This window comes from Falco biarmicus, chromosome 15 (genome assembly GCF_023638135.1).
Source record: "Falco biarmicus isolate bFalBia1 chromosome 15, bFalBia1.pri, whole genome shotgun sequence".
Lineage (NCBI taxonomy): Eukaryota > Metazoa > Chordata > Aves > Falconiformes > Falconidae > Falco > Falco biarmicus.
This window is the reverse complement of record NC_079302.1, coordinates 5,934,339-6,491,245: the sequence shown is the minus strand read 5'-3', so window position 1 is coordinate 6,491,245 and position 556,907 is coordinate 5,934,339. Positions and strand designations below refer to the sequence as shown.

The window sequence follows — 556,907 nt, the reverse complement described above, 5'->3', positions numbered from 1 at the left end:
GCACCGCTTCAGAGGGCACCGGGATCCGTCCAAGCCTGGGGAACAGCCGTTTCAGCCGGAGGAGGCACGCACTTGCTGTTGGACGTGTTTACAGACTGTCAAAATGGCCTAGGCCGAGGTATCAAAGGTCAGAACAGGTTTTAATCAAAGGTTTTGTAAAAATACAGTATTGCTACCAGCCCTCCGCATCCACGCCAACAAAACACTGCCAACCTGCTCATTCAGCCCCTGCCCGGGGAGGCTGTGCCCGGGTTACTGGTTACACAGCTCCGCATCCTTCCAGGCGTTCGAGGTTTTCCACCAGGCTGTGGACGTCCTGTGTCTGTTTCGGGGGTGAAGCCGTCAGCAAGCTCTTCCCCAGGTAATGAATGCCCCCGCAGATCTTTCCGCACCGTTACCTTCTTGACATGTAGCTTGTTTTATCTAAGGGTCTACATAAAACACAATAAAAGTCTCACTGGTTAAAGCGGTAGCTCTGTATCAAAGCTCCCAGCCTTTAAAATGTCACCCAAGAGTTCAAGAGAGTTATTTTAAAGCATGACAGTTCACAAGAACCATTTTTAGGCAAAATATCGATTTTGTTCTCATCGATATTTTTAGTACTCAGCAATTTAAATAGGTTTGGGGAACCTGATGCGCATTTAGCATTCACTTGGAAGTTTTTATTAGCAGACCCCCAGTTACCGTGAAGCAGGCTGTTGATCAGCAGCATGGCTACCACTGAGCCTCCCTTACATCAAACGACTGTCTTCCTTGAGTGATGCAAACGCCTCTACAAAACAGGACAAGACTATCAACTTCATCAGGTTCCTCCTGTTATGCCAAGCAGAATTAGAATTAGCAAATTACAAGCTCAAGGCTCTGCAAAATAAACGCAGAATCTAATAGGCCTGGTAAGATTTACTATGATACCCCATTTTAGTCAATGTCAATAAAATTGAATGTGTAACTTAAGCCTACAGCCCTAAAATCCATTCTGTTGTCCAGGTAGAAAACCCCTTTTGATAAGCACAAGTGTTAATAATGAAATTGTTAAACTCCCCAATTTTGATATCATAGTTTTCCTGTTGTTCGTGTAATTTTAGGTATTCCACAGAAATATGCTTTCATTTTTATCAGAAACATTTTATATTAGATCCCATGCATTCTTTTAAAGCATGGGCAGTGCCAAAATTAAGAAATACCTGACAGTGGAAGACACTTTATTCATGTGGTGTAGGGTTTTAGCAAAGTGTGTAACACATCGGAAATCTTCATTATAATGATACACAATTACAGTAGGCATAACGTACCTTTTCAGCTACATATTTCAGTAATAGTTATTTATATCAATCACTCCTGTGGAGTGTGTACCAGGAGTACATTTTCTCACAGGGTTTTTCTGCGTACGCCCCGGTATTCAAGAAGTTACACATGCCTATAAAATTCCCCATCAGCTCATCCCTGTGTCTGAGAGCAATTACCCCAACTGTTTGAATAACAGCGTGTTGTTTGCTGGAAATCAGACGGGAAAAAGCAAGTGGCTAGAACACTCACAGGACAACAGTCCTTGCCCAAATTGTACAAACGGTCAGCTCAACTGCATCGAGGTTTGACTGCAAGGTCTAGAAACTACACGTAGTCTTTATCTGCAACAAATGCTTCTGCGGCAGTTCCTGGAGGGTGTTACCAACTAGAGTGAAACAGGGAAAGACAAACAGTATATTCATAATATACATGAACACTTGGCACTGCAGCTTAACAGTAATACTGGAAAGAACCATGCAGATGTGGCATGTTTTTGCCCCTTCGTGGCAAAAAGTCCAAAAATGAGATGAAAGATGCAGGCTCATCACATGAGATGAGACAAAACAGTATTAAAAAAAACCCAGTACATGAAAGCTAGTATTATAGCTCTTCATCAACTTAATTATTAAATTAACTGCAAGAAAACACAAATGAAGGTTAAATTGCATAAAGACTAGATGGTAATGTACTGAATTCTTATCTCCTTGTTAGCGGGGAGCCCACAAACGCATACGCAATAGATGCTGCTTATGCTCTGGGATTGTGCTTGTGAGGCAAAGCTATGCTGTGCCAGGGCACTCGCTGCAGATTAAGGGTGTCCTAAGTTAATTTATGGCAAGCTAGCCACTGAGCACTCACTGGAATGTATCTCACATCAATTTCCCCTGACAGACAACTGATGTTTCAAACTATTCCTAGTAGAACTGAGCACCAGTACAGTGATCTTTACAGGCAGCGCTTATCACCAGAGCAAGAACTAGCCCTCCTGTACATTATGCTGCTGCTATTCACAATATCCTACCTTTTAGTAAAAAAAAAAAAAACAAACAACAACAACAAAAAAAACCAAAACACCACACACAAACAAAAAAAACCCACACAAAAAAGCAGGAAAACAAGATGTCAGCCTTTCATTTTCCAGCAAGATAAAGTACACTATAATAGTGTTCCTCAGTGTTTCTGGCAGAGCTGGAGAGATTTTGCTGGGCAGTTACCACTCCCTTGCTCTGTACTCCTCTTGTCCACATAGTCTGACTTCTGTTGTCCTTGACTATGGAAAAACCTCACTGCCATGGCTGTATTACAGCTGCCATTTGCCCTTTCTATTTCCCACTTCTTCACTTTCCCACGAGATGTGCCCAAGAGCTTCTCACTCAACAACACAAAATTCCATCAAATTTTTTTTTCTTCTCTCTCAAGTTTGCTCTTTCAGAAGGAACAATGGGGAAAATGCTTCTATACACAAACGACATTACAATAACATGTCTTTGAAATCCTTATAGGTAAGGTTTATTTCACCCAACATGTCCCCTAATCAACTCACTTTAGGAAACAAAGAAACCCCACATTTACCATTTCATTCTTACCCTCTTTCTCCATCAGATAAATCATATTATTACACTAGTGCGTCTCAGCTTCAAGATTAAGTTAGCAACATAACTCCTAAAAAAAAAGGGGGGGGGGGGGGGGGGGAGGGGCTGAGGAGTAAAACCACAGGACTCGATGGGTCATCTCGTATGACACTACTAGTGGGCAATCAACAGAGAAACAGAAGGATGAACGTGATCAAACTTCCACCAAGTAAACAAAGTTTATCTGTAAAATAGATTTATTGCTAAATGTAGTTCAAAGTATCAACAGAAATTGCACATGCCATTTGATACCTCATTCATTAAGCACATTGATCTTTGAAAACATGATTCTGACTAATAAGCTGTGGTAAGTGGCTCTTGGATTCTTTGTTGCTATTCTAGTGAAAGACCTGGACTCAAAAGCTGAAGAAAGAAAAAGCTTCAGTGCTTCTGCACTCATATCAGCTTCTCAACCTAATCACTAGGACAATTCTCTATTTATTTATTTATTCAAAGATTACAAGTATCACCACATCCTATTTATGAGCTTGACTGAAGTAGATTTTGTCATCACAAATGGAAGAAGGATCAAGGATGCAAAGTTCCCGTTTAAGGAACTTCACTATAAAGTGCTCTTCAAAAGTATTCTGAAGGGTACCAATAAAAAGACTGCACCGCTCCCAACCGCTCAATTATTTATCTCGAGTAACGCATCGTATACTTGTTCTAAGAGAGCAGACAGCATGCCAAAAATGCAGAAACAATTGCTTCAGTTTTTCTTGGAATTTTGACTGAAAAAGTTTGCAGTTAAGTTCTAGCAATTTCACTGGATCCATCCAGGTATTGAAAAATAAGTAAAATTACTCTAATTAGTCTTTCAAAATAGATCACAAAATACAGCTTTCTTCCAAAAATAGGTGCATGTACTAATTTCAAGATTGAGTGTCAACTATGGTTCGTGCAATGTACTGTAGAATAAATTGTAGAATAGGCATCTTTTTTTCAAAAGGTTTCAAGACAGTATATCTGGCTGAAATTATTTCTTTTAAGTCTTTTGTTGCTAGGTAGAACAGAAAAGTAATTTAAAAATAAGGTGAATCCAGCAGACACCCACAGAAGCAGCTCCACCACTGCACAAACCAACACACATATGTTTTAATATCAAATCTTGTGAATTTAGACACTTGTTGAGGACTTTCTGCAGTTTGATAGCAAATAAACAGCTCTTGTAGGCTAACGAGACGACTTGGTTAACACAATACTACTTGACTTACCTAACTGAAAGGCAAGTTACTTTCTTTCACTTCAATGTGAGTTTTCTTTCAACAGCAATAGGCATAGCTTGACTTCATGGTTGTATCAGAGTATGTGGAAGAACTACTTAGCTTATATTTTTGGCAGCACTCCTCTTCAAAAATTACTCAGCACACATTAATTGTACTCCACAAAAATCAAGCCAAAGCTTTGTAAATCCCTGGAAATGTTCCATTCAGAGTTTCTAAAGCTGCTTGCTCTGGGTATGACGAACAAATTGTCTTACAACAGTCTACTCTGTACATACGGCTGGCAGGAAGGATTTTTAATCTTCTCAGTGGAAGACTGTAGTTTCATAATTCTAGCTCCAATAAAAATACTAGAGTTCCAATTATTAATTGATAGGCAATTTGCAATTTCAAGCCACATCTGTTTAAAATTTCTTTTTACTAATTCGTTTAAACGGCGTTATCACAACACTACAAAGAGTGATGGGAAAAAGTCATTCAGTTTTGCAAGGAAAAAGAAAAAAAAAAAAAAAACAAAAACCAAGATACAGAAGAGAAACTGCTAAGCACAAAGAAATAAATGCAACTATACACAAGGTAGGGAATATAGCAGCTGTGAATACATAATACTCCACACACATTGATTCCTCATTACTTAACAATCATAACAAAACTATGCCTGAACAAAGACTTGCCACAAGAGGGGTATTTTAGAGGTCAAAAATTAAGTTAACTTCTGAGTGGCCTTTTCTTACATATTTTTTTTCCCACATTTTTTGCCTTGTTAAGAATGAGTATGTATTAGGTGCGTTTATTTTTTCACCATTTCACAAACCACAGGCTGAGCATAGGTGATGGGAAAGAAGTATTCTGTCAGCTTCCAACAGAGTCCCTATCGAGATGCAGCTGTCCAACTACAGTACAGCTCAATTCTCTGAGTTTTTGTGAGCATTAATTAGTCTTCGTCGCATCTCCTGGTTCCTGACCCTGTTTTCTTCATACTGGAAGACAGATAAGGAAATTAATAGATCAGCTGTTATCATTAAACAGGTAAGTTAAATTTAAAAGTGTAGAGAGCATTTATTACTGAGGAACAGGAACTATCTTTGACTGTTGCATTACAAATTCAGTTCTTGTTAGTACCTATATATTGGTTCCTTTTTCCTTTGAAATTAACGTTGATTTGATTAAAATACATGTTTCTAAGTTTGAGGTTATTAAGCTAAAGAGTATTAGAACATTCTAGTAAAGAAAATTCCATTAATATTATGGAGTAACTTAATTATACAGCCATCTTATGTATGACAGCTACACTTCACACATGAACTAGGAAAAACGTTGCACTGGTGCTATTCTAGAGCACAGGTCAGGCTCTTTTCCTTTTAAAAGATACTGATTTATGTAAGGGTCTCTGCCTTCTGAGGCATTAATTTGTCATCACAGACTTGGTCTATTTTTGATCCTGGTCATTAATTACACACAGATAAAGTAGTATACCAAGATGAAAGGAACAAAGGGAAATCCGGATTGAATGAGGGTAAGGCTTTTTTGCATTTTTTATGGTTTAGAGAAGAAACACAACAGACAGGAGTCCAGTGTAAAACGGAACCAAGAAAGCCTTCACAGTTTAGACACATGCAGAAGACTACCATGCTTTCAAGTATGCTCCTGCACTAGCAAAAGCCTGAAAAGCCTAACTTTCCTTCACTGCAGCCGAAAAGGAAACCTTTTCATAGCTAAAAAGTGAAAAATTAAAAATCAATGCATGATTTTATATATATTTCATGAGAAGCAAATTATTCTTGGCCTTCAGTTAGAGCATATATTTGTTCAATTTTTTAATAACTGGCATCAAGAATAAAACCCAAGTAACCCACAAATACTCAATTCTCTATATAATGTAATAAACTGCTAAGGAGATTGATTTTTTAAAGGATTTGCAATTTTTCACTTATTATACTGACTGGCTTGTAACTGAAATAATTGCCCAAAACATTACTTAACATTTATAGAATGCTTAACTTTTTCCCATGCTAATATTTAATTTTTCAATAACCCATCCATGTTTTTACATAAAGAACAACGGACCTTTAAAAGCTACATCTTTACTTATTCTATACTTCTGAACAGCCTTTCAGGGGCTTCCTAGTAATGGCATATCAATGCAGCCATATATTAAGAAGGCAGACAAACACAGACATCAAGAACTCCTTTTAACATAGGGGCTTCAATGGAACAAAGGAAAACAAGATTACATGGAAAGAAACTTCATTATTTTACACATCTGTGCTACAGTTTTCACGGGGCGGAGGGTGGTATTTGACACAAGCAGATTAAATAATTTCCACAGACTGACAGAGGAAGAAGAGCGGTCCCAAACTGTTTGGCTATCATCCCCTAGAAGTTTCCCTTTTTAGACATGATTGTGAAATTTATGTCAAAATTGCTAAGTACAATTTCAAGTTAAAAGGAGTGTGAGCAGTTCATTTACGTGTTCTGTCACGTAGGCATGACAACCACAAACATAAAGATCAGTTGTTAGTGTTCTGAAAATGTGCCCATTAGCTACCTAATCTATTTAAACTCCTACAGTCTTCCATTCTTTCTATGCAGATGTAGTATGGCAATGAGTTAGGTTCTAAGCATCAATATTTTCATTTTGGACCTAACTCAGCAACTCCTCAAGCAGTTTCAGTCAGTATAACTGACTTCAGAAACAAGTGTTACTCACACAGAAGTGAACTGTTACTGCTTTATATTCTATTCTGTGTGAATAGTACTACAAAAGAAAAAAAAAATAAGAAAAAATCAGAAGCAATCTGTGAAGTGTCAGTTCCTATTTGCCATATTTGTTTGTTAGAATGAGTATTCGCCTATTTTTGTACATCCAAAAATAGATCATGGTATTTGTTAAAGCCAGACTTTACCTAACAAATTTATAAAAAAAAGTTTAAATTGGGTCTCAAATGCCCACTCCAGAATGTGCTTACATTTATTCCTTTGTACTACTTAGTAAAAAGCAACTATTTCTATCCCATGGACTACTTTTTTTATTAAGCATTTAACTCATAGTAAATTTGTTTCTTACCTCTTTCTTTAAGCACTTCCGCATCTCACGGTCAATATCATTGCAATGGCCAAAAAATTTCAAAATGTTGTGCTGATAAGTTAGGGAGAGAAAAAAAACTTTTACAATTCACATGCTTTTTCCTCTGACGCTCTAAATTTCTTAGAAGTCACTTGCATTGTGCAACATATCCCAGTCATCTTCTCCTTTTCTTTTTGAGAAAAACAATGCTTTATAACTTTTTTACTTAGCAGCTAGAGAGAAGTTAAAGCTACTCCCAAGCCTCCTTTGAGCCACCCCCACCTTGCTGAAAATTGAAGGTACTCACCATGTTGTACAACCAGACTAAAATAGGATACCTAAGCTGAAGCTATAAAGTCTAAATGTAGAACATATTTTACTGATCTAGGAATCAGTCTTGCAACTTTCACTCACGCTAGCTTCAATAATGTAAAAAAAAAATAAAATTAAATATTCTGAACTCCAGTTTGTGATACAGAAAGATATAGGGAGATCTACAGGCATCCTGTAGGTAATGTCCTCCGTGCTTCATTTTCATTATTTCTTCATGACCTAGAGAGGCAAAGGACTTGATGCTCCATCATCCCAACCACATGATGAATGTGTTGTTGGTCCAGAGATGCAGGCACTAGGCTTAGATGACGGAAATGTTAGAACCAGTATAAAAAACAGGGGATTAAATTTCTCCAGATCTTGAGGTTAGTAATTAAGATGCATTTACCATCTTTATGACACAGCTTAACTGTGGGCCTTGTATGCATACATAAGTGTTACTTAGTTTCTGAAAACCTGCAGGCATTGTCCTCACAAAGGCATTCCCCAGTTAACCTGATGATATTCGCCACAAAAATCTGTCCTCTTAGCCAGGATTTCCTGAAGCGATTTCATATTATCAGCCATCAAATCGCTCTCAGAATGCATTCTTCTAAAAGTACTACTTTCTCAGAGATGCTTGCTGCCATGCCAGAGTCTCATAGTAGAATCTAGTAGCAGAGCATCCAAGCAATTCAGAAGATTTGAGGGAGTCAAGGTTTTAGTAGATATTTACAACTATACAATCAACAGAGACAATTCCACCAATCTTTTAGAGAACTAATTAATTAAAAAATAAAGAGACCATGAAGAACAAAGCAGAGGAGAATGAAGGCACTTCCATATTTCAGAGGGAAACCTATGCACACTTCTGTAGCTGATGAACTAGCTAGATGGGTTTATACATGTAATACAGGAACACTATCAAGAATTCAAACAGTGGACAAAATTTCAGCCAATAGAACATGGCTGAAAGTTGGAGCGGGTTAATAAAGATTATGACAAACACTTAACTATAGCAGTGCTATAATTAGCTTGTTTATTCGTCTTTGCTTTATAAAGGGCATCAGATGACACTCTGAAGCAGTTGCATGTGATAAATGGTCACTTTACTGCAAGCTGATCTTGCTTTTACAGCATTTTCATTTTAGCTAATACAGACTTAATTTTGTATTCTATTCTCATACCTCATGTTAAGTTTCAAGGTGAGTGCTCACATTTCAAGCTAACCTCACTCTTACTAGTGCATACAGTAAGTTGAATCTACGTTTATTTAGCCAGATTCCTAAGCTGTCAACTTTTTGGCTCAGATGATGAGGAAAAAAGAATCCGTTTCCCAAAAATAATTATTACACCCGTTACAGTAATAGGATTGCAAGACAATATGCACTTCTTTTAGCTGCCACCTATACAAATAAGTCTCTTTAAAGCACGTACTTGGCACCAGAATGGAGTTGTTAAAAAAAATTTTAAAAATCAAAATGATGTCAAATAGGAATCCTGTTAACGTCTCCTCACTAGATGGAAATCTTGATGTAATGGGCAGGTTCTGCATTAGAAATAAATTAAATCAAACATTTGTGAAAATGCACACACAGGATACCCAATTAAAAAATAATGCTTTTCATCCCTCAGGAATATTAATTTAAATTGTAGATGAAGGTTCTTAGGACACTTTGGCATAATAACAAAACAGCAGGTAGTCACTGATAACTGATTAAGATCACCGACTTCAGATTTCAGTTACTTCCATTTTAAAAGGGTATTTCAGCACATTGCCCTTGCATTTTAAATTAAAAGGTATTGCTTCCTTTCAACCGAGTGTGAAAGAAGCCATCTTCACCCATTTTGTTTTGAGACTGCTAGCACAGATACCCTCTTACACATAGTTCAGCACAAGGCTGACAAAAGTAACTCCTTTTCATGTAAAGATCAACTTCAAACAAAACCAAGAGAATATAATTGCTGCTCCTAGTCCCTTCGTAAGTCAAACTGGCAACAGATTCCTTTGAATCACTTGCTGCCAAGGAATTCAAGTACACCTTTTAGTTCCAGTTCCCTCCTAAACTCAAGGCAGTCTAAAAAGCTACATTAAACAAAAAGCCTTGTATAGTAACATTGTTATTAAAAAACCAAAACACACAAAACACACAAAACCCCAGTCAACCATTACTTTCAAGTAGTAAATGAGTCTGTCTGGATTCTCTAGTCAAATCGTTGAAAGCCCAACTACATATGTACCAAAAAGCAGGACAAATCCAAGTGTATTTTCTTTCCTGATTGGATTTTTTTTTTCACAATTATGTGAAATTAATGCCAAGATTTTAATTTTATATTGCCTATAGAAGTTTTATTCTCCTCTTAACTGACAGTCATTTTAGTTCACAACCCTTTTGATACTACCATAGTTAATGTACAAGGAGAGTCTTCTCACCTCAATTCTAGCTACTGAACACAACATTAAAGTTGTTTCAAAAAAAAAATCAACTAAGGAAAATATAAAAATCCCTACAATTTCTCAAACTACGTAAAGCATTTTTAGGCAAATTAAAATCTTAGAACTCAGAAGAAAAGCATAACTCTTACACTGAATACATCTTTTAGTTTTAAAGCTTGTGGATGTTCTCTGTAAGAACCTCTGTAAGAACTCTGTATCTTAGGTTTAAAAAAATCTAGACAGTACATAGGAACAGACAGGCAACGGTATTGGGAGCCCCACCTATGAGGTGGCATCAACAGGTTCCAGCGTGCTTACATTTCAATGTACTGCTCTACAAGTGCCAACGAAAAACAATTAAATGTTGCTGACATACCCAGTACAGCATACTCATTGTAAGTGAATTCTAGTATTAAAACTCTGCTCCCCTCTTTGTTGTAATTTAGAAATCATAAGAAAGTGTGGTACCACAAGATTTTTTATGTTAATTTAGCTACTTTAAAATCTGCAAAAATATTGTTATCCTCCTTTCACGCAAAACATCTTCTCTCACATTTTGTGTCCTATAAGCATTGTTTTTCTTTCTGTAGTACTTTTGCAAAGAAAAATCTAGATTTTTCCTCAACATGGTAAAGCTAACATATGTTTTGTCTTTGAATTTATGGATAACTGCATTACAAAAAAAGTATAAGCATCACATCTGAACATGGATGTGAAAATATTGTAGACTGCATGAAATTATGTAAACCATTGCTTTCCCATTCATACTCAACATCTAAATAATTTTTTGTCTCAGCGAAAACTATCCAATTGAACTTTTTATGCACTTACACAGACATGTATCTGTACAGAACATCTGTTTAGAGTATACAAGAGAACTGAGAAAATAACTGAAAATATTGCAACAATGCTGCAGATACCTTTCCTTGCAGGGGCTGATTCTTCTACATCTACAAGTTTACTACACAAATTAAAAAAAAAAGGTCTTCCAAATGAGTGGTGAAATTTCTGTCTTCTTGAAGCAAGAGCCTCAAGAAGCCCAAAGACAATTTGGCATTTTATATCCTTGGGTAGGTGCCTATTAAGAAGATGGAAGTCAAATAGGAATTTAGCTCTCCAAGCATTCAATGTAAGGCATGCTGCATACCCAGACCCCCATCAACACACCTGCTTGTAACACCAGTGGACAGCTGGAATATGACAATGCTGTCAGCATACAAAAAGAAGACTTTTGAAGTTGCATTTTGTTGTTTTTTGCGGGGCACACAGTACTAAAAGGTACAGAAGTTACTTCAGTTCTTAAAATAGGTCTATACTTGCCAAGCTGCAACACAGGAAATTTTAAGACATGTTTTATTTCCTAAAGAAATCACTGGCTAAATTTTACACAAAGTCATCAGATACCTCTTCAGTGAAAACGTACTAGCTACGTTTCATGGCTGTTCAGCCTAGAGGAGGTTTTCCTCTAAGATCATATAATATTCTCACTAATTCATCTGACACTCATTTCCCCAACCCACCCACTCTTTTCTCTGCTTAAAACTGCTTACCTCTTTGTGACACTTCTTGAGCAGACTGATAACTCGGTTACATTCTTCAGTGTGCAGATGAGGAGACAGGTCTGGATGCATCTTTAGTTAGGGATAATTTTAGTAGTATAAGAACAAGAATCTGACAAAACTTCCACCTGCCAACATTAAAATATGAAAACATAATTAGAAATTTCAAGTTAACCATTTCAGATATTATCACACAGTATTATTTTAACAAAAAATATTTTAGATCAAAACACAGCTTAATATGTATAATTTATATTTGTACAGTTAAAGTAAATAAAACCAGCGTATGTCTGTTCTCCTACACAGCCCAAATGTTAAAAGTTAACTATAAATTTATATTCTTCACTATCATGAACATAAGCATGTATTTGGGATTTTAATTTTCAGGGACTTTCTAGTAACATTAATCTTTTTTGAACTGCAGATTATCTTTTCACCTCCCTACTTCAGTTTTCTTCTTTCTAGCTTTAAATAAAGCTAAGCATATGTAATTTTTTTTTTTTATGCCTTCCACAAAGATGTATCAGAACAAGAAGCACAATATTTCATTACAGCACTCCAGAAACTGGCATCTACATGCTTTTTAAAAACCTCCTCATCCAAAGCATTGATGATGCTTTAAAAACCAGTACTTAATCACTTAAAGCAGCAATGATATTTTTCAATTATGCCAAATTGGAATGTCCCTTCTTGCAACTTCACATTGTTGTCTCTTGCCCTTCCACTGTGCTCCTCTAAAAAGCATGTGGACCTGTCTTCTACATGAATTCCCCCCTCCTTCAGGTAGTGGAAGACAGCATTTAGGTTTGCCTTGAGTCTTCTCTTTTGAACGCTAAAGCAGCCTAGCTCCCTTAACCTTGCTGCATATGCCAGATGTTCCACCCTCCTGACCCTCTTAGTTTCCCTTTTGCTGGACTCTTTTTATCATCTCTGTTAGGCTGTAGGACCCAAAGATGAACACAGTATTTCAGATGTGGCCTCAAAACTGCCAAGAAGAGGATAATAACTTCCCCGTATCTGCTACCTACACTCCCAAGGCAGCCCAGTGTGCTGTTAGCCTTTGGTACCGCAAGGGTGCACTGCTAAATCACGTTTTAACTTCATGTCCACCAGTACACCCAGGTCCTTTTCTGCAGGGTTCTCTGGGGCAGGAGCAAACGTCACTCTAGAAATACTTTTTTTATATTATCCCCCATTTAAAAAAAAAAAAAATATATTCCCAGAAGTAATTTTCAAGATCTTTTGTTGAAAAGGATGAAAGTGTCATATGATAGTGGCTGAAACAAGATGACATCTTTGTTGTGGAAGATCACCAGGGAGGGAAGAAGAAAAGTCAAGTTCATACCAGGACAAACGGACTTATCTTGACAAAATTCTACTTGCATGACTCATACTGCCACTGAATTAAAGAGATGCTTTTTTGTGTTTGTTTACTTAGTACTTTGTCATTCCCCCTCCTCCCAAAGAGATCCTAGCTGCAGTACATCAGGCAAATACCTCTACAACTTGTACTAAGTAACCATCACTGACTCAATGCTTCAGCTAAATACTAATAGCCAGTGGTGAGATTTTACAATTGCAAAATCCCAATATTCAGGCTGCAGTGCCGACAGCTATAATCTATACTGCTATTCCTAGAATACTCAAATAATATATTTGGCTCGAAGAAGTATGTACACTAATTTACCCAGTATTTTCCACCATGTGTTCAGCTTAACAAGAGTTACATTCCCACAAGCAAACTAAATTTTAAAAATCCAAACAGATTTAAAAGCCTCTTGAGACGCATAAGAATATGTTCCACACAGTGTTACAAACACACGTAGGAATTTCTTTCAAAAATCTTGAAGTCTAATATTACACTACATATACCCTTAGCACAGCAGAAGTTGGAAACTGTACAAGTTGCTTAAGCATTCCATTCAACAAATTAACAAATGAACCTTTAGAAATATGACAGCAGGAGCACGACTGTAACAGCAAAGTGATTAAGAACCCTGCTGTGTTATTGCCATCAGCTTTTGATTGCATGCCACACAAAGTCAATATGTTTTAAATTTATCAGATTTTTTTTGATAGCACTAGAGTTAGCATTCCCTTGAGAAGGTGACACGCTCAATGACTGCACATTACTTTAACATGTGTGAACCCAGCTGATTATTAAACCTCTTCATCATTCAGCCTCTGACCGCTCTTCCTAAAACTGTCATCTGAACTGGCTGTCACAGAAAAAGGCAAGACCAGTGCCCTAGTGGAACAGGTAGCACGCACACCAGCACAGGCCAAAAAGTCAAATGGAGCATTTCAAGCAAAGAATCACTATTTCTAAACTAAGTTTAGTAATCACTGCCATTGTTTACAAAATTATTATCAGATAAAGTGGATGAAAGTTATCAATGCCCCAAATAAATCGGTGACAGTGCATTTCATCAATTAAAAGCCTTCTAACAACTCAAATGAATTTTCCAACCAGCAGTCCTAACAGTCACACCAGTTCATAGATCAGTACTCCTGAAATTCATTTTCAAATAACATTCGATACTAAAATCTTTCAAGTTCAGTAATAGATACAATACTCAGTTCATGTAGGTTATGATGGATTAAAGTAACAAAACATCTTCCAGTGGTCATGGAAGGCTTAACTAGAGCCTTTAAGAATTTCATGAAGTTCACGACTGAACAGTGTTATCAGTGCTCAATATTATATTAATGTTTAGGAGGGTCAGATTAGACAGTGATCTATGATCACAGAAGGCTAAAATATTTTTGTGGGAGGGAAATGACTGATAGACAAAAGAGTTCCAAAATTAACAAAAACACATATGAAAAAAGGACAGCATGAGCTATTGGTTTCCTTAGTTTCTTTTTAATAATATTCTAACCTAAAATAAAGATAGCAGGTTGCCATCTTACCAGAAGTTAAATCAACATGGACATAATTTTATATAGGTGGTAGCTCATAAGGAATTGAAGGATGAAAAAACACGGGGGGGGGGGGGGGGGGGGGGCGGGAATGCACAAAAAAATTGGGAATAAGCAATATAAATTGCTCTGAGAAAACTACTAACAGAAACGCTGTATCAAGAATGTCAAGGTAAGCATACAATTTCTGTAGAAGAAATACTAGCAAGTAAAGCAGAAGAACAATATTAATAAAGTACAGAAATTGCTTTAGGAAGAAAATGGACCACAAAATGCTAAGCAAACTTTAGTTTCTGAAGCAAATATTTGGAAAGAAGCATTTAGATGAACTCTTGACATAAAGGCACTGACTGATTTCACTGGGTTGCACAAAAATGGTCTGCCCTTTAATGTGTTTTATATGAGATTTTGAATTCTGTGCTGTTTTTCCTTCCTGGTTAAAAATTATACTACATGTGTATCTAAATGAATTGGTTGAAATGCCTTAAGAAGTAACTGCAAAATTCTATAAACCATTAGCCTCTGAAGGTCGAAGACATGAATAAAGATGATTGATCTTTTGACTTCCTTAACCAGTTTCTAAATCTACGATATCCTTCAGGGGAAAAAAAAGAATTATGAAATTGTCTCGTTCCAGTATCATGTTCTGTGTAGTTTATCTTAAAGTGGGAAAAATAGGGGGTGTTCTACCTTTACAGTTTACAACACAAACCATTAAAAAAAAAAAAAAAAAGAAATCAAAACCTAAACTTAGAAATTACCTGACAATGATAGTAATTTTCCAATACTAATATTTTTGTTTAGAAAAATAACACTTAGAGGATAATTCCTTGCATAAGCAATCCTAGACACTATGCATATCAAATTACTAGATTTCACAACAGGTATCAGCATACAAGTTATCAAGAAGCAATACTCATTCCTAATCTAAAAGGTGATTTATACACATGTTCAATACATTAAATATTTAATTTTAATGTACAAAAGGAACCTGCATGTATTATGGAATTCACAATAAAACTGCAGCTACCTAGCAAGTAGGCAGAAACCAAAAGGCTGCCCAAAACAGCAGGCAAGAACACTGGATGCATTTCATTCACATTCCTGTTAGACACCAAAATTTGGGATAAAGTGCTTGTTTCTCTCCTGACCTCCTTATGGCAAACAGCAACAAAAAGACCTAGCCGCGTGGAAAAGTCAAGGGTTTGGTACATTCCCACTTCTTTCCCAAATGAAGCACGAGATCAGCATGTCAGGAATCTAGGAAAGTTCCTTCTTCTCTCAGAATCTCCCATAAACATGAAATAACCAGTTTGGTGATGCAGAAGGAAAACTAAATTAGGTTGCTTTAGTCTCGCTGATTACCTTAATGCTTAGTATTTCCATGTTTGGGGGACAACAACGAAAGAAAGGTTTAAATCTAGATAATTGTTTTCCTAATATGCTTTTTTCCATATTTCGTTAAAACATGTTAGAAGACTATTCTTTAAACCAAGTTTTGCTAATTTTTCCATTTAAAACATTGCACACAGACGTCTTTTCCCCCCCCCCCCAAGTTTCCAAAGTCAATGGTAAAAAAGAAAACCACATGAATTCACACATTGCTCAGAAAAATTACTTCTTAAAGCAAAATGCAAATCCTTTTCTACCAACCCTGAAGATGAAAAATTGCATCTGAGCATCTACATTGCTAATCATTAAGCTCCTTAACCAGCAGAGTATTACAGAACACACACATTTGCTGCAAACTCTCAAATAGTACCCACGAGATGGCAGCACGACCGTGCAAATGAGGACAGGTACCACTAACAAGAGGGAAGGGCAAACAAATCCGCACATTCCAATAAAGCCACTGTACTCACCATGTGTAACATTTACTATCGCACTTCATTTCTCTAACTTGAGTAAGGCCACACATTTTGAGTTTTAAGTTTTCAGTCACATAGCATTGTTCGGTTTGGCTTTGAAGAAAAATACAATCCAAACAGCTCTTTGTTTACTCGCGTCATTAATGTTTTCCATCAGATTATAAAAAGTTTTAGCATAAGAAAGGATTCAGCTCCACACCTAACTGGATGGTGTTACCTGAAGATATTATTCATGTCACTTCAGCAGAACTTCTGAATTCCTATTATCTTTCATACACAATTTATAAATATTTTTGATGACAGTTTAGAATACTCAGAAGAAGATACTCATTTCAGAGCCATTCAGTGAAATGAGAGAACAGAATTGATGAACACCATGTCAAAAACCTAGGGAACTCTAAACTAAGGGCTCTGTTTCTAGCTTTCAATGACATGATTAATGTCTTCCAGATCTAGGTATTAAAGCATCATTCCATGCATTCCATGCTGCTATCCTTAAGGTTGTGATTAGGCACATTGAGAGTGTGCCCTAACTTTCCATTGTTCCCAAGAAATTTAGAAATTCACTTTAATAAACCAAGTTTAGCTGACTCTTATAAAATCTAGTCATAACCTCTTGAATTTCAGTCTTCAAAACTATGCACTAGTTTTCTAGTATCACACAGGGGGCAGCATAATTTAGATACAGATCTATGAAGACTTGCAAATAGTAAAGAAATGCAAAAAGGGGTAAATTATGCCTACTTTTAATTTTTTTATATAAAGTATGTAGATTACATTTCCTTTCCCTGAATCTAAAGAATAATAATAAAACCCCCTCCTTGGTAAATAAGATTCACCCTGATTTTAACTGGTTTTTTTACATGACCACTTTCTGCCAACAATTCAACATCCCTCACAGCAGCAGAATGAGCACTCACCTGCTACTTTTAGTAAGAAGTATCCGATAAAACTACATCATACCTGATGTTATACTTAGTAAAGCAAGTTAAGATGATGTTAGTCCTACCTAATGAATAAAGCAAGTCGAACACCAACTTGATATTCAAATAATTTCAAGTTTTATTTGTGGCTAAAGTCAATGATCAAGTAAAGCACAGTAAGGTATTTTCACCTTCGGGCAATTATTTAAGGGCAGATTCACACAACAAACATCAGCAGTTACAGGACAATTAGTGGAGTATTTTTATTATAACATGCAGCAAGTCAAACTGCACAATATTGCGTTATATCAGAAAAGATTACAGAAGCCACCACTTTCTAATCCTGCTACATCTATGAAGATGGCCATACACAGCTAAGAATGACAAGACCCAGCCAGTATAAAAGTTAACACACGCTGAAGATGAGGTGCTGTCACCAAACCCACAGAAGCTGCACAAGCTATTTTTGTACTTCAGCATCCACCAAAACAGGCTTCATTTCACCAGTTTCATTCATTTCCCGATGAAGCAAAGAACACTATAAACCTCATAATGCTAGTGGAATTGCCTGGCTTACTGTACAAGTGTTTTTTCCTTTCTGAAAGGGGATCACACTTCGCAGTTGGAAAAGACAGGGCCTCATCCCTTGAGCGAGCCTCCCTGAAGAAAGGCACATCGCACTTAGCAGAAAGTGAATACTATTGGTGTAATACAGCTTCGCTATCGGGTGCTACACCGTTATCAACAGTTAAGGCAGACGAGGAAGCCCACTTAACTAGCGTGCACTGCTTTCTGTCTGTAGTTTCTCCATGTTCTTAAAATAGCGACGGGATACACACAGACACAAGGTAAAGCAAGCATAGGCCAGTCACAAGGGAGGGCCCCCTGTTCCCACTCACAACAGCCGCTTTAAAACCCCTCTTTGAAGCTTGAAGAAGGCAGCAAGGTGAGCAGAGGGCCCCAGAAGCCAGCGCCGAGCTCAGGCACGGTCCAGCACGGCTGCCCCACAGCCGGGCGGCAGGGAGGGCTCCGATACGTGCCCCCTTTTCTTTTTGAGCGAGAAAACAAGAACACTGCGCGCTGGGGTCCGGCCAAGGCCCCCCTCTTAGCCACCCACACACTTACTCCAGTCCCCAGAGGACGAGCCCAGCCAAGGGAGGCAGGCACCACGGCAGGCACGCCGCCCACGCAGGGCCAGAAAGTGCCGCAGGGGACGGAAACAGCCGGAAGTGACCTCAGCACACTCCGCAGCCGCGGGAAGAGCCCTCACGGCGGGGCGGGAGGCGGAGCGCATTGCGATTGGGTGGCTCAGGCACCGCGCGGAGCCTAATTGGGCGCTTCGAAAGGCGGGCGGCGATTGGTGGTTGGCGGTTGAGCGGGAAGATAGGCGGGCCTGGCCCGGCAGTGGGCGGCTGCAGCGGGTAGGTTACGGGTCTCTCTCTGCTCGGCTGCGTTGGTCGCTTGGCGTCTGTCCCTGTGGCCTCCTCACAGGTACCCGGACAGGTAGTAACAGTCCTGGGTGAGGGCTAGTGCCCTATCCCTGTCCAGGAACTCATACCAGGTCTCCGTCAGTGAGGGAAATGAGGTCTTGGGGGTAAAACGATCGTAGAAAGCCTTTTAAGTTGTTGGTGCCCAAAGCGCTGTTGTTGGTGCCCGCCGAGATCTGCGGTAATGCTATGCTTAGGACTAATGCCAGTCTTCTGCTGGTCGTGCTTAGATACAGATTTGTGCGCCTTTCTAAGGGAACGTATCTCCTGGGCCTGCCTGTGCCTTGATCTTTTCTCTAACGTTTCAACTTTTTAGGTGGCTTCGTCATGGATGAAACTGTTGTTGAGTACATCCGAAGAACTGTACTGAAAATCCCACGAGATAAAATCAAGGCAGTGCTGCAGGAATGGGACTTTTTGTCAGAGAAACAGCTGCAGACCATAAAGTTCAATCAGATAAAGGAGAACATTTCTTATGATGTTGCTCAGCTCTGTGAGGTAATCCTTGTGTTCGGGAACTGCTTGTCTGTGCTATACAGGATGCATGTTGAAGCACTATCAAAAAACCATTCTTATGAAGAAATGAATTTTCTTTGCCCGTAACACAGAATCAAATTGCAGTTTGTAGTCTGGAAAATATAAAGCTGAGCTGGTAATACCATCGATTTTGCCTGGCTGATAGGAGTGCAGGATTGACCCTTACCAAGTATGAAAGTGTGTTTTGAGCTCTAAGTTGCACGAGGTGTGTTAAATATTTTTAAAAATGGGTGTATTTCTACATTGTAAAATAAAGGCATGGATGGAGATTTCCACGCATTACAGTGGGCTAATTTAAATCTATTTAGTACGGGTAACGATAGCACAGTCATTTTCTATCTTTTCGACTTCCTAGATATTTTTGAAAAATTTCCTTGGCCAGAGCAGCTTCTGTTTTGAATACTGTAAGCAAAAAAAGTTTTCTGATCTTCCACTTGAGCACTCTGATTTCGGTGTGCCAGGAATCTTTTACATGTACCATGAGTCTTTCTCTGTGGTATCATAACCCAGATAGATATGGTTTTTACTGATATCTCTTAAATTCTATAGCTTTTTATATTGTTTCGTTTGAATTTAATACTCGAAGATTAATTGCATGGAGTGTAGATCCAACTGTAGGCAAAAAACTGTGAAGTTATTCTTGTAAGAGAGCAAATGTCATATTTTAAAATAGCATTTGTTTCTGAAACGTTCTTATCTGTAACAAGTAGTGTCATAAAGTTTCTTAAATTTTTTTTTCATGCTGTGAATGTTAAATAAGGAGGAACTAAGCACGTTAAAATTTCTGACAGTGAAATACTAACCAGTGTTGCATAATGTCATCAATACACATTAATGTTACTTTCAAACTGCTTGTACTGTAAGGACAGTGTTCTTGCTGCCTCTGCAGAGGCACACTTAAACCTTGCTGAAATAGCTTTTGTTATCGGTTTTGCAAAACTGTATTGTGTCCACGTTGGGACCAGGTGTGGTGTCTTTGAGGAGTGCCTACATGCTGTGGACTTAGGTGCAATGTAATTTAAACCGCCAATACTGAGATTTTTCACTTACTAAACAGTGTGATAAAGCATTCTGTACCTGCAGTTCACCGTGCACATTCTTCTTTCTAGGAAAATTTTGCAGACATAAAGCAAGCAGCTATCCTAGACATAATTTGTAAGTAAACAATTACTTAAAATAACATTTATTTTTTTTAGGAGTAATTTGATAACACAATAATTAATTACACAGCAGTTGCCCTAGTGAGCTATGGATTATTTGGTGTAAACAGATTACATTTCAGATGACAGAACTTACTAGATCTGACCTCTTTTAAAAAATTTTCAAAAGCTCGCAATCAGCAAAAGCATGTTTGCTTCTTCTGAGGTCTGAATATATGTAAACTGGTAAGCCACATACAGCACAGAGTTACAAATATAGAGAGAGATGTTTGTCTCCAGTATTCACTGAACCCTAAAATCAGTAATATTGTGCTCCAGTAGGGAGTGACATAGGCAAAACTCAGCAAATACTCCAGTTGGAACTCTTAACTCCAATATTAATTCACAACTTGATTATTTAATAGCTTAAATCTCAAGGTTTCTTTTAGCAGTCTACCCTTAGTTTGAGTTTAGACTGAGTTTTGGTAATTTTAGGTAAAATCCTTCTTTAAACATTAAGCAACTAATAAAGGGTATCTCTGAGGTTTAACTGCATTACAAATAATCTTCCCATCTCTTAATAAAACACTATTTTGCTTCTAGGTATGCTATAATTGGTAGTTTAAGAATGCTGAATAAATTATATTGTGTTATCAGAAGTAATTTTTTTAAATAAACGTCATAAAAGTATCGTAAAATTATTTCTTCCTTCAATTACCATTTGATAATACACTATGTTATTGAGCAATTCCTGTTTTTCTTAGACAACTACACCTACCCAAACAAAAGACTGTGGAGTGTTTACCAGATGAGAAAAACAGGTAAAAATGGCTTTCCTTGCTGTAATCTCACAGTTCTCAGCAACTTAACTGCAGTGCTGCTTCATATTGTACAATTTAAACACACATACAGCCTAATATGTTTTTTTCAGTGGAGAGATCTTTAACATTTAACTATAGTCTAGCATGGATTTCCCAATGGAGTTGTTTTGTTTAATGTTTTTAGAATACTTTCTATTAACTTCTCAAGCAATTATTAGAAATTAGTAACTACTAATTAAATATTTTCCTCTGGCAATAATGACGATCAAATTTAATATACAGCTTTTTGTATAAGGCTATGCAACTTCAGCCTTTTCTTCTTAATTTTGTTTTAGTAAAACTAAAAACATCTCCAATCTAGGTCTTGTAAACACAGTTCTCATTTTTTTTTTTTTCTTCTGTGACAGGGGGAGGAACAGAAACTTTTGACTTACAAGTTCTCAAAAAAAAATTTAAGAGACAACTTCGATCAGTCTTGAAAAATGTAAGAATAAATGCATTGTAAATTTGTTACAGAACTCTGGCATCAATAGGTTCTTTTTGTAACTTTAGCGAGGTTTCTTTTTCTTACAGTCTACATCAGAAATTAAATGGAATTATTCATTTGGGAATGGTAGGAACTGCATGTGAAATAGGAAAAATGTATTACATATCTTTTCTAGAAACTTTACAATTATGCTGGAGTGAAATAAAATTTGTTTGCCTTAAGATATGACTGGCTTCAAGAAAGGCAGTATATTTGTTTTCTATCAAATTTTTGTCCTATTTGAGTGCACACACATTGCTTAGGTAAGTTGATGTTGCTTTGTCCTGCTACCCAATGACAATACGCAAACAAATCAAATCAGAGTATAGAGAGAAACTGATGTAGCCAGTAAGCAGGATAAGAAATTCAGTTATTATGATTCAGATTAGTAGCCAAATTGTATCCATTTCCTTTTAGTTCTGTTCTTGAAATGTGATGGATTTGAGAATTTGGTCCTGGTATTTCATTATATTACAATGACTGAAATACCATTGTCAATAGCAAGAAGCCGTTTCTAGACTACAGAAATGAACATGGTAAGAAAAACACGGAAAGGAAATATCATCTCACTTTCTGACTAAGCAATCTGCAAAAACCTTTTCTTGCTTCAGCTTAGCAGCTTCATTTAAGCAAGGTAATAGAAAATGCCTCTGGCTAGTTAGCTGTGCCACTTCTTGACACACAAAGGATTCCCACTGACAAGAGTGGATAGCAACAAATACAAATCAGACTATCAAATAATCAGCTGCAGTTTATATAACTATTATAATAAAGTTGCAATATTTTCATTTTATCCACAAAAACTTTGGGAATTGATGTTGGTCCAGCAATTTAAATGGTTTGACCTAGCTGGACTAAAAGCTTGGCTACATATGCTTCAGTCAAAGGGAGGAAGTTTTGGTGGTGTAGGTTTTTTTAAAGGAAGTTTTCCAACTTTTAAATCACTCAGATTGAGTCAAGTTAAAAAGAAATAACTGGGAGCAAATCGACATGAACGGGAAAGGGAATCTTCAAATTTCTGATTGTGTATTCGTGAGCAGTGATAAATACTACATTCAGGTCTGAAATCACAATTTGATCAAATGTTTAGTATCTCAAAAATTGGGCATACTGGAAGTATTGGCACTAGCCCTCCATGTAAATAGGCACCTTTTTGTTGTGGTGTTATTTTCCCAAAATATTTTTCCCCAAAAAAAGGGGCTTTTGTAATAAGCTATTTTTATTTTCACCCTTCAGAAGAAAATGAGTATCCAACAGGAAGAAAAGTCATATTGGAGTTAGAAAGGTGATTTCCCTTTCTTCCCCCCCGCCCCCAGTTTGTGAGGTTATAATTTTTTCTGTGGAAATCTGATTTAATTACAATCCTGACCACACTAGTGGGATTTGTTTCTTATTCAAGCAGTAGTGTACTATAATATGTTTGGGTCCTGTGAACACAGGGTGAAGAGATAACATAATCTTTATAGATGCCTGAATATGCTGGTAAATCAAAGCTTTTCTTTTTCTGGTAGGTCACCATCAACTTCAGAGAATATGAGGATAGTGCAATCTGGATCAGAATTGCCTGGGGAACACCATATACAAAACCAAACCAGTACAAAACCAGCTATGTTGTATACCATTCACAGACTCCCTATGTCTTCATTTCACCCTCAGTGCTGAAGAGCAACTTGCCTCTGCTATGCCAGGTACAGAATAAAACTGTGTCCCTGACTTCATCACAGTCACGTAGAGCTGCAACTGTGTTATCTTTTAAGAGGATGGGTGAAGATTTGTCACTTAATGTAATTTACTAATTTAGATATTATTTTCTTTTCCCCTTAGTCCATGATAACAATGGGGCAAAAAACAATCTTTGTGACCTTTGGAATGCTACATAGTGAACAAATTCAGTTTATTGAGATTTTTGCTGACCTTGAATGGTTCTAATTTCTTACCAAGGCAATATTCAGTTAAATTGTCTCAGAAGTTAAGGAATATTCCATCAACACAGTTAACTTCAAGAACTAAATGAATGAGCTCATGAGGGAATCCCATTTATTAGTTTTAAAAGAAGCTTTCTGTCAACTCATGATCACCATTGGTAGTCTTTGCATTTTTTTTCCCTATTTAGCAGACTTCTGTACTAGTAATTTAATTATTTTATTAATCTGATTTTATAATTGTTTTTTATTTTTCAGCTGATAAGGTTGTAGGGCTTATCTGATTAACTGACACTTAATAACAGTCTAATCGGTATTTTTTTCAACATGAGTCCTGCTAGTTAAAAGGGAAGTTGCTTACCTTGAAACAAAAACTTCTCAATGTCTAGAAATACCATATTTTTTCCATATTGTAAACACAGTGATGATTAAGACTGATGTTAAATCAATTTCAATTTTTATTTAAAGGCCCTCGTTGTTGCTTCCAATTACCATGACATCTGTGCAATGGAGCTTCGAAGTCATTCTTTAAATTCCCTTAAAGATATTGTGTTTAAGACATATAGCCAGGTGAGCCACTTCACAAGTATATCCGAAGATAAGTCTTGCTTTTTGTTTCAGGCCTAGTTCTTGGCCCTAGCAGAGGGGGAAATTCACTTCTTCCAAGAAACCATCAAGTTAAAGTAATATTGAATTACTGAGGTGGACAGCCTCTCATTAAGGTAACGTTACAATAGGAATGTAATTACTTGGTATCCCACCTACTCTTTATCATTGTTCCTGATGGTTAAACTCAGTCTAAAATTGTATGAACGATTCAGTCCTGGGATTTTTTAGCATCATTTCACTAGGCTTCCCAGAGCAATGAGTGGAAGTCTATTAGAATGGGTATTTACTTTGTTCATCCATGTAAAACTTGTAAATAGGGAAATGTACACATGTAACATAGGATGGGCATTCTTTTCTCAAAGTACTGCTGGGAATTCCGAGTTCTAGCAATTGTCAAAAACTGGAAGAATACTTGCTTTCAGAATAAGAAGTAAAAAGAAATGTGGAAAGTTGTTTTCAGCTACAGCCTCTAAAAGTGGGAATGAACTAAAACTTTTTTTTCTTTTCTCTCTCTCATTCTCTCAATCTAGAATTTCCAAACTTACTGTCCAAAACCTATACAAGAAAGGAATGTAGCTCCAGAAAGTGGTATGTATATTTTAAATTAAATAGCAGTTTCAGTGTCATTACTGCTGGCTTATGAAATGAGATTTGTAGTAGGAAATGTACATCTGTTACATCCATGTTACATGAACCATCCTGGTGGGGTGCCATAATACTGGTTTGTCACTAGGAGAGGTAGGTATTTCCCCATTACTGTCACTGAAGACAGTTACGAAACCAGAAATACTTAATGCCCAATATCTCCTTTGGTATTGGCTTGGGGTTTTTGGTTTTTTTTGGTAAGAACTGGAAATATAAATGATGGAGACAACTAGCTTATGAAAAAAGATCATGAGGTATTCTTTAAAGTTAATATTTTCAGATTTTCACTGGAGTAATCTGATCAGAAAACCAGTATTGTATTAGCTGACAAATTGGTCTTTCTGGCTTTCTCTCTTCTCTTCCCTACTTTTTTCCCCCCTGTAGAAGATTTAAGGATAATTCAAGAAAACAGAAGTGAGAAAGAAAGAATAAAGAGACTGAATCGGGAAGTTTTTGGTGATGGTCCTCAACCGCAACTTGAATTTGCACAATATAAGGTAGTAAAAGCAACAAACTTGGGGATTTTTTTTTTTTGTTTTACGCTTTAAATGTAGTAGTAGCAACACTAAATTGGAAATTGAAGAAATAGTTTTTTAAAAAACTTTAGGGAGGACATTTAAAATAAATTAGTTAGAAGTATCTTTAAGAAATAATTTGCATTGAGGTTTGGTCAGACTAGTAAACCATGTTTCAGTCTTTCAGCCTGTGAACCAAGCATTTGAACTTGTAAGTCTATCTCTATTACAAAAACACCAGCAGTGTGTTGAAATGTGAGAAACTAGGGTTATTTGAAGTACATACAAAGCTCATGTGCATATAATACCATAATTTAACTTGGATTATGCATAGATTTTATCTGATGAACACATACTGGAAATTCTAAGAGATACTTAACATATTTTCCAGTATTACTAAATGAGCTGCCCCTTTCAGCAGAAAACTGCTTACCACATGGTGGCACCCTCTGATTTTATTAAAATATTCCTCCAGCTGGAATAATATTAACATTACAAATAAGATACAGTCTTATTACATACTACGTTTTTAATGTTATGTTTAAATCATAACATATAAATTATAGTCATTGCTTATACTCCCTGTTCAATTTTGTGTTAACAGCTTGAGACGATGTTTAAAAGTAATCCTAAAATGGATGTTTTAGATAAAGAACCATTCAGATGCCTGGTCAAGTTTTCTAGTCCACATCTTTTAGAATCACTGAAATCCTTGGCACCAGCAGGTAAGTGTTCCAGCTCTATAAAGTGGAGGAAGAATTCACAATTTAATGTTTTTGTCATCTTACATTTTGCTTGTATCTTGCATAAGGGAGAACCTTTACAGTTTTGTTTACTAGAGTAAAAATGTTACCGCTACAAAAATTTGTCTAAATATACTTACCAGTTTGTTCCTAGAATTACTGGTTTGTACACAGATGCTCAAGCTGTGGTTTTAAGTTTTGTAACAGTTATGAAAGGCAATACTGGTTGAGTTAAGCTATAATTATCTGCCTCTTTCTAGGTATGGCTGATGCAGCACTTTCGCCGCTACTTACATGTATACCACACAAAGCTAGGAATTATTTCAAGATTAAAGAGAAGAAAGCTTTCTCTCCAGAAAGCTTTGTGACCCGTTAATTTAAAACAGATTCGTAGAGAAATATACAACATGGTGCAGCACAAGAAGAGTTAACAGAAGTCTTTAACAGGAGAAATGGAGAACATGGTTATTTTACCTGTAAATGTGATGACTGCTCTTAACTGTATTTTTAATAGTATCTGGGAAGTTAGAGCTTAATAAAGACATAACAAGACAGCTCTGGCTATTCAGTTTAGTATCATAGCTATGGCTTGCTAAGATATTCTAGGTGGCCTCCTTGTTTCAGCTCCAGTTCAGCAGTGTAACAAAACACGTGCCCTGTTTTGAACACGTGAATATTCCCTTTCAAATAAGTGGGACTACCCGTCTGCAGGTCAGGCATGTTTTTACCTTGCCTGTCTTTGAATATAATCTTCATCTGCCACGGGGGAAAAGGGGCTCTTGGAATATTGAGAGTGAAAGGTTTCCATCCAACTTTATTAGATATTAATTCAGATCCAGAGTTTTTACTTGCCAAGGGCTACAGTCGATAACAAATACTTAAAAAAAAAAAAAAAATCTGTCTATTGGTATTAATGTCTTAAGAAATTTTATTTTAGAGGAATGCAGTGAAACAGGTGATCATTTTCTTTTGAGGAAGTCCATGTTTTGGAATATTTCAATTAAGATTTGATCCTTCTGCAATTTGATCCTTGCACATTACTGCTTTTTTGTGCTTGGGGACGTAAGTATTTTAGAATCAAGATGGCAACGTTCACTAATGCAAACAACACCTTTGCAATGGAGTTCTTCAGACTTGGTAAACTAATTGGTAATGTATATATTCTTATGTAACTTGCAGTTTAGGACTATCTGCTAGTGATGCATGTTTAGGACACCCACCTGCATGATTTAAGTGTTAGTTTGACAAAGTACTTAATGTTAGGATTCTGAAACAATTGCAAACTTTCTGTGATAAGATATTTAAGATTTGGCTCTTAACATCTCTCACTCATACACCCTCACGGAGCCTTGCAGGCTTCAGCGCCATTAGGATTCCAACATGCGTTTCACTCTGCGACTTTTTCTTCCTAATGCTCACTCCTAAATAACTTGCATGCCTGAGATGACAATGATTTACCATAAAGGTAAAGTTCCAAAATACTCTAAAACATTGTGAGTACCTGGCCTACTGCCTGCTCTGCCTCATTTCTGGGAAAAGCCAGCTCCATCTCCTTTTTAACAACCAAAAAGTTGTGTCTCTGATTTTTTCAGATAAATATTTCATCTCTTAACTTCCTGTAGCCAAGGCGATCGTAGGAACGATGTGGCACCCCCAGGCCAGCAGGCAGGCACGCCCTTTTTCATCACCAGCAGCAGAACAGTGCGGGCGAGAAGGCAGGGGCTGTGCCATGAACGCGGGGCCCCAGCCATGTCCCGGGAGCTGTGGCTATCGTGCAACTTCTCCGGTTAATGGGATGGTACGTTTTTATTTTCACTGGCCAGGCAACTCTGAATTGTGTCATTCTAAAGAAAATGTCAGCCTGCATCAATGAATAAATGTAATATAACAAATGCTGCAGCCCCCTCGCTACCCGCGGGAGGGTACGAGAAGGTAAACACCAGCGCTGTGTTGCATGCCCCCGCTCCGTCTGCTCTCTAACGGCTACACCGGCAGTCTTTTTTCCTTCCCCTTTTTTCTCTTTCTCCTTTGTTCTCTTTCCTTCCTCTCCTCTCTCTCTTTCTCCCCCTTCCTCTCTCTCCCTTCGCTGCCGCAGCTTTCCCCTCTCCCCACCGCTGCCGCGGCCGGCCCGCCCCGGGCTCCCTCCCGCTGCGCCGCAGCTGCCGCCGGGACGTTGACGTGGGGGGCGGGGCCGCGCCGCGCGCGCGCTGCATATTCAACAGCGGCGGTGACTATTGGCGGCCGCCCCGGAAGCGGGGGGCTGAGCAGCTGACAGCAACATGGCGGCGGCGGCAGCCGGGCGGCGTGGCGGGGGGCTGGGGCGGCCCCCGGCGCCGGCGCCTGTGCCCGTGGGGGACCTGCCGCCCGCCGGCGAGCTGGTGCGGCCCTCGGTGACAGAGCTGTCCCAAGTGAGGACCAACATCTTGTGCACGGTGCCCGGCTGCGGCAAGGTCCTGCCCAACAGCCCGGCCCTCAACATGCACCTCAGCAAGGCCCACCCGGTCCAGGTACCGCCGCCGCCCCAACTCGGGCCCGCCGCACGGTGAGGCGAGCCCGGCCCGGCCCCGCCGCACTGGCCGGGCGCCTCCCTCCCGCTCAGCCCCGCGGTGGGGAGGGGGCGCGCCGCCCCTCACCTTGCTCTGCGGGGCTCTGTAATGGCGCAGCTCCCTCTTCCGCTCGGGGCCTGGGCCTGCTCCCGCCGCGGGGGCTGCCGGAGGGGCGGCCTGGGCCTGCTCCCGCCGCGGGGCTGCCCCCAGCCGCGGGTGAGGGGATCCGCTGCTGCTCGGCGGGGCGGGGGGGCCGGGGGCGGCCGGCGGAGGCGGTGGCTGCCTTCGGCGTCGCTGGCGCGGAGCCTGGGGAGGGCGTCGCTCCCGGGGGGTCCCCAGGCGTTTCGCCTTGTCTCCTGCTTTCACCTTCCCCGCGTGAAAAGCGTGTGCAGGTGCAGGCGTGAACACGCGTGTGCGCTCTGCCCGGCCAGCCCAGTGGAGAATTCCACTAAAATTCCTTGCGGGAAATAACCCGGTTTGTAGCAGCGTTAAATGTAACTATGGCAGTTAAAAGTTTTCTGGGGCCCAGGTTCTCTTATTTCACTTGCTTGTCACTCCTCTTTCTGCAGGAAGACATTATAGCCCTGCTTGCGAGGTGCTATGCAAACATACTGCATTTCCTACCCGGAGCAGTTGGCAAGCCATCGTAATCCAAACGCCGAGTGCTGTTATGTTGGGGTTTCTGTTTGTTTTTTAAAAACGTCTGTGAGCCAAAAAAACCCTAGATGGATGCCATTTTGGAAACAAGCCCTCATTAGCATAGTACTCCTGAGAAAAGGCAGCATATACTGGGGGGGGAGGAGAGCCACGGTTCAGCAAGCATATACTTGAGTGTGGGCCTTTCTGAAAGATGTCCTTTCTTTTTCCAAAATCGTAATGCTAAGGGTGTGAATATCCTATTCCTGGCAAACCTCAAGTGCAGCATTCGTAGCTGCAATCTGAAAATGCAGCCCCAGCAGGCAAATAATAAACGCACTTGTTTTGTGAAATGGCAAATTACAGAACCGAGCGTGTTACGGATGGTGGGTGGTGGTGAACAAAATGAAATAATCTCAAGAATACTTGCTATTTCCTATCTTTTGTTTTATTTCATTTTCTGATATGTGCTAACAGCTTTGGCATGTATTGTATCTCACGCATAGGTATGAGTGGAGGTGCAGAGGTTGGAAACATTCGTTCAGGTTCAGCAGGCGGTCATTTCGGTTGTGAGCCTGTGCTGCGAGCTGACAGGGACTGCGGCGAGTGGGTTATATAACCTGTGTGCAGGGTGCTATGGGTGAGGAGGTGCTGCTTTCTCACCGGTTGCCAAGATAGCTATTAACTGTTGGTACCTTGCGGGTTTATAACGTATTTCATACAGCTAATTACTAAATCTTGTGATAGCTTTTAGTATTTATCCAAATACTGAAACATGGATGGACGCAGGTTTTCAGGAGTATCTGACTTCTTCCAAGGACATTGTAATGGAGAGTAAAATGAGGGAACCTCATTTTTCTGTACTGTCTTAGATAAAATGCCTCCAGTATTATGCATGGCTGAGAATGCATCCTGAATTAAAGGATAAAGATAGGAAGGTAAAAAGATGTAAATCTAGGTGTGTGTTACTCTGTTTCTCCAAAAAGAGATGGACTTGGACTAATAATTCAGTATTGATATTTCCTTTTACAAGATAACAGATTTCCCCAGACAAAAATAATTTAAATTGTGTTAGCAAAACATGAGGAATTAGTGAAGAGGTGACCTTGCACATGGGACAGTAAGAAGCTATTGGGGAGGGAGAGAACGTAATAGTGCTGAAGAGAAGGGAGGTTGACTTGGTTAGTTTTCATTAACAAAAGTAGCACGAATAGGTTCTTTTAAGACCAAAAACTGCGAGTCATTGTTGCTGCAGTGGGAGTATGTCCACATAGGAAAACAAGATTGCCCTGTAAAAACAGAGCCAAGTGCAGTAGTGGAAGGTTGTAGTGTTGTGGAGCGATAACAAAAGATTTGATCAGTCCTGGTTTGTAACAGAAGGAACTGAGATGAGAAACACTTTCAAAAGCTGTTTGGTCATAGCATATGAGCTTTTATGGTAATGCTGCTGTGAGAAGGGCAATCCTAAAATACATCAGAAGGATATTCTCTGTCACTGCTGCAGGGGAGGAATCTAAATAAATAAGCTAAAGTGAACCCAGAAGAGGTGTAGAAAAGGGCTGTTAAGGGTGATAAATGGCAAGTGTGTCTGACAAAGGGAAATGAGAAGAATTTGGCTTGTTTGGCCTAACAAAACAAGATATGATGAAGTGTTGATACTTAAGTGTTTGTTTTCTGGCTCCTTAGCTTAAGTAAGCCCATAAAAAATGAGAACAGTGGGTATAAACTGGCACTTGATATATCAGGATTTGATTTTTTTTTTAATCCTTTGGTCTTTGCATTATTTTATGGCGAGAAGGGGGAAGACCTCTGTAGTTTAAAAATGAAGCTATAGGAGTTCATGTGAAAGAGAGGGTTCTGTGGATTCCTATGATAGCAGGGAGGCTGTCATCAGTGGTGAACTGGAAAGGGTAGCTTACCCAAACGCAAGTATTACACTACAGCAATATTTTTTACAGTAAGAGTAAATGCACTTCTCTCCATGCTATTTAGTAAAGAAATACATGGTCTTCTGTTGAAAAAAAATGTTTTAACATAGCTGGCTACAGTGTACTGTAATTTAATGTTTTAAATTAATCCTTTGGAGTAAGCCTTTCTATTGTAGGAAAGCAAGACATCATTAAGCTCACCTTGAGTAAATCACTAGCAGGTATTGTTACTTCCCATTTCCCATGGTGTTGCTGCAAGCCCTGTCGGAATGTCAGCATTCCTTACAATACAAGCATCTGCATTGTGAGAAGTTAATTGCACAAATATCTGCCAATAATTTTGGTGGGTGGGTATTGCAGAAATACGGGAAGTAAAATCAGATATACAAGGAAAGGACTTGTGAGAGCATCTGAAATATGACTGGCCAGACCGGTTTTTGAGAAGATATAAGATTAACCATTTGGAGCCAGGAGGACTTTGAAGATGGTCAGAACAAGATTACTGTCTGGATAGGGTTACACTTACATGTTTAGAGTATCTCTCAACTTGTCACAACAAATTTATTGTGATCTGTGCCTCCAAAGTCTATGTTCCACCTGTTAAAAAAGCATCTTACTCATGTTTATATAGCTTTTAAACACTTGGTGTTATTCTACACGTTCATACTTCAGTAGTTTTAAATAACCTGTCTGTGGTTTACCTGTTAGGTGCCTGAACCTATTTCCCGTATTACCCTGTCGTTTCTTGGGTGGTGCCATTTAAATATAACACACTTTGGCGAACTCCTTCGTTGGGAGACATTAACGCCAATTGCCTCTTACTACACGTACTGATTTAGTCTCCAGTGGGAGAAACCAAACATAGTTTTGACTCAAAGGCAGATCTTTTTTTCTTCTGAAGACTTTGAGACTGGTATCTGGTCAGAGTGTTTCTGGGTGAACTCAGGGTTAAAAAGTGTAATTGGGGGTAGTGGGGCTGGAACAACTGGATTTCTTTTGAGTCATGTTCCTGTTTTGGGCAGTGGCTCTAGGACCGTGGTTATTCAGCAGAGATAAAACAGGCCTGTTTATGAAATGGTTTGTCCATGGGAAAAACTGCTGCACATAAAAATGCTTAGAAGGTTAAAACATTACATGAAAACTCACTTTTTAGAGAATTATTCTAGGTTTTCTTGATGAAATAGCGGCTGGTGATTTTGGTTCAGAGGCTCTGAACTTGGTTTCTTTGAGCATGATGGGTCATGAACAACAAATTTGTGGCATTGTCAACAAGTAGCAGTGTTGAGCGTGTGGAAATATAACTTGAAATACTGCTTGAAGGGGTTACATTTTACACATAGTATCTTAGATTGAGAGACTATTTGAGGAAAAACAAAAGCATTGAAATGTCCTATTCATCTGCTTCATGGTATTCCTGAAGCGTGGCGAACTGTAGCTAGGTAAGAAGTAGGGGTGTGAGCAGTGAACCCCTTTGTGTTCTGGCAGCTGCCGTACCTACTTTCTGTTTGCTTCACACAGGACAACTGTTGCACTTTGTGAATTCTTTATGTTTGGTCTAACCTGCGTAAACACGCAGTAGCTGGAAATATGCCTGAAGAAGGTAGTTAGGGAGTGACTGGTGTAAAATCAAAATTCTGCCACTTACTGTGCTTACTGTCACTGTTGTCATGGTAAGGAAAATCGGGTGCAGAGCTCAAACAGGGCATGCTCTGTTAATTCTTCCCTGAATAATCATCTTGGGGATGTCATTGGGGCTACGGTAGCTGGCTCTGGGGACTGGGTTGGCCTCTTACTCAGTCTCAGGATGTAAGGAGACTCACAGCTACTCTCAGCATCACGTTTTTAATAGTTTACTTTTAAGTTTTTACTTGGACACAGGTGCCTGATGTTTCCACTGAGACTCTTTCAGATAGGATGTGTCTGGAGGGATACATCCTGTGGTTTCTATGTCTGTGTCCTCAATAGGAATAGGTTCTGTGTGGTGGAACAATCCAGACAATCCCACTTGTGCGTCCTGTTCATAGGTTTTTTTGAGGTCCTCTGAGTAACTTATGTTGCTTTGTTCTGTTGTGTGCATGTGATGGTCAGTGAGGCAGATCACGCGGAAAGCACAGCTATACCAGTTGTTTGATGTCTGGAGGTTCAGGATTGGCATACCAGTTGTTAGTTTCATAGGCTTAACTGAGGTTTGGTTTGTGATCTGAATTAAGTGACAGAGTGAGCTTGGTGTCTTTCCTTTAATTACAGGTAGATTCCCAAGTAAAATCTAAATAGTGCCAACTGAATTCCAACATCAGAAAAGTGTTGTGTTACACAGCGTATGACTAATTTTAATGGACCTCCAAGTAGATTCTGCTACTAACGAGTAAAACCACATTGAATTGGCAGTGTAGTGAAGTATCTGTAGGGAAAGCTTTTGGGCTCAAGTAACACAAAAGGCAGTTGTATTTGGCTTGGGGCAGCAAGTATCTTGGTAAAAGTAAATAGTACAGTACCACTACTCTGCAGAGCTTGCTGTAATTTCACTTGGTAATTTTCATGGTATGTTTGCAAAGTAGCATCCACATAGGTGAAAAACTCCATTTGAACTTTAAAATCACTTAAGAAAGTGCCTTCAACTCATTGAGGTGCGTAAACTCAGTGAGCCAGAGTTGGCGTCTGTTCTGGTTGTTGTCTTTAATAGGCAAACCTGTGGAATTAGCTTCTCAACTGGTTCTTTTTCAGGATGGAAAACGTAATGCGCCAATAAGGAAGGGTTTGAAAACATCACAGAAATTCTACTGCTGTCCTATTGAAGGCTGCCCTAGAGGACCAAACAGACCATTTTCCCAATTTTCTCTTGTAAAACAGGTATTCCTATTTCCTAAAGTATCATTTTCATACTGATTTAGTCCTGACTGTCTCTACTCCAGAAAGTGTACACTTTTGCATTCAGATATGAGCAAAGCCTCTCAGCATATATCCAGAAGTTGAAGAATTGTATGCGGAAACTCCACGTAGGCATACGGTTAATGAATTTGCATGTTGATGTTAGAGGACTTGAACCTTTTGATCAAGCAGATACCAGTGTGTTCTGCTAAACTAGAAGACAGCCCCTCTCCAGAAATTAAAAAGATGGACAAAGATCAAAGGGGTGGGGAGAATCACAGTAGCAACCAGTAAAGGCTTCATATGTGACTGATGCTTTTAAACTACTTTTTCAGCTGGTGAAGAATTAAGAGGTTTTCTCTGCTCTAGTCTCAAAAGGCATTTGCTTACTGGTTACCTATTTAAGAAAGCATGTGAGAATTGTTTCTGCATGAGTGAGTAAACAAAGCACTCGGCTGCTGTGGGTTACCTGTGATAAGGTGGGAAGGCCATAGAGGTTGAGTGGCTAGCACTTGGTGCTGTAAATGAAAAGGAAAAATTCTGATGTTTGCTCTGAAGTTGACCTGTTTGACTTGAGACTGTTTGCTTAGTTGTAGATCTTCAGGAGTGTGACATGTTGCAACATGTACTTACTACACTCTGGCAAGATTTGTCTATAGATTTATTAATGTCCATAGGAAACCTCCAATAGCATTAGGGCACATGAATGTTTATTATAATCTTTGTTTTAAGATGCACATAGCACAAGCAGATTTGCAAACTTTGAATTCTGTTGATTTCTTTAAGCTTGTAACTTATTCCTAATGAGACTTAAAATTTTTAATTCTGCTCTTCAATCCTATTTAACAGATAGAAAAATGCAAGTGTTAATGTCTCCCAAAACATGATATTCTGTTTTTTTTAATCTTAGCTGAAGGCTAATGTTTACTTTTCATTGTGTATTCTAGCACTTTATGAAAATGCATGCTGAAAAGAAGCACAAATGTGATAAATGTAGTAACTCCTATGGTACAGAATGGTACTTGAAACGGCATATAGAGGTCTGTGGCAAGACTTTCCAGTGTACTTGTGGGTGCCCTTACGCCAGCAGAACAGCATTACTGTCTCATATTTACAGAACTGGCCATGAAATTCCTGCAGAACACAGGTAAAAGTGAAGCCGTTAAGTATTGGTACTTAAATTCTCACCAAGTCCTCTGTCTCCCATGTACTGGCATTTTGTCTCCTTTCTGTAGATTAAATGGGAAATAAGTTCACATTGTTTTAGCTGTAAAGCAGTTTGCAGTTTCTTTGCTTTGTTGCTTTTAGTAGTTTCTGTTTTGGTGATGATTGTCTAATCAATAAGATCAGGTTTCTCCATGTGTAAAATAAAACGTACTGATGACACTGCACTGCATGGCATAAATGCTTGTGGTTCTTTTGCATCTGCTTTTACAGTTCTGTGAAAGCAGAGATGATTTGAAAATGTTTATAGCTGGTAGCTGTGGTGTGGAATGCAGTTCAGTTTATTTTCTTTTATAGTCTGGCTGTCTTTGCAAGTATTAGTGCATTATTTTTTTTTTTAACGCCTATGTATGCATGTTTAGATTTATAGTTGTCTTAACGTGTACATGTATTTCATAAAGGGCAATCTGTTTCCTGAGGCCTAGCCCATCTGTCTTGGAGATTAAACTGCTGCAAAATTAAGTTTTGTGTGAAGGAGTGCAAATTGTATCTTCAGTTTCCATGAGAGACCTTTACCTGCATGGTAATTTTAAGAGCACTGTCCCTTCAATGCTCAGTCTCAGTTAGCATCAAAGTAACAAATTAAACATCTTCAAATCAGGGTGCCTAATGTACGAGAGGGAAGAAACCATCTAAACTTCCACCTCTGTTTAGAAATAGGTCTCCATAAAAGAGGTAACATTGTGTTCTTCTTTAAATGGGAGCGTGAGGAGTGAAATTTTACAAAACTGATGTTCCTGGAGTCAGTTTATGTTTTTAATCAGGATTAGTTGTCTTCTCATATCCAACTTCATCTGTGACTTCAGTTTATATTTTCAATGCAATGACTCGAAAGAATGGAAGGGAGATGCTTTGTGCTTGAAAGGAGTATAAATTATTGATCTCATGTTCACAGGGATCCTCCTAGTAAGAAAAGGAAAATGGAAACCTCCGTACATAATCAACAGTTGGCAGAGAAAGCAAATGAAGCATTCATCAATACACACAATAACAATCCTGGCACTCAGGAACTGGAGTCCTCTGAAGTGAAACTAGTGGCCTCTCTTGAAGGCTCCTGCAGCTCTAACTTGACAAACCAAATGCAGCCAAAAGGTACACCGAAGATGCTTTTACCAAAGCCCAGGGTGGCTTTGGTTAAACTCCCAGTGATGCAGCTTGCTCACTTGCCTGTATACGTATCTGCAACAGACTCTTCGGTCAAACCTGCTGTAGTGGCTGTTGATAACCAAGGTCCAGTTGTAAGTACTGTTCATTTACTGCCTCAGTCTATAGGAATTCTGATTCCAGCACTGGAGGCAGAAACACTTGTATTTAAAGATAGTATGCCTGTTTCAAAAGTGACAAATTCTGGTGATCACGAACCGGTAAGTACTGGTGTACAAGTTGAGTTGGATAAGGTTACGCTGAATGACACAGGGCAAGAGCTGGGGAATGCTTGTCACAAGAATAAAATTTCTTCGATAAATATACAGACGGACTTATCTTATATTTCACAGAACTTTGTACCAGCTGCAGCCTGGACTCCCAGTTCTTCTGTATCCTCTTGCTCTCAGACTGATCTTTCATTCAGCTCACAGGTTTCATTACCCATCAGTGTACAAACACAGACGCTGCTGCCTGCTTCCAAACTGACTTCATCCATAGCTGCTCAGACTGATGCTTTTAGTCAGGTTTGTTTTCCAGCGAGTGGCATTTCTAGGGAGACTCAGACTGGGAGGACAGAGGACACTGTTGATGGAAGAGTGCAAATGGACCAGGCTGTAATGTGCAGTGACATCTTTGACAACGTTCATTCATCATATAATGTTTCTACTCACATTGAACTTCCAGAGAACAATTTAATGCCTGCAAATATTGATCAAACCTTGCTGCAAAGGAGTAATTGCAAGAGCCTGAATCAAGATACGGTGAAGTCTGAATCCCTTATTGGCTTCAATACACAGACTAATATACTTCCACCTCAAAATACGATGGATAATCAAACCCAGACGATGGACCTACTAAGTGATCTGGAGAACATCTTTTCAGGAAACATGTCTGGCCAGGCACTGGATAATCGTGGCCTTTTGTCTGAGACCAGTTCTAATGCTGACACGCATCTGCCACCCGGTCCATCACAGAGCACAGGAATAGACTTTGACATTGAAGAGTTCTTTTCAGCATCCAATATCCAAACTCAGACTGAGGAGAGTGAGCTTGGTACCCTAAACTCTGAGCCAGTTTTGGAGTCGCTGGACATTGAAACTCAGACTGATTTCTTATTTTCAGATAGCGCCACTCAATCGTATAGCTGCCGAGGAAATTCTAACTTCTTAGGTTTGGAGATGTTTGATACACAGACACAGACAGACTTGAATTTTTTTTTGGACAGTAATACCCATCTGCCTTTAGGGAGTATTCTGAAGCAGTCTAGTTTCTCCATGAGTACGGACTCATCTGATACAGAAACCCAGACAGAAGTATATCTGGCTACTAAAAATAGCCCTACTCAGAATATTGAAAGCAAAGTCCAGCTCAGTAGCGCTGAAACACAGACTATGGATAGCTGCTTTGAGAACCTAGGGAGTTTATTCCTCACCAGCAATGAGACACAGACAGCAATGGACGACTTCCTTCTGGCTGACTTAGCCTGGAATACAATGGAGTCCCAGTTCAGTTCAGTAGAAACACAGACCTGTGAAGAGCTGTGCTCCTTGTTTCAGAGCTCTGGCAAGCCCAACCATTGAGTACTTCATAATATAACTTTCCTGTGGTTTGAAATTAAATTATTGGGGTGGGAGAGATGGCTTGACCAAGTTATTCACTTTGCGTTACTGAATGTAGTTATTGTGAGCAGTTGGCCTAAGAGACTTCTCCTGCTGCAGGTACTCTATTGAATATGTAACTTTACATAAACTGTGTGTGTATAAATGGGGGAAGGGGGGGCTGTAACATGTTAATGTACATTTGAACCTTAAAAAAAATTGTGGTGCCTATGTTTTTTCCTCAAACTTCTTTACAAAGCTGATACTGCTTTCATTTAAACAGAACTTTTTAAGTTGTCCTGTGTATATGCCTCTCTGTTCCTGGCTTACGTATAGAGTTCCAGGGTGCTGAACCAAAGCCCTGACCTGTCCGGTTCAGATGCTTCCCTGAACTTATGGGGGAGGATTCTGTTAGTGTAAGCTACTTCGGTTTACTTTTTTTAGTAGCTTGAATTTTAAATCTGGCATGAACATAGTAAGCCGTATGGTCTTCCTTTATGCCTTCACAGCTTTCTCCTGCATAAGGTGGCATTTTCCAAATACCTGTCCAACACACTGGACACAGACTCTTGAATTGTTGAGTATATTATCAAAAAATATGTAGACAGCAGTACCTTTTTATTTTTTTTCCCTGGGTGTCACTGATGCCCTTTGAAGGGTCGGAAAACCATTTGGAATACGTAATTATAGGAAAATGAGCATGTCGCCCTTTTAGCTAGTGTAATAAACGGGACTAACATCTTTAGAGTCTTCGGGAGGGATTTGCTTAAATTATTTTTAAGATGCAAATACTACAATGTGTGTGCCTGAAAGACTGGACTAGTTTTCACTAAAATTCTCCTAGCTTTATTAAGATATAAGTTGAGAAATGTTACAGTGGTTTATACATCTGCTACCTTGACAGAAAATCTTGAGAAACGGGATATTAAATTCTCTCAGATACTTACTTACCCGGACTCCTGGTTTTGGACTTCCCGCTTCCAAAACCAATTGGAACCCATACAACAGAGCGGGGAGATCAGCTCACAAGCCCTTTCAGAACAACTGTATTTTGCTTTTGCATATTGATCTGCAGCCCTCAGTTCCTGCAGCTTTCAGAGAGTTTTTTCTGAATATAGTCAAATTCAAACCGATTTTTCTGAGAGGAAATGTGTGACCTCTTGGAATTTTGTTTAATGTTCATCTTGCCCCTCATACCATTGTTTGCATTATTTTTCATTTGCATGGGAAAAAAAAAAAAAATAAGCCAGTTGTGAATGTGTGTTGGAATTTGGCCTTAGCTAATTTTTATCTCTTACTATAATAGCCTGCATAATATAGGCCTCTGGTTTTGTCCTGGACAGGTTTTAGTTTCTGTTACCTTAAATGAAAAGGAAAACCTCTTCATGTCAAGTTCCTGGGCCTGTAATAGACTTTCCTTCTCCACTGTGAGAGGGAGGCATTGGCTGCGTGTTTGCTAGGCAGCCCACCAATAAATGTATGTCCAAGCCTTAGCTTTTGAAGACTCACTATGCTTCGTGCTTCATATCCTCAGCTCAAGGATGTGGGAGTGAAGTTACTCATCCATTGCAGCAAGCTTGTTTTTTTGAAAATGAGCAATACCTTTTTTTTTCTTTTGTCTTCTACCACTCTTAAATTGCCATAGTTAATGCAATAATACAGTAAGTGTCTCTACTTTTACTGGAAATAATCTCTTTAGATTAACCCTGAAACTTTTATTTTCCTCCTGAAAAACTCCTGAAACCACAGCTGCGTTGCCTGTTTTAATTCTTCAGCATTTGTAAGTGCGAGTTCTTCTGGTCTTTGGCTGAAGAAAGGAATCTTGCAGTTCCCCCCAGGAGTACAGTAATTCTGCTTTGGGGAAAGCCCCCCCAGTTTTCACAATGCCTAGAGTTCTGATCTTAAGGTTGGGATATATTAAGAAAAGGAAGGCATCGCTTGTCATTCTGTTTATTCTGAAGATAGGACTCATTTGTATTTACCTGCCTACTTTGAGATTGGGAAATAAGATAAATGACAAAATTAGGTTAACTTACTCTATTGCAATACTTTTCTAGTAATATTGCATCTTCAGGTTGTAAAGTGTTTTTCCTTCTCCTTTCTTCCCCCTGGCTGGAATACCAGAGAACATTTCTTCATACATAGGCTTCTGTGTTTCCCATGTGCAAGTTTACTGGTGCATGAAAGAGAAGCAGTTACTATAGATCTGGTTGGGGAAGACTGCGTTTTCCACAGTTACAGAATGCAAAAGTGAGAAACTGTTCATGACCTCTGAATTTAGAAAGTCAGTCATTTTTTCGTAGGTAATAAGGAGAAGAATTACAGAAGGCTTTGAATTGTAATCCTCTGAGAGACCAGCTAGCATTTAAAGAACTTTGAAACTGGTTTACAAATCCAAATGACAATTGCCACATTCTCATGGTGTAAGCCAAAGCTCTTTGCATCAGTGACTATCAGAAAAAAACTAGTTTGTGTGGATGCAATCTTACAATGTAATCGTAACTCATTTACTGTACTTTGTAACTAAGAATATTTATGAGCTTTGTGTGTTTTATTATAACATGCAAATACCATTCCTTTCCCTCATCCTATGGGTTTAAAATAGTTTGAACTTTGATTAGGTCAACACAGTACTACCACATGAAATTATTTAGTGAAAGTACAGTATTAAAAAAGTACTAAATATGTCTGCATTGTCTTCGTGAAGTGGCTCATTCTGACCAGAATTAACTTGTTTCTTCACAAATTTGGTTCCCATAAATTATTCATAGAAGTCAGAGACAGGTTTGGATCCTATGTTGCTGGCATATGTCACTCACTTTGGATTTATTAAGTATTTTTGTGAAAATGTGAAGACTGCACCCAGACTTCACGGTTTGCTGAATCCAACGGTAAACCTAATGAAACCTGAGCTGAAATACTGTTGCTGAATAGTACAAATTCTTTGTATATGAACAAGTTCTTCAAAATGGCTACTTTTCTGTTTTGGCTGTTGTTCTAAAAATAAACTTCAGTCAGAACTATGTCTTGGTAGTACTAAAATGACACTTACCTCCCTTTTTCTGCAGTTTGTCTCTGATTTGATTTTCAAGGCACTGTCTCTCGTAAGTATTGGTCAGCAGTGACTTACTACTTTGCTTATTCTCTTTGTATCCCCTAATGCCATTTGAACTGTTGTACAGAAAGTAACACCAGATTCTCTGTAGCCTCTTAGCACAAATTCTTATCTGGAAGTTATACTAATGTTACTTGTGTTACTCTTTGTGTTTCCTGCTTAATTCTGTTACACTGTGATTGCTGGATCTTGATCTGGATACCTGTGTAATGCTACTCTAAAATTTAATTTGCACTTGTGTAGTTTCACTTGAGCTTTTCTTTAGTATATAAAAAAATCAAAGAAACATAGCAAATTTGGGACACAGGTTGTATGAGGACAAAACAGCTGAAAAATGAGAGGTCTGTCTTGTTGCCTTCCATGTTTGTTTGTCACAATGCATCACTGTATGACAGTAGATATATGTTTCTTCTTTTGGCTTTATTTGCATCCATCTCCACTAATATGCTTGTAAATACTTCTTTCTGCTTTGGGCAGGGAGGGAATCCTCCCCCAGTTCTTCATGTCTGCCTAGAGAAATTCGTAGTTTATAGTCAGTTTACTTACACTACGCATTCTTAGCTATGCAAAGCTGCTTGTGTCTAGAAAATTTTAACTTCCAAAGGATATGAAGTCGGGGGGGGACAAAATTGCATACATATAGATATATATACACACTTGCAGCTGTAAATTAAACAGCTGTAAAACAAGCCTGGTGAAACCTCATTTAGTTTTGAACAATTCAATCACTGTCTGTAAAAAATAATGTATGTAACTAACACGCCGTACAAATTACTATCCCAAGATGCACGTGCAGTCATTTTTTCTGTTGAAAACAAAAGGCTGAATTTCCTTGTTTGTCATATGTACCTTGGTTGTGTGGATGCAACAAAAGAAAGAAAGCCTTCCACAGTTTTAAATCCTTGTCCTGCTAACACATGCTTAGTTGGTTCTGAATTGTTTTTTCTGTGAGGCTGGGTAGAGGTGTGTTGGCAGGATTGGGATCTTAGGGCGTTAGGGGGTTTTTTAGTAGCCTCTCAAATATAGGGTAAGACAATAGGACTCATACATACTGAATCAATGTAGTGTGCTCAACTTGCAAAAGTTACTGAAATGACAGCTCAGAGGTGAACCAAATGTATTGGCCTTTATCATTAAGGTTGTACAGTTTCCTTTGCTTTAATGTATTTCTGATGTGTTGGTTTTTTAAACATGATCTTAATGTACAATTTAGTGTTCCAAATACATTCACACCAAAGCGTTGTTAACATTCTGGGCCTCGCAAGCTTTCTTCATTCATGTTTGGGTTAAGGTGCTGCTATGCTTGAGTTCCTGGTAGAACAGGCCTACTGTAAACAGGCTTCCATCAACAACTGTATGAACACTATGAAGATAGGGTTGTTTAATGGTAGCAAGTTTCAATGCATGGTGCAAACATGCATCTTCTGTTTCTTTTGTTGTTTTTTAACAGTTGATGTGAATTTAAATGTGTGCTAGAAGGATTTGCTGCTTAGAGCATGACTGAATTTTCTTGTTTAAAACACCATTGCTGTGCAATGAACAGAATCGAGGAACTACAGCATTCAACTCTGCATTGCCTTGCAGTCAGGGTGAGGGTATGTTTGTGTTCATGTACGTGACTCTTCCACTTCACTGAAAATGTAATTGGACAGCCTGAAACAGTGGAAACTCCTGAAGGCACTCCTGAGTTAAAAACCAGAAGTCCTTTACTTCTGATTCTTTTTCACGTACTGGCTTTACAGCAGTATCTTCACCATAGCTAGCAATGGGATATAATAGATGACTTGTGATGATGTAAACTGTGCGTTTCACAACAACTAGCGCTTTACATGCATGCTTCAAGCACTTGCATGCAGAGCTAGATTGACAATACTTCCATCTACAGATATTTGCAAGTGCATCTATGATAAAGCTAGATATGAAAGATAGCCATATTTTTTTCAGCTTACAGAATTCAACACCTGATTAGCATCCAATTTAAGTCTCATTCCCAAAGCATGTGTGAGTTAATCTCAATAAGGCTGAGAAATTGTCTTTAAAATATTTTTCTTCTCATCACTGGTGGGATTTTGATCTAGTGGGAAAATTTAGTTTTCGAAGAATGTCCATGTTTAGTTCTTACTATTTAAGCCAGTACACTTGCAATGAGCTGAGAAAAGCAAGCATTCATTTCTTAGACCTGTTTTACAAAAGACAATCCCAAAGAAGGAATGTTGTCCTAGTAATTGTGAAACTTCTAAGTAATGCATGCAGAGAAAACCTTGTGCCAAAATACTGTTTAGTATTTCCCTCTGTTGGAAACTGGAGTGTTACACAAAGCTACTAGTAAGTTATTCACAAGTATTGAAATGTTTTGTTCACAAATGAAGCACTTAGTCCTGTAAATTATACGTATTTTGGAATAAAGTTAACTTCAATCCATTTTCGCCTTCTGTTTTAATGGCTGTGATCTCCTGCCTGCAGAGACACGGGTGGGGTGTTCAGTGCCCACTGGCACCCGTTGCTCCTTAACATCTTGCCTTTTGAAAGCTAGGTGTCTCTGGAATTGGTAGAGGTTTTTTAAATTAAAACTATCTTAACAACGTCAGGCCTTCATCTCCAGAGGTGGAAAAAGTTTTCCTGTGTAGTCCTACTTCTCTAAATCCTAGGAAGTTTAAACTTGCAACACAAATGTAATCAGAATGTCAAGATGCTACATTTCATAAACCTGAAACAAATCCACTTGAGAGGCTCCCTGCTGTAAGTGAACCTGTGTGTAGGCTTTTGTGTGGAATTTGATGCGTGCAGGGAGGGCTGGATTCTTCTGACCAGCAGCATCCAGGCTGCCTGCGCTAGTGGTGCTCCATCTCAAACCTCTCCGCAGCGTGTGCAAAAGTTCATATTGAATTAGCTCGTGTGCACAGCAGAATACCTCTGCAGTTTCAGTTCACTGACAGATGTCTTCCACAAGAGACTCGGGATGGAAGGATTACTCTGCGTTCTTCTTCTACCTTGCCATCCACCCCTCCTGTAATTTTCAAGATCTCTGGAGTCATAACATCAGGTAGAAATTCAACTGCATTATGATAATTAGTTTTCAAAGTATCCTACTAGAAAATTACGGTCCTCTCTAACAGCTTGTATTATTTTGCAGGTTTTTTGTATAACTGAGAAAATAATGTTTGTCGCTATGAATATTTAAAAGAAAAAACTAGAGTAGGTTCATTTGGAATATGGACCATACTTTGTCCCTTGTCTTCCTGTACAGTTCCCAAGCTTAGTAACGATCCCAACGTTTTCTGTTAGTTGGAGGACAGAAAATGCTGATTTCCACTGTTACCTGTATACCTTAGATAATTCAGAGTCGGTGAATGAGCAGATGCTCCTTGACTGAAAATTCATCTGTTCTATTGCCTCAGCTATAGCCGTGCATGAAGCAGTCTCTGCCGTGTAGCAGGCTGCTGTTTTCAGTCCCATCGTACTGAGGTGAGTGTTCACACAAGGCAGCGTTCAGCCCTAGAGGTAGTAAAATATGGAAGGTATTTCCAGAGGGGAGTATGTCGTAAGTACCTAGAAGCTAAATTCCCCTGTTCAGAGCATTTAAAATTGAGTCAGATGTATAAGATGCTGACTATCCTTTTAGGAATAGTAGCCCTGTTCCCATTGTAGGGATGATTCTGCTTGGTTCAGCCGTTATTTCAGGTTTTCCTTAGAACAGATTTGGCCCATGAACAACAGTCTGATGCTTTGACAGACTGATCCTCGTGAAATTTTCACAAACGGTAGACAGTGTAAAAGGCAAGACAAACTTTAAATCGTGATTGAGAACACGAGAAGAAAATGGCTGGTTAGAGACCAGAGAAGACTCACGTATTTTTGAGCTACTTTCTTGCTTGCTGTTGCTGAGAGTTCACTTACTACTGGCAGTGAAAGCATCCCTGACTGGTTTGTGTTTAGTTCCTGAATTTCCTTCACTTAGAGAAATTGCATGCTGGCAAGCTGATTGTTTTCTGACAAAACAATGGAATTAGAGGCAAATTTTCTTTCTGGCTCCAGGATTTGACAGCAAGTTCTCTGGAATCAGTCCTTTGGAAGTTTGGACCTAAAACAAAAGGGGGAAAACCTCTGATTTAACTTTCAGGTGTTCCATCACTGTATTTTTACATTGTTGTCAACAGTTCCCTTTTCACTTGTTTTGTTTTGGCACCTTGAATACAGGAAGCACTTCTAGCTGATCTAGCCCCTGAGCTTATTTCCTTTCCTTGAACGGGAATTACTTTACTCTTGAGAAAATTGACGCGTAAACAAGAAGCTGCTGTTTCCTGTGCCTGGAGAACCTGGTGTATTCAAGGGCACTTAACTTGGTTAAACTTATGATGGCTTAAGTGTCTTTATGTTCTAGGCCTTCAGCTAGCAGCTTTTCTGGTCTTCTGCTGCAGGTCTTGTAGCAATAATCTGCAAGTGTGGTTCTTAGAAATATCAGCTTGTAGTAAAACCTCTGTCTAATCTGTCTGATTTGACAGTGTCAAAACCTCAGCAAAAATCTTATCTGGTTTGAAACACTGGAAAATGTGGAAATAAAGTTTATAGTTTTCGCTGCAACTTTAAACATTTTTTTTTCCTGTAGTCCTAAAGAATTTACTTACTGTCTGCAATGGCTGCAATTTATAGTTACTATAACAAGCATGTTTGGCTTTACTTACTGTTACTTGGTAATGCAGTTCACTTTTCAGTTTTCTCACTGAAGCAGCAGTATTTTCAGTTGTCTGGGTGGGAGGGAATAGTTCTCTCCTTCTGGACTGTGGAAAATGTTACTAGTTACACAGATACGTACATGTTTGAATTTTCTGTGTAATGAAAAATGGGACTGAAACAAGTATATATGGATTTGTTTGAGACTGAAACAAGTACGTGTGGATTTTTTTATGTAGGGGCTATTTGTGAAGAATGCTTCTTTTGTGGAGCTTGCATTTTATATCTAAATATGAAAAAACAGAAAATAGCTACCATAAGGGGAAGGCTACAAAGGAGGGAAGAAAATGATGTGTTAGTGTCTCTGTTCTGTGAAAATGATATTGCATGTGTGTAACTGTAGCACCATTGTTGACAAGTTACTACAAAAAACCAAACCAAAACAAAACAAACAAACAAAAAAAAACACCAAACCAAACCCACCCCTACATTTCTTGGAAACTAACCACGAAGATAGAGCTTGGCTCCAGATAGTTGCTGGCTGTGATTTTTCAGATATCCAGAGTACTGAAAGATATAAAAGATGCATATAGGTCATAGTATCAACTATAATGACCTATTTATTTAATAGATCATTGTAACTTTTTAATAGATTCCTTATAACTTTCCCTCTTGACTTGCAACAAAATACCAAATGGGTACAAAAAACTACTGCCAGTTGAGATTGAAAAGTTTAGCTTTTGTTCTTAGGAAGAGTGAAGGGATACAGAAGACATTAATCCTGTCAGCAGCCTTGTGCTGTTTCTGGTGTAGGTGCTTATTTTATTTGCGGTTCAGTAGGCAGCACTCTGCTCGCCAACAGAGGTACCGTCGCTTGAAAAGTCAAATTTGCTGCCAGACAAATGGTGGCCCTGTTCTAACCTGCAGTGCGATGGTTCTCATATCCTGCACCTCAAGCTGCTATGGCACGCTACTTAAAGATACCCTTCTTAAAGAATTGTAAGATCCTGGGCGTACAAATTAGTGTTCTAAAAGATTTCCATGTTTCCCTATGGAATTCCCAGGGAAATTTGTATTAGGAGACAATGCAAACTGCACTGGCACTCAGCTCCTGCATTCTTCAGAGGTTATTTCACGTGAATATTGGGTGAAGACATGAAGCCATGGCATCCTTCCATTTTTTTAAAGGAATGAACACGTAAGTGTTTAGATACATAGAATATGTATCACCTACTTACTGAAACTATGCCTCTAGAAAGTGGTAATTCTTTAGCTCTGATGTTGAGATACCTGAAGATGAACACAATTAACAAACTGATACCAGAAAACTACAAAAAAACCCTACATTTATGCATGTTTATTAGTAAAGTAATAATTTTTAAAAACTGAATTCCTCCATCTTTTCAAGTGGTAACTACATGTTATTGGGAGCCTTGCACCGTTCCCTATTCCAAATTTTTTATCAAAGCATCAAAAGAAGGGAAGGGTAAGTTGCCATGGAACTCTTGTCCTGAGTGCTGAATTGAAATGCAGTTACTTATGTATCTATGGAAAGCCTGCTGGTTTACTTTGGGGTTTGTTTAACACAAAAGCGAAAGAGAACTTGATGTGAACATCCCTCCATTTAGTACAAGATAAAACAAGAATAAGTGAGTATCGGAATGCACAGAACACATTAACAGAGTTAAACAAATGGATCTACTTACACAAATATGGAAAAAATGACTGTAAATACCTGTCAGTCCCACCACTGTCTGCTTTCCAGGTCATTTCCATTTCTTTTAGGTGCCAAATTAGCAAGGAATGTACACAAATGTCTGACACTCAGTAGGGTTTTAGCACTAAGTTAAGAATATTATTAACTGCCTTGCGGAGTAGGCATGGATTTAAGAATGTACCTAATGTTAGGCTTTGCTTCAGTGCTCAGCAGTATCAAATACCCAATTACTGTGCTAGGCTACCACAGCCATTGAGAGTGAATCTAAATGAAGAGGTTGCACTTCATCCGCAGAATAAGCTATTTAAGGCTCTAATGAATCTATCTTATGGTCAGGAAGAAACTAAACCTACATGAAAGTAATTGGCATTCATCAGCTTATAATTCTTTTAATAGCATCTACAAAACCTACAAATACCCACATTGCTTACAAGGAATTTTTATTTTTTTTTCCTCACAGTCGAACAAGCTTTTAAAAAAGCATAAAATTACGGTTCCACAATACAGAAATGTTAGGTCAGTCTAGACAGCACTGCAGGTCCCGCAGCCTGGCTGACTAAGGAAGGTAGTCCAGAAAGCAGTGGAACCTCCTGCAGTTTTTCTTCACTTCCTGCCTTGACCTCAGCATTCCTGTTCCTGACATTATCTGTTAGAGAGTCCTGGGTGCCATCGTGTTTTGTGTGTTGTTTTTGGTTTGTATGTGGAATCTGCATTCAGGCAGGATGGCTGTTCTTTTTAAAAGCAATAGAATTAGAAACAGTTGCAATACTTGTCTGATGTAAGAGCACAGTGCCAGCATAACTGCTCAGGATCTTCTTATAGGAATGAGACCTCCATATGACTTGAGATAAATGATGATTCATGAATTTCTGGGTTTTGTCCCCTCACTTCATCATTCACAATGTCAGCTCCTTTTTCACCCTTCTGCTCTGTTGCTCTAGTATTGTGACTACAGGAAGCAACCTCAGCTGAAGTACCACTGAGCATCTTCTGAGAGATTATGGCTTTTGTATTTTTCTAAGAAGGGTGTGAAGTATCCTTGGGAGTGGCATCTTCCACAGGTGGAAGTACACGTGAAGACTGAAAGATTCAGAGCCATGGGGAGTAAGCACATTGAGCACATTCATCCCTTTATGCCATACAGCTTCTGGATTTTTCACTTCTTCCAGGTCCCAGGTGCAGTGTTCTTTTTATTGGCAGGTTCTTCACTGCACCTTGGAACATTTGAAGTTTTAACTGGTTACATATCTCCATTTTAATGCTGTATGTTCTAAGACAGCAGTTAGACTTAATAGGATGGGTTGAAATCTCTTCCTTTTTCTAAAGCTGTATCAGCTGTGCCATCTACACTTCACTCACCTTCTCCTTCTGCTTGATTTTGTGTGGTCTTGGCTTCTTGACCTGTGGTGTTGACAAGAGATTGCAACTAAGCAAAACTGGCAATTGTTGCAAGTCCCATTTGCCATGCGTTTCCTGGCTTGTTTCCGCAGCTGGAAGCAGGCAGGGAGGGAGGCAGTTTTACCTCAGCCTTGCACCTGGTGATAGGGAAAAGTGTGAAATCTAAACCAAGCCAGAGCATTGTAGGAAGAAATACGTAGAAGGAACAGTGTGTGCGGATGTAACTGGACACTCAGGTATTTGCATTTTCTTATGAGTACAAGGTAAGAAGTCACTGTAATTGCTCACAGGCTAAGGGTGCACTGCTGTTAGGGTGTGCAGCGGAGGCCCCCCTGAACTGCAGGAAGGCCCTGGGGCGCCCCTAGACCCCCCGGGGCGGGCTGGGGGTGCCGGTTTCCCCCCCGCCCCCGCCCCGGCCGAGAGGGACCAGGCTCATCTCCCCGCTGGCGCGGCCCTGGCCACGGGCGGACGCTGCGCCCCACCCCCACCCCCCTCAGTGGCTCGGTGGGCGCTTTTCTCCGCCCCGGGTGTAAACCGTGCTGACGAGAACAAACGCCCCGATCCCAGCAAAAGGATTTCAAAGCGGCCGGACGTGGCGGTTGCCGTCGGCTGACTGCGACCCCTCACACGCGGACCCCCGCCGGCTCCCGCCCCCCCCCCGGCCGCGGCGCCCCCGCTGAGGCGCCCCCGCTGCGGCGCGGCTCGGCCTGAGGCGGCGGGGGGCGCCTTCCCGCGCCCAGCGGTTACCGCGGCAACGCGGGGGGCGCGCGGCGGCCTGTGGGGAAATGGCGGGCGAGGCCCGCTGCGGCGGGGGGGCGCCCCCTCAGGGGGTCCCTGCCGAGCCCAGGTTATCCCGTGGGGCCTGGGGTTCGCCTGGCTACGGCGGAGCCTCGTAGGGGGAAGGGGGCCGCCGGGCTGAGGCGGCTGGGGTGGGGGGTGGCCGGTGGGGAAGGGCTGGGGGGTGCAGCGAGGGTCTGTGAATCGTCAGTCTAGGAGCGGGAACGGGGGGAACAACCGGGGGTGCTGGGAGGGGCCGAAGGGCGGGAGCGTCCACACAGGGGCTGAAAAACGTGAATAGGGAGAGGAGCGCGGGTGAGAAAAATGGGTATGAAATGACCAAATCAGAGGGAAAGGGAAGAAAAATGCTGAGAAAGGTGAAGAACCAAACAACAACAACAACAAAAAGAGGAGACAAACTGATCTTACGATATAAGGAATCCAAATAATCACAGCGAATCGCTGCCTGAACAACAGATCTTTAAATTAAAAAAAAAAAAAACGTAAAAATTACAATCGTGCATACAGTGAGCATATTTTTGTGTCTCAGATCATTAGCACTACTGAGACCGCCGCCTGCATTTGCTAGGAAGTCCTACGGTTATTTTCTAACATACATGAAGAGTGGGACAGAAGCACTCTTAGCAGGATGGGATCTGGGGACGTCCTGAAGTGCATTTATTCAGCTATTTGCATGAAAATCTATGTCAGAAGTTCTAGAACTGGAAGAGTGCCAGCCCTGCTAGTTGTTACTTAATCCTTGGTAAAAACATTCAATCCTTTTAAAAATAGCTGAACTATTTATATAAGAAAAATATTTTAAATGCTCTTTATCATCTTCTCCACAAATGAGATGTATCTGTTCAGTTGGGGTTTTTTTTCCCCTTTTCCACTGCAGTCTTAATTGGGTCTTTTTTTAGCTTACACTCTCTCCAGAAGTCTAAGCCAATGACTTAGGAGTCAACAGAGACGGTTAATGCTTTCCTAATAAAATTGTGTGTGAGCTTCGTCATACAGAAGGCAGAATCACAAGGTCATGAACTGAGGTAAACTCTCACAATTCTATTTTGTTGTTAATACCGTATCTTCATTTAGATCCTGATACTTAAAAAAACAAAACCAAACCAAAAACCAACCACAAAGCACCCTTTCCAAGTGTCACATCTCTGTTTAGCAGAACTTGCAGCTTTCTGGAAATTATTCACTGATCTTTGACATCAAATGTCCTTGATACAACTGTGTGAATCACACAACTTTCATCTTAATAGATAAAGACTGCATATCCTGGTTAGGTAAAGATAAGTTTTGGTACTTTGTTCTTTAACAGACTACTTAATTTTTTTATATATATACACCTCAGGTATATTACCTAATTCTATTACCTGGCATTTCTCTGAGATGTGACTAAAATACAGTGCGAGAAGGTATTTTTAAAGTATAAGCATGCAGAACCAGTGTATCATGCAAGGCTTTACACACTGTCAGTGTAAATACCATTGTCAAATTCATGTAGTCATGTCAGATTATTGAACTTGGGTGATATTCTAGTGTAACGCACACATAACTCATCTGCTTCAGAAGAGCTGCACAAATGAGAGTAGAAGCTGACCTTTCCAATTCACGTACTGAGTCACAACTTCATCTCAAAAGCTGATGTAATCATAATGCACTTTGCCTTTACATCCATTTTATCTTCCTACAGTTCTCATTACTAAAAATAAATCTGTTGTGGAAAGTTAAAGTGGGCATGTGACAGTGGCCACTTTGGATAAGCCCCAGCGCTCAGACACTCCTCCCTATTAATGGTTCCATCGTAGTTCTGCCTAACGCTCCCCAGCACTGGCACCCACTCTCTCCTAGATTACCTGGAGTCAAGGCAATGGGTAAATGCAGCAGAAGAAAGCTCCCAGTTAAATTTCCTCCATTGGTTTTGCATTTTTCTGTGCAAAGCATTTAAATCTCAACAAAAGAGGGGACAAAACATCTCTGTTCAGTTAGTTGGAGATTCTCAGGCATCAAACGGATTTGAAATGCATTTTGGCACAGCAGAAATGTCAGGGTCACTCAGCACTACATAGGCAGAATGAGGCTGTCTAATATTTTTTACAATGTCAGCTGGAAGATGCAGAGACTGGTCTACAAAAATGTTATTAGGATGAACTGTTATCTTATGATCACGCTATTTAAATCTGCAAAGGTAGAGGAATCTGTAGGAATGGAAACAATGCCTGAGTGCCATTTTCTAAGCCTGTTGACACTAACTGTAATGTAAGACCTGCTTTTCTCACCTTATAATTGAGCAACACTGTATAGCTCTAGAATTTACATTAATGTCTGCTCTATTCCTACTGGCACCTTCAAAATTATCTTGTCATAATAGTAATACTATTTTCCAGGGAAAAGATAATGGGTATTTCTTTAAAGGGGCTAGCTAGGTCAGTACTAATGACTTCGTTATCAGCTTTGGTTTTGACAGTATTATTTAGAAAAGAGCCTTGGATAATGTCCTTAATATAGCACTATAAATGAACAGTCAGATTAGACTTCTAAACTTACGTGTTCAAAATTTTGTGAACTAAATTAAGATGGAGAGGGGGGTGGTGTATGGATGCCTACCACTGCATATATTTCTGTATATATATATACATAGTTTCTGTATGTGTGGTAGCGCTTGCTCGTTTCTAAGGATTGAAGCATTTGCTGTGTACAAATATTTATAGCAGGCAAAACCAAAAGAACTTCCTCTTACAAATGGTGTCTGATGCTTCCCATTTTGAACTCGTACCACAGTTTCCACATCACAGAAGGATGCACAAGGCTGCAGGCTATTTGAGGAAATGTCTGCGTGTGTTTGTTAAATTTCGGTGCTTGGAACTTTCATTTACTATCTCCATCTTAAATTCATCAGAGGCGCAAGACCAGCCTAGTAACAAGGACACCCTCAGAAGTGAAAGGGTAACAGTTCCCACAGCTTCACCCCTGGCAAGTGAGCAAGAGAGTAAAAAGCAAGCATCAGCCTACTTCCTACGGTAGATTCAGCGAGACATGTGGGAATGTTCAGATCAAGAGAAAGAAAGTGAGAAATACCTTTGCTAAAGGTTCTGGCGGAGTTTACATGGTGACAGGGCTCAACGAAGGCAAGGCTGAGGTGTCCCCCACGTGTGCCAGAACTTGAGGTGTCTGAGGGAAAATGCAGGTGAACGTGTGAGCACCTCCAGGATTAGCTGGTGAGTTGGTGTTTTGCTGATTTAAGTACCGTTTAATTCTGATTTTTTAAAAGCCTTTAAGTGGCTTTCTTCTACTATATTCCAGAAGGATTGCCTGTAAAGTTATTTACAGTGAGCATGCTCTTATAAAGTCTCTTTCTACCCTGTTCTCCACTCCTGACCTGCCCATACAGTATTCTTGCTCTCTTGCAAGGCTGAAGAGCCATCAGGTTTTACCTGATGATGACAAGAGCTGAACTCAGCTGAAATTACTGAACTTTGTTCAATCAGTTTACATGGGTGTTCATCTGCATCTAATGTTGCCTTGACCTGGCTAGTCCAAAGCTTATTGTGTTGGTTTGGGGTTTTTTTTCTTTCTTATCACAGGATTATCTCACGTTTTGTGCCAGTCTTGGGTTTACTGACTTTGGGGAACCTGTATTTAGACCTCAGTTACATGAACTACATCACCTACAATCACCAGTGAAGAAAGGAGTTGGGGTTTTTTTTGTTCCGTGAAATATTACCAAGGTTGTGGGAGAAAAGAGGTGGCCTGAAAAAGCCCCAAAGCAAGAGTATTACACAAGTTTATGATAAGAAGTTAGGCAAGTAAAATTACCAGAAGAGGGGAAGTTCAACTCTACTAAAGCACCCTGACTGTGTAAGGTCGTGTTCCCTGTATACACCATAAAGACACATCCAGAACTGACTGAATATATAATCAGGTTTAAACCAGTTTAGTTTATTAGTTCTGACAGTCACACAATAGTTTAAAAATGCAAGGATCTTCCATATTAAAGTAAAAAAATAAAATTCTTACTGTTCACTGGTTTTAAAGTGAAATTAACATCAGCAAAAACAAGTGTTAATTCCTTAGAAAACTGTCATCGTGACAGATAGAAATTACTAAAAAATAATTCAAAAGCATGTAGCCTTAAAGCCTGTTTGAACAATTTTTTGGCTCTGTTCTTTTTCTCCCCCAAATTAGCATGAGTTGAAAAGACCCAAACATAAGTTCATGTTATTTTCCTGACGTACTTATTTTTGGGAGGGAAGCACGCGAAAGAGGCCTAACGAATCTTTCCCATAGTGTGCGTTAAAGGACAAGTGAGACAATTTTAAGATCCTGGGCTAATGAATTCAGATGTAATTCCCTACATTATTACTCTTTGATTTTTCAAAGCCTATGATCATTCTGCGAATGTAAGACAATGACACGACACATCATCTGGAAGTATAATGGTATCAAATTTAACACTCATGGGCATAATTTTTCATGCCCTGTTTATGAGCCATCTGTCATTAAAAAGATTTGGAACCCTGCAGCAATAACCTAGGAGTTATTTTCATACTTATTAATAAAGGAGTTAAAGCTGATGGTTCTAATATGAGACAGTGGGGAACTTTACCCCGTGTTCTGGTGGCTTGCTTTTTTTTTTTAACTCTTGGTCCTTATCGGGTTTTCTTGTCCCATTCTTAATCTCATCAGCGGCATTTCCACTGCCAAGACTTTCAAAGGAACGCCAAGTGCTGCAGGTGAAACAATGAAGGTGTAAAATCTCCTGCTCAGAAGCTAAATCAGAATCACATGTCAACACAGTTCAGGCTCAGTCTCCGGCAGGACGGCGGGATCACTCTTTTTAATGCAATTTACTAATTAAAAACGAGTACCAGATTACGGAAAGTCTCCAATGAAGCGGCTTACTAAAATAGTGTTTTAGCTCCTTGAACTGGCTGCAACCAGTCTGCTTTTCATTAAACTATAATTAATTCAAATATCGCTCGGCAATTAGTAAACGCTCTCCTGCGAAGAACAAACGCGGTCTGTGTTTCATAACCAGCCCTCCGTGTTTAGACCGGAGCCGCTTTTACTACCGATGGCAATCTGTAGGAGGGCTGCGGCAGGTGTATTTTATTCAGCAGATGCACTGTAAACGCATTACAGCAGATTAGCTGGATTTCTTCCTTTAAATGTACACTGCGAGATCCAACTTGCAAGCCAGCTGTTTCTTACCGGCCCGTTTAATCTCCCCGAGCCCGGCTTTGCTCCTTCCTTTAGCAGCTATTTCTGTAACGGATCGGACGAGCGAGCGCGCCGCTATGAATTTTAATGCTTCCACCGGGGAATCCCTCCCGCCTCCTCTTTTCGGCTGAGATCCTCGAGGAAAGACCCAGAACATCAGCGAGGAGGAGGAGGAGGAGGCGGAGGAGGATGAGAGGGCCGGCGTAGGCGCGGTATTGGGGGAGCCGGCGGGAGAGGGGGGCCGGCAGCCGGGGGTGTAACGGGAAGGTGGCGGGGCCGCCAGCGAGGCGGGCGGGGAGCGCGGAGCTATGGGGGAGGAAGGATGACTCGGGGCGTATTTCGCTGCCTGACCCCGGCACGTCAGCAGCGGCGGCAGCCGGAGCGCCGCGGTCCCGCCGCCCGCGGACACATGCACCCGCCGGCATCCGCCGGGGCCGGCCGCGACGGGGACGCGCCGAGGTGACCGCTCTGCCCCTGGGTGCGGGCGAAGGCGAGAGGCAGAGCCCGCGGCCCGGGCGCTAGACCGCCCCGCCAGCCGCACGCCGCGGCCCGAGAGGAGGAGCGCCGGCCGGCCGGGACGCAGCGGGGCGGCGGGCCCCGGGTCGTGCGCCAGCCGCCGTCACGGCCGCCCGTCCCCCCATGGATAAGGCGGGCTCGCTGCACACCTCGGTGCCCGCGCCGCCGCCCCGGCTCTACCTGCCGCGCAACTTCAGCTGCAGCGCCTGCCTGTATGGCAGCCTGGCCGAGCAGTGCAAGGGGGGCTGCAGCCCCGACGGCGACGCCGCGCCCCCGCCCGTGGTGCGGGAAGCGGCGGGCGAGAAGCCGCCGCCGCCGCCCCGCGGCCGGGAGCCCTCGCTGCCCGCCGTGCCGCCTAGCCCCACGCAGCGCCGCCGCGCCAAGTCGCTGCCCACGCCCGGCGACCGCAGCCTGCGGCCGGCGCTGCAGCAGAGCCCGTCTCGCCGCAAGACGGTGCGGTTCGCCGACTCGCTCGGCCTGGAGCTCACCTCCGTGCGCCACTTCTGCGAGGCCGACCTGCCGCAGGTGCCGCCGCCCGCCCCGCCGCCGCCGCGCACCGCCGACCTCTTCAAGACCAGGAAGCCGCCGGCGCTGGGCGAGCTGGAGCCGGTGCTGTTCGGGCCGCCGCCGCCGCTGCTGGAGCCGCTCTTCCCGCCGCAGCCCGGCGCCAGCCCCGGCTTCGCGGAGCGGGTGCGGCAGCACAAGGTGAGGCTGGAGTGGGTGCGGGCCGAGCCGGCGGGGCTGCGCGGCGCCGTGCGCGTCCTCAACCTGGCGTACGAGAAGGCCGTGTCGGTGCGCTACACGCTCAACGGCTGGGCCAGCTGCGCCGAGGTCCCCGCCGCCTACCAGCCGGCCGGGCCGGCGGACGGCCTCACCGACCGCTTCGCCTTCCTCCTGCCCTTGGGTGCCGCCGCCGCCGAGGCCACGCTGGAGTTCGCCGTCCGCTACCGCGTCGCCGGCGCCGAGTACTGGGACAACAACGAGGGTACGAACTACCGGCTGCGCGGCCGGCAGCGCGGCCCGCCCGCCGGCGGCCTCCCGCAGGACCCCGACAGCACCGCCTGGGTCCACTTCATCTGAGGCGGGGGGCGGCGGGGGGCGCGGAGCCCGGCGGGCCGGGGGCGCCCCCTCAGGGCAGGGCTCGGCGCCCCCCGCCGCCCTGCCCGCCCGGGGGTCTGCGGCCCCCCAGCCGCCTCTCTGTAAGTCGCCGGCGGGTGTGCTCCCCAGCCCTGTTTACAGACGATAATTTATATGCTCTCCTTCAGTCGCGGGGTGGGGGGGCCCTGCCGGCCGGGACGGGGGGCGCCGTGGCTGCTCTCGCCGCCCGGGGCCGCAGGGCTGCCTGGTCACCCCACAGGTGCGAGCCGGCGGCTCCCGGGGGCCGGAGGTCGGGATCGGCTGCTGTCACCCCCGCGGGGCCGGCCGCGGTGACACGGAGGGCAGTGTCACAGGGCACCCGCCCTGCCGTCCTGCTCCGCTAATCCCGCTTAAGCAAAGCCAGGCCCGGCGGGGCCGCTCCCGGCCCGCAGCCGCGCTGCCTCCCGCTAATTGCCCCGCGGGGCGACGGGCCTGGCAGGGCCGGGGCCAGCGGCACGCAGCGGGTTTGGACCCAAAGAGCCACGAGTACAGGTGCCACCAGGCGTACCTGTGTTCCATCGTGCTGTCGCAAATGGTGGATCGGTTCAAACAGAAATTTTTTAAAAAATTTGAACCCTCTTTCAGGTGTCTATAAACATCTTTAGAAAAGCAAAACAATGTCGCATACTCATAGGAATGCGAGCCACTGAGAGGTTTTAAAAAGCAAGTGTTCCGTTTTAAAATTCACCTGGTATGTTGTCGTAAAGGTTTGTCAGGATCTGATGTTTGTGTCGGCAGGGAGGGGCCCATAAAGCTGCTTGTGTCAGGTCAGCAGGAAAGTCGTGGAACATGCACCAGAGGAACTAGAGATGGCAAGAGCTGAATCCATAATTCTAGTCTGCATCCCAAGCAACACTTCCTGTTCTATTCCTGTTAACAGTTTAATTGCATCTCTCATGCTAAGGTATCAGTGCAGGAGCCTGCTTTCTGAAAAACAAAATGCTTCAAAGTTTTCATCGTCATTTCAGTGACAGATTTCACAAAACTGGCTAAATTTAGTCAGACATACTGCAAAAAGTTGTAGCTTGCCGTAGAAAAATACATCAACAAGAATTACAGAGCATCCTGACTTCTGCCTTCAAAAGTATATTTTAAATTACATTAACAGTAAACGTAGTCTTTTCCTTTTGAAACTTGCTTTTTAGGAGTTCAGCTAAATACAGGTGCTGGTGCCAAATCTGGGTATTGATTTTCCAGGATCTAGGTGTGTATGTGTTTGCAAGTGAGGGACCTCTACGAATATGACTTCTAAGAATGGTACAACCGATGTCAGTGTCATCATCTGCTTATGAAGGACTGTAAGATCAGGCCTTTGACGTTTTGGATCTTTGGTAGATTGTTTAGGAATGGAGTGTGTTTAACTGCATTTTTCCAGGTAACCCTCAAAAGGGTTAAGTGTCCCAAGCAGCTTGAGTAATGTCGAGTTCATGGAACCTTTTCACTTTGGTGGGAATTGAGAGCACTTTTGTCTCCTGAGGGTCTGGTTCAGTCAGAATAATTAAACTTATAAATTCGAGGGGGGAGGGAAGTCTGGAAACTTGATGGAAAAAGAGTATTTCATTTAATTTCTCTAGATTACTGTTTCTGATTTAATAGAAACAATAGAAAGACTTCTCCTGTAGTATTGGTAACTTGGTTTTTATTTCTCAGACAGTTTTCTAATCCCCATGTTTTTAATAGAAACAGAATATAAATGAAATTTACTGTCATCTACTGAGGATTTCACATTTTAGAGTATCAAGGCCCAAATCTTCTAATACAGTAATCCTCTGTATTGCTAGGACACATTTATAAAGCTACAATTGCAGAATTAGGGTCTTAAAATGTGATAATTAAAGCATGTTAAGTGGTGTATTTGGTAAAGAAAGCCCAAGTGTCTTTTAGTTAAACTTATTCTTTTTATAAGAGCCTTAATACTGGAGAGAAGGAAAAGGACTTGTCTCCATTTGAAAGCACTTTGAAATCTGGTGGAAATATAGCCAAACACCTTTTTATGTATGTGTTAAGCTTTCAGAAACATTTTTTTGCTTGGCCTTTTTTACCCGAATAGCGAACCAACAACTGTTACAGAGAGTGATGAAAAGGCTTGGAGAAAAAAATATAGTTTCTATGCATTTTAAACTAACTGATACTGCAACTTTGCTTATAAAGACTTCACAGGATTTCCTGTTTGCTGTTTTAATGGCTTTAGAAGCACAAATGGTGCTAAAACCATTTTTAACAGTGAATAACTGTAGAACTTCTTTTCCAGTGAATGGCAATGCTTATTGCTGTTTGATTTATGCAGCATCTGCGGGTCTCTAGTCATTTAAAAAACTCCTTATAGCATCTGTGGCTTAAACTCTTTAAATCTGGAATACCTAAATGGATGTACGTGCATCAAGTACGCTAGCAAGTTGTTGTAATTACCTTTCTGGTTGTTTTTTTGATCATGACTAAGGTGAAATTACTGTTGCTCTCAGTTGAAATTTTGTAGGTAGAATTGGGCTATGGCTTTATAATACTGTTCATATATTATTGCTCTTTTATTTGTGGCCCCTTTCATCAAACACGAATCTGAATATTAAACCTTTTGAGGATGTAGCATACCAGAAGAATGTTTTGAAAAACAGAGTCTCCTGAGCTTTCAAGCAGTTAAGCCTGTCCTCAGCACTAAATTTGGTAGGCTTGAACTTGATCACAGGTTATTGATGAGATATGTGCAAGTCCAGTAAAAGACACGGTCTTCTAGAAGCATTTATAAACACCTACTTTTTAAAGCCTGGAAAGGTAAGGTTGTGGCCAGTCAACTTTGACTAGAGAATGCTAGTGATGAAATCTAGTGGGAGAGGTTTGAGGTGTTTTAATAGAAATCTATCAGTGGTATATGCCAAAGCTCTGCTATGTTGATTACACTTTTTCACTAATATCACGTTAAATTATCTCCAAGCAAGATCTAGCTAGATCTCCAAAAACATCTCTAGTTGCAATGGCTATAAGTATTCTTTCCACTGGCAGCCTTTGTATACGTTTTTCCAATCCTTTAGAGTTCAATCTGATGCCATCTATGTGTGGCATGCTAGAAGCATTGTGATTAAAAAAAAAAAAAAAAAAAGAGTGATGGAATAAAAATCCCAAATAGTTATTATGTAATATTTACATAAATTATGACTTTGAGGAGAAAGACCTGTGTTGAAGAGGATAATTTTCAAGTTGGCGGGACATCAATCATTTCAATGGGAGCAGGAACAAAACAACTTCTTAAAATCACATGTCTAAAGAACACAGTTCCACAAAATGAACTTTCAGAGGCAAAGTAAAATATTTTTAAATTTTCAAGCCAACTTTTTTTCTGGGGGAAAAAAAATGTCAGCTGTTTGTATTTTTATTCGCATGAATAGAGCCCATGCCACCTTCCTTTCCAAGTGATACTAGAATGGTTTAGGCAAGGCAATAATACTTAGGTCGTGTACTTCACTTTTAAATCAATTACTCATTGCTTATGTCTCTGCAGATGTAAAAGCGTACCTGTCATTTATTGTGTAAGGTTGTAGCTTTATGAAATGTGCCATGTTATTTTATGTGCACTATAATGATACTTTATACAGTGAGTCAAATTGTAGTGTATGTCTGATATACGTTGGTGTTTGCTGCTTCACCCTTAAACTGGTAGATCTTTTGCATGGGGTTATATGCCTTTCATGGCAATATTCTTGAAATCTACCCTAATTATTAGAAATCCTAAACGGAATTGGAACTATCAAGTGACTGTAAATGGAATTTCAGCTAGCTAAACGTATTACTATTTATTAGCATTAAATCAGTAACTGAAACTGTCATACGTATTTTCAATATATGTACATAATTTCAGGTAAATTTTTTTTCTCCTCTTGCCATTCACAAGTAACTTTTTAATGTAAATATGTGTGCCTGGGTATCTCGGTGAAGAACAGAATAAGTGCGCACTCTTTGTTGTTTCAGCATATGTGAGGGGAAAATGTATCACTTGAATGAACAAATGTCTGTTCATGCATAAGCATGATCTCTTTATGGATACATGAAACCTTTTTCCATAGCGCCAACAGGCAAGCATCTGCTAATTCTATATTTTAATGTAAAGTAACTTACAGAAATATCAGAATCAGCTTTTTAGCATGTCATTAAATATATATTGAAATTTTTATGTGCCTTTCAACATTTCTTAGGAAGAAATCCCATGTGTTCCTTAGCTCTCTCACCAAAAGTCCAATAATGGCTTTGTCGTTAATATGAAATTTATACTAAAAATAATCAATTCTAGTTCCTGATACACTTACAGCTGTGCCAGGAATTCTGTGTCTGTAGCAGCCAGAAGAATTTGGTAATATTTTCTCATGTTATAGTGAAAGAATTTGCAGTCAGAAATATGTCTTCCTGCTAGACCTCAACATTTATGTAGTTAAGTAAAAAAAAAAAAACCAACCAACCAAACAACTGTGACCATAGTTAATATAACAAAATATATTTATTGTACATATTCACCTCTTACACAGATATTCTAAATATATATTCTATCTGAAACCAGAAGTTCTAGTTTTTTATGAAATGTATTTGTGGAGACATAGTCTCTTCAGCTTCTATTGTTATTTATCTGAATCTGCATAATATATATCGTTAAAACTTTTGGATGGATTTAATGTGTCTGCATGGTTTGTATCATGAGAGAAAAGTGCTTACTGTAAGGAATATCTGAAGAAAATGACTTTTACCTTCCAATTATACTGCATGGCTTTTTGGCAAACCATCAGTAATTCAGTTTCCTGTATGCACTTTATGTGTACGTGTTCTGGATATATGAAAGGATTACTTGCTGAAATGAAAATATTTTTGAGCACTGAAATTAAGCTTTTTCAAACATAGTTTAAGTCAATTTTGCTGTAAAATAAAGCCCCCTAGCCTTATGTAGGGCTGATCCGTATTTTTTTAAAATGAAAAATGGTGACATTTCAAAATGAAACATGTTCAGGGAAACATAGCTGTTTAAGTGGGAAGGTTTTCTCACGTTCAGCTTATATGAGAGGATTGCCCTATAATAGCTAAGTGGTAAGAGAACTTCCTTAAATCAGTGTATGGACTCGAATGTAGATCTTCCATATCAAAGAGAATACTGAGCTGTTAAACTATTGGCTGTTGGTTGGACTCTTTCTTTATCCACCTTATAAACATGACACTTAAATTATTTTACAGAGAGGATTTTTGACCCTGAATTTCCCCATCTTGTACGAATATCCTCTTCATTCAGCTATCTTGGCTTTTGTTTAAGCTTTTGGTTATTGAGAAAGGTCTGATGTTATTTTTATGCAACATAGAATGCTTATTTTATATTATGTGCTTTGGGAAGAAGGCAGAAAAACTCTTCAATTTTAGTTTTTTAATATTAAACAATAGCATGCAGAATAAAAATGTGCTTGAAATAACACATGCACTAGCGATTCCAAAGAATATAGCTAAGAAAAATGTCAAATATGAGATGAGATGTGCTTTTTTTAAAAAACATATGTACTTTGATCTAGTAAAGCAGGGAGAAGGTCCTAATCTCCAGTGCAAGTGTATTAATACCAGGGATTTCCTTCTATGCAATATAATGGTGCACTTGGTTTATTTTTAGGATTTAATTTGATTGGTATAGTTGGTGTATTGGTGTGTTGTGTATAGAATATTCTGTTAGAAGTGTTGTTAAGGAAGCTGTATGTCTTAAATAGTGTTGTATCTTTAGGCTGTTTTTTGTCCAATCTGACTTCACTAAATCATAGTCATACTCCTTTGAATAACAGTAACAAGACAATTATTTCATGAAGTGGCATAATGAAGTCTCGCACATTATACTTTATTTTTTATCACCTTCTAGGACAAAAAGTTGTGTTACTGTTGTGAGTTTTAAAATTTTTGTATTCCTGTATCTTAAAAATAAGCCAAATTGTATTATACTTTTAAAGTCCAAGAGATAATATATATGTTTTTAAAGCTGATAAAAAGTAGTAAAACTCAAATTGGTTGGGATTACTCATAAGTCCAGTTCCTGAACTCTGGTGTATCAAACATTTGTGTACATCCTGTAACACCTTCGTGGAGGTGCACCCTGACGTGGAGCTCACGCATTTTAAGGCTGGTACAAAATGAGCTCTACTAGGGTGCAAAACCTGTCTACATCTGGACGTGAATCCATGTTGTAATGGAGGAAAACTGACTGCCGTGACAGAAAATCACTGGTTTTGGAATGGCTTAAACCAATTAACTCCTCCCTTACAGCGTTACACAATTTATTTCTCTCTGTAATGGAGATGCTGTCTGTTGAAGGCAGCGTTCTTTAACATGCAAGTTTTTATTACTGTTTCTTTGATTTACCTTGACTTTGTTTAAAAAGAAGGAAAAAAAAAATGTTTCTTAACTATGTACTTAACTAGTAAATTACTTTTGGTTTTTGTTGTAGTTTCTTCTGCAGTGTTTATATTTCACCAGGTAATATTTGTTAGTAATGTTTGTTTCTAATGTTTGTACAAGTAATCTAATATCACCAAAAGTTCAAAATCAATGTTTTCTAATAATGCCTTGTAATTTACCTAGCCTTACAGTATTTCAGACAATTTTCCACCAAAACCGCATCTAGTCACTGGTTGTCACAATTATGAAAAATATATATTTATAAACCTGTAGCTTCTCGTTGTCATTAAAGATTAATGATAGAAATTATGAGCACATGGTGAATATAAACGTCTTTTATTTTTTTAACTGACAAACCTTGAGTTGTTTTCTGTGAAGAATGAAACAGCTATGTTCCAGTTCATCCCTAGTGCGTGTATGAAGACATGTTGGGATGGACCTGCACCTCTGAAGACAAATACCTAATATTTGGGCCAGATTTTCCAGCCAGCTTGTCTTCAGGCAGTCTGCATTAAGGGTGCCCTCAGTGGAAGCTGCAGTATACCGAGAGATGCTGGCAATCTCATCTTCTGAAGGGTGACCATCTTTCAAGAAGATAGGATGAGATTAGCGGCGTACGTAAATGTACGTAGCTGTTTTTATAGTCTTGTGTTGGTAACGCAGTTTCAGATGTAGTTTAGCAGTCTGTAGTTTAGAAGGGGATGCCTGTCCTTCAGCTGTTCGTGGCTTTACTCTTTCCTGGCTTTGCATCGTTACGCTCGCTAGTAACAGTTGAAACAGTCTCCAAATGCGATTCAACATTTAGCTGCCAAAAAAGCCTGCGTGATGTGCTAGAAAGCACAGTCACCAGTCTTTCAGGAGAGGAGGGGGTGGCTTTCATAGAGGGGAGAGATGAGGTATGTGAAAAGAAGGGTGATTTTTATTTTGAAAAAAATAAGTTTAAATTTTTCAATGCTGAAGGACTAGGAGGAACGTTCCTAAGCCTGTGTGTGTTCAGCAGTAAGTGCAGTCAAGCTGTTTCTTTAACCAGCACTTGGCTTTTCCTCCAGTGGTGACGCAGAATTGAGGCTATCTAGGTATTAGCTAAATTATTCATATGGACTCTTCCATATATTCTTTCTCTGTTAATTGCTAAGTTCAAAATACTTGTTTCTTGCATAGTTATAATGTGCTAGTTTTCTTAGCCTTTCACTGTAGGCAGCAACTTACAACGTCAGGAACAGCTTTCAGTTTTTCTTTAACACTTTTTAATCCTCTTTTATAATACAGATAAAAGCCATATAGCCATAAGGAGAAAAAACGTTATGTGTTTGTTCACATGTAATTAGAACAATTTATTTTTCTATACTCTTTCAGAAACATCTGCTTAGCTGTCTCATTATTGTTAATAGTAATAATATTTCCATGTGGTTTTTTTTAAAGGGCAAAGTAATTAAAATGTAGCCCCAGATTTCAGGGTTTTTTTTCCCAGAAGCAATGTGTTCTGATTTAATGTTTATCTAATCTTTTTGTTCAAGTAAAAATGAACTCTTAGCTCACATAAATTACAGAACCCAGAAGTCTTTTCTTAGGGTACCATAAATATTAGACTGTAATAATTAAAATAATAGTGTAATTTCCATTTTCTTTTTGGTAAGGCCTATGGTTTGAACTGAAAACTGCTGTTATGCTTGAGTGGTCCTGAAGTGGTGAGATTTTTGAAAAAAGGAACAGTTTTACATTGTTCTTTTAGTTTTGGATTAATTTTTTTCTTCAGTCTTACGTGGGACAAAATATGACTACAGTTATTAATCTGATTATTAATCAGAATTACATACAGTAGATAGAGTCTTTATTAATAACAAGTGTTAAAATGTGTGTAGTATTCATGTAGTAGTACTGCTGCTAATAGTGATAATAACAATCCCTACTTCTTAATGTCCCTCTCTGGGCACTTCTTGAAGTCTACCAACAATTTTTGGTCTGAGCGATGATTGCGTTGGCTCGGGACGTACTGAGTGCCATGGCTGTCTCAAACAGGAGAGCCCCTGTGACCCGCAGACGTGGCACGAGCGAGGAGGATGTGGTACAGGGAGAAGGGAGGTACGGCGAGGAGGGAGGGCGAGCAAGAGCCTGGCCTTTCAGCAGCAGGGAGCTGCGGAATCAGCTCAGGTTCTCAGGCACCCTCATCCCAGGAGCTTGTGCTTGTGATCTAGCCTACGGTTCCCAATCTTTTCCCTGACCTCAGCGTGACTGCCTCTTCTTCCTTGCAACTCATCGTGTATACAGGAGCAGGCAGAAAGGAAAAATGGGGGCTGTCTGTGCTACCGCTGAAGAGCAGCCCTTTGCAAGACTGTGTTAAGGTTCCCCATTGGAAATACTGCTTTAGATCACATAGAAGCAGGGGCGTGTTTTGAAGGACCATGTTGTCCTTCAGTTGCTCTTTAAACCTATGGAAGATATGGGAAGCAGACAACAAAATTCCTATCAAGGTTTTGAATGGCTGAATTTTCTTTTTCATTGTCTAACACGCTTACCAGGCCAACCTGATGTAAGACCAGCCCCTTGGTTTAAAAGAAAGCTGAAAAAGTTCCCGTTGTAGATGAGGATGACACATTGCAGGGGAAAAAAAAAAAAAAAAAAAAGAATGAAAAAAAGCACCATGCAGTGGTGGTGTTACACCAGTTTTATCACCGGCGTTGCCTTACCAGTTGTGGCACAAATGAGGGATTGTCAGCACAGACACAAGTTGCCAAGAATACTTAATTCTCTGTCATTTTCTCTTGATACAGACCTGTGCAGTGAAGGAGGGAGAGGGGTGATGGCTGAAACCCAGGAGTACTCTTGGGTCTTAAGAAGTGCAAACTCATCCTCCTATCCTGTGGCTTGATTTTCATGGTTAGCGAAAGGTACAAGTGCTGTACCTCCATTAAAATACATCTCTAAGCAAAATAGGTTCAATAGCATAAATAATTAAATGCTATAAACAAATGACAAGTAAAACAGCCTAATAGCAGAGGATGTAGTGCATTAAAATAGATCAGGTCTGAAGTGATTGAATTATGCTTTGTCAGGAACAAAGGGATATCGTCAATATTGAGGCAAACACTAACCAATCCAGATAGCACAGACTAAATTATCCTGCCAAGGACTCTTCCTCTAAGATTGTGCCTCAAGTAGCATGGGGAAAGTGGAGAAAATAACATTGAGGATACTCCCAAGCTGCTCTCAACGTTTGTCTGTGCCATCTGCAGCATGTCTTGCTGGTAATTGATGCTGATGGACGTTGCTCAAGAGTCTTGTAGTACTGTCTTACATCCGTGAGCTCACATTCCCTGGAAAGGGCTTGCCAAAGGTGCACAACTTTCCACCAGCCCGGGCACGATTCCCCCCGCAGAGGCTCGTTTGCAGAGGTGGCCCTGTGCCACGTAGGTGGCTGCTGCGGTCTCCCCAGGAGTGGAGCAGCTTTGTTGAGGTGAAAGCAGTTTCCCCCATGATTTTGGTGGAAGAACGTTTTTCCCAAAGCTCCCGGTCGGTCTCCGCTGTGCTGTTGGAGGCTCCCATTGACCTAAGGGCTGGCATCACGTTTGGAGCTTGGTAAAACTGCAGGCTGGCCGTGCGCACCCCGCTTCTCCACCAGGCCAAGCTGCAGGTGTGCTGCGAGAAGGGGGAAGAGGAGACTGGGGGAAAAGAAAGATGGTAAGGTGATGGGTACAATTTATTTTAATTTTTGGCTTAGATTTTATGGAGGTTTAATACGGGGCTTAAGTGAATTCCTTTGTTATGCTGTGAGGAGTGGGTTTTGAATTTTATGGAGGTTTAATATGAGGTTGAAGTTAATTCCTTTGTTACGTATAGTGCTGTGAGGAGTGTTTTTTAACCATTTGCAACGAAGCAAGCTGTGCTTAGGGGTTTTTCTGATCCTGAAGCTGACCGAGGCGATGCGCTGGAGCTGGGAGGTCACGTCGGGGCTGCGCAGCGGAGCAGGGAACGGCACCAGCCGTGGCCTGTGGGGCGCCACCGTGTGGTCACACCGTGCAACAGCGGCTTTGTAACGTGCAGTGACCGAGACGGGCTCTGCGCCGCTGGGCAGCTGGAGCATCCCACCCGCTGGGGCTGGCGCTGCTCATCAGGCACCGTGCTTAGGGTTTGCCTTCTCTTCCTCAAAATATGCAGCGCAGGAGGCGCGACTTGCTTTGCCTCTTGCTGTGTGATGTCTCCCAACATCACAGCAAATGCCACACGTGCCCAGCTGAGGAGCTGAGGATCGTTTTTGATTGATTTATTGGTGCGGTTCTGTATTGATGTGACTAGGCTGATGTGGCAATAGATGTTAACGCGCTTTATGTGTCAGTTTGGCACAATAAAACTCTGCGATGGGAGCCATTACTACAACAAAATTCCCGATAGATCAGTATGGAGAAAAAGGATCCTGATCCCCAGGACATCAACTGTCCGGAGACACCAGTTAAGGGGAGCGTTAGAAACTGAGATCTTCTGTTCATCAGGGCTGCTTTGGTAATTGTCTTGCTGCTAATCTAGTGACAGTGAAGTTGACATTGCCCTTATTTTATGCTCATCAAAACACCACCAAGTGTTATTTGTGTATTTTTGTTCTTTCAGTTCTATACAGTTTATTTTCCCCCCCTCTGGTGAGAAGCAACAATTGCATGATGTGTATTTGTACACATGACGGGTCAGGATTTGCAGAGAGGGGCAGTGCTTCATCGGTTGAAAACCAGAAGAAATTGTAGGTATGCATCTTTTCAGGACTGATGTCGATAAAAATCTTAGAAAACTAAATACAGACTGAAAAAATTAGCCTGAGTTTAGCTTATATGATTCAGTTAGATAATTTGAGAGATAAAGGGGTTGGTACTTGTGGAACAGAAAGGAAGTGTTGGCAAGAGGAAAGGTGATGATATAATTACCTCTAGGAGATACAGAGACATGTTTGTTGGTTGCGGGAGAAGTATGAAAAGCATAATTTCCCGTAAAACCAACCTCTCCGCTGAGTCTGTAATGTTTAGTATCCAATAATTAAGAGTGTTAAGTTCATAAGCTCAGGATCAAGACTTTAAGAGTTCACAGATAAAGTGGTTCTTTTGTAAACAATCATCTCCTTTATTAATTTTCTGTAGGAGCACACAGTGGTGAACAAGTTTGATGTTTTCCCCTATGATTTATACAAAAGCATTTAAAACTGTGTCATAGACCAAAGCCAATACACATTCACTCCATCTTTTTATTTTGATGAAAGGCATTCATTACGGATTCATGATGGCAGGTTTTGCATTCATGCTCTTACAGAATCGGGCTCCACGCAGTGCATGGTGGTCTACCTGAGGCTTCCAGCTGCTGCTGAATGTAGTGAATTTATGGATTATTGGAAAGCTAGGAGCTCTGCTTGGGTGGCACACAACAAGGAAGAACACATCCTTTTGGCAGCACAATTCAGGTAGTGGAGTGGATTGCAGAAAGATACAAATATTTACTCCAATAGACGTCCTTTGGCCTAAATAACTACAGAACGCCAGAGCTCTCTGCGTAAACCACACAAGAAAAGCACTCAAGTATTATTGTTCCTATTTTAATTTGAATTGGGAAATTCAATAAAGCACTTGAAGTTCATACAAAATCCTAAAAGAACTAGAGATAGCGAGGTCCTGGTCCTCCTCTTTAAGCAAAAGAAATCCATTCTCCAGTTGTACACCATGAAAGAAGGGTTGAATCCAGTCTCAGATGGTTTCTTCAGAAAGTTGTCATTTATCCATACTCACGTGTAACCTTACAAGCTCGACTGATAGACGAGGGCAAAGCTTGAGGAAGAGATCAGATTTGCCAGTTTTTACTATTCCCCAGGTTTCTTAGGGGATTACAGAAATGACTGTTTCATCTTTCATTGATCAAAAGGAAAGAATACAAGCATTTTAAGGGAAAAATTATATCAAAATGCATTACAATGCTCTGGACTAACCTTTCAAGGGAGATCCACAAGGGTCATATATTACATGGCAATGAATGAAGGGCCTATGCCTCTAGTAAAACTGGAAAAATAGGGTGGAAAAACCAGTACCAAATTGAAATCTTTTCATGCATTCCCATCTCCACTTGCCTGCAGTCATTCTGATTTGAAACAAACTTTCTCATTCCCTTTGAAAAGTACGCAGGGAGTCTGTGAGAGGTCAGGATCAAGCTCCCAGCTCTCTGGGCTCTGAATGTGGTCACAATAAATACTGCATGATACTGTGAATAATGGATAAGTACTGACAGTTTTTAAAGCATTTACACTAGGTTTACTGGAGCCTTTTGTTTATAAACCACTGCCAAGTTAGGACTCTTGTGGAACAGTCAAATTCACTCTTCCCTCTTAGTCATTTTGCTGTTTAACTCCTATGGAAAAGATAGTTTTATCTTAAATATACAGTGGAGTCTCTCTTGGCAGGCTTTTTACCTATGACCTTACGTAGCAAAAATTAGCTCCTAGGATTTTTTTTTTTTTTTAAAACCCAATTACTTTGGCATCCCTTCAGCTAGTAAAAGGCAGCCCTACATTTTAATACATAAGAAAGGTTTCTGTATAACCTGCAGCGTATTTTTGCCCTGTAGGAGGGCTGTGCTTTTGAAAGGAACTTCCAAAGGAGTATGAATTTTGCCTTTGTCATCTTATACAGATTAAACATTCCCCTTAGATCTTAGATCTAAGATCTTCCTCTTAGATCAACTTACAGATACTTTGCTTGCATGCCTGTTTTGTGCTTAGCTTCTAATCACCATTTTAAAATTGTGGAAAAAAGTTTTAGACCAAAACTTTGCTGTACTATTATATTTTCCTAAAGCACATGTCCGTACAGCTCAACCTTACCCTTAGATGTCACATCAACTTTGAGTGCACATTTGTGGATTCATTAAATATTAAGTCTAATGGAATCAGCTATTTTAGTTTACTTGTTTGCAAAGTGAAAGTTTTCATTCCATTCCTGTGATGTCATTACAGCAGCGTGCCTACTTCATTTTAAAGACAGACATAAGTGGACACATTCTATGTCAAGCTATTACCGATCACACAATTTTCACAAGTATCTACTCTTCTGAAATCACCACAGTCGCTAGGCACAAGATGCCAAATTCCTTATTTACTTGTGACATAGGTAATGTTTACTAGACAAAAAAAATACAGCCTAAACAATCCCCTCTAGAACTTTGACAAACTACCATTGCATGAGCTTTGCATACTAGGAAAGTATATAAATCAGAAGACAAGTACCATACCTTCTGCCTTAAAGGCACAACTGTTTGATTACACAGTAAAATGAAGAAATAAAACAAAGGATTAATAAATTCTGTAAAGAAGTAAAAATCATGCAAAGAGGTAGTTGATACGGCTTCTCCTTTTTTGGTGTCATCTTTGCAACTACAATTAGGAAAAGTATTAGGAGGTGAAGGAGACACTGCTTTTCAGTATCTTGGAAGCAACAGAAAAGTATTTCAGAGAAAGCTGTAGTCCAGGTTATGAGAACAGTCATGTGCCTACTACAGCATTACCATATTAAGGCTGTTGTTACTGAATTTGATTGTCAAATGAATCTTGGGAAGTATATGTTTTAGCAAATAAATTTTGTTTCCCAAAATATTACAGGTAACGTCCTGAAGTTACATAAATCAGACAACAGAATAAAAAAACTTGGCAGGTATACAGATGTTAAACGTTTTTATCACTGCAATTATTTATGACCTTGTATATGTGATCAGAAGTGGTATTTTTCAGGTTGCCAAAGCTGGATATTCTGCACTTCACTGATTGATGACAAACTACACTGAAGTATTTTATATGGATTTATTTCATTATTCCAGCTCAGTCCTCAATGGATTTTATGTATTTCTCATAGGCATCTTCATTCATCAGTTCATCAAGTTCAGCAGGGTTTTCCACAGTCATCTTGATAAGCCAGCCTGTAGTTAGGAAATTAAAATCAGTTGCTAATATCCTACAAGAAAGATTAATTCCTGTTACTGTCTTAGAAAAGCACCCCCAGTAGGCATGCAAGCTCTGCAACACTGGCAGAATCAACAGGCTTTCTTGTGCAGGGAAAATAATGTTTCAGTACTTTAAAAAATAAACAGCCTGCCATAACAAATGGCCTTTGGAGTCAGACCAGTTGTCTAATTTAGTACTGTCTCTGACAGTGGCATTATGGAGACACTGTCTAGGAAGAGTAGAAGAGCCTGACCTCTCAGTGTCATGAGCTGTTACAAGATCAAAAAAAAGAGAAATGCAATCAAGGAAAATATCAGGCACAGTCAATGTCTGAAAAGAACACACTGTAAAACAGCTGTCAGCAAAGACAAGACTACAGTAGTACTTCCATGTTAAATTTTATTGGGCTTGAACTGTAGTCAATATATTCTCTTTAAGCCTCCACACCATTAAACTGGAAGACCTGGGAACCGCACAGCTATTTGTGATAGCAAGGATCCAGGTGGTATTCATTACTGAAAGATAAAAATGACATCTTACCATCTTGATAACAAGATTTATTGACAAGCCCTGGATTATCTGCAAGGGCAGCGTTAATCTCGGTCACTTCTCCTGAGAGAGGAGAGTAGAGTTCACTAGCAGCTTTCACACTTTCCAAAGCTCCAAACTCATCTGAAACACAGAATATGATTGAATGCTTTTAAGAGGAAAATATAAAGCGTTTTAGTTTGTTTTTTTTTTAGTCAGGCATTCTGGTGATGACCTAGCTGTTCAAGAAGTTTCTTGATGTTGAGCAAGGAAAACTGTCAAAGAAATCGAAGTCGCCAACTTTATGACAAAGATCAGCAGTGTTAAGTTTAATGTTTACTCTCCTCAACTTTTCTGGGGAACTTGTATAATGTTACCTAGATGGCTCCTACAGAAGAGACAGAGATTTCTTACACTTGGCTAATCCTTTGGCTAAAGCCCAATATATATATGATGTGAAACTGTGTTAGAAGGAAACACATCCAGCTCTTGCTGCAAGATACCTAAATATGCTTTTTATCTACAATTCAAACCTTTTTATACATAAATTGGTTACGAAATAGACACAGGCATAATTTCAGGACCCCCAGTTTTTCTTCAGAAACACTATCAAGTGTTATGTTTGTGCTCCTTGGAAAACACATAATTATTCAGAAGCACCACGCTGGAATCACCCTGCTGCTCTTCCCTTGTTTCTGATTTGTAGGCACTTATGGAAGTGGTGCCTCGTTAGTCCAGAGCAACTCTAAGCCACAAGCAAACACGACAGAGGCTGAAGGAACACGGAGCTGTCAGAAGAGTAGATAGGCATCAGCACAAGGAATCAGAGAACAACATGTTCTGGGAAAGCTTGGAATTAGACTAAGGGCAGAACGGGTAGAAGAGAGGAAGAACTAAATGGAAATGAAATTCCTTCAGCTAAAACAAAACCACAAGTTTGTTAATTAAAACCCAAAGCAGAAAGGCCTCTTGTCTAACATTCACCATTCAACGGGATGCAATAGATTTGTCCAAAACAGTTAGATACGGACCTATTCCACAAGGGGGATGGGGAAAGAAAAGCCTGCTACTTTATCTCAGTAAATCTACCTTTTTTTTTTTTTTTGCAATGTCTGAAGCTAATGACAATCTTTTCTTCATATACTACTAGCAAGACAGCTCTCCATGTAAATACAGGAATAGGCTTTTCCTTTTACCTATTAATGCTCACTCTTCTTAACATGGACCATTCTTAATCATTTGTTATGTAATTTAACAATTTCTACGTTGCTCAGGAGCAAAATCCTATGATTACAGTTGATACCCCAAATTACTGAGTCTGTATATTTACAGAAAAATTAGAGCTTGATATCAATTATGTGTTTCACTCATTTCACGAGTTGCACAATGTAACTGCAGAATTACAAACAAGCTAGCCTAAACACTAGCAAGTCCAAATCAAAGCGCAAATATTTTAAGAACAGAGTGTAGATAAAATTACTACCAAAGTATTTCAAATATTTGATTTTTAAATAAATGTCTCCAGTTTAATAAGCAGGTATTTTCTGCTATCCTGCATGATCTGACAGTGAGTGAAAACTTGAAATTAAAGCAGTCTCTTGTAGAAACTCCTGAATTTATTTTGCATCTAGAAGATTTATCATGGTATTAATGAACATAAAGATTACTTCATAAAAATCAATCTTTGCAAAGGGATGAGGAGAATAATTACTTCATTGGCAATGAAGAGCAGAAACTTACCATGTTTACTCAATTTTGTCCCAACTTCTGGAAGACTACAGTAAACAACATCTCCTAATGCTTCCTTAAAAGAAAAACAAAAACATCAAAGCATACATTAAAGAAACTACACAGGAGAGGTCTGATACAGTAACTCTAGAATCTGTTAGATAGGTAATGTCGTCTCAGATTTAGTTCTCATTCTTTAAGGACTATGTATTTTTCACTTTTTCTTTTTAAACCTTCAACTTCAAAAGAACTTTTTATTATCATGCCCCAAATGCTAGATTATTGTTTATCTATTACAGTGTTAATAGCCCTCAGGGTGAATTACAAGGTTTATATACAGATTTCTTCAGGCAGAATGAGAAATAACATCTGCTGATCTTATTAGCGTCAACTAGAGTAACAACTGTTTTAAAGGACAAAGTTCCCAGGGAATTGAGGGAATTACCTTTTTGTTACAAAGCAGAGGGGATTGACTTCTAGTGCAATCCTCCCCAGAGACATGGACAACTGGCGAGCTATTAGCATACAGTTTGCCCTTACTGACTTAATAAGGGGGTCTGATCACCATAAGAATCAGCTCAACCAGAACCGGCTTCTGCCTCTTCACTAACTCGTGTACCCTGTCTCACAAAAGACTAGGGCTCTTACAGAGTATTAGTGTTATCTACAGAAAACCGAGATTATGGGAAATACCGCTTGTCCTAAAAACATCAGTTTCACTTCACCGATAGCTTCTCACATTAGATTTTCTTAAGTTTCAGGTACAGCAAGTCTCTAACCTCAATTTGCCTGTGACTATTGCAAATCAAGTACTTGCACAAGAACAAAAGACAACAAAAAAGCCAAAGGAATTCCTATCCTAGAGCAAGAAATATATGCCGCGTTCTACTTCTATTCACAATTGCTCTTTAGCCAGAGGGGTTGCACCATATTCACGTTCGTGGGAAATTTGGCCTGAAAATTGCACGATATTCTCTTCACATAGCCATGGATTCCTCAGGCCTGTAAGAACTGAAGTAATAAAGAAGGTTTTAACTTCTGCTGAACCACTGAGTTTCTTCTCAAGTTCAGCTCTCCCTAGGCTCAATCTCAAGTGATTAAGAATTTATCAGAACGCTGAAGGAGCATTCACCTCACAAATTAATATGCTAGATCCAAGTCCAAAAATCACGTTCAGCATATAGCATATGCAGTTAGAACAATAAAAACCAGGAACTGTCCAAAGAGCAAGGACAAGAGCAGATATGCATAAATAAATATTGCAGACTTGGGTAAGGGGGGAAGAGATCAATACCTGTGCAAAATTGCTGATTCCTACTGTTCCAATGCCATTTTCAACAGATATCCATTCATGCTTGTCTGTGAATTTACGGGCTACAACAAAACAAACTTGATATTTCAGAAATAAGTGACACGCTGCTCACTTGAATACAACAACACATTTGCAGGCTTAAACTGTGTTTTGTTTTGGTTTACTGAGTTTAGTTTTGTTCGTTTTTCTTGGAAAATGTTAAAGAGCACACACAATTGACAGAAGCGCTTTGTTCAGCTGGTGGGTTCGTGATGTGGTAGATGCTCACTAGGTGTTCTGCTGAGAGCATGACTAGTTCCTGTGCAACCATCCAGAGACTGGTACAGTACAGGAGCAAAAGGAGTAGTTCCATTTCAAACAAAAGTATAAATCTAAAGCAAGTATGTGTACTTTACTCATAGATACGCATTTCTATGATAGCATAGTGGCTTTTCAAGCATCTTTAGTGTTTGCTCCTGACAACCACTTTATTATTTCTGGGAAGGCCAGTGTTAATGACTCTAGAAACAGTATCAGTGTCACAGCACCTCATTCAAAGTACTTAAAGCCATCAGCTGAAGTACAAAAAGTTGCAGCAAAACAGCCGATTCCCTTACCTCCCCCAACATTGCCTGAAGAGTCTATTTCTCCCTTTTTAATGTTGCCACAGATCTATGTAAAATTAAGGCAAATTCCTAAGGCAACTCATACAGGCAACTGTTTCTTAAGAGAACTTGCTCTCTGTTATACTGTAAGAACACCACAGTAGTTATTCTGCATAGTTTTAAAACAAACATATTGAAGACTCTGTTAAAGTCTTTTCACAGCAATCTTACAATTCTCTATATATTTTGGATCTGTAAGAGTCAGGACAACTTGTACTGGCTTTTATTAGAAGCAATTCTTTTTACAAAGTCATACAGAGAAACTTCAAAAGTAATAATTAATAGGCAACGTTTTTCTTGCTAACATTTTACCTGGAGCTTTTCTTACTCTGAGCATTTTCAGCCTGCTTTCTCCGTTTTCTCACTTCCATCGTTTTCCCATAGATACACATCATGCCCCCCCCCCCCCTTTTTTTTTTTTAATTATTTATTTATAATTTTCACTTTTAGCATCTATCCAATCAGGCAAGGGATGCTCTGGAAGCCAGAGGAGGTAGCTTCTTAAACAGAGCTCCCTGTGTGAGTAGTGCCAGAGTAGCACAGCTGGACCTTCCTACAGCTGGAGCTTCCTTTGGAGTTTAAAATTCTCCTCTCGGGCACTTTTTCTAGGCTGGCCTCCTCATACCTGCTACAGAAACTACACTTCTGCAAATCCTGGTATATTTTCTAAACTTGTGCATGAAGGAAAAACAGAAGTTCTCCCTGTAGACTGCTATAATCTTTCCATTGCAAGCCAGTCGTTTCAGCCGTAGTTGATCCTCTTTATTTATGTCTGAATACATTTAAAAGAGAAGCAAATCTCAGATAAAATGGTTTGTCTCTGAGGATGGCCTAAGTTTTACAGGCCTCAGTAGAGCAATATATGTTTGTGCAAGTACAGTACAAAAAACTTCTGACTGAAATGCAAATATTAAGTATTTTTCCATGAATTATCACTCAGAAAACCCAGAGAATTTCAGCTAGCATTATTTATACCTACAAAAATCTCTCAGGACACATTCTAATGAACAGAACAAATGAAATGTCTTAAATCATTTGAGGTCAAGCCATTAAACCCATAGAAATTTCACTGGGAATGAGTAATGAACCGTTAAGAACAAAGAATGACACAGAATCTCCAATAGAAGCTGAACACTTGTGACATACACAGAAGCCAACCAGTATGTTTTTTATGTAGGATAGTTACATTGTATCAGATTTTTTTATAATGCAAGGTGGAAAAAAAACCAAAAAGACCCCAAACCAGATGGCTTGCATGATCAGTTTGGAACACGGCTGTAAAATGTTCCCAGGGGTTAGAAGAGCACATCGCTTCTTACAGGGCAAAAAAACCAAGTGAAAAATGAAAAATTCTAGCTGTGCAACAAAACCCACTGCAAATAAAGTAAAGGTCAAATTAAAAACAGTTAATGAGTAATCTCTAAATTTGAACTTTGGGCTTATGTGATCAGCCCATTAAATAAATCTTATTAAATGAATACAGAATGTCAAAGCATACCAAATCTCTTCTGTGAGCATACTTTTTCAGAAGAGCAACTGAATTTACTCTAGCTGCATTCATTTCAACGTGACTTGGGTTTCAGCTTGACTAGCACATCGCAAATTCCGACCTTGGTGTAGTTTGGCCTGCCTCTATTAAATATTCCGTATCTGTGTACCTGAAGAGTGAAGGAAAATTCACACCTCCACAGAGGCGTACAACCCTTTTTCCTCTCTGCCTAAAACAAAAGTGTCATTTATGTTATTCCTTCAAGTTCTGTCTATAGAAGAGCAGTGGGTTCAGTTAAGAGCGAGAAGAGCGAAAAAAGCTTAGCTCTTGACTGACTTAATTTGCAGATAATGCCTAATGAGCGTCATTGCTGTCACCTGCAGCAGAGGCAGTCGAACAGATAGGTCAGGACTGTCTGGAAGGAAATTTACGACCTGTTCTCGGCGGCGGTCATTACTTTTATAGCACGTTCTCCTCCTCTCCTGCCTTTTCAGCGTTTCTGTTGGCTGCGGTACGGCAGATCCCGCTTTGCTGCCTGCTGCGGCTCACCGCCACCGACCGGGAGCTCCCCGGCAGCGGGCACGGCCACAGTTAACGGCGCTCGGTGCAAACCACACCGAGCCCGCGCTGCGAGGAGCCGGCGGGGCAGAGCGCAGCCGCGGCGCCCCCAGCCCCCGGTAGCCCGGTAGCCCAGCCCGGCGGAGCTGCCGCTACTCGCGGTTGCCGCTTTTTTTCGCCAGGTTCACGCTGTCCCCGCTCGGCCGCGGCGCGGAGCCCCCGCCTGGGGCTTTGCCGCACGGCCGGGGCTTCCCGCCGGCTCCCGGGGCGGCCTGCGCCTCACGGCGGGCGGGACGGCGCCGGCAGCGGGGCAAGGGGGACCGGCACGGCAGCGCTCACCGCCCCGGCGGGGCTCCAGCCATCTTGCGAGGCTCCTCCGCGCCCCCCGCCGGGACACCCCCGCCCCGGCGCGGCGGAGGGGCTGCAGCACCCCGCGACGCCCGGCCGCGACCCGCCTCAGCGCCTCCGGGCGCCGGTGCCTGGCTGCCCGCGCAGGGCGCTGCCGGACGCGGGAGCGGGGTCCGGGCCGGCGGCAGCCGCCCGCCCGGGATCCCTCAGGCGGCAGCGGCGGCCCCCCTCAGCGCCCGGCCGCTCTCCCGCTGGCCGCCGCCCGCCACAGCCCCGCCGCCCCCCCCAGGCGCCACTCACCGGACAGCACCAGCGAGCTGGTGGCCAGCCGGCGGGCCGCGGGCAGCCGCAGCGGCGGTAGCGGCGAGAGGCGCGGCGCCAGGCACGGCCCGACCCGCCGCAGCGCTCGCCACGCCATCTTTGCCGGGGGCGGGCGGCACCGGGGGCGGCCGCTACAGCGCGGGAGGGGCGGCCCCGGGCTCCGGGGAGCCGCTCAGCAGCGGGGGCCGGGCCCGCGCTCGGGGCGGGAGCGGGAAGGCAGGCGGGGCCGGGGCGGCGCCATCTTGGCGGGGCGAGGGATTAGCCAGAGGGTGCAAGGGGCGCTCGGTGTTTATTAAATACGGATGCTGCGTCTACAGGAACGGCACGTGGGGCTCGGCATCGGGGGTTTAGCGCTATTTCTTAGCTAATACTCCCGCACGACACGTCAGCGATCGCTTTTTGAGCGAAGGCCACAGCGCAGTGGTCTAAGTGGAAGCGGGTGGCGCGGCCGTGAACCTTCCACACGACGTGACTTTTGGCCGTGGTTGTCATCCACGCGTTGAGCGGTTATTCCTGTTGGTCACTAGTGACCGGCTTCTCTTCCTTCTTGCATTTAACCCCAAAGAAACTGCAAAGTTTCATCAGCATTAGGTCAACAATCTCCTCTTCTTCTGAGGCCTGGAATAACAGGAGAGGGAAGTTACTGGGGCACCTGGAGCTGGCAGTATGGGCTCTGCTGGAGCCAGAGAAAATCTCTGCTGGAGGTGAAATAAGCCATCTTTTGCCCTAAGCACAGCACAAGTGACTGCCAAAGCAAACCACTGTGCCCGTGGGTTTAGCAAGACCAAAGTCCCAGGTGAACATGGGTGAGCGTGGGCATTACAGAAGTTTTGGCTCTGTCAGTACCCGTGGAAGTCTTGCTACAGGAGTCTGGAGTTCGCCTTCCAGCTACCGTACAGCTAGTGATGTATGCAATGAGCCCCACACCATTTCTAGATGAAGTAAACAAGAAAAACTAAACACATCTTGTTTTCTGTTGGCCATATCCTTTGTTTTGATCTCCCTCGACTTTGAACTATAGAGAAATTTTGGACAGTACTGGAGTACTAAGCTGGCTTTCATATTGTGCTATCAATACCTTGAATGGGTCAGGCACTCAAAGTGACATTTTTAAAAGGAACCGTATAGTCCTCACGGACTGTAGTAGCAGGTTTGGTTCTGATTCCAGTGGAGTTGGGCATGAGTCTAAGGCTTTTTTGCTGGATTTTGTATGTGAACAGAAGGCCACAGATCAGATCTTGTACTGACTTGGAACAGGGACTTGTCTGAGCAGGAATGGACAGTGCAAATCTGGAAAATCTGAAGTATGCTTTATGAGTTAATGTTGACTTCTCAAGAACTGAACTGAGTTTACATGAGTTTCATCCAATGGTGGAATACGTGAATCATGAGTAAGAACTGCACAATGAATGCTAAAAACGGCAGGAGAACTTAGAGGAACACACCTGGTAGTGCTTCTGCTCCTCGCTAAAAGCAACCAGAATCACCGAAATGAACAGATTCAGTACCACAAATGTCATGAAAATTATGCAGGATCCAATTAAGAAGGAGCCTAAAATCGGATGGTAGTCCAAGACCTGTAGCATTCATAAGGTAAGACATCATATTTTGATTGTAAAAACAAATGAACAAAAAAAGCATACATACAAGCAGTTAAAACATGATAAGGAGTTTGTCTCGACATGCTTGTGGCTAAAAAATTATGCTATTTGTATTATACAAACATATATAAAAATTTTCTCTTTTACTCACTTTCCTGGGTTGATATGATATAGTACAAAGAAGACAGAATGTTTTTTATATATGCTATATGAATATGGGCAATCTTTGGGTTTTTTTAAGCATTTGCATTTGATGGTAATGGTATGAAAGTTTAATGTGAAAAATGACAAGCCTCGGGATCTGTTTATCCACAGAACAGCTGAAGCTCCATCATGTCTCAGATTTCAAAGTATAGGCAAAATCTCTGTATGCTTTTATTTTATTTTATTGTACACTTTACAAAGAAGCCCAGTCAGACACTTCACAGACACCTATAAACTAAGGGTTGTGTAAAAATCCCAAAACCTAATTTTCATGTATGGTATCATGTAGGAATATATGTTCATGATTAACAACACGAGTGGGATATAGACGTGGAAACCTTTGTGCCCAATTACTGATCTTCAAAGCTACCCGTACCCTGTTGGATCCATGGTCTAAATACATTCACCAAGGAGGACTTCACAGTCAGAGATGTCAGAGAACTAGCTCAATCCACAAAGAGCTGTTCAACAGATACTGTAACATCTGAAAGAACTTAATGAAAAAGTAAAGAACAATAAACCCAAATGTAACATAAAGTTCCCTGGTGGAAGGCCTTGCCTTTCTTGGGAGGCTGATGGGTGTGCATGTGTGTTCAGGTGGGTGCAGGGCATTGCTCACATTTTGTAGCTTTCTAAGGAAATTGCTCAAAACTTTCTGCAATCAATAAGTAACATATCTAATTAAAATGTGAGCACCTTTCTCAGTGAAAGGTTTGCTATGGATCTACTTGTGGTCAAAATGGAACATGAGATACATTTCACTTGGTGTCTTTTTCTTGATGAGGGAAAGTGTCTGCTATAGGAACCTGTGCAGCTTGCAAAGTTAGATTAATGTCTAGCAGTAACTGAAAGTTTTTCTATTTGCTGGGTCATAGCATATTTGATAGCTGAGCTGCTAATTATACAGTGATAAACTTATTAAATTAGAGGTGGTACCTCCTCATAGTTGAAGATTCCCAGCTGAAGACTGACCATGGTCTCTGCTGAATCAAAGAGGGTTTTGTAGGAATAGAGCTTCCAGCCAAATATCAAGTTTGTCTGCAGAGGAAAGAAAGTGTATCTTGTGTCATGATCAGATCCTTGCTGAAATACCAGCTAATGACTGCTGTATTCAGAGAAAGCCCTCCTAGCTTGTCATCTAGAGCCATGAAGCTTTTTTCGGTGGTTTGGTGTTTTATTTGTTTACGAGCAGGGGAAACACCGGACAAGGTCACAGAAGAAGACTAGCCTAGAGCTAAGAACTGGATTCACATGTTCTGAATGTGTTTAGCTATAAGACCTTTTGTAGTGGACGTGAGAATGTCTTATATCTGCTCAGCTTCCCATCCCACTACATATGTAAAAAATCTTCAAATACATGACAAAATCATGAAAGTAATTCAGCCCACCTCCAAGGAGCAGATTTATCCTTGCATGATTGACCAAATTAGTCATAGTCACAAACACTTGCTTTTCAGTGCACAGATCCTTCCAAATAGGGAACCTACTGAGGCAACTGCTCTCAGGAACCAAGATGCTGTTTTCTTCATTTGTATTTTGTGGGCCTACTGCGTCTAATTTAAATGGGGGCTGCTGCAGTCTCACGTTTTTCCCTATCCCTCTGCCTCCTTCTTTCACAGCTTAGTCGCTTGCATGATGTGACAACAGGCTGGGTCATGGAACTGATCTGATCACTTATTTTACCTGTTAAGTTTGTGGCCACACCACTGCCTATAGACTATCAGTGCTGGAGGGAATGATGAGGAATGTGAAATCAGGCAATGTGAGACTGCAGCAGGTCCCGCTTGTCACAAGACTGCCCTTTGCAGGACAGTTTGGACACAAACATTTCAGCAAGAACACTAATTATACATAAATGGTTGCAGTCCAATAATTCTTTAGTCTCATTAGAATTAAAATGTAATTTTATTTGCTTAATATGCATTCCTATAATAGGCAGAAAAAGAATTATTTCCCACTAAAAAACTAGCCAAACAGAAAATGGCACTTGCTGCCCTCTCCCCAATTTAAGCTTTATTCAGAAAATTATTTTTCCTGTATTTTGTTCTGTCACACCTTTTATACACAAAGAATCCATTTTTTCATCCAATGTTTGATTTTTGAACTAAATTTCCATTTGCGAAGAACAGACAAGGGGATATTTTAACTTCTCTTTCACTTATATGGAAGAATTGGGCTCCAAGCTGCTAACCTTAAGATTTAGACAGGCAGCTTTATGCAGTTTTACATTTCAAAGCTATGTTGCTTTCCGCATTCAGAAATAATTCATTGAACCTGACAGTACCTGGATGAAGACTGCGGACAATAGAAAGCACAGTGGTACTCACAGCAACAGAGTAGGCAAGGAACATGATTGCAATAACAGTGATGAATCCAGAGATATCACCCCATGCCCTCCTTAGAGTTGAAGTGATCATGTTTAGTTTAGGGTTGAGCCTCAGGAGGTGCCACAGTTTCACTGTGGAGAGAAGCACTAGGAACGCAATCAGGTAGCCAAGAACTGCATCTGCTCTTGCTGTTTCGTTAAAGCTTACACAGCTGTCAGAAAAAAAGAAAAGAGGTAATAGACTGTGCACACAGAAGCCTTTGAAGCGGATAAATGAGTGTGCTAGGAAAGCCAGTCACTCTGTCCTTGTTTTCAGTGGAGAGCTAACAAGTTCCGGCTTGAATGTTCCTGCTTGTACTTCCCGCTGCGTACACGCAGAAAGCTCAGTTGTATATAGCGGAGTTTTTATGTCAGCATTAGCTAAAGCTGAGAGAGGGCCTAGGCTGTAGCCCAAACACTGCTTTTTTTTAGCAAGTCGCAGTTTAAAGGCAGCTAATGCAAACATACTATCGAATTCTGACTCTTAGAAAGGAAGACAGGTTCTTCTATGCATGTGTAGTTGAGAGGATGGGGTTGCTGGTGCTCTGCAGCTAGCAGGATGCACTAGCTGTGACAGGACTAGCTAATTTCCAACGAGTTGTGTAAGAAGGTACCATAAGGAATGCAGCAAAAGATTGGAGGTCAGGACTGTTATCTGTGACTGAGGCAAGTCAGTCTTAATGTTAGCTGAAAAAAGCTTGGTAATACTTACATTTACCCTTTATAAGGGTAGCACATTTTTTTTACTTAGTATTTTGTTTACAACAGAGGTGACCACAAAAAGCTTTTATAAATAGTGAATGCTAATACAGCACATGACGTATACCTACCTGTATGATAATCTGGATGCTGCGTTAGCAAGCATGTAGCTGTTGGGTTAAAGGAAGTGTTGCTCTTCCTTCTCATTCAGCATTTGTGAGGCTGTACCTGGAACATTGAGTCCAGTTTTGGGCTCCCTGCTGCAAGGAGGACACTGAGTCCAGTGAAGGGCCACTGAGATGGTTGGGAGTCCAGGTCCAGGACATACGAGAGAAGGATGTGGGAGCTCAGTTTGTTCAGTCTGGAGAAAAGAAAGCTAAGGAGGCCTCCAATTGCTGTCTCCAGCTGTCAGTGGTTATAGAGTGGATGTAGTAAGACACTTCGTGGAGGTGCACAATGAAGGGACAAGAGACAACAGCCACAAGCTGCAGCAAAAGGAATTCTAGCTGGACAGAAAAAAACCATTTTTTATCCCCATAGTGGGAGTGGTCCAGTGTTGGAACAGAGGTCCAGGGAGGCTGTGGAACCTCTGTCCTTGGAGATACTCAAAATTCAACCAAACAAGGCCCTGAGCAATCTGATCTAACACCAAAGGAGAGGTCCTTTCCTTCCTAAATCATCCAGTGATTCTATCACCTCTTTCCTGTGTGACTGTTTCTTAACAGATGTTACCATTTTCTATTCTGTATTAAATAAGCCATTGTTGTCCCCTAACCAGTGGCTTTTTACAACAAAGAATGAGGCAGATTATGTACAATCTGGATGGATGTCCTGTAGCAGAAAGGCTTGTTCGTTCAGAAGAAGGTGATGCAGATAGAGAACTATCAGCTAGGCTTGGGAACTTGGTGCTTGAGTCTGCTGGATTTTATTAGAGCAGTATCAGAAGAAAATCCTATTGCTGATGCACACGTAAGTCCTGAAATACTTACATGCTTCATGAATATAGCCATGAAGGGTAGCATTATCTAGCACAGACAAGCTGATGTCTGGGAAGAGGAAAAATAGATTTTTTTCTGCATAAGTAGCACCAACAAACGATGCACTAAATATCATTAGCACTTACTCCTCTTTGTGTTCCTGGTAGTAGCTGATGTCTCTGGTCCCAAGGATCGTCCGCTTCACAAACACTGACAGGGCACTCCAGCTAATCAGTATAATGGCCATCTCCAGGAGGTTCCATTTGCTGTGGAAGTATCTCCATCTCAGAGTCTTCATCAGTTTTCCCTGTGAAAAGAGGAGTTTTACTGTTTCAGTCTCGTGACTCTGTATTGTACAATACACCTCTAAAGATTAGAGCTATCCCCTCCACAGTAGACTATTGCACCTTGATAAAACTACATCTTGCACTAATTTCTCATTACCTTTCTCAAAAGAAGCATTCCAGCCAAATAAAATGTTACCTTCCTATTGTTTAATACAGTTCAGGTCTCTGTTTCAGTCTTCCATTAGTGCAAGTCAGCAGCAGCACTACTGAAATCAAGCACAGTCCTAAAGTTTTTGTAAGTGAAATCAAAACCAGACACAAGATGATGCTGTCAGCCAGACTTTCCATTGGGCCTCACCTGTACTATCATGTAGTACACAATAAAGAGGAAATATATTACTTCTGCTGCGACCACAAAGATGTGGAGACTGTTGGTGTATGGGTAAAGCCGGATGCTTTGCAGCTCTGCACTTGTGAAGAAGGCCCCTGAAAAACAAACAATGTTCACTTCGGTGCTGTATTAATTACGTTATTCCTGTTTTCATTCAAATAACTCAGTTCACCAGTAAGACTTGAGTATTCACATTCACATCAATGTGAGACTGTATCTAACGATCAAACTAAGATTTAGACTCAATTATGTGACTAGCGTTGTAAGTGTTCTTTGAAATTTTCCTCAAATAGGAATTTCAGACAGCCAATAGCTTTTAGAGTGCTAGTGGTCTCTTGTATGATAGTGTGACACTAGTCCCAGGAGGGCTGAGTTTGGATTGGGCTACAAATGCAGAAATGAAGCAGGACGACCTGGAGATGTAAATCTGAATCTCATTCTAAACAGAAAATGAGCTCAGTTTTGTGGTCTGGTTTGGGTGTTTTCCAGTACTGGGGCAGACCCGAGGGAGGCTGCTACTCAGATTAAATGTTTTTCTGTGGCCTTCAAACCAGAGTTTAGTTTCACTCTTTTCTTTGTTGTATCCAGATTATGTATTATGTGATTACACAGCTATATATTAGAAGGCTTCTGGAACAAAAAAGACAGACTATTATTTGTACATTTTGTCTTAAAATTGTATGGATTCGCTGAAATGATTAGGAAACATCATTTTTCTTGTTCCTGTAGTGTCAGTTCTGTAGATGAAGTTTCAGTATCCTGTTTTCTTCATCAGCAGATGACCACAGCATCAACAAACATAAGATATTCCGTTATGGTCTTTTATTGCTGTGATGCTACATTTTATAAATTTTGCATTGATTCTCTCATGATTTGATTTAATAAAACACTTCTGTTTACTGAATAAAGAACTAGGTTAACATTGGCAGCATATAAATCTACCCTGTGTAGGTGCATTGCTTGCTGTCTTCAGAAATTAGTAACTTAAAAAAGGTTCGTACCTAAAGCATTGGTTTCAAACATCAGGCTTATAATGCAGAACAGGTTCACGTTGGCATTGTAGACTGTAAACTCAACAAACACTGCTCTTGTGAAGGTGTCTAGCCAGATGTTGTTGAAAAGGTATTGGAGAATTCTGCCAAAAAATGTATAGCCAATGATCTAACTCATACTGGAAAGAGACAGTATCACACAAAGGATGGGAGTGTTTGGATATTATCACAGAGAAAGAGTAAATCAGAGGTGAGATGTTCAAGAGGACATCTGGTCTGTCAAGTCTGAGTACAGGGGATATCTGTACTGTTAGTTGAGGTGGTAATTTTCTTTTTGGCTCCTCTGGAGAAGCAGGTGCCAGATATTGGCCAGATGCCTCAGGTGTCTGATCTTAAACCTTATGTGGGTTAGGAGAAAAAGGTTCTAATGTTGGATGCTGGTTGTTACCTAGCATGGAGCAAGATGAAAGGAACATAAACTACAGTGATGGCACTACAGTAGTATCTACAATATTCGGCACAATGCACAGCAGGAAAACTTGGGGTGCAATCTGAAATGAATCTTAAATAGGGTAGAGGGAAGAGCATCACTGATACCACAGCAAATACACTGATAATTCACAAGATATAAGTGGTACCTGGAGGCGTTCATAGGATCAGTTCCCAGGTGAATCACGTATCCCCCTCCCCTGTAGATGGCAAGTTTGCCCCAGCTGGGCTGCCCTCTCAGTTTGGACTGACTCTGGTACTGCCATGCTGAGCTCAAGTCAGAGGAGTTGTCAAAGACTGAAGTATTCCAGTGTTCCCCATAAACTGACGTATCTTCTGTTTGTAGGGAATATGGAGCATGGCATTCCTGAATTACATGCTGGAGTCTGGGAGAAATAGGGCAGGTGTCTCCTTTCACTCTTACTTGGCGAATTCGAGGACTACCCACCAGCTTGGAATTGCCATCTGTAATGAATCCTAAACAGGAGATGCAAAAGAGCAGCACTGGCCATATGACAGAACTACTAATAGTATTTATTAATTTCATTTATGATTCACTGATGCATTAATATTTTGCTATAGATTCTTTTCTCAAAAACACTGTAACAAAATAGTCATGAAAGTTAAGCCCCTGTGTTGATTTGAGCTGAGTTCTTAGATAACATCTATAGATAACAAAGTTCACTATCACTACCTACCTGTATTTTATACAGAAGGAAACTGAGGCCTGGAGGAGAAAAGTGACTTGCTTCAAGTCACACGGCAATGTAGCTGTATGCATTGTTCATTTGGCCACAGTTGGTCAGAGTCTGTCACGTGCAATAAACAACTCTGCTAATGTATTTCAGTATTTACTCTTAAATGTGAGTTGGAAAATATTTATTAGTGGATATGGCTAGATAGAAACACGGTGACGTTGCATAATTAGCCTTCGCATTGACCTAAGTCATAATGCAAACAGAGCAGTCCCATGGAAAAGCTTTATAGTGCCACCTATCTGCCGTTCTTTTGAACGTGTAAAATTGAGGTATAGATCTGAATATCTGGAATGAGTAATGTAAAATGTGAAAAATGTAACATTATAGTGCAGAACTTTTGATTATATTAAATATAAGGAAAATATCAGAGCACATTAAACTTGAGGTCAGGCTGTGGGGTTTTTGTTATCCACTAGCATTCATATTATAACAATCCATACTAGCCTTATATACTCACAGTCACTTTCTCCACTCAAATATGCATGTGCAAGTTAGAGATACATATAAAAGATAATGTTTCAGAATCTGACAAGCTGAAATGAAACAGTGTGACTCTGTACCTTTATATGATCCATAAAGATTTTTGACTAAGGTAGTGTTTGCCCATGTGAAAAAATCCCGATAACTGTAGACATCATGAAATCCATCTGTAAAGCTGTTCTCAATGTGTTTGTTTAAGTAGTAGGAATTGGGATCTCTCTGCCCATAGGCCACTAGTAACAGCATCCATAAAAACCCCAGATAGGCTAGAAAGAAACCAAGAAGAAACAGCACATGTGAGCTCAGAATTCACACTGCGGTTCAAAATAGATTGCACGAATGATTACTGTTGTCATCACTTATTAGGTTAAGGACATGTTTTGCTAGGCTCCGACTGACCACTGCTAATGAATTTACACAGGCTACTTCACTGCGCTGCAGTTTAAGCATATCACATTTGGAGTAAGTGGTTGAGAAAATAAGCGGGAAAGCTGGCTGAACACGAATAGTAATGACAGCTCTAAATAAAATGAGTGGTTTAACTTTGCTCCAAGGGGAGTTGAGGTAATTCTTTCCATTGTTTTTAGAGGAAATAAAACTGGGGTATAAAGCATCATCCATCTGCTCTTTTGATTTCAATTTATTTAACTGTTGACCTCCTTCTTGTACTCTAACTTTTCTTTAACCTCTCATGCATGTTATGTGTTTCTTTACCATAAAATCAAGCCTCAGCCACACTTTTACCTCCAGTTAACATTGCCACCCCCTTTTGGCTCCAACTGCCACTGAACAGCCTGTCTCTACACACACATGGCTGGCAGAAAGCTAAAGATATGACAATATTTGCACTGATGTAAAAATACTTGGGAATACTACTGAATAAAACAAGATAATGTACATATGGATAATACCTAGGATTTCTCTGATGAGGGCAAATGCTTTCTGCTCCTTGATGCAACTGACTTTCATTTTCTCCACATCAGCTGCAGGAGGTGGCCGGTAAATATTGCTTCTACTGTCCCGTCGGGCTCCAAAGAGAGGATTTGGATCACCTGTGAGTGAGAGCAGTGAGCCCTGGAATTAGTTAACAGATTGTCTATGACCTGCTTTTTGTTTCTTTGGACATTATAAGGAAACATTTCTATTTAATGCTTTCCCTTTAGAAAGACAGGGGATGAGATCTAAACAGTATTAGTAAAGCAAACAGTGGGGAGGAAGGGAGCTCACAAACACAGTATATTAGGTTTAGGACCAGGTGTAATCCAAGTGTGTCTCTTTAGGCTGAGCATCTCAGGAGGTGATGTATTCAGGGCCTGAGGCTAATCAGGGAGGAAGTTACAGATCAGGATTCTCTGCTGTGCCTTAGGACTCCTGTCTGCTAGTGTCAGCTTTTTTTAGGCATAATTGTGATTGCAGAAGCCAATCTGATCTAATCCAGGCTTATGGGAGCAATACAGGTAATTGTGGTTGTGGAAAAGTATATAAACTGAGAACTTTCATGTAAGATTTTAAAGGAGGTGGGAAATTTCCTTGAGAGTATTACGAATGTTTGTCAGATAAAGATCTACCCATCTCAGGAGTGCATTTTGTATTGGGTCCTGTGTTTGTTTTTACTAGGTTACAGGTTTTGTTGCAAGCCATGCCATGAATACCGAGATGGCTACACAGAGCTAAAACAGGCCTCCTTTTCTATCTCATTTTTCTTATGTCTGACATGAGATATAAAAATATTTAAGCATGGTTACTGCATACTAATAGCACTGATTCATTAATTGCTATTATAATGGCTTCAATCAGTTTGCCACATACTCTTTTCCAGATGTTTCTTGAATGATGATGGACTGAGAAGTAATTGACTATGCACTTGTATTCTTGATCTAGTATGAATCAATATAGGAGAATACATCATTTTTCCTGATGTAGGCAAGCCAGGGATGGAGAGAAGGAAGGGGTCAAATACCAGTATCCTGGCAGCAAATAGGTCCTCCAGTAACTGCCCCTCCAGGGGCAATCTTGCAACAGGGCTAGGGGAGATTGTGCATGTATATCTATTTGCAGCAGTAAAAAGATAAACAAGGAAGTATTAGTGTTTGGATGCAGAACTACTTCTTCTACATCTTTTTGACCTTGTGGTCTTTTCCATTAAGTGTTCTGCCAGATTTATCCAACCTAAACATATAGTCATCTTCACGTGTTCTCTAACTGGCATAAAATTAGTTATTTAGGTTTGTTTCCACTTCCATCTTGATCATGGGAATGCTAATAGATAGACACATAGTCACAACACCTGTGGATGTAGTGATTTCTGCTAACCTTGTCAGCTAGGATTCAGGTATATAAAGATAACCAGTGAAGTTCTCAGTTGAGCTGAGTCACACATTTGTGCATAAAGCACTCCAAAAGCTTGGAGAACACTTCACTTACTTTAATAATCTCTCACTTCACAGGTAGTTACCTGGTGCAGATAAAGGCCCATCGATAGCTGTGTCTTCTTCATCCTCATGTTCTACCTTCTTCAAAACCAGGGCAAAAAAAGCAGCAAATCCCAGCACCTGCAAAGAATTAGCTATAGACTCACCATATGCCCATTTCATATAAAGAAGTCTGGTTTTGACCGGGATCCCTTTGGATCCAGGCACTGCAGGAGAACAGCTGTGCTTTGGCTTTGTTGAACTCATGCAGCTGAAGCTCATAAACAAGAGAACAGTGCACAGTCCAGCCAGCTAAACTGATTTTGCCACATGACAACCTCATCATCTATTAAACCCTAGCAAAACAAGGGAGATGAAACTAATGAAGTTAAGGTCAGCAAAAGACAACAGAACTCTGTAAACCACCTACTAGCTCTTGTTTTTATGGCCGAGACTTCTCATTTTACATATTAAATCCTGTGGTTCTTTAGAACACATTACATTGTCTTCCTGAAATGATAGTAAAATGAGTTCATGTTGGCTGAGGATCTCACCTTTAAGGGCTGTGTGATGAAAAGACTTTCCAAGAAGGAGATGGCCATGGAGATCAGCCACTTGATGGAGTTATCCTTGCCGTAATGCAGCCCATAGAGCATGGTAAAGAACCCAGATACGCTGCTGGTGGCTGCAACCAGGAACCAGGCAATGAACACAAACCACCAGGGCAGCCCTTTGGAAGAAGAGCTTTTCTTGCCATCACCGGAGAAGCTTGGAGTAAGGGACCACCTTGGGAGTCAATCAGAAGAGAAAAAAATCACTCTGCAGTGGAACAGAAAAGTCAAAATCACAGTCTTTGGGTTAAGCAGGGACAGCAACATCTTATGATTTAAAATGTCAATCAAAATATTCCAAGTTCTTTGAACTAATGCAGTTACGTAGAATATATGGATAGCAAAAAGTACAGTAAGCAAAAATATGAGTAAGAGTGCAGAGATCAGCTGAAATAAAAGCAAATATGATGGGCTTATTTACTCCTTAGTCATACATAATTGAACCTCTGGTAGAAATATTGACAAATAAAACTGTGAGTGCATTTTAATTGCTGGATACATCTCCTGTGATCACCATAAAGGCCAGAGATATAATTAGTGCTATTTTTTTCAATACTTCCAACTTAATTATCATATTTCACTGAAATATTTTTGTCTGCTTATTAATTTCTCTTTATCCATACATTTTAAGAGACTTCTGATACTTTGGAGCTCAGTGATTATCTCAGCCCTTTGGTGTGGCATTGTATTGTAATATTCAATCTTGGAGGCAAAAATGCCAACGGGCGATGATTGGTCATAATTGCTTTTGTGTGTGGTTCACAGTGCATTGAGATTTCTTTATTGCTCCTACAATAGTATAATAGTAAAACGTGTTTCTACAACTATAATAATGGTTATCTAGCACATATTAAGCAGTAATTTGGCTTCGTCATCCTGACCAGTTTTGAATTCACAACCTGAATTTACTTAGATCGAGATGAGAACTAGGTTACCTCTTACTGATGGACGCTGATGAGCAGATCTGGTTCTCCAGGAGGTTCTTCATGTGCTGAACCTGATGAATAGCTTGTGTGTAACTCTGCGGCATCTGAAATTTATGGGGCCCCAGTAGTTCCAGCTCTTTCTCTACATGCTGGAGTTGAATGTACAAGCAGCTATTGTAATCACTGTATTTCAGTCGCTCACTCATTCCCTTCTCTGGAGTTGGGCTCCTTGTTTTTTCTGCAGGCAAATAATTATTAATTTTCAAAGAAAATCAGCATAGCTATTCCTAGATTAAAATATTGTTCAGTACAAAGGGTAGCAGAACTGGAGCTCAAGATTATGAAAGTGTAGAGTAACTTTTGAAGGGACATGTAAAAACAGCTTTAGTACTAGAGCTTAATGCTCTTCTGTTGGAATGGGCTGGAATTGTTGCCAGAAGGCAACTTACTTAAACAGAGGTCCTAAAACCTTAAAAGAGAAGTCAGATAAGATCAAGTGTTAATTTGTTCATAGTTTACCTGTGCAATTAGTCACTTGGTAGACTCATTTGAAAAGCCAAATGTGAGTCTTAATGAAATCAATGGGATTGTTTACTCAAACGGTCTTGTTTAATTGAAAATAAATGATTGCCTAAGTTAAGAGTCAGACTGAAAGGAACAAGGCACAAGGCCAAGAAGAAAAAAAGGACAGGGCAAAAAGACTGTGAAACAACTGATATTTGTGGGTCTTTATGCTATGAGATACTGATCCTGCTCCCAAGCCAGGCTGGTAGCGAACATTTCGTTCTACAGCATACGAAGTAGAGACTTCATAGTGTCTTTATTCAGTTGGGTGCTCAGTGGCGCACAGTGAAAGGACAACAGACAAGGGGCACAAATTAAAACACGGGAATTCTGTCTAAACATTAGGAAAAAATTCTGTATTGTGAAAGCTGTTGGACACTGGAATGGCTTGCTCAGAGGATTTGTGGAGACTCCATCATCTCTATTGAATATTGGAGATATTCAATATCTCCAGGTGACCCTGCTCTAAGCAGGGTGGTAGACTAGACAATCTTCAGAGATCCATTCTGACCTCAACTATTCTGTGATTCTGTAATTGCCTTTGAGTCAGAATGGAAGAAGAGCTTGGGTTATCACATCCAGCATTACCATCATTTTCACTACAAAGGTTTCAGTAGGCATGTCACATTGTGCTGTTTACCTTGTATATCCATAGCACCTAATGTGACAATTATAGGGTCATCCTTCTTGCTGTCATCATAAAACTCTTGCCCAGCTGTGTTTTGCTGGCAGACGATTTCCTCGATCAATGCCAAAAATGTGTTGATGTTAGCTGATTTTCCAAGATCTGATACTGAAGTGAGAGGTGGAGTCTGCAGGGCTTTAAAGAGTGAGTTGGCAATTCTTCTTATGTCCTAGAAAAGACAGCAGCAATACAGCAGTGTCTCTGGCTGCAGTGACTTAAGCTGATGTGATGTGAAGGCACCACTGGCTGGGAGCTGCACCAATTGTTAAAATCTCCAGAATGAATAAGAATAGCACATCCTACAGTGCTGGATGTGACAGGCAGATTTCAACGAGACAGGATTCGAAAATACAGTTTACCTGCCTGAGGACCTAAGCTGAGAAAGACAGGATCTACGAGACCTTTTATCTTCACTGTCTTCCTTAATGTTTGCTTTAACCTTGCTTTAGTCACTGGCCACAGTGATTTTGGTTGTACGTAATTGTGCAAAGGCTGGGATGTACATTGGCAGATCTTAATGAAGTCGAGGATTCCATGTGGGTGGGTGAGTGCTTGCCACCAGTGCAAATTAGCTTTTGGCTTCAGACAAGCTGAAGGGTATCTGACAGGGATTTCTGCTGTGAAATCAGGGGTGCCGGGCAGTGCATGGCAGCAGAGGGCAGTGCATGCCAGTACTACTGGGAAGTAGCCACGGGGACTTGCCTTTATCACAGCCTCTGGAGTGAGTGAGACAGCCTGGGTGACCTGTGGGGTGGGAGGTAGGCTGGGGGACACTCGACCATTCTTTCCCAGCTTCTTCTCTCTCCCCTGCGTGGCTGGCCGGGATCGTATGTTCCTGAAGATCTGCACAATGAGCAGGTTGATGGGGAACATGAGGAGTGAGCTCTCAAAGCCAATCATCACTTCCTGCCACGTAAACTCGATCTTACCTGTCAAGATCAAACAGAGGGGAGGAGTAAAAATAACCCCAGGAATCATCAGATCTCTTTTTTGTCTAAAGGCCCATTTGTTCAACTGTCCTGCTTCTAGATTCTGCTGTCTCTCTATTTCCCTGCCCAAGCAATGGTGAGGATGGTTACCCAAGTCCATTTTCTGCTCGGCTGGATCCTTTGGCACTCCCCAGAACATGATGCTGGTCAGCATGGTGCAGAGAAGCAGTGAGAAGCAACATGACACACGCTGGACTCGTGTGAAGGAGCTGCGTGGGGAGCGGCTGAAAACCGAGTACCAGATGTGCCCATCCTGGAAACCTTTGGAGGTCTTCATGAAAAACAGATTGCTGGGAAGGAGGAGAGGGAAATCAAATGGATACTTAAAAAGGAGAGGGATAAATAAAGCTGAGTTCAGGGTCCTGGCCTGTTCACACTTCTAGGGCCTATCAGAAGAAGTAGTAACTATGAGAACATACCAAGTATCATGGCTTGATTTGCATGGAATGGTCATAGTTACTTATGTCCTTTCCTTCTGGCCACACCGTGGAGGGAAACCTAACCATGAGCAGTGTCTATATAAATTGTCAGGGGAGTTACACATGAGAGAAAATACTTGGGTTTCTGTAGGTCTTGTCAGGCTATTCTTCTTTAACACCAGTATTTCCAGTGTGGTATTACTGTTAGGGTAATGATCAGACTTCATAACCATCCTTCCTCTTTTCCTTATTCAGAACCCTGTGAGGGCAATGGAAAGACCTCCCTTGTTTTCATTTTTGTTTAGGGATTTGATCTGTTTTGCGTACTTGCTTTTCCAGACTGATTGCTATCAAGAGTAAAAAACTCCATAAAATAGAAGGTACCTGAACTGCTTCATGTCCTGTTCTGTAGCTACTGGGAACACTTTATCTAGGACACACTCTCCAATATCAATGGCTAGCCATGAGTTACAGAGGAAGGACCATTTATGATCCCATGCCAGATCATGGACCAGTACTCGATTCACATACCTGTTGGAGAAACATACAGGGCACAATTACATGTGAGTGGTGTGAAGTTCAGAACCTGATTTGACTATGGAGGTCAAACTCTGGCCTTTGGCTTCTTCTAAACTTTAAGGCAGAGAGTACTTCCCATCCTGCACTGGGCACAGGATATGGGAAGCACTCCTGGTCCTGCAGGGTAGGTTATGATTTGATCTATTGATCTGCAAAAATGAGACATTAACGCTCCTTTCCTTTCTAGCACTTTAGAAAGGATATTTTTCAAATATTAGAAAAGCTGCTATCATTATAATATAATATTTGTGGTTCTTTGCTTCCCGTGATCTCCAGATCTCCACTTACCAGGATGGACTGTCCCCTGAATTATCGTGCCACAATCTAATACTCTGCAGTTCCCCAAGAGGGAAGAAGGTGCAGAGCAGAAAAACATCCACTCCTCCACGTTCGAAGACTGATGTATCAGGATCAGTCAGATGGTGTGGCTCACTCTCTCCTTCCAGTCCATAGAGGGTGAGAGTCACCTGGAGAATAAGATGGCAAAAAGAAGACTTGTACACCTCGATCCTATGTATGATTGTTCCTCTAGCATACTCTTCCTGCTTTCATCAAATCTAAGGACTTTCTGGCTTAGACGTTGCATTTGAGCTGTCCTGTTTAATAGCTTCAGGTGCTCCGTTATTCATCCAGTTCCCTAAATGAGTGCATAAATTGTCTTACCACTCAGTGCCATCGATACCTTGGAGGTTGTGCCTGCCCCACGGCGGTGTCCTGTAAAAACTGTCACAAGGTAACGATACTGAGCAAAGGGGTCATTGTCTTCCAGTACTGTGATTTTCACCTGCAAAGTGACACAACACAAGCAGCGCGTGAGCTGTTCTGTAAGTATGGATTCCTTAAAGCCATGGATAGGACTTTTTCATCTTGTGAACAGTGCATATACTTATCAGTAAACAGAGAGTTACAGGGAAAGGAGTAGGATTGCTTGAAGAACTCCTATTAAAACAGGCTAGGCAAAGTGGGAATTAGCCTAAAATACATTCAGTCTTTATTAGCTGAAGACTTACTTTGGCATCATCCTGGATATCTTTCCTTCGAGCCCAAATAACTACAAGCACGTATATCAGAAAGATGCATCCTACAGTTGTCACCACCACAGGGTTGTCCACAAATGTAAGAAATAGCTCTGTAGTTTTGCTAACATCTATGGCATTGGGTATGACAAAGAAGGAGCTCCCAAAGAAGGTCAGATGGTTACAGAGGCAGTGTGTGCTTCTAGGATTTGTTTTTGGTCCTACCTGAAAACCAGAAAAAATTTCCTGAAAAAACATTTGGCTTCGAAGTATTAGGTAACTTACCAAGCAAATGAAAAGACTGTGCTGAGATTGCTAAATTCTTGTGGAGAACTGCTATACAGAAAAGAACTGTTCAAGGTCCAATAAGGAATATTCATTCTAATATCTAGCCAGAATCAGGCATTATTATATAATACAGCCTTGTCAGAATGTTTCCATTTCTTCTTACATAAAAGCCCATCCCAAGCAACTGAAATGGAAATGTCATTTGAAGCTTAGTCTGTTATGACTAATCTTCAATTTATTAAAACATCTCAGAATGATCTTGTTTTATGGTGTGAGTTCAGTGCTATCATTTTACTACAAGATGGCAGTTATAAGGGCTGGCTTTGAAGTATATAATACAAAGTTTTGTTTCACTCTACTTACATGGCATCCATAGCTGTTCCAGCTCCCCTGGTGCTCATCCCAAAATACACAGCGGGATGCAAAGCAAGTGACAGCTATAGTTAGCCTGTCATAGACTGTGGAATCCATTCCCATGTCTTGTAAAACCATGAAATAGTAGCTTCCCTCTCCAAAAGAGAGTTCTTCTGAGCTAAGAACCCAGGTGTTTGTCTCACCTTGAACATAAATATTTTAGTTTCAGGAGATATATATATATATATATAAAAATGCTAATTCAGAAGTATGCAGCTGTATTGCGTATCATTAAATAAACTGAAGAAACAGGTATGAAATAATTCTTGGCAACCCATTGTTCAAAGCATCCCGCTCCTTGCTCCTGTTAGTGAACACTGTATACTAGAGTTTGGAACCTCGAAGCATGACAGATTGAAACTTGTTTGAGAGGTTTCTTTCCAGTTAGATGTCTGAACTCACGGTCACAGCTCATTCTGCGAATATATGCGTGTGCTGTGAAGTTGTGCATGAGAACTCCCCGTACTGAGTGCACTTCACTTGCTACGGGTGGTGAAAGTGTTTTGGTAACACAAGCCCAGAATGCACAAGTTTGTGAGTCACTAACAAGTTATCTTACCTCCAGTAGTTTTCTTATAGAACAGATGCGTTTTCATATCATAGTTAGTTTCATTTGGGCGATAACCGTATCCTAAGTAGAGTATTAGTGGAATGTCATGTTCAGATTCCAGGTGGATCACTATAGATGTGTTTTCTGAGGTAACATTAACTTGGAAAGTACTAAAATTGCCCAGATTCAACAGAATCTTATCTTCCTGAGTTGCTGAAAGCCTTGGTAACATTATCTGTTTTTAAACAGAAAGACATAGTTTTAAATACAGCAAAGCATCTTGCTTCTATTATCTATCAGCACAATATAGCCACATGGTAGATAATATTTTTTCATAACACAGGGAAAGCATGTCCAGCAAAAATACCGGCTTCAAAGTATTTTTCTTGATACTTTTAGCTAACCTCTGAAAAGAAAAGACAAATATTTATTATGTCATTCACCACATCACACATATCCCTCCATCACAAATGCAGGCACCACGATCCCATTATATGATGCAATGAACACTACCACCATTTGCAGTCACCTCACAGAAGATGATAACATAAATGACAGTTCATTATCGGAAGAAGGAAAAAATGGGAAAAGAGGGAGAGGGATAGAAAATAGTGGGTTTACCTCAATGTTCTCTTTGAGATTGCTGACTGGTATGGTCAAGCCATCTAGACCAGTAAGACTTAGACCTCCCACTGTTCCACTGATGTCAAAATTGGTGTCACTGGAGGAAAAGGGATTCACGGCAAAGCTCACCATCTATTAGCAAGACGTTGACAATCAGACAATCGAGCTATTGGCAATATTTCATTATATTCACACTCTAAATTGCTGAATAGTGAAAGCTTGAGCTCAGACCCAAACAATACTCGACTTAAAAGAAGCCTCCTTGCAGATTTAAATAAGAAGCTGCCTTATCTCTAAGGTAGGTTAAACACAGACCTTGGAAGTCATTTTGATTCTGAAATATGGTATGTGTACAACAATATTTATTGTTTCCATTCTGTGTAACCCTTTTGCCTTTTAGACACCAGATATCAAAATGTAATTGCATAAGTCTCTTTCAAAGTAACTCCACCAAAGTTAGGCTGTGGCACCCCTCTTGGAATTAGGAACAGAAGTCTGTTTCTATTATGATAGCAATGCACAGAAGAGTATGTTAGAGCCGTCAGTCCAATGAGAGGATTCAGGAACCTCTCCTAATACTCAGGTAAAATGATGGATGCGTTTCCACTGGTTTTGGCGGGCTCTGGACATTTTATAGGGGAGCTGGAAAAGACACAATGAAAAAAAATACATTTTTTGCAGGTATTGTAGGGGTTTCCTGAGAGTGACAAATCAACCAGAGAGGCCTTTAGAAAATGTATTATAAAAAGCACAACAGTAATATGCAATCTAGTGTTTTGAGGAAAGCAAAACCACATCCTAATTCAGATGAGGGATGTGTTATCATCAGGACATTCGCAAGCCTTTTGTCTCCTGCAGCATCTGAGTGCCTCAAACTCATTTATTTCTAGCTGGGATGAGATAGGACTGCTGCAGGTAAATTTTAATAGTGATGTGGACTCTGGGCTGTTGCATCCTCCTCAGAGCATGTAAACAAACAGCAAATAGATTTATAGGTATTGATTCATTCCATTGCATTCTCTAACCAACATGCAAGTATGAATCAAGAGCGTACATGAGGGGTTGATGGGATGGGGAATTTAAGCATTCAGTCCTCCTTAGCTGGCTGAACCAACCCTATGCAATTGAAATAAATGGAAGCTTCTTTGACCAAAAATATTTCAAATTATTTTCTTGGCATGATGCTGGCATACACATTTTCTTGTGTATTCATTGTAAAAGGAGAAAAGATTCTAAAAGCACTAGATCAAGAATGTAAGTTATATATCAGATTGAGTCAGATAAAATCTGTTTACTTGCCCTTATATCCACTGTTTCATCATCAACTCCTGAAACACTGAGAGAGGAAGCAGGTGGCAGAGTAAAGCTGGCAGAACTGGAATTGGAGATGTTAATGGATGTGCCATCCATGGTTTCTGTTTGTAATCTGTCCAGTTAGGGTTGAACACAAGCAAAGCAGAATAAAAGGAAATAGGCAGGGAAAAAAAAATCAGACCAGAAAAAAACCCCATCAATAGCATGGACTTCTTATCTAGAGAAAAATCTTTCTCACTTCACGAGTATAACTTTGTTGCAAAACTGTTCCTAACTCTGTCAGTAAATACTTAGTACATTAATCTGTCCCTGACATAGTACTCCACATAACGCTACCATAGAATCATCAAAAAAGGGGGGGAATTGGTGTATCTGGATAGGCAGTGGTACCCAACTAAGTGTACTTTGACGAAAGATCTACCTGCTTTCTGCATGAACATGCTCTTGATTTGAATGCACAGTTAAATGTGGATGAAAACCAGGCTCTTGGGGAACAATTTAGGATTGATTATAGGGAATGGAGAATGCTTATCAGGCTCCTTGTGATTATATTTGCTTCTGCCAAGCTGGTTACAGTTCTATATAACATGTCATTATTGGCAACTTGGAAAAGAAAAAAAAAAACTTAACTGGCATGACATGAGTTTTCCCACAAAATTTCAAGGGTAAGAGACTAGTGCCTCATCCAGGAAACAGTAGTAAACACTGTGTTGGCCAAAGAAGACACGGCATGAGAATTTCTAAGGTGGCATTATTGAAGCTAATTGGAGTCCAAGCTATTCTTACTATCAGTTTGTAATGACAGCCTCATTGCACTCTTGAAGTTGTCGTTATGCTACGATATTTAGTTGGGTGGTTCCTTTTAAGGACGATGTAATGAGTATTTCTGGCAAATTTGGTTAACTACCCTGAGCCTAAGTGGGAGGACAGGGTTAGTGTTACCTGTGTATGTACATTGTAGCAGAAGGAGTGGTAAGGACTGTTGGTTCATCATCGGGTTCTTTCCCAAACAGAAGGGCACTCTGTAGGTTCTCAACTGTATCTAGGAGCTGCTGTGACACTGAACTCTGGAAAAGGATTAGAGGAAACTTGCAACAAAGCTCCTCAGAATCACCTAGTTGTACATTATTTGCCTTTACTTCCTTTTAGGAAGATGTTCTAATTTTCAGTGTCTGACAAAGCTGGCAAACTTGTTGATGTGCTGCTTAATCTCAGAGAAAGTTCTTCTAATTATCAATTCAATTTCTGTAATTCTCATTAAAACATTGCAGACAGCAAATATCTTGCAGCTTTTATAGCCTATTATTTGTAATTTCTACACATTGAATTTTGAAGCACTACAAACATGCCATCAATTTGATGCAATATATTAATGCACTTCTGTACATTAATGCCCTTTATCTGCCCACTTTTGTTACTTGGAAAAGCAAGACTAATTATGGATTAATTGCGTGTCATTAGTGTGTTGTCCTGGGGGAGTTTGAGCAGTTCATAACCTTTTCTCTCAGGTTACATTTATTTCATCCCCTGCTCCCTTGCAGTGAAGAAAGTTAAAGCATGTTCAGCCCAGGAAGCGCACAAATGCAACAGTGACAATGCACATATAAATAGGAAAGGACGGGACAAAATAAACATGTTGCATAATTCTGAATAGAAAATCAGAGTGGGCTTTCTGAAAAAGTGTAAGCAGCAACCAGAGCTGATTCCAGCTTTGAAGTAGCAGAGCCAATAATGAATATTGAATACTTCTGGCTTCCTTGAATTATGAGGAAAAAGGAGCTGATAGGATCAAATCTGAAAAAAAATCTGTGTGCTTGTCATCCATTAGAGGGCATACACTGTGTTCTCTAGGGCTCTGTCCTGCTCAGCTTTAAATGTAACAAATCTTAAGAGGCCTCAATCATCTTCATTAGCAGAATGTTCAGTCTAACAGGTCTAACTGGGGAGAAGTCTCCTTCGATAGTCAAGTCCATCATGGTGTCACAATGAACCCTACCCAATGCCAATTTAAAAACAGGAGCGGCAGCAGAACATTTAAAAAAACTTTTAAAGCTTCTTAAAAACCTTCCAAAGCAAGCAAGTGTTCACACACAGTCCACTACAAACTGGACCAAACCAAAATTACCTGTTCTGCCTCTGGCACTGAAGTGTTCGCAGCTCTGATTTCTACAGAAGCTTTAAGAACATTGCTCACTGCATTAAATAGATAGTTGGCTGTGTCCTTTAGCTTCTGATCATCTCTGCTGTCCTCTGTGTTTACAGTGAGCAAGGAAGCACTGACATCTTTTAGAGTGTTGCTAGCTTCCACCTGCATGGAAAACAAGGTGAAAAGTTTATATGTGTTGGGACTACAAATGACAGAAGTGACGCTTGTGTCATTTAGTGAGTGTTGCAATGTGAGAAATCTCATGGGACTGTTTGTGGCTAATGCTGTTTTTACTATAATTATTTGTGCTGGGATAATACATCACATGCCAATAAAGATGATATACAGACCTGAAAAATGCAGCCTGCTTTACAGATTTAATCCATGAAAGAGATGAATAACATCTAAAGGAAGCTTCTCTGTCAAACACTGGGCAAGAATACAGTTTAGATGTACAGTAATATAGTAAATTAAGTTATAATTTTGGGTCGTGTGTCCAATAAATACCAGCATATTGTCAAGTGCATGTGCATTTCAGTCTTTGTTTCCACAGACCCTGCTGGATTACCAGCAAGTAATAATACCTTTGGCCTTGTGCTGTGCTAAGTGCCAAAGGAGAATGTTTTACAATTTTTATTTAGTTTCCGAATGCAGCCAGTGATTGCTTTGTGATTGTGAAAGCACTGGCCAACTTTTAGCCCAGGACAGTGAGGGAACCAAGCAAATTCATCGCAAGCGTGGACATATCTATTCCCACAGTCTGAAAATGCTTAGCAGCCTTACTGTAGGGTGAGTGCTGAATCTGAGCTATGCTCTTGTCTTGCCAAAGTTAACCACATACTGCTGAAATGGTCCCAAGCCATTGTCTGGCTGCAACTGTATAATACATCAGAAATCAGGACAGCTCTTTTTATTGCCAGCATATTTGGGAAACTTCTCCAGTGACAGTTTGTTCTGTCCGCCCATGTGCTCACTCCTTATGCATAAATAGCATCATCTACTAATAATGTCATGCTGCCAGATAAGATTCAAGAAATATGTTTGTGAGGCCAATCTGAACATTTGTGCCCAGTTCCTGTGGGTGCTGACATGTTCCTGCCTCACTGACAGCTTGCCTGTGTGCATTTTGCAACAGTGCATGGATCATGGACAAATGGATCTGGGCAATTCTAGAAAAACCCTCCTGGACAGTTTTTCTTCAGGATTCTAAGAGCATTTTACAAGATAAAACATGCATCCAAACATGCCTCTGACTAAAAGTTAAAGTTTCTCTCTTTAAAATGTTTCATAAAAAGTAACGGGCCATATGGTCATAGCCCGGATTGTAGAGGTTGCTGAAACATTATCTGTGACTCCAGCTTCTCTTACTCTAAACAGCAAAACGTGTTCCCTTCTGGTCAAAATACAGATGCTGGTACAGTGAAAAAACGGGTAAGAACAGATAACTGTAAAGCACTGAAGCTCTTACAAGGTCAGTGGGGTGCAATAGAGTCTATACTGTTAAATTGCTTCTTACCTGTGCCGAGACAGACAGCTCTTCACTCCTGTAAGTGATTTCTTGCAATACTTCTGACATTTTAAGAGCAGTCTGCATTGATGTTACGTTAACAACAGAGAGAGTTGTCAGCATCAGCCCTCGGAGCTTGGGATGAAAAGGGATAATTAGGCAAAGGAATAACATGCTAATTAGAACTGTGCAAGTAGTGCTGTATATTGGCAGCCAGGTTTGCTGTAAATTATGTGGTAGAGTAAGACTCCACAAGAGGGATCATTTGAACTGATACTAGGTCTACTGACAAGATGCCACTTGCCTTAGTAACTGTATAATCATGACTTTTATGTTACCTCCCAGCAGAGACAATTTATACACTTAACAGCCATTAATTGCAAGGAGAGTTACTTGTAAGAATTTGTACTAATGTACGTGAATTACTGTATAAATGCCATTTCCAGAGAAAGTAGAGCCATGTATGACTGATGTTACTCAAATAATGAATCATAATTGAAGGATACATTGCATTTCTCTAGATCTTTTCATCGGAGGCACTCAAGACACTCAAAGCAGTGTACAAATAAAAGCTTGTAACTGAAACCTAAGGTGGTAGCTGAAATGAACAAACTAAAATTATCTGCCATCTAGTACTTTTTGGGAAATTTAGGTATTTACCCACAGGAGAGGCCATTTTATTAATACTTAAATTGTGGAAAATCAGATTAATTTAAAGTTTCAAACCACTGTCCAAATTAGTTTAAAGTAATGTAATAACAATTGAGAATGAATTATTTTACTGATGGATGACAAAACAAATTATTTATGTGGGCAAATAGTGAAAAATAGCTGAAACCTGTGCCAAACACTGAGACAGATGCTAGAAACTTGAAACCTCCATTGATCCCAGGTGGTGATATATGAGCTTTTTATTACTTGGGAGCTGTCAAAGAATATGAAGACTCCATTATATTGCATTGTACTGAAAGACAACATGTGTCTGGCTGACCTCTTTTCGCATGTTCATCTGTAAAGATACGTTTAAGCTTTCCTCTTGGGTCTCCTGATTAAGGACAGATGTCACTGACTTATACAGCTGGAAGAGACTCATGCTGCTGTTCCCGTCTTTTAGGACAGTGTTTGCTTTCTCGGATACAATAGCTGGCAGGGTCAGGTTCCCATCGATCATATCTGCACGTCCAACCTGATGAAGAAATCAGATATGCTTAACATTGCCAACGCTGTTATAATTATCTTTGAACGGCTTCCACGATCATCTTATTGACAGCCTAGCCAGAGTGGGACAGAAAACTTTGTGTTCCTAGTTTTTATTGGTTTATTTTTAGTAGATAAGGATCTCCTTACTGAAGCAGTAGGGCAGAAGCAGGAGTTTTCTGGGGCTTACACAGAGGAACTCCAGACTAACTAAATACAGCTTATGCTTCCCAATGTCCAAATAGATCATCTTTTAAACTTCTGCCTTATAAAAAGGATAGTGAAAAATTCTTTTGACTACCTTGAGTCCACAGAAAATAGTTTCTCTTAGATAGGAAAATTGTGATTATGGCACATTCAGAAGGAAGTAATACATATAAAACAGGAAGAAGCTCCAAAAGTGAATTGTGGGTTAGGTATCATCTTGAGAGTTTTTGAAAGAAAGTAATTCTACTGTGTACCTTCACAGAAGCATTAGTTTGAACTGTATCACCAAAGTTGTTGCTAACAGTAATTGTCATATGTAAAATGAAATTATTTTCCTCTTCCCCGAGTGGAAGATAAACTGGGAAGAGTTCAGGATCCGGGCCACAGTCCAGCAGAGAATCTGAAACAAGAAAGAGGGGGTCACCTACCTGCATCACACAGACACCTCCTATTCTCTAAGAACAGGGGACTCTGGGCTTGCCCGGTGCAGGCCTGATTGACTTTTTAGTCTCCCTGGGGAGCAGAACGGGTTGTGCCTTAGCAGTAACAGTGCTTGCTAGAAGCACTGAGAAGCAGTTAGCCAAACAGTTCACCTCAGGACTTACTGGAGTTCACATAGAAGCAGTACATGAGCTGCCTGTTGTGACTGGATTGGCATGAATCTGCCAAGCAAGGAGTGCTGCAGGAGACCGCGAACGTGGCGAGCACGGATCCCTGCTCGGGAGACACAGCACAACGGGGGATCTCGGGTGGAGGCACGGTGCTGACAAGGTATGTCTCCTCCCCGTAGCTACACTGAGTCATTGCTGGGAGTGGAGAGAGCAGAACGTCAGCAGTAATCCTGCCCTGGCAGCACTGATCTTCAGACATTAATTTTATCTACGTAACAATGATGCTGTTTGCTCAGGCACCAGAAACATCAGTCTGGGCCTAAATCAGAAGTGAAATCCTGCTATTGAACAAGCCATAAGAGGAGAACTATTAAAAACATGGTAGTGTTCACGCTATAAAACAAAGCTGTATTATTTGATCAAGCATTTAGCATAACTTCATTTCAGATGAGCCTTAACAAAGTTATTAACAGCCTGGAGTAAGGTAACTGAATTATTCCTGCTGTGCAACAGCCCAGAACAAACTTAGCTCTTAATTATTTTAAAGAACACACATGTAAAGTAACAGATCTCAACTTGTGGACTAATGTAACTTCATATTTGTCAGTGAGGCTATGTGTGTGTAACATCAGTGTGATGTCACGATGGCAGAGACTATCTTCAAGGAGTCTGAAAAACCCTGCTTGCCCCTACCTGTTACTTTAATCTGAAAAGCTTCTCCCTGTGATTGCAAGAAGGAGCTGTTCATTTTCAACATGGATGTGTTGCTTTGAAGCAATTCCAAAGAGTTCTGCCGGAAACCAGTCAGGCCACAGGCTAGAGGGAGGGCTGTAGACTGGAAAAAATCAGACAGAAAAGACAACATGACTGTAGAGGCTCTTTGCTTTGATTTCTGTTGTGATTTATCAGGAGCAGGTTGGCAGTTTGGTGCCCTTCATTATAACCCCTCCCAAACCAGGCACCCCTTTGTCTTGGTCTTCACTATTATTTTCAAAGTGTTTATTTGACAAAGTGTCACTCTGAGGCCACGTGGCTTGCCCTCGAGATGGATGTTTATTTTTGTGTGTGCTGTTTTTCTGATGAATCCGATGCTCTCACCTTGGTTTGGAATGTGTTATCTAAATACCAGCTGTAATATATGGTCTGGGAGTCCTTCTGTCCAGAGACACTCAAAACAACTTCACCACTAGCATTCACTGGCTTGCAGTTTGCCTCACACCTGTAAGGAATTAAGAGGGTAGCTACAGGTAGTAACTGTACGAGATGTCATAGTCCTTGATGTTGATTGTTTTACTGTCTTTTGACGAAAATCTGCAAAGCCCTGCAAAATGAGACAGGTGACACATGACCCACAAGCAGTGAAATACTTAATTTTAAAGCAAGAGATTTAGGAACCTTCATCTCCATTTTCAACATGACTGAGGCCCAGAACCTGCAAACTTTTTATGTTGCAAAACTGATTCAGGCTGTCAAATGAAGCCTGCTTCTATTTAAGCTCCTGAAATTATTATATTAATAGATCATTGAAATGCCACTGCTCTTTAATGAGGCACTGGAGTTTTGAAGAGCGGGTGTTTTAAGGTGATAATGTGTATCTTGGTGTCTAGTAGAAGTTTCGGACATATCTTACAGTTTTGTAAGGTACAGGTTTGTGTATGGAAATCTCCAACATTGAAAAGATGTAATGGGGTCAAAAACCCTAAATGGCCTTGGGAAGAATATTATTGAGTTTATAAAAGGATTATGTTCAGAAATGTGGACTGGAAAATGCAGCAAGGCCCATTTTGTCTGTAATTCCTATGATGGTAAGGTATAAATAGATTTACAGTTATAAGTATGTTATCACTTTATTATAATTATTATTAGTAACTGTGGCCTTCGACTATGTGTGTGCAGTAATAACATCAACCAGTGAATACTAGGGTTTAAAAACAGACCTGATTTCCAGTTGCAGTTCTTGTTTTGCAGTCACATAGAGACATTGCTCATCCTGCCTCTCTTCATTGCCATGGTTTCGGACTGTAACCCTGACAGTCACTGCTGACTTTGGAGGAGGAAGGCAGGAAGGTGGGATTTGCACTTCACTTTGGTTGGTTAGGATTGTCTGTTGCTGCACACATTCTTTCCATGCTGGCCAGCAAGCTCCTGCACAAACATTTCCTTTATAATTAGGATATTCGTAACATCCCATGTCTCTTATAAAGGAATTTCCTGCCGTAGATTTCAAAGAACTTTACAGAGCTGACAAGTTTCCTGAACCCAGTTTAAAGAGTGGGTAATCAGAGTTCAGAGTGGAGATTGGCTTTTTCAAAGTAATATATGAGGTCAGGGATAAATATGGGGATAGAACACAGATGTCCTGAATCTCAATCTAGTTTTCAGCCACAAATGTTTTGCATCACATTTAATCCTAATTATTGCTGTTTTATTGAGACACATACTAGGTAAGTCACTTGGGATTAGTTCTTGGCTGCGAGGGTGAGAGGGCTTAGGACAAGTAGATCTTGAAAAATTGAAACATTTGGGAAAAGACAAAACTGAGTACTATGCCATATTGTATACCATAATTAGTTTGGTGTTAAAACCAGGGTAAGGTAGAAGGACATTCTTCATGTACAGTGAATGGCAAACGTTAAAGCCAGAGAGTAAACCATCTTTAGTCAGATTTTCACCACTTGATCTGACATGACAGTGAGCTTGTTGCTCACCAAATAGAATTTGGTGGGAAAAGTTGAGGAAATGCACATACCACAGGACCAGAGAAAACTGGAATTATTGTTGTTGTCTGACCAGCCAAGCGTAACAGTTGTGAAAGGATCCACGTGGCGACTTGGTTTAATATATATTTTGTATTTTCTTTTGTGATCCTAAATAATAAGTAAATGTATCAGTCAGGACAGGAGCATGTACAAACACCTATGTATCTTGCTTCTTTATAATGAAAAAGGTCTGAAATTTTAGACCCCAAGTCACTGTGTGCAGCTCAGTTTAAACTATCTCCCTGATCAGTGGTTGCATGGAACTAGAAGCTATGGGAATAGAAGCGGATGGCACAGAGAAATTTGTGGCAAAATACTTCCAAACGTGGGAGTGGCTTAGGAGCACAACTCCCCTTTTCAAAACTAATGCAGGTATTTAGGAAACTAGTTCATACTAATTTTCCACTTCTGGACCAAGACTTTTAACCCTTGAACAATCATTTGTCCTCCAGTACACCTTTTAATACATGCCTTTTTTATTTGAAGTGGATACATTATGGCTATAGGTAAAGAGAAGGAGGCAGTAGCTGAATGTAGTGGGTTTGCATGGCAAGGGTTTGGTGGCGGGGGGGGGCTACAGAGGTGGTTTGTGTGAGAAGCTGCCAGAAGCTTCCCCCATGTCCGATGGAGCCAATGCCAGCTCGCTCCGACATGGGCCTGCTGCTGGCCAGGGCAGAGCCCATCAGCAACGGTGGTAGTGCCTCTGTGATACATATTTAAGAAGGGGGGAAAAAAATAATCTGTGCCAGCAGAAGCACAGAGTGAGGAGTGAGGATATGTAAGAGCAACATCTCTGCAGCCCCCCAGGCCAGGGCAGGAGGGGCTCCAGGTGCCCAGAGATTCTATGGCAGCCCCTGGTGAAGCCCACGGTGAGGCAGGCTTTGGTGGGTACCCGGCATTCAGCCAGGGTCAAACCACCACACTGAATTTGTCTCACTGTGCAACAAACTGTGATAAACTTAGTTTTGAATTAAATTTCTATTCCTTTGATGCAATATATTCTCACAGGCAATCTGTAAAGCATGATGCCTTCTTGTGAAGCAGCACGTCTCCTATAGCAGACATCTATCTGCTAGTGTTACAGTTAAAAACTAGACCTCTAAGTTGATAATAAAATATTCTACCTGGCAATTTTATTATTTAAATTTATGCAGTTGCTAGCAATTGGTGTATCATTAGTTTCCCAGTTTATGGTAAACTGGAAATGTCTTCTTTGCAAAGTAACTTAAATATTCCAATACAGGAGCAGAAAACATGTAGAAACAATACAAAAATATAATAAACTCTGCTTGGAGGATAGCCCCTCAGAGAGTTTTGCATGAGTCAAGTAGATAAAATAAAAATTCATCAAAGCACATTTCAACTTCCAAAACTGAATCACTGTGAAAACTTAATTTTCTCTAATCGTGAAATTGTTACTTGCAGGCCTTTTATGAATCGTAGATTGAATGCTTGTAAACACATTTGTCTCAGAGACTTTTGGTGTATGTTTTATGTTAAACCATATGGGTCACAGAAAATCTAGTCCATAATCTAGTATGCTACAAATACTTCTTTTCAATATCTCATGCAGCACTTTTACTGGTAAGAAACATTTCTAAGCATTTAAATTTTAAAGGAAGTTCCTTAAATAATACTTACATTTGTCTTTTGGGTATTTGTTTTGGAGCTGCCTTCTTCCTTAGCAGAATCTGTTTAATACAAAACAAAGCAGAATATTTTAGTGCTACCTGTAGAGCTTTCGGAGATGCTCAGTGAATATGACTCAAATACACAGGGTTTAGCTACCAACAGTCTGACAGATAGGGCTGTAACAGACTGAAATTGTAACAAGCTAGTCACATCCTACAAAGGAGGTGATCCTGATTCTTCAAACATGATGAAGATGGGCTGAGAGAGCTGGGGTTGTTTAGCCTGGAGAAGGCTCCAAGGAGACCTTATAGCAGCCTTCTAGTATATAAAGGTGGCCTGCAGAAAAGCTGGAGAGGGACTTTTTACAAGGGCATGTAGTGATAGGACAAGGCAGGGTGGCTTTAAGCTGTAAAGAGGACAGATTTAGATTACACAGTAGGAAGAAATTCTTTACTGTGAAGGTGACAAAACAGTGGAACAAAGTTGCCCGGAGCAGCTGTGGGTGTCCCATCCCTGGCAGTGTCCCAGGCCAGGCTGGACAGGGCTGGGAGCAACCTGGGCTGGTGGTGGGTGTCCCTGCCCATGGCAGGGGGTGGGGCTAGATGGTCTTTAACATCCCTTCCAACCCAAACCATTCTATGATTACAGGAAATTAAAATTAGTTCATGGAAGGTGATGGAGTTTCATCGATGTCCAAAGAAAAATTAAGGGAAAGCACTGGAAAAGGCTTCATAGGATTAGTACTAAAGTCACTTTATTCCTGGTATAATCTGATTTTGTAAATGTAATGATGAGCCATCTAGAAGCATTTACTGACAACAATTTATGATACTGCTGTGATGCAATTATTTCCTGGTTTCAGAGCTATGTCCTGAGCCATAAACTTCACTAATTATTTCTAGGACAAATAGCAAATGTGCAATGTGTAACATATACAGAATGATACTATTTTATGACTACTTGAAAGCCAGGGACTCTGCCTTCATCAGGAATAAGCCTTCACAAAAGTTTACAGCACAGTTGCTGGAATGAAAGCAATTACTAGATACAAATCATAAACACTGTGTGAAATGCTGTGATTGCAAAAAGACACTTATGTGGTCAAAACCAGCACTGGCAGATTAATGCAGTTACCTTTTTTGTGAGAACTGTTTGCCAACACAGTGATGAACCCAAGATCCAGACTCATGTTTGAGAAGGCATTCATGGCCACCACTTTCACTAGGAAAGTACCTAGAGAAGACAAATGGCCAGTTAAGAATACCAGTGGGACCAGTCCATCTTATTTGAGGTCTAAAATCTAATTCATACAGAAAATCCTATTAATTTCTTTAAGAGCTTTGTTTTTTTCTGATGACTTTCCACTGCTGAAAGGCTTTTCAAGGAATGGTCTTCCCCTTTATCTTAGCTTTTTAATAACTCAGCTGTCTTTATTCTAGCGCTTGCAATGCTGTTCTTTGTCAGCTGGCTATGGTATTATCACACAGGGAACTAGAGGTGTGCAAATACTGGAGGCCAAATGAGTTTATGCATCTTGAGAGAGCAGATGTCTTGTTTGAAAATTTCTGCCTGAAAGGAAGGGATGTTCAAATGGGTATAGGGAGACCCAATAAAACTTGTAATATTTAATAATTTTAAAACATAAAATGAAATCATAATTAGCTTGTAGTGTTCTTGCTTTGGCATGGGATTTGTATAGTTCATTAAAGGAGGAAACTTTTTTATCTTCTGCCACTGAATTAACTCTTAAGGGCAATCTCCCTAACCTACATTTTAAAGGCTTTGATTTCTTAATAATGGAAAGAAAAAATTACTAAAAAAACTTTTTCATAAGTAAGTCCAACAAAAACTACATGTTGGACACCAATGCACAGAGAAGCTTTCCTTTTCTTTGTCATCTCTACTGAGAACTCAGATTATTAATTACTGCAGTGTAAAATGCAGAGGATTGTAAACTTGAAAAGTTATACATATGAACAAACAGTAGGAAAACACTTTGTGATTCAGGAAAATGTGATCATTTGTACTTGAATCAGTTTGTGTCATGAAAATTAAACCCTGGTTCACTATGTCTTTTCTATTGCAAAGATCAGGTGGAGCCTTGCTTTCCGTCTCCATATGGACACTCATTTGCCAGTTAATTTTTTTTAGCTCCCTTACAAGTCAATGAGACTGTGCTGCTCATAGTGTTCTGCAGACCCAGTTTGAGCAGTTAGAAAAGCTACCCAATTCACCTGTAATTGTCCCCTACCCCAGGATGCTGTGACTGTATGTGAACTCCTCTACTCAGCTGTGTCTTGGAAATACAGATGTCAGCACGCTGTACCTTCAGAGTGCACGGGGATGATGTATGTTCGAGGTTCCCCATGAGGACCATCTTCTTTATGAGAGTGAGTTTCATTACATCCAGTCACCTCAAACTTCAGCTGATCTGGGGCACCATGAGACACAGAGACATTCACCTCCAAATTCTCCCCCAGGTGCAGGGTGTGAGAAGCTAGTGCAGCCTGAAGACCAGATACTGGCTCAATGAAGTGAACAGCAATACGCTCAGAGATCTCCAATGCAGTTGTGTTGCTGGATGCTCGGATTTCCAGCTGATGTATCCCTGGGCCCAGCAGCTCCTGAGAGGCACTGTTGAGTGTCAGATTGTGAGGAGCGATTCCTTCCTTTGCACTGGATTCAGTGAGTGTCACATTATCTGCTAATATAATGTAGGTCACTCCGTTGCCTGCAAAAAGACAGTTCAAAATTTCTCACAGCTTGTGTAATAGCCCATCCAAATCTAGTGGCTCTGTGCAGCATTTGGGTATGTATAAAGGAGTCATAAGAACACTGTAGCAATGCAGTCATTTTTAGTAAAGTCACTCAAGGTGGTTTTGTGCCCCTTTAGATTCCCTATGGTAGTCTATCTATCGTGTGTTTTCTGCTGGGACTGTTAGGATAGTCAAGAGAATTCAAACATACACTACTGAAGTTTATTTTTTAAGGATATATGTAGATTCCAGGAACTTGAAGAAAAAATGAAATGTACGCCAGCAAACGTGACCAGCTCAGCACAGGATCCTTTTACCCTCAATCCGAGAAGCATTTCTGTGGATTCCTAACTTTAAATATGGAGATATTCTTACTGGCTTCATGTGGATTTGTGTGACTAAAGTTATGCTCATGCTTTGTCAGCTTTGTGTAGAGGGAAAAAGGGTTTATACTTGGTTTTGGTGTAATAGCTCTGAGAAAGACCCCCTCCAATAGAGCTGAGAGCGTTCAATTGCAGCAATGCAACAGTTAGAGGGAAAGCATTCACTAAAAAGGTGACTCGTTTTGCATAATGAAAATCCTGCTTCTATCGCATGGGTGGCATAATATTTAGCCTACCATTTAAATCACGAAAAGTAATTACCGTCACCTCCATTGAGCTCAACTTGAATCCACAACAACTCCCCATACAGTGTACGGCAGTGAGAGCTGTTCCCAGATTCATACTGGCTATAGCACCCGGTAATGCTTAGTTGATCCTCCTTATCCTGTACAGTCACCCTCTTCTGTGCCATCACGTGCCATTCACTGGTGGTGCATTCCACAAAAACAGTAAACACTCCAGGAGTTGAATACCTGTATGTGACGTTGCTGACCAGTCTAGAATAGAAAGAGAACAGCTACTTGTTGTGGAAGACTGTCCTGGGAAATCCTTAGCCTTACGTGGGAACAGTGGTCACAGTTCCCAGATTTCTGACCTGACTCAGCTCTCCTGCAATCGCTGTAATCCCTCATTTATTTACAGAGACTTTTTAGGGTTGGAGATTGTTCCTTTGTTCCAGCTACAGCGTCATTAAGGTTGTATATCAGGGGTGGTCATTCTCAAAGCGTACCTATACGGGTGGATACATTTTGCTGTAAAGTAGGTAGATTACAGTTCAATAGCATGTGGCATTAGATCTGGTTTGTGACTCGTTGGCTCTGAGCACAGACATGTGACTGTGCATATTAGAACATGTAACAGTGACCTTAATTCTCTATTCTTTATTTTATTCCTGATTTACCTTCTCCTAGATATATCAGTGGAAGCTGAGGCTCCTCAGCATTTTGTCAGAGCACTCCCTTGCTCTATTTTTTTTTAATGTGCAGCTGCTTCTGTACTTGCCCACGCTAGCAAAAATGTCTCTTCTTGACTCCTGGGTCTGGTGCAGCTCTGGTCATGATAGCAATAAGAGATGAATGGATATGAAGATATCTGTGGTAGTTGCTGTTATTACTAACAAGCACAGCAAAATGATGAAAAGAACCTAAAGATACCCTTCTTGAATGACATGCACCATGGAAAGCAAATAAGTGATATTCCTGACACTGTTGTCTCTGAACTCTTTCTGTTCTTATCATGGTACCACCTAGCAAATGCAGACAAAGATCAGGATATATCATCCTTGATAACACTTATTTTTCATTAGCAGTTTTAATGAAGACAAAGGTTTCATTCTAACCAGATTTCAAAAACATGCCAATGACAAGATCAGACCAGTAGAGGCAATTCCTGTAAGAGTATGTACCAAACTGGACACAGAAAACAGATGAGCATGACCGTGAGCCATTTAGTAGGTGAAGTAAAAGGGCTTCCCACAAAAAGAGCAAGCCTCTGCTTACAGCCAGCAAATGTATCTTACTTAAAAGCGCACTATCAAAGAATTTTTTTCAAGTTCTTTACAGCTACAGGCCTGTGTCTGTAGCTCTGAAAGAATGTTTACTGTTTCTAGTACGTTACTGCTTTTTGGGTTTCATTCTTCTACTCCTACTTTTCTGGTTGACTCAAGAAGGATTCCATCAGTAAATGAATAAATTTCTAGAGCCATTCTCTGTCTGTCATTCCTAGAAGTAGGACAAAACCTGATTTTTAAATCCAGCAGAAAAATGTTTCATCTTGAGAAGACACAATTTTTATGCAACTAAAGCAAAAGAAAAACTCCAGCTGTTGTATTATTTTAAATGTTATTAAAAAATACTCTTTAAACTTAAGAAGGTAATGCTTGCCTGGTTTTTTTGCAGTTACTGATATGTTTTCAGTAATTTTCTGTCTTGGGTTCAGGAATAAATTATCTTAGTAAGAAGTAGGAATCACTTGTCATCATAAGCAGAAGAAAGATTGTGGTTGGCAGCTTGACAAAAAATTGTGTATTAATTTCAAAACAAGTTTCTGCAGAATCCAAGTATGATCTATTATTAATCAACTTAATGTTTAACATCTCATTTAAGAGACTTGGAGCATTCAATAAAATGCAAGCAGTGAAACTGACTGGTTATCTGATGATACATGAAGGATGTATCTTACGTTAGAGGGTAGTAAGGATCAACAGTGTGGCCATCTCCAGTGCTAATGATACAGGAAAGGTTGCCAGAGTATGGAGAGAGCAGCCAGTTCAAACTGACCATGACATTTTCAAAGACAAAGCACGTATCTGTTACAACCAGCTGCAGACCTGTAAAACATAATGACAGAATTCAATGCCATCGTCTGTCTACATTTCTTGCATCATTCAAATAATTGTCGTCTATTGAAAGCAGGCCTTCTCCAAAACAGAGTTGATACTGATGCTAGTTTGAGTGCATTAGTGGTGCAACAGGGAGCTGATTCTTTCCCATACCTACTGGTTCAAGATTCTTTTGGAACATAATTTCATCTAAGTGTGTTTTATGTGATTGAATTTCCTAGCTTTGTATCCTACCAAAACCCCTCAGGACAGGGAAGCTACATTTTTGTCCCTATTTTTAGTGGTCACTGCTCTTCCAGGTTTTTCACTGAGGATGGAGCAGTGATTTTTAAGATAAATATCAATGCTCACAGTGTTGCAGCAAAGAGCAGAACAGGCTTTTGGTGTTGACAGCCCCCTCCCACTTACCTTCCTTGCAGTGGTATTGAATAGACAAATAGCTTCCAGAAGCTGGACAAGGATCTCCAAAGAAAGTGCCATCTGCTGCCACCTGGCAGGCCTGGAGACCGTGACACTGGCCTGGAAAGAAGGACCATTTTATATGAACCAGTGGGTTTTGTCTTTGACTGTCGTAACAGCTCGGATGAGAGATGATTAGAGGGAAAACAAGGAGAGAGGGAGCAACACCAGGTGCCTGATGTCTAGACAAACTCCCACGTCACTTTGACTTGTGTTGCTTATTGCCTGGTATTTCTTAGCACCATTCCACTTTACTGGAAAAAAGCTGAGTTAAAGTGGCTAAAACCCCCAAGTTACGTGTTTTGTTTCATTTTGGCTAGAAGCCCAAAGAATCACCATAGAGACAGGCCATAGCCACTGTTCAGTCTGTCAGGCAGCAGAGCCACATAGGTGCAGCAAGCTGGGTACTCAACACACAGCAGGCAGCAGCAGATCCCTCCTGTCCCCGTGGGTGCCAGCCTTTTCGCCCTTCCTGGTTTGGAGTTAGGTTTGTATGGATGTGTTCTCTTCCATCTCTGTCAAACCTAGGGTATCCCATTGAGTTCATCAGGGAATCAGCGTGGCCACATATTTTCTTCACACAGTGAGAGAAACGCCCTAATTCTCCACTTGCTCCCACTCTCCTCTGAATCTTTGCTCCTCGCAAAGTCCCTCCTTTCCATCCAGCCTCTTCTGGGAACCTCCTACATCAGAAGTTCTCTCTGATTCCCTTCATTTTAGCAATAATCCACTTTCCCATTCACTAACTCTACTGAAATACAAACTAAAGTATTTTAGGGACCAGGAACTTTGGCACATACTCTATGCTTCCAACAAGCAATGCCATAAGATACTACCTGCTACTTCATCTCTGACACTGATCCAGCTACAGCCTTCATCTGTATCGTACTGGAGAGGAGTCTGCGATACACAGTAGTGAGGGGTCTTCCGTCCATAGAAGCTCTCTCCGATTTGAATAACTTCTCCTGATCCGCACTGTACAGTGGCATTGTTATTTTCACAAGCAATGCTCTGACCAGATTCTAATAGGAGAGAAAAAAATATTTCTGAAAAATCCTGCTACAGTTGTGAATAACCATTTTTTTAGTTTCCATTTCTTCTCTTTTCCCTTTTAAGCTGAACAATTAATAAAATAAAATTTAAAAAAGAACAAAGAATAAAATATTTTCCCTTTTTTAAAATCCAAAGTAATAGATTTCTGGTTTTTACTGCTTTAAACAAAAATTTGAGAATATTTTTTTAAAATAAAAAATTTTGAATTAAAAAAATAAGCTTTTTTTTTTTAGGAAAATGCTTAGCATTTATTTGATCTGCAGTACTGGAAGGTTTAAAGTTACTCCTTGCTTCCAAAAGAGCCTTCTGGCAGTGTGTGATTTGCATGATGTTCAGGTAATTGCTCTGGAGAATAGTTTGCATATTAAGTATGGGACCTGTTCCCATTTCTGCTACAGAGACACCTTTGTTCCTGTGTGATATTCGACTGACTTCATTCAGCAGGACTGCTCAAATGAGTAAGGTCATATCTCTAAATGTGTACACCTCATTCTTTGATTAATCTGGGACAGTTAATTATCTTTCAGAATTCTTAGTATCCTGTAGTAATCAGGATACTTAATACCCTGAAGAGAAGGATGCAAAAGACTGCTGTCTTTTGGGAGTGTTGCAAAAGAATGTTTTTGTTTCAGCTGTCTCAGGTTTAAATACATTGTCCTCCAGTTGCTGTTTTGATCGTTCCCCTTAAGTAATTTGATTAACAGTGCCAATGTGTGCACACTGCAGTAATTGTGTGCTATTGTTATTTAAAGGCTAAATCTAAGCCTGGCTGTAACTATAGCAACATGATCAGTTTACAGATTAGAGCTCTCTAAATAAGCCTGAAAAATAATTTGTTGTTAAATTCTAATACAGACTATCATCTTGTGCAAATTTTTTTTTGTTCTAGAAATAATAAGAAATAATAATAAGGAAAGATTTTATTTGTGTCGAGAAACACAGATAACCAGGATAGATGGCCAAAGAAAGGATGAAGACAGAACACTCTGGTTAGTGGTTTGTACAGATAGACCTAGTTCATAGATCAAGTAGACAAGTTATCAGGAATGAGAGATATTAAATTCAACTAGTGGTACTATTTGGAGGTACCAACACATTTAATTTGAAGTTTCAAACTGAACCGTTACTGCAAACCAAGCCTCACAGTAGCTGTGTGTGAAGGTGTTAAGTATCACTATGCCCATTTTACAGAGACAAACTGAAGCACACTCAGGCTGTGGGAAGTTCCAGGCATTCAACACCTAGAGAAACTTTTTCTTTGGGATATTGGATCTAATTCCTTGCATGCACACGCAAAGCTGCTAAAAGTGGAGTCCACTCTGTTACCGAAATATGTATGTTTATTAATGGACATGGGCTGTAGATACTGAAAACAAGGCTATAGTTGCCTCAATCCTGGGTAATGAAGTGATGGATGTGGTGTAGGACATTGTTTTTCATTAATGCAAACGCTCTTTGAATTTAATAGTCTTTAAGTCAGATCCTATGATAACAGATGATAATTTCCCTATAAACAGACATTTGTCTACTGTGGTTGTAATGGAAAAATAATTTTAGTCTGTTTTTGCAAGGAAAATAAGCATAAGGGTTTGTGCTGTCTGCCAATTTCATCTCCCCCAATCATTTTTAATGTTAGTCATCTTCAGCCAGATTTGATGTATAGATATAAAATTCAAAACACCCTAAAATTCCATGAAAATCAATAGCTAGGTAGAAGAGAAGGAGCTACATCAGTGCCTCCATTAGGAGTAGGGATTACAACCTGATGTTTATCTGTTCCATGGTGTGGGATTCAACTGGCCAGCACATAAATCTGGAGCTCTGGAGCACCTGCAGGACTGCCGGGGAGGGAGCTGAGGGAGTGAGAAGTATTTGCAGAGGTGCGACATGCTGGGGAGATGGGAGTGAACTGGGAGTGCTGAGGAGGAAGGTAGGGAGGGGATGTGGAACAGAAAATCAGGACAGGAAACAAAATGTTATTAGTTTTGCTGATTGCTGGAATGACTTGTTAATTATGTCAGAAGTAGTACAGTACTGGACCAAGGCAGCAGCAATTCTAGGGTTTGTGGAAACCTGTACCTGCATACTGGATTCAAAGACTTTTTGTATTAGTGAGTCTACAGCCAAACTGTCCGTCCGGCGCTTATGACCTTTATTCTAGTTACAGTTTAAAATGCCTGGCTGGTGTGCAAAGTACAAGAAACACAAATTCCCCTCGTATCTATATGTTGAATGAGGTGATATTGCCAGCATTTCTTTCCAGGACTGTTTGTTCCAAGTCACAATGTAAGGGACACAATGTCTGAAGAGTTTCTGTCTGAGCACTAAAATGCCACCAGGTAGTACAGGTTCTTGTCTGCTTCTTTACCTGGGGAAGCCCTCAAACTTCACCTCATGGAAGGGTTTGAGAAGAAACAAGAAAGACTTGCTCTCACTTTTGCTTACTCCAGGCTGCTAGGAGTGGTGTCTCTTGGAAGCTTGGCTGTATTTTTGCTTCAGTTACAGATGGAAATTATTTTGGCACGTATTTCTGATTAAGAGTATTTTTATAGGGCAGTTATGCAGTTCTCATCTAGCTCAGGTACTATGGTGTTGTGAGAGTTTATTCTTGCAACCATGCTATGGGAGGCACTACTCAAATTTAAACTAGCTAGCTTATGTCCACTGTAGACATGGACTGCTACTCATTTAGGTTCACCCTCAGATCCGTTTCTATTTTGCTAGACCTCTATTGGGAACCTGGACCTTGATGGCTAGTTTGAGCACCTACATCTCCCAGTGATTTCAGGATTCTTCCGTTCTTTAGATCAGATCTTATATCAGCACACTAGAAAAGGAGTACCTGCTGGGGTTATATGGCCTTTTGCTTGTTCACTTTTAATAAGCTTGATTAAGTTATTTTGCAGCCACTTTGAAAGCAACCAGGCAATTTATGGACAGTTGTGAATATGGCATGCTCACTTCTCAGTTTCAGCTATTGTGTATCTTACCAAACTCGCAAATGAAGTCAAATTCCTGGCTGCAATTTTCAGTCACACCCCACTGATACTTGGCATTCTTCAGGATGTACCCACATGTGGATGAGAAGGTAGATGGCTGATCCTTGTACCAGTTACTGTAGCTTATATTTGAAGTGTCCAGCCAAATCATCAACCCTGTGAACAAAGCAATTGTGTCCCCAGTGTTTATTTTCAACTGTAATACAATTACAGAGCCAAAGCCTGCAGAGCAGGACTGTAGCCCTGCTCCTGCTGAAGCAGAGGTGGTTTAGTCTGAATAGGGATCTTCAATTATGTTTTATATTTAACTTGATATAATCATTAAAAGAGACACTACCCCTTCCCCTTGTGCTCCCAACCTCAAGATTCCACCATTTCCCTTGCATCAGATCTTGCAGCATTTCCTAGTGTGATGAATTGTCTCAGCTTGCTCTTCCACTGGAGACCTAACCCAGCACATTTTTTTCACTGGGTCAGCAAGCTGTTCTAATTCACCATGCATTCACACAGCTACAAGATCCAATGGAAAGGGTGACAACAGGCAACTGGGAAGTGAACCAGGCAATTTAAACTTCTTAATATAAATCTGAAGTTACAGCAACAAAAGACAGTAGCTTTTCAGCAGATGTCTACAGAGAAACTAACTGTGTTTGTTACCATGTCAAGTAAGCATCATGGGCTGATACAGTTTTCAAGAAGACATGATTTCAAAATCACCTACCGTCAGTAGTTTGATTCAGCAAGGAGTTTGAGATCAGTCCTATCCACCATTCCTGATCCTCAGCAATATGTTTTTGCAAGAACTCTTGAGTTTCCTCAGTTTCAATAAAGACAAGGTGCCCTCCTCCTCTCTCACACCAGCTCTGGGCACTTGTGAAGGTACGCTGGAGTCTAACAAACTCATAGCATGAATGGTTGAAAGCTACCTGGTACTCTGAGCAAAGGGTCCCTTCATCAACGGTTGCATCGTCCACAGCCAAACATCCTGCAAGAGAAATTAGAACTGCGATCCCAAGCCACATTCTCAGCTCAGTGCCCTGTGTGGCACTCATCTTGCTTATCAAATCACCAGTCTTTCCCCTGCCTTCTTCCAAAGCTTGAGATCTCGTGCTTGTCATGTCATCAGCATTTCTCCTTCCTCCTTGCTGCTTGCAACAACAGCAGCGATAGAACATGGAACAGATTGCTTCTAATATATAAAGGCAATTGTGTCTGAGGATACACACAACAAGTGCAATGGCCATTGTAAGGCCCATTGTGTAAATATCTCATTCCATGTGAAGTCAGTTTGAAGACAAGACATCAGAGTATTGCTTTTCTCATGAGCAGAGAAGATAAAGTTGATAGATGCTGCTGTTGAACACATGGGAAAGTGAGATAAGGCTCCTACATCAAAGGCATCATTGTGTGAACATTAAAGCTGGAGGTCTTTACAACAACAGAGATACAATAGTAAGAATGAGAGGAGAATTAGGGAAATGAGAAACACAAAGAGTTACGAGACGGGAAAACACACAGTGCTCCTCTAGATATATTTTATTGTTTTGGATTGCTTTATTTGTAATAATAGTTGTTTGTTGTGCTTCTTTTGGATGCTAATGCAATGTCTAATTATCATATCATATTCCTACTGCCCACCTGTTTACACACACACAGGTTAATCTCAGCTGTTCCAAGTAAGCTTCATTTTGGGTGAAATGCTCCCATCATCCCTTACAAGCTAAGCTGCTTAACTGTATAGAGCTACAGTATTTATACCTGCTAGGAGGTAGAGGAGGCCAGAAGTTAAAACTGTGATTTAGAAAAGATGAAAGTATTGCCTTAATCATCAAAACTACTTAGGAGCCCTATGTGCACATTCCAAAGGCTGCTGATGGACTTTGGGAAGCCAGCCCAGCAATACTTAGGAGCTGAAATCCCAAAGTGCTTCTGAACTTCCTTACAAAAAGATACCCGTCAGGTTTACAAGGCCACTGGATTAGCAGAAATAGAGTATAAATAAGGATCTTTAGCTATTGTGATCCCCCTGTCTTTGGCATTAACACCACTGAATTTGAGGCAATTATTAATTTATAGCACCATAACCTGATGCTGAAAGAACATGCACTCATATTTAGACATGGATCAGTGAGCCAGCTCCTCATCACAGAGGTGCAGGAAGCAGTGATGTTTGGTGGAATTCCCACATTCCAGAAATGCCACCTGGATTGTGCCGTTGAGCTGAAGGTAGTGCACATACCACGCAGTATGCCTGCCCAGCTCTAACTCTAAAGCTTTCTTGCAAACTGAAGTATGCATCCAGTAAACATTTAAGAGTGATCTTCAGTCCCAAGACCTTTCTGGACCTGCGGTTCATAGTCACCCTGCCCAGCTGGATAAAGCAGAACTGTGATCAGGGGGTTTGAGATAAAGGCCATGGAAAGTGTTTAATGGGTAGGACAATTGTGGAGGAGGAGAGGAAAGGGGAAGAAAATGCACTGTGATGGAGGGACAGACACTATGCTGGATATCTCTTTTCCCATTACACTTGAAAAGCAAGACTTGCCGCAGCTATGGAGCCCTTGGAGCAGATCCCACATTAATTTATGACTGATTAACAGAGAGGGCTTATGCAGCAGCTGAGATGTGAATATTCAGACTGGGTTTCCTACCTCAGGAGAAGTCCAATCCATATTCTGATTAGCTGATGGATCTGGCCCAGTCAGTGCCCAGACACCCATCCCCTTCCTGGAAAAGACCATATAACTTTGATTATCAGCTGGTTATGTCAAGGATGTCTGCAAATTAGGAGTCCTTTTTGGGCCTACATACAAAACTTCATAGGCTTTGGCCTGGGAACCCCCAACCGAACTGTTTTGTATTCAAGCTACTGCAAAAGTCAGAGCTGAGGGCAGCTGCTGTTCAGTTAGTTGGCCACTGTACATCTTCGTGACATTTCCTTCAGATTCCTTGCTTCTTCCTGACTTGCCAGGCTTTGCAGAAGCTGGCAGCCAGCCCTCCCATTTTGTTCTTTTAGATATGAGAAACACAGCCTGTTTCTAAAAACATAGGTGTAGCAAAGGAGATGGTAGTTAAATGTATCTGGCTTAGTGATACAGACTGTGCATTTCCAGTAGGTGCCGTTGAGTCACATTTGTGATGAATGGATTCTGTAGCATTGTCCAGTTCTCCCTATGCAACTGGAAATTTGACTACATGAACATACTGCTAAAAACGCCAGAGCTGGAGATGCCACAGGCTATCCTCTGTGAATCTCCTCCAAAGCCATTGAAATTAATGGAAGTCTTGTCTTTGGCTTTGACGGATTTTGAAACAGGCCCTAAAAAAGAACAAATAATGTTTGGAAATGTCTACAAATAAAGCCAAGATCTCCAAGTGAGTCTACTGTTGGCAATTTCTACAGCAGTGTGAATTTTTTTCCTAATCTACGGTTGCTATAAGTAACTCTTCAGCTGCCTGCAGCAGATGGGGAATGGAAGAAAGACAGTTTCCCTCTTCTGCAGTTTGTTGACTTCATATATTTTAGTGCCAGTAAAGCAGTCTGTCAGTTTATTCTGTTTACCACAAGGAAGAGAAAAGCATTTACAGAAAAGAAAATACTGCTTTAAAAGCATCAAAATTAGCCACTGTGGTCCTGAGGAACAGATAAAGTTTCTGAAAGCCCTTTTCACTCGTAAGTGAAAAATGGCTTGATTTCAAATAAACAGTGCTCCTTGAATTTACCATGTTGTAAGAAACATGCCTTTTGTATTCTTCCTCAACAGAAAGGCCTTTTTTAAAAATAGCTTTCTTATGCCAGAAGTCTGTATGGAAGCTTCACAATATAATGGTTTTGTGAGGTTTTTGTGGGTTTGTTTTTGGGGTTGGTTTTTTTTTTTTTTTCTATTTGCCTTTGTATAGCTTGCTGAATTTAAATAATTTAAATAGTTTAAGAAATTACTTAAATAGTCACGTGTGCTGGTGTGCAAGAGACAAAATGGTACACCTTGCTGTATACTCTCATCTTGCATGTTTCAAAAGGCAGTCATGGAAGTGCTTAATTAAACCTCTGTCTTTGCTTCAAGGGGGTGGCTGGAAATTACACTAAGTTCTCCTCTTCTGACTGAGCATGGGAGTGTAACTGACCTCTAACAGGTATTGTAAAGCTACTCCAGGAACTTCAGGGAAGCATCACGGAAAATGTCAGTTGTATAGATTTTGGATACACCAAAACCATTCACTTGCTGGTTTTTGTTTGCCTTTTGCACAGTTCTGAAGAACTGAGGCTGGCTCAGAAAAGTCTTTATATAAGCACTGTTCTGAAGGAACTGTGACCCCTTTGCATATAGCCAAAAATTGTTAATCCTTGTTCAGTTACAGCTGTCTGCCTGAAAGGCTCATGGAGCAACCACCCCTACAGCACGTGTTACGTACCAGTGACTTGAACTAAAACATATTCACCAGCTAAAATAAGGCTTGCGAGGCAATTGTGCTTTGCAAGCTTTGACCAGAAATTCGTGACAAAGCTTTCTCAATATTTTCACACCCTCACTCCAAGCTGCGATAAAGCTATGAATAACTCCTTTGTTTGCGAACTCTCTTGCATCTGTGGGAATAAGTCTTTCATTTTTCGCAGAAATGTTTTAGGGGACCCTACAGATCTCTTAGAGTCCTAACTTGCCCTTAGGAGTTACATCAGATGGTGGCCATCAAGAGAAACTTTCTTAAGAAAAGCATTGCGCTATATGAAACATCACAAAAAACAATGATGAGTGATTTATTCCTGGTTTTCAAATGGATCCTTAAAGGTTTATTATTTTTTTGTTGTTGTTGTGGGAAGTAGAAGCTATTGAGGTGAAAGAAATCTGAAACGTATTTTCTTTACAATGTTGAAAAGGTGAAGAAATGTTTAAAAAAAATGGTGGTCTACACCTTGATTCAGTAAGGGAACCTTCTAGGTGATGTTCACCACTCCTGAAATTGAACTCCTTAAAACCAGCTCAGTTTTGGTAGCCAAACCTCAAAGTACTCATAATCATTAATTCATTTTTTAAAAATCTAACCTTATATATGTAAATGATAGGACATTTGGAAAGTTTAGCTTTATATGCCTAAATTCTTATAGAATGGGAGACAAGCGCACACAATGCTTATCTAACAACACTGGTAGGCTTACCTTGACACCTTTGCAAATCAGCCTTTCATGCCCCTAATTAGGCACCAAGCACTAGGTTGCAATTTTTGAAAAATACAAGCCTGAATGCTTGTTCAACATAACCAATAGCTCTATAGTTCAGGGTTCCCTGTATCCAACTGCAAATTTCTCCATGACCAGCTGCTGCTATTAGGAAAACATGGCTCATTCATAAGACTTTTCTATTTCTGAACTTTGGTGTCCCAGAGAAAAGTCTGTTCCAGAGTTTCACTGGGCTATTGGAGAGCTGGGTGTGCAGACAAGGAGGAGAGGTATGGTGCCACTACTGACTTCAGGGTGGTCCTGATTTGTACCCTAGTACAGATCACAGCTGCGTCATGACAGCCTAATAACATCCTGTGATTCAAAAGGCATTGCAGCACAGCAGAATAGCTTGACAGTCTTTGACAGAGGCCAGAAAGTATTAGATTTGAAGAGTTAAGGAAGTGAAGAGCTGCCAATGGGAAGGAATAAATCACACACCCATTCATTTTGGCTGTTGTTCATTTGCCTTGAGGAGGAGCAAGTAAATTTACTCTCTATAGGAGGATATTACCATCTTTACATTCCTGAATATTACTGAATGTAACGTATAGATTTTATCAGGAACAGAAATATATCTCTGTTCTATGAATTGAGTAATCACATAAATGGAAAATTGATTTATATTACTTTGGATTTGAGGTAGTAAAAAGATTATTTTCAGGAGTCATTAACGTGAGACAAGATCATGAGTGATCCATTTTGGTGTGTCATGTACCCTTCCGCAGTGTGCAGAAAAAGGGTACATGTACCCTTCTGCCTCTTGAAAAGACCTGTTCCATTATTACCCGCATAGGCAGGAGGTACTGAGTACTGAGCAGACTATCCAGAAAGGGATGGAAGTACATCTACATCTCCCATCTCTCCAGCTGGCTTTAAAAAAAGTTCAGCTGCCAATTGGTTTAAGAAGGTGGGTCACATGCACGCTTCCTTCCTTGCTGCTCCCTCCTAGGCTGCTTGTCCTGATAGTGAGACTCAGTTATTTGCTGACTGAAAAGGGTTTGGTTTTGTTGTTGCTCTACTGTCTAATTTTCCATGTGGCAACACAGTGAACTTACCAGTGAGCCCTGCCAAGCTGCAATTTTGATGTTATCTTGTTTAGAAACACAGGGAAAACAATTCTTATCTTTACAGGGTACAATAATTAAACTAGACATTGATACCTGACGTGATGGGGTCAGGATAAAGATAAGTAGGAATACATTCAGGAGTTGCTGGTTTGGACATAATTTCTGTTTATGGGATGTATATGGTTACCTTCTGGCACAAACATTGCCCAGATAAGTCCTTGAGGATCTTCTCTTAGGAACTGTCCCTTCAGAAGCATCTAATATTGCCTTTGGGCTTGTAGCTTGACTTTCCTCACCTGCCGCACAGTTGATGCCTCAATACCTCCCTCTTTCTTCTCTAGTTCCTATGTTTTATTGCCTTCCACAGCAGAACTTTGACTGTTGTAAAGAAGAGGATATACACCCCATAAGAACTTTAATCAAGCTAGGGTTATTGATGGCTAGGGTTACCCTTGAATCCACATAGAAAGTAGCAGAACTGGCTGAAGCATCTGCTGACACCTTGTGTTGTTGTGATTACGACTAAGTGGCACAATTTAGATGTGCTGTTGCCTTAATATCTTAAGAGATACTGTTCTGAGGGTGAAAGGTACCTTCTTGGGGTGAAACATCAAGTGGTAGGTACAAATGAACTGAACTTTTCCTACCACGCACAGAGGGACAAAAAGAAAATTCCTTGGATCTGAATCTACAGCCATCACAATTCCACTGGTGTCTGCAGTCACTCCAGATTTCCATAGGCATAAGACTGTCCAGTTTTCTTAGGCAGTCCAGCTTCCACCTCTTGTTTATGCCATTTCATTTTCTTACACATTTTTCTTTTGCTTGTTATGAGCTGTTTCTGAGCTTACAGGACATGAAAACAGAGAGAAAAAAAGCTGTGTAACAAGTTGTTTTCATTATTAATGTCTCTTATCAGTAGAGACAACAAACTTACAAAAGAGATCAGCTTCGCAATCCCCATAATGAGAAGACTGGAGGTCCAGCAGTGTCTGTTCAGGAGCACTGCTTCTGTGTTCAGCACTCTACGCTCAGATGCCACCTGATTAAAACCAGAAAACAGTTCTTTATACTTTCCTTTTATGTTCTCCCAAAGGTGTACAGTAGGCTAAAAGGTGGGACAATGTGTAGCACCACTAACTTCTGTTACTGTAAATGTCTGTAACACCATTTCTACACCTTCAGTCATGCAAGTGAATGCCAACCTTCACGTTGTCATTCTGCCCACTTGAAAACATACTACTGAACCGTATAACATAAATATTAAAACATGTAAATAGTCTTGGGATGTTGAAAGGTGTAGATGAGGTCATAAAAGTCTTATAGTGAGGAAGTTTATGGGGGTAGTGGCTGTTTACTTGTTTGAATGTCTAGTGTTTAAATGTTTGGGCATTTAAATGCTTGGGCATTATGATCAAGTTCAGTCTGGCTGGGTACTAGTATGAGTTATATAGGCTACCATTTCTGCGCCTCAGCGCTTGAAGAGTTTTAATACAAAATTGCATTATATTTTTGTTTAAATAAACAAATTAGTCTTTCTGGTGATATGTATTAAAAACATGACTGTATGTTGTGGTTTAGCCCTGGCCAGTGACCAAGTCCCAGGCAGCCACTCACTCACTCACTCCCCCCACAGTGGGATGGGGGAGAGGGTTGGAGGAATAAGAGTGAGAAAACTCGTGGGTTGAGATGAAGACAGCTTAACAGGGAAAGCAAAAGCCACGCACGCAAGCGAAGCCAAACAAGGAATTCATTCACCGCTTCCCATGGGCAGGCAGGTGCTCAGCCACCCCCAGGAAAGCCGGGCTCCATCACGTGTCACGGTGACTTGGGAAGACAGACACCCCAATGCCGAACGTCCCCCCTGCCTCCTCCTTCCCCCAGCTTGTATATACTCAGCTTGACGTCATATGGTATGGAACAGCCCTTTGGCCAGTTCAGCTCTCCTGGCTGTGTCCCCTCCCAACGTCCCGTGCCCAAGAAACTGCAAAGTCCTTCACTTACTATAAACATCACCCAGCAACAACCAAAGCCATCAGCTGCTGTCAGCGTTGTTCTCACACCAAATCCCAAACACAGAGCCACACCAGCTGCTAAGGAGGAAATTAACTCTGTTCCAGCTGAAACCAGGAAAAGTACACTGTGCATCCCTTGAATAACTTCATCAATGAGGAAGTCCAGTTGTGACTACTGGATTCTCTGATTGTATGAGACTGATGGATTTGCAGTCCATCCCTAAAAGAGAAACAGTGAGGAATCAGGCTATTGTGGCTCCGTGCCTCATGTAAATCAAGTTAGTACAATCTGTGGGGTGTTTCTTTAGTTTTCTTGAAACAAAACTCATCATTCTCCTGTTCTCTGTTGGGTATCCTGAAGAGCTTTTTCAGTGGAGTTACTGTTGTTATCCACAGGAAAACTGAAACTATAATTTGTCCAAGGCACAAGAATTTGTAGAAAGCTTTTTCCTATTCTCTTAAGCACTGTGAGTGGAAGGGAATTCTGTGCTGTAACTCCAGCTGGCAGCACACTGCACAGAGGACAAGGCATGCCGTCTTGATGATCTCATGAAGTGAAGATAAGCCATCAAACAGACAATAGGTTAGGAAGGGAGGAATAATGTATAAAAAGTGTGTCAGAGCAGTCCACAGCACAAATAATGTTTTATGTAAAATAATTATGTATACTTATAAAAGACCAGCCAGCCTTAAGAAGTGATGTTAAAACATTTTGGGAACAATGGCGATTTAGCTGAAAAAAATGTATTTTAGGGTAACCTCATATGAAATTGCATAATATATAATTGTGCAAAGAATCTTTATCCTTCACGTTCAGTGGAGCCTATGATTTGCTCTGCAATCACATGCTTTATATTGAAATAATTCTTTTCTCAGAGGATTTTAAAATTAACAGCATTGAACTCAGTTAAGTACCTTATCTAGGAACAAAAGCACAAAGTTAAAAAAACCCCTTATTTTTAATGATTCCTGCCATACTTTCATGGAGTGAATTCAGGTCATGTATGGGAGAATATGTTAGAGTGATTATTTGTGAAAAGATGTTTAATTCAGAGATGTGCCACTGGGTTCACTCTGGAACAGCTTGTATATAAAGAAATACAGCACATGACAGTTCAGTGATGGTATTTCATTAATTAATAAAATAGCCCATTTTAAATTTCACAGAATGGAAAGAAAAGGATGACGCCCTGCTCTGAAATGTTTGTCATTCCCAAAGAGCCAAATTCAGAACAGTGGATAGGTATTTCTTGTCTTTTTCTCTCCCTACCTGCCAAATGGGGCAAGCACCCCTATGCAGTGTCTAAACTTTTATCTGAAATGCTGAAGGTGATGTTTCAGAGTCCTTCAACCCCATTCCTGCAGTATGTCTGGCTGCTTCATATAGGCTCATAAGGAGCAAAGAGGTGAGTTATGTTTTTCTTACTTCTCCTTTGAATCAGTGAAAGAGTTAATGAGAATGTGCAAGAATTATGGTGTATGTGCTAGGGATTAAAGATCAGCTATTACAAATTGTCAATCTATAAACCACCAGCCACTAGCCTGCATTGCACTTTGACCTTATCTTTATATGTAACAGGAAAGAGCTGTTCTTAGCCCAGACAGGAGGGGACCACTAGGGCTGCGGGAGCAGCGGGGTGGAGAACACAGGAACCGTTTATTACATGAAAGATGGATATGATATTTGGTAGAAATAAAGAAGAACATCCAGAGCCCATAAAAGCTGAGGTGCAAGGTAAGTGACAGAAAATCTGTTCTAATACATCCGGTTACTTTGGTGTTTTCAAATACGTAAACACTGGAAGACTTGTTTGCCCAAGACAACGCTGAAAAGCGAAACTGGGAAAGGGAGAAGCATAAATGAATTTTCTTTAAAGGGCCGATCTCCAATAACATTTGTGCCTCGACTGTGGGATTTTTCTCACTTCTTGGGCATTTCTGTGCACTTTTCAAAAAAGTCCGTTAGAACAGGATTCACTGAAGTTGGTGGTGGATTTAATCTGGTGACAACCCCTCCCCCATGGCTCTGCGCAGGCTTTCGGTTTCTCCTCTCTGTAACCCTCTCCTACCCTCCCTCTGTCTGCTTATGCTCTTCCTTGCCTCCTGGAGAGCGTCACTAACATTGGGGCTCTTCAACAATAGTATTTCTAAGTAGAAAAGCAGCAGCAGTGATGCCACTGCATACCGTCAAAAAGAGGTCTCAGAAGTTAATCCAGTAAAAACAGCGGAATATCCTTCAGTGAGGTAGCTTGAAGTGGCTCTCTAGGGATGAACGCTTGATCAATCTCTTATTTTTACTGGGTTTTTTTAACTTTACAGCAGAGTTTTTTTGCTACAGCTACAGGAGAGGTCTGTTGCTGAAAACACCTAATTAGTAAATATGTGCTGCATTGTTTGTAATATGTAGCCCAAGAAATGACAGGCATCTAATACCAATTCTAAAGTCACTTCCCGAGTACCACAGTTAAAACCCCAACAATTAAAACTTTCATTACTTTGTTGTTGTTGCTCAGTTTGGTGGCTGAATTGAAAAAGATTTTGTTTCAGGTCAGAAAAAGTGCTTTGTTATAATCTGCAGTGAGTTTATGCCTTTCAATACTTTTTTTCCTCAAGGTAAAAAGTTATTATTGAAACATTTGAAGTTGTTTCCCAACAAACCATTTATCAGACCTGATCTGTATTATGGCATGGTTTATTTAAACAAAGACTGCATATTTCAGTAAATAAAATTATGTATACAAAATATTCCTTCATTGGTAATGAAGTTTCAGTATTTACCAGTTATGAAAACTGAAGAGAAACTTGACCTCTTTAAATATTTTTCTAGCCCTGAGCTCTTCCAGTATTTTGGCTCTGTGTTACACAATATCTGCACTGTACATATCACCCCATACTTCTAATGTCAACTGTAATGTAACCCATGTTCTAAACACTGTACAGCCATGTGGTTGTATAAGACTCTGTTGCTATCTTAGTTAATAAACTTCCAAATATTCAGAGATTTTAACTGTACCAGTTTTGTGTCTTCGTGTGGTATGGAAAAGTACCATTATTTCCACTTTAGATAAAAGTCTGAAGCAAAAAAGATACAAGGTCCAGATTTTTAAACCTACTTAAGCACTTTAGGATGCTGATTGGTACTCAGTGTGATTTACAGAAATTCTTAGTTCCCACTAAGATGAATTTTCATCTGAAAACCTCACTACATGACACTTTGCTCCATGCTTTTCATACTGGAATCATGGCAGCAACGACACTGAATTACACCAGGAGTTTCAGAAGCTGTATCAAGTCCACAGTTCCTTAAGAAGATCCCCTTTCCCCTCTGTTTATCTCTTCCAGTGAAATTATTTTATTGGCCTGAAACTTTTTGAGCATTCTGATATAGAGTAATAATCTCTAAACAAAATTTTTAGCCCTAGGTGCTGCAAGATGTTCACTGAATTGCAGAAAGAGTTGCTTTTCTTGGATGATGGGCCCCAAAGTAGAAAATAGTTTTACTGGGTCAAAATCTCACAAAACCTCATATGCAGCAGAAATATTACATTTGCACTGCAGGGAAAGAAGGACTGGTTGCAGCAAGCCCACGTGCAGTCAGCCCCAACTCAGTGTCAGCAAAAGGTTTATTGCAGCCCATGCTCTTTGCACAGATTTACAATCATGAGCGGCATTGGTAGGAGGGTAGGAGCACAGAAAAGCACACTCGTTACACTGCAGTCACCCGTAGTATTGGAGAAATAGCAGAGCCTACCGTCTTCTATTGCCAAATAACAGAAAACTGTGGAAAGGGAAGTGGCAAGAACAGAAACACTTATATTTTAGGCATATAAGCAGACTAAACTTGTTGAGCAATTAATGTTCAGTAGTCAGCCAAACAAAAATTCTGTATCTATTTTGAATATATACTTTTTAAAGATCCTAATCCTATTGTCTCTGAAGGATTCTTTTCTTTTGCTAACTTGTGGTTTCCTGTCTTCTCACTAACTGTTCTTAGTTGCTTGAGTTTCATGGAATTATCTGTATTAAAGGTTAATCCTTGTTCATCTTATACAAAAAAGTACTGGAATCACTGCATTGGAACTTCTTGTATTAGAAAGGCAAGGTTTGATTTTCAAGGCTCTTCTAGAACATAATAATAGTAATAATAATACTAGCAATGACAATGAAAGTACATCCATTGTGTCAAAATTTTTAATCTTCCTCATGTATTCCAGAACTGTAACCCTATGTGGCATACAATATTATTTGGTTAGCCTGACTGAGAATACATTTTCAGTAAAGCTGACATTTCCTCCATATCCTTCCTTTGCATTTGAACGGTTTTTCCTTGTGTCCTTTATGTCATTTGTTTGAAGAAATGGCAAACATCCTTGTCTCCCTTACCTAAAAAGATGAAAATTCAGGAAATGGTCTCAGAGAGAGTGGCCAAAGTCCCTTTAGGATCTCAGAAAGTCTTCCAGCAAAACAACCGTTACCTCTCTGCAACTACATCAGCTTTGACAAAAATGAGTATTTCCATAGGAGGACACTTCTATCTGTTATAGAGGGAGTATTAATAAGAAAGTGTGTCAATATATTCAACATAGGGTTCACAAATTAAATGATAAGGAGAACTAAATGCTGTGAATAGCTTTTTATGCAGAGACAATGTTCAGCGTAGGAATTGTGTGGAAAAGTGGTATGTGGTTTTAAATGTTCCCTCAGGAAGCATACACACACAGAAGCAAGTGAAGCCTTTAATTTATTATCTGATAGGCTTTTGTTCAGCTCTTTAACCCTAACGACATTCTTTAATTGTTATTATTCTGTGTGTCAAATGGTAGGTAATGTATTTCTTGCAGGGATTTGATGAGGAACATTTCTTATTCAAACCTCAACAGTACTTACGTATATATTTTCAGTATAATATTCCTAGCCTTTATTTGTGTTCAAAACACCAACATTATGACTAGTGTCACAAAAGCACTCCCAAAATGACACTACATTATGCTGTGTAATTTAATAAATGAAATTTTTACTGGAATTCATTTAGTCCGAAGTTTAAATGGATATACTGAAGGCCAATGCAAGTCATATAATCTATAAAATATGTTTTTTTTCTGATAAGCTCTAGCTTTTCCTGGCATGAGTAAAAGGGTTTAAATATATCACTTTAAAATCTGAGTGCAAGAAAGAAAGGTCCAGCTTTCTTTACTTGCTGATATTTAGCAAATTACATTCCAGCAATCTCATCTTCTTATAGTAATCTCACATAGCAATATTCATACAGGATATTACTAGTGCCACATTTTTGAGCAGACAGTATTTCAGTTAACCCAAACTCCGACATAATTATATGCTATTACAGAGCTCAACACACCCATAGTGTGTCTGCCTCTATGAAGCCTATGCCCTTAGGAAAATTATCCTGTAACGTGCCCCTCACCTAAATGGATGGGTACTGGTATCTCCTTTTTGCTTGTAGGTGAGGTGCCCACCTGGCTGCAAGGGATATTGCTCCGAAATGGCCCAGGGATGCACACTATAGGGGACACTACGTATAACCACTGGTTTGATGGCTTGGCTCTGCTGCATAGCTTTACATTTAAAAATGGTAAGTTATCAGATTGAAAAAAGCTCAACAACCTGAATCTTGGTGCCTTATGCTGCTAATTCTGTTTAGAGTTTGGTTAGTGTTAGAAAGTTGCAGGTTTTGTCCGCAGAGTGGCATATGTGGTGAGGTGTGAGTGCTTTGGGGAAAGTCTCGGCAAACATAGACTCACACCTCACTCTCCACAGCAGCAGCAGGAGTATCTCTGCAGGGCTGTTATCAGAAAGAGATTATGTTTGTCATTTTTCTCTCAAGTGCCAAAGTTCAATATTGTCTGCACTGCGGGACAGCCTGCAGCCAGCTCTGCACAGGTCTCCGCAGGGCAGCCTTTGCCTTCCACCCAAAGCAAGAAAACCTCTGTTGTTTCAAACTGGATCAGCCAAAAGTACTGTAATATCTAATATCCAGAGGCTTTTCTGTTGTGGATGAGCAACCTAGTTTCAGGGGAGGCTAACATTCCCTTTTTGGGATTTGGTTGCAGCTATAACAGCTGCCAGGAGAGAAACTGGGCCACTGTGTCACTTCACAACTCAAACCTCACTTACGTGTATTTGACACCCCTACAAGCAGTCCTCCTACTTGTCATCCTTATGGAGGGGAAACAGGCAGCTCCTCAATCCTAAACAACTTCATTTTTTGCTTTCAGTTAAAGTATTTTTTATCCATTCAGCTGTTTTACAGTGTGAGGTAGGATGTTTTATACCTAGATCTGTAAAAGAACTGGGGTTTACTCCTGTCATCCTCCATTCCTAATACTTGCTTTTTAGTTTCCGTTTCTGTGATTGGAGGCATTTAATGCAACAGCAGGATCTCCTTCCCTGTCCAGCTCTGCATCCTTAACAAAATAACCTATAAAGAAATGACCAGTGTTTTTTAAATTGTTAGTATATTTCACTTACCCAAAGCAAACAGAGCTCAGTTAGTTCAAGTAGAGTGGTCTATTAAATTGTTTAGGGTAGACATTGATTCCTTCAAGCCATTCGTTACTTTCTCATAACTAAATTTTGCCAATACAAGTGATTTATCACCACCCATACATTGAGGATCAATTAATCATTTTTACACAGGTTGTTTTGGTTTACTGGAATAGCTTATCCAAATCCCTCCATTTCTCTCCCCAGTCCCCCAGTATTGTCCAAATGTATTGGGAGTCGCGGAAGCTAGACAAATCGTTACCAATCTCAGCAGCCACAAGAACAGTCCTGGGTTCCTTAAGCGAGCTGGAAAAGACTTCCAGAACAGGGAGTTAGGGGCACTGGCCATTTCATTGCAAACTTCCCTTAGCAAAAGGACAACTGCTTGAGAAACTTTCTCTGACTTTACCTGTGCTAATTTTCTAAAGAACTCCGTATGAATTGTGTCTGAAACCTGTTTGGCCTTTGACAGGTGAAGTTTACTACAGAAGTAAGTATCTCCAAAGTGACACGTACAACTGCAACATAGAAGCAAACCGAATTGTGGTGTCTGAGTTTGGAACGATGGCTTATCCAGATCCATGCAAAAACATATTTTCCAAGTAAGCAGCGCGTTTTCCAACAGGATTCTTCTATCTACTTCTCTCTCCAGCACAGATAGCTTTCTGTGTACTCCTGACACATATTTACAAATACAAACTTTCTTTTGTAAATTTACAATTGCTAAATGTTGAAAATACCAAGAGATATATCCAGCATTGTACTATGTACTATTGTAATATGGATTATTCTAAGGCAAATATTTTAAATTCATTTTATGAACAATATTGGCTGTTTTATACACTATTGGAAGTAAATTTTGTTGTAATTTTGAAAAAGCAGTATTTTCTTTTTCAAGTGTTTCACAGAAGTTTGTAAAAATGATACCCTATAAGGGGAGAAGCAGCAAGAAAGGAAAAGATTAAGAGATGGAGAAGGAATTTATGCAAAGTCTATTCAACAAAAAGGAAAAAAGCATGGAGAAAAAAAAAAAAAAGAAAAAAAAAGGAAAAACTTCTGAATTTAAGGTCGTTTTTACCAAAAAAAAAAGAAAGTGACAAAAAACTTCAGTTGCTTCTTGAGTTCGGTGCAGTACTTTGAAGGACTACACCCATAGGGCTGGGCTAATCTTATGTTCAAAATCAGAACCACTTGGGATGACTGCAATAGCTGCTTGTGTACCATTAGGAAGGATGATAGGCTGCATATGAGAGACAAGGCATCAGCCATTGTGTTATCACCTGTCCTGTAACATTGGCTGTGGGTATTCCCTAACAAATGCAAGTAGCTCACTGATCTCTTCTCCCTTGCTGAACTACCTCTAATGACCTTGAATTTGATACTTGGTAAGAGCATGTGCATGAATACTTATTGCAAAACAGTTTATATGCTCTGCGTTGTTACCCTGAGATAAGATGCTTTTCTTCCCTCTTTCAGCAGTGATAGGGTAATCCTGGCATTTAAGTTCAAAAGGGATATAAGGAGCTTTGTCTTGTCTTCAAGTGAATATGATAAAATCCTGTATTAAGGAAAGCTGTCAAGCCCATGTGTGAAGCTGTTGAAATCAGAGTTGTGGTACAGGATAATACCAGGATTAAAGGTATTCCATCAGGGAGTATATGAATCTATTTTATGAAGGCATAGGCCAAATTTTCACAAGGTATGCACAGGAGAGTAATTAGCCCATCCTGATAAACGAGTGCTATGTTACAGCTGACAGCAGGACTGGACCTGGGTGCCCATTTGTGTGTGGAAAAACAAGTTGCATGCATGTCCTTAACCCTTGCCCAGGACAAGGGCATTGGAGAAGTCCATCTCCTCTGCTTTTCCCCCCTTTCCACCGAGACAAGGGCACTGCAGGGGAGGGACAGAGCCAGCTCCATGCCCCTGCTGCTGTGCACAGCCTGTGCTGCTGGGGTGCCTTCTGCTTTGCGTGGGGTACAGGCTAGTACAGCTGCTGCTGCTGCTTCAATGAACCAATATGAAATTTCCCTCCGTACAGGGCGTTCTCATACTTGTCTCACACCATTCCTGAGTTCACAGACAACTGCCTGATCAACATTATGAAAACTGGGGATGACTTTTATGCTACCAGTGAGACTAACTTCATCAGGAAAATTAACCCGCAGACTCTGGAGACATTAGAGAAGGTATAAATGACTGTCTGTCATTCTGGTTCCTCTTCTGCTAACGAATAAAGTTTCGGGCTGACTCATAAGGATCCTTTAACATGTGCAGGACACAAAACTGGAAAGACACTTCCCTTCTACTATTCCCTTACTTTTGAAATCACAAAGGGAAATTGTGAAGATACCATATCTTTTAAGAACTCGTGAGTGCAAAATTAAATCCCAGGTAGTTTGGGAGAAGCTGTTCTTTGAGCAATTTCACTTGTACGTAATCAGGTTTCAGGAATAATACCACATATCATGCTTAGGAGATTATTTTGGATTATTTCCATTATTATGCATCTGTAGTTATCAAATGATTTACATAATTAACAATTCAGCAGGTCAGTTATATGACTGCTTTTCAAGTACCTTATGCAAGATATTGGGTAATTATTAAAATGAAAAGTTGTCATGTTAAAATATACAATTGAGATTTTTTTCTGACGTGCAGTACAGTTTGAGTGCAATTCCCAAGCTTTAAATAAAATAGAAATATTTTTGCTCCAGAAGATTGCTAGACTCATAGCCCTGTTAAATAAGCTGCTTTCAGGATGAAGTGGGCATTTGCAGAATAACTTCTTTAGCCAATCCTCCTGTTGTGTTACGCGGCTGCAAGGGAGAAGTGAAGGTAATTCAGATTCCGTAATTTGTTGAATTGGGAAATCATTTGAGTACTTATATAAGAAGTCATTTGACTTAATTGTTTACATTTCGAGGACTTTTGAAAATGGGGTACCAATAAAGTGCTGCCAGTGCTAAAAAGCTGGTGGATTTGTGGTGTTAACTGAGACCGATTTTAATTCTCTTATGCATCTCTAAAATCTCCTATTGTATCATTTTCCAGGTTGACTACAGCAAATATGTAGCTGTAAATGTGGCAACTTCTCACCCACACTACGACAGTGCTGGAAATGTTCTCAACATGGGTACTTCAATAGTTGATAAAGGGAGAACAAAATACATTATGTTTAAGATTCCTCCCTCTGTGCCAGGTAAGATCTGTCTTTTATCAATATTTTCTAGAAACCTGTCAGCATTTTCTTTTCTTCTGACGTTAAGGGGTTGTGACACAGCTCTTCTAGAAACCAGTGATGTTAATTTTCTTAATTTTAATTTATTGTGAACTTAATGTTAACAGCTTAGCCTGTCTGGGTATATGCTATTACAAAGGTTCATCTTGAATATGGTGTAAACAGGGTATTTTAGTGTGAAGAACATTGCTTTTATAAGAATTTGCTTTTATAAGAATTCTATTTTGAATATTACTAGAGTCAACTAACTCTTTTAGAAGAATTTCCATTCCCTGTATTGTGATGCATAGAAGGAGGATGAACAGAAACAATTTTATCTATAGGTCAATATATATAAATTGAAGTTGTAAATTTTGATTTTCTTCATAAATGAAAATGCTCTTAAAATGCTGATACTGTGATTATAGGGAAGCATAATGCAAAATAGTACCTAATATAGAGTTAATTCCTCTCTAACCTGGCCTACCCTAGACCCTGCTGAAATACTGTTCACAGAGCAAATCACTTGCTCTTTTTCCTTTAAGACAACCCTTTGGTGTGTGCGTTGTTGTTTAAAATTAGCTGCTAATGTGATTGAAAGTCTGTGCCTTGGCTGAACAATTAAGAGGCCTTCCACAGCTGAAAGACAAGTTTGAAATTTCTAGCTGGGGCTCAAAGTCAGTATAGATCAAAAAGGAACTTCTGCTTAGAATTTCAAAAACATGGGGTCATTTCAATCCCCCAGTAAAGCTGCTGATTTAATTGAACATCTTTCTCCTCTGTGCTGGAACTTGTGAAGACAGTAACCAGTGGAATCAAATGCTAAGATGAGAGGGCTCTGTCTAAATCGATCCAGCATTGTGGTATTACTACATTCCTTCACTCAGATGCAAACTCCTATGTTAATTCTGCAGGAGTAAACTAACCACCTTCTTAACTGAAATTGCAAATAAAACTGAGAGGAACCTGTTCTTCCCTACTTCATACATGGCAGAAGTTGAAGCACAAGATTGGATAGGAATTTATTATAAATATAATTTTCTTTTTTTATCATTTATACTCAGAAAAAGAAAAGAAGAAATCTTGTTTTAAGCATCTAGAAGTGGTATGCTCCATCCCTTCTCGCTCTCTGCTCCACCCAAGCTACTACCATAGCTTTGGAATCACAGAAAATTACATTATCTTCGTGGAGCAGCCATTCAAACTGGATATTGTCAAAATGGCAACTGCTTACATCCGAGGTGTGAACTGGGCTTCCTGCCTTTCCTATCATAAGGAGGATAAGGTATTTTTCCCAATGCTAAGCAATGGAATCAGACAGGCCACTGATCTCTTTCACAGTTCTGTTTTTCATCTAGTTCATTAATTTCAGTAATCCCTCTTTTTTTTAACCCTTGACTTTCATGTTGAGCATTTTTTTTAGAAGTTGTATTTTTTTGGATACTATCTCCCATCTCCAGAAATGTCACAAACAAATATCTGATTTTGAAGTGCTTGAGAAAGACAGTAGTTTGGCATTGTTAGAAATTCTGTGTGCTAGCAGAGAAATTCAAAACCAACTAGTGTCTCAGACACGTATAGTTGCTGTGTATTGTGGAAGAGATCTACTCTATCCATTGCATCAGACAGGAGAGCCAAACGGCCAACAAAAGGAGAGTCTTTCACTGTGGCAAATGAGGAAAAAACCTGTTTTCTGAGGACCTTATTTCCACATGCTTTGGCCATCAATAAGTGGGGCATGCTGGGGCAGAGGGCACCAGTACAGCACTGCACAGAGCCTCTGGACTAAGGCAGATTTGTTTAACTTAAAAATAGAGCAGGGGATTTTCCAGGTTTTACAGGAAAACTTCAGCCCTCAGCCTAGCCCAAATAGTAATTTACAGCAGTAAAATGAGTTTAAAGCACTTCCACACTCATTTTACTCTTGCATTTTGTGGTCTCCTAGCAGCAAATCCTGAGTTCTTAATATGCTTCAGTAGAAACAGACAATACATTAGAATGTTGATGGCTGCCGTTAGAAAACAGTTTCCTAAATAACTATTTGCTGATCATTAATGGTTTTAAACAATGTTTCCTGTCTTTCAGACTTGGTTTCACTTTGTAGACAAGAAGACTAAAAAAGAAGTATCCACCAAGTTTTATAGTGACGCTATGGTGTTTTTTCACCATATAAATGCCTATGAAGAGGATGGCCACATTATTTTTGATCTTATTGCCTATACAGACAACAGCTTATATGAGATGTTCTATTTAAAAAAACTGACTGAAGTCTTTGAAGAGAACAAGCTTACCTCCATGCCAACCTGCAAACGATTTGTTGTTCCTCTGCAGTACAATAAGGTAGAAAGAAAATGGCTTTTTAACCTGTTCTTTGATCAGTCATTTTAAATACATCAGTGTGTGTGAATAATGGGCGAATTATTAGTTACCAGCCCTTATGTGCAAATTTCTGATTCTTTAAAAATAGCATATACAGAAAGTGTGCAGGAGTTTTGTTCTGTGTACATGTTGTGAGAAATGGCAATGAGCAGCTGGACGTACAGTTACATGGATCTCGGTTCTGATACCATCCGTTATGGAGAACAGAGCTATTGAGTGTATGTAACTTCCTTCCCAGTGAGATGATTTGTAAAATGCTATCAAATATGAGCAGATATGTAAACTTGGCTGTTGGCTGGAAGGGCATGCACATGAGGTTTTGCACAATCTGTTTTTTCCACTTTACTGAAAGCTTGTAGATAATACACACATGCTCCCAACTATTGCAATGGTTTTATTAAAATTGGAAGATTTCATTTAAGTGTGAGATTTACCAGGAAGAGGAAATATTTTCAGTTTAATTTAAAACATTGTTTTACATCATTGTTTGCAGGGAAGATTTTGTACTGCACAGCAACTTGGGTAGGTTTCTGCCTGATACGTTTGGAATGGATACTACTTTTTCTTTCTACCTCCTAGAATGGCACTGCTTTGTTCATGTCTCGAGTTTTGCAGCAATAACAAAGGATGTGTTGGATCACACCAGCTAGCCAAACTATCCTGAAATCTGAAGAATTGGGCAGTAGCATATTAAAAACAAGAGTGCATTACACTTGTTTTTGCACTTGATTTATAGCAGGTGCAAAAATCTAACCTCGGTGACTTTTCGTGGGAATTTGATACCTAATTCCTTGAAACCCATCTTCATTAATTCAATACACAAAATATGTAATCCATTTATTGTGCTTCTGGAACATACAGCCATGTCTATCTAAACTTTTCTAAAGGTTTGGTGTGATTCAAAATGATTACTCTGTGTTATATTAAAATCCCCTGAGTATAGCAAGATTTCTAATGAAAAGGTCAGAATCTATTACAAGATAAATGCAATAAGAAGGAACTTCCTGAAGCTGGACTATTTGTTTGATCCCAATACTGTCTATATTAATATCATACCTGATGAAAGTTCTAAATTAGAAGCATTTTGTTAGAGACAAATTATTTTTTCAGCATATGTCTCTTTCAGGATGCTGAAGTAGGTTCTAATTTAGTCACACTTCCATCAACCGCAACTGCTGTAAAAGAGAAAGATGGCAGCATCTATTGCCAACCTGAAATACTATGTGAAGGTGAGACATATCCATTGTACAAATCTCAAATATATTCTCTTATGCACACATAGATGCATTCTAATATGCTGAATAGCTGTTCATATATGTAAGATCTTTATAAAGCTAAGAGAAATGGAACTATATTAATTAATGCATTTAGTGTAGATACTGACAATTTCTTTCTCTTCTTTACATCCCTCCTCTGGGTCTATCCAGTAGTATATGACCCTGAACCCCTCAGATATATATTTATCAAGAGTGAAATCCTTTAAATGTCCAAAGTTACATCAGTTTTATATTAAAATACGATCCCTAGTCTGATCTTACAACTATTAATATGGCTTGCAAATCTACCTGTTATAAGAGTAATTTTAGTTCAATAGGTCTGTTCTACATCATAACTTCAGTTGTTGCTGTGTTTTATAAAGATTGTGTTTGAAAGTGGATTTTTAAACTTTCAGGGGATAGTAACAGGAATATGTAAAGGACAGGTATTTATCTGGAATGAAAGTAATTTCTTAGAATGGTAGCCTCCAATTGTAGCTCATATGTTTTATAACTCATGTATTTACAAAGAATGAAAAAAACAAACAAAAAAATTATGTTTATGTGGCTTAATTATGTTGTGTTAATATCTATCTTCAGCTTTTAAGAAATTCAGACATACAAAATCTATGCCACACCTGTTTTAAATACTGTCAAGGTTTTTCCACAAGGAAAAACTTCCTGAAGACTGGCAAATGAAAATGTACATTGAATTATTTTTCTTTTCTCGTTAGTATGTCTTGAACTTTATTTTTACCCAGGAATAGAACTGCCTCGCATCAACTATGACTATAATGGCAAAACCTACAAGTATGTCTTTGCAACGGAAGTCCAGTGGAGTCCAGTTCCTACAAAGGTATGATTAACATTTACAAAGTCAGAAACTATGTTTTTAGAACACAAATCAAATTTAAGCAGTTACATGTAGACCATGCTTCAGCAGTCTGGCCCACAATATAGCCTAATCTGATTCATACATGCAAATTCAAAGTGTGTGGTTCTGAGGCCAGAAATGGAACTCTCTCTTTCCCTCCCCGCCCCCCCCCCCCCCCCCCCCCATCAAGTTAAAGCTTCTAAATGATGACACTGCAGTTGGGTACTATGCTCATGAACTTCAGCACCTGAAAGCAGGGAGATGAAAAGTTGGACATGTATGTTAACTTACTTGTAGGGTTAATACAGCCTCACTGGGATGAACTCTGGGAACAATGTATCTTCATTTTACTAGTTGAAAATCTGGAACATTATTATCAGCTGTTAAAAACCATGTAGTTCCATAGGCAGCCGCACAAATGCTTTCTTGCAGATGTGACTTGAGATTGGATTCTTGAGTATTCAAGAGTGTATGTGTTTCTGTCAAAACTTTTCTCATTGGTGGGTCATTCCCACGCAAAGAAACATGAAATGACTAAATTCTTATAAGGGTCAGCTCGTGTTGTACCGTTTCCCTCCTAAAGTATTAATAAACTCAGGCTTCTTTAGCCAGCTTTGTACTTCCACAAAGTCTCTTGAACACAATAGTTACCGAGACTCTCACTTTTCTGCTAAATTGGGCTGAACTTCCATAACATGCCAAAAGCTACAAGGGAGAGAGTACAAAAAAGAAGTACTAGACAGACATACATCTGTAATATTTTTTCCCTTTGGGAAACCTAACTTAAAAAAAAAAGTTACTGCAATAGTATCTAATCAATTAAAAATACTAAAACAATACATAGTTTTTCAGAAAGCTTCTATCTTTTGCTAGCTAGTTCTATATTAGAGGGTAGCAAATGCTTCATTTCTGTATGCATGATGCCAGCTTTTCAGGAGACAGCCTAGAGCACAAGTAGATGAAGATGAAAAGTATTAATAGTTAAAGGTAAGAGTATTGTACAGACAAACTCACTCTTTATAATTCTTGCTCCATGACAAATAAAGTTCACTGTTGTTTCTTGTATATAATTATCACCGCTGATTACAAAATAAAGCTGGATTTCTGCATGATGCAAGAAAATTTATTGCAGCACATCTGACAGTAGCTCAAACAAATCTGCACGTTTGTGATTTCCAGTGCAGATAATCCCTGCTTGACTTAAATATAATAAAAAATGCTGTTACAAGATTTTTCTTTCACATCACTTGCTCTTTAATGAATGCAGGCACAACAACAGTCATGTATAATCCTTAGGTAAAGTCTGTCAGTAAAACTGCAGTCAGATTGGTTAGAAAGGAGAATTATTCCAAGTCATCTGCTAATTTGGATAGTTTCATTTTTGTGTAAACATACTTTTTGATTAAAGGTCAAAAGGGAAAAGAATATGACTGCATCGGTATGGGTAGAGAAAAGGCCTTAACAGAATTGAACTGAAAATGCCATACATCCCCACTGGTAATTGGTTTGGCCAGGCACTTGACCCATTAATGAGATGAAAATCTGTACTCTGTTCCTTCAGTAAATACCAGTGTCTGCGTGGAATTCTTGCCCCATTGGTTTAATCTTTACACATCACTATTAATAGCCTTTGTTCTGGCATATATTACCTACTTAACAATAGAAGGCCTTGAGAAATATTGAGGTCACAATAAAAGGAAAATAATTCACAGGATTAGAAAACAGAAGGTTTAAATCCTGTTTCCTGCTTTATTACAGAATTGCAGTGATTTGGCACGAGTCACTTAAATGTTCTAGGCTTTGGACTCTTCCTCTCTATAGTGAGGGCATTATTTATAGTGAAGGTTCTCTCATGATCTGTTAGTGTTTGTAAAACACTTAAAGTCCATTAAATGAAAGGTGCAATTGTAATCTAATGCAATGAAATGAAAAGAACACTCTGTGATTATGCAGCCACTAAGCGTGACTCCAAAGCTGAGCAGGTGTTTCCTTCTTGTGATGACATATGCCTTGTTGCTCCTTAGCTCTTAGCATCGGTCCCCCATGCCGGCAGTCAGTTCATGTTGTACTTTTGGAAGAAAAACCACTGTCTGGGTCACTGACATTTTTCTTTTCTGGTCACAACAATTTAGATTGTAAAACTTAATACCCAGACAAAGGAAATGCTTCACTGGGGAGAGAACCACTGCTGGCCATCTGAGCCCATTTTTGTTCCCAGCCCTGATGCAAGAGAAGAAGATGATGGTAAGATAATAACAACATTCTGAAAGTTGGGATTACATGAGTTTTGCTTCAAATCTTGCAAGTTTCATTGTTCTTTGTCAAGAAAGCTGGGTTGATGCTTCGACTGTGAGATTAAAATTAGAACCAGCTGTTTTTCTCCTGCAGACAAAGCCCCAAAGCAACAATAGGCCAAAATCAGCTTGTGTGGCCATAAACAATAAAATCAATGCTTAGGACTTTCCAGAGAGCCACATGGAGCTGGGTTTTTCAATAGTTTGGAGCAGCTGAAGCTATGGGAAGTCAGTGTTGTTACAGATGAGAACGTGAAGTGGCACCACAAGTCTCCCTGTAGTCTCAATCCAGTTCTGTTCTCAGGTGACTCTTCCCAAAGGCAAATGGCAAATAGTTGAAATCATGAGTCCCAAAACTGCCAGGCCCACAATCTGGTGTGGGTTTGCTTTTTTCCTTCCCAATGAACTGCAGGCCGACCACAAAAAAGCGCAGAAGAGAAGCATTCATTAGTTCTTTAGCACTCTCAGTAAACTTCCTGATCTAGTAAGCACTTTTAGTTTGTGTCCTAAAATTCTTAGGCGACAAGAATTGTTTCCTGACAGTGTGATCTCTTCTGCTTGGTGTAACTAGTATGTGCTTCTAATTCTTCATTTGTATGTCACAGGTGTTGTTCTGACCTGTGTTGTGGTGTCTGATCCAAAGAAAGCACCCTTCCTGCTTGTCTTGGATGCTAAGACATTCAGAGAATTGGGCCGAGCCATAATTGATGTAGAAATGCATCTGGACCTGCATGGAATGTTTATACCACAGAAAGATTTGAAGACTGAGACTGAGTAAAATGCTATTCATCCTGTTACACAGACTGAGACAACCTTCTGTGGTTGTGGGTTAGTGTGGGATATCATTCAGGAACAGCCTTGCCTTATGAAAAGAAATGACTAAATGTAATGCCTTCAATAACCATATATAATCTCTTCAAAGAGATAAAAGTAACTTTTATTACAAATAACAAAAGATTGGTATTGAATGCTAATGTTGTATACAACCCGTGGGGCAGGGAATAGGAGACAAAGGTAACAAGAAATGTTTTATTTGAGTAGAATATAGCTTTCTGAGCAAATGAAGTACTGTATTTATAGGGTGATGTATGGTATGAGTCACATGTGTCTGCAGCTCATGTAACTTTCACAGACTGTTTCAAGGCTGCAATTCATGATGAAAGTTGTCTCCTGCCAGGAACCCTCACGTTAAACTGCCTGCTATGATGCTGATAATTCATGGCAATGCATTTTCTTGGTGCTTGATTTCTTAAACTCTGCTGTAACCAAAGTATTACACTGAGGTGCTACGACTTTCTAATTTAGAACCTAAAAAGCCCTGCTTTGCTAGTAACTTCAGGGTGTATTTTTCCCTTTTATGTTGACAAAAACAAGTAACTTGAAATAGAATATGTGGGTTTATGTAGCATTCAATTATACTTCAGTGCTATTCAATCTTAAGCACTTGGTATTTAAATCAGTTTTCCTTGAGAAGAGTATCTGACATGACATTTCAGGTAATTAGATTATTAAATTGTGTAAAAGATAAACAGAAATGTATTTATTAATATTGCTAATAGTGTCTGTTAATAACAGCATGTATATGAATAAGAACAGTGTATTTCTAGCAGAACGCAGATACATATTCAACAAGCTGTTTAAGTAAAGGAATGAAAGGCTTAAGTTAGACCTCATCTGAACTACAAGCTCGTGTTGCTATAGCTAAGCATTTGCTTTATTGCCTGCTTAGGAGCATCCATATTCTGACACAGGTTTATCGTTGCCTGTAACAGATGCTTCCCAATAAAAACACCAAACTCTCATTCACAGTCACAATTAAAAAGCGTGTTTCAACATAGCGTTCAAATGCCAAGTATACCGTGGCTGGTTTTTGTTATAGGAAAGGCATCTCCTAATCCCCTGACTGTATTCCTGTTTTCTGATTTGGGCCATTGAATTTTCTTTAAATGAGAGCTTTTTTTCCTTTTAATTGTATGTTCCTATTGCGGCTAGCTTTACAGGTGGAGGCAATTTTACTCATGGAGAAAACTAGGTGTATTTCCATCCATTTTAGGTGCTTACCTGCTCTGTATGCAATCACCACACTACTCAGGTATTTCTCACTCTTCTGTATACCCACTCTTACAGTGTCTCTGCTGCTCACTGTGTTTTACAGGTAGGAAACAGAATGGAATCATTGTCATTTACTATCTCCTCATCACATCAGGGCTTTGGTGACTTGTTCGTGATTACACAAGATGTTTATGGCAGAGCAGGAATTGAACCAACATCATCCCCCATTCTTGTTTGCTCTGTAACAACTATACCTCCCTTCCTCTGCTTAAGCCTTTACAGTTTATAATATACAGGCTTATTTCTGTACAGGCTACTTCTAATGTAAAAAAAGTTACTGTGGTCAGATCTATAGTTAAAATATGCGGTTTGGAGCATTAAAACTTTTAGGTATTCCATAAAATAGAAATAACCATTCCAGTAAGTGTGTCTGCAGAAACTGTAATCTTTTGTGTTTTCAAGACATATTGCCACTACTATTTTAAATAAAATTATCTTCTAAAGAAGAAATTTAATTCCATTTTCGTAAGTAATATGGAATCAGTACTGGAATAGATAACTGACTTCTGATGCTGGCAAAGGACACCAACTGTGGAGTTGTTTCTTTTAATCTGAAAAAGTTTGGATTTAACAAGTCTCCACAAGTATTTCTGGAATTGCAAGGTGGTAATGAATCAAAAGTATAACGATTATTATAGATCTCTTTTTACGAGTTTGTCTCCAGAATTTCTTCTGTAGAATTCATGGTGTTATGTTTTCAGGTGATCACGAGTTTGGATACAGGTGTTACTGGACTTCTGAGGAGCTAATTCTTACTGGCAGAGATGATATGATAGGGGAATATTCATCACAAAAAACAATCGGATTTGTTATCTGCAGTCCAAGAAAGCACACGTGTTATTTGTGTTCATGTATACTGCAGAAAGTAAATTCTAAGAAGTTGTCTTGGGTATGATTTTTTAAACAAAGTGTGCCATAATCCCTTGGTCAGTATTACACACGATTTGATTAGCATCAAGTTTGTAGTCAGGCTGAAGAGAAAAACAGTGATGTAAATCTGGATTTGCCAATCCCAGTATCCTCCGGTGGCAGAGACAATGCAGATAAAACCATATGGCTAATCATGAATTTGTTCAAGAATGTTTTTAGCAGCTGCAATAGTAATCTGATGAAACATTTACCCTGGGTATGGTAATGCACTGTATCATTTCCAGGGTGACAATAACAAAGGGGAATGCATATACACTTTGCCAAGTGGCTGCAAGGCGTGCGGTTTTTTGTTGTTGTGGTAACATGGCACATGGTAATCAGTCTGTCATTTGGTTTGCTTCTCTGACATCCTTCACTACGAATGAAATCTTGAGGGACAGAAAGGTTTGATTCTTCTTTTGCACCAATTTATGCACCAATTTAAATCATAAATTAGCTCAGTAAAAGTAGTGGAATTGTTGTAATGGCATGAAAAAGAATCTAGATTTAGTGACTGCAAATACAAATAGTAAGGATGGACAGCTGCGTTAAAGGAAAAAAAACACCATGGTTGGGCAAGAGAATCAGGCCATGGGTATGCATACATGTAATTACTTCAGAGATGTTACAAATGGCCCTCTAGTTGGTAGAATGGTTTGTTTTGTGGTTGTGGGTTGTTTGTGTTGTTTTCTTTTTTTTTTTTTTTTTTTTTATCAACAGGTTTCATTAAATGGAACAAATAACAAAGCATAATAATTAATTTGTTCTCTGGAAGTGGATATTATCTGTTACACCTAATCCCATTGCCCCACATACGCAGCAGGAGGAAGCAGAAACACTGTTTACTAGGACAAGTTAAAAACCAGAAATATGGCTGTGTTTTCCTACATAACAATCTATGCAGGAGGCACAGAAACAAACCAGTGGTTTTAAATAACCAGGCCACTCAATGACATCTTTCCCAATAATTTAAACTGCTGTTCCCTCGGCTATGCAATTACCAAGTATTAATAACAAGCAAAACACATCTTTCACCCACAGTCAGGATGCCCAGCGCTCTCTGCTTTCATTACCCTCAAAGAGAGCCGAGGATGTGTCCTCTGGATCTATTGTGCGCTTCCTCATTCTGCGCTTGACAGCCTGGATAATTATATACCCAAGCCAGAAGAAGTGGCCTTCTAATATTTTTAAATGGGTATGTTATAACAGTAAGTGATGCAAAGTTGCTGGTGTTTCATGCAGATTAGCATGTTTGCAGGCCTTCCATCCCACCAGGATGTGAAACACATCCTCTGCTGCTCCTAAAGCTCTGGTTCAAAGCTGCGCAGCAAGCTGAGAGCACAGGACTCCTCTCTGTGACCCCTCTCCCATCAGAAAGCACTTCAGCGAGGGTTGGACTGGAAACACTGGTTTAAATGGGGCTATTCACGTTCTTCACAAGCAAGCACTGCATGCAGCGTTGTGACTCCTGGGGTGCACAGGGGTGGCAGGTGCCCCAGCTGAACTCTCCATCTGGAGAACAAAGTTGTGTCTAGCTTGTAGAGGACAACGTTGCCTTTGTAAAGTCATTCGTTTCTCTTTCCTATGCGGACATCGCCAGATACCTTTGTCCTGGTTTTTTATAGTGGTAAACGATGTGGAGACACCATCAAGCAGGACGAGGATGAATTCTAAACCAAATGTTTAAGTTGTCCTCATTTCAAAGGCAGGTATTTTTAAATACCACGCTTGACACCACTGATTTAAAGAACTGCAAAACAGTATGAGCACCACGGCTCCACGGAGCAGCCCCTCAGAAAACGTTATCCTTCCAGCGGCGGAGCGGGGAGCGCCATGTCCTTCGGGGTGCCACAGCCTGGGGAATCCCAGATTTCGGGCGCCAGAGCGGGGGCGGCGGGGGCTGCTGCCTTGGCCCACGGATGCTTCTCGAGGGGCCTTCGTGCCGTGCAGCCGCGTTTCGCTCCTGAGGTACCGATGTTGCCAGAGAAAGCATCGAATCGCCTCTTAATCAGCAATTAAGCACGTGAGGTATACTGCCTAAACCCTTGTGAACAGTCCCGAGGACAACCTCTGCCCGCCAGGGGCCAGCTTGCAGCGGGCACCCACCGCAGGGCGCCGCTTGCCTCCGGGCCTCGGGCCTCGCACCTCGCTCGCTGCCGCTTCCCCTGAGGGCAGGGGGCACGCGGCGGCGGCGCGGGCACGGCGTACAGCGGCGGGGGGGAGCTGCGGGGCAGGCACAGCGCGCCCGGGGGCGGCGGGCGGCAGCCCCGGCCCGGCCCGGCTGAGTCAGGCCGCGGGGCCGCCCCGCTCCGCTCCGCTCCCGCCCCGCAGGGGGAGGCCGGCGGGCGGGCGGGGCGGGGGCGGGGCGGCGCGGGGCGATGACGTCAGCGGCGGGCTGGCAGCCATGGTGTGCGGGCAGTGACTGAGGCGGCCGGCCCGGCGCGGCGCGGCGCGGCAGCATGTCGGGGCCGAGCGCCGTGTCGGACCCCCAGCACCCGGCGCGGCTGCTGCGGGCCCTCAGCTCCTTCCGCGAGGAGAGCCGCTTCTGCGACGCGCACCTGGTGCTGGAGGGGGAGGAGATCCCGGTGCAGAAGAACATCCTGGCGGCCGCCAGCCCCTACATCAGGTACGGCCGCGGCGGCGCGGCCCGCGGCCTGAGGGGGGGCGCCGGGGCCGAGACCGGGCCTGCAGCCCCCCGGGCGGTGGGGGGCGGGCGGCCGCTGCGGGCCGCTGCGGTTACATAAGGAGCGGGCTGGGCCGCTCGGAAGGACGGAGGAGCCGGGGGGGCCGGCGGGGAGGGCGGCTGGCGGCGCCGGGCCGGGGCGGAGCGGGCCTGCCGGGCCCCGGGGCTCGCCGGAGCGCCGGGCTGGGGGCAGCGGCCCGGCCGGCCCCCTGCCTGCCCCCGGCCCCCTGCCCGCCCCCTGCCCCCGGCCGTGCCACCGAGCCCCCACCCCCGAGTCCGTCCCGCTCTCGACGTTCAACTGCTGCTTTTTTCAGGTTTGAGACGGTTTAACCCATTGGGGGGTGGGGGTGGTGAAAAACCCTGCCCCGAAGGACTGAAGTGCTACCGAGTGCCTGGTGTGACCCAGCGATCCAGAAAACACGAACTTTGGAGGGGGGGCAGCGGGCAAGGGGCAGCAGCGGGTGGCAGCCGGGCACTGGTGCGGTGTGACCTGCCAGCCGCCTCTGGGTGCTGGGGCTTGTGGTCCTCAGCTGCACCGAGTCAGCGCTTTGGGATCCGTCTCTTTTCTCCTTAATGTCTTTTAGCAACACAGGGCTCCAGGTTGTGGTTATAGGTTCTGAAGTACGTCAGCTTTTAGTACATCAGCTTTTATGTTTTAAAAAATGGGTTTCTCTCCCCATGTCGTGTCCCCTTGTGCAATACCTGAGAAGGTAACGGGGGAATTGGCGGAGGTGCGGGGGGGCTGCCTGCTCTTGACAGTGGCTGTCAGCAGCATGTGCAGTCAAAATGATGCAGTTTGATGGTGAGCACTGGGGAGGACAAGCTCTGTTAGCACAGTCAGGGTTTCTGAGGTGGCCTGGCAAACAGTTGATCCTGGACTGTGTTTTCAGCGAAACCCGTTTTATGACAGGTCCTGCTGCAGCAGTTGACAGGAGTCTCAACTTCTCCATCGCACTCAAGAGTCCAGTGACAAAAAAAAAAAAAACCAAAAAACCCGCTTACCATAAAACTTCTATAGTACATATCTGCATGTCAGAAGGGGTAAATGAAACATACAAGCGGTTAATTTCAAAGCGGTTTTATTTTTAAGTCCTACCGTTTGCAGGTAATAAAGACATTAATTTTATCATAGTCTATGAAGTGGGAGCAGGCCTTTCAGTATCACCTAAATGCAGGAGTATCATAAGTCTGTAGCGGGCTGTTTGTGATGGTTGGGCATTCCTTCCAGTTGTAGCTTCTGTGAAGTTGTCGTAAAACCTGCGTATTTGTGCTGGCTGGGGATGGGGAGGCTGTACGCTGCTCTCCAGAAAAATGCATCTCACTTAAGTCTTGTATTATCATCTGCTTTTAATTAATATGGTATTTTAGGTGACCATTTGAATACAACTTCATCATGCTCAAGTATAAAAATAAACTAAAAATAAATAGAATATTAAATTGGTGATGAACTTTTCAATGGGTGTTGATCGTGGACAGACTTAAAGAAACAGGCATCGGCACCGGTTTTGCTAGCAGAGCTGAGATACGAGATGAAATAAAATTCACAGAGAAGGAAGATCAGCAAGAATTTGCAAAAAAAGATACCATGGAGTCTACATGCTAATAATAAATCTTTTTCACTGCTTGCCTGGAGAAGCAGTTTTGGAAGACTGTGGTGAAAGACAAATCAAAGACATGAAATTGAAATGAGCCATTGATCCAATACTCTTCAAAATGCCTGAATGCTTTTTAGGTTGCTTGTCATCATATTTTATATGACAGTATGCCATATCTGATGTAAGGTTCAGAAGGGTTGCTCTAGGTGGAAAGAGGTCATATTCTTGGAAAAACTGCTGTTCTGCTGTAACAGCAAGATGAGTTTACAGGAAACGTGCAGTATCTTACTGTGAAAAAGACTACTTAATCAAAATATTTTTGTAAATTATCCTGTGAAGAAGTGCCTTTTCATAGAATTTCATCTTTAGAGTATTGCATTTTGTTCGTCTCTGGAAAAACATACTGGGGAAACATGAGTTAAGCATGTGTGAGGAGTAAGAGTGCCAGACATAACTACATTAGCAACAAAACTTGTAGTCATTGGAGTTGTGGTTTTTTTAAATTCAAAATTGTTCAGGTTCAGATCCCATGAAGGAACTCATTATCTATGTGTGAAAGTAGGTTACACGCATTAATAAATAAATATGATTAACTTTTTTCTTTTTGAAAGCTTACTCATCTTTTCTCCTTGGGCTTGCAAAGGTTCTTTTAAAGAACCAAAAATACATGTACCTAGTTCTTGTACGGCACATTAAGAAACACATTTTTCTTGCCTACCTTTGCAGAGCCTAATTTTTACCTGCTGCCTGTCTCTCTTCTTTTTATCACTCCAGGATCTCTCTCTTAGTCCATCTGGTCTTCACATTGGGTAGAATTGGTCAGGTAGGTTGCCATTGTCAGAGCATTACGTTTCCAGCCAAAAGTTATGTTTCAGTGGCGCTTTTTGGAGAGAAAATTGATCTCCAGCCTGTACCTAGTCTATGTATTTTGAGCATTGGTTTTTCAAATAAACGATTGGTTTAGGTTTCTATGTAAAACGTTACTGTTGGAAATTAAATAATTTTATGTCCTTGTATTTTAAGGGTAGATGATTCCAAACCATGCTCTGGTACCAGAGGCTGTTAAAGTCTCCAAATGCCAATTGATTTGGGTTGCTCTCATGTGAAAAATTCCAATACGAAGCTCAGAAAAATCCATTAACTAATTTCAGAAGTAAAACTTGGAAGAAAAATGAGTGGGTATGTGAAACTTAGCAGCGAAGCAGTGGAAGTATGGGTTGGCATGGTGTATCTGGCAATGTCAATATGTATTGTGGCTGTGGGCAAGTTGGTGGGCGAGTTCAGAAGCTGTGTAGGGTTTGCATGAATGCTTAGTTTAGGGTGTGAGTAGGAAAATAAGTAGGCACGGACTTTCTGAGGGGGTGGTTGGGTGTGAACAGAGTCTGTGTGCGCTGAAGGATTTGTGCAGCCACAGAGAGAGGAGCGTTACCTGTTTTTTAGTTTTGCATGGAAGCTGTTTGGCTGACTGGTTATGAGTAGGACACTTGTAAATTATAGTGATGTGGCTTCCCTCTGGTTATTTGGCAACTGAATTATCCATGCAGCTCAAAAAAGGCAGCTTCAGTGGGGAGAGGACAGAAGACATGAAAGGGACACAGGAGCAAGTGGAGATGTTACTGGTGCCATGGGTCCCATCTGTCTTTCTTGTCCATAGGCTAGCTTCTGCAAGTACAGGAGAAAAAAAAGGGGGGGGGGGGGGGGGGGAGAGCCTCTTTTATGAATAAATTTTCAGTCTGTGTGACCAGTAAGACTTAATTTTTGTGGTAGTTTGCTTCTTGAGGTCATGCCTCAGCTGCTTAATGCCAAGTTGCTTGTAGCAGTCTGAGGGCAGCGAGGTCTGGGGGGGTTTGTGTGAATTGCTACAGAATTGCCTTATATGTCCAGGCTTATCTAATTCCTCTGTGTGCCCCTGGAGCAAATCCTGTCCTTTACAAAACAGAAGTCTTTCTGTCTCTCTCTAACATCTTGTGGTATGTTTCTGAGCCTGAGAAAAGGAGAATTCCTCAGGAAGAAACTGCCATAGGACAGAGTGTGGTTTGGCTCAAAGTGAAGCTGCTGTGCATCCCAGAAAAGTTAAATTCGAGCCAGGTTAGCTCTTGATTTTTCTCTTTAACAAATCGGCCAGAAGCCTGCACTGTTTTTCAGCACTTTTTTGCCTGGTGGTTGCCCTGATGTCCTGATGTAGATACAGTACTGTTGCCCTGGTGTAATTTATTTCGTTTGTGAGCTTAGCATAAATTACAGTGGCATAAGAGTGCTTTTACCAGAATAAACCACTAGTAAGTTTGGTGTAAGCTGTAGCATGTATCTGCAAAACTTATACGGGATAGATTTGGTCCTGGTATCCTCGGCAGCAGCAGCGGATGTTCTCATCTGAACAGATCTGTCACTATCTGGCATGAGTTGTTCCTGGCCAGCTGAAACTTGCAACTCTTAATATTTTGCTAACTTAACAGTCTGCTTGCCTGTATCGTAGGGAGCATGCGGGAGCTACCTTAACGAAGCGGATATTTAATTTAAGCTCAGATTCTTAGATTAACTTGATGTTGTTATGCAGGAATTGTACTGCTGTATTAGAAACTAAATTTAGACTTTTTTGTTAACTCAGCAAGTTTTGTCTTTGGTTTTCATGCATCTGCGTGAACAGATTACAGATGGGTGTATGTATTCTGTACCCTTCCCCAACGCTTTTCTAACTTGGTAACAGACTAGTAACCATATTTTCATCTTTTTCCAGGTGAGCATAATAAAGCTAAACAAAAATAAGATGTAAAATTAAGTTCACATTATTTTCAATTTACTTGTAAGTAGCTGTACTTCTTGTAAACGGATTTTGGTGAGAAATAACCTTGAACAGCATTTGCATCTTCTCACTTGTGCTGTTCAACCTGCCAATACCCCTGAAACACTGCAGGTCTTGTAAGACTCTTACACAGCCGCAAAATGCTCAGTGCTGAAATAGGCTTCCGTGGTGTGGTGGGACGTGTCCCCCATCGCCGAACTCCCGTCCTTTCCTCTGCGTCCTGGCACTTGGAAGTGTTTTGAGTTGTCTTGAACCTGTGAGAAGGCAGTCTGCTGAGGCATGGTCTTCGTCTGTCGGTGAGCATCCCTGACCGCTGGTGTGAAAAGCGGGACGGGACACCCGTTCTGCAGCGCGCTGAAAAGGTGCGGCTTGGCGGTGGTTGTAACACTTGATAGGCAACAAGTAACGTAGAGCGAGGCAAGGTGGAAGCCGAGGTGTGCCAGTAGCTTGTGCAGTTTATTTCCTGATACCTGTTTGGTTTTTATTGGCATTTATAGAGAGCCTGTAGTGTTTTAAAACTTTTTTTTCTGTTTGGGACTAGTACTGAAGTCACGAATACAAACCACTGCTGAAGCTGGGAGGTATTTGCTTGTCAGGATCCTGTGCTCTCAAGTTCTGGTTTAGCCAAATAGCGCTGTGTTTGTGCCAGGGCTTGTTCCCTCTCCGCTGGGCGTGCAGGGCACTGTTGTGGTAACTGCTGTATCCAGGAGGGCTCTAAAGTCGTATTGTCTTCGAGGTTTCTTATGAGAAGTTTGTTGCTGGCAGTCTCCTGGGAACTTTGCAGGCTGCCCTGGCAGTAGGAAGTCAGGAACAAATCAGGCCAGAACTCTCTTCCAGACTGCTGAAGCTTTTCCAATTAAAGGGTTTTTTTAAAGTAGACGTAGTTTTGTTTTGGTTTAGTTTCATTTTTTAAAAACCAAGATTGTCACCTGTGGTGTTTAGTGATGACTGAGTTGTAAACTCTCTGTAACTTTGAGAAGGAATAAATCAAGATAGTTACCTCGCCCAGAAACTCTCTACCTGGCATAACTCAGGACAAGTGCCTAAATGCGTGTTATATTTGGATAAATAGTTGAGGGGCAACAGTGATGAAGGTAGGTGGAAAGCTTATGGTTTAGAAAGGGCTTTAAAAATCACTATAGCAGGCTTGAATGGGGAGTTGTTAATTGTATTCCTGCTCCAACAAGCCCCTAAAGATGGCCTGAAGGGAGGAAGCAATAAGGCTCTTACCCAGCTCAAAATAGTGAGAAAATACAGTTGGGCTGCTCCTACATGTCAGGCAAGGGGAGAACTGGAAATCAGGGCATCTTGTTTATGCAGGAGAGCTTGAGATGAACTGCACGTCCTCAGATACAAAGAAAGGACAAGAAATTTCGTCTGCATGCCTGATGTAAGGGGCAGGTCGGGGTGGGAGGAGGTGTGGCAGGATGGAGCTGCTTGGGATGTCTGGGTAATTTATACTCTGTAGGTTGCCTTTACACCTGCGTTAATTGCCTTGTTTGGCAAAACATGTATTATTAAAAGAACTTTTAATAATTTTTTGTGCACTCTTTAAAATGTATTTTGTGGCAGGAGCAGGGCTGCTCTGAAGGCATGAAGATGCTCATCGTGTCTGGAGAAAGATCTGAGTTGATGAGTCTGGACTTCTTGATTGGTGTTTTGGTTTCTGGTGGTTTGTTGTTTTTTTTTTTTTCTTTGAACCTGTTTTGTTTCCATTGGTCTCAACTGCTGTTACAAAAGTAGCTTCCTCCTCCTGTAGACTGACAAACATGAAAAGATTTGAAGAATTTGTTCCTTCACTCTCTGTCCAGACCTCTTCTTTCTTATATTGTACAAAGCTTTCTCTGTGTCCTGGTACTGAGTATCAGTGCAGTGTTACCTATACATAGGGGAGCCTTCAGCCTCTCGTTTGTCCGCTGTATTGTATCTATGCCACTGCTTAATTATTTCCAAGAAAATGACAACAAGAACAAAATCACTGTTTGTGGACAGGTCTGAAATCACTTGTTGCCTATCAAGGAAATACATTCTTAATACCACATAGTTAAAGCAGCTGGCTTATGTCTTCAGGCACGTTGGTTTACATCTCCTGAATGACTTTAAGCTGCCTAGTACAGCTCTTGTTATTGTTTATGGACGTGGTTAGTGCTCTGAGCTGCACACTCTTGGCTCTTCCTTCTTGTGCTGGTGAAATCCACGCTCCTGGTTTCTTTTTCCTCTTGGCAGTGTCGTTGTCTTTCAGATCTCCAATTTCCAACTCCCAGTGTGTCTAGAGTTCTGGTGCCTCTCTTGTTTGGATTCCCAAAGAAACACAACATTTGTCCCATCTTCCAGCTGTCCCGCGACACTACTCATACACTTGTAATTTTGTCCATTTGACTTCATACTGATCGGTGGTTATGAAAATCTTTCCCTGACTCAGCTTATTTCTCCCATGTGCTATAATGATAGGTGAGGTATAAAAACCTGATTAAACAAAGTTTTCTTAGCATGTTCATTGGTGGTTTCCAAATAATGATTTTAGTAAATCACAGGAATGTTTGGCTCATTAGAGACAAGCTACAGAGCATTGCATTTCTTAAATATGTTTAATGGTAAGGTAAACAGCATGGGTATGGTACTGTACTTGTTCCTTCTAAAAAAGCATTTTTAACAAATTTAAAAGCAGAGTTACTTTGAAAGAAGATGTATTTTTGAGTAAAATACAATTCATTTTTTAGTTTAAAACTGTATTCCACAAATGTCTTCCTTTGCATTTCTGAGGAAGTCCTAGTTCCAAACTGCTACCTAATAGGTCTTAACACTGCTGTGTAGGAGAAGGCTAAGTTTTCAGCTGACGTGGACTGGAAATCTCATGAATCATCTATGTAGTGAGTGAACTTGAATGTCATGTAGCACACAAATGGTGTAAATATGATACAGATTTAGTTACTTAATGAGATGCTTTGATAAGTGTTCCATCTGAGTTAGCCTGCAGCCCGCAGAGGATCAGAGATTAGATACGTTTTTTCCCCAGCTTTTAAAAACAAAGAAAGAAGAAGAAAAAAGCCCCAAACCACCTTTCTAAACGCAGTGGCAGGTATTTCTGATGCAGGAAGGTGCATAATAGGTCTGTGCCTCATGTGAAAGGAGCTGAACGTGTGTGACGGCTGGGCCAGGTCTGCTCAGCTACACGCACTGGTGGGGCCAAGCTGCGCTTTACGCCGCGTACGAGGTGCATGGCACGAGCTGTCCGTGCCCAGCAGCCAGCTCATCTGCATTGCTCGTGTTTGACTTGTTGGTAAGCTCAGCTGGTGCAGTTGCTTTGTTGTTTTCCGAGCTGGCTAAAAAAACCCCCAAAGTCCAATGAAATGGCCAGTACTTACTGCTGCTGAGGAGCGCTGCGGGTCCGTTCCTGGGGACTGTGTCAAGTGCGCGTTCTGTCTGCTTGGGGCTAGCGCTCGTGTTTAGGCAAGATGTTCTGGTTGAGGGTAGATTTCCAATTTAGATTACAGTCTAGCTCTGGATGAGCTCAGTGTAGTCGGAGTAACTTCAGATTTTCAGGGTAAACAAGCTGTTCATTGAGGGAAGCCCGTGAGCCCTGTACGTGTCCCCTGTGCTGCTCGGAAGGAATTGCGTTGTTCTCTTTCTTGGCGGGGGGGGCGAGGGGAGGGGGTAAGCGCTACGTTTTTGCCTGACTTAATTTTTTCAGCTTAAACAGTTGGACAGTTTATTCCTAATTGTTGTTACTCTTCAACCAAGCAAAGCAACTTTTGCAGGTTTTTGTGCTGAGCTGTTAGGTGGACTACTTTGCCTTGGGACCTGAAGTTGCAGTTACAGATCATCTTAAGAAGAGAGACAAACGAGAGGCAAAGCCAAAATCCTCTGAGAGCTGGCACCCTTTGCAGGGTGTGGTGAAGACTGTCTTTTATGTGTGGTGCTAAGGGCCAGGGTGCGACCTCAAAGAAAGCCTTCTGATTTGGTTGTAAAATATCTTTTTGGAGGATGGTAGTGGGTGGAGTGAACTGCTGCATCATGGTTTTGTGTCTGACCTGTTTAATAATGTGATTATTAAGGATTTTTTGCATGCAGAAAGACCAGTATTCATGGGAGAAAACATTGCAGGGGCAAAGGCAGACAAATGAAAAAACTTCACCATTCAAATGGTCAGCTCTGAGTAGGACTTCAAATAGTTATTACATGGAAAGCTTGTACTTGAAAGACTCAAACCTACATAAGGAAGGCCGGGTCAGGAGGAGACTAAATTGACCTGATCTGTGCATCAAAAGCAGAGTTTTAAAGTTTTCTCCTTACTGATGCAAAATCTCAAAGCACTCACTTGTCATTTTTGGGACCGAGTCATCCTTGTGACCCTGTTTTTGGTTTGGTGCATGTCTTTGCTGGAAACAGTTGTTGGAGGTAGAACTTCATTTTAAAGCACTAGTGCAGGTAAAAGATACATCGTCAAAACCCCATTTTATTACTCTTTGGTTTGGAAGGATGGCTTTGCTCTCTAAATACTAAGGTTTGCTAGTGTGGCAATATTGGCAGAGCTTGTGTAGACTAGCCCTTATGGTTAATCTGGAGCAAAGTCAGTAATTTGGAAAGACGGGTCCTTTCAAAAAGGCAGCTGTTTCCCTCTGCCTCCTACAGTTTGGTTCCTGACACCCTGCTACAGCTGTGTAAGTAGGTCAGCAAGCTGTGTTGTTTGCAGTGTGGTGACGTGAGAGCAGGTAAGTTTAGTGTTGCAAAGCATCAAAACCAAAACGTCTGTCTTTTGTTTCCCAGAGTTTTTGATTGTTGTTCACTGTAAATATCATAAACCTGCTCGAGGTAGATGTGGTCCAGAGCATTCCCATTTACAAAGGCACAGGCTTTGCAGGCAGATGTTCTCTTTACCTGTTCAGGTACCAGTATACCAGTGCCCTAAGGATTAAAGCATTCCAAGAGTTTATACTGTTGTTCCCTTTATAACTAGTGTCAGTACTGTAGAAACACATCAGTTACCTTTTCATAACAGTTTACAATCAAGGCAGACGTTTTAAAGATAAAAACATTCCCATAGAATTATGTCTGACTCAGGGAAAGGAGTGTTATCCGTGGTGGCTGAATTCTTTGTTTTGATTTTCATTTTGTTTGTTTTTCTGTTTGGCTCGGTGTTTAAAATTATTATTACCCTTCCTGTAAACTGTCAACTGTAAAAGATAGGAAAAACAAGTTTTCAGACACACAGACCCTTTCTCAGTGTGCTTCTCCTGCATCTAAACTGTCCACAACTGCTCCCACGTGGACCTGGCTGTAAGGTTGGAAGTATGACTGTGTTTTTCTTTGTTTTGCTCTTTTAAAATGAGGTGTAACTTCCAAGATCCATCTTAATTTAAAAGAGCCATGGACAGTCCTAAATTTAGCTGTTGAATGTTTTTTGTTGTTGTTTTTCTTGGGTTTGTTTTTTTTTTTTTAATTAATTGAATCTGGATTATGCCTTTAGATGTGAATTGTGACCCTAGCAATACCAACATTTCTTCTGAAGCCTTTGTTTTCATTTCAGTGATTTATGTTGCCTATATTGTTGCTTACATATACAGAAGAGGTATTGGAATTTTTTTCCTCATTCTGCCTTATGTAGTGTCATTTGAGATGACTCACTAGGATTGTATTCCTTAAGTGATGTGGAAGAGCAGATTCCAAATTTGTCACGCAGACACACAACATCAAAACACTAGGTAAACCCAGTTGTTCTTAGGCCACTTGCTCAAGGTGTAGTGTGTGCCAAGCAGTTCACCTGACCAGGGACGAGAGGTTGGGGTAGATGTTACGCATTTATAGAACACGGTTTATGTTACTGGAAGTATCTTCAACTTACAGTGATGATCTGCTTAATTAAAAAATGGAAGACATTGTTTTAAAACATATGTGGAGTCAAGCTGCTCAAAATTAAATTACTTAAGAAAACAAGATGAAGAAGTTGCCTTGTTTTGTTTCCCCCAGCTCTGTATGCATCTCAGCTGTGCTCTGCTCCCAGCTAATGGGTTTTCTGGTTGGCACCGAGGGCTTTATTTCCTTCTAACTCTTGATGTTGTGGTCTTTCATCTGAATTAAGGAAGACTGAGGCAGCCTTTTCTGCTGTGGTTTGGCAGCTTAGAGTGCTTTTAAAGTAATTAGAAATGTTGTCCAGTGTAGGAAGCTCCGAGATGCATGTGTTAGCAGCCGACCTGCAGCTGGGCACATCTCGGCACCTTGGATTGCTGATGGCCATTCCCAGCTTTCGGATGCACAAATCATGGGCTGAGTAAATCACCATGGGGAAGAGCATGGTGGAAAGAAGGCATCCTCCGTCCTGGGGTACTGACAGATTGGAAAATCTCTGCTGAAGCGTAGCTAGAAACTGTTTTTGTAAAGCGAAATTTGGTGGAGGCCCAGGGTTAAATGTTTCACTACATGCTCTCGGCTCTGTCTTTCTAAATTGGGAATAAATGTGTTTTGAAGCTTTCTTGTTCTGTCTATTGCATGTGTTATGACAAGGATGCCCAGACCTCGGTTTCCTCGTGAGGTGTGGGTGCAGGTAACAGCTGATGCTGGGTGATGCAAGAGGAGGCATGGCTCTTTGTGTTCTGCTGACATACCTCCTACTTTTTTCTCCTCCTTCAGCTTTCTTTCCACATTAGACTTACAATTTTCTATCTTAAACTTTTTGAGCCCCATACCTGGTTATGACCTTGCATCATTTTCTTTCCTCCCTTCTTCCCAACAGCCAGTAGCTGTCCTGCAGAACCTGGCTTGAGTGCCAAGGAGTGCCTCTAGCTGCTGTTTAGGAATGGTTCTTGTGTTGCAGCTCATAAATCTTCATACCAAAATAAAAAACCTAGTAGTCTATTAACTAACAAATTGGTGTGACAGATGGGTAACTATTGCTTCTCAGGACAGATGATGGGAACAGAGCTTAGTCTGAACAGGGATGCATTTGCCTAAGGTGAATGTTGACCTACATGTGAGTATCTATAACTTTGAAATCAATCAATTTGTTCTCAGGGTTATTTTTCTACTTGCAGTTTGTGGTTTTGCCTTGCATCAGTGGCTGGCTTGTTTCTTTTCAGGTTAACAGCTGTTGATACCTGGAAAAGTACACAGTAATTAGAGGATCTAGCCTGATAAGACCCCAAAACTCTGAACAACACTTTCTTGTTACCAGGAGGCGTCAGTGTAAAGTCCACGCAATGAGGTGATTTAGCTTGGGTGTGTACAGGTGATGCTAAGATGAAAGTGAGTGATAAACAGCACTAGCTCTTTTCCTAATTTCCCCATGAGTGCTGGCATGTAGTGTTTATTGTATGCCTTGCATCTGTTTTAATCCCCACAACGTGTTGGACTACCCAGGTTCGGTGTAGATACTACGAGGTATTTGACCATACCAGCTACTCGTAGGTACCCGATACGTGTGAGATCGAGATACCATCTGACTGTCTCTCTTTTGTGGTGAAGAAAGCCAGACACTGTAAACCTTGATACATTTTATGTTAAATTAAAAGCAAACAGTTTCATCCCAGGGAACAAGATGAAGCTTCCATTACAAACCAAGAAACCCAAAACCTGAGCATGGTTGGCATCGTGAAAGTTGAGGTAGTTTGGATAGATGTGAAAATGTGTGTAAAGAAGCCTTGGCACTGTGTTAGTTGAAAATGTGTGTTACTCTGGATCTGTACGCTCTTTCATTCGGAGCTTGAAGGTGTGAAGAGTGCACATTCCACACGGGCAGGGATGGCCTGAGTTGAGATACACACTGTACGGTGTTGCCAGAGATGTATATTCGGTTTAGAAGTTTTCAGCTGACGCATTGCACATCAGTGTCGGCTCTTGCAGCATGCTCTTGATCGGAACTCACTGAGGCTGTTTATAGAACAGGCTTAATTTTTCTAATCTTCCAAGTGTTAGGAAATAAACAGTTTCCTAATCTGTATTATATCGTCGTCGTTATTTGCATTGTCCCTTGTGCCAGGTGCTGTACAAACAGAGTGAACCAGCTTAGCTTCAGCCCTCGTGCAGTCGTGTGTGCGCATCAGGGCAGCATCCCCTCCCAGGGTGTTCCGCCCGCAGGCGGCGGGTCTCTTGCAGTGCAGAAAAGTGATGTCAAAACAGGACCACCAATATGGTTAACTTCGGGGCTAAAATTGCCGTCCTCACTCACAGTTAAAATCATAGCCTGTAAAGGGCTATTTTTATTTGATGTGAGTTCTATCTTATTTTGTGAGAAACTAAATTATTCTGAGTAAGTGAAGCAGAAGCTGCCCTCGGCTAAGCCCTGTTGATGTGTTTCCTTGGTACGAGTGTGGATAGTGGAAGACTGGGACCAACGACACTCTCAGTTTAGCAAAGCTGCAGCTTTTCACATGAAGAAACTAATTCTATCTAAGAATATATTCAAATGAAAATTAAAAGAGTTTTAAGGCTTTTATTTGAATGTGCTGTGATACAGATGTAGATACCTATATATACATAGAGGTAGCGAAACAAGTTTTCTGGTCTTTATATAATGTATTCTTCATTGCCTGAAGCATGGGGAAAAACAAACCTGCTCCCTTTTGGACACTTGAAGTTGTCTTTCCTGGAAAAAGGGTTTGCAGTAACAGATGACGGAAAGCAAAGCTGCCTGCTGTATTGTTGTTGTTGTTATTGTTTCCTCATCTTTTCCCCCAGCCCCCCTCCATTCTGTTGAAAGGCACATCAAACTGTTCCTGGTATATTTAAAGAAGTTGCTCATAAGCGAAGTGTCTGCTGATGTAGATGAATATTTAAAGCTCAGCTGAGCAGCACATGGGCTGTTTCCTACAACTGTGAGTACACAGTTTGGTTCCAGCCAGGAATAGCATTGGGCTGATAACATCATAAACTGCACAAAATGGTAACGCAATCCAAATATTTGTGCTGCCAGTATATATTCCGATCACATCTGCTCCCTGTAATTATTTTTTTCTTGGTAAAGTATTCTTTGTTTGAAGGTGGTTTTTTTTTCCCACCTTTTTCAAAGCAGGGTCTTGTGTTTCATCTGTCAGCAGAGCTGCTGTTCTGTTTGAAGTTCTGTGCGAAGTTTTTGAATGTTTGTGATGAACGAGCTGTGAAAAAATTACTTTAGCCCTTTGATGCTGTGGGTAGTTTGCAAGGCTAACATGTGCAGTTTGGAAATGTGACAAGCAATATTAGAGACCATACACTCATCCCTTTCATGCTAATTTGAGAGACAATTTTCACATCATATTATAAGGTTTTAATATCTCTGTTAGAGCTCAAGTGATCCATAGCTAGCATTTGTTTCTTCAGAAAACTGAGAGCATGCAATGCCCGGATTGTGAGCGTTTTTTTTTTTTTTCTTTTCTTCTCTTCTTAGAACAAAATTGAATTATAATCCTCCAAAGGATGATGGCTCGACGTACAAGATTGAACTTGAAGGGATATCTGTTGATATCATGAAAGAGATACTAGATTACATCTTCAGTGGGCAGGTACGGTATTAAAAAAAAAAACCACACTAGAAGGAAATTGAACTATTTGGCAAAATAACTTGGGTTTTAACACTGCTGTCTTGAAAGATAAGCCTGTTGAGGTTTAGAGCGTTCGATAAAACTTCCACAAAGCAGTATATCGCAGTGGGGCTGTGCATGTGAAGTAGAGGCAATAGATGCTGCAGGGGTTGGCTCTGCTCTTCTCATGCAGTGAGGGAGGACTCTAAAAAGAGTCAAACACTTGTATTAAAATTTGTGGCTACCTTCAGTAACCTACTTTAAAACATGCGGCCTTTGACAGCTGTAAAAGAGAGCTGGTCTGATAGCAGTAGAGATTGAGACCCTGTCGCTGAACATTACAGTCCACCAGGCATCCTCCCTTCCTGGCCCTCGTGCCCACCTCTCTGCCTCTTGTTGCTGACAGCATGCCCTTCAGATCTCTCTGCCTGCCAGTAGCTTTAGCAGGAATTAAAGTTGTTGTGGTTTTATTTGGAGCCACGGTGAGATTGCTGAATGGGTTTAACTTTCAGCGGAAAAAGAAAAGGCAGATGTGGCTTGAAATTCTCTTCTGGACATGCATTTTAAAAATTTATTTATTGCAGCAGAATTCATTTTCGGTTCCAAGGTTAGATTGGAGCAATTTTATGGTTACTTTGGACGCAAAACTCTGCTTCTACACCTTCTGTCAAATACCTTTCCAGCCGTGTGTTAATTCATAAACGTGTAGTAGTTGTATCAGTTTCTTGTAATTTTTACACTGACATTAATACTCCATTTTTCAGCCACTGGGAATGAGTGTAATGAATGCGGACATGTCATGAAACAAATGAGTGATAGTAGCTATAACTTCTAAATTAATTCTTGCAGATCAGGCTAAATGAAGAAACTATCCAAGATGTGGTACAGGCAGCTGATCTCCTGCTGCTTACAGACTTAAAAACTCTCTGCTGTGAGTTTTTAGAAGGTTGCATAGCTGCTGAGAACTGTATTGGTATTCGGGACTTTGCACTGCACTATTGTTTGCATCATGTTCACTACCTTGCCTCAGAGTATCTGGAAACTCACTTTCGAGATGTCAGCAGCACAGAGGAATTCTTGGAACTGACTCCTCAAAAACTGAAAGAAGTGCTGTCGATGGAAAAGCTCAATGTTGGAAACGAAAGATATGTCTTTGAAGCGGTGATTAGATGGATTTCTCATGATTCAGACTCGAGAAAGGTCAGGACATCCAAATGTTTGTATTTTGAACGTGGCCCGAATCAGTATTTGTTCTAATTAGTGGGAAGTAGATAACATTTCTTTCAGGGCTAATCTTGCACTTAGAGTTAGTTGAATTTTAGCTGAAATGCAGCCAGTGGGATTGCAGTGAAAGGGTGACAGCTGTGTTGATGATGTATCATCTTCTGCCTTTATTATTTAATAAGCATTAAGAAAATACTTTTTTGGCATTTGATGATATAATCTTGTTGTTTTGGAGAGAAAGCAAGTATCATGTTTGTAGTGAAACTTTGAAGACTTGATGCATTTTCTTAATAACACTGTGTGGTAGATTTTGGTATTACTTCCGAATATCAAAAACTCTTTAAAGTTATTGGTAATTATAGACGCATCTGTATGTAACAAGTGGCTTAGCACTGTTCTGTAAAGTTTGGGGGATTTTCTACAATTTATCTCTTTCTGTAGGTTCACATGAAGGATGTCATGTCAGCAGTGTGGGTTTCCGGCTTAGATGCGGCGTATTTACGTGAGCAGATGATGAGCGAACCACTGGTACGGGAGATCGTCAAAGAATGCAACAATATTCCCCTCACGGCGCCCCAGCAGGGAGAGGCGATGCTGGCCTCCTTCAAGCCCCGGGGCTACTCGGAGTGTATAGTGACTGTTGGTGGAGAAGAACGAGTGTGAGTATGAAGTGGCATTGCAGGTTGTCACAGCTGGTAAAAATACAAGTGGCTGGCATTCATGGCACGTCTGCAAAACACAGCGCGGGGAGAGTATGTGTGCCTAATGGGCTTATTACTCTATCATTTGAGTTTGTTTTTAAGTTGTTCAGGCAACTAAAATAACTTTGTGAATGATTCAGCAATAGTTATTTTTGTGGTGAGTTTCTGACATTCAACGTCTACTAGACTTGGAGTAGGACATGTTTCTTCATTGTGTTGACTGTCTTATAGACGTCACTCAAAATAAGCCCAGAATGTTGGAGAAACACTTTTCTAATGCTCTGAAAAGCATCTCTATTAAGTGTTAAAAATAACAAACATCTGCTTTAACTGTTTTGTTTTTAATAGCTGTGGTTCCAAAAAAATTTCATTACTGGTGCATCTGAGATGCCAGGTGAAAATTCTTGTTCCACACCATTTTCCCTTTCTGTCTTGAGTACACCTTGGGCTAAAGGGTTTTTTCCTGTTCAAATAAATTTAGCACTTAGATATTTGCTCTTTATAGAAGAGTAACAAAATACTCAAATAACATTTTGCACATCAGTGTTTGAATCGCTTTACTTGAACATTACTGTCTATCAGTTCTTTTTAGTTTGTTCAAAGTTCCTTCATAAAAAAAACGTAGGCAGATCCACACGAATGAAGCGCATCTGCTTTTTATGTCTCCAGTCTGTACAAAACTCAGTTTACACACGTTTGGTTTGGGGGTCTTCACCTTACCAGGGAAGTGCCACGCATTATGAGTAGATGTTAAAACGTGAACAAGTAAGCTTCGGACACAAGTTGTTTACAGTGAACTTGTAAAACTCTGTCTTGTCTTTCTGTTTTTGTTTGTTCCCTTCCCACCCTGCGTTCAGATCACGGAAACCAACCTCAGTGATGCGGTGTATGTGTCCTCTTTATGATCCCAATAGACAGCTCTGGATTGAACTTGCTCCTATGAGTATTCCAAGGATCAATCATGGAGTATTGTCAGCAGGTAAAGGGGAACTTTGTATTTGTAAATTCAATATTACGAAAACTTACCAGTGCCTCGAAATCTGAGATACAGCTAAGATTGACTGCACTGGGGTTATTTCATGCTTCCCCTTTGTCTGCCCAAAACTTTACTTGATTCTGTGAAAATCCCTGTCATCTGAGTGTCTTAAATCACTATTCCCGCAACATCTTGTGGGAATCTGCTACGTCTGTCTCTCCAGGAGTATTTCATGTTTTAAGTAAACTCTAGTTGCTGCATCACTGAATATGTTGAAGAGTATCTGCAGGGGTAGACTTGAGTCCAGATTTATGTATGGGCTTTACCTTCTCCAGTCCAGAGTTTGACCTGTGACTGGTCTGAATCTCTTAGCGAATTCCAGGATACAGCTCATCAGTCACGTTATCTTGCACAGTGTACAGGTGTGAGTCCTGTTTTTAAGATCATGTTACAATTTGTTTTACAGAAGGATTTTTATTTGTGCTTGGTGGTCAGGATGAAAACAAGGGAACGCTAAGCTCTGGAGAGAAATATGATCCAGATACCAATTCATGGAGTTCCTTACCACCAATGAATGAGGCAAGATCTCTATCTAACTGTTGGGATTTAAGTTTTTACTTTGGCAAAATGTTCCTTTTCTTCTGCAAAATTTTATTCTGAATCTCCAGTCACTTGCACCTTGCATATTCAGAATCATGCTACAGACTGACTGCTGTTTATATCCCATTGTTACACTTCTGGTCCGATACTTTCCGCCGGATCTGGAAAAACTAAACAGTTAGTGAAGAGTTAGCTGTAAAGATGAACAGCAAAATTTCAGGAATTTCATAATGCATCAGTCATATAGTATGCTTAATGTTCTGCATGTACTGGCCTTCTAAAACAAGAGAGTCCTTAAGTGGACAAAGGGATCAGAATGTACAGAGCAGTCGGACAGAGGACTGGCTAACATACAGAACTCGGCTTGCACAGACATATTTAGGTTTGATTTGAGTTAATGCTTCCTTCATATTTGCGTTCCATCAAAAACTAACAGTCTATTATTTGTAAACATTTATCCTTAATACACCTGGGTTTTTATCTTCTTAAATCAGCATAGGGTGTTTATTAAGAAATTGTTGCTTTGCCACAGGATTTTCCTCATTACCGTCTCTGGTTGGCAAAGGCCTGTAGTTTTGGCCACGTTTGTAGTTACGATGCATTGAGTTTTCTGCTTACTGTGAGTAAGACTTGACGATACATGATGTTTCCTGTTTGCTGTGAGATTGAGGGTAGCTGTGCTTCTACACACGAAATAGAAGAGCTGCCTTTTTGCAGGTAATGGGTTCCAGTTTTGCTTCTGAGAGCAACAGCTTCATCGTGGAGACCACTGCTACGCAAACTGAAATATGGCCAAGCTGTTCTCATGTTTCTGTGCAGTGTCTTTGGCTTTTGCTGCTCTATCTTTTTTGAATATTCCTCCTTTTATTTAGTTGAATGAATTAATAATCTTACTCTGGAGTTTAGGACTTCATCATTTAAAAAAAAATACAAACAAAACCCAGGCATAATACCAGTATCGCTTTCCAGACAGGTGTGCTGAAAAAAAAAGATTGTATAGATTTATTCACAGTGGCAGTTATGTTTTACAACGTTGACTGTATTGATGTTCCTTAGGCACGGCATAATTTTGGTGTGGTAGAGATTGATGGAATTCTGTACATTCTGGGAGGCGAGGATGGTGACAGGGAGCTAATCTCTATGGAGAGCTACGACATTTATAGCCGGACCTGGACTAAGCAGCCAGACTTGACCATGGTTAGAAAGGTAAGAACTACATCGTATGTTATCACGTTACTTATTGTTAAATAGTTAATGCCTATATATATACTATTTTTTTCCCAACCTTTTTCTTCAAGTAGAAGCTGTAGCAGATAGTCTTGAAATGAGAGAAAGCAGCTCCTTCAGTTACGTACCAAAACAAAACTGTGGCTGAGAAGTTTCGTGCATGGCATTGTTTGACGTATGCTGTACAGGCAACCCGAGTACATACGCGTGTGTATGTGTGTATATAGTTAGTTTTGAGCTCTCAACACTGTGCGTAATTTTAGCTGTACTATTTCTTTTTCCACAAGATTGGCTGCTATGCAGCTATGAAGAAGAAAATCTATGCAATGGGTGGAGGCTCCTATGGAAAGCTCTTTGAATCTGTTGAGTGTTATGACCCTAGGACTCAGCAATGGACAGCAATCTGCCCTCTGAAAGAGAGAAGGTGAGTGAAAATGGAAGGGGAGGAACTAGGTTGTTGCCTACGACATTTTTTAACACACTGATGAGAGTAAGTTCTCCTTTCTCTGGTGAATCCCTGAAGATGGCCTAAGAATTTCACCATGTCTTTCTGAACTGTGGTGGCCTGGAATAAAGATAAGCATCCCAGCAATAAACATGAATTGTGTAGAAATACACTCCTGGTGTTAAAAGCAATACTTCCCTGATTCAAATTGAAAACTAGAAAGTGTAGTTCAATTGGAACTTCGGAATTTTTTTCCAGAGATAAATACTTTGCTGTTTTGTTCTTTTACATGGTCTGAATTAGCTGCTTACGATTCATACTCACTACTCATCTCGTTGAACATGTAAGGGGGTGTGCGTGTGTGTGTGTGTGTGTGTATAAATAACAAAAATGTAAAAAATTGAGAAAGTTCAGGAGGATATGTGAAATGGTTTTGATAAATTGCATTTACCTTTTTTTTTTTTTCCTCGTTTGGATTCCCAGGTTTGGGGCAGTGGCCTGTGGAGTTGCCTCTGAGCTTTATGTATTTGGCGGGGTCAGGAGTCGCGATGACAGTCAGGCCAGTGAGATGGTGACGTGCAAATCTGAATTTTATCATGACGAGTTTAAAAGGTAACTAGCTGCAGTTATAAACATAAAAATACATGCCTCACACACTTACCTGGCTGTTCCCCCACCTTGCTCCAGCACTTCAGAGCATATTAGATCTGTGCCACACATCTCTTGCTCGTTTTACCTTTTATGATCCAGCGTAGCTGTTGCCCAAGGTCCATCTGCTTCAGTGCTTTGTCCCTCTGGGACACCAGACCTAAAGCCCGGGACTGCCCCGTCAGTCTCGGGTGGCCCTGAGCAGGAGGGACACCTTGGCCGTACAGGTGGTTTGCCTGGTTCTTCCCCTGCACCCTGCAGTTCCCTCGGGTGCAGGGCGCAGCTGCCCCCGACGTGTGCTCATGCCCTTGCGAGTGCTCCTGGAGGAGTGTGTGTACATACAGGGATACTTCTCCGTGGTCTAGTCCTGTCTCCAGGGATTTGCAGTTTAGGGAATTCCTAAACTAGAAATAAGATTCATGCATTTTTATTCCATGCATTTATAGCTGGTTTCTTTTTGAACCCACGTAGGCTTTTGCCATAGGAAAGACGCTACAGATGCTATACATTCCACTGCCACCTTGACACTGTGCATGGCTAATCTCCTTTTGTTTGTTTTGTATCTGCTTCTGGTGACTTCATTTGTTACCTCTTGCCTCTGGTATTGGAATCCACCTTACTACGTGTGGTAACTAGTCAAATGTTAGGTTATACAGAATTTTGTGTGTAGTCACCTTATTCTCCAGTCATAGCTGACAAGCTTTGGTTCCTCCAGTGCCTTTTTTCTTGTGTATAACCGTAAATTGCATGATTCTCTTTTTTTATAAACTAAATTGAAAAAAGACTTTGTGGTCAGATGTTTCAAGGCTTGTTGACAGCGGAGGAGATGAGCATGTCTGTATTACAAGATCAAGACTGATTTATGACTGTGATCTGTATAAAAGCACACAAAAATAGAATAGTAGATGTAAGTTCTTTATATAATTTTCTTGCAAGATGTGGATGTAAAGACACTTCAATTTCTGTATGAAGAGGTCTTCTGTGTTGTTCAAAGTGATGTCTAAACTAGCTATAATCAAATGAAGCTGGAGAAAAAACATTCTTTAAAGTGGTTATAGGAAGTAGGTGGATAAGTAAAGTTATTGCTACTGCTGCTCTCTAGTGTTTTCTAGCCCTATGGGAATGAGTGTAGGGAAATGCTAAAAGCTGGTAAACTTTTTGGCAAGAGGCCCTTGAAAGGGAAAGGATTCGGGAAAGAGATGCTCCCTTGTCTCCTACTTGCTAATTTTAGTTGGTTTGCCTGAAATATTTCCAGGCTGATTCTGTTCTTCAAAGGGTGGTATGTAATGGCTCAGGATTCCTCACCTGCAACTGTAAACCTGTTGCACTGGTTGATACAGACTGAGCTTTCCTGAAGTGGAGTTCGGAAAAGCTCGGTGGTGCCAGCCTGGGTGCTGCGGGGCAGCCCTGGGTGCCACCTGCTGACTGCGGCACAGGCGCCTGCCCGGCAGTATTTCCAGTGTGTGTATTTGTGTCTCTGCTTGGTGCCATCCCAGACGTGTTACAGGATTCTAGGAAACTTATAATAAAAATGCGGTCGCTCCAAGTCATCTTCGAGCACCGCACGTTTGTGTGTGTGGCTCGAGGGCTGCGCTGGCTCCGAGGAAGGTGAGGCAGGAGCAAGTAACCAGAGTCTCGAGTTGGCGGAGGAGGCGCGCGTTGAGGGCTGCTCAGATATTCAGGCTTTGCCTTTCTGCTCTTGCCAGTGCACAGGGTTTGAGCTTGGAAGTTAACTTGGCATAAACTTGTGCTTGCACTGCAGGTGGCTCACAGGTTGCGTGTTTTCCTTGGGAAATGGAGGGCCAGCGAAGAGCAGGATGATGGCCGCTGCCGCTTCTGCAGCTGGTGCTGCTGGCTGGGGTTTGGGCTCCGGCGCTGTGGAAGGTCCCCAGTTCCAGCCTGGGAGGCAGAAGGGGTGTTACTGGCCAGAAGAGGGTGCAGTGTTACTGTGCTATGTTCTAGTGCTCCAGCTCCTGGGGTCTGACGGCTGCCCCCGAGTTCGGCGCCCTTGGAGCGCTGTGCGGGATGGGTGCCTTTCAGGGTGGCTGTGGCGGTGACTGTGAGACCTGAGCAGTTGTACCTGTGTGGAAAAGGGAGTAAATCACCACAAAGGGACTTGCCTTCGAAATGCAGTTAGCAAACATTTCCGCCTGCCAGATACGGAGACAAAACACTTTTTTGTTGTCCGGTACTCTTTGTTGAATCTGGAATATTCTCATAAGTTCATTATAATAGTGTTTCACAAATATCAAATGAATACCAGATGAAGGCAAGTTACCTTCATATTTTCCAAAGAGTCGTTGTTTTCTGGGCTGATTCAGAAATAGCAGAAACCGAACCTGAATCGCTTTATTTGGAGCAAAGGATGAAAGCTTAAATAATATGCTTCTCTTAAGTCTGTGAAAACCTTGTGCTAAATACCTATGTGTATGTTTGATTAGTTAAGGACTTCCACTTGCACTGGGTGTCATATGCTCTGCACCGTTGCTCAAGAGTAAAGCATAGGTAATGCTGTAGATTTTTACCACAGGCGGACAGTGTTTCTCTCAGACTTCTTTAGTGCATCGTTAATATGACATATGCAGAGACTGATTCTTCATCTTAAACGTTGTGCAGTTGCTGCAAGGAGGTTAATTTATAATTGAAAAGTGCATTTATTTCCTCAGCAATGGTTTCCGAAACAAATAAAGGTGATTAGTCCCCTTCAAACAGGCTTTGGGAGGGATGTAAGCACCTTGAGACTCCACAGCGCATATTCTTTTGTATTTACAGTGAAGGGATAATACTGGATATGTCAAAAGCTGAAATATCACGTTGACAGTGTATGACAGTGTATGTGTCTGTTATTGACAGAACTCTAAAAGGGTTGGGTTGAAAGAGTCATGGAAATGAGGAATAAGTTTGCAAGATCGCTTAGCAGCAGTGGTTCAACAGCATATAAATTCTAGCAGCCTTGAACAAAAATTCAGTGTGGGGTTTTTTTTTAAGTTACATATCAAGATCGCATACTTCATAATGAGCTGCAGACTTTTCCAGCTGTTTTAAGTAAGTGCACAACTCCGTCATGATCACTTTCTTTTTGAATTGAAAGAATTTTATGTACTGTGAGTTCAGCTGTTGCATGTTACTGGTCTACAGGTATGTGGCAGCAGTGCACACGTGTGTGATCTGCATAATTTTTCGTATGTGCCTCAGCTCTTATTACCTGAGAATACAGGGTCTAGCGTCATCCTGGGCACCCAGAGTCCATGAGGATCTGAATTATGGGTTTTGCTTAGTGTGTATGTCTAACTATGTACTTACATTGGTATATAAAGAATATATTAATTCATATAAACCCCCATAATTCTGGCTTGAATTGAATTCAAAGACAGAACTTGTTTAATATTGCTTACTTTGACAGTAACTTCCTAATAACTCACAGTGCGCACAGTCTTTCAAATTGTTATTCTTAATGATGACACAGACTTTTCTAAAGACTAAGGATGTGCCGAGATCTTCACACTAGCAAAAAAATAAACATTGAGGCTCCTGTTCAGCTATACTGTATAAACAAGTAATAAAACAAATGAAGTGAGACAGAATAGTAGCATACACATGCAATGTGGACAGGTTAACGTAGAAAACAATTCTCATGTTTGAAGTACTTCTGTAACTGAGAATTTTTTTTAATTAATAAATGTTTTGTCAGCCTGACTTTAGAGTCATGTGCATGAGTGGATTTAAGTGAACTGAGGATAGAAAGCGTCATACGTCAGCCTGCAGGTTTTTTCAGGATGTAGATTTTTTAGACTGTAGATTAAGCTTTGTGTACATTGTATCCTGGGTTTTTTTTGAAGTATCGATCAAGCTAAAAATAGATTGAAAAAAGTGTGAAAGTGGGAGATGTCAGGGTATCTTTCACTCAATGATCCAGTGTTGGTCCACTCCATAAAAAGCAGGAAATCTTAACTACACATTAGAGACCCTGATGGGTCAGTCTTTCCTTCTACCAGAGGTCATAATTTATGACACGCCTTTTTGCATCACACACAGGTGCATGGAGAATTGGGTGATGTCCGTACACACTGGTTTGGTTTTTTTCTTTTCACTGTGGATATATGGAAATACTTAATAGAGCACACATTGGCTTTAGGATTCTTTGCGAGAACTGCTGGTGGAGCCCTGTCCTTGAGTACAGCCACTGCTGCCTTTCACTGGTGGTCTGCAAGTGGCGGAGGCTTTGTTCCTTCTCTTCACGAGCCCCTGGTTCAAAATTACAAAAATTTGCAGGTATTGAGAGGGATAAACGTGAGAGATACTTGTTTAGAAGCAGTACTTGGTAAAAACTCCTTAAAAATATTTTTTGCTACTGGAACATCGTAAAAATAAGGAAGTGCTTTCAGCAGTAAGTAGTAAACTGAATAATCTTGTAATATAGTATGTGTAATTAGGAAGATTCTCCCATTCAGTGTGCAGGAATTCTATTAAAAGAAAATGCTTATGCAAATGTAATGAGAAAGCTAACTGGCTGACTGAGAGCCCTGTCAGATGAGGGGAACACAGAAAATTTCCTTTCACAGCTGGTGTGAGCTTGAGGTGATGTGTCTGAAATATGTTTGGTTCTGTATCACTTACTTACTTCCCACTTGGAAATAAAACAGTTACCATCCTGCTGGTTAATTACAGCCGTGTGGATGGATTCTTTTGTTTGTATCACTTTAAGACTGAAAAAGAATCGGGATTCCTTCCCCTTTTGTTGAGTGGAAGCATATTTCAGTTTCAGAGCAATCATTTCTGTCCGTGGTTACAGAGGTGCATGCCTTCCCCCCTGCTACTCTCAGATTTGGTTTGAGTAGAGCCATCCCAGGGAAGTACGCAAGAGTAATGTTCTAAGGAGTGTTTTCAAATTCCTGAAGACTGAATTTTTTGCCATGGTGTTTTTTCCATACAGCTCAAGCAGCAGGCACAGCCCGCATTAAGCTGGAACTTGGTCAAATTCTGATGAAACGTGACCCCTTGCCCTTCCTGTCTTTGTTCCTTCCTAGTTTTAACTGCTAAAGCTGCTGTAAGCGTTCCTGAAAAGTTGTGCCTGTTTTTTAAAGTGTAACTGTTGAGAAAGATTGAGAATGAATTTTCACAAACAACTACAGTACAGATACTTTAATATTAGCCTTCTGTGATGTGGAGTAGGAGAATGCTTGTGCCTCACGCCGTTGTTGGGTGTTTATTTAAACTCCAAAACCCTGAGTATCGAGCGGAGATAAACCCCTGAAGTTCCTGTATTTTCCAGGCTTGAACTTGATCAGTAGCGAGGCTAAACTCATCTAACTTCTTTGGTTTTCTTCTCCCTTAACATGGGCCTGTATTTACTACTAAAGGAAAAAAAAAATTTAAAAAATTGCAGTCTTCCCACATTTCTCTGCCACGCAGTCAGTTTTCATAATTGTAGGTAACTTGGTGCTAAAAAGCGATGAAAATACTGACTGTCCCCCTTGCCACAGTAAGGAGAGGAAGCTAATCAAATATAGTGCAAGGTGGTTTGCTCTGTAACAGTTTCTGGATCAGTGTAGAGGACTTCTCTGGTCTTAGTTCATCTGTCATCGTCTGCGACAGCTACAAACCGTTCCTTTGCTTTCTACTGAACCTTAATCCTTCAAGGTATAGCACAGACAAAATAATGGACAGCTGATACGTTCATTTGGCCTGTAAAAATTGATCTCTTTCTCCAAGATAATTGATATGTAGCAGCATCTCCTTCAGTGCCAGGAGAGAGGCTTACTTCTGAATCATGAGTTAAGATGATGCAGAATTTTCAAAGGTCAGCGGTGTCCGTGAGGATATTTCTTAACGTTTACACCCAAGTGAAACAGGCATGGCCGTGAAAACATATGGGGTGCTTTTCAAAGGTTTTTCAGACTTTCCTGTTCTCTGTAAATGATTTAATATTAAATTATTTAATAAAAGATCTAAAATAGCATTGATTTGTATGTCTTCAGGGTCTATAAATAGTAACTGTGACAGCATCTGCAAAAGTGCAGCAGTATTTTGTGGCAATTTGTTTCAGAACCGGCGAGGACGCTGACAGCTTTAGATATATGGGACACCTTGATTTGCCAGTGTCCCGTGTGGGTGATGAGTAGATAATTATCTGGTTTCCAAAGGCTTCAACATGGAAAACTGCTTTTTACTTGGTAGAAAGATCAGGCTGATGTAGTGTTGAAATGAGAATGTGCTTGATGTGAACACAGGAGCTTTGTAAGTTTATAGAAGGAGCTAGAAATTGATTGAGGAGAGCCCAGTATGTGATCAGGAAGGTCTGTTTCAGTTCCAGGTAGCAGACATTTCTTTCCCAAAATCCCTTACCAATTTGATTTCCCGTCTTCTATCCCTTGTTTAAAGTTAAGCGTTGTGGAGTGCTGCATTCTTCTTACTGAGCAGGGGATTTCTTTTCACTGATCAAGTACAGTTAAAGTCATTAAGGAATTACATGGGGGAAGGCACTCTGTAATAACAAGGCCCTGCTTTAGCAATTTGTTATTTCCCCTAGTGTGGACTATTAAGACTTACATTTATGACTCTACTGATTTTAAGACAAAGCTGCCTAAAATTTTCTCTGTAGGGAAAATTGACTGGCATAACTGTTGTAAAAAAGGCACTGTCATACACCTGCTATCGTCCAGAATGTCACGCTGCGTGGCTACAAGAATGTGTTACAGGTAGACAAGTGGAGCAATTCTGAAGTAAAGCAACTTCAGGATAAAGTATTCCAAACTTTCCAAACAGTGGTTCCAACTGCTTTTCCTGGCTAGGAAAAGCCAGGGACTGTCCCAAACTGGACAATGTTCTCAACAGTTTTTACATAGCAAATCAACTTGTACATTTTGTTCTGAGTCAAAGATGTTGTTTGCAAAACAAATCTGTATTTTTTTTTTTCTGTCAAATAGTAATCACATACCATTTTTTAAATTCTTATTTTTACAGGTGGATTTATCTAAATGACCAGAACCTGTGTATCCCAACTAGTTCTTCTTTCGTGTATGGAGCTGTGCCCATTGGAGCCAGCATATATGTGATTGGAGATCTCGATACAGGTCAGAATTAGAACTAATAATCTCCTGTTGCTTGTCTTCTTCCAGTCTTCTAAATACTTGGCACTAATGAGACTGAATTTTTTTTAAAATGAATTCTGGGCCTATGTTGTATTAAGTTACTGTGATCTTCAGAGGATTTATGTTGGACATACAAAACCAACCTGTACATTTCTGTACATTGGAGCTCAATCAGAAACAAATTCAGCCCTAGGAGCATTTGGTTGATGAGCAGTTTGAAGATCAGAAGAGGTCAAGGCTTAAGAGTATGTCACTGTATTTGTCTAAATACAAGAAAAAATGTTGGCGGCTGAGGTTGTTTCTCCCATCTTTGCAGCGGTGAGCAGGTGGTTCTGCATTCTGGGGACATCACCCAGTGGTTCATACGGATGCGATAAGGAGTCTTGGTTCTAAATCCCAACCGAATAAATGTGTACTAACACACACATTCGGTCCTCAGCTTTCAGCATCTGGCCACATACTCTGAGACATTTGGAAGACTACGTGCTTCCATGGCCATCTGTATGTGTCTGTGTGTAACGGGGCTCTCTGCAAAATAGAAAAGAGCAAAACTCTAAGTGTGGTGGGTTTAAGTAGATAAGAGATGTCATAGTAGTTCCTTTTAACAATAATTTCAACCATACATCCAGGAACTGATTCTGTGCGTGCTCCTGTCCACATATTTTTGTTTTAGGGGTTAAATGTGGTGGTAGCTACAGTATGTTTTAAACATTTTATCTTCTTTTTTTTGTTTGTTTTTTGTTTTTTGTGCGTGTGTGACTTTAGGTACAAATTATGACTATGTTAGAGAATTTAAAAGGAGCACGGGAACCTGGCAGCGCACTAAACCACTGTTTCCATCGGACCTCCGCCGTACTGGCTGCGCAGCTTTGCGGATCGCAAACTGCAAGCTCTTCCGACTGCAGCTTCAACAAGGATTATTCCGCATCCGCGTACCTTCTCCGTGATCCATATGCTGACAGTGGAGGAGACTGGAAGAATTCTGCGCAGTCCACCATAATATAGCTCTATATAAAGGAAAAGCTGAGAAATTACAGCTGAAACTTACACTGTATGCTGTGCTTTGGTATGGTAACTGTTTTTGTTTTAAATGCTTAAAAAGCTTGAGTCTCAGTTCTTGTTTTGGGAACAAATAACTTAAGTATACATTAAAAAGAAGAGAGGGGGGGAAAATAAAAGGGGGGATCGAGGAAACACCTTCATTCGTAACCATTTGGAGTTTAAGCCGTGTTATTGAAGGAGGTTTTTTGTGTCTGAAACTGGTGGGAATTGATATTACTTTGGCGAAGTTTATTGAAAAGCAAAAAAAGATTTAAGATGCGTTTCCCCTGAGGGGAACTGATAAGAATAAACGTGCTATCTTGGACTGGATAGCTATAATACACAGAAGCTATACGATAACCAACCTCCCTGGTACACTGCAAAGACTGTTGTTTGCCCGTAATGCCATAGGAGATGTTGGTTGGTGCACCTTTTATTTCTAGTCCTTCCTCAAAAGTTAAGGTCTGTGCCTAAAAATGGTGGAGGTGTGTACATACGGTTTTTCATTTATTTGCAATGTTTTCATTCCTACAAATATTTTTAATATATTTAAAATGGACTAATCTGAAATGAATACAGTATACTAGAGAAGTAAACTGTTTTTTCTATGCTGTCATTTGAATAGCCTGATGAACTGGTGTACAGGCGGGTGGCATGCGTTTCTGTGTGGGCTTTGGCGGCTGTTTCCTTGAAGTAAAAAGGGAAACAGCGTTTGGAACAGTTAATGATGATTGCTGCTTTTGGTAAAAGACAACAAAACTTGACAAACGGGAGAAAATGGGTTGTGTTCCTTTTTACTTCAGATCGCTTGCAAACTAAGAACGGTTTTTAAGACTGAGGATTATAAAGTTGCATCTTATCTCTACTAGAACAAAGGTGAAATATGACAAGGATATATTTGTTTTGCAGAAAACATGGTTTTCGGATTGTGAGTTAAGGAAAATTTGTACAGCGACTTTAAATTGGGATCAAAAGTTGGTTTACTAATGATTTCCATGCTAAGGTACAGTCTTGTTTACTGCTGTCTGACTTTGAAAGCTGGGGTTTATTGTGTGGTTATAGTGAAGAATTTGGTATCTTGCATTTTGTTTCTTACTAAGTCTTGTTCACATCAGTAGCGATATTTAATTGACTTCTGTTCGTAGTCAAGATCAGCTGGTAGAACACTTTTACCTCAATTTTTAATTTCATTATTGTTGTGATGGGTGGGATGTAACCTGTATTTATTTAAAAGGAATAATGAGAGACGGAAATAGAAATAAGACCTCCTGCCCTTCAGAAAAGGAGACTTTGTATAACCAGTATTAGAACTACATACAATACTTTCCACTCTGCAACTCTGTGGACCTCAGACAAGCCAATCTCTGCCCTCAGTTGTGTTCGTGTAAACATTTGTCGTCTTTACTGAATCATCGTAGGTATGCTGAAATACAATCCCAGACCAGTACAAAATAGTAATATTTCACTAAATATTCCTTGAAGAGACGTTCTGAAACTTCAGCTCAGTCCTTCCATAGCACTGGTGTATGGTTGGGATTACTCTGAATCTGAGCGAAGGGAGGGAAGAGGGCAGCAGCCAATCTATTGACCATTATTTATTTTTTTTTATTTTTTACAATGCTGAAGTGCTGCAAAACTTGAACTATATACATCAATTTTCTGACCTATATTAGTTGGCATATTGAAAAGTTTATATATTTATGCATTGCAGTAAACTTGGTGTGTGTATATATATAGTCTGTAGATTTTAAATTTATATATAATGCTTTACTACAGAAATGTGAACCACTATTTCCATCCTTGGCTGTCTTGTGAAATAAATCAAGTGCTGTTAGTTTATCTGTAAAACTTCCCTTTTTTGAAAATCTTAGATTGTTCAATTTTTTTCTTAGACAAAGTGCCAAGATCCCACGTTCAAAAGTGATGAATGTTTCTAAGTATCTATTTCACTTTTGAGCTCAGTTTTCTAAGTGGCTTAGGAAACTTTGAAAAATGTTATTCAGAATATTGCAGGCTGCTATCTCTTGAGTCCCTGTAGCTTCCCAGTACACTTGAGGGCATTCAGCATCCAGAAAACCTAAGTAATAAATGCACATAATAGATCCAAGTCATGTATACTCTAGCAGTGTTTTGCAGTTAAAGTTATTGAACCAAATGTTTACACTTAAAGTAGGATTAACAATAGGTATTCTTACTGTTTGTGTTTTTTTTAACATAAGTAAACCGAACAAATCTGCTGGTAATTGGAGTGTGTTGTGAATGCACTCGGTGAGCTGTGACCAAGGAGTTTTAAGCGTCTTCACCTGAAACAGTTACAAAGTTAATTTCGTAGCACGTGTGTACTATCACTTACTGTAGGTTGGTGGCCGGGGACCAAGTCCCTGGAGATGCTGTGTCCTGGAGTTCTGGGTGCATGCTTGAGCTGACGGTGTAAGCCCTGCTGAGATCTCAAAACTGGCTTCCTTGGCCTTGCTTCATGGGGGTGGGGATCATTCCCCAGCTGCGTTGTCTGTGGGGCCGGTCGGGGACACGCTTTGGCCTGTGTGTGTGTAGGGTAGGAGGGAAGGGGTTCGTCTCCCGGGGTCTGACTCGTGTCTGTCTGTCGGTTCTGATCTGCACGCCCGGTGACTCGTGCATCTCTTGGGATGTGCAGTAACCAGGTTCGATTGCCTCCCGGTTTGGAGCAAGGCTTCGAAGCCAAGGCTCTCCTTTCTCCAGGGAGAGCCTGGTGGTGCAGGTGGTGGGGTGTGAGCGGGGGAAGCAGACCTCTGGCTTTCCTTGGGAAAGGGACGGTCAGCTTCAGCAGCGGAGGAAGGCTTGGACGCCAGAGGTGCTGAGTGGAGGCAGGTCACCAGCTGCCTGGGTGTGTTGGGCGTGTGAACAGCTGGAGACTGAACTGGGCTCGCTGGTCCCTGCCGCCACCCCAGCTGTCCCTGCCTTCCCGGCAGCTGTGCACCCCTGCATGTGGCGGCTGGACCACATGGGAAGCGACTCGAGAATTTTTAGAGTTTGCAATCCAGGGGTTTTAGGTGGTTTGGCAGTTCAGAAAGTGAAGTTGTCCTTGCTTGGCACAGCGGCCTTAATTCCTTCCAGCTTGTGAATCGGTGCTCAAATTCAGCCAGTTCCCCCCGAGGTGACTTTTTGAATGATTTGCTTAGCCAGCTGGTGTGCACTCTGCTGGCTTCCAAGCGTCAGGATTCGAGGCACCTTCCTTACTGCTTTACCAAACCGGGTGCCTCGCTGGGGCCGTGAGCTCATCACGGTGTTGAAATGCCGATGTTTTGAGCCCAGTGTCTGTGTTGCTGAGGAGCGCTGCTGGGCTGGTGCCTACCACACCTGGGGTCGGGGCTGGGTCCTGGGGCGCAGGTCTCGAGCGGTTGCATCTTGAGCCAAGCTCAGCTCGAGGACCGGCTGGGTCACGCTGCAGGCGAGTGACTTGGGTTGGGGCTCTGCGTCCTTTCCTCCCCCCTGCTGTAGAGCCAGACAAACCCCAGCCATTGTAATCAGAAAGTCACCGCATACAAGGTAGGGAAGTTTGGGGGGGGGGGGGGTGGGAGGAGGGAAAAAGAGATAATACTATAAGCACACAACTGTCCTCAGTGCTTGTTTTACACGTGTAGTCTAGTGGCTGCCCTGCACAGCAGAAAGGGTGATTTCAGGAGCAAAGGTATAAAGTGCTGTTGCTCTCACAAAATAAATCTCTTGGGTTTCTTAAGGAGGCACACACCTGGCCTGGTGAGATCTTTGTATTCCTAAAGAGTCAGCGTTGGACTTCAAAGGCTTATCGTTTCTGTTTCTATAACCTGAAAAAGAGGCATCCCGAAGAGTCTTCTGGTTTGTTACACCGCGGCAAGGGCTGCCTGTCCTCAAACAGTGTATCAGCTGTTCCTGAAGTTTTAGTTATTGTGGAAGTGCTGTATCAACCAGCTGTTCCTGGTCAAGTGACTTGCCGTAGCTTTGAGGGTACCTCATCTTTAACTTGAAGGCAAATTAATACGGGATTACACAAAAGGATAGTGGTGAATCTGAAAAGAAAGGCGAATGTACGAGACCAGCTCACCGTTAGCTGTGGGCAGGCTGTATCCCTGTCCGCTTTGGACTGCACGAAGCTTGCACGTCACACAGCCTGCCCTCTGAAGCCGAGTTCTTGCTGAAAATACGAGCTTTTTCTTCAAAGCTACTGAAGCGCCTGGCTTGCTTTACAAACTCCCCTTCCAGAAAACACCAGGCAGCTTCACTTCTTTTTTGCAGTACTTCTTACGCCTGCATCGCTTGGTAAATGCACAAGTACAAACATGAGGGCTTTATGGAGGGTTTTCCCTGTTTTAACTGCAGTTTCTTTGGCTGGTTCCATAAATACTGTGCCCGTACAGCCTGCATGGGTTTTGGTAACGTGCCATGCAGAGCGCAGGATGCAATAACAAACACAAGATGCTGCAAGTGCCAAACTTTCGGTTTCCTCTGTATATAACAATAATTCAGCTGTTCTATTAAAATACAGAGATGCTTAAAATTCACTGTGTTCCAAAAAAGAGCAGTGTTTTTTGTTGTTGGGTTTTTTTTTAATGAATGCTATTTAAAACACTGTAAATCTTTGTTTTTTTAATACTGTTCTGCAGGTTTGTGTTACTCTTCACAGCTGCCTTGAGGCATCACCCCATGTGATGCGTATGGACACTTTGCTTGTTATTAGAGCAGTAGTGCCATGCAAGTACGTAACAAACGGCAGCTGACAACAGGTTTTAGTATTTAAAAAGTGTAAATATTTAGATAAAGTGCAACTCATTTGCATTTATCGTATCTGCAGAAGGAAGGCTGTGTCTCAGGAAGTGTGACTACCCCGGGACACAGGCATACTGAAGAGTGTAACTAAGGTATGTTTTGGTGCCACTCACAGCGATGCTTTGCAAAGAGTTATAATTAATTTGGGGTGCAGATTCTTTCTGCCTCTAATGTTAGCATCAAGGTTTTGGGGTTTGTGTTCTCTTAACCCTTTGGAGTACTTAAACAGCTTCTTCAGGTGGGTGGGAGGGGAGTTACATACATTATATACATGTTTATTTTGCAGTTAGAAGCTATTTCCGTCTTTGAGTATTTCCTTTAACCGTTAAGGAACGAGTACGGGCCTGCATTTCAGTCGTCAGTCGCGTAGCCTTTTGACATTTGCTGCTTTCTGTTGCTTTTCCTTGTTTGCTGATGGAGTTGATTGCTGCGTCAGTAGGGTCCGTGTTTCCTTGGCACGCTACTTGTGAAAGCAAAGGAAGGAGATCTGCCTGGTCCCTTCAGAGTGGGAAGGTGAGCCAGTCAAAGCTGATTCGGAGGTATTGCTGTAAAGCCAGTAAGATTTGGGTGAAGCATGGCTCGTTTTCTGGAGAGGTCACATCTGCGTGCTCTGAAGTTTATTGGTCGGTTGGGCACCTACTCTCCAGCTCCAGCATCCCTGTGGTTTTTGTTTGGTCTTTTTTTCTGGGCAGTTCCTTGCTGTAGGAAGGATTACAGCCAGGCTTTAAGGTGACAGCTCTGATCAGCCGTGCCCTGCATGGTTCTGTAATCCTAACTGCTGTTATACTCCACTAATGAATTCTGTCAGATTTTTGATTAACAGGTAAGCTAAAAGAATAGACTAAACCCATGCAAAATGCCTGACTAGATAAGTACCTGCTAAAAAGGGTTAAGGATAATAGGACAATTAAACTATAAAAAGCTACCAACAGGTGATTGTTGTAGATCTATTGGTGATACAAAATCTTAAAGATATTTTTTAAAATGGCTTATTCTAGGTAGCTGCTTAGGAGTTATAGAAATAATTAAAATACGTAGAGTATTTTATCTAGAAAAATATTGGAAGGTTATTTGAAATAATTATTGAAGTGTCTTGAAAAGTGAGCTGGAAGATTGGAACTTTTCATTGTAAAAGGCTGAACCTTTGCAGGGTTTCATGTGAATAATGAACACCTGCCAGAGCACATCAATAAATGAACACGCTCAATGCCGTTGCCTACCTATGCCCTTGACTTTTCCTAATGAAACGAGACTATGCTGAGCCCTTGTAAAAAGCTGGTGGATCTGATTACAATAATAGGATAGAAAAAAGCATCTCCAGTGTAAGTAACATTATTGATAAAATGTGAACATGCAGGGTTTTTTTTAAATACTAGGTGGTTTTGAATCGCCACCTAATGCCCTTGATAAGACATCCTCTGGTTTTGTCAAGGGCAAGTTTATTTTATCTGTAGTTTTAAACCCAGTGGGAGCCTGGAAGGTGCCACTGAAGCAGGCTGTGCAGTGGGCTGCTTTTACAAGTGTAATTTCTGTGCATTCTGTTAGCATGCTGCCACCTCTACCTATTTCAGAAGAGGGAAAAAAAACAACCAAAACACCCATGGAACAATATTGCACCTGATGAAAGCAAGAGCCAATTTGTAAAGTCTAAATTTCAGTATGCGATAGGCAGCGTGCTACAAAAACCTTATCCCTGGCTGTTTTTGAGTTTCTCACCTTAATGCTGTCACATGCTAACGCTTCAGCAAGGCAGCATCTGTGTTACTCATTCACACGTGATAGCAGGAAAGCATTGTTGTCTTTGTCGCTTGTTTTGGGGTTTTAAAAAGCAAAGTCTGCTTAATTATTAGAGTAACCGGTACACTGGGGTGTCTGGCCACGTGGTCAGATTGAACAGAGCTGACATTCTTTAAAGCTCTTATTAAAGTTTCTTTCTGAGGGGAAGCCAAGGAGTACCCTCTTCAGAAATACTTTCAAACTCTTCCAGAACTAGTCTTAAACCAGTCCAAAGGACTCTTCTGATTTGCTTAGAGAAACCGGGATCTGTTCTAGCTTTTGTTTGCTTGGGGAAACAGCTGCGAAGTCAATTCTAAGCAGTGTTGGGGTTTTTTTTCTCCCTGACTTCCAAAACCTAATGATTTGCTTCTTGTAATCAAAACGTTTTTGTATTAAAGGGTCTGAGTCTGTATTTTGCAATGTGCGCTGAGTATTCTGTCGTACCCTAGTGCAGTCGATGCAACCAGCAAGCTGTGTTCTGGTGGGCTCCTAGAAGGCGGCAGCGTTACAGTGTTGATGGGGGAGGAAAAGTACCAGTAAAACAAGACTCCCTTACACTGCACATGGCCTTGCCCTGTGGATCTGATGGGGCAAGAGGCTGGTGCTGGCACAGAGCTGGTGTAATTGCCACCCCTTGCTGCCCTCTGTGTTTGGGAATGTGGCTGGGACGTTGCCCAGCTGCAGACATCGGGTGCCAGAGGGGACTCGAGGCTGTGGCTGGCTGGCTAGGAATTGACCCCAAAGCCCTGTCAAACCAACAGATGCAGATTCCTGGGCGTACCCCATGCATAGTGCTGCTTTCTAGTCCTAGTTGGTTTGTCTTTCGCTCTTACTAACAGGATTTTGCTTTTACTCTTGCCCCAAATTTACTCCTGAATGCGTTGCTTTTGCCGACAGTCGCTAGGGAGAGCTGCTGCAGGCTGGAGGACGTCCACACAAAGGGCTCTGTGCGCTGGCTTTCTGCACGTCCGTGCATCCTTTAAACTCCCCTTGGTGTATGTGGGGACAGTGCCTAATACCCATTGAAATGACTTTTCATCAAGCTTGTAAAACTAGTATCGGCAGGTTAGAGATCACCTGAAGATCTGTATGCAGCCCTGTAGGTAGAGCATGGGTAGCCCACTCCCACGTGTGAGCATTACTAGTGGCTGGAAGTCTGCCCCCTTGTCCGTGGGGAAAAGCCCCTGTTCCCAGCTACCTCATTATTTTTTTTCTTTGCACTTTGTCAAATCTTTTTGTTGTTTTCTTTTAAATTGCATTTTGTCCTTCTATGAAAAACGAAAAGCAGACAAGAATCAGGGCAGAATGATGCCATTGTCCAAGGACAGTTTAATTTCATTTTAAATGCGTATTTCTGTACAAAAAGACCAAGGTTGACCTGCAGCTGCTGTAAAAAGTAAATAAGAATTTATATTACTTGAAAGTCACTATTATACTTGTAAATGTGAGAAGCGATTGAAAGACTGTCCTGAGAATTTTTAAATAGGAAAAAATATGTTTAAAACCACAGAAGAGACTGCTCTTTTTAAGGACAGATCAGATAGTTTTTTATCTGTCTCTGCGCTGCACTGTTTTGCCTGCGGACTTGATCCATTATCTCAATAGAGAGATTCACTGCTTTTTCTGTAATGTCTCATCTGGATTATTTTTTTTTTTTTCATGGAGTTCCTCATTTATTCACCTACAGAGGAAAAACTGTCCAAATAAATACCCACCTTCTGTACCTGAAATGATGTATTTGCCCATTTCTTTGGGATCTTCAAGTATGCAGAATTTTGCTTAGCTTGAAGAAATTTTTAAAAAAAAGTTTTCTTCTGCTTCTAAAGGTGCTATTTTGACATATTTTTGAATTCCTTACCACTGTGCTTGACGACTTAAAGTATTTATGTAAGCTGATAATCAGCTCGTGTTTGTTCTCTGGGTTTTGTTGGGGTTTTTTTGAGTATTTTTTTTTTTTTTTAAAAATCCCTTTTCATAAAGACAGATTCTGAACTGTCAAAGGCCTTAACAATACAAAATGTAATGGGAAAGGGAGAACGCTGCCTTTTTTCTTTCTTTGTAAAGGAAAAACCAAGAAATGCTTCATGGGGAACATTTTCCTTTAAAATTTTAAGTAGCGGCTCATATTAAGGTTGAATTAAATGTAGCAAACATTTTACTGGCCATGCACAAATAGGAGGGATAAAACAAGGAGCTATTCATGTCTCTGCAGACTGTACCAATTAGCTGCTAATTCCAGAGCCTTCTATTGGCATCGTGGTGGCTATTCCATAAATATTAATCTTCTTGGGCTGAGTCCCAGGAGCTGGCGGTGTGTCTGGGACGTGCTGACCCGTATGACTGTCAGAGCATGGGGATGCTGGGCCAGGTGTGGGTTTTGCCTCGCAGCTCGTCTGTTCAGCCCGTGTTTGAGGCACGGCGCGTGGCTGGCAGGTCCGTGCACCCTGGATGGAGGGGTGGAAGGAGGGAAGGTAGAAGGACTGCTGCCATCGCTAGGCTGACACCAGCTTGGCAGATCTGAGGAGAAGATTCTTGCAGATGCAAGCCGTGGAGCAGAGGAGCTGAATTCTAGTTGTGTCTGGGATACTTCGTTGTCCTTATTGTGCCCGTTAATTTGGATCATCAGTTCGGTGTAGGGTTTTGGTAACTTAAGATTGCTAGAAGTTTTTCATTTTGTGGAGGACGTAAAAGCTCTTACTCCTGCCCTGTCTGAAGCCGCAGGGAGGATTGGGGGGTGATATTTGAACTTGTCCCCTCTCCAGGCATCAGGCTGCAGCCTTTTCATAGGCTTCACAGTCCCGGTGGTGTAGCATTTCCCAGTCTTGTTAATCTGAGAGCCCTTTAGCCTTTTGAAAAGAGTCTAGAGACTGCCTTGTCCTTCTCCTACCTCACATCTCAGGTGCTGCCCTCTGGACCATCCAAACTTCTCCAGACTTGTTGCCCAGGAACCACAGGCTGGTGGCCTTCACAAGGAGTACCTGTGTTACCTGCAGCACTGGCTGAAAAACAGCCAATAAATGAGGGACCATACTGAGCTTGCAAACCCTTGATGCTCTTATTTTAGGGACGGCTGAGGAGTGGCACTGTTCATTGCCAGGCCTGCGCGGAGTCTGAGCCTTGCAGCTGCGCCCTGGCAGCGTGGGTAGGGATGAGTCCACCCTGACTCTCACGTAAGGGTAAGGTATGAAGGTTTATGGTAGAGTGTTACAGGAGATCTCATACATTACGTTTGTTGTATTTAAATCTGAAAATATTGGAGGCTCTGGAAATATTTCTGCAGGGTGGAACAGCGAGTGTTGGCCTAAGTAACCAGGGAGTTCCTGGCCATCTGGTTTTCCCCTCCAGTTTTTGGTATGGTGGTTGGGGTTTTTGTGTTTTCTTTTTTTTTTCTATCTTTCTTTCTTTGAGAAAACAGGAATGTGTAAGTGCTTCCCGGTTTGTATGCTTACTGTTTAATAATCTGAAGTGGGAGCCTGACAAGCTGAGATTGTTTTAAGGAAAAAGCAAAATTTCTTCACGTTAGATGTTCTTCCTTCAGAGTTTTCCCTCTGTAAACCATGTTTATTGAGTACTATGAATTTTGTAGGATTGTGCTAAAGAATTGAATATAGTATATGAATGATGACTAATATACCTAGCCTTTGTACTGTACACATACTCTATTTTAGCATAAGAGAATGAGATTGATTAATTACACTGATTAATCCAATTATGATGTGTGTATTCTACGAACCAAGTAATAGGAGGGTGTTGGAATGTAATGCTGCTGCTCTCGTAAAGGCTCAGCATTCTGTCAAATCCAAGATCTTGATAATTACCAGGATATTGTTAGAATACATTGCTGCTTTTTCCACAAAAAATATGTCAGTGTGGTATGGTAGAAACACTCACCTGGGCTTGTTTACCATCGCTGGCATGCAGCTTGACAGCAAGGTTTATTCTCATCATCCAGCTGTCATGCTTTGACTTCTGTATTACAGATGTGTTTACAGGCTTTTTATGTGTGTATGTTTTCTGTGGATCTTTTGTGCTTTGTGTGGGAATGGGGTTTTTGCTTTTATTTATGTGCCCACCCCAGCTTCCTGTGTTGCTTTAGAAATGAGTCCGTGAATTGCTTGGGGCCAGGCTTTGGAATGCTCTGACTTGGGCTTGTTGAGTTACTTCTGTTAAAAACAGGGAAAAATAAGACATGAGTGCTCTTTGGCCTCAATCAAACTATGCAATATAGCGCACCAGAGAGCTGATTCCTTGTGACACAGAAGACACACAGCTCTTGTGTCCTTCCAAATGTAGTCCTTGGTCCAAGGTTAGGAGGACTTGTACTCAGTGGCTGCCCAAGAATCCTGCATCCACATCAACTGCTGTTCACTGGTTTTCCTCCTTCCCCCCTGTCAGTTTATTAGGTGTTCTGATGCTGAATGATGTGCTATCAAAGTGTATCCCTCCTGTCCGTCTCGTATTGTTGTCAGTTGTAGCTTGTCTTGTAAACCCACCAGTGTGGCTTACCTGCTGGAGTATAGGGGCCACTTTATGACACTTGCATCTCTTTGCTCTAGAGCGTGTCAGGCATTTTGGGTTTGCCATGCCCCTCCAGAGAGATGTAGGTCTTGCTTTTTATGTTCCTGTGTTGTTCAGTTGTGGATCTGGTGCTTACGGTAAAGAATACCTTTGATGTCTCGAATCCAGTCCAAGTAAGTTTTCGTTTCCACTGCTATGTGAGTTTGGGTTTGCTGCTTCCATGGCAATTCAGGGATAAATGCCCATGTGGTTGGGGCTGCTGGTAAAGGTTCTTTGTTCTCCCGTTGCTTCATTTTTCCAGTGAAGTTTGTTCCTTGTGTTCCTCTTCTTCCCGCTGTTAAATGCTAAGAAAACTGGTCCACTGTTTTCCCCTGGTTCTGCATCCTATGAGTAGCTCGTATCTACCAGCTGATGATGTCTTCTCACCTTTACGTGTGTTCTTCTGCATAGCTGGCCTATATTTCTCATTTACTTAGCCCACCTTGTACCTCGTACCGCTTCTCCCTCCAAACTCCATTTGCTGTTCTGTCTTTCTTTAAGTCAGGTTAACCTCGATTTATTTCCCTGATTTCAAAAAGGGATTTCAGTACATAGCACGGGAGACAAACAGGAAATCTCTCTGCGGGTGTCTGTGTACGTTCATTCCCTCCCCAGCACATACAGTGTAAGGGCCTTGTTCAGCCTGGTCCGTTCCTAACCCCAGGTTTTCTTTCCCTAGTGCTAGGCAGAACAAAGTCTGAAGGCTTTCCTTATTTCTTTTGGTAATTGAAAATATTTGGAGATTTTCTTCTTCAGAAGTAGCCACTGCAGATGAGCAGCTGGCATGAGAGAGGGTTGTTATGCTTCCATATTCAGTATTTTTAATTGAGGAACAAATAATTTATTTTGGGGAAAAAATGTAAATTTTTTTGTATTTGTATGTCAAAGTGGCCTTTATAGGAAAAGCACATAAAATATTTAGATTAAAATTGCTTAGTTGTGTAATTTTAGTGGGGATTTTTGTATTGACAGGGTTTCTATGCATTTTTCAAAATATACTTGCTGTTTTGTGTTAGAATTATCGGAAATATTTTTAAAAACGTGTATTACCACATTTTCCATGGTTGATCCCTTTACTATCGTTCCTTTTGAATACTGCAAAGATTTTAATTAACCCTGTAAATTAATTTTCCCCCACAAATATTTGCATTAAGTCAATGTAATGAGTTATAGCATGGGTATGTAGCTTTAAGGGAATAAGCCTAATAGTTTAGCTTAATTATAGAGAGATCTTTTTGGAGAAGGGCAGTATGCAGTGTTTCGATTGCACTTAAAAGACTAAATTAGCAAATTGAGTTTTTGCTGTACCTCGCTGGGATTTTTTTTTAACTGTTTCCATCCTATATTGTTTACACTCGAGCATCGTTTAAATACGTACTACTTGTGCAGCATGCAATTCTCCTTCATTCTGTTGGGATAATGCTAATGTTAACAGATACGGAAAGTTTTGGAAAGTGTGTGGTATCCTAATGGATATGACATGAGTTTGGGGGAGGGAGGAGAGGAAACTTAGATCCATTAGTGTATTTTTCCATTTAATTATGCACACATTTTCGCATTAGCTGAGGCTAAAGGAACTGAACTTACATTTGAATTGTAAGTAAAACTACTGGTTTGGGGGTGGGAGGAAACAAAGGAGGGGTTTGCAGAACTGCAGGCGAAAATACCCGTTAGTTGTGCTGCAGTGCGATTGCCTTGACTGCCTACGCAAAGTATAACCCGAGTGTGATCCATCAGACCCTTCTGTTATTGCTCGGATTTTACTTTCTGTTCTCGAGGTGTTACTGTAAGCTTGCTAAGTAGAACCTTCCCAGAAATGTTTGTCAACTGACGCTTCAGTTTTACCATTTTATGGTTGTATTTTAAATTTTTGTTCTTGGTTCTGTTTCATAAGAGATCCCACGTTGTTCATAAGTTAGTATTAAGTGCAAGCTTTTAGGCGTAGTAACAAACGAACATTGCATGCTACCATGTATTCTCTCCTAACTGAAGAAAAATGTGCAATTTTAATGGCACTTTGACCTATTGCTGAAACACTGGGTTTTGCAATGGAACAAACTCTCAACAAATGAAAACACTCTGCGTCTATGTTAGATGTCTTCAAAGTGAAAAAGGCAGTTACTCCAATTGTACCCACAGATAATTTGGTATTGATTTTTTTTTTTTTTGAGGGGAAAAAAAAAAAAAAAAGGTTTATGATCTGTTACTAGAAAAATACACATCTCTTGGTTTACTTTAGTTGCCATAAATTGCCCAGTGCAGAGTCTGGTCCACCTCCATCCATTTGTTTTCATGGAGTAGTTGCACATAAAATTCTAACAGCAAAGCAGGAAAGCTGGTTGGTTGCTACCAGTAACCTCCCTTGCAGAATTGCTTTGTGGCTCACACACAGTACAAAAAGGGACATGAGAATTTTCCTGGATTAAGTAGCACTCGCTTCGTTTACGTGTTCAGTATAATGTTGGGTGACTAAAGGGAGGTTCCCTTTTTAAAGTATTTGACTTGTGCTTTGGGGACTTAGTTGCCACTGTGCAAATTGTGCTGTAATATTGTACCAAGGATCAGTGAAAGTGTTTTATCTTTTTTAATGTCGTTTGTATTTGACCGGGTTTTATAAATGTAAGAAAACAGAGTGTTGTATTTTGATCTGAAATTTGCGTATGGTAAAAGTAACTTTGCTTTATGTATTGGAGGTTTGTTCAGAACTTGAATTATTTTATAGAAGGGTACAGACCAAAATTAATTGTCTTAAAGGTGTTTAATAAACTAACCAAATAAAACATTGATGGTTTGAAAACTTGTTAACTGCTCCTTACGCTTTTTCTTTCTATTTTTAAAGGAAAGGAAGAACGTAATTCAGGATTTTCTCTCAAGGTCTTAGGAAAAATGAAAAAAAAAAAAAGAGTAGTTTTTATAAATATCATCTCCCATGAGTTATCTGTTTTATTATTAAACATTCCTACATGCCAGAAGTTTAATCAAAGGGGAAACCCCAAAGGAAATAAATGGAGGAAAGGCTAAGGAAGCAAGGGGAGGCGGAGCAGTCCCCCTCCGGCTCTGTCCGGTCAGTAAGTGCTTACGGCCCACGGGCCGTGGGTGTTGGTGGTGGCCGCTCTGGGAGGAATGGGAGTGGGAAGGAGCTGCTGCTCACCTGTCAAAGCTCTGACAGTTGTTCGAAGGTCTCCGTTCTCCCCTGCGGTCACCTTCACAAGTACTGCTGCTTTCATGTGACCTTTAAAAGCAGAGGAGAAAAAGATGTGAAGCATAACTGCTCCCAAGGGCGGGTACAAACAGCTCATTCCAGGGCTGCCAGATACTTGGCGACCCTCAGTTGCGCCACAGCGTGCATGTGTAACCTCTTCAAGTTCAGAGATTGGGACTTTTTGAAGACACCAAGCAGCTGCAACTCAAATTAAGCAATACGCTACCTTTGTGCTGCGCTTCTCCCTTTGCTGATGTACCAGCCATCGCTTCCGCGAGCGCTGCTTCCGCCAAGGCAGAAGAGCCAGAGCAAGGGCTTCTGGCCATCAGCAGGAAGGATGGATACCCTTGGCTGGGGTTGTGGGAGGGAGTGCAATGACAGCAATTCACTCTGCCACTGCAGGGGTCCTGTACCTTTTGATCTTCAGGCAAATCCATGATTTCACCCAGAGCTCTGTCTACCTTTTCTGAAATCAAAGGACACCAAGGCAAGGCCGAGCGTGAGGTAGGAGTCGAGGACAAGCTGAGGTTTTGGGGTAGCTCAGGCAAGGGGAGTCAAGGGAGAAGGCAGAGCCACAGCCTCACAGCAGAGTGCAAAGCGGGGTGCTGTAAACACGCCTTCTAAAAGAGACAGTGGGTATTAGGACAGAAAGGTGGATATTTGCACCATAAAAACCTTTTCCTCCGCATTTCAACAGCCATGGCAAGTGGAGCACCGCAGAGGTCGTGAGCTGTCGGGCAGTTGGGTGCGGAGCGCCTGAGGCCTTGCAGCGTAAAGCAGGGGCTGAGTGTCGGGAATCTCCTGTTGATTTACTCCTGTTGCTGCTGTTCCCATGGCTATGGCTGGGTAGATGGGCTCTGCCATATCTCCCCTGTCTTAGTGAGTCTTGGGAACAAAGACAGGAGGGTGAAGTTGGATTTGTCTTTATTCCACAACCTGGAATCCTGTCAGAAAGGGAAGCGGGCTGCTGCCTGGTTTCCTTTACCTTTTATGCACAGAGGAGATACAACTTCAACTTTCCATTTCTTCTCCTTTTTACCCTTCGATGTTTTTCTAAAATACCACAGAGAAAACCCAGAAAAGGTTCCTTAAACAGGATTTTCAGCTGAGGCGCTCGGTGCCTGGGAGCAAGGCCTCCCAGTGCCTCCCTAAATTGCAGGGTACTTGCCAAGAGGGCTGTGTCCGTACTGGGTTTACACAACAGGACTTAGAACTGTGCCATGGGGAGTCACAGCTGATCATGAGCTTCCACCCCAGCCTGAGAGAAGAGCGTCCCACCAGCTTTTCCTGGCAAGAATGTGCCGGGAGAGGCAGTTGGCCAAGGCTCCCCGCAGGTGGGAGCTGCTGTGGAGATGTCTGGGTGGGGGAGCAGCCCCAGCTTTGCTGAGCCGGGCTCCTCCAGGGCCTCCTTGGTAAGAGGTGGCACCTGTGTCCTTTGGCAGCACCCAGGTCTCAGAGCAGGCTTTCACCAGGCTGAGTTTTCCAGGTGAAGGAGAGAAAGGAGGTGATGTGGGAAGGATGAGCAGCTTTGCAGAGCCTCCTGGCCTCCAGAATCTCAAATAAAATCTTGAGCCCCGCTTTTTGCTAAGCTCTGTGTCGTTAAGTCAGCCCTTTGGCACAATGGTCACTGGAAATAGTAAAATTACCTGGAATTTCTGTTCAGAGTTCAATACAACCCTTTACTTTTTGTCTGGCAGCTGCTGTAAAGTCAGAGTCAAAAATGAACGCAGAGTCCACCAGGTCCTGCGAAAGGTGGAAGTCATTTGAGATGAATGTTGTTGCCACTCAACAGATTTTGCTGCTCCAGGTGAAGCCAACGGCACCAGGATCAGAAGTATTTTTGCTTTTTCTCCAGTGTACTTGGGATGCACGCAGGCCAAGCTCTGTCACGTGTGGCCTCTAAGGAATCATGAACCCCAACACTGTAGGCTGGGCTGAAGGAGTTGGCTAATGGAGAATTTACGGTAAGAGTAAAATGTATTTTTATCCACCAGGATATGCTTATCGTCAGGAAAGGGCAAGCAGCACTCCTATCTCTCCAGGGAAGGGGAAGTGTCGAGCGTGACTTCGTTTTTTTCCAACTGCTTTCCAAAGTCTGAAAGGTTTTCTTGCTGAGACATGTCATTGGATTAAATCAGGGAGTTAAATAGACATCAATCCTGGGTCACAGGTGAAAAATATTAAATGCCAGGCATGCAGTGTTTTTCCATTGCATGTGATGTACGTTCAGGAAAGACCTTTGGAAAAAGTGCTTTGAAACGAGTCTGTTTTGTTTTCTTAAATATACTAAGAGCCTGTCCAGAAGCTTTTAATTTTTCAGGGCAGCTTTGATGTTTTCTGTCTTGAAGAGGAAAGCAGATTCCCCTCACAATACCCCACCCCGCTGCCTCTGGGACAAGCAGCACATCAGGTGCCTGCGATCATTGGCTGCTTTTTGGCTTGGGTGCTTTGCTCAGAAAGGGGCTGGAGACGTCCCCTCGCTTGCCGCAGTGTCCATTTGAACTCTGCCACCCCAGGAGAGAGCCCAGGGACGCCCGTCCTCAACTCCCAAGGCGAGCGCAGGGTTCACCTTACTGGCAGCAGCGGGGCCCTGACATTTGCCACAGCCTGTGCCACACTCTCCAGTTCCTTAATCCTGCCCCAGGACTAGAAAAGCCTTTAAATGAGGCAGATGGCAATTTGCTTGCAGGACAGACAGTAACTGTGCCTTTCAGGGCACCGAGGCAGGAGGGGTTTTGCTGATCCTGTAAATACCCGCTTGCCTGTTTTAGTCAGTGGTAGGAGTCACAAAGAAAAGAAATGCTTTGAAATGCTAAAAGCTGCCTGACCAAAGAGACAGGCTGAGGGTGTTCTGGAGGTGCCTCATACCATTCCTGCGTGCAAGCAGTGCTGCTGCCCACCTCCTCAAAACCAGTCTCACCTGTCCTCCCACAGGTGTCCTTATCAGCTGCAAGAGCTCTGGAGCTCTTGGCCCCATCTCCAGGCTCCCTCCTGCCCTTCCCCAGTGCCCCCTTCTCTAAGGATGGTTCAGTCCTTAATGCTTCCTGCTCATGCGCTTTTTTGCAGTCTCCGGTTTAAAACCTGTAGCCCGTACAGTGAAATAATGGCATGGTACTGACTGCAGTCTCCGTGCCATGAGATGGCTGGGCACAGGCTTAGGCATGGCCCCGTGGCCTGCCATCGATGCCCGCCTACAGTTCACCTCGGTTTTTCTTTCATTGCTGGATGCGGTGACCTTGCAGGGATGGGGAGGGCTGTGCTGTGCTGCTCCTCCTGACAGCTGGAGTGGCTGAGTGGGTTTGTCCTAGATTTCTTCTTGATATGCTGGTGTCTGAGGGTGAGTCACCCCCGGCGCTGAGGAGAGGGAGACACTCCCCCAGGGACTGCTTGGTCTGAGATCTGAATGTCTCCTTGGGAAGGGCCTATCTGTTCCCATCAGCTGCCTGTGGAGCTGAAGGCAGTGCTCTCTACTGTGAAGGGCTTGGACATCAGGTGGAGTGGTTCTTTGCTTCTTGCTGTCTGTGCTTCAGCAAGTTTCGCTGATTTGCAATTAGATCTTCTTTCATGTTGGTTCTAATTGCCCTCTCAGTTCCCCATACTACAGAGTAGTACTGAAGAATCCATTTTCAGCCTTTTAATGCCTCTTCTCCTCATTTCAGCCACGTCTGTGCTGTTCTCTTTGCTCTCGTGGTGTGAAATATTCAGGGAGAAATGTGAAATTCCCTCATCTGAAAGTCGTGTACCACATCTTAGAGCTTGCTATGAGGCATGCGAATGATCCTGGCTTTACCTACTTTGAAGAGCAAACAAAGAAAAGCTGCAAGCACCACGTTGTCTGGTCTTGGCAGATGCTTTGGAGACCAGCCCATGTTCATGGAAATTAGATTGTTGCTATTAGTTTATTTTTTGACAGGACCTGAGCGATTCCTCAATCATTTTTCCATTTTCATAAAGCAGTTTGTGAATCACACATGTAAAACGAAGCCGTTAGCAAATGCTGCTTCCCTTTGATGTACGGTAATCTAGCCTTCTTGTTTTGTAACTGCTCCCTGGAATTTTCCATCTCACTATGAATATTTCAATGGAAGTTGGAAAAGAAACCCCCCCCCAACCTTGTACTTGTTTAAAGAGAACAGGAAGGTTATGCAAGCTAAAATGGAAACAAAAGTGGTTTGCAGCTGAATGATTGTGTAACCCACCTGTTAAGAAATGAGACAAGGAAAGGGCTAAGGAAGAACATTCTGAAACAGACCCCTCAGGTGTGGGGAAGTGGCTAAGGTTAAACAGTCCCTGCTGGACTTACTGCGTGGTATGGGAATAACATTATGCCATCATAATATTTTCCTTAGTTCGAAAAGTGGCTTTAAATGCAGGGACATTCTCATTGTCTCTATGCAGAGATGCAGTGTCAGTGTTAGAACCAAGGGCACCGCTACTCAGTTCAATGTTTACAGCGTTTCCCAACTTTTTTCTCCATGCTAGATGGCATTTTATATCCTCCAGTTATTAATCTGGTGACTGACATAACCCAAAATCTAATAATTTCCTGCTACCTGCTATTAACTGCCCACTTCAGCTTTCTGGGCTCGTTTTTGACCTTAACCTAATCTGTTCCTTGGAGCTGATGTAATTAAAAGTGGCACCACCTTCGGACCCTGCTCTGAGATGACAGATGCTCCTTGGATTTGATCTTCATTGTACATTTAGAACTTATAAAAGTTCTAAAGATGAACTTTTTCTTGCCAAAGTAGATGCTGAGAATAATTTAGGGGTAGCATAGCTGCTACCTACTTTATCCTTGAATTTGAAAAGGAAGATGTGATATTATTTGTAACTTTTTAATATCTGTAGAAAATAATTTAAACTAGACGTCTTCTCTGTTCCTACTCTTTCACTGTCATTGTGGTGAGAGAACGTCTTCCTACAGGATTTCTCTGGGACGTTCAGTTCTGTGGATGTACTTCGAATTTGTGGTTAAAGAAATAGAGAAATGTCCTGTCTGTCTTCATGATTCCATTTAACCATTCAGAAAAGGCAGTTCTCTGAATCAGAGAACACTAGAATAACAGTTTAACAGAGGAAACAGCCATCATCACAGCCATGGGCATCTATAGCCTTGTGCTGTTTTTAGAGAAATCTGGAAGGAAGGAATTTTCCATAAAATTTCTTGGGCTAAGCCAACACCCTGTTTCCGACATGCAATGTCTGTGTTGCTCTTGGGGATGACCCTGAGTTATAAGCAGCATTAGGATTGCAAAGTAAGGCCCCAATCCAACAAATATTTAGAGCTATGCTTAGGTTTTGTATTTACAAAATCTTTGATCTGATGTTGTGAGGCCCCTGTGAACGTAGCAGACTGCAGGACAGGGGAGTGTTGCTTGGACCTAGAACTGACACATGGTCAAAAGCAGAACAGATGAGGAAGTCTGAAAATTTGGAGGACCAAGGGAGTGCGTTCTCGACAGAGCTTCTCACAAATTCTTCCACCACTCCCCCACTGTACCAGTTTATTAGAGACCTGAAATTAAACCCTAGTTCTTGCCAGCCTGGGTGACTCCTATCACAGCTATGACAGGTTTATTCCATTTGCAAGTCAAAACAAGTTTCTCCTCTCTCTTGAAGGTACATAATTATCAAGATCATCCTTATTGCTACACCCGTTACCATTGCCTATAATCTTTGGGCATTTGCACTTCCCTGGCACCGTCCTGATTGGCAAAACAAAGCTTGCATGTGTGATAAGTTTAGCGTAAGAGACTCTTCTCATTAGCGCTGGATGCCATGAATCAGAGTGATTAAGTGATTTGTCCAAAGCAAAAAGTAGATTTAGTGTTTCTGCACTGCAGTGCTACTAAATCATGAATGTCACTAAATTCACAAATATTACCTAAAAATATTATATCGTAATCTCATAAATATGATCTGTTTCTATTTATACTGGAGGCCTCAAACCTTAATCACTTATTTTTTCCGATAAGCAAAAAGCTCCAAGAAACCTGAAATTATGGACGCTTAAATTTTCTCCATGCCAAAAAAATGTCACAAAGCGAGTAGTTCTGTTTGGACAATACATTGTTTGGAGCCAGAAAAGCATCTGCTTCCCTCAGTTAATTGTTGTTCTTGCTTTGGCCAACTGCAAGTAACCTACCTGCTGGTTATCAGTGAGCGAACTGCAGGTAGCAGTTAGGAGTGATAATGCCAGTGAACTATTACGAGGAACTTGGCAGAGATGAAGACAAATGGTCCAGCAACGAGGACAGAGAATTGTTTCCTGGTGGCCTCAGTTCTGGTCTTTGCCCTTCTTGGTACCATCTGTGTGACTCGCAGGCTAGAGAGAGGCATATCTTTGAACATGCCAGAAAGTTGTTCAAGATCATCCTCTGATCTCTTGACTTCAAAGTCAGCTCCTACCTTGGAGGAGATGCTTCTGTCTTGTTCCCTGGTTTTAGACAGGAGAGAACAGAACGGACTGGTCTGCGGCACTAATCTGTGATGACCAAGAGGCTCTCGCCCCTCCTTAAAAGGGTTGTTCAAGCACCTCTGGTAGCTCCAGATGTTATCTGGGGAGCAGAGCCACCACAACAGGGTGTAGACTAGGGGAAGGGAGGAAAGGCTGTTCATACAGGTGACTGATACCATCACAATTGGAAGGACTTTGCTTGGAGTTTCTGGCACACAGAAAAGCCTGCTGTCAGCTGACTACTTCTTTGAGATAAGTGTAATTTTTTGCACCACTCCTGCTCTGAAACTCTCCTTTAGCTATAAGGGCAGACAGATACCTCCTTTTGCCATAGGGCCCAGCAAGATGCAAAGAGATCTTGCCTTTAATGCTTCAGTGCACAGCGATGCTGCTGGAAGGAGGAAGTAATGAATAAGGTGAAACTGCTCCAGCACCTTTAGCTCCAGCACCCTGCTCACTCTCCTCGCCTTTTTGGTCATTTTAATCCTCTTCTACTGCTCAGCAAAAACATTGTGCGATGCTCTCCAGGGACATGAATGTCATGGGAATGCCCCTGCAGTTCTGATGGCTAGAGGAAGGCTGAGTCCCTTCTCTTAGAAATTTAAACAAGCCTCTTCAGTAAATTCAGGTTTCAATTTGCTCAGCTAGCCTTGGCTAGCTGGTGACAAGCAGCACCATAACCTCCTCTGAGGTTTCTCACCCAAAGTATTATGCAAACTGTATGTAAACTTACTCTCACCATGCAAGGTAAGTCATGCCTGATTGCCATTTTTGTTGACAGATGTCCTGGGCCTCAAAGTGCCATGTCCTGCCAGGCATCCCGAGGCATGCAGCAAACCTGGAGCATCCCCAAGGGGTAGAGAATTTAGGAGTGCTGGTGGCCCACAAAACTTTGCAGGCTCAAGCTTACACTCTGAAAGCCCTCCTGCGGCTCCTCCTCCCTTCCATTTGGGAGCGGCGTTGTTCTGCCACATCAGCCTCATCATGGCTCTGTCCAGAAAGGAGCTGCTCTCACCCAGGCCACAGGAAAACCCACCTCGGCCACTATATGTGAAAAACTCCGTATGTGGCCGCTGTCACAGAGAGAGATGGCCTTGCTCCCAAAACAGGGGATGGAGAGCTGCCTGGGTGGGCAGTGCAGGATAGCCCCACACATCCTTTCTCTCTGGCACTGGCAGGTGGTGCTGGCCAAGCCCCAACCTGCACACCAGACCTAACACAGCCAGGGCTAGAGGTTCCCAGGGACACCATGGTGTTGCAAACACACATGGCCTTGGTCATGTACTATGGACCGAGTGCATCTGGCTCCCCGCCGCTTGCACACAGTGCCAAATCCCACTTCCTCTGATGCTCTTTCAGTATTAGCATGCCAGGTCATATGTCTGATGGGTGCAGGGACAGGAAAGTCTGATCAGAGCCTTTAGCTTTGTGTGCATCTGGCTGGGGTCTGCTCCTTTTCATTTACTGCTCCTGGGCCCTATTCTAGTCTTTTCTTCCTTGCTTTTTTTTGAAAACTTAAAAGGGCTCAGCAAAACTGTACCTACAAATCACCATCAGTAAGCATGCCCTGGGACTACCGCACTCTCTCTGCTTCCCCTAAGATCATTGCTGTTTGGGTTGCCATGCTGGAGAAGGAGACGGCAGTATCACCCAGTCCCAGGACTTCTGGGAATAAAGAGTGGTTGGTTGTGATTTGTAGCCCAAACCCTAAATAATAGGACCTGAATCCACGCTCCACGTGCCAGTTCACAGCCTGGTGGCCTACACTGTGAGTTCTGTGCAGGCTACTTTGCCTTGCTTTTTCATCCTAAATTTGGTGTGGCTTTAAGTTGCTTCATGTAATCATGCCAGCAAAGACAGGCTGGAGGGCTTGAAGAGCTGAGGAAGGTCTGCTTCTCCAGTTCCCGTTACCAAGGCTGTAACTTCTGCAAGGAGTGTGGGAACAGGCAATGTTTACAGTTGCTGCTCAAGCCAAGGTGTCAGGCCATGGGCAGAAGTAGGAAGTGGCTGTGCCAGCCCTCCAGCTGCTGGGGACCTCGGCTCTCATACAGCCAGAAAAACCACAGGCAATTCTCATCCACTACTCTGGGAACAACTGGACTGTTTACACCACCTTTGTCTGGGGTGGGTTTACATACCTTAGATTACTTTGTAACAACCTCCCTACGCAGGCCATCCCTAAACGTTGCCCAAACTGACTTGCCCGCTTGAATTTGGATAAATAAGTGCTTTCGCAGCTGGTTCATTGTTCAGTTGCTAAATATTGCTCAGTTATCCTAGCCATGCCAAGCCTGATTTTCATCTGTGGATTCTGCAAGGCAAGCTGTGGAATGCAAATTATTCCAGTTTATTTGCAGGTCTGTGCTGAGGAGATCCCCAGATCTTCCTGATCCTTCTGTTTCCCAGTGACTCATTATTGTTATGTAGGTTGTATTGCCCCACCACTTTGAGATATGGAACGCTGGGGTTTTGCAGGTTACTTTTCTTTTGTGAAAGAACAGCAGGGTCATGAAACCTGTGTGTGTCTCTAGCAGGAAGCCAACATTCCAGAAATGATCACACACTACTTGTATGCAAACCTTTCTTCCAAAATCTCACCCAAAATCTATCTCTAGGCAAAGGCGGTGTCCCTCAAGCGCTTTACAGTGCCCAAATGCGTAGAGAAGGAACTATAACTGCAGACAGCAACATGCAGTTAGCATAGCAAAGTCCAATGTAACGCAGGCTGCCTTTTGCAGGCTCTTTTATCTCAGGTGAGCAGCATAATCCTTTGCTTTCACTTAATAACTCCAACAGCCAAGAAGAGGTGGGGGAATCATTTGATAATTACATGTTCATTTGTTAGAGTGCACATAAATGACTGCAAGTGCTTGCAAATTCTATAACTCCTGAAGATAATTCCAGTTGCTCTGGTTAGCTGTCCTTTCTGCTTTCCTGCTGAACAAAGGAGGCAATTCTATCAGCTGCCTCGGTGATAGAGTTTTTGTGGCTTCCTCATGCAGAACAAGGCAAGAATGGGTTAAACAATCTCCCCACACACTCAGCCAGCTATCTCTGCAGTCAAGCTGGGTGGATTAGCTGCTGTGCCAGGAAAGAATGATGATCCCCCTGCAGCACCCACTCGCCCTGTGGGGAGGGATGACCCAGAAGGGAGCTGTGAAGAGGCAAGGGAGTGCTTGGTGAGAGGAGGCACTTCTGCCTTAAAGCGTGTTTGATCACTGGATGAATCTAGGGCATCCCCACAAAGCTCAGCCCTGCGTGTGAAGTCTTGTGGATGAAACGAATGTCTGGATCCAGGGATCTGAATGCTTATGGCTGCCTCATCCTTGCTTTGAGTTTACTTCTGAGCTAATACACAGTGCCACACTGATGTCTAGGCCAATTTTGTCACAGACTTGGGTTTTCGCAAGGAAACTTGCCTCCAGGTTTCCTCTGTTTGCCCATGCTCCATCCAGCCTGCCCCATCCATAGCTGCTGCGGTGGGGAACGATGTCCACATTTGGCTGTGGCAATGTACAGACGGGCTTGTGAGGTGGTGATCTGGCAGGACAAGGGACACGGGTTTTGTGTTTGCCTCTAACAATTCTGTGGGTAGTATGAGGGGGTTTTGGACTGTTCTGGAGATCCAAACCAGGCAGTTTAGGTGATTTCAGCAGAATGCAGGCCAGTATTTGACTTTAGGTGCCTTTCCTTGCATTCACAACTAGTTTTAAAAAATGCTGGCAATAAACAGCAAAATGTTGCTCACATTAGCAAATGTAAGACCCATCTTGAATACATGTTCTTCTATTTTCTCTGGTTTTCTGCTCTATTTGACAGTGGTTTCTGACTGACTTCCAGCAAGGCAATAGTCAGCCTGACTAGTATTTGTCACCTATGAACTAAATATAATTGGGATTTTATTTACCTCATAGTATTTCTTTAACAACCTCTCTGATGTGAGTTCTTCCTGGAGAAAAGAATTCCCCACATTGCTCTCCTTACGCAAAATAAATAAAATCTTTCTGTCTTCTTGCCACATTTAGATCTATATATATCCCTGCTATACAGAGAAGATATCAGCTTGGGAATTGGCATGCTGAGGCTAAATAAATGAATTTACAGTAAAACCTGGTTATTGTTTTTAAAGACCTATTGAAAGGAGAAGACTGTTCTTAATTTTCTCTTGTAATTTCATTTCAAGATGTTTAGCTCATAAAGGTCTGTCAGAACATGGGGCCTGGACTTTTATCTTCGCTCTCCAGTTGAAAACCTGGAGGACACTCTGGTTTTTCACTCTGGGCTGTGGTCACGAGGGGAAGCTGTAGCCAATATGGGACAGGATCCTGTGGGCCACCGCCATAGGGATTCGTTGTCCAGAAGTGAAAAGAGCTGTTAATCCTGCCTTGTTTGCTTTGCACACCACACCCCTGCTTATTGCCCACAATCTAAATTACAGAGGCGGCCAAACTCGCTTCCTGTTAAAAACAATAGCCCTGGCTGACACATCGTCTCGTAATGCGTGAAGCAAAGTGTTTTACAGGCATACAGGACCCATGGCTGGCACTGGTGGTCCCTGCAGAGGGGTCACCACCTGCACCCCAGACCGGCAGCGAGCACAGAAAAGTGTAGGGGGCTGGAGAAAACCACAGGGGCTGCTGATCGTGTGCTGTGTAAAGAAATGACTATATGGATGATGTTAATTAAGGGAAACATGGGAACATGGGGAAAACTTCCTGAAAAGAACAAGCGTGAACAGGATCATCAAAGGCTTATGAATTTAGTGGGAATTACTATAGTGAAGCTAGTTTGTAAGTGTCCAACTGTCTCAAAATCTGAGTCATGCTTTTCTCTGTAAGAAAGAGGATATTATTTTGTTCCAGAAAATATTTTCATTAGGTAGTTTTCATTTGAAGGATCGTATGTGGGGATTCAAGTCCTAATCACCTCAGTTTGTTTTATCTTTTCTAGGAAATGCATGCAACAATCAGAGCTGATGTTATTCATGTCTAAAAGCACTATTGGAAAGAGTTGTGCTGTGTAGGAGTCCCTCTGCAAACAGAGGTTATATAGAAAACGTCCCAGATATTTCTCAGGAACTATACTGGATCGCAGCCAAAATGTCATGGAGGACCCAGGTAATGTACCCAGCACTTCTACGTACAAGCGTTTTTGTGTTCACAGCGTCTGGCTGACAAAGGCCAATACAAGCTGGTGTGAGCAGATTTGCTGTCCTCTGAATACCTGGCCACCGATGCCAAAAAATTTTTGATTCTGGTATATCAAGACATGTCCAGTGACTGTGTCCATGGTCTTAGGATGCATACCGGCTTCCGAAATAGGAGTTACCTTTCTCTTGTTTGAAATGGAGAATGTCACTGTCTTGTATACACTACTGCTTCCCCGTGTTTACCCTGGTAGAGGTGCCACTGGGTTCAGTTGTTTATGCTTCTGCTGGACTGGCCAAATAGTGCAGCGAAGGGGTGGTGAGTCAGGCCCACGATTGTTTAAGTGCAGGAAAACAAGCTGTGTGTGCACAGTGATCTGGGCACCGGAGCTGGAAAATCCGTCCAAACCCTTTTGCTGTTGGTTTGAGGAGACTTGTGTTATGAAAGTGTTCCTGGGCCATTATTAAGGCTTATTTTTCAAGGGATGCTGGCATGTTGGGAAACTTTGCATTTACTTCAGTTTTAATGTTCTTTTGTTCTGCATTCTGACTCAGAATAATACCTTTCCCTGTCAGTTGATATTACAGCTGGAACCAGGTTACGGGTTCAAAATTAATCTGGTATCCCAGAGATCTACCTTACTGATAGCCAGTAGAAATAATTTTCCCTATCTCTACCTATCGTTTCTTAGGGAATCCTGGGCATACCTTGGGAAGGTTCTCTCTCCCTGTTTTTATCTTTGCTTTGGGATCAGATGATATCTGGCCCCATAGCTTTTCGAGCCTTTAGATAATTTACTGTTTCCATTTCTCTTCCAGCATGATCTATATGATCCTCCTCTGAGACATTTTAATGTCTGGAATGAACTCCCCCATCTTCTCTGGTGAACACTGAGGCAGATGATTTAACTGTAGCCAAATCTAACCTTTCTTCTCTCTAAATTATCCCTTACTGTCTCCTCCTTCCTTTCCTTGGTTTTAACTAGCAACCTCATGAAACGTCTGACTCCTTGTTTTTGCTAGGGAAAAATTCTAAACAAAACCACATTCAGACACACAGACATACACACACAAAACACGAACAATGAATGCTCACAGACAACCAACAGCATGCTCACAGAGGCATGCTTATATAGAGATACAATGACGTAAATCAACACCCAGAAGTATTTATTAAATTACCCAGATATATACACAGAGGGACAGGCAGATGGGTTAAGGCTGCATTTTTAGTGGTGGATAAATGAAAACATCACTTTAAAGCCCACAGGAGAGTATTTTGGAAAAGCGGTGGCAGTAGCAGCACCAGATATTAAAGGTGATAATATGTCTTTATTCACTCTTGCAGACTAATTGGCTTATCCTAGGAAATGGCAACTACTGCTGCATAGCAAGCGCAAACCCATGCACTTTCATAATCAAAATCAGTGCGAAAACAGCATAGCAGTCTTTCCTGAAATCATCCCGTTCCCAGGCAAGGAATGATTCCTGGAACTTGCGGCCCTGAACATCCTCTTTTGATTGCTCTGGGCAGCCCTGTCTTCCTTTTTTCTTTCTAAAAGGTATGAAAGCATACTGAATTCCCTGTGTACAGCCACAGCAAGAACTATTCCCAGAACCCAGCGACACAACTCCTAATGTATTAAGCAGATTTTTTTCTTGAATGCCCATTGTCCTCAGAATATGGGGCATTAGGAAATACTGTAGTTCTTTAATGCCTGGTACTGGGTTACCCTCACACCCATTTAAGGAGGCACTTCAGCCACAGATAGAAGTTAACTGAAGCTGCTGCATGAAGTAAACTGGCTGAAAGTCTTTCTTTTCTGGCCCACACTCAGGTTTTCTCATTAAAAACTACTGCTAAGCTAACTGTAATTTCATTAGATGATGCTGAACCATGGGATTCACCTGTACCTTCAATATGCTTATACTAAGCTGTAAGTTATATAGTATAAGGCCTCTAAACTTGTTAAACCATCACCATGACCACTGCTTGCACCTTTCTACCCAGTGCCCCTGTTAAAGCAACCTGCTAACATTTAGGTGGTGTTGAGGACAGTAACAATCTTTGCTCTTGACTGCAGGACAAATAAGAACAAACCCCAGCTGTCTGTACTCACAAACAAGACCTGGTACACACTGAATGCCTTTATTCTGCTACTGTTGATAATGATAACCCAGCCCAACTCCACACTGCCCATGTTACATCTACTGCCTGGCATAGCTCCTTCCTTTCCTCCCATCACCTGTGTGGATGCAGTAAACAAATGTAAATTGATATCTACATTGGTGCAATTTGCTGATGGAGTTAACCAATTCACAAGTTGTTTTGCAGTAACAGCTGCAATCCCTCATACGCTCAAGGTCTTACTAAAGGTTTCAAGAGCTGGTGCTAGATAGGTGTGTTTTCCTACAGTGTCTTGTTCTGCATTTGTATCTTAAAGCTTTCCATAGCATTCATGAAAAGCTCAGTCAAAATGTATTCTTTTTAGCCTATCTTTTTCATATTTGGAAAAAATAGCCTTTAATACTGAAAGCCAAATTTATATATCCTAGAAGATGCTTCCATTTTGCAATATCGTAGTAACTCGGAAACTCCCAATTTCTATAGTGAGCTGCAGCCTTGGGCACTATCAAAGTTACATGTATGACTTTTTTCTTTTTTATGTTTTTCTTTTTCCTGGTTATGATGTGTGATGGATTTCTTCTAGGTTTATGGTACAGTCTGTCCATTATTTACCATCTGTTTTTTCAGAGAATTCTCTGGATTTGTCATCTTCTTCCTCTGTTGCATGTCAGCCAGGGACCATCCTTAGCAAATCACTCCATTCTCTTGTTATCCATTTCCCCTTGGATTGTAAATCCTCCAAGGATACTATACTTCAAGAAATCAGCTATACTCAACTGATGGACAGGTAAAAATTACAAGGTGTATAATTACCCAAGCATGCCCAAACAGCCAATTCCTTTAGTTGTATCTGGGAATTTATAGATCATGAAAGGTAACTGTGTTAAACTGATGCTTCTCTGTGCCCTTTGTGTTTGTTTTCTTAGATGTCTAAGGGCAAGAATGGCATTAGATATATTTACAAAGTGCTTAGTACAACAAAGCCACAAGCACCGGGTGAAGTGCACTATCGTCAGTTGGGAGTTTATACTTCGCTTTATAGCCCTACTGTATTAAGGTAAGGAAAAGACTGAGGCAAATGGGAGAATTTCAGTTGCCTTTTGTGTAATGTTGTTTTGAAATTACTATAACAGAGGAATTTAACAATAAAAACAATAATTAAGGATGTTATTGAATAGAATAATGGAATTGTTCAGATGGGAAAAGACCTTTGAGATCATGAAGTCAAACCGTCAACCTAGCACCACCAAGTCCACCACTAAACCATGCCGCTAAGTACTGCATCTACACCTCTTTTAAATACCTCCAGGGATGGCAGCTCAGCCACGTCCCTGGGCAACCTGTTCCAACACTGGACAACCCCTTCCGTGAAGAGATTTTTTGTAACATCCAGTTTAAACCTCTCCTGGAGCAACTTCAGGCTGTTTCCTCTTGTCCTATTGCTTGTTACTTGGGAGAAGAGACCGAACCCACCTCACTACAGCCTCCTTGCAAGCAGTTATAGAGAGCAATAATGTCCCCCCTCAGCCTCCTTTTCTCCAGGCCAAACACCCCCAGTTCCCCCAGCTGCTCCTCACAGGACTTGTGCTCCAGCCCCTTCCCCAACCCCTTTGCCCTTCTCTGGACATGCTTATCTTCTCTTTCTTCCTTTATGACACCTCTTCACCAGAGGATCTGTGGATGCTAATCTTGCTAATACTTCACACTCTTTCCCATGCTGCTTTTTTTTTCCTGCCCCTGGTCTTTCAAAAAACAATCCAAGCCTTTCAGCATTTTGTCCACTTCTTATTTCACTTCCCCAGTGTGTTGGTTCAGTGAGTGAAGATACACTTCCCTAATCTGTGGACTACCTTTTTCTTTCTTAGTTGTTCTTCCTCTGTTTGTGTGAAGCTCATAGCTCTGCATCATGTCCCGTTTCCCTTTGAATTTTAATGCTTATTTGTGTCACGGTGATGTTTTATACATGTTAAAGGGCTAATAGAGCATTTCAGACTGATGAGCACTCACAACTTGGAATGACTGGTAGGATGTGACTTATTGATGAAATAGGAAATATTAGCTGGGGGTGGGAACAATAATGCAGACAGTCTAAAGGAAATGGTGACTTTTCACTGCGTCCTGCCAAATGACATTTTTTTTTACATACGCCCTGATGGCTGTTAGCACTAAAGGAAAAAGAGATGGCAGCCTAATGAATTTTCTTGGGAGCTTTTCTTTTTCCAGGGCTTTTTCCATACCTGGGCATGTGGGTGGCCCTAGAAGAAGATAGATGCTCACAGGGACGTAGTTTACCACTTAAGGGCTGCTGTCACTTAGAAGGGTGAATGCAGGGGAAGGACAGCTGGTATGTTAGCTGCACTATCTGATTGGGTGCAGCAAAGCAGAAAAGAGATTTCAGGCTTTGTATCTTCTTATTTCCTTCCTGTCTACTCGTTTATTTTCGTTGACTCTTTGCTTCTGTTTCTCCAGTTCAGATGTAGACCTGAGATTATAGACTTGAGACTTCCTCTTTCCACTTAAAATTAATTCCTTCTCCACAGCAAGTCTGTTCATGCTGCTTCTGCCCAGATATATTTTACCTACTTAGTATAGTGCTCCATCCTGCTAATATCAGATCAGGTGTAAGTCAGACTGGAGTGCTGTTCAGATCAGCAGATGGCAGGCTCCTTCTAGCAATTGATACCACCAGCTTCATCCTACATCTCCCTATATCAGAACATCTGATAATGACAGGCAGAAATAAGTATGATTTCTGCATCATGTACTCAAAAGTGTGCATTATGTCAGTGAGGAATCAAAGATATATTTGTCACCAGAGACTGGGTGGCACACAGTTTGCTCTGTAGTGTAATGTGCATTAGCTGGGAAAACAAGAACACGGAGACTGAGTAAACCAGAGAACAGTAGAAATCTGAATGTCAGAGATGTCAGAGAATTACAAGTTCATATCAGAGTCTGATTTCCCACTTATTACTCCACCTGTGAGGTGTCCTCCAAAATTACCATTAGGCTCAGATGAAGCAGGTGATGAGAAATTTGGGGAAAAGAAAGAGATGCTTGCAAATGCAGTCTTTATTTTATGTGTCTGTGATCAATGGTGCCCTAATCAAGCTCTTGCTTCCCTTAAGGGCAACTACAGAATTGCTCCTTGCAGCTTGAGTTTCTTTAATCTTTATCTAGTCAGGTTTTAAATGTCCATCACCCCTTTTGGGAAACAATTCTGTTTCCCGAAGTTTTATGACTTGCTGAATCCTCTTAATGCCACCATGCTGATTAATTCAAACTTCAAATGCATTACTGATACAGCATCTCTTTTATGTTTTATGTTCGCTTGAATGTGTTGTATTCCCCAGTTTCACTAAAGAATGGTTTAAAAGTATTTTTTAACAATACAGCATTGTTATGAAAATGAGCTGACTAGTGAGTCTGATAGCAGGAATTTGCTCTGAGTCAACAGTGGCAATTTGCAAGCATTGACTAATGAATTCCATAATCCACACAGCACCTCTGTGAATAAGGGAAGAAAGCTCCATTATCTCTAATATGCATCGAAGATTCAAACGTGAGAGGGACAGCTGCTGTGTAAGAGTCTAAATGGATATTGAATACAAGTTGGGAATTCCTGGTGTTTGCTTCTCTGCTTGGAAAAACTGTACCTCACGTCTCTATACAGACAACTCTCTGGGACATGTTAGGCAAACAAGAGCAGTGGAGTGTTTTTTTTACAGAAAGCATGAATGTGGTAGGCCCTTATGGGCTCGACAGAAAATTTCAGTGAGAGACAATAAAAGTAGGTTGGTTGGGTTTTTTTTTTTTCTTCCCTCTTTGACTGACTGGCGAAATTTTTCCAAAATATGTTAATACCATAACATTCTGTAAAATAAATCAGGAATAATTAAAAGGTGTAGTAAGCGCTTATTTTATCATTTGTTTTCTCCTTCAAAGTACGCTACAAATCCAGCAAAGTCCCTTTGGGCACAGTGCTCTCTCTCCCCTGGTAAGCGCATCCCCTGTTGAGGCATCTCATTGTTTCTATCTGGCCCTTGACACAGCTGCTCCAGCTTGTCGATAATACCACTGCATGGATTTACTCTCAAGCAAGGTGCCTTTAGGCAATATTTTTTCCTGTGCAGGTTTTGGCATCTCAAGTGTTTTCTCATGGGTTTTCCAAGCCCCCCACTGTTATGCAACCTGTGTTATTGGCACTGAGTGCTACTCACAAATTGCTGTCTTCTTTTTCTTTAGAACATCACACTGTTTTTGTTTTAACACATGGTTATAAGTGGGTGTTACCAAGCTTAAGAAGGTATGTCAGGACAGTGCTTCTGTTTTGGCACCCACGAATGACCTCTGCAGAATACCTGATGGACTTGAGCATAGACAGGCAAGAGACCACATGCTGGAAATGCATTAAAAGTTTTTTTAAGACTGGAGTCCGAGCTGGTATTTGCAAATGATGGTGTTTATGGGCCTTCCTGGTTTTATGGGCATATAACTGAGCAGGTGAATATTCTGAATAATACAGATCACAACTGAATTAGTTTTTGAGGAAGGGAAAGGAAAAAAAATAATATGTGTAAATCTGTTCCTCTGTCAGTGACCCAGAAGTCATCTGCTTAAACTGCATGGTGGGTATATCCCTGTTTTCCAAGCTATGGTATCTTTCAGGAGGTAATGCTTCTGTTTACAAAGCCTATTATGAAATGCCTGTGAGTCATTAAAAAAGAGCAAGATACAAAGAAGTGCAAATGAAAGGGCAGAACTTGGGAGCAGCGCACAGGACTGGTAAGTGGATCTGAATTATCCTTCTGCCATCGACCTCTCTTCTGGAAGAAACATCTTTACCTCTGCCTGCTTCCCTGTCCACCCCACTCTCATTTTGATCCAATTGCACTGATATTCCTGCAAAGTAGAACAAGTCTCTCTCTGACTATGTCTTCCCCTTGTCAAATTTGACGTGTACCTAGAGGCCCTGACTTAAAAGAGCTTCTACTTGGTAGTAATATCAATGATAATAAATAAACTACTCAATTTTCATTTCCAAAGCCTGTGTTTCTCTTCTAGCACAGAAATGAGGTATTTCATAGAACACCTCACAAATTCTTGAATTACTCAGAACTGACAGCATGCCCATAGGCACCTTCTGAGTAGCTAGAGGTACATTTTCAATGATGTGCTATTTATTATGAATTATGTGCTCAGTGTTTATTATATGAATGAATTATTATGTCCCACTTTCATGATAAACTTCTGGTTGGATTTGCTCATAAAAATTAGATTCTGGGGAGGAAAACAAAACATACAGCAATTCCCCAAACGCTACCTTGAAATACTGCCAAGCACGTATACCTGAGATGTCTATTGGCTGCATGGAGCCAGAAGAGGAAATCTGGAAAAACACGAAGCCGGGAATGCAGTTCATCGAACTTCTGCTTGGTATAGTTTAGAAGAGATATGAGAAGGGGTGTTAGTTCTAATGTGTTCAGCCTTGAGTCACATACCAGTCATTTACTGCAGGCTGGATGGCTAATACGCGTTTCAGCAAGCTGTGCAGCAAGCAGCATGTTTCAATTTCACTTGTCTAGACAGGGTTTTTGGTTGCCCCGTTCTGGCAGGCAATGTGAGATTTCTTACCTTGATCTTATCGTGCGGTGCTGAGTTTACTTCAGTGAGAACACCTGCAGCCTGAGAGCGTGGATTCAGTGGGAGCTGCAAATGCAGAGCACCTCTGAGGGTTTGGACCTCTGTCCTTGACACAGGCTGCTAGGAGCGGCGCTGCCTGATCACTGTGCTTTTGCAATATCTCAGTGGATTTCAACACTTTGGAGTGGTGGATTTCCAGTGGAGGCTTAGATCCTTTCAGGTACCTCGTGCGTTGATAGCTCTAGACCAGCCTTGCTTTTTTTGCTACCTTCTGTGGAACACAAGTGGAAAATATCTGCTTTAATTTGCCAAGGAAATTCAGCTAAGAACATCCGACTCTTTACATACGATCCTCGCACTGGCAAGCAGCTCTCAGAGATGACAATTATGGTAGATTTAAAGCAGTGGTTTGAGCAGGTGGATCGTTTGCACGAACTTTCACCAAAATAGTCACATTGGTTGCAGTTTTCACTGAGTGGAGTGTCGGTGCAGGTGAGCATATGCAAATAGTCCTACTATTGACACAGTCATTGTACAAGAACAGTGCCTTGGGTCAGATGAGAAGAGGTCTCACTTGTGCCAGGCACCCTAGGAACTCCTAGAAACAGGTGGTTCCTGCAGTAAAAAGCTTACATCTAAACAAAGCTGTCCTATTAAAATGTTTTTTGCAAGTCTTTTTTTTAATATTTTTTTTATTGCAGATCCACACATATTTACAGGTATGAGTATACCTGGCTTTATTTCAGTGTAAATGTGTGTGTCAGTCACCCCTAGCAGTATATGGTATATAAAGCTCAGTGGGAACCGCCTGTAATGTTTAGTGCATAATGACCAGTCAGTTTGTTTAAGTTCAGGAGGTAAGTAATTACCAGGGCCATGAGATACTGACAAGTTGAACCTCTGTCAAAGAGATTTTTTTCTTTATTCATGTCATTAATCAAGTGTCTTTCTTCTAACCTTCACCAAATCGCATAGTTCTGCATTGCTCTATCAACTGATTCTTAGGAGTACTCTTGAGACTTCCTAGCTTTTCATAAGTAATTTTGATGATAACATGCAACAAAAGTATCCCTCAAATTGGCTAGTAATTGATAGATTACAAAAACCTTCCCTCCTGAAAGCGTTTAAACAGCAGTTCTCCTGTCAAATGCAAGCTTATTTCAACACAACAGCTCTAGAACACACGTAATGGACATGCTCACAGCAATTGTGGTCCAGCCAGTCATGCATTGTCTTTGACAACAGCCGCTACAAAAGGCATTATGGCAAAGGCTCCCAAAGCTTTCCAGTTGCAGCTCGCCTCTCCAATAGATAATCTGTGTGACTGGTGATGCGAACATACCAGATGAAAGCGCTTTCTCTTGGGCAGGCTCAGGACTCTGCTCTTAACTGCCAGCACCTCACTTGGCATGGTGACCTCTCATTTGAGAGCTATTGCACTAGGAGATGCCGCCAGAAACCAGGCTGCAGGTGCGCGCTGTGAAATGGTCGGCTTGCCACAGAGCAATCGGCCCTTTCCCAACCTCCCTCGAGTAGAGATGAGCTTAAACTTTTAAGCATGAAGTTTTATACTTTCTCTGGGTATTTTGGTAGCATCAAGTAAAACAGCCCTGTAAACTCCTTCTGAATTCTGGACATCGGCAATACCTGCTACGATGAGTTCTACGGGTTGATGACATGTGCGTGTATTATATAAAATATGTCTTATTTTGTTGGTCCTAACCTGGTTGTTCAAATGAGGAAATTGGAAATGAGGTCTGAGTTTTACCACTACCTTTTAAATCGCTGAGAAAAAAGCGAGTATAAACGAATGGTACCATTTCTCTTGACACGGCATCCATATTGCACACAGCATTACTGAGCTGTTAAGCGGTTTAGAGGTCTTAAAAGAGAGTTCATTTTTTCATTAGGGTTTTTTGTTTGTTTGTTTTTGTCCCCGGTAAACAATTCTTCTGCTTCGAGAGGATACTCGGCACCCTGCGCTCTTGCCGGGCTTGCACACCGACCCCCCCGTTCCCGGGCAGGCGCTTCAGGGCAGCGCGGCAGCTCCGGTGGCCCGACGAAGCCAGGGGAGCAGGAACACTAGCGGGAGCCACTGGTGAAGCGACAGCGACCGGGCAGGGGGCTTCCCTCGCCGTTTTCTGCAGCGCTTGCACAAGAGCTTAACGCCGCCGGTGAAGATGCTCAGAACGCAACCTGTAACGCGCCGTCACCTCACGGCTGCCACTGCCTCCTCTCCGTGGGAGGGACTGCCACACAGCCCCCGCACTGCCCCGAGCTCCTGTCAGCGCGGGGGACGAAAGAAAGGGGGATTTACCGCACTAACCCCCCACTTCTCCTCACGTTTTGCCCCGCGGCGCCGGGGGTTCCCCTCATGGCGGAGGGTACGCGGCGCGCAGGGCCCTGACGGCGGCCGGGTGCGCAGGTGTGCCTGCACACCTCCCGCCCTTCCCGGGCGGCGGCACCGCCCCCGGCCCCCGCCAGCCCCGGCGCTCGTCCCTTGAAGGCGGCGGAACTGGGGAACGGGGGCAGCGGGGCCGCGCGGTGGGGCACGGCCGGAGACGGGGGGGGAAGGCGGGGAGGGGAAGAAGGGGAGGGGAGGGGCGCCGCGGCCGCGCGCGCAGCGCTTCCCGCGCACCTCGCGCGGCCGCCGCCGCCGCTGCCCTCAGCGGCTCCGCGGCCATTGACGTCAGGGAGGGCGGCACATGACCCCCTCGGAGCCAATCGGCGGCGCCCGGGGCCGCTCCGGCGAGAGGCAGTCGGCAGCGCTCGCTCCTCTCGCCGCCTCCTCCCGCGGCGGCGGCGGCGCGCGTGGACACACACGCACACGCAGACACACACACACACACCCGCACACACCCCCGCCCCCCGCCCCCGCCGCGCACACACACCCGCACCCACGGCCGCACACACGCACCCACATACATGCACACGCGCGCCCGCCGCCGCAGGCTGTCGCGCACACGCCCCGGGGGGAAGGAAGGAGCCGCGGCCGGACGCCCCGCAGCCCCCGCCGCCGCCAGGAGCCCCCGCCGCCGGCTTTTGTCTGCCGCCCCCGCCGGGAGCCGACCCTCCGCTCGGCCGGCGCCCGCCCGGGAGCATGGACGCGGCGCTCTGAGAGCCGCGAGGGGGACCCGCCGGGGGCGGATTCTGAAGTTTGAATAAGGATTTTTATCGCTTCCCGTTCCCCCTTCCCCCCGCTCCCCGCCGGTGCGCTCCGGCCCCTTCCCCCATCTTCCCTGACAGATTTTTTGTCGACCCCCCTCTCCCCCCCCCAGCGTTTTCTTTTTAATCCGCCGCGTGGGGTTGGATTTTTTATTATTATTATTATTTTTTATTTTATTGGTTCTACCCGTCTCTACCGCCCGTAGAGAGCGGTTCCCCCCGGGCGGCCGCCGCCGAGCGCCACCCCCGACCCGCGGGGCTGCCATGGATCGCACCGGCGGCTCCGGCGGGGGCAGCGACCGCAGGCAGACCGAGGAGAGCAAGCCGCTGCTGGGCGAGATGTCCGCTCCCGAGGGGAATAAAATGGGTGCCGCGCCGTGCCGGAGAGCCCTGCTCCACTGCAACGGCATGAGGTACAAGCTGCTGCAGGAGGGGGACATCCAGGTGTGTGTCATCCGGCACCCCCGGACGTTTCTCAGCAAGATCCTCACCTCCAAGTTCCTGCGGCGGTGGGAGCCGCACCACTTGACCCTGGCGGACAACAGCGTCGCCTCGGCCACGGTAAGAGCCCGGCCGGGCCCACCGCCACCGCCGCGGGGGGCAGCCACGGCGCGGCCCCGGGGGGCTTCCCCGCCCCGCGGGGCATCGGGGGGCGGCGGGGGGTGCCCGCGCCTTTGTGCGGCGGCCGGCCCTGCGCCGTGCCCCCCGGGGGCGCCGTGTGCCGGGGGCTGGCCGGAGGGGTCCGGAGTGCCCCCGGGGGTCCCTGTGTCCTTTGTAATCCGGCGGTATTCCGTACTGCAGTTTCGGTGAGGTTTTTTTTCCGAGCGAGTCTAGTCTTCATTATTATTGCTGTTACTGTTACTGCCTTTTGCCTCTTGCTGGCCATTTGTGCCTTTTTAAATTTTTTTTTTTTTACTATTATTATTTTATTTTCTCATTCCTCCCTCCTCATCATGACACTGACGTGGAATCGCCACACTGAGCCATTTCTCTCCGAACCCAGAGTCAGCAGAGCTCTGGCCGCCCAAGTTGGAGGTGAGGGAGGCGGAGGATGCTTTTAATCCGAGGGCGAAGGCTGGGGCTTTGCACCGTCTTTGCTCTGCTTTGGTCTGGGCCTGTTTTTGGGGCTCTGATCAGGTCACATTCCCTGCCCAGGCACAGGCAAATGGGATCGTAAAATACGGTGATTCCTTCAGGGTTTTCTTCCTGATGGAAAATGATGCAAGAGAAAAAGGCAAGGTGGTGCTATCAACAGTACAAAAGATGTACAATAGACGGCTGCAGCCTTTAAAAATATGATTTATGTTTACATGTACGGCTTAAAATTTCATGGCCGGTATTACTTCGACATTCATATAATATGTGACGGGGCTACATCCAAATTTTGTGAAATAGCAATTAACACAGCTTGCAAAACATGCTTTACACTGATTTTTAATCATTCAGTACTTCGATCCTGTTGGTTTTTTGATTTATATGCAAGTGTCTCATTTTTCTCAATGGCTTCGTTCTGGCCTTCCTATAGGACACTCGTGATATGAGAGAGTGGATTGGCTTTTGTGTGAATTTCTGTTAATGGTGTATTTCAATGGGTTTCATCCAGTCTGTGCTGTGCTCAGAGGTTGGATTTTTTCACACTTCGGTACGCAGAGACCTAGTGTGTGTAAATGCGTCTCCTGCATCACGCTCTGCTGTGGAGTATTCAAAGCAGGTTTTCAGTGGGACCTACTTTAACCTTCAGGTAGGCCAGCTGCCTATTCTCACGGAGCCCTTTTTTGTGCCACAATGACATCTCTGCTTACCATTTTCCACCGAGCTGCCGAGGATGTTTCCAAGGGAATATTTTTCTTTCTTTGATAGAACTACTGTGTAAAGGGAGAAGGAAGACTCAGTCGAGCATTGCTGGAGGAAACCCCTGAAAGACACGACCACAAGGAGCTTTTGCAGTTCTTCATTTTATTAAGATACCATCAGTGTAGAGGGGAAGTTGAGTATCAGTGGAGATGAGGCATTTTCCTGGCAGTATCCGTAGCTGATTATTTCTGAGCAGACGAGAGGGATACCGGTAGACAGAGGCATGATCATGCTTCAGATGTTAATCACTGCAATGTGGCAATACTAGGCATGAACTTGTATTTATACAGGAGACGTCAAACTCCGCTCGCTGGCAAAGCTGTCGCCAAAGAAACCATCTCTGAAAAAATTTCTGAAGTCCTATGGGGTCGTGCTTTAATTAACGTTGAGGTGTTCTCATTCCTAATTACTTCATGTATATAAATAGCAAGAAGATACTAAAACATTGTACGTACCATTGCAGGCTCCATTTTGTTAAGCAGTGCTCTTCGTGGTTGGTCTTCCGCCTTATCATTTTTTTCCAGTGCTAACTCACCAAGTAAATACCAAGTTCACAGAAATATCAGTGCTTTATTATTTCAAGTAGTGTCTTTGGTTTCCAGGGAGTAATTAGGGCACAAGGATAAGATCCGTATTCACTTGTTGCCTGAATGTATGGGTACAATTAGCAGGTGTCTTCCAGACATTGGCTTTACAATATCTAGATTTTACTTTTTTTTTTTTTTCATTTTTTCTTTTTTTTTTTTTTTTTCCCCAGCTGAAAAGGTGTGATTTAAGCAAGATCTGCGGTAGTTTAACCCCCACTGCCTATGGAAATGGGGTACAGGCATAATGCCAAAACCTCCTGAAACTGTAGGTGGATATTTAGATGGAACTAATTTGGTTTTCCAAAACTGTAGAAAAATACCCATACCGCCCATTGAAAGTGAGCATTGGAAGCACTCAACAACTCTGATAACAAGGTCATTTTTACACATAGAACTTTCCACAGGCAGGGTCCTTTATGAGCAGCCAGTAATTAATCTTCACATCATCCCTTTGCAAATCCTCTGGCATGACGAGTTTTACTGCATTCTATATAACATGAATAAAATTGAACAGGAAAACAACATCACATTGTTTTGCATTTGAAAGCAAAAGTTGTAATGACAGCTAAATCCAGATCTGGCAAATTATATCCTCAAGTACAGTGGATAAGTTATTTGTTGATTCTAGGCACTTTCTATCCTTTTTGTTGTCACCTGAGACATATATTTGAATTAAAGTCTTCTCCCCACAAGCTCTTACTTGTCAGTGCCTGGCCTGCAATATAGGAGTTAGCATTAGTTTGCGTATGGATTATTCCATCTGCATTTTTTTCCACAAGTAGACACTGTATGTGCCCACATATAACTCTGGCCAATGAGACCCTATTTACAGATTTTTTTTCTGTGAGAGGTAACTACTTCCGTTGTTTAATTAGGCAGTTACATGTTCTGTGCTGACAAGATAGCTTCCTGTAGCAGAAGCACCATGCAAGTACGCAATGGAAAAAGTGTTTGGCCATCTTATTTTAGCAGAATTTAGGGTGGAAAAAAATAATGTTCTCTACAAAGCGCTTTTTCTGACATTGTTGCAAGTGACTGTTTCAATTAAAATAAGTCTACGTTAATTGAAAATGAGTAACAATTGTGTTCTGAATTGGTATATACGCTCAGTTAACAAATGGAAAGATATTAGCTTGTGGTGTGGAGAGTCCCATAACTGTAGGTGTGTTGGGACTTTTATCTGACTGATGTTGTTTCCATTGTTTGCTTCGTGTTTCTCATTTCTCAAAGAATGGGTTAAATATAGTACAGTTTCACCATTACAGTTTCACTTGCATCTTTCCCAGGCTTTCATTCTAGCTAAAGTTTTTTTGGTGAAAGTAAATGCAGATCTATAACTTTTTTTTTTTTAAATGTAAACGCTAAAGTCCCAGTAGCAAATTTTGATACTTAGAAACTTGATTTGCCGGACAACAGCTTGCCTGGGGATGAATCTGACTTTCTCCCCTATGGGAGGAATAATGTTTATTTTATAAACACCTACCAAACTCAAATGTAGCGCCTTTGCTGATTTTTTTTTTTCCAGTGAGATCTGTCCTTGCACAGCTTGAAGGGCAGTGATAGTAAAAACAAAGACAGAAATAAAATCCAATTTGATATTCCTTGTGTGATTTTTTTTTTTTTTAGTTGTGTGTGAAGAATAACCCTATGACTATCTTCAGCAGAAATGTTAAAATTTAGTTTTCAGTGGTTGAAAGGTAGCTGTCATAACTGAACTTGTTCTGCCTTGTCCCTTTCATGTCTCTGCCCTGCTTTTCTCTTTAATTCTTTTACTTGCACCAGTTGGGAGTAGATGTTTAGGACAATGAGTTTTAGAGTACTGAGTTGCAAGAAAGACTTGTGATACATACGTATGCACAGCAGAAAAGGAAAGAATAAGTGATTCCTTTTTGCTGGCTAGGGATGACCTCTAATTCCCATCTGGGAAGATATAACTGAAACGGTGAAGTTACTCATTAATATCCCTCAAGGAGGTGGAAACTTTAGCTTTTCATGCCCGTTTCTTGGTTTTGCCTTGGCAGGTAGGTTGAATGTAATGTGATGTTCTGTTCAGAGCTGGTGACAATCCTGGTAAGGTTTGAGTGTCTTTTAAACTTTTTTCTGTACAAAAGTGATGTGTGAGGACAGTAGTTTATTGACAAGCTAGCTAGTGGGAAAAATACTTGAAACAAGAATATAAGTGGATTAGGGAACTGCACTTATATTTTCTTCTAGAGAGAAGAATATACTGAATTAATATGAAATGATGCAGGGGCAGGATGGTCTACTTCAAACAGGCGAAGCAGAGTAGAAAATTGTCTTCTGATTGTTTTTGAAAATTCAACAATTAAGCTACTGCATGTGTTTCAGCATGCTATTACATGTCTTTCCTTCCTTCTTTTGGTAAAGATAGAGCAAAAATTCCTATCAAGCCAGACTCATTGTTTACTTTAGCACAGGTTCCCATTAGTTAGAAAAACACACTTTTAAAAATTAAATTTCCTTTGAAAAACAATTAGCTCAAGTGGGAAGTATTATGCAGAGCTCAGAAATTTCAAAACAGTCTTATAAGAAGAATTTTCTTAAAGCTTTCCTGGAAAAGGAATATTGTAGCATTATCCAAATTCCAAATAAAATGATTATGAATTAGCTATAATAATAATAGAAAAGTAAAATAAACAGTCTGTTCAGTAAACCAAGTGCTGTCGTCAAGGCCCGTGCTATTGATGGAGCTCTGCGAATGTGACTTAAAACTAGTGCGGTGGGCCTGCCATCTTTATGTGTATAAATAAGCATAAACACATAAATAACAAAGCAATTTAAGATAATTTTTTTGGATCCATTATAACAATGGAATGTTCAGTTACTGTTTAATATTTCTTCTTGTTTACTGTTGCAAATGATTGTTTTCATTTGACAAGAAGTGGTACCTGTACGGGTTTTGAGTGTACATGTTTTTGTGTATTCTGGTTTACCCTGTTCCATCCAGCAGGTGTTTTCTTCAGGCACATCAGAAAGAGCGTTGAATCTCATAATTTACATACAACCCATTGATAATTCAGAACTCTGCAAATTCACAGCAAATTGCTCCATGTCGTCTGTGCTGGTGAAATTGAGATTCTCTTTCAGAACTGAAGGCAGGCATGCGCCTGCATTAATGAAACCCAAATTTTTCTGAAGACTTGGTGATTTAATGGTATATTACTCTGTAGTGACAAACCTATTTTATTGCTGTATTAGCTAGTAGCTCGGTGTAAGAAAACCCAAAGTGATACTTCTTTAAAGCTGTTTAGTACCTATCAAACATACCTTTGAATATATAGTTCCTACAGTGGTTAAAAAGTGTATTTATAAGTCAGTAGTGTTAAGGTATGTGTTTATATGGTATAGAGCTTATATAAAATATGAAAACAGAAGCTATATTCATTGATAGAGTGAGAGCTCTCAAGGCTATGAGTGTTAACACCCAGCCAGTAAATTTTACATGTTTAGGAGCATAAATAAAAAGGATACTCAGAAATACTTCTGCCTCATTTTTCGTTTTGGCTGGGGAGTAAAGATATGGTGCTAGCCACTACGTGGTGGTAATAGTCCCCCTGAGGAAGCTTGTAAATTGCCTGTGGTCCTCAGTGGGGACCTGATCCTACAACAGAACTGGGACTGGAGGAGCTCAGCCGTCTCTCATGGGGCTGGGCCTCTGTGGAGCTGTGAGATCATTTCTTTTTTGTAGTGGAACATTTTAACTAGTGATGGGAAGAGTCTGCTAGAAGGTCGAAGTTGGGGTGTGGTTCTCCTTAGGAAAGGATGTGCTGCCTGGAGAAGCTGTGGATGCCCCATCGCTGGAAGTGTTCAAGGTCAAGTTGGATGGGACTTCGTGCAACCTGGTCTAGTGAACCCCATGGCAGGTGGGTCGGACTAGATAATCGTGAAAGCTCCCTTCCGACCCAAACCGTTTTATGATCCTATGATTCTGTGAAACACCAAAAGGACATTTAGTTTTTCAGAGGTGAAAGGCTAGGCTGAGAATCCCATCTGCAGCGACGTTCCGGTTTGCAAGCTTAAGTTTGCACTGTTAGCAAGAGTGGGAGCACAGGGGCTCAAGCCTCGGTCCCACCAAAATCATTGACGGAACTGTGTATGCTGAGGGATGCTTTTGAAGGAAAAATGTGGTAGGTTTAGTACAGCGAGAGGAGTGATTTTTTGCAGCTGTTTCATTTATTGCATAGAATTTGTTCGTACTTCTGAAGTTCCTAAATAACAGGTGAGTTTTAACGTGGTACAGCAAAAAGGCTTCTCTCATTTCCTTCTATGTTAGTAAGCATGACTGGGCTAATGGGGTTTTACTCATCTCCCCACATAGCATTTGTGAATGAAAAGAGCTACCTCAAATAATTCAAGCCTTTTGGAGTCTTTAGAATTAATTAGGTTGTGGGTTGCATGGGTAGATTGTGGCGTGCTTGTTAGTGTTTTGAGCAGTGCTAGGTGCATCAGGTTTGTTCTGTCTCGGCATGTGTTTATAGGTATGTAGTGCTTAACTCCATAAACAATCGTGCATTTGAAGGTGATTAATACTCTAACATGTGCAATATATGTAGAGCTCTTGTGCATGTGTGTGCACTGAATAAATAACTTTTTCACACCATCTGATGATGCAGTGCCATTGGCAGTAATGCTGGCTTAGTAATGCTGGCCTCTGCCGTTCTTTTCTGCATCTGTGCCATGCCGCGTCAATATGTCTTTTGTACACGCTTAACAGTCTGCAGGGTCAGGTTGAGAAAATCTGTGTGAACTGGCTGGGGAATGATTTCTCTGTTTTAACCTTTTGCAGATCTATTGTCTTTTAACCGGATCAGGGAGCTGATCTGTTTCAGCATATAGTCCACCAGGCTGTTGAGGAAGAAGAGAGGGGGAAACATGGTAGGCTGGAATTGCTGCCAAAAACAATGTATTATTAAATCGTTGCATAAAATTTTCCTGTTTTGCACAATATTTAAGAATGCAGGGGCAACACCAGGAAAAGGAAAAGACAATTGAAAAGCATACATTATAACCGATCAGTGGAGGGTGAAGTTTTAGCTCTTGTGGTCATGGAGGAGAACATGAATGAGTCAGAACCAGGTGCTAAATTAAAAGGCCTTCACTTCATAGGCTTAAAAATTAGGGGAATTTAACAATACTCTCTGGTTTTGGAGGAGGGGGTCTTGTTGCAGGTTTTGTGGACATTTGATGTTACCAGTACTGGCATTTCCAGTACTTAATTTCTTGTCTTTGCCTCTTGGGCTGCCCCATGACTGATGGGACAGGGCCAATGGAGTGCAAAAACACAAAAGCAGGTGACATGCCAGGTCACAGACTGTGGTGTCCAGGGCATGAGTTCATGGTGAAGGCTATTTCCTTTTACTTTAATCTGAGTTTTCAGGATGTTTTGAAATATTTTTAAGCCTTTTTTTTTTTTTTTTTTAGAAATTTAGGAAGAAAGGCATCTGTTTTTTTCTGGATTTGAGCACATCTGCTAAGTGTGTGCTGTTACTAATTGAGCCCAAGAAACTCGTCAAGTTGCAATGACTAAAATCTGAACTGGAAGTACACTTGGTCACGTACATTCTTGGTCTCGCTCTGTTGAAATCAGTAGGGTAATTTGAGGAGAGGGATTACCATTCATTGCCTGTAATGTGAATGGCAGGATGTGCTGTTCAGAAAGCCAGAAAGGTTCAGTGAAAGATCACGGTGCAGCTTTCAGGTTGCCTGCTTGTTGGGGGAGATGGCTGACTCTACTCTTAGGCTTGTACAGCTCTCCTCAAAACAGAGCCCCACTTTTTTTTTCTTGGGTCGGCAGATCTCGAGGCGTTGGGCAGCCTGCGCTAGGAGTGGCTCTTGTATGAGTGAGAGGCTTGCTGGAAATTTCCCTGTTAGACAGAAACAGTGTAGAAGCTGTCGCTGCTTCACCCATTTTACGCCAACATTTAGGCAGCACTGTCCTGGTGGAAAGTGAGTTTGTGCCATTATTTTCGTCTGTGGGGAAACTCTGGGCTCGGGACAGAGAAACTCGGGAGGACTGCTCACTGCGGGCTGAAAGCCCTGGCAAGGACAGCAGCGAGCACCTTCAAGATGTGACAGACCATGGGACCAAGTGCTTCCTCTGCACCTTCATATCTGGCAAGCCTGGGGAAAACATATGCGATTTGCTACGGTGTAGTAATGTTTCATTATTCGGTAGAGTCATGGTGGACCAGCAAAGGTAATTACTGACAGGACAATTTTGTTTATTTGTCTTTGTTGGGTTTTGTTGTTTTTTTTTTTTTTTTAATTTGCATCCCCATAGCTGAAATGTCAGGGTGCTGTGGGAGGAGTGTGAGCCGATGTCCGTGATGCCGGGAGGTGCAGTCTGGCTTGCTGAGCACCCCTGATTCAGACTGCACCAGCGTGCATGCCGTTCTCATTCAGAATTCCTGGAAAGGTCCTTCTAGCTCCCGCTGCTGCTGCTCTGTGCGCCATGCGCCAGCTCCCTCCTGCCTCTCTTCCCCAGACAGTAGAGCTTTATTAAAAAAAATACGCTGCTCACTGCAAATTGATCGCTTTTCCCCCATTTGGTCTTGAAATTTGCTGGAATACTGCTGTGGTGTGTGGTCCTGGCTGAAGCTTGCGTGAGGGTGAATCCTCTACAGGGGTAGCTGCCCCCAGTTTCTTGGAAGCGTAGGAAGGTGGTGCTGCTGCTTCTGCTGTTGTCTTGCTTGATAAACACATCCATAGCCATTTTCACTTTGGAGGCAGTGGCAACGTGTGAGGTTTAAAATGGGATAAGCCTTTCATGTGCTGGGCCCTTGGAGTGTTGCTCTCCCTTTCTGCTCAGGATTACCGCTTGTTTCAGCGGTAAGAGCTCTTGCGCTTTTCAAAGTATCTTGCAGTTTCCCTAAAGTTCTTGTTCCTGTGACCAAGAGGTTGCATGATTTTCTCATTGGATGGAAAATTTAAAAGGAAAAATGGCTGTCACTGTCATTGAGGAGAAGAGTAATAACTAGGGCTTCAAAAAAGATGAATAAAAAATGAATATCCAATGCTTCTCAAACTCCAGATTTCTAACTTCATGATACTAAGAATGAGGATGTTGAATGCATGCAACTCTGTCCCTAAAGGGCTTTTGCTTCTTGGATTTCCAATGCTTAAAGAAATGCTGAATAAAATAAAATCTTTTTCTCCTTCTTAAAAATTTTAAATTCAAATCTTAAAGTACAGAAATGGATTTAGGTTTTGTAAGGTTTTGTTTACAAAGATGCCACATGTGGTACAATAAATGTTGCCTGATGAAAGCTGAGATTAAGCTAAATCAGAGGGCTTTTTTTGAGAATACATAAATGCATTTCCAAATATCATTATTTTATATTTATAGTTTATCTAGTATTTTTCCTAGGCCTAAAGAAACTGTGTTTGCAAGCGAAATAAGAAGCATTTCTAAGAGAAAAAAAATATTATGTTGTATGTATTTCTGAAGTATATAGATGTCTATGCATATTTTATGGATGAGGTTTGTGATCGTGTTAACCCAAAGGTAAGGCAAGAATTCTGTAAACAAAAAAATTGCCTCATTCTTTATTTATGTCTAGACAGCAAACATCTAACAGCAAGATTAAGTAATTGCATGTGCAGGTAGACAGTTTGGATAATTTTGAAAAGAAAACCTTTGTTTTCTTAGACCTCCTGAAGATACCCATGATGTGTCTTCCCAGAGTAGTACAGAGCAGGGATTTCTCAATGGTAAAGCTGCGATTGTGCTGTTTTTTATGTGACAGTGGCCCGTTCCTCTGAGTCTTTGTCTGTTTTGGCTATTGGAACCTAAGCTTTTGGGATCGACAGGTGTCTCGTACCATGTTTGGTTCCTGTTGTAATGGGCTTCCATCGTACCATGAAGTGTTTTGTTTGCTACTGTAAAACAAGTAGTGCATATTGCGAGCCGGCTGTGTTTTTGCTTTGTTTGTGCAAGCACCTAAAAGAAGGCTGAATGACTTTGTTAACCATTTTCAAGGATAGGCATTATTAATAGTAAAGCAGAAACTGCATTTAAAAAAAGGTGTCTGAAACTTGCCAATTGGAATTCAACTTTTTAATCAACATACTAAGGATGTGTATGTTTTTTTCCATAAATATGAATGTCTTTTTGACCTTCTGTGAACAAAAAAAAAAAAGAGGGATTATTTTTGGCTTTTAAAATGATCAGAAAAAATGATTTTTGGATGATAGTATAATGACTCCATTCTACAAAACTCCTTGGGTTTCAACTTCACTGTGCTTCAGCTTCTTGAAGTGCTTTATGGTTAGTGTTTTATACATGGGGAAAACAAAGAAACAAATAAGTATGGATCAGATTTTTGGACGTGTCAGTTACTCAGTTGGTGTATACATCTGTGGTTCACTCTGGAGTGTCTTAGGTTGAACACCAAGAATCAGTAGCATGTTGTGCCTTGCCCTAATGTTCATGATAAATGACTGGTAGGAGTTGGAGTGGGAATGAAGTTTCTTTGCTTTGGCTACCAGGCGGCATCTTCCCTCCTGTTTTTGATGGCTATTCATTTTCTTAATGGTTGTAAATCTCACGAAAAATCAGTGGAAGTGTGGGAGAGTGACTGACAGCAGAATGTGGCCCAGGGTGTCATGCTCTTCTTACTACCCTTCAATCTTCCTGCAAAGAAAATTTCTGTCAGGGAACCAGGTGCCAATCAGTTCAAGCCTCTCGCTTTCTGCAGCGTGCATGCTTTGTATATTCTCCTAATAGTCACTTCCGACAACCTACCACTTTGCTTTTGCTTTAGAGGCTGTTAAGATTGAATTTAGAAGTAGAAAGTCAGGGAAACCTTGACTGCACTGAAATTTTCAGGATGTGAGTGCGTTTGCAAAGTTACTATAGAAGCATGGTGTTGTGATCCGTTTTTGAAAAAAGATCAGCAGTTCTCTCTCCCTTCTCATACCTTGGATTTACTATACAAACTTTCTGATGTTGAGTTCTTAAATTTAGGAATCACTTGAGAAGAAGATGATTGCGGTGGCATCTCAAAGCACTACGTTTCTCTCTACTGCAATGTAAGCTGTAAGAAGGTATAAATTTATGTGGACTTTTAAATAGTGGATCTGTTAGCTATTGGTGTAAGCTAATGCAATTCTGCAGTTTTTTGGTTTTTTTTTTTTTTTTTTTTTTTTACCATCTCTGCAGTTGTTCTAGTTGGGGAGATCTGAGTGTGGAGTTATTCCTGGCAGTTTGAAAAGTTGCACAATGAGAGATTTCTTTGCCCTGGCTGTTACAGTGCCAGGCAGGGCACTGGGTGTCAGTGGTGAGGAGCTCTGGGTGTGTGCTTTCCTTGGGTGCTCTGACTGTAGCTGTGGTGTTCTGCTGTCTGATACTCAGCGAGTATCTTGGCTCTGAGAAAGGAAGGAAGGGACCAAAACTGTGAAAGGCCCAGTGATGCTTTGAAGAACAGCATTTACTTTTGCAGCAGAGGAGATTGCTGTCTACTCTGCTGGACTGTGTTGAATGAGATGTATCCTTACTGCTCGGTAGTGAAATGCCCATAGTTCTGAGTACCTGTCGATTCCTTGTGGAAGATGATTCATGTTCCTTATCCAATGCTAGTGTAGAACAGCGAGTTTTATTTGGATGTCTGGAGAAAGGGAAAACAATGTCATGTTACAGATGTTGTTCAGTCATTGTTTAAATGGGAAGAAAATCTACAAAATAATTGCTGTAAACTTCTACCTTTAGTAAATAGGTTATGGTAGCATGATCACGGAATTGGAAAATGAGCTCCAACTTATTTCAGTGTGGGAATACTGATACTTTTTCACATATTCCTTACAAAGCAAAAGCATTTTCAACTGTGTGGTAAGGGCTCAAAGTATTATTCCTGATCGTTTTTGTTACGAAATGCAGCCACTTTTCTTTCCTGCTATATGGAAGTGAGGAACATTGATGAAAGATATTATGCAAGTGCAAATTATTAGTCATTACTTTATTTAGTTATTCTTTCAGCTGTTCATGGTTCTTTCAGATCATTCAGGTTTGTTTTTTTGTGGTGTGGTTTGGTTTGGTTTTTTTTTTTTTTTGGTCACTACTATTGCAGTGACTTTTGAGGAATGTTTTTAGATTTTTAACTAAAAAATAGCCTGACATCCAGAGGCACAGAACAGGCTCTTCCTCCTCTCTCAGAGGAGCAAACGTCATGAGTGGACTCCTGGCACTGAAAATCCCATCTACTTTGCAACCAAATAATGTGAACATTGAAGAAAACATAAAACTTGTGCTGGCACGGAACTGAAGGTGAAAGTACGGACACAGTCAACATGTCTCGTCTGACTGAAAACACGTTTTCTAAGGTTAGATAATTCATCTTTTGTGATTGCTGTGAATGAAACGGGAAGTAAAGCTGGGAGAGCTTGAAATTAAATTAAATGCACAGGACCAGACATGCGCTTTGGTATTAAACACTGAAATACCCCTTCTAGGTAACCACTTTGCTTAAGGAGCCCAGCATTTGCCTGAAGACTGTAACGTCTTCTTGCTCTCGTCTTTATGGTGAAAAAATTACTGGCATTGAGAAATATTGCTAACGGCTTCTCTCCTAACACTAACTTAATGCCTCTTTTGGTGCTATGTCACTGCCTCCCTTGAAATTAATGTTCTCTGATTTATTGTAAGTTATTTCAAATGTCCCCAGTGACTTGGGTTGACTAATGTACTTTAAATCTGTTGAAATCAAATCTGTCGTGGGAGTTGACCGTGTATAAAGCTGCTCCCTCGTGGAGACAGACGACATGGGAAAGCGCTGAGCCCTCCTTGGTGCCTGCCCAAGTACAGGGCTAATCCTTTATTGCTTTAAACCTGTGGACTGGTGTAGGTTGGATGGCTTTAAACCTGGAGTGAGTCAGGATTAAGGCAGCACTAACTACACGCATTATCTATATATGGTGTAGGCTGTATGCATTTATGATAGTACAGCGTGGCGCGAGTGGACTTGAAGGGGGAGGGGAAAGAAAGGAGGTAAGGATACAAAAAATATAAACAAAGCAGCTTCAAGTTAGAGATTGGATATGTGTGCTGCAGCGGAAAAGGGAAGTCTCTGAGTTAGTGACTGCCGTATGATTGCGACTGGGGCTTTTTGACTCATCTTGAAGGGATGTGGTCCATAGTGCAGCTTCTCAATGTGAGGTGAAGATGGCCTTCTGGGGTGGCCCACAGTCTGCAAGGCATATGCCATTGTATCTTACTTTTCAAATGCAGTTTAAAAATAATGGAAATGTTTAAATTTGGTCGTTTATGTGTTTCCCAATGCCTCTTTGTTTATCATACCTGTTTTAATTGAGATAAAGATGCAGCACTGTTTTATGTTATCTACCTTTAATGTCAAGGGTTTGGGAGGTTGTATGTTTACTTGTCAGATTTTCTTAGGAGAACTAAGAGGGGAAAAAAACCCTCTGTACCCTGTGCATCTTCTTGCCTGTACAGTCTGTACCTGGAGATCTTTTGAGAGCTGCTGTCTTGAGACCCTTAGGTCTGATCTAAGACTCTTGCTGTGCTTGGATTTCATGTTACCCATATTTTTTTCCCTCTTGCATTTGTAAGAAAAGCCTGTACAAACAATGCTCTGCTGTTTCCAAACACTGAAGTTTTCCCCTTTGCTTCCTGTTTTTGTAACATGTTTGTGAAAAGACCTTGTCGTCTTTGCACGGGAGTTAGTGTTAATGTAAGTGCATTCAGCATTAGCTACTGTGTGTACCAGCACGTAGGGACCAGAGCTTCTCTTCAGAAAACTTGATTACTCTTTATTTATGGTAAGACTAGATTAAAAAAGAATTGTGCATGCAAAAGTGAAAGCACAGGCAGTGTTAAATTATGCAGTCATGAGCCTGTTATTTCCCCTTCCCCCAAGTATGCAGGCCAGTTAGTAACCTAGTGATCTATACATGAGGCTTTAATTGGATATATGCCCAGAGTGCAGATTAATATGGAAAGGCTATAAAGGCATGGGTTCACAAACTTTATTTGACCACACGAGGACCGTCTGCATGATCCCATGTGGAATGTGTGAGGGATTCTCAAAACAACAAAAAAATACTTTCATGTATTTGGGCAGATCTGCATGTAAACCACAGGGTACAGAGGAGATGTTTTGGCGTTAAAGTCAATAGACTGTTGATTAAGTAGGATTTCCTCAGCCTAGTGTTCACTTCATGTTCCTTAGGGGTGCTTTAGGTGGGGGAGAGGTATATCTGTGGCTTCTGTGTAATTTGCCCGACTTCTGAAGTTTTAGTTTTGAAATTGTTGAAGTTTTCTTTTTATAATCGAATATAATCTTGGCTGCCTTTGGAGGTAAGGGGGAGGGGCACGCAAATCTCCCTGTAGTGAAATGAAAACAAGCAGATGTCTTGACTGCAGCTGGCTAGAGATGAATCATTTCATATAAACTTGCCTGGAGAACATGATCTTATTCCTCCATAAACCTATACTCCAGAGGGAAGGGAGAATCCCCATTAGTCAATGACACCCTCCTGGCCTAAAATTCCTGTGTCTCTAGTTTGCAGATCACATGAAGCACATACAGAATACTAGCTGTATTCAGCATAGGCTTTCTCAAATTTGAAAGCGCTTGTAACACAGATTTTTTGTCTCTTCTGCTAATTTTTTTCTAAATGAAAATTACAGTATCCTTAAATGTGTAAAACCAGCCACAGTCACACCGCTATGTCCCCCAAACCAGTTTAATAATGATAAACTGTCTTTTAAATTGGCGTAATATTGCAATAAAGAGTTTGGTGGCTGAGGAGAGCCCTGTTGCAGGTGTAGCTGACCTTCAAGACCCTTCATAGGGTGGTAAGGCATACTGCCTATCTCGAAACTGTCTTCTTCCACCTTCTGCTTCCCCATGACTTGCTGGAAAGGGCTGACACGTTCAGAAATGAGAGTGTTGGCCCTGGATCTCACTGTGGAATGGTGCTGAGCTTCGTTGTACATCAGGGTCCCAGAGTCATCTACCAATGTTGGCTTCTTCAGCCTTTGCTGTCCCCTTTCCTCCCACGACATAGTGTCCTGTGCCAGGATAGCTTTGCAGTTGATTTGTAATGTAGCTCAGCGTTGGAGGTGTGCTGCTTGCAAGCCTCCTGCGGTTCAGACTGCCTTGGTACTGTTTTTTATTCTCTTTGCCATCCTCTACGTGGTTGTATGGCACACTCTTCAGTTGTTCCCTGAAGGTGGTGGGATGCCAGTGTTACCTCCTGTAGCATAAGCCCTAATCAACATGAAGAGTGAAGAGCTGACGGTAACTATGCTCAAATACATGCAGAAAATAAGGTAACCCTAATTAAAGTTTCGTGCAAGTAGTTTCAGCATTTGATTCCAACCATTTGCCTGACTAATGAAGACAGGGAATAGTCCTTAGCTCTCTGCCTGCAGCAAGAATATGGGAATTGAAGTGACTCATTCTCAGGGACACGGCAGTGAGAATGAGGCACTGCTGTGGTTGCAGATAATTCCCTGGAAGTCTCCGTTGTGCAGAATGCATTAATTGAAGAAATTCATGAGCTGCTTAATGTCACATCACTTCATTTCCCCATCAGGGAACTGGAAGTCTCATCTGTATAGGAAAAAACAGGACCTCTCTGGTTGTAAGTGAATCTTAACCTTTGTAAAAAGAGGTTGTATACGCTGCCCAGCATATTGCCCTGTATTGAACCTGTTGCCCTGTAGCTTCAATTTTTTTCTTGCCATCCTGTCAGCTGTGGGGACAGAGACAGCAGTGTAAAGATCTGCATTTCTGAGTGCACAGAAGTGAGCAGTGGAGATGAGGAAGGAACTGTTTGCTGCTGGTTTCTTCAGTGAAGTGCAGCAGGATGGATGCATCCTGTTTGTAACTGATCACCATCTGTGACGATTGCATTGGTCTCAGAAGTGGCGTATCTTTATATGCAAGAGAGACGTGGCATAGGATACCCCTGCAGAGAGCTGGAATACAACGTGATACTGTGTGGTCTTTGCCGGTTCTGGAGTGCATGGGAGTATACGTGTCTCAGGGGAACAGTCCTGCAGATAGTAACGTGTTCCTGGTAGGCAGATCTGATGCATTGTGTAGGCAGCAGAAAATAAACAGTGCAGCCCACCATTTGCAGATATAAACTGGGGAAGGGAATGTGCTGCACTTGGAGAACTCAGTCTTGCCACGTGTGATATCTCTGTTCTCAGATTGAGATGTACTTTAATTCTGGTTTCCCCCAAGTTGCCTGTATTTCCCATTGTCTTGCCCATTGCAGATCCATGTGAGAGCTAGCACAGAATGAGTCCTGTGGCATTTGCCATAGTTTATCACATGGCCTCCTAAGATACTGCTTCAGCCTGAGTTGTTATTCCTGTATTAATTCTGTAACATGGGAAACTTCACACAGAAAAATACGGTTTAACACTTTAATAGCTACTTGTTAAAACAAAAAAATCAGGATGCACTTTTCATACTTTTTTGACTAGAAATTAATAAAAATAAAGTTTCCTGCATCTTGATTTAATTTCTAAGTTTAAAACATTTCTGAAAGTGATCGCATGTTACAGCTTTTGCTCTGGTCCTTGACTAAAGAGAGCTGGTCAGCAAGAGGAGGTGCCCTTTCCTGGGCTTTATGTCTCACTGCTATCTTGACTTCTGGGAGGAATCAGTGAGTCCTTAGGGCTGGACTTGGACACCTTTTGTCTTCCTAGCATCTGATTCCACCAGTAGGTCACTGGTTTCAGTTGCATAACTCAAGCTTGCATCTACCATGAACAGCCATAACGTACTAGATAAACTTTCTGTCTGTGGCAAGCTGGCTAAGCAGTAAGTAGTACCTTCTAGATCCGCTAATAACTGAGTTTTCCTTCATCTATGCCTTTGGGAACATTTCAGTACTTTGCCTGCCAGTGTATCACTACTGTGAATCGTGTGTGGAAAAACGTCTGAAGCAAATTAAACAAAATGACTTGTGAGTAAAAGATCGAGTCAAAGCATTGTCAAGATGAAGATCATTGAGTGGATGGGTGCAGTCTCTGTGTGACTGGGAAGCCTTCAATGATGCCAGGAGAAAAAACTGACCATAGTAGACGAAGTTGCGCTTGAGGTTTCTGTGACTTAAAAAACCAGAATCTCTTTATTCCTGTGATGTATTATTTCTGTGGTCACGTGACATGAGCTGTTGTGAACTCAAGAGATCTTAGCGGAAGACACAACAGATTGCCTGTTTCAGCGAAGTCTGTCTTGAGACTAGATCTCAAAAAACTAAGGTGGAGAGAATGGGAGTGAAAAAAATAAAATGATTATTCTGGCATTATATTTGTGGCTTGGCATATGTCAAGATTCTGGGAGTCCATTCCATTGTTTCTACTCATAGCATCTTTTGCTCTTGTTGGAAATCACCAAGAGTGATTTGGCATCTGTACCATACTAGTAAAAACAATCTTAACTACTTGTAATTAATGAATCGTGTAAACTGGCAGTCATTGATTTGAAAGGATGGAACAACAAACATCAGTACAATGTGAATTTCTGCATTAACTGGCAACGTATGTCAGAGAAAACTGCTTTGTTTATCTGATGCTGAATTGTTTTAGTGTGTGGGCTTCTAAATAAGCAGTGCTTTAAGAAACTGTATCAGTTGCTTGAGCCGAATCAAAAGTTTGTATCTTGACTGAAAAAAATGACATAATTTTGTATCATCATGTGTATCATGACATGAAATCCTTGTGAAGAAAAGATGCTGTCATGTTTTCCCTGTTGTATCTGCTTTTACAAGGTGGGACCATTGACCTGAAGTGGTTATACTGAAATAACCTGCCTTGCCCTGTTGTCTTTTTTTTTTTTTTTTTTCTTTTTCCCCAGCCAGATTGAGATCAAGCAATTGAAAGAATGATGGTTTTCAAATGGTGACAGTTTTTTATGAGTTTTGTTGTTCTTGATGGAGAGAAAAAGTTACTTTTACTTTTTTTTATCAAGAGTTAATCTTCCGCAAGATATTTAAACAAAACAAAACAAGCTACTTGGACTCATTTTTAAAGAGAGGATTTTTTTGGGATGGCTTTATTGGTTCAGACTTTTATGGTCCCTCTTTGGACTGTCTCTTGAGGATGTATATGTATTTCTAATTCAGTTGAGAACTAGAGAGGACAGTACTCCCTTTGCTTTGATTGTTTTGGTTTTTGAGCATTCCTCCCCACATCAACATCTTACAAAATGCCCTATGGAAAAAGGACCATTTTAGGGGGAGATGATGTTCTGGGCAGTATATCTGAGATAACTATAGATGCTAGAGGAAAGAGAAAGCAGCCTCAGGAACAATAGGGAGGCTTTAAAAAGCTGTTTAATTTGTGCCAAGCTGCTACTTTTTTTTTTTTTTTCGTTGTCATAGAAATGTGCCAGTCCGTGTCTCTCACAGATGAGCTCACTAAATGAATGGCTTTGCAGAATGAGTCTGGTTTCAATGAAGATGTTTATACTTGAAGAACGCAGATGGACTTAAACCACAGCCCAGAATCTAAACACCCCTGAGCTCCTGGGGGAGGGGAGCGATAGGAAATGAAGTCTGGATTTTATAGCTCAGGCCTGCATCTGTCCTCCTTGACTTGGCTTTCTGAGTTACTATGGGAAAGTAGAAGAGGAATATTGTCTGCAGTAAAGAGGGTTTGGTTGTTGTTGGATTTTGTGGGGGAGGGTGATTTTGTATTTTGCCCAACTCCATTGGGTTGGAAGAGCTTTCCTGCCTAGATGTCTTTGCAGGACCGTCACGGTTGAGATTAATCGGCTGCAGAGATGTTACTCTAATGTGCAGTCTTTAGCGGGTGACTTTTCTGTCATTTCTGTACTTCTGTTCCTGTATGTCATTTGAAATAAAATATTTGCAACGAGAGCTGACAATCTCTCCTGTGCTGCATGTGAAATGCTGTGATATAGGTTTGGCAGAAGTTTACACTTAAATTTTGCTGATGCAAATGATGGCAAATGGCAGAAGCAGCATCAGACCTATGAAATACCGAAGAATTTGCAGATGACAAAACTAATAATCTTCAATGAGGTGGGTCATTGGGCACTGAACAAATGTAGTGCAGTCAACACACAGTGTACTGTGTTGAACGGCATGGTGTTCAGTGCAGGTAAAAATGTCCTTTGCAGGAATTAGTCTCTGGATTGTTTGCTTACGAGCTTAATTCTGTGTATTCTTTTTATTTCCAAGAAGCCCATTAATTTTTTGTTTTCATCTGCATTTGGTACTGTCAGAATGGCTCAAAGGAACTTAGGTGTAAAATGACAATGGCTACAGTATCTCCAGGGTTTTCAGGTATCCCAGTGATTTGTTTATCTGGCTGTCTTGCTTGCCTTGTTTTTCTATTCTTGGATCTGGATTGCCGGAAATCATGCATGTTGCTGAATGCAGAATAGCCCTTGCTTGCCAAGACATGTACTTGGAAGAATGGGATACTATGTCCTATTAATTGATACAAGTAATCAAGATTATGGAATAAATGAAATACTGGCTCTTTTTTGGTTGTGGGGTTTTTTTTTTGTGTGTGTGTTTTGTGGGTTTTTTTGTTTGTTTGTTTGTTTTAAGTATTCCCAACAAGTGGATGGGTGGAAGGTAGCATTTTTTAAAATTAAATTCACCCTTACCAGAAGTTTTCACTGTTGGAGACTACTTTAAGGACTTTCCACTGAAACCTGTTTCGAGTATATTTGAGCCTTGATTTTGGTCGTAGTGTTGAATTCAGCTGTGCAGACTCTTCTCTTGATAATAACTGGCTTTTAAGTGTCCTGCTTGAACTTGTATTGGAAGACAGTTTGGGCTAGAATTGCCTGGTATTTTAATTAAAAAATATTTATTCTAAAGTAATAAGAATTCTTCACATGCAACAAGCTTCAGGAAGCACAGTTTCTATGCAGAGAAATCCCTCTTCTGCTAGCCGTGTTTTGTGGGATCTTAAAAGCTTCCAGCACTCTGTTACTTGCTCTGTCAGTTGATCTCGTCCTCAAAGGGGGAAAGAGGGATTCATTCATTGCAGCTAGTGGAGGTGCAGTCTCATGCAGGTAGGAGCTCCTGTGCTCCTCCAGCTCTGCCACTGGCTCATAGTCCACCGGGCAAAGCGCCTGGGAGCCCAGTGTGCTTCTCCATTCAAGAGATGGCATTAAGAGGCTTTCTTACTGTATGTATTTATTTTAAGGGTTAATCAGTTAGGCATCATCAACTGGGGTTTTTGAGTCAAATTCATTTAGAAAACTGCTTGGGTTTCTGATAGAGCTCTCTGCATAAATCGTCCTGTATTTCTTCTAGTTTTGCAATAAATACCAAAAATTGACAATAGCTTTTTCTTTTCCCAGATCCATCTCCTTCATTCATTTTCGTAAGGGCCTTTCCAGAAAGGGAGTGCATAGTTCCTTAAATACAATGTAATCAGTTGTGAAGTGATCATGACTGCTGCCAAATGCAAGGAATTAAGATGGAAACAATTAAATGACCGTTTTAAAATATTTTGTTTCATTTATATCCTAGAACCCAGACCACAGTATTTTAGTCAGAACGAAGTTTTCTGTAATGCCCCTGTTTTCAGTATGTCCTGCATAGGTTAAAACAGTGTGTCAGAGCAGGAATACTAAGTGATCAGAGAGGCCATGGTTTTATAGGACACGTTTGCTGTTCTACTTGCGTGAGAAGCTTGCAGTGATGCAATAATACTGAAAATTATCACTTTCACTCTAGGAGCATTGATGCAGTGCTATTGGAAATTACCACTTTCACTGTAGGAGCTCTTCATCTGAGGTCATTAAAATCATCTTGTTTTTACTTTTGTAATTGGCTTGGGTTGCCCTTCTTGGGGGAGGGGAGCCTTGGGTTTTTCTTGGTTTTTTTTTTTTTTTACTTTTAATTTGAAACACAGTTTTAACATTTGGATTGTTTGAAACGAAAACAAGAGAAGTCCCAACATGAGCAGAGAGTATTTTTAAAGGACTTTATGGCTCTAAGTTCCTAACACAGTCCAGATGTCTCCTATCTCTGCTCTTTCTGTAGCATTTTCTGGCGCAGTGTCGTTGGATTTTGAACTTGGTCCAAGCTGTGTGCCAAGTCCTGAAATAAAGTAAATCAGCGAGTTGTTCTTGGACGTTTCTCCTTAATCCAAACCAACCCAAATCAAACTTTAGCTCTGACCTCAGGACTGCACATTCAAATATTTTCCCTTGCCTCCTCAGTTTCAAAGTAGCAAAAGCAGGAGATTACCACTTTGCAGTATTTAAACAGCGGCTTGTGCGACATCTGTGCAGCTGAAGCAACTGCGTTACTTGGGACCCAGTGCCTGTTAAAACACCAATGATGTTTGCCAGTGTTGTGATTCTTCATCCCAATTCCTATTGTTGGGTTAGGATGCACGTTAAGACGACACTAGAAGGGGTTTTATTTGGAGGCATGTGCCTTGTCAACAATTAGATAGCAACTGGAGGAAATACTCTCTAGTGCTCTTTTGCAAATGTTTCTGCCTAGATGTCGTAGAAATTGTCCATAGGAAAAAACCAGTAATGCCTAAAATGTCAGAAACAAGTTGTAGGATAAAGCAACTGTTGTTTATCTTTCCTTGTGCAAGCTCTTGTCTCCATTGTATTTAAGCACTCCATTGAAGCTGGCCTAGCATGCAAATAAACTGTGAATGAAGGGGCCACCTATTGTTGTTGAACATTCTAGTGAGAAGACAGCATCTTATGTGGGGAAAAAGTATTGGGAAGGTAGTGTTATTTTTAACAACAGTTTAGTTGCTGGACTGAAAGAGACTTAACAGTATGTGATGCAAATTCTTTGCATAACATTGACAGGTTTGAGATCTGGTTTAATTTGTAGCTTTTATAGAATCAAAGAATCATTTAGGTTGGAAAAGACCTTGAGATTATCAAGTCTGACTGTTAAACCAGGACTGCCAAGCACATCACTAAACCACGTCTCTAAGCAGCGCATCTACGCATTTTTTAAGTACCTCCGGGGCTGGTAATTCCACCATCCCCCTGGGCAGCCTGTTCCAATGCTTGACCACCATTTCATTGAAGATGTTTTTGCTAATGTCCAACGTAAACCTCCCCTGGTATAACGTGAGGCTGTTTCCTCTTGTCCTGATGCTAGTTGCCTGGGAGAAGAGACCGACCCTCGTGTATCTACAACCTCCTTTCAGGTAGTGGTAGAGAGCAATAACATCCTCCCTGAGTCTTCTCTTCTCCAGACTAAACAACCCCAGTTATCTTCTGATTGACCCGGTTCAGATAAGTTTAATTAAACCTTATCTGTTGTCTGATCTTTTGTTAGACCCAGCTGCCACCAAAATTGGTGTGAAGCTTTCCTTTGGCTTAGCAGACTTTGCACTGGGTCCTCAAACGTGTGATCTACCTGGTGTTTTGGTGTAGCTGATGATCCTTGGTACAGACAGTGATCAAAACAGGTAGGATGCAGGAGTCTGGAGGAATTTCGGACATTACTGTCTTGCATTGGAGAATGCGAGTTTCCAGCATGCTCTGTGTTGGCCTCAGTTCATGTTTTTGGGATTCCCACTGCAATTGTATATGCATATTTGGCTGCTCAGGGAATACCAATACAAAGCTTTTCTGTAGAGTAAAAGAAAGCTTTTTTAGTGAGGGAGTAGCAATGACCCTATTTGATAGAAACCCAGCTAGAAAGGTTTACTTGCCTGACTGTATCGCATGTTATCTGGGCCAGTAGGATTACTTTATTTTTATTAATCAGTTTTGTTCTTCTGGTCTTCAAGCCAGTGTGAGTCTTTCTGGCTGGATTCTGTATAAACATGAAATGGCTAACTAACAGATCCTGCCTTGGGGCCAGGGAACACAAAAATTACCTTTCAGAAGTAGCCAGAACAGCCATGTGCATAAAAATAATTAATGATTTTCATGATGAAGTCTCTAACTTGAGCTAAATGTTCACCAGCACGTTCACATGCTACGTGGTAGCAGTTGAACATGCAATTACAAAGTTGTTATGCAATGATGAATACCAGGGACAGCAGTAAATGAGTTCTTTTACAGAGAAATGCCATAAAAAAAAAAAAAAAGAAAAAAAAAAAAAGAAAAAGACTTCAGCCCTGGCATGTCTTTTAATTCTTTCATCACTTAGAAGAGCATTTGTATACACATGACTATGTTTCCTGTGAGATGCCATGTTTGGTGCTTGTCTTTTGGATGTTCAGGACTGTTTTGCTTTCTATGTGGAACACCAGGCATGGACAGTCAACCCAAGGTTCCCTTGCTTGTGCACTGCGCAGGGACTTTCCCCCCTGAGTGTGGACCTCTTCTGAATTCTGTGTCAGAACCTCTCTGCTCTGCCTGTTGGCTCCTTGCACAGAGCTGGACCTGGTTGTTTTGAAGCCTGACCTTTCCATCAGGGCTGACCTGCTGAGCTTGCTGGCATGGGATCAGGAAACAGGCTCCTGACTCAGTCTCGTCTTCTGCTGCTGGTAAATTGTTGTAGCACCCTCAGCCTAAACAATGTGATCGCATCAGTGATCAGAAATCACATCAGAAATCACCTGCATATGTGAAAATAGGTTCCCTTTGTTGCATCAGAAAGGACGTAATGGTAAAGGTAGCTTTTGTGCTCTGCTGTGGAGGATCTGGGAATCAGCTTGCCAGAGCAGGGTGTATGTATTAGTCGCAGGAAGTTTTTTTTTTTTTTCCTTCAGTGCTGCTGAGAGCTTCTTGCTGGAAACAGCTTAGCAGAGATGCTGGGAGATGGGCTGCAGTGGGCCCAACCTTCCCATTTGTGTTTGCAGATAGATAAAAACAGCTCAGGAGATCTTATGGCCTTTGCAAAAGGGATGGTTGGAGATAAAGCTCTGTCAGGACAATGATAAAAGAACTGAGGCTGAAAATGAAAGAGCTGCTGGGTGATAAGAGGAAGCTCCTGTGTTTTGAGAACTGGACTTCAGCTAGATAAAAATCTTAAAAGCTCTGTGCAGATCAGCAGAATAATGGTCTTGCCTAGGTCTCGCTTAATTTTCCTTCTGCCACCCAGCCTGTAGGAAGCAGTTTTCATGCTTCCCTGGCAGCAAGATTTTTGAATGTGGGAAACCTGATAGTGTGTCTGCTTAACTGCCAGACTTTGGCCTGATGCCCTTTCTGGTTTCCTTATGGAGTAAGTGCAGTGATGGGAAGAATGCCCTTCTTACACACGTAGTCATCTTGGTGATAGTAAACTGTGACATTGATACCCTGTTTGGCTTACCTCTGCCTGCAGAGCCGCTGGCACGGTACGTGGCGGGGTCACTGACAGGATGACAAGAAGTCTGCTTTAGGTTTTGAATGCAAAAGAAAAACTAGAAGTGAAATTAGGGGTTTTTTTGGTCTGATTTTTTTTTTCTTTTTGAGAAACTGTTGATGTTTGTTCTAAACTGTCAATCTAATGCACATTAATCTACTTTGCTCCGTTGAGACTTTTGCAGTGACTGTTAACATGCAAGCAGAAATCCTCCAATATATGCTAGCAGCAGTTTTCACAAGTTAGTCCATTTTAACTGTACTTAATGTGGCCAGTTTGCCTGCCAAATATAAAGAGAATGTTCTTGGGTGTTCAAAAAGCTGTGCTACAGCCATTTGAATGACTTGCAGTAGGACGTGTATGAAAAACCCCCATGAATTTTTGGAGGGTTCCCATCACAATTTTACATTAAAAAAAATTGCTTTAGTATCATTTTACATTATGTTCAGGTCAATGGAAGGGAATTTAAATAATGCAAGTAAGAACAGCAACCCACTAGGAAGCCCTAGTCTGTATGTGTGACTGATGGCTTACTGGATGGAATTTGTAAAGCCTGCCAAACAAAAGCAAAATGTTTTGAATTACAGAAATGTAAACTGAAAATATTAAGGCAATGAATTTTTACTGGAGACAAAAGACTTCTGAAATGATGAAAAAATGGTTTTATTTTATTTGAATTTTAGTGTTTGTACTTTGTTTTTATTTGGGATGTGTGTTTAGGAAATCAGCTTGCTGGAGATGTGTGCTTATTTGGGACTTCGCTTTCCGGCAGTCCCAAGTGGAAATGAGGTTGTAGGTGTCAAGCATGCTAAAGATGAATTTAAGATCCTGAGGAATCAACAGCTAGGACTCGTAGTTCTTGATACTGCAAAATACTGCATAATCTGAAGTCCTGTTGGAAATTGAGTGCTCTGCAATGTGCAGAGTTGGAGCCAAGAAGGTATCAAGCCAGGTAGATGTGCACTAGGAAGTGATTTGGCAAATACTCATTTCATCATGACAGAGCTATTTGTGATGGTAAGTACTTACAGGATCCTTATGCCTTGGTCCTGAGCTACAGCCACGCACGATTGCAGTGTTGGAGCTGGAATGCAAAGCCTAATTAAATTGGGGGATTTTTGAATTGGCTACACTGGCCTTTGGATTAAATCTTGAGACTTTAGTTTTGCAGAAGACATTTACTTAGTGTATAAGTAACATATACAACAAAGAGCATGAATTCTAACAGTTGTTATTATTGGAGAGTGCTTTGTTTTTCTGCTGGGAAGTGTAATTTACAAGGAAGAATATTTCTGAAATGTTTTAGAAGTTTTGTATATAACACATGTCTAGTGGCAAACTGCTTATTGGTGTGGTGTCGTACAAAGGGGTGTTTATTAGTGCTCATTAAGATTGTCTGGTGTAGTTCTGCAACTTAAGATACCCGTCGTGGACTGTTACCCCAGTGAAGCTGATAAATCACGATGTGGTTTCTCGTAATACGCTTTATAATTGGGCAGTATTACCCGTGTATCTTTGGTGGGGAAGTAGAGCTATATACTCTTATCCAAAACCAAATCCAAAGTCTGTGTCAGAGCAAGAAGTGGAAGAACAATGTCAGAAGTCCAAGTTAAACATCAGAATTAAATGAATAATGAAAAAAAAAGATTGTGTTGTATACAGGCATTTTGAACCTCAATACAACCTTCTCTTGACGTGGCAAGCCAGTTGGTGTTACTACAGGCACCTTTGGTGATTAAGGTCTTTCAAGTCAAATTGTGCTCGAGTTGTACAAAGATTTAAAAAAAAAAATATATCCCCTTCTGGAAACACTCAAGAAATTTTACAGAATTGTTCTAACATATATCCGCTCTCCCCCCTCCCGCCCTAATCATGAAGGTTTTTTTGAAAAATTATGTTTCTAATACTTAGTGACAGGTTTGTATCTTCAAATACTTGTAGAAACATGAAATAAAGCATTTAACTATGTGCTACTGGAAAATAAGGTTCAATGCTCAACTGTAGTGCCTCATTCAGCCTTTTCTTTTTCCAGTTTCATTCACCAAAGAATTTCTAATAGAAGGATATTTCTTAGTCATGGGTGACTTGTTCTGTGGTGGTGCAGGTGTTTTCTGATCCTTTGTCTGTGTCTTATGTGGCATTATTAATCTGCTTTCCCAGTCATATGTATGAATATATAATAAAGGCCAGGAAAACAGGCCAGCATCAGTCAGTATGTCTATTGCCAATACTGCTAAAACACTTCACTTGTCAGTTCCTACATTTCATAACTTTCTTGTTGCTGCTTGTACGTTGTTTCTTTATCTCTGGAGGTCAGAGGTGGATTTTAGAAAGCAGGTTTTCAGCTTGCCTGTTGAACGTGTTGCTATTAATTTCCATATGGTACCAAACAAGCATTTCTTCCATTTCACTAGTATTGTTGTTGGCTGTTTCCTAAAGAGTCAAACTGGTAATACTGCATTTCTGTCCTGCGGGAAACAAATTGGAACCCCCCTGGTAACAGCTAATAGAGTACCTTCCTAATGTTGAAGGGAGAGTAAGGAGGTGAGTGTTGCAGATATTCCTGAAATTACTTAGTTAGGAGGGACTGCTGCAAGGAATGCAAGCGAAGAGAGTAATTCTGGTTGGAGAAGTTGCTTTAACTCACGGGATGAATGTGATGTCAGGTGTGATGTTTTCTCCATTTCAGTGAGTCAGATTTTTGTTCTGTTCGGGTCTTTCAGACAGCAGCAAAGGAATAATAAACACTGAGACTGGAACCTTCCGAAAATGAAGCCATTTTTCCCTCAGGGAAAGTTTTACTGCACGTGGGAAACATACTGTGAGCAGCAATTGCAAACATTCAGTGGCACTGCATTATTTAAAGAGGTGCGGGCATTCATTCTCTTTCACCCTAAACAGGGTTTTGCTGTACTTGTGGTCATCCTGAGCAAATCGTTGTGTCTTTATTTGTGTGTTTTTTACTGCATTAGGCCAGTAGCATTCAATAAACAATGTTAACTTTATGTAGCTGTTAAATACGCTGACCTTTAGTATCAGTTTGCACAAGCCGTGCACAATATGAGCACCACTGAAATACCATGGCTGATTTAAGCAAGTTGCAGTGCTGCAATCAAAATATGACATTTCTATTACTGAACGGATGCTTCATCAGCGAGAGCAGCACTATTTCCCAGAACTAGTTCTCTCTTTCTACCTTTCGATGCTTTGGTGTGGTCCCGTTTCTCTTTTCAGCCTTGGTTTCTTTTCCTGAAAAATAGAAATAAAAAATTCTGTGTCCTCAGGAATAACCAGGTTAATATTTGCTGAGTATTTGCTGAGTGCTTTGAAGCTCTATGGTCCCATGATGTGCTGTGCGGGGTCAACGTGACTATTGCTAAATCACACTCTAGTCAGAATTACAGTCATTAATAGCCCCGAGTCTGGGGAAAGAGTCACTGCAAATACTGTAACAGCTACTTTGTTTCCTTTTAGGCAAACAAAACCTCTTGACATTTCTGCTGAGCAAGTTATAATGGCTTAACTTATTAAAATGCTTCGGAGTATGTTGTTCCTCACTGGCCACAGTAGCTTTTTTTCTTTCCATTGAACCAATCGATTAATGAATTTGCACCAAAAACTGGTGGTTCTTCAGCTCAGTGGATTTGGAGAATGGTTTTCTTGCTGTTGCTCTAGTTTGTGCCCTGAGAACGTACAAGCTACAGTAATTCAGCAACAAGAGAAAAGAGGAATCTAGAATCAGTGACGCACGTTTAGTAATTCTACTTCCCATTCCCAGTGTCCTGGCTTTGGGTTTTCAGCACATTAATCAGCTTTATGGAGGGGAATGCCCTGTTTCAACAAAATTTAACTCTTTGTTTCCTGGTGGGTTGATGCTACTGTACCAGGTATCCTTTGAGAGATCAGGAACGGGGAGAGACTGATGTCTGGTGGGGTGCTTGCAGACAGCTGTGCTAGGGCCTTACAGTTTCACCATGACGGATACTGTAGAAGAGGTATTTTTGGCTTGTGTGTGATATGCGTTGTACCTCTGAGATGTGAAGAGTGAGGCTACACGTGCATTAACTTTCTGCAAGTTGAATGGGAAAAATGGGAGAGGGGGCAGCCACAAGAACTGAGTTCTTGGGTATAAAAATTACCTAACGCAAACTTTTAATATCTTAGGTTTGTCATCTGTAAAATGGAGGCAGTTTCTCCATGCTTGATCACCTAACTATAGTGATCGAATAATGGAAAAACAAAAGCAAAACCAGCCCCCAAAAGAAATAGTAGAGTAAAATGAGGTTGGAGAAGCTATTAAGCTTTTTCTCAGGTATGAACTGGTTGGAAATCATTCAGTCAGTCCTTTCCTTTGTTTTTTTTACAAAACAGAAAGTGCTTCTGTAGGGAAAATGAATGAAAATTTTGCAAATAAAAATACAGCACTAGAAGAAAGAACTGAAATATTCTAATTTAGTTAAAATCTGAAAAAGTGTAGGATTATGTTCTCCTCTTTGGACAGCTAAGACAACAAGGCTGGTTGCTAGTTGCGTGTGTGTTTGGATGAGCGTATGCTTGCGAGTGAGAGATGTCAGGAGAGAGGAAGTGGGTTAGCCCTTTCATATAATTCTTGTATTGTAGGTCTCAGCTTTCTGCTTTGTGAACTGTTGTGAGAGATATGCAAGGTGAAAGGTTTATTAGTCAAAAAGATTCAGGAAGTAGATTCAAATTGAAAGACTAACCTTATTCACAGCCATCTTTTTTTTTTTTTTTTAACTGACTTAAAGAAAAAAAGAAAAAAGGAGAAAAATGCCACCAACTAAAACCCCTCCTTAGTCTTAGCTAGAATGGACTGCAGTAGGCAGCTCCGTTTTGTTTTGCTTTTTCAGCTCTGATGTTGCTCAGGCCTTTAATTAGGAGGACTCCTCTCCAGAGGATGATGATGAGCTTGGAGATAAAATTCACCCTTCTATCTCATTTACTCATGTCAGTAGTTGATCGTAACTGGGCCCATGCTTCTAGGATCAGTGCTGCCTTCTTTTTTTTTATCATTTTCTATTGCATTTTGCCCTGTTGTGATGATTCTGATTCAATAGACAAATAAAAATAACCAAAAATACGAAAAGGAGAGTTGCTGCTACTGAGCTGAACAGTTACAGCTAAGGCTCCCGTCAGTGCTGGGTTTCTTTCAAGCATTATCTGGGCCCAAGAACTGCAAAAGTCCCTGAGCATGCTATTTCATGCTTTGGTTTAAGCCTGATTTAATCTGTACTGGAAACAACAGGGTTATCTCCCAAAATTGCCATCCAGTCCCATCCCTCTTGTACACCCACTTGACTTGTGCAGCTGCATAGTTGGATTAAGGATGTGATCAACCTGCAGATTTTTGTATTGTTTTGTTTATTGTATGGTTAATTTTTAGCCCTAGGTTCTCACTATAAGCTGCAAAATTTGCCTCTCAGACTCCCTTGTGAGTGGGTAGGAGCTGAGGGTACTCAGCCCTTACTGGAAGCCCTCGGTGTTTTGCAGGATTAGGCCACAAAGTGCTGTTGTGATTTGCACAGTGTACATATTTAGATCAGCCTGAGATATTTTGGGTGGATGATTATTTGGGGAAAAGTGGGGGAGTTCCTGCTTTTCTGGTGCAGAAAAAATTCAGACAATTTCTCATAACTTCAGGCTGTGAAGGTTTTGTTTTAGGAGTTTGCATGCGATGGGTGTATCCTGTGAGGAAAGCAATGGTGTTTATCTAAGGTGCATGACAATGAATGACAGGACAAAGGTTAGGTGCATGTTGAAAAAGCTGGGCATTGATTTTCTAAAGATGTTTTTTGCAAGCTGTAGCTATCAGGGAGTGGAGACCTCCCTCTACAATTAGGCATGTTTTGATCAAAAGTCACTGGAAAAGGTATGTCAGACTCTTAATCTCTTACGCAGAGATGATAATACTGTCAGCTTTCTCATACTTTACTGAAATAAAGTGTGATGTTAAAGTTAGGCTCAGTGATTTTGCATGGACTTCACCCCGTATTAAGGTAATTGCTGCAATACGTTTCTGCCTGAGAATACATTGATTTCTGAATGGCATAATTATTTCTTCACTGCTTATCAAACTGGTCTCTCCAGGCAGTTTGTTTAAAGATCAGATCCTTTACACTCATGGGGTCACTGCGGAAAGGTTTGTTGATGGATTGGTAAACAATTAAAAGTTCCAAAATCAGAAAACACTAGGCAGGCTTCATGAAGTAGAGCCTGGTAGGTATTTATTTTGACTGTCAGGTTTAATTAAGCTTCATGTTACCTTAATTTTTAAGAATAATGCATGGTCATAAGTGGTAACTTGAGAGCATTTAACGTACCTTTAGCAGTTCTGTCCGCAGCACCTGCATGAGCTAGTCACTACTCAGTGTAGCAAAAACCCGATGCTTCATTCCTGCTAAAAAGCCCCAGTATCCCTCTGCTTTGTCTGTGCGTGTTTCGTTCCAGGCTTACTGAGCTGCCTTAGATAAAAACAAAAGCAAGGGAGACGCAAGAAGTGGATCTGTTGACAGCTATGACAGAGATCAAATTCCAAGCCAGGCCATGGGATTCCTGAGAAGGGGCTACTTACACAGGACTCTCCTTTGATTAATTGGAGATAGGGTGACACCTTGGACGTCAGAACTGTATTTGAGCTTGGAATCAGACACACAGGGTCAAAGAGATGAGATGCTTAAGGACTGAAATGTGATCCCTGCTGCTTCCCTCCTTCCCTTCTCCCCTTTCTGGCTGTTGTACAGACCTGTAGGTCCTGCTCATGTGGCTTCTTTTTATGTTCAGCACTAGCTCTGCTAATCATGAGCTCAGATACTTGCAGCAGAATCGGCTGCTTTTCTGCACTACCCAATGTTTTCTAGCACTGCCACCCTAGAAATCAAACTTATTTACAGCCTTGCAGCCCCCTTGATTCAGGCTTTGGAAACTTCCACCCACTGCCCAACTAGCCTTTGAAGGGTTGCTTATTTTGCCCCAAGGAAGCTTCTCATCAAGGACAATGCTTTTTGAGTCGTTAATCACTTCTCTTTATCTTCCCTGATAGCAACTCTTCTACATGTTTGTTTGTTGGTTTTGTTGGTTTTATTGTTTGTTTTTCTTTTTGTGTTTGTTTTGTTTTGTTTTTTTCAAGTGCAGATTGCCAATATTAAAAAAAGAAGGAAAGGAAGGTCTATGGGAATCAAGATTTACTGCCTTCAGTGCCTTGTTAGTGGATATGTAGAGAAATGAAGGAAGTAGCTTACAATGTAAATGTAAATTTAATTTTAAAAATAAAAACCTCTGTGTTTTTTTTTAATAGCTCCAGTAGAAGACTATTTGGTCTCTTCTCCTTCCCTTCACTCTTTCTTTGGGCTGTGGACAGGTTTACTTTAGCTGGATTGCTGAGCCAAGATGAAAGTTGGGATGGAATTAATCTTACTTGACTTCAACAGTACAAAGCTTGTTGTAAAGGTGTCTAGTTAAACCACTCTGTTAAAATCCTGCTGAATTCAGTGGCTGCCGAGAGTCATTCATACCGTGCAAGTGTCGTTGTTTGGTGTCCGAAGGGCAGTTGTGTAGTCGGGTCTCAAATCAGGTGTTTATGGATCATGGATGCTCTTGGGCAGTGCAGGTTACAGGGGGGCTGCCTTTCTCTAGCTGTTTTGTAGGGTCTTGGTGATAGTCCTGATTGTATGTAACCTATAGATTTAGATACTACAGGGCTTTTTTTATTCGCACCTGTATCTTGAATTCTCTTTATCCCCAGTGCATGAATGTCACACGTGTGGTTACTGGTGTGAAATCACTCGCTGTCTATACGTGCTTGGGGGTAGCAGGCAGCACCTGCAGCTGGTGTGCTCAGTAGTTGCTTGCGTGCAGCACTGAACTCCGAGCATCTTAGGGAGACCAACTGAGAGAACTAAGGTTTCTAACATACACAGAACCAGTCTTAGTAAGGCAAGTATACTTTAAAAGTATTTAAAGAGGCAGTTTGAAACTGTATGAAAACCTCCAGAGATGAGGAAGTTAGTAATTAACAAAGTTTTTAAACCGTATCCCACTTTGAGTCTGGCCTACTTTGATAGTGACCAGAAGCTTTCAGTATGAAAAGACGTTTCGGCTGTTACCAACACTATTGTTTGGGGGTGTTTTTCCAATTTTGATACTTTGATTATAGAGATGCCCTTTGACTGAGCTCCTCAGCAGACTGGTAACTTGCCTGATGAATTTTCTTCTGGGCAGATCTGAGAAATGTTAACAGGGCCACTGTGAGATGATGACAGTCCTTTGGCAGGTGTTTCTTCCCATAGCTGCTGGTTGGACTCCTTTTTGAGTGTTGTTTTTCTGAGTTCAAGTTAGTAATACCTAAAACATCCTATAGAATTTCTCTTAAGCAAACACTTGAAGGATGACTGTTGGGGGAGCATAAATTATTGCATGTTGCTGTTTTGGAGAAGTGTCTTGGGAGTCTTGGCTATGTTTTTGTTAACAGGAGAATTATAAATCCAGTTCTATGCTAAACTTAGTCGAAACGCTGGGAAGTGGTTTAGTGTAGTGGATAGCACTGCTCCCTTAACTTAGGGTCATTAAACAACGGGGTGCTTTCAGTAAATTCAAGCAACCTTGCTTTTAAAGTTTGCTTCTTAATTGAGGTGATGCCGCATTGAAAACTGGCAAAGAGGAAACACCTCTTTGGAAAAAAGAGGCAAGCAGTGTTTGTGTTACGGCCAGAAGGGCTCTCTGTGGTAGTGTAGTCTTTACAAAAGAAATAATTATGCAAACCCAAATGCTAAGAACAACATGGTTGAGGAATTTGATTCATTACCGTGAGCATAATGACCAAAGTTTGAACCCAACATGCAACCAAGAGGCCATTTAAATCAATTACGTATTTTAAATGGGGAGACATAAAAGGCAGCAGAAGCTTCACTTTCCATGCAGTTTACCTGTGGCCAAAGCCTTTCACCTTTTTGCACGCCATAACTGAGGTATCGTGGAAGTTGCACAGGGCTCTCCCACTTGCTACCAATCTTCAAAAGCCCATTCCAACCCCCCAGACTTCCATGAGCCAGTTTGCAGCCCTTGTTACGGTGGGCTTTGAATCTGACCAGCAGAAGTGTGAGGTCCTCCTGTTCTGTGATATGACACTGCTGCTGTTCTCGGATGTATGGCAGATGACCAAGGACCTTAGCAGGAGACTGTCTTTGTGTGTCTTGACTCTGGGAAGAGGTTATTAACTTTATAAGCTTGTTTGTTGCTCTGCTTTGAAGGAGCCTTACAGTTTTCACTAATGATGCTGAACAATATGAAGTTGTCCGGTTCTGGACTTTGTTGCTTTCCTCTTTTTTCTTTTTATGCTTGCTTTTCCTTCATGGCTTTTGAGACTGGCCTTAGAATAAGCCTCAAGTGGCTGCTCTTTTTGTGGCTGGATCATTATTTATAAAAATAAGCAGTACTGCAGAGTTACCATGGAAGCCGTGCAAATGGGATTTCTGGAGCACAAGTTGCAATGACAGGGAGACAGAACTTTTTAAAATAAACCCTTCTCTTTAGCTGCTCTTCCTTATTTGTAAATGTCACGTGGTTTTGTTTACATAAACGGTCTACATACATAATCCATTTGTGTATGTTCTGTACATTGAGCAATCTATTTTACAGTCAGTTAAAAATCTAACATTCGTTAGATGGTGTTTCTGGACTGTTGGGAACATCACAAAACTGGAGTTGTTTCATAACCCCTCAGCCTCCCACAAAATTACTCTGCTAAAACTTTGGCTTTCTCTAATGTATGGGTTTTGGGTTTGGCAGCCCAGTAGTGCTTTTGTTGTTCAACTCATGCAACAGTAGATTAATGTGAGGCAGACCTGCGTGCTAGAAATTAACTAATTTACTTGTTTCTGGAGCTGAGATTTTCATAGACTTCACTTGTCTTCAGTGCAGTACTGCAAACGAGCATGTTTCATGGCTTTCTATCTGTATTCCCTATATCATGGTGTGTCTCTGAGCCCCGGTCTTGGGGCTGGTGGCTGTACAGGTGCAGAGCACAAAGCCAGCCTCTGTCAGGAGCTTTGCAGTCACTTGGGTAAGCGATACCTTGGTCACTTCAGTCCAGGGGCCACAGGGAGGTTTTTTTCCATAATCCTTTGTAACAGATCAGTCTGATACAATGGCCTTGTACTATTTGCACTATTGTTTTAATTTTTGTAAATAATTAATTTAAATAATATTATTTAATCTTGCTTTTACTCACTGTGCTTTTTTGACACCGCTGAATACAGCTTTTCTTCAGCTGCTCACACTTACTGGCAGGGTCTGTTCTGAATGCTCATCATTTATTTCAGGTGTTGTCTTACCCTAAATACATGAAAAAAACTCGTAGTGCTGTTGGAAGAATGTGCTTGCCCTTTTTTTCTCTTCATCTTGGAACAGCAATAGACCTTGGGTGGGTGTCTTCCCATTTTTAGGTGAGGTGGTGTGGTAATTACACAATTCAGGTGTACCCTACATGATAATAATGTATTACTTAATATAGAACAGTTCAGGAAACAGTATGATGCTGACATTGCATTTTTTCCACTTGTGTTTTGAGGTTGCTTGTTTCCTTCTAGAATAATACGTGTCCTTGGATAAGGTTGTTTGTGCCACATAAATAACCGAGTGTTTCAACCTTTTGGGTAATTCTCTAATCAGGACAGAAGATAGTCCAGATTATTCCTATTTTACGGGAAAAACCACACCAACTTACATCACTCTACAATACAGTTATAGTTAGTAAACAAGCCTGTGAAATGAAAACAGTAATTTTTTTTTTTTTTATGAGGAGTAAACCTAAATCCTTTTCAGGTACACTCTATTCCTGTATCGATTACTGACCAGGTTTTACCTGACATCTCAGAGTGTGATTCATAGTTACTGACCTGCATGGGAACTTGGCAGGTGGCTGAAAAACAAATTAACCACATCATCTGGGCCCCTACCCCTACCATCTCAGGTCTGGCCCTCTACCATCCAAATCTTGACTTCTTCTTGGGGCTGGCACTCATCAAGCAGCGTGGTTTCCTCTTAGATTAGCCTTTTGTACAAGCGATGCTCACACAGAGTGGAATTTGGTCCCAAAAGCTCCAAAAAACAACCTTGGTGATTTTTTTTTAACTCCTGCTTGTACTCCTCAGGCATTGGAGGGTCTATAACAGACACACATGTTAACTATTTCCTCTTTGTTTTAATTTTAGATGAACCAGCAATGGGGTATGATTTCAGTGAAAAACAATGCCAGAGGGGGCGGAGAAAGAGCTGTTGAGATGTGTGAGAAAAAAACCAGTGTTGTATCAAGTCCAGTACATAAGAAGAATTAGTCATGGTTCCTCAGAAATAGGCAGTGATTCGCTGCCTTTTTAAGTAATTGATTTTAGGTTAATTAGTTATTAATTCTGCTTGGAGATGAAACTGAGTGGGTGTTTCATTTCTGGTCACTTGCAGTTGGTCTCTTAGGACATAAGTAATGTTTGCATGTCTTACGGTGATAACTTTGTGTGTTTAGCTGAGTGATACACTAGGAATTTTTTATTTGCAGCTGACCCTGTATGTAGTCTTCAGAATGGTATTTATTTTCTTCCCACCTTAGTTTCTTTCCCTGTAAGACAGAATTAATTTAACTCTTTGGACAACAGATTATAAAAGTATTAATCATCGAATGTTCTTGCAGCGGGCTTGTCTTCAGTGCAATAGTCACCTAAATGAGTAGACTGGTGTCGTAGTACTGGGATGGAGAAAGGAGTGACTGCAGCATGAGCCATCAAGAGCCCTGCGAGGGAGCTCGCCCAGCGGAGGGGCTGGCTCAGCAGGAAGTGCTTGATGAGTTACTCACATTATGGGGTGAAGATGAAACCTGAGTTACAGTTTGAGCTTGTGACTGTGATGAAGAACAGTCTATACAGGTGGAACTGTAGCATTATTTATTTCTACTCCACAGATTTGTGTTCAAAAACAGAGTCCTAACCTGCAATGTGATAACTCAGTTGTTCCTAAGTTAATATCAAGGAGAAAAAGGCAATTGAAAAGAAAAAAAAAAAAAAAGGGAAAAAAAAAAAAGAGAAGAATTAACAATTAACAATAATCTTTACAATAACAACAACAAATAACAATAAAATCAGCTTCTCTTGGTCAATGTTGACATATACATTTGAAACCTGCCACTCCAAACGAAAAGCCCCATGATGGGAGTGGAAATACAAAAGCAAAATGGTCACTTTCCATGTGCTGTCCGAACTCTTTCAGTAGCTGCAGCCTGTTACTTTGACTGTGTCATCCCCAATCTCCAGGTTGTGCCAGGGTTATTGTAGTTCTGGCCTTGAAGATGATTTTACTGCAGAAGGAGGAATAAGGACCTTACAAATGGAGTATGATAAATGTCTGTTCCAACCTGAAAACTTACTTTTTCAACTTTGATTTTTATTGCCTACTCTTCTTCTTTTTCATTCAAATTTTATTTTAATGTAGTTTAAGGGATTTTGTAGTGGAACTGATCTATGTGGTAGTTCTTTCTCTCCAGAGGAGCCATGAATTGCTGGAGGCTGGAAGAGTATTACAGGGGAAATTACTGTGTTTCCCTCTTCTTACATTCTTCATGAGAGGTACACTGGGGGACAGTGCTGGAGTAAGGAGGTGAGATGGATGTTTGAGCTCATCGGTAGGGCTTTCTTATGTTCCCTCTTTGCCAAGGAGTAATGTGAGGCAGTTCTAGCAGTGGATGCTGGGAAAGATGTCATCTAAGAGTGTAGTTGTTCGGGGTATTCTTGTGGACTGAGGTAGTGTGGATTTAGAGTCTCTGCTCTGAGGACATTTCTATGTAGATACATTATTGCAAGGTAAGCAGCGGTGAGAAAGCACAGTTAATTAGCTCCTCCTGCATGATCTCACTTGTGCACTAATAAGAACTTTATAATAAAGACAAAAGATTGGACAGAACAAAGCTTGAACCTGAATCTCCGTGTTTTCGCCTGAAAACCCAGACTTTACAGCTGTGCAAGGCTTGCTTCTGTTCTTTTCATCAGAGTCTGAGGGAGAGAAACCTAGATTGCATGCTTGTTTGCTTTTCTTTTCTTTTATTTATCTTTATTGGGACACAAAAAGGTTGTTACATAGTTTGAAAATGAAAAGTGAGATTGTTTGTGGTGAAAATAATAATAGTGCTTGTACTTCTGAGTTAAAATTTCTTGAGTAAATCAAAATTCTTGCAGGATAAGAACAAGAAACAAAAACAAATCTTTAGATAAGTGCTGTGGTTGTACAAGAAGGAGAAAGGACAATTACAGAGAGATACTGGCTCATAAAGAAGAAGGGAAAATTACAGGGAGGTACTGGCTCATAACTCAAAATTCAGTTTTAACTTGGAGATTCTTCTGCTAGTAAAACAGTCGCCAAACTTTTGATCCAGATGTAGTCCTGACAGTAATTACTTGTACTTGTGGTACAATCATTGCTACTACTCTCACAGCTATTCTTGAAGAGAGTTGGGTGTTTTTGTGTGAGATATCTATTACTGCTCCCTCTGCTTTCTAGGCACAGCATAACACTATTTTGTGGGAGTATTGATCTCTACTGGCATTGATGCTGCCTGTCTGGCTTCCAGTGCATCTCAAGATCCAGCAAAGCTGATTGATACTTTTGACAACTTGATTACATCTTTTGGATTTTTTTCCTTTTTATTTATGCTTTCCTCCTGTAACTACCCAGAAGATGTTAAAGCATCAAGGGTGTGAGTTACCTGATTTCACAGGGAAATGTCACATAAACTGCGTGTTCTTGCATGTGTGCACCTTGGGTCACATCTGATGCAGGATTTGTTCTCTCTGGGAATGACTCTTCTGCACACAGGCACCTTTTGGTGGGAGGTGACTGTGCTATGACAGGGTGACAAAGTCCTGGACTGATGCTGTATGCGTTACGTGGGGAGGCCGTGTGCCTGGAAGTTGGGTGCTGCAGAGCTGTATCACCTCTATACCTTTGTGCATCTGTCCCCAAGTATGTGCACCATTAAAAACGCAAACAAAATGTCAGGTAACTGTGGTTCCACAGCAACTATCAATATTCTTGTTGGAGGGCTTAATCAGAGGCCAAAGAACAAATGGGTGATGGGAGGTTCAAATATCACTTCTTCTTGGAAACAAGACTTAGTCCAGATGTGACTGAGGGATGTGAGCTGTATTGCCCTGCATGTAGGGGCTGTCTGTGGTGAAATAGGGTGATGACCTCATTGTGACACCTTTCACCTGCTCGTATCTGTTGTTCAAGTTCACCTTTGAACCCAAGTCACTAGTCTAAATTCTGTTGTGACAACTGGAGTGCAAACAGGCTTCGTTAATCTGTGTTCAATAGGGATGCCAGAGGGGTTTTTTGATGTCAAAAGTAATTGTTTAACAGCTCCTCTTTTACTTTTTTCAAAGTGTGGCACAAGTCAAATGCAGCAAGGTTACTAAGTAGTTCAGCAGCTGAAGAGGCCAGAGGAAGAGCCTACGTGACAAGTGTTTTAGATGCCCTCCCTGTCCAGCATTGCCGGGGGAGCTTGTCCCATGGAGAGAGTACCAACATTTTGCCTTGGACTTCATGGGTGAACAGTTGGGCCAAGAGCTGCTAATGCTCTAGGACTGTGTCTAAAAGGTGGGCATGTAGCAGTGTCAGCCAAAGAAAGCGAATGAAAAGCAGTAGTTTGGAAAATAAATATTCCAGAAACTGAAACTGAGGTGAAAGCTCTCTTCTTTCCTCCTTCTTCCCTGCCCTAACAGAAGGAACCTAAAAGAAGGGTTTTATACAACCTTAGGGCAAAACAGTTGCATGAAAAGACAGTTAAACCCCCCCGTCACTAGTTATAAATGTACTTAATTAAATGCTGTACTGAGTAATGTGCTGAAATTGAGCCATTTTGAGCAGAAGCACAGAATACCAGTCATATGTGGACCTATAAAAAGCTGGTTGTGTTGTAGATATTCGGGTGATGCCAAAACATGACAGTTTGTCACTTGTGCCTGCCATTGAAATTGATTGCAAAAGTTCCTTTAGATCTCATTGAACGTCCTGAGACAAAGTTTTATAAGGACTGAGCTATCAAAACTGTTGCACTCCATGCTGTTCCCCGTATTTTGCTTGCTATTCTCTGCATTCCAGTAACCTACTGTTGCAGCTTGTGGGCTACATGGTCTTTTACCACCTTGAACTGAAAACATTCTATTTTAACTAATTTTACCGCTGGGGCTGAAATAAACAGAACTCTGCATCCACTGCCAGTTTGTCTTGATCATTATAAACAGGAAAATGCGTGTGAATTGTGCCCTCTGACAGCCTTTTATATATATGACTGAAGTTTATGCATGTAAGTGCTGCCACTGAAGTAGAGAGGGACATCCTTTCTATTAACTTGGATCCTCATTTCTTTGGGTTGATTTGCCCAGCATGACCACTGGAAAGTTTTATTCTTTCTTTGAAGCCTTGCAGTGTATATCAGGTTTATAATATTTGGGTATCATTGTAGAGATACAGGGGGTTTTTGTTACCATGTATTTAATCTTTCATTGTTGGGTATAAAAATGCAAAACTGGTAATTGCAGTGGCAATTGATCTTATAGTTCAGCTTTGAAATAATAGTTCTTAAAAATACTCATCTCCCCCTGGCCCCTGTTTATCTTTCTTTTGGAAAGATAATTCTAAATATTGGTATCTGATTTATGCAGCGGAGAGGTTACTTGTTTTAAATCCAAACACTAAAACTAGTTTATAGAGTTATGTGCCAGCAGAAATTGAAACGCTGGTTTGCTGCTGGTGTGGTATTTGCAGCTAACTGAATTGTGGATGCTAAGAAATGAGTAACTCAGCTTGACTTCTTGGCACTGCAGAATTTTTACCCTGGTTAGTAATTTTGAAGACTTGCTTGCAAACAGTGGTTCAATGAGTGAACTCACAAAATTGTGTGGGTAGTGATGTCAGAAAAATTTACCAGCTGCATGTTACCCAGAAGCCTAAATCTTCTGCCTCAGAAATGTAAGGAGAATGGGAATGAGAACTGAAGTGATCTATGGGCTTTATAAGAATGCCATTTAGGAGAAACTGAAGGAGATACTAGTTTGATTTTTTTCTAACAGAAGGCTAATGGTAGAAAATGGTGTGATTGGATGTATTTTTAATAGTTCTCTAAATCTTGACCAGAACATTATATTCTACGAAAGGGACGTTTGAAATTATTTGGCTTGCCATTATCTCCTATAAATTTGAGTTAAGTACACTAGCAGTTAGCTAACACAAATAAAATAGATAATACAAGAGTATAGGCTAGTAAAAGCATTGCCAAAAGAAAGACAGAAGAGAAAGGAAAACCTGGAAGTAGGTATCTTTAAAGGTACCAGGAGCTATTATCTTCAAACCTCATTAATTGCTTTCCTTTTCCCCCTATTTAGAAGTGTCTTACCTCAAAGGTAATTTGTTTCATGCTCATCCAACATTAATGGTATTCATTTTTAATTAATTTAACAGTAGCATTGTCCATCTGTCAGTGCAAACCTAATCTGTTAAACAGATAAAATCAACATGTCTACAAGTTCATTGTAGGTCGGCAGGCAGCAGTTGCGTATGTGCATTCAGGGTTCTCTATTAAATAATGCAAAGACTTTTATACAAATATACAAGTGCCGAGACTTGAAACTGAATGTGCCTCGATGTGCTAATACAGAACGGCAGATAAAATGTCCTAGCGCATGGTTTGAGTGTACCTAAAGCTGGTGATCTCCTTGGCCAAAATCTGAAGTTAGTGTCATATACAAACGCCTGGTTTTTCAGTAGAGTGGAGCCCTTTGGAGACGCTGACGAAGAATGCTACAGAATGCTCAGTGTTTCTCAAATTTAGCCTCTAGTTCAACATCCTATTTGGGAACCCCGTCTCCTGCATGTGCACCGCCCTCCAAGTTTGGGTTACAAAGGGCGTTTGGAATGGGAACAATTACTGGATGTGCTTTGCTTTTGCACTCTTTAAAGTTGGCTCTGTAGTTGTGAGTAAAGTAGCATGTATACGTACCTGTGAAAATACGCAACTTTTTATGAAAATGTTACTTGTGCTACTAGAGGTTGAGAACTGCTCTCGGTTAAAATAGTTGGAAGTAAGACAAGTGTTCCAAGCATTCCAGTTTCCTGTTTGGATGCTAAAATGTGTTTTTGAACAACAGTTAAATTTAACACTGTTTTTGGTTTGGACAGAGATAAGCATCGGCAGCGCAAGGAGAGCAAGCAGTTTCCTTTGCTACACTTGAAACAGTATCTAAATGGTCTTTATGAAATACCAGATAGCGTGTCTTTTTTGTACACAGGTACCTGGCTGGTGGGAGCCAGAGCAGTGCTGTCTCTAAAAAGTGGGCAGGTAGGGGCTTAGATTCCTCAGAAATTTTTTACGTTTGCAATAACCTGCTCCAACAGCAGTTTAAAGTGGCCTCTTACATCTCGCCATACTGCTCCAGGTTTGAACTGTGTTGACTAACCCAGTGATACTTGGATAGAGTTTACTTATCTTTATCGCTTGAGTAGCACACAGATCCTGTGTTCTCAGCTGTTGTTGGATTTGGAAAGGGTAAAACGCTGAAATAGGTCACTGCTGCTCGACATTCTTTCACAGCCAGGCCTGACCGTAGAGGAAGATAACTGCTTTTCCACATTTTGCATGGACTCTGTGCTCTGGTTTTGGCTTTGGTTTGCTTTTTATCATTTACCTAGGCAGAGCTCTTCACAGCTGTGAGAAGTAGCAGGCTGCCAGTGCTGGATGGCGTGGGATACCCTGATGCTAATTCCTGTCTGTGCTTCTGCATGTAGCTGAGCTTGGTGTGTTTGTAATTCTTCCCAGTCTTTGAATTGGGATTCTTTAAAAAAGACAAAATACTGTAGAATTGGGGAGTTACTCGGTATTTTAAGTAGTGTGAATGTGAAGCTGGAATTACTCATTGACCTCACTGCGTCAGATTGTTCAGTTTGGGTAAGTGGTGAAAAAATTTACTTAACTTTCAACCAGCTTTCAACGGAAGCTGTAAAATGTGAAGTTAGTTGTAATAGATGTTGCCCAAAGTACTCGTTCTAATTTGTGTGTTGTCAGAGTTGCCGAGCAGTTAGTGGAAACCAGTGCATGCATCTGTCTGAGCTGGGTGGCTGCCTTTTCAGTAGGTAATGCTGCAATGCTGCCACTAGCGTTGTTGCCATTGGGAGTTGGTAGCTACTCAACAGTTTTAAATATCTGGTCCTACACATGTAGAAATCCAGTGTGTATGTATTTGGCTGTTCATTCTTCTCTAAATCTGTGTTCCGGGGAAAATACCCTGGACATTGTTAACACAGTGCAAGGATGGATGCTGCAGGTCACAGCCCTTCAACTCTTTCTTGGCTCAAATCAAATGCTTGAAAATCAAGTGCTTTATAAAAAACCACTAGACTATAAATAGAAACAAATCCTCCATAGTATAAATCTGTGCAAAGAAATGAGATTGAGTTTAAAAGTAAAGCAGAATCAAGTTTTAGAAAAGGAAATGTGTCAATCTAGGCCGTCTCCTCATCTCTAGAGGAAGGTCTTGGGGTAGGAACGAGGTGTTTCTGAGCTGGTGGAAAAGGCCATCGCTGCACTGACAAAAGCTGTCAGCTGCAAAGTTGTTTCTGGGTAAGTGCTGGCTGAAGCTCCTCAGGCCTCCTGTCCAGTCATTCCCACCCCCACGCCATCCTTTGCTTGGGTGGTCCAGCTGTTTACAGGCAGCCTGGTGAATGAGGTCAAGAAATTCATCAGTGCTGGAAAAAAAGGAGGGGGGATTAATTTTGTCCTGGATCAGTTCCCTGATCCCATTTACCTTCCAGGCCTGCAAATGGTTGAACTAGCTCAGTTGAGGGGGCAATGGTAAAGCAGAAATTGGATGCAGGAGGAGGGAAAGGGTTAGATCATGACTCTGGCCAAGAGAAATAGTCCATTTTCACTGACCATAGGTTAAATAAAGAACTTCAAGGTTGACTTCCTAGCCAGAGGTTTATTTTATGTTGTGCTGGCTCACGTAACTCTAGAGGCGGCTCTATCACATTCATTTTCCAAGCACCAAATTGTTTTTAAAAATAAAACCAATTTGATTAGTGCAGTGAATTTTAGTGCTAAGCTTTTAGGCAGGGATACGGCTTTGGTTACCTAGCATTCATCCAGTTCTGGCTGCATTAAGACAAATTCAGCCTTATGAACTTCAGTGTAAGTATATATTCTTACCACGCTGTTCCTGTAAAGATTATAGATTAACTAGAGGTCTGTGATAACTATGGTTTTATTATTGGGAATTTTTAGAATGAAAGCTTTGCTTGAATTCTCCCTTAATAAAAAAAAAAAAAAAAAAGAAAAAAAAAAAAGAAAAACAAGTCTAACCTAGGATGACTGAAAAATGAACCAGGGGGTTTCTGCTCCTTGCTCTGTCACTTCTTCATTTGCCATTGTGACCCAAATAGCAATGAGAGACGTGAAACTGGCAGGCTACCTCCCAGTCTGCTCCAGAAAGGCATGACTTCAGTTGCATGCTGAAAAGCCAGGTACGTTAAAATGCACATCTCCTCCGAGCACCATACTGCTGGGAAAGGTGTGGTGCAATCGGTGTGTGTGTGAGAAGGTGTTGGTTTTTTTTTTTTTTTTTTTCTTCATCAGGTATAATATATTAAATTTTGGAGGCACACTGCAATTAGAGAGGATTAACTTGTTGATGTCAGATCGGCTTTCAGCGTTGCTGTTTTGTCAAGCCTTGAGTTATGAAAGTGAAATGCAAATGTGGGTCGATGATCTTGTATCCCAGGGAACATCTCCCTGAGCTCATGTTGGGCTAAGGATTCCTCTGGACTGCAGAGGAGAAGAGCAGATTACACCAGCCTCTGTAGCTTCAAATCATAGTGCCAGTTGTAGGTTCATCTTAAAATGCCCTGTACAATGCCCAAGGGTAGCTGGCAAGTTGTACTAGCCTTTTAGCTAAAAAGCTAAAATTTTGTTTTTAAAATCTCAGAGTTTCTTAACAATTGCCAGACACTGCTAACTAGCTCTATTTTTCAGAAGAGTGATGTGTTTCCAGTTTCTGGAGTGGTGCTAACTGTTACAGAGCTAACTTCTTCAGGAGGAGCTGCTTTCAGCCATTCATTGTTTGGAAACTAATTGCTCATTGTTGCAAACTCCAGAGATTATCTACACTGAGACCAAGAAAGTTTCACTAATGTGCAATTCTGACACAAATAATACCACATTTCAGCTCACTGACTTGCTCTAACATGGATGCTATATTGCCTTTCCAAGCCTGGTGCCATGTACCGCACAAGGGTTTGGAAGTTTTTACTGTAAATGGTTGGCTGGTAAAAGCGTGTTGAGAAGGGGGATTTTTCTTGTTGCTGGTTCTCCACGTGGCTGTTCTGAGCCAGTTGGGAAGGACCTGCAGGTATTTATGGAGACTGAACCCCAAACCGACCCATGTTTTTCATCAGCCAGTGTAAATACCTGCAGATGTGTGGACAGAGAACGTGTGGTGGATCTCTCCCTAGTCCAGTGTCTGTGAGGAGGCAACGTTGTAAAGTTTAGTTCACAGAGAAGTGATTTTACTTATTTTTTTAAAAGTGCTCTGCAAAGGTGAAATGGTGTGCCTGGTGGTGGTAGACCTGTTGGTGGGAAGGGACCTCACACAGAAACATTCAGAGAAAGACAGCTCAATTTATCTGGCTTTGCTCTCACCAGCTTTCACTGAGCTGAGAAATTGGCATCTGTATTTTTTGCTTTCAGTGCCAGCATCGTCTGCCAGGAACTGCTGCCTTGCTGGGTAGGGCTCTCTGATGAGTGGAAAACCAGAGCAGCACAGAAGAGTTAATTACTGCAGATAGACAAATCAGCTTCTGAAGGACCACCCATGGCCTAAACACACTAAAGATACGCTTGGGCAGGGAGTATTTTAGTGTGTTTTTGACTGTGTCTGGGTACATGAACAAACTTTTCAGGCTTTTTTGACACACTGACACATACATGTGATTTTGATGCCCATCTACAAGAAGGGCAGGAAGGAGAATCTGGGAAACTACGTGGCTGGGACGGGTGCCCTCTGTGCTGGGTTAAAAGCTGGCTGAACAGCCGAGGCCAGAAGAGTGGAGTTACATCTTGCTGGTGGCCGGGCACACGTGGTGCTCCCCAGGGCTGTATTGGGGCCAGTTCTCTTAACATCCTTGTCAATGATCTGGGCGAGGGGATCGAGTGCCCCCCGGTCAGTCTGCAGATGACCCCAAGCTGGGGGGAGCGCTGGTGTCCTCGAGGGCAGGGGGCTCTGCGGAGGGGCCTGGGCAGGCTGGGCCCGTCGAGGCCGGTGGTGTGAGGTTCAACCCGGCTCGGTGCCGGGCCCTGCACCTGGGGCGCACCAGCCCCCGCAGCGCGACAGGCTGGGGCAGGGGCTGGGAAGGTGCTCAGCAGAAAGGGACCTGGGGGTGTTGGCTGGGTAAATATAAGCCAGCCGTGTGCCCAGGTGGCCAAGAAGACCAGAAGCATCCTGGTTTGTATCTGAAACAGTGTGGCTAGCAGGACTAGGGCAGTGGTTGTCCCCCTCTGTACTTGGCACTGGTGGGGTCGCACCTTGAACACTGTGTTCAGGTTTGGGCCCCTCACTCCAGGAGGGACGTAGAGGGGCTGGAGGGTGTTCAGAGATGGGCAGCGGGGCTGGGGAAGGGGCTGGAGCACAAATCCTGTGGGGAGCAGCTGGGGGAACTGGGGGTGTTTGGCCTGGAGAAAAGGAGGCTGAGGGGGGACATTATTGCTCCCTACAGCTGCCTGACAGGAGGTTGTAGCGAGGTGGGTTCAGTCTCTTCTCCCAAGTAACAAGCAATAGGACAAGAGGAAACAGCCTGAAGTTGCTCCAGGAGAGGTTTAAACTGGATGTTACAAAAAATCTCTTCACGGAAGGGGTTGTCCAGTGTTGGAACAGGTTGCCCAGGGACGTGGCTGAGCTGCCATCCCTGGAGGTATTTAAAAGAGGTGTAGATGCAGTACTTAGGGGCATGGTTTAGTGGTGGACTTGGTGGTGCTATGTTGACGGTTTGACTTCATGATCTCAAAGGTCTTTTCCCATCTGAACAATTCTATGATTCTGTCTCCTGGGAAATCTGGGGAACCTTGAGTAGAAAATTTGTTTTCTGTATTCCAGTCTCTGCTGGACTATAGATGTATTCAAAATCTTTTCAGTGCTATGTGAAGTTCCCAGTTTTTGAGAGGATGAGAGAGGCAAAGAGAACGGACTTGATGTGAATGCTGCAATGTGGTGTGGCATTCTGACATTCTCATAAAATGGCTTTTGATAAAAGTCTGGGCTGATGGAGGTCACAACCTGTGTAATAGATCTCCCAGCAAACTCATGTACCAGGACTATTAAACTTCTCCATCAGCTACATTCAAAATACCACTCTGCATTGCTTTCAATCCAGTCTCTTCCTCCTGCTCTGCTTTCTTCATGTCACACGCCATTACCCAGTTCAGGGTGGGCAGAGATGAATTCAGCCGTTGTACTGTGGGTCTGCCCGTGTTTGGGGAAGGTTCTTGGATTTGCACAAAGATTACACTTCAAAAGCAAGTTACACGTTTTTCAGGAATGGTGCTTCTGGTTTAGCGTATGGATTATGCTTGGCTCCAGCTGGTACTAATGTGAATAATCTGCAAAGTACCAAGCAAAAAGTAGAGAGGATTGAAGGGCATGAAAAGAAATGCATGGTTTTCTCTGTGGTTGTGGAAGACATCATTTGCTTGAGTTTGTCAGGAAATTTTGTGATTGTAATTTTTGTTGGTCATTAAAAGAAAGTGTTAGCGTTTTGAAAGTAGGCATGTTTTCCAGCAAGAACGATGGTAAAGTACATTTGCTGTGGGAGAAAACTTTCATGATAGTTGTGAACATGCTGAATTCAGTCCTTCGAAGTACAACAAATTGTCATGAGGTGTTTTTTACAGAATTAGATCTATGTATTATTTTCATCTAACTGTCCAGTGGTGATTTTTGTAAATTATACTTTGTAAAGGACACTTCTGATTCAAAAGAATGTCCATATTTATACCATTTCCACTAACTTCTATCCAGTTCCAAACATTTGTTCTGGTCAAAGTACATTAAAAATAAATTTGGGGAAGAATATCCACTGTTTCACATGCACCTGGGGTGTGTGACCTTTATTATGACATGTGTTACCAATACAGGAGTTGGTGGAGACTATCATCATTTTACTGTTTAGTGTATAACTAGTAATTACAAATAGAACTTGAACATCTAGTAATTTCTAAGAATATTTGACTGAGTGATCTGTGCTGTTATGATTGCAAGGAGGCAAATTGTGCTGAAGATCCTCTTATTCCAGTATTCTTTGTGCGCGCATGCGCACGTGTGTGTATTTTTACATATATTTTTATATATGCATGAGTACTTGGCCTGTGTAAGTAGGAGAGAGAATTACTTTCTGAGATCTAATCTTATATTCTTGGTGTAAATATGCTTCCTCATTGTTTTGCTAACAGCTGCCATCCTCTGAAAAGGGAGCACTGGAGCATGAAGGGAGATGGGAGAGGGGGAATCTCCCGTGCTGTGTGCAAATGTACCGTAATTCTTTACGTTCATTTTTGGTTCGGTTGTGAGTGCAACTTGCAACTCTTCACATCTGTTTGGGGCATTTTCATCCAAGGATGTGACAAAACTTTAATGAATAGTTCCTTTTACAGTTATTTTAATAGCCTGGTTTAATTGAGGGGAAACTGATAGGCTGGAAGATAAGGTCTGAAAGTAACTGTCTGGTTGGGTGGCTCCAGTTTTGGGTGACTGGGTTGATACTTGAGCCATTTTCAGAGGAGCTGCGTATCATCTTCTAAGCCTGATTGTGGTGGGGATTTCAGGAGTCTATATGCTAGATGGCTAGGTCCTGTTGACTGAAATGAGCTCCAATGTCTAGTCACCAAGAATTAATGGGGAATTCCAAAAATGTTTGGTTGCAAGAAACTTGGTCATATCTCAACTATTTGATAGTTCGGAGAGTGGAACATGGCTCTGTGCATTGAATACAAATGACTCTTTTTGCTTTCTGTTTGAGTTTTTAGAAGATTGAATGAATAAAGCGATCAATTTAACTGCTGTTTACCCTGAGGTATTTTCTTCATTCTTGATATGCATACACGCTCTATTTTCCTTCTTTTCCCCTTTGCTGCTTTTCTGGGCTAACGGTAGTTTTTCTGACCAAAGTTAATTTAGGCATTGTGGTGAGATTTTGGTTAATTGCAGGCCTGGACATCTGATGTTTTGAGATGTCTAATCTGTCTGTCACACTCATTGCTGGTTTGATTGTTCTTCCTCAACACCTTACAGTTCCTACTGGGGCTTCTGACACATGGAATTTGAACTCGTTTGTCTTCTGTGCAGAACACTTGGTTAACATTTTGCTAGAGGCTGACAGCAAGGACACCACCGCAAATAATCTCCAATCAACAACTTTTACAACAAGTTGGACAGGAAGCAACACCCATGCTGTGCATTTACCGAGTAGCCCTCAGACCAGGCACACAGCCATTTCCAATCACACAGGGATCGATTTTTGTTAGAGGCAGCAGCTGTGTGCAAGTGGGAACCCTAATACTCGACTCTGCCTCCTGGCGTGGGTCTCTTCTTTTGTTTACTTACAGGCAGTGTTGACCTTAAGATAATTTCTCTGCTCTTGGTGCTGACCTCTCAGGGTGACAGCAATTCATAATACAAGCATCCCAAAAATGTAGAGCTAGATGTAAAACTGTATCACCCGTGTTACAGGCCTGATGTTTTTTTCCTGGGGGAAGGAGTAATTTCTTCGGGTGATCAGTGGGGTTTGACCGTTCACCTGCAGACCTCTGCTCCGTGCACGCTGCAGTGCCTGTGTTCACAGGTGAGGTGGTGATGACTCCTCCTTGGTGAGTCAGTCTTTAGGCTTCTATTTATTTATTTATTTATTTATTTATTTATTTATTTATTTAATTTATCTTTGCTGTGGTGTTCCTGCCTGTGGGTACTTTGTACTTTTAAAAACCGAAGCAAACACACTGCGTTAACTACAGTAGATAGAGTAACTGTGTAAATATACAGTGACCACACTTTTGAGGCCCTTTGTTGGAACAGCCGTGTTTATGAATGATTCCAGTGTTCCTCAGCAACCATCCCTGGTGTGGGAGGTCCGCCTGTCGGTTCTGCTGGCGGGCCCACCTCTGCCTTTCTGGCTGAGGCTTTCTGGTCATGGGTAGAGGAGGAGAGGTCTCTGCACTCTGTTTTTTTTACTCCTCTCTCTCAGATAAAAAATTTTCTCTGGAATAGCCTATTGGTGGCTGATCTGTCTAGATCAGAATTAGTGGGGAAGTGCCCCATCCTTGTGGTGTGCTCCATTGAATCTGCTAGTTCAGGCATGCGTGGGGATGCTCGGGGTTGGTTCCTCACCATAGCTGTAGGCTCAGGTGCTGGTCCTTCCCAGTTTTGTAGTTTTGCTTTTCAGACTTGCCTTTTTGGTACAGAAGTACAGGTGTAGCAGAGAGGAGTCCTGGGTGTAGGCTCTGGTGTGAAGATTTGCATGAATGCAAGAAGTGCTTTTTGATGTCTCCTTTTCCTTGAATTAAAATCAGTGTTCATAACATCAGGTATCTTTCTTAAGTAATTAATTGGGCTGTGACCACACCGTTACCGTTCCAGCAAACTTCCCTGTTAGTGTACTGATGCTGTGCCTCAGTCTGGGTCAGCCAGTCACTGGTGTAAATGGCAGCAGATCGATGTGTCCCTCGCTTTGTCCTGCTCTGAGTCAGAAGGAGACATTTAAGAGAGAGCATTCGTTTGGCTGCGTACGAAGCAGAGTACTACTACCTTTATTGCCTGCTGACTCCTGGGACCAAGCCACAGTGGGCTGCACCGCAGGCTCCAGCACACAGCGGGAAGCTGCTGAGCTTCCATGGGACAGCAGAGACTTCTTCGTGTTTGAGTTCTCTGGAGTAGCTGGTCTTACGTGGTGCTTTCAGATTACAGCCTGGTGCCTTTTCATCTCTACAAGGAATGTGTAAGTGCACCACAGTCACACATACGATAATGTGTCGGTTACCCATGTTTGCAAGAGCTGCAAAATTTTTATTGTTGTTTCTCATATAAATACTAACAGATGTAACCAGTGGATTCCATGAAAGATCAGCATGAGGAAGGGAGCGTTTGCATTTAAACCCCATCTAAATATATCAATACAAATAAACATTTTAACAAGAGGCAGGCCATAAACAGCCTTGGGAGAGTGCTCTGTCTTTTCAAGACTCTGCTTTTTTATTTTCCCTATTTTGTTCTCTGACAGATGCCAAATGTACAAATGGAGGATTTCAATGGTGGTTTGTGCAGCTGGTGTATATGACTGCATCTCTAACAGGTTATTTTTCATTTCCCCAGTGCCGGCCCTTTAAGGAAAGCCTTGGTCTGTCACCTTTGTTTTAGTTTAATGTTCTTTAGAGTATAACGGTGTTGAAACAGGGAGGAGAAAAAGGGGAGTGCAGTCTTGCACAGTTATGACTTTTTGTGGAACAGTAGTTACAAAGGATGTAATTCAGTTACCTGTACATAAGAGCAAGTTTGTATACTTTAGGATATCTAGGACATACACAGGCTCACAGATGTGACAACTTGCAGTAGACCTGAGCCCTTCTGCAGAGGCCAGATGGATCCTGCTGTGTCCCAAATGGCACTAGACATCTGGGCTGTTGGTGAAAAAAGTTTTGGGAAAAGTTCTTGTGGCATCTTGGGCACTTGTGGACAAAGCATTCTTTTAGTCTTCTTATTGATCTGCTGTCTAAGAAGAGATGACTGTCGTGGCTCAGTTTTCCTGGTGAAGGAGTGGGGGTGATACTATAACTCACCAGTTACGCTACCAGGAAAGTTCGTGTGGATCAGAAGTGAGACAGACCTTTTCTGTTTCTTCTGGGTTTGTTGTACTCTCTGTCCTGCCAGTGAGGGGAACTTAGGTTTTCTCTGATTGTTTAAAGTGTTTGGCAGGATTCGCACCTCATTGCAAATCATAACATAAATTCCCTTGTGGTTGTGTTGCTTCTTTTTACTTGAATGGTTTTCTGCTGCCGTTTAACCAATACATTCCAGTAACAGCTGACATACTTGAGATGCATGAGGAAAAAAACAACTCGTAACATTTAGGGCTCCGACAGAGACTTATACATAGCTTTTTCATTTTGAGTATAGCACCTTGATGCAATTGGGGATTGTCCAGACTAGCATTAACCCTTTGGGTAGTAGGAAAGATTATGCAATTACCTGTGTCCATTTCCCTACATTTTCACCATATCACTAGCCTTTAAAATGTCCTTACATATGGTTTTGTTTGTATAACAGGCAAGAAAAAGAGGTCTGGGTGAGTGTTGCATCACAGTTTGTTTCCCGTCCCCCCGAGTAAATTCAGCCCACTGAAATGAGTAACTTCTGGGAGGATTCACTGAGATTTACTTACTTTCTTTGTGTCTTAAATTGTTGTCTAGAAACACACTTTATACCATGCCACCAATGCTAAGACCAGCTTTAAAAAAAGAAAGATAGTTGCATCAGTCTCTGCTCCATTTGTTGTGCCTTGTCCTGACACCTGGGGAGCCAGGGGGAGGAACAGATGGGAGGACCATCTCTTCTACAGGAGCGTGGGTGAAGCAACAGTTGCCTCTGTGAGCGACTATGTTTCTCGGTCACTTCCTGAGCAGAAGGTGCTGGTCCCTGCCATACCACCAGTGAGCAGCCAGAGCCCTTTGTAAACATACCAGCTCCTTCTATGCAAGTATGCAAAGGTATGCAAGTAGGGGAGACCAAGTGCTGAGCTGAATCAAATGTCAGACACACACCCCCCCCCCCAAGCCATGCATTGCTTTCCTCATGCTTGTCCCCTCTCCCAGGAAGCCAAGGCTGCCTCTGTGTATCTGCACCATCCTCACACAGTAAAAAAGCCCTGGGCTTCAGTTTCCACTTCAAAGGCAGTGTTGGCTGCTGCGTTGGAGATGGAGCCTGATAATTTTGGTTATGAGTGGCTGGTATGTTCCTACGGCTGGAATTACTGCTGGTGGAGGCACTTCACAGGCAGCCTTGCTGAGTGATGTCATCTGTGTGTAGTGAGGGCAGAGGGCTGGGAAAAAATTTCCTTGCGGTGCTCTGCCCTTGTGGCAAGACCAGCTCTAAGAGATCCCGTGCCAGTAATTTCTGGGCTTCTCCACAGATGCTCTTTGAAAAGGTGCCAGCTGCTGCCAACTGTAATGGTGGTTTTTGTGCTGTGTCTACTAATAATTGCAATCAGGGAAACCTGTGGGATTTGGTTCTATAAGAAGAGAAAGGAAGAAATGTGTATGTTGCATTATCACTGCATGCCACTGTAAAGCCAATAGCTTGTGTACATCTTTCATGAGAAACCGTTTGTTCCAGTCTAACTGGTACGTGCAACCGTATTTTTAGATTTATGGGAATGTAGCACTGGAAGAAACCAACAACTTTGGATTTGGGTTTTGGGTGTTGTATGCAGCGGCTTGTGCAATAGTACAGCTACTCAGAGGATCTCTTGAAGTGTAGCTGCTTGCTCATTCAGTGGTTAGAGTACAGGAAGTTTGTGTTGGTGTCTGTGTGGTGGGTGTTTTTTTTTTTTTAAAGGTTTTGGTAAAGTAATAGATAGGTCATAGGAAATGACGCAGCTGCTAGCTAATCCCTAGATTTGTCCTCTGCTTTCTTCTGAACTGCAGCGTTTACTTTAGAAAGTATGCAACTGTACAAACCAAAGTCCAAATGCGTATCTTACATTTTGGAATCAAAACCACCTTGTCTTATTTTGAACCTTTGTGAAAAGTGATCTAGAGTTTTAATTACACTTTCCAGCCACATAAATTGCAGAGATAATTGTATACATCAGTATTGTCTGACCTAGTTCTGCTGCCATGCCTTTCATCTGTGGATCTCCAAGTGCTTTACAAAGAAGATTCCTTCATAGTAGAAGACGGGGAACCTGGAGCACAGAGAAGCAAAGTAAATATCCAGAGTGACAGTGACTAAACCCAAGGGGAAGCAAGGTCTTGTGAGTCCCACTGGACTAAGTGGCACTTACTCTTTCTACAAGTGCCCACTGTTGCTGACTACTTACATACTCGTGCGCTACATGCCGTGTAACTGCATGCCCATCTTTTTCTGGAAGATACGTCTTGCATTTCTTCTCCAAACTGAATGAATGTTGCATGTAATTTCCTTCCGAGTCTCTCAGATTTTGTTAGTTTGTGGTTCTGAAGATTGCTGTTGCATGTGTTAGGTGAGTATTTTCTGTTGGGTTTTGTATTTCCTTTGATGCCTGCGACACCTCCCATTTTTCTTAGAGTTGGCAGTGGGATAGTAGGGGAGCAAAGAGAGTCACATTGCGTTTAATTTTCTGACACCTTTTTCCAGAAAGTGGCTGGTGAAATAGTGGTTCTACTGACATACAGATACATGACGTAGGTAAATAATCCCACACATGGTTAGCCAAGGCTTTGCTTGTCTAAGTAGAGAGTGGTTTTTAGCTGCATCGCTGTTTTGCAGTGTGTAAGCTGATCTTTTTCTGAAATTGAAATCAAAAGGGGACTTTGTTAGGGATCAGCGGCAGTTGCACATTGCTCTGAAATGTATCTGTTTTAGTCCTGATGAAAGATGTTTGTTTATCTGCTTCCAGAATCAAATATTTCTGTTTATCTACAGAGCCGGAGTATCAACAATACAGTCTCCTGCTGCTACACATCCTATCCCTTGCTCACTGGGGACAGCATGCAAGGTCAGAGGTGCTTTAACACTTCTGACCCAGTTTTTCCTTTGGCTTTTGTTCTGACTTCGCTTGTCACTGACAGTCCACACCAAGCGCAGTTGTGCTAGATTGTTGTTATTACCAGTCTCTTTCCTACAGAGGCAAACATGTGGTGGCTTTGTATTTGCTATGTTCCAAGATTTTAGCACAAAGAAATTAAGTGGGATAGACAAAGAGATTTCGAGGCTGAATGACGTTGCTTTCCTTCTGTTCGTTGATAGCCAGCTGTCACTTTGCAAAGCCTCACTGTTGCATTCATAACAAGAGCTTTCAGATCAAGAGCAGGGATCTGAATGCTGTCCCCTGTCCTAGGGGGTATGTTTCTCCCTTGTTTCTCCACCAATTTATGTAATTCACAGTGAAATATCCCTTGTGCTGTTGCTGCGTGAAGCACCCACGGTCAGTGCTGCTGCACACGTTGGGAGCTGGGATGTGTATCTTTTACGGTCCAAGGATGTAGTAGCCTGTGCTTCAGCAAAAGCTGACACCAGTACAATTTATGGACTGATTGCTGTTGAATTAAATGAACTATTGACATTGTTTGAACTAATTTGCACTTAAGTCGGTTGACTACTTGGTCAAAATAAGACATTCTGTTTCCTGGCATAAGATAGTAAGTGGTCTACGGGAATATTGGCAGTAGTGGCATGTGGGGGGTGTGGGTGGGTGGGTGGGTGGTGCGGAGGAGCTGGTGCCCCATGTTCAGTACATTGCTGGTATCTGTGCTTTAATGCCCAAACTGTGCTCTGACACCGTGGCACACTCTTCGGAGAGCCGATCCCTGCAGTCCTTGTAATTTTTTTAAGGAAACGTTCTCTTCGCTGGTAAGTGGACAAGGTTCGTTGAGAAGCTTAAGGTTAGCTGTTCCTGTAAGGATGTGGAACTTGCAGGCTGGACGGTTGCTTTGTAAAAATGGCACATAGTGTCAGCTGTGTGATACCATGTTATGAGTGGTGCTGTCCTTACTTTTGCCAAGTTAATTTAGGCAGTTTAAGAAAACAAACTTAAGCTCAGTTGTTGCATGCTACTCTGTGATATGGTACCTTATGTGTGAAATGATTTTATTTTGACAGATTCTTACAGTTTGGGGCTACGCCCTTTTCAGTGTTTTATACAAAATAAAGACAAAGCAGCTATCTCTCTGTGACAGCAAATGGGTTTGGGTCATTTAGTTTTTGTATTGGACATACTCTGTTTCCTTTGGCTGAGAATAAAAGTAACTCTCTGAAGAGAGAAGGCAGATGCCGAGTCTGAGATGTTTCAAAATGAGCTAAGCAAGAAAGCCTGCAGGTAGCTGGTGATACAGTCTAAGGCACAGGAAGGTGTATGAAACCTAGAGACCCGCAGGAGCCTTAAAAGTAAAAGCAACCTGTTAAAATCAGCAGGACAGATTGCTGGAAGCTGGGGCGAAGCTGCCCGAAATGTAGTAACATGCTGCTCAGACTTAGCAGCTGATGGGCTCCTCTCCGTTGTCATGCAATTAAAACGCTTCTGATTTTTCAGGTTTGCTTGTTTGAAAGATCTGCCTCTCCCTCTGGGATGTGTTTAGCTGCAGATGTTTGTGAGATGACAGTAGCACTCTGGGTACCTTCGCTGACACCACGCTTGCTGGAGTAACCCTTGGTGAGCCCCGCGCAGGCAGCACCGCTTGCTGCATGCAAGGCCAGTCTTTATCTTATTTGCATGGCTGGCCAAAGACCAGGCTGCTGTTAACACCAAACCTGAAATCAGAGGCTCGCTCTCTGCAGATTTTTCTGTGCTTTTTCAGGGAATAAGGAGCAGAAAGTCCAGCCACTGACGTCTTTCAGCTTCTGCTGAAGCAATTAGGGAGTGATAGCTGCAGGGTTCCGCTCTCCCCTCGCTGGTCCTGGAAGGCCGTGTGAGGGAGGAAGCGCTTTGGTTGGAAGCGGTTTCATAATCTGCGGTGGGAAGGCAGAGCACGTCACGGCAAAGAAACGGCTTCAAAAGTTGCGCATCGCAACACTGATACGGAATAGTAAATACAAAGTCCCCCCTCCACCCTTGTTGGCTGTTCTGTTGGTGCGAGGAGCTGATAGTGCTGGTGTGGGGAGGCTTGGTGGGTGTGCGAAATGTTGGGGGGCTTGCCTTTGGGGCTGAGCGCTGGACCGAGTCGGCAGTGTGTGGCTGAGGCTGTTTCTGCGGTGCTCTGTGGTGGTACCTGGGGCTGGGGGGCTGGCCAGCACCTGGGCTTGCTGAGGAGGGCAGAAGCTGAATGCACACAGAGCTGCTGTTAACAACCCAGAGGAAACACGAGGGGTCTCTTGTCCGGACCCAGGTTGTCAACCATACAGGCTTCGTCTGATATTAAGTTAAATAATGAAAAAAATCCACTTTGCCTTCAGGAGGTGATGGATTGCAGCCATGTATAGAAATTACCTGGCTTCTTTTTTTTCCCTCTCAACATAAGCATTTGTGAAAAAAGTGGTTCTTTTTTGTGTTACCTATTCTTTACCTAATTTTCTCTGCAGTTCAGAGTCTTAAAAACTAAATGTATTTTTCATCAGAGCTTACTGTCCAAAAGTCAACATTATGCTACCTGCTGTCATTGCTTTTGTGGAACACAGCACAAAAAGTTGAGGAATAACACGAATGAGAGTTAGGAAATCAAAGTGGTAAAGACAAAATACTGCTAAGAATGATCGGTGTCAATTGTAATAAAATTATTTTCCCTTCAAGTTGAAAAAGAGAAATAGATCTCAGAAATCAGAAAAAAAAGCTTTTATTTAACAAAAATAAAGCTACTGTTTAAGTGTTAGTTTTAAATGGGAAGCAAAGCGTGAAACCACAGGCCATTTGTGTGTGCGCAGTGTTGCAAAAGACACAAAAGTGACTGCCAAGCACAGCAAACCCGTGCTTAAGAAGCGAGCGTTCAGAAAGACTGTCCAAAAACGTACAGTGAGATCTGAAAAGTATGCTATGCTTTTTCCCCCCTGTTCTTTTTAAGCATGTAGAGAGTGGATGTTAAACTCCCCTCATGTGTGTTTAAGGTCAGTATCTCACACTCACACCCTTGTGTACAGGCACGTTCTGGGTAGAAGTGGAAGCGTTTACTGGAATACATTCAGAGAGCCCAGATCCTGACTGGGTGTTTCTGAAATTTTCCATGCTGATTTTTAAACAGTTGTTCATCTGCACAAATTAAGTTCTGTAGTTACTTGTCTTTTGACATTGTAGACATCAAACTTCAAAGGCTTGCTTCACTGCCAGGTAGAATATTGGCATCCTTTTATTTCTAATAGTCCCTAAAATGAAAGAGTGCTACAGGTTCTGAGCTGTAAGGAGTAAGTCTTGATCATGTTGGAATACAACTGGAATGAGAAATCTCATTTGCTTTTTGCGAATAATTTATAAAGAAGTTGAGTGGAGCAGGAAAGATGACTTGGGTTTTCTGTTTTGCAGTATTGAAATAATTAACTCGTAATTGAAAAGGGAGCCTGATTCTGCAGACACATGATTTGTTATTTAGCATAATACAAACACACTGTTTTAACTGAAGAGGATTAAAACATCTAGCAAGGCACTACTTTCAATTGTGCTCCTTGTCACCATATGGTGGTTTTGCTCTTCGTTTTTCTGTGAGTACGAGTTATGCACGAGTTATGAAGTGCAGCATGGTAGAATGAGAGCACAAAAGACCTGCCATTAGGTTTGCCAGATCAGCGGTTTCAGTTTTTGTGTTCTTGCCCTGTGCAGGAATTTAAGGCTTCTGTTTGAACAGTGGCCATAGAAAGTTGTCCTAGATTACCTTCTTCTGATAGAAGAGGTATTATTGCATGTTTTTGATGAATTCTTGCCAGTATCTGAGAAGATATAATTTCTGATCAGTCCCACTGGGTATGCAAATTTACTCTTCTGTTTGCTGGAGGTGTTTGTTGCTAGAAAAAAGAATATAATGACAAATCTTTTATTTGAGTGGAGTTTTTGCATTTTTTTCAGTCTCTGCATTTACCATTTCTGATGGGTGGTGCTAAACTAATCTCTAAATATTGTTGGAGGTAAATGTAGTGAAAGAAGAGACTTGTAAAAACTGACGGGTTCGCTTGGTAAGGTTTTGTATTTTGTGAACTGCAGAATCTTGGTGAGAGCAGCAGAGTGAGTGTGTCTCCTCAGCTGGGACTGCCATTAGCTTTGGGTCTCCGGTGCATTATACAGCACTGGTTAACATTAAAAAGCAAACCAAAACACCACCATAAAACTTACAAGAAACACCTCTAATATTTCATGGGGTATTTCTAAGAATTTTCTTTAGCGTGGAGTTAGTTTTGTCTCAGGCACTCCAGTGAATCTGGGTTCTGGGGAGAGGACCGGACTCCTGTTAACTGTTGGGAGTGGTGACTTCTACTATTGCTGCTTTTTGCCAGTTCTGTAAACCCCAGTTTAAATTTTACTAAAACCCACTTGATCTCACTATCAGATTTTTCTGTTAGGATCAAAACTTGAGCACAGAGGAGGCTGTACCTGGGTAGCGCTGGATGATAGCCAGATGTGCGTGAGCCTGCCTGGATCAAAAGTGCAGCTTTTGCCACATGAATGTCTGTTTCCTGGGCAGTGATTTAGCTAGGCTTGGTTCTGGCGACACGGTGAAATGCCAGGACTGGAACACAGTACAGAAACCAGGGCACCTGGATTTGGGTCTTGGCATCTGATTCACTGGGGGCTGGATTTTCCTGTGCTTGATTTGATTGCTCATGGGAATCGGGGAAACGAAGACTCACGTCATCTAATTAAATTCTCAGGTTTCATGTATGGTTTAAACGATATCCCTAGAGCATTTTGGGGCCATTCAGGAGAAAAAAGAAGACACAGGGGTGTGCACTTCATATTTTTCATAATGCATTTGCATGTGACTCTACTGGATTTACTCTGTTTTTGTATTTACATAACTCAGAGGGATGTCTTTTAGCCTCTTGAATTCTGTCTGTAGTCTGAGTTCACACCTTTGATGCTTTCCTTTGTGTAGAGCGTTACATTTGGTTACATCTCAAGACAAAAGTGTCAGCCTCTGATTAGTCACATAGAGCATCACCTGAGTCATCTCCATCCTCAGCCTGGTTCAGTCTCAGTCTTCTTAAAGCTGTGCTGATGGTTGAGCTTTCTGTCTTCAGATAATGTCAGTGTATATTAATGAATGTCACTGGTTAAAATGGTTCATGAGATGACTAAGATCTCGGGGAGTTCGAATCTCAAGTATAATGCTGTAGAAACTGCTGATCATCTGTGTCTGACATGGGTAGCGGCTGGTGTCATCTCTGGGAATGGTCTGATAACTTGCATCCAAGATTCCTGTAAAATTGTCATTTCAAAGGCATTTTAATTAGGTATTGTGGAGAGCAACTGTGTGATGTAGGTTATTAGGGAAAAAATAAATTCCATGAAGCTTCAGTCACTGTGGGTTTTCTTTTTCTCCCTGGACTTTCAGCACCTGTGAACTGCATCAGGATACTCAGAACAGGTTTGACTGATGTTAAGAGGACCAACAAAGTCAAGGGTGGCATTCATCCTGCAGCTACTAGTGAAATGTATGATTTATTTTGTGTGTGTATGCCTTAAACACTGCTGTTTTGGTACTAAAAGTGTCATCTTCAGCTCTTCTCATCCAACATTTTAATGGTCTGACATGGCTATTTATGCTTTTGTGTTTGGTAAGGCTGATGGACAGTTCTCCTAACATGCCTTGTCAATAGCTCTGTGTATTTGTCATGGCAGTGTTGAGAGCCTGTGGTACTTAGTTCCCAGGAAGGACAATACAGTTGCCATTCTTCTTTGTCCTAGCATGATTATTTTTTTCCTGCTAGGAAAACAGAATGGGTGCAGCATTAGTCAAGGACCGTAGTTTTTAACGCCTGAGAAGAAACATTGTGATTGTCTAGTCTGACGTCTTCAAAACCTCATCCAGTGAGTTTTGCATTGACTTGCAATTTGCAGTTTGCTAGCTTTTCATTCTGTTCATGAAAGTGTGAGGGAACAGATGACAACTTCAGAGGTTGAGTCTCAGTTCTTTACTCATGTGATGAAGGTTGTTACAATCACTGGTTGCTTGTCTCAAAATGAGTCTGCAGGATTTGGGTTTCTAATGAAGTGCACAAACAGTTTTCCTAATGACTTGTTCAAGCTGCTCTTAGTTACTGAAGGACGGAGTTGTGTCTCACATTCTTTGTATGAGTAAAGCCTAGTGGGGCCGCTGAAATAACCAATTTGGTACTTCATGATGCAGCCTTTTTTCCTGAAAGTATCATGATTGTATCCATCCCGAAGACGGTACACTCTATGCAAGGTTGTCGAATCTTGCGTGCATCTGCTGCTGTATATCTACTTGGATATAATACTCCTAGACTGACAACAGTGTATTTAGTCTTAACGCTAGATTACTGCCAGGGTTACATGTGTGGGCCGTGTTTTAAGAGGTGCTGTTAGAATTCAGTGACATCTACAGTACATCTGCTGCCATTGAGGCATTACTGCTGCATTGCTGCCTCTTGCAGGGGTCACAGCAGCAGGCTGGAACACTGTGTTTCCAGCTCTGTGTAATAACCTCACGAATGAATGATATACTGGAAAGTAACTGAAAATATTAATAAAATATTAATAAAAATAGAATAATAGGGGGGCTGAGGACTAGGTATATCTTCCCTGTAACTGGGCGTGTAGAGACAGTGTGCTTAGATGAGATAAAAAGAAAACGGGAGACAAGACAAGAATTTCAGAGGTGTGGTTTGTCTGGCACTGGCATTTGTGGCTGAGCTTGTAATGCTGATATGCACGAGATACTCTATAGGCAATTGCACCTTTGAAAATATGACGCTCCTTCTTCATGTCTCATCCTTGCATCACAGGAATGACTCTGAATGTACAGAAAAGCCTTTGATCTGTACTTTGAGAGAGCTATTGGCAGAAAATTATTAAGATTGGCTGCGGAGGTGTTAGGTTGTGGGTCAAACTGAAATTTTATATCAGTACTTTGGATCTGAATCTGATTTTTTTTGTTTGTTTTGTGAAGAACAAGATTCAAAGCTAAGGTTCTGAACTTAAATCTGAAGCAGAGAAGCATATTTCTGAGTCGTTCTCTGAACTTTTGATTTGGGTTTAGTGATCCAAAATCTTGCAAAATGTTGGAGTACTTGGAAATAATCTGCTACAGTGTTTACAGGATTGATTTTGCTTTTGGTTTCTGTTTTACTCATTTCCAGTAAGAGCTGGTAAGTTACGTTGTAAGGAAACAAGAATAGAATCTGATCGGAATTCAAAGATATATATATTTAAATATGTATATTTTTCAGAAACAAAGCAAAAAGATCTTTCTCAGCAGGATGCAGGCTAGAGAAGGCAGCAGAGGTTACTTTATTATGCAAGCTTTATATTTCCTTTCCAATAATAATACTTCCCTAAAATGCCTTGATAACATCTAGTTGAAGCTGGCTGATCACATGGGCCTTTTCCAGAGGTTAACATGGATGCTGCTGTGCCTTATTTTAAGGTGCTTTATATTTAACTTGTTTCTTTGTGTCTGGGGAAATGATTGATAAACAATCTCTATATTAAGCATTCTTCTTTAAATCTTGTCTAGGAATATGTAAGAGGAAAATAAAGTCTGTTATATTCTTGATGCGCAGCCCTTCCTACTAATTCTGCTCCGGCTGGGGTTTTTTTTTGGGTAAGACAGATTTTTCTCTGTTGTTCCAGGCATAGTAGCGCCATGAGATTCTGTTAATGGTGTAGTAACATGTTATCAAAGCAATTAGAAGGAAGAAAGCAGATGTGAACCGTAAAGTTTGTATATATCTTTTGCTCAGCCATGTTTAGTGAGAGTTGAGTTTATCAAATAAAACGTTATGGAACTGAAATATGAGAAAAGATCCATGATCAGTGTCACTGGCTGGCTTGTTGTGTCACTGATGCTGTGCTGTTAGGGAAGTGGGATAGGTGTGTGATGCGGAGGGAGCTGTGTTACAGTCCCTTAGCTGGAGGGAGCCTGGCTTACGGATTAGAGGGAGCAGGACTTCTCCTCAGTCACCATTATGATTATGTGCTGGGCAGCAGTGGTGTCATACAGTGACATGGTGGTATTTGTGGATTTTAATTACATAGAGGGGGACAGGAACCCTCCTTATCCTTTTTTCCTATCCTGCCTCGGGTAAAGCTGATGCAAGCAGAAGTGGGCAAAACTGATGATGTGTATTCAGGTACAGAGTTCAAACATACATCTAATTTGGAAGCTTTTGTATTCTGCTAAAACCACAGTGCCATAGATGGGAAGCAACTCGTGTTTTCATCAGTGTCTGGAGTCCATGTCATAACATTCAGTGGTAGTTGTAGATCCATGGTGGTTTGCGTTCGGATTTACCATTAAATGTTAATGTGCTTTGGTATTACTGGCTTTCTGATGGCTTTGTGCTGGAAGATCTGTGGCTAGCTTAACTTTGGGTGAACAGCTTGCTGAAGACTATTCAGATCTCTTTGGTAGAACTTTCTTGGACTAATAGTAATAACTGTTTGCTTGTTGACGTCAAAGCTCTGAAATGGTATGCTTCCTCGCCCTTTCCTCCCTGAGTGGAAAACTCAGTTTACGAAGTTGTGTTTGCAGTATTTAAGGTTTTATAGATATGAACCATTTCCTTTAGAGATAGTAAATAAATAAATAAAATAATGTTGACAGCGAGCAAGGATGTTGCTGCAGAATTATGCACAGGAAAGCTGACTTGACTACAATGTAAATGAATGATTTACAATGAAAGCCAAAACATAATTGCCAAGGGTGGGAGTGAAACCTGCAGCCATTGTGCTGACACAGCCTGAAGGTATAGCTTGTCTAAAAGGCTGGAATTATTTTAAAGCAAATTTTGTTACGAAACTGCAAAGGAGGAGGGGGTTCAGCCTAGTCTAGTAGGCAAAGCCGCTTTGTTGGGAGGATGTTTTTTCACTGAAAGCAGAACTCTCAAGCAACATTGTATAAACCATCTCTGTGTTGATAGGTGGTGTACTACATAATTTTTTGCTTTAAGCAGTAGCATTGTGGCCATCTTCATGGTCTGCGAATATGACTAAGGCCACGTAAATAGGCAGAGGAAATTCAGAAAACCGTGTGCTATTTCCCACAGCCTAGAAAGCACTTGCGTTGTTTCTCACCTTCAGATGTGTATCACTAGCTGCTGGCTGAGTGAGTAGTAGGGTTTTTTCCAAAATCGTATCACCTAGAGACACATCTGCATAGTCTGGTGTGTTGTGTTTCATGGGCCCCTGCCTGGACTCCTGAAACGTGTACCTCTGTTTCTCTGCCTGTGTGTGAGCCCTGTATTGGAGGATACAGAGGAAATGAGTGTGCCTTGTTGAGGGCTGAGTCATCCAGCTGGAACATAAAATACTATTGGAGGACTAAGGCAGTTTAGTTTTCCAAAGAACTGTGTGAGAGAGAAGAGCAGTGCGTGATGCATTAGTGTCTGATAAACAAGACTTTTCTGGAAACACATGTATTTGGAGCTGCATGCAATGGGATCCCTGGGGGGACTATTGCAATTCCTTGGAATTCTTCTCCAGCCTTTCAGGAGCCACCCAGATAAAAGTGTGTGCCAGTTTCACAGAGTGTGATTGTAGGTTTAGTCTTTGTTCTGCTTTTCAAAGTGTGTCTGTTGAGATGATGATAACAACACCTTTCATAAGCAAGTGCTCATGCTTCACTTGAGGCATTCTTATTTAGCTAGCTATCTTGAGAAGTAACTTGCTACACTAATAAATGTATTGAAACAATATGGAAACGAAAGGTTTGCTAGTTGGGTATGCCAGTTTCGTGCCACTTCATTCTCCATGAGCCACAATGCTGTTACAATTTTAGCTAAATATTTAACTAATTTATTTATTTTAAACCAAAACAAAAGTGTTACTTTAAATACTTTGTTGTGCCCTTTTTCATAGTAAGGGAGCTTACAGAGGTGTAATTTAGGTTCTTTACTGGTGCTCTGTGTCCTCTCCATTATGCGTTTACCAGTCAACTGACACTTTTCTCAAATATTTACTCCGATATTTCATTGCAGTTGCCCTCTCCTTCTCCATTCCCTCACCATCTCCCTGCCATGGAGGTATCGCACATATTTCAGTTACCCTCTATTTAAACAGCAACACTCCCTTCCAGTGCAAACAGTCAGTCAGTCATTAAACAATGAGGAAGACCAACAGTGGAGAAGGTTATGGGTGGGGCCAGGAGTGTGCAAACACAATTTCACAGAAGACTTCCTGCTGAAGAGAAGAAAAGGACACTTTCTGTTAGTGTCAGGGTGTCATTCTGTAACGCTGAGAGAAACACAAAATCCAGGTGAAATCACTGCTGCAGACGTGACAGTGGGATCTCACTTGAAAGTAGGTAGGACCGTCCAAATTGTTGTGGAAAGTAAGATGTGTGAAACAGAACACTGGCACTTTAAACATGTTTTCCTACCTCTTCCTGTAGCAGAAGGTGATTTCAAGTGGCTGTGACTCATCCTCAGGGGGTCCCTGTTTTGTTTTGGGTCCGTGTTGTCCCTCCCCCACCCCCATAACAGTAAGAGTCTAGGGAGATCCGTCATTAATGAAGTATCTGTAGCTGTTTTTGAAGGCATTGCTACATGCCCTTTTCTTATCTAATGTACAGCAGAGAGCTGTATTCATATTTTGCTGAGAGCTCAAGACATGCTCATCTTTTCTCCAGAATAGATCAGAACAGAGCATTCCCTATTGGGAATTCGGGAGTGCAGTTGGGCTACTGCACTCCCTGTCCTGTAGTTGTTCATCAGATGGATGAACATCTGATGAACATCATCCATCAGGTTGGATGGGGCATCCTGGGGATTGCAGGGTTAAAAGAGCATTCAAAAGAAAAGGAAAAAAAAACTGTTAACGGAAACCATTTGACGATTACAGTGTCTATGGGTTTCATGGCTCTACAGATAAAAGGCATGGATGTGATAAGTAGTGTTGGAGAATGCTTTTTTAAACAAAGAACAAGAATTTAATATATAGCATATTTATGCTATGTTTAGTTTTGCAACAATTTAATGTCTAGATCTTGTGAATAAATTGTAAGAAATGAACTGGGATGCGCATTTAGAACTGTCAGGATTGTGGAGTCTGTGAGTCAAATTCTGTATTTCTAGTGGGACATGGGATCCTGGATAGCTCAGCTTCTTACCAATTCGGTATTTCATTCTTGGATAGGTTTTCAGGTTAGACTTCATACGCACAGGTGGCAGAGGTGAATGTATCGCTTCCCTTGCAGCTGTCTTCAGCCTTTTTGGTTTGTAAAACCCTAGAATTGTCCATGGGAGGTGCAGATCCTTGCACAGTGGCTGTGACCCTACTGATAACAAATGTGGTTTCCTCCTTCGCTTTTTGTTGACCTGCTAGAGATAATGAACAGCAGGCCTTTGGGGATCTGTAAACCAGAAGTAAAAACCACTGTAAGTGCAAGGACAATATGCAATAGAAACATGCTATTGCAATTACCTAATAAGTTCTGAAAAACACAACTTAACAGAGATCTCCTGTTTGTAGTACATGTCAATTTGGCCACATTCCCAGTTAACAGACTGATTATTTTCCAGGTGCCAACTTTGTACTTTACATCAGCTGATGATCTTTCATTTCCAACTCTGAGGGCTACCCCTGCTTAAAGTAGTCATTAAAAGGTGGCATTTTAGCATGGCATACGTTGTGTCTGGCTTGGTCTGAAATCCTTACATGCGACCCTTTCTCTTCCCTCTGGTTTATCAGCATTTGATACATTTCATGGCATGAGACATGGCTGATTTATTAAACGAGAATTGAAAATAGAGAGCAGCCTTGATTCAAGAACGGTTTGTGGATGCCGTTTTGGTTTTGGTCACATCATTGTTGCTATAGTGATTTAGTAAAGATCTGTTTAGCAGTCACTAGATGTTTCATGTTCTGGGCAAGAGTTAGGGATTTTCCAGTGTTCCTCTAACAGTTGTTTTACAGAAGTACGTGTGTGTGTAGTCTTCTGCAATAAGTCTCTGCTGCTCTTTCTTTTTTACTTACTGCTGCTTCTGTGAGAAGGTGCGTACCTGCTGTATTTTTGGCTGGTGGTGTTCCTTCCTTCCTGAAGTAATTTCAAGGAAGGTGGATAAATAACCTACTCATCAGGGTTATCGAGTATTTCCTCCCCAGGAGAGATGTCGTGGAGTGCAGTGATAAATGCAAAGGGATAGCGAACATGAACCCTGCTGAGGAATGGTCCTTCTCATGAATTGGTTGTACAGTTTTGGAGGAGGAGGAGGATGCATTTGGAGCTTATTCACATGGTTGGAGTCAGGAAGTCTGAGTTCTCTTCCCACATCTGTCAGGCTTCTTATGACACCTACGGCATGATCAAGAGCGTGATGCAGCTACAACCCTAACTGAGATTTTTTTATCTTCTAGGTTGGTAAGTGAGGGATAGTAATTCTTCAGGTTCCCTGCATTCATCGGGAGGGGTTACAGGTTGCAGCACACACCTGGAGAATTGCTGCTCCAAGCAGGGGCACTCCACCTGGCAGGGAAGTCGGGCTGGTGCCTGTGAAAGTCTCGCTGTGTCTGGTTGGTGGTGTCAAACACAGCTCCCCCCCCTTCCTGCTCCCCATCACTGGCCTGGGAGCAGCCTTTCTGCCTGTGGGCAATGAGCTGATGGCGGATTTGGCCACCATCTCAGTGGCAAGCTGTGGTCAGCCTTCGGCCGATTAAGCATCCAGTGCTACTGGTAGTCCCAGTGGAATTCCCTTTGTCACGCTGAGCTAGCCAGTTGATTTCTTCTGGGCTGCTTACACAGGGTCATCTTGATGGTGGGCATCTTTAGAAAGCCTTCAAGATCTGTGTCTTATTTTACTCACAGAAATTCAGATAGTTCTGTTAGTAGAATAAACGGAACACTCAGAAGCCCTCCTTCAGCTGGGTTTGACAATAAAAGGATCTCCTATTTGAAAAAAAAGTATATGCATTTTAGCTAACATAATGATTTTTTCCTGCTTATTTGACTCTCCTGTCATGGCACACATCCCATAATAGGACCTTATTTTCCCTTCTTCTTAATGATGAGCTTCTGTTCTGTGCTTTAAACTTATTTCAGGTCTGACTTAATTAGAAGTTCTTCCCTCTGCTGGTGTCTGCACCTATTTTGCAGGTTTTGTAGCTCGTCTGTCTTCATGTTGAGACCAGTTTTTTCCTTGTCAGCACTTTGATGAACAGTTTTGCCCTGACCATTTTCTGTAGCTGAACAGAACTGATACTTCAGCCCCACTGCAGATTGGGTGGCTTATTTTTTTTCTGCACAGTCTGGAGTAATCTGTTTCTTCCTGGCAGCTCTTAACATTTGTATCAGTTTTCTGAGGTTTTCTGCTGTGTTTTTGTGTAGAGAAATACGGGATATATTTCTGCTGTCTTTTGTCTCTGTGTAGGTGTAAAGACAGACGGGGTGTGTGTACACGCACACACACATGGATGCTTTTACACGCAGCCACACACAAATAAATGCTGTAGGAAAACCCTTCCCCCTTTCTCCTGTAATTAATTACGCACCAGTACACCTTAGGCTTCAACTGACGTGGATGGGTAGAGCCTCACTGAAGATTTGGGCCACAGTGTCCAAATTTGTTTCCATCTATCAAAAAACACCAAAACCAGACAAAGCCCCACCAAGCATCGCTACCAGACTTGGGAGCAAAGCAGCTCCAAGCAGAAGTGATTTAGATTGGCCCCATGGAGAGATCCCTTCCCCACGGCTCCCTAGATTAAGCACCCGCTTCGCCCAGTGTAGTCCTACTCCCAGTGCACAGAGCAAGTGAGATCTTTTCTTACGGTCCAACACGTGAAACCCCCTACTTACTGGGAGGAGTGGGAGGGGAATGGTGATGACAGGCAGGCTGGGAGTCCGGGAAGTGTGATGGATTAGATGAGAATGTTGTTCCAAGGAAACTCAAATTCCTTTGTGCAGCCTTGGGAAAGAGCTGGGTGTCTCCCCACTGTTAGCCTTTCTGCCTGTTTTCTTATCATGTTAATCTCTGTGAGATTAACATTGACTTTAAACTCTTTCATGTCATTATGACAAGTGAGCATGGCAGTAAATTCTTCTGTATCAAGAGTGAGACAAATTGTACTGTGCTGCATATTATGGCGTAGTACTACTAATTGCTTAACTTGATAAATGTCTTCTGATAGGTTATACAGTTAATGAACAAAGATGTTAATTGCTGTTATCTGAAGTAGCTACTTTGCTGGGACGTTCTCTGGAGCCATGGATGTCTCCTAACAGAGATTTATTTCAAACCATCCATTGTTTTCAGCAGTTTCAGAGTCCATTACCCTTCAGTGTGCTGACTGAATAGTCTCCACGCCCATGAAAGTTTTGAGAACAATCAACCCTTGCTACATGTTTTTCAGCAGGACTGAATCTTATTTGAGTATGGAAAACATACATGTAGTACAGTATGCTCATCATTCTGGGCTATAGCAGCATGGCTCACTCTTAAACAGCAGCCAAGAGAGAAATAAGCACCTGGCAGTGGAAGAGCAAGGGTCTGGAACAGCCCTGTGTCCCCCTACCATCTGTAGTATTTCATTGTTGTAATTCATTGTTGTTGTGTTGGTGGGAGTTGTCAGTCTAAATATGTTTTAATGCAAATAACCATCTCTATTTGTAGAATTCATCTTTTCTAGATGCTTTCTTTGGAAAATATGCAGCTGAAGATTTAGTACTTTATTATATGAGTAAGTGCATACAAGCTTCGTGTTAACAATGGACGTCATGTTTATTCTTTGCCTTGTAGGATTTCCCATGGAAACAAGTGGGCAGATTTTTGCATTATTGAGTAGTCTGCTGCTGCCAACTTTTCCCAGAAATGCTAAGAGAAAACTACCCTTATGCGTGAGCCTACATGTTCTTCCAGATTTGGGAGCACTGGATTCCCCTGAGATTTGATTTATAGTAGGTTTTGGTGTGTGGCTATTCTGGTGCAAAGTTGTTTCAAAGCTGTATGATTAATAAATCTTTATGGAACTGAAAAAAGATGAAGTTCTCACTGGGGTTAAAACATACCTGATTTCCCAATGGAGAAGTTACATGTTTTGTTGGGAGGCTAAAGGCTAATGTGAAGAGAAAAATGTTTCCTTAACTTGAGATTTTTGTTTGTTGTAATAAATTTCGGTTTCATTTATGAGTCTCTTACGGTTCTTCAGAGCATGTTCAACAGCAAACAGCCAGAAGTTAAAACTGTAACTGTAAATCTGTAAGCTGACATATGGAGATTATCTGGCCAGAGTGTCTTCAGTCGGGATTAATTTTGTAGAGTGAACGTGAAAAGTGTGTTATCTTGCTTCATTTGATAGATTTCAGACTTTGCCAAGAAATGCAAATCTCCTTTCAAAAATGACAGCTATAAAAATAAGAATTATTGTTTTCTTAAATACAGGCATTTTCAACTGAACTTGATGTATTCCTGCTCAGAGGTGCTGTGGCTTTAGATTGTCTCCCACCTGTAATTAGACTGGAATATTCAGATCCTTGCTGCCCACTCCCTTCCCCATGATGCGGTGTCCCCTAAGTTCTGTTAACATACCAGCTTCTGTTTCATGTTAGAAACGGGACTGAAGGAGCTAAAAAGTAATCTGGCAAAAGCTGGGTGGGTTCCCTCAGCTGCCTGACGCCACAGCCAGACAGATATTTGTATGGGCAGAGGCCAAGTGGGCGGATGGAGGTGGGAATGCTGCTTAAGATTAGTGTTGGTGCCAGATGCTTCCTGGTGACCCACTGAAGATCTGTCTCAGTTTAGGTGTTTTCAGATCCCTGAATCCATATTTCTGGTCTTGCGTGCTGTTCTAATTTGAATTTCCCATGGAGCGACCTGGGGGTGCGGATGCAGCTTCTGGGGGTGTGTGCAAGCCAGACCAGCTGGAACATGAGAACGTGCAACACTTGCACTGCTTATTTGTTGACCACAGTGATTCACCGTGATTGACATTGGCATACCTGAATGTCAAAACAGCCTATGTTTTAAGAGGAACCAGTGACTCAGGCTGTGGTTTTACCTCAGGCCATTTCCTGATAAACGGCTGAACTGTGCTTGGTCTTGAGAAAACACAAGCGGGGAACACCGCTCTGGGCTTGCATCTGTGTGTGCACAGGGATTAGGGAAAAGACACCTTTGTGTGGGGCTGACCTTCACCTCCTTGGTGCCATGGTCTCCCTGTGAGGAGCACCGAGGCCCTGGGAGCTCTGGGAATCCAAGGACAGCTCTGTTTCCGTGCTGCTTCAGGGCATTTCTGTACAGCCCTGATGTGGGAGCGTCGTCTTCGGTGTTTGGCAGCATCTAGAAGCACAATTTCAAGGAGCTCTACGCACTGATAAATCACTTTGATTTAGACTCTTGATTGCAGTGCAGAGATGAGGCTGCCTCTAGCTAGCGTTTTGGAGAACTGAAGGTATTTCACTTCCTAGAACGTGGTATTTTTAATGAAAATGGAAACAATGCATATGGCGTTGCTTATAGGGATTAAAGTAGATTTGGGATCTTCGGTTTTTGAGTAAGGTAGCAAACAGCTATAGTAAAGTTTTGTGTTTGATAGCTAGGTACAGTGTATGGAAGTGGGATCATACGAGTGCTATATAAACCACCTCATTGGCATAATGCTTTCATTTGGAGGGATGAGCCATCTGTGTAATTCCATGTTATGGTTTAGGTAGTCTTCCCATGCTTTGCAAACTGCAGAACTCCGTGTTCCTCCATTGTCCGTAATGAAAAGGACTGTCCTGTGAGAAGAGGTTTATGCCTGGGATGAAATCACTTGTGGATGGCTACGGAGCTGTGGTTGAACTGGATCAGTTGTCTTTAATGCTGTTTAAATGGATGGTGTAAGGTATAGAAGAGGTTTCTCTTGGGAACAGATTCTGTGAGAATTCTTCAAATCCTCTTTGAAGTTAATGGAGGGTATTAAGGGTAGTCAGCACCTTCTTAAGAGAGAAATTTAAATTGCTTTGATTCATTTCATTTTATATTTGTGTTGGCTGGTTCTGGATTTCTCCCTTCTCCAGTCTTTCGGAGCATGTGTTTGATAACTTTGACTCCTGAGCATACTAGATTTGATGCTGGCTGTTTTCTTATTTTTCCCTGGGTGTTGTAATGCTGATTACCGACGGATCTTGGGCCTTTGGCTTCCTGTGAGAATGAGATAATTACTCTCCAGTAGGCAGTGCGTGACGTACAGTATCAGCGTTAAGCCACTGGGATTCCAGTCACTAGTGTAGAACAATATTGTGGGTAAATGAATAAGCAGAAGTTTATCGTGCTTCCTGCATAACAAGGTTTTCGTTAAAGAGACAGCAAAAATTGTTTGCGGTGAGGGCTAGTGTAAAATGAACGCTGCCACAACAAACATTACTGAAGTTCAGTTCCCTGGCTCGCTGGGCTTCTCTGGCTGGAAAGAACTGACTTTCTGTAGCCGCAAAGGTGGATGGCAGGGCTGTCATTGCATTTTGGGAGATGACGTTTCTGGCCTTATGAACACATGCGAAGTGTCTAACTTCAAAGTAGGATTTCCAGATGCACCACCTACTTATGGAAGAAAGTTGTACCAATTAGAAGTAGAGGCATTCCAAATGCAATTTGCTTATTTCACACTCGCCCCCAGGAATCCTGTGTTGTGATTTTAAGAGCTGGCCCTGTTTGACCCTGAAATAGATGTGGTTTCTCCCTTGCCTTCTTCATTTCAAGACTGTCAGTTAAAAATAACTTATGTACTGGGCACAGTGGGAGTAAGTTTGAGAAGTTTAAGTTATGTGTAAACCAGTAATAGTGAGAAAGTAATTCATGAACGTAACGAGCTCTATTCTCCTGCAAGACATGGCCAACCCAAGGGTTTATCCATATGGTGGGATTGATAATCCTTGTATGAAAATAGTTTCTCTACCATAGCAATACTGCTCAGTTTGCTTATGCTATAGCAAAGTGAAATAAATGACATCTTTGAGGACCTCTGTTAAATACTCAAATTACTTAAACAACATGAAGACTTGCATAAAGTATGGGATATGTATGCATACTCCATAGATACACAACTATATCTCTGTGTATTTACTTGTGTTTAGGACATAATCTTACATGTGCTTGTGTATATACATTTATATTTCAGCTGATCTTAGAGGTAATTCTGTAATGCCTAAGAATTGTGGGGATGCTAATAAGGGGTTTCATGTTTAAGTTTGTTTCCTTGCTACTGTCAAGTTATGTTGTACATGTAATTGCAAAACACAGTTACTTATTTGTGTCTTAATTGTGACTCTCACTTTAAGCTGGGCATTAGCAATCTGTGCAGGAAACCAGTTCTTATGTATAGGCTGAGATGAGTAGGTTAGTTGCTCTGCTTCTGCTTGACTCTAAAAACTAAGGGCTGAATCTTTGGAGCCCCAAGAACCATTGTCAAATGTAGCGGCCTAGATTTTGATGATGTGCTTGATCAGCCTTGCAGCCTGGGAGAAGGACAAGAACATGTGGAGTAAACTACCTTATTACAGTACATGGCTGTTCTGTCTGTATGATTGAGATGCTGCTTCACACATAGACAGCATGTGCCCAGCCGGACCCCTTCATAGCTCGGTTCAACTTGAAATTAGATTCCATGGATTTTGGGTCCAGAACAAATGCAGTTTGATATTTTTGTATTTCAGGCACCTAGGTCTGTCCTGGTTTTGTTTTTATGTGAATGATCTTAACGCTTGGACAAGTTGGATGAAGGTGACCGGATTGCATCTTTCTGTTGAATGGCCTGTATAGGAATTTTGCTTTCCAGTCAGATTTTGCAGATATTTTCAACACCAAGAGTAATTTTGATAGTGCTGTTCTTACTTTGAAATTGTGAAAATTCTGGTGAGTAAGTAAACATTTTTTTCTCTCTCCTTTGTTTTCTTGCAGCCAACTGGGTACATGGAAAACTCCATTTCCTACAGTGCTATTGAAGATGTTCAACTGCTCTCCTGGGAGAATGCCCCTAAGTACTGTTTACAGCTCACAATCCCAGGGGGTACTGTCTTACTGCAGGTACAGTAAACACAGAAATACGTTTTTCTTTCTGTCTTACTATGGATCTCCTTTTAACTTCTGTTTGCTGTGCATGAAATCTTAATTAGATGAACTCAGAAATGACAGAGAAATCAATGCTGTCAAATTATCTAACCACCAGAAAATTTTCTCAGGGTTATAGCTCTGAAGCTCTTCATGTTGTTCAACGATCAGCATGGAAATTTTGGGCCACAGTGATTAAATCTTCTTCCTGATTTTGTGTATCAAAATAGTGCTCTGTGGAAAGGCACATTGATGTGGCCCTGGAACAATTGCATTTTTACATATAGTCCTATTTGTGCATGAAACCAGTTAAAAATATCATCCTTCAATTCATCTACGAAGCCCGTAACTTGCACTGGAACTGATATCTTTTAAAAAAAGATATTTGATCCCCACTGGAAGATTTCAGTATATTTATATGGGTATCTACATATGCTAGTTCTCTTTTAAGTGTTATTTTCAAACAGAAGACACTGCATTTACATTATTCCAGATTTCTTCATCCACTTGTGAGGCTTTGCAGGACATCTTGGATCATTGCAAGTTTTAGTGATGGAAAAGCACTCCACAGCACTGAGCTTTGGAGCCGCTTTGAAGTTGGAAAAGAAAAGTAACCAAAAACCCAGCTGCTTGGTCCCCAAGGAGTTTTGAACTCCAGGTGACTCTTACCGTAGTTCTCAACATTTTTTCAAAGACAATTTACTTTTTCTGTTGAATATACAGCCATGACTATTGTGTATATGCATTTCATGCAGGTAGGACTGTAAATAGACCGGGTGAGCAATTTAAGCTTAGTTTAAATGGTGGGTAACTCATGAAAAATTAAAAAAGGTTATTTTTTTCTTGAAAAAGTATGAGCAGCTTCAAAGGATTGACCATAATAGAGCTTCTGTATCTGGGTGTGTACACACACGCTTATTTTAACTGTACCACTTAAGCACAAAATGTAGTCCAGCAGATGAGAAGATGGGAACATACTGAATGACACACTAATGGCTGTGATGACCGTGTCTGCTGGATCATTTGTCCAAGAGAATCGTGGTGCACATTCCACTGATCCATGGTGCACAGTCCAGCATTTAATTATTTCTTAATGTTGAAATGTTTGCTGAAGGCCGTGTAGGGCCACAAAGTACGGGGTACCATCTGTAGCCAGGGAGGGTTTAGTTCAAGCTCTGTTGAAATGGCTCTGCCTGCAGAGCATGAGAAAAATAACGCGAGTGGTGTCATTCAGTAAGCCGAGGCTGGGTGCCAAGCGGGGCCGTGTTTTCCATACTACAGACTTCTGTAGTGATGGGGAACGTCAAAGCTGGCTCTGAGTGAGTTGGGAAGCCGGTATGACTGATACCAGGTCGTTCTAATACCAGGTCCAGCTAGGTCCAGCTCTCCTTTGCCTTAATTTCAGACAGGCTGATGGGTCTGTCCATAGGCAGAGCGGCTTAGCGGCAGCCAAGGACACAGTAGTTGACTTTGGTCTGTCACATGGTTCCTGTGCTTGGGGTTTGGGATGGTTTTGGAACGTCATAAAAATATCATGAGGTTTTGATGATTTTCAACACAGCAAATAAAGTTTTAGTCTGAAATGGTTAGAGGTGTCCATGGATACGTCCTTGGCGAAGTATATTTCTGGAGCTCCCTTTCACTTTTCCCTTTCAGGTGTGATCCTGAGGGTTTGCAGCCCTGTAAAACAGGGCTGCAGCTATTGCCCCATTTTAATCTGAGAATGGTGTAGCTAAGTAAGTTTGGGCTGACCTGAGAACATCTAACTTTGTGGACTCTGCTGGTGCATAGGTGGCATTTGTGTGTCCTTTCACACGTCCTTGAAGCACAGGAGCGTACGTACATGCCTCTGCTCGGTGCTTACCAAATTTCTGCGGCTCGAAGTGACTTACTGGTTTTAGGCATTACTGGGGAGTGTGCGGAGTCTGAATTTCAGACAGGCTGCTGCGAGTTCATCTAAGTACTGGTGGTTTGGAAAGCCTCTACTGTGCGTGACATTGTGGAAGGCAGGAAGACGAGCCATGGTTTCTCAACAGCTAGATTAGGATCCTTATTATTGAGGAAATCTTCCTTGCCTAATGTGTTAATTGAATTAATTAGAAATAAATTTGTCAAATTACATGATTTTGATTTTTTTTTTTCTGGTGATAATTTTGCCTCTGTTTTTTCCATGTACTTCCTTAGTGGTACTAGCATTTATATTTATGTCAGTTTCAACAGCTAGAGTAGTTACATCTGCCTTTCCAAATTTTGTTTCTGAGTCTTTATTCTGTAGTTTCTGGTAGCTGCCTTTACAGGCCTGCTTAATAGGAAACAAGATGAAGTTTGAACCCACAGGTCCCTGCTGAATTTATAGGAAATTAGCAGGGCATGAAGACTTTAATCTGGAGCAGCCTGCCAATTTTTCTTAAAAGAAAATGAACCAATAAACCAAACACACAAATAATTACATTTGTGAGAAAATAACTTCTTAGCATGGATGCTTCTGTGTTTTCTTTGAAAAGATTGGTGTTTTTATGTGACCTCATAGGAACTGATAAAGTGGAGTGAGCTGAGCTTCTGTTATGTTTACTGCTGACTGACTGGGCAGACTGGATCAGATTACATTATAACTCTATGGGAATTTCAACATAATTGAAAATACAAACTTTAAAAATGTTTTTAGTATGACTTGGTCTTTGGTAGTGTCTCGATTCATCAGATGTGGTCAGATTGGAGGGAGTATAAAAATAGATTTCCCTTTTACAGTTGTAATGTGTATTCACAAATCCAGAACAGTACTAAAAGTTCTGTTAAGTATACTTAAGAAATCAAGATGCAAAACCTGGGTTTATCAAGTAGTGGAGTTCAGCAGGAATTCTCTAGTATATGTGAAAAAGAGTTTGAGTATCTAAAAGACAAGTTCACTGAGGTGCCGGGAAATGGAGATGCTGGGAAATTAGCCCTTGCGTACTTCAGTTATTTTCATATTTCTGAGAGACTTCGATACATTTATGTATTTCCCATTATATGTGGGAAATTGAGACTTCCGATCTTCTGTGGAATCATTCTGCCTGGCTAGCCTGAGCGGCAGCGTGCTCTGATGTAATGTCCAGCTCTGGCATCAGGAAGTGTGTGATAGTGGAACAAGTCAAACTAGTCCAAAACATGTTCCCAGTACTGTTTCTTCTGAAGTACGCTTTTCTTTTTTCCAAAGACTTGATCTAAATGAGGTTTGTATACATAAAATTATTTACATTAACAGTTTTGTCTGCCCCCCGATATATTTCATACTTCTCATTAATTTCAATTTTATATTTTGATATATAATTTGCACATGCTGTGTTGTAAATTCTTTGATATTATGGGATAGTACTGACATGATTTGACATAAAAGTGAAGCATTTTAGTAGTTCTGAATCACAGGCTTTCCTGATTTTTCATTGTGCAGAAAATTTTTAAATTCCAACTTCTGCTTCACTGAAGCAGAAGCAAATTCCAAACAACTGGCAATTACCTCAGATGGAAATTCATTTCCAGCAATCCTTGTGGGAGGATGTCAGCATGTGGTGTCAGGGCGTCCTTCGCGCATTTGTCTGTGCTAGGCGTGACAAATGGCACGAGAGAGTCCGAATCCATGTTCAAGTTCTCATCCCTCTGTCTGCTGTCACCAAGGTCTATTTCTGGCTTATTACTGCACAGGAATGAGTCAGAGAAGGAAGAGTGCCATTACCTTTCCTTACATCATCCTGATGTCCTCCCATAGCAATACTGACCCATCCCAACCTATTTTAACACATGAAATCTGACAAGTGTGCCGGAGGTGATGCAGCTCCCCTTAGGAAATTGGATCATCCTAACAGGACGTGTCTACCTGGGTTTCAGAGGAGGATTTGGTTCTCAGGCAGCAAACAGCTTAATCTGGCCTGGGATTGCATCGGAAAGTCGTCTTCGTGCATGTGTTTCCCACTCAGTGTTTGTTGTATAAGCACAACTGTCTCAGCACCGACGTGTTTCACCACCCGGTGTTCGGGAATTCTCATCGTCTCTTGTGGGAGCTGGGGACAGTCGGGTTTCTGGGAGTCAGTTTTCTAGACTTGTGTGTGGCTTGTGTTTTCTCTCCTTCTGCCAAAGTGTTTTCTTTCCTCCTGCCAAACGATGTGGTCCATGGTCCTTCCAATGAGCAGCAATCAGCTCTCACAGATTGTTTTTCTTTCCTACAATTGGGATAGCAGGTGTTGAAAGAAGGTGTTTCTGTAGCTGCCTTGTAGGCCACCAGCTCTTCAGGCCGGGGAATGGGAGCTAAATTTAGCCTCTGAAGAAGTGTGAGCTGTTTAGTATGGGTAATCGCTGGGCCTCCTTGAGCTGGGCTAAACTTCTGCTCTTCTTTCCATTTGTAAAGCACAATGTATGATTATGTCGTTGTGCGGATGATTATGAAGAGGATGCTGCTATTGATGGTGAAATAACTGGAAGAACCTTTTGAAGGAGATCGGAAAAAACGCAGAGTGTAATTTCACAAGCTGCTTAAAACCAAATGTAGGAATTGTCCGGGGGAAAAGGCTTTGGTATTTCAGTCGTGACAGTACTGCCTGCTTTCACGTGGTTTTCTTTCTTTCAGATGGGTCCTAAATGCCTTAAAGCTGCCAGTCCCATCCCTATCGCTAGTGTTGTTTTATTCATTTCTTGGCGATCGAGTGTAGTCAGGAGGAAAAACAAACAGAACAGGAAGCCTTGACAAGCACAACAGTCACACGTTCAGCTCGGTGCTTGAGCACGCTGTTTTTGCCAGGGAGTCCCCACGGTGTATGTTTCCACTGGATTTTTTAGTAACGTTTTATTTTAGTCTCCTTGGAGAACCTGGCTTTTGTTTTCGGTGCAAGTCCAGCTAATGTTGCCACTGTGGAGAGGTCATGCAAGGACCAGAATCCAGCAGAGATGCAGAATATTTTCAGGAGGAAAATGGCATTTCTATCAATTACCAGTAACTCCGTCTGTACCTTGGGTTAAGCCCAAAGAGTGGCGGGTTTCACTTGCAGGTCTGCCTGTGTCCTGGAGGCGCAACGCTGGGGTTTGCATCAGGAAGAGGTTTTGTACAGTCTGCATGAGGCAGCAGTGTGCATGCCATGGGGGTTCGCCTTCCTGCGGCCGCTCCGCTCTGCTCTTCTGTGGCTGGTAATGAACTGGTGCAGAAAAGCCTGCTATATGTTGTGAGTCCCAGCAATGAATGTGCCTCAGCTGGAGGAAAGCATAACAAATCCCCATCCTGCTGACCAGAAAGCAAGCGAGGGAGAGAAAGAGAAACACTGAATGAAACCAGGAAGAGTTAAAAACAGAATCTGGGTGGTTAGTTCCCACTTACTGCCACATCTTTTCAGCTGGCAAAATCCCTTAGCAGAGTATGTGTGAAGGATGCTGTGGTAAGGAAAAATTGGGGAGCTTTTGCTATGTGGATAGGCCTGTTCTTGTATTCTTCCGAGTAACACACATGCCAGTAAAAAGGGTTAACTTACTCATAAAGGAACTTAGTAGCCTGGCCTGTGTGATGTGCTGGAAATCACAAATTTTCTGCTGATGCTTGTTGCCGTAGCCATACGTAGCCCGTATCAGTGGTGCTGTGAATGTTGACGTTAGGTAAAGGTCTTGCCATCATTTCTAGAGTGGTCTGTTTCTTGCAGTTTCAGGTGTTCTGTTTCTCAGCAGCACCAAGGTTCCGATTTTGTCTCCTCCTCACCTGGGTGGAAATTACTGTAGGGGCTGTTAATGCTGGCATGAAACAAGTGTTCAGTTTCCTATTTTTGCAAGCAAAAGGAAAATCTGCTTTTAAAAAGTTCACTACCTTTTAATGAAAAAGTGTATTTCTACTCATTGACTAAGAAATGAAGTAGTTTGGTTGCGAGAAAAATACTTGTTTTTCTGAGCAGAGATGTAAATTTACTCATGTTGACCAAAGTGCTGCATAAGCAGGCATTTAATCTCTCATGCAGTTTTCCTCCTGTGAGCAGTCTTTTTGAAGCTGATGAAATTAATCCTACGAGTAAGGGTGGTACTGCAGCTGATCCTAGGTGTCTTTTCCACTCTGACTGAACATTTACACCCCCAAAATTAGCATATAAAATCCTTCAAAACATAGTTCCAGGATCAACTTGTCTTTAAAATAAAGTCCTACCTACAGCAGGCATTCTAAAAGTAGATGTTCTTCCTCCTCATTGGAATAATAATAAATAAGCTTGAACTTTCGGTCTTCTTACACCTTCTAAGAGTCTTACTGCCACATTGTCCTGTTTTCTAAAGTACTTTTCTACTACATTGTGGTTGTGCAAAAACAGCGGAAGATCTTGATTGTGCAAGAAGCTCCAGTCGGTCGGACTGTGTGCCACCCACAGCCCTGCTAAAGCCATTGCATTTGAGAACAAAGTTCTTAGCAGAATTGGAGCCTCTAAGCACACCAACCACGCAGGGGGCCCGAACTGTTGTTTAACGTAGATAGGTTATAAAATCTCCATTGTACTTCGTTCCTGTCTCAGTGGCTACTTGTAACAATGGCAGGCAAAATGTTTCCAGGTTTGATCTTTTTTTTAAAAATTGGAAAGGTAGCTGTAAGATTAACAGTGTAAACTGGACCCACTGTGTGGGCAAGGCTGAGTAAGAAAAACTTACCCTGTGTGGTCAGCATGCCGAAGGAAAACCTGCTTTTGAAGTCTTTTGTGTCTCATTTTCTCCTCTTTATTGTACCCTAGAGCTGAATAAATATAGTAGGTTATGCCCTCAGCTAGAGTGAAAAACTGTAGCTGTCAGTTCCCGGGAAGTGATGACTTCAGTGCAGAAGTGCTGGGCTCCAGGAATGCACATCAGATAAAACTGTAAATGTGTGTGTGCGGCCCCTGTAAATCAATTGTAGTTTCCTCCACTGCTTACACTTTGGTGCTTGTTGCTCCAAACTTCAGAAATTTTATGCACAATAATCTGTATGCTTGAGTAAGTCAGTGTGTGCACAAGTGGCCATCGGTTGGACAGCTGTCTGGATGAGCACCAACAAGAGCCTGATGGCTCTTCTGTCATCCTGGAGTGCTGTGAAGCTCACATTTCTTTTGATAAGGAAGAAATATTCCCTGTAGTCCCTTTCTCAGTGTAAGCCTGAAGAAGACAAGGGAGGAACAAGGGATGCTGTGCAAGCGCAAGCTCTTTGTTGTCCTCTGCAAAAGATCCAGCATTTCCTGCACATCGCTGCGGTTTTGCAGCTTACTGGAATGAGGCAGGAAGAGTGCACTGGAAGGATTAGTCTCTGCTGCCAGGGAGAAGTGGGGAACGCTGGTGTCAGACAGCTCCATCCAGATAACAGTGGTTGGGTTAAATGCATTCAGACTAACTGTGTGGAACACTGTGGAAAGACCGCCGGTGAAATGACCATTGACTTTCCAAGTTCCTCTTAGCGTCACGTCCTGATCATTAATAGAAGCGTGAGGATTCCCTAAAGGTTGGGTTTTCCACTTCTGTGTTCACATTGTGGTCTTTGTCTTCATTTTCCTTGGGAGCAGTCTTGAATGACAGCCCCAGCTCTGAGTGTTTGTAGTTTTTGAGTGGTTCAAACTCCTAACCTAGACCCAGATGCAAGTTTTCTTACCACTTCTCCTCTACAGTAGCTAACGCTATGTTTAGACAGTCTTGGTCCCGTACTTGGAACCTGGTCACTTTGCTAATTTTACTTTAAATGCTTTTTGTATATTGCTACTGTCAAGTTGAAAAGTCTTTCCTCTTCTGGTTTTGGTTTTGCCTTTTATAGCATTAACATTATTTGTTCCTTTTCTTCTCCACTATTTGCAGTATCTCTACCTCTGCCTGATGCTGTTGTTCTCATTAATAGTTTCTGTCATCCGGTTTATGTGAGGCTCCAGTTGGTTGCACAATCTATCTACACATAGTATTTTCTAATTATTTGTGGTGGTCTTACAGGCTGCAGCTCCTGACATCCCAAAAGCAGGAGAATAATTAACGATTCTCAGCAGTTCCCATTTAGGGCTTTAGCATTTGCTCTTACTTTAGACTTCAGTGCAGTTTTTGTTCAAGTCACGTAGCGGTCAGACCAGGCACTAAATCAGGTTGACATTTTGCTTGTATGAGAGAAGTACTTCATCTCCCTCGAATATTTTGGATTTTATCAATTTGAATAACAGTATCTTAGTTAGCATAGCTCCTATATACTCAGTCTGCTTTTTTTTTTTTTTTTTTTTTTTTTTAAGAAGTAATGGATGTGTAACTTGCAATATGAATGGTGGTATTGCTTAGTATACATGCTCCAGCCTACAAAAACTTTCAGTTTTGCTTATTCTTTAAGGGGCTTTGATGCTAGCATTTCAAATGAAGGGGTTTTGTTCCCCTCCATGAAACAGTTTTCTCCTTAAAAAAAAAAGGTTCCATTTGAAATTGAATCTTTCAGAGTAATTGGTGGGTTTTTGCAGCATTTTGTCTGGGCAAAGATAAGAAATATCTAAACATATTTACTTCATGTCTTTTTATTTATGTTCAAAATGTTTTTCAGGCTTTTTGTGGCAAACTATTTTTGACCTTTTTATTATATATACTATATATAGTATAAAGTATATTGAATTGAAATTCAGTTCTGTAACATATATAGGTAAAAGGTCTATCTTTTCATATGTTGGAATGCACATATATGCATAAACCACTGTGTAAATAACAGAAAGAAAATCATTAAATATTGGCAAACCAAAATACCCTGAAGATCTGCACTCTAAACATTTTTAGGATTTTTCATTGCATACAAATAATAATTAAAAAAGAAGTAGAAAAAAAAAAAGTTATGCTTTTTGGTTCCATTTCTAGCAAATTCACATTCTGATAGGTCAGCATTCTTCATGAAATGGAAAGTTTGTTTTTGATAAACTCTGTGGTCAGCCAACGTTATTTATGATAGATCTATTCGGCTTTATTGCCTAGAGATCTACTGGAGGAGCAATTGATTGTCGTTAATGTATAAAATAATATGTAATACATATATATAAAAGAGCATTACTGCATTTAATTCAGAGAAATCAGTCCAAATATATGTCACTGAGACATCAGTATATGACCCTGACATGAAACATTTTTACTTCTGGTATTCTTGCCCTTATCAGTCAACTGAACCACTGTCCGGCAATGAAATTAATTCTGTGATGTGGATTTTGAATACTTACCTGAAAAGCTGTTATGGAGTGAAATTTGTTGAATGATGCTTTAATGTGCAAGAAGTAAGTGTTTTTTAGGTGGTGAAGAACCTCACGGTTTGGTTTTTTTTCTTCTGGCATGGCTTTATAGGCTATCCTGTAATTTTCACTGATTGCATAAAACATTTTGAGTCGTAAGTAAAAATTGCCCAGCGATTGGCGGCGATAAGTTAGAGCTGAAAAAGCCAAAGGGCATCTCTACCCACTCAAATATTTCAAACTTATGTCACCTTGTTAAGGCATGCATATTTACGTCACTGTAGATGCTTTTATATTTTTTGATACGGAGCCTTTTGACCTTTGGGAGTGTTGAACTATTCCTTCGTTGGCTAAGAACCTGGCTTCACACTGAGCATTTCTGGCAGCTGTGCTCAATACGGACAAAAACGGGTGATCGCTGGGAGTCATTATTACAACATTTATGCTGTTGCTGCAAACAGTCTGTGCATGTGTCTGCACGTCTGTGTGTGTTATGCTTTTCACTCTGTTTTAATATCGCTGAAAGAGCTAAGACATAATTTGAATTGCTTTGGGGCCAGCTGAGGAACAGGACAAGAAGGGAAACTAGAGGATGGAAAAAACCCACCCCTTCTAGTAAAATGTCAACCCATCTTCTTACTCTGCTCTGCGTCCGATGATTAATAGCAAAGGCAAATGTCCTACAGACATACAAGATCTGACCAAAACCTGATTGAAATCAGGGAGGATTTTTTAGTCTTTGGGTTGGACTCCGTTTCATAGGAGGTTAATGTTTTGTAAGGTTTTAGTTTGGTATTTTACATTTGCAGCAAGGTCTTCATGTCACTGCTTTCTGTGAAAATAAACAGGTTATAATGTAAAGTGGTAGCTTTGAGCAAAGAGTCCCCTTCACTCTGGTGAGGCTGCGGGTGAAGTCAGCCAGGATCATAAAGTTCAGAAGAATGTGGTGAGTGCAGCCTTATTGGTTTTAGGGCACACATGGGTGATTTGCTTTGTTTTGGCTGGCTGATCTGAAACGCTGCTAGAAACTAATGATTCTGTTTATAACTTTTGTTTATTGCAGGCTGCAAACAGTTACCTGAGGGATCAGTGGTTCCATTCTTTGCAGTGGAAGGTAAGTTCTGCACTTCACTGTCTTCCTTGTCTGCCCCTAAGAATACTTTTTAGCATTCCCTATCCCTTCGTTCTAAGAGTCCTGAATGGATAAAGTTTTTCTTATAGGAGCCCTGAATCAGAAGTATGTGGTTTCAACTTGTCCCTACTGTGAATGAAGTGGACATATTAACTTGTTACATAGCCCAGATTTATCATCATGTGATTGGCTTTAGAAAGTAGATAGCCAGTCAATTCACATTTAAACAGTATAGAGATTGGATGGTTTTGATTTTGTACAGTGAAGTGTGATACGTTACAGAATCAATACAGCCTAATCATATGCTCTGGACACTTGGGATATTTGGTGGTTTTGTTTGTTTTTTCCTTCTCCTGAGAAACTAGGGAGAAAGGATGTCTTTTAGAGTTGGTTATTGTAAATAGCATCAATTGGTTATGCATCAGTCTGTGTTTATGCTTTAGGAAGATTTGGATTTAAAGGCAGTTTCTATTTCAGAGGTCTCGAGCCCTGTCCCATTTTCAGCGGGAACAATGGGCTGATTGCCCTGAGTCGGGGAAGCGGATCACAGTGACAACACTGTCTCTCAAAAGCAGCACATTCCTCATCGAAAACTGTAGCTGCTGACCTTTGGATGGAATCTGTATGGATCTTTGATGCAGCTGGAAACAAGTTTTGGCCAGATGCTGAATATGGTTGTCCTCTCTCGTCTTCCGGTGGGGAAGACAAGCAGTAGCTTTTCAGCTCCGGACTTGTCTTCGGCAGGGTTTCAGTGAAGCCAGCCAGATCGGCTGTGTAGTTCATCAAGATTTCAGCCCGCTGACAGCAACCGCATGTGAAAATATAAGAAAGTCCCTCCCACCAAACTGGTTTTGTTGTAGGTATGTTTGATAGTTGCAAAATAGTTGTGTGGCAAAACTACAGTATCGGTGTGCTTTGTATCGCCGTCAGCGTCTGGCAGAATCCTATTCTGAGTGGATCCAGGTTCTTATCAGTAAGAGCCAAGTGTCGAGATCTCTTTTTCCAGACCACTGGCATATTCTCCAGCCTGTTACCCTGATTGCCCAAATGAGCGTGGGACAGTGGTACTGATCGCAGAAGGCCAGGCTGTGGTGTGGCACTTCATTTTGGCCTCTTGACAGTATCATTAACGGAATGCCTAGCCAGTCTTGCTTTCTTTGCAGCTCCTGAGGATAACAAAGAGCTTAAAGCATGCAGAGACAGTATCTCCATATGGCTGTTATTTTTCCTCCTACTTAGGCAGGCAGGGAAGACGAGAGAAAGCGTGGACAGAAATGATGATGGAATTTCTTTTTCTCCCTCTCCCCTGACCAGGATGGCTGTGGTATTGATGTGCCGGTGGCATGTGCCTCCTTCACTGCTGTAGTAAGGGGAAAATCAGGGTTGGAGGTGCAACTCTGAGGGGAAAAAAAAAAAAAAAAAAAAAAAAAAAGTAAGGAATGGTAAAGATGCAGCCTGGCCCCACCACCGGCTACCCCATCAATTAAATTATGGAGGTGGGGCGAGGGGAAGCCGAGACAGAATGACCTGGCTTGCTCACATGCCTTTCAGTCATGGAGAGGGAGCTTTGCTCTGTGGGAGTTGTTTTTAAAGGAGTATTTCTTAAACTTTCCAATGCCTCTGACCAAGCCTCTCATTTTGGGAAACTCTGAGTAATTTAACTTGTTGCAAAGTAGAACTTATTTTTGCTTCCCTCCCCACCCCCATTAAGTTCATGTCTGAAAAACAAGTGAAACATTTATCTTGATTTGAAAGGCCTTCCCTTTACCAAGAATAGCAAGTAGCCTTTTCCCATAAGAACAGCGACAGGGTTTAGTCACCGCCCAGGTACTTTACACCAACAAATTCCTCTTTGCTAAAATGGATATAGTTTTGATGGGGTTTGTTGCTTAATAGTTCAGAAGAAGAGCACCTGGTAATTTTCTGCTCTGTACTTTGGTTGATATTTACTAGGTTTAAATGAGATCACAACAGAACTAAGAGGCAAGACAAGTGGTGTATCTAGGAGGAGAGTGGAAGGGTGCAGTTATGTGGTCTACCTTTGCAAAGTTTATCACTTTACTGGCACCATAGCCTATGACTTTAAGAGCCAGGTGCCAAGGTTCATCTCACTCCATAATTGTTATGGTTTGATGATTAAGCAGGTAGTGAGGGAACCCACAAAAAACCAGGGAGCCTGTTCTTCTGGAATGGGTCATTTACACAAAGCACCAGCTGGCAGAGAGATCGCCGCAGCTGTATTATAATTGGGTGGTTGTGCTGACGAATGATATATTTGTCCAGTGGTCTTACAAATAATAGGTCAAAACATTTCTGCGGGCATGTAGAACACAGATGCAAACTGGTGCAGATAGCTGAAGCAGTTATTTGGGGGAAAACATTTGACAGAGATGAGCTTACTGTTGTTTGTAGTTGTGCAGTGGAAGCATTTAGGGGGCCTGGCTGAACCCAGAGCTCCGCTGTGCTAGGCAGTAGATGTAGGTGGAGCAGGAGACTGTCACTTCCCCGTCCCGCCCAAACAAGGCTGGAGGAACCCATTTTACAGATGGCAAACAGATATCCTGGGAGTTACCAGCAGTGGAAATTGCCCCCCACTTAAACTGCAGTCGTTGGGAGCAGGTTCATATTCTGTCAGTGTGCTTCTGGCTCCTTTCCCTGTGCTTCCAGCCTTGAGGGTCGGTCAGATGCTGCTGACCACGTTGTCTGAGCTACCTGGAGAATGGCTAGGTCCAGGGTGTACCTGTGTGGTTAAATATTTGGGGAAGCTCTTTAGGTTCAGGCACATACCGGTTATCCTTTGGTCTTGTATGAAGGTGCTAAGGTCTGTGGGAGAGCTTTTATGTGGTGCAGTTTTAAGGATTAACACGCTGTGGGAATTCATTTTGCCAGCCAGCACCCTGGAAATAATTTTGTTCTAGAGACAAACACTGAAATAAAAATCAGGAATAATTTCTTTCTGCAGCCCAGAGAATAATAAAAGAGATGCTACAGATAAACAGAAATAAAAGAAAAGCAAACACATAATTATCCATGTTTTAGATCCAGCTCCAAGAGGTTTTATGTGTCATCCAACTAGCTAGCTGTCAAGATGCTTACACAGCTTTTTAGATGTGACTTTCTCCTTGAATACTGTGCTCATGGAAGAGAGCATGGATGTAGGGACAGACTGTTCCTTATGTAGTCATTTTCTCTTTGGGTTTTCCGTTTCAAACCCTCCCACTAGGAGTTACTCATAATTCCTTATTTGATCTGGATATCAGTGTGTATCACAACTCCTAAAGGATTATTGGCCACCTCAGCCTATTTTTAGAAATCCTGATTTCCTTCAGGTTATAGCCAAGCCAAATGATATTTGTCCAGAGAATAAACAGAACATGTTAACAGCTGTCCAGATCCTCAAACATAAACAAATCATTAATCCATTGTGTAAGGAATGTTCCTTTAAAACCAAGGAGGTTGGATTGAAACCATGATATGTAATCTTTGGTATTTGGAAGCTGGTAAGTCATAACAGTGTATCAATAAAGATAACAACACTTTTTGTGAATACACAAAAGAGACTAACGCATGCAGTTCATTGCCCTTTCTGGGTCTAGGCCACATACAGTGGTAACCAGCCACTTCTGTAGGGGGTGAATACAGCTAAGCTTGGCTTTGAGGGGTACTACGACTTGTAATTTGGGGGCACACACAAATAAACAAATGTGTGCCCTTGGCATTTTCCCAGACAGCATCCATTTGCTTTGTTGCTTGGTGATATCTTGCCATCTTTGGGCTAAGGACTTTCTGTGTATTTGTGTAGTGCCAAGCATACAGAGGTGCCATCCTCTGTAGAAATTGTCGAGCCCTGCTACACCATGTGCTTAAATTATTAGTCATTAAAAGACCCACTTGAGTAATTTAGTAGCGTGTTGCACTTGAATTAAAAAACATGTCAGTGAGATCTTCTCCAGGGGTCTTTAGGTCTTGTCTTGTGATAACAGAGTACAGGTATGGATTTGCATGTATTGGGGGGGGAATGCACCTAAAGGTTACACAGGGCATGTTGCAATTTTTTAGCACGCTTGATAGTAAACTCTGAACGCTGCCCTCATTGTGGGATATGTGGGTTGTTTGTGTTTTCTAGTTAACTGAATGATGCGGCAATGAAACATGTCAGTTGATGGCCTTTGGGGGAATGTCCTGAATTGACACAATATGGAAAGAACAGACCCAGGTCTGCAGTACAGCACGAAGCATGACTTGAGCTGAGCTTTGTGCACCCCTGACCTGGATCTTTTAGAAAAGCTTGCCTATACCTTGTCTTTTCTACTGATGCTATTAACGAGTCCTCAACTCTCCCTTAATGAGTAGTGCTGCTTGGTTAGGAGTTTTACCCATCTGTTAGCATGGACAGTGCAAATGTGTTAATTGTAGAATTGTTTAGGTTGGAAGGGACCTTTGAACATCACCTGGTCCTCTCCCCACCCACGCTGCCCTTTGCCTGACTCAGTGCAGGGTATACTTTGAAGTCGTATGAGGTTGCTGAGAGCCTGTATGACCAAGCTGTGAAGCCCCGAGCCAGGCACAGCATTCAGGTGTGCTCTCACAAGTGCTGAGCAGCGGGAGCAGTCAGCTCCCTCAGGATGCTGCCTGCGCTTGTGCTCGTGCAGCCCGGCACGCGTACACACCTCTGATTGCAGTCAACAATCACGTTACCTTTGGTTTAAAATTCGTTTTCTACATGGACTCCATGTTTTGATTCCTGCGGATCGGGAAACTGAAACAATGCTGTCATTTGGGATTTGCAAACATTTTGCATTGAGTGCTAAAACAAGCAGTGCTGGCCTTCATTCAAAAACTTCAATTTTGGATTAATAATTCCCTGGTTCTCATAGGGATCGTCGTATCTTTGTCTTCAGGAAATAGATACTTCGATGTGCAAGCAGGCCTATTAATTGCAAAGGGACTGACCGTCATGTAAAGTCATATTTGACCTGAATAACCTGAAATACGCTCTCTGGTCTTTACTGTGTCCAGGTTATGAATTCCTTGTCCATTAGTACTGAATATTTTTTGTATAATAGCTGTGGGTGAGTAACAGACTTTGTATCTAATGGTGAAAGTTCAGAGGGAGTTTTCTGTGCTTTGCTACAACTGCAAAATTTTTAGTTGAGGGAAACTGTTCTTGAAAGTGTGGTAAAGCCTACCTTGTGTAAAGCACCTTTACGGTTTTGTCACCATGGTAATGATTAAAAATAGTGCTGATACAGGAGTGGGGTTTATATAGAATTTAAATGATGACATTAAAGGAATTTATAGCCTTAAATCTCAGTAAATCATGCCTTAAAACTATGAGATCAGGAAAAAAAATCACATTGGTTATGGTTAAAAGGGCCCATGTCTGTCATTTGTGTTTAATCATCTAATTTATGATCTGAGGGAGGAAGCTTTGATACCATGTGATAATTCAATAGCCCTGTGCTGTACTGCATAGTGAAAATATTATTTGAAGAGCTCAGCAGTTCTTTAGAGTGGTAGTTCTGGACTTCAGACCTTCTCTTTGGTGGTTACACAGCGTACACAACTGTGATTGTCTTGGCTGATTCTTTGCTTTCTTTTGCTGAAAACCTGAGGTATTTTCACAGAACACAGAAATTGCATTTTCTGTTATTTTGAGGTGAAACAAAAAATAGTTATCATACAATTATTAGCCCAAAGATGGCTTTTTTCTTTGTATTTTTTCTTTTTCCTTTTGTGTCTGTATATGAGTCAGTAATATATTGATGGGAACCTAAGCTGTGGAAGTAAGTTTGGACTTTCAAAGCCTCAGGGCTTTGAAATCATTGTGGGCTTTGAGGACAGAGGAGTTTTGGAGGAGCAAGTTTTTTTGCTTTGACAGACAAAAGGCAGCCTGCATGTTTTTGTATGGTGGTTTTCCTGTGGAATACCCAGGTACCATTTGTGAGAGACCGTGAGCAGATTTTTAAGACAGCCAGAGCCTTTCCCCTCCAGGACTCTGAGCATCCTGATGGAGTTTCAGACAGGGCTTTATACTCACTTTTTAAGGGACAGGTGCAGGGTCCAAGTGGTTGATGGACCTGTGTCGCCAAGAAGAGAGGCTGCTGGTACCAGGTAGAGCTTTCTGGTGCATATAGTGGGATTAAAAAAGTGTCTTGGCATTTTTCAGTTCCTGATGCCCTCTCTCATGGTTAGGTGATGTTTACTTCCAAGATTTGTTCTTTTGTATTTGAAATGTAACATGAAATGCAGCTGTGTCTGCCTGCATGGGGCTCTCCAGTGACATCCCCTTGCTCTTCGTGCAGTGATTGGTAATACTGCCTGGTCTATAGTCAAAAAATCTCATTGCAAATTCAGGAGCAATGTCATGGAAATCTTGTCATACTTACAGCTTTTTATTTCCATAATGTTTATATTTATAGTTAAGTATTCTCCCATACTACTTTTTTTTTGGGGGGGAGGGGGGGGGGGCATGGGCAGGGCAGGGCAGTGATGTCTTTTTTTTTTTTTTTTTTTTCCCCCTCCTTTGGCTTAAGACATTTTCATGAATACATGAAGCCCACCGGCTTGCTTAATTTTCCTGTGGGAGTTTGACAGTCTTAGGCCATGTGTTATCAGAAGTCACTTGAAAAATCTTGGGCTTGTTTTCTGTTCCTGGGATCTCAGTTTGCTAGTGGTAGCTAGGTAGCTGTGCTCTTGCAGCAGAAGGGCATTAATCTCACTTTGGGAAGTGGAAATTGATAGATGAAAAGCAGACAAGATGTTGACAGAAAGTTTTTTCTTTTATTTTTTTTATGAAACACTGGTGATATTTTAAGAACGGGAAGAGGTAGAGTGGTTAGGGTTTTTTTTAAGCATTCATTGCCTTTGCATTAGGAAAATACCTCACTCCTGGGGGACGTTGGAACAGGTTCCTCCCATAAGGTACGTCTGCAGCAGCAGCTGATCACCGTCTGTGCTCTGCGTTGGCTTAACATGAATCACTTTAAATCTGGGAGCTGCATATCCGTGTCAGCACAGCACTTTGTCCAACCAAAAGAGGCTCTCGGCAACATGCTGAGATGCCAGCCTGGATCTGAGCTGCTGCTCTGAGCTACTTTGCCCTCATCCAGCCATATGCACGCATGGTTTATATACCCACAGATGCCTCCTGCATTGCCAAAACTGGCTTTTTTAAGGAGACAGAACTTGAGCCAATTAATGGCCTAGTGATGAAATTTGAGTAGAAACTAGATAGTTATTTTCTGTCTTGCTTTAGCTAAGTCAAGACCAGCTCTAAATGTTCCCCTCTAGACTTGGATGCTATCCTATTCAAACTAATATTAGGTCTGAAGATAGAGGGGTGTCAAAAACAGCTGAATAAACAGGTCAGCTTGTTATTGTGTACTTAGGTCTCGGCTCTGAAGAGGAGTAAATATGATTGCTGGAGTATATTGCCTCTCAGGAGTGCTGAACTGCTGGCCAAGAGTGATCCTTGGGTTTCATACTGGTGCATTGCTCCTCTGCATTATTCCAGGGCTGATCTTATGACTAATTCTTTGCAATTCAGAACTTCCAGGTCATGGTGACCACTAGTTTCACCAAATTACAACTTCTTGTCTATAGCTGTCATAATATAGAGCTGCACCAAAATTAGTTTCTTCTTCAGGTTCCTAGCTACTGAAGAATCTGCTTTTAGGAGATCTTTTATGAAGACAGGACAAGACTGGTCATTTTTCCCAGGAGTGTAATTATCCTCCTTGCATGATGCATTGGGTGTGAAAACCTAACTGGGAACTGACACATGTCGAGTCCCTTGTTAAGCTGCTGTTGTGGGGCCCAGTTCTACGTTACGCATGTTACGAGGACTCTTGGTGTCGGAAGGCCTACGTGAGCCTAAAGCAGCAAAGGGGATCTAGGGGTTGTTTTAAATGTCTCTTTCCTTTCTTGCATAGTTTTGCCCTTACATTTATTTCTTCCAGTATAATTAGCATGTGGAGTGGATGATTGTATACATGATGTATTAGAGGGTTATAAAACTGCTGCTAATATCCATGAAAAAACCTGAAACAGTGTGTTGCAAGCATTGCAGCCGGTATCATCGCCCTAGCTCTTGCTGTAAGTCACATGTTCATCTTGTCTGACACACCTCCTTGTTGGTTGTTTCCCCCCGCCCCCCCCGAATAGTGATTGTTTAAAAATCAGAAAAAAAGTATCAGAAAGCAATGCTGGTAAAAGTATGCCCTTCGATTCCCCTGTCTTCATTCAGAAGCTATTGCATCACAGCTATTTACCATAGCCTGGCCTCTGGTATTCTTTACTGTAGTATTTAAAATAGGAATACAAGATTAGGCTGTGTGACCAGAGGCAAGATCCATCAAGGGCAATGGACAACAGGGTTGTTGCGAGTGACTTATTTTGATCGGCCCCTCTCTGAAGGTGAGGCGGGCAGTGATTTTGGTAGCACCCCAGTGATCTCTGACTCTCTGCGAGGAAGCTAGCCTTGGGATCAGAAAACTGAATGCTGCGAGACTTGATTGTCTTGCACATCATGCAGCATTTGTACAAAGGAGAAAGAAAACAAGCACATTGCGGAGATTCGGTGACATTTTGGTAGGCTAAAGTGTTGCAGGAGGTTTGGGGGTTTGTGCTGATGTGGTGCAATGAGATACATGGAAGCGTGATGGGACTGTGTCAGATACATTGCTGCTCTGAGATGTGGTATCTCCCAGTGAGACACTGGAGAATTCAGAGCTCCAAAGCCCAGTGATCTGAAGACAGAAACACCCTGCTTTTCTGAAGTCCCTGTTAAGATGCTGGCAAGCATCACATCAATATCTGTGCTCTCCCTAAGGCTCTGCAGCAGCTTTCTGACACAAACATGAGCCGTGCACATCTCTCTTGCTGACGACATTGATGATGCAGGTGCACAAGAGAGAGAAGCCAATTTCAAAGCTATTCATGGCATTGAAGTGCTAGAAACTCAGCAAAATAATACATTTTCCAAGGAGGAGAAAGTGAAACAGGTGGGTAAACGTCCATTTGGAAGGTTTTGCTGACTAGTGAGAGGGGAGGAGGGCAGGAAAAGCCGAGGGTGCCCACTGCTAGCAGTGGAGAGTAATAAGGAAAAGGGATGACGTGGCTTTTAATCCGGTTTGTATATCTGGGAAGAAATAATTGCTTTGTGTGCTACTCGGTGCTACCTAAGCTTATTGGCATTTCCCGCAAAATAGAAGGGGGGTGGATTATCTTTCAGAGATTATTTTTTTGTTAGCAGTAACTGCAATGTGTAGTATTAGTAGCTGCTTAATCCCAATTTGAGGTGGTTTCTCAGGTGGCAAGTTCTTCCGATCAGAGTTCTTACATGCCTGGAATTACTGGCTTGTGTTTTGCAGCCTTGCAGTTGAGGCAGTGTCCTGTTTTTGTGGTGATGACCAGCCGTCTCGTGCCTGAGTGGGATCCGAAGGGTGTAGGGCCAGAGTGGGGGGCAGTTTGCACAGCAGGTATGCTGCCTGGCTATTCTTCATGGTGGCCTTGTGCACAGCTTTTTCGTTGGCAGACCTGGTCAAAGTGCAGTGACGATAAGATTGTGTGTGTTCTTTTTTTCCTACGCACTATCTCTTCTCCGCAGTGGCAAAGTCATTTATTCCCACTGCAGGCTGAGAGCTGGTGGATGTCAAGGACTGGGCTCCACAGGCACAGCCATCATGTGTGGAATACGAAGTGTGAGTGTAAAGGTATTAGGAACCTGGATCAGCTCAGCTTGGTGTCAGAGGCATTCTGTAATGCAGTCGGTAATGGTGGATCTCTGCACAGAGGAGCACACAGCAAGGACTGCACCTAGGTGGCAGTTAATGTCACAGTGCTTTGTGTCTTCTGCTTTCTGTTTGATGCATGCTAAAATCCACAGTCATAGTGCCTGCTATAGTTTATTTATTTAATACTCCCACCCCCCACCCCACCCCCTGGCACTGCAATGCAGTTAGTTCGCTGAGTGTTTTGGAAAGTGGAGTATATATGGTACACATATTCCTGTTTTTCATCTAGTAGTCTGCTTTTTTTTTTTTTTTTTTTTTTTTATTTTATTAAAGGGAACATGATTTTGCTGACTCCAGCTCATACTGCATAATCTCAAATACAGGAGCATGTCAGACTCACACCCCTCTGGAAACCGTGGGTTGTGCCAGAACACCGAGATCCTGACGTCCAGACGGTGCCCATGTTGAGCATTTGCTGCTCTAGAGAAAAGGGCCAAAAATGCTGCAGCAGGCAGCGGTGAAGTCCTGCAAGAGGAGGAGGTAGCTGTGCCTAAACATGTTTGAAACGTTTCCTCTGATGATGAGCCAGAGGCTGTTACAGTGCTGCAGATCAAGCAGCGTGTTCGGCTCCTGCCCTAATTGTGTGTGTCCAGCAACCTCACTCATTCTGCATGAGAGTTGAAGGCAGCTCAGGAGGGTTTGTAAACCCCCCCGCCTGCAGTCAGGGCAGACCTTTCTGGTGCATGTGGGACAACTGTGGTGTTCAACCGTATAGAAGTTGTTGAAGTTTTTCCATCTGCCTAAGATCAGGAGGACAAGTTGTTATGTGGCTTTTGCTTAACAAAACCCAAAACAAAACACCCAAATGCCCATGGACAGTGTAATTTTAACCACCAGTGCTTTTTGCTAGTAGGGAGTGGCTTGCGCTTCTGCTAGAAACGTATCAGCAGTCATAGTGAAATTCCGCATAGTCAAAGCAACATTAAAAACAAACCCCAGCTTGGCTCCGGTACGAAAAATACGGAACAGCAGTTGCTGTGTGCAGGATGAAAGCTGACGTTTTGCCAACCTGAAGTGTAAAGCTGGTGCTGGAACTGGGGCCTGAAGAATGGGAGTGTTTGCCAAAAGGAAATGGAAGCAGGGATGGAGGGTTTCGGGGAATGCATCAGTGTCAGCCATGCCAAAAAATGTCTCCCCTGTGGACAGGTCTGATTATGATAGTAACCGCATTAGCCCATGCAAAGTGCAGCTGGAGCCACAGTTGGTCTTTTGGGTTTTCCAGCTGGGGAAACGGCATCTCGAATGCGCAGCTAAGGTGGAGCTGGGGTTGGATCAGCCCGCTGTGCTCCTGCATCGTAGTGACCACAGGGCTGTAGGCAGGGGTTTGAGAGAAAGACAAGACACAAGCGAAAACAAAGCCCAGTTTCTCTGCTTGGTAGTGGGAAGATCTACCAAAGACCTCTTCCCTCCACCTAGGGGGCTAGAAGGAAGCCACAATTTTTGAGTTGCTTTCAGTTTTTGCAGGTGCACACACACTGTATTTGCATGCAGGTTTGTCTTCAGTGGGGCCCATACGTTTTAAGATCTGCTTGCCTAGTGTTTTTAGTTTTCTTTTTTCCCCTGGATAGAATATCCTTCCCTTCCCATCCTTTCATCCCCCCTTGTTGCTGAAAGATTTCTTTGCAGTAGTCTTGAGCACATCGGGAAAGTAGAAGCCGAGAAGGATGGTCAGTCAGGTGACAGCTGTGTGCAAAGGAGGTGGAGATAGATATATATATATATATATATATATATATGTAGATATATAATACGCTTCGGGAGGAAGTTCTTCAGCACATTAATGTCACAGCTGCCCAGTGTCGTGCTGGGAGCTGACAGAAGAGGCTGTTCTGTGAGCCCCCTGGTCCCACTTCCACTTTGCACTTCTCTTGGTCCAAGCAGAAATGCGTTTCTCCATGTTTCATCCTGTTAAAATTGTGTTTATTTCAGCATTCTTTCACTTTGCAGTGGTACTGCCCCAGCGGTATCTGAGCAAAGGACAAACTCTGTGCCCGTGGGAAGTATCTGTGCGGTTGTTCCAGCTTGTGCATTAGTAACAGCTGAACCCACGTCACCACTTGCTGAACTCATTGAACTCTCTCGGCTTTGAAACAGCACCGATCTGAGCGTTACGGGGTTCTTGCCTGGGTTAGCTGAGGTCTGGAGCAAGGTGGTTAGGCACTGGTGGGGAAAAAATAGGTGAACAAAAGTAGACTGCAGAAGAGGGGGGGGAAGGTATTGTGATGGGGAAGCACAGCAGCCAGGGTATTGGCATTCATCTTGCTACGACCCCGGCGCATCAGCAGTGCTTTTGCTTAGGGGTGCCTTGATACAGCAGTTAGCATGGAGGCCTGTGAATCAGGAGAACCTCCCTTCTGCTCTGGTTCTGACTTCAAGGAAGTCACCTCGATTTTCTTACTGTTTGTCCTTCTTGCCTTTAATCATCAAGACTGAGCTGCCTAGGGCAGAGATTGTCACTTGAGTAAATATATTTACTCAAGGCATAGATTCATGGGTGCCAATCTCAGTGCAATAAATAATGGCGATTTTGTCAGGATCTTTTAAATAAGAATTGGCAAAAAAATGAAGCGTTATTTAGACCTTAACTGAGTGAGAATCTGGAAACGTCTAGCTTATAATGTTTCTCTCCAGCTCGCTGGCCTGTGGCAAGGAGCTTGTGGGCAAGTGAGCCTCGAGCGAGGCAATTGCATTCAGAGAAGCAACCAAAGCAGAGAAGTTGATGCACTTCAGTATTTAGCACTGGGAAAATGAGAAATGCAGAAAATGCCTTGACCTGAAACATGGTGTTTTCAGAGTACAAAGGTTTGCTGCTGCTGTTTTGCAGCTGTTCTAGAGAGCAACACATTAGTCTTCCTGTGCAAAACCTTCAGAAGGTCCTCAAGAGTTTGGTTACTGCAGCATGAGCAGTGTGAAGTCCCTGGTTTCGAAAAGTTTCTGTAATCTCATCCTGGCCCCAGCCCTTTGTCTGGAATGGGACTTTTTATAGACTTCATCTTTTCAAGTAAGTTGCTGGTTTTTCTTCGTATCAGTAAGCATTGCAGGTAGGAACGTAGTTCAGAAGGCTTTCAGTTGGTCCAGCTGGTGATTTAAACCCGTCTCTGACTATCAGGGAAACTTCTGTCAGCAACAAGTTATTACTTATTTTTCAGGATACTGTTAAGTAAGTGATGCCTGCTAGTGTTTAAAGCAGAATGTGGATCTAGCTGAGTTCTGGGAATGCCATGCCATCTTCGTTTTTTTGAAGGTGACAAGTTAACAGCCAAAATGCCAGCAGGTGGTGCTCAAGAATACCTGGTACAGCTCCTGGGCTTTGTAGGACAAGCCAGGAGTGTGCGTTGAACATTGCGAGCGACTCTTCTTGTTACGCAGCGTTTTCACAAAATGTTCTGTTGCAGCAGAGAAAACCGTTCCACTGTCTGCTCTTTGTGGGTTTTTTTCCTCTGTACGTTTGCATCTAGCAAGAGGCACCTCCGTTTCACATTAGTGCCGTCAACATTAAACTATAACACTAGCTTGGCTCGGCCATCCCTGCAATGAGCTGGGGAGGACCTCTGTGCGGGAGGTTGACCTTTTCCCTTTTGCTGGAACTGCCCTTGTTGCTCAGCAAGAAATAAACAATTGCTGGCACATGCAACCCTCCAAGTCAGTGTACGTTCCTGCAGTAGCTCTAGCTTCTCCACTAAAGAAGTGATTAGTTGCATGCTGTTGCACGGTAAAGGGCTGAAGAGCAGAGTGCTAGAATTTTAACAGGCTATGCTGAATTAGCGTGGGCAATTAATGTTTTTATTGTAATGAAGATACTATTTGCTGATGGAAAGAGAGGTTCCCAAGAGTACAGAATGTTTCCTGGCCACCAGTAGCAAAGCAGAGATGAAATTCATTCATCAAGAAGGCTAACTTCATCTTGCCTTTTTTGGATCAGGTGCACGAGCTGCTTTAAGGTGTTCCTAACATGAAAGGTCTTCCTAGGGCTGAAAAAGGCAGTTGTTCCATGCTGTTCAGTTTTGTGCATCACAGTCCATTTTTCTTAGATGTCAGCTACATCAGTATTATCATTCTCGTCCCAGGAAGTGGTATGTGAGCAAGGGCTACAGGATAAGGCCATCATGGGACAGAAAACATATGAAGACATTACTTTAAAAAACTGAAAGTTTTGTAGTGTCTCCTGAACTTTCTGTTCACAGCAGTGTTCAGGAGTTTTTGAGCACTGATGGCAAAACCCACTGCTTACAGATTTTTGTCACATTTTCTTGCTTAATAACACTGGAAAAAGTAATTTTTCATATGTGGACTTCAATTCCTCTTCCTCTAAAAGAGGGTTGAGACTTGAATCTTTGGGTTTCTGCAAAACTTAATTGAGTGATTTGGAATGAAGGTTGCCCTGTCAGTGACACTTATTTCCCATGCTGCTGCTTCTGGGTACTTATGAAGTTCAGTGGGTTTGCTTTTAAAGTCAGCGTAGCAAGATTTTGCACTGACTCTAGCCGTGCGATTCTGGCTGGTCAGTAACTCGGAGGGTCAAATTCCAAGCTGGCATGTGTTATATCCACTCACATAAATTGTCGCAGGAGCTGCTGCTTTTAGTGAAATCCCAGTGAAACTGGATTCCCACCCCAGTATTTTTCTTGTGCGTGCTGTTAACGATGAATACTATGTGAGTATTTTCAGCAACTGAAGGCATCTTTTACACCTACATCCAGGGGGAACGAACTCCTCGCACGTGTTGACATGCCTGTTCTCTGATATGGGTCTTTACCAGGCAGCTTTGCCTCTAAGCTCGTGAGTGATTGTTTCTCCTTGCTCCCGAGTCAGCACAGGTAGAATAGAGCAGATGGCTCGGTGTTGGCTGAGTGCTTGCTGATACACAGCAAATTGCTTCTGTAACCGACTGATAGGTTTCAAGCTTTAATTGAGGCTTTCAGCAAGGCGCTCAACAGTGAAAAGCATTCTGCTGAGAAAAACAGCAGTGTAACCATGGGCAAAGGTTCAGGACAGCAGAGTTCAACCCTCTTGGGAATGGCTTCTCTATTTATTTATTTATTTTCTGCTGCTTTCCTAACAACATTCAAGACTTCTGTAATGTCACTTGTAGATTACAGCTCGGTATATCAGTGCGTCTCAATTCTTTGCGCTGGAAACGTGAAGCAGTGACTGATAAAGTCTGGATTTTCTGCTTGCAGTGGGCTCGGCATGCCTGCAAAGGTAGCTGTCCCCTGATGCTCGCTTTGAGTCACTGCCTGCCTGGTCTGAGCAGCAGCCTTTGTAGGTCTCCCTTGCACGGCAGGGAGTACAGCTCCTGCTGTCTTTTCTCTTATGTACGTCAGCATCATCAGAATTTTTAATTTTTAATGGACATCTCTAAAAGGGAAAGGAAACGTCCCTTGTTCCTCCCTCCCCCCAGGCAAGAGTGGATTTGACAGCGGAAGGAAGATATTTGTGGTAGGGTTGTCTGAGCAGCGTCCTGTTGAGCAAGAGGGTTTCCTTCAGCGGCTGAAGGAGCTGCTCTCCGACATCACGTTTTAAATCACCCAAGTAAGGGGCAGCCCAGAGCAGACAGGGCTGCAATGACCCAGTGGTCTAGCTCTTGCCCTCCCCCTTACCCCTACTTTTTCCCTACCTTTGATTTCTGCTTTGAGTTTGATCTCTTCATAGTACAGGACCAAGGAGTACGTTCCAGTGTGGAAAATGTATCTGCCAAGCTAGCTTTGTTCAGTGTGCTCAATTAGTCAGAAAGGAGTTGCTTCGAGTTACAAAGCTGGCTGGTTGGCTTTGAAGTTTCAATTTTATTTAGTGCTGGAGTGGGTCTAACAAAGAGACCCTAAAAAAAGGCACTGAACAAATAAGAGAAATTAAACTCTGTGATTCAAGTTTCCTGAAGAGTCCAAGAAACCTGTGATGTTGGTAGAAGTACTGCAGGTAACTTAAAAGCGCTGGTGGACCCTCTCTGCTTCAAGGAGCTCAGAAGTACAAAGATTTTTGCTCAGTTCTGAAACCCAGACGCATTTGATAGTGTCTGCAGTGTGTGGTTTTATGTCCTTTAGCTTTTCAATGGCTTAAAATGCACTGAAAGTGTGAACTACTGCCAGCGTGCTTTTGTACTTGCATGAATTTAATTAAAAAGATAATTGGATTGCTTTATCAGCCTTTACATGTCAGCCCAGTGCCACTCTCTTCTTCCTCCTCTAACAATGTTAACAAACCTAAGGCATCTGAAATCTGTATTTTTCTATATTGTTCTCTTCTCTCATGTTTCAGATAAGGTACAGAGGTGACTGTGATTTTTGTTGAGCATTAGGTTTGCTGCCACGGTGGGAAGGAAGCGGCTGATAAGCAGAGAGCCAGCCTGTTCAGACGGTTCCTGCAGGGTCTCTGCCCTGCACGAGTGGAGGGGGAAATGCCGTGTACCGGCAAAGCTCCAGGACAAAACAAAGCACACCAACTCTCTGGCAAAGTCCTGTCCCTTTATTACACTGACGATGTGTAGCCCAAAATGAGCAGCTGAATCTGCAAGCTGCGTGACACGGGCGGTTTCTGTGATTTCCCTGGAAATGCTGCTGAGGAATGTAGCGTCCATTTTTGGTGCAAAACACTGATGTTCTCATGTAAACGGAGACGTACCCCACCTGTGCTGGTGAATAAACCTGGGGATGTATCCAGACTTCTGGACATCCCTTTTGACTCCGCGAGGAGTGGAAGGGCATGTAAACTGAGGAGAACTCTGCAGTCTGGCAGCTGCTGTCCGTCAGCCAGCAGAGCTCCTTCCCTGCCAGCTCCGTGGCCGCGCGCTGCCTGCAGCGCTGCCTGCTTTGGCCAGCCTCTCCTGGTTCTAGCGTGCGCTTCGTCTTGTTCTCGGGAGTGGCGTTCCAACACTCGTCATCGTTTCCTTGGACTTCCTAGAGTTTCATCAGACCACCTCTGGGAGTTTAGGAGGGTGGGTTTACTCTAAAGAGTACTATTTATAATACAAAGCAGCCTCTGTTCCAGTCATTTGTGGCAACATGGCTGCTGAGGAGGTAAGAATTAATTGTCTTTTGCTTATCCAGCTGGTCTGTGGACGGAGCAATCGGTGAAATAGGTTGAGTAGAGCCAGAAGTAAAGCAGGGGTGTGCAGAGGACTGCGGCAGATGGGAATAGACAGTCAGGAATGCTTTTCTTGAGAGTGGAAACGCTGTTGCGTGGAAGACTTGGAGACTTTGCCAGTTAGTTTCTGTTACAACTGCAGGACTTCAGGATCCTTCGAGACAGGGAAAAAAAGCCCGTGGGTCTACTGGACTTTTTCACTTTCAAATTTATTTTAATTCATTCCGAATGTAAATTCACCAATTAGCGATGTAGAATAAAGTATCTGTATAACGAAGTTTTGATGGCCTCTCCCCCCCTTTCCCCCTTTCTTAATGACTAACTCCCTTTAAAAGGACCTACAGCTTTGGAAACAATGCAATAACAGGTGTCTGCTATTAGCCTGAGGAATACAATGTTTGCAAGAGGAGGCGATGGAAAGAAAGATGCTCTGGAGTTTAAAAACTTATTTTAAAATTAAAAAAGGGAGTCACAGCCTTTCATTGCTTCCCCAGAAGAAATTGGTTTAGACATAAGAGTGTGGTTTTGTTTTTTTTTCCATTTAAATGCTTTAGGTACAGCTTTTTAGCAAAAAGAAAAGGCAAAACTCAAAATACAAAGCAGCCCACCTGGCAGTGGCATGCAGGAAGCACATACCTTGTCAGTTTTTTCAAGGGGTTTATGGGGGTGTCATTGTGACCCTTCCGTTTTTCTTGCAGAAAAAGATTTACAAGTACAAGAAGGTGCTCAGTAACCCCAGCCGCTGGGAGGTGGTGCTGAAGGAGATCAGGACGCTGGTGGACATGGCGCTGACATCTCCACTTCAGGATGATTCTATTCACCAAGCACCACTGGAGATTGTCTCAAAACTGCTCTCAGAGGTATGACCTCAGCACTGCTCCTCCAAGACGCTGTCATGTTTAGGCAAGAGACAAACAGTTAAAAGTTTGTGGGTGGCTTTTGTTTTAACTTGGGCTGTCAAAATTCTGCCTTTGAGTCTGCTCATGGCTTCTGCTGACTTGAGTGGAATTTGTACTTGCTGAGGAGAAGGACAGTTTGACCCATGTTAGGTAGGTTTCTGGAAACAAAACCAAAACACATCTCTCTTGAGGCTTTTTTTTGTTGTTGATGATTGTTTATGGTACATTTATTATGGGTCAGATTCATGTCGTATTTCAATTCAGTGGTAAATCTCTCCTTGACTTCTGTTCTGTTGGCTTTGTTTCCGTGACTGGTAATTCTTGTAGCCATATGTATATATCAATAAATTCATTGTGCAGCTATTTTATTCTTACCAGTTCCGTCAAAGAAAAATATTTTCCTTCTTCAGAGGTTTCTATCCTCCTTTTATAGCATCTATTTCAAATAGTTAATATTTCATCACCAGGAAATACAATGCCAAGCAGGTTTTTCATGTCTTAGTACCGATGTGCAAAGATTTGTGATAAGCAAAAAAGTTGCCAGTTATTTTTATTACAGTAGGCAAAGATCTTAGCAGCTCAACTTTGTAACCTCTGAACGGCTCATGCTGCTGACAAAGCCAAAAGCAAACCCTTTTGCATGGGTGGTAGCATTGGTGATTTCCAGTAAATTTGTTGGCTTTTACTGGTTCTGTGTCTGTAAGAAGGAATCTCAGGAAAACTGCAGCAGTTAGTTTAATACCAATAAGTGGTATACGGCACCACAACAGTCCTTTAATTAATTTTCTTAGAAGCATACAGCCTGTCTTAAGAAAACATTTTTAAGAAATGTATTGCTAACTTACATTTTCCAACTGATTGAGACTTTTGGCATCCTGGTGTTTGTATGCTCAGCTTTCATGGCTGAGCATTCATGGCTTGAATCTGAATGTGCTGAGGGAGAAACAGAAGCTTGTACAACCCCTCATAGCAGACAGTATACCACCTCCTTTAAAAGGATGATTTGACTTGGATGAATTTTGTTCTGAAAATAAGCAATTGCAGTCTTGACCCTTTCTGCTTGTGTCTGGTGGCAGCTAGGAGGGCTGTGTGTGCTGATGTGCCAACTTGTAGTACTCTTTGCTCATTCATTTCTTCTCTTCATCTCTTTCAGAACAGCAATTTAACCACTCAAGACCACGAGAGCATTATTGTGGTGAGTATGTTTCTGTCAAATTCTGAGGACAAATCTGTATTGTTTGGTAACCTTCTGCTAATGCTTGCCTCTGCCCCAGTAAGTAGGGCAAATGTGAAAGCATTTCCACCAAGCTAATGAACTTAGGCAGAATCAAACCCCTTTGTTCTCCTGGTTTTTGTGTGGTTTTGTCATTCCTCTATTCTTCATAGACAAGTAACAATAAAGTTTCCTTGCCAGCTTACTTGAAACAGCACAGCATGCTGAAGGTTAATCATCTCCCAAAAGGGCCTCCTTACTAGGCTACGCAGTGCAATGTTCATATCTGTATATGCACTTTAAATAGTCAAAAAAACATCATTTCCAGATGTGCCCTGTAAAACCCTTGGGCTTAGTAGTTTCCTGAGGGGCTAATGCTACCATATACAGAATGTCTCCATTGCTGATGGTATGTGAGCAAGTTTTTGAAAGTGTGGATATGTCTATGTGTCACTGCAGTTTAACCCTCTGTTTACTTGATTTATAAAAATATCCTCTTCAACTTTTTCTTTTCTGTAGGTTGCATTTATTTAAACATAGAAATAAGTGAATCAAATGACAACTCTCTTCCTTGTGCAACAAAATACGGAATCTCAACAATTTCTCAGAGAGGTGGAACTTGGTTCTCCATCACTGTAATTTAATTTCAGTCACTGGCAATCTCCAGGAGACTTTCCCAGTACTCTAATCTAGAACCTAACCACCACCTGATCTCAGCTCCTTGACTCTTTCTGCAAAATGACAATGTGGCGCATAGCTGCCAGTAGGTGTGAATTGTATTTAACTGCTGCTTAAGATACTGTTTTAGCTGGAATCAGTCACCGAGATAAGTTTCTGAAGTGGCATTTACTTTCCTTAGATATCTGCTGTAGCTTTCATTTTACTCTAGTGCCAAGAGTAATTCAGGCCCCCAGTTAAAACTGATTGTTTTGGGGGAAAGATTTTTATTTTTTTTTTTTTAATTTAAGATGTAAGATGGCCCTGCTGTGAGCAGGGAAGTTGGACCAGGTGGCCTCCAAAGGTCCTTTCAGCCTACGTTATTCATCAATTCTCCATGATAGCTTCTGCAATTCAGGTCCTGCCCTTCTGTAGGTGGTGCCTGAACCGTTCAGGAGCTGGCAGTTTGTGGGCATTCAGAGCTCACTGCCATGACACAGCTGACCTGTGCTGTTCTTAGGAAGCATTGCTAATACTATGTATTTACGTAGTATCTTAAAAGTACCCAGTGATTTGCCGTGCAGATGGAACCAGCTTTCCTTCTGTAGATGGTGCTGGAACAGATCAATAATACAACCGCTCCCTTCCTGGTAAGGATGGGGAAGCACACGTTGCTGTCACTGGGCAGCATGAGACAGCAAGTGTCTGCGTACAACCACAGCACACGTAAGGAAAATACAGGGTGCTGTCATGCTGTCACTCCTTCACACTGACTGTGCAGGTAGAGCCATGACCCGCTTGGCAGTGTCTGCTGTGCTTATTCCCTGCGTTCAGTAGGGGCTAGGCTGAAACAACAAAGCTGATTTTTGTTAGGCTGACACCACATCTCTGATGCAGCGATCCTCTAGCAGTTACGGGACAGGTATGAACACTTGGTGATTTTGCAGTACGTGTCCCCTGTGGTTTGGCAGGTCCTATACAGCAAACACTCCAGAAGACGGATTCAGGGAAGATGTTTAGCTCAGGTGTTGGATGGGGAGCAAGGATATTCTAGTCTCACTGCATAGCGTTGCGTTCTCCATCAGTCCACTGTTGCTGGACCACCACCAGAGGAAGAGTGAATGGTTGCAGAAGGATGGCACATGATAATGAACAGAAACTTGACAAATGTTGTGTGTAACAAAACCACATCTTTGCAGATGTGTTTGGGTTTCGTTGTTAAAATTCATATTAATCTTGACCTGTTTGTGTGGAAAGGTGGCTATTGTAAAACCCACATTTGCATTGCAAGCAGACTCGCTGGGGCTGAAAACTTTTTTTAAAGAGACAAGAGGGAGAGCAAAACACAAAGCAGGGTGTCTTAGTAAAACTCCAGATGCCATTCAGATAAAATATCTGGTGTTCAGTTGCTTAATACAAAATGTCTGAGTTGCTGGGTTTAGAGTCTTACTTTTAAATGGGCACTGGGAATCCCTTTAGCTCAAGACTGGAAAAGCCCAAAGGCACCATCACATGGAGAGAATACATTATCCTAGTACCTTTTTCTAATTTACAAAGGAAGTAACAACGGCATAAATTCATTACATCCTCGGTGGCAGGTGTGACCTCTAATGTATTTACTGAGCATAAACACATCAGTTTGTGCAGAAACAAAGAAGGAATGGTTGATCTCAGCGTCCACAAAGTTAGATGCTGGATTTTGATGAATACAGATCTCCTGTCTACCTCCAAGGTAGAACAATGCTATGTTATTTTTAAGGAGTTATTTCTCACAAAAAGAGCTCAAACTCTTCTATAAAGGTGGGTGTGGAGTGTGTGTGTGTGTGGTGTTTTTCATTTTTTTTCTTTTAGGGGAGGTGTTATAACTCTAACAGTGAGCCAGATTAATCCTTGCTTTATTACATCCTAAAACAATCGGTCTGCTCCTGTTTCCGTTTAAACCATTATAAAAATTGTACTCCTTTGCTGTGTTTTATGTATTTACACTGATGTAGTTAAAAGGAGAATTTTCCAGAGGATTCATAGGAGAGGTATGCTTGAGCTTACGTGTAAAATAAAACACACAGCCCATCTCTATTGATGCTTTTGCCCTTTCTTTTTAACAGTAGGCTTTTTTCCCCAAGAAAAATATTTCCCTGCAAAATGCTTAGTTTAGTTGTAGTTCTCTAATTAAATTTTCTTTCTTTCTTTCTTTTTAAAGGCAATTGCACCTTTGCTGGAAAACAACCATCCTCCTCCTGACCTCTGTGAATTCTTCTGCAAGGTATCACAACAGCTTTGCTTTCTGAAATCTCATCGTTGTATATGAGCTTAGTTCTTTGAGGGGGTTGTTGGTTTTTTCTTTAACCCGACTAGTTAACAACACCATTATGATAAATAGATCCATATCCTTAGCACATCAGACTGCATAGTCTTGATACTCTGTGAGAATTAAATTCTTCAGAATCTCACACCTCAGCCTGAGTGCAAGAGATGTCCTACTGCATTTTCTGTTTAGCTAATACAAAAATCACTGATTCAGGGAATTGGTAATGTGATGCATAGCGTAGCCCTGATGGTATTGTGTCATTGGGTAATGGCAGTGGAAAGATCATGAGGACTCATCCCCTTTTCTGGTAAATACATGCTTGTGCTGCATTTTGCATCCTTTCCATAAACTTCTTGAGTACTTTGGATTGCAGAGCTTCTGGATATCAAAATACTACTTTTCCTCTAGGCCTGTTTGTGTTTCAGTTTCAAGTCTGCTTAAATGTGCTTATTGATGACTGGGTATACGTTTGTCAAACATTCTCGATGCAGCTTATAATTCCCATCCAGCGTTACTCATCCGCAGCTTCTTCCTACACAATTCACGTTTCAGAAACTCCTTTGACTGTTGCATTTGTATAAGCCAGCCTTAGGGTCATATCCAGCCTTGGACTCAAGGCACTTTTATTCCTGGGTTTTTTCGCCTTTGGTCTGCATCAGAGGTGGGCACCCAATTATGTTTAAGTGTGTAGTTGCAGGAAGGGAAGCAGGTTATGGACTTTTCCTCTTAAGAACTGAAGTGGACAAGACTAATGGCTGACGTATCTTAAAAATTGTCCCTGCCTTGAGTGGAGGGTTGGACCAGGTGACTTCCAGAGGTCCTTCCCAACCTAAATTACCCTGACTGATACATTATGATTGTATGTTTTGGCCTGTGATTGGAGAGAGTCTTGTTGGTACCCTCTGAGATCCACCACAGGTTTTTAGCCTGGATCCCAGGGAAAGGAGGTTTGTGCCATTACACTGCCTGTGTCTACACATCTTTTTGTTCCCCACCCCTTCACGTTTAAGAATGTTGGCAAGTTTCAACCAAATTTGACAAAAGGGGTAGAAGTCCCCAAGATAGTACATTCCAATGAGTTTTGTGAAGAATAGGCAGTAGGGAAAGGAGCTCCTATAGTTCACGAGATCCCTTGGTCATCTTCTAAGAGATGCCATAGGAGAGAGAGCAGTGTTAATGAGTACCTTGACCCCAGGAAAGATTAATGTAGCCCTTGGATCTTGTTAATCTTGGGGTAATCCATGCATGGGATGTGAAGCCAGAGGAGACCCATCTTCACAATTTCTGCAGCTCCCAAAATGACTTGTTGCTCCTTACAGCACTGCCGAGAGCGCCCGCGGTCCATGGTTGTGATCGAAGTGTTCACACCGGTGGTACAGAGGATTCTCAAACACAACATGGTGAGTGCACGTGTTTACGGGAGCTTGGGCAGTTCGGAGGAGTTTTACTGTGATACCTTTCGTAATGAGCAGCTGCTCTATTGCCTGTGATGAACAAAGCACTGTGACATCTAAATCTAACCCCCCAAGCTGTGAATGCTGCACGTGATTTTGTGTTGCTTTATAAATGCAGAACTAATAAGCATTCAGTGGAACTTTCAAAAGCATCTAAGCAAAGCCGTGATTTGAGGAGCGTTTCTTTTGGTGTCATTGACAGTATACGCAGCTCCAGCTCTCTCCCACCTGGCTCTTGGCTCCAGCTCTCTCCCACCTGGCTCTTGGCTCTTTATTTACTCCCTGCATGCCATCCTTGTAGTAATAGTAGTTTAAAATCAATTAAATAACAAAATCAGCGTAGGGACTTTGTTGATTTTGAGCCAAGGCCCTCCACATTTTTTCTTTTTAACACACCCCAGTTCTCTGGATTTTCATTTTTCTTTAGACTCATGTCCAATGTGTTCTTAGGTTTCCTGAGTTTCCTTACGCTTTTCTGCTGTTCTTCTTCCTTCTTGTTCCAAGAATTGTGTACTCTGTCATTTTTATGATTGTTCTCTTCCAGGCTTTCTCTCTTCTCATTGCCAGTAAATTCCTTGGTAGTGTTTGAAATAAATGCTAGGTAACTGCCCCGCTAGCTTTGCTCTCTCCACCCTGTATACCCGATTTTCCTCTCCTAATTCTGAAGATATTCCTACATGATCTATATTCCTTTCCTAAGAGAGGTCTGGGTGTTTACCAGCCCCCCATCCTTTGTGGCATGCAAAGTTTCCTGCCGTGGTTTTAAAGTTACACGAAGAAATTTTACTTCACAATACTGTGGCAAGGAGTAACAAATAAATAAAATATTGTAAGGCAGTTGATTTAGCTGTGATCTCAAGGATTAATCTCATACCTCTGCAAATACACAGTCAACTTCTTTTCACTAACTGATAGAATTTTAGAGACCATCCAGTGTCGTGCTGTGTCTAGCATGAACCCAGTAGAAAACAGTTAATATTTCTTATTTTTACAACAGTATTATGATTTAACTCCTTGAGTTTACAGAACTAGGTAGAAAGCTCAAGATAGCAAAAAGGTCATATTCCTGGCTCTGTGCCTGCACTCCACAGACATGTAAACATTTTTGAATATTCTGTAGCGTTCAATTAAATATTCTGTAAATGTTATTCTTGGATTCCGGACTGATTTTTCTTTTATTTTTTTTTAAGCATTCAGAGCTCTTGAGGGGTCTCAAATAAAATCTAAATGCATAGTGTAATGCTTGTATTTGGTTAGCTTCAGAGAATTGGGTATATTTACCATACTTAACATTTGCACATTGAAAATCAACATGTCTGTACCGCAGTGTGTAGTCAGAGAATTTACGGTGTCATATATTAATTGGAGTGGATTTGGGCACTTTACCGCTCTCCAGGGACTTCCGTACTGAATAGTTTTTTAGAGAATATGTGTGTGTGTGTGTGTGTGTGCGCGCGCCCATGTAAATAAAGTTGTCCTTTAGGGGAATGGTATTGTTGGCAGTAAATTCCATAACCTCAGGAGGCCCTATGCAATTCCGTGTACTTGGAGCGGGAGACCTGGCTTTCTGTTACCACCTTTGCTGCTAATTTGCTCTGTGGTCTTTCGTAAGTTCATGACGGATGTTGTTCCACAGTTTCCCACCCATAAAATGGGGAAAGAGTGCTTCATTTATGTATCATTTTGAAATCTGAAAAGCACAAGGATAGCTTTTTGTCTTGCTGATACTTACCAGTTACGAGCAGGACTGGAGGCTGTTGTATTCCGAGTTGTTTGGGGAGTGCTTGGACACCTCTCAGTACCTTTGGATTTCAGCTGTTTGTAGGCTCAGCCCAAATGTTTGGATATAAGCACTATTAGGGTTATATGTTTGGGGTTTTTTTTGAGCAAACAATACGGTATATATTGTTCTGTAGCTAGTATGGTGACAAGGCATCATATTATATTTAGAGAGACTTTGTTTTAGAGTGGTCAGCACTGACATCCTCTTTATGATCTATTGGACTTTTGTTCTAACTTCAGCTAGGGCATCTACAGGGGTTGAAAACTTTCATAAACAAATTGCAACTGCAAAAGCTATCTTGCAAGGAGTGTTTGTGAAAGTAAATGGCACCAAATGATATATGAAGCGCACACGGTCTTTATGCCTTGAACCAAGTGTATTTGCACCTGCCAGGAGGAGTTGTTAGAAGTTTAATGATTTTAACTGCAATGCCAACCGTGGAGGCACCCACAGTCCCCTTTCTGGGTGAAGTTACCAGGTAGCCATTCCATACTAGCAAAGGGTAATGCTTAGACTTGAAGGAGATGTTGTTCTGCTTAGGCTTGTATTCACATTTTTGATAGTTTTCTTTAGCTGTAAAACCTATGAGATGTTAATATAGGTTGTGCTATACAAGTGCCTGAAACCAGATTAAGAAAGATAAGGTTTCAATGCTTTGGGAGTGCATCTCCTCTTTTACAGATCACTACTCTGTTACCACATGTGGCATTTCGTAAAAATTTCAGCTGCCGTGTATTTTCTCAGGATGACTCTTCTTTCACCGCTGGCTGCTCGAGGGACCACTGGGAGGGCTTGTTTGTCCTCAGTGGGCCATGGTCACTGCTTGGAAATTTAGCTCTGTAGTTCTGTAACACCTGCAGAATAAGGTTACACCTGTGTCAATGTGAAGAAATGTGCTGAGGAACAACACTCACCAGACAGCAGATTTTAGTCCTTTCACATCTAAAAATAGCAGGTGATGTGATGAGATGCAGGATTTCAGTTAGCAGATGCCTTTCTGACTGCAGGATTTGAAAAGCGTGACTGTTGAGCTCACCTGTTACTGGAGTAAAATCCCTGGAGAAAGAACCGATCTCTAGTTTTATACTTGACCACTTATTGATTGCATGTCAAAAAGATTGTCTCTAAAACCAGAATAGATATGATGTCAAACACAGAAGTAAAAAGATTTGAGTTGTATTTCTAAAAAACTGGGGATTTTTATATATTTATATATATATATATATATATAAAAGCAAACTCTTTACCAATACTTCTCAAAAAGTGGTAAAAAAGCCTCCATATGAGTGGAAGCAAAAATGCAAAACAAGAAGAATTGCATTTAAAAATAAAGGTGCGAAGTGAAGTGTAAAAAAGAAATGTAAGTGTAGGTAGGAATGTTTTTGTTTCATTAAACACATCTTTTGTTTCAAGGTGGGTATGAGGGAAATGGGAGAAATGGAAAGCATTAGTGGGAAGAACATTATTTCAGCACACAGTGATATGCTGTCAGCATAATAACCAAGTGAATTCAGTTGTGTGTGAGTTGATTTCTTTTGAAAACCCACAGTTCCAACGTACGTTGCAGGCATGTTTCACCATTCTCACTGAGTCTCTTCCTTTCCGACAGGATTTTGGGAAGTGCCCTCGGTTGCGGCTGTTTACTCAGGAGTATATTCTGGCTTTGAATGAGCTGAATGCTGGAATGGAGGTGGTGAAGAAGTTTATTCATAGGTTAGTTATATTTAATTTATGGTGTATTTCCAGTCCTGTGTACATGCTTCGCTGTGTTACTTCTCCCAGCCCTGCTCATCTCTTTAGTGGCTGTTATGAGTAGCTGGTGCTTTTTGGTACTGACAAACAGCTAATAAATTAGAAGAGTCCATGAGGCAATCTTGCTGAAGTATCTTTTTTTTTCTAAAAAAAAGAATTAATTCTCAAATATGGCTTGGGTTTTCTGCCTAGTTATGTGCTGGAAACAAATGGACTTCGCTGTGTGGACATTCTTTTTATACCTTTAGACTTAGAGCCTCTACAGAGATTCCCATTAACTTTAGCCCACATAATGCTCAGTCATGTGTCAGATTTTGAGGTGACTGTAGATATACCATATAAAAATAAATAAATAAATTCAGCTTAGCCTTGTTCATAAATGGGGTCATTGGGGAGGGATTTACAGGGTCAAAATAACTCTGTTATGGCCCTTCTGAAGATTGCCTAAGGCTGTCACCCCATTTTGTCTTGATTGTTTTAGCCCACAGAAATCTTCCTCATAATGATACCATCTTGTTTTTTTTTTTTCAGCATGCATGGTCCAACTGGACAATGCCCCCATCCCAGGGTCCTGCCAAATCTTGTAGCTGTCTGCTTAGCAGCCATTTATTCGTGTTACGAGGAATTTATCAACAGGTCAGTATGAATTCCCAGCTGACCGCGTTACTCACTTCCAAACCCATGGCATCTGTAAACGGGATTGGTGTGAGCATAGGTGTGGGTATGTGAGAGCGTGTCTTGGTTCTCACTCCGCTCGTTGTTAGCGTTATGTGATGGGAATTCTGGTCAATAACATACGTGTTTTTGTAGGTATGTGATTATATTTGTTACACTCTGTGTGCTGGAAAACCTGAAAGATGCTGAACTTTCATTCACTTGTGCTCACGGCGGCATGTTTTCAGGCACTGGGCATGGCGATCGCTCGTTGCACATCTTTGGCTCCCATGCTTGAAAATGGGGGCGGTGCTGGTGATGCAAGGAGCGTGACAGTTCCCGGTACAGAAGTACTGCAAGCTGCAGTAACTTCCAGAATGATCTTGGCCCCTCTTGAGCTATTCCTCTAAGGCAGACTGCAGCTGTAACCAGCCTTTTAAGGCCAGCAGAAGATGAGTGCCCCACAAGAGTCTCCGGGAATTAAGCGCTGCCCAGGGCAGTGTCTGTTTTGCTCCCTTTCTGCTCCATGAAGTGTGTGTTACACCTAAAGCAAAGGGAAGGGTCAGATCTTGAAGAAGTTGTGTGTAAATCCCTATGTAGCTCCAGCTTTGAACCCGAGCTGGTTTCACAATGCTGTCTCCATTATTGTGGAAAATTTGATCCCTGACTTTCCGCAAAATAGATGCCACAGTTCATGACACACGAGCCAGTTTCCAGTAGACACTGAGGGTTCCCCTCTGCTGTGTTTCCTGTTTGTTTATGCCTATCTGACTTTCCTCATGGTAGAGCACGGACAGGGGCTGCTTAGTGTCCAACAAAAATTCCAGACGCGAGGACTGCAGACAAATGTCTGGGCATGTACTGTAGCCAGATACATACTTGGGCATGGATTCTGTTACAGCTTTGCACAACTTGGATGGGAAAGTTCACCTTTATACTAAACTGGCATGTCAATTAGAGTAATGAAAAGCTTGAATATTTGTAGAATAGAGGCTGCGGAACAGTCCTATTGGAGCCTTTTAATGTTTTTAATTGATTTCAGTAATCCAATTACACAAAAGAAAGCAATCCGGTGGGCTGGGGTGAAATGAAGTGAGAAATTACAAAAGATCTTGGCTTCTCAGTGTTGCACTCTCTCTCCTGCTGTCTGCTGTTATGTCTGTCTATTGAAATTATTTGTTTATTTTTAAAATTCAGTCGAGATAATTCTCCAAGCCTGAAGGAAATTCGGAATGGCTGCCAGCAGCAGTGTGACCGAAAGCCTAATCTCCCTCTCCGCCTCCTTCATACAAGTCCTGACCTGGTCTCTCAAGAGGCCACCTTGACTGAATCCCGTCTCAAACCGGTTATTGTCACTTCGAATGAGATCCATGTGGAAGTGGAGCGCAACAACACCACTAATCAGAAGATGACAGCCAATGTTGACAATGACAGCGAGCCCAACCTGATTGACTGCTTGATGGTCAGTCCTACCTGCAGCACCATGAGCATTGAGCTGAGTGCCCAGGCAGACAGGATCCTTGGCTGTTATGTTGAAATACTCAAAATGCTGTGAGTAACTATTTTAAGCAGCTTTTTGAATGATATGATCTTAACAATGGGGGGCTCTTCCCACAGGCCTGTCATCTTCAACATCTGTGGCCAGCAAGCACATGGTTATAAATCTAACTTCAGCTCTGGAGAGTCCAGCCTTTGAAAGAGACATCTGGCACTGCCAATATGTTCTAAAAATAGCATTAGGAAAATGAAAACAGAAAGCTTATTTGAACAGTGAGCCTCAGGCGTATTACAGAAGATGGGGTGTTGTTGCCAGTGGTTTCTGTTTTGTTCTTGCCCACCAAAAAAAAAAAATAAAATATCCCATTTGCCCCCTCCAGGGCTCTCGGGATTGCCCCAGCCAGGGCTAGAAAAGACTGTGCTCAGTGCCTGTGCAGTGATAGGCAGCGCTGCTCCCCTGGCTTCCGCAGGAGTTGGATGAGGTCCGTGTCTTTCACTTAGGGTTCTCCCTTCACATGTTTGTAGAAGTTTTATGGCTTGTTCAGATTTACTTCTATTAGAGTGGAGCCTCTATTTGTCAAGCAGTTGCTTTGGTACAGCGGACCTGTATTAGTGAACAAATGCTCAAGTAGCCTTTACAAAACAATGGCTCTGTGGTTTCCTGGGAGGCGAATCCTCTGAATATCTTCAAGAGGAATGTAAAATAAAAAGTTCTCCAGGAAAAGCTTGGTTTTCTCCTGGATAAATACATGAAAAGGAGTAACACAGAAGGTGGATTGCAGAATGGAAGCTAGTAATAGAAGTGTAGTAGAACAACCCAAAACAACTTTGTTGACTTGACAGCCAGCTCTGTTGCTGAGTTGCAGTATGTCTTTGGGGAAACTGTTATATTTCTACATTAATTATTGTTAAAAAAATTAAGGCTTAATGAAGTAATAGTTGAGTTTTTTAGAATATAAGACACAGTGGGTGAAATTTGGACTCTGCTGTAGACCATGAGCATGTGACTACACTGAAGTCAAATGCAAACCTGGGTGTACACTCTTGAGGAATTAAATGAAGTCCAACTGCTGTGATAGAGGATTTTGTGAAAGTTTTGTCCAGCGTTTCCTTTTTTTTTTCAAAATACATAGTGCCAATTCTCAACATAATTACTTCATTTGCTGCAGAGCTGGCTTGCAGATACATACATAAGCACACACTCAGAACTGGGGATCGGACAGGTGATTCAAAGAAACTTGTCCTATTAGATTCTTGAGCAGAAATGCTGAAAGCTAATTTTTTCTTTGCCCCCACCCTGTCCCACCCTAGCCTCTTCTGCCTTTAAAAATGTTTTCAATTAAAAAAGCACAGCATCTGACTTTTAGCTTCATCTGGTGGCTTCTAAGTCCTCACGCACCCAGGTGCTATGTTGAACATATTGTGTATTCATTCCCATCCCCTTGACTCTAGAGGTTTTCCCTAAGCACTGTGAACTGTCTCAGTCCTGATGCTCACTTGGATGCTGACTCATGAAGCATTGATGGTTTTGGTTTCATCATGCAGTTGACACACACTTTTATAAACAAATTCACAAATGGGCATGTTCTTCGTCACAGTCTCTCTACATTTTAAACATTTGATGTGCCAGGTCTCAATTCCCGTATAATTGCCTACACAAAGACCTGCATACCTTAAAATAACAGATTTTTGTGATGTGTTTGCTGTCTTTTTAATAATCAAGCTCTTCAATAGCAACAGTGAAAATGGGAATCTGTTGTTATTGTGCAGGTTGTATGTGTGGAGCAGCTTTGTGCCCTTTTTCAGCTTGTACAAAGTGATTCTGAAGGGTGAAACCCACAGAATGTGTGTTGTGAAGGACCCGGAATGCTACGAAATTGGTGCAGCTCTCCTCAGGTTGCTTTGCCAGGGTCCACACCCTGCTTGAGAAATCACAACCTGTGAGAATATAGGACAGTTTCTAAGGCAGAGCCATGGCTGGTATATATTGTAGCTCCACTGCTTTGGGTTCCCTTCCATTCCTATTCATCTCTTGTGGGGTTTTTTTTGGACCTGAAAGCATTAATGGAGAAATGAGTTCTGATTCTGCCACTGGCTTACTAGGAGGTTTTAGCTAAGTCACTTCTTTTTATGCCTCGGTTTCCTGATCCATAAAATATAGGTAAAGATTTTGAATGTTGTTTTTTAAACTCTGAAACCAGTGATGGAAAAGCATTGTAGAAGAGCTAGTAATTAACAAAAATGCAAAATAATGCTCTTGTGATGCTGATTCCTTGCATCCTCAAAGTGTTCTTGAACAGAGGGTTTCTGATGCACTGAACACTGATACTGTACTTTGAAAAATGGAGAATATGAAGAAAGAGAGTTACAGAACATGCCAGTAGGAAGAAAATAATAATTATAAAACAACTGCTATCCAGGAGCTGAGATCTCAGCGGGCAGTCACTAAAACAATGTTCTTATTAATAAGAGTGGTAAGCCAAACATAAACAAGTTGCTTAGCATTGAATTTAGTTGTTCTTTTAGGTGTCTGACTCAATATCATCATCAAGACAAGAGAGTCACCAACAATGATATCTTTTTTACATGATTAATTTAGAGCAGCAGGGAGTAATTTATTTAGGCAGATTTTAATTATTGAAAGTCTGGCAAATAAGAATTCTCAACAGTATCTTCAGCAGAGGACATTTTATTGTTCGCTTAGCTCCTACACAATACTTACATTTTAGGGAAAAAAGGCCCTTCTAATATTGATAAAAATGTAACGACAATTACAGAATAATCACAGTAATACCTCACTTTTTGCACAGAAGGCTAAACGTGCAGATTTGAAGGTTCATCTGTGTGGCTGTTATCACAGCACCAAGAACCTCTTTAACCCTTTTTTCTAAGGTAGTTGAGTAACAGAACCCAACTATTGTGTACTAAAGGAAAACAGAAAATCGTGTGTTAAAGGTGTTGGCAGATGACCCAAAGTCTGGGTGGATTTTAAAGGAGACACGGTCTCTAGTGGAACATGGTATTTATGTCTTGCACTCAGAAGCGGATCAGACTTCTGTGTCAATATTCTCTAATGCATTCTGCACTCTGATCGTGTTATTGATGCCAGCCAGTGCTTCCTGAATGCTACAAGTCTTAAACTGGAAAATGCACTAAATTAATTGAAATCTCTCTGTTCATCATATTAAATTAGCGCCTCTGAGAGCGCTGAGGAGAGGAGAGTCCAGCTCCTACTTGCATGTTAATGTTTCCATGCGTTAGGGAATTTCTTGCACAGCCAAACTTGTAGTAAAAGGGGCTTGTTTGCAGTAAAAGGGGCTGCGTGGCCTCTTCCTTGCACTGGGTCACTTCAAAGTCTGCCTGTCACCTGAAGGACCCTGCTGATTCCCCTGGCAACACCCAGCCTATGGGGAGAACACCTTAACTGCGCCTTTAGTGAAATCTGGATCAACAAATAGTAAACTAAACTGGCTGCGAGAATGGACACCTCTTAGGGGAGGCTGTGGCCGTGATGATGATGTGTCATAAGCTGTCACCCTTCATCCGTGTTATTTTGTGTTTCTGTGGCTGCCTGTAGTGGCGAGGGTCCTTCCAGATGCCCAGACACTTGTATCCCCTCTGGGCCTGTGTGGCCAGGTGGACTCAGCCCCTTCGGGCAACCTGGCATCGCCGTCTCCTGATGCTGCCACGCCAGCGGTGAGCAGCCAGGGCAGGACCTTTCCAGGGCTGTTCAATGGTGCTAATTTTTCTTCTTTTGAAAAAACCAAACAAGCCCAGCTCAGAAGAAGGCTGAACATGAGCAGACACCTCACGGTATGGCAGACAGCAGGTTTGTGCTTTGTATGACAGGGGGTCTGGTGGGGCTTTTCTCAGTCTGCCCTGGAGCCCTGAGCTAAACCTCGTGTCATGCAGTTGAGTGGGGCTGGACCCAGAGCCAGGGAGAGAAGGGGTAAGGTCCGCCTTTGGGGGGCTTGCTCATCTTAGTATTTTCTGATAACAGAGGAGTGACCTGAAACATTTTTGATCCCGTCTGGCTGCTCAATCCGGAGATTCAGTCTGCTTCCAAGTAGTTGCTCCTTGTTTCTTACTATCCTCTAAAACCAGAGGACTCGGTGTTTGCAGTCTCTCGGTGATAAGACCGACAGCTTTCCAAATGCAAGCGCCCACTGGAGCTTCCCCTGCCTTCTCTGCATTCCCCAATAGGTCAGTGGCATGCTCTGAATATCCCAAGTGGATTCTCTTATGTCATGTTTATCAGGGTTGCCCTGGGCTGCTAGTATGTTTTGGATTGTTTGTGCCGCACATGACATATGGGCAGGTTTTCATTTTGGTGAAAGGTGATCCCGGGGAAGGAAAATGTATTATGTTGGCAGGCCAGTAGCGACGATGGCCCAACGGCAAAGTCACTGCAGCCAGGGATTATTTCATTATTATGGCTGGTCAGTGTTCTGGCCCGTCCCCTAGAAGGGTTTCAGGGTAAGGAAAGCTGTGTGCAGTGGCAGGTTACTGCTCCGACAGTTTTCACCTGCTCGGCACCCTGACCTCCAGCCGAGCACCCATCCCAGGAACCCACAAACCAGGCTGCAGGTTGACTGCCGTGCTCCTCACCTAAAGCTGCAAATCCTGCGAAAATCAGAGCCAGTGAGTACGTCGGGGAGTCTTTCTCCCCCTCTGCTTTTATAAGGCCAGCCCTGGGATTTAAGCAGTGTGGCAAGCACTCAGCCCAGCACCCTTTGAAGAGCTCGGAAGGGATTTTGTCACAGGTGCTCTCCCGAGCTCTGCCTGTAGCTCTGTGCTCCCTCCTGCTCCTGGCACGGCCTCTTTGTCTGGCTCACTGCGGTGGCTGCTAACTGCAGCCAGAAATCATCTATCTCCCTTTCTTTCTCTGCTTCAGACACTTCTGTCTTGTGTTAGTGCTTTGAATGGACCGGAAAAAAAAAGAAAAAAGCAACTGTCTGAAATGAGAGTGCAGATGAGATGAGCACAGACAGAAGGAAAATGTTTTTGAAAAGGGAATAGGTGGGAGGAGGAGAAACACCGTAGGCTTTTAATAAGTAGTTTAGTTTTATTCTTGTGCTGTGTTTGTTTCATGTTTCCTAGCTCAGATTGAAGGGATTACAGGCTGCGTAGATTTTATGTTCAGGTCCCACTCATGTGACCAAACTCTATAGACTTCATAGGAGAGAGTTTTCTTTCTTTCTTACCCTCTTAGGAAACAGGCGATGGTTTATTCTCGGTGCCCTCTCACAGACCTGCTCTGCAAATGGATGCCGTATGTAACTCCCGGCTTCAAGAAGAGTCAGGGAGTGATACTGTCCAATTCTGTCTGCAGTTTCACTTGGTCTTAGTTTTTTTTCTTCCTCGTGCAATTTCCTTTGAAGATCAGCCATGAAAAATTTAGCATTCAGGCTGCACCCAGAGGCTGCTTGCGAGAAGTGGGGCTGTGATGTAGAGATGGTCCCAGCAGTGATCCCAAGAGGACGGCACTGCAGGACTGCCTGCTGCCGGGGCTGTAAACGCTAGCAGGAGGAGCACGCAACATCTCGAGCAGAGAGGTGGATGCCTTAGTGGAAGTGTGATGCCAGCTCAAAGTCGGACTATGTTCTTAGACCTCACAAACGTAGTGAAACCCGGGCTGTGTGGGTCAGAGACCTCTGACACTTCTCATGGCTGCAGCTGTAGATGCGTTGCATTGTTTGCCTCCTACAGAGACCTGGTAGGTAAACAAGCACCTTTCAGATGAATCTGAACACAGGGCAGCGTTCTGTGTTGCTGACCCCGTCAGTTTGTCTGTAGGTCAAAACCAACAACTAGTCTTGTAGAGAACCTTAATTAATCAAAGCTTTCTTAAAAGAACCCAGAGAGCTCATCTTGGAGGTGCTGTGTCAGAGGTTTCCTTGACTTCAGTTTACATGACAAGCTCCATCCTCAGGTGTTTCATGATGCTCACTTTATACAGACAAAGTGGAAGTTGCCCTTTGTAATGAAGTCTTGCTTCATGTCTTGCTGTTCAGAGGCACTAAACAAAATTGGTCATCTTACGTATTTGTTTGGTGGCTAAGCAGGTAAGGGGATTTTGTCTCTGGGAAGAACCTTGTGGATGCGTGATCCCAACGTGCTCTACCTGCGATGCACTCGTGCTCGCTTTAGGTTAGTGTAACACCCCTTATCTCAGAGTGGCTCCTAATTACAACCAGAGAACAGGATTTCTAACGGAGGAGAAAATTAGGCTCAATGGCTTCTAGTGCAACTGGCATGGGCATGAGGTGCTCTTTTTGGATTAGTGTAGCTTCACGTGTGCTATGCTTTGTGCCTCTAATGCTAAAGATAACAAGAGGTGAATAATCAAGTTGTATTTATTAGGGGACATCACCAAGACGCTCAAATGGGTTTTGTTCAGTACTTGGAAGAGAACCAGCGCTGAGTTTTTTGCCACCTCGGTTGCTGACCTGCCTGCCTTTAAGCCCCAGCCTTGTCTCTAAGTGCTTTTATGTTGTTTGACAACTGCAGGTGGGGAAGGAGACACCTCCCTGAACTCAACACAGCGTGGTGGGTCCTGGCCTCTTGGTAGGGGGATTTCAGGAAATTACTGGAAAGTCATGCTAGGGTTCTCTGGTAATGCACCGATGGAAGGGGCAGGACTACTCACTCAAGTTGCCAACTGAAATTATAGGCTTTTGGTTTTGTGTTGGGTTGCACCTGGCGTGGGAGGGAAAAGTGTCTGTATCGAACTTGGGACTTTTGCGCAGCAGTGTGGAAGAAGAGCTACAAACTCACCTCCAGTGCTTTTGCATGGCATTCATCTGGTTTTTCATATGTTAAGCTACTATCAGATCACAGTTGTTCTTGTGGATTGGTTACTTGCATGAAATACTATATACTTTTGTAACCTGAACTCACACTACTCTTGGGCAGGTGATAACTGCCTTCTTGGTTGATCTTCACATCATGATTATCCCTTCAATTAACATTTCTCTGCATGTTGCTTCTTAAGAATACTCTACCTATGCACCTGAGTTTTCTTCGTGTCCATGGACATGCCTTTGTGGACTGTCCCACGTCATGTGTATTACTAGTTTTTGGAAACCTCTGTTTTTTGGGGGTTCAGAAAACGGATGAGACTTTTGGAAATGCATCCATCTTCAATTTCTCTGGGCTAGAACCTTCTCTTTGCAAGAAATACGTTACTTTGGAATGCTGCCTGCGCATATGTTGCCTGTTTCTAATGCCATCGGTAGATACTGTCCATCTGAGAACATTACACTTCGTTCCTTCCTGAAGAAACACCATACTTTTGTGCCAAGTTTGCAGTAAGCTGCAGCCAATAGTCTGGCTTTTAAAACTGAAATCCAAAGGGTAACAGCAGTGAGAGGAGACGGTAGGCTCTTCTGCGTGGTCTTCTACAAACATCCCAAGGTGTTTCACCCCGTTTGAGATTTACTGCGTTTACTTCTGTGTGTACTCGTTGGTTTTATTGGAGTGAGAGTGGCCTAGCAGGCAGTGCTGGGATCTGGGCTTCGGCTGCTGCGTTCTGGGCCCCATTTTGGTGCTGAGTTGCCAAATTCTGTTATCTTCTGTGTTTTTCGCTTCACCCATCTTACAATGATTGTACCCTTTGTGCTGCTCACCGGTATGGCAGTTAATGAGCACTGACTAACCGCTAAGTTTTTGAGGTCACTTGAAGGAGAGGGGTGGCAGCGTGCACAACGCCATCCCTGCGTGAGAAGCCGTACCTGCTTCACCGCGGGTGCCCAGGCAGCTGCCGTTCTGCAGGTAGATGGAGACGACATGCAGCCAGATTAGTTTGCACTGGCCAGTGCATGCTGTAAAGCAAAATGTTCTCTTCATCCTAGTTCATGTGAGCACCCCCCTTTATGGATGGCTCCTCGTGGAAGGACAGTTCTGTATGTTGACAGCAGAGATGAAAACGAAATGCATCAGCTGGGAGCCACGGTGCTAACCCAACAGAGAGGAGATGTTTCTTACTGGGTCCACTGGCCTGAGCTCTCTGCTGTGGTTATCCTCACTTGTCCTCTTTCATTCTTAATAATTTTGGCAGTGCTTCCTTCTCTGGTCTCTTCCCTCTTAAGCTGAAGACTTTGTACTGTTTAAATTGACCTGTTCCTTTGTGCCACGGTCAAAAGTTCATTGGGGGGTGTCTTTGTTTTTGCAAATGGGTTTATGTCTTACAGAAAAAAAAACCCAAAAAAATGCCAACCGAGTAAATGCAGAGCAGAGCTGTAAATAGCAGTGTCCTGGTAATTGCTGTACCAACTTAGATGAAAGTATTAGTTAGTGATTAAATGTCAACAGGTTTCATAAACAGCAAATGTCTTTAAGTTGACATAAAGAAGGCCTCTCTGGAGGTCATTGTAAATACCAGATTTATTGTGCCTCAGTGGAGAATGTGCTGAAAATGGAAAGGGAAATGTCACCATAGATCTTTAGAGTGTCTCAGTAAAACAGAAGGGTTGTTGCTGCCTGCAGTAAAAAGCTTTTAACTCCTTGAAAGAACCTGTTGACAAACCATATTTAATACTTGGTAATTTATTAATAAAACGTTCGTTTCTCAGGTCAGACTATGATGACTGGAGACCAGCCCTGGCCAGCTTGCTTCAACCTATCCCGTTTCCCAAGGAGTAAGTCTGCACTGTCTTAGTGTTTACCAGGTTATTCTTGTAACTGCTGCTTTGTGGTGAAATGTAATGTCAAGTAAAAACTGGTAGTAATAGGAGCATTGTGCCTCTACTATTGATTGAGAGTCTAGAGTTGGTTTTGGCTGATACAGAGAGACATGAAGACTTTCCCATGCTCATCCTCCTTCCCCATTTCTCTTAGATGATCCTGAAGAGGAAAATGGTTAAGTAGAGACAGGCAGACAGGAAAGGAAGGCAAGCTGGTGAGGAGGAGAGCAAAGTGAGAGATTTAGTGGAGGAGGATGCTTTACTGGCGTCACAGAGACTCGTTTCATTTGTATTTTACATTAAAAGAAGAAGGTTACCCTATGGATCAGCCAATCTCCCTTGGAAACCTATTAATGAACAGTAGTGTTTGTAAAATGCAGACCTCCACAGACAAACTTTACAACCTATAATTGTACAATTTGCTGGTTTATCACATCCCCTAATGACCTGGTGTCTTGAATCGGAGAGGTCTAATCCTCTGTGCCGGGTTACCTGGGCTACAGCGAGAGCTTGGAGATAGGCAACAGAGACATCATTTACCTAAGTCAAACTGAATCCTGGGGGAGGTGTAAACCATACCATGATGGAAGGCACTTCACAGAATGACCACTAATCGCTTTACTGATGTATGATGTTAATTGGTTGTGACCATACCTTAATTGCATTGCAATTAAAGAATTCACCGGGCTCTTGGAGGTAGCCAAAATTCTGTGTGTAATTATAGAGCTGTTCTGTAAGTCTTTTACTTACTTTCTTCTGACCCAAAGCTCCCAGTGACATTAGTCAGAGCCTTGTCTAAGACAGGGCTCAGGAAAAGCGACAAGATTTGTTCCAGGTGATTTCCCTCCCACACCCCTTGACTTTTCCCCGCTAGATTAGTTAAGGAGACTTTACCTCATCTTTTTTGGAGAGATTATTCTTTTTGTCTTGTGTGCTGCAGTTGTTTTGCAAATCCTTTTATTATCTGGAAAGAACTGGAAAGTGGTTGTTTGGTTTTTGTTTGGGTTTTTTTTCCCCCCCTCCCTCCCCTTTTCCAAGTCCTTACACTCTCCTGTTTTCAATTTCAGGGCTCTTGCACATGAGAAATTCACAAAGTAAGTTTGTGGGGCTTGTTTGTTTTATCGAAGGGGGTAATTACTGAAAATACTTGTACTAGTCAATAATAGCAATGATGCATTATTCAATGTTGTGTCTCTAATGCTTTTTATCTGTGAGGGGCTGTAAGCGTGTTCTGTTAGCAATAAAAAGATGTAGTTTTCTTTGTAATTTACTGTGACGGCAGAAGCCCAAGGACTAGAGACACTGAATGCTGATAGAATTTACAAACGAGTTTGTCACTGCACATCTCTGAAAGCTTTTCTAGGCTGTTGTGAATAGACACTGTCCTTGGTAATCACTTTGAGACTTCATGTTTCCTTCCTGTGGAAGCAGTTCAACTTGTTTCTTTCTAAAGTGCATTAATATATATTGTTTAAAGTGTAATCCAAGAGAAATGTGACACTTGTGTGAATGCTGCAACCAGCAACTGCTTATTCTTGTCCTTTAACCTTTTTTTTTTTTTTTTTTTTTTTTCTTCCCAGGGAGCTGAAATATGTGATTCAGAGATTTGCAGAAGACCCGAGGCAAGAAGTGAGTTTTATTGGCAGTTTACACAGAGTATTAATTGGAGGAATTGCAAGTATACTTGTTCAGAAAATCTCTCCTTAAGTAGTTTGTTTCAAAACATGGTGTAATTTTGCTGTGCTGAAGTCTCTCAGGAAGTAATAGCCACTCAGCACACACAGTCTTAGTATGAATGGTTTCTTGCCTTATGTATAAACATGTGTTGTGACCTCCTCGTCTGGCATCAGTTGATGTCCTTGCTCCTTATTGAACTGCAACCAGCAAGATTTTCCCACTCTGTTGAATCTCTCAGAGCTTTTCCGTACAAAAAAAAAGGGCAGCAAAATACAGCGATCCATACAGCTTACAAAATAACAGGTTTTATTTAGCTGCATTTCAGTTACATTGTGTGCAAATGACCGTAATTCTCATGAATTAGGAGGAGAAAGGGGGTGGGAGGTGTGTTACTGGAATGAGTGCATAGCTATAGCCTCATGGTGGCTGACTGCTTCATAGCTGCACGTGTAGCTTGTTCAACATCATCAGCTTTGGCTGAGTCAGAGCAAGCCTCTCATCCACATTCATTTTTGGTGCTGGCATAAAGGGAAGAAAGCTCGTCCAGACTGTGGGTGAGGAGGCTGTGTCATCGTCATCATTGTCCAGAACTCCTGATTTTCATGGTTTTAGCCTTTGTGAGCGGTAGTCATCCTTGTCAGATAAGAGAAACCTTCTTGTCTTAGAACAGCACCAGGATTTCATCTGTTCACTACTGCGACAGGCCCGAAGGAAAGAGCATGGACTTCCTCCCACACACACCTCAAAAACTGAAATAGAATATCTGTCTCTTCAAGGGGGAAAAAACAAAACAAAACAAAAAGCTTAATTATGATGTCTTTGTTAAACTGGGACTAGATGTAGTAACCTCTGCAGTGGGCCAAATTGAGACTAATGGTTGCTCACTGGTGCCAGTTCTTCTGTGCAGCTTCTGTCTTGTGGATCCCTGTTGAGCTTCCCTTGTGGATTTCCTTCACCCTGACTCTGGTCAAATTTCATTATAACAGGAGTAATAAGAATTTTTAATATTTGGAATGAGCAAGCCATCAGCCACTGCATTTGGTATGCAGATCACACCAGTAGTGTAGAGACACATGCTGGGAGGATGGGGTGAAAATGACAGAAGCTCAGAAATTTGAGTCTTTTTTTGTTTGTTTGTTTTTTGGTTGGTTTTTGTCCAAGTGAAAGGAGCTGTTCTAGATTAGAGCCATTTTGTGTGTGATTTGTGTAAAGGGAACGAAAAAGGCCATGCAATTAGCGATGGTACAGCTTCCCTCCTTGTTCATACTGAAGAAAAATGGATTCTGGGAGTGGAGACTTGCCTGCAGCTCTATGGATTGTTATTTTAACGGTGAAATTCCCAGCAGTCCCCGGTTTTACAGTTACTTTTTCTGGCCCAGTGTGGGAGATGCTGGTGATTACTGGCAGGAACTTTAACCTTCTCAATGTCTTCACGTTTTGGCAGGTCCACTCATGTTTGCTGAGTGTGCGGGCTGGCAAAGACGGCTGGTTCCAGCTCTACAGCCCTGGAGGAGTGGCATGTGATGATGATGGAGAGCTGTTTGCCAGTATGGTACGTGTCTGCAATAATGTGAGTTTAGTAACTGTGCAGTAACTACTTAGTTACTGCATAGTTGGCAGTAACAGGATTTACTTTCTTTTGTCAAAAAATTACCAAGATCACGGTTCTGTAATCCACAAGCGTTCAGCAGGAAGTCTATATCTTTATCCCACCGAATCCATTGAACGTCCTTGCAGTCACAATGCAATTAACATGTTAGCTTTCTCTTTTTGAACTCTGATGTGTTTTTTCACTGGTAGCGTATGCACAAAAAAAATGCATGTATATACGCGTGTCCATATGTATGTACGTATTTTTGTACTTATAAATAAGCGTGCATGTGTGTCTGTATAAAAAAACCTCTCGGAGAATATGGAATACTGGGAGACAGGGGAGACAGACTGTTCTGTACGTCCTCACCTATACTTTTCATTTACAGGCTACCCTGGAATGTAAAAGCCACGGTAACATTGAATTAATCAAAGGATGGATAGATAGATAGAAAGAAAGAATGAACAAACAATGTTCTAGCAGTTTCTTTTCCCAATTATATTGGTAGAAATAAAAATGTTTTAGCAGTTTCTCTGCCTAGTTATATTGTTATGGGGAGTTATAATTAGAAACCAGCATTCCATTTCCCGCAGTTATTTCTTTTGTAACTCTTAGAAGGACTAGGCACGAAATAACAGGTTTTAATCACTGATGCTGGCACTGTCTTCCTGTGCAACCGGGGTCAAGTCATGTAGGTCTCACTGTGTATTAATTCTCCATATAGCAATTGAGATGGAAATGATACTGCTTCCTTTCCCTGGTAAGGGAAAAAACATTTGTTGAAGTTGGCTGTCCAGTGAAGTGACTTTCAGGGGGATCCACACTTTGTGCATCTCCCACATGCTGAACATTTTGGCACATAAAGAACATGCATATCTGTCTATACTTCCAAATTCAGATGGCTCTGGACCTTTGAAACAGATAATGGGCAAAGACTGTTTACAAAAGGTTTCATCCCTCTTCATTGATCCTATGTCTTTTATGTTTGAAACGAAAATTTCTTCAGAACTGTATCGTTTCTCCTGAGGGCTTTTATGGTCTAAGTTATTTATGAGCATCAGGAGAGGGTGTGCCTGAGAAAGCACAATGCTAACACACATTAATATGCAGTACTCTGTGCCCTTTGCAAGGATGTTGATAAATACTTAAAGAGCTGCTAACGACTAACCATAAAGTTCGAAAAACATCCTGTTCTGAGATGGACCTTACATTAGTGTTAGCATCAGTATTTTCTGTCACTCAAGAAAACCTTGAGGAAGGCTTAATGATAACTGCATAAAATGAAATCCTTTTTTGCTTGAAGCTTACTGTTTCTAAGGGCCACCCCTGAACTGATGGATACTTAAGAAAAAAGATTTTGTGTTTTTCGAAAGGCCTTGCTGGTAATGGAGTCATGAGGAAGAAGAACTGCATGATAGCAACTGATCCGCATAGAACTGACCCCATCATGGTGTGGTTGCAATGTTTTCAGCAGTATTGAACATAGTCCGGGCAATACCGTGAACAGGGGGACCACGGGACGTATTTGCAAGCTTATTGTGGTGTAGTGCTGATGTTGAGTCTACGTAATGGAGCTCTTACTGCCCAGGTCATTGGAAACTACAGATTCTCACACGGTGCTCTGCCAGCAAGCTGGTGAATCAGCCACTGGGCCATAAAATAAGACTTTTGGCTAGGAACTTGAAATTCTTTGCAGCTAATCTCTAGGGGTTTTAAATGGGGAAGAATACTGCCAACTTACTCTGTGAGAAGAGGCTCTTTGATCTGTGCAAGTGGCTTTGCATTTCTGCTGTAGGTGTTACTATGTGATATCATCCAATGCTTTCTGGAGCTGGAAGAGAGGCTGCAGGACACTTTGTCAGCTGGGGGACTCGAAGGAGTCTTAGTCCGCGTTCTCAGCCCTTCCTTCCTTTCAGGGGAAAAGGAGCAAAAGGGAAAGCAAGATAATGACCCAAGAGCATGAAAGCACTGAAGTCATCTCTGACTTAGGGCTTAGGACTACTGGTTTTTTTTAAGGCACTCCTTCCTTTCCCAGTCAGCTCCCGTCCATTCTGAACAGGTGATTTTGTCCATCACCACCCCTTAACCACGGCTAGTGCAGACAGGAGATCACCAGCACCACTGCCTTTTACCTAGACATCCAGCCCACGCAGCCCTTGCTCACCAGCTGGCATTTCCAGAGAAACTGAACTGCAAACAGATGCGAAAGCAAAATCCCCTGTGGTCCCCCTGGGGCTGGGTTCATCGTGTTACTAGGGAGAGGGGCAATTGCACAGCTGCTCTGATGTTTCCTGGGGAGCCTGTATCAGGCCTCTGGGCTGTCAGCTGAGCTCCTTTATGGAGGAAAACTACCCGCTCCCTCAGATCTCACTAGGCATCACCTTTTTCAAAAAGTCACTTCCAATCAGCAATAAAGCTGTTGAGAGACTGCAACCGTAATTGCAACGAGGGGGGCACTTTCTTTAGGTTTGCTGCAAATACTGACATTTTTTTCACTGTGTAACCATGTCCCTTCCCAATGTAGATGTGTTTCTTAGGCTTACAGCTCTAATTTTAGCTCTGTTTCTCGAACAGGTTCATATTTTAATGGGATCCTGCTATAAAACAAAGAAGTTCCTGCTTTCACTGGCTGAAAATAAGTTAGGACCTTGCATGCTACTGGCTTTGAGGGGTAACCAGACGATGGTAGAGGTAAGCCCTAAACATACGTAGTCATATAGGTTTCTGAGCAATACTCAGATTCAGTTTCACATTGACTTTCCCAGAATTAGATCTAGTGGAACTAGAGAAGCCAAGTTCAGGTTTGTGTCGTACCAAACACCAACAGTGGGCAGCTGTGTTTTTCTGGATTAAGTGGAACGGAATATTGTTCTGCAGATATGAGAGTGAATTAGATGAAAGGTGGGTGCAAGAATTTTTGGAGAGAAAGATTGTTTGCTATAACTCAGTTGGAGAAGCTAAGATGGAAAATAAATGGCCATGATGGTTTAGGCTGTGGCGAGAGGTCAGAATTCAGAACCCCAAGGCTTTTCCATGACTAAATGCCTGATGCTTGTCTTGCCACCTGCAGAATGAGTAGTGCACAGGAAATGCATTTACAAATCCGTATTCACTTGCATTATTACACATTTTGTGTGCTTATGATTGGTTATTTTTGTTGCACTAATAGTTTATAAATATTTTTCTGGGTTTCTTTAGAGAAGTTTCATGATAAATGTCTTCATATATTTTAAACAGAACTAGAGGGTGGTTGAATCGGTGGAAGGAGTTACAGTTTTCATTGACTTAGATCTGTGCATGCTAATTTCATCCAGTAAATAAAAGTGTGCTGCATGAATTTGAATATAATGTTGCTTGGTTTTTTTCATTAAAAATAATGGAGGGAATAAAAATTTTGCATTTTAATTGCAATGGCATGACCTGTAGCAGAAAAGGAAAGGCAGTGTGGAGGGGGCAGCTTGTTTGAAGCCTCTGTGACCCAATGGAACCATCCCCTGGTGTTGTGACTTTCTCCTGGCAGCCCCTTGCCCAGGGGTGAGTCAGGCGTGTTCCCACTGAGATGGAAGGTGTCCTGGGCACAGCAGGAAGCTCCCTGGATCTTCTCGTGGAGCTTCTCTGGCCTTTGCCCATCCTGCCTAATAGAATGGGTATACTTCACATGCATTCTGCTTGCACAGAAACCCCAGTACTTAGGGACAGAAAATCCAGCACTTAGCTGCTTGGCTCTACTGCTCATCTGTAATGTTCCCAGCCTGCCAATCTGCAGTCTAGCCGGTGTACCTGGGAAATACTGGATCGATTGTACCTGTTCTGAAGCGGGCTGTGGCATGAAGCCATCTTCCAGGTCTGATGTAAAGTAATTGCACTTCTCAGTCAGAAGGAATGAGCACTAATGGAAAACAGGATAGATAGGCTGACTTTCAGATACTAGAGTTCGTTCTTTACAAATAAAAAATTGGTTTCTTGTGTTGGAAGGTCAGTAGATATTGCTATGATCTTCTAATCCAGCCTGCATAATGCATGCTCTAAAAATTTACCCCGTAATTTAAACTACCGTGCTGCCCACTGTAATTGGGATATTTGGAAGAAAGTGAAGGTAAGCACTGCAGTGACCGCTCTTCTTTCATTCTGCTGCTAGATTTTGTGTTTGATGCTGGAATACAACATCATCGATAATAATGACACACAACTCCAGATCATCTCTACCCTGGAAAGCACAGACGTGGGAAAGAGAATGTATGAACAGCTGTGTGACAGGCAGAGGGAGTTAAAAGAGCTGGTATGTCGCCCTGCATGCAGTATTGCCATAGCACATTGTGGTCTGTACTCTCCAGAAATGGAGGTACAAAAGAAAGACAAGCAGGGTGTGAAATTCCTGGTTAACAACAGGATGGGAGCAGTATTTGGAAGATTTTACTGTGAATATATATACTGTGGGTTGTTTACTGACGTGTCTTATCCCATACTGTGTTTATGTATGATACTCAATAACCTGCTTAGAATCCATGTGAAAGAATAGAGGTGAAATCCCGCTGTCTTAAGATCTTACAAGTCAGCTTGTCAAATTCTGCCACCTTTTGACATATGAGTAGCAAATGGTTTTAGTGCTCGCCAGCATTTCTTAATGCTTTGACATTCACAGCATTTTACTGAGATGGTCTTTAGGTCTAGTTCTCGGAGGCTAGAGCCTATGAGAAAAAGATCTTTTCCTGATTTTAAAGTCAGGATCTTCAGATTGAAGATAGATCTGCTCTCATTAGCACTTTTTCACCTATGCAAATACACCCAGAGTCTTCCTCTTCCCTCTTTCACATTTATGTTTGTCTTCTTTAACCCCTGCTGCCAGCCTGAAAAGTATATGCTTTTTTTTTTTTTGAAGACAAATTATTTTGTCAGCGGTGCAGTCTCAACCCCTTTGCTATCTTAGCCCAGCATTTTAAGCCTGTTGGCTTTTAAAGTGAAAGTAACCAAGTAGTGGCAGGCTGCATCAGACACGATGCTGCCCCGTGGCACAGAGACCACCAGCTGCAGTTAGTGGATGTCCCCTGGGTGGCAACAGGCCTGCATCTGGCACTCAGAAAAAAATCTGTCTGTGCAGAAAAAAACAGAGAAGAGGTGGAAGGGCTGGCAGGGAGCTTTGTAACCGGAGCAGGATTTGCTTTAGCAAAGAGCTTGCTATGCTTCGGTTGGTCTGAAATGTAGAATGGCAGCTTCTTTGACTAAAATATCTTTTCTCTTGCAGCAAAGAAAAGGTGGTCCCACAAGGTTAACACTGCCATCCAAGTCCACAGTAAGTTAATCATGTCGATAGAAAAACAAGCTTGGTCTTTCCATATTTAAACACTTGATTTATGTTTGCCATGTGGCACAGTGGTTTTGGTCAGTCAAGAGGGGAGCCATTCCGCTTGCTCTGTCAACACGACCGGAGTTTACACAAGCAAGGGCGTATTTCTGCTCTTGGGTTTGCGCAGCAGTTTCCAACACCAGTACAAGCATCAGACTGTCAGATTTATACTGGTGTGCGGATTTGGAATTTACAATGGGAACTAACGGTGGATTTGGGGACAGAGTACTGCATTAAAAAGCAGACTTCACAATGGCCGGTCCTGGATCTTAGACATGAAAGTCTGAAAGACACCCATCGTCGTTACAGTTCAGCCTGGTGTAAGCCCAGACTTAACTTCACTGAGGCCAGGTAACAGTCCTGGATGCAGTTTGGATCTAGAAGTTGCAGTGAAATCTTTGTTAAGTTAAAAGACCAAGCTTCAACATTTGCTCTGACTGAAGCCTTTGTGTCTCATAAGGATACACATGCAAAGAAAATTTCTGTCCTAATGTCTGGATAAATTTTTCCCAGAGTGTGTGAAGCAACACTGCCACAAGAGCCCAGCAGCTTGCCAAACAAACAGAAACTTCTCTGTGTGGTTCTCTGTTACTGTAAACAAGCAGCTTCATTGTGCAACTCTTGCTGGTTAACAGTATCGGTGACACCACTGCAGCGGATTGCAGGCTGAGTCGTCAATAATCTTGCTTATCCATCTGTTGTTTGCTTTCAGGATGCAGACCTGGCCCGCTTGCTAAGCTCGGGATCCTTTGGAAATTTGGAAAACCTCAGCCTGGCCTTTACCAATGTGACAAGTGCTTGTGCTGAGCACCTCATTAAACTGCCTTCACTCAAGCAGCTGAACCTGTGGTCAACTCAGGTAAGGGCTTTGCAGACTGAAACTCAGAGCACGAATCAGTGCTGACTAATTCTGAAATTTCACATTACTTCAGCGCAAGAAGAGTGTGTGAAGAGGCTGGCTTAGAGCGAGTTTGCCCTCATGCTGGTTTTACAGGGCCTTTCTATGGTATAGCTCATCTTGGAGGCTGGTTTTTCTTTTTTTTTGTTTGTTTGTTTTTGTTTTAATTATAAAAGGGTTGCTGCTACCTTGGGTGGAATGTTCCAGTTAGGTGTTGTTGATACTGTGTATTTTGCAGTACACGTGCTGCAGTTCATCTGAGAAGTGCTTACAACATCACCCATCTAGGATGAAAAAATGATGCTGTGCAGCTCATCTGGAGCAAAAGAGAGAGTCTGTGCAGCGTAGGCAGTGAATTGCCCTGAATGCTGATCAACTAGAATTTCTTTAAAAACAACAGCAACAAAAATAAACTCAAATAATGAATAGAGGGGAAACTATAATGAGAACATGTTTATTTTGTAAGCAAAAAGTTAACTGGACAAATTACTCAGCTGTTGATTGAAAGAGCTTTTAAAGTTAATTTTTTCTTTTGCATTTCCCTGCTGGTTTTGGTCTCTGAGGTTCTCCACTGAATAGGTTTTCCCCATTTTCTGTTAGCACCTATTTGCAGTGCCCGCTGAAAATATGATTATCTCCAGTGCAACCACAAAAAGCAGTGTTTTTTTTTCCACTCAAATGTCATGCAAATATCTTGTTTTGTTTTCCTAACTGCTTTTGTATCCCAGAAGTTTCCTCTTTTTGTGTGGGGAATGTGAAGTAGAATCTGATTGCTTGCTTGTTTTAAGACTGTCATGTATCTCCTCCAGATTTGTCCTAACAATGTAACTCTTGGGTTTGGAAACTTCTTGCTCAAAATGAGTTTGATTTCATTGGATAAAGAGCCTGCTTTTTGTCTGATTTTTTTTTTTTTTTAGTAAGTTAAAAAAAAGGGTTTAGATTCCATTTTATTTTGTGATATCCTGGTTTCCATTAATCTAGAGTTTAGAAACAGCAGAAATGAAGTGGGTCAATAGAACAATTACCAATCAATAGTACATTGTTCTTGAGACCAAAATAGCTAATTAATACCACTTGCATTATGCTTTTTTTTAATTTTGTGATGTGGTTGGGAACTGGCTGAGACTGCCATAACCATTTTGTATAGCCTGGGTGGGAGCTCTCTCATACAAAGTCCAGACTTCAAAGGCACCATTCTAATTAAATGATGGCCTGCGGTTAAGTGCGCACAAGTCACTTAATTTTTCTGTTCCCCGTCTGCAAAACGGGGATAAAACTATTTGCTTTCTCTCCTATCATTTGAGATTGCGGTAAACAATCTGAGTGTGGCTTTGAGGGCTCGTCAGCAAACCTCATTTAATGTGCCCCGTTTGTCCTGAGGTACTCGCACACGATGTTTGTGCCTTGTTTGCAAACAACTCTGCTTGTGCCCCACAGTTCGGAGACGCAGGGTTGCGGCTTCTGTCTGAACACCTCACCATGCTGCAAGTGCTCAACCTGTGCGAGACTCCGGTCACGGACGCTGGGCTGCTGGCACTGAGCTGTAAGTGTCCCAAAGAAGCTACAGAGGAAAATTGTTGTGGGTTCGGCGGAATTCACTTGGGCTCGGACAGAAGATTGATTTCTTGGCTGCCACAGCGCTGCTTCTGCAGGGATTCAGGACAGGCCGTGGTTGTCTGTGGGTTTAGCCTTCCCCCCTCCCCGCCCGCTCAGGTGCAGGCAGGGGAAGCAGGACGGTGATCTGAGCCCGACGGTGCTGAGCCGCCTCCTGTGGGCTTTGTTGTTCCAGCCTGTGCTCTAGCTCTTGCCTCTGACTTCACTGACAGCACTTGTCTCCTTCTCACGTGGTGTCCTGTGGCCCTGGGACTTCCCAGCTTTTTTCGCACACCCTCCTGTGGGTGTCCTCTCTGGGTGGGGGTCTGACCTTTTGGCGCAGGAGGGGACGATTGCAAAGCCATGTAGCAACTTACTAGTGCGTTGAGCAACTGTGCGCAGCAGGTTTCATACCCTCTCTGGCATCTTTTGTTCCTTCTTTTTGGGGAGGTGAAACTCTCGCTATTCTTTATTTAAATAGGGCAAGGCAGAGCGGGGCCATCTGAGCAGCGTTCAGGATTCCCCTGTGCACCGAGAGCTGCTTGACATGCCAGAACGAGACCCTTTCCTACGTCCAACAGTGTATTATAAACCTCGCCTGTTGGGTTTAAGAGCCTCCTTTAACAGGCTTGATCCTACACAGACGTGCCAGACAGGCCAGTAGTTATGGCTCATCTTAGGAAACTATTCTGCTAACTACTGGAGCCTAAAATGGAAGCGGGGGCAGGGAGGGGAGAGGGAGCACTGCTGGATCAGCGTGGCCCCTGCGTGCACCACGCAGAGCACTGAGAACGGGCACTGTTCAGAATAATGTGCAGGAAACTGATTATGAGAAGTTGCCTCAACTCCTTTGAAGTCAGCGGACTTAAGCATACGCTTAATGGCCCTTCCTAAATAGGGACTTTTTCCTGGATGAGGGCCCAAACAGCTGTTTATCCATTCCTACTTCTATATTTTACACTATTCAGCTTTTTCCTGAGAGCGCTGCACATAGTCATGTCTTGTTTATGCTTTGGCCTACTGTAAGCCTGGTATTTTAAGAAAAAGCAGCACGATCATAAATAATCTGTATGTTTTCTCTTTTAGCCATGAAGAGCCTGTGTAGTTTAAATATGAACAGCACCAAACTTTCAGCAGATACCTACGAAGATCTCAAGGTATTTCTGAATTGCATCCCCTAAAGATGAGTAGTAACTGGCGGAGGAGGACTTGCAGATTTAGCCAGTGCATGGTGCTAGTGCCTAGTACAGGGAGAATGGACTGTGTAGCGTGAAAGTCATCTAAGAGGGTGAAATGGGTCACTTTGGGGAGATAATGACCGAAAACAGCATTCTGAGGTTGCTGGCTTTGACGGACGCAGGAAACATTTATTATGTGGAGTGGATAAGTATGAGATGGAATCAGAAACTGATTCTTTTCACCAGTGCTGTTAACAGTCAAGGTTTCATAAACAGATCGTTTCCAATGAGGATAGACAGACAGGCAAAATCGAGTGCACGTCTCCAGAGCCACGTCCTGTGCTGCGACCAGGACCGCAGGTAATGTGGGTGAAGAGCATTACGGAGCTTTGATTCAGAGGGCACAGGGAGAATTAAAAGCGTTGAGGGAGGTGCAAGTTTATCTTGACACCTCTGGGACAGCAACTGGGCTTGATACAGAAGCACCTGCACAAATGCCCAGTTCCCGAGTTTGACATTCAAGACATCTGGGGTTACCGTGTGTGCTGTGAATTTACAACCACTTCAGCAAAATGGTGTAAAGAAGGAGAATGTAACTGTGGGAGGGGAACGGCCCCAGGTGGTTTCAGACAAAGGCAGCCTGAGATGCGCTGGCTTTCATGACCTCGTGTGGCCTTTTGTCTTCACTCTGGTGTTGCATGAGTCGCATGTCCCGCAGCCTTACCTTATAAACCCAGGCGCAGAAACAAGATGAAACTCAACATCATGTTCTCTTGTGTGCTGATGCCTGAGGTTGTGCCAGGTTTAGTCAAAAAGGTCACAGCCTTGGGTTGAGTTTCGAACTTGAGGCAAGTCCTGAAACTGCTCTGCTTTCAAAATTCACTGCGAACGTGGATCTTCGGTTCTGGCTGTGGAGCCAGGGCTCCCCCAGGGACTCTGTTGCAGTGCTGCTAGCATGGATTTTTCAAGATCAAGATTTCAAAACTTGTGTCACAATTGTATATGCAAAGAAGTCGTCCTTGGAATTAACAGCTGGCTTGCAGATGGGTTCACACAATGGAGCTTGTATCAGGCCCCAAGCGTTTACAGGCAATCAAGTTCAATGCTGTATTTGGGCCAGGGCTCTGAAATTAAGTCTATTGAAAGGCTCCCCCAGTCCTACCCCTGCTTCTGAGCCCCTTTGCCACTAACTCTCTACCCAAACTGGGATTTTCCTAACCGGTTCCCTGTGCTCTGGTATTGCGTTAACAGTCCTTCCCAGCAACGCCAGAAAGCGACTTGCCAGGGCAAACAGCAAAACTGGCTGTGAGCAAAGTCCCGATGATTGCAGAAAATTAAAAAAGCTGAGAAAACAGGCGTGCGTCACTTTTTCCCCTCTCACCTCTTTCATTGAAATTTATCTTCGTGGCCATTTTTTGAGAGCTCTGTGTGTGTTCGAAGGGAGGGTAATAGTTTCTTTCCCTGGGGCGCATGGTTGTAGGTCTGTTGAGAACAGCTCAGACATCAAAGAACGTATTTTTGATACAAATCTTTCCTTCTTCTCCCCTTGGTCTGCGAGAGTGTTTGGGGCACAAGCCAGTGATGACATTTCCTCTCTGCTCCATCCCCCACCCCACTAAACACGCTTGCACACACAGACACCCACATATGTACCAGGCAGGCTGAACCAGACAATAAATAAACACCCACTACTGAAGTCATTATTGCCTAACTGAAAAATTATTTGCTGGCAGTGTCTGTAGGATTATGACTAGCTCTTATCAAAATATGCGTGCACATAAATCAAGCAGTGAGGTAATAATGACTCTTAGAAACTTCCAACTCCTCAATTATGCCCTAGCCTAATTAAACGTGTTTATTTGTTTTGAGAGAATTAGCCGTACAATTATGGTCAGAGAGCATGGAAACGGGACCAGCAAGTAGGCACAGTGCAAACAGCCGATTCCCATCTGCCTCGCGCAGGGTAATTCAGGAACAATATGTCCAACCGCGGTGGAGTTATGGAAAGGAGACCGCAGAGACACCAAAAGTTGCTGAGGCGCTCTGGATTTTTGTAACGCATGGAGGGGAAAATCGAGCGATGGCTTCATGCGCAGGCTGGGGAAGGAGCGTATGGCTGGCTGCTGCGGTTTGAATCCGCCGCCTTCACTGCTGGAGTCTTGGCAAACAAATTTTGCTAAGCGTTTGTATAAAAAATAAAGATTGGGGTCCGATCTGGACCTGAACGCTGCTGCATGGGTTGTACTAGAGCCACTAATTTTTGCTGCAGGTGTGACGTAGTTTTGTGTGTCGGTAGAAGCTCAGCATCTTGTTCCTTCCTTGCCACGTGAACACTTCGGCTGGCTGCTGGACCCGGCACTGGTCCTCCGCAGGGCTGAGGTCGTAGCGCATCTTGCTGCAGTTTGTGGCCGCTAGATCGATCTTCCCGGTTTGCTGACGGTACAGATCTGATGGGAACTTTCTCCCCGAGTCCTGAACACGTGACACTAATTCTGACCTTTTCTCACCCTCCCGCGCAGGCTAAACTCCCCAACCTGAAGGAAGTGGATGTCCGCTACACCGAAGCGTGGTGAACTGCCTCCGACGCTTCTCTTTTGCTTCTTACGAGAAGGAAAAGATTTTTAAAGCAAACAGAGAAAAACAAACCGGAAAATAACTTTTTGGCTAATACCTGTAGAGCAGCCAGTCCTGAGACTTGATGGCAGGAGTCACGGTTGTGGGGTAGAGGAGTGGCGTTGTGTGTATCAAGGGGGAGGGATGGGGCAAGCCTGGACCCGGCTGGATTCTTTCAGCTTTGTGATTTCGGAATCAACATAATTTAAATCGAAAAGGAGGAGGAAAAAAAAAAAAAAAAAAAAGAAAGAAAAAGAAAGGACTTTGTAGCAGCAAGAGGATTATAAAGAGGAAAAAAACCACCTTTGTGGATTTTATTTGCCTTTGTGTTTTATGCCGTGTGGAGGAAAAAAAAAAAAAATCATTTGTCATTATTTACCTGGGTTTTCTTGGCTGGCACCCATCCAGTCAGAACTCCTCTTTCACCAGTTTTGCTTCAGAAAATCAAACTTACGAAAATCTCAAGAGAAGAAAACCAAAACCAATATGATTTTCACCTCCTTCCATGTCCTTGCAGTTGTTATGCAAAGTAATTTTGTTGTACATAAGATTTACATAATGCACCTATTTAAGAAAATGGTTCACAAATAACAGGTCTGGGACCTGTGTTTTATTTATGAATTGTTAATTCTTTTACCCTTTTTTTGCGTATAGTACTGTATAAACTAGTTTGCTGTCTTGTTGTTATTATTATTTTTTTTTAAAGGAATTGTCCTCTTTGAAGAATTGCCTTTTAGTAATGCATACTGTATTATACTCCCTCTCTGTCACAACATTCATCGCGTTGTCTTTTTGATTTCAAAATGCCTCAGATGTTATCAAATAGGAAGGAAAATACCTATCAAGGGGGGTATGGTTGTTGGGGGAGGGGGTGCAGGGCTTAATAAAAGTCACATTTCCTTCCGAAGTCTGAAAACTTTCTTTAGTCTTTTCAACCACGTCAGGTTTAAACACGGGAGCTGGGGGAAAGGCATCCTTTATTTTGGCAATGGGGTATTCGCAAAACACTGTAGGTTTTACAACTTGCCTCGGTTGTTTTCTGTTTACGTCCGATATTTCAAAAAGAGGGGAAAAAAAAAAAAAAAAAGCTCTCCCTCCATTTTGTGCATCAGCTTTTTCTATTGCCCCCCCGCCCTCCCCCCCTCCCCCTACCTGTTCTGTGCACGCATTGTTCTGCATGTTCCTCTGGGGAGACTGAAAAAAATCGCGGTGTTGCTGATCCGATAGCTCTGACCTGTCTGTAAATGTGACTGCTACATTTTTCAAATTCCACAATTGCTTAGAAGATGATTTTTTTAAAATTGTGGTTTCTTTTATAACTACGCTGTTGACTTTTACTTTTTTTTTCAGAATGAGCCTTCATTGTACAGAGCTGCTTATTTAAAAAAAAACAACAACAAAAAAAAACAAAAATAAGTTTTTCTTCTGTTTAACACCTTTATTTTATTCTTCAGCACCTCAAGGTTTCACATACAGCCAATGTAATTTTTTATATATAAATATATATATTTAATCTTATTCAATGGAAGCCAAGCTTTTGGTTGTGTTTTTTGTTTGTTTGTTTCTGTTTTTTTTTAAACTTTGTTGCTGTGTAGACAACCCCTACCCAAATCATGGGGTGGTTTTTTTTCTGTTTTTCTTTTTTTCTTTTTTTTTTCTTTTTTTTTTTTTTTAAAATAAATGAAACAGAAATTGAGTCTTAACTCACATGGTGTGCCAGGTTTCACCCCCCCCCCCCCTTCAAATCCCAAACTGTATGAGGATGCAGTATGGGAAGAAAGAAAATGAGAAAAAAAAAATAAAAGAAGAAAAATTATGCCAACATTTTCCTTAGCACTGTTGCTTTTACCAATGGTTTACTACTACTGTTCTGTAGCTGTGTACAAAGAGATGTGAAATAATTTCAGGCAAAAATAAACTGTAAGTGAATATCTTTTAGCTGCGTGCTTTGTGTTTCCTTTGAAGGAAGCTTTTGCAGGCCCGATGGCGTGAGGATGGTGTGGGAGGCGCAGAGGCCGGAGCTGGAGGACGATGGCTTTCTGAGGACGGTGTCCCCAAGAGCCACGGTGTCCCCAAGAGCCGCCCTCTTGCCGCTCGCTCGGTGCTGCTGCTCTGCTCCCCACACGCGTGCCTCAGCGCTGCCCTGTTCCCCGTTTGCAAACCGGGGGGACCAGCAGGCAGCCGCCTGGGTGTCTTCCACCAGTCACCAGGTTTTGAGGCACCGTCACCTCAAGGGGACGAGGAGGAGGAGGACAGCTGCATCTCTGCGCGTCTGGTTCTTGCATCCCTCCCCGAGACCATTTATCTGCACCGTTCCTAATCCGGCACGGGCTCAAGGAGTTCTTTGCACTGGCCATCAAAAGAGTTGCATTGGTGGGTCTTTTTTTGTGCTGGTTGCCTGAAGTAGGCAGTGCTGGGAACACTGGGGCATTTCCAGACTGGAGAGGGGGGGCTCCTGGATCTTCAGGTGCGTTTCAGGGCAGCGTCCAAAGGGAAGGATCTGCTGCGTTTGCGTCCTGCTCGCTGTCCTTGATGAAGCCTGCCGCTGGGTGGGCTGCATGCCAGCGGATAAAATCCAGCTGGAACTTCGCAACTCTGCGTCGATCGTCTAGGCAATTACTAAACTTCTTTAGCTTTTAAACAAATGGGCCCCGCTTGAAACCAATTCCTGCAGCTGTTCTGAGAGCCACCTTCGTCATGTATGTTACCTGGCTCCTGTGCTCTCATTTTTATCTGTGTTTCTGTCCTATTCCGCGAGACTTTAGGAGATGGGAAGACAAAAGCGTTCGTACGGTGTTTCCAGCCGAGGTAAGACGTGCTCACAGGACGGCCCTTGATAACGAGAATAAACCGTGCCGTTATTTTTCCCCCCAGTGCAACGCAGCAGCTGTAGCTGCGGCTGTCAGGCTTTTCAAGTCTTTTCCCCTTGAGCCAGTTACTGCTGTGCTTGGGCTGTCCTCCCCTGGCCGCGGCAGGGACTTCACAAAGCCTCTCTGGCCCCTGAAGAGCCAGAAATATTCCCGTGATGCTGCATGAGGGAGTGAGAAATTGCCCAGGGAAGGAGAGCTTTGGGCCTGGCTGGGATCAGGTAGAACATCTCTGCCTCCCGCGGGGGATGACCCCCGGCAGCCTGCCATGGCGGGTGGGCTCGGCAGCGGTGGAAGAAGCTCAGACATCCACAGCGTGTTGGTCTCATCCTCGCGCCACGTGGGTGGCCGGGAGCGAGCGGGGAAGGGGCGTGGGGGCACCCCCCTTCAGCCTGCGGGTCGCCCCGCTGGGCTTCGTGCCCTCTCCTGGCCCAGCAAACGCTCGTCCCTGTGGTGGCAGCCACAAAACGGGAGCGAGCTCGAAGGTGAGGGCCGTGCTGTTAAATAAACGGGGACTTGTGGGCTGTGTCACCTCGTGGGGGCCACCTCGGTGCCAGGGCGGGTGGCCTTGGCCTCCAGCCTGCGGCAGCTACGAGCCGGCGTGGTTAGGCACCCTCGGGGCTCGGGTCGCACCGGGGGCTCTCCCGTCGGTCGCAGGAGGGGAGGATTAGACGGGGCGTGGGAAGAGCTGCCGAGCTTGTGCCCAGGAAGGGTTTTCTGAGGTTTTTTCTACTGCAGCACTGGGGCTCGTGGGGGTCCGTGGTGGTTTCACCTGGGTGACGGTGCCTTTCTGCCTGCCTTTCAGCTGCTGCCTGCTGCTGATCCGAGCCGTGCGGGAGCTGCCGGACTGCGTCGGGGAGGTTACTGCAGCCCCGTCTTCCCGGGGACTGTGAATACCGGGGCTGTCCAACCTGCAGCTTTCGGCTTTCAACCCAAACCAGCGCGAGAGCTTTGATACAAGCCCAAAGAGCACAAAGCCGCAGCGGTGCCTTGGTTCAGGAGCAATTTTCTCACGTCCTTGTTAAAACCCTGCGGTTGTCCTGCCTTCCTATCGCTGCTTCCACTGCTCGCGGCTACGTTGTGAGTTTCAGAAGACCAAACACAGAGTGAATCTCACAAAGTGCCAGTTGCCTCCGCTTTCCTGGCTGGGTAGGTGCAGCTTTCCTGGCTGGGTAGGTGCAGCTTGTATGTTACTCAGAGAGTAAAATACATGCCTAAAATCCTGACAATTAGGCGTGGATTTTCTCGGAGGGGAGTGCTGAAACAGCTGCTGACCTGAAGCGTTGTCTGGTTGTATTCTTACCAGGTAAGAGCTTGGTACATTATCTTCATGGGGTCCTTTCACACCAGGTGGAGCCCGGGTTATCTGCAAGCCCCGTCCGTGAGGACCTGAGGCTCCGTGCCTAACGCTGGTCCTGGGACCTCACGGGGGAGGTGTGGTGGGTGGTGGCACCAGGGCGGACGTGGGGCACCTGGGCTGCCCTCAGGACAGGTCTGCAGGTTGCTCAGTGCCCTCTCGAGGTCTGTGGGTATCATGACCTGAGAGATGGCTGCGTGTCCCCAGCGTGGGCAAGCCTTGTCAACGGGCTTTGAGCAGGCCTTGTCCCTGTGTCAGGGCCACCACTGCCAAGCAGGGAGAGGCTCCATGTCTGAGCCTCAGCACTGAGAACAAAAAGATATTCTTCACTCCTTATGCTTCCCAGGGAGCATCGAGCCTCTATTCAGGTAAAGTCCTCTTGGAAATACAGCGGGAAGGTCCAAAGACCTTGCTGGCAGATTGGTTTAAGGCCTGGACGCCGGGTAGCCATCCCTAAATGCAGTAGAGGTAGGCAAGAGTGAGGATGGGCTCAAAAGCGAAGGGTGGATGCCAGCGCCACCCAAGACTGCTGTCCTCTGGACAACAGCAGGAGCTGGGGCTCTCTCCATCTTCAGGATTTCCACTCCCCTGATGGCTGGGAGCAGGAGTAACCTCCCGTCTCATGTGTATGAGGATTTCTAATCTGGAACAGAGCTCCTTGAGACTTTCTACGTGTCTATAAGCAATCAGAGCAGAGTGCTACCATCATTCCCACGCTGAAGGCAACGCTGACCTCTCCCAGCCTCTGTAAAGCCAACCAGCTGTACCCATTAGAACACATCACTCAACTATATTGCTGCGTTTTGAATTTTTAATTATATTTTCCAACTAAATAGAGTACACGTATCTCAAAATGCTTGCTTTAAGCAGATGTTACCATGCAGGGTTTTTTCCATTCTCTTTTCTATTGACTGGGGCAAATCTTAAGTAAATATTTGAGTTGAGCCATTTTTTATTAATAACAGAACTTGGAATATCCTTTTTGCCAGTGATATTAAACACATAGGTATTTGTCCTGCTAGCCTGGTACCTGCTTTTTTTATTATTTTTTTTTAGGCAATCTCACTTTTACGTTTTTCACCAACCAGCTCAACAAGTACTGTAATTTATTTGTAATTTTAAATTGGGCCCTATCAGCTTTTAAATATATGCATACACTAACCTCACAGAAGTCCGCTGGTCGTGAATGAACCTTGTTGGCACAGCCCTGCCAATGCCAATACGTGTCCTTTTCCTGCCGATCTCTACAAAGGCCTGTGTATCAGAACGTAGCTCCCAGCTCGTGTTCGGTTCATTACTAGCATCGAATTGGTCTCAACACCTAAATTAACCAGTTTGCTTCACAGATCTGGCAGTTGATATAGTAACCAGTTTCTTGTTAATGTTTGTTCCAGCTGGGATATAATATCAAACATTAATCCTTAAATTTTGCTGCAGCATACATTTGAAGTTGAATCGTTTGCAGCAGGTAACAGAGACACTGTTAAACCTCAGTCTCTCCCACCCAGAATCTCCTGGGTTTGCCTGTGCCTTTACTACAGAGTCAGTGCCTTTGTATTAAACTACATGCAGTTCTTTTAAAAAGAAACGTTTGCTTTGAATACAGGGTCAGAGACCTGCTGACTGTCTCGCTTTTATTAAAGTGTTGCTAGTGTCTTTGGTATGCGGTATACCTAGTTATATTTAAAATATAGAAACCTTGGCTTAGGGATACTTTTCTTTCCATATTTTACCAATTATGATGACATTAAGGATAACTAATGTTACTGACTCATTTGCCAGGTGCTTTGAGATCTTGCAGTTAGGTTTCGTAATTTACTGCTGCGCTGAGAGGCAGGGTTGTGAACCTTGAAGGCTCCAGAAACACATTTATCAGGAATGCTTTGAATTTCATTTTAAGTATCAGGACGTTAAAAAGATGCAAGTTTTGGTTGATTGTTGCTTATAAAGGAGAAAAAGTACCGTCGACTAGGATTTTCTGTTCTCTGATCCTATTTTACCGGCCATCTCCCTTCCACGTGGCGTTTTCTCCAGCTGTGATGGATGGGATGAGGAGTGGCAGGGCTGGGTGAGCATCCCCACGCCTGCATGCCCAGTGCTGGGCAGGTGAGGCCCATGTAGATCTCCTTCCCAGTAAGGAAAAGAGCAGGTCCCACCCTGCACAATGGGCTGGTGTGGGAGCAGGATTTGTCCAGTGTACCAAAAAAAAAAAAAAAAAGCAGAAAAAAAAGCAGACCTTTATAAAAATCCCAGCTACAGCTAAAACAACAGTTCCCCATGACTCAGGGAGAAGGGCTGTGTGTGAGGAAAAGCCAGGCTCAGCTGTAACCTTACTCCTGCCCCGTCCATTAGGTGAAATGCTTGTTTTAACATCGCAGTGAACTGGGTAACATGTAGAATATTTTTGGCTGGAACAGCCTGACCCAGACTTCTGCAATGGCCCGCTATTAACAGCAGTAGTCCTGATACGTGGAAGTTAAAGGAGGCTCCAGGGGAATCGAGGATCTGTCTGACGGGATCATACCCATCCCTGGGACTGGGGCTGGCAGAGGGCTGAGCCTTCTCGCTTGAGTCTGGTGAGGAAGCCAGGTCCCACTCCCTTGCAAACTTTTTCTTCAAAAAACCCATGCTGGCTGTCATTTGAAGAGGGATTTTTGGTTTAGTGCAGGGGGGACACTGTGCTGGTGCAGGCATGGAACTCGGCCGAGTGCCAAGGGCAGAGCTCAGCCTCCACCGCCCAGCCGGAGCCGCGAGCAGCCATCAGATGCTCACACCAGGCATTGCATCCCTTGCGGAGACATCGGATTCCCACCTTGGTGGATCCATCTGACTCCTGCTGATGGGGAGGTGAGCGGCAGCAGCTCCGCTGTAGCATGTTGTGCTCCTGCGTGGCAAGAGCCCCAGATGCCATCCAGGCAGGTCTGCCAGCATGAGGCATCTCCTCGGGTATGAAGCCTCTCCCCAGGTCACTTCCTTCATGTTTCGGGAGCTTCCGCACCAACTTCCCTGGAAATACCATCAGTTTACGAGGACAGGGGAAACAGGTCAGGGGGCACAGGGCAGAAATACAGCCCCATCCCACTGCTGCCGGTGGTGGGGCTCCCCACCACCCCCACATGATGCCGGGAGGGGGCTGGGGCTGGTGGACATCCGTGGGTGCTGATGCAGGCCCTGGCAGCAGGGTCACCTCCTGAGAGAAATGAAGAAATAAATTTAAAAATACCTAAACCAAGGGGGAAAAAGGAAAAAGGAAAAAAAAAAGAAGAAAGAAAAAAAAAAGAGAAAGAAAAAAAGTTGCACTTGAGGTTAACGCTGCTGCAGAGCTGATGACATCAATGTTGCCATGGCGACAAAATCTTCACTTAGGTATGGTGAGCGCCCTGAGCTTGCGGCTGCCAAGGAAACCCGCCCGAGCTCCGGCACACAGCCACCACTGCAGCCCTGGGGCCTTCCTCCTCCTCCTCCTCCTCCTTCTTTTCCTCCTCACTCTGTCCCCCTGCCCAGGGGCTCTGGGCTGCGCCCTGCTCCCCATCCCTTATGGAAGTTAGTTAGTGAATTCTTCCAATTTTTGTCCCCGCTGCATTCTCAGCAGCTCCAGCGTGTCCCAGGGATGACGAGGGCGAGCTGCCATCCGCAGGGACGTGGGGACATGGCTGCTCTGCCACCGGCCATTGCTGGCACCACGAGTCACCTCCCATCTACTGCTGGACTCCGGTGTCTTCATGGAGCCCCAAACCAAGCTGTTGGCCTCCACCTGCTCATGAGTAAAGTTACTGTGGTTTTGGGGGCCTGGTGTGGGTCAGCACGGGGTTCATGGGCTGCGGGGAGCCTGGCCAGGAGTGGCCCCGGGGCAGCGAGCGGCTGGGGGGGCGACCCGTGGAAGAGCACACAGGTGGGACATTCAGGTCCCTCCAGGGCTTGAAATGGAGCACAAAGCAACCTGCCTGCAGCCATTTCCTAGCTGGGGGGCTGTGCCACCGCAGCACAGGCTGCTTCTGCGGATTTTTTTCCCTGTGATTCAGGTTAAAAGCCTGTGAGTGCCCTCGGCACCAGGGACCACCCCCCAGGGAGCATTAGGGGAATTCATGAGACGAAGCGACAGTGTTTATCACCCCCCTGCCGTGTTTCCTCTCCCGTCTTCATCAGTATCGATGAGAAACTCCTCGTAAAGTTTGGTTATTGCCTTGAAATCCACCGATTTCAGACAAGAGCAGTCATTAGCCACCAGAGTGGATCCATGGGCTAACGAGCAACGATTGAAGTGAAGGAAGAATGCTTGGCGAGAGGTTTTGGTCTGAACAAAGCCCTGATTTCGGTGCTACGCTCAGCTGAAGCCAAGCCATAGCCTGGCCAAGTGTGAGTGTCCTGACCAGTGCTCCCGCAGTAGCTTTGACTGCCCAAAAGGATCCCAAAGGCCTCCCCAGCATCACGGAAGGTCATCTGGTAGCTGCTGGCTGGGGGGTCTGTCCTGCCATGAATTCACCTCCAGTGCAAAAATATAATTCAAATCCCACGATAGCTGGTGGGAAAGGTTCTTTTTTTAACGTATTTTAAGTCAGGCCTGAGTGGTTATTGAGCAGTCTGGGGATTTTTGTTTGGTTTTGGTTTTTTTAACTGGATATTGCGTACAGGCTTAAAGGCTCCAGTGATTTATCGTGGCAAATGATGCCACCACATCACTTCAAATGCGGCAGCCCCAGCCCTGTGTGGCCCCAGCGCAGACCCTCCGGTTGCCCATGTGTGCGCTGAGGTACCGCTCTTGCTTTTATTTTAGAACTTGAGGATTTGGATCTTGGTCAAGCTGTTGTTGTTCCAGAATAAAAAAAAATGTGAAAAGAAAACCCAATCTGTCTAAAAGAGAAACAGCTGCTGGCATGTGAGACACTGCTGGCTTTCAGGCTTCAGGGTCTGCGATTAACCAGGCTCCGAGTCGCGCCACTGCCCGAGAGCGTAGCCGAGCTGATCCAGTTGCTGGAAAGGAAAGGGAAGGGAAGGGAAGGAGAATCTCAGCAGCAGCATGGCACGGCAGAGCTGCCAAGACCCGCGTGGCACGTGGGAGCCAGCCTGCCACCGGCGGGGAGCCCCCACCCCGGGCACGCTGCAGGGCCGGTGCCTGAGGGTGAGCATCGCCTCGTGCCAGTATTATTTTTTTTTTTTTGCGGGGGAAAGGCACAATTTACCAGGAGGCAGAACCACAGTTCAAGGAAAGCCCAACCTGCTACCTTTACATAAAAATCCAACAGTTTTGCCGTAAAATTACCATTTTATTATACAGCTGTGGTAGGAGCAAAGGTGATTAACTAATAGCAAATCTCTGGAGAAAACAAAGGAATGTTTTAGGCCTGAATTTTTGAGACTCATCACGAAACTATTTATATTCATTCAAAATAATTACAAATTTTACACAGTACCAGATCTCCACTACCTGATTTCTGGTGACAAGAGAGGAGTGTAGTCAAGGGGAAGTGACTCATGGCTGCCTGTGGTTGAAATTAATGAGATATTTATCTGGAAACATTCCTGTCAGCGGCTTTGCTTTGTACTCTGAGTTGGGACAATAGCATGGAAACCATCGCTGTCCGCGGTGCCCTCGCTGCGGTGTTGCAGGGACTTGAGGGATCAGCTCTGCTAATCGTAGGATCAGGTGAGGGATGGATTTTAAAACCAAAAAAGCCCATTCTGAATGTTCAGGCCAACTTGCTACAGCCCAGTTTGCTCCCTAATTCCCACGATAACCCCACAAGCAGTATTCACTGGCGAGAGGAGGGAGAAAGGACGTGATGAGGAAAACCAGCATTCAGCTGTGGCACCTTGGGATGGGACTTACTTTTTGTACTTAATTCTTTTGTTTGCACATGCCACAGAAAGCCCTCTCACATCCTGCATTATCTTTTCTGTAAGCAAGGGCTCTTACAGGAGAGCCTGGCTTTAAATATACACGGAAGAGAAATCCTTCTGCTGCCTGCTCCTGGAGTTACCCAGCCTGTCACCTTCCCGGAGAGAAACAGCAGCGACTGTGTGAGCAGAAGGCTGTGTTTTCTGAACCGCTTCAAAGCCCTTCCCTGCCAGCCAGATTATTGATCAAGGGGAAACGTCGGCATTTCAGAAGCTTCCCCAAAAAGGCACGGAGCCTGCTCAGCTCCCGTGCGTCACTGGGGCTGTTTTTATCTGTGGATTTTCCAGCGTGTTTAGCAGAGCTGGGTTGTCCAGGAGGGACCCTGGCAGAATCTCCCCACTGAGTGACTCACGCTCGCACATCATGGGAATACGGGCTGGCTTCAACATACTGCACTTTTCAACTCTGATTCATGCCACCCCAGGAGAGTAAATAAGGCAACTCCACACACATCTCAGCTGTGACGAGTTGCCTTCACACTGAAAAGGTGTCGGGGCAAGTGACACTGCCGGTGAATAGTGTCACCTATAACTTAGCCAGCAATTTCCTAAATAGGGCAAAATGTCTCCTTGCACGTATGCCCTGAGTCTCGTCGCAGCGCAGGGTACCTGCCATCCTGCACGTTGCAGGGCATCTTTACTAAACCGAAGGCACTGGGCTAATTTCAGTGAGCTTTGTAGCAGGTTTGCTGAAGCCTGGGGACATTCATTAGCAATCTGGGGTTGTCACTTTTCAGGCAGACCATGCCTCCACAGATTGCTTCAGAAGGGTGATTCAAAAAAGCAAAGAGCCTCATTAATCTGGATGATTCCCAAAAGCAGCGTAAGCCAGGTCACTGCTGCAGAAGGTGTTACTTGATACTGATGTGTTTAGCACCACAGAGACAAAAATCAGGAGCAGATTTTTTTTTTTTTTACCAGGATCTAAACAAATTACATATCAGAAATCAGTTGTTTGGGGAAAATCTCCAGCTGTCATTGCTGTCACCTGAATGATGGTGAGTCATCAAATTACATCCTTGGGTCGGGGAAAAGAGTGGCTGGATAACTAGATGTCTAGTTGCCTGTTAAGCCAGTGAAACAATTCACCTAAAAAGCCTGGTGTACGGGTTAGATGATTTCTTCAATACAATTTCACTCCAATTCTGGCTTGCAGCCTTGGCCAAGAAAGCCCAAGGAAAGCACCCAGGCGCTCCTTCAGCTGGTGTCCAGCCTCCGATTGCAGGCAGGAGCAGTGGGCAGCCCTGCCCACGGTTCGCTCTCGCAGCTCCCGTTAGCACATGACACTAAAACCCCAGTGACTCAGCAGGAATATCTCTGCAGAAATCAAAAGAAGGAAGCCTTAGACATTTCCTGATAGCAGATTGTGAATTTGTGCTTCTTGTTACAGCTTGATCTGTCATTAAGAAGACCGTGTAGGCATTGGTCTGTTCCCAGAGGAAGCTGGATTATGGGTGATTTTTCTTATTGCGGGTTGCTGATGAGAGAGTTGAATGTGCTCTTACACGATTTGGCTGAACAGCGGGGCAAAAGCTATTGAATAATCATTCAATGAATTGGGTGCTTAACTCCCAGTGAATACCAGCTCCTCTGGTTTTTTGCTCCCTTGGGCTTTGATAAAAATCTCAGTATTATCCTCAAACCTGCAAAAGAGAAATATCCATGGCAGCGTAATTAGCGCGTGCTATGCCATCTCTTCTGTTGCTGTAATGTTGTCTTTCTTTCAAAATAAAGAAAGACACCCCCCCTCATTTGATTACATGTTCTGTTCTTTCCTTCAGGCCTGTCAACATGAAGCACAGAGATTGCCTAATCTGTTCTTGTTATTGGATTATGTGACTATGGTACGCTGCTCTGGCTTCTGTCCATAACCCGTCACAACCGGCACCGTGTTTCTGCCCAGCCTCCGAGCACTTCAAACACGGGCAGGTAGGGAAGCGTGTCCTCCCCGCCGTGCCTACCGGGTGCCACGAGTGGCCAGCAAGTACCGGAGCCAGGACGTGTCCAGGACCCAGCCGAGAGCCTGGCGAGCAAAGTGCTGGGTCCCCAGCACCCAGGCCTGTGGCCCCAGGGGGACTTCAGCCAAGCCCCTGAGGCGGAGGCGGGTGGAAGCGTTGGGTGCCCACACCCTCCTCGGCATGCCTGCTGCCCCGCGCAAGCTGGGATTTGTGCGCTGGCACCCTCGCAGCGCTCCCAGTAACCCTCCAGCCCCGGGCTGCGGGATGAGCCAGGCTACGCGGGCGCTGGGGCCCTCCGTGGGATGCCGGCAGCTCCTGGTGGGAGCCGAGCTCCAGACCTTGCACGAGTGCTCCGCTGGCCAGCCGCTGTCTGCTGCCGTCAGGCACAGCTGCAGCCTGCCTGGCTGTGGGGACAGCGTCTTAATCCCACTGCTTCAAAAAAAGAACCAAAAATTCCTTCTCCTGCTGAAGTGCTGTTCAGGGAAGGACAGAGAAGCCCAGCGGTATGGCTCAACGAGGGATGAGAGTTGAGCTTCAGTGATGTTATATCAGATGAATTTATCCTCTCAGCCTTGGTCAAACTGTCTGCATACCTGGTCCCTAAATCATTGTCTGCATTATCTTGTTATTATTTCTGTCTGCCTCACAGAGCTGTTAAAGTCCTGGGCTTAAGAACAAAAAATGCCTCTCCAAGACAGAGTCAGTGCCCTCTCCTGTTGACCGTTTCCCCACGTGCATCCCTCAGCAGCATAGCTGTGTATGCCAGAGAAGGAAATAAGGAGGAAAACTTGGTCCCCACTGGCTTAAGCCTTGAGACACAAGGTACTGTTCTTCCTCAGCCACTTGCAAGGAAATGGCTTGCCACCAAGGTGGCAAACAGCTGAAAAGTAAGATCTGCAGATTGTTGGTATATGCTCTTGGAATGGTCCCTAGCAGTGGGATGGAGGTGTGACAGGGGGCTTAGAAAGAGATGTTTGGATCAAGAGCTCTGCACAAGCACTTCAGTCCTTCGCAGTTTTCGTTAGGTGGACATCTGCAGAGGCCCAGGGTGATGTGTTTTCCCCGTTTGCCTGTATCTAAGCAGCTTTGCCTTGGAGGTAACATGGACCTTGTGGGGCTCCTGCACTGAGGCTGACTGCTTCCAGCCCTGGGATCATAACGCATACGTGGGAGAGATTTGAAAAAGGAAGGATTTCAACTGGAGTTTGGTGCTTGTGTTTCTTAGGCACATCCCCACCTAAATTCACCGGCTGCTGAAGGGCGCAGTGCCTGTTTTCTTCTGCTTTCATTTCAGTTCACTTGCTTCATTCCAGCCCCGTCACAGCGGTTCTTGGGCCCAGCCCAGCACTTAGCAGCAGTAGCACAGGAATTGATTTCAGCAGGAGCAGACAATCCCCTAAATTATTAATGTCGATAATGGACAAACCACAGGACACAAGCAAAAATATACAGATGAAAGAGCTGAAGAAGTGAGAGGGTGGCAGCTGGAACCATCAGGGTGATGAGAGAGAACTGGGATAGAGAGAGATGTCCCAGGTGGCTGGGGCCAAGACGGAGCACAAGCAAAGAAGGTTTTGTGCTAATCCAAAAGCACAGAAGTGCACCTCTTGGTGACGTTCCTAAATGCTGTGGGTACATTTGCTGTGTCCTGTCAGGGCTTTATAACCAGCAACAAGCAGCTCACATGCAGAAAGTCCTACATGGCAAAAGACGTGTGCCCCATGCCTGTATTAAAAACCTGCTGGGGGGCCAGGGGGGCAGGGGACATCACTGTGTTGTCCCCATCCCCTGTGAGAAGGTGGCCTTTGAGGTTGCCCCGTCTGTACGACACTGGGTGGCTCCTTGGCAGCCCGCCTGGCACGTCCTAGTTGTGTTTCTCAGAACCCCTCCGTGTTTTCAGCTGATTTGCTTTGACATCAGCAGCCGGCAAGAAGTTCTCTGTGTCGGGGTGCGTGGGAGTGCTATGTGACACCTTAATCATGCTAAACAGGAACACACATTCAGATTTCCTCAGCGTTTCAAAGAAATGTGATTTCCTTTGTGCTGCAAAGAAAGAGTCGATTTGATTGCGACTCTCTGTGGAGATCAGCTCCGGTGCCTGTGAATTAGGGTGCCAGGATCTCATTCTGGGAAAAAAAGGGAGATAAAACATACCAGGCTTTCGTGCTGCAACCGTCAGGGTTAGGTTTCTTGCTGGTAACTGGGGATTGTTTTGAGGAGAGCTGTTTAATTTAATTGGCCAAGGTATCAAGAAATCAGATTCTGTTCAAAAATAAAAATAAAAATCTGTATAGAGTCAAAGCATCAGCAAATACTGTACTAAATCCCAACTTCCCAAACAGTTGTTAATCATTTAGCAAAGACTTCAGAAATGAATTCAAAGTCCAAAAGAGTGGTTCACTGGTTAGTGTATTTCTCCTCCCTGTATGATTGACAAACATTTCATATCTCAGTGAAAACTCAGCTAGCCATGGTTCAGTATAGATTTAGCTGAGCATTTGCTGGCCCAGGTGAGACAAAATAATGACAGGCAAGAGTCATGAGAGACCTTCTAGCACAGGGCCAGGCAGAGAGCGATACGTGCCATAGGGTGGGATTTTATAGCTGGTGTGATATGTGATATGTGGCAAGGCCATTGGAAAAGCTGGATTTGCCTGTGTGCTCGTCCTTCTGACAGCCTTACTCCCTCGGCATGGCTCATCCAGAGGCACAGGACTGCTTGGATGCTCGGCATGAAAGTGCCTTTCATTTTTTATGTGATTTATGAGATAACCTTAAAAACTCTGCGTTTGGTAAATTACTGTGCATAGTAATAAGAAAAGCTCCTGTTGGACCCGATAAATGAATTTGAATGATGATGCTCAGTTTAGAAAATGGCTGTGTTCCTGCTAGATGTGTGCCCAAAACACAGGTCTGAAATGAGGTATTGTCCTGTAACCGCTGTCACGGGGCAGTAAGGCTTTCCATGGGGTTCACCAGGCATGTGATAATTGTTGCTGCCCAACAGTTTTAGTGTTCAGCACTGAATTAACTGTTGCCTAATCCTATTCACATAGCGTGCAAAAAAAGTAGGTCACTCAAGACAGCAGGTATTGCTCAGCTTGGAAATCCACTTTGGCACGTTCACAGTTCAGCAGCTCCTCTGGAGGAAGGGTTACATCCATCGCTACCAGGCTCCTACCCCAGCTGCCTCTTCAGAAGAGCAGCGACCTGCATTCCTCTTTCTCCCCAGTGCAGTGTGAGGGTGCTTTTCCTTTGACAAGTGGACTGCTCCAAGACAGGGAATGTCCCCTTCCCTCTTGAGTTCCAACGATCTTCCTGTTTTAATTGGGCACTAACGATAAGCTCGCCTCGGTCTCATGGGAAACGATGTCTCTGCTGCAAGAGGAAGCTGAACAGAGGATGCATTTCTCCCCTTGTGCCTTGGTCTGCTGTTACTCTGCGATGCTGCAAAAGCCAGGTGCTGCTCTAGAGCAGGATAAGCCCTGCTCCCTGCGGCTGCCAAGGGCCACCGGGCTGCACGGTGGTGTCCAGGGCCCAGGGACAACAGGGTAGTCCCCATGAGGATGGCCCAGGAGCTGGCTGCTGGTAGAGGAGAGCAGCACTGCCCTGGAAAGCGGGATGGTACGGACCAGCACAAGCAGGGTGGGCTTCTCCTGGGAGCCTCTTAAGAGGAGTTCAGTGTTAGATTGACAGCGTTGGATGTTTGTCCACCACGAGCTGCTCTTTCCCACGGTGCTCAGGCACTCTCCTTTGCCTTGCTCAGGGGATTAAGGCAGCTTGCCTGATCAGTTCTTGGCACCCAACCTACCTAATATTTTGTGCTCTGAATCCTGCCTGCTGGGCTGGGGTTAATTAGCCTGGTCATCTGCAGGAAAGCAGACCCAGGCAGGAGTTTTCCACAGCTCCCTCGCAGCTATGGTGCCACACAGCCCTACCCCCAAGCGGGCTTTCTGTCGCCTCCCGCTCTTGCCTTATTTAAGCTCCCCAAGCTGCGTGCCCGGCTGCTGGCCGGTATGGCAGGAGGCAGCCCTGTGGTGGCACGTTTCAGCGCGATGCAAACGGCAAAGGGCTTCGCTCCCTCAGCTCAAACACATCTACTCGCATCTTTATATGGATTGAAGAGCAGCGCTGGCACCAGGCCAGCATCCATCACTGCTCCTTCTCACCGGGTAAAGCAAGGGGCTCTCCCGCTATGCGTTTGTCAGAGCTTGGGGATCAATGTCATTTTAGAGCTGTGGTTAAGCAGTCACACAAAATTACCTGTGTAAAAATACAGTGCAGGGAATGTTAGCTAAGCTTCACTTAGATCACTGCAGATGTGTTATTTTGGGAGAGCATTCATGCTGTGCAGTCCTTATTCAGATAAAACTGCAATTGACGTAATTTTTTCCATAATGCTGCTTTTATTTGAAATCATATCTATACATCTTGTACAAATCAAACTAATAATAAGCATTTCCATGACATACTCTACTTATGGATTAATTTTGGAATTTAGTTTATAGACATGATTTGACTTCAGTGGGATTATGTCCCTAAAAGGACGGCAGCAACAGGGGACAAATGCTAGAAAGTGGCTTTTTGTCTATAATTCAACATATTTGTTTGTGGAACCCAGAACAATGTTCTAATCTTCCATCTGAAAACTGCCTTGTCACCTCCTTTGCCTCTCATCTCCTCCGCGACTCGGTATTTCTTACAAGGCAGGTATTGTCAAATCTCTTTCTTCAAACATATAATAACCACCTTTTGTATTGAACAGGCGTATAAATTACTCAGCTTATATGACAGAACAGAAAATAAAGAGTTGAGTGTCTGGCAGGGATGCCGAAGAGTGATGTTATTATAACCTTACTGTGAAAGATTTGCCAACAGAAAGTTACATATCAGTGAGGTAACCGACAACAGTATTGCCTTTATTACGCCAAATATTAGAGAACATAATTGTATGATATATTTCCAGACAAATTGGACCTCTCTTATCAGGATGATCAGTAGCCATCCTTGTGCATCACATATGGGATTTATAGCTTAAATAGACCCCAAGCATTGAAATACGTACAGTCACAGGGTTTACGCCTGTAAGTATTACAACCTTATTATTCAGCCCTTCTTGGGAATTTTTCCAAGACTTTTTTTTAAAGTTGAAAATAGTGTTCTTGCAAAATTAAAATCTTGCAGGTTTTCAGTTTGCCTTCATGTAAATTTTACTAGGAATAGAATAGATATTTCAAGGTGGAGCGGTCCAAATGAAACCAAATCACTGTGCCTGGCTTGGAGCAGTTTCAAACATCCATCCATCCTTGCCTGTGCCGCTGTCAGATGTATGGGATTTATGTTCAGACACTTTGTCCCACCAGTTTCTGTGAACCGGCTTGGCTTCCCAAGGCACCTGCAGTCATCAGCTGGGTAGAGCAACGCAATCCACCCTGGCAGCCAGCAAACACAGTGTCCCTTGGGCACAGAAGTGAACAGAAGCACACTGTAGCCTTGTAGGAAAAGCTGAGTATTTAAGTTTATAGGGGAAGAGTACAAGGTTGAGAGGCAGCTTAGATGAAGGGCACCTGTAGCTGCCTTTCCACGTTGGGGTTTATCCCCTCAAACTTGTACGGCCCTTCTTAAGCCTCAGAGTAAAGTGGCCTTTCCAAGGGTAATTGGAACAGCACAACACAGCTACTGAAGCAGCTTCCCAAAACAATATCTCACCAGCTCACTTCTCGTCCTTGGTGGCTGACTGCATCCCGAGGCACCCCCGTTACCTGGTGACCAGCGGAACAGCTAACCCTCTCTGGGACATCACCTACAGCACCCGGTCAGTAACAAGCAGCGCTACCATCAGCGCTTTTTGCTTGATTTATCGGTGCTTGTAAGCAATCAGCTGACTTTGGATGGAGGCTTAGGATCAACCTGGCTGAAGCAGAAAAAACAAAAAAGCTAGAAGCTCTTTCCTGGTTGCTGCTCGGTTGCAGCTGGGATTTGGTGCATGGCTCCACCTCACGGCAGCTGCACAAGTACGCAAGGAAAGAGTTTGAGCTGCGATCTGCTTTGTGGGGGGGGATGAATGACACCGTTTACTTCTTCGCAAAGTGATCGCTGCTTGTCACCAAATCAAACAGACTTATCACAGGCTCTGGAAATCAGGGTGAGGTGCAGCGAAGTCTCGGTGTTGAGCTTTTTCTGCTCAAGGTGTGAAAGTCGCACGCAGGCTTTGGCTGCTTGGTCTCGTTTCCCCTTTGCGTTACAGGTGGGGTGAGTAGTGCTGCCCGCTGGAAAGGCCACCCAGTACTCCCAATGTCCTACTCTTTTTTCATGTATTTACAAATATTAGTTGATAAATTTTTGGGAGGCTGAAAATTTGCAGGCCCAGTGTCTGCTTTGGAGAAAGCTGTTGCTGAAGTAAACTAGTAGTTTACTAGTAGGATGCCGGCTGAGAGGGACGCGTGGCTGCTCTGAAACAGGTGCTCGCACTTCATTGTTGTCCTTTTCAACCCCCTCTGTGCTAATGGCTCAGCTCGGCAACGGGACATTTGGGGGCTCGGGGCAGAGCCGTGCTTTGTGCGTACTTCTTGCTGTTCCCGTCCGAACTAAACCAAAACCATTAGACGTACAATGTGATGGCCTCAGCAGAGACGCCTGTAGTGCCCAGTGCCCTGTGCCCGGTGCCCGGTGCCAGCCCTGGCTCCCCGCAGCTGCCACGGACCAGCAGCGGAGCCCCTGCCACCAGCACTTCACCATCTCTGCTGCCCTCCCATGGCACATCTAGGGGAAGAAAATGAGCCTGTTTCAGGCAAATTCAAAGGCATGGTTTGAATACGGTATCTTTCATCTAGGAATGCTAATACAGGCGGTTTTGCAAGTGCGGCTGTAAGCCTTTCCGCAATGACAACGCTGAGAACTGACCGTCACTGGGCTTCAGCACATTCAGAGCTGTGTTCAGCAATACATTGGAGCTTCTGAAAGGTCTTGAAATATACACCTAACAAACCAGCTCATCCATCTGTGCTTGTCCAGGCAGGGACAAGTCCTTGTCCTCTTTGGTAAGCATTTTTTTTTTTCTTTATAATGCCATTTTGCTCTTCACTAGTGCTCCCCATCCAAGGCTATCAGGAAGCTAATCAGCTAGATCGCCCAAGAGCAAATCATTACCTAGGAAAATATTACTCATCCTAAAGACCAAACAAAGCCTTGAGTCCTGCTTTAAATAGATATAAAAGAAGGTTGTTCCAAACTGATGGTAATAGTAAGAACTTCGTTTGCATTAGGGTTTTCTTCCTGCTGCTACTAGTAAACATTGTATTTTATGAAAGTACCAAATTACAGATCTAACTATCAAGAAAGTCTGAATTCAGTCTGCTTCTCAGCTAGGAGAAACTCTGGTACTCTGAATGTGGCCAGTACAGTATCCCGCACCTATTTCTAGCTATAATTTAGCAGACCTTTGCTTTCATTTTATTTAAGCTTAATTTTAGCACAAGGTTGTTCTTACTGGTCACCTCCCTGTTGTTAAATCCCAAGATAATATTTGCAATATGATGCACAACTGTGTGGGTGCTGTTGTAGCAATTATGAAAACCAAAGAGAGCTCATTGTACGGTGGCTAGTAACGTACAGCACGCCAAGGACTAAAACCTCCGTATCATGGGATATGTGCCATATTCGAATATAGGTCACGTGCAAGAGCAGATTTGAGAAGATAAGCTGCTAAACTGGCCTATCTCTGGGAGAAAGTCAAGCTGGCAGCCTAAAACAGCTGAGCTAACAGCTAAGTTGATCTTTAATCCATCTTTGTTGTAAACTATCTAGAAAGAGATCACTAGGCACTAAGCAGCCTGCATGGATGAGTTAAACAATAAAACCAGAGAAAAATCACTGAGAAACTGGGAAAGTCAGGATGCGGGAGCCTAAAAAATACTGTAATGGCGCACTTGTATAAGGTGCAAGGCACAAGAAAGGCAGCCCTCTTTTCTTGGTGCCAGGCAACCAAAACACGGCTGGTGTTACTCTGGGTTGGTTCCCTGATCTGGTTTGCCACGCTCCGTGTAAATGCAGCACCCTTGGGAAGAGCAGGTATAATGGGTGAAGGGCATGAAAGCAATTTCATTTCTATGGCTGGGTGAAGGAGAGCGTCTTTTCTGTTGTTAGAAGGTTTTACAACTGCCAGAAAGCTGGAGTATACCTTGTGCTGGTGGCTGTTGGAGTGTCTAGAGGTGACTTGGCTGATGCAGTTAGAATTAGCTGCTCAGTTATGTTTCCCCTTTGAAAGAGACCAGTCAAAAGAATCCAGTGGGTGCACAGCATCAAGAAAGGTGCTTAGGAGCCAAGCTAGAAACCTGTATGCTTCTGCTGAGGCAGCAACATTTCTACTAAATGAATCCCAAGCAGAAAGTGCTAATACTGCATGTCGGCAGTGAGTGGCATTGTGGTATCACGGAAGGAGCAGCAGAGCAAAAAAAGGCAGACGATTAGACACAGCAGAGAGACAGATGAGAGGCTGAGGAGTTATTCTCAGGATGGGCATTCTACCTGTATTCCAGTGTCCTGTTTGTATGCCCGAGCGTTACAAGCTGTATACACTGCAGCTTATGGAAATAAAGGCATTTGCCAGCAGGCCTTGTGTTGCTCCTTCCTCTCTGCCCTGTAGCCCTCAGTGTTTGGAAAAGCAGTCATGTCTCTCCTCTCCTCCTGTGAATTGATGTGGCTTCTTCATGGCTCACAGAAATACACAGCGTAAGTAACAGATCTGGATGATGGAAATATCTGGTATGTTTGGACTCATCGAGCCATTACTAGTTTACCATTAAAAGGGAGGATGGCATAGATGGTACTGGAAGAAAGGGCATGAATCCTAGCATGTGTAACAAAACGAGTGTCAGAGTGCTCACAGATAGCATAGATGACGTTTTTAGCTTCTGGGGGAGGAGAACTTTAGGGATCTGAATAACACAAAGATGTTCACTGGTGTTTCTGGGTCACTGGCTTGAAACCACAGCAGCCAGGAGCTCACGGAAGGCTTGCTGATTTATCGTGACTGAGAGCTCAAGGCAGGAAGAGTGGAAGTGGAGCTGGAGCAAGTTTGCTGACTGAGGCTTACAGTCCACACACCATGGCCTTCCAGCTTGAGGAAGCTCAACAGAAGGGACATATAAATGTAATATGACATATATGAATATGAATATTACTTTGGCAGTCTCCTCCTGTGTTATATTCTCAGTGGCAGCACCTATAAATCATCTGCTCTGTTACGTTTTATTATCTGTAAGTATGTGATAGGGCCAGTATTGGTTTAAAATTCAGTTTATCACACTAATTTCAAACCTCAGTGCTGCAATATTGACTTCCTTTTTATTGCATAATCCTTTGCCTTCAGGAAACCGGTATAGAAGATGTTAAAGTTGCCATAAATTACTGATTTAAAATGTATTTCTTTTTTTTGCCAACATCATTCTCTCATGTGGTGGCTGAAAAAACAGAAATATAGGTAAGTGTAATTGGTATATTGGCCTCAGAATTACAAATTGTTTTTCAGTGCTACACTCATAGAGATTTAGTTTCCAAATACAGCAACATAACTTGTTAGCATAGATTCCATTCCAGTAGTAAAATGATAGTGATGTCAATTGTAATAATAATGCTAGCATTAGCATTGTTGTCTTGCTGATAAATACTGTATTCACAAATACTGCTTGCTTTACACCTGAAACGAAATGTTAGCAAAGAGAAGTATCCTCTTCTCCATTTTACAGTTGGCGAAACTGAGGCAGCGGCTTGCCCAAAGTCACCCAGGAGCAGCTGTAGAGCTGGAAGAGAGCAGCTGGGGCTGCAGTCCCGGGGGGGTCTGCCCTGACATGCAAAACCCGTGCCGTGCAGACCACCTGCACCCACGCAGGAGCTCTGGCGAGGGGACTGGGAAGACCGCAGTGCAATGCAATGTTTTGAGTCCCGTGAAAAAGGACCACAGTCTTTCTGAGTGCTGCTGTTGTCTCAGGATGTCTACGCAGCACTTTCGGTAGAAAGCCGTCCCCATCATCTTCGCTCCTTATCAACCATATCAACCTCCATTGTATTTGCTGTCCAGACAATTTGAGGACAAATAAGGAAAGAGCATGAACTGCCAGCTGCTTTCCATAGAGTTCACTGGTTTCTCCTGAATGTTTTGCAAGAGTTTTGTTTAGCCCTGCATTGACTTCCGTCTGTAGCAGTATGAACAAGCAAATGAGCCAGCATCATCCTCATGTGAATATAAACGGCCCGACAGTGGTCACACAACGGCAGCACATCAGACAGTGGTGCTTGAAATGTGACCTGATGCTACAAAACCACAGCATAGCCTCAGTTATGTCCTTTGTTTTATTATTATGCTCTTTGTTCTCAAGGTCTGTAGCAAACCCTACAGAAATACAGTGCCAGTGTTTGGGATTTTAGGGTATTTTTTTGAACAAGTTGTTGCAAATCAGCTGCTAAAAATATGTCTGTAATGGCTTTAGAAAACCACATTTCCTGTAAAATCAGCTAGGATTGTCACCCTGCCTGGGCTTTCTTGTCCTTCTGCAGTAACCCAGCACGTCTGTAGAAGATGTATGGCCATTTTTTCCCTGTCTTTTCTCAACGAAAATGTATTCAGAAAGACTGCTGGTCTTCTCCACTTCAAGGGAAGACTAATTAGAAGACATTGTCATTAGGCTGGTAGCACCAGCCTATCCCCAAAACATTTATCTTCCCTCTGCACAGTAACAACTGGAAAAGAAGGTAGGGTTAAACCAGCGTGATGCAGGAGCTCCACACACACCGAGGAGAAACTGCATCTTGTTTTACCTTCAGCTGATCCAATATTTTCTGCAGAGCCTGGTTTTTGATAGAATGATTAAACACCATTTTTGAACAGGCCTGGGAAGGCAGCAAATTTGTTCTCAGCACACACATAAATAAAGCCATGACGTCTGAAGGTCTAAAAAAGTTTGTAAAAGGTCTATCAGCAAGAAATAGCATTTCCAAGGCAACTCCACTGTCAACTTTTCTGCTTGAATATTTCAACAGAAATTATTAGTGCGGATTTTTTTTAATCATCGTGGAGGTTTTTGAAAAACTTGGTGATCCTTCTTCCATCTGTGAAATGCTCTTTTTCTTTTTAGCGTATCTTTGACAAATTGCTTACTGTCTTTTTATTTTTTTTCCTCCCCAAATCAACTGTGATCTGTCTTAATGTATATTCGGATATTCACAGATGTTTTGGCACAATAGATACTTCCTTTTCTCTTTGCCATCGCAAGAATCAGTTGTTTGCTGGCTGGGTGGATTTTTCGTTAACAAATCTCAAAAAACATAATGCTTTGCTTAATTATAGAGTCACTTTTTTCAGCTTCCTTATCAGAAGATAGAGGTAATTGTGCAACATGCAGATCAAATTCCAGGTATTTCAGCTAACTGTGCTGTTCAAGGACTATTGTTCTGAGCTTCTGAGTGGGTTTGTTACATTAATTTTTCATGAACATTTACAGCAGTAAAGATTACCAGCTGGTTTACTGCTAATAAGTAATGATCATGAAAGGCCAAATTAAAAGCTGTTTTGTAATTTAAAGAGACAAACCTCCAGCTGATTCTCTCTTTTCCATTACTTGCAATATTCACAATGTCAGTTTTGGATTTGTGTTTTGTGTTTTCAGATCTTTAGCCCTCTTCTTTCTTATCCACAGGGGCCAAGTCAGGGCAGAGACAGCAAGAGGCGGACAAGGACAGCAGAAGCAGGGACTGTCTTTTTTCATTGGCAGCGCTGGATGAAGATGTATGTGAAACTTCAGCCTTAAACCAATCATGCCTCAGCTCTTCACCTGTGAGAATAGAGTTAATAAACTCTCACTGTTTTCCTGTCCTGTCTTCTGCTATTACCTGTGCTACGATCCAAAGGGGCGCTGGGTTTAGCTATTTAGCAATTCTATAATAATTGCAGATGCAGATGCAAAGTGGCATTCTTCGGTATGAAACACAATATCTGTTGATAATTAGCTATAGATGAACTTGAACTCTGCATTTTTTAGCTAAGAAATTTTTTCTTGTATGCTTTTGTTTTCTGAGAGAAACATAAAACAAAAATATCTGTTTTTTAAGTACCCAGCCCCACACTTCCTGACTGACCCGGTATAAACCATTGCTGCTCTGCACACATTATTTCCTCTCTTTGAAAAAAAAAAAAAAAAATTACATTACCCACAGTCTGGCAATACCTTACTTGGCATTGACCTTAACTCTCATATTCTGGGGGTAGCAAGCTGCTCTTCACGAGAAGGTAAGCTCAAAACAGAGCAAAGCATATATGTAATGCATGATGAGAAGGGTTTGAGACATCTGCTTCTACAGCCCTGGTCTTTTCTGATTCTGTTGACTGGTCCCCTCCCTGACATCAAAGTGCCTCACTGATGTCCACTGCAGGAGGAGGCTGAAAACCTTTTGCTTTTCTCTTTCTGCATTGGGAAGGATTTTCTTTTGTTGCTTTTTTAGTTTAGCTATTTTCTTAGCAAAATGAATAATTTCTGCAAAAGCACTGCTATTGCAATGCCAGATGCTAAAGTCTGGCTATTGTTAGACTACGCACACCATCAAAAAGCAACTTGAGCTCTTGTCTTTGCTTTGTGACTGAGGCTTTTCTTCCCCAGGAGTAGCTGAGGTCCCCTCATGCTGCTGAAGACTTCTGCCAAGTCAGCAGCTCTGCGTGTTAGCTCCATCTGTGCTGCCAGACCAGTGGAAGCTGGTGCCGGTCATGTACAGGGAGCAGGTTCCTCTTACTTTCCTGTAGAGGTCCTATAAGGAACCACTTCTCCAGTTGCATTTCTGCATGTTGTTTGTTTGTTGGTTGGTTTTTTGAATTTTTATTTAGTTGTGTGGGGAGTTTTTTTGGTCAAACAGTATCATAGTTTGTTTTGTTTTCATGGAATACCTTGAAAAATGAACTCTGTTTTGCCATATTTGAACATTGTTTTGATACAATATTTGGATTTTGTTTAAATCTGCTAAAATTTATTTATAAACAGATTTATCTATAGATCTGTTTATAAATTATTATTTTAGTATGATTCAATAGAAAACTGGTATTATTCAGCTTCAACTTTTCCATTATTTTTAAAATAAAAAATAAAATTGGTGCAAATTATCAGTTGTTGACAAAGGGAACCTTCTTTTAATCTATTTCCCCCTGGGGTAATAAACCAGGCGCTGTCTTCTGGTTTAACTTTTAAATCCTCAGTTCCACGTGTAAGCCGTTTTTGTCCTGACAGCATGTGGCTGAACACAGGCTGCACAGATATGTATTATAAATGCATATCTCAAACCAGAAATGAGTGCTTTCAGTTCTCATGTTTTTGGTTTTGGTTTGTTTTTTTTTTTTTTCCTAAGGATTAAAGATATTAGATGTCTTCCTTAAAGTTCAGCTGCTGTAATCATCAGAGCTCATGAGACCATTAGTGTCTGTTAAAAAAGTAAATTATGAACATCCTTGGTTACAGGGAAAACTTAAAAACAGGAAGAGTGGGCATCCCAAAGGTTTAGAATTCAAAATTTGCCCAAGACAATCCAGAAACCAACAATTCTTGTGTTGATCTCAGGTGGGGACATTATTTATGCATTACTGCATTATTAATGCATGATGCAAGTGACATGGCATGAAAAGAGCTCAGCCCATGAAGATGGTAGGAGAGAGTCTTGCTGTTTGGAAGTGACATATTTCAGAATTAGTGTTCCAGTTTCTTTCTTACGACTTCCTTTTTTTTCGCCCCCCATGTTAACAACAGCCATAACAAAATGTGTCCTTGTGAAGGAGAAGAAAGTGCCATCAAAAGTGACAGCTTTTTTTTTTTTTTTAAATATTGTATATTAACTAAAGGCCCAGACTGCTGAAAACTTGATTAGAGATTTTGTATGCTTAAGGGGTCTTAACAGTGTGCTTTCACCCAGGTGGAATCAGCGTACAAAGAGGAAGAAACCTCAGTCTGACACTGCCTCGCTAATCTCAGTAGTATATCATTCATTATTCTGCACAGGATTAACGGTAAACTCTGTATTGCTGCCTTTGAGACTCAGCAGGGCAGCTATCCTTTGCAGAAACGGGGTTTAACTCCTGATGTGTGGCAGAAAGGTTCTGGAGAGAAGACAGTTGGGTTTAAATTACCTGGCAGAGCCTTCTGTGTTCTAGCTTTTGTCTTCTTTTCTGTAAAATATTCCGTAGCTTAACTCCAGAACAAAAGGACTTTCTTAATCATAAAGGAAACTTTAAAAGCATTTTCTTTGAAAAAGGGGATGATATCTTAAAATTACTAGTCCAGTCTAAGAAGAAAAAGCAGAGGAAACAATTTGTGTGTGTGTGTGAAATTTTTACTGCCATTACAGACACACACAAGTAAGTCCTGCATGCTCAGCTGAAGACAACTGAGTTATCTTTAATTCATTCCAATTTGGAGATCAGGCTAAATAAGCATTTGTGAATTCACATTGCTAGGTTTTTTATACTAGACATTGTGTCCTGATCAATGAGAAACACATTAGAAATTTTCCATTAAAAGAAGTTTGGTTGTTTTTTCATGATTTTCTCTCTGTTGGTAAAGTTCAGATTTAGTGTTTGTTTTTAAAACAGCTCATACAGTGTATAAAGTTCAGATTTTCAGTCAAATGTTACTGATTGAGAAGGTCTTGGTAGCTGGAACTTGCAAACATTGCAAAGTTTCTGAATTTTGTAGCACAAACAGAATCTAATGGAAGGTGCAAAATGCTTCTTATAGATGGTTTTTGATATGGTAAGCGAAATAATATGAATCTAACTATATTTGAACACATGTATTTGAGCAATAGAACATGTCATGTGGTGGCTGATCTCTGTCTGAATTTCTGAAATATGGTTCTTTGCCAACAGAAGCTCTTCTGAAGCTGCTTTAACAAAATTAACGAAAAGTTAAATTTGCCCCACACAGTACTCTGCGCAGACCGTTATCACAGGCTGTGGGCCCTAGCGAATTTGCACAGACAGGTTGCAGTATCATGTCTTCTCCAGCTGCCAGCCCGGACCACAGTAACCAGCAGACTAACACAGCTGTTTTGATTTGTTCTGCAAGCTAGAAGGCAGTTTGAGAGACTAGAAAAATTAAGCAGCCTATCCCGAATATCTAGTTTATTCAGAATAGTAGTCAATAGTAGATATATTAGATATCTAATTTCTTCCCCCCCCCCCTTCATTTATTCCCTCTTTCAAACTGTTAACAAATATGTTAAAAAGATTGGGTCCCTATGCCAGGGTCTGTTGAACCTCACCCAATAGCAACTCCTACCTTGATGTGTTGACGCACAAGATCCCTAACGCTGTATGTTAAAAAGATGCTTATCGTAAAAAGTAGAACAGAAGGTTTTGACCCTTTAATGTGACTCATTCAGTTATGACTACAGTGTGTAAAGATAACAGCAGTTGCAATAACAATTTGCATTCTATACAAATATGCTGATCCTAAAGATACACCAGATGGACGCTCTTCCAAGACACAGGCGTCTGCAATGTGTATCCCAGAAGAGTATCTCTCATTCTATCCCTATTCAGAAACCATCACTCAAGTGCATCATCAATTTTTCAATCATATTTTGATTTTAGTGAGATTTTGACATGTGTTTTTACATGATTACATGCTTATCTGTATCAGGACCAGCATGCTCTCTCCACCCTCAGATAATTCTAGTGCTTTGGTTAGCTAGAGGGCTTTTCTAAACTTTTCTGATGTAGCATGTGCCAGATTAAAGCTGATCTTTGCATGAGTGAGCACAGATGCAAGGAACTTCTCCTCCCTTCCTGTGTGCCCTGAGGGAAGGCCTTAGACAATAATAAATCCCTGCAATCTGCCATGTATAAATTAGAGAAAGACCTGGGCTATGCCTGTTTAATGGTCCCAGAAGCACTTCTACCAGCAGTAGCACAGTCAACGTTAAGAAGTCTTCAGCAGATGGGGAGGAAAATGGGAAATAAGCAGCGAGAGCGCACATTGCCAGCAGTGCTCGGTGTGTGTTCTTCCTGCCAGTGCAGCACACCGTAAGAGCCTGCCATGGCTCCCCGTGATGAGTTCAGAGCAGTGGCTAAACACTCTAGTTCAGCCTTGTTCATCACTGTGCCCTGCCTGCCGTGCCCTAAGTTACCCTTTTTTATGCCTCTCAGAGCTTACCGGGATAATGAGTGAGAGTGGGAGGCTCAAGCAGACTATAACAGAATGCTTTTCTCTCCTAAACTCACCTGTGGTGCTGCTTTGTAGTGAGAAAGAAATGAAAGGCTGGAAGGTAACTAGGGGAAAGATCTGGACTTTTGCTTGCTGAATTGCAACTCCATTCAAAACTATTTTCAAATGCTGGGGGGGTTTCAGCACTTCCCGCTTGCAAGCACATTGTTTTTATGCAAGATTTTCATTTTATTGGCTTAAAAAGCACAGAAGAAAAGTTTCCTTGGTTCCCTGCAGAGCCTCCTGCAGTTTTCCTGTTCTGCTGAGGCCTTGGTAACATTGAATTTCTCACTGTTGATAGTACTGGTAACGAGCTGCTGGCATTTTATCACTGTGGATGCAGCGGCTGTAGTATTACATTTCATCTGAAGGTGTGATTGCAAGCCCTTTCAATATACTGGTGTTTTGTGCAACCAGCAAAACTGGCTTAAGGCACTGTTAGTATGTTAAATAGCTAGTTAGTATGCATATAAAAAGAACACGCTCTGACACTTAGTTCAATTACTCTCGCATGTATTTTGGGATTTTTATTGATCATCCCAATTCACGAAGCAGGGTTGCTGCTCAGCTGAAACTTTAAGAAAAATAAGTCTGACAGATGAAAAGTTTTCTTCTGGCACAGCTAGCTTTGCTATGAGGAAATAGCACCCCTACGTCAGGACACTAGTATAAAACCTGGAAGCTGTGTTCTGCTCCAGGCATGCTACTGCTGTGAGATCTCTGGCAAACCTCCTTGCTCTCTGGGTCCGATGCCTTTGAAAATGTGAAATAATGATTTCCGTTCTCTTTTTAATTGTTATGACATCTACAAATGAAAATTGTTACAGAAATTGTGAGGGATAGTACTGTATTTTGTGTATGAGGCCAGAGGGCAGTAACTCCTCAGAAGTTTTTTTAAACACAGTGCTTACAAGTAACAAGGGACAGGGTGACTGAACTGAGGAGTCACTGAACGTTTTAGGACTCAGTCAAACAGCACAGCAGGCAACAGGCCAGCCACTTGAAAGTACAGCCTCCTTTCCCTCATGTCAGCTTTTCTGCTGGCGACTTAAGTAGTTTACTTTAAATCAGTATTTACTTTAAATATTATGATTAAGTGACAATAATCTACCAAGATTAAAATGAAACTCTGATAAGAATGGAGCCAAGTATCCACTAGAATGCTTTTTACAATACGATTTGCAAGGAGCCTGAACTCTGTTACGCTGAGAAGATACGCTGAGGGTGTTGGACCTGTCACACAATATGATCGTGTTTGAAGGTGGGTCCCCTGTAAAGTTTGTTGCTTGAGTCGTGCTGCTACAGCTGGACAATATTCTCAAGGGTCAGCTTCATGCTACAAAGGCCCTTTGGGACACTAAAAGTGGTCATAAACTGACAAGGCTTCCCAGCATAGCTGAAGCTATTACCAGGAGGAGCTGGGACGGTACAGGACTGCTCTGCCAGTGACAACAGTCCCTGGAAGGGATGTCCTTCCCTTCCTCCCTCCCGACTGCAGCAGCTGCTGCCGTCTTACCTCAGGAGCAGGCCAGCTAGGCAATGGCTGCTGGGCAACCTCCGGCCTAGGACTAGCCTTGATTACTACGTCCTGTACATAAGCAATTCCATTTTCTTTGGCAAGGGAAAAAAAATGACAAAACAAATGATTTTTTGAATAAAAGCTATAAAAAAGCAACATGTCCTTTGCATTCAACTGGCCCCTAGGATCTCAGCATCGGAACAGTTGATGTAGATGTGTATGCGAGTGCCCGCTTGTAAATCCATGCAAGCAGCAGTAAACAGTTCTGCAGTATTGATACCACCCTGCTTACAGGAACCGTCTTCAGCTAGTCCTGATTGATCAGACTTCTCCCTCACAAACTGGCACTTGCTTTCTGATAGGAAACTGAATCATCACCTAATCCTGAGATGGTGGTGTATAAGTTCTCTTGATGACGAGTGTAAAATCTGCTTAAGGGTCCTGCAGATGAAAAGTGCATAAAAGAAAAGCCTGAAGATGAAGTTTTCTCTATGAAACTGCTGTGTATAGGTTTTGCAGCTCGAACCAGAAAATATAGCTGAGCTAATGTACATCCTGCTAAAGAGTGTAAATACTATGATGGTGCTTAAATACTTAGCCTAGATAATCTGTCAGTGACAGTGTCTAAAATAATTGTTCCTCCTGCCTAATGACTCTTTAATGTTTCTTACAACTGATGGGATAAAGCTATTCAACTTCTACCTCCACACAAAAGCTATATTGTCTTTGTAGCTCCTGTGAGGAAGTGGCACCAGTTTTGCGACTATTATTTATGATATCCATCCAGCTGCCTAGCCAGTCGTGATTCTCTTTCATGCCTTGCTTTATTCTTCAGGGAAGTAATCAACACTTCATTACCAAATATGACAGTAAGGCAGGGTTGAAGTTTCCACTGCTGTAATTAAGAAAGTGTCGGTGTCAACACTACAAATTCATTTTTTGAGGGATTTATGACTGAGATGTAAAAATGTACTCCCAGCTGAAAAACTCTTCAGATCTCATAGAATGAATTGTGATTATACTTCTTAACAATTCAAAGAGCCTTTTAAAATTATAAGACTGTTAAACTGAAAAATGAAAAAAAAAAAAAGGGGGAAAAGAAAAAAGGAAGGAAGATTTTATTCTAGTGGCTAACCATCTTCTTAAACACATAGGCTTTGCTGGGGCCAGATTCTTCAGCTCAGAGAACAAATTTTCCCACACCTCCCCTCAGCACACGTATATGGGCTTTTTTGCTACAAAAAAAGGAGGACTAAACATGTCACCTGATACTTCTCTGTAGCTGTGAGATCCATACTCTTTACAGGAAATTATTTTGTCTGCCTGGAACGCTTTTGAGGGTTAAAAATTGGATGGTGGAGTTGCTGATTCTGACCATAACTTGAACCTTCTGTTGTGATTGTGAGGGTGTCTGAGTACTCTTACTTCTGGTGCAGTGGATGTGCTGATGTCTCTTAACAGTTACTGTTTTATTCGGTTGGTTTTTTTTTTTTTTTTTAAGGATTGCTTACAGCATTTATATGGCTGGGATTTTGTTACATTGAGCAGTTTACGGAGTGTTATGATCCCCACTGCAGCTATGATTTTCTTCCACATACACATTTTCTTTAACTAGATAGTGACTCTTCAGCTTTAAGAGAGAGCTTTATCAGGTAAGTCGAAGGTTGTGCAAGAAATGTTGGAAGTTGGTGGGCTTTAGTCTTCCTTCCAGGACACCACTGAGGCACAACTGCTCCAAATGCCTAGGCCAAAGTCTGGTATACTTCGCAGCAGTGCTTAACTTCTGCAGCAATGTCTCTGAGTATCATAAAGATGGGCAACTCCGTGCCTGTGAGGCTTGTGGGTTGTTCAAGGGTGGTTCCTGTGCTGAAGATATGCCACATGACTGGTGAGGAGACTGTTGGTACCTGGCCAAGTGAAGCAGAACCAGGAGGGGCTGCTGAGGCTGATAGTAACTGGAACTTAGATTCACTGTCAATGCACCCAGATGAATCCTGGATCTGACACCTGGGATTCTGAGAATACTGTTATCTCCTGCTTGTAAAATGCCCGGGATCACCTGCACCTTTCAGCTCACTGTGGTGCATGGCGTGTACCTCTTGGCTTCGACCCTATGAATGTTTTGGTATTAGCTTTTGCAGCTGAGGAAGCTGGCCACTTGGCACTAGCATTCTGTCACCGTTCATATAATTTCAAAGGCAGCTTTAATGTGAAACATTGTAGGCTTTAAAGGGGAAGAGCTAAAAATAAAGTATGGGAGAGACACCTTGGTGTGACTGATATGTATTCTGCTACTCTCATTCGTCTTCTGTCACGTCTCCTGTAAGATGTTGTTCTGTGAATTTGTAACTGCATCATGTATTATGAAGAGGGAAACTTTTCCCAGGTTTGGTGTCTGGAAAAATGTGAAGAGTCTTTAGCAAGACGGTTCATGACATAGTGAGCAATAACAAGATTGTAATGGTCATCTTTTTATTTCGCATTTAAAATGACCCACAGCTTTCACAGGTATTGGGTTTCAGGCTTTTTTTCCTTTTGTGTTGGTGTGTTTTGAAGGTACTCTTCAGTTCTGTTCCTGGTAAGTGACACACATTTGAAACCCTTTGGTGCTTTAACCTATGATATAGGCTTGTCAGTTTGCTTTTGGGAAGTCTCCCCAGTTGCTCCTACAGCTTTTGCTGGATACAGTTGACATTTTCTTCTCTTTCTAGGCAGCTAGGTAGTATTGCTGTTGGCATTTGCTGCAGAGCTTGTCCCTCCCCCACTCTAGGTATCATTTTGTTTCAGTAGTTTTCTGTGTGTATGGGGTGAAAGTATTAATAAAAAATGTTTGACTACTGTTCAACCATTTGTAAAGCTCACTGAAATTACGGAAAACTTTCCCCCTCACAGTAGAGTAGATTAGATTCTAGTCTGCTAAAAGGCACGTCCCTTTCGCTCCTTTGTGCCAACTACCAGTGTTGGAAGGAGGGGAGAGGCAGAGCCATCTCCACCGGACTTAACTTTGGTGTTTGGAACGTGGGTTGTGCTGTTGTGATGTGGAGCAGCCCTTGCAAAAATAGCCAAAGTCTTCCCCTGCATGGGGCAATCTGCTCCTTGCAGACACTGTACCATCCCTAGCTTTGGTTTCCAGGCATTGGCTTTATAGTCCCGTGAACTGGTGTGACTTGTTATCCAGTCGAGGTAGGATGCAGGAATTTTCCCCAGCTTTATCGAATAGGTCTGGGACAAGGCCTGTACCTCAGATTTCAGGGCAGTATCAGGGCTTGACCTGAAAACAGTAAGCCATGTCTGATCGCTACTCTTCTGAGTCCCAGACTGGGAGATATTTCTAGCATTGCCGATCATGAGCTGAGGTGGTTGTGGTATAATGCACTTGGTAGCGCATCACTTAAAGTGAGTCGATTTTAATTTGGAAACGTGACTCCGGTGACAGTAAAGTTTTAAAGCCTTTTCCTAAACCCACACTCTCCAGGTACTGTTCAATCATTTAGCGATTCTGAGCTCATGAAATTGCCTCTTCAGGCGAGCAGAAGCACAGATGAGCTTTGCATGCAAGGGGGGCCACGGCGGCTCTGCGTCCCGCCTCGGGGTGCCTGCGGGGGACCGGGCCGTGCCCGGGGCCCTGGGCGGACAGCGGCGGTAGGGAGCTTGCCTCCACACCGGCCCGGGGCGGGTGGGGGACCGGGGCGAGCATTCCTGGCCTGGCTAACCCCCTCGGTGAGGGAGGGAGGCAGGGCACGGCAGAGCCCCCGGGGCGGTTGCTGGGCGGTGTGAGTGAGGGGCGCCGGGCGGGCTGAGGGGGCGCCGGGGCCGTGTGAGTGAGGGGCGCCGGGCGGGCTGAGGGGCGCCGGGGCGGTGTGAGTGAGGGGCACCGGGGCGGTGTGAGTGAGGGGCGCCGGGCGGGCTGAGGGGCGCCGGGGCGGTGTGAGTGAGGGGCGCCGGGCGGTGTGAGGGGGCGCCGGGGCGGTGTGAGTGAGGGGCGCCGGGGCGGGCTGAGGGGGCGCCGGGGCCGTGTGAGTGAGGGGCGCCGGGGCGGGCTGAGGGGGCGCCGGGCGGGCTGAGGGGCGCCCAGCCCCACCACCGCCCGCTGCCCCGGCCCGTCCGGCCCCGCGCGGCAGTAGGTGGCCGCGGGGGGTCACGTGACCCCGCCCCTTCCCGGTTGCGGCAGAAGCAGAAGTGGGAGCCACGGAGAGGCGCGGCGGGGCGCGGGGAGCTGAGGCGCCCGCACCAGCACTCGCAGCCGCCGGCACGGCGTCGCCGCGGGGGGCAGCTCCCCGCCGCTGCGCAGGTGAGGGCGGCCCCGGGGTGGCCCGGCAGCGGGGCGCTCCCCGCGGCGCTGAGGGGCGGCCGCCGCCCTGCTCCGGCCCCTGTGGGCAGCAGGTGCCGCGGGGCTGGGACGGGGCGGCCGCGTCCTGCGCCCGTTTGACCTGGTGGAGGCAGCGGGCGTGAGGGAGGGTCTTGTGAGGGGCGGCGGGGGCTGTCGTCGTGAGCGGGCTGGGCGGCAGGCAGGGGCCGCGGGGTGTGAGGGAGGGCCCCGGGGGGGGGGCGCCCGGCCTGATGGGGGCGAGGGGCTCTGGGGGCTCCCGGAGGAGACCCTGCCACCCCGCACCTTGTGGCTGGCCATTCTCCGCCACGGGCCACCCAGCCGAAGAAGAAGGAAGGAAACCTTCGCCGTGTCGCCCAGTGCCTGACAGCAGCCCCGCACGGCCCTGGGGGCTGAGGGCCCCTGCCTGGGGCTGGGGCTGCAGTGCCTGCCGGGCAGCGGCCTTGCTGCCACCTTCATCCCCGGCTTTTTGCCAGGCCACAGGGCTCCCAGCGCAGCAGCTGTGTCGCAAAGCTCTGTGCAAAGAGCCGTGCATTACTATGAGTTATTAGCACTGTGGTACTGAACTGGTGTTGCTGGTGGATATCCATCCTGCTGGTACTGTGCTGAGGCAAGTGCCTGCTCAGGTGAGGTGATGTCCTAAGTGCACCCAGAGGCAGAGCTGGAGGCAGTGGATTCAACAACCCTCTTGCAGTGCCCAGAGCACACTGAGAAACTTATGAATTGACTAGAGTCAACATTTGGATTGCACTTCTTAGTTGACCTTGTGTGCCTGGGAAGCACCTGCAGTGTCATATGGGTGAAGCTGTAACAGAGCATAGATTCATCAGTGCTTCTCTGAGATGTTCTTTGATAGTCTGTACGATTATAGTTTGTCTATTACAGTTTTTCCTCTCTTTGTGTTCTCGCAAAGGGAGTTAAGAGTGGTTGACTGATCTTCAGATAAGAAGGGTTCGTTTCTGAAACTGAAGTACCGTAATGAAGGAAAACTAAATAGATGGGTCTGGGGATAGATGGAGTGGGTATTTTTTCCATGTCTGTGTTCACTTGGTCAGTTGCAGTGAGTCTTTCTGACTTTTTAGTCCAAATCAGTCAGACTTTTAAATAAAAAACAGTATCAAAAATACTCATACACTGAGAGCAACAAATGGTCCCAATTCTGTGTGTGGTACAGGACACCATCAAAGTTTAGCTCCTATAGTGCCTACAGTCAAAGGGAAAGAGCCGTGTATTGGTGTCTGTGTCTAATCTAGAGCTTATGATATGTTTCTGTGACTATTAGCTCACTTGTTGAATCATGTAAGGGCTGCTGGATCTTTTTACTTCAGGCGTCAGTAAGGCTTCAGTAGAAGAGCAGTAATGCCTCTGTTGCACATAAAGGTGTCTTGTAGCTCATACCCTGCTGGTTTAGAGGTATCCAGATAATGGGGTGATGAGGGTCATGACAGAGTTCTGCTGTGTGAATGGGTAAAAATATTGTTGATTCAAATAGTTATGCAATGATGGGTGTAAGAAGGCCGAGGGGCACCTGTGGGTGAGTGTAAGAAGACTCAATGTTTAAAAGGTTAGGCCTAATATCAAGGGCTTCCATTAGTTTTTTTTCGGAGGTCTAACGTAAAACACGTAAACTGTTTCCTAACACGTTCCTAACACGTAAAACTGTTAGGAAGCTCTCTGTGATGTTAAACTAGAGCAGGTAGCCAAAACAGTATAGAAGTAATCAGTTAAATTGATCAAATATTATGATATTCTCTCCACCTTTTCTGATGAAGTATATATCCTCAGATACAGGATTGTTTCATAATAAGTTAAAAACTTGACTTAGACTTAGGATTTAAGTTGGACTAAAACCACTGTTCACTCTGCTTTTTGAAGAAAGAGCTACTTTAAAAGGGGAAGTCCAGTATATTATATTCAGCGGAAACTGTTTGAGAAGCCACCTCTGAGAGGCAGTTCCTTTGTACTAAGGGATTAATCTCTCAAAAAAACCCTGCCACATTGCCTTTTATTAAATAGCTATATTTAGAAACCCCTTTTCTTGTTGTTCTAAGTCATGTTTCATTTTACAGCTACACCTTGTATGGTAAAAGGCAGAGCAGGTGTATATTTTGTTATAGTCTCCTGAAAAACTATACTAATTTAAAAGTTGAGGTTTTTGTTATTGCAATGAAGTGTTACTAAAATGGTTAAACCTTGTTGCAAATCACATCATGTTTGGTTTATGATAATTTTTAATGAAAAGGGCCAAGTCAGAAGACAGTTGTGGTTGGTTTGTTTGTTTGTTTTTTTTTGTTAGAAAACCAGATGCTGTACAAAGATTTTAATTTAATTTTATTATTTATTTTCCCTTCCTTTCATTTCTGGCATTACAAGTCATTGTAGCAAGACAAGGTGACTATGACTGTCTTGTTAGATGCAAGCTTGTGATAGTTTAGATGATTATTTTACTAGTTTCAGGGAATCAACAAGGATCGGTTATATTCTGGCTAAAATCTGCTGTTACTTACTACCCTTAAAAGTTGTCTGCTCCCTCTCAGTTGAAGGATTGCGGTATAGATTTGTCTTTCAGTATTATAAGGAAAGGGTACTCCATTTTCTTATTACAATAACAACTTTATAGATACTAAACACCAAATAACCTGTATAATGTTTTGCAAAGCATGGAGTGAGACATGGTTCCTGTTGTAGAGCGCTTCAGGTTCGCTGTGGGCAATGCAGAGAGGCCGCTCTGCAGGTAAGAAGGGACAGTTTGCTTCTATGTTAGCTTCCCTCCCCTCCCCTCCCCCCCCGCCCCCCCCCCCAAAAAAAAAAAAAAAAAAAAAAAAAAAAAGGTGAGTTTATTGAAGTGGTAGGATTTGAAAAGGGTTTGTAAAGATTGCACTGGACAGATTCACAGTCAGACAGATTGCACCGAAAGCAGCTACTGACATGTTGTTAGAAGACAGTTTTGTGGTATTAATGAGAGACGGCAGAAATGAGGGCTCTTTAGTGAAGAGCAGGTCAGGAGATAGTGACATGGGGTGAGGGGGAGGAGGGTTGGAAGAAGTTACAAAGGGGAAGCGAGAACTGGCATGGTCGAATTAGCTATCAGCACAGAAACTGAAACTGCTCATGATGGAGACTAGTGGACTGAGGAGAGAGGAAGAGAGCCAGAGGAGATGCTATGGTGGCTGCATGTGCACAGAGATTCTTTAAACCTGTCCTGCTCAGGGATGTGGTTAAGTGGGATGGTTGGGAGCTCTGCGGCAGCAGCTCCTGCTACCTGTGTGAAACTTGTACATTTCCTCCTTTGTGCACAGATGAAAGAGCAGGTTCCAGGGCATCCTGTTTGTAAATAATCTCACTGAGAAGTAATCAGGCTTGTAATTAGCTGTTCGATGCAATGATGTGTGGGAGACCAAAGCACAGAAACTTGCTAATATTTATGAGAGCTGCTGCATATGCATCTCTCTTGACTGTTTTGTGCCAAGATGTGTCCCAGGTGCATGCACACAAATACCTGCCACCTGACATGTGAGTAAGGAAAAGTAGGCTGTGTAGGAGAAACACAGCCATGACATTTTAAAAGTACATGCTGAGACATTTTAGGCATAGCCAACGTTTGTTTCAGTATTTGTATTCACTCATTTTCCCTTCATTTTCTTTATAGCTCTCAGGAAGACAGTTAGCTGGTTTAAATTTTCATATAGGTCTCATATAGGTTTAAATTTTCATAATAACGCAAGCTGATGTCATTATTTCTTGTGTTATCTTGTCATTGGATTGCTAGGTTTCAATCATCAGCACTTCTTTGCTCCTCCTAATGTAATATCAAGAAGATAGCAACACTTGCTGCAAAGCCTGTGAGGCTTCACAGATTTCAGAGGTCTCTTCAGGCAGCAGACTGATGCTTCTTTAGTAATACAGGGCAAGAAGAAGAACAAACCTGCTGCAGTTCGCCATGGGGGACAGCGTTTTGGTTATCTGACGATAGCAATTGAAATATAATAAATAAATAAATAAATCCTGAGAGAGTAGAAAGATTTTTTGAGTACAATTCAAATCTGTTGCAAGTATCTGTTTTTCTCATATTGATATCTAGATTGTCAATACTTAGGACAAAATGGAGTGCCAGATATTTCTTACAGTAGTGGAAGTTAAATTACCAGTTTCAAGAACAAAGAGCTTGACTTCCAGCTTGCATGGATCTCATGAGGTTTTTATGGAACATAATTGTACAAATACCCTAAAATAATAAAAAAAATTGCTATAGGAATGGTGATTTCTGATAAGGACTGCTTTTGTCTCTATATCAGTTAGACAAAATGTCTGTGAACAAAGGTATCTCTCTATATGTAGCTTAACTAAAAGTTCTGATGCTTGAAAGGAATTTGGTAGTGTTGAAGTGCACATTTTTTGTGTCTTAGGAGACTCTTGAAGTCACAAAATCAAGATAAATACAGTCAGGGCTGGAACTTTGTTCAAGGAAGTCTGTCTTACTTTGGACCTACCGGTAACAGTTGTTTTCTGGGGGAAAAACAGTATTGCTCTTTGAAGGCTTCAGAGATGCAGCCTTACCTCTAGTGCTACAATGTGCTGTTTTGGTAAAAGTGCACTTGGACAGAATATGTGGTGTGTTATGCTTACATTTTACATTTGATGTGCATGTATAATGTGTAAATGATATACTGCAGAAAACCTGCTAGATATTACAGAAGAGGATTCTGTTCATAATTGTATGGGGTATCATTTTTGGCTATCTAATCGAGAGTTGTTTGTGTAAGCATCCCAGGAAGTAATCCTTTCTTGGCTGCTGGTTATACTGGCAGAAGAACTGGAGGCTTGGTAAATAAACTGTCATGTTCTGAGCAATTTGTGCAATACACTAGTTTTTGGTTATGAGAGGATGTAGAAAATGTGGCAGAAAATGCTACAGAGATACCAAATATTGCTCCTTTAGAAGAGATTTTTAACATAGTTCTGCTTTAGTTTGAACATGTGTTTCTGCCCCCCCCCCCCCCCCATGTTTCTGCTGTGTTCTTTAGTTTTATTTAGGCTTAAATTCTTTCTTTGTTATGACCTAGATATTATTTTCTTTGGCATTTCAATGGTTAGCATTCTTTGTGTTTTGCTCTCTCATCCTTATTACTCAGGTATACTTACATTTGGTATTTCTTCCAGTCATTTTTCTTGGGGTTTGTTTTCTACTTATTTTTCTGGCATAATACTGAGACTTCGGAGATGTAAATCTGTATTTGTAGCGATGGGGGTGTACATCCAGCTGAAGTTGTGCAGGAATAAAACCATAGGGAATTATGTCTCTTAATGTGATTTTAATGTATTTGGCCTAAACGGCAGACCTTGGCTTACTTTCTTTTGGTCTGCAACACTGGTTACTTCTGTGTTAGAAGACTGAGGAAGCAGTTGGGGGTACGGTGCATTGGTCTTGCTGAGAAATTTAGATTGTAATTCTTCACATGCAGTAGCTGCTCCACCCAGCTCTTTGTTTTTAATAGATTTTACAGTAGTGTGTCTACCAAAGTGTCACTTCTACCACCCACTGGGAAGACTCTTCATAATTTCTTTCGGGATAAATCGGCAAGGATGCTGTTAATGTTAGCTGTGGACCTGCCTTGTATTTGAATGGGTAGGAGTCTCTATTACGTAGCTTTAACTTAAACAAATGTGACTTTTAAAGAAAAAAAAAGATGTTTTAAATACTGAATTTTCTCCCTTTTCTTTCTTTTTCTTTTCCAGGACACTGAAAACCATAAGAGTTTGATTAAGAAAAAAGTAAAAAATGCCTAGAAAGAGTATAGACTACGGAGCGCTACCAGAGTATGAGAAAAGCCAGATCAAAAGGACCTTGGAGCTGGGAACTGTTATGACAGTATTCAGTCTTAAGAAGAGTAGTCCAGAAAGGAGGACTATTCAAGTCATCATGGAAACCAGGCAGGTAGCATGGAGCAAGACAGCTGACAAGATTGAAGGTTTCTGTGAGTATTTGCAAAGTACACCTCAACTTGGAGTTCCTAATTGATTGATGTAATTGTCAAGTATTGATTTAATGAGACTTTGTTAACATAATGAAGTTTTTGGCTGAAAAAAGTTCAGCAATTTGCTGAGAATATTTTCAATTGTTGCAATGTAGGTGAAGAATCTCCTGCAGCTTGTTATTGAGGTATCTAACACTACCTAAATAGGATTATAGTGTTTGACCCTAAGCCCTGTTCTCAGAGTATTCATCTTTGAATATGATAGTGCTTGGGTTCTCTGAACTGAGTTACTGAGTGACTGCTATATTCCATCATTAAGCATCAAGATATCTTGTAAATTCGGGAGAGTGTTACTTTACTCCTCCTCCCTTCAGAAAGGAAAAATCCTCCAAATACAAGGACACTGAATTAAAAATTCTGGTTTTCAGGGAATTTTCTGTTTCAGGACAGAAATAATTATTTAGGGTCATTATTGCAAAGTACCAATGATTTAGGAGGATGAAGCTGTGAGATACAAGAAACTGTTTCAAGGTCCTTTCTCGATACTGTCTATTTAGTTGGTATCTGAACTGACTAAACCCACTATTTATAACAAGGTCAGGAAATAGAAGGGGAGTGTAAAGCCACACAGGGCTGCAAAAGATATGGTAGAAGAATAAAGTGAGGCTAATCTTCAGTTCTTTCTGAACACGGCTGATGTCAAGCAAGCTCAGCCTGTGCTTTCTGGGATTTCTACAGCTCCTATTAGTATAATGTCATTACAGTGTTTGCATATGACTAAGTGGTAACTGTTTTTTATTTATTACTGGCAAGATTTTACTTTGTAAATGCTAAATGATGTTTGTCCACAATATAGGAATTTAATTGTTTGCCTGAATTGCCAGAATCATTTGTTGGTCAGCCTTGGCTAACAGGAGAAGCTTGTAGTTGGGGAACTGGGGCTATTTGGGAAAAGAAATGGTGGTAAGAAATTGCAGTTTGGAGTTGGAGAGCTGGGAAGGTTGAGCTTTGTTGGCATGAGAGAATAAATACGGAATGGAGAAACTACAGAGGCAAGAATCTAACTTACTGGGCAGAGGCAGGGATTTCAGTGAGAAACAAGTTAATTAAGGCCTGAGAGAAGAAAAGGAGTTTATGAATGGAAGAAAGACTGAGGCATAATTAGGGAGTGGTGGGGGAAGACACAGATATGGAGAATAAAGCAGGTGTTTCTCCCTATAGCGTCTTACTGTTTAGTGAGCTTGACTACACGTACGTGAAGTCCAGTGGTAAAAAAAAAATCTACCTGGTACTGTTTCAGTGCTACCCTATGCATAGAGCAGCTGTGGCTGGCATCAGTTACTTACTCTACTAGTGCAACAGACAGGGCCATGCTCCTGGTGTTTGCCCTGGATGTGAGTACACACTAACGTGAGAGAAACCAGGAGGGAGAAGAATGGGGTTTGTTCGAATTGTGGATTTTTAGAAGGGTGTTGGGTTTTGGGTTTTCTTTTGGTAAATACACAGCACGTTAAAAATGCATTGATCTGTAAGGTTGCAGAGACAAGCACTGAGAAGTATGATTTTTGGATTGTCTGTGCAGCTTCTGTTCATGCTCCTTACTTACAAGTATTACCTCTGTTTGTTACTGTTTCCATTGATCCAGTCTGCACAAGGAATGAGACAGGAACCTGCAACTGGAAATGTAATGTAATGGAATGAAAGACTGGTTGTCTGGAGAATGTTGTTATCGTTGGTGGTGAAAATACGGTCATAGGCAGTGTTCTGGGTAAAAGCAGACAGGTCTGGACAACCTAATTAACAGGTACCCTGGATCATAATCTTGCAGTGCCCCATTTTCTCGTGTGGAAAATGAGGGTAATTATTGCTTCCTATAATGACATGCATGAATGCAAGTACATTACTGGCTCTCATATGCTTAGATCCCGAAGTGAGGTGTGCCAAAAAAAAAAAAAAAAGTCATGAGATGAGTAATTCAGTTGTGACAGCATGGCTTGAGTATGCTTAGCAAATAAAGCCTGGGGTTATGCACAGAGCAATAAGATTAAAAAAACCCAGAAAATTACCACTCAGTGGGTGAATGAGGTATTAAAGAGTCCTCTGGCAAAAACAATATGTGGTCTTGTAGCTGAAGACTTTCTCGTAGGGGCTGAATTTAAAGCTGTACGATCTGTGTGTTCCAGATTTTGGGGTCAACTTTTTCAGTGCTTGACCTGTAATCTTTTATCAAAGCTTCCTGGGGGTGGTGTGTGTTTGTGGTAGTATGTCCTGATAATTGTTTGCTCTATGCCTAGATTTTAACACTTCTTTTAAAATAAGGTAAATATTGTAATTTGACTTCTACACCTGGATAATCCAGCAGGGTAATGACTTGCTTGCAGTTACACAGGCAGTCATGACTGGAACGGGGGATATAGCTACAGACCTGTGACTTGCACAAAGACCATCCATTTCTCTTCCCCAAAACTATAGTACTGTAGCAGTTTTTTAAAAAAAATTGAGCAACATTTAAGTGGCCTTCATAACGATGGAAACTTTAGGTCTGAGAATATGTCATACTCTAAAGCATATATATGCAAAATACTGTTTTGTTGTCTTAAAAAGCAACACATCTGCCCAAAACAAGACTTACTTTGCAGGCATTTTTTCAGAATATGGTACAAACTGTTGTTACAATTTACCATGAGCTCTATCTGATCTTCTTGAAATGGAAGTCGCTGCAGCTCTAACTTGCTGACAGTGTTTTTGCTGAAGAGGAAGGAGATACTTTATTTAGTTAGTTATTTAAATGTTGCTATTGCTTCTTTTGACTGAGACTCAGGCTTGCTTTTTTTTTTTTTCTTGGAAAGTGGAAAAATTTATGGATTTGTAGCTTTCATATTTGATAATTAAATGGATAGACTTCTTGAATACTGATAATGGGAATTAAAACTTTTATCTCTCTGGAGCTATACTGAGGAGATAATACTAACTTTGTGGTAGGAGAAAAGTTGTTATGACTTGTATATACGAATGACCCCAAGTATTCACTGGTGGATTGTGTTGACTTCGTGAAAAATAAAAAAAGCTTTTTTTTTTTTTTTTTTAAGTGGCTGAGGGCATAGAACTGTCATCTTAAGTATTATATTGTTTAATATGCTTGTGCTGTACAAGAAATAATATTCATGATGTGATCTTAATGATTGCTATTTGCATGTGCTACAGTCCAGTAAGAATTAATATTCAGTACGAGTAGAAAAGTTAATGGCTTCCTGTTGTGTGTGCACAATTTTAACTCAGGTTTGGCAACTGCTCTTTAACAGAAGGCAGAAAACTGAATGTTTGCAACTGCTGTGGTGTTTGTGTTTCTAAAGCAGATAGTGAGGAGAGTTCTTAAGTGTTGGGATACAAAAATAGGCTGCTAATAGATAGAGAAAATGGAGGCCAACTTTTATACTTTATTTTAATATTCTTCTGTTGGAAATTAAGAAGAGAGAAAAAAAAAAAAGCTTTTTCTCTAACTGCCCTCTGTGGTGATGGTAACTATAGTGCTGATTTTCTTGCAGGTGAACTGTAAATGTGTGAAGGATGTTCAAATTCTTCTAAGCCAGAGTTGTTTATAATTATTACAAGGGCCTTTTTCAAGTTTGGTTACTAGTATTTTGGAAGTGATTTAAGTTAAATCTCATGACAACAAAAAGACAGCTACCCTTATTCTGGAATAAACTGACCCATGCAAGGGAGATGTAGGATTAGCTATACTGATATAGATGTTTAGACGACCCCATGGCCCTGAATGTGGCAGTACTGTGTATTTTAAATTGCATTATTCTTGGAAAGATCCCTTTTGTAAAAAAAACTGTCAGCATTTCTGTTTAGAGCAGAGCAAAAAGAGCTGCTAAAATTATGGCTGTTTCCTGCTCAGTGCAGGTGTGTTTCCCTGGATGAGTAAGTAAAATGGAGATACCTCTCCTCACAAAACCCTTTCTAGACCGAGGCCTTTGGTGTGGTAAGAGGTGAGGGTATACAAAGGCTAGAAAATCTGATTTAAACAGTCTCTGTCTTAGTTATGCAGCTCAGACCACACAATGTCTAAATACTGGAGGTTTTTTATTGACCTTCTGAAGGACTTGACTCGCTGTATACAAAAGGAGTTTTCTAACAGAAATGGACTGGGGAGAAACCTCTGTATTTTCCTCTAGATGAAAGAATATAGGTTGTTTGTGTCCTTAAGGGAACGATAAGTTATTTGAACAGTAGAACAAAAGGCCAAATGTTAAGCTGATTAAGTCCCCTCACTTTTAATAGAGCAGCTGAGGTTTTTGGTCACTTTTTTTGTTACCTTGGGAGTTATTGCAGTGCTGAGAACGGTGCTACATGATTTCTTAATTCTTCAGATAGAGCGTTTTATTTTAGCTTCTGGTAAGTTCTAGCTTTACAAATTAGGAAGGGAGCATTGCGTACCAGCTCTTCTAAAAAGGCTAGTCCTCTCTGCCCACCTGCAAGAAGGGGGAAGGAGCAACACATCAGTGTCTCCTCACACCCTTCCTGAGTTGTCTTACCAGTGTTGGTAACCTGTGCATGAACACTTTCTTTCTTTTAGAACTGTGCAGTCAAGAGTTGTTCAAGTCAAGTTAGTTCTTGGGTGATATTTCAATTTTCATGAGGTCAAGTGAGCTGTTGAGTTCGTCCAAAGAAATCAGACTTGGTGAAAACAGTAGATTTTGCTGTTTGTAAGGAAACTGTCATCCTTTTGTACAATCTGTGGTTCTTGGGTTTACTGTGATTCTGTTTTTAAATGTAATACTTTGTAGGCCCAAAGAAAGATAAAGTTAAGTGACTGTGGGGTATCTTTCCTTTCATTTTAGCCTGTAAAGTTAGGAGAGACTGGTAAATGAGCAGATTTCAAGAAATGTTAAATAATATTTGACCATATCTTCCATTTTGTGGGAACTTCAAGTTTCCTTTTGGATGAAAGAGGAAAGATTAGCTGTGGAAAGAGGCCTGCCCATCCTGGAGCGTTTTTCAGATTTAGTGGAAGCCAGGAAGGTTTTTAGTGCTGCTGCTCTTTTAGTCAACAGCTAAGACTTTAGAGTTCCTTATGTATGCCTTTCCTGCATCAGCTGGGGCCAGTACAACCTGTTGTCAAGACTGAAATGGATAAAGGGAGCAATGAACCTTTGAGAAATGTTTTTATTGTGGATGTTTAGCATACAGGGTTTCATTAGTATATTAAAACGAATGCCAGCAACATGTGCTTCCGTATGTGGGCCTGCAGAGAGCTATGCAAATAGCTAAAGGAAGCAGGTCTCAGCTAGATGTAACTGTGTTCACCCATGCTTGGACTTCTTTTAGTCATCTGGCTATTGTTCTATATACAGAGACATTTTAGATGCCCTAATAGCTCTAAGATCATCTGAGGGAAATACTTCTAGACACTGGCTACAAAATGTCGGAGCTTTTTCTTCTGCCTCTCAGTTATTAATGGCATTTCTTTGTATTCTGCATTGTCCTAATTTTAAACTGTTAAAAGATAACCTAAATTTTGCTAGGTGGGCTATGGGACTGCTTGCGGGGTTTGGAATCTCAGTGCTTTTGATCCTAAGTTACCTAGGTCATAAGTGCCAAAAGATTGGTTCATCTTCTGATGACAGATGTTTTTCCCTTGAGGAGTTGTGTGGGTTTTGTTTGTTTTGCCCTTGCCCTTGTGCTTTGTATGTTGCAGTGGCATATTAATACTTCATCAGACCACCCATGCTTTGAAGCCATTGTGTTGGTTGGGTTTTTTTCCCCTCTATTTATATTTCTTGGTGTGCACACTAATTCTGGTTTCAGCGGACCCTGTGTCATTGATTACAATAGGAGAAGTTTGCTGTTTCTTGGATAAGAAGTAAGTTTTGGTGAGTGTTGCAATAGTACTGCCCCACTGAAAGGTTGGTGACTCTGATGCAGAATACCTAGTGTCTTGGGGGCTGAGGGTTATGAACAGGAATGGTACTTCTGTCTGTGTGTGAAATAAGTTTGAGGGAATATTTTCACAGCCTAGTATTAAGCTGGTAACTTAAAAGGCTAGTCTTGCCCAGATAGTCAGTTGAGAGAATGAAAGGCTCCTCCAGAGCAAAGTTTAGTTCCTGCTCTGAATTACTATCTGCTGGAGTCTCTTGCTCTGGCCATTGTGTATATAAAAAGCATAACAACACCAGCTTCCTAACTCCGAGGCAGCATTATTATTTTTTTTTTTTGTACTTTGGTTATTTCATCTATACAGTTGGTTTAAGTATAGGAGTTCTGTTGCAAAGCATTGTAAATGTAAAAATATAATTTGAACTTTGAGAAGAATTTTGAGTGTAAAAGACAGCACAGAAATAAAGGACCATTTTTTGCAGGGCCATGAGTCTAAAACCCACAGCACTAGATCTGCATCTGGTATCAGATACCATTGCCAGGAAAAATAAACAAATCTGTTAGGAGTTCAGGGTGGACCACAGTCTTCCCCCTCTTTTCCTTGCTGTAGCACCGCTGACTTAGAAGCTGCCTGGTGCTGGGGAAGGCATTTGGCAACTTTGGTTATGTAGCGGGGGACAGTGTGTGGTGTGGGGAATGTGTTTTTCTTCGAGTGATACCCTAGTGCAAGCAGGACCCAGTATGACTTGACTGTGGATCATTTACCTATAGGTTTTATTGACAATTTTAAGTTCATGAGTTTGCAACTTAAGAACTACAGATCTTGGAAACTATGGTAGAGCTAAAGTAACTTTAGCTTTACCAACACATGAGAGAAGGAAGCTCCAGTCTCCTTGTACAGAGGTGATTGATTGCTTGTTTAATTCTTAATGGACACTTTTCTTGTAGAAATTAACTTATGCATACTAGATACATGACTGTGGAGCTGTGACTTACCAGCATGATTTATCGCAGTGTGTTGCTTAGCGTGTCTCTTCCTTATGGATCTGCTGTGTGTATTTATTGTATGTTTACCCTTTACAACTGTGTATGGCTCTGCACGCTGGCCCTTGGGTCACCCCCCCGCCCCGCTCCCCTGCCCCGTGCTGTTTCTCCCCACTCCAAACTGTCACAGGTTGGATCCACTATGGGTGTGTGTTGTATCCCGGGGTCACTCCTTCCTCCACATCGGCTACTCTGCTGTGCTGTTTCTTCACTAGGATACCAAGTGGCCCACAGACAAGTATACTGTCATAGCTGAGATAGTGGTGGAGGGAACTACTGGAGTACTGCAGTGAAAGGCAGAGGGTAAGGAAGGGGCAGCGAAGACTGAGAAGTGCTTGTCAGTACCCCCATCACCTGGGGTTTGCTGACTGAGGGTGCATTTCAGTACTACCAAATAAGGCTCCTAAATTTCCTCATATTGTGGTATACACATTTATATGCATGTGAATAAATTAGGGCCCAAAGAGATTATGGTATTGAAGTTTGTAGAGCCAGTATATGCAAGGTGTAAATGTCCAGGAAGCTGATCCATAATGGATATTTCATTCTTTGTCAGATGCGAAGTGCTTTAAGGACAATTATTAAGGGAAAGTTTGTGGCGACTAGAGTTCGATTAGTCACTGGAAAATATGTGAGTTTCTGCATACTATTCCGTGAATCCTTGTGTTAAGTGACGAATCACAGTTAAGAGAATTTATGCTCCAAGCAATCTGTGGTGCCTTCCTTGAATGTACAAGTATGTGTTTCTCTGTAACATAAGTTTGCACGTTTCAAGGAAGATTCTGTTGAGGATGTAAGATTTCTGTTTTTTTGATTACCTAGGATTTTTTTTTTAATGTGAAGAGGTGACTTGCTTTGGTAAAATGATATAAACCATATTTTAATCTCTTAATCCTTGTAAAAGAAAGATCACCTATCTTTTTTTGATCTTCTTGGATTTATTGCAAAATACTGAAGAGAAAAATGTCTAGCGATCATTTAGTTATGCAAGCACATAACAAGAAGTAGGTTTAAATCGCTGGAGGGCCATGTTTAGAAAAAGGTCGTATATCAGCTGTTAAAATACTCTTTCTGTATGTAGACCAAGAGGTTAGAGCATAGGTAAGGTTGAAAGAGAAAAGGGTATAATGTATTAATATTAATTTATTTTGAAAACTTTCTGTTTCTCAGAGAATGAAATACCTGTGTTTGGGAACCTCTTGTCAACGAAGTTAACTGCAAAATTACGAAGCAGAGGAATAAAGACGGCTTAAATTGAGACTTCTGGTGCTAATGATATGCCCCAGTATAACACATAGTGACAATTTCTTTTGTCTTCAGTTAGACCTTTATTAATGCAGTAGAACCATCTTACACCTTTTTCCATTTTTAATTGAAATGTGTAACATTTTATTTTAGGATTGAGTTGGACTGCTAAATTCACATTCTCTGTTCTCCTGTGGTTTTTTTTTTTTCCTGTAATGATTTTCCAGAGTTTTTAGAACAAAATGACCGTAGCCTACTTTTAAAATACATTTGCCATATCAAGTTCATTTATTGTTACTGATCTTTCGTCTAACGTATAAAAAAGAATTATCAAAGATTAAGTTTACTTGAGATTTTCTTCCTGCTGAAAAGAGATTTTACAGAATTTCTTCTCTTTTGGACAAATAAAAAACCCTGATTTTTTTTTTTAAAAAAACATAAAACCAAATTGAACTTTCATCTTTCACATATATATTAAGAAAGGGAGTGGATGGAAGCAAGTAGCTAAATTAGTAAATTTACATTATATATAAAACTAGAACCTGTGGGAGCTGCTGTGTTTTTTCTCAACTGCAAGATTACACTGTGTTTGTGTTTTCAGATTGTTACATTGCCAAGCAGAAATCACTAGTTTCTGCAAAATGTTGCACCTGGCTATTTAATGATCAAAGCTCATTGGAGAAGCAGTGCATCTGTAATATAGTCATGTAGATAACAGGACCAGATCAGGCCACATACAGTTTACGGGGAGAGGTGAAATGCAGGGATGTATATTTTAATGTAATGGCAATCTTACGTACATACTTAGGTACAGGTGGGGCTAGTCTAGCTAACAAGGGCTGTGGCTTTCTTAATCTTTATTGTTGTATTTTATTAATTTTATCCTGCAGTGTGTTTTCCCTGGAATTAAAATTTGCTAATTTTGCTTTTAAAATCTTTGCTAAAATGACCTGCTGAAGGGAGCAATTTTTAGTTCTGTGCATGCTTTTGGCTGTCAGATACATTGGAGAAACTTACAAAAAACTAACACCTAAGAGGGTATTTATGCAAGTGGCTTATATTCTTAAACATAGATGTTGGGTTTTTTTTCCCCATAGGTTAAATAGCTCAGTCATTTAATCAGTAGAATTGTTAATGCTTACATGAACTTCCTGTCTGGTGGAAACCTTTTTTTTTTTTTTTTTTTTTTTTTCCCCTTGGAGAAGATGGTGTAAACATTTACAGCATCTGTACCTTTCTGGGAGAAGTGATGGTATCTACGTATTCTGCTGAGGAATGTGAAATGAGGGCTTCCATTGGCTTCAGTGTTAGACTTGACCTTGCTAATTTGTAGGAGTGAGGGTTTTTTTTTTGCTAACAGAATTTCTTCTGTCTGAATTTCCTTACTGTTTCAGACATAAAGCAATAAACTAATAAACTTAACTCATATTGAAAACCTCAAGTTCATATTCTGTAATTTTCTTTCTGTATTCTGAATACTTTTCAAAAGCTGTATGTCATTGCAAAAATGAATCTACATCTTGCACTTTATGGAGTATCTTTTCAAAGGAGCATTAAAATTCACCTTTTTTCTGTTTCGAAGTTGCTGTGCTTCAGCAATCCATCCCCCCAGGGGATCTTTGTGTGCGTCTTCAGCTGAGTATTTAGAGCTTGGTTTCTGTGGTCAAATGAAAAAATGAACATGTGTAGCTTTTAGCTGTTTTCAAATAATTTCTTCCCTTTAGCAGCTCAGTTAAGCAATGCTTAATGCTAACTTACAATGACCAGACTTCCTGTCGTGGGCAGCCAGCAAATGGGGATGGAATTAACTTCATAGACCTGAGCACCCCAATGTGATTGTGTTCAAAGTGAGAGCGAGATGTAGGTACTATGGTACACTTTCCTCGAAGTTTTACATGGCAACATTTCTGGTTTGTTTTGTTGCATGGAGTAGAATGTAAACTTTTATGGGCACATATGTAAAAGTTAGGATATTCTCATCTCATTTGGTGAAGGTGCCTTTTAATTTTTAGTATGAAGCCAACAGCCATTTGAGATGTATGGGCCCCTTGAATTCAGAGTGCAAACTGGGAAGGGCTGTAATATGTTGTTACTCTGCTGAGCAGTCCAGTGAGAAGTTATTAATTTAATGGTATTTTGTTGTTACTGTACATGGCAGCTCTGTGTGACCTGATTACTTAAAAACCTGTGGGTTTAAAAGGTGCGCTTCTCTAAGCCTTATGTCAGTCACACAGCTAAATCCCCAGAGGACCCCTTGGAAAGCTAGTCATGTGTGCTTTCTCAAGATGCAGCACACTATTTCTCATGTTCCATCCTTGTAACCGTGTTTTCAGATAATTTTGTGGCTTACCTGTGATGACTTCCTGGGGCAACTGAATTTCTCGCTAAATTTCACTGTTTCTGTGAGCTGAATTACTTTCCATGCCCGATCTGTACTGTCACGCGGCAGGAGATTTTTGCTTTCATGTGACTTTCTCCTCTGAGAGAAGCCTCACCTTGTTCCCTTTAGAGTTGCATGAGAACTGTGTTTCATTGCTGCTCTGAATAAAACAAGCTGTTAAGACACACCTTGTGTAGTTAATTTTTAATTCTCCAGAAGTGTGAACAAAGCCATTGTCCTCACTAACCACCCTGGAGTACATTTGCAAAAAGATACTAAAGGCTTTCTTCACTCGCTGGGTGCTCATTTGCACATAGCTCATGTTGCAGGGGGCAGTTTCTGCCTTCCTGAGATGAAACCCTCTTTGGAATATTTTGTTATGCAAATTGCTCAAAAAAATTACGGATTCTGAAAACTCTGAAGTGCAGAATGTTGCTATATGTACATACAAATGAAAATGTGAATATATTCATCTAGAGAATGCCCACCCCGTGTCTCAGTCCACAGCACTTAGGTGATCAGTGTCTCTTATTTTCCTCTCCAAAAGATTGCCAATAGTTTCCCTTTAGCCTTCTTGAAAATTACTGAAAATATCTGCTGAATAAATAATGTTCATGGCCTGATTTCTGACTCTGTAAGCCTCCTTTGAATCTCTCTGTAGGCTTTTTCTTGTCCTTCATTAAGCACATAACTCTGAGGTCTGATCCAAGCATTGTTTGTGGCCACAGACACTGAAAGACTCGTGGGGACTTTGGACTTTTGAGTCAGGAGCCTGATCCCACAAGACCCTGTAGTCCATTATGCCAGTCTCAGTGGAACTCAGCTTATACTGTTTATTAAGTCAAGGATACCTTGCTAGTTTGACAGCCTCTAAGATTTTTTGACTTACCCCATGTATATACAATCTGCATGACTTTTCAGCCTAAAATTATGTGACTTGACCAAAGCTGATCTATGCAAACACGGCTTCCTATGGTAAACTTGAGTGCCTCCAGCTAACGTAAGGTGTTCTGCTGTTAGTGTTGGCTGGTTTTAAGCAGGGGCCGTTCCCTCACCCAACTGCCTGTCTGGGTGTTGAGTGGTTGTGCTCCCAACCACAGGTGGGTGTTGCTTGAGCACAGGGGTGGACAGAGACAGAACTTACCCCTTTGAATACCAGTGCTGGTTTGCTCACTTCTGGAATGAGGAGCACAGTGGTGTTGCGTGGGTTTTGGTTTTTTTTTTGATCACAGTCATCCCCTATCATTCGTGCCCCCCCCCAGTTCTCCTGTTCACATCATTTTCTCCCTGTGCTTACCTTATGTCTTGTCTTCTGCTGAGCTTGCATGGCACCTGCTGTAGTAGAATCCAAGTTTTGTTTTACTGTCTGCCTCTAAGTGTAACTGAAGGACAGGTCACAGCAATTCATAGTTTATAAGTGTGTGACTAAATGTGATCACTACTGCCAGGTCATTTGAATAGAGATCGGTGGAGGTGTCAAGGATCAAAAGTTTATTGTTAAGTTTATGGCAGTAAAGAGCTCTAGCAGACGCTCAGGAAGGCACTGAGCAATTAATCTGTGCAGTCTTTGGAAAGTAGCTATGTAGTAGTGTAATGATCCATTGAATTAACTGATTTGCTGAACAACACACAACAGCAGGAGCTGAAGTTGAGCAGCTTCAGGCTCTGAACTGCCACAAATACTGCATGCCCAGATCAGAGCCTGAGACAGGATGGTAATTGAACGTGCCTTGGAGTCCAGTCTTGTTAAAGAGCTGCTTGAGGGAGTTGTCAGAATCAATAGCTGACTGATGAGGCTGCCAAGGAGTCCCTTTTAACCTGTAGAAATAACCACGTAAGAGAATGAATGAAATGTAAACTAGTACTGTAGGGGTTTCAGAGTGGCACTAGACTTCTAAACTGGGGACTGAATACATTGGGAATGTCCTTATTGTCTTGCTGGGTGTGAGTCAACATCTCTACAGGGCATACTTTGATTTATATTTCCCTGGGAAATGAATGAATCTTGCACTATTTTATGGGAATCACACCTGCAAGCATGTTGGACCTGATCTGACCCTGCAAGCTGCATATGTCCAGGTCTGTGCTTTTTTCAGGTGTATCAGGTCCCAGGAACGTGAAGCCAGGTGAGGATACAGCTCTGCAGTTTGGACATGGGATTAGGAAGAAGGAAGGCTCTAGTACTTAAAGGCACTAGGAAGATAAAAGAGTGTTCTAGGTGCTGTGCTGGTAGTTCTGGTACAGGCATAAAGTTACATTTTAATTGTTCAGTGACAGATTGTGCTATAAAAAGTTAACTGTGTAACAGCTAAATTGGTACGGTTAATCTACTGATTTGAGTCTGAAACATGTTGCAGTTTTTCCTGGCCTGTTCCTTTCTCAGTTCAGTTGGGATCATCCATCCTGGACTTAGGGGGCATTGTGTGGAGGGTGCCAGGTGACTCCAGACCGCCTGGGGAGGTAGCAGAGCTTAGTGTAAGACCAAAATTTATGCTTGCTGTGCATATCTCTCTTTCCCAACCTCTGATTTTCTGCCTTGGCTTTTCTTTCAAAAATACAGAGTAATACATCATAATTACGGTATATAATGGTCATTAAAATATATGCAGGTAATTTCTATTCATTTTCTGAAACCATGACATGTATTATACCTTTTTGTAAAAGTCTAAAGAATGTTTAATAAAACTTGTGTTTTGTACATCTGCTTCATATGTTATTTAAGTAAATGTAATGATATCTTGCCAGAATTTTGTAGGATATATAATATGTTGCCTCAGAAGTATAGGAATGTAAATTGTGAAATTGAGGGGTTTTATATAAATATTTTCTCTCTCTCTTTTTTTGTCTTTTTTTATTTTTTTCCAAAATGTGTTCTCTTCCTGAATCGTTCCTCTGTTCAGTGAATTTTTAGCAACTAGGGTATACTAATCTCTTTTTCAAAGACCAGTTGGAGAAACAATAATATGGTTATAACAGTGTGGAACCTGTGCATACAAAAATCCTTGTGGCTGTATGTATATGCTCATACGTTCATACAGTAGAATGGGATGGTAGGGTTGAAAAGTTGTAACGCAAGGAAAAGAACTGTAGTGAGACATTGAGTAAGTTTGTGTTTTTGTTTCAGAGGTCAGTATGAGGTAAGAGCCACTTGAAATAACAGCAGTGCAGGTTGTGAAATCTGTTTTATCGCTGCTTATAGCTTATATTTTGCATGGGTCTTTGTGGTGCGGTGTTCACATGTGTGGACTTATAGGAGTCTGAAATGAAAGGTGTGCTTCATTTTGAAGTTATAACTGTGTTTTTCAGCAGGGATTTGTTGGGTGAAGGGAAAACAAAAGGGGTTACTGGGGTTGCTCTTGTCCATGATTAGAATGAGCCAGCATGGTGCAGTCCCATGCTGTTTATTGCAGCCATGCAACCTCCTTCCCACTTTATTTGGGTACTTTCTATCTCTGCATCCTGATTCTTCTCTGCTGATATTAACGTGAATTGGTGGGGTTGGATCGTATTTTTCAGATGGTGGCATTTTGGGATGGATATTTGGCTACACCGCTAGGGATCTAGGTGAGACTCTGGATGGTAAAGGGGATCAGAGTCAACAGTAGGGAGCTTTTGGTTGCTGGTCATTTATGGTCATGTCACTAATTTATTTTAGAAATCTGCATCTAAATTTAGGGGCCTTGGCCAATAAGACACATGGATTGTAGGAGGTTTTTTCATGGTTTGAGACGGTGGCTGAGACATAGAGGTTGAGACATTAAAACCCTGTCTTGAATATAATTACACTTGGAAAAAATATTTTAAGTTGCTTGTGTCCTACAGTTAGTTCTAGTTAACTTTAAGGTCCTATTTTGCCAAGGTAAGTTGTTTGATGTCTGGGACAAAGCAATGTCTGCTTGATAAGTTTGGCCTGGGATACTTTGCAGAGAATAAGAAATTCCAAGATGAATTAGTGTTCCATTATCAGAAATTCATTGATGAACTTCCTTGTTTGTCTCTCCCTCCTTTCCGAGTTGGCGTCATAGATACCTAGTTCTACACAGGCTGAAGGTTTAACCAGTGTTCAGCTCTCTGTCTGTTGGCAGCAGCATTGCTTTTTCATTATGTTATGTGTTCTGTTACATATGAAGTGTTCACTTAAAATGGGGGTTTTATATTGCAGTGTTCTTAAATGCATGGACAGAAACCTTCAGCTTTTTCCTTGGATCTTGCTAAGTCTGATAAACACATTTCAAGAACAGCCTTGAAATGTTTTTCTTCACTCTTCATTCTGTAGCTTGTAAGTCAAGACTGTCCAGAAGTGGGAAGAACTGTTTATTTGTCTGGTCCACAAGCAGAACAAAACCACTTCCTCAGTTTTCTAATAAGTATCTTATCTTGAGAGTGCACATATTTCTATTTCAGTGCTGTCTCACTACTGTTATGCAGGCCATGTAGCAATGGTTTGATTAAAAAAAGGGAGTTGACTTGAAAATGTGTGCTTGTGCAGTGTTCCTACTCTGCTGAGCTTTAGTATGTACCTGTGTTCTGTAGAAAGCAGGAAGTCGAAAGTGATACAATAAGTTATGTTAAATGACAGAGATCTCTTTGGAGTTGACCAGGAGAAAACTCACAAACATTTTCATTATTAGGCTGGCTTTTCACTTTATATTCCTACTTTAAATATTTTTCTTACAAGTGCCAGTGACTATAGTAGCTGACAAGGTTAGCTGACTATCTAAGATTTGATGTGTAATTTTTAGATGGGTAAGTTAAAAGTTGTATCTTTTCTTTTTTGTCTCTGAACAGTTGCCACGGCAATTGGAAATTTCTTGTTTAAGAGTAAATGCCATTTGTGAAATTACGTCTTCTGTAACGCAAAAGGCCCATGTATACACTCTGTTCATGGATAATCAATGATAGTGAAATGATAAAAACACAACAGGTTATTTTTCTTCTTCTTTTGGTCTTTCTCTACTGTTGTCTGTTAGTAATATATTTAGTTGTGGATTCATGGATTGCAAGCTGGTGCAATTTGTTTTTCTTGCCCAATAAAGATCTTTAAGTTTATATATGTGTGTGTATTTATGTTTTATATATGTATGCATGCTTTGAGATGTTCATCTTATTGTTTATGGCTCTGCTGGAATGTAAATGCAGTTGTACTGACTGAATGTTGTTTCCTTTCAGTGGATCTGATGGAAATAAAAGAAATTCGCCCAGGAAAGAATTCGAAGGACTTTGAGCGTTGCAAAGCAAAGCAAAGAGAAGAACACTGCTTTACTATTTTTTATGGTACCCAGTTTGTCCTCAACACCTTAAGCTTAGCAGGTACATTTTTCTTCTTTTAAACCTACTGATTGAACAAATCAAATACATTGATGGAACAGTAATGCAAAGAATACTGTGGTTTTGACTTCTGCAGTTCAGAGTAAGCGCACCAGCTGTTTAAAATCTGGAGATAGACCTTTTACTTGGCTCTTCATGTCTGTGAACTGCTGCTGCATTTGTAATGTTTTGCCTTCAGATAGCGTGTCATTTTGAGCGTAGTTTCTGATTTGCTCAATCATTTCTAGTAAGGTAGCCTTTTGCTGGTTAAATCTCTCTAGTAAGGTCTTCGGTGCTGAAGAGCAGAGGTGACATTGTCCTCTTTAAAGTCAGTAAAGGATTGGCTGTTGTCTTCAGTGTGGCCAGAATATTGCCCTTGAATTTTTAGTCTGGACAAAATTGTTCTGGAAACGATAGCCATAAAGAGTTAGACTACAGATACATGACAGAAACTTTCCTATCACCTGCTAGCAACTGGAAAATGCCAATTTGGAAAAATGAAGTTCTAGTTTGAGGTTATGTGTGTGCATGTCACCTGATAATACTAAACCTCTTCTAAAGAAGTACTAGGGCACCATAAATAGTATTGGAAGATGATAACTGAAAATTAAGAGATCCATGTGAAACAGAGGGAAGTTGTATCCTGTATCTGTTGAAAGGGTTGCAGCACTTATTTCAGGTGAGGCTATCCAGGGTAGCAAACCCAAAGACTTTGAAATGAAAAGGGATATAAATTCTTACAGTGCAGTCCGAATACAGTTTCTAAGTAGTGGAGCTTACAAAGAGATTTCTTTTCTAAAATGTTTGTGATGGATCCTTGGTTTAGAGTCATACAGATGACTTATTTGGAGTGGTAGTTTTGTCTGTCCTGTGCAGGAACACACTTGTTCATTTAAATCATTAAATTCATTGCAGAATCTTAAAGGGAGAAAAAAAGGAGTGGTTTGTAATTGTTTTAGTGCTAACAGTACCTTTTTTAAAAATGGAATTAATTGCTAATAGATTGCAGTACTAGAAGACAAGTTTTTTTGCAGTCTGATGCACTGGAAATTAAAGACTGCTTGTGACTAATCCATTATTATACGCTTTTAACTTCAAATTTAAAGTTTTACCATTGTTGGCTGAAGCCTGTGAAAACTTTGAGTAAGGAGCTGTGCTTAAATGCAGCTGTGCCAGGTACTTCAGTTTGATTTCCATTAACCACCCCCCATCCCTCTTCCATGGCAGTTCTCAAAGCCAGTGTTCTGCCAATACTTGGAAAACACTCAGTGCATTGAGATATTGCTGTAATGCCGAACTGCAGAAAAACATTATACAACTTTCAATTAAGGGGGAAATCCTTTTCCTTGTTAAAGTGCTTGGTCGTGGTTTCTTAAAACAATATAAAATAATTGTTACTTAAAGGGAACGGTAGCTGTCATAAAGGGCAGAATTGTCTTGGGAGAATAATTGGTTGGCAGTGGTAGTGGGTGTTCTTTCTGAAATTGTAACTAATTGAAAAACATTTCCATAGGGAGCTGAGGCTGGGTTTTAGCTCCATCCTTGGGGGATAAAGCACTGTTTGAAAGTGTGTTTAAATAAAATGTAATCTTCACCTTTTGAGAAACTGTTTTGCTTTGAAGGCAGTTAAAAGAATTTGCAGAGATTACAGCTCCTGTGTGAAAATAATTTTTCAAGACTAGTTTAACTGAAGAATGCCATCATGAAATTTCAGAACCAGAATGCTAAAGCAAATGGACTTTGCCCAACTGAAGGCTGTAATGATAGCATCTCATCCGAGGCCCACAGAATTGGTTTCAGCTTAATTGTATTCCCTGGGGAAGGAAGCCTATCCCAGCACGCAGTTCATTATCTTGGTTCTGTTGGTCGAAGCATTAGCAAATGTGATCATGTTAAATAATGTGGAGGACTCTGCTGGTCTAGGAAATGGAAAGGCAAACTACAATTAAAACAAACCAAGACAATGATAAACCAGTTTTTAATGTTGGGAGGAAGATGTACCTGGCTTCTAGTGTAAGCCGTGTACGGAATTTTAGACCTTTTTTTAACTTCTATTGAAATGTGTTCTATATGAGCTACACCAGTTTTGTACATTGCTCCCTTTCTGTTCCTCTTGCGTAAGTCTAATCCGGAGAGAAAGGAGGTGCTTATGTCCATCAAAAGCCAGTACTTCACAGTTTTCTTGTAGTTGCTTGGAATATAATGAGCTAGTTTTATGCTATAACGAGTTCTTGGCTTATGTGCTTCAAGTTGCTTGAGATGTAGGTCCCTGGGTTTTTGCCACTTTGGAGATAGAAGATAAGACAGTGAATTTGATTGTGTTACTTACAGGAGGTCAGCAGTAGTTCTATGTTTTTTCTGCTGAGATGTTGAAATTTGCCTGCCCTGATAAGCAGACTTTGAACAAGAGGTATTTTTTCACAGAACTTTCAGAATTGACCCTCCTACCCCCAGATCCATGCAGTTTCTTATTAGCAACATGAAGCTATTCAATGAGATTTATCAAAGAGAAAGTTTAATTGGCAGCTTTGTATGCTAGGGTTTATTTGAACATCACAAATTATGTCTTGGTTTTGTGGTGATTGTGTTTTGATATTTCTCATAGTATTTTTTTTTCCAGCTGACTCTAAAGATGATGCCGATAAATGGTTGTGTGGCTTGAATATCTTGTATCAAGAGGTCATGAGCGCTCCCACACCTGCAATCACAGAGAGGTATATAGACATATTTTATCTTTGTGAGACTTAACATTTGTTTTTGAATTGAAAGTGGAAAATCTGAAAGAAATTTTTGAAGGTGCAACAAGTGGTGCCTGCCAGTATGAACAACTACTCTCCAGTTAGTGTGTGATACAGAAAGCTCATATGAAAATTCTCCATGTCTGTTTTGCTATATACTTGTTCTGGTATTGTACTGTGCTGCATCCACTAATGCGGACTTGCAATTTACCCTGTTCTGTATACCAAAACAAACCAACACTCTTTTAATGCGATCACAAGAATGTCTGTTGCAAGTGTGTGTTGACTTCCTGGAAAATTTGTATGTCTTATGTAGTTACAGCGGGGTGGCTCTAGTAGGTGTCCATGTGTCCTGTGTCCCAATAATTCCAATGCATGCTTTTGTGGTTTCTGCTTTTTATTGGACCCATTGCATTGTATGGCAATGTGATCAACTGACTCAGAGAGCCAGGCTGAAAATAAACATTTTTTTGAATGTTTATTTTGAATGTTTATGAAAATAAACATTACTTCTTAGCAGCCAGCCATATTATGGTGCAACTGCATGCTTAATGCTTCTGAGGATGTTGCACACAAAACTGCTGATACTCAGAATGCCAGTTTAGTTGATTAGCTTTTGATGCTGCCTCTGTACCTGATTGCTTCTCATCATAGCTGACATTTTTGTTTGCGGTCACTGCTGTTACCTGCTGTGAAGACATACTGTGTCATTGCTTGCTACTTGACAAAACTGTGGCTTTGACACGGATGTTGTCTTTACCTACTTGGGGAGAAATTATTCTTGTCTATTGTATGGTATTGCAGCAAGCTCCTATACAGAGTGCTCCTGGATTCCAGGCTATGTTTGTGCAGCAGAGTGATTCCTGTAGAGACTGAGGATAAACTTAATAATGACATGCTGTGCTCATCCTTTAGATCAAAGTTGTGTGTGTGTACACATTTACTATTAATGCTGCTGATACTATTTTGCTGTGCACCTAAAACTGGCATACACTCTAATGAGGAATGTCTTTAAAATTCTCTGAACCTCTCTTTCTCTGCCCTAGTTTTTAATTTTTATGCGTCTAATAGATTTGAGCCAGCAGCCTCAGCTGGCATAAGTTGTTGACTTGATGGAGTTACTCTAGTTTAGATTAGCTGAAATTTTGGCTTGCCTTATCCACTTACATTTTTACAGCTTCTGTTTGCTTGTTCTTTTCTGTCCTGCCCACCCTTCCCCTTCCTGTGTTGTTTATGTGGCTTTAAAATGCAGTATTAAGCAGCAGAAAAGTATGTATTTACAAATACAATTATAAAACTGGCTGAGTCTTTAGGTGCTGCACTGGAAATGTTTTTGCATTATTAAGAGATGTATCTTTTAAATATTTCTGTTGAATTTCATCTATGGATTTTGATATTTAATTGGTTGTGTTTTCTTTATAATTCTTAGATTAAACGTTTTTTGGTTTTTTTCCCCTTCTTTTCCACAAGCTGGCTGAGAAAGCAGATCTATTCTGTTGATCAAACTAGAAGAAACAGGTAAGAAGCTGTCTCTTTGTTCAGTTTGGTTTTAGCGAACTTCTGTTGCAGATTCTGATGTGGAATGAAAATAAATAAATAATTATACATCCAAGATGTGAAACATGAGTACTCTGAAAATGGCATTTGCTCTTGCTTTAAGAACTTGTCTTTTGCTAAACGCAACATGTTCATGGCACTCACTTATGTTCATGTACATGGTATAATGAGGAAGCAAATGATGACAAATAAGTAGTTTTGCTTTTAGCCTACTATTACCCTGCCAGAATGAAGAAAGGGAGTTGTCTTCTTCCAGTCTTTGTGTAGAGATTTAGCTCAGCTGTGCAGGTATGTTTGCTTTGTATATGCTTATGTTTGTGTGCAGGGTTGTTTGTTTTATAGAGGTCTTTGCCCTTTCATAGCCCAGCTCGAGCCCAGCAGCTTGGACTGCGTAACCCGCTGTGAGCTTTCTTGTGCAGCTGTGCCACCAGTTCTTCCTTCATGGCTGAAGCGTGTTTGCATTGGACTACACTCTGATGTAGACAGACCAGAATCAGCTTTTAAAAGCTTATTTGGGCATTTGTAACAATGAAGCTGCATAAGCAGGATTCAACATGGGCTGCTAAAGATCCGGGGCAGAAATTATTAGCCCTCCCTTGATTCAGTCAGGAGGACAGAGCAGAATATTAAGAGGAAGAGGAGATAACAGAGATACCTGAGGATATTAGAGGAAAGGAGGAGGAGGACTAATGGTATGACAGGGTAATGCCATATGAAAGAGTTGCTTTCACAGTGGGAAACGGAAGATATGTTGAGGATAGATATAGAAAGAAGCAAAGTTAATGGTTTGGAGTAAGGGCAAACATTTTTTTTTCTTGGGTGATTGGCCTGGTTACGTGGGGTCGAATAGACCAAAGCCAAAGAATCATCTCTGACCTGGTACTTTTCGTGAAAGAAGTTGTAGGGTTGTAGCTCCCAGTGTGCTGTGTAGCTTTGTATGGTTTTTAGCAGTTTATTTCAGGTCTGTGTGTGATGTGGGTTTGTAGCTTTTGTACAGCAAAGCAGACTTTTTTTTTTTTTAAATGATTTCAGCTGCATACCTCTCCTTAGAGTTGCCAGAAGTCATGTGACGCTGAGAAGAATGTTACACCTCTTCCCCATGTCTATTATTTACCATGATTTTGCTCTTTGTCTGGCATGTGTTTTATTCTAAGGTGCAATTCAGTGTAGAAAAGTACATGCGTTTCCTCTGATATAGGCCTTTCCCTAAAGATTGTGTCTTATTGTGTGAATGAGACTGTGTTATTGCAGGAAATAGTGCCGTTCTGCAGATAGATAGCCTGTGACGTTGTGCAGCTGGCCTCAATGTGGGCAGACACCATTTCAAAACAGTGTTTCCTAACGTGGTAGTGTCGTGAAGGGAAAAGTACCATCCTTTAGTGGATGTTGGCTTATACCTCCTGATGTATTTAGAAAAACTTGCCCTGCAGTGGGGATATGTTGGGGAACACGAAGCAAAAGCAAATGTTGGGATAGAGAAGCTGTGGCTTGACAGTATATATCTGCTGAAGAGGTTTCTTTTCTTGCTTTAGGGTTGTTCTATCACTACAAGGCAGGCTGGTTAAGATCAAGGGGACTTGCACTGTGGAGAGAGCAGTTTTTTGTTTTCTTGATAGATGATTCATGCTTTTAAAAAAATTCAGGGAAGGGGTTTGGACTGAGTTTCATTGTGTTTAGTGTTGCAGTTTCTAGGGAGGTTAATTGTAAAGGTTAGGCTTCCAGGCAAGTCATGTTTCACAGGTTGAGTTTTTTCCAGTGGTAATGAAGTCCCAGCTCTTTGTTTTGGCTTGCATTTGCCTGGCCAGAGGAAATTGCTTGTGCTTGGTGTTTAGGCTACAAATGGAATGCTTATTCTTGCTCCTAAAAGTAGTGTTTTTTTCCAGAGGTCTGGCGACAAGGTGGAAGGCCAGGAATTTCCTGAGTTCTAATCTGGCTTTGGCATGGACTTTGGCTAAGTTCCTTCTTGCTTTGCTTCTTTCCCTCTCTACACAATGGAGATGAGAATATCTCACAGGTTAACTGCTTGTATGGACACCGTAGAATGGAAGTGTTACTTTTGTCTAGGTGCTGATTGCTTTTGTTGCTTTCAAGTGGCTCTGTTCTGAACCTGTGTTTGCAGAGAGTTAATGGCTTATGAATTGGACTTTAAGTCAAGACAAAGTACCCTAGCCTTGTTTTCTTGGCTACTGTTGGTATCACATTAATGTTTAGTGGGCATTGGCAGTAGGACCCATGGATCTTGTGTCTGCATTCTCTTGACTTTTCCCCACTTCCTTTTTTGCTGCCAGGGATTCCTCTCATCTTCCACTCTGACTTGTCCCTGTACCCTTCACATGTCCCACTGTAATGCTGCACCTTTCTCATTGAGACCTCACATCTGTGCCTACCCAGAATACCCAGTCTGAGACTCTGTCCTGGAACGTGCAACCTCATTTCCATTCTTTGCTATCCAAAGACAAGCTGAATAGCAGGTGACTGAAATGGAGCTACAGGAGATGGCTGAATTGGTGTACCAGCTTGGTGCTGCTCAATGGATGAAATCTGATTTCCTCTACCACCTCTACATGCTGCTAGTCAGGCACTCCTGCCCCTTTTCCTATTCTGGCTATAATGCTGATATGGGCATGAGGTGACCTCGTGAAGCCAGTGGGAAACTTGTTCTAGCTCTCTGTCAGCCACAGAGTTTTCTGCTTGCATAGCAAGTTGAAACAGATTATCAAAAGGTTTAACAAGCATCACAGCTGGCCTATGGAAGCAGTGGGACCATAGCAACAGGAAAAGGGAGTGGGGCACAAGGAGGGGAGTTTAGGGTTGCTACTTGTAACAGCAGTGAGCTGTTAGATCAGCTCACCTGTACTTATCGACATTTAAAGCATTTGGACACACAGCTCCTTTAGAAATCACCCTTCTGTTCATAAGGAGCTATAGCAGCATTCCCCAACCTCCTATTTCCATGCTGATCGTAAGCACAGTAAATATTGTCAGCTGCTCTGAATCTGCAGTGAAGGATGCTATGGCAGCAACACCTAGGGCACTGGAATACAATCTGAGGTTGATGAGAAAACTGAAAGATATGAAGGAAACTGAGGTTTTTGACATAAGCTATTCACAGGCTTGTTTGTAATACACAGTATTACTTCAACAGAAGAAGTTTGATGTATACATCATACGTGATTTGATGTATGGCCAGAAAGTATTTGTGGCCAGAAGGTGTTGCAGTGATTAATAAATTTATCTTTGTGAGTATTTGGTGTATGTAAGCACTGCGTTGCTTAAAATTTGGAATAAGTATGTCTTATTTGAAAGGTCTTGCTGTTATCTAGAAAACTTTGGTTTTTGAAATGTTACTGGTATATTACTTGACATTCTGAAGGATCAGCAGGTCTGTGTAAATGGACCTGGAAGGCAGTCCTTTCTGGGAAAACTTGGTTGTGAGAGGAGGATGGGGTCATGTTCGGATGTTGCAGAAGGGGAGAGTCTTGCTCCTGTAAATCAGTTTTACTGTCCAAGTGAATAACAGCTGGAGAAGAAGGTTATAATGGTAATGAAAACTGGAGCTTTTTATTTTCTGTTTCTGCTCATCAGTTTGTTATATCCTTTGTATAATGTTTTCTGTGTCTGTATTCCAGTGGGACTGGAACAATGGAAAAAAGGCTGCAATTCATCTGACCATGTGTAAACACCTATATTTGAGCTGATCATCTAGATCTGATTAATTATTGATGGAGAGAAATGGGTGTCTTTGCAGCATGGCTCTCTTCATCCTAATATGGATGCCCAAATTAATTGAAGTGCCTATTTCTCCCCACCAACTAGAAAACAAGTCTAGCTTGCTGACATGTAGGTGTGATGTTTATAGGGATTATGTTATGCGAGATGAGCCCTACGCAAAATGTTTCAATAGTCACATTTTTGTGTTAATGGAAAATATATTAGTAGCTGACTAGAGATAGCAAACTGTGGCATTTTTGCTATCTTTTTTTTTCTTCTTCTTCTTTTCTTCCACAGTATCAGTCTTAGAGAGCTGAAAACTGTACTTCCCCAAGTAAACTTCAAAGTGAGCAGCATGAAGTTCTTGAAGGATAAATTTGCGGTAATTACCTGATAACTTTTATCTGTTTGGTATTATCTGATAGGTGTTACTTCTTTTCAGGATACTGCCTATATTTTTGCTTCTTAGCATGTACAGTTAAATAAATTATGTCAGTTAATTTCTCAGCATGGCTTTGCCTATGTTGAAGGCTATAAGAAAACATAGACGTAAATGTTCCTTTTCATTGTATGGCTGACCAGAGCCAGCATTGGGTTTTGAGCCCCAGTGCTGATACTGTGCAGGTGCATAGGAAGCTGTACTATGTTTAAGATAAAATTCATATATAATGAAAAAAATTTCTGGCAATATGGTCAAGTAATAACCTCTTCACTCCAACCTGTGCTAACATTAATAGCTTCTGAAGGTTGTTTCCATTACTACAGGAATTTTAAATATCCCCACCTTTTCCTGCTTTCAAACTCTCCACCCTTAAAACATACAGTCTTGCTTCTGTTGCTCCAGCTAACAATGACTAAATGAGGCACTACTTCACTCCCAGTAACATGGTGGAAGTGGAGTCAGGGTGCAAAATGCAAGGCCAGAGATGTGGGCTAGGAGCACTATGTCACAAACCAAGAATCTGTTTAATTGTTTGTATTGTTTAAAAAATAAATACATTTAAAAAATCCCAAGTGGTTAAAACAAATGAAGTTGGAGTAGAACAGAATGCGTCAGAGGGTGGCGGCTGGGGTAAGAGTGATTTGTGTGCTGTGCAGATGCAGTTCGGGGAATTCTAAATTCACTGTGTGGTACTTTCTGTTGTAGGAGATAGGTGCTCACAAGGAAGAGCTTAGTTTTGAACAATTTCATTTGTTCTACAAGAAAATCATGTTTGAACAACAGAAATCGGTAAGCTTTTTCATAAGTAGTCTTCATACTGTTAAACTGCTTGATCAGAATAAAGAGTGAATGCTGATTTTTTTGTTGGTTTTGTTTTTTACTAATTTTCTTTTTTCCTCATTCTTGTAACAGAAAAAGGGTGTAGTACTGTACTTGTGTAGATAACAGTCACCATCAGCAATTGGTTGAAGAAGATGAATAAGTCATTCATGTTGCTTCTTATGTGTTGGTAGTAGAGATATGCACAGATATAGCGGGGTTTCTGGGAAGAACTTTTCTTGTGAGTTTGTTCAGGATGTAGAATGTCTTTTAGGCTTGCCTGATCTCTTTGCAGATAGGACCAAGTTTTTTTGATATTTGTATTAATCTTTTTATCGCTAAGAACATTCTTAAATCACAGGCATGTATCCTGGCCATCAAATAATAGCTGTTGTTCTCATAATCTCTTATGCTTGGAGATTACTGGTGGTGAGTCCATTACAAGGCATGTATCAGGCAGTCCTTGGGAGGCGTGAATGCAGTGGAGTTACATTTTAGCTAATATATATGGGAAACTGCCTGACTACTGTTTCCATGTATTCACTGCCCAGATTCATGAACCTGGTGGAAACTACATACTTCTAGTGAGTCTGAAAGTTAGGAACCCTTTAAACATGTGTGAAAACACGTAATCTGAAATTACCTGCGTAAATGTCTTTGTTGACGATGTGCTTATTGTTGATTCAACTTGCGGTTGCTAAAATAGAAGCTTCAATAGTCAAAGTCAGCGCTGTTTCATTTGGCAATAGAGCTTTCTTGTGCCGTTTAAGTGATGCTGAAATTGAAGTAATGAAGAATCTCAACTTACTGACAGGGTTTTATTTTTGGCTGGGATGGTCTAGTTAATTAGCTTGAGCAGAAAGTTCAAGAGTAAAACACAGAATAAGGAGGTTATCTGACTTAAACTTCTGTTATTGGCCCTTGTGGATCATTTCAAAGAAACTCCTTCGTTTGCTAAACACTGCTATGGGGTGGTTGATAAGTTTCCTGCGATCTGTAAGTATGCTGTGCCAAGCTGAAAGCAATTTAGGTTTTATATTTCAATGAATAAATATGATGGATGATATGTAATTCCAGTTTTTCTGCGTTATCAAACAATGAAAGCTCCCCAGAAACTTGATTAGTTGTGTTTATAATATACATTATCAATAGCAAGGTTTTTGCCTGAGAATTGTGAGTGTTCACACTGAAAGGCCTGAAGTGCGGTTGCCAGCCTTGGCAGTATGGGTTTTTTCTTAGGCTTTTAATTAAAAATGTGTCTTGCCAACTTGTATGCAGGTTCTCTAGAGCAGACAGGCCTATCTATTTCCCCTTGCCAAACCAATGGACATTGTTAGGTGGAATTAGAAAATTGCATATTCTTTTATTATTTATCTTTTCTCCCTTTTTTGTGTTTTTTGTTTGTTTTTTTTTTGTTTTGTTTTGTTTTTTTTTGTTTAAGATTCTTGATGAATTCAAAAAGGATTCCTCTGTGTTCATTCTTGGGTGAGATTCTTCATTTGTATTATTTTTCCACATTTCCATATGGTTGTAGTGCTGCAGCATTGCTTTTTAATTACATCACTCTTTATTTGTTTTGATGCTTTTGTAAGTGAAAAGAAATTGTATGTCTTTTTGCATTCAGAAAGGTGAACTTACCATGGAAATACGTCCTGAATATGACTTGATAAATGGTTTTTACTTTCTGACTACAGAAGGGGTTTGGACTTGAATGAGTGAATTTGCCTATCTGATTTCACTAAGAGCTGGACAGAACTATGGAAGGACAATTTGATGGAGAAATTTTAACCTCAGTCTGGAGGGTGGTGTGGTGCCCAGGCTTTGCCTGGACTTGAGCAGAATGCTGATAGTAACAGTTTCTGCATCTTTGTCTTGGTGAACTTGAAAATTTAAGATGTGTACAGTGTGAAAAAGGATGTCACAGCCATTGCTAACATTTTGACTGAATTAAACCAGTTTATCTTGGTTTTGAATATTACACTAACAGATTACAGAAGCTACTTACAGAGTACCCTCAGAGAAAAGTTTTTATTTCTTTAGTCCTTGGTCGTGTCATATGAATCAAACTTGGTGAGACTGCTTATAAGCACAGATTTATGAAGGATGGGTAGGTTATAAATACCTTATTGGTACCAGATGATGCGGCTTTTGTGTCCTACAAAAGGGAAAGCAGTCGTGCCGCTTTTTCTTGGTGCAGCTACATCTTGCCTCCTTTTTCAGGAGGCTTTGATCTACCACAGTAGATGAGCCGAATAATACGTGGAAGGAGTTATTTGTGGAAGTGCGGCTCTATGATAATTTAAAAGAACAGTGTCTCCATATGCCTCAACTAAACAACACCCCTGCCAAGTGAATGCTGCTCATTTGCTACAAAGCAGTGAGCACAGATTTGGTACTTTTCCCAATGAATCACTATCAAAAGTACATCAAGAATCCAGGAGGCTTTATTTTAAAGGCTCAAAATACAGTAATTAAATAATACAGTATTACAAGACTAACCTAAATTCCATTGGAGTCATAACAAGTTTCTTGGTGGTGGCAGCACGTTTATACTGTAAATCCAAGATACAAATCCATGTTATGTTCTGCTATAACATCTGATGATACTTGCTGTCTTATTTCTTTAGCTTCACACTTTCCCTTTCTTTTATATATATAAATATTTTTTTTTTTAGAAATACTGACCGTCCAGATGCTTCAGCAGTTCATCTCCATGACTTTCAGAGATTCCTGCTACATGAGCAGCAGGTGAGAAGGTTGCATAAATTCTGAGTTTTTTCTTGAGGTTCTTTCAGAGAATTCTGTGATCATTAAAAAGGAATGTGACATGTTATAGAATATGATTGATGTCAACTGGGATACTAGGCCTTGGAAAGACTTCTCCTTTTTTGCCATTGAAATTCACAGGAACTATTGTTTTTCGTCTGTATAAAGGCTCTGAAGGTGCACCAGAGGATGAGAGGAAGGCCAAAGTAAATAAGGTTTTAATAGGTCTCCATTTAGTCATGTAGATAAACAGGCAAGGTTAGAATAAACACTGGATGTATGTCAAACCTGACAGCCTGACCTAGTTACAGGTGTCATCATTGGTACATCTGGGGTAATGCCTTGGTTGTGGCTGCGTTTTAGCAGCTCTTACATAAAAAGCTGCATGCATTCGAGTCAAAGGTAATTTTCTACTGAATGGAGCCAGTTTGATGTCCTACACCAGCAAGGAGATAAGGATGGAGGCAGGAACTGGAACCATGTCCTTATGGTCTTCTGTAATATCATTTAGCACAGACATAATGGGAAAAAATTGTGTAATATTTGCTAGGTGCTGCTAAGCTCCATATTTGCAAATATGATTGAAAAGTGAGACCTACACTTTCTGTATAAGCTTTCTACTCTTTTTTTTCTCCCTATTTCACTGTGTTAAAAGGGTGTTCAGATTGCAGTTAGAAATGAGACAGATTATAGTTAAAGCATATTGTTCAAGGAGGGCAGCTTTTTTCTCCGTGTGTGCATGCGTATGTGTACATGTGTAGTATGTGTCTTGTGGGCCTCCAAACTGTGTAAAGGTACTTAGATGGAGATCTTCTTTTTCCCCCTCAGACTTCACAGAGGAAACACGTAAGATATGTGGGTACAATAAAATACATTGGCAGTAAACTAGACAGATGAGGAAGAAGTAAATCACATCTGTAGGTCTCTCTGTTCCTTATTTGATTTTATATAGACTAACACTATTTCTCATTTTTTTTCCTACTCTATTGTTATCTGAAGGAATCTTGGGCACAAGATCTCAGTAAAGTCCGAGAACGAATGACGAAATTTATTGATGACACTATGAGAGAAACTGCTGAACCCTTTCTCTTTGTTGATGAGGTAAGGTAATGATACTTTCTAGTAGTTCCTTGTGGACTTTCTTCTTTCAGTGCTTGTTCCTACTTTGTTAATTGGATGGCAGATCCTCTAGGCTTCTCTTGCTACATTGCTGGGTTTCTTTTAGGCTTGTATTGTAAAAATGTTTAGATTCAGTCTCTGTCTTTGTATTGTAGTTCCTCACTTACCTTTTTGCAAAAGAAAACAGTATTTGGGATGAGAAATATGATTCAATAGATGCACAGGACATGAATAATCCTTTGTCCCACTACTGGATTTCTTCCTCTCATAACACGTAAGTTACCAAAAGTCCCATTGTCTATCCCTGTTCACACAGACCTAGCCCAAGTTAGGAGAAAGTACATTATGCCAGAAATATACTGCGTGGATGTATGAAACCTTCCTAAAGCATGATGTAAATGTGGCAAATACAGTTTGTGGGACGTCTTTTCCATTTCTCTTAAGATCTTAGAGGTTTTGAGATATAACTGAACTCAGCTGACAGAAAACCCAAACCCTGAATCCTGTTATAAAAATAAAGAGGTCTTGAGTTGAGCAGAGTTCCAGACTCTGCTTTCAGAAAGTAAAGTTATTGAAGGAGCTTCCATTTTTTCTAAGCAAACCAGCCTTGTTGAGCTAGTGTCAGCATTAACTGTACCTGAACAGAAGAATGCTGCGAGAACCCCACTTGTCCTGTGGCAAAGTCCCATACTGTTAGTGTGATCTGAAGGGCAGTGGATTTGTTTTCTTGGGAAAGGAGGCAATGATGTGCACCACTGATAGATACTCTGACAGTTTATGGTGTCACAAAGTGGGAAAGATTTGGTCCTGAGCAGAAAAGGAAAGGGATATGGAGACCTTAAATTAGCACATCTAGTGATCAGGACTTGGCTGTTCATGGACTTTGCCAGGATGATGAGGATTAGAGCAGACAGAGGTGCCTGAGGAAGAGTGCAATTTGCTATCCATGCACTTCTTTGTTATTTTGAGTTTATTTTACAGCCAGAACTTTGAAGGCCTGGGGACTTTATTTTTGTTGTTACTGGTTTTAGAATTTTATGCTTAGTAATGTAGCTGCTGACTTCTGTAGTTTGTGTTGAAGGTATCTAGCCCTTTTCCTTGACAATCTGTGGTATGCTCTTCAGCCCAAATACAGGCCTATGTGATGATGAGTTTGAACCGTCTTCAAATGAAGAGGATTTGCTCATCTGGCATTGTAATGAAAAGGAAGTGTGAAGAGAGGGAGGAGTGGTGAACAAATAATGCTTTGGGAATACTTGCTCTAGATGAACCTGCTTTAGTTGGGGGGGTTGTACTAGATGGCCTCCAGAGGTCCATTCCAACCCCAACCATTCTGTGATTCTGTGAAATAAAATATTGCAGGAAATGAAAGTAAGTGGATATGGATATAGTTTGTAGGTCTATTTTGAAGTATAGGGTGTGTTACCACTCTAAATACCCTCCACATCCCTCCAGCATGGTTATGCCTCAGCGTGACGTGGTTTAGGTATGTTTCAAAGCTCATGATTGTCTCTGCAGATATATGTCAGTCAGAGTTGGCTGATGTTTAGATCGAGCCTTTAACCTCCTCTAATTTGGTTCATTCAAAAGTCTGATTGCATCAGGTTCAGCAAAGTCCAGTTCATCCATTGCAAGTAAAAAAAAAAAGAGAAGTGATAAAAAAAGAATCAACATCCATTTTCCATGACAGGGGAAAAAATGTTGCCCAATGAGTGAGTGGGAAATGGTTGAAATGGGCTGCTTGTCTTTTATGATTTCCTTTATTCCTTAGATATCTGACAGGAGACCAGCTTCGAAGTGAATCTTCCACAGAAGCTTACATCAGGTGCCTTAGAATGGGATGTCGATGTATTGAGTGTGAGTAAAGGGTCTGTGGAGTGGTTTGTAACATGCTGTTCATATAAGCGGAGTTTCCCCTGTTTATTAAGAAAGAAAAAAGAACTGAAATCAAGAACTAGTTTGTTTTCTGAAGTTAGTCATATAAAAACACTTATTCCCTAAATTGTTTTTCTTATGCCTCGCTATTGCCCTGTTCGCTTGCTCTGATTCTTGTTCCCTTGGAATTTTAAGAAGGTCTTTCTAAATCTCATTGCACTGTACAGCAAAAATTCAACTATATGAAAGTATAAGACTTAAACTGGAATTACTTGTATAGCATAGATAGATGATTTGCTTTCATTGTAATACAGAGAAGCCTAAGACACAGAGATTTTTGTAATTTGGTGCCATTTGTCATCCTGTTTAACTTGTTTTTAAATCAATTGATGTGTTTATGCGTTTGTTTTCCACAGACTGTGTCTGCGTCTTCATCCCTGTGCTTTGTGTACCTTGTTGAAAAGTTTGACTTTAATTTCATGTTACTTCACTGGTTCCTTCATAAAACTAGTTGCTACTGTCTGTTCAAGTTGGCTAATGCAAAATGTATCTCAAATGAAGAGTTTCAGGGTTAAAATCAGCAAAGAGATAAGCTGTCAACTTGCCACTTGTTGGAGTGTAATTATCCCTGGAAAATTGTTGTAAGCTAGTAGACTGGCAATATAGCTGCCCAAATTCCTTATTCCCATATTTCCACATGATAAAGCTTTTAGAAATTTTTTATATTATATTTTATTTGTATTGCTTTTACTTAAGTGGATTTAATTTCTTCTCTGAGAGCTATAAACTCATCTAATAGAATATATTATTAGAACATTAAAGTTTATGACTTAGTATGTGGATCGCTGAAGATTTGTATATATTCTTTCTCCTAGAGTTACTTAAATAACTGCTTGGTCTCTTCCTTTTTCCACTGCTTGTCTTTCATAGTGGATTGCTGGGATGGTCCTGATGGAAAACCCATCATTTACCATGGATGGACACGGACAACAAAGATCAAATTTGATGATGTAGTGCAGGCAATCAAAGATCATGCCTTTGTTGCGTCTGAGTAAGCTTTAATTTATTTTCCTTAAGTCTGTTTTCATATGCTTAGATATTCCTAAACTTATTTTCTCTGTAACCTAGAGCAAGAAGTACTAGGAGAATAATGACATTCCAGTAGCCTTCGTTATTGCCAAATGTGTGTCTTTAATAGATTTGGTTTTGAGGATTACATAGTGATTTACTGCTAAGGAAGACAGTAAGTACCCTAAAGGGGTTCCCATCTCCTTGCTTGGGTTGTCTTTTATTAAATTGAAGCGTGAAACTTAAAATGCTGAATAGTATGTCTTAATTATTATTATTATTTTTAAATAATAAAATACTACCAAGTGAAAGTGACAACCAATATGTCTCTCAGGTAATGTTCATATTGTAGGGGAGGTCTTAGCTGAGAAGGTGCAGAATTCATAGCATAGCTACCTTTTGATCTGGGGTGGAGTGGAGGAGGATGCTGTTTTCCTTGCCTTGCCAGTTGTAGCAAAGGCGAGTTGTCTTCATTTACATTTTGTTTTCTCTGTGAAAGGTACCCAGTCATTCTGTCAATTGAAGAGCACTGTAGTGTGGAACAGCAGCGACACATGGCCAAAGTATTCAAGGAGGTGTTTGGGGATCAGCTTTTAATGAAGCCTATTGAAGCCAGTGCAGATCAGCTACCATCACCGACCCAGCTGAAAGAAAAAATCATCATCAAGGTAGGCTTGCTTTGTGTGCTGGTAGGTAACATAGGAAAACAAGAGCAGGAGCCAAAAATACTACTCTGGCTTCACAGCTTAGCTGTTAGTTTCTGTTGAGAGACAAGAAGCCCCATGCTTCAAGCGTGTACTAGTAACATTTTGCAATATTGTACAGAGTTCTGTAAAAACTAGGTATTAAAGTGCTTGCACTTTAAAGTTTTACTTGCAGTAAGTGTTGTTACACAATGTAGCCTGTTTAAAAATGATAAAAGTATATTCTTGAATAGAAAGTTAGATTACTGTTACTTTTTCCAAAGAATGCCTCTCATTCAAGTGAAACCCAAAGTACTTGCAGGCTGCACACTTAGGTTGTTAGGATTGCTTGCAAAGTTCCAAAATTGATGGGTGTTCGCGTACTGAAATCACACTGAGTTAGTAATTTAGCAAGGCATTTGTGAAACACGGAGGCTCCTATTAGAAGGCAGTCACTGTTAGAGTATCTTACCTTCTGGGCAATACAGATGCTTTACTCAGTACTGTTGTGGAACATAACCAAACGAAGACTTCTCAGATTGAAACTGCAGTAGAACTTTTCAAAAGGCAAAATTAAGTGGAGAATGAGGCCTGCTCGTGATCTCTTTAGTAAAATAATAATTACTTTTGTCCATGCTTCAGTCTTCCAGCTCTTCTAACAGTACTATATCCTGTGTATTAAACTTCTGAACAGAAGAAGTAAGGACAGATAGATAGAATCATACAGCTCTTGAAATAAGACTGGAAATCATGGCACCCCCCTATGAGGTGCAGAAGTTCTGTGCTCAAGTTTTTGGGATTTTTCTCCCCTCCAAACTGTCTGTTGTTACCTTAGATCATAGAGGGGAGTTGCGCAGGCATGTGAATAATAATGTGACAGATCTGATTTAAAGGAAATTACAAACTACTATGAGTCTGCACAAGAGAACATCCATATCACTTTGTCCTGTCTAAAAGAGCATTGAAGAGTCCTTAAATAGCTCAGCACCTGCCTGTGAGTTAGTTGTGTTATTTGGCTTTTGTTTGGAAATTGTTGTCAGTAAACAGTCAAAGGCAACTCCTACTTCAGGGGCCTGTGGGATTTTTCAGATAAGCCTGTCAAATTAAAATCTACCTGCAGCAGGCTATGCAGAACAGAATGTAGTTGAGAACTACTAGATACGAGGTGATTAATCCCATCATGAACTGCACTTCAGTATTTGATGCTACTCTTAGCCCCTTGAGCTACTGTTTTTTGTCAGCACTCTCAAGATAATTTATCCCTTCTTTTCATAAAAATTTCCCTTCTGCTCATTTTTCTTGTAGAAGAGTAGGTTCCCCATTCATTTTAATTCCTCATTGTTTTGTTTTGTTTTTCTGTTCCTTATATTCTGCTCTCTGCAGAGCGATTGTTGTTTTATGCTTATTTCTTGGTATATGTCACTTCACTTGGTTTTGTGTCCTCTAAGGAATGGTGAGCTCTTACCAGACTAGTTGTTTCTTCATTGCTTGAGTGATACCTCTAATAGTTTTTTAACCTTTATTATGAGATTTAAATTTTAAAGAAAGGAATTCCAGCCCTGTTGCATAAAGCCTTGTGGAACAGCTGTTGTGTTGGTAATGACAGAGAAGGCTGTGCAATGGAGGGAAGTACTTCCAGTAATACTGAGTATGCTGAAATATTATGACTAATTTTATATATGATTCTATGTGAGTGTATGAATGTGGTGGGTGTTTTTTGTTTTTAAGCACAAAAAACTGGGGCCAAAGGGAGACATTGATGTGAATTTGGAAGACAAGAAAGAAGAAAAAAAGCAGCAGGGAGAACTTTACATGTGGGACACAATAGAACAGGTATTATTTATGTGATGTTTCCCGCAGTTTGTTACTGGGTTGTGTAATGCCAGAAATTTACATGAATTTTCTCCAGTATTTGTGTTAACACAGTCATTTGAACAGGTGCCAATGAGGGGAAGTAGGTATTTTGTTTGTTGTTACACCTTGTTTTGAAATTGTGGTTAGTGAGTTTCCTTCTGTCTTGTTTAATGGTTTTACTATCTCTCAACTTTTAGAAGTGGACTCGGCACTACTGTGCTATTGCTGATGGAAAGCTTTCGTTCAGCGATGATATAGAACAGAATGCTGATGAAGATTCGTCGAAGGTGATGGCTGTGTTTTTTTGTTTAAACATGTTCTTTTTATTATCTCAGATTATTTCAATGTGTATTTGTTATGCCAATGTTGAAATCGTAGAGGATCCGTGTCAGATAACAAGCGTATTTGAAGATAAAAGAGTTTTCAAAAGGGTCTTTGCTAAGGTACTTTGGTTAACCCTGGTTTTAATTCTCTTGGCTAACTGAGAACTTACAAAGAGGAGTACAGAAAATGAAATACAGTTTTGGTACTTGAATGCTCATGCTGATGTGTGCACTGACAAAGTCTTCATATGCCTGTGGCTAAGTATTATTGCTGTTCTCAAACTGGACAGTAGGATGACCTAAGGTTTGTTGTGTTAGTAATACAGCACACCTCTTACACAGTGCATGTTACTGATTTCACATTTGTAAAATGTTTGTCACAGGTGAACATGTGTTACATGGTGGTTTAGCAGAAACATGAGGCTCAGTAAGGGTTGCAATAGCAGTGATGTTCAGCATGGTTTCTTTTTCTGATCTTTGGGGTTTCCATGCGTGCTTTTTCATTGTTAACATGTAGGTGCATGGCTTGGAGATCTCCATGCATATGCAGACCATTTTACCCATTCACCTAGATGTTAATGTCAGTAAAATAATTGTGTAAGGAAGAACACAGATGAATCCTGGAAAAAGCTGATTAGAAACTCTGAATTAGCAGTAGGGTGTTTTACCTTGAAAATATAAATTGGTGTTTGCGTTACTGCATTCTTTCACTTTCTGTTGATTACGTAGTTGAATAAAGCTGAAGTTGATTATGGCTCCAAAAGAAATGGCTTGACTGGGGAGGAGAGTCAAGGGTTACTATAAAGGTGATTGGCTTGTTTGTGGAAGGACAGTTCAGGGCTAGGAAGAGCTGAAATCATGAAATAGTAGATTGTTGTATCAATAACAAGTATTCTGTTTCAAAATCATAAAACTAGAAATGCACTGTAAAAATTCTTATTTTTTTATCTAGGAGGTGAAACGTACTGAACTACACTTAAAAGAGAAATGGTTCCATGGGAAAATGAAAGAGGGGAGAGCAACTGCTGAGAAACTGCTCCAGGAATATTGTGCTGAAATGGGTGGCAAGGATGGGACATTCCTAGTTAGGGAAAGTGAAGCTTTCCCTAATGATTGCACCTTGTCATTCTGGTATGGTGATTGTCATTAAAAAAATTTGGGTTTTGTTTGTTTTATGGCATTGCACAAAAACGTGTGTATTTTTCAAGTATGCATTTATAGGTGAGTGGAAATAGGAATAAGGCTTTAATTACTAGAATGTTATTGATGGGATTGTGAAAGACTACTTTCTAAATTAAACTTTAGTGTAACATAGTGCATTTTGGCAGAGGAGGCTTTGTATGAAGAGGACTGACTGATTTCCTTAATGAGTGGGCCAAAACGATCTCTAAATTTGGGGATAAATTACTGGTTTCTACACTGAAAAGGCAGTCTCATGAATGTACCTTATTAGCAGAGATTAATCTTTTCAATGAAAGGATCCTCTAGAGAGAAAATAATAAAGAATTTTCAGGGTTGTTTTTTTTTTTTTTTTGTGAGTGTGTGTGTGTGTTTGCTTGTTTGGTCGTCTGGGTGGTTTTTTTCCTTCTGGTTGGAACATTACGAGGAATAGTGTATCAGATGGATTTCTGATCCAGAGAGCTGTCACAGCAAATTTTGCAGGGAGTAACTATATGCCAGATTTTAAATCATTGTGGGTTGAAAATTATTATTTTCAGTCCTGTAATCTTACTTGTCAGGATTCTTGTTACTGTTCTTACCTTGGCTGTTTTACAAAATGATACAGATTTCTTGCCTCGTCACAAGCTCACCAAGTAGTTGACCAGGACCAGGTGAGGAAATGCTTCAAAATAAGAAAACTGTTATAAAACCTTTGTTTTCCTTATGCCCCTCTTCATTTCTTCAGGAGGTCAGGTAGAGTCCAGCACTGCCGGATCCGTTCTTCAAGTGATGGGGACACTGTGAAATACTACCTGACGGACCACCTCACTTTTGATAGCATCTATGATCTCATTCAACACTACAAGGAGGCTCACTTGCGATGTGCTGAATTTGAGCTGCGTCTGACTGATGCTGTGCCTAATCCTAGCCCTCATGAAAATAAAGAGTACGTACAGCAGAAGGCAAGCAGCAGGCTTTCCAGACCATCAGTCTTGGATTTTTGCATAGAAAATTCCCTGGATTCAGGAGCATACCTGAGTGTTACTTGTCTGTGGATGTTACAGGAATAGGCTTCCTTGAAAGACACTGAGTAAGATCACTGACTTTATGAGCACCTGGTAGAGCTGTCACTGGGATAGCAGCAACCAGGAAAAGCAGTGAGAACTGTAATACTTGTGGAAACATGCCAATTCCTCTGTTTGCTCGGTGTTTTACAACATCCAGTAGGTTGGATCAGATATTTAGTAGCTGGCTGTGGTCTGGCAACTAAGTGGTCATGGTCTGTGCCATCTGGAAACTACTCCCGGGGCAGTGAGCCCAAACGGTTATGTTTTCCTAATCCCACCTTCCATCTCACCCCTGTCAGAGTTGGTTAGGCTGACTTTGCCCCATGCCGACAGGAAGCAGTATAGCTTGCTGTTTATTTCCAGCTGGTATTTATTTGCCTGATGTAGATTGTAGGCAGATCTTGCTTTTGTTTGCTGGCAGAACACTGTAATCACTGTCCTTTGTTCTGTTCTCTTTGCAGTGAGGAAAAGTAAATCTCCTTTGCATGTGAAATGTTGATCTGTGACTTTGAGCTTCTTTTTTTGCTCCCCTGGGAGTCACCTACGACCCTAGATAACTGTGGAAACCAGTGAGAGGGGAGGGTAGATTTTAAGGGTTAAGCTTTCCTGCCTTTCTGTATAAGGTGGAGATGTACTGCCAGTGTAAGTGGCTACAGCTTCACTGAAGGCAAATTAGATCCAAGATAGGTCCATCCCTACAGTGAAAAATAAAATCAGGCTCTGAATGAAAGGATTCAAATGCCTGGTGTTTTTCTTTTGTCTGCATTTGGGCTTTTCCTTAAATCTACTATGTCAAAACTGAATAAAACTACTGAAAACTGAATGGCAGACAAAAAGCAGGATCCAGTGCCTTTTGTTTCAGGAAGAAGCGCAGATTTGTGTTTTATGATTTCAGACAGACAGGGTGTTCTGATATATTCTTGATGCTTTCATCCAAAATAAACTGCTGTGTTACAATGTTTTGTAATAAGCTGCTGTCATAGGTGGCAAGATGGGTAAAATCTAATGCATAATTTTTCTTGTAATGTTTCAGACTCTGTTGTTAATAACGCTGCCTGTTATTCTACTGAATGACATTTGACAAGCTTTGTAATCATTTGTCTCTTTTGATTTTTAACTGTTGTAGTTGGTACTATAGCAACTTGAGTCGGGGAGAGGCAGAAGACATGCTGATGCGAATTCCTCGAGATGGAGCCTTTCTGATTAGAAAGAGAGATGAACCTGATTCATTTGCCATGACTTTCAGGTAAGAAAAGACAGATATGACTAGTGGCCCAACAATATTCTAGTTTTTCTTATTTAAAAAAACACTGCGGTCTTTTCAGAGTTGTAAAATTCGTGCTTTCATTCTTTGAGTAGTTAGCATGGTTGATTTGTGCAGCAGGTTCATGTATGAGAACTTGTACAAGAGTTAATTTGTGACTGGAGTAAAACTTTATGTTTTATAACAACTGTGCATGGCCCTTCTTCACTTCCTTGGTACTCATTACTACTGGGTATTATTTTGAAGTTTTCTTTGGTGCTGGTTCACCAGTTCTAGGTCCTTATTCCTTGGAAATCCTGCCCTGTCATATAACTGACCAAAATGAAATGTCAGAATGAAACCATCAACTTTTCTTGCCAGGGAAGATATTTTTTGAAACTGGTTGTTTCAACAATGTTAATAAAATGTGTAGAATTGTGGCATTCTCCGTTGTGCCTTCAAATCAAATGACGTTTTTCTGAAAATACATATTTCTGCCACATATAAAATTGTTTTGGAAGAACAAATACTTGTTTTCCTCTTTATTTACATGCCTTACTGTGTATTGAAGATGTCCAGATTTCCCCAGCCCCCTGTGTACTTTGGTTTGAAGCTTTCTGCTGTTACCGAGGTGGATATTGTAACAACTTGAGCTGCAGCACCTTGATAAAACCATTTAACAGTGAGGAAAACAAGAAGTACTGAAACTTCAGCAGCTTGAAAAGGATGCAGGGGTATTCTGTGGGTGGGACAGTTATCAGTGGATGGCTTTACTTTTATCAGTGCAAGCACAAGCCTTGTGTTTAAACATAAGAGATTATTATTATTATTATTCAAAATTGGCTTCTGTAGTTAACAAAATGATTGTAGGGAAGAGGCAGCTACTTGTTTTGAGCAGAGTGTGTCTGTCACTTAGGGACAGTGGTAGATCAGCAATGGATTCCAGAGGGACTCTCGGTCTGATCAGAGACATTTGTGTTAGTATGAAGGTGACAGAATACCTGTCTGTAGGGGGAAAAAATAAGGAAATTTAATCTAAGCAAAAGCATGGATTTATACCAAGGCCCTGTATATTGTAGAAAAGCGAGAATGTCTTTTTGTGAATTTAATCAGGCAACTAGAATTCAGTTTGAATAAACGAGGCTTTGGAAGAGGGAGAAATTATTTGACCTGATTAAGTTGCACAAAGTAATTCTGGTTTAGTTTTAGCACTGCAAGTACCAATCCCTTTTACAGCACCTGCGCTTGTTTCACAGAGCGGAGGGGAAGGTGAAGCACTTCCGAATTCAGCAGGAAGGTCGCCATTTTGTGCTTGGAACTTCAGCCTATTTTGAGAGTTTAGTGGAACTGGTAACGTACTATGAGAAGCATCCACTGTACAGGAAAATGAAATTGCGTTACCCGGTGACCGAGGAGCTGCTGGAGCGCTACAGCGTGGTAAGCGGTGGTCTTCGTACGAGTGCTGGTTGCTGTAGCAGGTGGAGATCTAGACCTGGGGGTGCTGCATTTCATTCTGGCTGTGGTAGACCTTTGGGGGAGGTTAAGCAGGTAGTTTTCTTATCTGTGAAACTGAGATGGTTATACTGACTTCTCTTACAAAGGTTTTGAGATATGTGAAGGGAAGAGCTTCATCTTATCTTTGATTACAGGTCAACTCTTGCCTTATGATTTGATTAGGAAAGCTACTATGTGAAATGGGGGATTGTTGCTCTGCGAAAACGAGTTTGTGATAATAGCGTTGCCTGAAATTGATCTTGTCTTCCATTGCTGGATTGGACAGAGATCTTAAAATGGTTGTGCAGTTGCCATTTGCTAAGTGTTTCTGAAAAAAGGGAAATATTCTGCTGTGCCTCTCACTGTGGACCACACTGGAGTCATCTCAGGGAGGGTGTCCAACTGCCTTTTGTGGTAAAAAGTGAGAGGTATCTCTGAAGGCTTACTCTTTGAGATAAGCATGAGGAAATGTTTCCAAGAGATACTTGTCTCTGCCTGTTGACTACTCTAGGAGCCTGGATAATTAGTTTAGGATAGAAGCCTACTTTCTGGATGGATGTGTTTCATGAAGAGAGAGCTTTGCTGAGGCAACTGGCTTTTGGAAAGCCTAAGATGCTGTCTTCAAATATATGTCTGTTAGAAGCTGCAGGAAAAACTTGTCTGGCGTGTTTGAGGAAATGAAAATGTGATGCATTTGTTTTTTGGGGTTTTTTTTTGTGTTGTTGGTGTTCTGTTTTGTTTTGGTTTTTGGGTTTTTTTTTTTCTTTTTTCTTCCTGGGGAGATTAAAAGGGACTGAAAAGATTGTAGACCTCAGGAGTATTTTATAATGTTGCCTATAGCTAAGGTTCTGTATCCTAGGACCAGGTCTGAATGGGAACACAAGGAAAGAATAAAATGAAAAAAATTACTGTGTATATTGTTTAAGAATTTTTATCTAATAGTGAAACTGATACTGGAACTAAAGTACTGTAACACAGAAATCTTAAGTATAGATATTGTCCTCCCTGATTGCACGTAGAAGGGTACTCACAATCTCAAAGTTATTTGACTGATTGAAATACTTTTGTGAGGTATTGCTGTTTCATTGTGTTTTACTGTTCATTAAACTGGCATAGGTTAAATAACAAACTCATGTTCAGCTATAGAAATAAGCATAACATAGGTGTTGGGCTTCACTCTTCTGTTTGCCTGTGTATTGTCAGAAAGGTGGTTTTGGCAGTGAATGTTCTATTAACATTAAGTGCTTCCATAATTTTTGATTCCCATAGCTTCATCATATTTTTTTTTCCTTCTTCCTGTTTTTAGGAAAAAGATATTAACTCCCTCTATGATGTCAAGATGTATGTGGAACCCAGTGAAATCACTCCTACAGTGGTATGCTTAAAGAGAGATACTTGCACTTACCACAGACTTCTGAAAATTATGAGACTTGATTTCCCGTTAGCAGTAATGAAAAGGATAATTGAGAGCATTAGGCTGACTGACTTATGGGGGGCTGGACAGTAGAAATTTATAGGGCATGACTTCTTTTCTAGCATCTCTTTAAAATTTGTGCCCCATGTTTTCTTGTGTGCACATCCTGTATTGATTCATCCATATTGGAAGTCTGGGCACTTTTTGCTATTGAGTCTGCGGAGGTGGTTTGATATGCATGCTGATGCAGGTATGCCCCCAAATTAAATAACCTATGAGAAGATTCAATCTGAGAAGGCCAAATCTTCACGGAAAGAAAGTACATTTAAATCCTAAGTGTTCATGTCTGTATGTGTGTGTGTTTATGTGTTTATGAGCACTGTTACTTGTGCACAAAATTATTGCAGTTCCGTTATCAGCGAACATGGCTTGCATGCACAAATAGGTGCAGTAATTATTTATGTACTTTCTGTATAAAAATGGTGTCTTTGGTTTATTAATGAGTAATTAAAGTTTGTCGTCTTTTAAAATATATATGTTTTGAAAACAAGAGGCACAGCAAACATCTGCTTCTCTCTAATTCTTGTTAGGGCCTGCCTACTTGTAATTTCTCATAAAAGTTCACCTACTTGTAAATTTTGTGGCTGTAATTCTTTTTAGTCTTTTGAGCCAATGAATTTGCACTGCTGATGAAGCATTTGGGTATAGTAAATTCAAGATTAAAAAATTGCTTGTCCTGCTAAAACTGCTTGTTTTCCTAAAGGAAATGTGACCAGCAGGTTAGCTGACGTGGCTTTGAAGTGGAAGGTTTGTAGGCATCTAAGCCTACAAACTCCAACTGTGTATGTATGTATGTTATGAAGATTGAGGATTGATATTTCAGTGTGGTTTTCTTTTTTTTTTTTTTACCTTACAGTAATTATGTTGCAGCACCCACAAAAAGAAAGATACTTTTTTTTTGCTTTTGCTTTTTTTTCAAGCTCATACTTGAAGGCTAGCCGTTAAGTAGCATCACTTGCTTCCACCGATAGATGTCACTCTGGAACTTTAGGATTGTTTTCTAAGCTTCATAACAAAAAAAGGGATCCAATCCCCCTTCTTTTATTTTTTTTTTTTTAAGATTGCATTATTGATTATTTTGTGACCTGTCCCCCTAGAATGACCCTCTTGCTCTGTTTCTCTTCAAGCCTCAGAGAACAGTGAAAGCCTTATATGACTACAGAGCCAAAAGAAGTGATGAATTGAGCTTCTCTCGAGGAGCTTTAATTCATAATGTCACGAAGGAAACTGGAGGCTGGTAAGGACAAAGATTCCTCATAGGAGAACTTCTGGTGACTTACTAGATGAAGGGAACAGTTGAGCTTTGGGTAGTAGTTTTTAAAAACTTTGCTTGTCTGATTGCTGCTTATTAACTGTGACCCTATAAATCTTAATGCCAGGATATTTTTAAAAAACACAACCACCCACCCTCATCCTCAAATGTCCTTTCATGTCTTTTCCATTTTTCTGTCCTAAAACAATAACCTCAGCCTACAGAACCTCTACAGCCCAGTGTATCCAGTATTTTTCCTTTACTGCATTCATCCTTCCCAAACACTTGTGTATTCTAGGAAGCCACGAATCTATTACCATTGTTATCATTGCTCTGTTTCTTTCCTTGCTCTGCTAAATACTTCTCAGGAATCAAACCCACCTTTTTTAGTGATCTGTTCAGTCGCTTTTCATAAGAGGTTTTCTTTCTTAGCTGGTTTGTAAATTGCTTGGAAAGCTTGGGAATCTAATGTTTCCCTGTAGTTTTTGCAGGGTAATCAACCACATAATAGTATTTTTAGTACTGGAAGGGGAAAAAGCCTCTTAAGTCATTAATTGCAGTTTACAGTAACTGTAATCCCTCGGAAATCATCTGTTACTACAGTTAATGATCACTTTGTTAGAGCTTTTAGCTGCTTCATCACTTATATTTTGGTGATAGCCAGCTAGACAAGCTAGTAAGGGGTATTAATGACTAATTTCTTGGGGATTATTGCTTCATTAATGGCTAACAGAAGCTCTTTAACTATATATATATATATATACACACATACACTTTTCTTTTTCAATTCAGGTGGAAGGGGGATTATGGAGAAAAAGTCCAACACTATTTTCCATCTAATTATGTTGAAGACCTGTCGTCTGATAACTCTGCTGAACTTGAAAGCCAGGTGAGGGTTAAGGTTTGTCCACTACGTTTCCCTAGCAGATGCTACCTCCTAGAAGTGGAAGTCTGGTTTATAGAACCATGACTTTATGTGCTGTGATTGAGAGAACACAGAATAGAGAAATGAATGCATTCTTCACTGTTCTCTGCTGCTGAATATTTTTGTCAGGACATTCCTCAGAGAAAACTGCTTAAGGAGACAGCTGATTTGGTGGGGTTTTAGGAGATTTTAATGGTTTCCTGGTAATGAAAATCATACCAGTTTAGATTTTTTCAGATAGTTTGGCTAAACTATAACATGCCTTAAACTTTTAACTACTTTTAACTAGTTTGCCTGTATAATTACTGCTTTAATATTTGCAAATAAGAAAACTATGTGGCCAAACAAATCTTATTAGCCATTTCAGACTCCATCATTAAGTTTTTATGCATGACTAACCCAGTGCTGTTTGTCAAAAATATCTAAAAATCTAGTCCAGAGTCTTGGACAAAGTTTGCTTCAACAAAAGTAAACAAAACTCCATAATAAACAGTTTTAACATTTTGGAGTTTTAAAAAGAAAACATTGAATTCTTTTGATGTTCTGAAACACTTCCAATGACTTTCCAGGCATCTTTGGAGGAAAACAGATGTATTGGATTTCCTCCCCCGGTCATTGCAGCCTTAAACAGGCTTGAAAAATGAGCAATTGTGTCAGTACAGAAGCTGCACTCCTCATTTTGACTACTCTCACTACAGAGATTCTCCTGTGTTTCTCAAAATGAGAGATTCTTGATACGGAAAAAAGCTTTTAAAATTTATAGTGGGCGTGCTTTCAGTGAAACTGAAATTAGATTTAATGGTACATGTTTATTATTTGTTAATGTCCTGTGCATATTCATGCAACGTGAGATTTAGGGTCGGATTTAACTCATGTTTTTCAGATTATTGAGGACAATCCATTAGGCTCTCTGTGTCGTGGCATACTGGTACTCAATACATACAACGTTGGTAGGTATTTTCTGATGCTTATGCACAGACTCTTAAGCTTTCTGTGGTTGAGTAGACTCTTCTATGTTTAGCAGGAAAAATTGTTGTTTGTTTTTTAAACAAAACACCTACTTGTATTAGTGTCCTGGAGTTTCATCATATTAATTGTATTAGCTGTATTAACTGTTGCAATAAATCAAGAGTGACAGCTTAGAAGAACTGTTAGATTTTAGGATAAATTTCTTGCTACTGTGTTGCCTAACAGTGAAAATGCCCCAAGGAAAACACAAAAAGCCTTTTGTCTTCATTCTGGAACCTAAGAATCTAGAAGATCCATGTGTTGAGTTTGCAACTGATAAAGTAGAAGAACTCTTTGAATGGTACCAAAGTATCCGTGAAATCACTTGGAAAACTACAGAAGAGGTATTGTTAAAAATCTGTCTATTGTTTTTTTATAGTGGACTGCTATGAATTTACAATAGGATTTGTCTTTAACTGCCATCCAATGCTAAATGTTTCCAACACGTGGTTCTTCACTCTCTTGCATATTGCTGTTTGTTGGTTCATTTTATTGATACTGTGAATCTTATTCCCTAAAATCTTTTGGGAATGGTACCAGTGTTTTATATAAATTTATGTTAACAAGAGTTTTTCAGCAGAGTACTGCGTGTGTTGCACCCAGCACCTCAGTGTGCTTAGTAGTACAAAGTAGATACCATTATAATTTTACATCTAGTTACACTGATTTAATCCTAGCATTAAGCAGAAGAAACTCAGATCTCAGACTGTTCTGTTCAGAGCTGTGAATCCACTAATGAGTATATGTGAAATCTGAGCTGCCTTTGCCTAAACTCTTCTTAATCCTGTGTACTAACTCTGTTTTCCAGTGAATGCAGTGGCACTAGTAGGGAATTGTTTGGCTAATATAATACTTTATCTATTTGTAACCAATAGGCATATTCTAGATTTACCAGACCTTCAATAGTAGTATTTCCAAATTCTTGCCTAAAGATTAAAAGATTCTGCCTAAGTTGAGCTTCTACATCCCATCCCTCTATAAGTACTGCCACTGAAAGACATTCTTCAGGACTTGCTTTTTCTGTTTTGATGTATTAATTTACCTCTCAGTCATCTTTTCTAGTATTTTAGAAGTCTTTGACATGACCAAAAAGCCCTTACAATGACTATGCTTAAGTATACTCTTTCCTTTGTTGCTTTTATTGACTTTTTATTTTTAAGTGGGTGATATGAGTGATGGAAAATGTGTTTCAGTATCATGTTGTCTCATGCTGTTTATCTGTCATCTGGAGTGGTAATGCTCGGAGGGTCACGATAATCCTATTTATAGCAGGCAAGTTGGCGTTTCAAGCAGAGGACTACAAATTCAGCAAGGGAAGAACCAACAGGAGCTGTTGACCTATTGTTGGGGGAGGAGAGATATGGTTCTTATGCCAGGCTTTCATTTAGAAGTAAAAACGAGAAAAAGAGAAACATGACCTAGAAGAAGTGTCTCTAAATGGAATGTTTCTTATGGTACAACAATGGCTCTTCAGGAGCTTGTACGGTTAGGGAAGAATTAAACACTCTGTGTTCAAAGATGCTTTAAAACTCATCAGGAATCAGTCAGGAGGCTTTTCTCACAGTGTGACCTCTAGAAAGTTCACATGATAGACTACTGCATGAGGAGGGGAAAATGATGAGGAAACGCCCTTTTGCCAGTACAGTTAACTGGCTGAATTTTGGGGAAGGAAAAAGATTAGTGAATCAACAGTATGCTACAATACGATACAGGTTTTTTATGACTTCATTCTTGGGCTGTGTCCAGTATACACAAAAAGTAAAACTAAGCTTCATGTATCTTGTCATCTCTGCTTAATACTGACACTTGCCCTGCTCCTAGGGATGGTTGTTCATTGCTAGCTCTCCTACTTGGTATCACTAGAGGGTTATGTCTAAAGATGAGCTCATGGCATCCAGAAGTGGTCCTTTGCTATTTGGAGCTCTGATTTCTGTTGGGCAGTGTCTGGGAAACCATGGTGGATCATTTAGTACAATGAGGTTTGTATGGCGCTCTCCCAAGGTTATTTCCAAGTCTAAACATCGTATTCCTCCTTACTTTTCTTAGATTTTAATGTATGATCTCTGGTTCAGTAAAACATTCTGGAAACCCATGGCTCCCTAGCTCTGATTTTCATTCCTTTTCAGTTAGTCTTCTGAGGGAATTCTTTTGGAAGACTTCCTAATTGCTGCTGCTTCATAACCTCTTGTGCCAAAGCTAATCGCTGTTCAGTACAGGACTCTTTAATGTGTTTTATCCTGTAATTGCTTCTTATGTCTGAAAAGCCTCCAGCACAAATGTCTCCACTCAGGATGAGTCTTGCTGATTTCAGTAATTCCCAGTCTCTGGTTGCAGGGACTGTTGCTCAGTTTTCACAGAGCAGGTGCTTGCAAACATGCTGGGTTTATTATTGGTGATGACAACAAGATTACACATTATTTTCTATACGTAACATTATTGGTTTGGTGCACAAATAGAAAACTACAGGAATGATGCTCATAGGGTTTGAATTTAGCAGTTTGGGAGTTACTAACAAGTCTTAAGTCCTGCTCAGGATTGTAAATAAAGAGACACTTCAGTACCCTTTGCATTTTTTCTGCATACATTTGCATTTATATGAGGTTGTAACTAAAACCGAGTAGAGCCACATTAAAATAATAAGAAAAAATAAAATCTTGCCAGGATTCTGAGAAGGACTGATTAGGGAAGCACTGAAACACTTACTTAAAAAAAAACCCCAACAAACCAACCCAAAACCCAACACAACAACCCCCCCAAAAAAACCCAACACAACTAAAACCCCAACCCATTTGGTTAGCCTGTTCTCTGAATTGGATCTTAAAAGTACATTTTAACTATGCAAGTGGCTATAAAGTATCAGATAGGAATCTGGGCAACAAAGAATGCATCGGCTTTGTCATTTCATTAGAGTATACCCTGGAGTTAGGGTACCATAATACTCAGTGTACCTGTAATCTAAAACTTTGTTATGTTTTACAGGAGAACAGGAGGAAATACTGGGAAAAGAATCAGTTGATTGCTATTGAATTATCTGATCTGGTAATCTACTGCAAGCCAACAAGCAAAACCAAGGACAATTTAGGTATTTCCTTTAATATTACACCTGAATTTTACCCTTTCTAGAATCTTTACAGATGTTAGTTGAAATTCTAGAACTGAAGATAAAATCTATCCTTTTTCTACTGGAAAATAAATTCTGCCTCACTTGTGCAGTTTTCAGTGGCACTTTGAAATTGTGCACTAGGGAACTTGATGCTATACAACAGTCACAAAAAACTTGTCACAAATTTCTAGCTAGTTAACTAGAGGCATGCTCTCGTAGGTGTCTTTCATGGGGAGGCTCACTAGTTACGTATCAATTGAATTTTTTGAGATGAAAAACTTAGGCTGAACACTTGCAATTTGTTTGTAAAAACCTTCAAAATGAATTTGCTGTGTATTATATAATTTTACTGTAAGAACCTGTTTGCCATTTATGTAAGCTATTGGAATGGTACATGGTTTCATAATATAAATGAGACCTGGGGTTTGTGTAAGTGCGGGTGTGGAATCTGACACTGAAATATGTACTACTTACTCCTTTTTTTCGTGTGTCATTGCTGCTGGAGAAGCCAGCAGATGTGCCCTCTTTCTTTAAGGTTCTTTGCAAATGTTTTTAATAAGCTGTCAGTGTGGTTAAGACATTATAATAATTATAGTAATTGTTTGAGGAATTGGGTAACCCTGGCTCATCCTTTCTTCTCCATATTTAAACCCAGAAAAAGATGTCTCATTTAAATATGTTATAGTGGTCAGAAGTACATTGTTAGCAATGATGAGATGAGACTATGACAATAGGCTCTTCTCTACCCTGTTGCAAAGCATGTGGCAGCAGGCATTTTTAACTTTCAGACTTGATGCTCAACCGATTTGCCATGTCTGCATGAGAATTGTGCCAATTATTGCATTAAAGGACAAAGTGAAACAAAGTAAAACAAAGTGTTAGTAGAAATGAAGTATAAATGTAGAGTTCTTTCTTTCTTTAGTAACCATTGCTTTTCCTCCTTACCTTGTCCAGAAAATCCTGATTTCAAAGAAATCCGTTCTTTTGTGGAAACTAAGGCAGAGAGTATTGTTAAGCAAAAGCCAGTTGAATTGTTGAAATACAACCTGAAGGGACTGACACGTGTCTATCCTAAAGGACAGAGGGTTGACTCGTCCAACTATGACCCATTTCGCCTCTGGCTCTGTGGCTCCCAGATGGTGGCCCTTAACTTCCAAACTCCAGGTAATATTCCCTTTAAAAAAGGATCTAATCCATCTTCCATTTCACCATAAACAAACCCCTTTCTGGCCTCTCTGCCGTTATAGTTGCTGTGGCTGTCCTAGTTATTTGTACTTCCCTGAAGAAGGGATGTACAAGAACTAAAGTTTGGTTTTGAACATGTGGATCACCTGTTCCCAAAGATCAGTCCCCAAAAGGCCTGTCTGAGCCTAACTAGCCCCCAGACTCTAAAGTTTATTTCACCTTGATCTCTTTGTGATAAGCAAGCAGAGAGATTTACAGTAAGTTTCAAGTGGATGAACAGTTGTTCAGCCCCAGGGAAGGCTGTGCTTAACTTTATGCTAAGGGCCAGCTGGTTTATGACACGCTGATAGCAAACTAATTGTGAATGGAGATGGGCTTATCCGGATTAAAATTGGTGAGAAATGACCTGTCAGGTTCAGTTACTGAAGGGAACAGTCTTCCAACTTCTCTCCCCAGCTCTTTCTGATAAAGTGGCCACCAGAAGGAATTAGAGAGGAGCCATTAGTCTGGTACTTCCTTAGTGTTATTCAAGTGGGGATCTTCTGTTGTGACTCTTTAACTCTCTCCCTAGATAAATACATGCAATTGAACCATGCCTTGTTTTCACTTAATGGACGCACTGGCTATGTTCTGCAGCCAGAGAGCATGCGAAATGAAGAGTATGACCCAATGCCAAATGACTCGAAGAGGAAATTGCAGATGATTATGACAGTGAGGGTAAATCTCTTTTGTAAATTATGTTTTTTACAAGTCATAAATATCTATAAAACTAAAAATAAAGCTATTATGTTTCAGAGCAAGATCTGACAGATTGTCAAAATACTGTTTCTAAATGTCAGTGTGTTTGAGAATAAAACTAATTTCACTGGTTCCTGAAAAGAAATATGTATTTTCAGCATGCTAATGAAACAAATGCTATAGGACTGAAAACACAATCCTGGGATGATTTTGTATAATTGCTAATAAAAATTCCAAATTAACTAACTTGCATTTCCAATCTATTGACTTCTCAATAGGAAGATCCTGTTGAAGATTGGTTAGCAGCAGATGAACTAGTTCAGAGATTTCCAGTGTGGGAGAAAGATATTTGTAATGAAAAACAGAAACTAAGCATTAAAAATAATGAGTTGATCCCTCCCTTCATCATATTTAGTACACTGTGACTTAATCAGAATGTCATTATCATTTTTCATGGGGAGATGGGTTTATAATTTGAAAATTATGCCATGTTGTCATCTGGTGCCAAACAGGAATTGAACTTGTTTCTGTTCTCAGTTGCTATACATTAAGAGATGTCCTTTAAAAATACATTTTCTGAGAAAGAAGAAACACTTGAACTGCTTCTCAGTACAGTTTACAGAAGAGGTCAACAGGGGCTGTGAATGTGCCTGTCATAAATAGATATGTAATAAATGAATAAAGGAATGTCATAAAGTAGATATGTAATAAAGACTGAGGAAATGTAACAAAATTTACATTACAGGCCTGGTCTGGAACTCCATACTGTGTGTAATGAATGTCAGCTACAGTATCTTACAATGAAAATCATTGGGTTACCCAAACAATGTTGAGATATTATTACTGCTGTCACCGATAGTATGTTTAATACATGCAAACATATTCAAGAGAAGGGAGTGTGTATTTTATGCATATTCTTCTGGACTTCACCCCTACCCCCTCTAGTTCTGTAGGCTGTCCTCCGTACAGAAATAACGGCGCTAAGTTTCCTTTGGAGGTGGTTATAATTTACAGTTGCTTTTGCAGGTTTTAGGTGCTCGTCATCTCCCTAAACCCGGTAGAAGCATCGCTTGTCCCTTTGTAGAAGTAGAAATTTGTGGGGCTGAATACGATAACAGCAAATTCAAGACAACAGTTGTGAGTGAGTATCTGCAGTTTTCGGTGTTGTAGGGATATGGTTATATTTCCAGTGTCTTTAAATATAGTGGGTGGAGGGTGACCATGAGTTTGTAACTGGCCAGCAACATGTACAGGGAGGAATAAGTTAATTGCTCTGGACTGGTGAGTCATACAGTAGTATTCTTTTGCTTGCCTCAGGGCCAATTTTGGGAAACTTTATTGTATATCAAATTCAGAAAAAAAAATACTGTTGCAATTTGTAAAGAAAATTCGGTTGTGTTTTTTGCCTATGCATGTTTCTCTATTTGCATATTTTAAGAAAGTGCTGAAAGGGCCTCCAACAGTGCTAGTCAGTTCCCAAAAGTCTGGCCCAAAGGGGGAGTTCCTACTGTGAGATCTAGACTATGTTTATTTAAACTTGGCTTCTAAGACTGAGACAGCTCGGGTATACAGGGCTGTAAAGTAGCATAACTGGCAGTGCAATAGAGGTTTGATCAAAGCTCACGCCTGGTGAGTTCTGGGTGAAGGATGTGTGTTCGTGTGTACATGAGCTTCATTTAAGTGCACTGAAGTGGGAGAGTATCTCAGCCCCTTGATATTTCACCATTTAATATTTCTGGATGCAGCAGTGTTCCTCTAGTAAACAAGAGGCTTTGGTTTTAATTATCCAAACCATCGATACCAGTGGAAAATAAAGACAGAATCAGGAGCAGAATGTGCATTGTGGTTCATCAGTACTTCAGAGAGGAGGATTGATTTTAACTTTTTGTGGGAAGTGACCAAGATTTTAGAGAGCAAACTTCCTGGCTGTGTCACATGTACCAAATTACTTGGTGTTTTATTAAGAATTGGGCCGTTGTACTTCAGTGTTCCCAGTGCTTTTCATGCTTGTACTCTGATACAGAGCATGAGGCTTATGAATATGAGCAATGAAATAGCGTCTTTCTTTTACAAATACATGTCCAAGAAGGTTTTATATTTTTAAATACAAATAATACTTTTCTTCATGGATTTCTATCCCTGCCAAGTTTCCTCTTGTCTCCCTTCCCAAATAAACAAATACCAACCTTCTGAAGCAAGGTTACAAAAGGAGACGGATGGTAAATAGGATTTTTGGGCCTTCGTATCCCTAAAAAACGTCCTGGGATACATACCCATATGCGAGTGAAGGGAAGTTATTGCTTCATACTGCAAATGTTTCCTTTTCATTACAGATGACAATGGCCTTAATCCAGTTTGGGCACCCTGTCCAGAGCAAGTGAAATTTGAAGTTTATGATCCAAGTCTAGCATTTCTGCGCTTTGTTGTTTATGAGGAAGATATGTTCAGCGATCCCAATTTCTTAGCACATGCCACTTTCCCAATAAAAGGAATAAAATCAGGTGAGATCACTGGGTATAATAAGGGGCTAAGTCAGAAAAATGCTGTTCAGCATTTTTGCGTTGTGACTGCTCTCAGTAGAAGCTACAATGCGCCAAAGGCCAAGTGCTCTTTTGATGTGAGTTCTTTTAATGCATTGTTTGTTATGATACTGGGTATGTAGCGTGTAAGTATTTAAACCAATCCTTTCACCCACGTGAAATTCCTTCTTAAAAATTGAGATAGGAAAGCATTATGTAGAATAATTTGCACTGTCTTTACTACATACTCCATTTCAGCAACGGGGTTATGTGCTCTGAGTGAAATCTGGAAATATTCTTTTTCTGTTTTGGTGTCAGTGTATTTGTTTTGTTAATTATTTTAGATGTGGACCTATGTAGAGTAAGTTTTCTGCTTTCCTCTGCTTCTGGCTTTAGTTTTCAGGAGCGTGTGAAATCTGTGTTTCTCAGTCTTGCCATTCTTGCCTTTTGCTTCCCTGTAATTGTCATAGCAAAGCCCGCTCTCAACAGTGGAGCATTTGAGCGATGAAGAATCTGTTAGCCCTCAGGACTGTATGTACCATGTTGTAACTGCAGATGACCCTTTGCCTTGACTCTTAATTGTCCTTTCTATATGTTCCCCCTGGCCAGGTTTTAGATCAGTTCCTCTCAAGAATGGCTACAGTGAAGATATAGAGCTGGCCTCACTTCTGGTTCACTGTGAAATGCAACAAGTTCTGGTGAGTACCACTGGGCCTTTTTGTGCATGTTATCAGCTCTTTGTGAAAACCAGGAAATGAGGATTTAGTTTCCTGTTCTGTGTCGATGTGCTTTTGTCAGGCATTTCTGCAGGTACTGGGGAAGACCAGTAATGCCAGTTGAGTTACTCTCCCTCTGGGAGGACAGATTATGTAGCTGTTAAATAACACACTAACAAAGCCTTGTTACCTCCACTAGTTTTTGCTCTAATGGCATGGTCATAGTTTTCCCCTTTAACTGACTAATGCCATGCAAAGCTAGCTAAATTCAGCTTTGACTTCACAGAGTAATATTTTTTTTAAAGCTCCTACATAAAAAGAAATAACTTTAGGAAGAGAAGGCAGTAATTTCTCCCAGTATTTCATTAAAATAAACAACCCATCAGATAGAAGACATTCTGGTTCCTGCAGAAGTGTGAATCTGCTCTTCTCAGCCTCTCTCAAACACCTAATTGAAGAATGAGTATTTTTAAACATGCAGGGGGGAAAAATAATGATGCGTTCTTGCTCATTAAGCCTGGCATTGAAGTGGCTGATCTGTGAACAGCATTTGTTGGTGTTCCAGAGATGTTGCTGTATATATTGATTTAAGCGGGATTATTCTCAGACTCTTATCTCAACAAGATTTTATGTAATTTAAATACACTGGTGTAGAGGCCGTGTGATGAAAGTTTAAAGATTCTTCTGGGAAGTGGGTATTTCAGGGTGCTTTCCTGTACCCTTCAGATTCAGAGAAAAAAGTAGTCCAACCTTTTATTTGTAGTCTTTTACAACCATTCAGGCTTACGTTGCAGTTCACACCAGTGTACATGATTTTTCCTGATTAAAACACCAGCCTCAGCTAACTGTAAGTCATTATGTCTCTGGAGGGATTTGCACCTGCAGTTGCATACACTGAAATTGAAATTATGGAATTCAGTCACATGTTCCTTTACAGAGGACTGGCAGCCTTTTTCAAACATCCTTTGTCAAGGTTTTTACAAAGCCACCTTATAACACATGATGTAAAATAACTGTGTTTAATGACAGTGTTTGGCAGCCGTGGTCGGTTCCTTCTGTTGGCTAGCAAAGAGTCGTGAGAGCAGGACAGAGCTAGAAGCTGAGACCAAGCGTGTGTGTGTCTGTGTGTGTGTGTAAACAAGAGAGAAGATAACGTTTAAAAGGCTTGTATTTCACGGACACGAGGCTGATAGAGGAGGCCAGATAAACTGCTATTTTTTGGCTTGCTGCCTTTGAGAAACAACTTGCTGTTGCCTAATACGTTGAGCATAGACATCACTTGTAGATATATTGTGATTTCCTCCTGCCGTGGTTTCTCTTCAGAAATTCAGATCATCATTTGCCTGGGGCAGGAGTAGCTCTTAAACTGTGGCTCAGAGCAGCAGTATGCCTCCCCATCTGTCAGTACCAAGTCCTTTGACAGTAGCACATTTCGCACTCTTGAAGCCCCTTCTGTTTGTTAAGCCAAATGAAGATGCAGCACAACTCTGTATTTTTACACTGTCTGATGTCTCTGGGTGGTAACGCAGTGGCAGGAGAACTTTGAAAATTTTCTCTTGTGTTTGGCAGTCTGCAAGAAACCAAGACTTGCCATAGTTAATCAACTTCTAGAAGTCTGATTAACTTCTTTTGCCAGATCTATTCAAGAAGCATCTGAAAAGATCAAGGCTGTCTCCATCTGTTCTTCTGCCCGTAGCTTTAAATGATGACCCTCTATAAAATGATATAATTTAATAACAGGCCTGTTTATATACAGTGTCCATCTGCATACTCTTGGAGATGAAATACAGAATTATAAAAGGGGAATTACAGATGGCCTTGGAATTTCTTGGGAATAGAGAAGCAAGAATATTGTAGATGTAAGCATGCACATTTGTGAATTAAGTGGGGCCTTATGCAGGTTCTGTTGAAGTGAAATAGTTTTCTTGACACTGCAGAAATTGTACTACACTGAGGTGGTTGTTAGATTTAGGAATGTGTCTTATTTACTTGAAAATTGAGTTACTTGCTTCAGAAAGTGTGTGTATCTTTTCAGCGTTTTGTGATTACAGTCAGCCTCGATGGTGTATATATTTTAACGTAAAGATTGAAGTGGACGTTCTTAAATGGAGTTTTAAAGTCTAGCTTTGTGGATACATTTATTTACAAGAACGAATAGTAGTACATATGCATCTTGATTACACCTGCAACTTGGTAATTGGCAATCTGCTTTTCCCTTTGCGATTTGGGAATATAAAGTTCCTTCCCTTAAAAAATAATAATTAAAAAACGTTACTTTTAAAATCCTAATCAGCAGCATAGCACTGAGGCTGTTTCAGTTGCTTCAACCCATACCTGGATAGGAATGTATTTCAGGAGGAAAAATGAGGTTTGGGAGAGGGTCTTGTTGCCCTAACTGAAACCTCTTGGGTACGCTGCTAACCGATCCATTTTCCTAGATCTGGACTGAGTGCAGAAGGAGGCAGTCTTATTTGTATGCCACCTCTGAAAATATTTGGATTTATTACATTTATTGATTGCATGTCATTTCTTGTAGGATGAGTATCTTGTTTTGCTGCTGATGTGAAAATTAAGACTTCAATCCTGCCAGTACTATTCCCCACTAGTAACTCTATAAAGGAGACAGCTTTTGCATCCAAAGTTTTGAAGTCGTGAAAGGGATCATCTTTATTTTATGCTTTGGAATATTTTAAGACCACCTACAACAACAGAAACTCAAACACTGCAGATTATTCTTCACTTAGTTCCTCTGCAAGTATTGAATTGCCATAGCTACATAGAAACACAGGCTCTGTCCCTCTTTCTTGGTCATCTGAGTACTTGCTGCTATTAGGGGTCCTACTTACGAGCCAGTATTTTGACCTGTAGTCTAGATTTCAATAGGAAAGCACCAGGACTGGTGGTATGTCATGCAGTACACAAATATGATGGAAGAGTAAAAAATTAAACCTTTTAAAAAGTATTTTTAAAATTTAGTGTGATAACCCATCATGATACACCATTTGCTGTCCTTTCCTCAACAGACTGACATGCTTTAGTGGGGAAAAATATTCCAGTGGAAGTGTTCAGGTTGTGCACGTTTCACGACTTGCGCTGGAATAATCCCTGCTGCCCCTGTTAGGGGATATAGCTGGCCATTTTGTTAGGCTGAGGGGTTTTTTTTCGTGCTTTCTGAGTTAGGTTTTTTTTTCCCGTAAACATTCCAGAAATATCTTATGAAACTAATTTTATAAAACGTTCTATAAAGCTAATGGAATGTGTTTAGGAAAACAAAAGAATCCCCCTAACTGTTGATTCTGTGTCATTTTGGGTATGTGTCTTACGAGTTACATTGAATCCCAATATTATTTTGAAGGAAAGTGAAGAAGAACTTTATTCCTCATGTCGGCAACTTCGGAAGCGCCAGGAGGAGCTTAATAACCAGCTGTTCCTCTACGACACCCATATGAATTTAAGGAATCCTAACAGAGATGCTATATTAAAAGAATTCAGTGTGAATGAACACAAACTACAGATATACCAAGAGACGTGCAACCGCAGGTGGGTTGATTATCATTCTCCTTTCTAAGGCAGCTCTATCTAGACATGATTTATGCTAAAGTAATCTCAGATTTATCAAAATGAGCATCTGAAGAGTGGTGAGAGTACAATGAGTCCATCTGAACCAAGGAAAGGCTGCGGTGAAGCAAGGCTGGGCTGTGAGCCGCTAGAGGCCAGCAGACGCTGTGAAATGTCTGCTCAGTGAGCTCACAGTGAAACGTGCCGTCCTGTGAGCCGATATTCCTCTCTTCTCCTGCTTTCCAGGAGGAAAGCCTGGAAGTATATACAGCCAAATAAACGCCTCGCTTCTACACCGTCAAAGTTATGCCTCTGGAGATGTCATTAGCATATTAGATGTGTGGTTACAGAAGATGCTTCCAGATACACATGTCACAAAAGATAAAAACAGTATTGAGTTGTGACAACATAGAATTGTCATTAAAGTGTCTGTACGTTATCCAAAGCTCAGGGGAAGGATCTTTCTCCTTTGCTGCCACCTTTGGGCTGGGTGTGAGGGAGGCAGAGGCTTCATGTACCAGGAGGAAGTCTTGAGAAGATCTCAAGATGGGAGAGGAGGAAGACTTTTTTTATTTAAATATTTTTACCCTTTTATATGTGTGCTGAATAGCTGCATGAATCACTGGTTTACTCCCATTTATTAAGGAAAAAAGTTGCAATGCTTGTTGCTGATATGTTATTCGCGTGCATATCTAAGTAAATTGAACTTGGTGGACTGTTTTCCTCTGAGAAATTCCTAGTAGATTTGATTTTTCCTTTTTTCCCCCCCTTAAGATTGAAGGAGAAGAAAGTCAGTAACAGCAAATTCTACTCTTAAAGCAATCGTTCTTTGATGCGTGCTTTATGGTGCAATTCAGGAAGAAAAATTAACTTATCCTGGTCATCCTACTCAATGACGGTCTCATCAGACTGAAAGACTGGAAGAAGAGGAGGAGGAGGAAAGATGGGTTTCCTTAATAATTTCTTGTTATAACAAAAACTTTTTAAAATTCCTGATAATTTATATTCTGTACAAAGCATACCTTCTGTGTATTCAAGATTTTTAAAATTTGAGGGCATGCGGTTGGATAGACCTCACTTCTCATTATCAATACCTGAAGTACAAGTATAAATCATCTACTATGTTTGTGTATGCAGGCTATAGATAAGACATTCACAACAATTTGCATGCATGGAATCACAGCACTTCAACAACCTGGCTCCTTAAGATTAACTGGTAGTGAGTTTTTAATTTATTAAATGCTGTAAAAACACTTCTACACCAGCATTGTTATGTCATGTATGTTGCAGTGCCCAAGGCAGCAGCAGATTGTACTTCTGATACTGTATGAAATACTTTGGGCAGCTGATAGCTCATACTGTATTCTTGTTAAAAGTTTTCTGTTACATTTTTGAGAACTAGAAAATGCGTTAATTTTGTTGAAACCAAATATCCTCTGTGACTGTAGTTGTGTTTTTCCTGTTGATCTCTCTGTAAAGGTTAAGAAAGGAATGATGTGTGAACCTGTGTTCATAGCCCCTGCGAACTTATGTTTACAACCTCAAGGCAGTGGAAAGAAAAGTTTTTAGATATGCAGTAGGAAATATCCTTTTGTTTGCAGAAAGGAAAGGTATTTCAAGTTCTGCAAAGCATTTACTTTGGTATAGTATCATTTTGCAAATCCTTTCAGCTGCTAATGTGCTTAGAAATGAATTTTTTAATGAACTGTCAATTTTTAATCTTGCAGTCCTACTTAGACAATAGCATCAAATTATAGTGTTCTGTAAATGCAGACCATTTTCCCAAAATGTATCTAATCCAAGAATGAGAGTATGCACAAATATAGAGGTACATCATTCTTAACGGCTTTAATCAAATGAAGAACATGGAGCTACAGATGAGAAAACTTGTTAGATTAGCAACTGTGTTTTCCTGCCAGAGCAGAACTAAAGTCCTTCGATGGCATATTTAGCTCCAGTTGTCATTGTGTGTTGGTTCTTTGTGCTAGCACTATGGTATTACTACCAAGTTCCTAGTTGCTTTATTTCTACATGAGCGGAGTTTTGCTGTACATATGTTTGACTTTCAAATGTGTGCAGAGGAGTTCAGTTTTTCTGTCTAAGTGACTGCCTGAGGCATAAAATGCTGCGTACATAGTGCTGTATTTCTGATCACAGAAAACTTGCATGGATTTGGGATCCATGGCCTGATGAAGCTGCCTCGGCAATTTTCACTTTCTCTTGCTCCCCATGCTGTATGACTTCTGTTGTTTCAAGAGGCACTTAATTGATGTCATTGTGCGTTCAAAGATGATGCTGGAGGAACCCCTTGAGGTTTTGGTTGCTCTGTAGTACAGTCTCCTCTCAAAGTTGAAAGTGCTATAATAGTGTGTCCCACAATGGGGTGGGGTTTCTGTAAATGTTTTATTATAAAGAAATTAACTACTAATCACCCAACTTAGAAAGAGAAGAGAGCAAAGTTAAAGGCAGTTCTCTGCTTTCCTTCCTCCTGCCTGAAATCTCTTCAGTACCTAGTTGTGATTGACCTGTTTGAGGATTAAATGGGTGCAAACTGCCCTCAAACAAACAAAAAAATCACATCAACTGTGGATTTGAGAGGTGGAGCTGTAACATAGACTGCTGCATAAAGCTGGGCTAATCTGCAGCGTCCAGATGTCTGGGATGATTCAGTTGCTGTTCCCTGAGGGGGGACCTTTGGCATGCATGCATTTTATAGCATGTTCCAGGACACAGGTAGTTTGTCATACGATCTGTCCCTGTGCTATACATTTCATTCAACAGCCTCCGTGATTCTCATTTAATGAGAACATTGTGTTGTCAGTATTGATCAGAGAAAGTGGCCCAGAGCCTTGTCTGGAAGGTCCTGAGATTGTTGCTGCAGTTGGGACAGGATTTACAGGCAGCTGAGTACCAGCTAGGTGTGGACTGATCACAAAAACCCCAGGAGACTACAAGATGCTAGGGTTTAGGGAGATCAAACCCTAGAGCCTGAGGCTGTTGCTGTGGTGGGTTTTTTGTTCTGTTTTGTGGGGAATTTTTTTTTTATTTGTTTGCTTTGAGCTCAGTTCCAGAGCAGACATAACCAAATTGTCCATTTGTCCTGGCTTCTTTCATTGGTGTGTATATTCCTGACGTGGGACAGCCATTGTGTGATGAACACAGGGGTTCCTTGTGCTGCTGCTGTGCAAAAATTTAAGAATTAGCACATTTTATAGTCTTTTGAAAAGTCCTGTGCACATTCTCCACACATATGAGATGTCAAAAGTTATAAGAGGTACTCCCTCAGTGTTTATGAAAACGCATTTCATTTTACAGTAGGACTTTTTCCCAGAGTATAATGTTACTCTGTATTCAGAAGGAAAATAACCACATTGACTGTTTTGTTGACTTGCAAGTGACGGCAAGGCTATGTATGAACTTTTCACTTGTTTCTTGCATTCTGTGTTTGAACTCCAAAATCTCATCTCTCAATTCTTTGTCAGGGCAGACTGTAGCAACTTTTTCACAGTTGCAGCTGTTTTAATATGAAAGTAGGTTTGAATGTGTGTGCGAATTTTATAATCTAGAGGGGAAACATAAATTTTTTGAAGTTATCTGTTAAATTCTTGTGTTCTTATATAAACTGTTTTAAATCCTTAAAATAACTTATTTTAATAAATAATTTTTGATATCTCAGTGGTGATGTGAATGATGCCAGATGCTTTGTTTAAACATTGCTTGTTGAATGTAAAGAATTTTGCCAGTCATTTGAGGCAGTATGAGTGAGTTCTTATTGAAAAGTGGTTTGCTGGTGTGTTATGGTGTGTTCTGCAAGGGGCTGGAGAAGGGCATTTCTGTGTTTTTAAGATGAACTGACATTATTTCCATAGGCATGCTTAGTGTTGCACTTCATCTGGCTGCAAACAAGCAGGGTGGAAGGAAAAGGTCAAAGATGGTGTTTAACTTGCAACTCTTAAGCGACCTTTTTCGGTGATAGGTAGATACAAACTTCAGCCCTACTGAGCATCAGATTTGTATCAACTCAAACAGTAAAGTCTGACCTAAGGAAAAGTTTAAGTCTGTAGTAGTTTGGAAGAACAATAATCTTGATGTTCACTGTAAAACTGTATCAGCACACTTTCTGTAAGGTTGCATGGGCAGAGGTGCTGCTGAGTGAATGCATGCTGTCTTTATGTTGTAATTTTTTTCATTGTTGGGTGTCTTGGAAACAAATTTTTCTCGGTCTTTTGATAAAAATTATATGCATATTGAACAGGAATTAATATGAGGTACCTGAAGCCAAAGTCTTCTCAGAGGCCAGCAGATGTGCCAAAGGGTCTTTATCACCTTTGAATCTGTGGGTGCTGGCATGCATGAGGTCTGAAGTAAAAAAAAATAATTGTTTCATTGGGGTGTTTTGTTGCCTATATTATCACTTTTTTTCCCCACCCCAATGCATCTATAAGTTTCTCTGCTGCAAATATTTTTTTAGCTTTGCAGTTCTCAAACTAACCTTCTAGATGGTGAGATGGCGTTCGCTGTGTACCAGTGATTATCTCTGAATTCTCCAAACTAGCTGTAAAAATCAGAATGAGGCATGGAAGTTGAAGTACAAGCTGTTGAATTCTGCTGTAGTAGTGTCAGGATTTCTAAGTGCAGTCCAATTAGCTGACTGTTGCAGACTGAAATTCCATTTATATCATTAGAAACAGAAATTAAATATAATGAAAATTAACCTTCAGAATTCATTGGGAGCCAAATTTGTCTGATCCATAACAGTATTAATAAACATGTACAGCTATTAGTTTTAAAAGAATTTAAAGTGCAGTTTTACTCATTGCTAGTCTACATTCTTAGCTGTTACCCCAGCAAAACAGGGACTCATAAACTTGGATAAAATAAAGCAGAAGTAGTTCCCTTAACACTTGTGTGCTCCTGAATTGCAATTTAATCCCCAGATCTTTTACAGTATGTGTAAATTATCAGTGTTCAGGACACTTTTCTGTGAAGATCACATCGTAAATTATTAAATATACTAGCTAGTGTGTTGTTGAATGTATGTGGAAATTAGTAATAAATAGAAATTAAGGAAAAGTTTGGTTTGGTCTATTACAAGAAAGCACTAAAAAGGATGTCTTTAAGGATGTTTTACGCTTCTAAAATATATTTAAATAGACACTAGAAGTGTTAAGTTGGTCCATTTATGTCTGGCAAAGTTTTTACCTTGGCCTGCTGTGTATGTGAGATCAAGCAGCTGACAAAAGATTCATAAACTATCCACTTAAAACATCTGCATAATTCTTTATAGTGAGGCACCTATCAGTTGTTAAATAATTTTGAGGACTAAGAAAAAGTGAAGCTGTGCTGTATTTTCAGTTCTGCTTTTTCAGGTTTTAGATGCATTTCTGGTAATTCACTTTCAGGAAAACAGGCAATAGATTAAAATTTGGAAACAGACACAACACTTGAATTAATTGCCTTTAATTTACTCAGCTATTCATGCAAGAGTAGTAATAACAAACAAAAACCCAGGAAGGACAGAGAATTGTCACTGTAAAATACTTAAAATAGAGCAGCTGTAGCTGGGTTTATACGTATGTAAAATTCAAGCAATTTTAAAGTATCTCCTTAAGCCACAGATTTCCTGTTTTCGTTTTGGAAAGAGGAAAAGTATCCTTCACCTATTCTGTAGTCATATATTCTATATGACATATAGTCACATAGTCTAAATTCTATAGACTTTTTGCTTTTTTTTTACTAGATAGAGCTGAATGACAGGGAATTAATGAATATATACAGTACACTGTTGATGGCGTCCGGGGTAGCCATTGCCAAGCTGCTGCCTGTTTCTCCTACCAAGTACCCGGTTTAGTGCCCCGTGCTGAAGCAGAAGTCATGGGCTGTTAGGACGGAATAGCGCTTCCTAGTCTGTTATCAGTGAAAACTTCCGTCCTTGGCTCCAGAGAAATGAAAAGGTTTGTGTGCTGAGCTTGGCAGGAGTTCTGGTCCTCATGGGTTGGTTGGGTTGGCTTTTGGGGGGGGGGGGGGGGGGGGTTGTTGTTGTGTTTTGTTTGGGTTTTTTGTCTTCTCAGGAGCTTCCTCTTCTGTTGTTGTACCCCAAAAGCTATCCGGGGCTTTAACCTCAGCCACTACTAACAGTGTGGATTTAGGTTTCATGAGTTTAGGACCCTTTCACAGATACCCCCCCGCCCGACCTCACCATTGAGATAATTATGAATGGCGGTAGCTGAGTTTTGCCAATAAAAAGATCACAAATAGCAGAAGGAATTCCTCTTTGGGCACAGGAGTTATGTTCCATATCTTAAAAAGAGATTTTTACAAGACTTAGTATGAAATACGATGCTATGGTTGTGTGCAACAGGCTTGTGCAATTTCTTGCACATTTTGGTTTTGTTGGTTGCTTCTGCTGGCATTAAAATTTCTTAATCTTTTTCTGATAACGCTGAGTCAAAACCAGAGAATTTAAAGGGGAAAATAACCAAGTGGTTTTCACTTGAAAAAACAGGGCTGGTTGGAAAGAGAACATCGGGTCAATGCTTTCATGAGGTCACGACTGTCTTTTTGCTGTTTTATTAAAAAGAAGGCTGCTTCTTTCTGCAGACTATGATGATGTATATTAATGACTTCTGGAAAGTGGCCCTTCTGCCATCAGCACTCGGTTGGAGGCACATAAGCTCCTTATAAAGAAGTGCCAGGCTCCTGCTACATAAACACCACTGCCACAGGCCCCCTCAGTTTATCTGCTATTACAAGGGGGAAAAAACCCAACAAATTGAGTTCTTTCTTGAACTATTACACTTGGTTTCTTTCATGGTGTACAAACTGGTAGGGGAATGTAGAGGAGAAAAGTCAGATTTCAAGCAAAAGAAAAGATGTAGTTATCAATAGTGTTTTGTTTTTTTTTTTTAATATTTTTAAAGCTAAACTTCTTGGGAAAAGAACTTTACGTGAAAAAATAGTGCTCATTATTAACTACAAAAATCATCTTCTGAACATGGGTAGCAGTGGACTTTCAGCTTGGTTTCTCTATTGAGGCATTTTTGTTTTCTGAGAATCCTTTAGCAGTAGTACAGCAGACTGGCTCTTCCTCACTTCCCTATTCAAATTGCAGTAGTGTTTAACAACTGAAGTAACTGGAACTTACACAAAATTGTGTAGTTTCAACTACTAAAAGGGAATAGTTTATGGAAGTTTAAAGAGAAGTGTGAACTTCTTGGACTGTCCTTTCATCAAGAAGTACTGAAACTGTAATGCTGATGGGTTAAAGGAAAACAACTTCGTGATTTCATGTTTTGAGGTGAAGTTTCTCAGTATCTTTTCCTGTATAAAACTGACAGAGATGAGGGAGAAGTTAGAGACAGTAGTGACCTGTACTTAACAAGGTCTTATTTTCTATTCTTAAAAAACTTCACAAAATTATGAGTTCCATTGTATCAAGTGTTTATCATTACTACAAAGTTGAAGTTCTATTCAAATGGTGTCAGCTGTTAAAGAAATATTGTTAAAGGCTAAAAATGTTTTTATAAATAGTGGAACATGAATGTAATCACTTACCAAATGTCTTTGGATTATTTGTTTAACCATTCAATAATGCTGGGAAAAAAATCATAGGTCTTATTTATGAATGCACTTTAGCTAGCTCATTCATTTTAAACAGGCATATTTTACTGTTAGAAAAATCTACAAATCTGTGCTGCTTCAAGCACTTTGCTATAACTTTGATTAACCATTGTGCATTTTCCAGAAATGTCATTATTACAGAGCTAACTCAGAAAAGCACACCAGAATGTATTCATTTAAAAACGCACACATTTATTTATAGTCTAGCAGTTTATCGTTAATCTTGGTTAGGCATATATACACCCAACCTGGAAAGCAGAATTTGGTTTTGGAATGTAATCAAAGAATAACTTTATTCTCCTCTGGATCATGTAGCACAAGCTCTTTAGGAATAAAGGGCAGGGATCAAGAGTATAATCCCATCAAAGAGGAAGAATGGTCAGTTTAAAAACATTTGTTCCATTCACTGTAGCGTGCTGTTGTACCTGAAAATAAAATGCTGTTTGCAGTGATACTGAGCTTCATCTTGTTAGTGATCTGATGAATTTTACTTTGAGGAGAAACTATGTATAAAAATTACACCTTTTTAGTCAGCAGTTCAGTTTCTTGGGGACAAAACTGAATGATACAAATGTGTGGTGGTGGTTTTTTTTTGTTTGGTTGGTTTTTTTGTTACCTGTTGTCTGTCAAAACCAAGACTACTCAGACAGCGTAACTAAATTCTGTCCTCCATACTCAGCGTTTCATCTTTCAGAGTGAAAATGCGACTGCAGATGGAAACCATGAGACCATCACAGCAATCAGCAGCAAAAGCAGTCCGCCATCCCTGATAAGATGCACAACAGTATACTTCCTCGGCTTCGGTCCACATCCCCGAGACCTAAACCACTCAACCACTTCATTCAGGTTATATTGCTGAGGCTCATACCCCAGCTCCTTTCTGGCCTTCTCCATACTAAAATAATGTGTGACGCCAGTTTTGTAAACTTCTGTGCGAGTGAGGAGAGGCTGAAAGTTATAAACGTGTCCTACAAGAAAATGAACTATTTCAGTAAGGAATGCAAAAAAATAGACAAGGGAGAGAGGAAGACGACAAGTTGGGAACTTGTAACCCAAACCTTCCACTAATGGTCGGAAAAATTCAAAGTTATTTACAGGCCTGCCATCTGAGATAAAATAGGCTTGGCCTGCAGCTATGTGCTTTTTGTTGGCTTTGAGGGCCTCAGAGGCAAGGATATGAGCCTGAACTAGATTGTCTACATGCACAAATTCTACTAAACTAAGAGGATCTCCATATACAAATTTAAACAATCCCCTTTCAATGTAACTGACTATTCTTGGAAGATGTCTTTGTTCTCCAGGCCCATAGATGCCCGCTGGTCGAAGAGCACAAGTCCTTAATACACCTTTCCCGTTTCCAAGCTTGGCACCATTTGCTTCCAGCACCTTCATTTCAGCTAAAGATTTGGTCCGGGAGTAGTGATCTGGATGAAGGTGAAGAGGTAGATAAGGCAGAGATTCATCCCCATTTTCTATAATCTGGCCTCCAAATATCACGTTGTATGTGCTTGTATAAACCAGACTCGACACTCCTGTGCTCTTGCAGGCTTGGATGACATTTTCTGTTCCTTTCACATTAACATCCTCTATAAGTTTTTGGTTCAGCTGCTCCCTGCCAGACATTCCATAGGAAGCGATATGGAATACGCAGATTACATCTCTGAGAGCCTCTTCCACTTCAGACAGGTGACAGACATCCCCCTGCATGAACTTTATTCCCTCTGGCACGGTCTGAAGTGGCTTCGCGACATCAAAGAGAATCACATCAACTCCCTTTTGGTATATAGCACAACCTAATCTAAAACATGATAGAAACCATATGTTAGTATACATAGAATAACAACGCATGTAACATTTCAGCTGGAGGTAAGATAAGACTATTGACTATTTTAATACTGATTTTTTTTTCCCTTTCTTTTTCTCATGGGAGTCTCTGTCACACTCCATCAATACTTTGGAGAGAAAAAAAAGCAGAACTGCTCTAAAGGAAAATTCAGAATAGAGGTAACTAAAGTGCTTTCAGCAGCCTTTTGGAAGAACCCAGCTATTTCTCTGCTTCTGTCCTCTAGAGATCAGCAATAGCAAACCTTTCAGATGTAAACCTGCAGCCAAGTATTTTTTACTGGTTTTATCTTACTGCTGTTGTGCCATCCTAATTCTCTTAGAAAAACAGGTTGGTCTTTGCTGTTGTGTTTGAAATTTATGGAGAAGATAACGAGCAAGATACTTCTAAGCTGGTATAAATACTTTGCTGCATGTCTACATTTTACTCCCAAGTCACTGTAAACACAGGTATTGATACAAAGTATAAACCTGGTATTCCTTTCCCCTTTTCCTACAACTGTTATATTTCTATAATGCTTAAAAGGGGAGATAGTGGAGGAAAAAGCTGAGCATAAGTCTGCTCTTTTGAGAGTGCTCCCTGCACCCCCCACCACAAAATTTACTTTTTGGTCATGACTGTAATCTCTCTTACTTATGTAAACAGTTGTCACTCTGCAGGTACTCCAGAAGATAGTCTAGGGCACAAAATAGTATTTTTTTCTTTACGCAGCCTGCAGAGCCATCTACAGCAAGGTGAAATGGATTTCACTTAAATACGTATCTTTCTAACAACTCTAATCCTAAAACATCACTGTCCATAAAAATAAATATATTCTTAAGAGCAGAGGGCAGCTGGAGTATTTATCTATATGGCTAAGCATGTGCGTAACTATTTGCAGGCCACAGCCTACTGCCAGAAGGAAGATCCGCGTGCAAGTGTAGGCTTGCTCTTCAGCGTAGACTGAAAGCTGATGACCTAAATCCCCAAAGGTGACCAGACAGGTAAATATCTGTAAGTCACTTGCTGCTCAGCGTGTGGAAATGGAGCAACGCACCCACATGAGAAACAGAGTAACATGTTTGCTTAGACCTGAGACCCAAGATGGGATGAACTGGATCCGGCATCCCGGGCCCACAGTTTTCCCTTTTACAGGTGGATTTTGTGGCCTTGCTAGCAGCCGTCTTTTATGTTTGTTCTTCTATGTAGTAATATTGAATGCACTAACCGGCAGCCAAAATAACCACCTCCTCCAGTAATAAGCACCGTCTCCTTGGCAGTACTTTCTGGTTCCATCCTCTTTCCTGTGGCACTAGGTAAGGAAACTGACCTACAAAACACATGGTGAATATACATGTTAAAATCAATTGGAGTCTTCGTGTCGCTATGCATCCAGTTATTCACCGATCCCTTTCACGGGCTGGTTGAAGCCATTCCTTTCACCACCTGCTGGGCGAGGCAGCCGTACGTTCTGCCCGGGTACTCCTCAAAGCAGAGGTTGTAACTTGCAGGAAGAGGCAAATCCAGCTTCCCTTCCCCGGCCTCGTTCAGCGGCTACGCCGCGTACCCCGGCTGCAGGCGGGGCCCTACGGGCGGGATCGGGCCCCTGCCCCCCCCCAGAGGCGGCCCGGCGGCGGGAGGGGACCCCGGGGGCCCTGCCGGCCCTGCCCGCCCCGCCGCCCGCCCGCCCCTACCTGCGCGGCCGCCGGGCTGCTCGGGAAATGGCGCGGGGGGCGGCGGCGGGAGCGGCGCCACAAGATGGCGGCAGGGCGGCGGGGGCGCGGCGGGGGGCGGTGTGGCGGGCAGTCGCTCGGGAGGCGTCGGATGACGTTAAAAACATGGCCGCTAGTTGGGGTTGGCCGAGTTGTGTCCGTTGGTGTGGCAGGAAGATGCTCCTTTTCCCCTTCGCGGGCCTGAGGATGCTCAGCCTCGCTTGGTTCTGAGCCTGATCTACTTCGAAACAGGGAGTCCCTGGCTGGCTTTTACAGCCGAGCCTTTCTGGCGTGTCACAGCCCGTGGTTGTGCTGTCCCTCGGCGGGTGCCTGTGCACATCAGCCCAGGGCTGCGAGGCTCGGCAGGGCACCGGGATGCTTGGGAGGGGCCTGGTGGCTACAGAGCCCTCGAACCTGGGGTGTTTTGGCGGCCCTCCTGTCGGACACGCTGGTGTGAAGGGGCTGCAGCAGCCTTCAGGTGTTGCGCCGTGTCCTCGCAGCTGTCTCGGCGCCGTAAATGCAGCTGCCTCGCATCCCGGTGCCGCCAGTGGCACGTGACGAACCCCCTGCGCCTCGAGCAGGGGCTGACGTGCTCTGGGCGGTGGGAGAGCGAGCAGGATGGCTGCCGAGCTAAGCGCCAGAGCCGCTGCGAGCTGTGTGACAGGGCTGTGACGGGGAAACAGCGGCACGGGCAAAGTCTGCTCTGCTGTGTTTTCCCTTTCTCTTTTACAGAAGCGTGAGTCGCTTGGGGCGCGTTAGAAAGAGCTCACAGAGTGGATTCAGTGTCAAAACCACCTAAAATACGCACGTTTTTGTTTTGCAAAACCTCGACAGAAGTAGCCACGTTATACTGTGGTTTTATTTACATTGACGGCTAGCAAGAATTAAAACTAAGCAGTTTCTAAAAATAATTCTGAGAGAATTAAAGGTTATTTTATTTTAGCTATGATTTCTGGTTGGTGAATCTCTGTGACTTAAATAGTAATTTCGAGTGTGGAACTTGTGCTGTAGCACCTGACCACGCAGAGCTGCTGCATCTGTGTGGCTGCGGTGTTGGTGTGGGAGGGCATCCTTCAGTCATAGCTGATTTCCCCGTCTGTTGTCAGTATGGGCAGAAAAGTGGGTTTCAAGCAGCCCTGAAGCATTCCTGAAAATACTACGGAGACATATAATCAATGGTGCGTTCACAGAAGTGTAACACTTGTAGCTCAGAAGCAGAAAAATTGTTTGGGCATTCCTAAATATTAAGTATATGAATTATGTAGTGCTGCATATGTCTTCTGGATTTATGCATAATACCTCAACCTACTCGATGAAGATTTTTAGAAAATTTTCCTGAGTGTTTTATCACTGGCAAAGTACAAAAGAGTCCTGATTTTTCTCTTGAGACCTGCTAACACAAAGTGGGTTTATCTTTAAGGACTCTCAAGCAGATTATGGTGATACACAGCTGATGTCTGTCTTGTGATGGATCGGATTGTGTCTGAGTGGAGTGTCACGGAACGGCAGAATAGCTGAGGCCAGAAGGAGACACGGGGTATTGCCCAGCTGCACCCCGTGCACAAAGCGGGTTCAGCCAGAGGGGTTACTGGGGACTGTTGCTATTGTGTATCTCAAAGAACGGAAACTTCACAGTTCTCCGGAGAGCTTGTAGAGCTTTGTACAATCTGAATGGTGGCTCTGACCTTGCCCTCCATGTTGTGTAGGTAAATGTTTGTATTTGAAGAGGCAGCTGTTAACCTCAGGATGACGGTTTGTCCTCTGGGCTTTGTGGTATGTCCTTGCAGGACAGTTTGCAGGATTGAGACCTCTCTCTCCTTACGCGTTCTGCTTTTTTGTGCTTTCTGCCTGGTATGTTATCTATGGTAAAGTGAATTGTGTCAGATTGTCTCATAATTAGAGTAAATGTTATGAATATAATAAAGCTGTAGTTAAGATACTGTGGAGCTTTTGCTCTTAAACCGCTATCGGTTTTATTTCTCATTATAGTAAATAGTCCTTTTTGGCTTCAGAGAATAGTAAGGAACGTTCATTCCTTCACAAGGGTGACATCTGTGAAAGCTGTGGGTAAATATCGTCCTCATTTTACATTGATTTGACGTTAAGACTGGACTCTCTGATTGTTTTGCACAACCCATTTTATCATGCTCTTTCATTTTCTGAGACTCTGCTTTTCCTAAGACTTTATGGACTTTCTGAATGTGTCATAAATTTTGTATTGCCATCAAATAGATCGACTTCCAGTTTTACCTTATACATAATGGAGTGTTTGTCCTGGGATTGTTTCTTTTTTTGTCTTTTAAAAAAAACGTGTAAACCCGGTCTCCGCTACCGATTTGCACTTTAAAGAACCCGGCATTTCAGAGCACACATTGCATATATCTTGGCGTGCAGAGAATCAGATTGGGCTACAGTCACTTGAAGAGATCGTATTGATACATGGAATTGCACACTAGGGCAAGACGTGTCAGGATGGAAGCATTTGCAGTGTAACTGGGGGGTTATCTGGCACAACCTGAGTTGAAACGAACCTGAAATAGGCTGCAAAGAAATCCTTAAATCAGCAACTAAACAGAGCTAAATAAGCAGCTGTAGCGAACAATGCAAGTTACAAAGAACGAGCAATGAAATCATTAATTATTCTTTCATAGTACAGTAGTTCATCTGGTTCCCTTTGCGGTTAGAAATACTTAGCTAGTAAAATTATTTTTGTCATCAAAATACAACCCGTGCCACCAGTGCTGTCTCAGGAAGCAGGGCAGTATTTCATCTGGGGAAATAAACCTTAGTCTACTAGTTTTGTATTATTTGATTGATTTCTTTTTGGTATTACTAAATTGTGGGTTTTTTTCATTGAACAATGGGATGAGAGAAGAGAACAAGACTTGAAACTAGGTCAGAACCAACCACATAAATGGTGTTACTAAAACATGTAAAACCAATTTTATTAGAATAGGACTAAAAAGGTAAAACCAGCATCTACATTGTGAATGGTAGTAGAGAGAACTGTAATGTTCAAAATTAGAATAAAACATTCAGTCTAGATTAGACTGGAATATTTTTAAAGGAGACAGGGTTATGGATAAAAACACTACTCTGAGTTTTATTCTTGGCTCTAGGAGAGCCTCTGTGACCTTCAGAAAGTTGATTTCTGTTCTGTAACAAAGATAGCATTGCACTTCTTCAGTGCCCCTGAAGTTGTGGTGGTGCTTGTTTCATTTGTGTTTCTGACGCTCAGATTGGAGGTGCTGTACAAATATTAATAAACCAGGAAATAAATTGTATGGGGCTTAAAGAGTTTAGGCAGGTATGCAAGTTAGATCCTCTGAGAATGTTAACATTGACTTCTTTTTAGGAGACCTGTCCACTGTACAATATTGCTTGTGGGAAGTGTCATACATTTGGGGATGTGGAGACAAAACCCCAAAGTACGTAAGTTTCTTTTCCTGCGAGTTCCAGTAGTGGAAAAACTTAGCCTCTCTCTTCCACATTGAGAAAGGAGAAGAATTTCAACATTAATTGTATTCCCTGTTTAGTGAACACCATTCAGTAAAGCTGATTAATATTGTTCATCTGAACAGTTGCTTTATATAATTTTCCTGATTTGATTCTTCTGTTGTTCTCTCACTTTAGGAGATAGGACTTTGTAAACATTTGTAGCCCCGACCAGAACGAGGTGCGGGCAGCAGTGGATTCCTTACCGAAATGAGTGTTCGCAAAACGGAAGGTAGTTTCCACTCAACAGAGCTCTTGCAAAGGGTCAGACTGTCTGCAGAGTATGAGGTCCTTGGGTGAAGGAAGAAGTTTGGTATATGTTGTGCTGAAGATATGTGGTCTCTGTTATATGATTCTTCCTATAATGTCAAAAAAAAAATATCTGTTTTATTTCAGTTTTAAGAGCATCTTGAATGCGAATGCAGATTTTGGGGTGAATGTTAACCTGTCGCTAGCAAGTTCCTTTTCATACACGCCCTGAAGCAACATCCAACAGAGAACACAGAGGGGCTCGGATGTGATGTTGGCAGCAGCAGTGCAGGGCCCTGCTTGCATTTCTGTACCACCTTGTTCCGTCAAGGCTGCTCTGCTCAAAGCTGTCCGCAGCCAGGAGCCTTCCATAGCCCCCTTTCTTTCACCGGGTGATGGCAACCGCTCCGGCCTGTGGTGCTGGTGTAGAAGACTGTGGTCCGCTCTTCAGAAGGTACAAACTGCTCACATTTTGGCTAGTTTCACCCCGAAAGATCAGGTTGAGTAGGAATACTGAGCAGTTGCCAGCTGAAACAACTTAAAGCATCTAGATAATTCCCTTTGCAGGTATGTATTTTTCAGGGTGACCTGAGAGAGGGTGCTGTTGTACCATAGTGCTGATGTAGCACAGATACCTGACATCATTAACATCAGCGTTATATTTGATGTCATGGTACCAGAGCTTACGTTTTAATTGCTAACTAGGTATTTCATGCAACATATGGGCACTTACCTTGTAAACAACGGGATTACACAAGTCAGCTTTCTTTCCAGATAGCTGTTCACAGGTTGGAACAGCCTAAGCTCAATAGTCATGCCTTGACTATCTTGGATTTTGTGGGTGGGTTTCACTGCGGTCATCTTTAGTGCATTAGTTATGAGAAATCATTACTAACAAAGAAACTGAAAATGCTTTGAGTTGTTTTTGCAAGGATTCTTAAAGAACAAGCTTGATTCTGAGGTGTCTTCAGCAATATGAAGTGATGAACACCTTCTGTGAAGTCATCAAAAATGAACTACTTTTCCATTCTGTAATGCTTCAAAAATGTAATTTTCATGTTTTCAAAAGTAACATTTACTTATTTATCCTAAAAGGAAGGGAAGGAAGAAAGTTTATGTATTTTAGGATAAGCGAATGGTTAGAGCACAGGACTGAGAACCTGTGTTCTGCCTTTTCGCTTGTTTATGGTCTGTGTGTCTCTTTGGGTACTCTGCAGAGCTTATCAATAACTCAGTTTTCAGAATGAGTGGATATTAATCTTCATAACCTCCACGGAGCTGAACAGTCTCAAGGGACTCTTAACAGCCACTCCTAAGCGTTTCAGCCTAGGTGTCTGAAGTAAGTGGTTGCTCCAGCAATATTGATCTTAAGCTCCCTTAAGCCTAGTGGGTTTTTTTTAAAGTTGTAATTTGACCTGATGTATTTATTACCTGATGTTCTGAGGTGCTAATATCTGGTTGCAAAACACATTGCAAACATGTTAGTACTTAACGGTATAAAAGGATGTTGTCCAATAAAATTGCAGCACCTTAGAGGTAAAAAGCCAAATTTTAGTCCATCCTGTAACTTCATGAGTAATTTCAATAATGCAGAGGAGGCACACAGAACTGCAGGGGCTAAAGGATTGAGCCTCTTTGTACCTGAATGGATTATATACTTTAAAAATTAGTACATTAAGAAACGTATTATGAAAAGACATGTAAAATATTCTTGAACTAAGACTTTCACAAATGTTTTTGCTCTCAGAGTGAGGGAGGACAGGTTTTGGAATGCAATGCTGAATGCCTTTGATTCAGTTACTTAAAGCGTGTCTTCTTGTAAATTGAAATAGGCAACTATGTCAGAAGGTGATTATATACTTACATTTCAGTAATTGTCTGATTCGATTTCAAGTGAGATTGATTTGCGCCCATCTGCCATTATTTACCATACTGATAATGAGGAATGGCTTTTCTGTTGTAGTAATTTGTAGTTTCCTTCAGTTATCCATAGGTTTACAGAAATCTTACCCTCTTAGCTAGCAAAACCAAGATGAGGTCAGTCTGCTATGAATCATTGACACTAGTAATTGAACATCCAGTTGATGGTTGGAGATGTACTACTTTGATCTTTTGGAAGGATCTAAAGGATCTTCCATCTTCACAGGCAGCTAATCATCTATTATACCATATGTAGAACAGACTCGAGGCAAAATGTGTTCTTTAATCTGTATTTTGTACTGTTAATTTTCTGTCTGAATAAGAAAGCTGTAGGTACTGGTGGTGAGGAAGAGATGTGTCAGCAAGAACACCAAAGCCTGAATTTGTTGTAGCATTTCTGTTGGTTTCTCAATGGAAGCTGTATTTGCTGAGGGGGAAAGGAAATATATTTGCTGAGGAAATGTTCCCCATCTTTGCACTTACATCTGGTGCTTTCATATTAATGATACTGTGTTCAGGGTCTAGGCAGTGGTCTCCTATTTTCAGGCACTTAGAAGCAAGAAAACAGAACAGACACTGGCCTAAATATGGTACTACCCATTTTAGTTCTGTAATTACCTTGAAAACATTGCAAAAATTACATAATTTTGCAGAGGAAGGATTAGGTAAGAGTTTGAAGATGTAAGTAGGGGAATACTACCTCAAAAAAAAAAAAAAAAGGATGCAGTCTCTTTCTTGCTTCAGGTGTGTTTAAATTAGATAACTTCTATAAGGCTTACTTAATGGCATCTTGGTATTTACAGTAGCAAAACGTTCTTATTTATCTGTGATGCTGTTTGTTCTGTTCCATGAAACTAATGACTGTAGAATTCAGAATTCATAAGCTTGTTATCATGGTCTGATGTGTGGCTTCATTTTGAGCTTAATCAAATCAAGTGGTTCTGGCACAAACCTGAGTTTTCCTTTGACATGGATTTGTTTCGAGCCAAACATTTTGAAGGTTGAAGGCACTTGGTCAAAACAAAACAAATCCCTTAACACTCTACAAAGGGGCAAAGTTACTAAGTTGCAAAGATGAGATTGCTATGAATTTATCTGCTGTTCAAAAGCCTTATTTGGACATGTTTTGTCCTGGAATGGTAACACAAAGAACATGTTCACAGTGGGATCTTTTCAACTGGGAGTGTGAGTGTGCTGTAGCTTGACTTACTGCATTGTATTCCAGCTCTTAATTTTCATTCCGCTTAACAGAAGTTGTGGATGCGGCATCTGGTTATAACTAATTTTGAATTTTTGGTACTTTTGAGGGAGAAGCAAGACCTGAATAACTGGGGGATGCAAATATATGATTTTTTGTTCGATTCTTGCAGTGAAAGAATTCTGACTGAGCTTCGCATTTAAAGTGCTGCTGCTTTACCTTTCAGAGAGTATCCAACCCATTGGAACAGAATTTGTGCCAGCAGAAAAGGCTGGCTTAATTCCAGGACATACATCAGCTCAATTCTTCATTCTTCCTAGGAATATGGAAGAATCAAACATCAAATGCATTATGGACAGGCTGTATAAGCTGAAATGTTCTTCTAAATGGCTTAGAAGAATGACATGTTCTAGTAACTGGATTTCTTGTATAATGAAAGTTTCTTAAGTCTAATACGTAATCTTAAAAAAAAAGGTACCTAAAGTTCTTTATACACTAGCTGAATAAAATTATATAGATGAAAATCACTTGCTTAATCGATTTAGATATTCAGCTTTAACAATTTATAATCATTATTATCACAAGAATGCCTGTTTTAGTGGTTGTCATTTTAACACTTCCCAAGAGAAAGCGTTATCTAGTACAATTCTTTCCCCAAGTCTGTCACTGACGTTGCCTGAGTTCCTTTGCCCTTTTAAAAAACACTCTGGGAAGGCAGTCTGAGTGGCCAGTGAGAATCCCTTGAGTGCCATATTGTAATAGTAAAGGCAAACAGACTTCATCATTTGGTCCTGGCTCAGCTAGGAGCAGGCATCATCTAAAGCAGGCAGTTAATCACATTTAAGCAACATGCAAATTAGCTTATCAGGCAGAATCATCACACCTCCCATGATGTTTTTTTCTGTTTATGAAGAAAATGCCTTCCATAATTGTAACTGAAAAAAACAAAATGACCCACGGTTTGTAAGTGTTAATAAGAATATATTATGCAGCAGAACTCTCCTTGTGTCTGGGTTGCAAAGGGGGTCACGCTGCTTTTGCCTTTTCGGTAAGGTTTTTGTCAGTGATGGACTTCCCATTGCGTCTTGAAGTTTATTAACTTGGAGAGCATTTCGAAGTACGGAAGACCCTTGTGAGAATAGACCACACGCATTCCTCCCATTTCAGTAGGAAGCCTATTCCCCGTATTATCTCTGGTGAGAAATGGAGCAGTCCAGCCAGCACTGAGTAAGGAGGCAGGCCTCCAATTTCTGTAGGTTATACTTTAGGAAGGAGTCTCAGTTAAAATCTGCTCCACTGAATGCAGCTTTTATAGATAATCTTGGTGCAATATTACATCATTAATGTGTTCCATAATTTAGACTTCTTAAAATTAGAATTAATAGATTGAGTTATTAAATTTCTGTAACACGTTGACCACTGGGTGCTTCTGGCCATAACAGCTGCATGGCCTGATAGCTATCATGGCCTGATATCTTAGGGTGAAGGGGCTGTGGGTTATGGACCTTTAATTTATTTTCTCCTTTTATGGACTAAGAAGAGGAATATTTAGTACAAAAATAAAGGCTAAACTAAACATAGGAAGGTAAATACTACAGACTATACTGTAGTGGCTATAGCTTGTTTAGTGCATAGTGCAGGAGGGCTGCACAACAGCACTCAAAGGTTGTCAGAGTTTCTTTTCTTCTGGTGCATGTGTTCTGTGGCTGCATTTGCATTTGAGTTATGACTGTTGTCTTTCAGTTGCACTTTCTGAAATCTCTGGGCAGTGGAGCTGTTTGATTTTGACTCTTAGTAGTTGAACTGTACTCTTGCAGGTGGGGTACCGAATGTAAACTTTGAATACCATTCAGCTAGGTCTTCATGTTCCTTTACTATAGACACTGAGTTTAGTAAAGCTTTGTGTGTCCTCTGGCATTTTAGACTTCAGAGATTACAAAGAGACTTCTTTGTAACAGCGCAATGTGCAGATATGTGGTGGCATTCAAAAGAACGGATGAAAACAGTTGTTGCCACTTCTCATCTTTTCATTAAATGTCTTTGTATTTTCCTCTTAATATTCTGGCTTGCATTGCTGTAAACCTGAACTTTCATTTTAATGGATAATTTGTTGGATGTATCCCCATTTGTGCAGGTGTGTTACTGCACAATGCGGGGCTGTGGTTTAGCCTCCTGAGGTTGCAGTAGCTGTTTAACATGCGGACAAAGTTTCACAGATCTAAGGTTTCAGTTTTAAAGATCCCAGTGTTACTAATTTCTGTCACGTATCTGATCATCTCAAGGGTCTTTTTCCATCCTAAATGATTCCATGATTCTTAACCCTTAAACATGCTCATCTGCTTGAGCTGAGGCTCAGCTTTGTATTTTTTCCATTCGGAGAGATACCTCCTCTCTGACCTCTGTTGGTTAAATCCAAAGAGTTTTGCATGGAACATTCTTTCTCAAAAGGGACACAGCGGGTGGCAAGTCACACTCAGCTTCTTCTAACTGGGTTTATGTTCAAGGCAGATGTATGAAAGATGAATAGAAAATAAGAGCAGGGTGCAAACAATTCCTGCCAGAGCTGTGAAACTGAGGCAGTGCTCAGGGTGGAATGTGTCGCAGTTCTGCAAAACAGGATCCTGTAAAGAACCTCACCTGGCTTAGCATCTCACTGCTACTTTTGCCACAAATTCTAGCTGAACGTGGCTCTGCTGCAATGCAGATGCAGTTTGTGCTTGAGGGAAGATCTGGGATTTGAGACTTGTTCTTCTGGCAGGTTGGTTCAGGTCTGAACACGCCAAAAAAGTAAGTAGGAAGAGCCTCACATTTAGAATTTTTTAGACTCCTACCATTTTAAAAAAATATTTATTTTGAGTAATTATGCTTGGTTTTAGCAATGCTGAAAAACAGTTTATGGTAGTAAGTGTGAACCAAGTGGGGATGATAACATCAGAAAAGGTAAATAGGAGAAGAGGAATATCTTGTGTGTGGAAAACCTTTCTGCGAATCACACCAGTGAGGCCAGGTGTGTCACTGGTAGCAGTTGCCCATACTTCATACAATAACATTTGTATTCAGGTTTTTGGCATCGTTCCCTTGGATTGGTAATATCTTTTTTCCTTGGCCACTTTTGTAAAAGCAATGATTTTTAGTTGTGGTTTTCCATTTACATATGTATGTCTTTATCTTCTGTACTTATCTCTGATCCAGCAGGGATGCTAACACCCCGTGTGGTTTAACCCCAGCCAGCAACTAAGTACCATGCAGCCACGAGCTCCCTCTCTGCCCCCAGTGGGATGAGGAGGAGAATTTGGAAAAAGGTAGAACTTGTGGGTTGAGATAGGAACGATTTAATAATTAAAATAAAATATGGTGGTGACAATAATAATAACAACAACAGTTGTAATGGAAAGGAGAGAGAGGGAGAGAGGATTAAAACTCAAAGGGAGAAACTCCAAGTGATGCACAATACAAATGCTCACCACCCGCTGACGATGCCCAGCCAGTCTCCCAGCAGCGATCGGCAAGCCCTGGCTGACTCCCCCCAGCTTATATACCGAGCATGATGCTCTATGGTATGGAACATGCCTTTGGCTAGTTCAGGCCAGCTGTCCTGGCTCTGCTCCCTCCCAGCTTCTTGTGCACCTGCTCACTGGCGGAGCAAAGGAAACTTGAAAAGTTCTTGATTTAGAGTAAGCACTACTTAGCAACAACTGAAAAATCAGTGTGTAATCAACATTATTCTCATACTAAATCCAAAACACAGCATTGGACCAGCTACTAAGAGGAAAACAACGCTTTTCTCAGCCGAAACCAGGACACACTCTCTTCCGATGAGCCCACAATTCCAGTCCCCGCTGCCTGCTTATTTTTTCAGCTAGGCATCTTCCTTCTTTTTCTCATGTTTCTCTCATTCTCCAGAGGAATTCTGTAGAAGTATCTACAGCGTGATTCTCTGCTGACCTTTAAACTGTGTTGCGGTGTCTATAAAACGTTATTTGATGGTCTTTAGCTCACTTGTACTCCAAGAGCGCTTCCTACCAAGGTGCTTGCTACTGACAGCAGATTCAAGCAGCAGGGTCTGGACCGAGTGCCATGGTATGGGAGTTCTCATATTTGATTTTTTGAATAATTAGAAGATGACCTCTCTTTGCTTCAGTTCATTCATGTGTACTGTGGGAACAGTAATTCTGTCTTGCCTTTTAGGCCAATTATAATAGCTAAGTGCTTAAATATTCCTGAGGGAAAGGAGCACCATTTAAAGAGAGAGCATGCCAGCACAGTTTTTTCTTCAAAATACCTCTTCCCTCTCCATTTTCTGTTGTCGAGTCCCAGGTACTAAGAGGTGCTAAAGCTGCTTAATTCTTGCCCACTTTTCCAAGTATAGTTGGGTGCCTCAGTTCTATTTAACATTTTGAATATCTCTGTGGGGATAGAATACTGATTGATGAACCAGTTATCAGCAATTAAACACAGGGAGGCAAAACTATACTCCTAAGTATACAAACAGGTTCCATGTCTGAGACTCCTGTACTTTTAAAAATCTCATTTGAATTCAACTTGTGAAGTTTGGCCAGTACCTGCTGGTTTGTATCGGTACTCTCTGTGCTCCAGTTTTCATGACTACTTTGAAGGCCACTGCCTGTCTCTTTTCTAGAATTTTCTAGAGCAATTGAACGGCTTTCCCTGGGACGGTCTCTCCTTATTTAGCCCAACTCATTCTCAAACTGCATTGTGAAATAGGAAGTAATAGTAATCAACTCTTCTTTGTAGCCATTTATAAAGGTAAGCACTTTAAAACTTACATATGACATTGAAATTCTAACAGCACAAAGATATATTTGACATGAGCTTTTACTTCATTTAAAAATAAAATAAAACCCCAGTTTAAAGGAAGCAAAAATTGCTCCTAGGCTGGTACTTTTAAATCCTAGTCTCAGTCCATAAATTTGATTGTAGAGTTAAACTGAAAACCCAGAATATTAACAAGTAACATAAAATCCCTACGAATTGGAGACACTGTCTGCTCTAAAATGTTAGAACTAAGAAAAAGGGAAATTGAAAACACATATGAGCTCATTATTAATAGTAACCAAGATGTAAAAGCCACCTTAGATACTTGTGTATATCCCTTTAAAGTTAATAGAAACTTTACCATATACCTGAGAACTTTCCTAAAAAGACATGTCTGGAATAGTTGTTAGGCATGAACTATCTAATTATATTCCAGCTTGTTAGAATATAACTCCTGTAACTTGGAACATCTTTAGGTTGATTCAAAACACTCTCAGTGAGTTTACAAAAAATTTTGCCCTTCAGTTACTAGTAAAAATGTGGTTCGGCAGTGAGTAAAAGTAGCTGCCTTCTGGTGGCCATTCGCATCCTGGGTTTCAGTTCAGTTCCCAGAGACGTTAGTTCATGGCGGAGGGGGTATCCTGACTTGCACCCCTAACAGAGAGAGAAAAAATATACCTTAGCAGAGAGATTGGGTTCTCCTAACACCGCTGTCATTGTGATGGGTTAGGAGCGTGGGCTATAGGTAGCTGTTAATTTTAAAAATCGTGTCCTGAATCTGCACCACCCCCCCCGCCCAAAAAAAACCCCCAACAAACCACAGAAATGCCAGGGACAAGACACAGAACCTGTATGACATCTGACATTTTTGACAAGCTCTCCAGAATTAATCTGTCTGGGAGCTACTATGCTCAGCTTAATTATGGAAAGGCTGCATCTGTGTTCAAAGCTGTTGAGAGAGAAAGAAGAAAGTAAAAATGTCCACTAGGTTTGATTAACTGCTTTCAGCCTGATGAATAAAGACAGATGGTTACCAGTTATTTTTCCTTAATGGATTTTGGAGCTCCATTTGGTGGATGAATTAAAGTTATAGGTCCCAAATCTGCCTTTGAAGCTACGCCTGCATAGCCCTTAGTGATTCTAGCAAAGTTTGCATGCATCCAAGAGAGAGGTTTGCCCTAAGGCTGTCGTATATGTTGTTAAAAAGCAGTTTTGAAATGAAAACTAAAAGTCAAGTGATAGTTTACAGTATTAATAAAACAAGTTACAAACTATGCACAGCTCAGGAAGGAGTTCCCTGCAAGGGACGGTTAGTGTGAAGTGCCTGTGCAGACTTATCCTCATAGAATCTGTGCCTGTTCAGGTAAGACCACCTGGGGCTTGACAATATTTTAATACTGACTTTAAAACTTGGAAAAGTTCATTAAAATTGCGCTTGGTAGTTGACTCTATGGTTGTGTCACCTGGAAAGAGAAATAAATAGTTTTATGGTGTAGGTTCATTTGCATGAAGCTATTACTATGTCTCAAATCCAGGTGGAGGAGGTCTTTAACGCAGGGTCTAATTCTGCACATATGCACATGTTTCAATACATGGGTATGACTGTTTCTGTCCTTTACTTGTGTATGAATATCTGTCTTTATTTCTAAGAATTTATGAAAGTGCCTGTGGGTTTGGGCTCTTGGGGAACATTTAGACCTAATGGGTATTGGGACCGTCGTTCAGCGACCTACAGAATCATCTGTCTAGTTTTAGGTGTGGATAGTCATAGTGATTTTAATGGGATTAGATATGCTTGCATCTAAACAATTTTTGAGTCGGGGTTAAGGTTACTGCATGATATAAAACGTCTAAGATGGATGATATAATAAAAGGAAAAAACCAACAAAAAATGACACTGACTATACAGATTTTTCTATAGTTGGTGGGTTGCCTAAAGGAAAAATACCATTTAACTAAAATGCTACCTGCCAAAGAACCATCAAAACCCCGCACCGATCCTGAAAGGGACCTTGAGAGGTCACCTCATTCGTCCCCCTGCTCCACGGGAGGATCATCTATCACGGACTCACTCCTGCCGGCGAGCTGCTCTGGCTGCCGGTGCCCGAATGCCGTCGTGGTGGTTTACAAGCAGCACAAACGTTGCTGGAAAGCGACGGGAATGCCCTTCGGATCAGCTGCATTAAAAGGAGAAATGGGTGACTTTCGGTATGTAGCAAACACACATTCAATCAAAATAATAATGTAAGTCATTGATTACACACAGAGTGAGGTCATGATTCCTCAACAGTAAAAATACATGGCTTCACCATTTGGAAGTGAGGGGCTTGTCCTTCAAGTGACAAAAAACAGAATGTGTTTAGGGCAGGTGACACTTTGTCATGGTTGATCGCTTAATGCTTTTTGAATCACCACTCATTTTTCATCTCATTTTGCTTCGGCTTTCATTTCAAAGACTAGCTGATATAACTGTGTGGAAAGTCTAAAAATAAGTGAATTGCATTTATGAGCAGCAGAACGTTTTTTTTTTTAAGAGTTTGCAGATGGGAGGGAAGGCATGTTGCAGATGTGCATGGATAATAACCCAAGTGATGATCTGGAGATGCTACCACCCATTTTCTTTCATCCCCTTTGCAGAATCCATGCTCAAAGCTCAGATACATGTTCTGGGGCTCCAGGTTACATGTGGTTTTTCAAATATTCTCACTATCTACCATGAATGACCAGTCATGCTGGCAATGTAGTAAATCCCACTGCTTTGAAGGGACTCTTCTCTGGGGACAAAAGAGAGAGGTGCAGATAGGCTTCGAGTTGGGGATTTTTTTGGTCAAAATCTGGCTTTGGACAATATTGGTACATGGCTAAATTGCACTTAATGGTCTGATTAAAAGTATGCATTCATGCTAGCTGCAAGTTAGCACTGCTTGGTTAAATATTTATAAGGGTGCTATAGGGCTCAGATTTCAATGGGAACTAATAATCTACCACGTGTGCCTGGAGTCCCTGGTGAGCTGGGATTGCTGAAGCTGGCATCTCCATCACTACAGTTCCCTGTCTTAGCTACTCAGTTTGTCTGCCTGTGCTTTAATCATGCTTTTTACCATGTATGCCCAATTTTCTGTTTGCCTCCATATTCACATTGCTATTTATGAACTTAACTATGATAAAAATTATGTGACTTTTGCATAGAAGATACCTAAATATTTGAAAATGTTCTGTGGTCTGCTAGTAATGTGTGGAAAAGGTCGGATGTAAACCAGATGTTTCTTCAGCCTGCCATTGTTTGGAGACATGCAAGAGGAAAAGTTACAGAAAGAAGATGCAGAAGTGTATTTTTTTCTGCTCTAGATATGGTCTATATGACTTGTGGTCAGGAGAAACCATCTAGAAGTAAGGCAGGCAAAACTGCAGCTTCATTTCAGGAAGCACCCGCAAAGAAGTGAGCAGACTGTGGGCTAGGAAAAAGTGTAAATCCTTTGTGTCCCGAGCACTTAGATGCTACCATTAACTTTGGAGAGGCAAAGCTGTAGGAAAGGGAAGGGAACAGAGAGATATAATAAAAATCTAGTTGGTAAAACAAACTAATCTTTCAGTTCAGAATATAGCTAGCTTCTTTATTTCTCATGTATTGAGGCACTGCTGTGCTGTGCTCTGTCCTAGGCAGGGCTGGAATTTTACTCTGAATACCAAAGGAAATTTTAGGGAAGAGTCTGTTACTGTCAGAGAAGTGGACTAAAGTAAACTGATACGTTTTCTTTTCTAACAGTGATGGTTCTGTGAAAGCCGTTTCATGTTACCGCATGACAGAAGAAAGGCAGGCATGTGTAATTTCTCATGAGGATAACCTAGAGCTGATTCCTGGCTAACTTCCTAAAGAATACCTAATTGCCTCTAACTTTTTGGATTCTATCCTCCTTTTGGAAAATAATGACAATTGGGTTGATAAAATAATGACTTATTTTGGAAAAAGTGCAGTCCATTTCTAGCTGTTCCTGAAAGCCTAGAGATCCATAGATGTCTGGAGAGTTAAAGAAAACCTCCCGTGCAAGTACAAAGGAGTGCTCCTATTCTTAAAGATTTCTCTGATTTAAGATGTTTTGTCTATTGCAGAAAATTTACAAAGGGTGATTAGAGTTCATGTAAATACCAAGGCAGAACTTAACTGCCCATGGCTTCATTTCATACGGTACGTTATTACGAGACCTACTGCCTCAAAGCAAAGATAGAGCTGCTGCAGGCACTGGGTTCACACGGGGAATGCAGGCTGCAATTATTTCTTTTGAAGATTGTATAATGCTAAGGTGCGTGTTGCATCGGTACCTGCCAAAAGGATTTACAGGTCCAGTTTGGCCATCAGTACAGAAGTTCCTCATTCTAAGGTTCTTACACTTGAGAGAGTAACAGGATATTTATATTGTTATTATAATTAGCGTTTATTAGAATTGAATATTGATAAATGGTGAGCTACAGCTGTTTCTGCACTGCCAAGTGATCTTCAGGAATTCCTGTCTATCTCTGAACTTGCAATCTTTACAATTACTGTATTTCTAAAATCAAAGTCTGCAGTAACTTAGAGGTAAAATCTATTTCTTTCTTTAATGGATACATACTTTATTGGACAGGAATTATTTTCCCTAAGGGTCCCTTAAAGAAATAGTTTGAAGACAAAAGAGAAATGATACAGCCTTATTTTCAGTTGCACATAATTTTTTCTTGCCCTTATTCAGTACATTCCTGTGAATTCAGAGATCTTAATTCACAAAGGTACTTGGCTACATTCCTTTAGCCAGAATAATAGTTTTGTTGTCTTCACTGGGACGATTCATGTGCTTCAGGTTGAGTGCACGAATAGATAACTGGCTGAAGGCAGAGGATTATCTCAACCTTTGTATAGGAATTCTGTAGTATTTGGAAGGGCAAAGTCTGTTTGCCCGAATGAGTTTTGTGTATGCAAGTTCAATAGCTTCTGCATCCAGGACGTACAGCCTGACAAGGGCTCGTGCAGCCATTAAGTCCACCAAAATCTGAACATATGAAGGTCTTCGTGTACACTTAGAAGCTGTAGTCAACCAAAGTAAATGATTTCATATTTTTTCTGCTCATATATGTATTTACTCATGAGAATCATTGTTCTAGCTTGGTTAATGACACATTTGGTGAAACTGATTCCAACATATTTTCTGCTGAAATTATTTTCCGAGAAAAGCCTCGTAGCCAAGAGCCTCCCTGCAGAACATGAAGCGCAGATCCCTTACCCAAGCCACAAAAGCACACAAAGCAGACAGAGCAGGGGCTCTCAGGAGTGACAGTCATTGTGTTGCACGGCTGAAAATGCCTGAATTAGCAAACAAAATAGGGCAAAATAGGAAACCAAAGAGTTCTGTGAGAAATTCTAGCCTGAACTGAAAACCAAATCTGTGACTGGCAAAGGCAGAGGAAGCTGAGATGGAGATTGGATATCTAGAAGGAATGGTTCATCCTTCTAGACAATGTAATTCATGTTGCAGCTGGGCCAGAAGAATATCAACAGGCAGCAACTGTTGGATATGGCACGTGGTACTTCTGCACAAAGGGGGAGCGCTGAAAAGAAAAATGTTGACTAGTAAATTACTGGAGAGTTCAAAGAAAGTACATGAGAAACGTGGCCATAGAAGTGAAAAATGATGCAGGGAAAGGTAACAGAGGTATGCTGAAGGTCTTGTGGTTGAACGGGAAGCTTCTACTATGCTGGAAAGTCACAGAGGCTTTAAAAAAATGAACAGCAGGAAAATTTCTGAACCAGAAATGGAGCCATGAAAAGCAAAGACAGAAGAGTGGCCATTGCCAAGGTGGAAATATGTTGGTGGTGCATTTCAAAGAAGTTGTGAAAAGGCTCAGCTTCACCCCATTTTAAAGGATCAGGAGAACCTGAACATCTCGCCCTTTTTTGTGTTAAGAACAGAAATTGAAAGCACAGGCTGCAGCCATCATGCTGAAAAGTACAGAGCCAGCAAAGGATAACTGGAGAAAAACTTAAAGAAATGGGAAGAAAATAAAGTAATATCTAGAAAGAAGTGATTGTGCCTAAAGGATGAGAATGTGGAGTCAATGAGTGGATGCCTATGATAAAGATCCCACAGACTGTAGAGGTGTCCTTCCTTTGTTCTGGGGAAGTTCTTCTGCAGTGGTACTACACAGGGTGAAAGATGCTGTGACTGTAGAATTCTGAGAAATACAAGCTGGGTTTGGAGTCTCAAGAGATTCTGTAGAGACTGGCCGTTCACGTTCCAGATTACCATGGCAGGATCATTCTCCGTGAAAGCCACCTTCTTTTGCCATTGCTTTAATTGACCTTCAAAAGTCATCAGTTAGCATGAAGAGACTTACGTGGTGGGGTACACTTGAGATCTGCAAAGTGGCAGAAACATGCGCATAGATCGAAGGGCTCAGTGAGGGGAAGTAACGGCACAACAGAACGGTTCAGCCAGGAGGCCAGTCTGAATCGTTCACGTGGCATTGGCATGGGCTGACTGTGGAAGCAGTGTTCACGCTTCGGTATAGAATGTGTAGGTTGCTGGGGTGTAAAGGGACAGGGCACCGAGCTATTTTGCAACAGCTCTGAAAAGCTGGGAAGAAAGACAAATGTGCCAAAGGTCGGTCAAGCCTAGCTCAAAATGTTAGCTCAAATCCATCCTCCTCGTAGCACAGATGTCTTGATGCAACATCCTGATAATTTGGAGTGATAATTTGGAGGTACCACATCTTCTCCAGCAAAACTATCCGGAAGGAGGTGCGATAAGGGTGAATATACATAGCATGAGTAGGCATGGTGTAAAGAAGTAGGAAATAATGCAAACTCCATTGCAAACTTGTGTTAATGTACAGCTGTGAGAACTGGAGACCTCCCAAAGTAGTAAAGAAGAAAGTAGATGCTTTCTTAAGATGCATAGTGGGCACGAGATGATAAAACTTACCTTGTTGCAAAATTGTGCTGAAAAATCCTCGAGCAGCAATCTGTCTCTGCTGGTGTCACAGAAAGTGCAGAGGGTTCACGAGGCGGGCACTCCAAGGTTACGTTTCTCAGGCAGTTTTAGATCATACCCTCCTTTCTGATAGCAGCTTGTCTCACGGTGTGTATGGTCTGTGCACTTACATGTAATTGTGTTCACATAGCAGGGTGAACACATGGTCAGCTTCTCATTTAAAAGAAGCTTTCAATGATTATATTTCATATTGAAAATATAAATCCAGCATCAATTTAGGCAGAGATCGGTCCCCACCAGCCCTTCCCCACAGTTGTTCTGCAGTGTCGTGGGTGCAGACGGGTGTTGTGTCGGCACACAGCAGCAGGCGTGCGTGCAGTGTGTGCATATAGCATCCCCTGCAACCCATATATCCCCATATATCCCCCCACCCTCCCATCCAGTGTGTGAGGCAGAGGGTGTGCGTGGGCATGTATGCATTTCAGTGGGGGACGTGGCAGGGGCGCATGGAGCAGAGGGGACGACTCAAATGGAGATTGCTCTGCAGGAACCAGGCATGGTGGCCACCACAGCTTGGGCCCTTGCCCACCTCCGTCCCCTCCCCACAGGCTGAGGGGACCCAGGGCAGACATCAGGCTCGGGGAGGTGGTCACTTCTGCCCTTCATCTCCCTGTGCAAAACCCCCACCTCGCCGTGCCCTCAAGTGTGAGAGCGGATGCTTTAAATGCTGGCACGTTCGTGATCATCTAAATGTAGTGATAAAGACCAATGAGGGAGAGAAAGCAAAATTCTCCAAGGAAATCTGTAAGAAGACGCCTTAACAGAGGGCAGGGTATAACTAACCTCGACGCTCGTGCGCTACTGAAAGCAGAAGCAGCAAATGGCAAAGAGTGAGAACAGTTTACACTTTGTGCTCTGGTGGAGGAAGGATGAATGTGTGTTCACACTAGTCATGAATGACCAGCAGACCTCGAGAGTAATGTTCCTTTAAGAAAGTGACCTCATTTGTAGTGTAAACTACCTATAGAGGTATGTAAACATTTTCACTGGCTGTAAAAATTGCTATTAAACAGATTTATCATCTCATAAAATCCCAAAGGAATAATGGAATGGAAATATGCTGGTGTCTCACGTTAGGTTTGCACCCTGCACTTCAGTCTTCTGGCATCTGTCTAAAATAAAATAGGTCATCACTACGTTTTCTTAGCTGGTTGTGTGATAACTTAGGTTCATCTCTCAAACCAACTAGCAGGGATTTTTAAACAGGGTTAAACATGCCTAACTTCTGTTTCAATCCTTTGAGCCAGATGGTTTTTACAATTTTCTTCTTGTTTTAAGTAACTTTCAGAGTACACTACACTAGATGTTAAATCTCTCAAATATATTTAAGTGGTTTCATCCCCCCCAACTTTCTGTGGGTATCAAACCAGTGATCCCTCCCAAAACTAGGGTGAATGTTGTCACTGGAGGTCAACTCAAGACTTAATCTCAGGTGTTACATGTGTTCACTTAACAAAGTGCCCTTAACGGCAAATGAGCAATCAGCCCTTCCCAGCCCCCCAGACTATCAATGAGCCGCCGGTATTTGCTGAATGGGGAGTGGGTAAATAGCCAAAGGTGTGCACTGAGGCAGGGGGGGTCAGCTGGGGCTTTTTGTTGAAAGAGGAGGGTGGCCCCTGTGTGTGATAAACCCTGCCGCTAACCACACAGTTTGCACTACAGCGAGTAAATAACTCTGTCCTGCTTCACTTTTGTCACTGCCCATCAGAAATCAGTTCCGCTGAAATGATACCCCAAGTTTTTAGGCAGGAAATTCCAACTGTTTCCCATAAAGGAAACTCTCCTTTTTTCACTCTCCAGGAAAATGTGCTTGAAACATAGAAAACACAGAGCAGTTAATTTTTTCCTGAAGCCAGTACTTGCTACATCATGTCCATTCCCAGTGCTGTCAATCATTATCCAGCCAGCATATTTTTCAGAAGGTGGAGCTGTCAGGCAGAAGGAATAAAAGGTAAGAAAAGGAAGGCTTCTGCTTCTTGCTGATGCCAGGGGTAAGTGAGATTATGTCAAAGCTTTAAACAGAGTCCCCGTTCTCTGCCCCACCCCCTGCTCCTATATAACACATGCTGCATTAGCCATACCTGCTCTTACCCAGTCGGTGGTGGGGTGTGCGTGTCTGCTCCTTGCCCCTGCCATGGATGCTCTTGCCGGCAGCCCCCTTGGATGGCTCTGCGTGGGCATCACCGCGCTTTTTGGGGTGACCATCCTCTGCAGGGCCAAGAGGAGCCTGGCAGGGAAAGCAAATGTGCTGGCGTGGAGCCTCCTGCCCGTCTTGCTGGGGCTGCTGTGCATGGCCACGCTGGGGGCTGGCAGGGGGCTGGTGGCGTGCGCCGCGTGCCTCATCTCCTCCATGTACCTGGGCAGCAGGGAGCTGCTGCCCGTGGGCGACAAAGCTGTGCTCATCACAGGTAAGGTGCTGCGGTGCGCTCCGAGCAGCAAAAACTGGCTTTTCTCACAAGTGAGCTGGAAAACTTTTTGTCCTTGGGTTAGATATCTATGAAATGCATGCTCATAAGGTTTCCTTTTCTTTTTTTTTTTTTTTCTTTCTCATTTTATTTGCTTTGCCAGAGATGTTTCTTCCAGGTAAATAAGTGTTCTGAAATTAAGTAGAAAAGCATCTTAATAGATGCTATTATTTTTTACTGTCTCATTTAATCTTTACAAGTAGCTTTTTAGACATACTTGTGAAATTAGCTGGTGGAAAAAGCATAAGAATACTTACGGTGGTCTAATTTTTTAGGAGAGACATTAATTTCTGGAAGCCCTCCGAACACTACATTCATACATTACTTTTGTTTACTTGAATTTATTGCGCTGGTTATGGCTGTACGGTTATCTTTTGTGTATATCATACATGTGTTTCAGGACACTGTTTTGGTGCCATCTCTTTGAAACGATGTATGAAATCAGTCGGGAGTGAGTAATTTCCTTCACTAGCAGGGAAAGTTCAGGGCTAATTAATTCAATTTCTGTTAATGCTCTGATCTACTCAAAACCCACTTCAGTTTTGCAGGGATGGCATTTTTGTAGTTTTATGGCTTTTCTCCTGTTTCTTCTAAAACTTTAAATGTTGTTTATTTGTCTTAATCAAACCTTTAAACCTGAGTGCTGCCAACTGCTTCTTGCACTGTTAACTTGTGCTTTTTTTAGTTTTATTTTCTATTTTTCCCCTCTGGAAAGCTGAATTAAGTTGCTTTTATTTATGTGACTATTTCTTGCAGAATTTAATTTTGTTTTATAGGGACACCTGGAAATAGATTTGCCTAGCAGGCTTTTATACAGGGATCAAACACAAAAGCGAGAAGAGGATGGGATAAGCAGCAAGTTCTCCTCTCCTGCTTTATCTCCCCCTGGGGTCCTCCCCACAGGTGTATTAGATGAAGATGGGTATCGGGCAGGGGGGAACTGGGAGCCCTGCTTTCCCACCCCTCCAGACACAGGGGTTGCACTTGCACTTGGGCATCTCCTTGCTTTTTGTAAGACTGCAGCTCTTCAGGAGAAAGCACCCTCTCAGAGCTTACAGGCTCTAGAGAATTTGCACTGGAGCAATATAGGGAAGCAAAGAACATTTGGGTATATTCCAGCAAGTGAATGTGCTTTTTTTTTTGTACCTGTGCTGTAGCTGTCCTGCAGAAATGCGAGTTCAGACACCTTTGACAGCTGACATGTCTGAGGAGGCTCCTTTTGGTCTTTCTTTGAATCCAGACTGGTATGCAACCGATCAAACCCTCCATCAACCGAAATGGAAGGTTTGCTCAACACATTTCTTGGTTAAATCGCCCCGACTGTAGTACTCTTCCCCATACCAACTGTAGGGTGTGTGTCTGCATGCAGAAAATGAAGAGTGTCATTTTCTCCAATTTAGATATAGCCTGAGGCAGGCACTTCGTGGGAAATGGTGATTTATTTATTTACATTTTTTCCCCTTTCTTTCCCCCCTCCCCTTCCAGCCCGGCAGGGCTGAGGAATGCTGTTGTGTTGGGGGCAGCTGCCACGTACCGCTCGTGAGACAGCTGCCTCTGGTCAGACGATGGAGTAATCCCTCTGCTTCTCATCACGTACTGCTCTGGTCCTCTTTGGATGTCCCTTGTATGGGTGCTGCTGTGCATTATTTATTTAAGCCAGCAGTTCACAGAGTACCACGATAAGGAAAAACTGTGCCTACTTGTCAAAATGCTTTCTCACGTGAATAGCCGTGGGCATGTGAGAGGTCTTAGAGTCATTGGTGAAACATTTCTATGGGTCCTCTTGCTAAGAGCGAGTGCTTCAGTGGCCTCAAACAGAAGCTCCTGGGCATGCAAACACTTTAGTGTAGTTTGGTAGACCCAATGGTCAACTTCCCTAAAAATTAAATTGCTGAGAAGATCTGAAGTAGCAGGAATTATAAAATTCTTGTCTTGGTTATTCTGTGTGTGTGTTGGGATGAATTTCTCCAGTTAATTTGGTCTTTTCATTCTTGACATGTGACTTGACATTTCAGGTGCTGGGTGTGAGTTGACGAGAAGTTCTCAGTGACAATTCAGCTACAGTCAGTGGTGACCACCTTTCTTATGATAATTTGTGAATTATTAGAAGATTTGTTATTTTTGATGTAGAAGCAAGGTGGGGGGAGAATTCTCCATTTTTTCCCTACAGTGACCTAACTACTGTTCCAATTTTATGAGTTGAAGGGTTGAGTTTCTCTGGACTTCACTAACAGGTCTGAAACTCGGATTAGACTTGTTTTGATAAAAGCTGGGGACAAACCCAGTGGCAAGCAGAGATAAACGCTGCCTTTTATTTCCGTCTTGTGTTTGCTACACCCATCTGCAGTTGCTGAGCGCTCTCCCCTTCCCAAATTAAAGTTATGTTGTAAAACTTCAGTAATATGCAGCTCTGTGGCCGTGTACCTTCTGGGAAGGTTGAAAGGGGAAGGATTTGATCCAGAAATAGGTTTTTTCACTAAAAGAAAAAGAAGGAAAGGCACCGCACCCCCAAACCCAGAAACCCATCATGCCTTTGGGGTATTTGCAAGCCTCTTCACGTCTGTGTCTGCTCAGGCAATTCCAAGAATGCAGGTTTGCTCTCCTTCGGGTCAGGGCTGCAAGGAGATAACTATGATATATGTGGGGCTCCAGTGCATCTTCAACAAACTGCAGACTTCAAAAATGCTAAAAATCTTTTTTTTTAAAGGAAGGAGTTAAGTAGAGCATGAGTAATTATTTTCATACATTCAACATCTGGCACTGATTGATCCAGGCATTTAGTACATGTTTCTTTCAAGTCACCTGGAATTAATTTTTCAGGACTAAAGTCCCAATTAAAAGACAGAATCCAGAAATGAAGATCTAGCATGATTAAGACGAGTCTTTTTGGCAGTCAGATTCTATTGATACAGATTTTGAGTGCAGGAGTGGGCATGTGAATATCTGCCTGGGTGAAATCACAGATTAACCCTTATAAATTTATGGTAGGGTTAAGTAGGGTGTGTTGCAGCTCCTTCACAAACGAGGAAATAGTAAAAAAGCTGGCAGGAGTCCCAGCCCTTTGTCTCACATTCAGGTTTCCAGCCATGCACGTGGCTTTGGAAGCCGAGCCTTTATGGGGTACATGGCTGCTGCAGGAAACAGCCAAGCCCTGGGCTAGCGCCATGGATCTGGGTGCACATCAGCATCCCGGGGCTGGCTTTGCCGCAGGTACTGCAGAGGGTGCGGTATGCTGGGACATGCCGACGTGTGTCTGCTTTACGGTGTTAAAAACTGCATTCGTTTCTTAAACTCCTCGTTTCCCTCCTGATGTTCTTTACAAAACTCCTGCAGCGCAGTCCCTATAACCTCCTTCCCCATCTCTGTTTCACTGGGAGCCTTCGTGGGCAGATGGGCGAGATGTTTGTTCCCTTGCTAAGAAGTTTATCTGTAGATGGGATGAATGGAAACTGGAATAAAAAAAGACACTGGGAGAAAAAAAGCCTTTTAAAAATATCTTAAGAAAGCAGCGGCAAAATACTGTGTCAGAGGGAGAGACCTGTGAATCAGTGGAATTGTTTGTTAAATATTCATCGTTGTTACCTGGTGGGAGGAATTGCACAGTCACGATGGCAAAGATCATTGTGTGTTTGCTCTAATAGCGCTTCCTGCATTTGGCAGGTCATTGCTTTATATGGATAAACTTTGGGAATAAGCTTGGAAGAGGGTGAGAGAAATTCTGATGCAAATTTGCAGGAATTAAATAGCTGTTTCTGTTTGGTTTGGCCTAAAAATACCATTCTGAAGCTTTCTTAGGGTTTGAAAGCATTGTGCTCCTTTGCAGGTAAGCAGTTGCTTAGCTTTGGCTTGGTTGCAGCCTGTGACCAAAACAAAATATGTGTTTATCAGAAGGATCTGGATGGTAGATGTTTGAATAAAATAATGCTACTTCTTTGATTTAAGAAATAGAACCCAACAATTTGAATTCCAATGCCCTGTAAATTGCTTTGTCCATCTGAGATATGAAATTAAAATATTTGTGTGTTTTTTCTTGCTTTGTTTCCTTTCTAATTACTTTTGTTACCAGGTTTCAGTCTGTATATCCATATAAATCCAATCTAGGTCTTTTTTTCCTCTGTATGGATGAAATAAGTCTTAGAATCGGTCTGTGGTAGAGCCTGAGCCAATGCTACCGGCTCTGAGTGAAGAGGACATGGTCTGGTGGTCTTTGTGGGACATGCAAAGGTCCAGCTCCTCAAACCTTCAGATCTGAACCTTTCTTCCTACTGTAATATGTATCTGAGTGACTTTATTTGTCATCTTTTTGGTTACATTTGCATGTATTTCCAATGTATGCATAATTTTTGGTTTTTTAAAATGATGGTTTAGGACAGACCCACTTCTCAAGTGTCTCTTTGATGCTTTCAGGAAGCGATACTGGGATTGGACATGCACTGGCTAAATACCTGGATAACCTGGGTTTCGTTGTGTTTGCTGGGGTTTTGAATAAGGATGGACCTGGAGCTGAGGAACTGAGACGGACCTGTTCTCGGAGACTTTCTCTCCTGCAGCTGGATATAACCAATGCCACTCAAGTCCAGGAAGCCTATCTAAAAGTCTCAAAAAAGGTGCAAAATACAGGTACAGTTCCCAGCCCACCTCTTTTATAATAGGAGTACTAATGTAACTTTTCAGAAGGTGCATCTCTTAACTGCTGGCTGCATCATGGCTTAGGTGTGTAGGTCACTCCCACACCACACACAGCCTGTGGGCAGCCAGGGCGTTTATATTGATGACCGTTGCTTTCTGCAACGTACAAAACATGGTGATGACTCTTCATGAGTGGGTAGTGTGTATCCGTAGCTATAGATCGTCTCTGCATTGATCTGGAGGCACCATGTAGCTTATCGATTTAATCTTTTATGGAGTCCATTTCCAGCTGTATAATAGCTCTGTTCTTTCTCCTCTTCCCAGGACTCTGGGGAGTCGTGAACAATGCAGGCATCCTGGGTTTCCCTGCTGATGGCGAGCTGCTCCCCATGAACACCTACAGGCAGTGCATGGAGGTGAATTTCTTTGGGGCTGTAGAGGTGTCCAAGACCTTCCTACCTTTACTTCGGAAATCCCGGGGGAGGCTGGTTAACATGTCCAGCATGGCAGGTGAGCTGCGCTAAAGCACCAAATACATTTCTGGTGAACAGAAAAAACAACTAACTTCCCTGGCAAAAATGCTGAGGAATGTGTCGGTCAGTCTTGCTTGTCCATACACCTAGGGAATTAGTATGTAGGTAATAAGTGCAGGTTTTTCTTTTGTTTGGGTAACTCTTTCCAGTAAACAGCCCTTAAAGAAGAAGAGTTTAATATGGCTAAAAATAATGCTGTTATATAGAAGACAGTAAAATTTGGATCTTGTGTTGTAGATGCTATGAGGGATAGCTTTGTGAGCGTCCAGAAAGGTGGTAAGTTGCAGATGTTTCTATAACACGTTCCAGCAGCTGTCTGTGGTGACCTCCATCGGTGGGGCTTTGAACCACGCTGTGGAGATGCCCAAAAGCTGTCTGCCTTTTGCAGAGATGGGCTGTCTTCAATTTAGGCTGGTTACACCTAAACTTTCAACCTTTATTTAATACTTAAGGTTAAAATTTGAGTGTAAATAACTTTTGGGTAAGTTCATGACATTTGCAACGCTCCGTAATAAATGTTAAGGTATTTCACTTGGGCAGCTCCACCTTTCTGCCCTTCTAGGGCTCAAGTACTATAGTTAGAGTGAGAAAGCACGATGATATAACACCTGCTGAAGAGAAACATTTAATTCTTCAAGGGCAGAAGCTAGGTTTTTTTTTTTTTTGCTGCATCCTACAGTTCTTTCCAGAGAGCACAGTCCTAGAGCATGGTCTGCTAATAACCTGGGACCTGAAGAGAGTGTGTGCTTGTATTTCTGTAAAAAGGTTTTGGTTATCATGTTAAAAATACTTTAGCATAACTTATTAGCAAAGTGGTATTTTTTCATGAATAAAACAGTTTTTAAAAAATTATTAATGGCATATCACATGCTTTTCAGTTTTGTTCCATAAATTATACTTGCTCTCTCCATATATATCTTTACAACATGACCTTCAAATCTAGGACGGGTGAGATGCTAAGAGGTAGGAACTGAAGCAATACAGTATCTGGTAGCTGACAGCTGAGGAGCAAGAATGCTTTGTTGAAAATGAGACCTGCTAGGAGCAGGATGTCCTGACGCTGGAAAATATTTTGGCTTAAGACCTCCTCAGGATTTACCGTGTTTTCTGCTTCCCAAATTTTCCTTTGCCCTGTGGGCTTGGACCCTAACTTCTGCGCAGCTGGTGCCCACCCAAATCCTGCTGTATTGCCAGGGTGGCTTGTGAAGGTCCTACCTTGTGTTCACAGCTTACGTTGAGGGTGTGGCCACAGCCCAGCTCTGACACTGTTGTCTTCTGTTTTCTTTTTATAATCCCATGTATGTTTTGTATCAGCATGTCTGTGTTTATGGTTCATTGCTGATACTTTGAGTAACCAGTTTGGAATTATCAGAAGGACCTTCCTGGTTCTGCTCTGCCCACGAACCCTTGCAATCCCAGAGCCAGAGGACAGACCTCTGTCCTCCCTGAGCACCCGAGTGAAGTTTGCACTTTTGGTGTTTTGGGGCAGATGTCTTCATTTTTGGCACGAATCCCTGAGCTGCTGTGCAGAGATATATGGAGAGCTTCCCTGTGCTGAATAATTTGCCCTTACAGGAGTTGATAATGACCCTGCTTAAGCCATAGCTGTTCACGCAGATGTTCTTGCACGCGGGCTGGTTTGGGTAAAGAGCGTCCTCTTAACGCAGGGTCTGAGGGTCCTTTGGTAAAACATTAGCAGAAAAGTTAGTGAGGTCTCATTGTGCTGAGTCTATTCCTGTCTGTGTAGAGCCAATTCAGCTGGGCTCAGGTTAGCCTGACCTCAGAGGGATAAAATATGTGATTCAATTGGCTCTAACCAATTGAAACTCAGACTTATTCAGATGCATGCAGAAGAATAATTAACATATAATTGGCCTGACTTCTTCTAAGGAATGACTCCGTGTAAGAAGCCCCCATGGTACCTTGGCCACTGCAGTACGAAACCCAATAAACGGCACCAGTGGCTTACCTGAAAATTCCCCTGTATCTCGAAGTACTAAGATTCAAATACATTGAGATAACTGTAATGTTTGAAAGGGAGGCTGTGCCGGAGGATGCAGGTGGGAGAAGGTGTGATGTGCCTCAAGGAGAAGGGTCACCCGTCCTGTTCCCTCCTCCCTGCAAACACAGCCCGTGGTGGCTGGGATGACCCCTAAATCTGGCAGCGATATTCTGTGCGGTGATAACACCAACCTGTAGAGAAAGAGAAGGGGCTGAAGACAGGGAAGATGCTCAATCATCAAAGCATCTTTGGATTTTTCTGAAGCTGAAGAAGTGACAGTCTGTCAGTTTTTGGAACAGAAGAAATATCTGTATTTGGAAGATATTTCTTTCTGGAAGCTTTTGTTTAGTGAATGTATAGGTTTATTTTATAGTCACCTAAAATGCTGGCAATTTTCTATCTTTCCATCTGAACAAATGCTGCTGGGGTTGGAAAAGATGGGTTATAACTATAGGCATAACTTCTATGATGGGTCTCGGGGAGTCCCGTCCCCCACGGGATGTGATTCCAGCTTTGGTTTGTCTACAGAGATCTTCCCCACTTTTGTGCTGTTGTCTCTGGTCTTTCTGAAGTGAGCTGGAAAGAACTGGAAGATAAGTTGGCTTTATAAAGCTAGAATTGAGATTGCTTACCCTGTTGTAAATGTACTTTATAGTAGGAGCTTGGAATTTGTGTTACAGTGACAACAAGAACAGCGGCACTAAACTATTGCTTCACTGTTTATATGAACTAAAACATTATCTGTGTTTCTGAAACCAACAATCATAATCTTCAGCAGTTTTTACCCTTAAATACAATACAGTTTATTTTTTTTCTTCCATACAAGGTGTCTTATCAGGTGTTACTGAGCATAACTGCTATAAGTAACTGTTGATTTACAACTCTCAGTTTTTTTCTTTTTAACCTCTAGAAAGAAATGATTCTCTCACTAACTTGTCTTTAACCTCAGTGAGAGCTGCATAATTTTGGTTGTGCTATAATCTTCCTTCTAAATCACGGCAATAAAGGCTGGAAAGAGCCACCGTCGAGCTTTATCATGTTTACATTGCTCCTGCAGGAGGCATTCCACTACCGAGATATGCTGCATACGGTGCATCAAAAGCAGCTCTGTCCATGTTTTCTGGAGTAATGAGGCAAGAGCTTTCCAAATGGGGAATTAAAGTTGCTGCAATTCATCCGTCAGGCTTCCGAACAGGTTGGTGTTCCACATTTGGGTAGTTCTTTCTGCCTCGCCTCTTTTCCTGTAGTTCAGCATCCTCACACAGAGCCCTGAGTGATTCCCTGCAGTAGGACTTTTCCCCTCCCTTCCTTTGTACTGGTTATGGAAGTTAAGATCCACGGTTTTTGTGAGAGATGTTCCCTCCGGTTCTGCACGCTGCCTGCCGCTGCCTCTGAGCGCAGCCTGTCTCCTGGGCAGAGCTCTTGTTGCTTTGAGGCAGGGCAGGGTTCAGGCAGTCGGTGCCTCCCTTTGCTCCAGCTTTGTGCGAGTTAACAAACAGAGCATCACGGTGTGAGTGATTGGAGTATTACGGCTTGCTTGTCCTGCCCGAGAGCTTCAGGACTCGTCACTCCTTCCTTTCTCAGTATCAGAGCTGTCTTTGAGCTGCTCAGTCTTGCATCGAAGTATCTGCAGCAGTACCTGCCGTCCTGCGTACCCGCTGTCAGCATGACTCCATCTCGTCTCTGATCTTTCCTCCCCTTCCCTCCACTGTGCTCCTGCTGCTTTCCATTCCCAGTCTTCCTCCCCCTGCCAGCACTCTGAGCACTTTCTGCAGAGCCCACCTGGGTCACGGGCTCCCCTCCGGCTGCCCCCGCGCCCAGCCAGCAGCAGGGTGGCTGTCACGCAGGTCCCCGCTCCCTGGGCATGCCTGGCACCTACCTGGGGACAAGGTCAAATCCCACTGCTGCCTACTCAGCAAGTCCTGGTGACTTCATGGAGACAATTTCTATGCTGATGAAAAGCAAAATGGTCTGTTTCATTAAACCTCAGCCCCTTGAATGCCTGCCCCCCTGGGAGCTCTGACAGTGCCTGTGTGGTCTGCAGTAGCTGTCTGAGGCTTTACCTTCAGGGTCCTGCTTAGCTGTTGGCAAACTCTGGATGAAAACGTCATGTGTCAAGACAAGTCCTGGTATTTGAGGTTTGAATATTTATTTAAAGAATTTCCTTTATTTGCAATGTTTAATTCATGATGGGCATTACGTGCATTGGAAAAGGCTGTGCTTTCATTCCTACATGATGCAGATGGGGGGAAAACGGTTCTTTTTGCGTTTGTGTGTTTTGGGTTTTTTGTTTGTTTTGTTTGTTTAATCTGGCCTAATACAAGCCTTATCCCTCACAAAACTAGTTATTGAAATACCAATGTCACTTGTGGATGAGAGGCATAGCACTTGGCCAACCCATCTGAGCTTGCCTTCCTCAGTCACTCACACCCAGCATCAGTTAACAAATACTGGATAGAAACACCTACGAAATGGTTAAGGACAGAATGGCAGGGAGCAGGGGGAAGGACAAAATGCTGACTTGGCTGTGAGGGGACATTTTTAGGCAGAGCCGGTAAACAAATAGTGCATGGGCCCCATGCTTGTTGTGTAGCCCGTGCTTTCCCATCTCTTCCAGGTAAAAGCACTCGCAGCTAACCAGCTGTTTCGTCTGTTCTTCACTGGCCCAGGCTGGAAGAACTGTGAATCAGGGTGGTGGTGGAGAATGACTTATTGACTATTAATTATAGATTATTTTTTTTTTTTAATTCAGCCCCAAACCCACTTGCTATCCTGTGGTGTTGCTACTGCAGGTATACAAGGCACGTCTGACCTGTGGGATAAGCAAGAAAAGGAGCTGCTGGAGAACCTGCCAGTGGACACAAGGCAAGCCTACGGAGAGGACTACCTCCTGGGGCTGAAGAGCTACCTCCCGCGGATGCCCACGTACTGTGACGCCAACCTCTCCCCGGTGCTGAGCGCTATCCTGCAGGCTCTGCTGGCCAAGAGACCACGCGGCTTGTACACGCCTGGCAAGGGGGCTTACATGCCCCTCTGCATCTTCTGCTACTTTCCCCTCTGGTTCTATGACTTTTTCATTAGGAAGATGCTGAGTACTGACTCTGTCCCAAGGGCACTGAGAACACCAGAAGCTGAAAGCAAGAATCTCTAAGGTGTCCAGCAGCTTTTATCTTACTTGATGAGATAACTGGGAAAAACTCTTATTTTAAGGCGCTGCTATTTATTGTACTGTCTTTGTTCAACTGCATTTACACTGCCTTGCAAACAGAGGTGAATCTTTGTGTGAAGATTAATGTTCAGGAAAAGCAGTGGATAAATAGAAAGCTATCCCCAGGTGGGCATTTTTGGAGGAATTCCCATGTTTTTCTAATGTCTTTGTATCCTGCCTTCTGTGTTACGGTATTTTACGAGGTTATATAGTCTCTGTCTGCTTCAAAAAGCACCACCAACACACAGACAGATATATGACCTGTTTTTTAAAACAAACAAAAAAAAAAATCTTGAGAGTCAACAACCTTGTTAAGAGTTAAAGGAGTTGCATGTATTCCTATCATTGGAGAGATTTAGGAGTGTCTAATGCAAAACTTCCTCACTGCAGCTTCAGCCTAATAAGTTTGGGGTTGTTTTGGTTCTGTTGCTGGTGTACCTGAGAAATGATTGACCTTTTTCCCCCAAAATTTTGTGAAATATAGTTGTGATGCTTATAATGTGTCCTCTTTGCTAGACTGAGCAACGTAAATTAGTTGGGGGCAAAATGAACAAAGGCAGATCAAGACCTTCATGAAGAAGCAAACAATCTCCTTCCTATGGTATTAGACAAAGTAATAGTAAGTACATCAGCTGCTAATTTGGCATGACTGTCTTGGTCATTCTATGCGTTGCCTGTATATGCCTGTCCTTCTTTAAATACTAGTAAACTCTGATTTCACTTCTGTTTTTTGTACGATTCCTTACTCATTCTGGGTTTATGTCGAGCTTGTAGTTTTGCTCATTTCTCCTCACACCTTCCTGTGTCTCCCTCCTCTTTGGGAAGAGTGTGCTCGCTCCTCTAAGATCAGTCAGTCCTTAGGCTGGCTTTACTGGAGTCCAGTGTCCATCTTCTGATAGATTTTGGTTACTCCCCTAAATTCATTCTAGGAGCACCAGGTGCCCTCCCTGCTGCTGGCTGTCCCTGCTCTTTATCCCATAAACCCCTCACCAATGCCAAGAACTGGGCAGCTCACCTGTATTTTTCCTATCCTGCTCTCTTTTTGCATTGCCCATCACATCCTCGGGCTTTGGAAAGCTGTGGTATTTTGAAACAAAGCCTCATCCCTCTGAGTTCCCTGGTTTGGCAATCTGTCCTGTGCCTTGCTTTGACAAGATGCATTTCTTTTCTGATGATGAAAAATTAAAAGTCATTACCTTCTTGGCTTTAAATGTAGATGCACTTTTTTCCTTTCCTAGATGAGCAACCGCCAGTCTTCTGTCATAATCCTACTCATGTGATGTATCTTGCAGTCAACTGAACAAAATCACCATTTAATTTACATCTGTAGTATTTTTTCCACCTCCTTCCTGCAACTTTTACACGTCAATGCAAGACTCCTGTGAATGCACAGAGGATGCTCAGCAGACCTGGCTCACCGTTTTCATTTGTGTCCCTGTGTGGAAATCCTCCTGTCCTGCCCATTTTGCCATGATTTCTGCTTTTGCTGCTGAGGCTTATCTCCTCATGGGTTTATATCAGTCCCCTGATTACAGACTTCTGCTTTCTGTTGAGGAATTGTGACCAAAAATGTTTTTCACTCGGGAAATCTGGGACTATTTCTATCTCTGCCCATTTCTTCCTTTATCTATTTCCTAAATCTTTTATTTGTCAGCAAAAGTGCATAATGAAAAGAAAATATTTAGTAACTGGATTGTTGTGACTCTCTTTCTGTCCAGTTTGACCCTTTTTGCTTTTTGGGGACCAGTGCTACCACCCCTCCCTTCCCAGGCTGCCCTTGTTCCCACAGCAGGAGAGCACTGAGGAGGAAGGTGGTGGGGACCCTTTTCCAGGGAAAAGGGACGAGGTGGCTGTTGGTGCCCAGGTTTTGGGCAGGGGACAATCTCAAATGGCTCAAAGGCAGCTTGTGAGCTGAAAGGAAAGGTGGGTGCAGTGGGAATGCAGAATCAGGGGCGTACTGGGCAGCAGCCTCTGAATTTTGCCTGCCTTCGGGGCAAGGGAACTTGCTGTCAGCCAGCCTGTCTCCATCCCCAGGTGGTATTTTGCACTTAACACCCAGTTTAGGTGCAACTTTAGGTGGGCTGGAACTTTCCCCTTAGGTGCATTATACAACCAAGATCCCTCTTAGCAGCCACTTAGCTGTTTTGTGTCCCAGTCTTCATACCAGTCTTTAATTGTTGCTTTGGTATTTGGCTGTGGTTATAAAATGTATTTTTATCCCTCCCCTTTGCTTTTTTAATAGGAATATTATCCTGCACGTTGCAGACATATTAAACTAAGCATCTACGTGGAAGATTTGGTTTCATTTTAATTTTTTCAACTTTTATCTCCCAGGAAATCTGCAGTCTAAATAGTCATTTTACTCTTCACCTAACCTCAAAGATATTTTAGCAAGTCTCAAATAATTGTGGTGTCAAAGACTGTTATTTTTTTGTTCCTACAGGGATCTTTGTGTTTTAAAGACAATTCTGTTGTAACATGTTATTGAATTATGTGTCATTTAATGGGCTGTAGTATTAGAGGTGAATTTCTTTTGCTAATGGCTTGCATTGAAAATAATCTGAACTGTGAGGCTGGGAGAACTGCAGAATAAATCGTGGGTGTTTGTGGCCAACACGCCTGTGTGGATGTTAGCACTGATGCTAGCTCTTGCTCTCAAGGACCAGCTCCTTGCTGACTGTAAAGGCTGATCTAATGCAATACTGTTTTAGGGGCGGGAAGAGAGGAGGTTTAGTTCTAGCAGTGGAAACCGATGTATTAAAACCCCCAAAACTAACCACCACGATTTGGGCCTATTTTCAAAGATAACATGTCTAACAAAAGGTGTAAGGCATGAAGAAAAGCAGCTGAGAAATGTAGGAAATCGGCTGTAGCCCTAAAAAAGGGCTAATAGGTAATACTCTAAAATGTCACTTAATGTCCCACACTAATCAAGCGTGTATAGTTTGAAAGGGGGTATAAGCTGCAGAAGTCATGATTAAAGAGTGGGTTTGATACACATCCCTCTGCTCCAGCCCCTGGAATGCAGGTTGAGACCAAGAAGTAAACGCTGTCGGATGCTTTTTGCCAAGCAAATCCCTGGCTGGTGTCCTGGGGCTCCCACTCTCCTACTCTGCCTTTATTACTCTGGCTGGCATATGGTCTTATTTCATGTGAGCAACTGATTTTAAGATATGTAGCTTTGGTGAGACAAAAAGTGAATTAGAGTCATTCGTTTTTATAACTTTTTTTAATTCTGGATCCATTTACCCTGTTCACAGAGCCCCTGATGACAGCCATATCTAATGCATGCTTCTAGCGTTGCAAGCTGGGGAAGAGAGATAAAATGTCAGGCGTTTTTGTGGTTGTGTCGTTGGCTGGCCATGGCAGGAAGCCATGGTGGGGAGGTCTTGGTGGCCACCTGCCGAGGGACCATCTCTGCGTTTCGAGAAGTGTTAATGTGTGGGACTGTCGGTGTGGCCGGAGGTAAGGAAAAGGGCTGTGAAAGTTTCAAGGGCATTCAAATGAGAGCTCGGTTAGCGAGTTTTGGATTGGGTGAAACTGGTGGTGTAGGAGAGTGGGGAGCTCTGGGTCACTGACAGTTATGTTGGGGACAAGGATTAATCTGAAAACTGCTTTCAGGCTCTGTAGGAGGCTGAGCAGACCCGCTTGCCTCAGCCCCTGTTATGCTGACTGCCTTGGTAATGTTTATGCACAGCTCTGTTAGTCAAGCCACAGCCATCAATGTAGCATCAAATACGTACAGTAACCTTAAACCCCATTTTTCACTAGGAGAGGCCAACAACAGGGACGGGGAGAAAGGGAATAGTCACTTTTTCTAATTTAATGAGCATGAACAGGAGTGTAGTTACTTCTAAAGTATTTAAAATTCAACTCTGTGACTGTTACAATGCATTCTTACTGTTAAGATACACATGAATATTAGAGAATCTCTAGGTTTTGCCAGTTTGAGTCCCTACTATCCTGAGACGAGGAGGAGTAACTTCCGTGTTCTTACAAGTGCATGCCCTGGTGTATGTGAGGGCTTTTCCTGTGTGTTAATAGTTGCATTAGAAAAGTCGTTGTAATTTTTGTATCTATTCTTTGTATCAAGCGGATGCTTCTGGGGAAATTTCAGATCTCAGTGATGTCAAAACACACTGGTTTTGTTGTAAATTATCTGGGCTGGGCACGGCATTGCACAGATACAACTAAAATGGGTCACATTTCATGTACTAGAACCAGAGTCCACACCGAGCCATCAACACGCATCTGTGCACCGATCATATTTACAGCATCTTTGGGACATATATATGAGTTTGGTCACTTTTCCTAAAGAGACTGGTTCTGGGATCCTTCCTGGGAGAAAACGTTGCCTGGTTTAGCCTTTTTAGGGCTGTGTTGTGCAAGCCAGCTGGGTTCCCAAAATGATGCAACACCCAAGTGTATTGTGCGTGACAGAGTCATCATATTTCTAGGGATGGTCAAAAGAAATTTCCTTTGAAAGAAAATTCATGCAGGCTTCAAAGGAAAAGCCTTGAAACAAAGGATCTTGGCTCTTGCAAGGAAATTAACAGGAGAATGTTTTGGTTTGTTTGTTGTTTGTTTTTTTTTGTTGTTGTTGGGGTTTTTTCACTTTCTTTCTTGAAAGTGCTAGGATACATGAATGGAAGGTATTGCCACTGCCAGGAAACACCCGGCACGTTGGATCCTGAGATCTCTGAGGTGCAATCATTCCTGCTGAAACTTGTCCGCTGATGGAGTGCTCCCTGGCACGCAGACACCATCGTAGGCAGTATTTCAATAGCCAACGCTTTTGTCATCAGAGCCGAACATTAGAGCTGTTGCTGTTCAATTATAGATGTACTGTGGCAGCCTTGAGGCAGTGGGCTTTACCCTGGTAAGGGAGGTAATTGCTTTTATTTTTAAAGCATGACCAAATCATAAATCAAGAATCACTGACATCTCATGAAAGCAGGTGAGTTTTAAATCTCTTTAGGAGGATAAATGGGTTTTAGGCATGTTGTATAGGTCATTGTAACCTAAGCTAATGAATCTGGCGTTACCAACCTGTACGAAAGTAATTATGGTGATATAAACAGTCTCCACAGGTTTAATGCCTGGAATATGTAGGTTAAACAATCCAAGTTTATATCCCCGTTCATCTTGTTGCCTTTAGCTTTGGAAAGAGCACTGAGCAAGCTGGAAACTAATCCTGTGAGCTAAGCGTTTGGAACTTGCCAGCAGCCGTGAGCGAGAAAAGTAAGGACAGCTCAGCGGTCAGAGGATGGCTCCCAAATCCTGGTGGAGCTGGCTCTGCCTTTGCCACCAGCCTGGTAGATCAGGGGGGGGTCTGGGAGGCGCAGAGCGCACAGCTCTTTCTGCAGAGCCCTGCAGAGGTGACCCGTGAATCAGACTGTTTTATTTCTGAGTTTCACGTTCCAGCCATGTTTCCACCCAGCCCACCTGGATTTGGGACTTCCCCCTTGTGGTATAACATGACACGTTTCAGGCTTCACAATAGGAGCTGAAAGGTGAAGCACAGATGAAGAGGTGTGAGAATGAAAGATCAAAAGAAAACAAAACGACAGCGATTGGTATAAATGGCAGAGAGCGAAGGAGGCGAAGGAAGGAAGCAGGCACGGTGTTGCTCAGGAAATGTGTGGGAGCAGGTTCAGCTCTGCTGGCATGTCCTGCTCTTGGTCGTGTTAACCTACCCGCTGCCTTCCACACCTCCTCCACCACCTCCTACCACACCTGACTTTAGAAAGTACTATTTGAGGCACTGTGAACTGTGGTAAAATTACTGACTTTGATGCCTTACCTGTGTTACTTGGTTTTGTAGCATCCCAGCGTGCAACCCCCTGGGATGGGGGTGACCCCTTCTGACACGGGGTGTTGTGGTGAGGACAGGGGCTGGATGCTCCGAGCCTGACCTACTCGCAGTGGTTTTGGGTGGTACATGGGTGAAGCAGGTCTCTTATTCCCACATCCCTGGGAATGGGGAGAAGATGTTGGTGGAGGGATGATGCACTTCAGTGCTCCCATACTAAGCAGCACAAGTCTAGCAGTGTTGATTTCTTTGGGGGAGAGAAAATTACACTGTACTTTGTTTCACAATGGGGGGGAAAAAAAATATTGCCCTTTAGCCATAGTAATTTCCATAACAGCAATCTGTGAAAGCAGGCATCGTCTGTCCTGGTTTTCCTGTGGGCATGCACTGTTAGCTACAGGCACTGGGACCAATCCACCAGCGTCTGTGGAAATCTCTGGTGCGTGTATGACACAGTGAACAAAGCAAATCAGCTGAAGAAGGAGATGTGCATCTGAGAGCAGCCCGAGGGTGATTTATCCCCCTGCTGTGTGGGTGAATCCTACCTTTTCAGAAAAAAGGGTTAGAAATCACTGTTATGGCTTCTGCCTATCTCAGGAAGCATCATGCTGCCTTTAATTTCTCAAACAAACTCAATTTGCTGCCTGAAGTACAAAATCCCGAGGAGCTAATTTAATTAAAAAGATGAATGGGGGAAAACAGAGCGAACATGATACAATTATTATGTTTTAATGTATATACAGCAATGTAATCATGTTGCATGTTTGGCATAGATGAATTAAGGGAACGAGGGGCTTAAAAACTTAGCATTTTTGGAAATGTTTTATCATGTGGAATTGTGTTAAAAGTTCTCGTTGGGAGCTGACTGTTTCATGGTCTCATATGAATTGCATGCTCATGCAGTAATATAGGGTTATTTATATCCTTTCACCGTAAATGTTGCCGCTATGATTGCAAATGCGTTGCCTTAGATGCTAGAGTGGGAAGCACTGTTCTTAAAAGAAAAAAGACAAAATACAAAAACATCGCCCAAAAGGCACCCACTCACCAGCAGTGACCCGAAAACACGGCTTTGGGCCATGCCATTGCTCCCTCTGCATTTTTCAAGTGTTCTTAAGGATAAAAAGAGTAATAATAAAAAAGGATAGATGTCAAAAAAAGAAGATAAATTATTCTGCTCGGCCTACTGGTTTCGCATGTAGTGTGGAGAAGGAAATGGGATGCGGTGACAGACCCACGTGCACCATGATGGATGGCCGCATCCACGGGGAGCGGCGCGGCATCCCGGCTCCAGCAGTGTCAGCTGGGTTTGAGCATCAGGCAGCAAAGGGTGCCTGAGCATGACCGAGGGTGACATGATGGATGTGCTGTGTTCCAGGTAGAGCTTAAAGCTAAAAATCTGGCAAACTGGCTTTGTGTAATGGAGGTAAAGGGAGCTCCTGGTCTGGGAGAGGGGGTGTCCTCGCCAGCAGTGGGGAGTGCTGCATCGAGGGGCCGGGGGTTGCCTGCAGTGGATGTTTTTTTTCGCTTTGGCTAGTTGGTTTGAAGTCTCTTGAAAGCATTGCTAAGTGTCAGAGATTTCATCTGTGAGGAAGGGAGGAAATGTGGGCTTTCATCCTAAAGTTATCTGAGACTTTTAACTGCAATATATGGTGTCTGCACCCCACTGCCTGTCTTTTAGGGGATTAATGATTCAAGAGGTGAGGCTTTCTGTCTATGAGGAGAAGATTACGGGGATGTTTCCTGGCTGTGTAGGCTGAGAGGCACCTCTTGTGACCTTTTGTGTATCTTACTGCAAATAAAAATACCCAGAGCCTGCAGATAAAACTCAGTTCAAACCGTTTGGAGGGAATTGGTTTAGAAGTGCCAGGTGCCTCTGGAAGAGTTAATCTTCTGTGTAAATATTTGCACAACCTCCTGGTATCTGCTGAAACTAGGCATTGCTTTTGGTTTTCTCTTGTTATTCCATAGTGCTTGATCAGCCCAAGAGGACACTGTTCGGGCGGCGTGTGAGTCTGGGTAAGGATTTCCCTCACCTGGGAAGAACAGGGCTGATGAAATAGGGTTTGCTCATGGTTGCCTCTTTATTGAGGTCTGGTGGTCTCATATTCCTTGGAAACTGGTTCCCCAGAACCTCGCCTTGCTCTTAATTTAGGCTGGTCTTGAAAAGTCCTTGCTCCTTTGCTGTTTGGTGTGCAGCGATGCGTGTACTGCAAGCAGGATTGCTGTGACTAACGTGAAGGCACAGTCACTGTAAGACCAATCCTGGCTCTGCTACAGCTTGTGACAGCTGTGAGGTACCTGGCAGGGTCCTACCTGGACACGTGATATACCTCCCCAGGACTTTTTCTTTCCAGAGTGACATTACTGCTGTTTACTCAAGCAGGACAACACTTGCACATCAGAGCTGTGCTACAGCTGCCTCCATCTGACAGCTCCTGAGCATATTTAACTCTAGGAGTGGAGTCACTGGGGGTGAAGATAAATGTTGGCTTTCACACAGGGAATGGGCAGTTAGATTACGTCCATTGGTATGTCACTGGCACCATGCAGCTTGCAGGAGCGATGCCAGAGCACCAGCAATGCCTGCAGGGTCCTCTGGGCACCTGCACCAGCATGGCCGAGGGCAGCATCCAAGGCATGCTGCTACGGCAGGAGCCCCTGGAGATAAAGCAAATCTTTCCAGAGAGAAATGAAAGCTCTTCAGGCTTGGTTTCTTCAGCCTTTTGAAACCCTGTTGTAACCTGGGCTGTTCCTGATTCTTAATGGCTGTTTCTACATGTAACAAATTCCTGGTGCAGTCATTAGGTTTTCTGTACTGGAGCATTTAAGTCAAGTGTCTTAATTTTTGCTCTAATGAACTGCGATTCCCCATGGGTTGTCACACAAGCTGTTTCAGCATCATGGAAATCTCTCCGTGACAAATACTGCTGGTATATTTTGGGAAGCAGTGGTGACAGCAGTTTGTTTCTCCTGTGACCCCTGTTTGCTCTCGGCTCCTGTCAAGGGTGACTTTGACAATCCAATTCCCTTTAGGCAGCAGATCCCATTGCTAATTTTTCTTGTGAGCAATTTTCTACCCACTTCCAAGCTAAACCAGCCAAAGCTCCTCTTTCTCCCCCATGTGATTTTTTCAGAGACCGCAGTATGACTTGCGACCCGTGGTAAAAACTGAAAAGTAGGTGTTGCTGGGGCACCACCTTTCCATTGTGTGGACTCTCTGGAGGAATGTTGCTGGTGCTCCCAGGGACATGGGGGTAGGACTTTGCTGGCCAACACTCGTTAGTAAAAATCCCCCTTCAGACAGCCCAACACGCTGCTGCCAGCTCGGCTGGGGCCACTCAGCTGATAACTCTGTTTAGACAGCAATTAGAGCCAGCAGTTCTCTGCCAGCATATTAACTAGACAGTTTACTACACTTTGCTAAATATTTACAGCATATTTACACCTGAATTTTAGCAACAAATCCCCTTGCATATAGAGCTGTTTTGGGCTGTGGGGAAAGATCCAACATACTGAAAAAATATAATCCCAAGAATCCCTAAAAGTCACGCTGGTTTTACGCAACATCTGCAGTTGGGTTATGGTTCCTTTAACTCCAATAATGTAATTGTTTTAAGATTTAACAGGGAGGCAAGCAGATGATTTAGCTGTTTTTCTTTTGTAGTGGTAGATGAAGAGGAAAATCAGGCTGGAATGGAGCAGAGGGGAGGTAGCCACCTGGAGAGTTTGAAGAAAAGCAGGGATTTCCATGGCTGAGCTGCATCTGGGGAGACCGGTGGTTTAAGGATGTGTCACCTTGATGTGCGCTGCCAAGAGGGACAGGTGAAATAGTTCCTGCCTCTGAATGGCGGAGGTGTGAATGGTGAGAAGCAAGGGAATGCATCTTGGCACGTTGCGAGGAGCTGGCAGGAGCGAGCTAATGAGGCATCCCAAGCACCAGGCCCAGTAAATTCAGAGTTAGCTGCAGGACATCTCCCACCAACCCTCACACTGCTTTGCCAAGGTTCCAGGAAAGGGCTGTGGCCTGGTGAGCATGACCCACATGGGCAGGGTGGTCCCAAAGGCTTACCTTGGCAATACTGACCTGCCCCCAGCCCCCCGACCCGGCTATTCTTACTGGTGCAATGATCCACAGCCCTAGAAAGCAGGGCAAGCTCTCTTGGCAGCTTTGAAGCCATGCATTTTGTAGAAAGGTTTTTATGGTTTTATAAAACCAGCACTGTTGCCATCATTTTTGGGGCTGGGCACATGTCAGTTGCTGATATACAGCATTAGACTTGCAGCAGGTAATTCTCACTGTCTGCATGGGCCTATAGGAAGCTGTTTGCAATGAGCAAGTCTGAGCTGCTTTTTATTTTCAACAAAATGTATTTTTGTGCACTCTATGAGCATAAACCTACGGATAAAACCAGTGGAAACTAATCTGAATGCGCTATGGACATGGTTGGCAATCAGGTGCACGGTACACATTGTCTGACCTTAAAGCCTTAGTTAGTTTGAACAGAAGTTAACTTTGCAAATTTGCTTTCTGGGCTAAGGAAAGAGAGAAGTGCCAGCCGTTCAACCTCCTTGCAGTCACGCGGCCTCCCCTCCTTTAGCTAAACTCGTTGGGCTGAGGCAACCAATATTCTCATCTTGAGTAAACAGTTACTGCCAGAAAGATTTAGAATGGGATTCACAGGACGTTCTGATTAAAATCTGTATCCTTGTGAACAACAAAAGCCAAGGGGAAAAGTACAGGGCTTGAATCTTCAAACGAAATTGTATTTCGTGCACAATTCAGAAGAAGTTGTGAAATATTCCCAGGCATGAGAACCACTGCAGTTTCACGGGCATACAGCTGGCTGTTGAGATTCTTGCCAGGGCTCCTCATTTGTTTGTTCTAATCAAAAAGCATTTAGAGGTGAGGAAGCCGAGCCCCAGCACTAGCAGCCTCTTTTCTCGTGGTCGTGTAACGTTCACCTGGGAAGCACAAAAGGTCTGAAGACCGTCAACCCGTCGGCAGAACTTAACGCTTTGTTCGTTATGTCTGAATAGACAACACAGGTATGCATCGAACAAAACCAAGACAACACATGAAGAAATGAGAAAAGCTGTCTCAGCTTACTGATACTAAGGTTAAACAGGAGAGAGCTTTCTCCTCCACCTCCTCACCTAATCCTTTCCTGACAGCAGGCTTTTTGTTTCTTTCCTTGTGCCCGTAATACAGCCCTCAGGCTGTATCTGGGTAGAGGTCCCCATCAGACAGCATTAATTAAAGTGCCTCTTTCTCTCTCTCCGGAGCCCTTACACACCTCTCATGTATTTCTAGGCAGATTTAGTTTTCCACCTTGAAACTTCTTTTGCTTCTTCTTTATCTACGTGACTGCCTGGCCATGCTTCTTAATTAGAGGACTGACTTTTATTCCTTCAAATCTTATCCAGAAATACAATTTTGATCAATTCTGCAGAGATTCAGAGAAATATGAATGACAGCCTCTTAATATTCCATGGTTTCGCAGCAGCTGCCACCAAGGGCTTGCACGATGATGGAGTTTATGCAGCCAGAAGGGCAAGTTGTTCTGCAGTTAAGCAGAAGATGCTATAGTTGTGTCACAATCTGCCATCTGTCATGAAAATACAGCTGAAAGGGTGGAATTTACAGCATGATTGCATCTTGCAGTGCCTGGTGTCCTCTTTGTCCTGCAGAAATACTACTTGGCTTCAAGGAGGTAAAGTTGTGGTTGGCCAAAAGGGATGGTTGTCTGTGAGGATGGCATATGGAGGTCAGCGATGGATGGTTGGCCATCTGCGTGCTAATGAGTGATGCGGCTCTTTGTGAAGTTACTCCCCAGATGGCAGCGGGAGAAGCTCAGCCTTTCTGTGTCTGGAGGTACATGATGCTGTCGTGGATGGGATGGGCAGGATGGGAGGAGAAGGGAGAACTGAAGACAGCACCGCGATAATCTCATCAGGTGTAGTGATTCCTGGGAAGCCAGCCGAGGCACTGGTTTTGCGGAAGTGTCTTTCCTTTATCTCACAGAGATAAAGGAAAATCCACAGCTGCATCAGGAGAGTGAATTTGGTGTCAAATTTGGGTGCCAACAGAGGCTGCTGAAACACCTACTTAGGAAAACCAGAAATGGAAAAGCTTCTAGAATTCCTGGCAGAGCTGAGCAATGTCCCCTGTTCTAGCTGTGGGGTTCAGAAAAGGGAACGGCAGCTCCAGCGCCGCGAGGTGCCAAGCGTGGGATTGGTTTTCTTGCTGGGACTTCAGATCCCAGGCAGCAGAAGGGACCGTGCCACAGGCATTAAGGCTTCGTGGCACGTAGTCAGTGCTGGGGCACACGGGGCTCTTTCTACCTGTTCTTCTAAAGCAGTCTCTCTAATTAAATTTAAGATTGAATTAATTTAAAGGTCTGTGCATGTCAAAATTTTGAAATATGTTAATGTGACTTGGGAGCCTGCAACTCCGTTCCTGAGAGAGGTACACCCCCCGGTACAGCACTGGGGCAGATGCCCCGTTCCTCCCATGAGCCCCACGGGGTGCTGATCTGCATCACCAGGCCCGGACAAGGTGTACCTGAGCTCCTAACCCGCCTGCCACGTGGGCTGCGGTGGGGTTATTCCGAGCCCCATGCGAATGCCTCTTCCGCCAGACCCTTCTCACCCCCTGTACGGCAGCAGCACTGCTCTTTTGGTGGTTGGACCTGCCTTCATTTTTCAAGCAAAAAGCCAGAAGGCAACTGGGTAATGCAGTCAGTTTTAATGGGCTGGTTCACTTAAAAAAACCCTCTGCTAGTTCCTGCTGTTTTCCAAGCTGCTAAAAAAATTAAAAAGACAGTAATTTATGTCGTTGTAGACAAGTAAAATAGCAAAATCAATTGCATTTTAATTTTTTGACCTCTTTCATCTTGCAAAATTGCAAGAAAGTTTAAATCTAGATGAAAGGATGTGTAAGTAAATAATTAAGAATAATGAGAGGCAGGATTTCCCTCAGAACATGTTTATTGCTTTAATGGATGTATCAGCTACCTGAACATATATATCAGTCTCTTTTTGCTTGTCTGGGACCTGGTGAAAGGGAAGGCCACACGGCAAAGAGGGGGTAAGAAAAGAAAGTTATTCTCAGCTGTAGAATTTACTTTGCTCAGGGCTGTTACAGCTTTTGCTGGCTGAGAATCGAGTGTGCCATCCCAGGAAGGCATGAGAAGTTCCTCCTGCTCCTGCAAACCATGGCATGAGCTCCAGGAAAGGAGACAGCAGCCTCTCCAAGGAGCATGCTTGCCATCCCCATGGCTTCGCTAAGGGGCTCTTCAGCAGCGCAGTGTCGGCTGCTTTTGGCCAGGTGGCTCCAGCAGGGCGCAGCCGGAGAAGGGGGCTGCGACCTGTTCCCCATGTTTCCAGTCCACCTTACCCCCAGATGTACAGTTGGTACAAAATGCCAGAGGTTCTGACTCAGAAGGACAAGGGTGCTTACAGAAAGCGTTCTGGTAAAAACCAGTAAAAAGGTGCAAAGATGTTTTGCTGCTGGGCTCGGGAGCCTCGCGAGGTAGGGAAGCTGCCGATGGTCTTTGGGACTGGATTTGTACAAGAGTGCATTCAGCCGAATGCCGCTCTGGTGCTACATTTATACCAGACATGAATGAGTTGGTTAAATTCTGTCACTTTTTGTAATTTTCCATAAATCCATAGATACTTAGGCTTGCTACAGATCACTAATTAGTGTAATGTGTTCTGCTGGCAGCAGCATTCATCAGTTCCTTTTTGTTGAGCCAAATGATTTGTCCGTGACTAAAACATATTCACTGCTCCTGATGTGAAGACATCCAGAGACAGAGCCCACTGCTGTGAGCTCAGCCCGAGGGGTCCCCTGGCTGGGGTCCCCCCACCCTGAGCCTTCGCTTCCAGGTACAGCGCTGGGGCAGTGCCCGTGGTTTGTACAAGCCAGCTCCAGCCACGATGTGCAGGGAAAGGAAAATACTGTTTCATCTGGCCATGGCTGCCCCAGCAATGGGATGTAACTGGAAATCTGATGAGGCACTTTAATTATTCAGCTAACTGGGAGGTGAGTTAATTTTTGTGTCAGACCACAGGAACTAGTCGGTGGATTTAGACTCATCCAAGCCCAACGCCACTCAGTTTGACATACCTCTGATAGCTTTTTCCTTTTCATTTTCCTTCTACACTGTCAGAGAGGTTAACATTATTTATTCTTTTCAGAAAGAAAAAACAATATCGAGTGTTCTAAAAGCTGTGACCTGAAGGCTTTCATTGTGTTGTGCAGTCAAGGGCAAGGCTTGTATTCAGAATTGTGGAGAGGCAGATGACAACGGCGATCAACATAATAAAGATTATTCAGCTGAAAGAAAAAGAAAAAAAAACCTACACCAAAACCCCAGAGACCAAATATTTGCTGGTAAATGCAGTGAAACAGGTATAAAGGGGTGGTTGTGTTCAGAGCTTGTGAAGATGAAATTACCTTCCTGGCGAAAGGGCCACTACGTGAGGTTTCCATCCCACCAGCAGCTGCTTCCTGCTGATGTCTGTCTTTTCTATGGAATAATGGGGCAATTACGCCTTGTTGACCTCAGGAGTGTTTGTAGGGAACAATAAGAAGCATGAGTTTGTCAGGGCATGCTGCCACAGCAGCAGAGCATCACCCGCCGGCAGGATCTCCAGGGTATCTCTAGGACAGGGAACCTGAATTTAATTTTTTGGTTTTCCTTGCAAATAGTGCCCCTGGCTGCTCTGACTGTGGCTGTTGCAATATGGTCAGTCCCATGTGATGGCTTTGACCCGTGCAAAACATGTGAGCAGGTCCTCAGGCGGAACTGGGGTGGCTGGGGGCATCATCGTCCTCTCCCTGTGCTGCGCACAGATCTCCTGTCCCCGGCCGCGAAGGGCAGCCCAATGCGGGAGCACCGCCGCCGCACAGATGGGCTGAGCTGCTGAAGGTAGCAGAACACTTCCCCAAATTTTCCCTCCAGTGCCTTAGCTTCTGAGGCTAATGAAGCTTTGAGGGATAATGTGAATTGCTGCATAAATTGGTATCCTTTGCTAATTGCATCAGCATTTTGCTTTGATGAAAGCCTAGTATCAGGTGCCAAGAAACTAATAATGTACAACATCAATAGCTATTTTACAAAAAACCAGAAATCGATGATTGATTGAATGTCTAATGATTCATGGAGCCATGAATCCAGTCACCAGGAGATGTTTCCTAAGGGTTCGGTGGAAGTCTCTTTCAGCATGATAAAAGATCATCCCTTAAAAAAACCCAGCCAACTACTGTCAGAAGATCATTCGGGCTATGAGGATGGATGTCACCTTGTTCTGCTCACTGAGACGTGACACATCACCACCCAGAAGTTGCTTCAGTCCTCTCCAGCCTTTTCCCTGCCTTGACCACCAGCCGGTCATCTTATCCCAGTTGCAGAAAATCAGGTGTCCAGAAATACTATTGAGGGTCTTCAGAGCCAAATTGCTCGCGGGCTTGTCTGCTGCGAGTGCCCCGCAAGCACGTCTGTAGCCAAACTGGATTGAGGCAAATCGTCTCTTTTTAGCTTAGGGACTGGCAGAAGGAAAAGCCCTGGTATTCTTGTACGGTGCTGCCAAGCACCTCTGCGTCAGATGGTTGGTAGTAAACAGATTGTTATTACCTGGCAGTTGGTTGGAGGTGGACACTCATTCACTCAAGTTTTCTAAGGATATATAAAAGCCCTGTGAAGCGGTGCCATTCACAGAGAGCCGGGGGCAGCATCCCGCACGGCTGTGACCATTCCCGCTGGCTGCAGCGGCCTCCCTTGCTGCTCGCTGCCAGCTTGATCCACCTATTTTGGACACTTTTATCTTGATGTAACAACCTCCTGTTACTGCTGCAGTGTTGACAAATGCATTTCATATCTACAACTCCTGCGCTCCAGCGAGACCCCTCTTTGTCACCGCCACGCCAACCAGAGATGTTTGCATGGCAGTAGGGTCATGCAGGGTTGCAATGGAGATGTGAAAGCCAAGAGCTGATTTTGCTTCCCCAAGGAGGGGAAGCCCAATAAGAATTCAACACCTTTGTTTTCTTGGTGTAATTTGTTATAAAAACTGCTTGGTGATGGCTGCGAGGAAAGGGTTGTTTCTCCAGGGGCGTGGGAGGTGGCGTGGGCGCTTGCTCAGCCAGCAGTGCAGGAACAAACCCACCTTGACAGATGCTGCAAATGCGTAACTCCCTGCTAACCGCAGCCAGGAGTGTTGCTGCCTCGTGTAAATATTTAGCAACGCCAATGTAGCGTGAGAAAGTTTGAATGTGCAGAAAGTAAAAATGAGCCCAAAGGTGGAGCGCTGCGGGATGGCATTTTGGGGATGTGCGTGCACCCACCTGCCTGTTGGAGTCAGAGGTTAAAACACATGTCAGCTCTCTAGAAAAATATACCCAAGGTGCATAAAAGCATCGCTTGCATCTGAGTGAAACAAGAACTCCAGAATGCAATTGAAACTACCTAGGGAACCATGGAAGGTTGTCCACCTCATCTTCCTCCTCCTCAGCTCCTGGCTCCATTGGTTCACCTGCATGACTTTTATCCCATGTATTCCTTCTTTCTCTCTCATTGGTACCAAGCATGTTACTGGAAAGCCTTATTGAGCAATACATAAATGTCTACAGGAAAAATACATTGCTAAACAGATTTCTGAGAACAAATAATTTTTGCCCAATCTAATTTATTTCTAAGATGGAGCTGCAGCATGCATTGATCTGCCTTTATCTTCAGTGGACTTTTGACACAGTGCCTGCGACATTCCTTTAAAGCAGGAGAGGAAATACAGTTTAATAATTTTGCGGCAAGGTGGATGTATTTAAACTGAAAGGCTGTTTACAAAGAGCAGCGAGCAGCGGTCCAGGCACTGCGGTGATTTAGACGCAAAGATGTGTCCAGTTTTGCTGCATAACATGAACGAGGGGGTGCAGCAGGGGGGAGGAAGGACTCCAGAAGAAACCCAACAAAAATAATTCAAGCTTTCTAAAAAAAAAACAACAACCCTTATCAGAAACTGTGGCTAGAGCAGGCTTTGTTTAGTCCACGAGGGAGACAGCTGAGAAGGGATAACAAGTTTTTTTTTGTCTGAGATGGCTGAGGGCAAGCGGTGAACTGGTGGGGAGTGGGAGGGAGCTGGGGCTGCCGGGGTGGGAGGTACAGGGGGAGGCAGCTCCTTGGCTCCCTGTGCCAAACCTGGGATTTGGTGGTGTTGCAACACAAAGGATTTCTTTAATTCTTCTTCTGCACCATATGCAGGTGTGGTCTGCTTGAACCTGCCCTAGCGCAGGGTGTGGGACCCCAGCAGCTCTTGCTGCCCCTTCGCATCCTGCATCCCTGAGATTCTCATAATTTCAAATCTGAATCCCTGAAAACCACCCGAGGCAAACTTCTGGATGTTTTGCACAGGTACTCAGGCCATGATTGTACTGGAAGAAGTCAGTTCTCCCTCACGCAAAGTGTAAGCTGATTAAGCTAAGTGTATTTGAAGTTTGTGTGATCCTGGGCAGTGGTGTCTAAGTCCCGCTGAGAACCACCATTAGGTCCTGTCAAAATGAAGAATCCTCATATGCTTAACCTGACTCTGCTTTTCACATTAATTTTGTCAAATGAATGCAAGTTGCAGTGTATCGAAAGAGTGACTTATTTTAATTAATCTTAAACCAGTTCCAGATCAAATGCGATAACTGGGAACAAGTCACCAAATGGACAGAAGTGTGTCGATATAGGGATTTACCTGTTTAGCTAAATGAGGGGGGTTTAAGCCATATTTTTATTTAAAATGATGCAACTTTTATGTGAAAAGGCTTGGATCATTTAAGCAATCTTAAAAATTTGACTCTGAAACATTACCAATTAAAAAAAAAATTGTAATTTTTTGTAAAAATCATAGAAGTCAGCAGAAAAAGCATATGAGCGAGATCCGGGGTGTTATTTTCATTATTCAGTTGGTTTAGTCATTGGGTTTCTCTGTCCCTGACAGCCCTGCAAGCTGGGGCACTTCAGAGTTGTGCAAGAAAGGTGGGAAAGGGCTGAAATCTGCTCTTCTGTTCTCTTTTCCTCCCCATGTCTGAAACTTAACAGGTTTCTTCTTGCTTTTCAAAACCGCGAGATGAAAGCAGTGGCGTGGCGTGCACTTGTACAGTCTGAATTTGGACCAACTGGGGGAATGATACTGATGTAAGTATGCAATATTGATGTACCATTCATTTGCTGATACAGTGTGGGTGCTTTGTGCAATTCCCAAACATGAGGATCCCAGCCCTTGTTCCACGCCCCCCCCCCCCCAGCTAATTATACAGCTCTTATTGATTTTATGTGGTGGTTTTTTAAAATCCATCCCAAAGGAGGTATGTGTGTATGTATGGTAATTGATAACAGCACCATTCATAACTCTTCTACAGCTTCCTTCATCTTCCAGTTCATGCCTCAACACTTGATGTTGCCCATTATGCAGAGATCAATGTGTCAAAGTGAGGTAGATTTATAGTGAAGACAATTCTGCTGCTGAGTTTGGGGGAAAAAAAAAAAAAAAAGCGCGATATTTTCCCTGAGTTAATCAAAGGAATTCAAAGGGAGTTTAAATCTTTCAATTTTCTTTGGCTCATGGAGAAGATGAAAAGTGTTTGACCTCCAGTAAACCAACCAAATTCATATGGTGGCTCTGTAGATAAATAAAATGTCCACCCAGACAGAATATTGATTACTTAGGTACTATTTGCTGAATCACAAATAAGACCATCAAAAGCAACAGCAAGCAAGTATCATAAAATACATCGGGGCATCCAAAGTGTTGGACTTAATGCAAACAGACAAGTTAAATAAGTGGTATTAAACTAACAAGGCTGAGAAATACCAAGATGCCGTTGCTCCATTGCATTATTCAGGGCAGTGGTAGGTCCCCTCCACCAGTTACCTCCACAGCATCCACCACTCATGTTGGCACTGGCTTTAGTGGGGACAAAGTGTTAAAGGGGCTGGGGCTGTTGTGGAAAGTTTTGTCCCCAAATGCTTTTATCATCTACCAGGCACTGAGACACTAGACTCTTGACTGGGTGATTTACTAGAGAAGGAATTACCCATCTGTGGCCATTGCAGTTGTGGGTTTTTTTGGGTTTGGTTTTTTTGTTGGTTTTTTTTTTTGTTTGTTTTGGGTTTTTTTGTTTTGTTTTGTTTGTTTGTTTTGGTATTTCTTTGTGGGTTTTTTTTGTGTGTGTTTTTCTTTTAATATTGGTTGTGTATTAGAGTTCGTAGCGGACTGCTGAGGTGAGCATCTTTGGGGGCTTCTGGTGGTGCTGGCAGAGCCATTGCTTGAGGCAGAGGTTGCCCCAGTGGTGGCCATTCCAACCTGAGGGTGTGATCAGCAGATAGGGAGGATCCATCACCTCTTGTTAAGAGACAAGGAACAAAGATGGTAGGTTTTTTCCGTCTCTTAAGAAACCATATCCCCTGAAGAGTGTATCTGCCTGGTCAGGAAAAAAAAAAAAAAAAAAAAGGAAATCTCAGTGCCCAAATCTGAGGATTCTGAGCAGGGAGCATGTGAGTGTTTCTGTGAGGGGTTATCCGGGTGGGAGCTGTGTCCTGGGTGGGCAAGCCCAGGGTGTAGAGTCACCTTCCCTACCTGGCAGCTGGATCTTTCCTATGTTGAGCAGGGGGTGAGGGAAACAAGAAAAGAGGAGAGGGTTACAAGAACTGAGGCATGAAATACAGATATGCACTCCTTTTTGTCTGTCTTATGGGACTGAGACCTGGCCAGTCCCACTGGGTATTAAACATGTTTTACTATCAGAGAGAACAGAAGATATTTGGTAAAAAATGGTAATTTGAAATTTAAATGAATTTCTTGATCCTAAAAGGAGTATGCTTACTTCTTAAGGAAAACTGAAATGAAACATAACCTATATCCACTTTTTAACCAGTAGCAGGCTACAAAGTGACAAAGTTACAGATAAACTTGCATAAAAGAAATGGCAATAAGCAACCTTTGCTCTTTTTGTATTTGTGCAAGAAGCAGTGGTAAAATGCATACTCTGTTCCACCTTCCTTTGTGCAGAAAGAACACAAGCTGCAATTAATTCCAAGTGTAGCAGCACTGCTGGAAGAAGTGATCATAAACCAAACCTAAGACTAATAACCTGGGTAGTAATATTTCTAAGCTGAGATAATTTTGGACTTGTCATCTTTGGCTGAAGTTCTAAGCCAGGCATATTTTCTTTTGTATTAAATATATTATGTGTCATGAAACACAAATGAAAATAACCCCAGAGTTAATTTAAAAAGCTGTCTTCAGACAGAGCTGTAAAGTCTGTTTTGTTTGACTGTTCTTGGAAGACAGCAGGCTTCAGATTGAAAGGATGTGTGTTGTAGGAGACCCAGAATGATCCCTACAGCAGACATGGGCATCTCCATTAGTTATTGCTGTGGGGTATATAATATACCTTTAGAATATATGTACACACCTTTAGCTCTGAGTAGAGGAGTGGGATATAAGTGGTGCTGACGAGGGGGTGGACACTTTCATTCTGCGAAGTGTTGACTATGGAAATTTTGAAGGAAATGTATTCAGAAAGGGACTCCTATCATTCTGCGAAGTGTTGACTATGGAAATTTTGAAGGAAATGTATTCAGAAAGGGGCTCCTATTTACAGTGATTTGTGGCATTTAGGGCTTATCCAAAGCCAAACAGTCTCACAGGGATCTGCTGAGTTCCTGCCTGATTTGGGAAATGAGGTGCTGACCCCAATTCCTTCTGATGGCTTGTGTTGTTGGGCTTTTGTGTAAGTGAGGGGGACGAACTTACACAAGCATCTTCTTGGGCCCAAAGAAGCAGAACAACAGGACAAGGATGGTTTGATTGAAGAGTTGAGCTGGATGGATAATTTAATAGCCAAAGAAGAAGAGGCAGGCATTAGGGCTTGTGCTGGTATTAGGCCAGTGGGGTAGGACTCTTAAAATACCTGTGTTAAAAAAAACCCAACAGCTGGAGAGCAGGGATTTTAAGGAAAAGCAAGGAATTCTGCTCAGTTCAGTATCTAAGTATCTTAAAAGCCAGACCTTAAGTTCAGTGCCTGATGGACAGACACATGAACTAGCAGCAGTTCCTTAGTGGTAGAGGGAACCACCAAAAGCAAAGATGGCTTTTGGTGCTCGGGCACAGCGACGGCACGGGCTGTGCTGCCACCGCGAGAGACTTCAGCCCCTGCCTGGTAGGATTTGCACGTACAACTTGCTTCATGCACTGCGTGTTTGAGCACACAGTGGAGGAGGATTCCCACATTTTATGCTGGCACAGGTGTAGGAACTGGGGCACTGCGATGGGGCTCCAGCGCCCGCGGAGCCTGCGGTGGGCTGCCAGCACCCCACGGGGCTGTGGCTACGTGGCTTTGTGCCTGTGAGGTGAGAGAGAAAGTGGAGCCTTGTGGGATTATGAACACAATTTCTAATCTTTATGCTCCAGATTGTGAATGGCATGGTTACAGGTTAATAATTAACCAGTAAAGGTTAATGAAAATGTATGTGTAAACTGCACTGCTCGCTGGAAGCCCTTTGCTTTCCTACAGCTTCACACATTTTGGAGGCAGAGGTATCCCCAGAAATGGCTTTGCTGATTTGTTTGCATGTGGAGCCATTTGGTTCATCTCATTCCCAAATCTTTCCTTGTCCTCTTTACTGCCTAGGTGATGCTGGGCAGGATTACCAAGCCGGGGGGATAACTTTAAAGCTAGCAAGGCTGGAGAATTAAATGGGAGTCTGATAAATGCAGTAAGAAAAGTAAGTTTTAGCCTGATACCTAGCTGGAGAAACTCCATCATTATGATATCAAACTATTCTCCTGCTATCGAGAGACAAATTAAAAATCGTATCCATGTGTGCAGGTGCTCTGTCTAAGTACTCTCAGAGATGGCACACGCAGAAGTAGGAGTCTGGGTCACTTTTACCCTTCTCTGAGCTCTGTGTTCAATGGAATAAGTGGACATTTTTGTATTATTAATGGTAATTATTTTCTTACGGTCCCCAGTTGCGTATAGAACAGAAAGCCAGTAAAATCCTGGTGACATCTAGTGGCTGCTGGGAATTCGCAGTGGTACTAGAGGTGAGAACAGCTTCACCGGGGACGTATAAGCATGTTGTGCTCAGAGTATTGAGCCTTTCAAGACCAACAGACTTACACAACTTGGACTGAGAGTCCTCCCCATCTTGCTCAATGACAACTGAATCATAGAGTCATAGAATGGTTTGGGTTGGAAGGGACCTTAAAGACCACCCAGTCCCACCCCCCTGCCATGGGCAGGGACACCCACCACCAGCCCAGGTTGCCCCCAGCCCCGTCCAGCCTGGCCTGGGACACTGCCAGGGATGGGGCACCCACAGCTGCTCCAGGCAGCCTGGACCAGCGCCTCGCCAGCCTCACAGGGAAGAACTTCTTCCTAATATCTGATCTAAATTTGCCTACTCTCAGCTTAAATATTGCTGGAATTTCCATGAATAGTGCAGCTGTCCAAGCAGTCCCATCATGCTGTCCTTGCCATCCCCACATTCCCTGTCATACCCAGCACCTGGGCTGCTTTGGAGAGGCCAAAAATAGGTAACATCACCAAAACAGCTTTTTGGCCCCCAAATCCTGCTTCCCTTCAGGACAGCCTCCTGTGTCCCACTGCTCCGCACTCCATGGGCGATGCACTCACCAGCACCCACAGACTGGCTGTTTGCTGAAATGTAACATGGGAATGTTAGTTTTCAGATGTCCAGGGAGAGAAATTTTGGCCAATTACAGAAATATTTTGAAAATCCAATTGCAAGGGAATTAATATGGCATTACGTGGTAATTAGCAAATAGAAAAAGAAATATTCTGTGAAACTGGAAGGTTTGGGGTGGGGTGCTAGAATATATGCTGATTTCATGCCAGGTAGTACTGGTACATAGGTAAGAAACACTGATGTGATTTGAGTTTAAGCGCATATGTTGTGCAGCCTGCAGGAACAGGCTACTGCCAATATATATCAGAACTACAGAGATAAGTGTGACAGAGGAAATATTTGGAAAAAAAAACGTAGAAGGGAAGCAACATCTGTATATTGGAGGGCTCTTGGCAGCTGTTTCCCCCAGGGCAGGCTCCGGGAAGGGCTGCCCACCCTGTGAGGCTGAGCACAGATGCCAGGTTGGTCTTTCCCCATCGCTTTCCGCTCTGTGCCTTGCATGGGGAAACATGCTTTGATTTTTCTAGTGATGGACGAGTGAAATTGTGTTTGGGTTCTGCTCAAACGCATCAGCAGTAACGTCTGAGCGACTAATCTGGGGACAGGGCTGGCAGGCGTGGCAGCACTGTATTTGTGGCGGCGTGCTGGCCATATTGCAACATGCAGCCGCAGCCTTTCACTAACTGGGCACTGCCTCACCCAGCCAGTATTCCTCAGATTAAAACATAGAATAAGCACACACACACACAAAAAGCGCTAGCATCAGTTAAATGTGTGGAAATAAACAGCTATCGGAGGTGTACCTACGGGCAGGTCGTTCCCACGCACCATCTGCCCGTGGAGCCGCACATCTCCGCGTGCTGCCACGGCTGTGCAGCCAGCCTGGCGGCGGGGTGCTGGCAGCTGGTCCGCTGCTTGCGTGCATCCTGCACTCACGGGTTGCTGGGGCACTTTGCAAGTGAGAACATTTGGGAAGTGATAAGGGAAACTGAGGCTTGTGATGATGCGGTTGGCAGGTTTCAGCATGGCCAGGCAATGCGATACGTGGTCCAGCTAGTAACACTGGGTAGCCCATTACGTGTAATTCATAAGGAAATGAGAGTTTTATTTATTATGCATTTGCACAGCAATATGCTTGTAATTACAGCATATACGTACATACATTATAGCTCAGTACAGAGAAAAGTGAGCCCCTTCCTCCTGCTCGCTGGGGCACAGCACTCACAGCTGCTGCACGCACCTTCCAGCAAGTCAAGGCTCAGACCACCAGCACCTTTCTAGCTGGAAAAAGCAAGTTGTCTTCCTTTTAATGAGAACCCAGGTTAGAAGTGATGATTAGGTACCATCCAGGTAGCAGCTAGGATGTGTGGGAACACAGGAAGCCTAGAAATCGAGAAGAGGAAAGGAATCCCCTGAAAGGAGCCAGGCGGCAGAGGTGGGAAGGCAGCACGTCCAAGGCAGCAGCAGAAGATGTGGCTGGAGATGGGTGTCACTGTCCTTCCCCCGGCTCCACACTGCGTGGCAGGGATGGCACCTCCCGAGGGGAACTCGTCTCCTTCCACTGCTGCAAAGCATGTGAAAATTGAAGCTGCTGGAGGTGAGTGATATGCCCTCCCGCACCCAGCATTAGCCTGGTCTCTGCAAAACACTTTGATAAGCGAGATGCTGTTTATGGGGAGTATCATTTCATTCAGGACTGCTTGCATAAAGTGCTAGTCGGAGTGAATTAAGGAGGAAAGATCTGACCATGAATAAAGGCTTTAAGACAGGGGATTCACTTTCGCTTATAAGCATCTGATGTTACTTTTGCATTTAAGTCCAGTTTTCGAGATAGAGTTGAGAGCAAGGAAACCAGCAGCTCCCTGACAGCCCTAACCTCAGGGCTTGTCTGCATGAGGAACTTTACTCGCATTTCTCCTGTAGTCAAAGTATAAGTGAATTAAAATAAATCCAATTATGGCCACATTTTCTCTGATGGAGCGCATCCACACAGGCTCACCATCTGCTTTAAATAATCTGTGCTATGAATCCACAGCCCAGTATTGTTCAAGTTATTCTTTGGGGTATTTCTGGGTAAACAAAGATTAAATCTGTTTAAAAATATGGTTTACAGCAATGTTCATGTGAGGGTGTTCCACATAACTTTAGCCTCGCTTTTGAATATTTTCCCTATAATATTAATCTGTTTTTCAAATGATGAAATGTGTGGTAGCTCTTAATATGCAGCACTTTGGACTGGCAATGGTTTAGGCTGGGTTTTGTTGAGAAGGGTCTTGATTGAGTTGAATCGTGTTGAAATAAGTCAATGACCTGGAGAGAGATTCTGTGTGCAGGGAGCTGCCAAAGTATAAATGGGGCTTAAAGTTGTCACACCTGTAACTGAACTGTTTCAACACTTTTTATGTATGCACCATCAGGCTCCCAAGTCATTTATAACCCTTCAAAACAAATAAGAAAACTCATGCAATTCCTGAAGAAGAGTGTGCTATATATATGAAAATAGATCCAGGATGTCATTTTCATGAGTTAGTCGCTTTAGTCCGTTGGTTTCTCTGTCCCTCCTTACCCTTTTTAACCAGTTAGCTTGGTGGAAGACCTTTCAGGCTGTTCTTGCAGAGGAACCCAGCAAGAGAGCTGGTGGGATTGCAAGGGTCCCTCACAGACATCGGCCCTCGGGGCCATGAGCTTGGCAAGTGGGTGCGTGCCAAACTTGAGGTGCTCCACCCAACGCACCTCAAACCTACTCCTGCCCCAGGCAAAGCACCGGTGACTCCGTATTAGCTTTAACCCAGGACTAATGAGTCTCCAGTGAACAAGGAGATACTTGTGCCTACTTGAGCACTAACCTAACACAGATGTGGTTGTACTAGCAAGGTTCCCAGTCATTTTTCAGGATTAGCAGCATAGCCCTAATGTGTCTATTCAGTGGCAAATCTTTAAAGCCTCTCTTTATCTTCTGATTTGTGTGTTGCTGTTACGCATCAGGAAAAGTGTGGTGCGTCCTGTTGGGTGAGATGTGGAGGAGGGTTTCTAAAGAGAGGACTGTGTTGCTTCAGCTAATTAACAGAACTCAAAGGAAATTTAGGGCTTTTTAGGTTGTGGTTGGCATAGAAGATGAAAGGCGTTTGACCTTATGGGAGCCAACAAAGCTCCTCTGGTGGCTCCACAGGAAAATAAAATGCTTGTCTAGAAGCATTTTTGCTCATTTTGGCTCTTTTTAATGAATCCTGAAGAGAAAGGCTTTTCAAAAGTGAGATGGTGTCGATACTAGAATGTGATGTATTACAGCAGCCAGGATGCTGGGATGAATAGAGGTGGACAGGCCATAATTTGAGTGAGGGTAGCAAGCCAGAATGTGCCTTTCACTTGTGGCGTTACCCCCTGCCCAGACAGCCCACCTCTTGCTACCACTTGCAGGAGTGGCAGGCAACCCATGAGCATTTAAAGACCTGCTGCTGCCGGACTAGACTGCTGCAAAGTGAGTGTGGACTAGTTCAAAGGGAAATTTGTTGTTACAGGCACTGCAATTAGATTCTACCCAGCGCACATCACCCCAGCATCCCTCATTCCATCACGGCTCCGTGTAATTGCCTCACAGCAGATCTTATTTTCCACGGCTGTGAAGCTCCCTTGGATGTGGCCAGGGTCTGCCATCCACCCCTTGCCACTGCAGGGACATGGAGACAGCTGTGGCCCTCAGTCCTTTCTCCTGGCTCACCAAAAGATGCCAGCAAAGAGCTTTGCTTCCTCTGGCTCAGCTGCCAGCGCTGCCTTGGGAGCACTGCACACTGGATAGCTGATTTGTCTTGAAAGACCTGCTTTTGGCATATTCCCCAGCGGGACCCGGAGTATGGAGTGAAGATATATTCTGCTGATCTGGATAATGGCATTGGACAGAGGCAAATAATTTTTAAGCAGGCTAAATTTTTTTCCACTAATTTCAGTGGTATTTTTTTTTTCCAATTAAAAAAAAAAGAATTCCCATGTGTGCCTATGCGGGAGTGTGGTCTATAATATTTAAACTGCCATATCCCAGAGGCTGAGTACAATGGAGAAATCAACAATTCAGGAAATAGGGAATGTGGATTTGAGTCGGCCCTGAAGAAATATATTCTGTAAAATCTTTTAGGGCAAGTGAAAGAGGCAAGATACTTCTATAGAGATTTCTGAGTCCTAAAGCCTGTGTGATTAACCGGAGTTGCAGTAGGAATGGGATGATTGGATGAAAAGGATGATGGGAGTGCTCAGATGATGGTGAGGGAATTTGGGCTGTGTGTTTGGGAGAAAAGTGGGGGCATTATTAAAGAACAACAACAAAATTTTAAGGGCACTTGATCGTTAAAGCTCCAGGGAAATCTGCAGTCCAGATTTCTGGACTTCCAGATAAGATGGCCTTATAGATGTGCCAGCCCCGATGAACCACAGACAGCCCAGGGCACAGTGTGTCCGCACACACATTTTGCTGTGTGCACAGGCCTGAGGGGTTTAATTACTCAACATTAAATTAGCAGGACTTTGATGTGTTGAGCAGAAACCCGCATGTGTGGCCACGCATCATGTGTACACACACACACACACAGGTGTGAGCGCTTGGCTCCAAAGTTGCATGGTTTTGCATTGTGCACAGCACCCCAGACTAACAGTGGACCAAGGCCAGTTCTCCCTTCCCACCCTAGGAAACCCTCCGCCAGCCCAGCAGCTGGGTATTTTTCTGATCACTAGTAAATTGGAAAGGATTTTAAAGCGAGCTCACTGAGCCCAGGAATCACGTTGGTTCAGTAGGGCTGGAGACGGAGTAAAATTACAGTGACATCTAGTGATCATAAATATTTCACCAAGATGCTACCAGTGAAAAAATAAACCATTTATTGTTAGACAGCGTTTTAAACACATAACACACAACATCAGATCATTAGCTAAGCCTAGGGAATGAGATGGGTTACAAATGAGGGTAGATTAAGTGAATTAAATTTCTGCAGAGATGATACAGAGAAAAGTGCCGGCGCTGGGGAAGGGCTGTGGGCTGTGGGTGGGTTTCTGCAGGGATCTTTGATGGGTCTGTGTTTCTCCCTGTTTCAGCGGGGTTTGCTGATGGTACTAAATTGCAGCACATTCCTATAAAAGGAGCTTGATGTTTTGGAGACTGAGAGTAACTACTGAAATGATATGCAGCTTCGAAAGGTACGTGCTGGTCCCCAGGGAGAGCAAAGCAAAATTCCCCCTGTTCTGTGGCAGGCGCGTGTGCTGCTGCAGCAGCTCTGCCTGAGCACCGGGGTACAGAGCACCGAGCACCGACGGCACCGGAGCTGCAGTTCAGGTTCGCACCCTGAATCAAAGCTGGATTTGGGTTTGCATTTGGCAGCAGTAGGAACTCATGGTTTTGTGATGTTTAGATTGTTTTCTAGTCCAGGTTACTGATTGACCAGTGGTATAGTTGTTTTTTTTTTTAAAAAAAAAGGATTTTTTTCTTCTGGTTTTGCATGTCAGACGGGCAATCTGACTGCAGTCATGCCCGCTTGGTCAGGCTGAGCTTCAATTCTGCTGTCCTGCTGAAGTACCCTGCTGTAGCTGAAGCCTTCGGTGTGGGCAAATGGTGTGTTACTGAGCAAAGAAACTCTTTCTCTGATGAGGATGGGGCAGGGCATTGCCTATTCATGCCTTCATGTGCAAAGTGATGAAAACCGAATCCGCCGGGTTAGCTGGAGTAACACCAGAGAGAGATAACTGATGCAGCTGGTGAATTGATTTTGCAGTTTTAAACTGGGTATCTTTGAGGCCATATAAATATGCAGTCAAATTTTCTTATGATGAAACATTCAGGAGCTGCTTCAATATAAGTTGAGAAGGAAGCTCCCAGCCAATTTCCAAGCCCTTCCCTGGAGTCCCTTGCAGCCAGGCAGGTTTAGTCTCTCAATTATTAGCTGAAAGCAAAATGTACGTTCCCACCATCTGATTTCAGATGCCACTGGAGAATATGCCTCAGATACATGCATGAGGGGGAGACAGATTCAGGCACATCGGATGCTGTGGCTGCCTCTGACTGCTGTGAGCAATAACAACAGAACGGGAGTTTATCCAAAATGGTAGCAGAAATTAACCACTGGGTTTCTATGATTGGGTAAGCGATTTTCTAGAAAGAAGAAATGTGTGGTGAGACCTCAGGTGCTGCCCTTTGGCAAAGCTCTCGATCCCACACTCTTTGGAAAATTATTAGCTATGCTGGCATAGTCAGGAATTAGAAGAATAATTACAAAGTGGGTAAGGACCTGGCAAAAAAGAGCTGACAGAGGGCTGGTGGTTGCTTTTGGTGAGGTTGCTTAGTGCTTCCTGGGCTAATGAAGGGGACAGGGTTTGCTTGCTGAAGGGTTTACAGACTTGCTCACCCCATCTTCCTTGCAAGGCTGGGGAGCATCTGGTGCCTCTCAAGAAAGCTGGAAATGGGAGGAAAAAGGGCCGTGCAGCTGCTTTGCTCACCTGGGCAGCCACCGAGTCCTGCTACAGCTTGGAAATTTCCCAAAGGGCTTGCACCAGTGATATTTTAGCAGAAAGCTACCCTGAGTGGAAAGCACTTCCCTCCATCACCTGCCCAGGCTCAGGGTCCCAGTGTCCAGCCCCAGTGACATCGCTGTTATTTGTCAATATTATCCCTGTCTCTGTTTGCTCTGGCCCTGGGGGATGGTGAGCGGCGCTGGGCAGGAGCTGCACTGGAACATGAGGAGGGCTCTGGGCACAACTGCTGAGAAAGCAATTAAAAAGAACATCAGTGTAAACTGACGTATTTAGCGTTGGGTTTGGTCTCAGTGGGACTCCATGGTGTGCGGCTGAACCGTAGGCTTTTCTCCATGACAGGTCTATTTATTTTAAAACGGGGAGCAGCAGAGATGTGCCTCCAGCCACCTAAAAAGCAGGTGGTTACTTTTCAAGGACTATTTCACCAGAATTTCATACCACAGCTCCTATTAAATAAAGGTTTGGAAAGGCGGATGATAATCTTCAGCATCTGCCTGAGAGGAAACACTGACCTGGATGTAGCATCAATTTGCAACGGTGTGACATGAAAAGACAGTACCACCACCGTTGCATGGAGATTATTTGCCTTTTACCTTACAGGATGAAAATGCACGGGGTTGATGTCACTTGAATCAGGTGCATCATCCCACAGCAAAGGCCATTCGCCAGTTCAGATGATCAAGGATCAAACTGATCCTTGCTGGGGAAAAAAAAATAACATAGTGGATATCAGCCCTGGGGCAGCACAGCAGGCATGGAGCTGGTTTTTGAGAAAGGGCTGCTTCTTGGCATAGCTCGATTCCTAGAAGACAATTAGATTCAGTAGCTTGAGTTATTTTTTTTACAAGATTCACTCAGTGCCCAGCCCAGCAATGCAGAAGTGGATGCAATTTTAGATCCCACCAGCTATGACAATCTACCTTGTCAACAGCGACTCTTTCCCCACTCTGCTCTCCAGAATAGCGCTCCCTGCACTGACCATACCTAAAACCTGCTTCCCAGCTTTCAGTCCCTCCCGAAGCCCCGGAGGGCTGCAGTCTTCCTTCCATCCCTCCTCGGTACAGCAGCATCCGGGCTGCCCGTGGCAAAACCATGGGTGATTTCTCTCAGCCCCCTTTGCTTTGTGGTCTCTCTTCTCTTCCATACATCTCTCCGTGGTGCGCTTTGTGCTGTATATACCAGCTGTGGGTGCATGGGAAGATGGAAAAAAACAGGTGAAAAGTGTCTTTGCATGTCCACGAGTCCCTGCAGTGCCACTCAGAAGTCACACCAGTGTCCCCCCCCACAAGTGTGTAGCAGGGAGGAAAGCCAGGAGCTCCTGGTTGCCACAGTAACCCTTGCTCCACCGCCTTTGGCTTTTACACTGGGAAAAACCTTTCCGTCTGTAAACACCCAGCTCCATGGACATGCCTGACACTGATACTACTTGTGGTGGGGCTATTTATTGCCAAGAAGCAATGGAGAGCCCCGCAAAACCATCGTCTTGCCTCTGAATCTTCCCACAACTTCCAGCCTCTCCTCGACACAGCCAGAAGACCCCAGTAAAGGTAAGCCTGGGCACTGTTTCGAATCCAGAGCATCCCTCTTTAACTTTTTTCTTTCTTTTTTTTTTTTCCTGGTTGCACTCCTGAGTCAGCAATGGGGTGAAGGGAATATGTTATCATTGCAAACATATATTTCTGTGCTGCGTGTTAGTGCATTGTAATGAATGTGTTTCCTGAAGGTGCGGTTGGTTTTTTTTTCCCCTCTTTGTTGTCGCTGTAACTCCCGTTTCCTACTCTTCACTGAGATAAAAGGTTTCCTTCCCACCTACTCCCCCCCCAAGAAAAATACCTGACGAATGGGAATGACAGAACTCATGTATTTGCTCGCGCCTTGCATGTTTCCAGGCTGATTGCCTGAATTAGGGCTGATCTGAATTCCCACTGAAGTCCACTGGACTTTTCCCATTGCCTTGTCACTGAAGCAACGGTGTGGTTTTGGAGGAGCTTTTTGGAGGAGTAGGCTCAAAGCCAGGTGAGTGCAAGTAGCATTGCTATGAGGCTTGGGTGGAATAAAGACAATCTAATCCTGCTGAGGATGTGGCTTGGTAGTTTCACAGGTCATAAATGGTGACGGTTGCTGCATTTAGGCACATGTACGAAGATATTTTTTCAGAGCTAATCTATGTGTGTATATATATGTAAATATATAAAATGTCCAGTAATATAAATTATATCACTATATGAAGAACGTTTCAATTATAAAGGCAAAATATTTTCCATTTAGGAAAATTAAGGAATATTTCCCTTTGAGATGTTCTTTCTGTTGCTTCATATCTCAGCTGCAGAAACGTTGCAAGTGTTTCATCAGTACCTCTCTGTTCTCCCAAATGTGAGCTCACCGAAGGCAATTTAGAGGGCTGAGCAAACTCTCATTTCCCCCTCCTCCCCTGTATTCACACACTTATATAACTCTACGTTAGTCAGTGTGCCTGTTCTTTAGCTGGGGTTATTTTCCTCTTAAAATATCTTGCAGTATATTGTGTACAGTACGCAGGTTTGAGTACCCAGCCGTTCGTGCCTGACGAAGGCAGAGCCTGTGGACTTGTGAATACTCCTTGTGCAGGCAGGTCACACGTAAAGGGCTGGAATTGCATGTGTGCAGGTCGCAGGCTATTTTATGTTTTTGTTTAGCACCTGTACAGAATTTTTGCAGATTATCAGCTAATTAGTTTGAACGGAATGTCTCCTGTTGACTTTTGGACTAGATGAACATAATGTCTTTATTTTCAAATGAGGCCTTTCTGTCCCCGCACAGAAAAACACATTGCCCTGCAATTACCGAGCAGCTACTGGTAATGGTGAGTATGTGGTAAAATTAGAGAGTTAGCAACCGGTCTTTAGCAACTAAGTATTTCCCCATAGACCATCTGCTTTGTTTGCGGGCTCTGCTGTGGATGCCTGTTTTACCCAACTACACCTCTGTACCAGCACTCCAGCCCCAAGTTTTTTCAAATTTCCAAATTTTCCCATTTGGAAAATGTCCCAAGTATGCTTTTGACAGCATTATGGACAGCTCTCGTTAGAAAGTGTGTAATGAAGCTGTCTGAGGGTCCAGCCAGCAATGCTGGTGCCCCATTACATATTACACTGGCGTACTTCCCTTCGGCAATGACAGCGTAACATGATGGCAATTATTAACTGGTTAATCATGCGAAAGTGGCACAGCAGCTCTGGGAAGTACTGCATAAAAAGCCAGTAAAATGGAATATATCCCATTTCCAGACAGGACATTGAAATGAAGAGAGAAAGATTAATGCCCTGCATCTCCAAAGGTGCTCTGGGTGCATATTACATGCTGATATGGGAAGCGCTGGAATATCTTTGCGGCAGTGTGTGTGTGTGTGTGGTCAGATGCAGAGAGAGGGAGGTAGGTCATGCACATCTTGCAAAGGCACAAGCAAGTGTCTGAGCTCCCTGGGAGGCTGCCGAGAGGCAATCCCTGCTTCCCCCATGGTTTTGGGAAGAGGCCAAGACCCCGCATCCCCCTGCGGGAGGGGACCGCTCTGCCAAGTGCTGCAGGAAGCAGTGGTGCTGTGTGATAACACCGTGGTTTGAACTTCCAGGAAGGCAGGAAAAAACTCACCATTTGCTGATGTTCAGGGTGGGGACAAATCACACAGGCACCTCCTGCTTGGCAGGAGGGTGCCTGGCCAGGGGCAGCCCCACAGCTGCTGGGGGCGGCTGCAGCCAGAGGTACCCCAGGCTGGGGAGGGAGCCACTGGCTCTGCCCCCCAGCCCCAGGCAGGAGAGTTGTTTCCTGATCCTGTTCCCACTGAGCTGAATTTCTTGTTTGGCAGCACTTCCATGAGACCCCGCTGGTGCTGTCCTACCTCCGGTCTGGTAAGGAGCATTTCGGGCAGTGCCTGTGAGAATGGGGAAAATGGGATGTGGAAGAAGGTAGTGCGAACTGCAGCTGTCTTGCAGATGTGCATTGCTCCAAACACCCAGCAGGGAGAGGGCTGGGGTCTGCCGATCCTTTGCAGGAGCTCCCTTCCCTGCCTGGGATGGGGGACCCCCCTCCTTGCTCACCCACACAAGTTGACTTCCCGGTGCTGCCTTATTGCTATGTCCAAGTGCTGCATGAGAAGAATGTGTCCGAGCGTGGCAGAGTGAGTTTTGCTTTATTTTGCTTCCAGAATCAGTGCCTGCATGCCCCAGACCCCGGAGGAGATCCCTGCTGCCTGCTGAACCAGACACTTTAGAAGGAAAAACCAGAGTCTGCGGCCAAGGGAGTGGTGGAGGTACCAGGTAGGCAAGAGGAAAAGTATGTGAGCCTGGGTAGGACAGCATTCCTCTCAGGAAGGAGCTAGCGGGGACAGGGCAAAGCTGGCTAAAGAGCTGCTGCGAAAGCCTGAGTGAGTTACACAAGGTCTTTGATAAAAGAGCAGCAGCCCTGGGCATGGTGGGCAGTCACATACAGAAAGCTCCCAGGCTGTTGCCCAGGCTGCTGGCTTCTCCTCCAGCCCCTTCTCCAGTTACCAGGACAGGCAGCACTGGGGGCATACATACTGTCTCGCTCTCCTTGTCTTCTTCATCCTCCTCTTCAGTGCTCTCCATCACTCCCCGTCTCCAGATGCCAGCAAAGCTGCTGCTACCAGGGCTCGGAGCCTCGCCAGCCACGTGCCAGCCCTCACAGACCCAGCTGCTGGCCCGTTCAGAGAAACCAGCGCAACTCTCTGCTTTCCAGTCTGCAGAACCTTCTCCTCAACATTTTTGTAGTTTGACAACACCACCACTGGCATCTCCAAGAGGTGGCCCATGAGATGGAGACAGTAACAGCACCTTGAGGGTGTGAGTATTGCCTGTGAGATGGAAGACAACTTCTCCTTCCTAAGGTGCACCGCGGAGCCTCACGCCAGGGCGGCAGCAGCAGCTATAGGGTGTCCCCAGGGTGCTGGCACCACATCAACAAGGATCTTGCCCTGACGTGTCCCACCAAAGCTGTCACAATTCGTGGGAAAATAACAGCCAGCTGTATGGGCATGTTTTTCACCAAAGCAGTTACTTAAAATGGTTTTTTGCTTCAAACCTTCTATGAGATAAAGCCATTCATGTAGAAAAGCCGATTGTTCCCCTTGTAATGGAATTTAACTGAATTATGACCACTTACATGTAAGAGATTTATGCTGAAACCCTCAGGACTGGAAGGCCCTACAGACCAATGTGGTCTCTTTGGTCTGCATTAACACCCTTGGAGTTGGCTTGTGTGAAAAACCTCATATTGGCAGCGTAAAGAGAAGCGAAGGAGATCGGGTTTGACAGTCACCAGCCCTCAGAAAGATGCCTCAGGTAGTGGAAACACTAAAAATGAAATCTGGTCTCTTCCTCACCAAGAAAAAGCCAAGCAATGTCCAGCACAGCTACTCCCTTCTGCCGTGCTTGCAGGGTCAGCCTTTGGCTGGGGGGTGGACACCACCAAAGCGGCACGTGATGGATGCTGCAGATACAAAGCTGGAAAGAGACGTAGCCACAGCTATTTGATATCTAGCATTACATAAGGAAGGCAATGAATTTAAAGCATGAGGGAGTTTTGCCATTATGAATATGTTTATAGGCCATGAATATCATTCAACAGTCTAGTATTAGGGCAGCCCACATCCATTAAATTCCCCTTGAAAACGAAAGGCTAGAGCCAGCAAGTGTGTGCAAGGTGTGCAAGGTTTCCTTTTACAGTGACTCATAGCTCAGGAGGACGGGAGAATCTGACCTTGTGTAAGAATTTAGGAATTTATACTGATTCCATTTAAAACACCTCGATTGTTTTATTGCTTTACAAGTTTCTCTTCTCTTCTCCCCACCAAAACCAGATAGGTAAGTAAAATACCATATAGTTTTAAATTAAACATCCAGTTATAATGATTTAATATGATATGATACAATATAATAGCATATAATATTATATAACTTGCTTTGTTATACATCCCATCACGGAGGTCATTATAGAGGGGAGCTGTTTAATAGGGAGCAGACACTTGACTATTACCCCAAACAGGGCCCCCTATGCTTTTATTTCCCAATGCAAATATTGTAGCATATAAGACTCTTTTAAAGTGGAGAGGGAGGGAAATTTGATGCAGCCTCTCAGGAGAGTTAGGGTGGTGGAAGGATTTCAGTAAGAAATTAAATGCCGTCAGCAATTTAAATTTCTAAATAAATAAAAGCAAGTGCAATTACATTGAGGGTTTTCTGGGAAAAGCTCAATCAGCTTCAGCTCCTGCCAAGGTTGGGAAACTGAGTTACAGTGGCCAGGTGGACAGCAATAATCATTTCCAAGGACGTTCTCGTTTGTACCTTGACCCCATGGTCATGCTCCTGGCAACCCAGCCAGCCTGAGCTGGGTTTGCCCTTTGCTGCTTTTGGGGCTGGGTGCGGACACATGACGGCCGCATTACCCGCAGCCACGATAGCAGTTTATTGCCCCACCAAGCTTGAAATTAGCCCCTGGCACAGATCTGAGATGCAAACAGACTCTGGCAAGGTTCCTGGCTTGAGATAAGCCTTTTCTTACCTTTAGTGCTCATTGAATGAGCTTTGTCCTCTGCTGGCCTTGGGCACGCCTAGGGAGGGTGAGAGCTCATGGTTTTCATGGCTTGAGGAGCAAAATGTGCGGGATGGGAAGAAAAAGGAGAGTGATGCAGGAATGTCAGTGTAGGATAGTGAGTTGGGATGAGAATTTGAAAGATGTGGGAAGAAAATGCTCATTATCAGAGCTACATTATAGGGAGAAGACTTGAGAAAAGCTGAGGATCAAAGTACCAGGAGAAATGTGATTTGCTCCTACTTGGTTAGAAGACACTTGTGTCTTAACAGGACCCCAAAGTCAGCTGGAACAGATCCCCAACCACTTCAGATGGTTGCTTGAGGAAGCACGGCACGTGTCCACTTCTGGCACCACTTGTGGTCCCAAACAGCCCTGGGCAAGGAGCACAGCCAGCTCTGCTCGCACATCTCGCTACAACGGATCCATGACCTTATTTCTGGTACAGTTCCCACCAGGACTGCGGGTCTGCCTGCTCGGCTTTTGGCTTCTCTTTGTCAAAATGAGGACTTTTAGCCTGTGGGAAGAGAAGGAATTATTCCACATACAGCAAGATCCACCCAGGAATATGAACTTTCTTTGTACCAAATTGGATCTGCCCAGAGGAGCCTGACGAGGGCAGGTAATCCATTCCCTTCAGCACCTCTCAGCCTGGGCATCAGGTCCTGCTTGTGGGGTGAAGCACTGGCCACTGTGGGATGACAAAGAACCAAGTTTTGATATGTGCTGTATGAAGCACATATAATGCTGTGTCATGGGCTACAACAGCCACCTTTCTTTGGTCTGATTTATCATCTCTGCTTAGCCAGCCATAGTCATCGCTTTGCCAAGAGCCTCTTCACCACCATGATGTCCTCAGGTGCTACTTGGGAAAGACGAAAGGAGACATGCTGCTGTCCCAGTGCTTTCGTACATTCTATGAAATATTCTGTAATAAGAAAAAAAAAATGCATGTAAATCATAGAGAGCAAATTAAGCAAAGGCAGCGCTGAAGTTCTCACGTGTGCTGATCGAGGCAAAGGGATCGCAGGTGCGCAGTACCGCACTGAAACCTTGCTGCTTTTCAGAAACAGTGCAAAAACCTTCTCAGATTGAACACACGCAAGATTTCTTCCCCACGTTTCTAAACAAACAGTAAGTTAATACGTGGGGAAAAACCCACATATACTACTGGAGTGCACTCAGCCGGCTACTGAAACAACCCCCTAGCCTTGCCCTCAGAGCCCCAGCTAGCCCCTGCAGAAAGCAGGAAACAAGGGAAAACGCGGAGCAGCCTTTGCTCTAATAATAGACATGTTTTGCATGCATGTTGAGTCAGTGAAGTTGGTTTTGCTTGCTCACTACAGCTCTCATGCTCCACCCTTCTGGCTTTTTTTTTTTTTCTTTTTATTGTTATTTTTTTTTCCCCAGCTTTTGCAATCTGACAGAGACGGGTGAAAGTAAGTTGAAGAGGAGCTGGAGACCGGTCCTCAAGCCCTGTCTGCACTAGGCAAAGGACAGCCAGCCACACCACTTGCTTTAGCCTAAACCCACCCCCCTCCCCAAGCGCTGGAGATAAATTGTGGTTGAACTGATTTTCCAGGTAAGCCTTTTTTTTTAAACACCAAATCTTGGTAGCTGAGTACTCCCTTACCAGGAAATTGAAACCGTTCAAAGACAAAACACAGCAGAAAATGGTGTAACGTCAGAGCAGGGAATCCTCAGCTGCTCCATGTAATAGATATGCTGCTTTATTTACTCAGCCTCAAGCAGATCGGGCATTTGTGCCATCTGACTTATTTCAGATACCACAGTTGAAAGTGCCTTATAAACATCCACAGGAGGTGGCCGGACAGATGGAAAAAAACCACACCAACTTTCTCTCTTTAAGTAAAAGTTACTGTACGTGTTTTGCCTGCTGTGGCATAGTGAAAGAAAGAAAGAAAGAAAGGGAGAAACAGTTCATTGCCGGCGACGCTAGTTTAAAGTTCACTCAGCAAGAACTAAGTTTCTGCCAAGTTTTTGAGGATAAATAGAGTTGTGGTTCTGGGGCCTTGGGGAAAACTTGAGAATGAGCCAAAAGCTGACAAAGAGAATCCCCTGAATAATTATCCGATGCTCTCAACACGATGGTGGAACATTCGGTCCTGCTTGTTGGATGTCGGAGATGTGGTGGTGGTCATGATGCAACAGTTACAGAAACATCCCAGATAGATATCTGAAAGATTAGGAAATGTGGGCAGCCAAACCAGGGCACCCTCTGCTTTTGTCAGAAGGTTATGCCAAATGGAAATTTTTCATCTCATTATTTTGTTTATAGGATGAAAGGATCTTTCAACAATTCTCATCAAATTTTGGGTGTGCCGTTTTTCACCAGATTGAGAATTTAATCCTGTTGGAACAATTGATCGTTTTCTTATAATTTTACCTTAAGAAAAGTTTACAGGAACTTGAGAACATTCTGGGACAACATTGCTCTGTACTCAGAGATGTCTGAAATTTAGCGGTGCCTGGGGAGGAATAATAAAAGTACTTGGCTACATCAAAATCCTTTTCATTTTCCTTACAACCAAGGGCTGGGAGGGCTCGGGCTGCTTTCCACTCCCCCTGCACAGGCTCCCGCTGAGCCCTTCTGCTGTGCTGGGGAGGGCGATGCCTGGGCCCTTACCCACACCTGCAGCTGGGGGGACTATGAGTTGAAGGAGCAAATGCATCCCAAAAAACGATGTCAGAAAATGTGAAGCCCCTGAAACTTTTAGTTTTGGCCCAAACCTTGGTTTTCTCCTGCTGCTGGTGTAAGGGCTGTGTTTGGCAGAGCTGGGCAGCTAAACCATCCTGAGGGGAGGCGGCTCACAGAAGATGCAGCAAAAAAACCCCTCCCAATGCCTTTTCTGACCCTAAAACCCCCTTCTGCGCTCCAGGTCATGCCTGCCACCACCAGCAAGGAGAGCGGGAGCAGGTGAGACCAGCTCGTGCCAAGCTGCCTAAATAATGAAGGAAATACCACTGCAGGGCAGGTTTACCTCAGATTTGGTTGCAGAGGAGGCTCTGGATTGTTCTGCGAGAGTGGGAGAGTTTGTTTTCTGCTTCTGCTTCTCTTAAGTCAAACCACAAGTGAAGCGGTTCAGATCTGGAGAGACTCAGTTCCTATAATTTCTAGCAGGGAAACAGTGCTGCTACTGCTTTTGTTCTTTTCTGTGGAGATTTGTAGCTTTGCTGGGCAGGAACTCTACTGAAATGTGCTTAGCACAGCTGGAGCCTCTCGTCACAGCTGTAAAAGAAACAATTAAAAAGAACATTTGTGCTCATCAGCAGTGTCCCATTGCCTTCCCTCAGCGCTAATACTCACACTCAGCTGCCTTTGATAAAGCCATTAGTCAAATCTCGCTCATCTTCTGAGCAGACCGCCCATATTGATGAGCGCCCCGTTATAAGGGATGGGGAAGATCCTTCCGTCGCTTCTGACACAACATTTTTTTTTTTTTTTGCACACTTCTCTCAGAGGCAGCATGGACATCAAGGAGTATTTTGCCAGAATTTCTTACCGGGGCTCGTACGATAAGCCAGACCTGGCTACCTTGACAGATATATTCCAGCACCACATCCGAGCAGTCCCTTTTGAAAACCTCAACATCCACTGTGGGGAAAGGATCGTGCTGGACCTGGAAGTGACTTTCAACAAAATAGTGAGGAAGAACCGCGGGGGCTGGTGCATGGAAAACAACAACCTTTTATCTTGGGTCCTGAAAACCCTCGGCTATGACGTCACTCTTCTGGGAGCAAAAGTTTTTGTCCCAGAGTATGATGCGTATGCAGAGGAAATAGATCATCTGCTGCTAAAAGTGGTGCTTGACAACAAATCCTACATTGTGGATGGTGGCTTTGGGATGGCCTGCCAGATGTGGCAGCCAATGGAGCTGGTTTCGGGAAGAGACCAGCCACAGACTCCGGGGATCTTTCGCTTCCTGGAGGACAATGGGGTCTGGTACCTGGAGAAGATGAGAAGGAAGCAGTGCACTCCCGATGGAATTGTCTCCACTTCCCATGAGCTGGAAATAGAAGGTCGCCGTCGGATTTATCACTTTACCCTTCAGCCACAGGACATTGAAGAGTTCAGAGCCCGCAACAACCACCTGCAGACAGCACCGAAATCCCTGTTTGTTCTAAAGTCTCTCTGCAGCCTGCAGACCACTGACGGCATCCGCTCTCTTGTAGGGTGGAAGTTCACCGAGATGAAGTACAATTACAAGGATAATATGGATCTAGTGGAAATCAAAATCCTTGCAGATGATGAAATAGAGAAAACACTGAAAGAGAAGTTCAATATAACACTAGACAAGAAATTGGTACCCGTCAATAGAAGCAGGCTGTCGGTGGTTTAACTCGCTGCCTGAATTATAATTCAATCCAGTGGCATTACATGCAATCCTTACCCCCATTTCTGACAAGCATCTAAAGGTTAAGCCTTCTCGTTCCATCTACACCAGTGTAAGGCAGAGCATATTAGCATGAATCTGGAAAAGAAATTGATTTTCACAACTACTCCTGAATGTCTTTTTGGTTTGGGTACAAATAATTTCTTCCTTGCTCAATCAAATCACTCCCCTTCTGTTTGTGCTTAGCTGGAAGCAGACTCTGCCCATTCCCTACTCCTTTCATCTCTTAAAAGCTTTTCTGAATACACCCAGAGCAGCAGGACGGAGCGATGGAGCTGTATGTCTCTCTATTACTTTGTGCTGCCACCTGGGGAAAAATCACACCCACCTCTTAAATGAATACCATATCATTTTTGCAATTTAATAGCCAGAAAAACAAAGACGTCCCGTGCCAGGTTTGCTACAGTTAAGCCATAAGCCTGTCCTTTTTGCTCTTGCATTCGCAACACCCTCCCTCTCATGTGGCAGCTGGACGGTCCCACACCTGTGCCACCCTGCGTGAATACTTGCGGATGGACTATTTATGGCCTAAAACTGATGATGAGAAATATTAGTGGACAATTCAGTCTTGTTTCAGACTTTACACAAGCCCTGCTCTCCCAGTGACATAACCAAAAAGCACTATTTCTCTGAACTGAAAGCATCTCACATACATTTCGTTTGCTACCACCCAGCAGCAGACTGCTGGGAATAGATGCTTCTCTCTCAAGACTCTACTCTGAGTGTTATTGCACATTAATTATTGTGGCTGAGCTCAAGCACATGCACAGAATTATTTTTCTGAAGCATATCTGTTCTATTGAGGATGTGTTTGCAGTGATACTAATTGTACTGATATAAGGAGAAATGATGAATCTTTGTCGGATACCTAATAGCTAAGATTTTTTAGCAAGAGAAATTACTAAAATGTGATCACTTTGCCCTTGTGAGAAGATGCTTGATGTTCCTTTATGTACAAATCTTGGAAGCATTACAACTATGAACTTATAATTAAGTAAATTATATAAGCAAATTACAATTAAATAATAAAAAAATATCAAGAGTTGTGAAGTAGAACTATTCAGCTGTTTTTTTCCCCAAATTACATGTATTCCCAAAGTGAAAAATGTCATTAACCACTGCAGTTGTCCTGATTATTTGTATGTGCTGCTATTTTGAAGCTAAGGCTTTTAAAAATACAGTAACTCACTGACCCTTTTTTGTGTTATGCAATACGTGCAGCTTTCTATAACTAGCAATTTATACTTAATAAAAGCTGCAGCTATTCTTACATTCAAAACGTGTTTCAGAGAGACACAGCGAGTTCCCCAAATCCCCATCTTCCCAGAGTCAAATGCATGTGCATGTGCTTGGCTGCACGTGTGTAAGGGTCCCTTTGAGTGCGTGAGGCTCCCTCATCCTGCAGGGAAACAAAATGGTAACGACTGACCTTGCAGTGGATTGCAGAAGAAAAAGGGGCTGCTTATAGTGTGGCCCAGCAGCTCGCAACACAGATGGTCGGAAGAAACTGTCCCAGGAGCTGCCTTGTTTGCAGACTGTACCCCGTGGTCCCCGCTGGGGTCCGTGGAAGAGCGAAAGCAGCTAAGCTGGGTGCGTTTATCCTCGCAGCAGCCTGGCAGCAGGGGCAGAGCATCAGGATGCAGGTAAAAGCCCAGCCAGGTCTCGCAGAGCTGTGGGGCAGGAGAAGGTCCATGCAGAGACCAGAAGCTCCATCGCCTGTGGGGAAAGACATGGGAAACATCTAGAACGGGCTGCACCCATTGCTGTCCTTGTGCCTGGGTGTTTCTCGTGCTTTGGGCTGTTGCATATGCTCTGGAGGAGGAGTATAGAGTTACAGAAACTTAGAATCATTTAGGTTGGGAACAGACCTTTAAGATCAGAGTTCGGTGTTATGTCCATTGCCCTGGAGATTCAGCATGTGAAGGACAAACTATAACAGGAAAACCTGCTTTCCTTTCAGCTGACTCATCTCCAGCGTGTGCCCCATCCCCTGCTCTGGCTGCTGCCCCCTTCATGGCACAGCTCAGTGCTTCTGGCCCTCCTGCTCAGCACAGCCACAAAAACAGATTTTATTGCCAAGCAAGCAAATGAATCTCTCTGTTGAAGGGGGAAAAAAAATAAAAAAAAAAAAAAAAGAAGAAGAGGAGGCTCTTCATCTCAGCTTGTACTGGTTTGCTGTTTCCTTATCACTAACTTTGGAAACAAATCCTTAAAGGCATAGCACTCCAGGAGCAGCGTCCTCCCTGCCAAAGGACAGGGCTTTGCTTTGAACCCAAGGGGATTCAGACAGCTAAATGACTTGGCAAATCTCACCTTGGTGCTCTGGTATCTGCCGCAGAGAATAGCTTGGCGCGATGCGATTAATTCAGCAGTTGCCATCCCCCACCAATAAATCAATTGGCTTGGATTACTACCTCTCTAGCACGGGTTGCCTCCTACAGGGATCCAGGCCACACGAGTGTCAGTGTTGTAAAATCTGTATCAAAATTTGCACTGTCGCTTTGCTGCTGCTGCATGGGTGCAAGCACCAAGGTGCCCCAGAGACTGAAGCTCCTGGGCGACCTGCGGGGTTGAGGACGGGGTTGTAACCACTCACAAAAGTTGTTTGCAACACCCATACCGTATTTCTCCTTTGCATTTGTGGAGGGCTTCAGATGTCCCATCAGTAATGTGGGAGATTAAAAACTACTCAATATTGCAAGCAATTTGGGGACTGGATCATTTTCAGGCTCTCTGTGCAGCACCTAACACAATGAATTGCATGTCAGGGCTTTCCACACATATGCCGATACAAATAAGCCAATAAATCCATCAGAATTTATATATATTTATAAAAGAAGAAACACTCTCCCCCCTTTTCCTGCTCTGCTGGAGGATAACGCTGTTCCTGCCAGGCAGTAAAGGCAGCCTGGACCTTTAAGAACAGCAGTTCCAGTACAAGTCTTCCTGGGAACTTTGGAGCAAACCGAAGTGGAAAGCCTGAGCTCGCGGGTTGAGAGGTGAGTCTCAAGTGTCTGATCTTTAACTTCATCTCGCAGCTGTGGGTCAGCCTGTTTGGAAAAGCCCACCCCTCTGGGTCTGCATACCATGTGTTTAGCAGCACAGGCATATTAGCGAAGTATAAATTACAGGAAGCCCAGAGCCGACAGCGTGCACTGCACCGCAAGGACATCGTACAAGTACAAAGATCAAGTGCTCCAGACTTAAACTAACCCCTTTATGCTGAGCCTGAGTGTATGAAAAACCCAGCATGGCTTAAAATCAAACAAATAGTATAGGCATGTGCAAGAGGATCCAGCTCTGGAAGCCTCTCATGAATTTCAGCAGAGAGGAACTGTTCCTAATATTCAGCCTAATTATGAAAGGACGCAGCGATCCCCAGGGATGCTTGCAGACAGGCAGAACTAACATCTGAATCTCGCTACCCACCAAGCTGCACGAATGCTGAACGAAGCTTGGCTGCTGCAGGAGCAAAAGTAAACAAGACAGATCCAGGCTGAGGCTTAAGATATCTGGCAACTTGGTTTTGGAATGCAAACTGTCCCCTAGGCGAGGGCTCGCTCGCTGCTGCAGCCCCATCGCTAGCATGATGGGAACGGGTTGAGCCAAGAAGAAAAGTCGCCTCCGGGAAGGGGAGGGAGTAAACACTGGTTTACATGAATGCTCCCTAAAGCCGATGATTTTGTACTGCAGCTTTGTTATACGTATACCTCTTAAGTACTCATAGAGATCAGAGCCAATTTTATCAGCTGCCACGAGGCTGTCTCTACTATGCAGTCTTTAAATTGATAAGGCCAGAGAGGGGGCAGCTGGGGAAACTGAGGCACGGGCTGCGAATTTCACAAAATATTTTTTCCCAAAGCCACACTGTGAACACCCTACAGAGGCTCTCAAGGGGGAGGTTGCTCATAGCTGGAAGAGGGGAGCTGGTTATACACTGCACTCTCACCGGGGTGATGGGGACACACAGACCCAGGAGACAGGTTAGAGAGAGGACATCGGGTCTTCTGCTGCTGCCTGATTTACTGCTTCAAAGCAAACTTCACGCATATCAGACTCACCAGACTAACAGACTCACTTGGGCCCCTCCTGGTCACAGAGGTTCAGCTCAACGCCATCACAGGGAAAAGACGATTGTATCTGGCTACACAAAATGGCTAGAAGTGGGAAAAGAAAGAAAAATGAGGCAGAGGACTGCAGGATGAGCTTGCCAGTGTACACGTGCGCTGTCTGTTGGGGAGGGAATGGCTTTCTACAACCAGCGTTTCCAAGGAGATCCTGCCAGAGATGAGTGCCCTTGTCCTAAAAAAGAGATGGAAAAAACCCATAAAATGCAGTATCAAAGACACATTACTGTTTTTCATGTAGCCTCTTTGAGTCCTTTTGAAGTGAAAATGTTTATTTCTTATTCCCTTAGTGGGATAGCCCTCTATTCTATTACATTTTCCTGTGTTGCTGCATCAGCCAGTCTGAATCCTGGTACTAGTGCAGATCAGGAGCAATATAACTGAGTTGTGCTGCTGGCATCAAAACCGGGGTTAAAGCCCAGCGATTAGATCGTGTGATGTGCTCACTGGCTGCGGTGGGGGTATGTCCCCCTATGTGTTTGAGGTGGGGGCATTCCCACCTATGTGCTTGAGGTGGGATTTTCCAAAGCTCCCAGCACTGGCTTGAGTGCTGGCGTAGACCTGGGGTCAAACTGCTGGTCACCCCTACGGCAGCAGTTGGACCAAAGCTACTGGAAGGTAACTTCTCCCATCTCATCTACATCAAATAATTTTTGGAAAATCCTCCCAGGAAACATGCAACCGAATTTCAAGGAGGAAGAAATCAATTCAGAAATCAATACAGTCCTTAGCAGATTGTGAATTGTTCTGGAAAACAAATATCCTTGCATGGAAAAAAGCCACATTAAATCTAAATTAAAAGCAGATACCAGATGAGTCAGTGGATTAAAAGCGTTATAGGGAACCTTTTGTATCTTAGCCACACAGCCAGTACTAACGACAGTCTCATTCTGTTAATGAAAGGAAAGGGGATCAGAGACATGAAGACACAAAATATATCCAATAATTTGAGTTGAAACAAAAGCCTTTGGTTTGTAAAAGATGGTAAAAGAAACCAAAGGCTGATGAATATGCCTTGAATGTATTGTGTAGTAATTATCAATTCCTCTGACCCTTAGGTTAGAAAAAACCAACAGTTCCTTCCTTTCAACAGCCAGGGTCAAAGCTCTGTCTGAACTCGACAGGGAAACTAAACGGATTAAGAAAACAACAATCTGCTTCACATGGAAGCCTGTCTGAAATGGTGACACACTGAGATGTTAATCCCAGTTAGCTGAAGCCACGAATGTAAAACCTTCCAGTTAAATTACCTGTGGGATAAATAAAGAATTGCCTGCCTGTTACGGTAAAGGAAACAGTAAGAAACTGCTGTGACTTTTCAGCTGGTATGAACTAGCAGTTTTTCTGCAAACCTGTTGTTTGTCAGTTCTCTGAATTTTTTGTCACGTGGGACCCTCATCCGGGGCCAGAGATGTGGTTGTGCCACGTGCCGTGTCTTCCCATAGGAAAGACATCCACCTAGGTTGAAGGCAACATCTGAGTGAAAGCATGATAGCCACCTGCTCCAGTCCTATGATAGTCACCCGCTCCTGTCTGCATCTCTTTTTTAAGAAATACAGATGGCAGGCATTCACCTCCATCAAGGGCACAGAACGGCCTAGGCTCCCCTTGCAGGCTGGTTAACCTGTGCTACAGGAATAGGGGTGACCCCCTTGACAGCTGCACAACAGTAACTGGTGATTTTTCTGGTCACACAGGCAAAATGAACATTCAAGAGTATTTCGCAAGAATTTCTTACAACGAGTCCCACGAGCACGCAGACTTGCAAACCTTAACCATCGTCTTCCAGCATCACATCCAGGCAATTCCTTTTGAAAACCTCAGCATGCATTGCAGGGAGACCATTGAACTGGATTTACAATCTACTTACAATAAGATTGTGAGAAAGAAACGTGGTGGATGGTGCCTGGAAAGCAACCACCTTTTATTTTGGGCCTTGCAAGAATTAGGGTATGATGTCTGTCTTCTTGGAGGAAACAGTTATGAACCGGCAAAGAGGGCATACACTGCTGAGACAAATCATATCCTACTGAAGGTGGTGATCAAGGGAAATTCCTACATTGTAGATGCTGCTTTTGGCGGTGCCTACCAGGCATGGAAGCCATTGATGTTGATTTCTGGGAAGGATCAACCCCAGATCCCTGGCATCTTCCGCTTCACGGAAGACAATGGCTCCTGGTACTTCGAGAAAGTCAAAAGGAAGCATTACATTCCTGAGCAAAGCGTCCCTTTCACTGATACTCCAGACCTAGGGAACATCAGAAAAATATATACATTCACTCTCAAGCCACGACATATAAACGACTTTCAGGAGCTTAACACATACCTACAAGTGTCTCCAGATAACATACTGGCGAAGAAGTCGATCTGCACGCTCCAGACCACTGAAGGGGTTTATGCCTTAGTTGGATGGACCTTCACGGAGGTGAAGTATAACTACACAGAAGACATGGACCTGGTGCAGATCACAACTCTCACAGATGAAGAGGTTGAGAAGACACTGAAAGACAAATTCAACATAGTGCTTGAGAACAAGCTCACACCAGTAAACGTTCGCGGCTTGCCACCTAATTTAGTGGATACGATCTAATTCTAACACTGTGCTAGATGGATCTTTAAATAGCCAATATAAAAAATTCTAAAATTAACACTAATAACATTAATCTGATTCTAAAGTTGAGCTAGTCAGATGAACACAAAGCTTGGTCAATTCAACTACATTGCTAATTAACTGTATAGTCTGATTGCATTTTTTTTTTCTTAAGCCTCTCCGTCTACATCTTACGACCTCTAATTTGCTCATCTGGAAATTGCTTTTTGACTCCATAACATTTTTTCCACCTCTCTGGATCTCATTTTATTTCAGAGGTATTATGTGGCAAGGGAGACTAAAATGCTACAGAAGAAGCTGTGTTACCATTTTACACAAAAGACCTCTAACCTTTTTTGGTATTATTTCCAATCTTCTCAGCAGACTTTTACAAATTATTCACTTCCTTTAACAGGCTGAAATAGAAAGTTGAGCAGAATTTGGCTTTCAAAGACTTCGTAAAAAAAAAAAGGAAAGGTTAAGACTTTCTCAAAACAAGCCACTATTAGGTGCTGATTAGCTTATGATGAAATAAGGAAAGGCTTGAGTTCTATTCCTTCACCAGAAATTGACTTAAAGTGACCTATTTATGCAAGGGCACTTAAAAACCCCCACAAGCTCTCTGATTTTGAGCATCCAAATTTTCAGAATCTGATTTTTCTGTTGGTTTTTTTTTTTTTTTAATTGAAACAAAATCAATAGAAGCCGAGATGATTCAACAGTTCTTAAAAATCAGGCTGTTGGTATCAAAAATGAAAACAAAAGTTAGATCAACCCTAAACTTCTGGCGTCTAACCTTCCCACAATGTCAAGCGAGCCTGACATTATTATAGAGAAAACTCTTCATATTTATTACGAACACCATTCTGCACAAAAGCTACCTTAGATAAGTCATACTGCAGACGCAAAAGAAAACACCGAGAAATTCGGACATGCCACCAGTGTGGTGTCAGAGCACGTTATACGAAACAGAAAAGCCATTTACCTTTATGATACCTGTGGCAGGTATGGTGCAGGATGTGTCATGACAGAGGGTGACAGAGGAGCGTTGGTCCCCAGCCAGGGAGAAGCTTTTGATGCTTGTATTAGTCAACCACACAGACTCACAGGGCACCTGATGTGCCTAAACTCCAGGTGCTTTCCCAGATGCAGTCTGATGTGCTCTTTCCTTCCCAAAAGGGACCTCCAACCTTCCACCTCCGCCAGATGAAGAGGAGACACGCCTGACAGGGAGAGAATGAAACAAAAAGCCCTGCAGCCCTTTGAAGACGCAGAACGCCAAGTTTTAGAGAGGAAACACATTACTTTGTGCAAATAAATATTTGGCAGTGTATTTGTTAGTTGTGGCAGTTCTGAAATAACCACCTGCTGCAGCTGAAGCTTTGAACCGATTGAAAAAGTTCCTTTGTGGGCAAAGAAGGATCATTTTGTGCATTCGCGGAGCACGGGAACACACAGCCTGCAGTACTTTCGCAATTCACTGCACCCACAAGGAAGCAGATCCTCCACTGCAAAGTGCTGGAATAATAATTTAATTTAAAAAAGTTTCGGAGCCATTTGCAACTGTCTACTGTAATTATTTGACATCTAAAACAAGTTCATTCTGGTCTTAACCAGGGAAAAACACAAACATCTATGAACTGAGAAGAAACAAAGTTTAATTTGCTCATGGATCAGTGAAGTCCAAAAATGTGCGTTCATTTTGGGTGGACTCTGCCCTTTTGTGGCATTTAAGATTCAGGAGTGAGGGCCAGCAGAGCTCAAAAGAAGACAAGCCCTCACGGTTTGTATCCACCCCTGGCTTTACTGACTGCTACCCCAGTAATAAACAACCCAGAAGCTGAAGAGACCAATAAATAAATAAGGCTATCTTAAAAGGTAAGCTTATTTTCTTAAAAAAAACTCCAAACAAAGAAAAAAAACCCCCGGTTTCTTTATGGTCATGGACAATAACATAAGTACGATTGTCTTTAGGCAAAATATTATAAAAATGTGTGGATAGAGAGCTAAAGTATCGCCTGCTAAACATGTGCTCCTAAAGAAGGCAAAACAGTGATCATATAATTTCAATTCCTCAATCTTTCACTCTTCAGGAGGAAATTCACTTGACTATGAGAGATTCTTTTGTTTAGATACAATAGTAGATGTAAATTTAGAACTACAACCTCTTGTTGGAAGTTATCCTTTTAGATTGTTAACTTTATTTTAAAATATTGCAAATGCAAAGGAAGCAAAAGAGCAACCTAATAATCATGCTTTATAAATGACCCAATAAATGCTTTATGGGAATAAAATTACAATCCTTTAAAAACAACTTTAAACCCAAGAAGTTATAAACTGTGGTTTATGTATCTCAGAAAGTCCACGTATTAGGCTAAAAAGTGGAATTGCTGATAGTGTGTATAGCTCTGGTAAGGAATATTTTTGTACTAGCACCTTCATTTGCACATTTAGAAATAGTTCTTTACATTACTTCTGCTGTTGTTTTTCTCTGTATAAATCACAGTCACATTTGTGGGACTACCTTTTCAGTATCTAGCTTTTCATCTGATCTGCTCACAATTTGAAAGAACAGTAGCTTTCATCTCCTACAGTCAAGATCCAACGCTGATTAATCATATTATGGAGCTGCAGAGGGAAATTACAGATAATATAAACTCAAGAACCAGCTTTATGCTGGTGTCATCTTTTTAGCATTCACGATTTGAGTGGGGTATGATCAGATAGACTTAGATTCTGCAAACCAAAAGAAGAGTGTTGTAAGCCTTATGTTACACTTAACAAATATTATATTGAGAATATCCTCCAACAATATACTTAAATATCACTGGAAGCTAAATTCCTTTCTGTAGAAGGTAATGTGGTTTTTGATAGGGCTCTCCATTCACTTTGGACAGCTGATTCTATGCCATGCACATCATGAATCTGTCGCTGAAAGTCATCTTGAGACATTCTGGTTTGCAGTAAACATTCAATAGCTCACCACTGAATTTATCTGAATAAAATAGTCTTCCCGAGTCACTAATATTAAGTGTCTAAGCCTCAGCTTACTGTAGGCACAAAAGATTTCCCAGTAGCTTTGTGGGTTGCCAAGAAGCTAAGTATTTGCAGTAACTCTAGACTGCTGAGCAGCTTAGAACTTTCTTTGCAAAGGTTCAAAAGATTTTGTGCCCAGCTCCACGCCCAAGCAGACAACCTCCAGCGCATTTTACAATTTTACAAACAGTACGTACCAGATACCTACAGAGCAGCCCGCTCGCACCGGCAGCTGGCAGACTGTGATGGGCCATTGCGAAGGGTAGGGGACTGTGTGTGACTTTCCACACTGTTAGAAGGCAGAAAATAAGTTGAGTAGCTCCTCACCCAGCAATCTGGCTCATGAGGAGTCCTGCCAAGGCAGGCCAGGAGGTGGGCACTGCTGGAGGCAGGACAGACCAGGGATGCACTGCATGAGGCTTCGGTCACTGTCAGTCACCCCTCTGCTGGAAGGAATAAAGTGAGTTTTGAGAAAAGCCAGGACTAGGGAGATGTAACACAGCCCCTGCCCGTCTGCGGGGCACCCTGCGAGCCGCGGGGCACAGCGGGGAAGAGAGATGTGCTCTTTGTCTCCCGCGGCACTCACCTCCGCTCAGATCCATTATCCCAACACCAAAATGAGCTTGTGCAACACTCAGAGCAGACAAGAGACTCGGTGGTCTGCGACTCTTGCAAAGGTCAGAGGCTTTTTTCAGTTGTAATTATCTGGATAAAACTTGACACTTTACAAAATGTGCAGGGAGTATCATTTTCCCTTTTCCTAAGTGGCACGAGAGAGACATGTACCGAACGAGCAGTTCATTTACTGTCACGTAGATCAGTGGCAGACTCATGAAAAGGACATGTGAATCCTGGCTCAGATTATCCTCCCTCCAGCTAGCAGATGTCACTCCTTTCACTGAACAGTCGATTTAGACCGGTTTTCACGAACCCTCCTGAACGCTCCCTGGCGTCATACCATATTTCTTCTTAACCCTGCTGTTACAATGCAAATACAGCAAATCCCCAATTCGCAGCCACCACGTATCGAGCTGAAATTGCATCAGCTGTTTGCCGCAGGGATGACTCTTAAGACAAAAAACAAACCCTCACGTGCACTGCTGTTCTTTGCTCAGGGAACCATTTGATACGAATACCCGTTACCTTTAAAAACTGCTCTGATGAGGTTCCGTAGATTAAAGCATTTTTGCTGGCAGCAGCCTGAGCAGGTTTTCACAGCATCATAAATCATTGATGTAAAGAAACAAAACCAAAACACAATTCCTTCCATTACAGGTGACATGAACCTTGAAGAATATTTTGCGAGAACTGGCTATAAAGGTTCCCTTGAAAAACAAGATTTGGAAACCTTAACTGATATATTCCAGCACCACATCCGTGCTGTTCCCTTCGAAAACCTCAGCATTCATTGTGGGGAGAAAATTACTTTGGAGTTGGAGCATGTTTATAATAAAATTGTGCAGAGGAAGCGGGGTGGCTGGTGCATGGAAAACAACCAGCTGTTGGGCTGGGTCCTCAAACGCCTGGGGTATGACGCCAGCTTTCTGGGAGCATATGTGTTCAATCCACATCAAAACGCGTATGCCACCATCATGACCCATCTCCTTGTAAAGGTAGCGATCGACGGCAGAGACTATATAGTTGATGGAGGCTTTGGTGTATCTTATCAGATGTGGCAGCCCATGGAGCTCGTGTCAGGGAAAGACCAACCCCAGGCTCCCGGCATCTTTCGCTTCACGGAAAAAAACGCCATCTGGTACCTTGAGAAAGTGAGACGGAAACAATATATCCCCAACCAAAGTTTCTCTAATTCTGATCTTCTAGAGAAAAAAGAGTGTCGTAAAGTTTACATGTTCAGCCTTGAGCCACGGACAGTGGAAGATTTCCATTTCCAGTGCACGTACCTTCAGACCTCTCCTGATTCCCTCTTCACAAAGAAGTCCATCTGCACCCTCCAGACCACTGATGGCTTTCGAGCGCTAATTGGGTGGACGCTCACTGAGACCATATACAACTACAAGGAAAATATGGATTTGGTGGAATTCGTAAATCTTGAAGATGAAGAGATAGAAAAAACCCTCAAAGAGAAATTCAACATAACCCTAGACAGAAAACTTGTCCCAATTAATGTTAAAGGATTTTACACAATCTAGATGGCCAGGAAAACGTACAATTATGCTACACAGGTGCAGTAACTTCCACTGTCTGTGCAACTATTGCAAGATTATGTGCAGGCGATTGAAGAAAAAATGTATTAATATGAGATTAAAGTGAATGGCACTCTGGGAAAAACCAGGAATTTAAGACTCTTCAGTCAGGTAGACAGAATTATTTGCTGCGACATGACTGCAGTTCAATTTTTCGCACAAACTTGGGTAAGAAATATGTCTGGGGAATTTTGGAGTGCATATAGCACATAAATAGGAGTATGGATTATTAATTGTGATATGCCGCCAACACATTCACTATGGTTATTATATGGAGAAAAGTAATCTGTGAGCATTTAGACAATGAAGTACGTATTTAAAACTTCATCGTTCACAAGATCAAACCACTTGCAGATCATCTCATTTCTCTACCTCTAATATAAGTAAAACAAAGTCATCTTTGAAAGAACCATTAAGAGGAATGATTCTTTCACCATCATCCTTAGACAAAACATAGTACAAAATGAAAATTATCATCATGTATATCCCTTTTGCCATTACTGCAGTAAATTGCCCAAAGTAATTTTTGGTATGTACATATTTTTCCGGTGATGAAAACTGTATATATTGCACCATTATTGTGGCTGATAGGCTGTAAGGAGATACCTACAAGCTTTGCTTCTGATAATTAATCATCATATAAAGCATGAATGGTGATTAAACATCACAACTGGCTTAAGATTTATTTCTGTCCCAAAAGGGGTGGAAATTTTGTATTTTACCATTGCAAATTATTTTTATAACAAAGGTAGAACAACGACGCTAAGCCCACTATATCCTTAATTCTTCCCTTTTTGTGCACAGCAATATGGGACTCTATATGGCTGTCCTGAATGAGTACTGCTTAGCACAAGAGCTTTCATGTCACAAGCAAATTCATTCATCTGTATCAAAGTGAAAACAATCAAGGAGCTGACAAAATCTTTCTTTAGAATTTCTTCAGAATTATTTCACAATCACATTTCCCCATTTTTTAAAAATTGTTTTCCGCCTACCATGCCTCTCTGCAAAAAGCCCAACAAGGAAGCCACCGATAAAGGGGAAACATTCTCCAAAGCATCAAAAAAATAGCAGAAACACTGAAAAACACTTCCTCCCCAATCTACGATAACCCTAAGTATTGGTCCAATGTTGATTCCTCCCTCTGATAGTGTATCTTTTTGCTCAAAGACATGACTTGATCATAAATCTCACAAATACTTTAAGTGTATGCCTGAAAATAAATAAACCAAAATAAAAACATAAATAGTTGCTTTAAGTACAGCTCCTCCAACTGCACGACTCCTGCACACACCATTTGCTAAGTAAATGAGGTCTGACCAATCACACTAACGATCTGCTGGTCAGCCCTTCCCACCACAAACTTCTTGAAGCAAACAGGCCAACACCGAACAAATCTGACAGTTGTGTCAGAGGTGGTCAGATCCTACAGGTTCCTGGATAAAGAGCTTGTAGGCTGAGGAAGAAAATGATTGCCAGAGAGGAGACTCAGTAGCCATTGCCTCTGCTGGGCTCAGCAGCCAACAGCTCCGGGCTGCCCGCGGTGCATGCCAGCTCTTCCCTGCCCATCAGTCGTGGCAGCAACTGGTGGCCTGGGTGCGCATGGACTTGCATGGGGACAAGGATCTGAGGGCCAAGCAAGAGGGGACAGGGGACACTGAAAGATTTTACAGAGGCGGGAACATTTTTCTATAAGTAACAGAACGAAGGACTTCGCTCTGTAATTTGTGTTATTATTCTCTCACCATACTGAGGTCCCATTAAGGGGTTTTACCCCTTTCAAAATGATTGATCAAAATGTGGTGTTCCCTGACACCCCAAGGAACATTGCGAGCTTCAACACACTCACCACCTCTATTCCAGTTGATGGGAATTCCCATCTGCACTCACCCAGGTCTCCAAAACGTATTTCTCTCGCAATGAACTCGCCGTTTTCTGGTGCCACTGCCTCTTGCCTCGAGGACAGTCATTAACAGACCGCTTATTTTGTCTCCCAGCTTCTTCAGAGATGTTCCTGCTCTTGGTCCCTGGTAATTGCTCAGGTTATGGTATGCAAGGGTTTCTGGGGCAGAGGTCTATAGGCTCATTATCAGCATTTTTACCTGTGCCTGCAATGATGGGACTCAACGCAGATACCCCCTTCCACAGTTCAGTTCTTACTAGAGACCTACAGGGCTGTCGATGACGGAAGCTTCAACCCTCTCCCCAGTTCCATCTGTTGATAGCCATTCTCTGAGCAGGATTCTTCCCTCTTAACGAGACAATTATAACCAGGTCCTCACCGTGCAACATCAAATCACATGAAGTATCAACATGTACAGCCGAGGAACTGTTTCACAGTTTAACTAAAACTCCCCAAAAGCTGATGAAAGCAGGTTATTGAGGTGTGAATGCCAGACCCAAAATGCCTCAAGGGTCTGAGATCAGAATAGTGTAAAAGCAAACAGAACCAAACAAACCCAGAGGCCCCATGCTGAGGTTCCATTAGCGAGGCATTATTGTAGAAGGCAGATGCTCTCCCAGCCTAAAAAGAAAAGAAACAATCAAGTCCTTAAAGCATCAGCTCTCAGAGAAACTTGCTTTCACATGCAGAAGGGAAACATGGGATGTTTGACATCCTTCACCACCACTACACTTTATTAACACTCTGAGAACGGTTTAATGAGAGCCTTAGCGATTGTGCAGTTTTAGTTGCTGACTGCTGTAGAAATGAAGCAGAACAAACACTTAGAACCCCCCACCCAGGAGTTGTCTAATTCCAAATACAATTTAGAAGTATGGCCTTCCAATTAACAGAAAGATGAGACAATTTTTATTTTTTTTTTAAGTCTGAATGCTGGATCAAGTCCCAGAACCCCAGGCCAGCTGCCCATTACACACACACACACGCAATGCCCAATGGCAACGACAGCCATCCGCGATTGTGGAATTAAATAATGGAGTGTCTTATTGGAAAAGACAACATATGACAGAAGGAACACGGTTCAAACTCCACGGCACCACTGAACATCCCCCCCTCCAAGAGTCAAAGTTCAATCAGGTCATGCATTGCTAAAGAGAGGATACAGGATGGCTCACTTCAGTTGGACTCTGGTCCTCGACTTTTAAAGAGCCAATACTAAGCAAAATAAAAATAACAAAATGAGAAACATCAGCAAGGAAGATGAAGTTGTTCTACACTTCCATGTTTCCAACATCAGCAGTTATTACAGAAATAAAAAACTGTCAGTCCGTCAAAGGGAGGGACAAAACTTCACCTGACAAGAGACGTGCTTAAACTTCACCACGAGCTGTCAGCGAGCACAAAATACAAGGCACACTTTGCTTTGTTCGCTTTAATAGGTACCTTAGTGTGACAGGCACAAACGCTCCAGGTGTCCCATAACTCTTTACCCATTACATTTTGCAGGTAGGTAGCCATTTTCTTCAACAAAACTGCCTACTACTTACTCAACTCACTTTTGTTCTCAAAGAAGAAATGCTTTCCTCTTAGAAACACGTGGGAAAGTTCTACAGCTTAGGAAGTTGCACATGAAAATGCATCTGCATTTGAGACTCTGTCAGAGCCAAGACAGCTTGAATTAATGTAGGTTCGCATTATGAATATTTCACCGCTACACTTACATCTCTGTCAAGAGTAGTTCAAGCACAGATTTTATACAGCAGAATGTTTCCACCCTGGCTAGGAAGCTAGAGCCAGACTTAAAATACATACATATATATGTATTTATCAGGTTAGAAATATAGATGGGTATTTCAGAAGATCCCATCATAAAATGCCTGCTTGTAACTCTGGGCACTTAAAATGCATTTAAAAAGTCACGTAGGGCTGATTTTTAGTTTTGTCTTGCTCATAATCATGCTCTATGGATGGTGCTTTCGAAGGTGCATTTTACAAACTCCCCATGAATAAGAGATTCTGCTAAAAATTAGTAATTGCTCTTACTGTAGCATTTCAATAGCTCACCTAGAAACCAGCTAAATGTGAACAACAGAGCGTCCAGATCTGAAAACAACAAACCAAAATCTATCATTTCTCCACGGCTGGTATTGAGCATGTTTAGGAAACAGGAGAACCACCCTTCCCCACTCCCGAAGTCATGGATTTTCTAGGAAGCTGTTTATAGAGTTCACTCATGCCCTTACGCATGCACCATGCCACTCACGCTTCCAGCCATTCCCCAGGAAATAACATTAAATTAAGGAACAATGTACGGCAGAATGCCCTTTACCTTACGCAAAATTACCTCCGCTGGACTGACACAAACTCTGCCCTACCAGAGAGCTCTCTGCATAAAGCCTTGGCAAACAAAGACTTCACAAGGAGTTCATCTGAGCCACTAACCACTACCAGAATTACCCCAAACCTCCTTTACATGACACCACTGGAACCTTTCCCCATGCACTGCCTCTCAGCATACAACTGCAGTGACGTGTCCTGGTTGCTGGCTGCTCACTAGAACACACTTTTCCCCCTCAACTATGTAGCATAGTTCTGCAGGAATTCTCTCTCCATTGAAGAAATGCGTTAAGGTAGAGGGAAATCACTTCCCTACTAATAGGCAAGAAAGAATAATGGCATATATTCTGAGTTTTTCTTGTGATGACCACCAATAAATCATTTCTTAGCTCGGGTCACATCTTACATAGGAAGAATAATGCCTTGCCATCATTAACTTCTTTTCAGCTAGCAATAATATATGATCAGGTTTTAAGTAATTGAACCAGTAGCATTTAATTAGCTCTGGAAAACTCTCTCAGATCATGAATCACAGACTTTCCACCTATATGGGGCCCCCTTACTAGGTTAAAAGTAAATTTCTCTTTCCGTGTGTGATCCATCTTGAATATCTAATGAGGTGCTCTTGATATATGGATTATAGTTCATACATCACATGCTAAATACAGCTGACACACAGTCCCTTTCTTTATATAATTTGAGTTTCATGTCTTGCTTCACTCAGTTGTTTAAAAAAAAAAAAAAAAAAAAAAAAGCCTCTTGTGTCCAGGACAGAATGGCCACTACTTCAATTTAACAAATTCCTCTTCCTCCAGAGAGTCAACATTAAGGCTGAGTAACTTCGCCATCTAGCTGGGGAAATGAAGTAATAGAAAGAAATATTTCTTGTTGAAAGGCAGGATGGAGAGAACTGTTATAATTTTAAGGAAGACCACATTAACATTTTTCAGCAGGCCCAGACCACTGACCAAAGAGCATGACAGTTCCTGTTCTTTCCCAACATTAGTCCAGATGGCTTCACTGCATGCTAAACAGAAAAAATCAGCGCAGTCAACTAGTATTTGGGGACATCTGTGGCCAGCACAAAACAGGATCGCTTCTTTTATCAGACAGTATTAAGCATAATTTTTACATTAAATTAGCTAAACCACCACCATTAACTACACAAAAAATCAGTTTTTATTCAGCTTTCAAATATATTTCTGAAGCTGTTATTACGCTTTTATGAGAAGACCTAGATAATTATAAGACTGGATTTTTTTTGCTGAAAAAGAGGCAAGATTAGCAAACTTCTTTTGGAAGACAGAAATTAAGACTCACAATCTGTTCAAGTGTCAAACTGCAAATGTTACCCAATATTTGGCTTGCTCTATTAAAAAAAATTACTATAAACCTCCCTATTTTTAAATAAGCTTTATAAAAAATAAAATTCAACAAAATGGATTTTATCTGTTCTTTTCTCATCTTATTTTTAGCACAGTAAAAAAAAAAAAGGAGAGAGAGAGATACATGTTTCTGCTGACTTTTTCCAATTTGAAGACAGCAAAGGTTTTTATTTTCATAATAAAAAAAAGCAGTGAAAGCTGAACTGCCTTACTAGATTGGACAAAGCTCGTCTTTACTCCAATTACTTCTTTCAGATGTTATCATAAATCGTAAATAATGTTGCTCTCGATTGCCTGTGACACTCCATCTAGTTATGCACAACATTTAAAAAGACTGATGGGATTAGTACCCCACACATTAAAAGCTGCTGAGAGAGGAAAGGATGTATGACATCCATTATATACACACATCCACTTCGAAAAATGTGTGTCACGTGGATGGTAGAAATTTCAATGAGAACAGACTCAGATTTACAAATCTATCCTTTACATTAAATAGCAAAAACTCTGAACAATCTCCAGTTCGTGGTACCATATTTGGTAGATAACATTCCTATTAGCTCCAGTCGTACAGTTGACATTAATCCTGAGGTTTTAAGAACTTTTTTTTAGCTTTCTTGCTAGGTCTTGTGTTACTATTCCCATCTTCATCTTCATCCTGGAGCACACACTGGTCTCTTTTTCTCAAGAATTTCTTCCCTATTGTTCCCACTAATGTTTCGTATCTGTAAAGGTAATATAAAATGTACAGTTTTTACTAAAATCAGAGAAAATGTCAATGAGGCAAACAATAAATCTAGTCAATAATTTAAGTGGTGTAAAAAAGCTGGTCATCAGAAACTTAAGCAGCACAAGTACTTATGATCACTTATTACATTATTATTCATTCTCATAGTTTGGGTTTGTTTGCAATCTGGAACAAGGAGGGAATTAGCATGGAATACCTGGATGTCAAAGGGCAGAAAACCCCCACAAGGTATTTTACCCCCTAAAAGTGATGGAGATTCCAGTGAATACACACCTGAAATTGTGGGAAATCTGCTCTGCAAAGTACCATATCTGTTGCGGGGGCACAGTTTTGTTTGTTTGCTTTTTGGGTTTATTTTCCCACACATAATGTAGTATCATATTTTATTCCTAGCTAATACTGATTATGTCATAAAATATAACTTACCTTCTGGCCATTTCTTCATCTGACACATCAGCCTCCATTTTATCATCCACTTCAATTTCTTCTTTCTTGCCCCTAGAGTTCATTTGGATCATTAACTTCTGAAAACAAAGAAAGAAACAGCTTAAACATGTAACCCTGATGCAATGGTAACTATGCTGAAATTCACTGGTAAGAGAAACTCATAAAAGGTAAGAATCAAATCTAATCATTATTTGCCTTTCCCGGTCAGGCTAGAGCATACTGCTACAAAATCCCATGAAGAAAGGCAGCATGACTGTCTGTTCCGAAGCTGAGCTTAGAGTTTGCCTTTGGGAAAAGTGGCAACACAGAGACAGGGTTTTCAGTGTACTGTACTATTCAAACACCCTCAAGGGCATGCCAGACAACTTAAGGAGACCGGAGAATTAGGTCATAATTATTTTTTCACTGTGATGTTAGCACATAGTCCTTGAAATGGTTTTATTAAGAAGGAAAAATATCTGCAAGGATTTACAGTAAAAACCATGAGGCAATAATATGCCAAGTCACAGTGAGACCAAGCTCCAAATAACTAAAAGAATCCCCTAGTAAACCACCTTGTGTAGCCTTCTGTATACCTCTTAGCCTTTACACCTTCATCCTCTTGCTTCATTTCTGTGGTAACATTTTTATTACCATCTCAGTGTACTTGTACCAGCATAAATCATGCCAGAAAAAAATTAAAGACTCCCTTGCCCAGAATTTTTACTTTGGAACTTTAAGCCCTTACTTACACAAGTAAGTGTTGAGTAAATAGTGCTGAATATTTGAAGACTGGACTCTAAATTAAATGGCAGCAGGAAAAGGGAGCTATTGTTTTGGCAAGCAGCATGTGGGACAGTTTCCTCACTTCAGGGAGGAAAAATCTGCAGGAGTCATGCAATTACTGACCATCAACACAAGGAGACAAAAAGCTTCTATTACCAGATGCTACACTGATCAACAATTTGGTTTGAGTCACGGACTTCCTGTACACAGGAGGATTTATGGAAGGTGCTGCAAAGGCCAAACAGCGTGCAGGGTGAACACTCAAATCCCCATTCCCAAGGGCTTCAATCCTAATGCAAGATCCCCTCTAAACAGAACATGTAAATAGTACCTCAATTTCTGGATTGAACCCTTTGAAGGACATTCTGCCATAAAGTAGATCCTCACACGGCATAAAGCTCCTCTCTTCTATTATAAAGCTCCTGCATGAAACCCCAAACGCAGCATTCTGTCAAAGAGTGCACTTTAAAATAATCAAATTAAACAAATGCAAAAAGCATTTGCTGTCTTCCCCCCACACAAATAAACAAAGCCACAGTGTATTTTAAAGCATCAACTACTTTCTGAAGCACAATTGGTCTGATAAATCTTTCAATACAAGGAGCTTGGAGTGCAAAGGAATACTTTTTGCCAGCAAAGCTGTGCCAGTTCCACAAGCAAAATTAACTCTCCTGACAAAAAGCACTCTTTGCTGGTATGATTCCACCCACATTAATGCTTTTGCCAGAATAAAAATACCACATAAATATCACTCTCCAGGTGGCATTACTATACCAGCAAAAGCTTCTAATTAATTTTTCATTGTGATGTTAGACCTGGCATTAGTTGAGTCTGTCAGGATATAAAACACTGTGTAATACTCTGTTCAGCAGAGAAAGATTTCCCCTTTCTCCCTCTTTTAATGAGCATGGAGTGAGAAAAGAAACATGACCCTGAGGCGTTCATAATACACGCGCTAGATAAAAGTACTTCCGTGAATTGTTCCATCCTTCTTTTCCTCACACACATATGCACCTCTTCCCTTATCCTCTTCATCTCCCATGTAAAATAATCTCCTGCTATCACAGGACGAGGCTGAAGAGATCAAGCTCATCCTCCTATCTCAAGGTAGGATCAGTCAAACATGTACCAGGAACAGCAGAGGTCCATCTAACCTGTCCTCAAAAGACTGCCAATGATGTAGAATCCAGTGCCTCCTTAGGCAATCTACTCCAGTGCTTCAATAGCCTTACTGTTAGAAAAATTCTCCCAATGTCCAGCCTGAACATTCCTTGCTGCAGCTGAAGCTCAAAAACCTTTTTGCCAGATCTACCAACAGTAATGGAAAATAATTTATCAATGACCTTATTCAGCTACAGTTAATTCCCTGGATCCCAGCTTTTTGAAAGTTATGTATCCTCTCCCTCGGTGGAATTTTTGTTCTCTTTTGAAAGGAGAAAAATCAAGCAAGTTCAAAAGTCATTCTCTTGCTATTTAAAGCATCTTTCTAAATAGCAGAAAGGGACATTTTCCTCCTTATAAGCTAAACTTTCCTTTATTTTTGCCATTATCTATCCTATTTCAAAAGCAGGATTTGAAGTGAGCTGGATTCAAGACAGAACTGTCCTGAATGGATCTGACCACATGACTGGAGCTGAATTTACTAACACAAGGTTTCAAACTTCTTTTTTCATATGAAGGAAAAAAGCAGCAATGATTGAATTGGTCCCTGCCTGAAAGAAACTAATTACATGCATCTAGAATAATGTGTGAGTGAAAGAGAACAACACACACAGGAAATGGAAGTGGGTCAAACTGCACTAGGCAACCTTCAGAACATCCCTGAAAATAAGTAATAAAAAAAGCTGTAGTGCCAGTTTGTCACCAATTTTGCTTCAGCTAATTGGTTATTAATAATATTTTTTATAGGAAAAAATAGGTATATTCTACTCCCACCCCACAACAATCCGATGATAAGTAGCACAGAAGGGTACAAGCTTACTCTTTCTCCTTTAGATCTGGTAAATCAAGATACCAGTGTTCTTCACTAATTATCTTCTTTTCTTCCTCTTCTAGTTGCTTTTTAGTTTGTGAATCCAAACCCCTTTGCATAAACTATAAAGAAAGACATAAACACAGAGCTTCAGTTATTTGTGTCATGAGCATGCTCTGAAAAGTGCAAAAATTACATGACAACAATTATCCATTACATAATATTTAGCAAATATTAAGCAGTAAATGCTTTTTGTGATTTGGTCTAAGTTCGGGCAAACAGGCAATGGAACAATTAACAATTGCTGATCGCCTCAATCTACTGGAAGTCAACAGTCAGCCACAACTGTACTTGCATACAAAGTAACAGACCATTCCTGGTTAGTTTTGAGGGATCCAAGTTGTTATTTTTCCAATGTTTCAACAAAGGCCATAGAGAACCTAAGGGTGTTAAAAATTACTGCTGTGTATCAGAAGCCTACACCACCCATACAAATGAACAGCACCGGAGCTCAGAGCTAGAGGTCGGTCATACCAGGTTGGCCATTTTTTGAAACATCTATACATTCAACCGTCCTCTTCTTTTCTCAGATTTATTTAACTGGTCTGGGTTTGTAGCTCTGAAGGCTGAAACCTGCCTCTGGAAGTAGAAAGAAGTAACTGAGGATATGAAAAGAAGTCTTCTGTATCCAGCTGTGATAAAGGAAGATGTGACCAGCTCTTCTTACTGTTGACCCATCAAAGTACCACTCAAGCATTATGTGTAAGTACCTGTTAACTCACTGCAGGAACACCCTACCAGATGAGCTGAGACCAATAATTTAGTTTAGGGGAAGACTGGTATTTTTGCCTAATACAAGGACATTCCTGTGAATTGCTTCCTCAGTGATAACCTTTGGCAGGGGATGGAAACAGGCAGACAGGAACAGTAACCTCTCTCATAGCTGGGAGTAAAAAGAGGACATCTGTCACAGCCTATGAAAAATTGCTGAGAGTGCAAAACTACAGACCTGAGATACGTGAAACATCCCTTTTATTTCCATTTGTTTCAAGTCAGGTCCCTGAACTGAGTGACAATTTAATTATCAACAATATTAACAAAACATACTGGAAAAAACAGAACTCTTCAAAATTTTATGGTAATCATCCTTATATCCTCACATCCCTGGGAGCTGGGACCTCCCTTAGGGTCTACAGAAAGCATTTGCATAACGGTATCTGTCAAAGGTGTGCATTTATACCAATGTAATTCCCAGCTAGAGGCAAGTCTACCAGTAGAGTTTATACACACTCCTGTACAAAAATTACTTTGTGGCTATCAAAACATACCTGTATGTGCAACACTGCAGAGGAATTTTATATCAACTAATTCTACCCCTCTCATTTAGAGCAGCATCGTTTTTGTGTTTAGATAAACCTGCAAGCTGACAGGTAATGTGCCAGGGGGGAACACTAAGCTTAGACATAGTTTAGGTCCCAGCTAAGATGGGCTGGGTTGGGGATAAAGCCCAAGAAGGCATGAAAAAACACTTCCCTCCTACAAAAAACATGCATTACTGAGTTTATTTTCAATATTTAGGCAATACAGATGTGTAATATATGTATTACATCCACTCCACACACCTTTTCAGTCTTTACAAAATGCCCAAGCAAACAAAACCAAACTCTGAAGTAAAACCAATATAAGGCTAGTGTCTCATTTTCCATTTATATTTCTATTTGCATCCATTGTACAAGATCTTTAATGAAAGAAAAATTGACTTTTGTTTTCTGAGTCAATCCAAAATATGTCAAAGCTTTGCAATTAAAATTACAGTATCTTCTTGAGGAAAATAAGTGAGTCTATCATGTGGAAAACCGTATTTCTGACTGGCTAACCAATTTCCTTGAACAATCTCAACAGGAGAAATTCTGCTATAAGCATGCAATTAAATAACCATTTCACATTACATTTTAAAGATGATGTTCCTGAAGATTGCTACAGGAATAACTAGATGAAAAACATATGATCACATTTATCTAAAATGTAAGTAAACACACATGAATGAATTAAAAAAATACCTGTTGTGGTAGACAGAGAGCATGTAAGTCAATAACCGAGTAGTTATTTGGATTAGTTTCCCCAGGCAACGGGACCTGGATCAAATGGTGCAAGACCCATCTTGCACCAGCCATCTTTTGACACCAAATGGTGAACACATGCGGCCCAGTACTTAGCACAAATGGTCTTCAAAACAACGCTACCACTGACCATGTCACCTTTGGGTGCCACTTTACCTGCCTGATGAGTTGTAATAATACATCTTATCAGTGCCTCTGGAGGCAGCTGCTAAAGGATTAATTAAAACATTTGTAAACAAGAACATCTGAAGAAGCAAAGTGCTAAATACAAGATCTGTGCATGACCTTTTCAAAATTTACTCATCTCGTTAAAGCTGGTTACTACTGCCCAGACCGTAAACCTGCAAATGTCACAGTAGCCCATTCACAGGCTGGCTCTCCACAGCCTTCCAAGGAAGAAAATCTAAAAACTGTTTTTTTGAAATCTCCAGGGGGTTGATAAAATGGCAAGCAACAAGAGAAGAAATGCCACCTTAAAAGAGTGTATTATATAAAAATAAGAAAAAATAATGACACTGCAATCCAACTCACAGGAGTCTTACTCTGCCATACACTGCTGGCTAACTAAGCCAAACATCTACTCCCTTTTGAGAGCGAGACAAGATGTGTTCTATTCCCTCTGTGCACAAGTTGCAGTCTTTCCTTAGCAGCATCTGCTAACTGGAGTAAATATTCCAGCATCTTACTGTGGCAGAGTACACCTCACGTGAGAGACTGAACTGAAGTCAGCTAAGCTCCTTTCAGCCAGTGTCTGAAACACAGTCCCACATGCATAGGTGGGGGAAAAACCAGCTAAATAAACCACCACAAGCCACTAAGGCCCATCATACTCAGTTATAAAAACTTAATGGATATTAAAATTGAAAAAAAAAAAAGAAAAAAGAATACCAATTCAACTTTTACTGGTTGTTTTCCAGCAATAAAGAACCATCAATCACAGGAGAATGTGCTCCACTGAATTAGGGAAGCAGAATCCATTAGCCGGTGAGTGGAAACTAATTTCACATTGGTCTTGACAAGAGATTCACAATTCCAAGGGTAACCAGCACCTCAGGATGTGCCTGGCATTGATGAGGCGAGAGGGCAGGTAACGCAGCTGCTCAGGTCGGGTACGTTAACCATCCATGTAAACAAACAAAAAATCGGATACAATAACATAAACTTAGAACTTTATTTTATTCCCCTCAAGCTTAAAAGCCCTGCCAAGTAAGGCAAGCAACATTAATATTTTAATTTCAACCTGTGTGCGGTGGGGGAAGAACTCCTTATCACTTTTATTCACCATAAGCTGAGAAGCCAGGTGGGATGGAAAGACTCCCGAAGGATGCCCTGCAGCGGGCACTAAGGCTCAGGCCAGGCTTCTGCCGCAGTCATGAGGGAATCGGGAATTCCTGGCTCAGACGCCCGGCCCCAGAGCCCTGCCTGCCCCTGCCCAGGCCGGCGCTGGGGTTGCCACCCCGCCGTAGGGAGGCAGCAGCCCGGCAGGCCGCAGGCCTGGAGGATAAGGAGAAATAATACATTTGTAAAACGTTTAAAACGTGTAAAACGTTACGGGAGGCGAGAGGCTACCATGCTCGCCTGTCAGGCCAGGCCAGACGCTGCGTGCCCAGGTGTAGGCACGGAAAATACCCAAAACGATGCCAGCGGCGCCCGACATGGCCCGGCCCGGCCCGCAGCGCGGCTCGGCCCCTCCCGCTCGGCGGCCCTGCGCAGCGCGGCGGGCAGCACCCCCGCCACCGGGCTGCCCGCCCCGCCTGCCCCGCTGCCGGCGCCCCGACACCCCCCCCCCCCCCTCACCTTCATGCGCAGCAGGTTCTTGGACAGCTTCGTCTTCACCTCCGCGGCCATGGCGGCCGGCGGCGCCCGCAGGCCGCAACAGATCCCCGCGCTCGCGTAGCGCCGAGGCCGCGCACGCCGGGGGAGGAGCGGGAGGAGGTGGCGGCGCGGCTCCACCCTCCGCGTCCGGGGCGCGGCTGCAGGGACAGGCCCCAGCCCACAGCGCGGGGTCGTGGCGGTGCGGCCGGGTGCCAGGGGGGTGCACGGTCGTTGCAGAAACAACGTTAAAAAAAGCAACTTTCCTATACAGAGCCGGCTGTGTGGGGTGAGGGAGATCGAGTGTGTGAGCAGGAGATAAATCTGACTCGGTGTGAAATGGTGAATTAGTAAGGGAACCTGAGATTTCTTATCACCAGTCCTGTGTTCTGTACTGCTGCCAGCTTACGGTTTCATCTATAATTTCCTGATATTTCAAAGAGAGAAGGAAAGAGAGTATAAAATCCATCTCATAATGGCATTTGGAGGCCGCTTGATTTATTCAACTTTCATTTTTTAAAATCGGCACCGACTGGCAAAAAATAAAAAAATTAATCACGAAATGGTTAAATGTGATTAAAACTGGAAAGCACATAAATTCAAAGATACTACAAAAAGCTTCAAAGCTTTCTTAGTCCTGCATCGTGATCTTTGAATTCAATCTTGGCAGCGCTGTCTTGGGGCTGGGTCTGGGTAGCTGAGGAGGAAATCCTGATAGGAAATTGCCAGCTGACTCCCAGTCACAAGCAGGTTCCACAATTTCTGTATATATCCTCATAAATCAGATTTCTGACGCCTGTTTTGACATTTGGCACATAAACCAGGCGATAAAGCAATGAGAGTGAGGGTTCAGTGTTCAAAACTTTAATGAACTGCCGTGCTTCAAAAGACAATCTAGGAAGAAAAGTTCCTATATATGCAAGATGTAGGTCAAAGCCTGAAGAACTCTGTAAAGATTTATGCTCTAATAGAGTCCACAAAAAAGTATAATGAAGGGCAAAACCTGATTGCAGTGGGAAAGGAGGGGGAAGAATTATCCACATCCAGGCATCCTTATTACACAGTTAAGCTCTGTGGGTTAAAATGACCGCGAATGTGAATGAAACATGGAGCCACAACTGCTTCAAGGCAAAGCCATAACACTGTGTGGAAATATTTAATTTTCCTATAGGCAAGGCACCTTCATTTCTAGGCTCTGTAAATGAGTTGAAGCTGCTCTGAAATTCAAGGCCCCAGCAAGAAAATCTCTTTGTGAATGTGGGAGCTATTCTGCTTCGCTTGGCCCTGTCGTGTTTAGCTCCTTCTCTGTTCACTTTCTCATTAACGGCTATCAACCCTTACAACAAAAGAAGGCTGGGAAGAAATCTGCAGTTTTGTGAATACAAATGTTCATCAAAGAATGAATATGTTTGAATCTTAGTGAACAAACCAATGGGGGAAAGCTGTTAATTAATACAATGGCACAATACAGCCATAATCTGACCGTTTTTGTGTTATTTTCTATTTGCCATGCATTCTAATAATGTATGTGCTTTTTGTTGATCCTTGCAAATCAGAGCCCTGTGTTTAATTGCATGGCCTTCAGTGTCACTCAGGGCTTTTTCTGAGCAGTTTCAGTTAATTTACAGTCCAGGAACGTACTTCAAATGATTCCTTCTAAATACATTACTGCGCACTCATCAGCACTTCTCCAGCCACCGAGCTATTGCAGTGCCTGGCTTTGCTTAGTGCCCTTTGCAAGAGCTGTTCCTATCCCCCTGCCCTGCCCGCAGAGCAACACAGCTCGACGGTTCCTGCAGCCGCCTTCCTCAGCACACTCCGCTTACAGCCTTTTTGGGGTGAAGCCACTGCATGCATTGGTTGCC

General features: G+C 42.1%; 16 protein-coding genes and 2 long non-coding RNA genes across 40 annotated transcripts; 12 read left to right on the top strand and 6 right to left on the bottom strand.

The window, feature by feature from the left end:
* Positions 1-3,097: 3,097 nt before the first annotated feature.
* Positions 3,098-18,490, bottom strand: CMC2 (C-X9-C motif containing 2). Its single transcript, XM_056360952.1, has 4 exons — positions 18,355-18,490; positions 11,508-11,644; positions 7,209-7,280; positions 3,098-5,121 (listed from the first exon to the last, which is right to left on the bottom strand). Exons 2-4 carry the CDS (start codon positions 11,586-11,588, stop codon positions 5,047-5,049), a joined length of 228 nt encoding a protein of 75 aa, XP_056216927.1. The 5' UTR covers positions 11,589-11,644; positions 18,355-18,490; the 3' UTR covers positions 3,098-5,046.
* Positions 18,491-18,606: 116 nt separating this feature from the next.
* On the top strand, positions 18,607-26,725 carry CENPN (centromere protein N). 3 transcript variants are annotated; one of them, XM_056360567.1, is made up of 11 exons: positions 18,607-18,650; positions 19,033-19,214; positions 20,363-20,408; positions 21,157-21,213; positions 21,621-21,697; positions 23,251-23,427; positions 24,130-24,231; positions 24,801-24,858; positions 25,300-25,412; positions 26,035-26,155; positions 26,434-26,725. In XM_056360567.1, the coding sequence occupies exons 2-11, from the start codon at positions 19,044-19,046 to the stop codon at positions 26,547-26,549; spliced, it is 1,038 nt and encodes a 345-aa protein (XP_056216542.1). In that variant the 5' UTR covers positions 18,607-18,650; positions 19,033-19,043; the 3' UTR covers positions 26,550-26,725. The 3 variants fall into 3 exon arrangements, with proteins under 3 accessions (XP_056216542.1, XP_056216540.1, XP_056216541.1); XM_056360565.1 differs by having other exon boundaries at positions 18,614-18,720; XM_056360566.1 differs by having other exon boundaries at positions 18,636-18,732.
* A 1,700-nt stretch (positions 26,726-28,425) lies between these two features.
* Positions 28,426-43,655, top strand: ATMIN (ATM interactor). 2 transcript variants are annotated; one of them, XM_056360562.1, is made up of 4 exons: positions 28,426-28,680; positions 34,008-34,133; positions 35,099-35,298; positions 36,271-43,655. In XM_056360562.1, exons 1-4 carry the CDS (start codon positions 28,453-28,455, stop codon positions 38,099-38,101), a joined length of 2,385 nt encoding a protein of 794 aa, XP_056216537.1. In that variant the 5' UTR covers positions 28,426-28,452; the 3' UTR covers positions 38,102-43,655. The 2 variants fall into 2 exon arrangements, with proteins under 2 accessions (XP_056216537.1, XP_056216539.1); XM_056360564.1 differs by lacking the exon at positions 28,426-28,680 and adding an exon at positions 28,697-33,910.
* An 11,982-nt stretch (positions 43,656-55,637) lies between these two features.
* LOC130159369 (protein phosphatase 1 regulatory subunit 3E-like) lies at positions 55,638-63,426 on the top strand. The gene has a single exon (XM_056360909.1). The coding sequence runs from the start codon at positions 55,666-55,668 to the stop codon at positions 56,620-56,622; it is 957 nt and encodes a 318-aa protein (XP_056216884.1). The 5' UTR covers positions 55,638-55,665; the 3' UTR covers positions 56,623-63,426.
* A 7,454-nt stretch (positions 63,427-70,880) lies between these two features.
* Positions 70,881-78,102, bottom strand: GCSH (glycine cleavage system protein H). The gene is made up of 5 exons (XM_056360497.1): positions 77,943-78,102; positions 74,586-74,665; positions 73,304-73,367; positions 71,576-71,707; positions 70,881-71,010 (listed from the first exon to the last, which is right to left on the bottom strand). Exons 1-5 carry the CDS (start codon positions 78,058-78,060, stop codon positions 70,913-70,915), a joined length of 492 nt encoding a protein of 163 aa, XP_056216472.1. The 5' UTR covers positions 78,061-78,102; the 3' UTR covers positions 70,881-70,912.
* Positions 78,103-78,212: 110 nt separating this feature from the next.
* Positions 78,213-119,902, bottom strand: PKD1L3 (polycystin 1 like 3, transient receptor potential channel interacting). Its single transcript, XM_056361118.1, is given in 43 exon segments — positions 78,213-78,581; positions 79,409-79,540; positions 80,705-80,806; positions 82,096-82,306; positions 83,956-84,116; positions 84,455-84,582; positions 85,489-85,622; positions 86,118-86,445; positions 87,287-87,472; positions 88,118-88,258; positions 89,647-89,758; positions 90,172-90,403; positions 91,179-91,392; positions 92,359-92,572; positions 93,106-93,332; positions 93,483-93,682; positions 94,196-94,342; positions 94,679-94,857; positions 95,073-95,174; positions 95,401-95,631; positions 96,058-96,251; positions 96,668-96,893; positions 97,280-97,414; positions 98,582-98,708; positions 99,539-99,663; positions 100,722-100,904; positions 102,259-102,384; positions 103,226-103,435; positions 103,908-104,053; positions 104,259-104,459; positions 104,958-105,099; positions 105,363-105,483; positions 106,202-106,409; positions 107,014-107,131; positions 108,665-108,714; positions 109,790-109,888; positions 110,982-111,386; positions 112,062-112,282; positions 113,976-114,123; positions 114,544-114,654; positions 115,431-115,616; positions 118,638-118,802; positions 119,368-119,902. Coding segments are annotated over 43 exon segments (7,674 nt in total). The 3' UTR covers positions 78,213-78,470.
* An 8,621-nt stretch (positions 119,903-128,523) lies between these two features.
* BCO1 (beta-carotene oxygenase 1) lies at positions 128,524-146,469 on the top strand. The gene is made up of 11 exons (XM_056360496.1): positions 128,524-128,681; positions 132,411-132,539; positions 133,923-134,052; positions 135,492-135,639; positions 136,505-136,652; positions 137,735-137,955; positions 138,756-139,010; positions 140,176-140,278; positions 141,067-141,161; positions 143,312-143,423; positions 144,079-146,469. The coding sequence occupies exons 1-11, from the start codon at positions 128,618-128,620 to the stop codon at positions 144,249-144,251; spliced, it is 1,578 nt and encodes a 525-aa protein (XP_056216471.1). The 5' UTR covers positions 128,524-128,617; the 3' UTR covers positions 144,252-146,469.
* A 2,421-nt stretch (positions 146,470-148,890) lies between these two features.
* GAN (gigaxonin) lies at positions 148,891-190,939 on the top strand. 3 transcript variants are annotated; one of them, XR_008825638.1, is made up of 12 exons: positions 148,891-149,120; positions 162,934-163,048; positions 163,916-164,266; positions 164,732-164,949; positions 165,849-165,970; positions 166,434-166,546; positions 167,624-167,773; positions 168,082-168,218; positions 168,723-168,851; positions 175,851-175,960; positions 176,744-177,044; positions 177,929-190,939. XR_008825638.1 is itself a non-coding variant. In XM_056360493.1 (11 exons), exons 1-11 carry the CDS (start codon positions 148,954-148,956, stop codon positions 176,923-176,925), a joined length of 1,794 nt encoding a protein of 597 aa, XP_056216468.1. In that variant the 5' UTR covers positions 148,891-148,953; the 3' UTR covers positions 176,926-190,939. The 3 variants fall into 3 exon arrangements, 2 of the variants coding, with proteins under 2 accessions (XP_056216468.1, XP_056216469.1); XM_056360493.1 differs by having other exon boundaries at positions 176,744-190,939; XM_056360494.1 differs by lacking the exon at positions 148,891-149,120 and having other exon boundaries at positions 164,097-164,266; positions 176,744-190,939.
* A 22,524-nt stretch (positions 190,940-213,463) lies between these two features.
* CMIP (c-Maf inducing protein) lies at positions 213,464-352,465 on the top strand. Its single transcript, XM_056361252.1, has 21 exons — positions 213,464-214,439; positions 287,389-287,514; positions 297,787-297,837; positions 315,431-315,592; positions 316,785-316,826; positions 319,702-319,764; positions 321,129-321,209; positions 324,656-324,759; positions 325,330-325,434; positions 326,650-327,003; positions 335,523-335,588; positions 336,701-336,727; positions 337,214-337,262; positions 338,755-338,862; positions 341,476-341,592; positions 343,040-343,180; positions 344,144-344,191; positions 344,958-345,104; positions 346,581-346,686; positions 347,823-347,893; positions 350,434-352,465. Exons 1-21 carry the CDS (start codon positions 214,143-214,145, stop codon positions 350,485-350,487), a joined length of 2,319 nt encoding a protein of 772 aa, XP_056217227.1. The 5' UTR covers positions 213,464-214,142; the 3' UTR covers positions 350,488-352,465.
* A 1,422-nt stretch (positions 352,466-353,887) lies between these two features.
* LOC130159534 (uncharacterized) lies at positions 353,888-382,640 on the top strand. Of its 3 annotated transcripts, XR_008825781.1 has the most exons (6): positions 354,571-354,700; positions 357,415-359,501; positions 361,568-361,644; positions 362,428-368,419; positions 369,438-369,644; positions 372,351-382,640. It is a non-coding gene; the product is annotated as an uncharacterized LOC130159534 (long non-coding RNA). The 3 variants fall into 3 exon arrangements; XR_008825780.1 differs by lacking the exons at positions 354,571-354,700; positions 357,415-359,501 and adding an exon at positions 353,888-354,543; XR_008825779.1 differs by lacking the exon at positions 357,415-359,501.
* Positions 382,641-384,499: 1,859 nt separating this feature from the next.
* Positions 384,500-454,987, top strand: PLCG2 (phospholipase C gamma 2). Its single transcript, XM_056361243.1, has 33 exons — positions 384,500-384,649; positions 390,422-390,660; positions 406,382-406,522; positions 409,140-409,233; positions 410,728-410,775; positions 414,823-414,907; positions 415,673-415,756; positions 417,228-417,271; positions 418,462-418,534; positions 419,552-419,653; positions 419,827-419,945; positions 421,443-421,528; positions 422,477-422,597; positions 423,114-423,282; positions 425,026-425,130; positions 425,349-425,438; positions 426,427-426,605; positions 427,381-427,581; positions 428,829-428,948; positions 430,202-430,382; positions 431,746-431,814; positions 433,041-433,150; positions 433,958-434,054; positions 434,974-435,040; positions 435,285-435,442; positions 438,078-438,180; positions 439,156-439,365; positions 439,958-440,103; positions 441,151-441,265; positions 442,458-442,625; positions 443,253-443,341; positions 446,715-446,899; positions 447,692-454,987. The coding sequence occupies exons 2-33, from the start codon at positions 390,465-390,467 to the stop codon at positions 447,732-447,734; spliced, it is 3,798 nt and encodes a 1,265-aa protein (XP_056217218.1). The 5' UTR covers positions 384,500-384,649; positions 390,422-390,464; the 3' UTR covers positions 447,735-454,987.
* On the bottom strand, positions 454,709-458,158 carry SDR42E1 (short chain dehydrogenase/reductase family 42E, member 1). The gene is made up of 3 exons (XM_056361244.1): positions 458,054-458,158; positions 457,588-457,689; positions 454,709-456,335 (listed from the first exon to the last, which is right to left on the bottom strand). Exons 2-3 carry the CDS (start codon positions 457,653-457,655, stop codon positions 455,228-455,230), a joined length of 1,176 nt encoding a protein of 391 aa, XP_056217219.1. The 5' UTR covers positions 457,656-457,689; positions 458,054-458,158; the 3' UTR covers positions 454,709-455,227.
* Positions 456,383-490,293, top strand: HSD17B2 (hydroxysteroid 17-beta dehydrogenase 2). Of its 4 annotated transcripts, XM_056361248.1 has the most exons (7): positions 456,383-456,541; positions 457,261-457,363; positions 478,532-478,682; positions 483,604-483,816; positions 484,150-484,335; positions 487,418-487,555; positions 489,153-490,293. In XM_056361248.1, exons 3-7 carry the CDS (start codon positions 478,601-478,603, stop codon positions 489,509-489,511), a joined length of 978 nt encoding a protein of 325 aa, XP_056217223.1. In that variant the 5' UTR covers positions 456,383-456,541; positions 457,261-457,363; positions 478,532-478,600; the 3' UTR covers positions 489,512-490,293. The 4 variants fall into 4 exon arrangements, with proteins under 4 accessions (XP_056217223.1, XP_056217222.1, XP_056217221.1 ...); XM_056361246.1 differs by lacking the exons at positions 456,383-456,541; positions 457,261-457,363 and adding an exon at positions 479,973-480,099 and having other exon boundaries at positions 478,669-478,722; XM_056361247.1 differs by lacking the exons at positions 456,383-456,541; positions 457,261-457,363 and having other exon boundaries at positions 478,369-478,682.
* Positions 490,294-492,870: 2,577 nt separating this feature from the next.
* Positions 492,871-530,649, top strand: LOC130159149 (arylamine N-acetyltransferase, pineal gland isozyme NAT-3-like). Of its 13 annotated transcripts, XM_056360444.1 has the most exons (16): positions 492,871-493,033; positions 499,048-499,245; positions 501,072-501,255; positions 503,586-503,781; positions 506,648-506,797; positions 507,473-507,568; positions 511,407-513,683; positions 517,166-517,267; positions 518,046-518,204; positions 519,993-520,143; positions 520,486-520,612; positions 522,777-522,888; positions 523,188-523,431; positions 526,589-526,760; positions 528,079-528,116; positions 528,660-530,649. In XM_056360444.1, the coding sequence occupies exons 15-16, from the start codon at positions 528,082-528,084 to the stop codon at positions 529,537-529,539; spliced, it is 915 nt and encodes a 304-aa protein (XP_056216419.1). In that variant the 5' UTR covers positions 492,871-493,033; positions 499,048-499,245; positions 501,072-501,255; positions 503,586-503,781; positions 506,648-506,797; positions 507,473-507,568; positions 511,407-513,683; positions 517,166-517,267; positions 518,046-518,204; positions 519,993-520,143; positions 520,486-520,612; positions 522,777-522,888; positions 523,188-523,431; positions 526,589-526,760; positions 528,079-528,081; the 3' UTR covers positions 529,540-530,649. The 13 variants fall into 13 exon arrangements, with proteins under 13 accessions (XP_056216419.1, XP_056216413.1, XP_056216410.1 ...); XM_056360438.1 differs by lacking the exons at positions 501,072-501,255; positions 523,188-523,431 and having other exon boundaries at positions 499,048-499,205; XM_056360435.1 differs by lacking the exons at positions 501,072-501,255; positions 523,188-523,431.
* Positions 530,650-530,789: 140 nt separating this feature from the next.
* On the bottom strand, positions 530,790-537,398 carry LOC130159154 (uncharacterized). The gene is made up of 4 exons (XR_008825633.1): positions 537,296-537,398; positions 536,047-536,220; positions 533,655-533,750; positions 530,790-531,309 (listed from the first exon to the last, which is right to left on the bottom strand). It is a non-coding gene; the product is annotated as an uncharacterized LOC130159154 (long non-coding RNA).
* On the top strand, positions 532,506-536,310 carry LOC130159151 (arylamine N-acetyltransferase, liver isozyme-like). Its single transcript, XM_056360448.1, has 2 exons — positions 532,506-532,592; positions 535,418-536,310. The coding sequence occupies exon 2, from the start codon at positions 535,423-535,425 to the stop codon at positions 536,308-536,310; it is 888 nt and encodes a 295-aa protein (XP_056216423.1). The 5' UTR covers positions 532,506-532,592; positions 535,418-535,422.
* Positions 537,399-538,069: 671 nt separating the features above from the next.
* Positions 538,070-542,811, top strand: LOC130159152 (arylamine N-acetyltransferase, pineal gland isozyme NAT-10). The gene is made up of 2 exons (XM_056360449.1): positions 538,070-538,188; positions 540,622-542,811. The coding sequence occupies exon 2, from the start codon at positions 540,627-540,629 to the stop codon at positions 541,497-541,499; it is 873 nt and encodes a 290-aa protein (XP_056216424.1). The 5' UTR covers positions 538,070-538,188; positions 540,622-540,626; the 3' UTR covers positions 541,500-542,811.
* A 4,143-nt stretch (positions 542,812-546,954) lies between these two features.
* Positions 546,955-555,183, bottom strand: MPHOSPH6 (M-phase phosphoprotein 6). Its single transcript, XM_056360450.1, has 5 exons — positions 555,028-555,183; positions 551,120-551,232; positions 549,470-549,560; positions 548,353-548,450; positions 546,955-547,903 (listed from the first exon to the last, which is right to left on the bottom strand). The coding sequence occupies exons 1-5, from the start codon at positions 555,076-555,078 to the stop codon at positions 547,759-547,761; spliced, it is 498 nt and encodes a 165-aa protein (XP_056216425.1). The 5' UTR covers positions 555,079-555,183; the 3' UTR covers positions 546,955-547,758.
* Between the last annotated feature and the right edge of the window lie 1,724 nt (positions 555,184-556,907).

Coding starts and splice junctions, on each gene's coding strand:
- LOC130159152 (XM_056360449.1), top strand. CDS start 540,627: ATGAACCTTGAAGAATATTTTGCGAGAACTGGCTATAAAGGTTCCCTT.
- PLCG2 (XM_056361243.1), top strand. CDS start 390,465: ATGCCTAGAAAGAGTATAGACTACGGAGCGCTACCAGAGTATGAGAAA. Junction 421,529..422,476: donor GGGATGTCGATGTATTGAGT/GTGAGTAAAGGG, acceptor TGTCTTTCATAG/TGGATTGCTGGGATGGTCCT. Junction 428,949..430,201: donor TCATTTGCCATGACTTTCAG/GTAAGAAAAGAC, acceptor CTTGTTTCACAG/AGCGGAGGGGAAGGTGAAGC.
- CMIP (XM_056361252.1), top strand. CDS start 214,143: ATGGATCGCACCGGCGGCTCCGGCGGGGGCAGCGACCGCAGGCAGACC. Junction 321,210..324,655: donor GGATTCTCAAACACAACATG/GTGAGTGCACGT, acceptor CCTTTCCGACAG/GATTTTGGGAAGTGCCCTCG. Junction 344,192..344,957: donor CACTGCCATCCAAGTCCACA/GTAAGTTAATCA, acceptor GTTTGCTTTCAG/GATGCAGACCTGGCCCGCTT.
- LOC130159369 (XM_056360909.1), top strand. CDS start 55,666: ATGGATAAGGCGGGCTCGCTGCACACCTCGGTGCCCGCGCCGCCGCCC.
- ATMIN (XM_056360562.1), top strand. CDS start 28,453: ATGGCGGCGGCGGCAGCCGGGCGGCGTGGCGGGGGGCTGGGGCGGCCC. Junction 28,681..34,007: donor GCAAGGCCCACCCGGTCCAG/GTACCGCCGCCG, acceptor GTTCTTTTTCAG/GATGGAAAACGTAATGCGCC. Junction 35,299..36,270: donor GAAATTCCTGCAGAACACAG/GTAAAAGTGAAG, acceptor TCATGTTCACAG/GGATCCTCCTAGTAAGAAAA.
- CENPN (XM_056360567.1), top strand. CDS start 19,044: ATGGATGAAACTGTTGTTGAGTACATCCGAAGAACTGTACTGAAAATC. Junction 23,428..24,129: donor ACTTGCCTCTGCTATGCCAG/GTACAGAATAAA, acceptor TTTTATTTAAAG/GCCCTCGTTGTTGCTTCCAA. Junction 25,413..26,034: donor TTGAATTTGCACAATATAAG/GTAGTAAAAGCA, acceptor TTGTGTTAACAG/CTTGAGACGATGTTTAAAAG.
- LOC130159149 (XM_056360445.1), top strand. CDS start 528,082: ATGCCTGCCACCACCAGCAAGGAGAGCGGGAGCAG. Junction 528,117..528,659: donor AGCAAGGAGAGCGGGAGCAG/GTGAGACCAGCT, acceptor CACTTCTCTCAG/AGGCAGCATGGACATCAAGG.
- BCO1 (XM_056360496.1), top strand. CDS start 128,618: ATGGATATGATATTTGGTAGAAATAAAGAAGAACATCCAGAGCCCATA. Junction 134,053..135,491: donor TGCAAAAACATATTTTCCAA/GTAAGCAGCGCG, acceptor CCCTCCGTACAG/GGCGTTCTCATACTTGTCTC. Junction 143,424..144,078: donor TGCAAGAGAAGAAGATGATG/GTAAGATAATAA, acceptor TGTATGTCACAG/GTGTTGTTCTGACCTGTGTT.
- HSD17B2 (XM_056361245.1), top strand. CDS start 478,866: ATGGATGCTCTTGCCGGCAGCCCCCTTGGATGGCTCTGCGTGGGCATC. Junction 479,140..483,603: donor CAAAGCTGTGCTCATCACAG/GTAAGGTGCTGC, acceptor TGATGCTTTCAG/GAAGCGATACTGGGATTGGA. Junction 487,556..489,152: donor TCCGTCAGGCTTCCGAACAG/GTTGGTGTTCCA, acceptor TTGCTACTGCAG/GTATACAAGGCACGTCTGAC.
- GCSH (XM_056360497.1), bottom strand. CDS start 78,060: ATGGCGTGGCGAGCGCTGCGGCGGGTCGGGCCGTGCCTGGCGCCGCGC. Junction 74,666..77,942: donor CAGCTCGCTGGTGCTGTCCG/GTGAGTGGCGCC, acceptor GTTTTGTTGTAG/CCCGTAAATTCACAGACAAG. Junction 71,708..73,303: donor GACAAAATTGAGTAAACATG/GTAAGTTTCTGC, acceptor TCTGTGTTTCAG/ATGAGTTTGGAGCTTTGGAA.
- SDR42E1 (XM_056361244.1), bottom strand. CDS start 457,655: ATGGAACCAGAAAGTACTGCCAAGGAGACGGTGCTTATTACTGGAGGA. Junction 456,336..457,587: donor GGTGGTTATTTTGGCTGCCG/GTTAGTGCATTC, acceptor ATCATGTTTTAG/ATTAGGTTGTGCTATATACC.
- CMC2 (XM_056360952.1), bottom strand. CDS start 11,588: ATGCATCCAGACCTGTCTCCTCATCTGCACACTGAAGAATGTAACCGA. Junction 7,281..11,507: donor TCAAGAAGTGTCACAAAGAG/GTAAGCAGTTTT, acceptor CTAACTTATCAG/CACAACATTTTGAAATTTTT. Junction 5,122..7,208: donor GGAAGTGCTTAAAGAAAGAG/GTAAGAAACAAA, acceptor TCTGTCTTCCAG/TATGAAGAAAACAGGGTCAG.
- GAN (XM_056360493.1), top strand. CDS start 148,954: ATGTCGGGGCCGAGCGCCGTGTCGGACCCCCAGCACCCGGCGCGGCTG. Junction 163,049..163,915: donor ATTACATCTTCAGTGGGCAG/GTACGGTATTAA, acceptor TAATTCTTGCAG/ATCAGGCTAAATGAAGAAAC. Junction 168,852..175,850: donor TATCATGACGAGTTTAAAAG/GTAACTAGCTGC, acceptor TTATTTTTACAG/GTGGATTTATCTAAATGACC.
- LOC130159151 (XM_056360448.1), top strand. CDS start 535,423: ATGAACATTCAAGAGTATTTCGCAAGAATTTCTTACAACGAGTCCCAC.
- MPHOSPH6 (XM_056360450.1), bottom strand. CDS start 555,078: ATGGCCGCGGAGGTGAAGACGAAGCTGTCCAAGAACCTGCTGCGCATG. Junction 549,561..551,119: donor CCAGATCTAAAGGAGAAAGA/GTAAGCTTGTAC, acceptor GGTTTCATGCAG/GAGCTTTATAATAGAAGAGA. Junction 547,904..548,352: donor GATGAAGAAATGGCCAGAAG/GTAAGTTATATT, acceptor TTACCTTTACAG/ATACGAAACATTAGTGGGAA.